The sequence below is a fragment of the Sorex fumeus genome, unplaced genomic scaffold (assembly GCF_029834395.1).
Source record: "Sorex fumeus unplaced genomic scaffold, SorFum_2.1 ptg000072l, whole genome shotgun sequence".
NCBI lineage: Eukaryota > Metazoa > Chordata > Mammalia > Eulipotyphla > Soricidae > Sorex > Sorex fumeus.
Genome location: NW_026606129.1, coordinates 22,450,748 through 23,027,463, shown reverse-complemented (window position 1 = coordinate 23,027,463; position 576,716 = coordinate 22,450,748). Strand labels below are relative to the sequence as shown.

The window sequence follows — 576,716 nt, the reverse complement described above, 5'->3', positions numbered from 1 at the left end:
TCCACCCACATCCTCCAAATTCCAGTAGGCGGGGGTCACACCCACCACCTGGCCCCCTGGCGCCGTGTAATCCCATCAGCGGCCAAGACTCAGAGACTATAAAATCCAGATCCCGGACGAGAACAGTGCAGTCTTCTGCTCCCGCGCCTGAGGTTTTGATATATTCATTTATTGTTTCTTTAAATGTAGTTGCTTAAAGCAACTGTGGTATTATAACTTTGTATAGATTTGTTAAGAAAAGCAGAATGCAAGTTTCTTACAAATATATCTCACACAAAATCACTGGAGCAATAGCACAAGCGGGTAGGATGATTGCCTTGCCTGCAGCCGATATGGTCAACCTGAGTTCTATTCCTCCACTCCTCTCAGAGAACCCAGCAAGCTACCGAGAGTATCTTGCCTTCACGGCAAAGCCTGGCAAGCTACCCGTGACATATTCGATATGCCAAACACAGTAACAAGTCTCACAATGTTACTGGGCCCGCTCCTGCAAATTGATGAACAACGGGAGGACTGTGACACTGACAGTGACACAAAATCACTAGCATCACAGGGAACAATTTCTGAGAAATAACAGGAAGAGAAATATCTGTAAATTCAACTTATGAAAAACCTTTTTTGGCATTCATTTATTTAAAGCCTGTAGATCCCTTTTGTTTGTTTTCCCTCTAATAATCTTTTGACCATTCTGTCTTACAGAGTACTGAAGAATGTTATGAATCAATGTTTAAGAAGTCTTTCAAATTTTTTAAATTCCAATAAATCTGTCACTACAAAGCGTGCTATTTCCTTCCATAATTTTCATGGCTAAGCTTTAACGAATTTCTCAGTCACTCATATAATTTGCTTCTGGAAAATTTCCCCCTCTCCAAATCCCAAAGATTTCAGAGTTTTTTCAGTCACATATCATTTTCGTATTTTTCTGTTGTTATATTCAACTGTCATCTCTTAAAAGTTGCTTAAATTCTTTACTCCTTCCCTAACCCCATTGCACAGTGCATGCAGGTCTCATGGCCTCGTTTATAGGTTTTTGATGAGGTGGTCATATTGTTACACAACTTATTTTCCTCAAGCATACAACATGCTGATCCACAGATGATCTTCCAAAACATTTCCTCTATGTTCTTCATCTGATTTACATGTTCTTTACCAGAATCCTTAGAACAGGACTCAGGGATCTATGACTATTTTTTTACAAGTTTGCTCATGTGCTTATACCCTATTTGTTCCAACACCTATTCTAGTATCCAGTTTGACTTCTTATTTACAATGACTTTTCTATTTTAGATGTCCAAAGATCTTCTTTTAAGTCAACTCTTCTTAAGTTTCCCCACTTGAGAAATATTTCTTAATTTACTAATAAAATACACCATCTCACCTTTGAAGGTAAATCCACTTTGCTTGTATTGCCTTGTTTGTCACAATGTCACCTATTAGTTTACATATTTTTCTCTTGGTAGAAGATAGTTCATATGATTTATTTATATCTAGTTTCTCAGAACTCAACACAATATTTTTAGTTGAATTAAATAATTTTTTCAGGTATTGCCTTTATGAAAAACACACTTTAGACACTTCTTGAGATAAATTTTCAAAATAGATACTTTTATGTATACTATCCCAAGCTGGCTGAAAAAATAATTTACATTTTTTTAAAAAATTAAAAGAAAATATAAAAGAGTAAACTTTTATTACTTTTACAAATTGCTCTTATTTTCTTAGAATTAGGTGTGAATAGATTAGACTCCATAACTTGGTAACACTATCAGTGCTGGTGACAGGACTGTGCCCAGAAGACCCTGGGGTCTAATTCATGTCAGAAATTTTCATTCAAGGTGATTTCACCACTTAGATATCAGGAATGGGTTTATTCTCACTTCAAGATTGGTTCTTATAGGACTAGATAAACTTCATGTGGCTAGCTTTTTATATATCTTCCAATAACATTTCCAATATTGTTTTTATTATGAAAATCACATGGACTTATTTCAGAACAAATACAATCGCAAAGAATATAAAACACAAACCCAGCTTATTCCCACTGATCCGGAGACAGCTGCTACCAACATCTTAGTTTATAGACTTTCTTGAGAAAAAGAGGGAGAGAGTATAACCTGCCAGAGTAGATGCTTCCATTGACTAAACACTGACTCCATGATAAGTTCTCTACTTATTTAGCAAAGAAATCAATTCAATAAGTTCTGTTTCAAAATCTTTTTTAGATCAAACTAAACCTCCACTCTAAGGCCCAGGACAATATCATACCCTCTTCATTTTTAAAATGTAAAGAAAACAGTTATGTGCTCTTGCAGTCTCCCAGTCTACTTACAGTTTTTTCCTAAATGTTTCTATTTTCCTTAAAGCTTATTTCAGCCAGAGACCCTATAGCCTCTCTCCTACCAATCTATTTTAACCAGTGACCTCACATGTGGGAGTCATATCATATTATGGGTGTTTTTTATGGAGTCACATTCTGGTTATAGTGCTCACTGGGGTGTCTGAAGCTCATACAGGTGCTTATCAGGGATTTTCCCCTTGGACATAGTGATAGCACATTTCAGTTGCACTTGGCAGGGTAAACCATTTAGTCACAATACTTGAAGATGACTAGTCCATAACTGAATGTTACAAATAGTCCATAACTGAATGTTACAAATCTGATCGTGATCATTTTGTTCATTCTTGTCCTCAGGGGACATCTGATTCTTTTACCTTCTGATGTAAATGGCTCTGAATATTTTTTAAGGTATTGATCAAACATGAAGGCTCAGAGGTAGAGACCCAAACCTTCCACAGTCATTTACAGATTACTCAGGCATGTAAACACTAATTATATCTACTAGGGGCCACTAGGTAAGATAATGGGCTGGAGCAATACCACAGCGGGTAGAGCGTTTGCCTTGCACTTGGCTGACCCCGGGTTCAATTCCTCCATCCCTCTCAGAGAGCCTGGCAAGCTACTGAGAGTATCCTGCCCACACGGCAGAGCCTGGCAAGCTCCCCGTGGCATATTCAATATAACAAAAACAATAACAAGTCTTACAATGGAGACATTACTAGTGCCCTCTCGAGCAAATCTATGAACAATAGGAGGACAGTGCAGTGCTACTTGAAGATATCTGGCTGTGGTATGCAAAACTTCTCATTGTGTTGTGATGCCCGGGGTTCTGAAAAGCAGAGTTTCTGGGACCATGGGGTGGTGCCTGTGGGGGTCACTTTTAGCCTCACTCTTGCAAATAACTGCTTTTAACCAGTGAGCCTCCCCTGAGCTTCCTTTTCTCTCCTCCTAAAGACTAAAGCTTAAAAATGATCATTTGGGTGTTGAAGAGATATTAAATAGGAAGGGCATATGCCCTGCAAACAGCTGACACAGGTTTGATTCCTGGTACCACAGGTGGTCTCTTGAGAACAGCCAGGAATGATCTCTGAGCACAGAACTAGGTGCAAGACTGAACACCACTATGTACGGCCCATAAACTAAAAACATCATTTGTCAATAAAATCTGGTTTCTTGGTTTCCTATCTTATACATTCTTTGTCACAAATGCATAAATACTTCAAAATATTTGGGGTTTTTTTGGTGGGTAGGGTCACACCTTGTAGTACTTAGGTGCTACATCTGAATCTGTGCTTGGAGTTATTTTCCCTGAAGTATTCAGAGAACTCTCTGGTGTCAGAGATCAAATCCAAGCCATGTGCAAGGCATGTGCTCAGCCCATTGTTCTTTCTTGCCCTAATACTTCTAAATAAGAATAATTAAAAAAAGAAATACTATGGGTAGAGGATAACTTTCTCACTTCCTTAGATAAGGATACAGTTGTCTAATTCTCACAAAATATATGATCAACATAAGTCCCCATCTTATAATAAAATGAAGCAGTATATAAGGAAGTAAGATACAATAACAACAAAGTCTCCAATGGAGACGTTACTGGGCCCGCTCGAGCAAATCGACGATCAACGGGAGGGCCTTTACCTTTACCTTTAAGATACAATATCATCCTATAATTTCTTCTAATTTCCTGCATCCAAATTGATATACAATATTTGCACAGGTAGAAATTGCCTCAGTTTTATCTATGTATCTAATCAGTGATTTTTATATAATATGTAGGCAACATATTTTTCATTAAAATCATGTTAATAAGCAATCTTTGCTATCTTAGACTACAGTTCTCATTTCACTTAATATTACATCAGTTTTAACACTATTTATGGAAACTCATCTCTTCCTAAGACATTTTCTTCACCTGATCACCAGAACTCCTGCATCATAAATTGCTTATCAATAGCCACTAATCTCTTACTATAACTCAAAACCTTGGAATTCCTCAATGCTATGATGTTTGTGATCTTTTACTTTAAATCCTACATCATCAGCAGAGACAGAAATTTTAGTAAGTCCTCAATTTTATCCAAACATTTAACTCTGTCTGAGGAAGATCTCAGAACAAACATCTCAATTGTACTGGAATGGAAAGCACTGGAAAAGTAATTCAGTCATCAAAGTGATTTGACAAGGGATAAAATATACACTCATCTTTATGGGTGTTCATGATGGAGTTCCAATTGCCCAGTGGTCTGCTAGACTGTTCACAGTTTCAGGTTCTGTTTATGCCTTCACTGATTCTAGCCAACTCCCTGCGTTGTCGGATATCATAGCAGAAGAGCCGGGATGAAGACAGCTAGTTTCTAAGTTCTAAAATCACTAAATTGTTGAGGGAAGTTGAGTCTACAGCAATACTCTTTAGAAGAATAGTGAAGGTTTGAGTGTATGAGATAGGTAGAGAAAAGAAGGTTCTAGAACTGGAAAAGAAGACTGGTGAAGTGAGCTACAGGCTATGTTGGGGTCCTAGACTTTTAAAGCATAGGAAATAAGAGTTCCCTCTAACACAAGAAGGCAGAGCAGGAAATTCTGCAAGGTGGTACATCATTCAGCAGTTGGGGTGGAGAAGATAGCTGAGACACACACTGACCAATTAGGATAAAGGGGTAAGGAACTAGGTATTCCCTCTTAGATAATTGCAAAGTGGGAAGATAAAGATCTATACATATATACATGTATATATATATGATTTTAATGAATTAATTAATAACTGTCAGAGCCGAGTTTAAACCAGAGTAAGATGTCTCCAATGTTCTATATCTATCTGAACTATAATGTCAATATCACTTGATCACTTAATCACTTGATTGAAGCAGTCATCGAAGCCCTAGTCAAACAGGACATTCAAACTCGATATAGCAGGATCCTTCATGAGCTGTATTACAGATTCACTAGCAGGATCTCACCATTCTACAAGGAAGCGATCATCCATGTTAAGAGAGGGCTTCAGCACGGTGATACCATTTCACCGAAATTCTTCAGTGCCACCCTCGAGCATGCAATGACTGGAATGGGAAGGAACAGAAGTGATGGTAGACAGTTGGCAACTACACCACCTCCGCTTTGCTGATGACATCATTCTAATAACACCAAACATTAGCCCAGCAGCACGAATTCTGGCCGACTTCGACCATGAATGTGGAAGGTCCGACTGCAGCTGGTGTAAATATGTAAAAATTTTATCAATATGTTTCAAGTTACTACTTAGTCAATCATCATCTGCAAAATTTTTGATCAGAAACTGCTGACTCATGTAGAGTGCTGTCTTTTTATATATAAATATAAAACTAATTTTACCCTTTGGTGTCTGTGAAGCAGAGCCTCTTCTTTCAACCGCTTTTAAAAATCTCACACAAGCAGCCTGGCATGACCAAACCAGGCTTTCTTCCTCATTGTAAAGAGATGGGTATGCCCGTCAACAGAATTTCAATAAAGATCAAACCATAAGCCTAAATTTTTTTCAATTAGGGACCTCTTTATTTCACTTGTTTAAAGTGGAGAAATATGATATTTCTTGGGGCTAAAATCATATCATACCCCTATCTTAACTTGAAAGATAGTCTCCATTTAATAGCACTTGACAAGTAGAATAGGTGTGTTATCTTTGATGCCAGTTTCTCAAATTGCTGTCTTTACTTCAAATTCCACATGTTTAAGATAAAGCTTATTACCTCCACACCCTTCAAGTCACCTTCTCATCTTCCTCTGACTTCATCACTTCTGAGAATAACATCACTTATATTAAAACCAACAACTGCCTCAAAGACTCAAGCAATTTTTGAGGTTTCTTGTATTCATCATATCATCTGTCAAAATATAGTGATGTCAACTCCAGAAAAACCTCTCATGGGCATTTATTTCTCCCATTTCTTTCTACTGTCAGCAAGCATAATCACTACTTATCATTTAGGCACTAGAAATTCTTTCCTCCCCAGTCTCCCAACACTGCATTTATCAGACCTACTCAGACAAGCAATTCTTACTAGAACAAAACCTTAGCTATGCTGCTTTGGTTTTTAACAGTTCAGGGAGATCAAGAGACAATACAGCAGTTAGGATATTTGCTTTGTATTTAGTGAATGTGGAATCCCTGGGACCCACTAGGACCACCTATAACCCCCTGAGACCTGTCAGTAGTAAACAATGATACCACCAAGTATGGTCCCAAAAATATAGGTAGAATCATGGCCTTTATCACTCTGAATTGACTCAGAAAAACGTACATGTTTACATTATCATTATTTTTTTCCTATTTATAACATGTACCATTCATACCTGCTCGGATTGGGGCTAAGCATCTTCCACCCAGATCCTCCAAATTCCAGTAGGCAAGGGTCACACCCACCAAGTGGCCCCCTGGTGCCATGTAATCCCATCAACGGCCAAGACCCAGAGGCTGTAAAACCCAGCTCCCGGAAGCATGTGACCGCATTCACGGCAACGCGACACCTTATTATCTCATTCCTATTTTGGATGAAATGGCAGGCTACCGAATGTAACCCGCACACACAGCAGAGTCTGGCAAACTCCCCATGGTATACCCAATATGCCAAATACCAATAACAATGATGGGTCTCATTCTTCTAACCCTGGAAGAGCCTTTAATATGGCACTTTTTAAAAAATCTCAGGGCTAGGATGAAGGAGACGTTACTGGGGCCTGCTCGAGGCAATCGACAAACAACAGGATGGTTGTGATCATGACCATGACCATTCATCTTTAGGCTTAGTAATAGAAAACTACTTGTTAAGTAATCTTACAAAGACAATTTTATGTTCATTGAATTAAGTAGAATATCTGAGGGTTGAACTCAGACAGTCTCTCACCCTGTTCGTTCCATTCTAGGCCATGGGTTCCGATGTGAAGTTCTTCAGCTGATCTTCTCGGTCCTATCTTGGCATTAAAATCACCCACAATGATCTTGAAGAAGGTGTGGTCTTCTTTATAGAACTTCTCTAGCTCCATGTAGAACTTCTCGATTTCTCTTTCATCATAATGAGATGTTGGTGCGTAGACAACGAAGATAGAAACTGCAGGCAGTGAGCCACATCTATTCAAATGTAAACATCCGATTCGGGTTGTTAGGCATTCAAATGAATCAATGCTCTTGGCCAAGTTTGTGTTGACGAGGACACCGACGCCTCCAACACCTCTTTTATCGCATGTTCCAAGGAACAATTCTTCTCCAGTGTCGAAAACGGCATGGTGAGATTCGTGTCTTCTTGTCTCGGTCAGACCAATGATGTCGTACTTGATCATTCGCGCTTGTACCATCAGGTCCTCGATGGATGCATCTGTCTGAGTTCATCATGTCGACCAAGACCATTCATGGTAACTCACAGTTCCAGAAGGCAGAATCTAAACGATGGACATGGGAGTCTCCCGGTGGACGATTCCACAACGAAATAGACCACATCATATTCAATCGACGGTTTTGCCTGACTGATGTCGCTGTTGTCCCAAAATTTCGAACGGGATCGGACCACCGTCTCCTTCGTGCAAAATTGTACTTCACAGAGCGGGGAGAAAGGGCTGCAAAGTTCAAAAAGAGAACTCCCAGAACGACCACCAACTGGGAACTCTTTGGTACTATTGCGGCAACATGGGAAGATGCCATTGTTGACAACATTGACGAGGAATACGATCGACTGGTTCAGCACCTCCATGAATGTGCGAGGAACGCCAAGAGAGAGATAGCCACAAAAAGTCGCCTATCTTCGAAAACTCTTGAGCTAATTCGCCAGCGTGGTTTGGCGCATGCCTCAGGCAACCGCAAGCTAACGTCCGAGCTCGCAAAGCAGTGCAGAGATGCGATCAAGGAAGACCTCAAAGAGAGAAGAGCAGAAGTACTGGTAGATGCGGCAGAAGCCGGGAAAAGTATTCGTAAAGCCCGCCTGTCCTTCGCCAACTATAAGACCAAGATGACTGCCCTCCGACGTCCTGATGGATTCATCACATCCTCCAGAACGGCAATGGAGAAGATTATCCATGACTTCTACTCAAATCTCTTCGATAGCCATGTCCACTTGCCGACATACCAAATTCCACAGGATGGATATGTCGTTCCCAACGTTCTCCCTTCCGAAATCCGACACGCCATTTCGTCAGTAAAGAAGCAAACAGCACCTGGCCCAGACAAGGTCAGACCTGAACACCTGAAGAACCTGCCGTCAGTACTCATCAATACACTGGCTCGGCTCTTCACTCGCTACCTGTCTGAATGCAAGGTTCCATCTCAATGGAAAACCAGCAGGACCGTACTACTGTTCAAGAAGGGAGACATCCATGACATTGGCAACTATCGCCCGATCTGCCTATTGTCTGTCATCTACAAGTTGTTCACTCGAGTCATCCTGAATAGGATTGGCAGAACACTAGATGAAGGACAACCATGTGAGCAAGCAGGGTTCCGCAAAGGATTCAGCACCATCGACCATATCCACACAATAACCAAACTCATTGAGGTTTCTCGGGAGTTCAAGATGCCGCTCTGCTTAACGTTCATTGATTTAAAGAAGGCCTTTGATTCTGTTGAGACGGAAGCGGTCATTGAAGCCCTAGCCAATCAGGGCATTCAAGCCCAATACATCAGGATCCTCCGTGAGCTGTATTGCGGATTCACTACCAGGATCTCACCATTCTACAAAGAAGTGATCGTTGATGTCAAGAGAGGGGTGCGGCAGGGTGATACCATTTCACCAAAACTCTTCAGTGCCACCCTCGAGAACATCATGCGACGACTGGAATGGGAAGGAATGGGAGTGAAGATAGATGGTCGGCAACTACACCACCTCCGCTTTGCTGATGACATTGTTTTAATAACACCAAACATCAGCCAAGCGGCACAAATGCTGGCCGACTTTGACCGTGAGTGTGGAAAGGTAGGACTACAGCTGAATCTTACGAAGACAATGTTTATGAGAAACAGCCTTGTTCCTGACGCCCCATTCGCTCTCAATGGAATGACCATCTCCGAATGCAACAGCTATGTGTACCTAGGTCGAGAGGTCAACATGACAAATGACCTGGCACCCGAGCTGCGCAGGAGGAAGAGAGCGGCTTGGAACGCCTTCAAGAACGTCGAAGAAATAGCTAAGAGGACGAAGAACCTCCGGCTCCGGGCACATCTCTTTGATTCCACTGTTCTTCCTGCATTAACATATGCCTCAGAGACCTGGGCCCTACGCAAACAAGATGAGAACGCCATTCAGGTCTCCCAAAGAAGAATAGAAAGAGCTATGCTTGGAATATCACGTTTCACTCAAATGAGAGAACGAATCCGGAGTTCTGACATCCGTCGACGATCAAGGATCAGGGACGCTGTCTCATTTGCCAAGGTGTCGAAAATCAGATGGGCTGGTCACGTAATGAGATTTAAAGACGACCGTTGGACTAGAGCTGTTACTGATTGGATTCCACGGGATGTCAAGAGACCGCGTGGCCGCCCACCTACCAGATGGTCAGACTTCTTTGTCAAGGTCATGAACGATCGGCTTGAGGCCCTCCATGTTCCCGGAGCGAAGAGATGCCATTGGGCTACACTAGCACGCGACAGGGACAAATGGAGACGTTACTGGCGCCCGCTCGAGCAAATCGACGACTAACGGGAAGTTAAGTGATTAAGTGATTAAGTGATCTGAGGGTTCATGATTTTGTACATGATATACCTACTAAACACTATCATATAGATGAACCAACAAATACTGCATGATAAATCACTCAAAAGAACAATGCCTTCAAAAAGCAGGCGTTTCCTTCTTTCCCTTAGCCTGTGAGTCAGCTGTAATAACTGTTTCAGGTTAGAGTTTAGTTAACTTTGGATTCATGCTATGTATTAGCTACAGATACATTCTACATATCTCCCATCCCCTCTTCAGACTAGAAACTATGCATAGGGCTTCATGTCTCATGTCAGTTTTAGCAGAAGACAGCTAAACTATTTAAGTATATTGAAACCCTAAGCTCAAGTCACATCTGATTATATTCTAAATACCAAAGAATACCTCACAATTGAACCCCAGTTCCAAGGTCTGGGTAGGTAAGTATACTCTGGCAGATGAGAGAAAGAATGGAAGACATTTAAACATTAGATCAATAAATAAATGCGGTTTAAATTATTTAGTACTCCTAATATCTGTTTTTTCTTCAAACTGGTAATAAATAATGATTTTTAACTTTGATAAGTATGAAACAATGACTACTCTAATCATTTATGATCTTTAATAGAAATAATGTTTAGATTATTTTAGTATGCATTAAGCTAGTGCTGTTATTAACTATTTGAAAATATCATTTTTTCAGTATGACGTGCCTTCAGATATTTTCTATGAATTATCTCAAATTTGGTACATTGTGTTGTATTTAATGCATTTTATCTTCATTTATATCATTTTTATAAGCCTTACAATATAATATGACCTATTGGAAATGCTACTTAAAGTCTACTCTCATTTAACTAGTGAGACCTACCCACATTAAATCTTCAAAGCTTTAAAATGAACTTATCACATTTTAATTTGACCTGATCATAGCCAAATTTTATTCCTCTTCTCACTGAAGTAATGAAGTTGACTGAGGGCACTATACTTGTCATTTGTTTGATTTCCTACTAGGCTTTATTTATGATGTTATACATTACTGCAGTCAGTTATAGACAGAATGATTCAAAAAATCTCTGACCTCTTACCACAGGCAACCTCATTGATTTCTGTGTGACTTTGAAGAACTCACATAACCTCTCAGTGCCTCATTGGCTTCAACTTTAAGAATGAGAACAGTACTTATCATCGGACAACTAATCATTTAGAGGCATTGTTAAAGATTAATGAGATAGAATAAAGCTCTCTGAGTCTTCAAGGAAAGGTATGATAGAGGAACAATTGAGTTATTATTATTTATTAGTAGCAGTTTGAATAAAATTCTCCCCAATCCTGAAAATAAATTAGATAATTTGGAAGAACAATTAACTCTTTTGGTTCATTAGGCAATGAATTAGCATATAATATAATGGTAAAGTTCTACATATTCAGTTTACAAATGGATTTCATAAATATATTATCTAATTTCACCTTCAAAAAATCTTAGTAGAGAAAATGTTGGTATCTGAAATAGACATATAAGGAGATTGAGGCTTAGAATGACTAAGTGATATGTGAAAACACTTATAAATGATAAAACCAAAACTTGAACCAAAGCTAGTGTTAAGGCTAAAGGCTAATACTGTTTCTCTTATGAGATAAAAGTAAATACAAGTATTAATGAAAAGAATAAAAATGCTTTGCAAGGTCAGTAATCAAAACATATAAGGATATAAATAGCCATCCATAAGTATTAAACTGCTTTAGAGTTTGATTCCAAAACAGAGATCCAAATAAATCGGTGTTGGTACCAAGATAAAAAAGCATAATAAATTTTAAATTCATTAATTTATTCAGTAGTTATGTACTGCATTTCCCAAGACATGATGTGCATAAGAATAATGGAGTTCCTGACCTTTGGACCTTACATACTAGTGAAATGAGAGAGATGAAACAAATGAGTAATTTCAGATGGTTAAAAACTAAGCAATGCAAGTAAAAGGATATTGGGAGTAAGAAACTATTTTAGGTATGATTGTTAGGAAGAATCTTATAGAAAGATTTTAATGATAAGCACTGAAGGCTAAAATGATACAATGACCCAGGGATTAAAAACAATGCAATACCTGTTAAAGAATGACCAGAGAAAAACAAAACAGAGCCACAATGATTTCTTAGGGGAAAAATAAAATAATCCTCTTTATCTGAACTTCCAGTCACAAAGGATAAAAAATAGCAAAGATGCTTTAGTCTATTCCTTTAAAAGTAATATATAAATAAACTTCACTGTCAATGTCAATGTCCTCCCGTTGTTCATTGATTTGCTTGAGTGGACCCAGTAATGTCTCCATTGTGACAATTGATACTGTGTTTGGCATATTGAATACATCATGGGTAGCTTGTCAGGCTTTGCCTTGCGGGTGAGATACTCTCAGTAGCTTGCCGGGCTCTCCGAGAGGGGCAGAGGAATGGAACTCGGGTTGGCCATGTTGGCCGTTTGCAAGGCAAATGCCCTACCCACTGTGCTATCACTCCAGCTGGAGCAATAAATAAACTTAGCTTTGAAAAATATGAAATTTAGTAATTCTACATATTAGTGAAAAAAATTGTCAAAGATTCCAAATTAAGTACTGAAAAATTTTAAATCCAAATATAGTAATATACTTGCAAAAATGCAAGCTGAATATAGGGCCAGAGAGATACCACAGCATGTAGGGTACTTGAGTAATCTGTTACTCAAATTTGATCCTAGGCACCCTATGTGGTACCCCTAGTCATGCCAGAGTGATCCCTTAGCACAAAGTCAAGAGTGAGCCCTGAGTACTGCCTAGTAAAATAATCAAAATGTGGCTCAAAATATTTCAAGAAACACTACTACTAGATAAATATCAGTACAAGATCTTTGATAGAAAGACCAATTAGGGCTGGAGCAATAGTACATTGGGTAGGGCATTTGCCTTGCACATGGGTGACCTGGGTTCAATCCCCAGCATCTCATGGTTCCCCAAGCACCACCAGGAGTAATTCCAGAGTGCAGAGCTAGTATTAACCCCTGAGAATCCCTGGGTGTGACCCCAAAAGAAAAAAAATAAAGACAAATTATTTTTGATTCAAATGATGATGACATTATTGAAACACAGCTGGGTGAACTACACTCAGCTATGTTCAAGACTTACTGTCTCGGTGCTCAGGATCACTCCTGGCACTGCTCAAAATACCCTATGCAAAACTAGGGATCAAGCCCAAGTTATCATGGTGATAAGCAAGTATAAGTATGCCCTGTCCACTGTAATATTTCTGATTCAGATTTTTATCTAATTTTTTTACTTTAATAATCTAATTTAACTTGCACAAAAACTTTCTTGCACAAATTAAACGTGCTATGTTTCTCAATTTTCTCTGTAAATCAACATGTCTTCAAATTCTATAATTTTTTAATATTTATTTACTTTTTTATTAGTGAAACCATGAGGTACAGTTGTAGACTTACAAATTTTTGTGCTTGGGTTGAGTCATACAATAATCAAGTATCCTTCCCTCCACCAGTGCCAATTCTCCACCACCAATTATCCCAGTAGCCCTCCCACCCCACACCACATCCCCCCACCCCACCTAGTCTCTGTGGCAGGACATTCCTCCTTGCTCACTCTTTCCACTACGGTGTTGTAGTTTGCTATAGACGTATTGAGTGGCTATCATGTTCGGTCTATGGTCTACATTCAGCATGCATCTCACATCCCAACCAAGTCTTCCAAACATCCTTTACTTGGTGTTCCCTTCTTTATCTGAGCTGCCTTTCCCCCCAGCATGTGAGGCCAGGTTCCAAGCCCTGGAGCAGACCTCCTAGTACTTATCTCAACTATTCTTAAGTGTTCAACTCCCATTCTATTACTTTATATTCCCCAGATGAATGCAGTCTTTCTATGTCTGTCCTTCTCTTTCTGGCTCATTTCTTTTAGCATGACACTTTCCACGTAGAATCACTTGTATGTAAATTTAATGACTTTATCTTTTCTAACAGCTACATAGTACTCCATTGTGTAGACATACCAAAGTTTCTTTGAACAGTCATCTGTTCTTGAGCACTCAGTTTTTTTTCCAAATTTTGGCCAGTGAACAGTGCAGCAATGAACATAGGATTACGGATGTCATTTCGACTGTACTTTTTTGTCTCTACAAGATATATTCCCAGGAGTGGTATTGCTGGGTCAAATGGGGGCACAGTTTCTAATTTTGGGGGAATTATCCATACTATTTTTCAAAAGGCCTAAACCAGTCAGCATTCCCACCAACAGTGAAGGAGGATCCCTTTCTCACAACATCCGCACCAACACTGGTTGCTTTTGTTCTTTTGGATGTGGGCTAGTCTCTGTGGTGTGAGATGATATCTCATTGTGATCTGCATCTCCCTGATGATGAGTGATGTAGAGCAATTTCTCATGTTCTGTTCAGATTTCTTCTTTGAGAAAGTTTCTGTTCATTTTGTCGCCAAATTTTTTGATGGGGTTGGATGTTTTCTTCTGTGGAGTTCAACCAGTAATTTGTATATCCTTGATATCAACCCCTTGTCAGATGGGTATTGGGAGAATATCCTTTCCCATTCTGTAGACTGTCTTTGTATTTTGGTCATTGTTTCTTTTGAGGTGCAGAAACTTCTTACTCTAAGATGTCCCATTTGTCTATCTCTGTTTTCACTTGCTGCCAGTGGTGTGTCATCTTTGAAGATATCATTAGCTTCAAAGTCGTGGAGGGTTTTGCCAACCTTATATTCAATGTTCCTTATGGATTCCAGTCTGATGTTGAGGTCTTTAACCATTTTGATCTTACTTTTGCACATGGTGTTTGGTAGAGATTGGAGCCCACTTATTTGCATGTAGCCATCAGTTTTGCCAGCACAATTTGCTAAAGAGACTTTCCTTGCTCCACATCACATTTCTTGCTTCCTTATCAAAGATTACATGACCATAAGTTTGGGGGTAGATGTCAGTATATCCGACCCTGGTCCATTGGTCGGCGGCTCTCCTTTGTTCCGGTACCATGCTGTTTTAATTATTACTGCTTTGTAGTAGAGTGTGAAGTGGGGGCTATTAGCTATTCGTGGGGGCTTATTGTTCCATATAAATTTCAGGAGTGTTTGCTCCATTTCTTTGAAGAATGTCATGGGTATCGTTATAGGGATCACACTGAATTTGTACAATGCTTTGGGGAGTATTGCCATTTGAACAATGTTAATTCTCCCAATCCATGAGCAAGGGATATCTTTCCATTTCCTCATGTCCTCTTTTATTTCCTGAAGTAGCATTTTGTAGTTTTCTTTTTACAGGTCTTTTACTTCCTTAGTTAAGGTAATTCCTAAGTACTTGATTTTCTGGAGCACAATTGTGAATGGGATTATTTTCTTTATGTCACTTTCTTCTCTTCCATTATTTGCACATAGGAAAGCCATGGACTTTTGGGTATTGATTTTAAAGCCTGAAACATTACTATACAAGTCTATTGTGTCTAGGAGTTTCTTGGTAGAGGTTTTAGGGTTCTCTAAGTATAGTATCATATCACCTGAGAATAGAAAGTTTTATTTCTTCCTTTCCTACCTGAATGCCCTTAATGTCTTTTTTATTTTTTTGCCTAACCACTATTGCAAGTACTTCCAGTACTCTATTGAACATCTATTGAACAGTAGTGGAGAGAGTGGGCATTCTTGTCTCATCCCTGATCTTAGAGGGAAAGTTCTCAGTTTTTCCCCATTGAGGATGCTGCTTGCTGAAGGCTTGTGGTAGATGGCTTTAACTATATTGAGTAAACATTGTCTGTCCTCCCATTGTTCATCAATTTGCTCGAGCGGGCCCAGTAACGCCTCCATTTGAGACTTGTTGTTGTTGTATTTGGTATATTGAATACATCACGGGTAGCTTGCCAGGCTTTGCCATTCGGGCAAGATACTCTCAGTAGCTTGCTGGGCTCGCCAAGAGGGGTGGAGGAATCAAAACCAGGTTGGCCAGGCTGGCTGCGCGCAAGGCAAATGCCCTACCACTGTACTACTGCTCCAGCCCATATTGAGTAAAATCCCTTTTATATCCATTTGGGCGAGGTTTTCATAATAAACGGGTACTGGATCTTGTCAAATGCTTTCTCTGCATCTATTGATATGATCATATAGTTTTTATCTTTTCTTTTGTTGATATGATGGATTATTTTGATTTATTTTCAATGTTTCAGCTGTTGGTTTCATTATCTTTCGGATTGTTTTTTTGGTTTCCATGTTTCTGATTTCTGCTCTAAGTTTTATGATCTCTTTCCTTCTGTCTGATTTGTGCTCCTTTTGTTGGTCCTTTTCTAAGATCTTGAGCTGTGAAGTTAAGTTGTTTATATGGTCCCTATTTCATTCCTGGGAAATGCTTTCAGAGCTATAAATTTTCCCCTTAACACAACTTTAGCTGCATCCCATAGGTTTTGGTAGCTCATGTATTCACTCTCATGTTTCCAGGTATCTTTTGATTTCCTCCTTGACTTTCTTCCTGACCCACTTGTTTTATAACATTGAGTTGTTTAATTTCCAGGTGTTTTATTTGATTCTCCATGTCTGTGGTGATTCACTTCTATTTTCTATGCATCATGGTCTGAAAAGATTGTTGATACTATTTCTATCTTCCTGATTATTTAAAGTATGTTTTGTGTCCTAGCACATGGTCTATTTTGGAAAATGTTCCATGTGCACTGGAGAAGACTGTGTATTCTTTCTTTTTACAGGGTGTAAAGCCCTGTATTGGTCTATAAGCTCTCTCCTATTTCCTCCTTCAAAGCCAATGTTTCTTGGCTGAGTTTTAATCTTATTGATCTATTCAAAGGGGTAAGTTGATGTTGCAGTCTCCAGCTACTATTGTGTTACTAGCAATGTCCTCCTTAAAATCTGTTAGCAGTTGTTTTAAATATTTAGCTGTTCCTTCATTAGGTGGGTATACATTTAAGAGTGTGGTTTCATCCTGTTGTGTGTATCCCTTGATAAGTAGAAAATGGCCTTCGCTGTCCCTTCTAATCTTTTTCAACCTGAAATTTATGTTGTCGAATACTAGTATGGCCATTCTAGCTTTTTTGAGGGAGCTGTTTGCTTGCAGGATTGTTTTCAATCCTTTAACTTTGAGTCTGTTTTTTCTGACTGTTCAAATGAGTTTCTTGTAGGCAGCAGAATGTGGGTTCTGTCTCTGAATCCATTTTGTCACTTTGTGTCTCTTAATTGGTGAATTTAGACCATTGATGTTGAGAGAGATTATTGTTATGGGGTTTTGATTCATTTTTCTGTAAGGGTTTGTTATGCTGGTAGAGTTTGTCTTGTCTTATAGTAGCCTCTTTAGCCCTTCTTTAAGGTTTGGTTTTGATTCTATGAAGTTCCTGAGCTGCTGTTTATCCACAGAATAGTGTATCGTTCCTTCAAGTTTGAGTGAGAGTTTAGCCCGATAGAGTATTCTTGGTGAAGCATTCATTTCAGTGAGTTTTTTCACTATATCCCACCATTGCTTTCAGGCTTGGAGGGTTTCCTCTGATAGGTCCGCTGTGAATCAATGGGTGCTTCTTTGTATGTGATTTTCTTCTTTGCCCTTGCTGCTTGTAGTATTGTGTCTTTATGGGTGGCATCGATCATTCTAACTATGATATGTCTTGGAGTGTTTTTGTTAGGGTCTCCTTTAGCTTGTACCCTTCGAGCTCCTTGAATCTGAATGGCTGCATTGTCCATCTCTGGGAATTTTTCAGCAATGATTTAACTGTGGATTTCTCACTGGAATAGTTTCCCTGACATTCTGGTACTCCAATGATTCTAATGTTGTTCCCCTTGGAATAATCTACAAGTATTCTGATTTGCTCTAGAGCTTTTTTGAGGTCTCTTGCCATTGTTTGTTGTTATCTGTTGGCTTGGTGCAGCTGATCTACCAGATCACTGATTCTGGCTTCGGCTGTGGCCACTCTTCTGTGAGGGCACAGAGTTTTTCATTTCATCTACCAAATCTTTTATCCGTGATATTTCTGTGCATAGTTTTCTAATTTCTGATCTCATTTCTTCTTGCATTTTCTCGATTTTTTCTCTCATGTTCTCCTTTAATTTACTGGATATCTGTCTCACTGTTTCATTGAGTTTATTGAACATCTTCATTACTTCATATCTGAATTCTTTCTCAGAGGTCCCTTCGATGAGTAGCACCTAATGAGGCTACTGGACTCTTTTCATCATCCTCCCCTCATGGTGGGTAAGTAAGTAAGTAAGTAAAGGCCCTCCTGTTGATCATCGATTTGCTCGAGCGGGCCCAGTACCGTCTCCATTGGAGACTTTGGTGTTACTGTGTCTGGTATATCGAATACTCTCGGTAGCTTGCCGGGCTCTCCGAGAGGGGCGGAGGAATCGAACTCGGGTCAGCCATGTTGGCTGCGTGCAAGGCAGACACCCTACCCACTGTGCTATCGCTCCAGCCCTATTATTTGTATTGTTTCTTCATGTTGGTCTGGAGGTTGGAAACTGGGAAGTTACATGAGATTGCTTTGTCTGAGTTTATTACCTACGGCTGCTCTGAGTGGCCAAGGGCCAAAAAGTTAGGTCACGCCCACTTCTACAGAGGCCATGTCCACTTCTGAAGAGGCCACACCTACTTCTGAAGAGGCTATGCCCCCTACGTGTACCTGGTGTGTGGGGGGGTGTACAACCTGGAGGAGGAAGAAGGCCGGTCACAGTGTTGGGGATGAACAGGAAGAGACTCAGTGATGGTGAGTGTCCCAGTGTACTTGAGGATGTCTGGGGCACGTACATGGGGAATGCCAGGTCCCAGGTTCGAATAATGACTGTGGGAGGAAGAAGATCAGTCACAGTGTTGGGGATGAGCAGGAAGAGGCTCTCGGAGAACCCCGCAAGCTACCGAGAGTATTTAGCACACACAGCAAAGCCTGGTAAGCTACCTTTGACCAAACACAGTAACAACAAGTTTCACAATGTTACTGGCCCCCCTAGAGCAAATTGATGAACAACGGGAGGACAGTGATAGATAGTATAGTGTGTATCTGAATATGACTCTAGTGAATCTGTTTTCAATAATTTCTAGAGACTATACAAAGTGCAATGATCTATCCACTTTCTCTGCTCCTATTTTCTCTATATATACTAAATTGTTAAACTTTAGTTAATGAACCAAGACATTAAAACAGCAAATTTAATATTAGTATATTACTAGTCCATTATCAGTCCTCGGAGCATATTTCTCTAATCAAGAGATCTTAAAATGAAATGTTCAGAAAAACTGAATGTATATCTCTTGATAGGATTTTCATTAACATCTAAGTTTTAGATCCTTCCTTGGCCATCCATCCATCCCCAAAGCATAAATTAGAAGTGCTCACTTACTTTTGAGTCAGCTAGTGGACATGAATCTTCCCTCCTTGTCTCAATAGTTTCTTCAAGATTCTTATTCCCTCTCAAGTTTTCTGCTTAAAGAACAATACAGATAAATACAAATGCAATAATCACTATGAAGAATAGTTTCATAAAATTTAAGAAATAATTATTTGAAATCCTATAAACTAAAAATACTGAGTCAGCCATTCAGTGATAAGATAAAAGGAACTGATTTTTAATGAGCTCCTAGTTAATACCCAGGCTGTGATTTCAGGGACCACACTTTGAGTACTCAGATTGTATGCAATGTATAGCATGTATATACTATTCTTTCAGTCTTCAGGGAATCTTTTCCGAATAGATTGTGTTTTTCTTAATATCGTTATCCTTACTGTCCATTATAGAAACTTAATAAAAATTCAAATAAAAATATAAAGTAATGCAAAAAAGTATTTGTGCATAATCTTACAAACATTTTAACAACTGTTAAAAAAGATGCTGGTACAATTAGAAATATATACACATTTGCATATAGAAGCATACATATCTTTTTAGGAAAGACAAGAAATTTTAACAAATTAAACAGAAATATAAAATGTTCTCAGAAATGACCACCTCTTACATTTTGAAATGATAATTTTTTTATATTTAATTTCTCAAACTTAAACATTTTTGAGGGGCCAGGAAAGGCACATAATCAATTTCAGTCAAATCTTTGGTACTCATCTGCACCCCCACCCCAAGCACTGCCAAGAGTTATCGCCAAGCACAGAGCAAGGAGTGTAACTCCTGAACATCAGGTACAGCCATAAAGTGTGGTGCTGTGGGGGTAGCAGGGGGCCAGGTTCAGAGAAGGGAGAGAAGAATGAAGAAATGCTTATGACAAAACACTGATTAGGAAATATGTAACTTTGTCCCAAAGCCAAAAGACTCTCTCTTTACCTCCTTTTAGTGAATACTGTAAGGGAATTTTTATTAATTTTTAATGAACAGAGAATTCCTTGAACTATAAAAATAGCTGAATCTAGGAATTTGCTATTTTTCTGTATTTGATATGTTTGCCATAAAAAGTTGCTTCTTTGTCTCAGAGGAGAATACAAAAGAGCAGCTTCTATGAGCTGCCTTTACATAATGCAAAATGCTTCCATCTTTTCAGAATGTTTAGATGAGCAATAAAATCCTCTCATTCCCTCTATGGTTGTAGGTATTTCCTTGTTGCATGAACACTTTGTAAGCTCGCAGCTTTCCTTTGTAAGAGTTACTATGTTTACAATGATTCAATAAAAATTTTTTTAAAAAGTTACTGTGTTTGTATTTTGAGAAGAACCAAAGTTTAAAATAGAAACAATATATATTGTTGAAAATAATCTTTTTTACCCATATAAATATAGGATTTGGTAATTGTCCTTATGAATATTTGCTGAAATTACAATAGATCACATTCAGACCAGCTTATATGTGAATTCAGAGAAACAGTAGTAAAAAATAAAAGTTAAACAATTGAGCAGGCATTTTCTATATAAGAATTTCAAAAGATTTTCTAAACTAAGTGATATTTTTTACCATATTGATGGGTAATGGATACATTAAAAGGTGCTCAATGCTAATCATCAGAGAACTACAAATAATACCACATGAGACAATGACTCATACTGGATTTAGTGACTGTCATGAGAAATATGATAACCTACACTAAAGATGTAAAAACAGCAAAGCTATTATACACTAATTTATGAATATAAATTGGTGCAATCACTATAAAAACAGTATGGAGTTTCCCAAATCAATTGCCACTGGAACTAATACTACATACCATCAATTTTACTTCTGGCATATCTGAAGAAAACAAAAACATTTTAAGTTGAAAATTAAGTTAATTTTGCTTACTGCAGCTTTATTCACAGTAGTCAAGACATACAAACAATGTAAGTGCCCATGGACAGATGAATAGATAGAGTATTACACACCATGCACACATCTCAATAGGGAGATGAGACAGAGAGAAAAGAGTACTTGTGAAAATAAAAAGATGTAGCTGCAAAAGAAAGAAGTGTTGTAATTTACAATATGAATAGACCTTGAGAATGAGGACGTTATTTAAATTATAATGACAAATAAAGGCAGATACTATATTAAACTAAGAAGCGTCTGCACCTCCAAAGAAATCGTGACCAATAGGTTGACTAGAAGTAACACAGAAACTTTAAGTACATGGGTACTAGGAAGGTAACTATATATAAATATATATATATTCAAATTTTAATTGTCAATCAACAGATAACTGGGAAGGCAAAATATGTCATCCCAAGACAACATAAGGCCAGTGCTGGGGTATCATGGACACTTTGTTCTTGATGGTGCAATAACTTTGTACATCAATACCATAAATTTGAAAATATTGCAACTCTTTTGCCTATACCTAATTTAAAATTACATATGTATAATTTAAAAATAAATTTTAAAACTTTAATTTTGGAGGGTTATTTTTATATAATCCTCACTGTATGTATGAAATATAATCATGAATAACTTTGCAAACTCACAATGACTAAATAAATTTTCCAAGAAAAAAAGAAAATGAAAATTTTGTTACTCTCTACTTATGTCTTGGCTAAAGTAAGAAGTCACTGATGGGATGGAAAAAGTATACCTAATAAAAAAGAACAGATGACTGGTTAAAGAAACTTTGGTACATCTACACAATGGAGTACTATGTAGCTGTTAGAAAAGATGAAGTCATGAAATTTACATACAAGTGGTACAATATGGAAAGTATCATGCTAAGCGAAATGAGTCAGAAAGAGAGGGATAGACATAGAAAGATTGCATTCATCTGGGGGATATAAAGTAACAAAGTATGAGATTAATACCCAAGAATAGCTGAGATCAGCACCAGGAGGATTACTCCATAACTTAGAGGCCAGCCGGGTATCCTAGAGGAAAGGGCAGTTCAGATAGAGAAGGGAGCACCAAATAAAGGATGTTTGGAGGATCCTCCCAGGAGGGGAGATGCATGTCGAAAGTAGACTATGGACTGAACATGTTTGCCACTCAATGCCTCTTTTGCAGACCACAACACCCAAACGGAGAGAGAGAACACAGGGGATTGCCCTGCCACAGAGACAGGGGGGATGGGGGGATGGGGGTGGGAGGGATATTATCCATGGTGGTGGAAAATGGGCACTGGTGGAGGGATGGGTATCTGATCATTGTATGATTGAAACCAAAGCACAAAAAATTGTAAATCTACAACTTTAAAAAAAATAAAATAAAATAAAGGGGAAAAAAAAAAGAGAGAGTCAGTACAAAGATATGGTCCATAGAATAAAGTAACTCGAAACTGCAAAGAATAGTGATTCAGTATACCATCTAATCTTTCCTAATTTATAATTTGAATTTCACTGGAAATATACCCACTCATATTTTGACCATCTCAGACTTTTGATGCCACATTCATTGACCATCTTGGTTTCAGAGTCCAAGTTGCCTGACTTTTTACATGTAATAGGAGTAGGGAAGGTAAATGCTTAAATTTTTGTCAGAGGCTATACAATCCATAAAAAAGAATGTTAGGGGCGTGTCTTGGTTTCTAAATAAAGCTAAGTAATGGTGAATCAGATGCTACTCAAATAGGAAAATGGAAAAACACAATGCATATTTCAGAACACTGTTGTTTTGTTTGCAAACAATATTTAGTCCTTGTTAGCAAGCTGGGAATAGATGCAATGTCCTTACTTCTCTATATAATTTATTTCATCAATTTATTATTAAGTACTTATGCTAATACCAGTTAACATAAATTAGTGTTTGTATAATGCCCATTTATCTATTACATAGTCTCATATTTTCCACCTGAAATGCTCTCTACCAGTCTGCCAGGCAAATTTCATGTTCTAGATGTCACTGTCACCCTCCTCCCGTTGTTCATCTATTTGCTCTAGCGGGCCCAGTAACGTCTCCATTATGAGACTTGTTACTGTGTTAGGCATATCGAATACATCACAGGTAGCTTGTCAGGCTTTGCCATGCGGGCAAAATACTCTCGGTAGCTTGCCGGTCTCTCCGAGAGGGGCAGAGGAAGTAGGCCATGTTGGTCGCTTGCAAGGCAAATGCCCTACACACTGTGCTATTGCTCCAGCCCAGTTCTAGATGATACTCAGATAATATTTTAAGTTTTCCAACAAGAAGCATTCCCTGAAATACTGTTGTGCACAAACACTTATTGGAACTTACATGCCTCTTTTTACTCTTCTATTTCCCTCTACTCTTAGGCAATTAGAATGTTTTCTGCAAGCTCCTTTGTACAATCTCAGTCTCATATCTATTTTTTTAATCACAATATGTTCTTCATCCCGTTGTCCTAAAATTTAATGACATCACTGTCTCCACACTAGTTTTTTTCCTTAAAGCCAGAGTTACATGGAAATTATCTCTATATTGTAAATATATAAAATGGAATATAAAAGCAAGCTTCACTTCTACCCTCGGGGTATTATTATGAAATGAAATAATGTAATCATCTTACAAATACCTATCAGGCATTCATTCAATAGAAATAAATATGCTTAATTTATAGTGAAAAATGCACATATTTTATTACCCAATTTTATCCTTGCAAGACCTGTTGGATAGATAGAATAGCTCTATTATGCCACACTTTTGTAAATAAATGAAACTCGGGAAAGTTCAGACAGTATCTAGATTGATTCCCCTGTGATAAGTTGGTTTATGCAGTTATTCAGTTAACATAGGAATTCAACTCAAAATATTGACTGAAAGTCTAGTAGGTATTCTGACCATGCCACATGAAAGGATACTTTAGAAGTGAAACCTCACAAGTTCTTTTTAGATTATTTATTTATTCATTTATCTCATTTTTTAGATTAAGTCATTGTGAGATATACAGTTACAAAACTGTTCATGAGTGGGTTTCAGTCAAAAATGATCCAACACCTGTCCCTCCACCTCCACCAGTGTTCATGTCCCACCACCAATGATCTCAATTTCCTTCCCACTTCCCCCTTCCCAGCCTGTCTCCATGGCTCTACGGAAGGCATTTTCCCTCTTTCTCTGTCTCTGTCTCTGTGTCTCTGTCTCTGTTTCTGCCTCTGTCTTTCTGTCTTTCTGTCTCTGTCTCTCTGTCTCTCTGTCTCTCTCTGTCTCTGTCTCTGTCTCTGTCTCTGTCTCTCTCTCTCTCTCTCTCTCTCTCTCTCTCTCTCTCCTTCTGGGTACTATGCTCTGCAACACAGATACTTAGAGGTTATTATATTTGTTCCTTTACCTACTCTCAGCACACAGTTTTTATCCAGAGTGATCATTTCCAACTCACTTTGTCATAATGGTTCCTTCTCTATCCCAAAGACAATGCTATCTAATTTGTGTGATACCATTTTTAGTGCTAAGTAAAAGCAGAGAAAAAAATGGCATATAACAAATGCCTTTGTTTAGGTCATATAATGCAAGGGAATCAAGATATAATCTTGCTCTCTGTCCTTTCCTGCTGTCTCACCTCTCCAGCTACTTCCTCAAGATCCTAATTCCTTTCAACTAAAAAATAAAATAATAAAATGGTATTATATTTATGATTATGTACTTCTATTTTACCAAAATTAAAATTCCTTTCAACACCCTTCTGGTAGATTATCACCATGGAAATCTGCTAAACCTTTTTCATGAACAAAATTCAATGCTCTGTGACATTAGAACTGGTACATATGAAGGTTCTTCCCCACAATGGACATTTTTTGACTAAATATACAGAAGTAAGTAACAATAAGAGAATAATTGCTTTATCTCTAACACACACACACAAATAAAACAGTTACTTTCTTTTGTGTTAAAGTCAAAGAAATCTGCACAGATGGCTTTGTTACCAAAGTCAAGTAAATCCCTTACTGCCAAATGGCATAATCTACTTCTGAGTTAATGATGCATTTTGGTTTTTAATACTCTGGTGACTGAAACAACTGTAATGAATCTCACTGACTTGAATTTCAGGGCAAGAACCTGTTAATCAATGGGTTGGAAAAGTCACCTTCAAGGTTTTCAAAGTGCTACATTATGATTCATTTCTCCAGGTGTAGAAAAAAGTTTTATTTGCTTGTTGAAGATAGCATGGTCTGTACATTTGAGGAGTCTATCAAAAGAAGACCCCCAGCATCACTTTCGTGGACAGTATTAGCCAAGTACTTCCTAATAGATAACAGTTCATAATACCCAAAGTTAAAACACACATTCAGAATATGGGTACAATGTAAATATTGGCAGAATGTTGTCTATTGCAGTTTCAGGGGGGGGGGGTCTGATTGCTATCATGTTTTGGTTTGAATTTGTCAAATATCATATAATAAATTTAATAAATGTCCAGCATGCCAATTATACAAACCGTCCATTCTTATTAGACTTCCTGGGAAGAAAATGAGCAGTGATATAACAGCAGTTCTTGTTATCTTTGGGAGCTGAGGGACCTTCTTTTATCTCTTCTATTTAATATGCACTAGTATTTAAATTGGACAATGTGCTTTCTGTGTAAGCTCACATACAAGTGTTCCATGAGTCTGTTTGAAGCATTGAATGCCAGAACAGTGGTAGCAACCAAAAAGAGAAATAAAAATCTAATGTGTTCTGATCACCATTACATTCCTAATAAAAATAGTATAATGCGACCTTAACTACAGGGGCAGTCTTTTTTATTTCCTATATTCAACTTTCTTTAATCTATAATCTTCTATAAATACCCCACTGGCAGACTTCCACTATCGACACTACTTCCACTACCCATCCATCGCCACACTTCAGGACGCTTTCCGGACCCGCGCGGCCACAAAGCGGCCGCGCGACACATCATAAGACACTAAATGCCCATCTTCCGGAATTGTCGTACCGTATTTGATAAGGTTCAAATATGGTAACACCTACAAGGGTGATTAGAGGTCGCCCCAAAAGCCTCTATCCCTCTCGGAAAGACTGGCAAGCTACCAAGAGTATTCCACCCACACGGAAGAGCCTGGCAAGCTATCCGCTCTGTATTCGATATGCCAAAACCAGTAACTACAACTGGTCTCATTCACCTGACCCTGAAGGCTTCACCGACATGGCAGCACTGAGAAGGATGAGAAAGGAGAGGCCGACAAAATCTCAAGGCCGACCTAGGCTGCCACAATGAAGGAAGACAAAAATGATCGTCTGCACTTTCAATGCACGTACGCTAGCATCAGATGCATCCATCGAGGACCTGATGGTACAAGCGAGAATAATCAAGTACGACATCATTGGTCTGACCGAGACAAGAAGGCACGAATCTCACCATGCCGTTTTCTACACTGGAGAAGAATTGTTCCTCGGAACATGCAATAAAAGAGTTGTCGGAGGCGTCGGTGTCCTTATCAACACAAACTTGGCCATGAGCATTGATTCATTCGAATGCCTAACAACCAGAATCGGACGTTTACATTGGAATAGATGTGGCTCACTGCCTGCAGTTTCTATCTTCGTTGTCTACGCACCAACATCTCATTATGATGAAAGAGAAATCGAGAAGTTCTACATGGAGCTACAGAATTTCTATAAAGAAGACCACACCTTCTACAAGATCATTGTGGGTGATTTTAATACCAAGATAGGACCGAGAACATCAGCTGAAGGACTTCACATCAGGACCCAGGGCCTAGAATGGAACGAACAGGGTGAGAGACTGTCTGAGTTCATCATGTCGACCAAGACCATTCATGGTAACTCACAGTTCCAGAAGGCAGAATCTAAACGATGGACATGGGAGTCTCCGGTGGACGATTCCACAACGAAATAGACCACATCATATTCAATCGACGGTTTTGCCTGACCAATGTCGCTGTTGTCCCAAAATTTCGAACGGGATCGGACCACCGTCTCCTTCGTGCAAAATTCTACTTCACAGAGCGGGGAGAAAGGGCTGCAAAGTTCAAAAAGAGAACTCCCAGAATGACCACCAACTGGGAACTCTTTGGTACTATTGCGGCAACATGGGAAGATGCCATTGACAAGGAATATGATCGACTGGTTCAGCACCTCCATGAATGTGCGAGGAACGCCAAGAGAGAGATAGCCACAAAAAATCGCCTATCTTCAAAAACTCTTGAGCTAATTCGCCAGCGTGGTTTGGCGCATGCCTCAGGCAACCGCAAACTAACGTCCGAGCTCACAAAGCAGTGCAGAGATGCGATCAAGGAAGACCTCAAAGAGAGAAGAGCAGAAGTACTGGTAGATGCGGCAGAAGCTGGGAAAAGTATTCGTAACGCCCGCCTGTCCTTCGCCAACTACAAGACCAAGATGACTGCCCTCTGACGTCCTGATGGATCCATCACATCCTCCAGAATGGCAATGAAGAAGATTATCCATGACTTATAGTCAAATCTCTTTGATAGCCATGTCCACTTGCCGACATACCAAATTCCACAGGATGGATATGTTGTTCCCAATGTTCTCCCTTCCGAAATCCGACACACTATTTCGTCGGTAAAGAAACAAACAGCACCCAGCCAAGACATGGTCAGATCTGAACACCTGAAGAACTTGCCATCAGTACTCATCAATACACTGGCTTGGCTCTTCACTCGCTACCTGTCTGAATGCAAGGTTCCGTCCCAATGGAAAACCAGCAGGACTGTACTACTGTTCAGGAAGGGAGACATCCATGACATTGGCAACTATCGCCCGATCTGCCTATTGTCTGTCATCTACAAGTTGTTCACTCGAGTCATCCTAAATAGGATTGGCAGAACACTAGATGAAGGACAACCATGCGAGCAAGCCGGGTACCGCAAAGGATTCAGCACCATCGACCATATCCACACGATAACCAAGCTCATTGAGGTTTCTCGGGAGTTCAAGATGCCCGCTCTGTTAAACGTTCATTGATTTAAAGAAGGCCTTTGATTCTATTGAGATGGAAGCGGTCATTGAAGCCCTAGTCAATCAGGGCATTCAAGCCCAATACATCAGGATCCTCCGTGAGCTGTATTGCGGATTCACTACCAGGATCTCACCATTCTACAAAGAAGTGATCGTTGATGTCAAGAGAGGGGTGCGGCAGGGTGATACCATTTCACCGAAACTCTTCAGTGCCACCCTCGAGAACATCATGCGACGACTAGAATGGGAAGGAATGGGAGTGAAGTTAGATGGTCGGCAACTACACCACCTCCGCTTTGCTGATGATATTGTTTTAATAGCACCAAACATCAGCCAAGTGGCACAAATGCTGGCCGACTTTGACCGTGAGTGTGGAAAGGTAGGACTACAGCTGAATCTTACGAAGACAATGTTTATGAGAAACAACCTCGTTCCTGACGCCCCATTCGCTCTCAATGGAACAACCGTCTCTGATTGCAACAGCTATGTGTACCTAGGTCGAGAAGTCAACATGACAAATGACCTGGCACCCGAGCTGCGCAGGAGGAAGAGAGCGGCTTGGAACGCCTTCAAGAACGTCGAAGAAATAGCTAAGAGGACGAAGAACCTCCGGCTCCGGGCACATCTCTTTGATTCCACTGTTCTTCCTGCATTAACATATGCCTCAGAGACCTGAGCCCTATGCAAACATGATGAGAACGCTATTCAGGTCTCCCAAAGAAGAATAGAAAGAATTATGCTTGGAATATCACGTTTCACTCGAATGAGAGAAAGAATCCGGAGTTCTGACATCTGTCAACGATCAAGAATCAGGGACGCTGTCTCATTTGCCAAGGTGTCGAAAATCAGATGGGCTGGTCACGTAATGAGATTTAAAGACGACCGCTGGACTAGAGCTGTTACTGACTGGATTCCACGGGATGTCAAAATACCGCATGGCCGCCCACCTACTAGATGGTCAGACTTCTTCGTCAAGATCATGAACGATCGGTTTGAGGCCCTTCATGTTCCCGGAGCTAACAGATTCCATTGGGCTACACTAGCACGCGACAGGCACAAATGGAGACGTTACTGGTGCCCGCTCGAGCAAATCGATGACTAACGGGAAGTTAAGTGATTAAGTGATTAAGTGATAATATTCTACTAATATCCCAGCCTCAGCTGAAATACAATTTCCTCGCGAAAGGTTATCCTCTATCTATTCTTTATTTCCTTTATGCTCCTATAGTTCCATGAATATACCTCTAATGCTACAATTACTACCCACTATTAAATTTATTAAAGTATACTTTTATTTTATACAAGCTGAGTTCCTTTATTTGGTGAAGCCTGGCGAGCTACAGAGAGTATCTCGCCTGCACGGCAAAGCCTGACAAGCTACGCATGACATGTTTCATATGCCAAACACAGTAACAACAGTCTCACAATGGAGACGTTACTGGGCCCTCTTGAGCGAATCAATGAACAATGGGAGGACAGTGGACAGTGGACAGTGGTGAAGGTATGAGGTAGAGTTTTGGCCACACCTGGTGATTCTCAGTGCTAACTCCTGAATTTGTGTTCATGGATTACATTCTATGGCAATGCTTCGGGATCATATATAGTGTCAAGGATTTAACTAGGGTCTGATGGATAAAACCAGGGTTGCTGAATGCACAAATGACATCTTAGTCCCCTGTACTATCTTTCTGCTCCCATCACTAAAGTTGAATTCTTTATAGGCAAAAAAAAATGGCTGTCTCTTTTTCTTAATAGAGTATATAATCATAGTAGGCAAACAAATGAACAAATGTTCACTCTACAAATGAGTAAGTAATTTCTTGCTAAGAGGAATTAACAGTCATGATGGACTGGTCATATTTTGATCACTCAAATTATTTTTCTTTCTCTACTTGGAAAAAAATGATTATTTTGAGGCCCTCCAATGTATTTTTAAAAAGTCCTAGGGAACTTCCAGTCTGAACTGATTTACTAGCCCAAGCAGAATGAACCTCCACATGCCAGAGATTCTAAGGGTTTTTTTTTTTTTCCCATAGTTGGTTCAATGCAGAAGTAGCACACAGGCCCCAAGGCTCTTTGGAGGCAGATATATTTTCAGTGCAGCAATCCTATTGTGAGAGGATAGCAAAGCTTAAATTATAAAACTCAAAGTATTTGTCTGCTTTATAGTAGTGTTATTATAGCAGACAGACCTCAGGGGTATATGGATTTATTCCAGAGGTTAGCTTAGTTGCTTACCAAGATTTAACTGATTATAACTGCAGTACTTTTTGTAATTATCACAGTCAAATAGTGAGTTCCCAGGGCCAGCAGTACAACCTCATCATCACTATATCTCACTGCTCACACTCTCAGCCAGGCTCAAGTGGGAATTGTAAAAGTCTCATGAAAAAAAATAATGACATGGTCTATAGACATGATAGAAACAAGTAATTCAGAAAACAGTTGGTCCAAATATGATCAACAATACCAAGGAAATGTTCACTCTCATAATATTCACTGAATGAATATAATATTCGTTATGAATATAATATTCATAATGTTCACTCCATAAATATTCAAAACCTGAAATATACATATATATAGTGATTAATGATTTATATTCATGATGTTAATGTTTTATACATATGTGTATATATACATATATGTACATATATTTATATCCCTTTACAAATGTAATCATTTAAATAATGCAGTTCTTTTTATTTTAAACACTGAGATACACACTTATAATGTTGTTCACGATTGGGTTTCATTCATATTTTTAATAATTTTCACGTAGATCATAGCACCAATTTCAGGTCTGCTTTTTATTCATAACACTCTGACATGAAATGTGTGGTAAATTCGGCACTATGCAATTATCCAGTTATTTGCAAATAATGGTTGGGTATCTTACAGTTTAATTTAATTAACATTCACTATCTTGATATCTCACAGGTGAAGGGCTTAGAAAAACAAAATAAAGAAATAAAGAATATAATTCTGTAAACTGAACCCTGCTACAAATTGTGCACCTTCTGAACATAAATATGAAGGAAATGACAAAAAAGACCTTACATTTGCATTCTACAACCTTTGATTCTGTAAACTCACTTCCAAGAATCTATCAAATAACCAGATTAACACATATAGTTATTAACATAAGTGCTTGTCTGATTTTGTTGCAATAATAAAAATTATATTATACATGAACATGAAGAATTTACCTAATAAGAGTCCACACAAATATTTTTATAAAAATAAGAGCAAAATTTTGCAACTAAAACCAAAACCAGAATCAAAGTTTATGAGTAATATGTACACTGCATTTTTAAGTTTACATCTACAAATGTATCTGCAGTCAAAAATGTATGAAACAAAATTTAATTTTTCTGCCTTCATGAAAAATTATTCCACTAACAATTTCTCAAAAAATTCATAATTTATTTATGATTAGTTAACATATGTTTGGGCAAAACAGGATCAAAACCTAAATTTTTCTCTAAAACTTCCTGTGTTTTACTCTGAAGTCTGCTTTTTTTTTTACTTCCTATATTTTATACTGTTTATTGCCAAACTTCCATCTCTATCTTATCCTTTGCTATCCCTCAAGCATTGTATCTGCCCCAGATCCTACATAAAATCCGTTCTGTAAGGTAGCTCCCAGTCAGCTCTGGCTATTACATACTTGAACTAAAGTTCAGTACAAAGGCACACCAAATTGAAATTTTCCTATCTGGCTTATATTAAACAGTGAATGGGAAGACAAAAAAGACAAAATAGAATTTATGTTTTCAGATTCCACTCCCCATGCCTCCAGTATTCTAACCCACTATTAAAAATTATTCCATCTTGATTTTTATATCAGTGATGCTTTTTTATCTTTCCTAGAATTTTTTTTACATTTTAAAGTTTGATTAACTTTTAAATTATAAAATTCTCAGTAAAAATTAATATTTGTCATCAATAATTCATATGTAACAGAGAACTGTGATATATAAAACCTATACTAATTGCAACTACAGTTTGAAATTTTTCTATGTCTGAGAATGTATAATGAATAAGAGGTACTAAGGATTCTGTCTTCTTAATTATAAAACAAAGCTGAATATGTGAATAAATAGGGCAGCTTTATATGTATCTTAAAATGTATAACACAATTAGGAAAGTGTTATGGAATAAAATACAGAGCCAGTTTTTCACTTACTGGAAGACACAAACATGCAGAGATATTAAAAGAAGGGCCACACAAACTGATCTACAGTGTGTTATTTTATGACACATCTTAAGTGCATCATTTTTAATTTTGCTTTATAAAAATTAGTATCAGATTGAAAAGGTATAATAGCATATAAAAGCACTTGTTTATCCCTATGTTTGTTTTGTTTTCTATTTTCACTAAAATTTGAAAAACATGAAAAACTTTATGTCCCACAGTTACCTTTTAATGATTCTAATTGAGTGAATGGAAGACAAGTGGTAGAAACTACTTTGGAGAGGATGGGAGATACAAGCAGAGGAATAAAAAAATAGGAATGATTAATCAAGGAAAGGAGGCAAAGGGAAATAAAGACTGGGTATGGGTAGCTTCAGCAGCTATAATACTGCATAATGCATAATTCAAAATAGAGCAAACATTTGTTGAATTTAAATAGTTGTAAGTGCCGTTATTTCTGTACTACTACTGTCTTGGTAATGTTCACGCTTTCTCTAGTCACCTTCATTTCATCACAAGCCAGGACAAAAGAGAAAAGTTATGGCATTTTTTTATATTAAATAGTCTAATCAATGAGTTCAAATACTACTGCTTTGCAAGAATTACCACTTATTAATTATTTCATGCCTCCTATCATTTTGTGTACTTTCTTTCACACTTTACTACACATACCCCAAATCATAGTTCTTTTAACTTTGCTCTGGTACTATTCATAGTAGCTATCATATGGTACAGTTTTTTCCTGAAAGTATATGATTGATTTTAGCATTACACGATACAAAAAGCCCTCTATTAAATAAAACTTTCCAAAACTTCTTCCAAAGAAATGTTTATTACTTTCAAGATTATCTCTTTGTCTTAATATTATTTCAAGATTCATTTCTCATAGGTCTTTTACTTCAACATCTTATATGCAAATTCAAGTCCCCTAATTTCTATTTCTTTTGTGGATAATAAATGCTTTCTCCACTACTATATGCCTAGAGGCCACACACTTCTAAAATAAAGGGCCTGTTACAGGTTTTCAGAATTTATGAAGTTTTCTTCACAATGGCATACCCATTTGTCTACTTTATTTAATATATTGAAGTGTAAAGGTCATTAATTTTTCCAAGTAGTAGCTTTTCTTCTCCGTTTTTCTTTTTAAACACTGGTGAACTGGAAAGTATGCATTGTCTAGATCCATAAGTATAACACTTGATCTTTGACATTAAGCACAAAAAAGAATCAGATGATGTATCCTAATGACTTATAAGACTAATTTATGAGGTTCTTGTATTATAAAGTACTTAAATTATGAAGTATGGAATGATTCAGCACCACTCAGTATACTTTAATTCAGACCATACAATGTGTCAAACAATAATGATATGCTATAGTACAGGGGAGAAGGAAGTTTGTATTGATGTACAAATAAATCATAATTTATAACACATAAATAAAAATTAATCAAATATAAAGCAATGTAGGAAAGGTATATTAGGAAATAGATTAATACAAGCAAAGGACGGGGGTGAGGCTCAGTAAAATTTTTACAGAGAAAGTAATGATTCGATGAAACTTAAAAGCATAATTTTTGTCTAGGTTGATAGAATTAAATCAAAGGTTGGCATTTCAGATAGCGAGAACAGCATGTACTAAGGTATAGATAAATTAACCAATGTTATGATTAGAGAATTATGTGAAATGGCTGGGATTTTAAATGTTCAGAGAAGCACAATGATTAGGATCAGAACACAAATGATCATTAAGCTGCAAGTAGCTATTGGCTGCCTATCCCAATAGCCATTTACCTCCAACAAATTCCTAATATATCCAGTTGAGAGACTGAGTAATGGTTGGACTAAGACATTCTGAGAATTTTATTCCTTCTTGCCAGCTACTGATTTGTGGTTTTGCATATGACCTAGATTTGGCCAATAAATCATTAGAGAATCTTGTAGACATTTGAAATACACCAAAGGCCATGAGGATGAGTCAATTATTGGCTGAGAATCCTGATGGTTTTGATTCAATATAAATGTATTATTTCAATATTTTAGTTATATAACAAAACTTTGCATGATTCAAATCACATTAAGAAGGTTATCTGTTATTTGCTGTTACATACATTCTTGCTGACATATTACTTAAGAAGTAATTATGTGGCAGGGACAAACTATAGATTTAAAGAGAAAATTGGGAGCAATGTTAAAGTTATTTAGGATAAGGCCCTCCCGTTGTTCATCGATTTGCTCGAGCGGGCCCAGTAACGTCTCCATTGGAGACTTTGTTGTTACTGTGTCTGGCATATGGAATACTCTTGGTAGCTTGCCGGGCTCTCCGAGAGGGGTGGAGGAATCGAACTCGGGTCAGCCATGTTGGCCACGTAGTTCGATTCCTCCGCCCCTCTCGGAGAGCCCGGCAAGCTACCGAGAGTATTCGATATGCCAGACACAGTAACAGTAACATTTAGGATAAGAGTCTGGAGAAAAACTACAGCAGGGAGGGCATTTTCCAAGCACATGGCCAACCTGGGTATGATTCCTTATATGGTCCCCAGAGTAAATCAAGAATCATCTTTGAGCATATCTGGGGGTAGCCCAAAAATATAAACAAACACACACTCTCCAAAAAGATTACTGAGATCAGAAATTGCTTTACATATGAGGTTTTTATTCAGCCAGCATAATCATAACTAATGTCTTTCTATTTTATGGTTTATAAAAGACCCAAATATTATATTTTCTGTAAAGAAAAATTAATAGAAATGGGATAAAGTAGAGTAATTTCAAATAAATAAATGAACAAGATCTTTGGAAGAGTATGTTTAAAAGGGTTATTGATTAGAGGAATTTTGATGTAAAGCTTAAAGAGATGAATCTCATATTTGAAGGACACAGAGCAGAATTAATGATTTTTGACTCTATATTCATGCTTTCAAACTATACTCTGTAGTATTACTGTAAGAATAAAAGTGATTTAGAAAAAGATATGAAGACCCATTATGAAGTTATTGCAATGATCCAGATTAAGGCTAATAATTTGATCTTGTCTCAAACTAAAAATCTCTTTTCTCACAGAAGTCATGCTTTTTTGAATGTTTTGCTCATATATCTTGATAAAATGTCATTTTATATTATACTCATTATTCTTCTTTTGAGCAGAAGATAGCTTAAAGGGATCCACAAGGCCCTATAATATCTGTTTCACAATGGACCCATATGATATTTCTTTTGTAATGACAGATTCCTTACAATAATTGCCAATATGCTTTTACCCAAGTTTTACCTTCACTGTTCTTTTCTCCCTTCATTTTTACTTTTTAAATAATTGTTCCTTTTTTAATTGTCTTTAGTCATGAAGGCTACCTTTCCCAAGAAATTCTGGCTTGAACTGATCAAACACAGAACTTCAGTTGTACGTTTGTATAGCAATGCTATATGACACACAATACTGAACTACAGTGGCATAGAAGTATAAATATTTATTTCCTTCATAACCAATAGGGAAAATTTGATGATCAGATAGCAAGTTGGCTAGGCATATTCATGGACCTGTGGTCATCTACACTAACCAGATAGCTTCAAGTTAACTTTGCAAGTCTATGGTTTATTCCTGTCTAGAGTTCTGACTAGAACTACTGAGCTAAAGCTGACTTGTACATCCAATATGATCATGATTATGGTTGATGAACAATAAAGTAGGGAATCTCACCAAGGCTCTTGAAGTATAAGTTTTAAACAGTCACAACTGTCACTTTTGCTATATTTTATATTAGTGAAATAACTTCACAAGGATAACACAGCTTTCAATAGTATGAAAATTGATTTCACTTCCACATAGGAATAGCTATAAAGACATATTGCAAACTCTGTGAATATAGAAAGTGGAAGACAACTGGAAATAATGTTCAAACTAAAAGAATTGGTCATAAAATTTACTAGAATTTTCATTTTGCAGTTTAGTTTTATTCTGTGATTGAATGTCTCCTTGCTTCTCCAACCCACCTATGTCTTAAGTTCCAAGAAGTCAGAGCTCAGTATTTATGTATAAATCACTGTATCTCTGTCATCCCGTTGATCATTGAATTACTCGAGCATGTGCCAGTAATGTCTCTATTTCCCAGGATTGAGATTTTAGGAGCCTCTTCTTACTCATCTTTTCCCAATGATTAAAGGCTCTTTCAGGGTCAGGGGAATGAGACCTTTTGTTGTTACCATATTTGGCATATTGAATACACCAGAGGGAGCTTGCCAGGCTCTGCCTGTGAGGGCGGAATACTGTCAGTAACTTGCCGGGATCTCTGAGAGGCATATATTTATATATTTTTCTCTATGATTTGTTTCCTAGTGCCTGAAACCCATCAGTTATGGTGTAGTAATTGTGGAAAATAGGTAGGAAGTGTCTTATAATGTGTCACACAGTTGCTCAGTCTGAATAGCTGCCTAGAGCATGACGGTGGTTGGGTAGTGGAATTGGCTGCCAAGGCTGGGTCTCTTGGGGTGGGGAAGGCTCTCACCCGCCCCACAGCCTGGCATGGAGTTTTAATTATTTAAAACATGAGTAGCTCTTCCTATTCATCCCCAACGCTGTGCCTCTCCCCTCCCAGGTCAGTTAAGCCGCCAGTAATCGAACCCAGGAATTGGCTTTCATCACACAAATGACCCAGCATCCTCTAGGACCCTGGGTCACCAACAAGTCCTGAGCATCTTCCTGTTCGTCCCCCAAGGCTGTGCCGGTCTGGTCTTCTTCCCCTCGCAGCTGGTACTCCTTCCCACACACACACTTCAAGTAACTGTGGAGGCATGGCCTCTTCATATGTGGGCATGGCTTCGGTAGAAGTGGGCGTGGTGTAATTTTAGGCGAGCCAACGCTCATGTGGCTGCAGGTAGTTTAGTCATACCAAGAAATCTAGTGTAACATCTTAGTGCCCGTACCTTCACATCAACATGAAGAAAAAACGCAAATCCCCACCACATGGGGAGGATGTTTTAAAGAGTTCAGAAGCCTCAGTAGGTGCTACTCATCTAAAAGACCTCTCTGAGAAAGAATTCAGATATGAAATAATGAAGATGTCCAATTAACTCAATGAAATAGTCAGACAGATATCCAGCAACATGACAGAAACAATCAAGAAATTACGGGAAGAAATGAGAGCAGAAATTGTAAAGATATGCACAGAAATGTCACGAATGAAAGATGTCATAGATGAAATAAAAAACTCAGTCTGTGCCCTCAACAGTAGAATGGCCACAGCAGAAGACCAAATCAGTCAGCTGGAAGATCAGCTGCACCAAGCCAACAGTCAACAACAAACAATGGCAAAAGACCTTAAAAGAGCTCTAAAGCGAATCAGAGTCCTACGAGATGATTCCAAGAGGAACAACATCAGAATCATTGGAGTACCAAAAGGTCAGAGAAACAATCCCAATGAAAAAGCCACGGTCAAACAAATCATTGCTGAAAAATTTCCAGAGCTGGAGAATGCAGCCATTCAGATTCAAGGAGCCCGAAGGGCACCAGCTAAAAGAGACCCTAACAAAAACACTTCAAGACATATCATAGTTAGAATAATCAATGCCTCCGATAGAGACACAATACTGCAAGCAGCAAGGTCAAAGAAGAAAATCACATACAAAGAAGCACCCATTGATTCACAGCAGACCTATCAGAGGAATCCTCCAAACCCGAAGGCAATGGTGGGATATAGTGGGAAAAAAATCACTGAAATGAACACTTCACCTAGAATACTCTCTCTGGCTAAACTCTCACTCAAACTCAAAGGAACAGTACACTATTTTGTGAATAAACAGAAATGCAGGAACTTTATAGAATCAAAACCAAACCAAAAAGAAGGGCTAAAGGGGCTACTGTAAGACAAGACAACCCCTACAAGCACAACAGACCCTTACAGAGAGATGACACAAAACCCCATAAAAATAATCTCTCTCAACGTCAACAGTCTAAATTCACCAATTAAAAGATACCGAGTGGCAAAATGGATTCATAGAACCCAACGTTCTGCTGCCTACAAGAAACTCATCTGAACAGTCAGAGAAAACAGAGACTCAAAGTTAAAAGGTAAAAAAAAATCCTGCCGGGGGGTGTGGGGGCAACTAAAACCTCATGGGAAGGGGGGCGTTCCGGTCCGTCCTTCACGCCCTACCGAGGTCACCAGTTGCCCCCCACGAGCGGCTCTCCAGCACGGCCACGGCCCCAGAAGCACAAGGACTTAATGCAGAACCCGGCAGCTTGGAGCAGAAAAGTGAACGGACTATGCGTTAATCCAGGCCATCAGGTCTGTCCGGAGGGGAAAGGGTGTTGCCCCAGTCGCCTTCTCCTCTCTGGAAAGAAAGATGGCGGCCGCATGGGAGCCTTGTGGACAGCAGGTATGAGCCGGGGGACTGGGGGCGACTAAAACCTCATGGGAAGGGGGGCATTTCGGTCCGCCCTTCACGCCCTACCGAGGCCACCAGTTGCCCCCTACTAGCGGCTCTCCAGCACGGCCACGACTCCAGAGCACAGAAACCAATTTCTTAACTATCTGACTTTCAGTAGAAATACTTCCAGGGTCAATAAGTAAAATAGCAGAAATCCAAAACCAACATATAATTCTTGAACCCAGCTGTAGACAGCAAATCACTTCACAATGCTTTGTCAGCATGTCTGATTTGGGGGGGTTGGTAAACTCTAAATAATAGTGGTGAATCTTTTATTGAAACAATGAATCTAATCAAAGCAGATAGAGTGTTAACTAGAATTCATCTGCCCCACAGGGACTGGGAGGGGTGGGGGGGTGGGGTTTTATTGGGGTTCTTCATGGTAAAAAATAAGTTTTGGTAAAGGGAAATGTGCTTGATATTTGCATGACTGAGACCTAAACCTGAAAGCTTTGTAACCTTTCCCATGGTGAGTCAATAAATAAATAAATTAATATAAAAAAAAACAATCCTGCAAGCAAACAGCTCCCTCAAAAAAGCTAGGGTGGCCATCCTAGTATGCAACAACATAAATTTCAGGTTGAATAAGATTAAAAGGGACAGTGAAGGTCATTTTCTACTTATCAAAGGATATGTACAACAGGAAGAAATCACACTCTTAACTTTATATGTACCTAATGAGTGAACAGTGAAATATTTAAAACAACTGCTAACAGATTTTAAGAAGGACATTGCTAGGAACACAATAGAAGCAGGAATCTTCAACATCACTTTATCACATCTGGATAGATCAATAAGAACAAAACTCAGCAAAGAAACATTGGCTTTGAAGGAAGAAATAGACAAGACAGGGCTTATAGACTATACAGGGCTTTACACCCCTAAAAGAAAGAATATCCATTCTTCTCCAGTGCACATGGAACATTTTCCAAAATAGACCATGTGCTAGGACACAAAACATAGAATCAGGAAAATAGAAATAGTATCAACAATATTTTCAGACCACAATGCACTGAGAATAGAAGTGAATCGAACACAGACACAGAGAACAAAATTAAACACCTGGAAATGAAACAACTCAATGTTCAGTAATTAGTGGTTATTATTAGGAAGGAAGGAAGTCAAGGACGAAATCAAAAGATACCAGGAAACAAATGAGAATGAAGACCCGAGCTACCAGAACCTATGGAATGCAGCTAAAGTAATATTAAGGGGAAAATTTATAGATCTGCAAGCATTTCTCAGGAAGAAATAAAGGGCACACATAAACACCTTGACTTCACAGCTCAAGATCTTAGAAAATGATCAACAAAAGGAGCCCATACCAGGCAAAAGGGAAGAGATCATAAAACTTAGAGCAGAAATCAACAACATGGAAACCAAAGAAAGAATCCGAATGATCAATGAAACTAAATGCTGGTTCTTTGAGAAAATAAATAAGATAGATAAACTATTAGCAAGATTCACAAAGAAAGAGAGTGAGAGAACCCTAATAAGCTGAATCAGAAATGAGAATGGAGATATCACAACAGAAACCAAAGAAATTCAAAAGGTCATCAGAGATTACTTTGAAAGTCTGTATTCCACGAAACAAGAGCACCTAGAAGAAATGGACAAATTCCTGGATTCCTATAATCTCCTAAAGCTGAATCAAGAAGATCTGGAGTATGTGAATAGTCCTATTAACATCAAGAAACTTGAAACTGTAAGCAAAAGTCTCCCCCTCCCCCCCAAAAAAGCCCAGGTCCAGATGGATTCACTAGCAAATTTTTTCAAACATTTAAAGAGGACCTATTTCCAGTTCCTCTCAAGCTTTTCCAGGAAACTGAAGAAACAGAAATTCTCCCAAACAGTTTCTGTGAAGCCAATATCTCTCCAATACCAAAAGGAAACAAAGACAACACAAGAAAAGAAAACTACATGCTGATATCCCTGATGAACATGGATGCGAAGATTCTCAACAAAATACTAGCAAAGAGAATTCAAGAACTCATCAAAAAGATCATAAACCATGACCAAATGGGATTCACCCCAGGGATGTAAGGATGATTTAACGTTCAGAAATCAATCAACATTACATCATATCAACAAAATAAAAGATAAAAACCATATTATTATGTGAATAGATGCAGAGAAAGCATGTGACAAGATCCAGCACCCATTTATGATGAAAACCCTCGCCAAAGGGGGATAAAGGGGACTTTCCTCAATATAGTTAAAGCCATCTACCAGAAGCCTACAAGCAAGCATCATCCTCAATGGGGAAAAACTGAGAGCCTTCCCTCTAAGATCAAAGATGAGACAAGGATGCCTACTCTCTCCATTCTTGTTCAATATAGTACTGGAAATACTTGCAGTAGTGGTTAGGCAAATATATATATATATATATATATATATATATATATATATTAAGGGCATTCGGGTAGGAAAGGAAGAAATCAACTCTCACTATTAGCAGGTGATATGATACTATACTTAGAGAACCCTAAAACCTCTGCCAAAAAACTCCTAGAAACAATAGACTTGAATAGTAAAGTTGCAGGCTATAAAATCAATACCCAAAAATTCCATGGCTTTTCTATATGCAAATAGTGAGAGAGAAGAAAGTGACAAGAAAAAAACAATCCCGTTCACAATTGTGCCCCAGATAATCAAGTACCTAGGAATCAGCTTAACTAAGGAAGTAAAGGACCTGTACAAAGAAAACTACAAAATGCTACTTCAGGAAATAAAAGAGGACAAAAGAAAATGGAAAGATATCCCCTGATCATGGATCAGGAGAATTACCATTATCTAAATGGCAATACTTCCCAAAGCATTGTACAAATTCAATGTGATCCCTATCACGATTACCATGACATTCTTCAAAGAAATGGAGCAAAACTGAAATTCATATGGAACAAAAAGCCCCCACGAATAGCTAAAGCAATTCTTGGGAAAAAAGAAAATGGAAGGAATCAACCTCCCTAACTTCAAATTCTACTACAAAGCAGTAATAATTAAAACAGCATGGTAGTGGAACAAACAGAGCTGTAGACCAATGGAATAGGGTCGAATATACTGACATCTTACCCCGAAAAAATGATCATCTAATCTTTGATAATGGAGCAAGAAATGTGAAGTGGAGTAAGGAAAGTCTCTTTAACAAATTGTGCTGGCAAAACTGGATGGATACATGCAGAAAAAATGGGCTCAGATCTCTGCCTAACATCATGTACAAGAGTAAGATCAAAATGGGTTAAAGGCCTCCACATCAGATTGTAATCCACAAGGTACATTGAAGACAAAGTTGGCAAAACCCTCCATGACATTGAAGCTAATGGTATCTTGAAAGATGTCAAGCCACTGGGCAAGCAAGTAAAAAGAGAGATAGACAAATTGGACTATCTTAAAGTAAAAAGCTTCTGTACCTCAAAAGAAACAGTGACCAAAATACAAAGACAGTCTACGGAATGGGATAGGATATTCGCCCAATACCTATCCAACAATGGGTTGATATCAAGGATATACAAAGTGCTGGTAAAACTCCAGAGGAATAACACACCCTACGCTATCAAAAAGTGGGGCGATGAAATGAACAGAAACGTTCTCAAAGAAGAAATCCGAATGGCAAAAAGGCACATGAGAAAATGCTCTACATCATTAATCATCAGGGAGATGCAGATAAAAACAATAATGAGATATCATTTCACACCACAGAGACTGGCCCACATCCAAAAGAACAAAAGCATCCGGTTTGGTGCGGATGTGGTGAGAAAGGGACCCTCCTTCACTGCTGGTGGGAATGCCGGCTGGTCCAGCCCTTTTAGAAAACAGTATGGACAATTCTCAAAAAATTAGAAATTGATCTCCCATTTGACCCAGCAATACCATTCCTGGGAATAAATCCCGGTGAGGCAAAAAATGTACAGTCAAAATGACATTTGCACTTCTATGTTCATTGTTGCACTATTCACAATAGCCAAAATCTGGAAAAAACCTGAGTGCCTGAGAACAGATGACTGGTTAAAGAAACTTTGGTACATCTACACAATGGAATACTTATGTAGCTGTTAGAAAGGATGAAGCCAAGAAATTTACATACAAGTGGTAATACATGGAAAGTATCATGCTAAGCCAAATGAGTCAGATAGAGAGGGACAAACATAGAAATATTGCATTCATCTGGGGAACATAAAGTAACAAAATAGGAGACAACACCCAAGAATAGCCAAGATAAGTACCAGGAGGTTCACTCCATGGCTTGGAGGCCAGCCACACATGCTAGGGAAAAAGGCAGCTCAAATAGAGAAGGAAGCACCAAATAAAGGGTGTTGGGAGGATCCTCCCAGGATGGGAGATGCATGCTGATAGTAGACTATACACCAAACATGATTGCCACCAATGCCTCTTTTTTAAACCACAGCACCCAAAGGAGAGAGAGAACAAAAGGGAATGTCCTTCCACAAAGGCCGGGTGGGATGGGGGGGATAGGGTTGGGAGGGGTACTGGGATCAGTGGTGGTGGAAAATGGGCACTGGTGAAGGGATGTAAGTTGATCATTATATAATTGAAACCCAAGCACAAAAATTTGTAAGTCTACAACTGTACTTCATGGTGTTTCACTAATAATAAGGCCCTCCCGTTGATCATCGATTTGCTCGAGCGGGCCCAGTAACGTCTCCATTGGAGACTTTGTTATCACTGTGTTTGGCATATCGAATACGTCACAGGGAGCTTGCCAGGCTCTGCCCTGCGGGCAAGATACTCTCGGTAGCTTGCCAGGCTCTCCAAGAGGGGAGGAGGAATCGAACTTGGGTCGGCCATGTTGGCTGCGTGCAAGGCAAATGCCCTACCGCTATGCTATCGCTCAAGTCCTGCTCTAATAAAATTTTTTAAAAATGAATTAAAATAAAATAAAATATATATCCCATACTATAACCTCCAAAGAAAAATATGCAATTAAAAATAAATAAAATGTGATTAAACAAATCAATGGAATATATTCCTTATTAGAGGAGATAGAGGACTGGATAAAACATTTTAGTATGGTCCTACTAAATATCAAAGACATATGTGGGTTTGGAGTGATAGCACAGCAGGTAGGGCATTTGTCTTGCATGCAATAGACCTGGGTTCTATTCCCAGCATCCCATATGGCCCCCCCAGCACCACCAGGAGTAATTCCTAATTGCATGAAGCAAGAATAACCCCTGTGCATCATTGGGTGTGACCCAAAAAGCAAAAAATAAAAAAGACATGGTTAACCTGTTTTGGGCTACCATTAATATTATAAGAATTAAGGCAAAGCAAAGTGAGTCCTTGAAAGAACAATGTCATGTGGGCTGTTGCTGAATTCTCACCAGGTTTAAGAAGAATGTAAAGGGTATTGGGAGGATCCTCCCAGGATGGCATTTCTCAAAAAGCAAACCATGTATTTTTATTTAAAAACAAAAACAAATGATAGCATCATGTTTTATCCATCTCTAATGACCTCTGCATGGAGTGTCAGTAATAAATGACACTGATTATAATCTTTTACTAATAAAATAATATAATTATTTGAGTCACTGATATTTCCAATTTTATTCTTTAAAATGTAAACGTCCGATTCAGGTTGTTAGGCATTCGAATGAATCAATGCTCTTGGCCAAGTTTGTGTTGACAAGGACACCGACGCCTCCGACACCTCTTTTATCGCATGTTCCGAGGAACAAGTCTTCTCCAGTGTCGAAAACGGCATGGTGAGATTCGTGCCTTCTTGTCTCGGTCAGACCAATGATGTCATATTTGATCATTCGCGCTTGTACCATCAGGTCCTCAATGGATGCATCTGATGCTAGCATATGTGCATTGAAAGTACAGACGATCATTTTTGTCTTCCTTCATTGTGGCAGCCTAGGTCGGCCTTGAGATTTTGTCAGCCTCTCCTTTCTCATCCTTCTCAGTGCTGCCATGTCGGTGAAGACTTCAGGGTCAGGTGAATGAGACCAGTTGTAGTTACTGGTTTGGGCATATCGAATACACAACGGATAGCTTGCCAGGCTCTTCCGTGCGGGCAGAATACTCTCGGTAGCTCGCCAGTCTTTCCGAGAGGGATAGAGGCTTTTGGGGGGACCTCTAATCACCCTTGTAGGTGTTACCATATTTGAAACCAATCAAATATGGTGCGACAATTCCGGAAGATGGGTATTTAGTATCTTATGATGTGTCGCACGGCCGCAAAGCGGCCTCGCCGGTCCAGAAAGCGTCCTGGAGTGTGGCGACGGCTGGGTAGTGGAGGTAGTGTCGATAGTGGAAGTGTGCCAGTGGGGTATTTATCTGGGTAGGGTGGGTCTTCTGTGCGCAATTCGATCCCTGGGTGGTTGATGGAAGCAACATTTGAATAGATGTGGCTCACTGCCTGCAGTTTCTATCGTCGTTGTCTATGCACCAACATCCAATTATGATGAAGGAGAAATTGAGAAGTTCATAAAGAACATCACACCTTCTACAAGATTATTGTGGGTGATTTTAATGCCAAGATAGGATCTAGAAGATCAGCTGAAGAACTTCACATCGGGACCCATGGCCTAGAATGGAACGAACAGGGTGAGAGACTGTCTGAGTTCATCATGTCGACCAAGACCATCCATGGTAACTCACAGTTCCAGAAGGCAGAATCTAAACGATGGACATGGGAGTCTCCAGGTGGATGATTCCACAACGAAATAGACCACATAATATTCAATCGATAGTTTTGCCTGACCGATGTCACTGTTGTCCCAAAATTTTGAACGGGATCAGACCACCGTCTCCTTCGTGGAAAAATTTTACTTCACAGAGTGGGGAGAAAGGGCTGCAAAGTTCAAAAAGAGAACTCCTAGAACGACCTCCAACTGGGAACTCTTTGGCACTATTGTGGCAACAAGGGAAGATGCCATTGTTGACAACATTGACGAGGAATACGATCAACTGATTCAGCACCTCCATGAATGTGCGAAGAACGCCAAGAGAGAGATAGCCACAAAAAATCGCCTATCTTCGAATACTCTTGAGCTAATTCGCCAGCGTGGTTTGGCGCATGCCTCAGGAAACCACAAGCTAACGTCCGAGCTCACAAAGCACTGCAGAGATGCGATCAAGGAAGACCTCAAAGAGAGAAGAGCAGAAGTACTGGTAGATGCGGCAGAAGCCAGGAAAAGTATTCGTAACGCCCACCTGTCCTTCGCCAACTACAAGACCAAAATGACTGCCCTCCGACGTCCTGATGGATCCATCACATCCTCCAGAAAGGCAATGGAGAAGATTATGCATGACTTCTACTCAAATCTCTTTGATAGCCATTTCCACTTGCTGACATACCAAATTCCACAGGATGGATATGTCGATCCCAACGTTCTCCCTTCTGAAATCTGACACGCTATTTCGTCGGTAAAGAAACAAACAGCACCCGGCCCAGACAAGGTCAGACCTGAACACCTGAAGAACCTGCCATCAGTACATATCAATACACTGGCTCTGCTCTTCACTCGCTACCTGTCTGAATGCAAGGTTCCATCCCAATGAAAAACCAGCAGGACCTTACTAATGTTCAAGAAGGGAGACATCCATGACATTGGCAACTATCGCCCGATCTGCCTATTGTCTGTCATCTACAAGTTGTTCACTCGAGTCATCCTAAATAGGATTGGCAGAACACTAGATGAAGGACAACCATGCGAGCAAGCCGGGTTCCGCAAAGGATTCAGCACCATCGACCATATCCACACGATAACCAAGCTCATTGAGGTTTCTCGGGAGTTCAAGATGCCGCTCTGTTAAACGTTCATTGATTTAAAGAAGGCCTTTGATTTTGTTGAGACGGAAGTGGTCATTGAAGCCCTAGCCAATCAGGGCATTCAATCCCAATACATCAGGATCCTCCGTGAGCTGTATTGCGGATTCTCTACCAAAATCTCACCATTCTACAAAGAAGTGATCGTTGATGTCAAGAGAGGGGTGCGGCAGGGTGATACCATTTCACCAAAACTCTTCAGTACCACCTCGAGAACATCATGCGACGCCTGGAATGGGAAGGAATGGGAGTGAAGATAGATGGTCAGCAACTACACCACCTCCGCTTTGCTGATAACATTGTTTTAATAACACCAAACATCAGCCAAGCGGCACAAATGCTGGCCGACTTTGACCGTGAGTGTGGAAAGGTAGTAGTACTACAGCTGAATCTTACGAAGACAATGTTCATGAGAAACAGCCTCATTCCTGATGCCCCATTCGCTCTCAATGGAACGACCATCTCCGAATGCAACAGCTATGTGTACCTAGGTCGAGAAGTCAACATGACAAATGACCTGGCACCGGAGCTGCGCAGGAGGAAAAGAGCAGCTTGGAACGCCTTCAAGAGCGTTGAAGAAATAGCTAAGAGGATGAAGAACCTCCAGCTTCAGGCACATCTCTTTGATTCCACTGTTCTTCCTGCATTAACATATGCCTCAGAGACCTGGGCCCTATGCAAACAGGATGAGAACGCTATTCAGGTCTCCCAAAGAAGAATAGAAAGAGCTATGCTTGGAATATCACGTTTCACTCAAATGAGAGAAAGAATCCGGAGTTCTGACATCTGTCGACGATCAAGAATCAGGGATGCTGTCTCGTTTGCCAAGGTGTCAAAAATCAGAAGGGCTGGTCACATAGGAGATTTAAAGACGACCGCTGGACTAGAGCTGTTACAGACTGGATTCCATGGGATGTCAAAAGACCGCGTGGCTGCCCACCTACCAGATGGTCAGACTTCTTCATCAAGATCATGAATGATCGGTTTGAGGCTCTTCATGTTCCCAGAGTGAACAGATGCCATTGGGCTACACTAGCACGCGACAGGGTCAAATGGAGACGTTACTGGTGCCCGTTCAAGCAAATCGACGACTAACGGTAAGTTAAGTGAAAGAATCACTTAAGTGATTAAGTGATTCTTTAAAATAAATTTGGCATATGTAAAATTGCACTGCCAATTTGCTTCAATGAATGGGAATAGCAAAGGAAAATAATGATAATAAAAATAAATGTCTTTGTTAAGAGCTGCACTTTTCCTACATGCCTTTAAAACATTTGGCTTTTTGATTACTGGCTAGGTTTTCTGTGTGATGCTCTAGAATTACAGTAGTTTTCTTATAGAATATAAAACACTAAATTTTTTTTTAAAAAAAAAGCAATAGATTTTAGCTATTTTTAAAAGTAGTGACTATGAACCCTTCAAAGAAACTTTTTGGATTTTTATCACATTAATATTATGTAGTGCAAAATATGAAAGTTATTTCTGAAAAACATTTATGATCTCTAGTTATAGTCAAGCATTCTTTGTCATGGCATTTCATTTTCCAGCATAGTCACATTTTTTAAACTAAAAATCATACTTAATGGAAATTATTAAATAAAAAAACTGCAATTATGCTAGCTTTAAAAGGTTGAAAGAACTTGAAAGACATGAAAAGTTATTTTCAGCATTGTAGAAAGGTCCTTCTGACATGTATATTTTTCTTCTACTTTTTAAAGACCATGGCTTTTGTGATTTAGGGATTTATATTCTGTTTTAAAGCTTATCTTTTCAGTGTTCAGCTTTTCGTTGTGCTCTATTACAATGTACAATCATGTTCTAGATGAAAATGAAAGTCACTTTCAGAAAACACAATTTACCTGCCCTTCAGCTGCTTAATAAAATAAAATAAAATAGTCACTTTCATTGCATCAAAGGCTTATAAAAGTGATTGTACATAAAAAAAAAACCTCTGTGGAATCCAAAGTGGAATGTCAATAGCCAAGAGAAGAGTTTTTTCTTAAATTTTTGAAAATGGAATTCATTTGAAAGATGAACTTAAGACCAAAAATTTTTAAAAATTCCACACATTAATAGAATTTTTAATTAATTTAAAATAGCAAATTCCATTATAATTCTTAGCACAGCGGTAGGGCGTTTGCCTTGCACGCAGCCAACATGGCCGACCCGAGTTCGATTCCTCCGCCCCTCTCGGAGAGCCCGGCAAGCTACCGAGAGGATCTCGCCCGCACGGCAGAGCCTGGCAAGCTCCCCGTGACGTATTCGATATGCCAAACACAGTAACAACAAAGTCTCCAGTGGAGACGTTACTGGGCCCGCTCGAGCAAATCGACGAACAACGGGAGGGCCTTTACTTTACTTTACTTTTTATTGGAACAAGTACTATTATAACAGAGGGTTATAATTTATGGATTGTTAAACTATTAATAAAATATTAGAAAACAATGATGATCTAAACTCTCCAGTTTTGCAATTGGACTTGCCACAAATTTAACTAGAAAAATACAAATACATATTGGGAATTTAGAATAAAAGAGCATTAAAATCCTGACTCTAATACCTCAGTTGTGAAACTCAAATTTAAGTAAATTTCACCCAGAAGTCTCAAATTCTTCAGAAATAATTTAGGAATAGGTACTAAAATATTTCTTGACAAGATTATTAAAATAAAGTAGTTTGATACTTAACATAGTAATTGAAGCAGTATTTAATGCTGTTAATTGACTAGTCATACAAACTTGAACAATAATACTACACTGCTGTGTTTTAAGTGCCAAGCACTATGTAAATGCTTAGAGTATCTCAAATAAGATTTTCCTTGATTCAATGGAATAAATAGGTCTATAACACAAAAGGGAATTCTGCGGAGGCTGGAGAAATAGTATAGCAGGCATGATGTTTGCCTTATATGAAATTGACCTGAGGATTAAGGCTCTTAATCCTCAGAACTTTATATGGTTCACTGAACAAAGCCAGGAGTGATCCCTTAGCACAAAACCAGGAATAAGACCCAAGCATCACTGGTGTGGCCCAAGAACAAAGGGGGTGGGGGACGGAGGGAAGGAGGAAGGAAGAAAGGGAGGGAGGGAGGAAGGAAGGAAGGAAGGAAGGAAGGAAGGAAGGAAGGAAGGAAGGAAGGAAGATTGGACCACACAAAGAAATGCAAATCAATATTTCAGAAACTGCAGAGAGTCAGGAATCAAACCCAGATGTGTATGATTTATAAATATATCTTTGTCTCATTTTCCTCATTGATCAAAATTTATTTAATAATTTTATGAATTCATTTTCAAAATAAATTATTCTGATTTTGGATAATATCAAGTGAATTATACTAAGCCAAAGATGCTTAAGATATAAATGTTTCCATAGCTTAATTTGTTTGCTTGTTTGTTGGCTTTTTTGTTTTTTCATTTGATTTGGGGCCATATCTAGCAGTGTTCAGGGTTTACTTTGGTTTTTTGCTCAGGGATCACTTTACGCAGTGCTCTGGGTACCATATGTCGTGCCAAGATCAAACCAGGATTGACTGATGCAAGAACATCAGAAACTTAACCCGTATTATTTGTTTCAATATAAACCCAGCATTGACTCTTCTTTTCAAGACTACACACATAAACATTTCATTTTTTTTTAAAGAACCTTATATATATATATATATATATATATATATATATATATCTGTTGACTGTATAACCTACCACTTGTTGTCATATGAGTAAATCACAGGGCAAGCAAGAATCATTCCTAATTTGAGCTTCAAAAAGTTCAACAATATTTCAACAAGTTCCCAATTATTCTTGCCAGAGCTGTAATGATTAACATGCTAGCCTCCAGCTTCTAGAAAGCAGACAAGAAAGCAAACTTCCTTGATAGGGCACTTACTTTGGAATCCCTTATTAAAATTACTTTACTTAAATAAAATAGAGTAAGTCTTAATATTTGCTAATCTGTAACTGATATAAACATACCTTTCAATAACAAATGCTGATAAATAAATTAATATCAGAGTATTGTCATTATTACCAATTGAAGTCACAAATACATAACATTATTTTACAAGTATTGTAGACACTACATTTCATAAATAGAAAAAGATATATTATATTTAAATAAAGGCCTTCTTTAAATCAATGAACGTTAAACAGAGCGGCATCTTGAACTCCCGAGAAACCTCAATGAGCTTGGTTATCGTGTGGATATGGTCGATGGTGCTGAATCCTTTGCGGAACCCGGCTTGCTCGCATGGTTGTCCTTCATCTAGTGTTCTGCCAATCCTATTTAGGATGACTCGAGTGAACAACTTGTAGATGACAGACAATAGGCAGATCGGGCGATAGTTGCCAAAGGCATGGATGTCTCCCTTCTTGAACAGTAGTAAGGTCCTGCTGGTTTTCCATTGGGACAGAACCTTGCATTCAGACAGGTAGCGAGTGAAGAGCAGAGCCAGTGTATTGATGAGTACTGATGGCAGGTTCTTCAGGTGTTCAGGTCTGACCTTGTCTGGGCCGGTGCTGTATGTTTCTTTACCGACGAAATGGCGTGTCTGATTTCGGAAGGGAGAACGTTGGGAACAACATATCCATCCTGTGGAATTTGGTATGTCGGCAAGTGGACATGGCTATCAAAGAGATTTGAGTAGAAGTCATGGATAATCTTCTCCATTGCCTTTCTGGAGGATGTGATGGATCCATCAGGACGTCGGAGGGCAGTCATCTTGGTATTGTAGTTGGCAAAGGACAGGTGGGCGTTACGAATACTTTTCCCGGCTTCTGCCATATCTACCAGTACTTCTGCTCTTCTCTCTTTGAGGTCTTCCTTGATCGCATCTCTGCAGTGCTTTGCGAGCTCGGACGTTAGCTTGTGGTTGCCTGAGGCATGCGCCAAACCACGCTGGCGAATTAGCTCAAGAGCTTTCAAAGATAGGTGATTTTTTGTGGCTATCTCTTTCTTGGCGTTCCTCGCACATTCATGGAGGTGCTGGACCAGTCGATCGTATTCCTCGTCAATGTTGTCAACAATGGCATCTTCCCATGTTGCTGCAATAGTACCAAAGAGTTCCCAGTTTGTGGTCATTCTGGGAGTTCTCTTTTTGAACTTTGCAGCCCTTTCTCCCCGCTCTGTGAAGTAGAATTTTGCACGAAGGAGACGGTGGTCTGATCCCGTTCGAAATTTTGGGACTACAGCGACATCGGTCAGGCAAAACCGTCGATTGAATATGATGTGGTCTATTTTGTTGTGGAATCGTCCACCGGGAGACTCCCATGTCCATCGTTTAGATTCTGCCTTCTGGAACTGTGAGTTACCATGAATGGTCTTGGTCGACATGATGAACTCAGACAGTCTCTCACCTTGTTTGTTCCATTCTAGGCCGTGGGTCCCGATGTGAAGTTCTTCAGCTGATCTTCTCAGTCCTATCTTGGCATTAAAATCACCCACAATGATCTTGTAGAAGGTGTGGTCTTCTTTATAGAACTTCTCTTGCTCCATGAAGAACTTCTCGATTTCTCTTTCATCATAATGAGATGTTGGTGCGTAGACAACGAAGATAGAAACTGCAGGCAGTGAGCCACATCTATTCAAATGTAAATGTCCGATTCGGGTTGTTAGGCATTCAAATGAATCAATGCTCTTGGCCAAGTTTGTGTTGACAAGGACACCGACGCCTCCGACACCTCTTTTATCGCATGTTTCGAGGAACAATTCTTCTCCAGTGCCGAAAACGGCATGGTGAGGTTCATGTGTTCTTGTCTCGTTCAGACCAATGATGTCGTACTTGATCATTCGGGCTTGTACCATCAGGTCCTCGATGGATGCATCTAATGCTAGAGTACGTGCATTGAAAGTACAGACGATCATTTTTGTCTCCCTTCGTTGTGGCAGCCTAGGTCGGCCTTGAGATTTTGTCGGCCTCTCCTTTCTCATCCTTCTCAGTGCTGCCATGTCGGTGAAGCCGTCAGGGTCAGGTGAATGAGACCAGCTGTAGTTACTGGTTTTGGCATATTGAATACACAGCGGATAGCTTGCCAGGCTCTTAAAGAAGGCCTTTGATTCTATTGAGACGGAAGCGGTCATTGAAGCCCTAGCCAATCAGGACATTCAAGCCCAATACATCAGGATCCTCCGTGAGCTGTATTGAAGATTCACTACCAGGATCTCACCATTCTACAAAGACGTAATCATTGATGTCAAGAGAGGGGTTCGGTAGTGTGATACCATTTCACCGAAACTCTTCAGTGCCACCCTTGAGAACATCTTGCGACGACTAGAATGGGAAGGAATGGGAGTGAAGAGAGATGGTCGGCAACTACACCACCTCCGCTTTGCCTATTACATTGTTTTAATAACACCAAACATCAGCCAAGCGGCAGAAATGCTGACCGACTTTGACCGTGAGTGTGGAAAGGTAGGACTACAGCTGAATCTTACGAAGACAATGTGTATGAGAAACAGCCTTGTTCCTGACGCCCCATTCTCTCTCAATGGAACGACCATCTCCGAATGCAACAGCTACGTGTACCTAGGTCGAGAGGTCAACATGACAAATGACCTGGCACCCGAGCTGTGCAGGAGGAAGAGAGTGGCTTGGAACGCCTTCAAGAACGTCAATGAAATAGCTAAGAGGACGAAGAACCTCCAGCTCTGGGCACATCTCTTTGATTCCACTGTTTTTCCTGCATTAACATATGCCTCAGAGACCTGGGCCCTATGCAAACAGGATGAGAACGCTATTCACGTCTCCCAAAGAAGAATAGAAAGAGCTATGCTTAGAATATCACGTTTCACTCAAATGAGAGAAAGAATCCGGAGTTCTGACATCCGTCGATGATCAAGGATCAGGGATGCTGTCTCGTTTGCCAAGGTGTTGAAAATCAGATGGGCTGGTCACGTAATGAGATTTAAAGACAACCGTTGGACTAGAGCTGTTACTGACTGGATTCCACGGGATGTCAAAAGACCGCGTGGCCGCCCACCTACCAGATGGTCAGACTTCTTCATCAAGATCATGAACGATCGGTTTGAGGCCCTTCATGTTTCCGGAGCTAACAGATGCCATTGGGCTACACTAGCACGTGACAGGGACAAATGGAGACATTACTGGCGCCCGCTCGAGCAATTCGATGACTAACGGGAAGTTAAGTGATAAGTGATACTTAAATAACATGTTTCTTTTATATTTCTTTGGAATGTATTATCTGCACCTAAGATGCTATTCATTACTCAAGATAAAATTCAAAGAACCCCTACTAAATGGGAAAAAATATTTACATACTTTATATCAGGCAAGGGCTGTTATCCATGATTTATAAAGCACTCATAAAGCACAATGATTAAATCTCCAATAATCCTTTATAAAAAATAGAGAGAGAACATGAACCGACATTTTGCCAAAGAAGACATATGTATAACTAGTAAGCATATGAAAAAGTGTTCATTATCACTTATAATTAGGGAATTGCAATCAAAAGAACAAGGAGTTGTCATCTCATAGTGAAAATCGCTCATGTCATAAGATCTGAACACAGATAGAGGGATTTAAAGATACAATGAAGCCCCTGATACTGGCTTAACTCTACAAGGAGAAAACATTCATCAGAAAATGGGGTGATGAAATGAACAGAAACTTTCTCAAGGAAGAAATACAAATGGCCAAAGGCACATGAAAAAGTCCTCTTCATCACTAATCAGGGAGATGCAGATCAAAATAACAATGAGGTATCACATCACACCACAGAGATTGGCCCACATCCAAAAGATCAAAAGCAACCAATACTGGCTTGGATGTGGACAGAAAGAGACCTACCTTCACTGCTGGTGAGAATGCCGACTGGTTCAGCCCTTTTGGAAAACAATATGGACGATTCTCAAAAAATTAGAAATTGAGCTCCCATTTGACCCAGCAATACACTTCTGGGAATATATCCCAGAGATGCAAAAGAGTATAGTAGAAATGACATCTGCACCTGAATGTTCATTGTAGCACTGTTTACAATAGCCAGAATCTGGAAATGACCCGAGTGTCCCAAAACAGAAGACTGGTTAAAGAAACTTTGGTACATCTACATAATAGAATACTATGCAGCTGTTAGAAAAGATCAAGTCATGAAATTTGCATATAAGTGGACCAACATGGAGAGTATCATGCTAAGTGAAATGAGTCAAAAAGAGAGGGACAGACATAGAAAGATTGCACTCATCTGTGGAATATAAAGTAACAGAATGGGAAACTAACACCCAGGAATAGTTGAGATAAGTATCAGGAGGTTTGCACCATGACTTGAAAGCCGGCCACACATGCTGAGGGAAAAGGTAGGTGAGATAGAGATGGGAACACCAAGTAAAGGGTACTTGGAGGATCCACTCGGGATGAGAAATATGTGCTGGAAGTAGATTTTAGACCCAACACGATGGCCACTCAATACCTCTATTGCAAACCACAACACCCAAAAGGAGGGAGAGAGCAAAAGGGAAAGCCCTGCCACAGAGGAGGCGTGGGGTGGAGTGGGGGATGGGGGTGGTGGTAGAAGGGACACTGAGATCATTGATGGTGGAGAATGGGCACTGGTGGACAGATGGGTACTCAATCACTGTATAACTGAAACGCAAGCACGAAAGTTTTTTAGTCTACAACTGTACCTCATGGTGTTTCACTAATAAAAAATTTAAATAAATAAATAAAGGAAGGCCCTGAGTGCAGAGGCAGATGTATGCCCTGAGTACTGTCAGCATGCTACTCCTTCCCCAAGAATATAAACAAAAATCTGTAGCAGGGTATCAACAAATGGTCAAAGTCAATAGAACTGGAAAATTTCTCCATAGAAATGAGTTTATCAAGGGTGTGTATGTGTGGGTGGGGGTGGGGGATTGTTGAAGTGGAGGGTTACTGGGACCTTGGTAGATTGAAGTGGGCACTGGAAGTGAGCGTGGCACTGGGATAATGTATGCATGAAATTATCATTAACCATATTTTAGCCCACAGTACTTCAATAGAGATTAAAACAACATAAAAATTGAAAAGTGAATTCAAAAAAATGCATTGTTGTGAAGGCCTCAACCAGCAGTGCTGAGAGGCCAGTAGAGTTACACCCAGTAATGATGCTGGAAATTTGACCTAGAACTGGGCACATAAAAGTACTCTAACAATTCAGAACATTCATTGTCAGAAGAAAATATATACTCTCAAAGAAAATCAGTCCCTGGGATCCGTAGAGATAGAATGGGGCTAGTGGCACATGTGTGCTTCACCCAGGTTCCATTCCTGGTACCACACGGCCCCTAAGCATTGCTGAGTATAGCTCTGAAAGGCTTCAGCACTGCCAGAGTGATTCGAGTGGTCCCTGGCACCACAGGGCCTAAGAAACACAACCTTTAACCTCGGTACTGATTCGCCTTCCCAATTAGCCTGGGAGTGGCCAGGGGAAACTTGGAGTCCTTTATCTCTTCAAAACCCAAAGGCGATCTCAAGGATGTGAGAATCAAGCGTTCAAGCTTTGACTATAGACTAACAAATAAAATTTAGCATCTGACTCTCATAACACTAAACAGTGAATAGTTTTTCAAAGTCTCTAAAATTAAATTTAATTATATTTAGATTTATTTATTTATCAAGCACATGGCATAGCTATTCCTCTAGCAACCATTGGGGATTGTAGCACTTTGCTATGGGGCTTGAATTACGGTAAAAATGTCTAACATTCCTTGCAGTCATTAGAACATTGAATGACATTTCCATCATTTCCAAAGCCAGATGTTAGATCCTCAGGAATTCTGAGATAAATCAATCTATACATATAACTTAAAAAAAGGCCCTCCCGTTGATCGTCGATTTGCTCGAGCGGGCCCAGTAACGTCTCCATTGGAGACTTTGTTGTTACTGTGTCTGGCATATCGAATACTCTCGGTAGCTTGCCGGGCTCTCCGAGAGGGGCGGAGGAATCGAACTCGGGTCGGCCATGTTGGCCGCTTGTAAGGCGAACGCCCTACCCGCTGTGCTATCGCTCCAGCCCTTAACATATAACTTATCTTTTGATAAAACATACTGTATATGGTTCTTCAATTTCAAAACAAAGAATTTTCCTGACAAAATTTTAAATAGTTTTAATGTTTTTTGTTTTAAGTCTTACCATCAGGTAGAATGGGCTAGAAGTGCTCTGAAACAGTTTTAAAGAATGCCAGGGAAGATATATTGAACTACAAATATTTACAACCTTTTTCACTTTTCTATTTTCATAAGAATAAATTATCAGTTGGGGAAGATTTTAAAGGAAAATAGCAATTTTAAAGGAGAGATATAAAAGAAACTGAAATACCACTGAGGGAAATAAGGACAAACATGTTTTATGTGGAAAGAATATCTATATCCATGCGACCTTTCTCTCAAAGTTTCAAGTTCATTTTTCTTTTTAAAAGAAAGTATTCTTATAGATTTGAGGCATACCTATGCTTTTAGAATATCAAGCTATTGGGACTGGAGCAATAGCACAGATGGTAGGGGGTTTGCCTTGCACACGGCTGATCCGGGTTCGATTCCCACATCCCATATGGTCCCCTGAGCACCACCCAGGAATAATTCCTGAGTGCAGAGCCAGGAGTAACCCCGTGCATCATTGGTCGTAACCCCCTCCCCCCCACACACAAAATCAAGCTATTTAAAGACTTCCAACCCTTTGGGTTTGTACTTGTGTGTATACACGTAAGTGAGCACCCAATGGGTGCTCCATGAACTCTATCTTCTTACCAAGTGTTCAGTTTTGTTTGTTTGTTTGTTTGTTTTGTTTTTGGCTTTTTGGGTCACACCCGGTGATGCACAGGTGTTATTCCTGGCTTTGCATTCTAGAATTACTCCTGGCGATTCTGGGAATCAAACCCAGGTCGGCCTCTGAAAGGCAAACGCCCTACCCACTGTACTATTGCTCCAGCCCCACCAATTGTTCACTCTATTGCAAAACATGAACTTCTTTCCCAAATTTATATTTTACAAATTCACTACTGTAGCAGTGTCCTCCCATTGTTCATCGATTTGCTCGAGTGGGCCCTGTAACATCTCCATTGTGAGACTTGTTACTGTGTTTGGTATATAGAATACGTCACGAGGAGCTTGCCAGGCTTTGCTGTGTGGGTGAGATACTCTCGGTAGCTTGCCAAGCTCTCCAAGAGGGGTGGAAGAATCGAACCCAGGTCGGACAGGTCAGCTGCAAACAAGGCAAACACCCTACCTCTGTGCTATCGCTCCATTTTTGGAAATTGTGTGCTTATGTTCCTTGGGTATGTAAAATGAGACATGTCTAAAACAAACTTTCCTTAAAGCTTAAAGGTTTCTATTTTAGAATTGTTATCTCTAGTCCTTGGAGAAATAATTGCCATTATCCCATGAATGTTTTAAGATGGAACTTTTTTGTTTTGTTCTGCTAGGGAGCCACACCCAGCAGTACTCAGAGCGCACTAGCATAGCACTCAGGGTTCATTCCTGGCCATGGCCATGTCTGTGTATCAAATGAGTTGTCGGAGATAAAACTGGAGTGGGATATGTGACAAGACAAGCACCCTATTCACTGTACTATTGCTCTGGCCCCAAAATGAGCATCTTGAGAATTTTATTTGCTCTGCCCACATATTCATTTCATTTTTTAAAAGTTAATACTTAAGGATTTAATGTAGATTATGTTGGATACTAGAAATTCTGAAACTATTTGTCTTACTCTATTCCCCCTTCAGGAAAAATTACTCAGTGTCACTCGAACCTACCTTATTTAAACAAAGACATACAAAGTATCTCCAATAGAACCAGAGGCCCCTCCAATACTCCCCTGCCTAAATAATTTTATCACCCTCATAAAGTGATATAAGCCACTTTGCACAACAAAAAAACTGATAGAAACAACAGACGCAATGTTCAAAAAGACACATCAAATCCTAGGTCAAACCATAAAAAAATATGAAATGTCTTTCCTTTAGAATCTCTCCATCTATCTCTTTCCATCATTACTATCACCATTATAATTTTAACTGTGACTTAAGTATTACTTAGTAATTATTATTCGCCACCAACAAGCTTAAATGTGTCATATAAATTTATATGCACTTTAACTTTTTCTTTCTTATTCTTTGCTTGAAAGTTTCCCATCTTCTAAGGCAAAAAATTCACTTTCTTTACTGAGCACTGAAAAACCACCATTATTTCAGCCCCTAAATTATTAATAAACATTATCTGTCCCATGTTTACATTAATTTCACTCTTTTGTTTATCATACTTTAAAGTTTCTTTAAAATTGTTTTTTCCAAAACTTTATATAAAAAAGAAAATATGAAGGTGTTTCTTCTATTCGCCACATATATCTGAATACAAAACATTGTTGAAAGAAAAGGAATTACAACTGATATTTGCAGGGCATCTTAAAATTATTTCAACACATTCATATCTATAATCTTCTTAATTATTTTTACCTTCCTAGAACTATGATAGGTGTGGCTGGTTTTAGTTTTTTAAATTACAGATAAAATTAATGCATTAAAATAGGAATTTGGGGTAAGTGAAAAGAAATAGCTAACATTTAGTCTTACAGTTTCCAGCTCTAACAACAATACCAGTTATTTGATAGTTAAAAACCTACACTAAGAAGGTTAGAAGTGCAGCAACTTAATAAATGGGAAATGCACGTAATGCAAAGGTACTTTGCTTTTCCACTAACATAGGTAACATGGCCAATAAAGATCTCTGTGACACAAATGCTCTGTTGCGGAATTGACTGCATCTCCCTGAAAAGCACACAGATCTTTAACTTTCATTTCATCTTCATCCCACTACCTATGTGAAAACCGCTGTTGATTTAGCAGCTCAGACTCTCTTTAATTCTTAGATTGATCTGGATGATGTTGAACTAGACTTGTCAAACTCAGGTTATGTATTAGAACTTCAAGTGAACCTCTGGGACTCCTCAGAACAGTTGGTGTCAAGTGGAATGTGATGAAATTCTCTAAGAACTGAATAGGCTGGGAAAGAAAAAAAAACAGCGACAACATTGCAGTACTGCAGCTAAGTCAAACCAGCAGGGAAATTTTTTTAAAAAATTAATGAAAGGACAAAAGATTTCTTCTTACTAAAAGAAATCTCTATATAGTCAGCCGAAAAAAAGAAGGTTCTTCTAATAGCACGCATATTTTTATATTTGAAGCACATAATGTAAATAAGTACTTATGGTAAAAAAAAATTCACAGGGAAAAATGATTTGCCTATTGCAATCACATTGAAAACCTTATGTTTTCAAAAATATATTTGTTGTCTAAATGATTATTATCATTATATTTTTATGCTAATAAGAGAAAAAAAATTTGACTGTGAAATATCTCAATTACACTGGATCTTGAAAAGAGGAGAAATATTACATTTATTGACAATCTACTACAGACTCAGACCTTTATTTGTTGGCAGCCAACTTAAAAGTAATCCTCTTGCCTATATTTAAGAAATGAGTAATTGGATATTTAGAGAGAGTAAGCAGTGTACCTAAGAGCTCTGAACTTGATGTGGGCACCTCTCTGATTGAACTGTGTTTCATTTAAAACTGATGCCACACCCATTTACTATTGGCAATTGGCACATATAATTAGCATATAAAAATCACAACTAATTAATATAGAGCAATTTAATAGAAATTATTTCAAGATGAATTTTTTGACTTATAAAAGCAATGAGATTAAGAAAAATAGAATTATGTACCTTGGTAGAGAAGATTCAAAACATGATCTCTCTCTTCAAAAGTGAAAAAGGGTATTATTTTTGGTCTCATGAGAACACACTGGCAATAAAAGATAAAATAAAACATATTGAACCTTGAAGATTGTGCTTATTTCTTCAATCAAGAGAGACTTAGGATGCTGGAAAACATGAGGTGAACAGAAGCTTTGTTTCATCTTTCAAAATAAAATAGGTTGCCTTTAACTCATTGGTGAGGAACAATATCAATAAAAACCTAGGTTCTTCTTCTTTTCCTGTTTCTTTCCAATGATGGTGTCTATTATGCCAGACAAATTAGCCCCAAGGACAAATTTGTCTGTTGCAGTGTATGATACCTGTGACAGCACTGACAATTGTACCTTTGATTCTTTCCACAATTTTCTAACCTTTTTGCCTCTGATGAAAACATCCCCATGTCATGTTTTATGTCATCGCCAAACACCTTCTTTTCTAAATGTATTTGAATTTCATAGATAGAGATCTGTAAACTGTATGCAGTTCAAATAATTTGTTTCAGTTGCATTAAATGGACACTTTCATTGTTTTATAGATGGTAGGCTCTGGAGTCAGATTCAGAAGGATTAAACCCCAATTCTGTCAATACTGATTGTATTAATTAGGTAAATTATTCATATTTTCTATGCATATGTCTCCTCACCTTTTAAATATATTAATAATAATATCAAATGACTCACATAATAATAAAAGTGTAAATTAGTGTATGGTTTGTAAAGTAACATATTTTTAATGATAATTATCAATCTACATACATTTATTATTGCTTATTATACAGTTAACCATAAATAAGCTCAAAAGAACTTAGAAAGAGATAAATAAATGAATCTACTTTGAAAATTGATTAGTGTCTCTGTGGGAAGGCCAAACTTTTGTCTTCTCTGTGTTTTACGTCAATATGTCTGGTGTGTGTTTCTCAATTTAATTAATCCACACTGAAATTGCTTCACAAAAGTATGGGAGGATATTCAACAATTTAATTTCAGATGTAATTAAATTGAGTAGCGCCAATGATGACACATACTGTAAATGATCTAAGAATTCTGCATATTATTATAACCTCCAACTTCTGAATCAGTGAAAAGGCAATGAACTTTCTCAAAGTCAATTAATCTCCATATAACAAACAGTTACCTAGACATTTTCAAATGAGATGAAAATTCTACAACATTAATCCCAAGGGAAAAAAATGATCAGGGTAACTTAAAAGGGAGCATCATAGTGAAAACCAGGAAAACAATGAGATTAGTAAATACAGTAAGTCTGGGAAGTCTGGGATCAAGAAGCTGACTGATGAGCCTCATCTTGTGGATTCTTTGGCTTCTTATTGTCTTTTCTTCACATTGCGGAAAGGGTGAGCTTTGGTGGTTCTCCCTCTACTTATAAAAACATCAGTTCTATGAGAGTAGGATCCTATTCTTATTGATCTCACTTAACTTTAAATACCTCCTCAAAGTCCTTTTCTAAATATTGTCATACCAAGGATTAAAGCTTCAGCATATAAATTTTGAAAGGAAAATAATTCTGTTGAAACTATGAATTTAGCTGTAGAAAGCATGGTGAGTGAAAAATAAAGTATGTGTTCTCTAGAAGAGACTAAGAAAAGACATTAACACTTTGAGATGAATGGATAGCCTAAAACTTTAAAAATGATAAAGAGTAACAGGAAATTGAAATGCAATAGCAATACAAAATTCTTAACTCAGAAACTTCTAATTACCTTAGTAGACTTGTCAGATAAACCACTTATTTCTAAAGCCTTCATTCTCATAAAAATTTGTACAATTAATTTTTTAACACTCATCAGTCTATTCAACTGCAGATTTTATGTAAAGAGAGATAATTTTAGGAATAATTTAAAAGATAGAAAATGGTATGAAGAGGAATATTTGGCAATTAGAGCAATATAGTATTTTTTTAAATAATGCCCTTTAAAAAATACTGTGAAAAAAACCTCAAAGGTAGAGTCCTATAACACAATTTGTATATGAAAATTTAGCCCAATGTCCTTTTAACTTACCTCTAAAGGAACTCAGAAAAAAATCTGCAAGTCAGTTTTTGGGTGATGATAAGAAAGAGAATGAAGGAGCAGCCAAGTAATATTATGCAGTTTAAGCAATTATAAGGATACTTCTTAAATTCAATTTATAGCAAGTTCTATCATATGATTTCTGCCTTTAAGTTTCCAGTAAAAATGAACTAGCTGTCAGTTTTTCTGACATAGCTCAGCTTTATAACTCTTCTTCAGAATTTTGACTGAAGCTTTTCAACATCCTTGGCTAAATCACCAGATGGGTTTGAAAGAATGTTATTACAAAGTCCTTATGTGAGTTGGAGGATAGATGTCAACAAAGGCTTGATACTTTATCCAGGCCAGCCCATGCTGAGAAGTCCAACGTGTGTTACACGAGCTGAAATATCCTTCTGTTAAAAAAAAAAAACTTCCATAACTGATCTCTGAAGATGTGTTCTCTTTCTCTCTTTCAGAAATGCAAGATACGTACATTTATATATGCCCCAAGTATAAAGCATTTAATGCATTTAATGAATATCAGTCAAAAGGCACCTTTATGAAAAGAAGCCTAAATCAATTGAAGAGCAAGACATTTTTGGAGATTGAATAAAACACTATGGATTTATAATAGAGAGATATGCATATACATACATGGAGATATATTTACACACATATATACATACTGCATGCATATGCATGCATATTTATACTGACATTTATGTACTCTTTTGCCTTATATTTGTTCTATGGAAAATATAGCAGTCCTTCCTTTGAGAAGAAGGAATCAACACTATATTATCAGCACTGTCAGAAGGTTCTGGATTGCAGCAGTTCCTCACCTGAAATTGCATTTTGCAGAAAGCAAGGCACAGAGCATTTGCAGGAGCAAACCTTTTAAGTTATAGCTGTGTAGGGCAGGCCACCTGTGTTACGGAATGGCCCATCTGTTCTCCTTGGCAGTCTCCATTAGAGGCAGAAACAGCGACTGCTAAATTGAATGTTCCACACAGCCTCCATGATCATTGAAAAAGGAAGTACCAAATGGCTTGCCCATGCTGTGGCCCATCCATGTGAGAACACAGAAGTCCTGATGAAAAGCAAACATGGCAGATGTCCTCAACAGGGAAGAACAAGCAACGTATTTACAAACTATGCTTCTGGTCATACTTGACTTGTGAAAGGTTGGGAAAACAAGTACTCAGAGTACACTGTGTTGGAATGCGGAGAGCAGAGAAATTTTCCTGAAACAGTATTAACAAATTACTTTTATTTTAATACTTCTACAATGCACGGGGGCTCTTATATCCAATTGTTGTCAAAACTGGAGGCAGGAAACACTTATTTACTAAAATCAGAAAAGATTTTATTTAAAAGGATGGAAAAGATGGGGAGAAGGGCAGGAAGTCCCTACAGTATTTAGGGAAGTGGGGAGAGTCACTTAAGATGGATTCCAAAGTAAAACCAAAAGCTTCCTATTATATCTCTGTAATTAGGGGGCTGGAGTGATAGCACAGCGGGTAGGGCGTTTGCCTTGCATGCGGCCAACATGGCCGACCCAAGTTCGATTCCTCCGCCCCTCTCGGAGAGCCTGGCAAGCTACCGAGAGTATTCGATATGCCAGACACAGAAACAACAAAGTCTCCAATGGAGATGTTACTGGGCCCACTGGAGCAAATCGATGATCAACGGGAGGGCCTTTACCTTACCTTTACCTAATTAGGGGGTGCTAAGCACTTTTCATTAAATTTAAAAGTGTCAGAGTGGTAAGAGGGAGGGGTGGGAGCAGGACAGGATGCTGAATGATTATCTTCTGGTCATCTAGTCAACTAGAGTATAAGGCCTATGCTGTGATATTTCGTCTTCACATTAAATCTGGTAATTAGGTGCTACTGGTAATTAGGGCCATTATTTCTATAATATCACCCTGATAACCCACTTCTCCCCCTATACTATGTATTTTATTGTGTTGGGCTTTGAGTGGATTTTCTTTATTTTTTCTTCTGTTTTTGTTTTTTTGGTCATACCTGGCAGTTCTCAGAACTTACTTCTGACTCTGTACTCAGGGCCTCAGGGATTAGTCCTGGCAGGGCTCAGAGGGCCATAAGGGGTGCTACATATTGAATTTAGGTAGGCCACTCTCAAGACAAGCAAGCGATAAACACACTACATTCTCTCTCTCTCTCTCTCTCTCTCTCTCTCTCTCTCTCTCTCTCCCATAATTACAGTTCTTAAATGTGTTTCTGATGTTTGAATTCAGAGAAAAAAGTTGATTCCACCTTAATCAGAAAAAAAGTATTGTTTTTATCACTTTCATGTTCCCGTTTTTTAGTAAAATGTCTAGTCTCCTACCCTCTTTGTTCAAGAGGGGTCAATAGTCTTCAGGTCTGGTGAATAACAGACTCGTCCAGAGTAATTGAAGGATTTCCATTGCAGACTGGTTCACACTTTTCAATTTTATTACCATCCTGCCAAAAGATCTTTCTACCACTACATCAAGACTCATTGTTTCATTTGTTTCTTAGAAAATTCATATGAACGTCTTTCCCTATTATTCAGTCTCCTCTAAACTTTGGAAAGAAAATAGTACTCTTAAGTTATTATGGGAAATGTGAAACATTTTGGAGTAACTTGAGTTTGAGTAACTGAAACATTCAATCTTAAGGATTATGCCCCAGAAATACCCTGACATAGTTGGGCATGCCCAGACTAGCCCATAGCCTAAGAAGAGGCTAACTCAAAATAAAGTCTCATGAACCATCCAGGATGTAAAGTAGACCAATCCCCAGTTCGAAGACAATCTTTCTACCAATCAAACTTTCAATGACTGAAGACTTCATTTGCATGTGACCCTAAATGTGACCTAATTTAATTTTCTGTTGTTTGTTTATATATATATAAGCACCTTAAACTGGCCAAGTAGATAGGCAGCTAGAAAAACTGTTGGATCTAGATTCCTTGTACTGAGTAAATGATTTTCACTCTCGCAAAACTAGGTTTCAATTTCTCAAACTCTACATATTTATTTAATTTTGAATGTTTCTTTTTAGCTCATCAGGCTAATGTTGCTTTGAATATTTGTTCCAACCTTTACATGAACTTTAGAAAAATATAACCCATCAACTACCATTGTCAGAGCAGTGTGGGGTATCATTTATGCAAATGAAAACTTTTAAGTCTCTATAAATACTCCACTTGACCAGAAACATAATATATCCAGCCAATTTTGAAAGGTCAAGACAAATCTGCACAATATATGCACATCCATGCTCCTAATACATCTTCTATTTTTCCTGTTATTCTTTATTCTTTATCGTATAGAATTTCTTACTTGGACATAATTTTGCAATTTTCTGGAACTTAGAGATGCAATCTGCCTATTTAATGAAGTGTTAGTTTGGTTCTATCACCTGAAATGTCTTTAATCATGTTTAATAACATAAAAGGAGGAAATATACAGAATGTATAGAAATTTGTAGTTTAAAGTACAAATGAGGAAATTAAGAAAATCAAGGTTTGGCATGGTTCTGATTTCCCTGCATAGTCAAGTTTTTTCAATTAAAGAATGGAATATGGGTTTATCAGACATACAAAGCTACAAGATAATACAAATATCAGTCAAGAGAATACACCACCTCAAAATGTACTCTTTTGATAGAAGAAAAAAATTATCTGATTATTTTGAGAAATAGCTGACACAAGAGCAACTCTAAAATTACTGAGGGTAACTTTTTTCATTAGAAAACATCCATTTAGGGGCAGTGTGAAGAAGAATGGGTGAGAACGACCCCTGGATCAACCAAAGCCCATGCACTGCTATACCCCGCGTCCAGCGTCCATGTCCCACCGCTGTCGCCACCATCCCCAAGAGAAAGGCTGAAGGGGATGCTAAAGGAAATAAAACCAAGGTGAAGGATGAACCACAGAGAAGATCTGCAAGGTTATCAGCTAAACCTGTTCCTCCAAAGGCAGAGCCCAAGCCTAAAAAGGCAAAGGCCCCTGCAAAGAAGGAAGAGAAGATACCCAAAGGGAAAAAGGGGAAGGCTGATGCTGGCGAGGATGGAAATAACCCTGTAGAAAATGGAGATGCCAAAACAGATCAGGCACAGAAAGCTGAAGGTGCTGGAGATGCCAAGTGAAGTGTATGCATTTTTGATAACTGTGTGCTGCTGGTGACTGTACAGTTTGAAATACTATTTTTTTATCAAGTTTTATAAAAATGCAGAATTTTGTTTTACATTTTTTTTTAAGTTTTGTGGTTAGCATACAGAACTCTTCATTGTTGTTTTGGGGAAAGGGCATAAGTCATTAATAGATGGTCTCCAAAACTCGATTGCCATGGGGAAAAAACAACTTTTCCTCCACTAGTTTTGAGAGACTTCCTCTTGATTTCCAAGAGGAGAGATTCCTTGACTTGGCACAGTCACCACCCTAGCACCCAACGCCTTGTGGTGGGTCAAAACTAAAATGTGTTTCTACATCCTGTCTCCCTCTTTGCCTTCAGTATAGACTTGACTCCCTTTACCCCAGAGAGAAATGTTAAGCCTGGACTCCTCAAAAGTGGTTACCAGGATGTCAGGCCATCTGGACTTTGCAGTGCCCCAACTGAGAGGGCTGCGCTCAAAAGAACAGTTCCTTTTTCAGATTGCGGATCTTCAGATTGATCATCCTGCCATTTTTCTTTCATTTCTTGAAAGTTCAGGTCAGCTTGTGAAAAGTTGTTAAACAACATACTAAATGTGAAATATTAATCCTCACTCTAAACTTTTGCTGTTCAGAGCATCAAATGAAGATGTCATTGTGTTTTATAGTGGCTTTCTGATTTTGGTAGTCCATTGAAGAAGGGAGTTTGAAAGTTACTGTAGACTGTTAACGATTGTCTGCCCATGTTTTGCCTGAAATAGCATGATTGTTTATGAAAAGTATCTTTAATAAAGCTGTATACAGTTTGGAAAAAAATACATTTCTCTCTCTTTTTTTAAATCTTATTTTAGGTAATAGGGTTTAAATAGTGTCCAAGTTTGTGATATTGATGTACAAAGTTACTGCACACCAACATCACAGATGTGCTCATGATTCTCACACCCCAGCTCTATTTCACCTCTAGTCAGGCATTTCTTCTCTCCAACGCATTTCCCATTATTTTATAACTGACAGTCATGGTTTTGGTGCATACTGTTATCTCTCTTAAAACTCCTGTGCTACAGACCATCCACCAACATTCCTGTTACCCCCAGTCATCTTATTCATGCCCTGACTTCATGATGCTCTTCCCCAGACCAAGTACTCTGGGGTTTATTATTAATTGATATTCCCTATACCTTGATTTCTTTCTCTATGTACAAGAGATGACTGATACAGTCGTGTATTTGTCATTCTGCCTTGGGTTATTTTTCTCAGCATAATACCGTCTGATTCCACCTAGTTGCCAAAAACGGAATAATTTTATTTTTCCTGTAGCTAGAATAGTATTCTACTATGTACATATACCACAACTTCTTTATTCAATTGAGGGGTAAGATATTTGCACATTATTTATCTAAACGATTGACATCCAAGATCTTTATAAAGTACTTACAAAGCTCAGAAACAACAACAAAACAATAACCCCACCAAAGAATGAGATAAGAGAAATAGAAATTCCAAAGAGAAGACATATGAATGACCAGAAATCATATAACGATTTTCTCATTTTCATTTAGGGAAACACAAATCAAATGACAATGAGGTATCACCTCACACCAGTAAGAATGTGTATAGAAAAATATATTAAAAAAACTGAAAATGAGTGTTGCAGGGGGTATGAAGAAATAGGAACCCTCATTCACTGTTGATGGGAATGTCACCTGGTCCAGTGGCTATGGAAAACAATATGGTGACTTCTCAAGAAAATAATATTGGATTTCATATTTGACCCAGCCTTCCCAATTCTAGATATCTACACCAGAGCACAAAACTATTATTTCAAAATGATATATGTCCACATATGTACATTGCAGGTCTTAGTACAATAATTAAGATATAGACGTAACCCAAATGCCCAATAGTAGAATAATGAATAAAAATCTCCATTACTGAGGACTGTTTCCTTTACAGTTCCCTAAGGAGTATAACTCTAGTTCTAAAGAAATTTATGGATGAAGAAGGCACCAAAAGGACTTAAATCTGCATCACAAACCTTATTTAGCCTAATTACACTAATTATTTAAGATACAAATGCATTGCAAAGAATGTCAGAGTTGTATGAACATCAGATATAATTTTAAAGATTTCCATGGTCCTCCAGAAACCAGTCTGCCATGCTCATGGCCAATCTTAACAGGCTTAGGATGAATCTCATCCATGAGTGAATCTATTGAAAAATTCAGGTATGCAAGTTTTGTAACCAAAATCTCCAGTTTCTCACAGGATAGACTTCCCATATCACCTGTTATTCTGGGAGCCTGGCAGCTGTACCCACACACTGCCTCTGGTGCCATATAAGCTCATTAATGGCCATAATCCAGAGACTTACAAATAAATCTTGGTAGAGATCAAGAAGTTGTAGAGATGTCTCTGGACCCCAAAGTCATGATCTAGTTAAAAATTTAAGTCCAGCTGTACCTTTCTATTAAAAATTGTAGAATTCCTGCAGTAATTGGTGTCATTTGCAGCCACACAATATTTCATACTCTACCAAACTGATGTATCAGGACTAGTATTCCACACCCTATGGGGTGTGAAGTAGAAGGCAACATAACTCAATTAAAAAAAATAGCACAAAAAGCTCAACCTGTAACAACATGTTAGTAATATTTTATACAAGAGCTGAAAGTTTCCGTGAGATACAATAATCTCCACACACTTTCTTCTAAGGAAACTTGTTTTTGATCATTTTTAGTGAATTATTTATAACAAGCAATACGGATCACGGATCACCGTCCTCCCGTTGTTCATTGATATGCTCGAGCGGGCCCAGTAACGTCTTCGTCATGAGACTTGTTGTTACTGTGTTTGGCATATCGAATACGTCACGGGGAGCTTGCCAGGCTCTGCCGTGCGGGCGAGATACTCTCGGTAGCTTGCCGGGCTCTCTGAGATGGGCGGAGGAATCGAACTCAGGTCGGCCATGTTGGCCGCTTGTAAGGTAAACGCCCTACCGCTGTGCTATCGCTCCAGCCCAAGCAATACAAAAAAAAAATATTTAGGGCCTGCTATTGGGGCAGCTTGGGTGGTGGTTTGGAAAATTCTAAATAATTGTGGTGGGAAGGTGCAAAGGTGGTGGGATTGGTTTTGGAATAAGGAAGGTAATAAACTATTGGGAACAACTTTGTAAAAATAAAAGTTTTGAAAAATTTCAATGGTATAAGCTACTACATAAAGATGCTATGACATAGTGTATGAAGACCACCAACATATATGCAGCTCATTATTGACCAAAATTTGATTTTGATTGTGCTTTCTTGTTCTCAAAACCTTCCCAAATTGCCCTACTCCCTACACAGTCTCTTCCTTTAGTTTTTAGATGAATGTGGTTATCTAACAAGATAACTTGGTCATCTCAGGAAATGTATTCATTTTCTCCTGAACAGATTCCATGTATATCTCAGACACACATGCTAATAAAAGTATATTTTTTCTCTTGTTAATCTGTCTTTTATAACAGTTAGGCTCAGCTACTAATGAGAAAAAAAGCCATACAAATTATTTTTCTACCTCTGTGAGTACATATTGAAATAATAAATATTCATCTTTTTTTGGCCTGTTAGAATGTTAATAGGGTTATAATTGTTTAAAATAAGATATTATAATTGTGTATAAGCTATCTGGACTGCAAGTCTAATTTTGTCTGCTCAGTAGTGTAATCACCAACACTTAGCATGCTACCTGACAGATAAATGTTCAATAAATATGTCTATTGTAATGGCTAAGGTATGTAGAGAGAACAATAACTCATGTGTTTCTAACTTATCTTTTATGGTGTGACCATAACCCAATATTACACGTAGCCATAGTATCAGAGTAGAAAAATTAATATGCTTACTCTGCACACACAAAGATTATGCTAGTGTTACCTGAGTAATCACAAATCACAATCACAAATCATCCTGTTAATCGTCAATTGCCTCGAGCAGGCCCCAGTAACGTCTCCTTCATCCTAGCCCTGAGATTATATTCAAGGCTCTTTAGGAGAATGAGACCCATCACTGGTATTGGTATTTGGCATATTGGGTACGCCACGGGGAGTTTGCCAGATTCTGCCGTGTGGGCAGGCTACATTCGGTAGCCTGCCAGTTTGTCCAAAGTAGGAATGAGATAATAAGATGTCATAATAGGATGTCGCGTGGCCGCAAATTCCGGGAGCTGGTTTTTTATAGTCTCTGAGTAATATAGTGTAATAGTTACTTGTAGTCTTTATTTTCTAAGTACCTGCGAACAAATAATGTCAATAAAAAAGGAAGAATTTATTAGTGAGACATTTGTATGGAAGCAGAAGTACCTTATACAGAGAACAGAGAAAAAGAGGCCTCGACTTTCTTTTCCTCTCGAGTCTTTCGCTGTTGTCAAAAGGTTCTTACCCTTGTGTATTATATATACTTTCATAACAGCACTTTTATGAAGACATTTTGAGTGCAGTATCAATGGAAGTCTATAAAAATGTTGGCTTTTATTATTGAATAAGGAGACAGTTTTTGCCAGAACAAATTGTTTTAGTGAGCTTTGAGAAACATTTGATTTAAAAAAGAAATACAATCAGGATCCATAAAAAATGGGGGGAAAGAGATGCTTCTGTTTAAAGCATCTTGGACACAATTCCACTTGTATTGTTGAAGAGAAAATGCTCCAGGCTCAAATCCCAGTTGTCTTTTAAGCACCTTCTAGTTAGTTTTATTGTGATGGCTGTCAGGAAGGTAATACTTTCTCCTATGCACAACTGACTCACTTTCTGAGTGTGTTGTTATTTCAGTGTAATTCCAGAGTCAAAATTTCAATGTGTAATTAAGAGACAATGGGAATGTTTAACCAGCAGTATTCAGAATAAATGTTTTATATGGATCACAGTAGCACTGTAGCACTATCCTCCCATTGTTCATTGATTTGCTTGAGCAGGCCCAGTAACGTCCCCATTGTGAGACTTGTTGTTACTGTGTTTGGCATATCAAATATGTCACAATGGATCACAGTAAGGATCAAATTCACAGACACATATCTGACATAGCTATATTTTGAAACAGTGGAAATGTTTGTCTACAACTGAGTAAGGGCTGACAAGGTAAAACTGTTCATTTCTTTATATCATATTTTTATCCCATTGGAAAGTATGTTTGTTAAATCTGTGAGGGAGGAACAGAGAAGTACTATTAAGAACAAAGTAAAAAAAATCACTGAGTGTAAAAAAAGTAGCCCAATCTAGTCAATACATAGATGATGACTACAGCTTATTATAAGTTCTTTTTCTTAGATACTTTGAAGACAATAGCCAAACTTCACTTTATGACTGACTATGAAGTGTTCAAATATTTATAATACATATCTATGTTATGTCAAGAACTCTAAAAATATATATTTATTATCATATGATGAGTTTACATATACAACATTAAATACTAAATTTATTATGTCCTTTGTCCTTTCTTGGCTTTTCTCAATTAAAAAAATAAAAAGGGTAAAATTTATCTTTATGAGTAACTTTTTCAATTCTATAGATCTTGTTTGGGCTTCATATAAAAAAACAACAATACTTTACAAAAAAATATGGAAATCAGATTCTTATTCTTTACTAACAAGAATATATAGTAATCGCTTCTCAGCCTTTTGGCTGAGTGAAGAATATATAGCATACATATTAACTACATACTGTTGAGACTTTGCTATCTAGGTCAGTAATCTAAACTGAACATCAACTGTGTCCTCAAATTTTAGTTGGGAATCCCAATAGTTGCAGTGTAGAATTACTTGTGTAACCTTATCATATCCATTCATCTCTATATGTTTGTAGAACTAAGCTGGCCCATGGGATTATAGGCTGCAAAAGAACACTGACCATAATATTCACATTTAGGAAGTTTCTGTTATGAAAATTAAGTACTCTAGAGCCTAATTTTCCAAAGGGTATCTCCCTTCATACATGACAGAATCCTTACTGATATAATTTTCTAAAGATTTTCTCAAATTCCTTCCCAAGTTCAACAATATTATGCAATAAAAAGTAGTCTAAGGAAAAAAATGGGTGTTATCATTGCTATCACCATGAGTAGCTCTCAGGATAGATCTGCTAAAATAGTTTAGTCACAGAGATGTCTACCTATTTCTGTCTATAAACTACTAGTAAGTAAGTTCAATATTACTAAGATGCCCAGAATTAGAATTCTCTGTTTCTTTGTCTGTAATGATACTGAAAGACAAAACAAAAAAATGTTGCTTAGAATTATTCTATTATAATAGCCACTCCCTAAAACCTATTAGGTCAGTTCTTGATCTCTGTAAGGACAATAGTAACCCAGAGGAAAAAATTCAAATGCAGTGTGGCACTAGCATAGCAAGAATTCCCTCTCCCTTTCCATCAAAGTAGAGTTGTTTTTCTGAGAAGGAACTCTGGTATGGGAGAACACATTTTCTATGAGGACAAATATTCTCTCAGAAGCAAATTCTAAACACAGAGGAGAGAACAGAAAACATCTCTGACAGAATTCTCTATTCCTCGAACTCTCAATAATACAAGTGGGATTTTACCACAAGGTCACACACAGACTTACATGATAATAATTACAAGATAATTCACAACTTTTAGAAGCTGCATCCTTTATTTTTTAAAAATTTTTATCAGTGAAACACCATGAGATACAGTTGTGGACATTACAAGTTTTTGTCCTTGGGTTTCAGTTATACAATGATCAAGTACCCATCCCTCCACCAGTTCCCATTCTCCACCCGCAATGATCCCAGTATCCCTCTCCCTCACCCCCCTCCCCATCCCATCCCGCCTCTGTGGCAGGGCTGAAGCTGCAGCCTTTAAGTTAGAATATATTTTGTAAATAGCCTCGCAAGCAGTACTCAGAGGGACCAGACAACACTCCTGGTGATTCTCAGCTAAGTGAACTTCAAATCACCATGCTTGGACCCCAGGATTCTGTGCATATTCAAGTTCTGCTGTGCCAGGGATCTCTAGGGCTACCTTAGGGAAACAGGGACTCCTCGGGGCTACATTCAGTAGTGCTGGGGTATAGGGGATTGCATGTGATGCTAAGGATCAAACCAGGGCCTCAAACCTATGCTATAGCCCTGCTACTAATTTATTTTTAATTCTGTTTATTCCTAACATTTATAGTGCCTCACTGTGTTTTTTCATTTCTTTTTTCAAGGAAAAATATTATAGTATATTAATTATATTCACTATTCTAAAAGGTCCCTGTATGATAACCAAGGTACCAAAGGAAAATAGAATATAGGAAAATAGAATTCTGATGCCCAGAAGTCAATTACCTATAAAAAAAATAGTGTTACCTATGTAAGCAGACAATTTCCATCTTCAAAAATTCTGTAAGTATTCTTTTTTTTAACATTTTAACACACTTCATACTTTAGTTTCTGTAAGTATTCTGAGGTAGAACCCAGTTATCAATGTCCTAAAAATATTCTGGGTATCCTGGCAACAGTGTAGAGATGACAGGTAACTTGGATCCCTGTTCAAGTGTGGATAGATAAACTGGTAAACTGGAGAGGTGAACTGATACATACATAGTTAATTTTAAATATGACAGCTATTAAAGGTGCTTTGGGTCCCTAGAATACTGTCCTCTCATTGTTCATCGATTTGCTCAAGTGGGCCCAGTAACATTGTGAGACTTGTTATTACTGCGCTTGGCATATCAAATACATCACGGGGAGTTTGCCAGGCTTTGCCTTGTGGGCGAAATACTCTCAGTAGCTTGCCGGGCTGTCCGAGAGGGGCGGAGGAATCAAACTCAGTTTGGTTGGCCATATTGGCCACGTGCAAGGCAAATGCCCTGAGGGTGCTTTAAAAGTACGAATAAAGTTTTAAAATTCTATAAATTTGTCGATGTCACTATCTTATTTTATAAGCATTAGAAGTTCTCCTTTCCCCCCAAAACATCTCTTTCTTAAATAATTTATTGTCATGATTTCTAGTATAGAAAATTAAATGTATTATGAAACAGCAATAATAAAAGAAAAATGACTATGTTTGAACTCTATATATTAGAATTGTAAATTTCATATTCATTAAATAACACTTGAGGGCTGGAGAGATAATATGGTGGTTAGGGTGCTTGCCTTGCATGCTGCTGACCCAGATGCAATCTCCGGCATCTCATATGGTCCTCTGAGCACCACCAAAACTTGAGAAAATTTTCAATTACAATACATTATGTTTTTTTTTATTTTTTACTTTTTTAGTAATTTCTATTTAGGTGCAACAATTATGTTAATAATATTCAGGCATATAATATTTTAATTTCAAAACCACTGACATTATCAGTATCCCTGCATCAATATCCCAGGTTCCCCTCCAACTGTGATACTCTACTCCATTAACAAAGTTGTTTTTTTTTAATTTGATTATTATAGTTTGAGTCACATGCTTACAATAGTGATAGTGTTTATAGTTTTAGAAGGCATTTACCTCACCTCTCCACTACCAAAATATCCTACAGTCTCAACCAATGTTCTTATTTTGTCCTCAGTCTTCCTTATTTATGAATTCAAGTGCTTTGTCCTAGAGATCAGTTCACTGATTCGCTTTTCAGTTTCCTCCATTGTATTGCCAAATACTACTTTTGTATTGTTTAGCTCCTTCAGTTTGGTTTCAGTGAATTCTTCAATTAATTCAATCAAATTTTCTTGGAGCTATTGAGTCTCCCTTGATTTTTTTAGTCCAGTAAACATTTGAAAATGATGTAGGCAGTTAGACCAGGGAAGGACTCCTATAACAGTGTAATTGCTAGGATGTAATAAAACCAACAGTCCAGTGCTGCATAGACCCCAACTTATGAGCTCAGACCTGATGAGACTTTTACCTGGCACCTGTAACAGAGAGGACTGGATCTCCCCTTCAAAAAAAACCCCAGCAGGAACAAAAGGCCAGGAAAGGAATTTCAAAGATCATTGGTCACTCCCAAATCTACCCTGTTGGCAACTGCCGTAGCAATGGATTTACCAAAGTAGAAGCTCCACATGGTACCAGGTTGGAGAAATCCTATTAAAGCCACCTTGAACAAAAGGAGCGTGCATATATGCTGCCGGAGCCCATGTGCTGCTTGTGCCCATGTGACCAAGCACGTGTGGTGCCCACATCTCCCCTCTTGAGATGTGTTCTTTCACGCTTTTGTATGGTAACATTGGGATGTGTGTAGCGGCTCTCTCTGCCTTTGGAGAAGCCCACATTCTCTCCTGAGCTTATTTCTTCCTCTTTCACTTTTGCTCTCTCCTTCCCCTTCCTAAAAACCTTCTAAATAAGATTTGTTTTACTTCACTACTCAAGTACTCCTGAAATTCTTTTTTGAGAGGCAAGAATCCCAAAACTCTGGATAAGGCCCAGGACTGATTTTCCTTTCTCGCAAAGAGCAAATCCTTGCTCCAACCTGAGTCCATGGCTCCCTGAGAAATCAGGTGGTGATCAGTTCCTGTGCCTAGAAGACCAAGCGAACATCAGGTGTGGCTTGGTGGGGCTGGCTGAACTCTGACTTGTGCCATGCAGAGGCTCATTGCAGACGTTATCAGGCCTAGGGGTGGCAGAGGCAGATTGGGATTTCAAAAGTAATCATTTCTCTTTCCTTTCCTCCTCACAAAAGCCACCTGTAGAGTCCATCGACTTCAAAAAGCCTGTTGCTCTTAAATTCTCTTCAGGAAACACAAGAGTTATAATGTACCCAAGGATTTCTCTGGACATCTTTCTTCACCCATTGAAATAATCTGAATTAATTTATTTTTATTATTGTTGGTGTTTTGTGGGGGCTAAGCGGGAGTGAGGGACTCGCATTCCCAAATAATCTGAGCAGTGATCTGGTGTTCCTGTCTCAATACTACGGCTTATGTTTGTAACTACCGATTTCTGCCAGCTACCTGTGCCTCATGAGGATTTCTTGCAGGACCTATGAGAGAGAAGCTAGGATCCAAGCTCTAACTAGATGAGGACAGGGATGGGGAATAGCCGGTAAAGAGCAATATCTGTGGACTCACAGCAGGGGCAGAGAGTGTGAGAGAACTGAGGTGTGGAACAAGCAATCAGAGAAAAGTGGAAAGAGTATGAGCAGGTAGTCAGGTCAGGCAGGAGGAGCTAACAGTACCCTGGTGGTTACTGTGACAGGGACAGGTGGGGAGACAAGTGGAAGTGGAGCATGAGCAGGGAGCCAAGCCAAGGGTCAAGGAGGAGGAGCTAGGAGTACTATAATGGTTACCTGCCTCCATTGTGAGTAGAAGCCATGGTTCTATTATATTATTAACTAATTGATACTGCATGGAAAAATCAAATACTAAACACTAGTGGTCATTTAATCCCAAGAATGTATTTCTACATAAAATAATCTTTCATTAGGTATTATTAGAAATGGAAAAAGCTAGATATTAGAATTGGAATATATTGTAATTATTACTAAATTTAGTTCTTAGGAGAACAGCATTAAGTAGACTCTATGCAATTTAGTGGGGGAAATTAGCTTTAATCTTAAATTATTGATTAGACCCAAAGTGGACACATTGGGAACATCGTAACAAATTTAAAACTTAATGACTTAAAACAGCATATTTTTTTTCCTCATTGGTTCTCCAAATTGACTTGCCTAATTTGGACAGCTCTTGCTTGGGATTTCATTAAGTTTCCATCAAACGGTAGGTCTCAGGAATCTTCTGAAAACTCATCTTATGCTCAGAAGATGCTAGTGCTTACAGAGCATTCAAGTGGGTTCTCAATCAGAGAAATTGCACATGGCTTCTGTAGGTGGCAGGGCTTCTGACAGCCTGGTGTTTGAATTTTTAGACAAAGCACTGATGAACAAATCTTGCAAGAGACATAAGTTTCAAGTTTTCTGTGATAATTTGACCTAAGAAATTTGGCCACAACTTTTAATTTGAGGAGGGAGATTTCAAGAAGTGCTTTAAAAATGGTACCAAGATAACCATGCCGCTGGACCCTGTGCCAGGCTGTTTCACTCTGGGACCTCCAGAGGGGGTTGTGTGAGACCCTTCCCTGCCCCAAGAGACCCATCCTCAGTAGCCAAAAACCTCCAGAACTCAACCGAGGCCATGCTCACGGCCGTTCTATAAATGTTCTGTCCGAGTCTCACCCATGAATGAACCTATTCCTCAAGACACTTCATAGGACACACTCTACTCATAGTCCAAGAGTACCGCACCACACATTTGATGGGGTTCAAAGTAGGAGACAACCATTTCTAGAGGTAAATTATATATATATATATATATATGTATGTATGTATACACACACACACACACACACACACACACACACATAAGGGTCAAGAAGTTAGTGATCTCTTATAGAAGGGCTTAATGGCCCCTGAGTGAAATACAACAATCTTCACTCTCTTTCCTCTAAGGATACTTTCTTGGAGCATTTTCAGAGGTTTTTCATAACAAATAATACAAAACATATTAATTTGGTTCTGTTTTGGGGCAGGGATTGGAATTTGGAATGGAAACATCCAAAATATAGAGGTGGGAAGGTGTAATGGTGGTGGGTTTGGTGTTTGAATATTAAATGTAATGAAATACTACGAACTACTCAGGTAAAATGTGACCTTAGACTCTGGGCTCAACAGGACTCAGGAACAGAGATCCTCTGTCTCCTTCCCACAGTCTCTAGAGACCCAGGGGTCACACCCGTAAACCACTCCCTGATGGCTCCAGGGTGCCTCATCATCCACCCTCCAGAACTCAAGGCTGCTTCTCCCAGAAGGGAACATAAAATGAGGCCCCCATAACCATGCCACCAAACTCCACGCCAGGCTGTTTTCACTTGTGGCACCCCAGAGGGGGACGGGTGAAAGCCCTCCCCACCCCAAGGGACCCAGCCGACCTCCACTACCCAACCTCCGCCACACTCCAGGCCACTTTCCGGACTTTTCGGACCTATTCTGAACACATCATGAGACACTTCCTACCCATTTTCCATAATTACCACACCATATTTGATAGGGTTAAGACAGTAGGCAATAAATCATAGAGAAATATATATACATATATATGTATATATATATCAAACAGAACAGAGAACCTCCAGCTATGAGCACATCTCTTCGATTCCACTGTTCTTCCTGCATTAACATATGCCTCAGAGACCTGGGCCCTACGAAAACAGGATGAGAATGCTATTCGGGTCTCTCAAAGAGGAATCGAAAGAGCTAAGCTCAGAATATCACGATTCACTCAAATGAGAGATAGAATCCGGACTTCTGATCTCCGTCAACGCTCAAGAATCAGGGATGCTGTTCATTTGCCAAGGCATCAAAAATCAGATGGGCTGGACACGTAATGAGGTTTGCAGACAACAGCTGGACTAGAGCCATTACTGACTGAATTCCATGGGACACCCACCTACAAGATGGTCACACTTCTTCGTCAAGACCCTGAATGATCGGTTTGAGGCTCTGCATGTTCCTAGAATGAACAGATGCCACTGGGCTATGCTAGCACACAACAGGGATGAATGGAGACGTTACTGGCACCCACTCAAGTAAATCGATGAATAACTGGGGATCAAGTGATCAAGTGATCTATAAAACCTCTCAGAGAGCCTGGCAAGCTATTGACACTATCCTGCCCTCATGGGCAGAGCCTGGCAAGTTCCCCGTGGTGTATCCTATATGCCAAAAACAGTAACAATAACAGGTCTCATTCCCCTGACCCTGAAAAAGCCTCCATTCATGGGAAAAGACGAGTAAAGGAGAGGCTGCTAAAATCTCAGGGCTGGGGCGAATGGAGACGTTATTGGTGCCACTCGAGTAAATCGATGAACAATGGGATGACAGTGATAAAGTGATACAGTAAGATTTCATAAAATTTAAAAAATTATAAAAAAATAAATTACTGTGAACAATTTTTGAAAAATAAAAATTAAAAATGGTACCAAGGTCACTCCTGAAAATACTTGATTAATCATTCAAAATGTTCAATTCTTTGACTTCCTTTAACACCCGATAATTCTGGGGGCCATCAGATCCAATCCCAATTGCTGGGGGTCTTCAGGGTGCCATGTCATGCCAAGGATAGAATGCAGGTCCCTTCATGTGACCACTGAGCTATCTTTATGATTCGATGACTACACTTGTTATTGTGAAGGGCAACGTGTGCACATAAAGAGGAGAGTAATTGGTTGGATTAGCTGTTTTTGGACTATCTACCTTTTTTTTCTTTCCATGTAATAGATCACAGTTTTGATTGACAGTTTTATTGCCTTGATTTTCCTGCTTTCCGTCTCCTGTGGGCTTATGGAGAACATAGGTTTTGGTGGGAAATACTACATCAAGTTTGCTTTCTTGTTCCACCTTGTCAATTCTGGACCTAATCAATAATGAGATCAAACAAAATGATACCAAACCACTCCAAGTAAACACTCCAAGATTTCATAAAATTTAAAAAATTATAAAAAAAATTTCTAAAGAAACTCTGCCCTCTAAAGAACTGAGGTAAATGATCTTTAAAAGTCTTTTGTATGAGACTAGTGATTTTTCTGTAGATATATCTGCCTCCAGATAGTCATAATTAAATACATAAATTTTCCTCAAAGAAAAACTTTATTTTCAGAGGTTCTCTTTCCTCCTTGGCAAATAATTAACCTGTTAAATGAATTTGTCTTGTAGAAAATTTCATTTTAAGGAAGAGATTCTATTATCCTTCTAGCAAAATCCTAAATAGGAGATATGTGCCTGAGTTTTTGTTTCACTCAACAATGCCTCAAATGTAATTTCTACTCTATAAATGTTTGCTGAATCTTGAATGGTTGGGAAAGGATTGTTTGCATGATACCATCAGCACAATCCGAAATAGTACATAGACGTGTTCCCTAATCTCAGGAAATAGAGTTACTTTAAACAGAATACTACCTGAATGGTTGTAAATATAAAATAATAATTTGTTACACTCCATAACATAGTACAACTATACTCATAATTCCTGATATTTATTTTTGAAATTTTATTTCATATTCATACCCAGATCTCAGAAGACATTCGCCCATTGTGTTCCAGAGGTTCAATAAAACTCAGGATGCTTTCAGTTGAGCAATGAAGTTATAAATTCAGAAGATAATGGAAATTAAGTATTTAGTAGATAGTCTCCAAAGATTTTTCCAAGATATAATTTCCATTTTCAGTCAGTATCTGGGCAGAAAATTCTGTCAAGCTTCCATGAGACTATAGAACAGAGTATGCACTGCCTCTTTATCTTTCAGAAAAGAGGCACAAAGACAATGTGGTTTGAATTAATCAGGTGACTCAGCATCTATGCTTCTAAAGGTAAAGGTAAAAGTAAAGGCCCTCCTGTTGATCGTTGATTTGCTCGAGCGGGTCCAGTAACGTCTCCATTGGAGACTTTGTTGTTACTGTGTCTGGCATATCGAATACTCTCGGTAGCTTGCCGGGCTCTCCGAGAGGGGCGGAGGAATCGAACTCGGGTCGGCCATGTTGGCCGCTTGTAAGGCGCACACCCTACCGCTGTGCTATGCTTCTAAGGTGACTATAAATGTTTGAGGTAATGGGCAACTTGGTGTTTCTGGATCATGTGCATTTGGCCTGGAATGCCACATGCTCCAATACTTTTTGAAATAGTACTGTTAGATAGATCCTGACAATTCTTCTAATCACTGATTAAGTACTGCAATTGATTCAAATATATTACAATTTCAAAAATATTTCTATTAGCCTGAAACAGATGCACTGTTATAACATTGCCAGATTCAGTGCTGGTTGGCTTTGCTCCAAGCAGTGCCTGACATGCATACCAATTCTGTTGGAGAAAAGTTTTGTGTACACATAATTCAATAAATTTCTTAGGTTTGTAATCTTTTCTGCCTTCTCTGTATAAGAAAACACTTTAAATAAGCAATATTTTCAAAACATATTTGTGTGCTTATCTTTGCATTTCCTTTTCCTTTTTTGCCCTCATTGCGTTGGGGTGTTTACTTTAAGGATAGCAGATAAAGAAGCACCAAAGAGAACAATAGTAGTTATAGCTTTAATAAAAATAGTTAAGATTTGACCTCTGCTATTGAATTGTAAAGTCTATAGCAAGACAACAGTGATAATTAGGAGAATCCCCCCAAATAAATTGTGTTATCTTCTCATTCTCTTTCCCCTATTTGAAATATCGAGATAATCTTTGTCAGTTTGGTCATAAACTTTTACAAAATGGAATTCTTTCCAAAACACTAAGTGAAAAGATGGAAATAGTCTCTAATTTTGACAAAGTTAGAGGGAAAGAGGAGAATTAAGAAAAAGGGAATAAAAAATATAGTCAGTATGAGGAATAAAAGTTGAAAATGTAAATTTGTAAGAACACCCTGCAATCCAAACAATGTCTTCTCCCTAACGGTCAGTGAAATTTTTATGGCCTTTAAGGAAGGTCTTGAAGAACTAAATGTTTCCAGTGATCAATGAGTAAGTTTAGAAGCCAATCATTCTCCAGTTTAACCTTCAGATAAAATTAAACACCTTACCAACACTGAGTTACAGGCTTGTGAAAGACAGTGAAAAGAAGAACATAAATCAATCATGTGAAGATCCATTAGAAAAGAAAAAATTATAAATATGCAATGCTTTATGGTTTTGTGGCTGCTTGGTCTACAGCAATTGAGAGTCCTTTCAGGACAGATGTTCTAAGATGTAGACATTGCTAATCAGAAAAACACATTGTATGGGGATACAGTAGTTTTGGCTGAAGCCATAGTGTTGTCTTTCATCAATTATGAAAGTAGGAAAAAAAAAGGAATGTTACTCAGCCCGCTCGAGCAAATTGATGAACAATGGGAGGACAATGCTACAATGCTACAGATTAAAGATTTCAGAAAAACTATTTATTAATCTTTCTGAAACTACCAGTATATCCTTGGCCAAGTCCCGTGATAGGAAAAGTGAAGGCAAAGTAGTGAATAAAAAACAAAGTAATTTAATATCTAAACTGTGCATAATGACTGTGCCAAGAAATAAATGAAATAATTGAGTAAATTACTTGATACATAAAACTGTGTGGTTGACATTTCCTATTAATGTCACGACTTAAGTAATAAAAGGAAGTAGTACTGGGATTTAAAGCATTTTGTTTAGCTCTTCTTTTGAGCTAAGAACTATACAATAGTACATGTATGACATGTTGTATGTGTGTATGCGTGTGTGTGTGTGTTTGGTCTTCCATCCTCCATATAGTTTTCTCAAAAAGCTACTGAAGGGTTATGAAGTAGTACTTAAACCCAGGCCCTGATGGTCTGAAGTTGTGAGTGGTAAAAATTGTACCAGGAGCAAGAAGGCTTAGGCAGAGTATAGCCAATTCATTTAAAGAGTGTACACTGGTCGGGTCGACATGACATAGGCCTCTGAAGAGGGGGATCGATTTAGTGTTCTTAGGAGACACTTTTATCTGCACAGCTTTTGAGAAATGTCTGCATTTTTGGGTTTTGTTTTATTTTTTTATTTTGAGGGTACACCTAGCAGTCAGGGTTTACACCTGACTCTGTTCAGGTATCATTCTTGAAAATGCTCCTGGGACCACCTGGAATGCCAAAGATCAAACACCCAGGTCACCCTCATGCAAAGCAAGCACCCTAACCACTATCCAAATGCTCTAGCCTAAAATTTCTATTCCTAGGAAGGGGAGAGCAGGAGACATGTATTAAACTTTGGGAAGAAAAAAAATCATATGTAAAATATTCTAAGCCAATAACAAAAGCTAAGAAATATGTGCAGAAATTTGAATAAGCTATAAAATGTTGTGAGTAAATATAAAATAAAAATAAAATGTGCATAATCCTATTCCAGGTAAGGAATAGTGTGGCCAAATCTAGGAATTTGGTGGCAAAGACATAGGACATATGTCTGTCTTGCTGGGCCACCCTGATAAAGAAGTGGTGACTGTGTCAGTTCTAGGAATTGTGGGCAGAATGGACCAGAGGTGGGACTTCCTCTTGGGTACAGCTGATTATCTTAACCAGAGGGTCTCAGCCTGTCAAGCCTTTAAAATGTGGGCTTAAACTTGTCATCTATATAGGAGTATTCAATTACAATATATTCATTATGGGAATGTGGCAGGGTTGTAAGTCCCTTTTAAGAGGTCCCTTAGAATTTAAATCTACGATCACAGGTCTTGAGAATTCTGGATTCCCTAATAGTTTTATTACAACTCTTCACAACGTTGATGAAGTCTTGATAAAAATCTATACGATTACTCAGAATACTGCAGAATTAAGCGCAGATTCTTGCAAAACAGAAAATTTATTGAACATAAAATACTCCTTATTTCAGTTCTCAATTTGAAATGAATCCCTTTCCTTATTATTTTGGCTAATGTCATGGCCACATCAGAAATAGATGATCACTGGCTAATTTAAAATGACTTTATTCAATTTATTTGATTTACTTCACGAAAGAATGAAGTGGGTTTGTATTTCCCATCACTTACAAGCAAAATAGGGTCATCACCCTTCGCATCACATTGATTTGATCTCTGCTCACATCTTTCTCATTTGCCCCATTAGCTGCAGTTAGATTATTATATCTTTCTCAAATTGATCAAATTCACATTGAGAATAAAAGTTTTTCCTTCACATTAAGAAAACAGATTTTCCTGCTTTTCCTTGCACTCTCAGGGTACAAAATACACAGTTGTTTGCATGATTTTTGTGACTTCTCAATATGCTCTAAATATTGTGGTATGGTCAGGTTCCATAAGAGCATCATGAACTGTCAGTCCACTCTTGCAATGAATGACAGGATGACAAGAAAATGAGAATGAGGAAAAAAACACTAGATAAATAATGTCAGAGTCAAACATATTGAATAAGAAAAAGCCAGGAGTAAACAAGGAAAATGACAAACTATCGTAGTAAAGACACTTTCAGAAGCTGTTTTCATTAAATGCAGAAAATTGTCTGCTAAAATAACTACCAGGAAAAAAAGAAGATGTAAAAAATTTAAGATATGCTTTATGTCTCCCAGTCATTTGTTTCAAAATCTACTAAATATATTCAAGGACATATTGGCTATGAATTTAGCCTTAGATCCCTTAAGCATAAAGGCTATTTGACATACGAATTGATCAATTACATTGAATACAAAGCAGAGGATTCAGCAATTTATCAGTGCTCTGTTGGCTTCTGTCAATCTTTACAGGCTTTGTAATTGTAGTGGAGGTTTCCTACACCCCAAAAGCCTGAATCTTTCCTCATCTCTTATTCTTTATTGAGTTTAATTACAGTATTGTTCATGGGCTATTGAGCTTAAAAATCATTTGCTGTCTTTTATATTTACCCTGTACTTGATTCATTCACAGCTGTTCATCAGTACCATGCCATTCAAACTGGAGAGGAAAATTGCCTGTCTTCATAGAGAAAAGAAATAAAAGGAAGAAAGAAAGAAAAATAGAAAGAGAAAGAGCAAAAGAAAAGACAGAGGAGAAAGAACAAAAGAAAGAGAAAGAAAGAAAGAAAGAAAGAAAGAAAGAAAGAAAGAAAGAAAGAAAGAGAGAGAGGGGGGGGGAGGGAGGGAGGGAGGGAGGGAGGAAGGAAGGAAGGAAGGAAGGAAGGAAGGAAGGAAGGAAGGAAAGAAGGAAGAGAAATTTTCATTTAGCTAAGGTCTGTCAAGAGAAAATGATGAAGTGATTACAATGATAACTCTTTTCTTAAATTTATAGTATTTTTATGTACCCATATCTTGACACATTTTATGACAACTTATTAACCATGGTCATTAATTTCTAGTATAAATAAATAAAAAAGCTTTACTTTTTCTAGAGAGTGTGGGTTAAAATCTACTTAGTCCCACATGTAGGCCTGTCTGTTTCTTCACTAAACTGGCTTTACCCTGAAGGCATAAGTTGAGCAATATTAAATATCTGTAAATGGTACGAATTTTTAAGTTTGTGGCATCTTTACATTTTAACTCTCCATTTTGGGCAAAGGCATTGAATTGAAGTGCTTTATTTTATTTAGTTTAAAAAATAGTGGGAAGGCCAAGGAAGATTTAACATCATCAAAATGGCAATACTCCCGAAAGCATTATATAGATTCAATGCGATCCCTATAAGCATACCCATGAAATTCTTTGAAGAAATAGATCTATAACTTCTGAAATTTATATGAAACAACAAATGCCCACAAATAGGTAAAGCAATTTTCAGGAAAAAGACGTGGGGAAGCATTATCCTCCCCAACCTCAAACTCTATTACAAAGCGGTAATAATTAAAACAGCATGGTACTGGAAAAAAGAAAGGGCCACAGACCAATGAAACAGGGTGGAATATTTGTACACACAACTACAAATGTATGAACATCTAATCTTTGATAAGGGAGCAAGAAATGTGAAGTGGAACAAGAAAAGCCTCTTCAACAAATGGTGTTGGCATTACTGGACAACGACATGCCAAAAAAAAAAAAAAAGCCAGCTTAGACCTCGACCTAACACCATGCACAAAAGTCAGATCAAAATAGATTAAAGACCTTAACATCAGGCCAAAATCCATAAGGTACGATGAAGACAAGTCAGCAAAACCCTCCACAATATTGAGGCTAATGGTATCTTTAAAGACGACACTGACCAACCAAGTGGAAACAAATAAACAAATAGGACTATCTTAAGAAGCTTCTGCACCTCGAAAGATACAGTGACCAGAATACAAAGAAAATCTACAGAACGGGAAAGGATATTTACCCAATACCCATCCAATAAGAGGTTGATATCAAGGATATACAAAGCACTGGTTGAACTCTACAAGAAGAAAACATCTAGCCCCATCAAAAAATGGGGTGATGAAATGAACAGAAACTTTTCCAAAGAAGAAATCCAAATGGCTAAAAGGCACATAAGAAAATGCTCTACATTACTAATTATCAGGGAGATGCAGATCAAAATAATAATGAGATATCATCTCACACCACAGAGACTGGCCTACATCCAAAAGAACAAAAGAAACCAATACTGGCTTGGATGTGGAGAGAAAGGGACCTACCTTCACTGCTGGTGAGAATGCCGACTGGTTCAGCCCTTTTGGAAAACAGTGTGGACGATTCTCAAAAAATTAGAAATTGAGCTCCCATTTGACCCAGCAAAACCACTCCTGGGAATATATCCCGGCGAAGCAAAAAACTACAATCAAATGATATCTGCACTTCTATGTTCATTGCTGCACTATTCACAATAGCCAAAATCTGGAAAAAATCTGAGTGCCCGAGAACAGATGACTGGTTAAAGAAACTTTGGTACATCTACACAATGGAGTACTATGCAGGTGTTAGAAAAGATCAAGTCACGAAATTTACATGTAAGTGGTACTAAATGGAAAGCATCATGCTAAGTGAAATGAATCAGAAAGAGAGGGACAGACATAGAAAGATTACATTCATGTGGGGAATATGAAGTAACAAAATAGGAGACTAACACCCAAGAATAGCTGAGATAAGTACCAGGAGGTTCACTCCATAGCTTGGAGGCCAGCTGCACATGCTAGGAGAAAAGGCAGTTCAGATAGAAAAGGGAGCACCAAGTAAAGGGTGTTGGGAGTATCCTCTCAGGATGAGAGATGCATCCTCAAAGTAGACTGTAGACTGAACATGGTTGCCACTCAATGCCTCTTTTACAAAACACAGCACCAAAAAGGAGAGAGAGAATAAAAGGGAATTCCCTGCCACAGAGGTGGGGTGGAATGGGGCTAAGGGAAGTGAGGGGGTGGGAGGGATAGTGGGATCATTGGTGGTGGAGAATGGGCACTGGTGAAGGGATGGGTACTCAGTCATTGTATAACTGAAACCCAAGCACAAAAATTTGTAAGTCTACAACTGTACCTCATGGTGTTTCACTAATAAAAATTAAAAAATAAATATTGGGGGAAGTTAGGGTTTCCAATATCTTACTACAACCATCTCTTAAATCCAGAAATAAAGGACACAGTATACTCACAAAAAAAATATTGGGAGGGCCAGAGAAATAGTACAGGGAACCATGTGCATGCCTTGGACATGGCTGACCCAGGTTTAATCTGCAGCAACACATATGAACACCTAAATTTTTCCATATGTGTTTCCTGACCACAGAGACAGGAGTAAGCCCTGGGTATTACCACACGTGCCCCCCAAAAAATCTAAGCTAAAAATTAAATAAACTTAAAATATATATTACTGTCATTGTCCTCCCGTTGTTCATCAATTTGCTTGAGTGGGTCCAGTAACATCTCCATTGTGAAAATTGTTACTGCATTTGGCATATCGAATGTGTCATGGGTAGCTTGCCAGGCTTTACCGTATGGGTGAGATATTCTTGGTAGCTTGCTGGACTCTCCAAGAGGGGTGGAGGAATCGAACTCGGGTCAGCCATGTTGGCCATTTGAAAAGTAAATGCCCTACCCTCTGTGCTATCGCTCCAGCCCAAAATATATATATAATTAAATATATATAAATATATATATACATATATGTAGGATGACATTGCTTTGCCCTTTATATCTTGCCACAAGGAGCTTATGTTTATCGGGTCACACACATCAATGTGCTCCTGAGTCACTCCCATTCTTTTGTTTATCTGTAACCACTTCTCTATGCTCTCTTCCCCAACCACTTAATCAGTGTATTCCCCTAATCAGTTTCTGTTAATTTGTAAGTTCAGATATTTCTAGGACACTAAACTTGTATTGTAAGTTAATATTGCCTTTCTCCTCTCCTTATGTCTTTTGAATAGTTTACTTTAAAGCAATGTCCTTTTGTATAGACACAAGAAGGCAATTAATATTATGCTTTCGTAACTTGAGATTTAACTGGCTTTGAATATTATTCATTCCTGGGCATTTGCTTTCTCAACTTAAGGGACTGAAGGGACCCAGGGCAAGCTCTGAACTACCCTGGGTCAGGCCAAAGCGCCACAATTCTTAATTATAAGTTAAGAGCTTGATTATGGACAAATGCTGTCATGATCCAAAAATGATGCGATTAAGACCTTGCAAGGGATATGAAAGAATAATCTGGCCTGAGCACTGTAGTCTGAGATCGGGATGACCCCAGGAGAGCGATTCTATAAGTTTAATGCATCTCTTACTGTGTCCATACTAAATGATTAATATTATGAATGCTTATATGTTTGTTGGACACATCACCAGAGTGACCCTGGTAACTTCCAGCACCTTGAACCTGAACAGCAATGCATAGTCAGAACCTAGCATTGAACCATCTGGTCTGGTTGGCCAGATATGGCTGGGTTTCTAGGTGCCATGATCTTTGTTTGGAGATAACACTTCATAAAAGAATTTATTAAATTTAACTATTCTATATACATATATATATACATGAAATTTGCATTGTGGCATGTGCTACTCAAAAATAATATTTACTGTCACTGTCATCCTGTTGTTTGTCAATTTACTAGAGCATGCGCCAATAACATCTCTATTCGTTCCAGTCATGAGATTTTTAGCAGCCTTTCCTTACTCATCTTTCCCAATAATTGGAGGCTCTTTCAGGTTCAGGGGAATGAGGCACCTTACAGTTACTGGTTTTGGCATATCAAATACGACACAGGTAGTTTGCCAGGCTCTGCCCGTGCGGGCGGGATATTCTCAGTAGCTTGCCGGGCATTCCAAGAGACATATTTTTGTTGGACTAAACCTTAAGAACACAGAAACTTGGATGTAAAATAGTGGAAAGTATAGAGTTGTAAATAAAAAGCACCTTATTTTTTGTTGTGATCATAAAGTCAAAAATATTAGAAAAGCAAAAAAGCACTGGAGGCAAAAAAAATATACATCAAAAACAAGTTTAAACTTTGAGTTCTTAACACCTGCATGAGTATAATGACATAGCAAAAGCTAAGACAAACATTAAAAAAAGAGAAAGAAATTGAATATTAACTAGAACACAAATTACTCAAAAAACATGAAAGGACAAATATACGTGATTCTTGGATTCTGCTGTGCTGGTGGCTACCAGGCTACACCCAGTGGTGCTAGACTGACGACTCCACAAGATTCAGTGATGCTCATGGACCACCTGGTATAAGGAACTAAACTTAGTTCAGACTTGTGCAAGATATGTACCTTAACTCCTGTACTATATCCTTAGTCCTCCACACTAATATATTTTGAACAAGTAAAATAATAAATAATAGATTCTGTTTAGTGTTTTTACTTGATATAAGAGAAAACTAGTTGCAATTTTTGTGAAGCACACTGGGCCTTGAATTATGTTGATAGTTTTCTAATTATCAAGCAACACGGTTGGTACATAAAATTTGACTTTATTATTTTTACCTTAAAATGTACCTCTGTATCATAAATATGTTTACATAATAAAATAACTTTAAAAATGGAGACAGCTATAATTCTATCATCGCCAGAAAATAACCAGATTCATATGTCCATAGTAATCTTTCAACTTAATTAATCTTGCAATTAATTGGAAATCCAAGGTAAAGAAAGAAAGAATTCATAGATAACATCAAGGTTGGGTTTGAAAAATTGCCTAGAGCATAATCAGTCATTTAACTTTATAACTTAGAGAATAAGTAAAATGGAGGAAAGATGATGTATCTGATTTTGGATCGATGGATTTGAGATATCTGAGGACAGGCCAAGGCAATTCTTACTGAATCAACCTGATGGTTATGTTATGAATTTGACCTGTGGATAAACAGGGTTTTATAAAATTTTTTTGAAAAATTGCAGAAAACTAGAAAATAAATTCCTAAAGAGTCCTAATATTTAAAAAGTAAAAACCATATATCTTCCCACAACGTGAGTCAAAAGTAGAAAAATAGGAGACAAATAAAGAGTGTGGTACAATAAGGATAGAACTGGGGATTAATTTTGTATTTTTCAAGTTATCTTAATTCTTCCTTACATTCAAAATAGAAGTTTATGAGTATATAGTATTTTATGTAATCAAATTTGGCTGATCTCACTTTAATTGCCAAATAAAAATAAAATCAAGGGAATCAATAATGTCAAATAAAAACAAATGCAGAATTTTACAACAGAATTTAGGTCACCAAGCCAAGTTGGTAGGGGCAGAAGATGGTAGATTCTGAATGGAAACTATGAACAATTATGGACAGATGATGGTGTTTTTAAAAAAAAAGTTGGTGCTTTATGGCAGCACTGTATGCCTAGAAAAGATATTACACTCTTGAAAACCACTGTAACTTCAAGATGATTTTTTAACATAATTCAAATTTAATATTTCCTTCCATTATGAATACAGGCAAAAAATCAACAAAAGTCATTGTTTATTCCTATGACTTTATTACATATAATTCATAAATTATTCAATCATTTAAGCATATCAGCACTTAAAATTATAATTATGAAGTGTATCACTATACCTTGATATTTAATATGCTAATAAATAAATGATGGGACCAGATATATAGTAATGAGGGTAGGGTACTAGCATTATATGTGGCCAGCCTAGGTTCTACCCCCTGCATCACATATGGTCCCCTATACTCCGAGTACAGAATCAGGAGAAATTCCTGAGCATGCCTGGTGTATGGTTCAAGGAAATAAACAAGATAAAACAAAAAGTAATAAACATCCATAACACTGATTTTTTTCTAAATTAAGAGGGCATACCAGAATAAGTTGGGCTGGAGCGATAGCACAGCGGGTAGGGCGTCTGCCTTGCATGCAGCCAACATGGCCGACCCGAGTTCAATTCCTCCACCCCTCTCAGAGAGCTTGGCAAGCTACCGAGAGTATTCGATATGCCAGACACAGTAAAAACAAAGTCTCCAATAGAGACGTTACTGGGCCCGCTCGAGCAAATCGATGATCAACGGGCGGGCCTTTACTTACTTTATTTTACTTTACCAGAATAAGAGTGAAAAACAGTAAATACTACTGAGAAATGAGATAAGATGAGGAATAACAGCTGCTGATCAAAGTGGGGAAAAACAGGTTTGATAACATTGATAAAGCAAAAACTATAACAAAAAATAAATAAAATAACAAATAACAAAAAATAACAAAAAAATAACAAATAACAAAAAATAAAAAAAATAACAAAAGGTATAAACAAACAGGAAGGGTATAAAGAAACAAAATGAATGAAAGAATATATAGTATTTAAGTTGGTCAGTTCATTTTTTAGGGTAACTAAAGCAAACTAGAATAGTATATGCTTAATGATGTCTTAAAATATTATTTAATGAGCTCCAAATTTATCACTATAAAGATGTATTCTAAAATGTCCAGGGGGCGGGAGTTAACAGGAATTAAGGTGCTTGACTTACTTGCAGGCAAGCTCAGTTGCCCAGCACAACATGTGGTTCCTCATCATCTCCAGGAATTATCCCTGAACTCAGATCCAAGGGTACTTGATCCTTAGTACTGACAGGTGAGACCCCCCCCCCAAAAATAAGTCCATAAAAATTAAAATGTCCAATATGTCGTTGAATAATGTAATTCAGTTAAACACAATTTTCTTACAACATCAATAAGAAAAATAAAAATTCTAGTATTTAACAGAAAGCTAGTTAATTTTGCTTAATCAAAAGATACTGTTGGAAGACTTGGTTATATTATACTTCTTTTAACACATTAGAGATTCAGATCTCAGACACAATCTATCCATTTCTCTATCAGCCTCTCAACAGAACAATTTTTCTCTCAGCATTATTTTGTCTTTTGTATTTTCTTAATTTTCTCTACCCTATCAAAACCTTCTTACCACTCTAAATGTTTTAAGAAAAAAATTTAAGGAAAATTAACGTTGAATTTACAGTAAAGAAATGTTATGTGTCACTATAAAAATCAGATTTTTCTCACTTTTTCCAGGTACTTTATCAATGATAACTCAGGCTAGTTTAAGTTCTATGTAACGGTGGCCAGCAATTAACTCATAGTCAAAAGTGAGAACTCTTAGGACAGAGATAATCTTCTGACTTTTGCAACAAATGAAAAATTATCTAGGTTCACTTAATTATGGCACAATAATAAGATACAATATATACTTTAAATGACAATCAAAATTTGATATAGATAATAAAAATGGACATTTGTGTTTGCCATCAACACTTCACTCTGTGCAAATGATATTTTTCTTAATGCCTAATTCATGATATACTTTAAGTCATGTCTCCTTTAATTTATATGTAGAAAATGTAGAAAAATTTTTACCATGAACAATTTACAGCAATTTTTTCTATACAATATTACCATAAATAATTCCCCCCTTGTGGTATATTTCAACATATCCTATGAATTTATCATTAGGTAATATTCTCACTTTCGCCATCTCCTGTTTAACATTAATTAGCAACCAGTAATAAGTCCTTGTAGTCTACACACTTTTAGTCTTGTTTTTGCCATTATATTAACATTTTTTGACCTTACTTTCACAATAGAACAGCTCGATAAAAGGATAACAGCCTTATCTTCTCGTACCTTGTGCTCTAGCAGTATCTGTTCTGGGCACAGCTGTGTACATACACAAGGAAATCAACAAATGATCATTATGTCTCCTGCTCTACCTGGCTTTTGTTTATTCAATAAAGTATATTGTTCTTCAATCCCAGCTGACTGAATTTTGCTATTCACAAAATCTCTTTCAATTTACCTTGTGCAGAAACTATGTGAATGACTAGAGCTGTATTTCACTTTATATATCTCTAAAGGAAAAAAAGAGAGAGGAATTCTGTTTCAGTGCTTAGGAAATGATTTGCCTCAAAGTATTGACAAAACGCTTCAGGGTTTTAGAAAAATTATAAATATAAATTAAAGTCTCCAGTGGATTTAGGCTTACCTACATGTTGAATATGGAATCAAATAATAAAGTTGAATGTGTCTGGATGTCTATATAGTCCAAAGGTTTATAAAGTCAATAGTAATTTTCAGAAACCAAACTATATAGTCATAAAACTCCTGCTTGAATACCTCCTAAAAGAACATCTTGCTATTTAATGCTTGAACAGAAAACTGAATAGCCACTTTTCTCCAATGCCCACTCAGATGATGCTCTGAGTCTAAATATATACAAAGTTCATGTTCTTCTCCACCCACTTCTAACAAGACAGCTAATATATGAAGAGCGTTGCTCCCATTAGAGAATGATGTCTCAGAGCAGTTTCACTACTATGTGCTACTATATAGTAGACATTTACATTAACCCTAAAAAGCTGAGGACATGTAGCTCTTCAGTTTCTAACAAGATCTAGTATACTTTTTTTCAGAATCATGACTGCTATTATCCCTTATTACTTAAAGAAACCAACAATCTTAAATGGAATCCTGAAAATTCAACTTTAGATAGATTCTTAACTCTAGATGACTGCTTTATTTCCCTTAATGCTAGAAGATCCCTGTCACTGTTACTGTCCTCCTGTTGCTCGTAGATTTGCTCGAGCAGGCCCAGTAACATCTCAATTGTGTCACTTGTTACTGTGGCATATTGAACACGTCCCAGGTAGCTTGCCAGGCTTTGCCGTGCGGGTGAGATACTCTTGGTAGCTTGCCAGGCTCTCTGAGAAGGGCAGAGGAATTGAACCTGGGCCAGCAGGGTCGAGCGCATGCAAGGCAAATATCCTACTCCCTGTGCTATAGCTCCAAACCATCCTAGAAGATATCTGAATTTATTTAGCTAAAGCCCTCATTTCCCCCAATTCAACATGAAAGAAATACAATCTATCTTCTCCTATGATGGGGATTCTAAGAAAGTAGAACTCTGTTTACTCTCAACAAACAGAAAACTAAATTATGGCTTTTTCCAAGTAACTTCATACCTATCAATGTATTGCAAAGAAAATGTTGTTTCCAGGGAACAAAATCATGCTATAAGTTTCTAAATTTACAAAAGATAGTAACTCTGCAAATAGCAGGTATTCATTGATTGATAAATATTTCCTCATTTGTATGTCTTTCTGTATTTTCTTAAATTTGGTTTAGTCTTAGCCCAGAAATTTTAAGTTATGTATATTTTATTCATCATATAATTATTTTATAATTATCAATTTTCTATGAATGTATTATGCAGAGTGTAATTTGAATTATCTAAAAACTAATAATTGTGTTGCCTACATGTTAATTTGAAGAATTAGTTAAATTTGGAGTTAAACATAAACAATAATAAAGATTATATTTTTCCACAAAATCCTTCCTAATGTTTGTTTAGTCTCTTTTCTTTTGGAGGTCCAGAGTGATCCCTGAGTGAAGAGCCATGAGTCAGCATTGTATTGCCAGGTATGTTCATAAAATACAAATGAAATAGTCTCATAAAGGCAACCATGAATGAGAGTAACACTATCAACCATATATCCATATGCTGTTCGATATTCTGCTTTGCAAATAGATCTGACTTTCCATATCGTCCAGTGAAAAATTAAGGTTTATAAGAAGCTAAGAAGTAAAACATCCCACAGTGAGAGGCTAGAAAAATACTACAGGACTAAACTGTCTCGCATAGAGCCAGGAGCATTCCTCAAAACAGAGTTGGAAGAAGCATTCCCCATCCCAGGTGGCTGTGGTCCAAACTAACCCCCTCCATCATTCACACAATGAACAGGCACATTGTATAAACTGTCTTCAAATTCAGGTCTCTAAATCTTATGTTTGTTTTAAACAAAAGTCGATCCCACATATTTTTAATCTAACGTCTGGCCTTGTGTAAATTCTCGTTGACTATGCCAGCCCCATTTAGGATGCAAAGACTTTTGAAAAGCCAACCTCATTTCTTCAAACTGAATGTATTATAATTCTATTTGGTAAAGAAAGATGGCAGCTTTACTAGCCACTTCTGGTTTTATGGGAATTAAGATAGTGCTAGAAGTACGTAGATCACAGAAATACCATCCATGTTGCCATTTAGAAGTGAACATGCGTTAAGACCATTAGTTTAGGATTCTATCATTGGCAATGTTTTTTAATACTTTGCCAGTATTAAAAATAACAGAATAACAAAGATTGGAATTTTGGTGACTTGGAGGGACAGAATCAAAGAACCAAGGAGGCTACAGAGTTGCAATGCACACTTGACTCATGAATTGGTATGAATTATTTTGACTTGAAATTTTGTTAGCAGTATGGGGAACTGGGTTTGTACATTTCTGTAGGTGGTTCCTCCTATGAAAAGACCTTGGAATGGAAAAAGGACTTTATGTGTAATTGAAAAGAGATGAAGTTCATTACTAAAAAAAGAAAAATAAGGTACGTTTTTGCTTTATAGTGGCAAGTGAAAGAATGTGGTCAGAATAATACCAGAGTTTAGAATTCAAAAAGTCTAAAAACAAACTGGGAAACAAAATGTATAGTAGAGAAACACTAAAGAACAGGCCACGCTTTATGTGTGGGAAGAACTCTTCATTTATAAAATCTCCTACATTTATAAAATCTCCTACACTCCTACTACTATACTTGTTTGTTTAAGGAACTAAAGACGGAGTATTACTATAAAAAATGGTAAAGTATTACTGAGGAAATAAGTGTCAGGGATTATTTTCATGGGAGCAAAATCTAAGTGAGTTATTTAAATATTTTATGAATTGATAGGTAGAAATGCTAGGGGGAATTAAAGCTATTTAATTTCATTCTGCCAAGTTTGCAATTGGAAAGATAACTAAAAACCTCACAAACTACATGATTTAGTCATAAAAGAAGGATAGGTACTTGTAATATTCACATCCTGAGTAAAATCACACTGAAAGAAAAAAAATCACACCTGCTTTTCCATTTTTACATTGGGAAGTCACTGTTACTGTCCTCCCGTTGTTCATCAATTTGCTTGAGCAGGCCCAGTAACATCTCCATTATGAGACTTGTTACTGTGTTTGGCATATCAAATACGTTATGTCAAACATAACAAACACGGGTAGTTTGCCGGGCTTTGCTGTGCTGGTGAGATACTCTCAGTAGCTTGCCAGGCTCTCCGGGAGGGGCGGAGGAATTGAACCCAGGTCCATCAGGTCGGCCTCGTGCAAGGCAAATGCCCTACTGCAGTGCTATTGCTTCAGACCATTGGGAAGTACACAAAATAATTCCCAAGAGATCTTCTGAGATAATTTTCATTTTTTGTAAAAGTCTAAATTAATAGCTAATAAATCTTTGGAGGAGAAAGTCATATGGTTAATGTTCTCTTCAAAATGACCAAGAATATCAAAAGAAAGATATTTTATTTTTAGATAGTGCATATAATATTTATTAAGGATATTGAACATGTGGCACTGAAACATGAGTAAAATGTACACAATTACAAATTACTTCTAATAACACCTATGCAGTTTAAACTTTATTAACTTACTTTAAAAATTAATACTCATTCTTAATCCACCCCCAGTAACTTTTCTGGAAAAGAAAATGGGCATGTTTTAGAAAAACTTACTCAATACCCAAATAATGAGTAATTATTCACACCATATATTTATCAGAAGTCAAATCTAAATACACTGTACCTACCCACCAGCTGCCATGAGTGACTGACACATTTGGTAATTATAATACAATTTTGAAGGGAATATATTACCAGTTTGACAGCTGGAAATCAGAAATCAAAACACTTATGCAACTCTCTAGTGAAGATGTTTCTCGATTCACATTTGCGTCATGCCTTCTTTAAACCATTTTAAAAGGCACTTTCCATTTTTAAAGGCAGGCATTCCTAAACCTGCTGTCACAGCAAGTTGAGAGTTCACAAATAGTATTAATCTGCTGGTCTATGGGGCTGTGGATCTCATTTATTAGGGATGACATAATAAACTGGGTTTAGTCATAAGAAAAAAAAGAAAGATACTTGTATGATTATTCTAATGTTTATTAATTTAGGAACATTAATTTAAAGTCTAACAACTACTCCATTTGATGCCAGAGTTATTAGTTCGATGTTGCTGAAGAATATAGTTAGTAAGAAATGTTCACTAGATTGGGTGAATATTTTAAAGGAATATATGCAAACTGTGAAGTACATAATTGTATAAAACTCACTTATTGGGACCAGAAGTCTAAGATGATGAGATATTCTTTCTGCCTTGTGTAGATTCTGGCTTTTAGCAATTTTAACGGTAGAAGAAACAAGTATTAGTGAAGAGGCGTTTTTTTTTCTAATGGCATTTTGAAGAAGTTCCAAGTTTTAAACAGAGTATATTCCTATCCTGATTCAGTCTTTGCATTTTAATATGTCCACTGATCAAACTCTACCAGGAAAGAGAAATGGAGCTGTCAAAATTCAAATAATTTTTATAGAAACCTGGATCATAATTTTTTAGACAAACTTTGTCAGGTTATCTATATCAGTAAATTTCAAGTCTCCCTAGAGATACTTTCATTTATGAAATTCTAACTAGATAATAAGTAGCCATATCAACAGTTTTATTGAATTACATTTTCAATTCTACTTTATTAAAAAGTAACACTCAGTGACCAAAGCGATAATACAGAGGGGAAGGCACTAGCTTTGCACGCAGCCGACCTAGGATCAATCCCTGGCACTTCATTTGGTCCTCTGAGTCCCTCCAGAATTATCCCAGATCTCAGAGACAGGAGCAATTCCTGGGTACTGCCAGGATTAGCCTCAAAACAATAAAATAAAATATGAAAAGTAACATAAAACTCATTTTGCACATGGAATTGAGAAGGTAATAGTAAGAACCCATGGGAAAAAATTCATTCAATAAAAGGCTAATGAGGAACATTTATTTGCAAAAAGATTAGTTTGATTAGGAGAATGGGGCTAAAATCTAAAAGAACTTTAGTCAATACAAAAGAAAAACTACCATGTCATGGTATCCTGGCAAACACCACCTGTGTTGTAATAGCTAGAGTACATAGATGGACAGGAGAATACAATTCTACTGTAGCACCAAGAAGCAAATAGAATTTTCAACTTTTATAAGAGATATGCATGTAGAGTTTTTGAAAATAACTGCCAGAAAGGATAGAAGAAATCTAGAAAGGCAGGGTAATATAACTCTTTTGGAGAATGCAATTAAAAGCTGTGGAATAATAACGTCTGCTAGATCGAATGGTAAAAATCTGCTCCCTCTCTCTACTCCATAAATTACTCAGTATACACTTCTCTCTAACACGACTCTTCTATGCAAACAGAGGCCCAAGGGAGCAAGAAAAGAACCAGCATGTGCTGCCTCATGAACCACCAAGGGGAAAGGGCTGACATCTGAGTCACATAAATGGACCCAACATGGCTCTGTGGAAAAGCAAGCTGGGACCACAAAGAAATCATTCAGTTATCGTTTCTCAAGTCTTTCACTCTATTGGTTTTCATTAAACCATTTTCCTAATCATATGCAGTTCATATTATGTATCCATGCTTTATGGCTCATAAGAACATGTGGTTTTGACTCAGCATTGTAGGGGATTGTTTTTTAAGGAAACTATTCTTTGCTCCCCAATACAATTTTTAAAAATATATTCACAGAAATATGGTGATACAGAATGTAAGCTACTCTTATATGAAAAATGAAAAATGTGGTCAGGTAAATTTGGAAAACACTAGTTTAAGTTGTTTCTTCATAATGAAAATGGCCAAAACCTTTTCGATGTGGATATTAACATGAAAATCCAAAAGAGATCATAGTTTATGAGTACAGCACTTTCCTAATTAGAACTAATAGAGAGAGGAAGCCTTGCTGAGAAAACTTCTTGCAAGAATATAAAATAATAATGCTGCCTTTCCATATCAAACAATGTTTTAAGATGTATCAAATGTCCATGTAATTCAACAAACAAGCTATTTTTGATTTTTAATTATACACTGTAGATTCCATATATATAGTAGATTTTATATATATATATTATATATATGTAGTAAATTTTTGTCAAGCAACTTGACCAAGAAAATAACAGTATTATTTGGCTTACAAGGAACAGTAGTACAGTTCAAAGACCATGTCTGAGACTTAAAATGTGTTTACTTTCAATGTATCGCTGTATCACTGTCATCCCTATAGGATAACAATTGATTTATCCTTTCTCCCTTGACACAAGGAGCTTAGGTTTATCTGGTTGCACCCATCACAGTGCTCCCGAGTCACTCCCATTCCTTTATCTGTAACCACTTCTTTATGCTCTCTTCCCTAACCAGTTAATCAGCTTTTCCCCTAATAAGAATCTGTTTAATTAGTAAGGTCAGATCCTTCTTGGACACTGAACTTGTACTGTAAGTTAAATATTGCCTTTCTCCTTTCCTTATGTCTTTTGAATAGTTTACTTTAATGCAATGTCCTTTTAGTATAGATACAGGAAAACAGTTAATATTATGCTTTGTAACGTAGGATTTAATTGGCTTTGAATATTATTCATTCCCAGGCATCTGCTTTCTCAACTTAAGCCTCAGTTGCCCTCACTTCCTAGTGCCCCCAAAAGCAGAGTCCCGACTCTGCTTCCATCAGTAATAACTGGGTGGAACGTTCCATCAGTAATAACTGGATGGAACCAGGGCAAGCGGTAAGCTATGTGCTACCCTGGCATCGAGACGGGCCAGGCCGAAGTGTCACAATTCTTAACTATAAATTAAGAGTTTGATCATAGACAAATGCTGCCATGATCAAAAAGTAACAATGAGACTAGGACCCCTCTAGGGATAGGAAAGACTGTCTGGCCTGAGCACTGTAGTCTGAGATCAAGATGACCCTAGGAGAGCAATTCTATAAGCTTATTGTATTTCTTATTGTGTCCATACAAAATGATTTATATTATGTATGCTTATATGTTTATTGGACAAGGAGAGGAGAAACACACCCAGGGGATTCTGTTCCAGGGTGAGTTGATCTGCTAAATGAGAATCTGTCCTATAAGCGACTTTCCCCGAGGGAAAGAACTCTACCACTATTGATTGTGATCACAGGTATGTGTAATTGTTATCCCAACCTGTTGAGGCCACTGAGCTGACAGGGTGAGCTTATGTAGATTGCACCACACAATGGGGAGGAACACAGGGACCCATAAAATTGGGTGAGATTTCTCCTGTGTCCTGACTAATTTGGATGAGGCTGAACATTTTTCCCTTTCAAACTGCCTCCAGCAAATAATTTCAGTATATTGTAAGAGGCAGTTTTCCTTTTCTCACAGAAACCTGGCTGGTCTTTGACATGCACATCTCAGGTGCTAGCCAGGCCTGATCTTTGGGATATAGATTCCTGGGTTTAGTTTTTGGGATGCAAATCCAAGTGCCTATAGCCCGAGAAAGGTTTCAGTTTTGGTTTTGTATTTTCTTTCAGGAGTCCAAAATTACTGGCCTGCAGATGTAAAGAAACAATGTATGTTTTGCTGCCTCAATGTTCTTTCTTTAACTAATTTTGATGATGTCACTGCATTGTGCCCTTTAGAGGTACCATGATCAATTAAAGGAGATTTCAGAGCTCTGTAGGGGGAACACAGAGAACCTGGAAGTGATGGGTTTGAGAGAACCTGGGCCCTCCATGACATAAATTTCTTTTATGGGATATAATGAGACTGTAAGAGTGGGCTGGGAGAGGCAGAGGAGAAACAGGAGTAAATGGAGAGAGATTGGAGTAAACTGCAACTAAGACAACCAGCCTGGCCCTCATTTCCTTCCTTCGCCTACCCATCGCCATCGACCTCCCTGGAGTTGGGGAAATGGCTTACCGAACATGGGCAGTGGGAGAGATAGACTGCTGCTGTCTTTTTGTGTTTACACAATCCCGTTGTTTTTATATTTGCTTGAGCATTCGTCCTAGCCCTGAGATTTTAGCAAGTGCCACATTGCGGGCTCTTTCAGGGTCAGGGGAGTGAGACCTATCATTGTTACTAGGTTTTGGCATATCAAATACACCATGAGGAGCTTGCCAGACTCGGCAGTGTGGACAGGATACTCTCGGTAGCCTGCCCAGTTCTCTGAGAGTGAGAACTAGACAATAAGAGGTTGCACGGCCATAAATGCAGCCGAGTGTGTGCAGGAGCTTGGTTTTATAGTCTGGATCTTGGCTGTTGATGAGATCTCTGCACCCACTCCTGCATATTTTGTACATAATTTCAATGTACAAAATTACAACAGGTCCTAAGTGTAAGAGAAAATATTGCTTCTATGCATTCCGGACATATTCGGGAGCTTGAAATTCTTTCTCTCTCTTTCTATCTTTCTTTCATTATTTCTTCCTTTCTTTCTTCCTTTTGTTAGGGTGCAGATCAAAATCTCCCTTTAATGACAAAGAGACTCCAGAGACTGCAAACAGCAAGCAGGGTTTATTGTAAGACTGGCTAGCCAGGGTCGAGCCACCTACTCAGACTCGCAGGTCTGGCAGGATGGGCAAGACCTCGGGCTCCTTCAAAGGAGATCTTATATAGGCCTTCACCAACCATTACAGCAGAGCCTGCACATTTCATAGCCAATAAATTTGTAACAACAGATACTTTCCTAACCACTCCAATTAAGGGTATATCACTACTTTGCCTATAGTTTAAAGATCAGCATTTGCATCAGTGCTTAGGAACATCCTGATTTTTAGGGCAGTCCTGGGCTTGTGACATGGGTCTTGTTAGAAACATCTGGTTATCTAGTCTGACCCCCTTCTTGCGACTTGCAACTCAGGGCACCTGTATCTGAATTCCTTGCTCAGGGGCAGAAAAAACAGTTATTTTGCAATGCGGGTTCCTGTTAAACTAAGCTAAATTAATTCTGGTGGTCCATTTTGGGCCTGTCCCTCACACTTTCTTCCTTTCCCTTCCTTCCTTCCTTCCTTCCTTCCTTCCTTCCTTCCTTCCTTCCTTCCTTCCTTCCTTCCTTCCTTTTTCTTGCTTTCTTTCTTTCTCTCTCTCTTTCTTTCCTTCCTTTCTCTCTCTTTCTTTCTTTCCTTCTTTTTTTCCTTCATTCTTTGGTTTGGTGTCACACCTGTCAGTGCACATTGCTGGCTAATTCCTGGTCTTGTGTTCAGAACACAGGACTACATGGGGTGCCTGGGACCAAACCCAGAAGATCGTGTGCAAAGCTAGTGCCCTACTTATTGTACTATGACTCTGTTCCCAGAGCTTGAGTCCTTTTGGATTTTACCACTACCATCACCTCTGATTTTTATGCCACATCAGTCCAAAGACTCATAAATACCTATAAATTCCTTAAGTCAAAAACAGAGTCATCATAAAAATGTTCTATCAGTAATAATAAAATTCAAAATTAAGAAGCTCTGGTATTCTATCTAGAAGGAGCAGTCATTCCAAGTCAACTTGACCACATGTAGAATGACATGAACACATTTGGGTTTATCAACTAGTATTTTCATGAGGAATAGTTAAATCAATTTATGATATACCACACCCCACCTACTTATATACTTCCCACTGCCATAAGTCAGCCAGGCAGTAGGAATGTGTGAGATAATACAGTTGTAGGGTACTGACTGCACACAGACAACCCAAATTATATTCCCAATACCCCATATTTCCCCGAATATCTATCAGCATGATATCTGAGCCCACAGTAATTCCTTAAGTACTGAGAACTGACAGGTATGAAAAAAACCAAAGAAATAAAAATAGCAAAATATCATTGAGAGAAAATAAACATAGCCTAAGTGCAAACATGTTTCATATTCATAGTTTTGTAGAATTGCTATTGTTGAGTATCTATATCAATTGAAAATAGATTTGATACATTCTCTTTCAAAGTCTTGCTGTTCGTTTTTATATATTGATCACGTGATCACAAAGTCATTCTGAAATGCAAAGAGTCCCTCTATCTGGACCAATCTATCTTGAAAAGAATAAGAAAGTTGAAGTTATCACATTTTCTAATTTCAAAACTAAAAACAGAAATAAATAATGGGTTCTGGAGGCATAGTTATAAACAAAAATATACATGGGATATAACTGATCCTTATGTTTAAGGTCAGTTTCTTTTCAACAAAGATGCTAAAGAAATTCAACAAACAAAATACTTTTAGTATACATTACAGGTAACAAGATAGGTGAGTCTTGGAAACATTTTATTAAGAGAAATAAGTAATATTTAAAAGACAACATAGCCACATATTTCATTAATGTAGAAAGTCCAAATCTATGTGTAGGAAAAATAGATTTGTGGATGCCAGAGACAAGGGTTGCTGAGGGAAATGATGAGTAACTTCTAATAAGATTGTGGTTTCTTGGGAGGAAAGAGTGATGAATGTTTTTCCAATTAATGTGATAGTTGTACAAATTCATGACTATAAGAAAAAATTGCGTTTTGTAATAATAATATTTTATTTTTCATAAATTATATTTTAATATTACATGATAGTCATTATCATGACTATCAAGAAAGAAAACATTACAGGAAAGAAAATATTTATACAAAAGGGGAGTTTGATATAAGAAAGTCAGTAGGGTCTTTTCTGTGTCTTTATAATTTCTGAATTCCATCGTTTGCTTTTTTTTACTTATGTGATTTCTTAAATGAATTTTTATTTGGTATCACACGGTATCTCATATGATTTCTATATGAAAATTTAAATCCAGATATGACTCCTGAGTTCATGGAATTTATAAAACAACTCGAGGTATGTCAACCAATTTTATTTTAGAATGAAAAAAGGGGGAACGTGGAAGGGGTATGCTAGTCACAATAGACTTTGAGTAGCCAAACCAGGATTTCAAGCTTATCTCATATTAGAAATTATATTCTCAAATTTTTTGATTGGTTTAAAAATAGTTCTCAAATATATGAACTGATTCTCAGTTGATTTTCAGCTCTGGGAAGTGTCCACTGCTTTTCCCAGCCAACAGTAAGAACTACTATGATGATGTAACCAGCATACTGATTGCCCATCAGACAGCTGCCAAATGTGTGTCAGCACAATTTTTCCCAACTCTGAAGTTATACTGTTATATATAGGATTCCTGGATGAAACATCTAAAGGTCTTTATAATTCAGAAGCGAAGCAGCAAGTATACATATTGAATATCTTGTTCGTTTTCTCTCTGGGTCCTTGAGCAGGTGTTTAAACCTTCAAAGACATCCACTTGAAAATTGTGCACTTTTGTTAATGATTGCAACTTCTCCATATTCTACTCTGCTTACATATTACATATGCAAGTTTGAAATTTTATCTTCCATATTTTTCCTTAAATTTTAGTCCTATTATAGAAGGTAAGAGGCAGTGTAATTTTCTGTATCAGTCATGCCATGTAAGAAAATCTTGCATCTGTGTATAAAATTAATGCATGGCTAATGAAAAAGGAAGAATAGGAATCTCTAAATACTGAATGAACTAAGGGTTTTAAGGAAAATTGAAGAGTTGAATATTGGGACATTTTAATTCAGTAAGATAGCTTATGTTCAAATAGGTCTACATATCTCCTTGCCTAAAAGGAGGAAGAGGTTCCATCATTTCTGAATGAACTGATATCCCTACTAGAATTCAATTGTTTTGTGTAGTACAAAGAGGGCCCTGAAATAATTCTACATAAATGCCTATATTATATATTAGTTTCCTTTTATTTTTTTTTAAGTAAAACATTTTATTTGGAGGTTTTGAAGGTAAGGAGGAAGAGAAATTGGGAGAGAGTAGAGAATATGCTCAAGAGAGAATCCGGGCTTCTCCAAGGGTGGAGAGAGCCCCTACATGCATCCCAGCATTAGACAGGGAAGCATGAAAGTACACATCTCAAGAGGGGAGATGCGGGCACCACATGTGCTCGGGCGCACACTTGCTCAAACGCCACATGTGCTCGGCCACATGGGTGCAAGCAGCACATGGTCTCTGACAGCAAATGACTGCCTATTATTTTCCTTTTAAATAACCTATTGCATAAATTTCTTTGCAAAGAGATAACTGGATTCAACTACAGAACTCTTTCTTGAACTTTTCCCATCTCAACAACAATAACAAAAAAAAGAAGCTAGCATTTAATATTAGAGTAAGATATGTTATATTTGTGGTGATATATTTTTAATGTTCATCATCTATAACAAGTTGATATTTAAAATAAATAATTCCATATTAAACCATAGTATTTTCAGCTGACACATATGTTGTAAAAATATTTCAATGCCTATGCTCTCGAGCACAATCATAAAATAAACTAGAAATTTGGCTCACTGAACACAAAACAAACAAATGGATGTTAGTCCTAGAAAAGAATACATGATTAAGGAGCTGAATAACATTGTAATTTGTAGAAGAAATCTGAATCTAAGGCTGCAGATGCAAAATAGATTCAGTCATTGAAAGAGCCTTCACCAATGTCAAGGAATACAATCAATGCTTACAAATAATGAGTTGTTTCAGAGAGAACAAGGGTATTAGGTCCTTCTTTTCAAGAAAAGAATCAAGAACAGGATAGATTACCTTATAAATTAGCATTTGTTGAGTAAAAATAAAACCAAACAATCGTGTATGCCTATATAGTTGTTGAAGTTGGACAACACGTTTATATCCCTATGAGTGATCACACTACTGTATAGAACAAGGAATATGTGGCAATAATAAACAGGCATGCATTTAAAATCTCCAAAGGAATTTTTACTAGCAAATAAATAATAGAAAAATTGTTTTTACAGTATTTCTGTAAGTACTATTCTAACACTAAAAATCAAGTATTTCCTATCTAAACTCATATCCTAAATGAAGAAAATGAGATTTTTAGCTGCTATTAATTCATTTTATCTCGGAGTAAACTAATATTTATACTTCTAGCATATATTAACCCTTTTGGTCTGTGAGATGAGACTATGGGAGGTTGGCAGTGGTCAGGGTGGAAAATAATATTTATTGCATTATAGAAAGGAAAAGATCCTCTGAAGCAACAGTTGACTGGCTTAGGTAAATGAGTACACATTGAAATGCTAGAAAAATACTCTTCCTATTGTCTTTAGTTCAATGAGCTATTATCAACAACCAAAATTCATAAAATGCAGAATCTGGGACTCAAGAAATAATACAGGGGTATGAAGCACTTGCCTTCCATATATGACTGACGCTAGTTCAATCCAGCAACATAGGGATTCCCAGGTACAGCCCTGAAGATCCACCCCCATAGCACTGATGACTGTGGGTGTGGAGGTTCTGCATAATGCCACAGTGACCTTGGGTGATCCCTGGAGCCACATTGTCCAGTACAACTATATCCTCTGTCCATTGCATTAAATATCAATTGTTCAAGACTCACAGGGAGGGAACCTCCAGGTCAACAGAGCAGTTTGAGAGACATACCATTGACCCACAAAATGAATCTGAGGTTCTATCTAAGACTTACTAAATGAAAATTTTAATAGAAGGTCCCAGAATTTCATGCTAGATTTTATTGTTTCTTCCCACGAGGTTTATAGCAGAGGTTCCCTGTGTAATCACAAAAAGACAGCAGCAGTGGTCTATCTCTCCCACTGCTCATGTTCGGTAGTCTCAGGCCGCTTCCCCCACTCCAGGGAGGTCGATGGCAATGGGCAGGTGAAGGAAGGAAACGAGGGCCAGGCTGGTTGGTGTCAGTTGCAGTTTATTCCATTCCCATCTCCATTCTCCTCTGATTCTCCTCCTGCTTCTTCCTCCCCCATGCTACTTCATTCTCCTCCTGGATCCCTCTTCATCTTCCTTCTGACTCTGGAATCTGGATCTGGATCCCCTTCTCTCTTTCTCCTTCTGGAGTCTGGATCCTGATTCCCCAGCCCACTCTTACAGTCTAGTTATATCCCAAAGCATGAGGAGTTGGGGTAACAATTACACATAGGTGTGGTCACAATCAATAAGGATAAAGTTCTTTCCCTTGGGGAAAAGCTGCTTCTAGGACAGATTCTCATTAGCAAGTTGACCCACACTAAAACAGAATCCCCTGGGTGTGTTTCTCCTCTCCTTGTCCAACAAACATATAAGCATTCATAATATTAATTGTTTTGTGTGGATACAGTAATAAATACATTAAGCTTATAGAATTGCTCTTCTAGGGCCATCTTGATCTCAGACTACAATGCTCAGGCCATACAGTCTTTCCTATCCCTAGCAGAGTTCTAGTCTCGTCGTTACATTTGGATCATGACAGCGTTTGTCTATGATTAAGCTCTTACCTTATAGTTAAGAATCATGGCACTTTGGCCTGGTCCATTTCAATACCAAGGTATTGGGTCCATTCAGTCCCTTGTCGGGACCCTGCTTTTTGGGTATTAGGAACTAAGAGAAACTGAGGCTTATGTCGAGAAAGCAGATGCCCAGGAGTGAATAATATTCAAAGCCAATTAAATTCTAAGTTACAAAGCATAATATTAACTGTCTTCCTGTATCTATATAAAAAGGGCATTGCTTTAAAGTAAACTATTCTTAAGACATAAGGAGAGGAGAAAGACAGTACTTAACTCATACATATAAAATCATAGATTTCTGAGAAATCTGACCTTACAAGTTTACAGAGTCTGATTAGGGAAAAAAGCTGATTAAATTAAGCTGGATGGGGTGGAGAGCATAGGGATGAGTTTACAGATAAACACAATGGAATGGAAGTGCCTCAGGAGCACTGTAATAAACCTGAGTTCCTTGTGGCAAGGGAGGAAGTTCCTTGTGGCAAGGAACCAATGTCATCCTCCAGTTCCCATAGCCCAATTCCTTTGAAATCATGGATGCATCTTTCAGAGTTCTTGGGACTTTTTATTCAAACTACTTGTCTAAGCTATTTTTGTCTCTTCATCCAATTTCACTGTTCTTATCACGCATATACCTTTTACTGACTACCCAGCTCTTTGAAATCCTGGACCACTTAATTATTAGTCTTTTTATTCTACATATGGTGGTAGATTCCTGTTAATGCTAATTTACATACTTTCATGGTTTGACTTCACTCTCATATAGTATTTGAATAACTTATTCCTTATGTTAGATGCTGCCATCTAAAAGTACTAAGATAGTGTGACTGGAGAGATAGAATGGCAGCTAGGGTGCCTACCGTGCATGTGAGTTTGATCCCCAGCACTCCATATGGCTCCCTGAGACCTGACAGAAATGATTTCTGAGTGCAGAACCAGAAGAAAGCCTTAAACATTCCCCCCCACACACAAAGAAATAAAAAGTACTTTGAGAGTGTCCTTTCCAACTTTTGGGAGTGTCTTTTCTTACTGTCAGCATGGAACACTGGAACTTTGAGAAGATCACACATTTGTGCCATCAATCAAAGACTTCATTGACAAGACTCTGTAGAAGGCTCAGAGTAAAATACCAACACTGGTTAATAACCATTACTAGATTCATTGCATTTGACATTTTTGCAAAAGTCAGATTGACTCAACAGAACTCTCATGACAGACTCTCCCAGATTTTCACACATTTCCCTAAACTGGATGGCATCTATACCTCTTATATTGACTAAAAAAAATTCTCTATGACAAGGATCATTATAAATTGGCTCTGTGACAAATGAATAATGCCAGAAATTAATAGACATATTGCCAAGGATTGCATGCAGCTCAGGAAGTATGGGGATTTTCTGTACCTCTGCAAGCAACCTCAAGTTTGTGTCCCTTGGGCATATTCACATCATCCTCCGGAGGCAGAAGCAGAAGCTGGAGTATCTGAAACAAGTGAGACAGCATCTGTCCTGTCTGCAAACTATTGACCCCAACATGAGGATACTGCTTCTGTGTGGCTAACCAAATGTAAGCAAGTCCAGCTTCATCAATAATGTGACAAGAGCTGGTGTGGATGTGCAACCATATATGTTCTCTACAAGTTGTCTATTTGTGGGACATCTAGAATACTTTACTGAAAGGTTATAGGTAGTACTAGGTCTTGGATTGCCATCTCGAAGACAGAATCTCTGTTGAGATGACAGCCAACCTAGTGCTGGTCCTCTGAATGCCATACACCTGTCTGCAACAGACCTTTTGGAACAGACACTGGTTGGGATGAAGGAACAGCTGGAGCACTTCCAGAACACAAGGCTACTCTTTTTCAATAAGCCTGTCATCCTCACTAGCAAATACAATGTGAGAAGAATTGCTGAACTGACTGAGGATGAAAAGAAAATATATGCAAATTTGCAGGTATATGGGGGTTTGCTGCAGTGAAGACCAACCTCATGACAAAGTAAGGGGTGATTAAGATGAAAACAAAGGCCTTGTGACTGTCTTCTGGCTCAGTGGGTTGAAGCCAAAGTGAAAAGAAACAAAGTGAACAAGGTGCTAAACCAACTACATCTACCGTGTCCAACAACTGGGAGACAGGAGACCCAGGCTTCATCCCAGTAAGAATGGCAGCACACTGGAAGAGAATGGATAACAGGGAGAAGAAATAAGAAGATAAAAAGGAAAATATAAAGATAAAAATAAGATAAAAAAGAAACAAGATATTGAATTGGAGACGATTACATTTTGAATCTCAAAAGTACTTAGATATCAAGAATTCTTCCGAAAGAAACAAGTTCCCTGAGATCTGGGTAGGATAAACTGTGGCTTAGTATAATAACCCAGTCATCTCCCAGAAACTGAAAGAGCTGGTAAAATACGGGGCACTCAGATTGGCAGCTGGGGAGTAGACAGGGTGTCAGAAAGTGAACGTGAGGAAATAGCAGAGATCTACCCACTGGTCAAGCAAATTCGAGAGAAAATGGAAGCTGAAGATTCTGGAATCAAAGAAGTACACGTAGGGGTCCCAGATCAAGTGGATTATGAAGAAGGCACAAGGTCATGGAGAATGAGATTCATCACCTTGGAATTGACTTGGATGATAAGGACAGTGTCTATTACATCATAGTCTAAGCTAAGAAAAGAAAGCAAGAAGATGTCATCCTATTCTCTGCTGTGACCCAAAGCTGCAGCTGCTTTTCAACCAAATGGGTCTTGTCTGATCTTTAGGAAGTCAAGATGGGAAAGAAAGTTAAGACTCTGGTGAAGACCACAAAGATGAAACATCTAGGGGAGAGGTGGAGACCAACAGACATGTGTTTCACTATGAAGCCCAACCACCTGTTATTCAGAAAGAAGAAAACACGGGGCAAAAAGGACCGCAAGTAGTATATTTCTCCTGCTGAGGCATGACTAGTGCTTGTCTGCTTCTTGGTTTCTTTTATAGGGGTCAAAATTTTTGAAGTCATGGCCAGAGTGATAATATAGCAGAGAGGGCATTTGCTTTGCATGTGACCAGCCAATCTGGTTCAATCCTCAGCACCCCATACGGTCCTCTGAGCCCACCAGTAGTAAGCCTTCAGCACTGTTGGGTGTGACCCCACAAAAAAAAGAAAAAAAACCCTTTGAAGTCATCTAGTATACTGAAAATAATAGTGAAATAATTAAAGCACTTCATGCTTTGCTGAATAGGGTAAACCCTGAACTATCTGATGTGGGAACTGTTTATCTCTGTCTAGTATTACAGACATTTTGCAAGAGGCAAAACAAATATTCCAAATATAATAAAAGTACTTACAACTGTTTTTTCATTTTATCTTCAAAATCAAACCCTGAGTAAAGTTCCAAGTATTTTTCCTTCCATTTTTATTCCCTCTTATGTTTAAGTATTATTTACCTGTACTTCTGAGTTTTTCTTTTATGAAACATGGGTTTTGTATCATTTTATATCTAACCCTTCAATTTCTCATCTAGATGACCTTGAGCAAGTTACCCTCCTAAAACATTTTCTTCAACTGTGAAATAGGAATAAAGGTTTTGATATAATGAATACAATGGTCAAACACTGAACTGAGAGATAAAGTATAGGATAGAATTCTGCTGCTATCTAACTGTATAATTAAGGATAGCAGTTTGATAAGAGTAAACTTCAATTTCCTTTATTAAAATTGAATAATTATTGTGAAATTCTCATAGGATTATATCCAAGACTGAATGAGCTTTATATATGAAACAGTCAGTGAAACACTAGTTCTCTATCAAATGATTAATATTTACTGTATGACCATCATTATCATAATAACTGTAAATCAATGGCAATGTAGAGTATTCCTCTTTTCATTTTTTTCTCTCCCTTCACTTTTATCACTTTCCTTTATATTCCATATTCTGAACTACTTATAAAAATTATAAGGATAAAGCTCATAGTTTAAAAAAATGTGGATAAAATAAGAGCTAAGACAATAGTATCTACACTGTCAATATTCTTATTCCATGACAACTGCTCATCACAGAAGAGGAATAACTCATATTCACACAATGGTATATTACTCATAAATGAGAATGAATGAACTGGAATTTCATGGAATTGTAAGGATGAAAGCAGAAGGAAGGGGAGGACATGAAACAAGCTAGTTAATTTAATCAATTCTTTCAAATATTACCCACCAAAAAGGTAGCCAGTACAAAAAAATCATACAAGTTACTGGGGTGGGAAATAGTAAAATATAAAAAGGGGGCAACAGCCAGCTAACTTCCTTTTTAAACACATGCTTGTGCCCTATTGACCTCTTTGACCTCTATTTGACGTCTCACCTTTGCCTGTATAGATAATAGAAAACAGTAATTTTAGCCTACAAGCACTTGGCCAGAAAACAGAGAAATGTCAAAGTGGTAAAGAATCCCTTGGTATATGCCTTGGGAAGTAGCCTGCAGTGTCCCAGGGACATATTACAGAGCAGTAAGGGGACACACTTCACAGGATTCTAGATATAGAACTTAGACAAGGAAGCGATATACTCGGTTAAGTATAATACAGAACAGGACCTATGTCCATAGAGAGGAGAGAACAGCAAAGAGAAAGAACGTAATCTGCTGGAAATTAACCATAAGTGTTTTAGACTTCATCAGTGAATTGCTCCTTTACCTCCTCCCAGTGAAGCTCACGGTGCTCTTGTGAATACCCCTAACTCCCTGAGTTTATCTTTAACATTTCCTTTGTGTTTTACACCTCATTGTCATAGCTCCCCATGTCAATCTTGGTTACTTATAAGCCAAAACTTTCTGGTAATACTGGATTTTTTATTTGTAGCTAATTACTCGCTTTCCTATTTCCCTTAGAGCCTCTCCATATCTTACTATAGAGCAATGTTCTTTGCTTTAGCACAGAAAGACCTTAATTCTATACTCCTAATTTGGGAGTTGATTGACTCTGAAATATATCTACTGCTGGGCATAATTACTTGGTCATAATAACTTGACTCAGACATCGGTTGCTATAGTTCCTAACACCTCAAAAAAGAGATCCTGCCATGGGACTGGGATGGATCCAGGGAATGAAAAGCTACCCCAGTATCGAAATGGGGCATTCTAGAAAGAATAAATGCATAATCTTGATGCAAGCTGTTATAATTTAAGAAGATATGCTGAACTGGTCTGAGGAATTAGTCTGGGATTTATGGTAAAAGCCTTGCTTGCTTTCAGAGCCCAGAGAACTAAGTTTGGGGATCTTTATCTCTTTCTATGTTTATCCAAACCACTGCAAGTATTGGTCAAAAGTAGAATTAATTGTTTGACTAACTGTTTGATTTAATTGTTTTATATGTATGACTAGAAGGAAAGAGAAAAGCAGTATAGATATCCCTAGGAGACAGAGTCTCCTTGAGTTTATCTCCGCCTGAGAACTGCTTCTGCTGGAATGGTTTACCTGTTTAAATCACATACACATGCAGTTCTATACCTCTGACTCCTTTAGATGCTCTATTAGTATGCGAGCAGCTCTGCATTAAACGGGCCATTTCACCATCAGGCTGTGGTCCCAGTCTCTCAATCTCTCTGCTGGGGAGGCCTGGGGAGGATGGGAGGCAGCGCTTCACCATGAACACACACGCATCATTGCAGGACCCACATTCTGTGGGAAAGGGAGGTCGGGGTAGGGTCCTATACCGGGGATATTGGTGGTGGGTAATGTGCACTGGTGGAGGGATGTGTGTTTGATCATTGTGTGATTGTAACCCAAACATGAAAGCTTGTAACTATCTCACGATGATTCAACAAAATAAAATTTAAAAAGCATCTTTGACTGGAGAGGACAACAAAGGGACAGAATAAGTGATGCCATGCAAGGGTAAAATAGAGAGAGAAACCTGGAAATAGGGGAAAGACCTAAACTACTGACTTTAACTGTACAATAAAAATAGAACTGGGCTAAAGAGAGTACAGTGGATAATTGCCCAACCTGGGTTCAATCCCCAGCACCACACATAATCCACCACACCCCATCAAGTGTGACCCCCGAGTACAGAGTCAGGAGTAAGCCCTGAGCATCAATAGGTATGGCCTAAAAACAAAGAAAATAAGATCCAAAAAATGCTATGACTTCATAAACATCTAGAGTTTTGCATGCAAATCTTTCATACATTCCTTAAGGACCCACATACTCAGGGACTAAACCAATTTTGTGGTGACAGAAATATATGAATAAATATAAGCAACACTAATAAAAAACAGATACAAAAGAGGATACAGTAAAGTATCCCATTTATCTACAGTTCAAAACTAGGCAAACAAATCTTTGAAGAATCCAGAATAATAGTTATAACTTGGTGATGTAGCTTAAATGCATTTATTTGCACTTTTCTCTAGATTCTTGATTCTTTTACCAAGAAGATTTGAATTGTATAAGCTTACATATATGCACGTGATTTTCTATCTGTCTGCGGACATTCATCAATCAACAAAATGTTTTCATCAGTTGTTGAATCCTTGGATGCAGAAATATATACATGACAACCTGATGACAAATCAGATTCAGGGTTTGGTTCTATGGACCCAGTGTAACTTAACCCCTTCGTTGTTCAAAGATCAATTATGCATGTTTTAATTCAATAAAAGCAGTTGATCTACATGTTTTCATTACTCAAGTCTAGAAAAAGAAATAACCTAAAATCAGTTGCTTTATGTTTATAATCATCAAATTAATTTTTTCTCTAATACTCTCACAAGACACAAAATCTATTCTATTTGACAAAAGGCCTACTGCTGCTTTTCTATTGCATTTTGTGGCCTGTGAATGGATCAGTAGCAATTGTGATTCATTGTCTCAATCCCGGAGGAAAAATACAAAGTATGTAAAATGATTGGGGGATGAAACAAAGCACCAGCTCCACAATGATCAAATCAAATTCTACTCCCAGTTCTTCTGCTTGTTTCGAAAAAAGTCTTGTGAGAAATAAAAAAAACCACCCTGAACCTCAGTTTCTTCATCTGTAAAATATTAGTGATGATATTGTATGGCTCCCTTCCCAGAAATAAAGACAGCAACAGATGAAGTGACTCTGTGAGAGTATTTTCAAAGGCAACTGTGCTGTATGTTTCTAAACACTAACATACAGGACAAGTGTAGGAGCTCCTCTCACAATATACTCACAACACAGCCTATTTTCCCTGAAGGTACACAACTTTATGCTCATATTTTTATCTAAAACATCTTACTTCCTTAATTCAAATATGACTCTCTATACTCATACAAAACCCCCACCCTCTTACAAGGTAGAATTACATACTCACACTTTTATACACATTTTAAGAAGTTCCATTTCAAAATGTCTAATTTATTGTGGTGATTTTTTAATCTGTTTCAGTGACCTTCACGCATCAGAACTGCAACTTGTTCGTACTAACAAATGTCCAATAAAGCACAAAATAGAAGCGTAATCCGTGTTGTACTGAGTTAATGTTTGATTTTCTTAACTTTTTACACACTCAATAGCTTATTTCATTCTGGCGATTTTTTAAGTCTTTATGGTACATGGTTTGAAAGATTATATAAGCATCATTTATATCTATTCCAAAGAGAAATGTGACATAAACCCTTTGCACCACTGCAATTTAATCCACAGTATCTATTATAATGTGAAAAACCACATAATTTTCATTGCACAACCTTTCCATTGTAAGATAAAAATATCAAAGTCTTCGTTGGTGAAAATGGCATAGAAATTATGATAATTGTAACCTCCCCAAAGTGAAAAGGTATACATTAAGGCATTTGGAGAATAGCTATAATTAAAAATTTTTTTATATTATTTGGCCTTTTTCTCTTCACTGTATGTCACATTTAGGCTTGACTGGTTCAAAGAAATTGCTGGCTCACAGATACTTGACATAAATAATGAGAAATTTAGGATTTTTTTCACTTAAGTGAGATGGATTCAAGATATATACAGAGGGCAAATGTTATTCTAAAAGGAATACTGAAACAAACATGCCTCTACTGTATAACTTAAAAGCAAAACAAATAAGTCTGACAGGGTAGGTTTGAGAATTTAGCTATACTATGAAATAATATCCATTCAACTGGAATGCAGAACCAACAGACATGTATTCCTTTCTTCCAATGAGCATCATAACTTTATGGAAAACTACTTGCAATGGTGTTCCAATTAGCAAGTATAAACACTCTCCTTGAATGACTTCTAGAAGTTTTTTTTTCTATAACAGCATGACTTCTAAGTACAGAACTACATAGAAAACTAAAGCTAAAGATCTCAATCACCATTTTTGTAAGCCTGTATTAATGGCTTTATCTAACTTCAGACATGGGTAGTGGGCCTTCAAAAAAAGGATTGTGTAATGGATTATTCTCTGTGTCATTTTTGTAGCACTTGTGCAAAGAGAAACTATCTTCTCTAAGGAATGAGACTCAGATTTAGAAAAGTCTCATCCCTGAGACTTCTCTACGGGATGAATACTCAGATTTAGTTGCATGCACAATACATTTAAATACATACATACATATGTATACATGCATACACGGTCACGGTCCTCCTGTTATTCATCAATTTGCTCGAGTGGGCCTAGTAACGTCTCCATCATGAGACTTGTTGTTACTGTGTTTGGCATATCGAATATGTCACGGGTAGCTTGCCAGGCTCTGCCATGCGGGTGAGATACTCTTGGTAACTTGCCGGGCTCTCCAAGAGGGGTGGAGGAATCGAATTCGGGTCGGCCATATTGGCTGCGTGCAAGGCAAACGCCCTACCGCTGTGCTATTGCTCCAGCCCACATGCATACACACACACACACACATATATATATATATATATATATATATATATATTCCTGAATAATGGATACATGCTTCTCAGAAGAAAAATATTTCAAGCAAAGTCTGTTTCTTCAAAATTAAGTTAGAAGTTGCTTTTATATCACTTACAGTTAATTAACATATTTTCACTATTTTCTATTTTAATAGTAGGCTTATATTTATTATGACTATGCCATTAATTTTATTACCCAGATTTTATCTATTTTTACTGATTTTATTTGTCTTATCTATTTTAGAGAAGGTATGTGTAGCAATATATCACTCTAAATACACAGCAGATATGTGCCAATTACAAAATATTTGCTTTACTTTTAGATTGAAAACCTTTTCAGTGTGCATTCAATGTTAATCTTTTTGTGGGAGAGGGGCTAACAAGCAGTCTTCAGGGGGGTCTGGAAATCACTTTTTGTAATATTTTTGTGATATTCAGACTGGTTGTACTGATACAAAGTTTAAATGTTTTGGACAAAATTGGGGCACTGTTTGGACTATAAATATTTTGGTGATCATATTAGAAATTCAATTTGAAAATGTCAAAAATGGAGATAGCCTTAAAATTATAGAGATAAAATAAATAAAATATGAAGACAAAATTAATAAAAAACTAAATAGAACACTGTAAATTACAAAGTGCTGAACCCTAGGAACAGAGAAATTGACAGACCTTTGATAAAACTCATCAAGAAAAGAAATAATTGACGGAAATGTAGTGATACACGAAATCAAAATTTTAAGAAAATAATGATCTATAGCGTATATTAGAAAATACTTCAAAATCTCTATGAAGTAGTTTCCTGGAAAAAAAATTTTATTACAAAACTGTTCCAGGATTTGGCATGGTGACACAGCAGGTAGGGTGCTTGCCTTGCACATGGCAGCCCTGCACTGGATCCTTGGCACCTACATGGTCCCCGATTTCCTCCAGGAGTGACCCCTGAGTGCAGAGCCAGAAGTAATCCCTGAGCATAACTCCAGGCATGGTTCAAACACCAAATAAAAAAATAAATAAAAGAATAAATAAATAAAACCATCTTCCCTCATCCAGAAATGACAGCACCAAACTCTAGTCTTTAAAACAACAAATTACTCCAAAAGAAGTACCTAAGAAATTATTAATAATGTATGAGAAATTTGAAATGTTATAAAACAATTATATCCAAATTAGCTGCTTAATCAGAATATTTTTATGCTGAGTGCTTTTACATGTTACAGAAAAGGCTCAAGCTCAGCAATAGGTTACCTGCTTTGCATGTGTGAAAACCTGAGTTCAATTCTCAGCTTCAAATAAAATATTTCTCAGTTAAAGAAAAAAACTTACTGAAATATAAAATATGTAGCATATATGGAAAGAAAAATTTTAATTCATTTAATAAACTGAAGGCTTTAGTTTTATGTCAATCAAGCAATGATAGTATGATAAGAGAACTGACCTTATGGCTACATTCCTTATGAACATAGGTCCCAAAAGACATAAATCAGCATTAATAGAACTCAACAATACTATCAACAATTAGTTATTCTGGCCAATTTTTATTTTCTGAAAGAAATACTGTTGTGATATTAAAGAAATTTATAGTGGAATAAAATAAAAAGACAATTGTAAATGTAAGAAGTTATATCAATAAAAAGTAAAGAGGCATTTTGTAAAAAGTTCATGGCAGCGCAAATGGCAACTATCTTGATCTATTTGGGAAAGCATATTATTGTGACTTATAGTAAGAATAAAAGTTACTTTTGGAATATAAGAAAGATAGGCTCACTAATCCAGGAACCCGCCCAGCAGCATGGCCCTTCCTGAAGCCACAGCCACTAATGGGGCCACAAGTTATTCTCCCCCTACATATTCCATAGGAACCATAAATTACCCTCTTAGATGGAACTTTCACTATGTTAGCTTAACCACCAGAAATACATTAGCTAATAATTCATTAAGCCCATATCAATTAATTCTGCATCATAAGTAGAATAGTAACAGTGAGCATGAAGGTCTAAACTACACAGGTCACAGTGGTAAAGTAATGCAAAAGCCCACCAACCTTACTTATTGAAGAGGCTATCCCAGAAGACCCCAACAGTAATGAAGTCCTAGACACCCTCTATGACAAGGAATTTAGAAGGGAGCTACTGAGGATGCTAAGGGAGCTAAAAGAAACAATGGAAAGCAATGCCAATATAAGACAAGAAAGGGACTTGGTACATATATACAGGACACTTCATTCTCAAAAAATCTGAATACACATTTTTCTCAAGTATGCATGAAACATTCTCCAAGATAGACCACTTGCTGAGCCACAAAACAAACTCCATAAAATTAAGAAGATAGGGATTGTATCAACAATCTTCTCAGACCACAATGCATTGAAATAGAAGTAAATCACACACACAAACAGAAAACTAAATCAAACACCTGGAAATTAAACAGCTCACTATTACCTATTGGACAATGAGTGGATTAGAAAGGAAATCGAAGAGGAAATAAAAAGATTCCTGGAAACGAACAAAAATGAAGACACGAGTTACCAAAACTTATGGGACACAGCAAAAGCTGTTTTAATAAAAAAGTTTATAGCTCTACAGCATTCCTCAGAAAGTAGTCACGAGCCCACATAAGTAACCTAACCTCACAGCTTAAGAGCTTGGAGAATGACCAATAAAAGGAGTGCAATGCGAACAAAGGAAGGAAATAATGAAACACAGAACAGAGATTAATGAGATGGAAACCCAAAAAACAAACCGAAAGATCAATGAAACCAAGAACTGGTTCTTAGAGAAAATAAACCAAGATTGATAAGCCTCTAGTAAGACTCACAAAAAAAAAGGGAGAGAGAAAACCCTAATAAACTGAATCAGAAATGAAAAGGGGGACATTACAATAGAAACTACAGAAATTCAAAGGATCCTCAGGGAGTACATTAAGAAACTTTATGCCATGGAACACGAAAAGCTCGAGGAAATGGATAAATTCCTAGATTCCTGTAGCCTCCCAAGGCTGAACCAAGAAGACCTGGAATATCTGAACAGGCCTAACACCATCAAGGAAACTGAAACATTAATAAAAATTCTCCCCAAACACAAAAGTCCTGGCCCAGATGGATTCACTAGTGAATTCTTCCAAATCTTAAAGAGGACTTACTCCCAATCCTCTTTAAACTTTTCCACAAAATTGAAGTAACAAAAACACTTCTGAACAATTTCTATGAAGAAAATATCACCTTGATATCAAAAGCCAAGAGATACCACAAACAAAGAGAATTATAGGCTGATAACCCTGATGAACACAGATGCAAAGATCCTCAACAAACTATTAGCAAATAGATTCCAACGACTCATTAAAAAGATCATACACCATGACCAAGTAGCATTCATCCCAGGGATGCAAGGATGGTTTAACATTCAGAAATCGATTAACATAATCCAACATATAAACAAAAGAAAAGATAAAAACCATAAGATCATATCAATAGACGCAGAGAAAGCATTAGACAAGATCCAGCACCCATTTGTCATGAAAACTCTCAGCAAAATGGCATTGAAGGAACTTTCCTCAATATAGTCAATAAAGTCATCTACCAAAAGCCCACGGCAAGTATCATTCTCAATGGGGAAAAACTAAAAGCTTTCACTCTAAGATCAGGCACAAGACAATTGGCAACTTGCTCCACTCCTATTCAATATAATACTGGAAGTCCTGGCCATTGGAGTTAGGCAAGAGAAAGGTATCAAGGGAATACAGATAGGAAAGGAAGAGGTAAAACTATCACTATTTGCAGACTATATGATACTAAGAAAATGCTAAAGACTCTACAGAAAAGCTCCAAGAAACAATAATTCGGTTTAATAAAGTGGTGGGTTACAAAATCAACACGCAAAAGTCCATGGCTCCTTCACTGTTGGTGGGAATGCCGACTGGTTCAGCCCTTTTGGAAAATAGTATGGATGATTCTCAAAAAATTAGAAATTGAGCTCCCATTTGATCCAGCAATGCCACTCCTGGGAATATATCCCAGAGAGGCAAAAAAGTATAGTCGAAGTGACATCTGCAATTGCCTGTTTTTTGCAGCACTCTTTGCAATAGCCAGAATCTGGAAAAAACCTGAGTGTCCGAGAACAGATGACTGGTTAAAGAAACTTTGGTACATTTACACAATGGGGTACTATGTAGCTGTTAGAAAAGACGAAGTCACGAAATTTACATACAAGTGGTACTACATGGAAAGTATCAAGAAAGAAAGGGATAGACATAGAAAGATTGCATTCATCTGGGGAACATAAAGTAATAAAATAGGAAACTAACACCCAAGAATGGCTGAGATTAGTACCAGGAATTTTATTCCATGACTTGGAGGCCAACCACACATAGTAGTGGAAAAGGGAGCTCAGATAAAGAGGGGAACACCAAATAAAGGTGTTGGGAGGATCCTCCCAAAAAGGGAGAAGCATGCTGAAAGTAGACTATAGACCAAACATGATTGCCACTCAATGTTTCTTTTGCAAACCACAACATCCAAAAGGAGAGAGAGAACAGAGGGGAATGCCCTGCCACAGAGACAGGGTGGGATGGGGGGCTTGGGGGGGTGGGAGGAATACTGGGATCCGTTGTGGTGGGAAGTGGGCACTTGGTGGAGGGATGGTATTTGATCATTGTATAATTGAAACCCAAGCACAAAAATGTGTAAATCTGCAACTGTACCTCATGATGTCTCACTATTATAAAAATTTTTTAATAAAATAAAGTCCATGGCTTTCTTATATACAAATAACAAAAGAAAATAAATAGACGTTATAAAAACAATCCCATTCACAATAGTACTTCAGAAAATCAAGTACCTCAGAATTAGCTTAACCAAAGAGGTGAAGGACCTATACAAGGAAAATTACGAAACACTACTTCAAGAAATAAAAGAGAACACTAGGAAATGGAGACACATCCACTGCTCATGGATAGGGAGAATAAACATTATCAAAATGGCAATACTGCACAAAGTACTATGCAAATTCAATGCAGTTCTTATCAGGATACCCATGACATTCTTCAAAGAAATAGGCAAAACACTCCTGAAATTCATATGGAACAATAAACCCCCACGGATAGCTAAAACAATCCTTGGGAAAAAGAAGATGGGTGGCATCACCCTCCACAAATTCAAACTGTCCTACAAAGCAGTAGTAATTAAGACAGCATGGTACTGGGCTACAAACAGACTTGCAGACCAATGGAACAGAGTTGAGTATTCTGTTACAGACCCGCAAATATATGACCACTTAATCTTTAACAAAGGAGCAAGGAATATGAAGTGGAACAAGGAAAGCCTCTTCAACAAGTGCTGGGAAAACTGGATAGCTACCTGCAAAAAAAAAAAATGAACTCTGACTTCTTAATACTAGGCAAAAAAGTCAGATCAAAGTGGATTGAAGACCTCAATATCAGACATGAATCCATAAGGTACATAGAAGAAAACGTAGGCAGAACTCTCCAAGACATTGAAGCTAAAAACATCTTTACGGATGAAATAGCATTGACCATGCAAGTGGAAGCAAACATAAAGAAATGGAACTACAGCAAACTAAGAAGCTTCTGCACTTCAAAAGAAACAGTGACCAAAATACAGAAAGAGCCCACGGAATGGGAAAGAATATTTACCCAATACCCATCTGATAAGGGATTAATATCCAGAATATACAAGACACTAGTAGAACTGTACAAGGAAAAAACCTCCAACCCATCAAAAAAATGGGAGAAGAAATAAACAGTAGTTTACTCAAAAAAGAAATACAAATGACCACAATGCATATGAAAAAATGCTCCACATCGCTAGCCATCAGGGAGATGAAAATAAAACCAACAATGAGATATCATCTCACACCACAGAGACTGACACACATTCAAAAGAACAAAAGCAACCAGTTCCGGCATGGATGTGGGGGAAAAGGGACACTTTTTCACTTTTGGTGGGAATGCCCACTAGACCAGCCTTTTTAAAAACAATATGGACTGTCCTTCAAAAACTAGAAATTGAACTTCCATATGACCCCCACAATACCAATTCTGGGAATATATCCGGAGGATGCAAAAAAGAACAATAGAAAAGACATCTGTACCTATATGTTCACTGCAGCACTGTTCACATTAGTCAAAATCTGGAAACAAACCAAGTGCCCTAGAACAGATGACTGATTAAAGAAACTTTGGTACATCTACACAATGGAATACTATGAAGCTGTCAGGTGAGATGAAATCATAAACATTTTTATAAATGGATAGACACGAAGAGTATCATGCTAAGTGAAATGAGTCAGAAAGAGAGGCACAAACATAGAAGGACTGCACTCATTTGTGGAGTATAAAACATAACATGAGGGTGACACCTAAGGTTAATAGATACAAGGGACAGACAGATTGCTCCATAGCTGGAAGCCTGCCTCATGAGAAAAGGGGAGAAGACAGCTGGAATAGGGAAGGGATCACTAAGAAAAAGATGGCTGGAGGAATAGGTCAGGATGGGAGGTGTATGCAGAAAGTAGATAAAGGACCAAACATGATAACCTCTCAGGGTCTGTATTGCAAACCATAATGTCCCAAAGAAGAGAGAGATTATGGGGAATCATGTCTGCCATGGAGGCAGGGGAGGTGGGAAAAGGAGGGTACACCGGGGATACGGTGGTGGGAAATGTGCACTGGTGGAGGGATAGGTGTTTGATCATTGTGCTATTGTAACCCAAACATGAAAGCTTGTAACTATTTCATGGTGATTCAATAAAATTAAAAAAAAAAACAAAAGAAAGATAATAGGGAATATAGTATGAAATACCTTATCTTAAGGTAAATTTTGATATTCTTTTTTCTACATTGCCCATAAGTAACAAAAATAGAAAAGTTATAGCAAACAAATGGATGAAAAAAAGAGTTCTCTTGAAAGAAAATAATTTTAATGTTTGACTTCAAATATTATGTTTTGTTCGGATCATATGTTTTCTCATGAATCTTGAATTTGGAAGTGCACACATCGAAAGTGGGTGAGAAAATATTAAGTGAATTGACTCCTAATCCTACTATGTTCTCAGTTTTTGTTAAAATGTTTGGCATATCATAAAAAATTATGAAGCATTAGTGATTGTACAACATAATCAATTTTTATTCATTAAGATTAATAGAGTGTTTACTAGGAATTCTCTCCTATTCATTTTGTGATTTCAAAAGAGTGTACATATAAGCCTCTTGCTTATTACACCAGAAGTAGTCAACCAAAACTTATTCTTTGACTTACTTCAAATTCATCCCCAAATATTATGATTTATTAATTCAATGGTGATATTTTCCTGATTACAGTATAAAATATCACAAAATAAAATTATCCACACAATTTAACTGTATATTAATAGTCAAGAGAGAACACTGCAGTTTACAATATGAATGACATATAAATATGCCATATGTTTTTACTACTTTATTTGTATTATCATTTTATTTCAGTGAATGAGTAGAATATAGCTATAGTCATTTCATCTAGTTCAAAAGTTATGGAAAGACTAGCAATGGAAACAGTGATGAGAAATCATTAGTTCTATATAACTTTGACAAATTCTCAGACTACATATTTTCTTTTCTGTTGTATGTTATAGCATTCTAAATCCTTTCTCCAAGTACAGTTTTAATCTTTCTGTGCCTTGAATCCTTATACATCTTAAACATGTGGTATGAGAACACATAAAATATTTTTTAAAAAATTACATACCATATATTTAATTTTGCTTATAGTTTCTACCATCTCCTATTGATCACTCCCATGAAAAATAATGTAAAGAATGAGATCTTGCATAGGAATTTATCGAGAATCCAAAGACAAGTCTTAGCACTATGAACATTTAATTTAAAGCTAAGAAACTGGATAAAGTAAAATAAAGATAACCTCTTCAACAAATGATGCGGGATGGGGGATGATAAAACCATGCAAAAAATGTGAAATGGATCTGTATCTCACACAAGACACAAATGTCAATTCAAAGTGTATCAAAGATCTCTTTAAATTGACTAGAATTTACTAAAAACATTGAGGAAAATATAGACTGAACACTTAGAATTTGGATACCACGATTCATACAATGATATGATTTAGTTGGCAAAGACAACAGAAATAAAAATAAACAAATAGATCATACATTAAATTGAAAAGTTTCTGCCTGGCAAAATAAATGCAAGATAAAATTAAAAGGCATCCTATTTGATGGGCAAAAATATTTGCACATAGCACATCAAATAAAGGGTTAGTATCAAAAATATAGAAAACAATCACAAAGATCAATGATAAAAAGTATTCAATAATTCATCAAAATTGGGTAGAGGTGGGACCAGAGAGATCATACAATGGGTAAACACTTGACTTGCATGCAGAAGAGAGGTTCAATTCCTGGTACTTTATAGGGTATGTGGAGCTCCACCAGGATTGATTCATGGACTCAGGACCAGGAGTACACCCTGAAGATTACCATGTGTGGCCCCAAAACAGACAAGCAAAGAGTAGGTTGAGGTGATGACAGACACTTCTCTGAGAGAGACATATATAGCCAACAGGGAGAGGAAAAACATTCTTTATTCCTTAATATCACAGAAATCTAAATCAAGATTATAATCATATATTATCTCACACCAGTGAAAATGGCATATATCTAAAAAACTAAAAACACCTGGTATTGGGGTTATGATTAAAGAAACTTTCATTAACTGCTGTGGAATGTTGTCTGGTTTAATCCCTGTGAAAACAGTATGGCAATTTCTTAAAAACAAACAGACCAAAAAAACAGAGCTCTTCTATTACCCAGCAACTCCTCATAATACTATCTACACCAAAACATTGAACTATTTACCTAGACATAAGCACCTATATGTATATTGTAGCGGTTATAAGAACTATACTAAAAAGAGCTAGGCTATGAAATCAACCCAAATGTCAAACAAAAGATGGATGACTATTGAAGCTATGAAATATATGCAGCAAAACGAAATAATGAAATCATGTTATTTGATGCACCTCGGGTGGAACTGGAGGATGTCAAGTTTTGTGAAGTCAGTAGACACAATATCATACTCTCTCATGTATGGTATATAGAATGATGTGACAAGAGAATGGTAAGTTTTAGACGTGGTAAACCCTTCATCTTAGATTTCAGAGATGAAAAGGCCATGGAAAGAGAAAATGAAAGTGGGGAGTAAGAAGAGACAGTCTAGACTTGATATAGGGACAATAAGCCTTGGACATGTAATGATATAGAGCCAACATATCTGTATACATCTAAACTCTACTGTAAGCATAGAACTCAACCTATAATAATTAAACTTTGAAATGTGTTTGGTAGAGGAAGTCTAGAAGGTGAGATGGAACCTGGGGACATTGGAAGAGAGATGCTGACACTGATGGTGGGATTAGAATTGGAACATTGTAAGCCTGAGATCTTATATGTCTGAACTCTATTTCTGAAAACTTTGTAAATCATAGTGAGCAAATGTTTCTAAATATTAACTATATGGGACCAGAGAATGCATAGTGCTCATAGGGACTTGCAAATGGATGACCTACTGGATTTGATTGCCCAACACCAGATATAGACTCCCAAGTCACACCAGGAGCGATCCCTGAGTATGGAGGCAGGAGTAAATGCTGCATACTTCCAGGTGTGGTCCTTCCCTTGAAAAAGTTTAAAGAACAAAAAGCTTCATTGTAATCCTAAATCAACTAAAAGTAGCGAAAGATTTCATACATGGTAAATGATGGCATCAACTTTCAAATTTTTTTTTGGAAAAGGATTAGGGAAGTTATGGTCCATATTAATTCCGATTCATAATCAACAGTACTAATAAAATGAAGTTATTTCAGTTTTTGGTTGTGACTTTGTGTTTGTTATACATTTGGGTAGGGTCAAGGAAAGGTTTACCATTACATGTATATTCTCCATAACTAATGTGTTGCACCTGAAAACAGCCTAATCTAGGAGGGAAGGAATTGAGAGTTATTTTCACATTTTATTTTAATTTTTTGGTCAAATATAGGTAATAGATGATATTGTAGTGATTATATATGATTAATAATTAAATTAAAAATAAGAAAAATGATAGTACATACCTGTACAACCAAATAGAACTTTATTCCATGACTTATTTTCTGTTTCAGATATATTAAAATCAGAACTCATGGTCTACCTTTAGGCTACAAGATATTTCTTGCTCTTATGACATATGACATCAATGACATCAGGTAACAAATCTGAGAGTTAGAGTCTTGTAACCATTGGACTTTAACAGCTATTTTGTGATGATCAGATTGCATTCCCTCCTCAGTTGACTGAAAATTTTGAGTAATTCTAAATCTTTCCTTTTTAGGAGTCAGTCACGGTAAGTCTATGAGTTTCCTAAATATCTTCTTTTAATTTATTTCACCTCCTTGTCATTAATTTGTTGAAAAAACAAGTTCCATATTTTGTTGAATGCCTTCCTGTGGTTAATATATTTCATGGTGTTTTTTTCCTATATTTTCTGCATATATATACAAATATGTATTTATACAAATATATGTGTACATATATGTGAGGAACGCCAAGAGAGAGATAGCCACAAAAAATCGCCTATCTTCGAAAACTCTTGAGCTAATTCGCCAGCGTGGTTTGGCGCATGCCTCAGGCAACCGCAAGCTAACATGCGAGCTTGCAAAGCAGTGCAGAGATGCGATCAAGGAAGACCTCAAAGAGAGAAGAGCAGAAGAACTGGTAGATGCGGCAGAAGCCAGAAAAAGTATTCATAACGCCCGCCTGTCCTTCGCCAACTACAAGACCAAGATGACTGCCCTCCGACATCCTGATGGATGCATTACATCCTCCAGAACGGCAATGGAGAAGATTATCCATGACTTCTACTCAAATCTCTTCGATAGCCATGTCCACCTGCCGACATACCAAATTCCACAGGATGGATATGTCATTCCCAACGTTCTCCCTTCCGAAATCCGACACGCCATTTCGTCGGTAAAGAAACAAACAGCACCTGGCTCAGACAAGGTCAGACCTGAACACCTGAAGAACCTGCCATCAGTACTCATCAATACACTGGCTCGGCTCTTCACTCACTACCTGTCTGAATGCAAGGTTCCGTCCCAATGGAAAACCAGCAGGACCGTACTACTGTTCAAGAAGGGAGACATCCATGACATTGGCAACTATCGCCCGATCTGCCTATTGTCTGTCATCTACAAGTTGTTCACTCGAGTCATCCTAAATAGGATTGGCAGAACACTAGATGAAGGACAACCATGCGAGCAAGCCGGGTTCCGCAAAGGATTCAGCACCATTGACCATATCCACACGATAACCAAGCTCATTGAGGTTTCTCGGGAGTTCAAGATGCCGCTCTGTTTAACGTTCATTGATTTAAAGAAGGCCTTTGATTCTGTAGAGACGGAAGCGGTCATTGAAGCCCTAGCCAATCAGGGCATTCAAGCCCAATACATCAGGATCCTCCGTGAGCTGTATTGCGGATTCACTACCAGGATCTCACCATTCTACAAAGAAGTGATCGTTGATGTCAAGAGAGGGGTGCGGCAGGGTGATACCATTTCACCGAAACTCTTCAGTGCCACCCTCAAGAACATCATGCGACGACTGGAATGGGAAGGAATGGGAGTGAAGATAGATGGTCGGCAACTACACCACCTCCGCTTTGCTGATGACATTGTTTTAATAACACCAAACATCAGCCAAGCGGCACAAATGCTGGCCAACTTTGACCGTGAGTGTGGAAAGGTAGGACTACAGCTGGATCTTACGAAGACAATGTTTATGAGAAACAGCCTCGTTCCTGATGCCCCATTCGCTCTCAATGTAACGACCATCTCCGAATGCAACAGCTATGTGTACCTAGGTCGAGAGGTCAACATGACAAATGACCTGGCACCCGAGCTGCGCAGGAGGAAGAGAGCAGCGTGGAATGCCTTCAAGAACGTCGAAGCAATAGCTAAGAGGATGAAGAACCTCCAGCTCCGGGCACATCTCTTTGATTCCACTCTTCTTCCTGCATTAACATATGCCTCAGAGACCTGGGCCCTACGCAAACAAGATGAGAACACTATTCTGGTCTCCCAAAGAAGAATAGAAATAGCTATGCTTGGAATATCACGTTTCCCTCAAATGAGAGAAAGAATCCAGAGTTCTGACATCCGTCGACGATCAAGAATCAGGGACGCTGTCTCATTTACCAAGGTGTCGAAAATCAGATGGGCTGGTCACGTAATGAGATTTAAAGACAACCATTGGACTAGAGCTGTTACTGACTGGATTCCACGGGATGTCAAAAGACCGCATTGCCGCCCACCTACTAGATGGTCAGACTTCTTCGTCAAGATCATGAACGATTGGTTTGAGGCCCTTCATGTTCCCGGAGTGAACAGATGCCATTGGGCTACACTAGCATGCGACAGGGACAAATGGAGACGTTACTGGCGCTCGCTCGAGCAAATCGATGACTAACGGGAAGTTAAGTTATTAAGTGATTACGTGATATGTGTACATATTTATGCTTAATAAAATTTGGATATGTTTTAGCAAGAATATTTTGGAACTAGTTTTGTGTTCTTCTATATAGATATCTATAATGTGTGGCTGCTCCTTATGTGTATGTTGTGTATGCATGAGTGTGTGTTGTTGCCAGCTGAATAATCCCTGGTGAGTTCATAATTTCAGTAAGGATTTCTGAACTTATTTTGGATGGTAAATTTTAAAAGATATGTAATGGTTACTAAAAACTTACTAAAATATTAATTATTTGTTACTTAAAAGTTATTTGTTTATAGTTAGCATAACTTCCACTTCCATTAAGTAAAAACCATAAAGTTCTATTTCTCAAGATTTTTGGTCAACATAAACTAAGTGGACAGAAGTACAGTTTTGAATACAGTGATATGAGATGAAAAATAATGCCTAAATTTATGAAAGAAAGACATATGAGAACAAAACTGTAAGAAATATATACTCCCTCTTCACTGCTCACGCGGCACTCATCTCATCTCAAACCCAGGTCAGCCCAGCCCCTGGTGTGTGGCCCCGGGACTTCCATCTCTCCCTTCGGGACCTCAGGCATCCCGGCAGATGCCTGGAAAAACGCAGCCGTGAGCGGCTGCCGTCCCCTCTTCACTGCTCACGTGACACTCATCTCATCCCAAACCCAGGTCAGCCCAGCCCCTGGTGTGTGGCCCCGGGACTTCCATCTCTCCTTTCGGGACCTCAGGCATCCCGGCAGACGCCTGGAGAAACGCAGCCGTGAGCGGATGCTGTCCCCTCTTCACTGCTCACGCGGCGCTCATCTCATCTCAAACCCAATTTTCCCTAGAGGTGTGGCCTCTTCAGAAGTGAGCGTGGCTTCAGAGTGGGCGTGGCTTCAGAGTGGGTGTGGACTATTTTCCGGCCGGTGGCCGCTTTCGCGGCCTCAGGTTGTTTACCCATTCTAAAGAACCTAGTTCCCAAGGAATTTAGTCCCCAACCTACTCAGCAATATGAAGAAATAAAGAAAATCCCCACCACAAGTGGAGGACAACAAAAACAATCCAGAACATTCTGTTGATACAGCTCACCTAAGGGATCTCTCTGACACAGAATTCAGATACGAAGTCATCAAGATGTTCAATCAACTCAATGAAATGGTCAGACAGGCAGCCAGTAACAACACAGAAAAAATCGACAAATTACGCGAAGAAATGAGAGCAGAAATGTCACAATTAAAAGACTCCGTAGATGAAATGAGAAACTCAGTTTCTTCTCTTAAAAATAGAAGGACCGCAGCTGAAGAGAGAATCAGTGAGCTGGAAGATAAGATGCACCAAGCCAACACGGAACAACAAACAGTGGCAAGGGACCTCAAAATAGCTTTTCAGAGAATCAGAGTCCTAGCAGATGATTCCAGGAGGAACAACATTAGAATCATGGGACTACCTGAAGCTCAGGGAAACAATCCCAACGAAAAAAACACCGTCAAACAAATCATTGCTGAAAAATTCCCAGAACTCCGCAATGCAGCCATTCAGGTTCAAGAAGCCCGAAGGGTGCCAGCTAAAAGAGACCCCAACAAAAACACTCCAAGGCATATCATAGTTAGAATGATTGACGCTGCCGATAGAGACACAATACTGCAAGCAGCAAGGGCAAAGAAGGAAATCACATACAAAGGAGCACCCCTTAGATTCACAGCAGACCTATCAGAGGAAACCCTGCAAGCCCGAAGGCAGTGGCAAGATATAGTCAAAAAACTCACTGAAATGAATGCTTCACCAAGAATACTCTATCCGGCTAAACTCTCCCTCAAAATCGAAGGAACAGTACACTATTTTCTAGATAAACAGCAGCTCAAGGAACTTCATAGACTCAAAACCGAACCTAAAGCAAGGCCTAAAGGGGCTACTATAAGACAAGACAAACCCTACAACCACAACACACCCTATAGAAAATGACACAAAACCCCATAACCATACTCTCTCTCAATGTCAACGGTCTAAATTCACCAGTTAAGAGACACAGAGTGGCAAAATGGATGCAGAGACAGAACCCAACATTCTTCTGCCTACAAGAAACTCATCTCAACAGCCAGAACAAACACAGACTCAAAGTCAAAGGATGGAAAACAATCCTGCAAGCACACAGCCCCTTCAAAAAAGCTGGGGTGGCCATACTAGTATCCGACAACATTAATTTCACATTGAAAAAGATTAGAAGGGACAGTGAAGGCTATTTTCTCTTCATCAAGGGATACATACAGCAGGAAGAAATCACACTCTTAAATGTATACGCACCTAATGAGGGAACAGCTAAATATCTAAAACAACTGCTAACAGATTTTAAGGAAGACATCGCTACCAACACAATAGTACTTGGAGACTTCAACATCGCCTTATCAACTCTGGATAGATCAACAAGAACAAAACCCAGCAAGGAATTATTGGCTTTGAAAGAAGAAATAGAAGAGAAAGGGCTAATAGACCTATACAGAGATTTACACCCCCAAAAGAAAGAATACACATTCTTCTCCAGTGCGCACGGAACATTTTCCAAAAATAGACCATGTCCTAGGACACAAAAAATACCTCAACAGAATCAGGAAGATAGAAATAGTATCAGCCATCTTTTCAGACCATGACGCACTGAGGATAGAAGTGAATCACACACTGACACGGAGAACAAAATCAAACACCTGGAAATTAAACAACTCGATGCTGAACAATGAGTAGGTCAAGAACGAAGTCAAGGACGAAATCAAAAGATACCTGGAAACAAATGAGAATGAAGACACAAACTACCAGAACTTATGGGATGCAGCGAAAGCTGTATTAAGGGGAAAATTTATAGCTCTGCAAGCATATCTTAGGACTGTAGAAACGAGGCACATAAACAACTTGACCTCACAGCTCAAGACCTTAGAAAAGGATCAACAGAAAGAGCCTAAATCAGGCAGAAGGAAAGAGATCATAAAACTTAGAGTAGAAATCAACAACATGGAAAACAAAGAAACAATCCGAAAGATCAATGAAACCAAGAGCTGGTTCTTCCAGAAAATAAATAAGATAGATAAACCACTAGCAACACTCACAAAGAAACAGAGAGAGAGAGCCTTAATAAATCGAATCAGAAATAAGAATGGGGATATCACAACAGAAACTAAAGAAATTCAAGAGATCATCAGAGACTACTTTGAAAGTCTGTATGCCATGAAACAAGAGAACCTAGAAGAAATGGACAAATTCCTGGATTTCTATAATCTCCCAAAGCTGAATCAAGAAGACCTGGAGTATCTGAATAAACCTATTAACATCAAGGAAATTGAAACTGTAATCAAAAGTCTTCCCAAAAACAAAAGCCCAGGTCCAGATGGATTTACTAGCGAATTTTTCCAAACATTTAAAGAGGACCTATTGCCAGTTCTTCTCAAGCTTTTCCAGGAAATTGAAAAAACGGAAACTCTCCCAAACAGTTTCTATGAAGCCCATATCTCTCTAATACCAAAAGGAAACAAAGACACTACAAGAAAAGAAAACTACAGGCCTATATCCATGATGAACACGGATGCGAAGATTCTCAACAAAATACTAGCCAATAGAATTCAACAATTCATCAAAAAGATCATACATCATGACCAAGTAGGATTCATCCCAGGGATGCAAGGATGGTTCAACATTCGGAAATCAATCAACATAATCCATCATATCAACAAAAGAAAAGATAAAAATCATATGATCATATCAATAGATGCAGAAAAAGCATTTGACAAGATCCAGCACCCATTCATGATGAAAACCATTGCCAAAATGGGGATAGAAGGGACTTTCCTCAATATAGTTAAAGCCATCTACCACAAACCTAAAGCAAACATCATCCTCAATGGGGAAAAACTGAGAGCCTTCCCCCTAAGGTCAGGGACGAGACAAGGATGCCCACTCTCTCCACTGCTGTTCAATATAGTACTGGAAGTACTTGCAATAGCGATCAGGCAAGAAAAAGATATTAAGGGCATCCAGATAGGAAAAGAAGAAATTAAGCTCTCACTATTCGCAGATGACATGATACTATACTTAGAGAACCCTAAAACCTCTCTCTACCAAGAAACTCCTAGAAACAATAGGCTTGTATAGTAAAGTGGCAGGCTATAAAATCAATACCCCAAAATCCATGGCTTTCCTATATGCAAATAGTGAAAGAGAAGAAAGTGACATGAAGAAAACAATTCCATTCACAATTGTGCCCCAGACAATCAAGTACCTAGGAATCGCCTTAACTAAGGAAGTAAAGGATCTGTACAAAGAAAACTACAAAACGCTACTTCGGGAAATAAAAGAGGACACGAGGAAATGGAAAAATATCCCCTGTTCATGGATGGGGAGAATCAACATTGTCAAAATGGCAATAATTCCCAAGGCACTGTACAAATTCAATGCAATCCCTATAAGGATACCCACGACATTCTTCAAAGAAATGGAGCAAACACTCCTGAAATTTATATGGAACAATAAGCCCCCACGAATAGCTAAAGCAATTCTTGGGAAAAAGAAAATGGGAGGAATCAACCTACCTAACTTCAAGCTCTACTACAAAGCAGTAATAATCAAAACAGCATGGTACTGGAACAAAGGCAGAGTTGCAGACCAATGGAACAGAGTTGAATATACTGACATCTCCTCCCAAACATATAATCATCTAATCTTCGATAAGGGGGCAAGAAAAGTGAAATGGAGCAGGGAAAGCCTCTTTAATAAATTGTGCTGGCAAAACTGGACGGCTACATGCAAAAAAGTGGGCTCAGATCTCTGCCTAACGCCATGCACAAAAGTAAGATTGAAATGGATTTATGACCTCAACATCAGACCGGAATCCATAATGTTTATTGAAGACAAAGTTGGCAAAACTCTCCACGATATTGAAGTTAGTGGTATCTTCAAAGATGTCACGCCACTGGCCGAGCAAGTGAAAACAGAGATAGACAAATGGGACTATCTAAAACTAAGAAGCTTCTGCACCTCAAAAGAAACAGTGACCAAAATACAAAGACAGCCTACAGAATGGGATAGAATATTCACCAAATACACATCCGACAAGGGGTTGATATCAAGGATATACAAGGTACTGGTTAAACTACACAAGAAGAAATCACCCAACCCCATAAAAAATGGGGCGAGGAAATGAACTGAAACTTTCGCAAAGAAGAAATCAGAATGGCAAAAAGGCACATGAGAAAATGCTAATCATCACTAATCATCAGAGATATGCAGATCAAAACAACAATGAGATATCATTTCACACCACAGAGACTGGCCCACATCCACAAGAACAAAAGCAACAGGTGCTGGCGCGGATGTGGTGAGAAAGGGACCCTCCTTCACTGCTGGTGGGAATGCAGGCTGGTCCAACCCTTTTGGAAAACAGTATGGACGACTCTCAAAAAATTAGAATTTGATCTCCCATTTGACCCAGCTATAGCACTCCTGGGAATATATCCCAGAGAGGCAAAAAGGTATAGTCGAAGTGACATCTGCAATTGTTTGTTCATTGCAGCACTCTTTACAATAGCCAGAATCTGGAAAAAACCTGAGTGCCCGAGAACAGATGACTGGTTAAAGAAACTTTGGTACATTTACACAATGGAGTACTATGTAGCTGTTAGAAAAGATGAAGTTATGAAATTTATATACAAGTGGTACTACATGGAAAGTATCATGTTAAGCGAAATGAGTCAGAAAGAGCGGGATAGACACAGAAAGATTGCATTCATCTGGGGAACATAAAGCAACAAAACGGGAGACTAACACCCAGGAATGACTCAGATTAGTACCAGGAATTTTGCTCCATGACTTGAAGGCCAGCGACATATGCTAGGTGAGAAGGAAGCTCAAATAGAGAAGAGAGCAACAAATAAAGGGTGTTGTGAAGACCCTCCCAGAGTGGGAGAGACATGCTAAAAGTAGTCTATAGGCCAAACATGATTGCCACTCAATGCCTCTCTGGCAAAACACAGTACCCAAAAGAAGAGAGAGAGAACAAGGGGGAATGCCCTGCCACAGCGGCAGGGTGGGACGGGGGGGGGTGATGGGGGCTGGGAGGGATGCTAGGACCCGTGGTGGGGGAGGATGGGCACTGGTGGAGGGATGGGTACTTGATCATTGTATAACTGAAACCCAAGCACAAAAATTTATAAGTCTATAAGTGTACTTCATGGTGTTTCATTAATAAAAAAAATGATAAAAAAAAGAAATATATACTCAAGGTATTTAATTTTATTGGCAAACACTCCACAATCTGATGATGTTTCTGTTGCTTGAAATCGAATTTAAATAAACAAAAATAACTCAGAATGCCCATATGTTTTCCTGAAAAATTTAATATATTCGCCTTTCCAAAGAAGCCTTGAGGATGATCCTAATAGTACTACAAATCTGAGTGAGTAAACTTACCCTTAGCATTAACTGGAAGAGAGATAGTTCCCAGAGATAATAATAGTATTAATGAGAAGATACCCTTCTTCCTAGTTAGGTTTTACCAGAAAAATTCTCCAGAGTAGAGAGCATATAGAAATGAAGTGAAACGCTACTGAAATATTGGCATGTGGGACCAGAAATATTGTACAGCAGGTAGGGTGTTTGCTTTGCATGAGGCAGATCTGGGTTCAATCCACATCACCCCAAAAGGTCCCCTGTGCCTTCTAGGAGTGATCCCTGAGTACAGAGCCAAGAGTAAGACCAAAGCACTGTAGTTGTGGCCAATTTTTCTAATTGTTCAAGAGGCAAAGAAATCTCATTTTTTCGTTATTATAGTAATATTACATGATTCTGTTGAGACTGAAGCAGTCATCGAGGCCCTAGCCAAATAGAGTGTTCAAAGTCAATACATCAGGATTCTCTGTGAGCTGTATTGTGGATTCACTACCAGTATCTCATCATTCTATAGGGAGGTGATCATTGACGCCAAGAGAGGGATTCAGCAGGGTGATAACATTTCACCAAAACTCTTCAGTGCCACCCTAGAGAACGTCATGCGACAACTGGAATGGAAAGGAATGGGAGTGAAGATGGACACGGTTGGCAACTACACCATCACAGCTTCACTGATAACATTGTTCTTATAACACCAAACATCATCGACCATGAGTGTGGAAAGGTCAGACTACAACTGAATCTCATGAAGACAATGTTTATGAGAAACAGTCTTGTTCCTGACATTGCATTCATTCTCAACGGGATGAACATCTCCAAATGCAACAGTTATGTGTACCTAGGTCAAGAAGTCAACATGACGAATGACCTGGCACCTGAGTTGCGCAGGAGGAAGAGAGCGGCTTGGAACGCCTTCAAGGATGTCGAAGAAATAGCTAAGAGGACAAAGAACTTCCCGCTCCAGGCACATCTCTTCGATTCCACTGTTCTTCCTGCATTAATATACACCTCAGAGACCTGGGCCCTACGCAAACAGAATGAGAACGCTATTCGGGTCTCCCAAAGAGGAATTGAAAGAGCTATGCTTGGAGTATCATGCTTCACTCAAATGGGAGAAATAATCCAGAGTTCCGACCTCCATCAACTGTCAAGAATCAGGGACGCTCTACAAGCATAGCTCGAGCATGCAGGAACCAGGACTTTTACTCCAAACTGCCGGGACTGCCCCGGCTCCCAGGTAACCTCTGATTCCGGAAGTCACGCCCACAACTCGCCCCCCAGCACCATCATTACAACACACAGCCACAGAAAAGAAAGGCCGCTGGGAGGCTCCACAGCTCCCAGAGAATGCTCCAGGTCCCAAAAAGAGCCGAGATCACCAGGAAGTCCCAGATGGGGTAGGTGCCGCATCCCGCCTCCTCCAGATGGAATCCGGTGACCATAAGCCTCTACAAGCATAGCTCGAGCATGCGAGAACCAGGACTTTTACTCCAAACTGCCAGGACTGCCCCGGCTGCCAGGTAACCTCTGATTCCAGAAGTCATGCCCACAACCCGCCCCCAGCCCCCAGGGCCATCTTTACAGCACACAGCCATCTCCTTATACAGAAAGTGATCCAAGGAAAGTAAATCATCCAACGTTTCTCCCTGAAAATCAGGCTGAACTCTTTTACAAACCACAACACCCAATAAGAGAGAGAGAACAAAAGGGAATGCCCTGCCACAGAGGCAGGGTGGGATGGGGGGGATGGGGGATGGGAGGGATACTGAGATCCATGGTGGTAGGAAATGGTCACTGGTAGAGGGATGGGTATTCAAAATAAATTAATTAATTAAAAAAAAGAATTAGGGACCCTGTCTCATTTGCCAAGGCATCAAAAATCATATGGGCTAGACACATAATGAGATTTGTAGATGACCGCTGAACTAGAGTCATTACCGACTGGATTCCATGGGATGTCAAAACATCGCATGGCCACCCACCTATGAGATGGTCATACTTCTTCTCAAGACCCTGAATGATCGGTTTGAGGCTGTTCGTGTTCCTAGAATGAGCAGACGCCATTGGGCTACATTAGCATGCGACAGGAAGTAATGGAGACATTACTGGCGCCTGTTTGAGCAAATCGATGAGTAACAGGATGTCAAGTGATCAAGTGATAGTGAAAAAGGTCACTGTGTATTTTCATTGACATGAGAAGTTGAGAGAAAAGGTCACAACATAAAGTGCCAAGTCTTCAAAGAGAGGTAAGGCTCTACCATGATCATCCAAAATCATTTGTATGGCATAAAGTTGAATATGATTTTTCTCTCACTAGACTGACATAATCTTTTGGCATATGGGTTGAACATTAGACATATATTGTGAAAAGTAATAACTTCGGCTGTATTTTTTTAAGTAAAAGAATAAAACAGTTAAAGGAGTAGCACTGTAGCACTGTCCTGTTGTTCATCGATTTGCTTGAGCTGGCCCAGTAACATCTCCATTGTGAGACTTGTTGTTACTGTTTTTGGCATATCGAATACATCACGGGGAGCTTGCCAGGCTTTGCCGTGCGGGTGAGATATTCTCGGAGGATTTGAATTCGGGTTGGCCTGGTTGGCTATGTGCAAGGCAAACACCCTACCCACTGTGCTATTGCTCCAGCTTGGGTCCAAGAATCAGATGGAAAATTTAAATCACTAAGACCAAAACAAAACAAAACTCTCTCTCCCTCTCTTTGATACCTCACTCCCCTTAACTTTACCTTTTGATGGGTAACTATATATAAATTAGGAGGAGAAAACATAATCAGGTCCTATCAAGACTATCAGAAAATTCAACCAGGAAAGTTCTGAAGAGAAATGGAGCAGAACCCAAGTTTTTTGTTTTATGTGGGAAAGTTAGTAATTCTGAATTTATTCTTGAAAAGAATATTTCATGAAAAATATGACATACCCATGCAGCCTAGAAATTGCCATATTTAGCCATTTATTTTATTATACATCCATTTATTCATCAAAATATTATCTACTATTATGACTAAACCCTGGAAGTACAGAAGTAAATTTCAACATATTATAATCTAAATATTGGAATTGGTGGGATAATTGACATTAGTGAGATGACACTCTCCTAGTTAGACTGTTAGATTACAGAATATTGTACAATATCTGGTATAGTTATACTTTCCATATATAAGTTTCAACAAAAATGTGCTGCAATAAAAATAATGAAATAATGTCATAGTAGAAAAACAGCTGAAAATCTGTATTAGAAAATCGCTTTGAAATGATTACTTATCAATGAACTAAATCATCTCTTGGAATATTTAGTCCCAATAAAAGTTACTGGAGGCAGCAGTCATAATCATTAGCAATACTTGCTAACACAGTGATGACTTTAGAATTTCTATACAAATTTTTACATTTGTTTGGAATGAACAGTTTGGTGGGGATGGGATGGACAAGAGCCAATTGCTAAATATCTCTAGCACTGTAGCACTGTCCTCCCATTATTCATCGATTTATTCGAGCGGACCCAGTAACGTCTCCATTGTGAGACTTGTTGTTACTGTATTTGGCATATTGAATACATCACGGGTAGCTTGCCAGGCTTTGCCGAGCGGGCAAGGTACTATCAGTAGCTTGCCAGGCTCTCTGAGAGGGGTAGAGGAAAATAATGTGGGTCGGTCAGTCAGCCAAGTGCAAGGCAAACACCCTACCTGCTGTGCTATCGTTCCAGCCCTGCTAAATATCTAAATAAAACAATGTATGATCCACTTTGTGAATGTAAAGGAAGAACAGTAGTGTTGTTTCTTTGTTTCTGGTTCATGAGACTAGAAGTAGATGATTACGAAATCTTAGCTAGAGGAACTTCCAAAGTAATGAACCAAACAAAACTTCAATATAGACATATTTAGTTTCCATTATTTTACTGACAACACCTGGGTACATTTACAATTCTAACTTTTGGATTTGATGCTTTTATTTATGATACCACTGCATTAACTTGTAGTGAAAAATACTTTGCAAATGATTTCTAAAATATATTTAAAATGTTATACTTGGATAAAAATTGTTCCTCTTTTATCTTTTCCTTAGAGAATAATTACCAAGTTGACTTATTTTGGAGGGAATTGTTTCTTGCTATTAAGATTAATAGTTCGCAATATTTCCAAGGTCAACATCAATAAATTTAGACTGCTTATCAAGATCTATATTTTAATGATTCTTTTAAAAAAAGAAGTCAAATCATGTTTGAAGATAATATGATAATAAACCTAGAAGATGCTAAAGAGTCGATTAAAAAAAAAGACTTCTAGAAACAATGACTCAATACAGTAAAGTGGCAGGCTACAATGTCACAAACCCACAAAAATCAATTTTACACCTATACACAAATAGGTAATCAGAGGAGAAAGGGATCAGAATCTGCCCCATTTATAATAGTGCCCCAAAACATCAATTATATAGGAGTCACCCTAACAAAATAGGTGGGAGATCTATACAATGAAAACTTTAAACCATTCAGGAAAGATATATAAGAAGACCTTAGGAAATGGAAAGTATCCCATGCTCATGGATCAAAAGAATAAATACAGTTAAAATGATCATCTTACCTAAATTACTCTATAGAGTCAATGTAATTCCCATCAAAACCCAGTTGATATTTTTAAATTTTTTGCTTTTTGGGTCACACTCGACAATGCACAGGGGTTACTCCTGGCTCATGCACTCAGGAATTCCTCCTGGCAGTTCTCCTGAGGGACCATACGGGAATACTGGGACTTGAACCCGGGTTGGCTGTGTTCAAGGCAAATACTCTACCCGCTGTGCTATCACTCCAGCCCCTCAGTTGACATTTTTTAAAGGCCTAGAAAAGTCAGTAATAAAATTTGTAAGGAATTAGAACAGACCTTGAATGGCCAAAGTTATACTGAAAAGTAAGACATTGGGAGATATTACCTAATTTGAAATTTTTTCACTCACTTAGTCTAACTAATGAAATAATTAAGATTATATATGAACGTGGGTTCATAGGAATGAACAAATGACTATTCTACTGTTAGAGTTCCATGACACAAATATTGAACCTACATAATATTAAGCCCAAAGATTTTTGGTGAGAAAAAAAATGTTTTTCCCAAGCAATAGGAAGAAACAGGAATAAAATTCTGGCATGCTTACTGAAAATTAAAACATATTAAGTTAATTAAGATCTGAAATTATTCATAAATTATTATCTAAGTATATAGACTTTTTGTAATGGAAAGAATTTTGTTCTTTCCCCTAAATTTATTTTCAGAATTCCTCAGATATAAAAAAGACTTGAAATTAGAAGAGTAATTTAAAATAACAATATCAGTATGGTCTGATCTGATATATCTGGTATTTCTACAAGTGCAGAAGAGGTCACACTAATCACAGGAAGAAACACAAACTACCAATGGAAGTTAAGAGGACAGTCAAGATGAATCAAGTAGAGAAGTATATGAGGAAACCAGTACATTGATCTTAGACTTCCAGTCTCCAGAACTGTGAGAAAATTAATTCCTGTTTTTGATCCACCCAGCCTTCAGTAATTTGTATGGTAGCCTTTGCAAACAACAGTGCTATTACTATAGAGTTCAATGTAAGCCCCGCTTAACTGAAACAAATTTTTAATGCAACTGACTATCATAAATCTAATGGTAGCAAAAGGACAAAGCTCTCCTAGAGGAGAAAATCCTAAAAATCACAATTTCTTTTATTTATAGTGAAAGAGAGTTCATTTCTATGGTAACCAAGCTTCTCCATATATAGAATGCCAAAAACATGCTTAGTAGCCAGTAGTTTCTTAATCTTGAAACCTTAATCTTTCTTTAGATACCAGTGATAATTCCTACAGATTTCAGAACAAGCAATTATTCCTTCAAATGGATCCCATAAAGAGGCCACAGAGGAAGTTGTTTCTAAAGTGATAAGATCAGTGTTAAACTTCTGAATGAGGCCAACAAGGTTTGTAGCCTTGTCCTTCATTTATTCAGTCACTCAACAATCAATCTTCCAATCAACCAGCTTTTAGGGTGGGCCAACACTGTCACTGGATAATTAAGTAGTGTTTTAAAGTAACAAAAGACTCTTTGTCAAAGACAGATTAGATAATAGAAGTTTCATTCTCTTCTAGCACATAATAAATGGACTACTTGTACTAATGAAAAGACCTTTCCTTGTGAATACTTGTAGGGCACAAGATGAAGGAAGAAGAGATGAACATTTTTACTTGGAGGTACTCAGGAGAATATGCAGGAAAGAATTCATGCAGGTCTTCCATAAGAAACTTGTGCTGTTCACATTCCTGTATTTCTTATGGGGACTTTTCTGTTAAAAAAAAGTAACTCTAAGGACTCTTAGAGTATAGAGGATAATAAGTCTATCTTGCAGGCAGCCAACCCCAGTTCCAGCACTGCATTGTGGTTCCTTGAGTACAGAACACAGAGTAAAATCTGAACACCGCTGGTATGGCTCAAAAACAAACACACAAACAAGATACAATAGCTCTTTCCAATACTTTCTATGCCAGTTCGTGGTATGATTGCACATTTATTCATGATATACAAACACAAAGAGGTAACTTTGATTATGTACACTCCTCCATTCACATGCTTTTCGACTGCAAAATCCTAGATTAACACACATGCTTTTGGGGAGGGGTGGTGAATTTGTATTGCACATTTAGTGGTGGTGCTTTTGTACACTGACTAGAGTGCTTGCCAGGGCACAACCATTTTTAGCTGTGGTGCTTGCACAGATCTAACTGCTATGAAGCAGAGATCATCATGGAGTCCCAGATAATAGAATTACCAGGACTGCACTTAGTGCTCATGGGCAGAACCAGGAATCCCACTCAAAGTATTAATTCCAAATGTAAATCTTAATTAATCTTAATTCCAAATGTGTCCTTAAGCCCACATAAATTACCCACACTCCATAACCTTTAACTTACAACCACACAATAAACTCCCATCAGTCTCAGTAGATTCATCAAAATCCTCAACACAGCCATCAAAGGTCTTCTTGAACTTAATTCTGTAAGGTCCCTTGGGACACTGAGGGAGATTCCAGAGTTAAAACTCTACTAATTAGTCACTCTCCCTTTCCTGCCCCCTCCCTAGTAGAGCCTTAGCTGTGAAGCCCTTCCTTATTGGAATGTAAATTCTGAAACCATTTTTTGACTCTTCCCTGCTGGGATGTAAATTTGGAAACCATTTGTCGGCCCTTCCTCATCTGCTACCTCTGTTAGGAACTTTTCCCTTATCCTCTCTGATGGAATCAAAGGGAGCCAGGTGATAACCAAATGTCCCAGTTACCAGATGTCCACTAGCCACAATGCCTATGTATGTAAATGCTGATATTTGAATCTATAGGCTAAGGAGTGATGTACTTTTAAATGGATTGGTTAAGAAAGTATATGTTGTTACAAATCTATTGGCTATGAAATGAGTGGGCTTTGCTGTAATGGGCCAGTGAAGGCCTATATAAGATCCCCTTTGAAGAAGTTGGGGTTCTTGCCTCACCTATCTGACCTGCGTGTCTGTGTAGACAGCTCGATCCTGGCTAGCCAGTCTTACAATAAACCTTGCTTGCTGTTTGCAGTCTCTGGAGTGTCTTTGCTGTTAAAGGGAGATCATGATCCACGTCCTAACAAATTCTTCTTCTATTTTTTATTAATCCAGAATCTGATGGTATCTTACCCTTGCTGTTGCAGCCACTAGCTTTCAATTAGTTCTTTGACATGGGTCCTTTACTGCCAGCCACAAGGCACTGTCTTCTTCTCAATTCACTAAATGTTTGTTTAATCAAAAGTATCTTCCATTTCCTTTTTAGTTTATATTCTCTGTTCAATTGTTTTTTTTTTTTTTTTGTCTAGAGACCACAAAGACCATGCTAAGGTGTTACTCTTCACTCTGAATCCAGGAACTTCTTCTGGTACAGTTCAGGGAATCAAATGGGATGCCTGGGACTGAACCCAGGTCAACTGCATTCAAAGCAAGTGTCCTACTTACAACCCCTCCATTATAAATTTTCATGGTAACAACGTATCTTCTTTGTAAATGTAGCATGTCTATAGTTTTACAATAGTGCATATCCTGAGGAAGGATACTGTACTCATATTTCCTTATACATGAAATACAAGTAAATTGAGAGTCTATCCCAGTATCTCTCAGAGAATTTGGCATTTAAGAGAATTAATTTACTTATTTTCTTTCTTAGGTTTAAGGAATATACCATAATCCTCACTTTTTCCTAATTCTCAGTTCTTTCTCTTCCCCATTCTAAGAGAACTTAATAAATGTTGAATTAATTAGTTTATAAACATGTACATGAATGACTGGTTTAGTAAATATGACATAATTCAGGTCTAGACAGGGTGAATATAATAAGCTTTAAGGTTTAGTGCAGTATAAACTCTGGATTAGATCTGGTACAAACTAAATCAGAGCCAACATGGTCTTAGACAACCAGTCACTCTGACAAGGAAGAAGATTTTAATTTTTAAAAGATCATCTCTAGTGTGATAAGGACATCTGATTTTGCTGATTCTAGTTCTACATATAGAGTAGATAATTCTAAAAGAATGAGAAATCCAATTCCAAAATGCTGCTTCATGATCCAGCAGAATAAATAAAACGTCTAACATCTGAGACCACATCCAGAGTAGTGTACTTTGAATACTACACATATTAAGTCTACTTTGAGTATTGTGGATCTATAAACACAAATCATATGAAACTTAATGCTACGTTCAAGGTAAGAAAATTCTGCTTTTGTGGAATCCATGTCCAATGCAAATATCTTTCTGTAAATGGCAATGGAATCTTAAGGCTAGATTCTTGAGACAGCAAAGGTTTGAACTTGACTTTAGTGTCCTAATCCTGCATTGCATACTCCAAATTGCAGGTTGCCCCAACTTAAAATGACCTTTCTCTAAATCTTCAAAATAAGACATATTAGAAAACATTGTGCTTATAAGGAAAAGTGGCTCTGTGACCTCAAAATGTTTTAGCTATAGTATTCATCTTTAAAAACCTGTAACTCAACAACCTGCTGTTCAACTTTTCCTTCTTTATTTTTAAAGGGACATTTCTCCACCCATTTACAATCATGCTACCAATGATTGACCACAACAAAATTGGTTTGTTTGTCCCTGAGTCACTCAGAAAAAGATGATTCTAGAATCTGCCCGAATCCAAAGAAAGGTTATGAAGCCTTTGATCCTTCTTACTTTTAATGCAACTTTATAAAAATAAAGTAAGTTGCCAAGCACTTTCTAAAGCTGAAAATCAGCCTTAAATGCCTAAGTGGCATGACCCTAGATAGGCAAAGACACCTTTGGACAATGAGATGCTGGAATTAGAAGTGCTCATTATTTTGCCTCCCAAACAGGCTCATTGTGCATTTGTTCAAACAAAATAGCACAAAATGGTGACCCATTTGACCTGGCTGGCATGTCTTCTTAAGGCAAACAAAAAGCAAATTGACTCCTTCTTCTAACATAATAACAGCAATGACAACATAATTGGTATCCAAGTGGCACCTTTCACAAGAACTGCTACAAGGCTCCACATCAAAGACCAGCTCACCATGAAAAATTCCAAGTTTAGCACTAAATTCAGATTAGGATTGCTGAGAGTGAGAGATTTCTGAAGTGCTAAAATATTCCAGTACTCTTGGTACTTCCTGCATGCTAGTCCTTGAATAAAGAACTATCAGTTTCAAAGAAATAGAATATGAAGAAGAAAGGTAAAGTATCACTAATTATTGACTTGTCTTCAAATAATATTTGAAAAACCATGATATATGGGATAAGATCACATGAAATGATGATAAAAGCAACATAAAATAAAAATAGTCTATTCAGAAATAAAAAGTGCTGTTTGTATGGCAGAAATTGTACTAAGATAAACATATAAATGTTAATTCACTTAACCCTCACAATAACTGGTGCAGTAGTTAATAACACTTTCAATTTTGTAAATGGTGAACTGAGATTCAAATAAATATTTTGGACAAAATATAAAGGTAAAAGGTAAAGGCCCTCCCGTTGTTCGTCGATTTGCTCGAGCGGGCCCAGTAACGTCTCCATTGGAGACTTTGTTGTTACTGTGTTTGGCATATCGAATACATCACGGGTGACTTGCCAGGCTCTGCCCTGTGGTCGAGATACTCTCGGTAGCTTGCCGGGCTCTCCGAGAGGGGCGGAGGAATCGAACTCGGGTCGGCCATGTTGGCTGCGTGCAAGGCAAATGCCCTACCGCTGTGCTATTGAACAAGTAAATGATTAGACAGAATTCACATCCAACTATGAAATTCTAACTTTCAAGTTATTAAACAGCTAAAAGATGTTACCAGTTAACTTTTTCATATGGTAGAAGATGATTTTCTTAATAAAAGTTAATTTTTCCTTGAGTATATGCATGAATCAAGATGTGGGGACTTGTAGAATTTGCCTATTTGCCTTCGGATCCATAATAATGCTCTTCTTTCTTAATAGCATACAGGGTTTAAAATACACATTTTGTAGAAAACTTTTTTGCCCATAAACTACACATGAATAGAAGATGGGGGAAATATAGAACAAAATGAGAAGCCAGAATGTCTCTCTTTCCTTCTGCTACTTGAGCAGTGTGCCTGTATCTTCATCTGGCTCCTACTCTCCTTGGGCTGGCCTACTGTTAAATTAGTTACCCTTCTTCTATTTAATCAATAACAACTTCTGGGAAATTCTTATGCATATATTTTTCCCATGTGTTCTTTTTCAGCTTTTCTAACACCTTTTATTTAATTAATATACCATATTGCACCTTTCTTGTAATATGATGCAGTCTGATGCTGATAATGACATTAAACGGTAGATTAATTTTTCTAGTTAAATAAAACTAATACCATCACAGAATTTATGCTCTACCTGGAAGAATGGGTTGGATTCAAAGGTAATGATAGACTGACAAGTCATAGTAAAGATTTTCAGCCCTGTTGTCCCTCTTTTATATTCACATTTGTTTCTTAAACTCAAGATTATTATGATTTTCATATGTGTGAATGAAAAGACACATTGAGTTAGATCCATTGAGAATAGGCTAGTATGAAAAGGCATTCTGGTTTAGTTCTTTCTAACAGTGTTCAATAATTATTAGAACATATGGAAAGAGAATTTTTTTTCTCACTGAAAAACAGGCGGCAAGTGATGCCAAGTAAAATATGGCACTGAAGTATGACTGAGCCTTCGGTATGCCCCAACTTTCAGTTGTATAGAATATACTGATAGCAAATTGACATAAGAACATAACATAGTCAGTCTCTGTTTGTATTTAAAACTGCAGGTGTCCTGGAAAACAGACCATAGATATTCCATATTGGTAATGAAGAACAAAAACAATTATGAATTATTCCTAAGCTGTAGATAAAAAATTAAACTGTGATCAGCAAATATTATGATTCAAGTATCAAATGGGCTAGAGTTTAACATTTTTTTTATTCCTATTAGTATCTTGTGTAAGACACAGAGATAATGAGGTCTCGTTATCCTGTGCTGTTTTCTTTTTTTTTTTTTTTGAAGACAAAGTGAAGACTTTATTTTTTTTTCTAGCAAATTTTTTTTCTTTTTTTATTAGTGAAACACCATGAGGTACAGTTATAGGCTTACAAATTTTGTGCTTGGGTTTCAGTTATACAATGATCAAGTGCCCATCCCTCCACCAGTGCCCGTCATCCATCACCACGGGTCCCAGCATCCCCCACACCCCCATCCCCACCGTCCCATCCTGCCTCTGTGGCAGGGTATTCCCCCTTGTTCTCTCTCTCTCTTCTTTTGGGTACTGTGTTTTGCAAGAGAGGCATTGAGTGGCAATCATGTTTGGTCTATAGACTACTTTTAGCATGCTTCTCCCACCCTGGGAGGGTCCTCACAACACCCTTCATTTGGTGAGTTTAACATTTTTATAGTAACTTGTAGAATTTTATATATGCTTGAGCATGAGACTAGCAAAAAAAAAAGGGGTGACTTTTCCATATTGTTGCCCACTAGAGTTTTCCAAAGGAAGCATTTCCAATCACTGTACTTGCCGGAATCCAGAACAGCTGGTGAAAGTATGACTTCAAAAACAGGATTCACCTATCACACAAACTTTGTCAACTGTCAGTCTTTCTGAATCTCAGTTTCTTCATTTGTATGATGTGAGCCTTAACATCTCCTGATTTGGAGGGTTTTACTATGGATTTGTTGTATTACTTTCATCCATCTCTAGTTTTTGAAGTATTTCAAAGTTGTAGTCTGTCTCTTTATCCCCAAATACTTCCAGTCAATACAGCAAATGATAGCAAGCACTGAGTGCAAGTGGTGGTGGGTAGATGGGTATTCCATCTTCATGGGGAAAATCTGGGAAAAATACAAGGACAGTAATCCATGTCCTAAATGCCTAAATCAGCTGGTGTTCCTTGAATTCTAGGAAAACTAGCAGGATCGTAGGATTAATACATCAACAAGGTTGGGGGAAGAACAAAATAATCTTCTACACATGCGCTCTTGTTGGGCTGGAGCAATTGCACAGCGGGTAGGACGTTTGCCTTGCATGTGGCCACCCAAGTTCGATTCCTCCGCCCCTCTCAGAGATCCCAGCAAGCTACCAAGAGTAACTTGCCCATGGCAAAGTCAGGCAAGCTACCCATGATGTATTTGATAAGCCAAACACAGTAACAACAAGTCTCACAATGTAGACATTACTGGGCCCGCTCGAGTAAATCGATGAACAATGGGAAGATAGTGCAGTGCAGTGCTACTGTGGATTATTAAGAAAAGGTTTGCAAATTCTTTAGAATACTTCTTGCTATGGAATTTTCTTTTGTGTTTCTTTTCTGCAGTGACAAGGGCCACTACAGAGCCATATATTTTTTGATTTTATAGAGGGAGAATGTTTCATTGTTATAATGTATTTTGTGGATCCAGTCAATGACTGTCACATATTTTATTTCATTATGTATAGCATATTTTGAGGTCTTATAATTTTTAGCATGTGTGACCAGATGAGTATTCTATACATTGTGGAAAGCTAGTAGCACCTCTCACTATTCCATAGGTAAAACAGCACAAAAATATATACAGACATTGTTAAGTGTATGGAGAACAAAATCTGCCCCATCACCTTCACTAATCAAATCAGAACTTAAATCTAAGAAAGTATGAAATAGAAAGAAACTAATTATTAAGCCCTCATAAAAATTTACTAACTTAATTTATAACTATTTACATTTTGGCAGACCGTTTGTTTTGACAAAAAAATATGTTTACACAGAGCAGCTAGTTGGTGAACTGGGAAAAGTAATTTAATTGAGGTAGAACAGAAAACAACTGCAAATAAATATTTGTATTTTATGTTTGCATTCTATTTCATTTATTTATCCATATTATGTTTGTAAATAACTTGCACTCCCCAGCATAACATAAGCCATCTGAGAATTTCGTAGTAGTTATTAAAACATTACTATTTTATTAATGTGTTTATATTCCATTATAAACATAATTAATAATTCAGTTCTTCCCAGACTCAACACTTAATGCGTTCAATGATCAACCCCTTAAAATGAAATACAAAATGGTCCACATCTATCCCTATGACAAAGCAAGAAGCTCCTGCAAGTCTAATAATTAGATTAATTCATTTTGTTCAGCTATTTCAGCTGAGTCTTAGGCTTATAAATAAAAAATAGAGGACAGTCACGGGGAAATCCTAATTGCTTTATCTTAACTCCTTCCCCATTGGGGAACACCTGACATTAGACTAACAGAACACCTTAAACTAAATTGAGCTCTAGGAGTGCTGAGGTGAAATAGGGAACAGGAAGGAGAAGGTTATCTGTGTGTCCAGGTGATAAGTCCCTACTTATTTATGTTGGGTGACAAAAACAAGATGATTCCAGCATCACTATTGTGTCTGGAATAGTTCATGTCTCAGTCATCCATGTAACTGAAGTGGTTCAAATGTGGGTGTTATTCACGGGGGTTCACTGTTGTAAATGTGTCTAGATTGTCCCACACTGGTTTGAAATATGGAATAAGCTAAGCTGCAACCACTTCAGACTACTCTATATATCTGAGCCATTCATCATGCCAGAGGAGTCAGTTTGTCCAGATAGGTAAGCATAGAGAGCATAACTGAGAAGCATCTGACTCACGTTTTGGTGACTAAAGCTCTCAGCCTTGAAAAAGTGGTCAGTCTGGACTGGATAGAGTACTTGGAGTTGCCAATAGGACTGAACCATCAAGATGTATAACTGCTATGTCTAAAATTGTTGGCATGGGGTCTGGAGCAATAGCACAACGGGTAGGGCCTTTGCCTTGCACGTGACCCACCTGAGTTCGATTTCCAGCATCCCATATGGTCCCCTGAGCACCGCCAGGAGTAATTCCTGAGTTCAGAGCCAGGAATAACCCCAGTGCATTGCCGGGTGTGACCCCAAAAGCAAAAATAATAATAATAATAATAATAATAATAATAAAATAAATTGTTGGCATGTATTAAAACTCACGTATTAAAATCCTAATGTGATGATATTTGTAGGAAAATCCCTGGGAGGAATTAGCTCATGAAAGTAGAAACCAATGATAGAATCACTGTCCTTGTAAAAAGAAAGTTAGCCCACTTTCTCGAACTTGGTAGAAAATAAGAGCTATCTCCAAACCAGAAAGACGGTGCTCGCCAAAAACTGACAGGGGCTGATACCCTGAGTATGGGCTGCCAACTTCCCCAACTATGATAAACCAGTGTTTATTGTATAAGTTATACAATCTATGATATTCCTTGATACCCCTCTCAACTTTACAATGCGGCTGTTTGTTTCCCCCAAGTTCCTCTGGGTTTAGTTTCCATTCTGATTTTCCAGCACGTTAGATGGTTGTGCTTTTCTTTTCTTTATTTGCTTTTTTTTTTGCTTTTTGGGTCACACACAGAGATGTTCAGGGGTTACTCCTGGCTCTGCACTCAGGTATTACTCCTGGCAGTACTTGGGGGACCCTTATGGGATGCCATGGATCGAACCCAGGTTGGCCACGTGCAAGGCAAATACCCTACCCACTGTACTATCACTCCAGCCCTGGCTGTGCTTTTCACATGTCGTAGATTGCTGCATATTAATTGGCTGGGGAAAAAATCACACAAAAACAATATTAAGTTGAACTATGGGGAAACAATCTGAATTGAAGATATAATTATAGATGGACTGATATGTATTCACTCTACTGAACCCAGTTAGGATATGAATATTCTTTATTGTTTATTTTTGACATTCAGACTAGCTGTTTTTACAATCATGACTTTTAGATATGAATAAAAAGTTGTTCCACCATTTTTAAGGAAATTGAAACATTGTTTTATTGCTATCTGAAGGAATGATGAATTCACCAAACAATGCAAATCTGAATAAGAAAAAAGAGCCAGATATTATAGTGTGCCCTTCACCTGAGAGCTTACTTTTCCTCTGCTCATGTTCAAATAGTTATTTTGTGGATCAAATGCTCCAGTACCCGTCTTGCAGGTACATAGGAAAAATAAGCAGTTTCTAAAAATACATTATGTTTTATTTTGTTCTTGTTTTTGCTCTAAGACCAGGGGGAAAAATATTTAAGTAACTGCACTGACAGAGAGGAGCAGATGTCTAAAATTTATTTTTCTTCATTGTATTTTAATCTAATTTGCATAGAGACTTATTTATTTTTACTTTATCATACAAGGAAATCTGGACTTATGAACCAATTGAGGGTCAGTGTCTGTCCTAGTTGACGACTGATGGAGCCAGAAGGCTTGAATCATTGGATGAAGAATTTGATTCCAAACACAGAGAAAGAGTTGAACATCAACTTGTGCATTTTTTTCTCAGATCTTTCTAGGAAATAATACTAATCATTGTTAGCAGCTCACAGTTCTTAGGCATTCTGGTAAATACTCTACATTAAAAACCTAATTTAAAGTATTTATCATTCTGTGAGTGAAATACAACTTTACAATCAACCCCTTATCAGCCATTCAGATACCCAATAGCTTTAAACACAGAGCAAAATAACTTTTTCTTTCTTGCAAGTTTCTGGCAAAACTATGTGTCAAAATGACCAGAATTGATCTGAGACTATAAAAGAATTATTTGTTTATCCCACTTTGTATGAATATTCATATATTTGCTGCAGAAATAGAACTATGATTACAGAGTACTATATATTATAGGGATGGAGGTATATAATTACCTTTCTTATCTAAAGAATTGTTTTCTTAAATTTGGTAAAAGGTAAAGGTAAAGGCCCTCCCGTTGATCGTCGATTTGCTCGAGCGGGCCCAGTAACGTCTCCATTGGAGACTTTGTTGTTACTGTGTCTGGCATATCGAATACTCTCGGTAGCTTGCCGGGCTCTCCGAGAGGGGCGGAGGAATCGAACTCGGGTCGGCCATGTTGGCCGCGTGTAAGGCGAACGCCCTACCCGCTGTGCTATCGCTCCAGCCCTCTTAAATTTGAAAAATGCTAAATTTCAAAATCTTTCTCCTAAGGTTTTTGGATAAAAAAGAGACTGTAGGCAAAGAATATCATTATCATCTGAACTTTAAAGATGAAGAAATTGACTCACAAGAAGTTAAATTGTTTGTTCTTTAGAAAGCTTATAAAAGGATCAGCTCCTTTGTCTAGGTGATAATAGAATCAGTACACATAATTATATGAGTGTTAAGTGCATTTTCAGTCTCATTGGCTAAGTAAAGCACCAACTTCTCCTTCTTTCTGTCCTTTCTGCATCACCAAGAGATAACCCTTATATCACAGCAGAATGACCGTATAATTTACACCTAAGATGGGACCCTAGAGGAAGAGCAGGGAGGTCTATGAGTAACTTAATTAAGACAAGAAACATACAGCAGATCCTGCCTTGTATATATTGGGACAAACTGTCTATATACGGTAATACCTTAATCCAAATATGAACTTGGGACCAACGAAGAATAGCATCTTAGCAGGGTGCATTGGCATTTAATTTCCCTGTGGTTTCTCTGCCACTCTGAAGATTTTTTTTCTAGAATAGTCCCAGATATTTTTTATTGCCAAATCTCTGCTTAGACTATCTCTACGGTCTTTCTCTGCCTGATGTCCTCTCTACCATCCTCTAAGACAATGGATCCCTCTTAGAAGGTTTTCCCATATCTCTTCTTTCCTCTATATCTTTCTAGTCATACAATGACTGCCCTGAGGACAGATTGATAGTTTGTGCTAGTTTGCTTTGTGCCATGTATACTTATAAAGTGCCTGATTGTATGAAACCAGCGTTGATGTGTTGACATCGAAAAGTCCACATGTCTCTGATTTGTTCTGAAGTCACAGTCACTGTCACTGTCCTCCTGTTGCTCATCGATTTGCTCGAGTGGGCCCAGTAACGTCTCCATTGGAAAATTTGTTGTTACTGTGTTTGGCATATCGGATACATCACGGGTAGCTTGCCAGGCTCTGCTGTGCGGGCAAGATACTCTCGGTAGCTTGCCAGGCTCTCCGAGAGGGGCGGAGAAATCGAACTTGGGTCGGCCTTGTTGGCTGTGTGCAAGGCAAATGCCCTACCGCTGTGCTATCTTGCGTTGATTCTGAAGTAAAAAGAAAAAAAACTTCTTTTCTTGGATATACATGATTGAACCTACCAAAGCCAAAGGTTACCTGACTGTTCTTAGTTTCAAAGAGGAGGCATGAAACTCTTTATTCTAATAGACATTGGATTTAATGCTATACTCTATGCAGAATGTTTCCTCACTAAATATTTCCCAATGAAAAGCTTTGCTTCCCAATGGCATTTGCAAAGTAGAAATACATATAATTAATTTGGGGGGAATTTTCCCAAATAATACTATTTGATCTCCCCATTGAGATTCATTGGCTCCTTTGAAAAAAATTCCTACTGTCCTCATCAGTAAATAACCCATTATAAATAAAAAAGTAGTCTTATTTCTTATGGGACAGCATGAGTTTGCTTCATTGACTTAATTTTACCATAATTGTGGCTTATACAAATTACATCATAACTAGACAGATAATTTGTTAAAATGTTCACTCCAGTCATGCTACACTCCATTTGTTTTCTACATTGGGGCTCAGAATATTGCATTTCAAGCATGTTATTAGGTGATTTTTAAAAAAAACTTTATTAGTGAGACACCATGAGGTACAATTGTAGACCCACAAATTTTGTGCTTGGGTTTCAATTATACAATGATCAAATACCCATCCCTCCACCAGTGCCCATTTCCCACCACCACGGGTCCCAGTGTCCCTCCCACCCTCCATCCTCCCATCCCACCCTGCCTCTGTGGCAGGGCATTCCCCTCTGTTCTCTCTCTCCTTTTGGGTGTCGTGGCTTGCAAAAGAGGCATTGAGTGGCAATCATGTTTGGTCTATAGTCTACTTTCAGTATGCTTCTCCCATCCTGGGAAGATCCTCCCAACATCCTTTATTTGGTGCTCCCTTCTCTATCTGAGCTGCCTTTTTCTCTAGCATGTGTGGCTGGCCTCCAAGCCATGGAGCAAACCACCAACCACTGTAAAGTCACTTCTTTAATATTTATTAAAATGAAGACTTCCTTCAGTTCCACTGAACTAACTCCACCTTCCCTTCTTTTTTCCCATTCATTTCATCTTTTCTCTTTCTTCTTTCCTTCTTTCTTTCACTCTTCAGTTCTTCCCTTCCATTTTTCTCCCATTTCTTCTTTTTTTCCCCATATTTCTAAATAAGGAAAAATTAAAGGAATAATAATGCTATCTAGAAGGTAGGGGGCACTGTAGCAATGGATGAAGGTAGTAGGCTCCCCTGAAATTGGGGCCACTTACTGTTTATTCTCTTAAAGAAAGTAAATTTCCAAGGGAGATCATGAGTCATTTGTTTATGAATAAGTGTGAGAACCTCTGAGGTATAACTTTAAAAAAAAGAAACTTTATTTATTTCTCTCTTGTCTTCTTCTCACTGTCTTTCTTTCCTCCAAGTACCTGCTACATACACATTTCATTATCTTAATATAAAAATGAAGATATACAGAGAATAAATAATAAAATGAGAAAATGAGAGAAGTCCCTTTCAATTATTGATTTACTCAGTAATCAACTTATTCTATAATTTTGATCTTTTCACATAGACTCTTTACTAGGTTGTTTCCTATGCTGTTCAATAGGACCTCCACTAATCATGGGTAACAATTAAGTGGTTGGAAAGTAACAAGTATAAATTAAAATATTCTATAAGTAGAAAATACATCCCAGATTAAAATACAATATAAATAATATAAATTATCTCAGCAGGTTTTATATTGATTACATATTGCACTGAGAATAGTTTGGATATATAATTAATTTTGTTTCTTTTTGTATTATATAATATAGCCACAAAGAAATTATTTTAAATTACATGTGGTTCAAATTTAAGGCTCTCATTATCATTTTACTAGAGAGTACTGTATAGGTACCTGCAGCATCTTACCTGGAAAAAACTGGGTGTCCCACACTGAAGTAAGGAACATAGGTACATAGAGGATAACCCAGTATACTCAGGAATCCCAGAACACAATTTCCATCAGTGCAGATAGAACCCCAAATTTTCATTCTTTAAAATTTACTGATATTCCAATGGAAAGAAAATTCAACCCAAACTCCCATAGTATCCCATATCAAATGATTTTTCAGCTGTCTACCTTAAAGTATTTAATTTGAATTTTCCAAACATATCAACTTACCAAAAGATAAATCTAAAAGTGAGGGTTTGATTATTCAGTTAGAGGTGGAGTGAGTGATTTGTGATACAAACTGTGATAAGATCATAGTAATTCTTTGTTTTAGCTGCATTGTTTCTGGATCCCTCTTGGTGTGTGTCTTGGCAGAGGGGAGAGGATAAGGGCAAGGGGATTCAGAACTAAACTTCATCTCTCAGAGTAAAAGAGCAGAAACAGATCGTTACCTTATCAAAAGCCTCATTCCCCCTAAACTGTCATGTTCTGCCAACTTTTCCAACCTCAGATCATTTGGCATTCCAGAAGTATTTCCTATGTCTCTTATCAGTTTATGTATCATCTAGTGATCATCTATCCTCAGTTTCTTAGAATTTAAGTTCAGAGGACGGTTCCTTGATGGAGAGAGATAGTAGATTCAAGCCTCTCTCAACTGGGCAATTAAGTTTACTTCAAAAAATTCTGGAATACTCTCCAGAATCTATTTGCTTACAGTGGTTATTAGTGTGACTCAAATTGTTCAGATCTTTGGGAGAATCTCATCTAAATTTAAAGAAAACCCTGTAGTAAAAATGCCTGCCCTAAAATGTTCATAACAATATTATTCACAATGTTCATCAATAGAATAACAAATAAATGAATTGCACTGTCAGTAATGAGCATACTCACAAAACACTGATGTATCTTATGACACTGACCAAAAGAAGCGAAAGTATCTACTGTGTATAAGATACCAAGTAAACAAAAGTAAGTTATATTTGGGGAAGCATAGTGGTTACACTTTAGGTGGTATAGCAATGGCAAGAAAGCTTGTATGCATATGTTTAGCCTGTCAAACCTGAGATACAGACAGATTCCCTACAGCCTATGGCATTGTTACTAGCTCAAGGTAGATGAGAGGAGTTCCAGTGGTAAGGAAGACCCTCAGTAGAGCTGCCTGCGTGAGTGGAGAGACAAAGGTAACCCCCAATCCTTACACCATTACTACTGAGACAACATAGAAAGGAGGAACCCTAGTGGGGTGATGAATGAGGGCCTCCAGCACATCTACGTTTCTGCAGAGAGATTCAGACAGAGACTCCAGGAAGATCCTTGAGTAAGCTCTGAGCACAACTTGGTATGATCCCAAATCAAAAATAAATACATACGAGAATTGTATAGATTAAAAGAACAAAAACAGGAAACAATTAGTGCTTGGCAGGGATGTGAAAAGGAACTCTCCTCCACTGTCAGTGGAAATATCATCTCCCTTAGTCTTTATGAAAAGCAATTTGGACATTGCTTATAAAAGTAAGAATAGAACTTCCATATATCCAGTGATTTCACCACTTGGCATCTACCCCTTCAAAATATCACTGTCACTGTCACTGTCACTGTCATCCCATTGCTCATCAATTTGCTCAAGCAGGATCGGTAACATTGTGAGACTTGTTACTGTGTTTGGTATATGGAATACGCCACGGGTAGCTTGCCAGGTTTTGCTGTGAGGGCAAGATACTCTCGGTAGCTTGTCAGGCTTTCCGAGAGGGGTGGAGGAATCAATCTTGGGTTGGCCATATTGTCTGCGTGCAAAGCAAATGCTCTACCAGCAGTGCTATCGCTCCAGCCCACCCTCTCAAAATATAAAACCATCAATTCAAAAAGATATATGTATATCTTTTTATACAGATGAAAAGCATATGTATACACACAAAATGAAATCCTATGCAGTTCTACAAAAAGATAAAATCATGTGTTTTTTTGCAGTGTAATACAACTGTAGGGCATCATCACTTAATCACTTAATCACTTAATCCCCGTTATTCATCGATTTATTCGAGCGGGTGCCAGTAACGTCTCCATTCATCCCGGTTGCGTGCTAGCGTAGCCCAATGGTATCTGTTCGTTTTAGGAACATGTAGAGCCTCAAACCGATCATTTAGGGTCTTGACGAAGAAGTCTGACCATCTTATAGGTGGCCGTCCACGTGATCTTTTGATGTCTCGTGGAATCCAATCAGTAATGGCTCTAGTCCAGCAGTTGTCTGTAAACCTCATTACGTGTCCAGCCCATCTGATTTTTGATGTCTTGGCAAATGAGACAGCGTCCCTGATTCTTGAGGTTGACGAAGATCAGAACTCCGGATTCTATCTCTCATTTGAGTGAATCGTGATATTCCAAGCATAGTTCTTTCGATTCCTCTTTGAGAGACCCGAATAGCGTTCTCATCCTGAATATGCAGAGTCGAGAAGGATATGGAAGGACAAGCTGATAAAACACCAAGGCAGACATAGGCTGCCAAAACGCAGAAAAACAAAAATGATTGTCTGTACTTTTAATGCTCGTATGCTGGCATCTGCTGCATCCATTGAAGACCTTATGGTACAAGCACGAAAGATCAAGTACGACATCATTGGTCTGACCGAAACGAGAAGACATCAATCCCATCATGCTGTTTTCGACACTGGAGAAGAACTGTTCCTTGGAACATGTGATAAAAGAGGCGTTGGTGGTGTCGGTATACTTGTCAACACAAACTTAGTCGCAAGCATTGATTCATTTGAATGCCTAACAACCCGAATCGGACGATTACACTTGAATAAATGTGGCTCACTACCGGCAGTTTCTATCTTTGTTGTCTATGCACCAACATCCAGTTATGGTGAAAAAGAAACTGAGAAATTCTATATGGAGCTGGAGAAATTCTATAAAGAAGATCACACCTTCTACAAGATCATTGTCGGTGATTTTAATGCCAAGATAGGACCAAGAAGATCAGTCGATGAACTCCACATTGGAACCCATGGCCTGGAATGGAACGAACAGGGTGACAGACTGTCTGAGTTCATCATGTCAACCAAAACCTTCCATGGTAACTCACAATTCCAAAAGGCTGAATCTAAACGTTGGACATGGGAGTCTCCCGATGGACGGTTCCACAATGAAATAGACCACATCATATTCAATCGGCGGTTTTGCCTAACCGATGTTGCTGTTGTCCCAAAATTCCAAACGGGATCAGACCACCGTCTTCTTCGTGCAAAATTCTACCTCACAGAACGAGGAGAAAAGAATGCAAGGTTTAAGAAGAGGACTCCCAGAACAACCACCAATTGGGAGCTCTTTGGCTCTGTTGTGGCAACATGGGAAGATGCCGTCATTGACAACATTGATGAGGAATACGATCGAATGATTCAGCACCTCCATGATTGTGCAAGGAATGCCAAGAGAGAGATAACCACAAAAAACCGTCTTTCTTCGAACACTCTTGAACTTATTCGCCAACGTGGCTTGGCACGTGCCTCAGGGAACCACAAGCAAACGTCCGAACTGGCAAAACAGTGCAGAAAAGCCATCAAGGATGACCTCAAAAACAGGAGAGCAGCAGTACTGGTAGATGCAGCAGAAGCTGGGAAAAACATTCGTAATGCCCGCCTGTCCTTCACCAACTACAAAACCAAGATGACTGCCCTCCGACATCATGATGGATCTATCACATCTTTCAGAAGGGTAATGGAGAAGATTATTCATGACTTCTACTCAGATCTCTTTAATAGCCACATCCACTTGCCCACATACCACATACCACATGATGGATATGTCGTTCCCAATGTTCTCCCTTCCGAAATCCAACATGCCATCTCGTCGGTAAAGAAACAAAAAGCACCTGGCCCAGACAAGATCAGACCTGAACACCTGAAGAACTTACCATCAGTACTCATCAATACATTGGCTCGACTCTTCACACGCTACCTGTCTGAATGCAAGGTTCCATCCCAATGGAAAACCAGCAAGACTGTACTACTATACAAGAAAGGAGACATCCACGACATTGGCAACTATTGCCCAATCTGCCTATTGTCTGTCATCTACAAACTATTCACTCGAGTCATCCTGAATAGGATTAGCAGAACACTAGATGAAGGACAACCATGTGAACAAGCCGGATTCCGAAAAGGATTCAGTACCATTGACCATATCCACACAATAACCAAGCTCATTGAGGTATCTCGGGAGTTCAAGATGCCGCTCTGTCTAACGTTCATTGATTTAAAGAAGGCCTTTGATTCTGTTGAGACGGAAGCGGTCATGGAAGCCCTAGCCAATCAGGGCGTACAAACTCAATACATCAGGATCCTTCGTGAGCTCTATTGCGGATTCACTACCAAGATCTCACCATTCTACAAAGAAGTAATCATCCATATCAAGAGAGGGGTTCGGCAGGGTGATACCATTTCACCAAAACTCTTCAGTGCCACCCTCGAGAACATCATGCGACGACTAGAATGGGAAAACATGGGAGTGAAGATAGATGGTCGGCAACTACACCACCTCCGCTTTGCTGATGACATCGTTCTAATAACACCAAACATCAGCCAAGCGGCACAAATGCTGGCGGACTTTGACCGTGAGTGTGGAAAGGTAGGACTACAGCTGAATCTTACGAAGACAATGTTTATGAGAAACAGCCTTGTTCCTGACGCTCCATTCGCTCTCAACGGAACCACCATCTCCGAATGCAACAGTTATATATACCTAGGTCGAGAAATCAACATGATGAATGACCTGGCACCTGAGTTGCGCAGGAGGAAGAGAGCGGCTTGGAATGCCTTCAAGAGCATTGAAGAAATAACTAAAAGGACAAAGAACCTCCAGCTACGAGCACATCTCTTTGATTCCACTATTCTTCCTGCATTAACATATGCCTCAGAGACCTGGACCCTACGAAAACAGTAGGGCATCATGCTCTTACAAAATAGTAAGTCAGAGGGAGAAGGATAAATAATGGGTAATCTCAGTCATATGTAAAATATGGTGAAAAAATACAATGGAAAAGACAATATCAAACAATGACCTTGGATTATAATACTAATTATCAAATCCTGGAGACATGAGGGATAACAGCCCAACTGAATGAGAACAGGGACAGTGGTGGACAGTTATGGGCACTTTAGTGGTTGTGGGGTAAAGTAATCTTGTATACCAATACCATATATTTGGGCATTAATGTAGCCATCTGACCCATATATAATAAAATTACAATTAATTTAAAAAATCCACTGAGATCTATACCATGACAGATATGTATTTCTATGAAAGTAGTATCCAGTGATATATATTTTATGTAACAGAGAAAGAATAGGAAGAGGTTGGTGATGGATGGTGCATCAGAGCTTTCATCTGTTAGAAAGCAGAAATTTCTATTAGCCTATGTCTGTCCACTGTCATAAGACTGAGGAAATGTGCTAGTTCATGCCCAAGCAAGCGAAGAAAACTTCCACTAATACTGGGTCTTTATAGATATTTCCAATCTCTCCTCATTAACTGTATTTTTTAAAGGAAGGCAGGAGACTTCATGCTAATCATCCCTTTTGTTAGTCTAGGTTCTTTGCTTTTGCAAAATAATTTTGCATTATGTTTCAAGAAAGCAGGTTACATAGATAAGTAGAATGCTTTAAGAAATTCAGAAGATAACAGTGACTATTAAGGTTCATTGACAGAAAGTTCAAAACCATCAGAGCAGACAATAGGAACTTCATTGGGCAATTATGTAAGCATTCAAAACTTCTCAGGGTTGAAAGAGCAAACACATTCAAAAGGTTTCTGCCACTTGTTTGAGTTAGTAGACTTCATTATGATTAATTACAGACTTCTATTGTTGTTCCTCAAAAAATGGCTGCAGAAAAAATAGGGCCTTTATTTATTCATTTAATACATATTGATTAAATAACTTACTAAAGGTCGGTTGCAATGTTAGATGCTGACAATCTAAGAAGAACCAGCTGAAGTCTCCAATTTTTTAAGGTGTCATGAGTTTTCAAGAGAAAAACCTATTAAATAATTTAATCAAGTTACCAAAAAAAGCACAGATTATTGAGATAAAAGAAATGCAGAGCACACCCCCTACTAAATTGTAAATATACTAGGTTTGGGAGATTATTTGGTTTCAAAGCAAAATCACTCAAACTAGTTTGTATGAAACAAAGATCCTGTGGGTGATTTTAGAGCACATTTCATTAATCCCAAAACAAAAGTACAACAATTCCAAAGAAACTGGCAATTTTTTCTCAAAGGATCATTAAGAATTGAGAAATCAAATTTCTCTGACATAATAGCTTTTCTCTCTCCATCAATCATTCACCTATTCACACAGTTTCTGACTGCTACTTCTACAATTTGGTTTTATACAACTCTTTCTATTTTAACGTTTCCTAGTGCATTTGTCACCAAAAATCCTAGGACACCCATGCATGATTGAGACATATGAGGCAAACGGAAGGGGGCAAGTCCTGCACTGGCCCACCAAACATAGCCCAGGCAGCTGTTCTCTTCCACACCACAAATTCCTGCCATGACTCTGACCGGAGTCCATTGTCCCAGGATTAAAGCTCACCCAGAAATTAACCTGCTGAAAAATCAAGTACATGCAGGTCTTTGTGACTGAAATCTCCAGGCTTTCTCAGAGTAGGAATGGGCTACCTCTCCCCACCTCCCTGTGATTACAGAAGCACAGCTGTGACATCCAAGACCCCAAAGCCACAGACCATTAAAATTTTAATTCCAGTTGTACCACCCAGTTAAAAATTCTGGACTTTCTAAGTGCACAGCTGTGTGACATCTCCATACCCTGAAACATTTATAATTCATTAGAAGCAGTCCAGATTGGATAGGATGTAACAGAAAGGGGATAATGGTGTTGGGATTAGTGTTGGAATACTGAATGCCTATAAGAATCATAATGAACAACTTTTCAAACTGCTGTTTATATAAAGTGTAGAAGGAAAATTTACATAAGTAGGCCTTACCTATTTTATGTAAACTCCAAAACATATTAGCACAGAATTTCTTTAAAAGTTTCCTTAAAACCTTTTTATTAAAAAAGTTTTATTAAAATCAAGGTTATTAGCATAATGAGACCCACTACGAAATAAAATTTAATGCAATATACTTTAGATTACAGAGCTGAGAACTTACTTATGTAAATGAGAAGAAGCATTTTATTATATTGCATTAAAGGGTTTTATTTTCCTTGTTTACATAGGTTAAAATCATATAGCAATCACAAATTGGCTTTTACTAATTTATTTTTTGATCATTCTATTTACCATCTCAAAGTTTTGTTCTAACAAGTAACATAAAGTAAATTTGTTATGTGACCAGGGGGGCAAGTTGCAGATGTGTGGGATATTGAGGACACTGGTGGAGAAAAGGTTCCACTGGTGGTTTTGAACACTACTGCCTGAAAAGACTATAATGTAAATAATGGCATTTTCAATAAAAATAAATTTCAAAAAAGCCGGTAGCAATGTCTGGTAAAGAGTGTTATTCTATAGAAGCTCTCACAGAGAAGGCAGTCTTTTGTTTACATTTTAAAAGTTGATCAATGCTTTAAAATAAACAAGGCAATGTGGGGTGAGTGTATTACTCTATATCCAAACCACAGAGTCAACAATATGAAAAGATGAGATCCTAAATACCACCACTAAACTTTAAAATATGCCTATCAAGGTAGGAGGAAACATAGAAACATATTCTGTGACCCCATTTTTGACTTCCAAATCAAAAATCTTGTAGACATTCTCCCTAAATAAGTCACCTGTACATTGACATGTCCAGTGGAATCTAATACACACTCAGCTTTGAAACTGCTCTAAACTACTTCTCACTCTGAGACAAGTAGCAGGTCCTATGATTACAGAAGATATTTGAGACATAAGATATATCTTAAAAATAGAGAATGCCCCAGCAAAATGCTAATAAAATCTAGTTATCTTTCTATTTTCCTTACTGCCTGCTTTGATTCACCTAGAAAAATAAAAATTAAAAGGTTTTACCTAGGTATTATTTTAATCTTGAAGACAATTAAGAAAGTCTGGGGAAAAATTAAATAGACACAAATTCAAAAATAAGAATGTGATATGTGAGGTTCTTCAACTCTAATCATTTATGCATTTGTGTTAAAAGCAGAGCATTTATGATAATATCAGTCTTTTACTTATAACCTTGGTCATGTAGAGGCATGAAATTTATCTGATCATATTTCCAGATATATTGAAATTATCTTGTTGCTATAATTCTAGTTGTTTTAAGAATTTCCTTCTGACTACTCCCCATACTCCATCCTCAATCTCATAATTTATGAAATAGATACTTACAACTTGTCTAATAAAAATATGTTGCATGCTTTTATAAGCTTTCTTGTCACCTGCGTAAGATTTTTTTTCTGAAAGACTAGACTCTAGCATTAGCTTAATACAAACTGCCTACTGCAGTCATTTTCAAGAAGGTGGAAATATTTTTGATTTGTTCTTCTGAATTTTGTAACCTGGAATTAAAAAAAATTCTTTAGAAAGGTGATGGTGATTAAGTGATAGGATCAGGATAATATTTGCTATGTATAACCTATATTCAAAATGCTGTGAGACATTATACTACACAAAAGAAAGCTTGAGGGGTCCAAATTTATTGACTGAGACACTATTTTCATCATTACCATTTATTATCATATTTTATATGTCAGTTTATAAAATTAATGCCTTATCTGTTTTCTATAAGTGATTGAAACATTGTGGGAGGAAGGAATTTTCTAAAAAGCAAAAACTTAACTGTAATCACTTAACAATAGTTTTTAACCTGTTGATTGATAGGGGGCTTTCAATTACACATATACCTTTTATAAATAAGTCTGTAAAGCAGATAAGATTAACATAATTATTCAAACAGACAAGAAACAAAAGCTCATACAATTAAAGGCATTTCTAAAGGTGGAGTAGTGTTAGTAAATAGTTTATATACCAAGACAGAATGGCATTGTTAATTTCTTCTTCTTGGAGAAAAAAAATCAGAAAAAAAGAGAAATGCTGTGAACATAATTCAGATAAGTGCTTCTGTTTTCCCAAGTTCCCCCTACCTAGTTAAGTTACTTAGAATTCACCAATCTTGGTCCATAACTCCAGGTGGAGCACACCTGAGAAATTATGTTTTCTCAAATGATCTATAATCTTTCTTAAATGATAGAGCACAGCCAGTTTCGATTAAGGAATACAGAGATGATGGCAGTATCAGTAACCATAGAGAGAAAAGGCACAATGATCATTGATTTACAGCTTATGATCTTTCAGCAAGTTGGCCATTTTGCAATGTCCTAATAAAAAAAATGATTCTTAAGCTCTTCCAGCAGTTAACTTTAAGGATCAGTGGTCAAAACCCTGCAGGGTTTGGAAGAAATATGAATAGTAAGCATAGTGTTACTTATAAACTGCCCATAAACTTTAAGCCGTTTTGACTTGTATAAGTCATTGTAAATAAGACATATAAATGTATAAATGTCAAGGTGATAAATCACTCCAGTGTATTTTACCTTTTTAAGTTTAACAATGAACCTCTGGGGTGGGCTTTATGGCTTTCAACCACAGATTCAATTTCTCAACAGTTATTGAGCTTCTAACGTGCTAATTCCTGAAAAGACTAAAAAGTCTATCTGTACAATAAAAATGCTCCTTTTCTACTGCAGGAGTAATAGATAGTGCTGCAATAATAACTGCACACAAGAACATAGTGCAAAACCATTATAGGTATTGGAATAAACAGTGGACTAAGTTGAGTCTTAGAGAGTAAGTAGAAGATAATAAGCAAAATGGGGAAAATTAAAGATCAAAGAAATGTAGACAAGAAATGGCAACATATGAAAGAAATTTTAAAAATCAGAAGGGAATTTATTTTTTTTACATTTATTTGTACTCGATATGCCAAACATAGTAACAGCAAGTCTCATGATGGAGACGTTACTGGGCCCGCTGGAGCAAATCGATGAACAACGGGAGGACCGTGACAGTGACATTTATTTTCAATTTTTATTAGTGAAAGACCATGAGGTACAGTTATAGACTTACAATTTTTTGTGCTTGGGTTTCAGTTATACAGTGATCAAGTACCCATCCCTCTACCTGTGCCCATTCTCCACCACCACTGATCCCAGTATCCCTCCCACCCCCCATCCCCCCCATCCCACCCTGCCTCTGTGGCAGGGCATTCCCTTTTGTTCTCTCTCTCCTTTTGGGTGTTGTGGTTTGCAAAAGAGGCAATGAGTGGCAATCATGTTTGGTCTATAGTCTACTTTCAGCATGCATCTCCCATCCTGGGAGAATCTTCCCAACACCCTTTGTTTGGTGCTCCCTTCTCTGAGTTGCCTTTCCCCCAGCATGTGTGGCTGGCCTCCAAGCCATGGAGTAAACCTCTCATAAAGTAACAGAAAAGAATTTAAACAAGAGTGTAAAGTAAGATAAAGGGAACAGTAAGCTGTGATGAGAAACAAGTAAACTCATGTTGTAGTGGAAGCCATGAAGAGGCAGATCTGCTCAAACTCTAATCCTCTTGACCTGGCACTTTCCCCATTAGGCTGAATTAGCAACTAGGGTTTGAATAACACTGGATAATTAGGAGTGGTAGCTGGGTCTCAAGCACTGCAAATTTTTTCCTTTTGTTCGAGGACCACACTCCACAGTGACTCAAGGCTTACATCTAGTTCTGTGGTCATGATTATTCCCGATGGGGCATAGGATATCATATGTATCACAAGGGATCGAACCTATGCAAGGCAAGTGCCATTCCTGTTGTAATATTGCTCTGGCCCCAACATTACATTTTTTTAACTGAGCCAGAGGGAACTCAAATATTTTATTAAAGTGAGTCTTGTCAGTCATTCCTAAGCACTGAAATGGGGTTATACATTATATTATTGTAAATATTTAAAATATCTTCTAAAATCATATCTATTTATTTTGTTTTGTTTTATCTACTTTTTAATTTTCTAATTTGTGTATGCTTTATAGGGTAACGTCATCAATTAGATAAATGATTATTATACTAACATAATGTATTCTAAAAGATATTTTAAGAAACTTCAGGAGCCATGCTAATGTTTGATTTGCATTGAATTTTCTATATCTAATCAGATGTTCTTTTTTTTAAAAAAAAATTGATAGATTAAGACAAAAATTCAACAAAAATGCACACCTCACTAATATTTTATCCAGCTAGATCATCATCCAAATTTGGAAGCCCAGAGTAATAATAATATTTGTAAGGCATTTGCCTTGCAATCAACTGACCTGGGTTCATTTCCCAGCTAAGCCCTGAGTGTTGCTATGTGTGGCCCCAAAACCAAAAATAAATAAGTAAATAAATAAGTGAATAAATAAAAAGAAATTTGATATTATCATGCAGATTTGAAGGAATGATATAGAGCTTCATGGGCCAGCATCAGCTTAGGAAATTCATAGTCTTAAAACCAATTTTTCAAGCAGTATCAAAGGAGCTTCTTTAAAAAACTTCCCAGCACTTGGCACTGAATGTTGCATTCACTCAGAAAGCTAATGGTTTCCCTGTAATAGATTAAGAAAGTCTCATTTACTCCCAGTTTGCCAAAGGATTTAATACAATTTTAATAATGAACAAATGTTTGATTTACATTGAAGTTTCTATGTCTGATCATAGAAACTACTTTTAAAGAGATCTTTATTATAATCTTTTACTTATTAATGCAGACACTTGAAAGCACCTATTATAGAATATGTTCAATATAAAGCCAATATTCCCTTTCTAAGAATAAAGCACACTTTTATACTTTTATAGACATTCATATTTTTCTCTTAAAAATTCTTACTTTTCTCTTACTAAATTTTACATCTGTATGAGTTACCTGTTTTATGCACATTTTTAAATGAACCAGCAAAAAATTATGCATAGAATTAATATTTTTAACTTATGCACGCCTAAAAAATGATATATATTTTTGAAAATGTTTTATTTACTTCATCAACTTTTTGATTTATAAATTTGTGGAATTTTAGGGAATTAGCTCTTAGTTCTACTCATCTGTGGGAATATAGGAATCAACATCTCCATAATTATAAGAAATTATAAAGTGATATCTTTTCAACATGTAACATTTTAAAAATACAGGAAGTGGGGTTGATGGGAGGGAACCTGGGGACACTGGTGCTAGAAAATATGTAGTGGATGGAGGGATGGGTGTTGGAAAACTGTATGAGTAAAATTCAATGATGTATAACTTTGTTAAGAGTCTATCTCGAATTCCAACAGGTACAGCCCGCCCCCAAGGGCCTGGGTTCCTCTCTGGGCACGCGCAGCTAGAAACAGCCCCGAGACAGCCGGTTTTCAACCCCTGAGCCGCGTGGGACGGGCACAGAGGCCCAGCTCTGGGCAACAAAGCTGAACGGCTCCAATTCCAACAGGTACAGCCCGCCCCCAAGGGCCTGGGTTCCTCTCTGGGCACGCGCAGCTAGAAACAGCCCCGAGACAGCCGGTTTTCAACCCCTGAGACGCGTGGGACGGGCACAGAGGCCCAGCTCTGGGCAACAAAGCTGAACGGCTCCAATTCCAACAGGTACAGCCCGCCCCCAAGGGCCTGGGTTCCTCTCTGGGCACGCGCAGCTAGAAACAGCCCCGAGACAGCCGGTTTTCAACCCCTGAGCCGCGTGGGACGGGCACAGAGGCCCAGCTCTGGGCAACAAAGCTGAACGGCTCCAATTCCAACAGGTACAGCCCGCCCCCAAGGGCCTGGGTTCCTCTCTGGGCACGCGCAGCTAGAAACAGCCCCGAGACAGCCGGTTTTCAACCCCTGAGACGCGTGGGACGGGCACAGAGGCCCAGCTCTGGGCAACAAAGCTGAACGGCTCCAATTCCAACAGGTACAGCCCGCCCCCAAGGGCCTGGGTTCCTCTCTGGGCACGCGCAGCTAGAAACAGCCCCGAGACAGCCGGTTTTCAACCCCTGAGCCGCGTGGGACGGGCACAGAGGCCCAGCTCTGGGCAACAAAGCTGAACGGCTCCAATTCCAACAGGTACAGCCCGCCCCCAAGGGCCTGGGTTCCTCTCTGGGCACGCGCAGCTAGAAACAGCCCCGAGACAGCCGGTTTTCAACCCCTGAGACGCGTGGGACGGGCACAGAGGCCCAGCTCTGGGCAACAAAGCTGAACGGCTCCAATTCCAACAGGTACAGCCCGCCCCCAAGGGCCTGGGTTCCTCTCTGGGCACGCGCAGCTAGAAACAGCCCCGAGACAGCCGGTTTTCAACCCCTGAGCCGCGTGGGACGGGCACAGAGGCCCAGCTCTGGGCAACAAAGCTGAACGGCTCCAATTCCAAACAGGAGACATTCCCAACTCCTCGGCCAGTGCCAGGGACTCTTTCCGGAGCCGCGGCCGCTAACGCGGCCGCGAAATATTTTCCCACTACATATGCCATAGGAACCATAAGCTAACTTCTTAAATGGAAACTTCTCTATTTTAGCTCAGCCACTAGAAATACAGTTGCCAATAACTCATAAGCCTATCTTAACTCACACTGCATATCAAGCAGAATAGTAACACTGAACGTGAAGGACTAAACCACACCTCTCACAATGGTAAAGCAATGCAAAAGCCCACCAAACATTCATATTGAAGAGTCTAGCCCAGATGACACCAACAGTACTGTAGTGTTAGACAACCTCTCTGACAAGGAATTCAGAAGGGAGCTACTTAGGATGCTTAGGGAATTAAAAGAAACAATGGAAAGCAATGCCAATAGAAGACAAGAGGATCTGAAGGCAGAAATGAGGAAAATGCAATCAGAAATGTCAGACCTGAAAAATCTCGTAGGCGAATTGAAAAGCTCAGTGGAAGGCCTCAGCAGCAGAGTAACAGCGGCTGAGAACAGAATCAGTGAGCTCGAAGATGAAGTTCAGAGACTCTCCAGAAAAGAGCAGAAAATGGAAAAGAGACTCACAATTCGGGAACAGATGGCAAGAGAAGATCGTGATGAAGCCAAGAGGGGTAACATAAGAATTATTGGAGTCCCAGAGGGACAGGAAGAAAACCTCGATGAAGAAGAAACTGTCAAAGACATCATTGCTACAACATTTCCAGAGCTGAAGAAAACTTGTGACCACATTCAGGAGGCCCGAAGGGTACCAGCTAGAAGAAATCCGAATAAAAATACCCCAAGACACATTCTGATCAAAATGACCAAAACCTTAGACAGAGACAAAATTCTGAAAGCAGCAAGATCCAAGAAAGAAATCTCTTACAAAGGAGCATCCTTAAAATTCACAGCTGATTTTTCTGATGAAACCCTCATGGCCCGAAAACAGTGGTGGGACATAGTAAAAAAACTCAATGAAATAAATGCCTCCCCCAAAATACTTTTCCCAGCAAGACTCTCATTCATAATAGAAGGAACAACACACAGTTTCACAGACAAACAACAGCTCAGGAACTTCATAGACACAAAACCATGGTTACAAGAACAACTAAATGGGCTACTTTAAGGCAAGAAAGGCCCCTCAAATACACCCAATTTTAACATAACAATGGGACAAAATCCCATAACAATAATCTCTCTCAATGTCAATGGGCTAAACTCACCAATTAAAAGACATAGAGTGGCAGGATGGATTAGAAAATTGAACCCAACATTCTGCTACCTGCAAGAAACGCATCTCAATAGTCAAAGCAAACACAGACTCAGAGTCAAAGGCTGGAAAACAATCCTACAGGCAAACAGCTCCCATAAAAATGCTGGGGTAGCCATCCTTATATCAGACCACATTGATTTCAGAGTGAGGAAGGTCATAAGAGACAGTGAAGGCCATTACTTATTGATCAGAGGATCTGTACAACAGGAAGAACTTACAATAATAAATGTATATGCACCTAATGAGAGACCAGCAAAGTACTTAAAACAACTACTCATAGATTTGGAAAAAGACATCAATAGCAACACAATACTAGTGGGAGACTTCAACACTGCTTTGTCACCTCTTGATAGATCAACCAGACTCAAGCTTAGCAAGGACATACTTCATTTGAGGGAAACAATGGAAGAAAGGGACTTAGTAGATATATACAGGACACTTCATCCACAAAAAGCTAAATACACATTCTTCTCAAGCGTACATGGAACATTCTCCAAGATAGACCACATGCTGAGCCACAAAACATGCCTCCATAAAATTAAGAAGGTAGAGATTGTATCAACAATCTTCTCAGACCATAATGCGCTGAAATTAGAAGTAAATCACACACAAAAACAGAAAACTAAATCAAACACCTGGAAATTAAACAGTGCACTATTGAACAACGAGTGGATTAGACAGGAAATCAAAGAGGAAATCAAAAGATTCCTAGAAACGAATGAAAATGAGAACACGAGTTACCAAAACTTATGGGACACAGCAAAGGCTGTGTTAAGAGGAAAGTTTATAGCTCTACAAGCATTCCTCAGGAAGGAGGAGCGAGCACACATAAGTAACCTAACCTCACAGCTTAAGAGCTTGGAGAAGGACCAAAAAAAGGAGCACAACCCGAACAGGAGAAAGGAAATAATAAAACTCAGAGCAGAGATTAACGAGATGGAAACCCAAAAAACAATCCGAAAGATCAATGAAACCAAGAGCTGGTTCTTCGAGAAACTTAACAAGATTGATAAGCCTCTTGCAAAACTCACAAAGAAAGGGAGAGAGAAAACCCTAATAAACCGAATCAGAAATGAAAAGGGGGTCATTACAACAGAAACCACAGAAATTCAGAGGATCCTCAGGGAGTACTTTGAGAAGCTTTATGCCACGGAACATCAAAACCTCGAGGAAATGGATAAATTCCTAGACTCCTACAGACTCCCAAGGCTGAACCAAGAAGACCTGGAATACCTGAACAGACCTATCACCATCAAGGAAATTGAAATGGTAATAAAAAGTCTCCCCAAGCACAAAAGTCCTGGCCCGGATGGATTCACTAGTGAATTCTTCCAAATCTTTAAAGAGGACTTACTCCCAATGCTCTTTAAGCTTTTCCACGAAATTGAAATATCAAAAACACTTCCAAACAGTTTCTACGAAGCAAATATCACACTGATACCAAAAGCAGACAGAGATACCACAAAGAAAGAGAATTACAGGCCGATATCCCTGATGAACACAGATGCAAAGATCCTCAACAAACTACTAGCAAATAGAATCCAACTACTCATCAAAAAGATCATACACCATGACCAAGTAGGATTCATCCCAGGGATGCAAGGATGGTTCAACATTCGGAAATCAATCAACATAATCCACCATATCAACAAAAGAAAAGATAAAAAGCATATGATCATATCAATAGATGCAGAGAAAGCATTTGATAAGATCCAGCACCCCTTTATGATGAAAACCCTAGCCAAAATGGGTATAGAGGGGACCTTCCTCAACATAATTAAAGCCATCTACCACAAGCCTACAGCAAGCATCATCCTCAATGGGGAAAAACTGAGAGCCTTCCCTCTAAGATCAGGGACAAGACAGGGATGCCCACTCTCTCCACTGCTGTTCAATATAGTACTGGAAGTACTTGCAATAGCGATTCGGCAGGAAAAAGATATTAAGGGCATTCAGGTAGGAAAGGAAGAAATCAAGCTCTCACTATTCGCAGATGATATGATACTCTACTTAGAGAACCCAATAACTTCCACCAAAAAACTCTTAGAAACAATAGACTCGTATAGTAAAGTTGCAGGTTATAAAATCAATACCCAAAAGTCCATGGCTTTCCTATACGCAAACAGTGAGAGAGAAGAAAGCAACATGAAAAAAAAATCCCATTCACAATTGTGCCCCAGAAAATCAAGTACCTAGGAATCAGCTTAACTAAGGAAGTAAAGGACCTGTACAAAGAAAACTACAAAACGCTACTTCAGGAAATAAAAGAGGACATGAGGAAATGGAAAGATATCCCCTGCTCATGGGTCGGGAGACTTAACATTGTCAAAATGGCAATACTACCGAAAGCATTGTATAAATTCAATGCAATCCCTATAAGGATACCCATGACATTCTTCAAAGAAATGGAGCAAACACTCTTGAAATTTATATGGAACAATAAGCCCCCACGAATAGCTAAAGCAATTCTTGGGAAAAAGAAAATGGGAGGAATCAACCTCCCGAACTTCAAACTGTACTACAAAGCAGTAATAATTAAAACAGCATGGTACTGGAACAAAGGCAGAACTGCAGACCAATGGAACAGGGTTGAATACACTGACATCTCTCCTCAATCATATGCTCATCTAATCTTTGATAAAGGTGCAAGTAATGTGAAGTGGAGTAAGGAAAGCCTCTTTAATAAATTGTGTTGGCATCACTGGACGGCTACATGCAAAAAAATAGGCTCAGAACTCTGCCTAACACCATGTACAAAAGTAAGATCAAAATGGATTAAAGACCTCAACATCAGACCAGAAACCATAAGGTACATTGAAGATAAAGTTGGCAAAACCCTCCATGACATTGAAGCTAATGGTATCTTCAAAGATGCCACGCCACTGGCCGAGCAAGTGAAAACAGAGATAGATAAATGGGACTATCTTAAACTAAGAAGCTTCTGCACCTCCAAAGAAACAGTGACCAAAATACAAAGACAGTCTACAGAATGGGAAAGGATATTCACCGAATACACATCTGACAAGGGGTTGATATCCAGGATATACAAAATACTGGTTAAACTCCACAAGAAGAAAACATCCAACCCCATCCAAAAATGGGGCAATGAAATGAACAGAAACTTTCTCAAAGAAGAAATCCGAATGGCAAAAAAGCACATGAGAAAATGCTCTACATCATTAATCATCAGGGAGATGCAGATCAAAACCACAATGAGATACCATCTCACACCTCAGAGACTGGCCCACATCAAAAAGAACAAAAGCAACCGATGCTGGCGTGGATGTGGCGAGAAAGGGACACTCCTTCACTGTTGGTGGGAATGTCCACTGGTTCAGCCCTTCTGGAAAACAGTATGGACGATTCTCAAAAAATTAGAAATTGAGCTCCCATTTGACCCAGCAATACCACTCCTGGGAATATATCCCAGAGAGGCAAAAATGTATAGTCGAAGTGACATCTGCACTTGTTTGTTCATTGCAGCCCTCTTTACAATAGCCAGAAACTGGAAGAAACCTGAATGCCCAAGAACAGATGACTGGTTAAAGAAACTTTGGTACATCTACACAATGGAGTACTATGTAGCTCTTATAAAAGATGAAGTCATGAAATTTACATACAAGTGGTACAATATGGAAAGTATCATGCTAAGCGAAATGAGTCAGAAAGAGAGGGATAGACATAGAAAGATTGCATTCATCTGGGGGATATAAAGTAACAAAGTATGAGATTAATACCCAAGAATAGCTGAGATCAGCACCAGGAGGATTACTCCATAACTTAGAGGCCAGCCGGGTATCCTAGAGGAAAGGGCTATTCAGATAGAGAAGGGAGCACCAAATAAAGGATGTTTGGAGGATCCTCCCAGGAGGGGAGATGCATGTCGAAAGCAGACTATGGACTGAACATGTTTGCCACTCAATGCCTCTTTTGCAGACCAAAACACCCAAAAGGAGAGAGAGAACACAGGGGATTGCCCTGCCACAGAGACGGGGGGATGGGGGGATGGGGGTGGGAGGGATATTATCCATGGTGGTGGAAAATGGGCACTGGTGGAGGGATGGGTATCTGATCATTGTATAATTGAAACCAAAGCACAAAAAATTGTAAATCTACAACTTTAAAAAAAATAAAATAAAATAAAGGGAAAAAAAAAAGAGTCTATCTCACAGTGATTCAGTTTAAAAAAAGTTTTAAAAAAGTACAGTAAGGATAAAGAAAGTTGTCGAACCCATTGAAACTAAAGATTGTGTTTATGAATGGAACTTACTTGTGCAGGGGTGGTGGTAGGGATAGTTACAGGACGAGAAGGTGGATGGACATAGATGGACACTGAACAGGGAAACAGTTTCTGTTTGTGTGTGTAGTATTGGAATGATGTATGGATGAAAAGTATAATTAGCGACATTGTAAATCCTGGTACCTCAATAAAAAAATGATTTTAAAAAACCCAACTTACACATGAGAAAGGAATGGCAGAGCTGAGATTTACTCTCTGTCCTTGCATTTTAACTCAGGTCCACAGCACCTCAGATGTAATCTGTTTACTATGCTGCCTTCTGCAGCTTCAATCTGCATAGCTGTGTGTAAATTAAAACAGAAGGCTAAATTAAAAGGGATAGAAAGCAAGCAGGGTCTGACAGTAATATTAATCCCTCTGAAATCGCTAGTCTTTTCAATTAGCAAGCTCTTTCTGAGAGGTTTATTGCTCTTGGCTTGAACTGTGGTCATTAAAATAATCATGAGCAGGGTCGCTAAAAGCTTGCTTAAATAAGCTCTACTAGGGTTTGGGAGCCACTTCTGCTCTACAGAGATTCACGGGGAAGACATAATAAAGCAAGCACTCGGGCTGTCATTTTTGCCTCTGTTTTATTATTCGAATTCACAAGACTGTTTAGAATTTACCCCTGGATATATTCCATCATCTCAAAGAGAATCCTATAACTTTATTTCAACTGTAGACCTAAAAGAAAGTAAATATATAAATTAAGTAAACCCTTTTATACAGCATACATTTCAGTGAAGCTCAATGTGATTTTGCACATCCACCTAAAAGCAGCCCAGCAGGAAAAAAAAAGTATGCTACATGGCAAGATGAATCACTATGGCTTTATTAACCTACACTGAATTAGCCTCCTCACAGTAGAATATTTTACAGCATTATTTTATTGGCAGTCACTGTCACCAAATAAACTACAAAGTAGTGACTGATGTAGTAGAACTAGACAGTTTGACGGATCTAGATTACTTGTAAAAGAGAAGTATTTTGCCAAGCACTGTAGCAATAAAGCAACCCTGAAGCTCATAAAAGGAGATAACGGATGATGGCAAATCTCAGCTGAATCAGGGCTGGAGAAAATTACCTGGTGAGGATAAAACTGACATTAGGAGCTTTCATATTTTCAAATGCAAGAGCTTGCTTTGTTTTCATTTTGTTTATTTTTTGTTTTCTGTAACAGAAGGCAATAATTTCTGAGCATACTGTATTTTATCACTGTGGCCAAACCCATGATGCATTCATTCATTATACACATTTGGGAGAAAAGAAACTAGATCAGAACATAAAAAGCTGTTCAAATTCAACAAAAGCAAATATAAGGAATAAATGATTCTTATCCCTTTCCCCTAAATATTTTAAGTGACCCTTTTCATTTAGAATAAATGAACTATCTTTTATTCCTGGAAGAAAGAGAATGATATATTGAATGGTTTCAGAGGTTATACAAGTGTTAAATCTTAAGTGTGTAAATCCACTTTATCAATATTCAGTAATGAGCATTAGTTTTTCATTCCACAAACAAGAAATCCCAGTTTCTTGGTTATGACAAAAATGAAAACTATCTAAAGACTATATAAAGACTATGGCTATCTAAAGATTATGAAATCTGAATTACATACAGGAGGAGACTTCAAAGAGAAGGAAGGTAAACAGGTTTATGTGTGTCTTCTCCTTGTATGTGGCAAAACCAGATTTGATGACCACATTCATCTGGTTCAAAATTATTTATATACAAGAGTAAATTAAAATCATTTAAATAAACCCATGAGACCTTTGCTATTGGGTTCCAGTCTTCGTCTAACTTTGACTTCCATTTATTACATGGAGTATCAAGATTTCACACTTTTCAACCTCTCCATGTAACTTCTCTCTTCCAACAACACCAATATTGTCTCTATTTATTTACTACCTCCTCTTCTATGACCCCTCACACTCCACACCTAACTTTTCAAAAGACACCTTAAACTTTATTGGTAATTCTTGATTCCATCTTAAATATCACAGTAGATCACAAACCAGGCATGAATTTGTATACTATTATATTTCTATGAAATAGTTCAATGCCTTTTAGATGTTCTGGAATACTACATATACTTCATAAATATTTGAATTAACAAAATTTAGTTTTACAAAGTGTGATTATCTATTAGATTCCTCATTATATAGTGATTCCCCTGAAAACTATGATTCTGTTTTGTCATACTCTTTCTAACTTGAATACCCAGGAGAATGCTTGGCTTATATAAAACCCAATTATTGTTATTTTTACTATATAAATAAGAAAGTAATTAGAGATGCTTTCAAGACAGAAATACATAGATTTAAACTCAGACTACCTTTTACTAACAAAAATACTTGAGCCTAGTTACTTCCTTAGCTATAAGTAAAGGTAAAGGTAAAGGCCCTCCCGTTGATCGTCGATTTGCTCGAGCGGGCCCAGTAACGTCTCCATTGGAGACTTTGTTTTTACTGTGTTTGGCATATCGAATACTCTCGGTAGCTTGCCGGGCTCTCCGATAGCACAGCGGGTAGGGCGTTCGCCTTACAAGCGGCCAACATGGCCGACCCGAGTTCGATTCCTCCGCCCCTCTTGGAGAGCCCGGCAAGCTACCGAGAGTATTCGATATGCCAAACACAGTAACAACAAAAGTCTCCAATGGAGACGTTACTGGGCCCACTCGAGCAAATCGACGATCAACGGGAGGGCCTTTACCTTTAGCTATAAGATAGTATTAAATATAGATTATCGCATGGGCTGGAGTGATAGCACAGTGGTAGGGCGTTTGCCTTGTGTGCAGTTAGCCAGGCCGAGCCGGGTTTGATTCCTCCGCCCGTCTCGGAGAGCCCGGCAAGCTGCCGAGAGTATCTCGCCTGCACAGCAAAGCCTGGCAAGCTACTTGTGACGTATTCAATATGCCAAAGACAGTAAGAGTAAGTCTTAAAATGAAGACGTTACTCAGCCCGCTCGAGCAAAACAATGAACAATGAGAGGACAGTGCTACAGTGCTACCCAATCACATTATTGTGAAGATCTAAAGTAGTGATGTGTAAATGGAATGACCTAGTGTTTGACACATAGTACAAACATAATGTGGTCATGTTGCTTCCTTTCCTATCCCTGCTATGTTCATTTGACTAAAAATATATACAGCACGGGTGACAGAATACCAAATACTATAAACTTAAACTCATGCTGGTCTGATTTTCTTAAAGACAAAACGCTAAAATTGTTGAGACTTTTTTCTAATATCCACTAATATCCACTGCAGGAGATAATGACACAGCAGGAGTTAAGGGCAGTCTATGTCTCTGAATGAGACCTGCCTTTACTTAGTTTTTACCATTACCATCAACTGGCTAGAGAGAGGGCACCTCAAATTCTGCTTGCTCCTCAAACACTTCCTTCTATCCCCAAATTCCCCAAAATTGTTGAATTTATGAATATGACAGGTGATTGATTTAAAAATTTATTTTATCTCAATGTATATTTTATATCAAAGCCTGAAACTCAAATTATCTTTTGATAATCTTATAATTTTTATAAGATTATAATCCTTTATGACCCTTCCAGAGTAGAACATCTTTATATCCCAGTCCTTCCTAGCCATTTTCTTCCCTCACCTAATTTACTTTTCTTCTCAGAATTTTTTAATCTACATCTATTTTAAAGCCATACTTTATTTTTAATTTTATTTATTCATTTTGGGGGTCACATCCAGCGGTGCCGGTGGTGGTCAGGGGACCATATATGACTTCTAATTAGTTTACATTAGATTTCTAATTAGCTGCATGCAAGGCAAGCCCCTTAATTCCTACTCTATGTCTTCATCTATGTTATATATTTTCATTATTTTAGTATGCCACAAATACACACAACCCTATTGATTTGTTTCTCTTTTCTCACACAATGATGTATGATCCAAGATAGTGATTCTTCTTTTTAGTCCATATTCCACTTAAGGGTTTCCAAAAATTTGCTCCCCGTCATTACTTTCTAACTTCATGTTACTTTTGTGCTTGGTTGTGCTGTTTGTACATTTCATTGTGGTAGCCATCGGGGTCACATAACAGGTAACACAAATTTGACAACGCTGCTCCCTAAGGGGGTCACATTCCTCCAAATCTTAAGAGTGTGTTTGTAGCATGTAAACAGTCAAAATACTTATTGTTGAAAGAGTAATAAATTACTGAAGTTTTGATTCAGATGTTTATTAATCACATCAGAACTTGGCCCTTTATTACAGCATCCTGCAAATTGAGTTGTAAGAGGACTACTCCACTTTAAATATCAGTTACATGTCAGAAGGGAAAAGAATTGCAGGAAAACATCACAATCTTTTTTTTAGCATCTCTTTTTTTTCTAGTCTTAAAAAAAGTTTCCCCAAATGCTTTTTGGCAGATTTCCACTTACATATAATGCATCAGAGCTAGTCTACTTGACATGCTTAGCTTCAAGGGAGGTAGTCAGTTTAGTTTAAACTTTCTAGTAAGCAGAAGAGTGGAGAGATTGAAAATGAAAATTTTATTTTGAGTTTGTTAATATATGGTTAGACCACAGGTTTTACTGTGATTTTGTATATTATTTATAACTAAATGAAAATATTAAAATCAAAATCACAATTACTACCTAAAATAATAATGACTCTGAATATAACATTATTTTATAGCTTAAAAGAAAATGTAAATCAATACTTTCGTGTCAGTAAAAGAGCAGGACTATTGATAGTTCAAAATCGTAGGGAACATAAGTGCACTATTTTATTTGGCTTTGCAACTCTGAGTGGAATTTACATTTTCATCAGATGAATGTCATTTGTTTAGACTGATTCAGGATTCACCTTCATAGCACATCTCTAATTAAAAAATATTGATTACAAATGGTCTTCAAAGAAAGAGCTGCTCTATAACTGTCTACCATACTCTATGCGTTTTGCATACAGTAAGTCAATAAACCCTTAATACAACAATCTTTCACAGTATGTATTCATCTCTGATGTAAAGATATTACTATTTAGATATAGAGAAACTGAGGCTGATTTTTTTTAATTTTTAGTCTTAGCAAACAAAATAACTAGAATTTGAATGTAGCAGCTATCCATCTATTGGTCTTTGTGCTTCTTCACACAGAAAGATCACATTTCAGTGGCTTATCAAACTTGTTTATTTTGACACAATTTGTCTATTTTTCCTTCCGAGTTCAGACATGAATCACATTCTGAAGTCACGTTCTGACAACTGATCCAAGGTTGCCATTCCCTAGGGATTTGGGGATCAGAGAGAAAGTGAGGACTAGATTTTAAAAACTAGATTTAAAAAATTTCTTCAGATAAGAAGTAAAACATAGAAGCTGGGATGCCAACTGGACTACTAGATTATCTCTGATCAATACTGAGCAAATACTGAGCAAATCCTTAAGCAAAGATAACCCTGTTAATAAAGCTAAACAGGATAGACTATCCCATGGGCAAAACTCTGGAGTATCATTTTTCCTTTGCTTTTGGATGTGTTTTGAAGTATCTTCTTATAAAAGCACTCAATAACTGTAATAGAAACATTCAAGAGAGGAATACTGTTATATTTCTCCTCCTTTACATATTTCTCCAATATTTTACATTTGTGAAATGAAAGAGAAGAAACTGGTGAGTGGTCTTTATTTCCATCTGTTTGTGACCTTTATTTATTAACCTCATGATTGCAAAAAAAATTCCAATTAACACCACATGAAAAAGAAAACATAACTCTTCTCTGCAGAAAAATCTATGGCTTTATGTGAAATAAGACTATCTAAGACTATGCTGTTGGTATCTCCCAAACAAGGCTGAAATATGTAGAAAAACTAGAAGAAAGGGAACTAAGAATAAAAATGCTTTTTTCAGATTCTTCATATGTATTTTTCTCTGAATCTCCACTGAAATATTGTGAAGCATGTATTACTTTTACGATTTTTAGGACAGGGAGATAGGAATAGTTCCATCAGGGAACATTTTACATATTTCTCACTTGACTGCACCAACACATTTTTTCAAAAATGTTTTTTGTCTTTCTCAAGATTCACTTTTTTTTCCCCCTTTATTTTATTTTATTTTTTTTAAAGTTGTAGGTTTACAATTTTTTGTGCTTTGGTTTCAATTATACAATGATCAGATACCCATCCCTCCACCAGTGCCCATTTTCCACCACCATGGATAATATCCCTCCCACCCCCATCCCCCCATCCCCCCGTCTCTGTGGCAGGGCAATCCCCTGTGTTCTCTCTCTCCTTTTGGGTGTTGTGGTCTGCAAAAGAGGCATTGAGTGGCAAACATGTTCAGTCCATAGTCTACTTTCGACATGCATCTCCCCTCCTGGGAGGATCCTCCAAACATCCTTTATTTGGTGCTCCCTTCTCTATCTGAATAGCCCTTTCCTCTAGGATACCAGACTGGCCTCTAAGTTATGGAGTAATCCTCCTGGTGCTGATCTCAGCTATTCTTGGGTATTAATCTCATACTTTGTTACTTTATATCCCCCAGATGAATGCAATCTTTCTATGTCTATCCCTCTCTTTCTGACTCATTTCGCTTAGCATGATACTTTCCATATGGAACAGGGTTGAATACACTGACATCTCTCCTCAATCATATGCTCATCTAATCTTTGATAAAGGTGCAAGTAATGTGAAGTGGAGTAAGGAAAGCCTCTTTAATAAATTGTGTTGGCATCACTGGATGGCTACATGCAAAAAAATAGGCTCAGAACTCTGCCTAACACCATGTACAAAAGTAAGATCAAAATGGATTAAAGACCTCAACATCAGACCAGAAACCATAAGGTACATTGAAGATAAAGTTGGCAAAACCCTCCATGACATTGAAGCTAATGGTATCTTCAAAGATGCCACGCCACTGGCCGAGCAAGTGAAAACAGAGATAGATAAATGGGACTATCTTAAACTAAGAAGCTTCTGCACCTCCAAAGAAACAGTGACCAAAATACAAAGACAGTCTACAGAATGGGAAAGGATATTCACCGAATACACATCTGACAAGGGGTTGATATCCAGGATATACAAAATACTGGTTAAACTCCACAAGAAGAAAACATCCAACCCCATCCAAAAATGGGGCAATGAAATGAACAGAAACTTTCTCAAAGAAGAAATCCGAATGGCAAAAAAGCACATGAGAAAATGCTCTACATCATTAATCATCAGGGAGATGCAGATCAAAACCACAATGAGATACCATCTCACACCTCAGAGACTGGCCCAAATTCAAAAGAACAAAATCAACCGATGCTGGCGTGGATGTGGCGAGAAAGGGACACTCCTTCACTGTTGGTGGGAATGTCCACTGGTTCAGCCCTTCTGGAAAACAGTATGGACGATTCTCAAAAAATTAGAAATTGAGCTCCCATTTGACCCAGCAATACCACTCTTGGGAATATATCCCAGAGAGGCAAAAATGTATAGTCGAAGTGACATCTGCACTTGTTTGTTCATTGCAGCCCTCTTTACAATAGCCAGAAACTGGAAGAAACCTGAATGCCCAAGAACAGATGACTGGTTAAAGAAACTTTGGTACATCTACACAATGGAGTACTATGTAGCTCTTAGAAAAGATGAAGTCATGAAATTTACATACAAGATTCACTTTTGATTCTATTTCCAGTATTTTATTATTTCATCGGATTGTCATATGCATTGACATTGTTGTAGTTCTGACAGGTATATTATGGGCATGAACATTATAATGATACTAGCATAAGAAAATGTGGATTCAATTGTGATGGAAAAGTACCCCAGTGATGGAAAAGGTGGGGCTGGCAATAAAATGGCATGTTATCAATATAATCATATGTACCCAAAAAAGCAAGAAAAAATAACATGACTGTACGAGCAACCTCACCTAAGTTAAAATTTTCAGATAGTCTTGGTCTTGATAATATATCTCTGACGTATGGTTTTACACTGGGGCAGTTTGAGATACTTTCCAAACTCCTCACAGGGGTATTGAATCATTCTCTAGCAAGGACTGATGTGGACCCTCTCAGGAGATATGCTCCTTTCCTCCCTGAAAATGGGTGACTAGAAAGGAACTCTCTGAACTCCTGTTGTTTGTCTGCTAGGCTGTTTGCCCAGTTTTCATCTTTTGTAGATCATGTCCCTCCTGTCACCATTTCCTACTATTTTGTTTTAATACAGACTTCTTCCAATAAAATTATATTGTACTTATAGACTACATGCCAGGTTGTGGGGCGGATGAGAGCCCTCCCCACTTTAAGGGACCCAGCCCTGGTAGCTCACCTCCACTGCCCAACCACCGCCACACTCCAGGCCGCTTTCCAGATGCTCAGGCCAAGCCTCACGCAAGAATGAAGTCCTATGGAACCCAGATAATGCAGAACTTTGTGACCTTGGACTCTAGACTCAACAGGAACCCAGAACAGAGATCCTCTGCTTGCTTCCCCCAGTCTCGGATGACCCAGGGATTACACCCATAAGCCACACGCTGCCAGCACCAGATAATATCCTCATCAGCCACCCTCCAGAACTCATGGATGCTCCTTCCAGACAGGAGTGTAAAAGGAGGTTCCCAGAACATGCCACCCGACTTCACACCAGGCTGTGGGATGGGTGAGAGCCTTCCCCAAACCAAGGGGCCCAGTCACGACAGCCCATTTCCACTGCCCAACCACCTCTATGCCCTAGGCTTCTTTCTGGACACATTATAAGACACTTCCTTCCCATTTATGTCTCTCAGAAAGCCCGGCAAGCTACCTCGATTATTCTGCCTGCAGGGGCAGAGCCTGGCAAGCTCCCTGTAGCATATTCGATATGCCAAATACAGTAACAATGATAAGTCTCATTCCCCTGACCCTAAAAGAGCCTCCAATCATTGGGAAAAGACGAGTAAGAGGTGGCTGCTAAAATCTCAGGGCTGGGAGGAATGAAGACGTTACTGGTGCCCACTCAAGTAATTGGATGATCATGGGATGACAGTGACAGTGACAGTACTCATGGGCAACTAGCTTGAGGCACTTTACAAAGAGGAATATAGGATTACCTGTTTCCTAGTTTTAGAAATCTGGACAAGAAGTGCATGTAATATTCAGATTTAAAATTCACTGGTCATTACTCAACTAAAAAAAAAAGAAACATAAAAAAGTCAGTCTCCCTAGCTAAGTGGCTCCTTGCATTGCTAAAATTCACTAAGGTTTTTATTGCATTGAAAAAGAAGAAAAAGTTAATGAACATTCAGAAACAAAAAGTACCTTCAGACAAAGGTCTCCCTTTTCTTTCTTTCTTTCTTTTTTTCTTTCTGGGTCACACTGGCAATGCACAGGGGTTACTCCTGGCTCTGCACTCAGGAATTACTCCAGGTGGGATGCTGGGAATCGAACGTTGTTGACCGCATGCAAGGCAAATGCCCTACCCGCTGTGCTATCAATTCAGCCCCTTCTTAAGAAAGTTAGTTTAAAAATAGTAACAAGTTGCTGCAGCAATAATACAGCAGAAAAGTCATGTGCCTTGTACTCAGTCAACTTGGGTTCAATCCCTGGCATCCCATATGGTCCCGCAAGCACCCTCAGGAGTAATTCTCAGTGCAGAACCAGGAGTAACTCCAGAGCATTGCTGGGTATATCTCCAGAAATAAAAATTACTTCAGCGGGACTAACTATGACTCTCTTAAGGTAGTCAAACGCCTCATCTAATCCATGACATGCATGAATGGATGAACGAGATTCCCACTGTCTCTACCTTCTATCCAGTGAAACCCCAGCCAAGGGAATGAGCTTGGTGGAATCAGTGGGCAAAGAAGACGCTGTTGAGCTTGACTCTAGTCTGGCACCATGAAGATACATGAGAGGTATAGAAAAAAAAAATACAAATATAAAATAAAAACAAAATACCATCTTCTCAGGATGATTTGCATATTTTATCTTATATAACTTAACATCTTTTCTTTTAATTTTTAATTTTGGGATTTTTTTCATTTGAGGGCCATACCCAGCAATGATCAGGAGTTACTCCTGGCTTTGCAGTCAGCAATGACTCTCAGTAATGCTTGAAGGACCATATGACGTGCCAGGAATAAAAGTTGGCTCGAACATGTGCAAGTCAAACACCCTATCCACTGCAGTATCCCTCCAACCTCCTAACACTTCTGCTTAAAAACAAACAAAAGGCATAGACTTGTATAATTATGTCAATAACAATATTTTTTAAAGAAAAGAAATTAGGACTGAGAGGCAGTAAGGTGATTGCAGTAAGGCTAGTAAGGTGATTGCCTTGCATGTAGCAGATCTGGGATTCAACTCCTGTACCCAGTATGGTCCCCTGAGTACAGCCTGGAATGACCCCTGAGTGCAGAGCTAGGAGTAAGCCCTGAACACCATCTAATATTTCCCAAAACAAAAGTACAAAAAAAAAGAAAAAGAAAAAAATCTTTTTTCTTTCCTTGTGAATTTATTCTGAAGTTGGCCATAGCTGATAGGCTGGCCTTGAGTAAGAGAGCAGTCCTTGGGGGTTGCTCTGAGGGCATTAGCATCAGTGCCCTGTGGCATCTAAAACACTTTACTACCGTGTTCTTTGTTCCTGAAGTGGATCCAGAGAGTGAGGCCCTGGGCCTGAAATTCTGCATTTCAAAGTTTTTCTGGACTCCTCAGATGGATCCTCTATTTCAAGGCCTTCATGCCTCTGGGCTGGTTTAAGTTCCAGACTCTGTTTTTCCTAATACACTGTAGCAGAGGCCCCATCTCCCAGCCTGCAAAGGGAGTAAGGAGATAGTTGGCAGCCATCAATGCATCTTCAAGTTTCTCCATGAAAACTAGTGTAATTGATTAATGTGAATACTAGATTCTATAGGGACTGTTAAAATTATAAAGCATCCCTTCCCAATCATGGTTAGTAAGTGACCTAACTAGAAAAAAGAAGTAAAAGAAAACCTGCCTGGCTTTGCTTTTCACTGCTCTCTGTAGGATTGCTCACCTACAGAGAGAACTGCAGATTATAAAGGAATATTCAACAGCATTCTTTTTCCCCAAAGGAGCGATTGAAGAATTTCTGAAAGAGCATCAGGCACAGAGCAGGTTGGCAAGCCATACCATATCCAGGGTTGTTGTGCTAGCATTCTCACAGAATGGATTCTTTAATTCTCAGATTCCTCTTTATGAACTCATAATATAAACAAAATAACGAGCAGTTAAACATTCCACGAGTACAGGTTCTGACTCAAACTCTCATCAGAATCATTTTCTTGCTGAGGAAATATCAGTCTGGTAACCAAATGGAGTGCAGAGATTATTAAAAGCCAAATGCTACAAATAATAAATCAAAAGTGCAAAAGAGCCTCTTGCTGCAAAAGTCATATCCCTCAAGTCTATTCATGGCCTGTAAAAGTTATTAATGTTCAGGGGACAGCAGAGTGTGGGAACTGAAAGCTATATTTTGAATCCCTCTGAGGTTCAAATCCTAGTGCTGATACTTTCAAGAACTAAATGCATTATGTATGCATGTTCAATTTTTCTGTTTTCTGATGGTGGGGGGACTTTCACCAGTTCTTGAGGACCCAGTGGCCAATCCCAGAGATTCTCACTTTAGTATTAGATACCCAAAATTGGTTATGTGCTCAGTCTCTAATCCTATGTTACTTGTACCCTGTGTGCTGTGGGTCACTAGTACTATGCATTGTAACTGGCAAAATTAAAGCATGTAGTACTGGGACTATAACTAATGGCAAGGCATGTACTCTACTCCCTTTAAGGTATCTATCTTTTAACCCCTTCATGAGCTTTATGATGTTGCACATATAAAGATTATATAAATGTTATGATGAAATGCCATGTTGATTTAAAAAAATAAAGGAGGCTAAAATCAATTAGGAGACTGTAGCACTGTCCTCCCATTGTTCATCAATTTGCTCAAGAGGGCACCAGTACCATCTCCATTGTGAGACTTGTTATTGTTTTTGGCATATTGAATATGCCACGGGGAGCTTGCCAGGCTCTTCCATGCAGGCAGGATACTCTCAGTAGCTTGCCGAGCTCTCCAAGAGGGGTGAAGGAATCAAACCCGGGTCAGCCGCATGTAAGGCAAACACCCTACCTGCTGTGCTGTCACTCCAGCCCAATTAGAAGATATTTACGATAACCATTTCTTTTTTCAGCACTGTGGCACTGTCGCACAGTTCTCCTATTCTTTATCAATTTGCTCGAGCAGGCCCAGTTTCGGCTCCATTGTGAGTCTTGTTGTTACTGTGTTTAGCATATTGAATACTTAGAGGTAGCTTGCCAGGCTTTGCTGTGCAGGCCAGATACTCACTGTAGCTTGCCAGACCCAGAGGAATCAAATCCGGGTCAGTCAGGCAGGCTGTGTGCAAGGCAAACTCCCTACCCTCTGTGTTATCGCTCCCACACTGAAGTTGGTGGCAAAAAGGAATGAAGAATGCAGAGCAGAGATTGGAGAGCAGTTTGTTATTTCCGAAAAATAGACAGTTATCTGTAGGTAAAACAGATCTCACTCTGACGTTCTCCCTCCTGAGTTCTCTTTAATGGGCTTGCTATGGCCAAAATTATACTTAATTCTATTGTCTAATAGTTATTTTCATACCATGTGGTGGCTGTAATAGCCATTAAATGAGAAATTTGAGAGTTTTATCAATAAATTGTGTGGTAGCTCTTCACTTCCCTCCAAATGCACAGATATTTTCATTTAGAGGAGGACTTAATAAAAAGGTAGAAAAACTTCTGAACTTGAGTGATATAAAAAAATTGTAGAAAAAACGTTACCACACTTAAATTAAAAAATACTTGAAAATAATTTGGATCACTGTGTCAGTGCACCAAACTTGAAAGAAAAATGAAGGATATCGAGGTGCCTTTACATGACAATTAGGAGGGTAACTCTCTCTCTCTTTCTCTTCTTCTATATAGATAGATAAATAGATTTATATATATATATAAATAGAAATAGATTTATATATAAATTTATTAATATAAATCTATTTATAGGCATATATCTATATATATAATTATATCCATATCTATATAGTGAAATGGCCTATATATATATCTGTTTCTATGTATATGTTATATATTACATATTTATTATCATGGAGGAAATAAGGAAAGAAGAGACAGACAAGGAGGAAAAGAGAAGGTTAGGGTTGGATAATTAAACCCTCATGATAGTTCCTCAAACTCAATCCAATTTGTCATTCTAGAAACCAATAAGATGTGAAAAACAACTAAGAGCCAGAAATTTTATGTCACTCTATAGGAAATGACTGTTGGGAAATCTGATTAATCCTTCTATTACTGGTCACAGGGCATAAGCCACATGATTAGTATAAGCAGTCAGATAGCAGAAACAATTAAGAGGCAGTAAAATGAGACCTATATAAACCCAGATCTCTACATAGGCAGCAGAAGAGAAGAAGAAAGAAGGAAAAGTGAGAGGAAGGAAAAGAAAGGTGTGGTAATTGAGGTTTCTGATAGTACTGCTGCTAAAGACAGTCAGAGTCAAGAAGAAATATACCTATATGGCACATCTATAAAATGTATAGAGCTATAAAATAAAGTGCTATCACACAGAAGACTCTGATGATCAGTGAGCTAATCTTACACTATCTACAAGAATCCAAAGTTAGATCTGCTGTAACAGTATGTGTATCTTGTGTATCCATATAAACACGCATAATTTTCAAGCCAAGAACACAAACAGTACTGTCACTGTTTCTGATACCTGATAGGAAGAGAGAGAAAACAGAAACATCAAAATAATATGGATTTTAGTAGTACTTAACAGGCTATTTCCTATGATTATTGTTGATATCTGAGCAGCGCTTTGTGTAAAATTATTTTGACTTTAATATCTGAAGGAATGATGTCAGAACAAAGTAGTCAGTCTTACCTTTCAATATTTTTAAATTGTTTTTACTCTCTGCACACAATATTTTTAGGTCAATATAATAATATAAATATAATAATAATTAAATTCATATCTAATCTTGAAAAAATCTAAGCTTTTTGAACATAAATTTACTTATGAATAATCTGGAGATTCTTTTTGATCCAAATTTCTAAAGTCTAGTATTAGCCTGTGGGCTGGACCCATAACACAGTGGGTAGGGCATTTGCCTTGTACACAGTTGACCCGAGTTCGATTCTTCCACCCCTCTCAGAGAGCCCAGCAAGCTACCGAGAGTAGAGACGTTATTGGTGCCCACTCAAGCAAATCGATGAACAATGGGCGGACAGTTCTACAGTGCTAATATTCACCTCCAGAATTTTTCACTTGGCTTTCTTACATGTGTTTAGGAGTCTCTAAACTTGCATGTTGACACCTGTTCCTTGTTAGATGCAGATGTGACAGACAAACCACAGCTATAAATTGTATCATGTAAGGCTAACCCAGGAAGAACATAATTTAGTCATCACTTCATACAACCACCTACAGTTTAAAGCTGAAAAAGAACCAAGAGTGGAAAAACATGAAAGTTTGCCCAAATTCTGTGAGCTAGCGTAGAAATCAGTAATCCAAGCTAAATTCTCTTTGTTCCACTAAAGGTTTATAGGAGGTCACTTTAAATATATATCTACATCTATACACCATTTAGTATTATATAAACCCCTAAAAGCTCTTGGCCTGAGGCAAAGGCTTTATTTTCTGAAGAACCTTATATGGCTGTGTCAGGAGACTACAAATGCAGCAATCCCCATGAACAGTAACAAGAGTTGTTGTCCTGGGAATTTGTTGAAGATTTGATTTGTGAAGTTTCAGCTTTGACCCTATCTTGCTTATAGAGATCAAAAATTTAATCTCATGCTCCTAAAACAATGATGTCATACAGGCTGGGAGATAAGCTTGAGGAATAGAAATGTTTGTGACACACCTGAATATTAATTTAAGATCCAATAATCTCTAATGTCTCAGGATTAATAACTGCTCTTGATGATAATCATTTCCTTAACAGCTGGAAGAGAGGGAACAAGCGCTTTTCTTTTGAGGTTAGCATTGTCACACTTAATTTTTTATTCTTTAATGGAAAAATTAATATTATTCAATCATACTTAATATTATACCAATTTCCTTGTCTACATCCCCAAATGGGCTGGAGCTATAGCACAGCAGTAGGGTTCGATTTCTCTGTCCCTCTTGGAGGGTCCAGTAAGCTACTCAGAGTATCCCATCTGCACAGCAGAGTCTGGCAAGCTGCCCATGATGTATTCAATAGGTCAAAAACAGTAACAACAAGTCTCACAATGGAGACATTACTAGTGCCCACTCAAGTAAATCGATGAACAATGGGAGGACAGTGCTACAGTGCTACCTCCCAAAACACCTTTTTTTTACAATTTTCTCTATTTAGCACTTAATACCATAAAGCTATCAAATGCTTCTGTCCAATTTTTTTCTATTGACTTTAAGAGTTATACCAAATATAGTAAAGGGCATTAAAAGATTTCAATACTGAAAAACAATCTTATAAAATATGAATAATAATAATGATAATAGTGATAATAATAATGATAAATTAACATTTACCTACAAAATATGAATAAAATGCTTAACAGTTATATTACCAAAAACCTACACTGTTGAGGCTAGAGAACTAGCTCAACTTTGTACTGAAGAGACACAGGGGTTCAGTCCTCAACACCTCATGATCACCTAAACAACAGCTATAAATTGGATCATCTAAGGCTAACCCAGGAAGACTAAGCACCTAACACCCTTGAGAGGAGTCCCTCAGAACTGAGACCAAAATAGAGCTCAACAGAATAAAGCTTATGCTGTAAAAAGGACTGTACATGAGGCAAGCATAAAATACAATCTTGCTCTTGTAGGATTCACTTTCAATTGGACGAGATAATTATTTTTAAAAGTTTTACTGTAATTGTGGTAAGTATCCTAATATGTGTTCAAAAGAACTATTAGAATTATATATGTGGGGGAGGGAGAACTGAGGCAATATAGAAAAGAAAATTAAGAATACAAAATGGGCCGGAGAGATAACACAGCAGATAGGGTACTTGCCTTGCATGTGCCCGACCTAGGTTCAATCGTTGGCATCTTATATGGTTTACAAGCACTCGGTGATTCCTAAATGTAGATCTAGGAGCAAGTAACCTTTAAACACCACTCACTGTGACCCCAGAACAAACAAACAAAATAAGTACAGAACATTAAACTGAAAATCAGAACTCTGAACTCCAATACTCTAAAAATCAAAAAGAAGCAATAAGTGGTGCCAATATGCCTGAAGAAGAATGGTAAAGAATACATTTTAAAGGTTATATTATATGTGGAAACTATTAAAATCCCATTCTTCCTTATATATTTCTATAAAACAAACCACCACAAAATAGTGACTTAAAGCGACATTTAGTTTATTTGCTTGGAATTGGGATCTGGGGAGGGCAAGAGTAAGTACTAGCCTTGCATACAACCAACCCAGGTTTAATCCTCAGCATCACATATGGTCCCTGAGCATTGCCATGAGCAATTCCTGAGCACCAGTGCATGGCCTAAAAAACAATAACAAAAAACAATTGGGAGCTGAGTTGTGTTGAACCAGAGCTCTGGTTGTACCATAGAAATTACAGAATTTTAGTAGACCTAATTAGTCTAGGTAAATTATATTATCAACCTCTATTTGAGGAAGAAATAGACACCTTTCTTGAAGAATAAATCAACAAATTCACAAAAGATTATGGAGCCAGTGATTGGAAGAATAACTGCAACCACCTTTCCAAGTGATTGAATTTAAGCTGCTGTTTTAAGTGTAAAGAAATGTCTTTAGGCTAGGACGAAGAAGACGTTACTGGCACCTGCTCGAGGCAATCGACGAACAACAGGGTGGTCATGATCGTGATCGTTTTAAGTGTAAAGAAATGTCACTAGAGGAAATAAAAATAAATGAGACTTTGCTAAGGGAATTAATTATGGTACTATACTAATAAAGTTTTATTTTTGTATTTTAATTAAAAAACATATATATATATATATATATATATATATGTGTATCATCTAAATTGCTCCAAAAATTTTAACACAGATATTCGTGTATAACATGAGCTAAGAAAATTCAGACAGGTTTGAGAATACCTAAAACACAGTAAAAAAAATAAAAGGAAAAATATAGACTAATTTCAAGATTTGCCAAAGAGGTAACATTCTTTATAAACATCTATGATTCCATCCTGTGTTTGTTCCACCTGGGTTGATCTCTACCTATCTGCATTCACAGGTACCCAAGTTTTGTGACATGTAGCTTATAGATAGAGAGTGTGTAATTGGTTATTACGACAACTGCCTGAGACTTTTTTTTGTTAAGTAATATTAAAGCTCTAACGCCCTGAGGAACTTATTGTCTCACTACATGTTATGTACATTCATAAAGGTATTGGGGAAAATTATTCTTTATAGAAAACTATGTATGGCCAACAGCACATTTTTCTGCATTATTGATTCTGATTCTAGGTGGAACTATCTTATAATTCTGTAAGTTACAAACACCTGAAAGCAAAGTTCAATAGTTCTTGGCAGTAGATAAGCAATAGAACTTGATGGCAGGACAGTACTTTACATAATCCTCTTCCCATGTAAAGTCAGTTTTGACTCCATTTCTTCCTATTTCTTTTGTTTCTTTTATTCCCCTTTGTTTCAATAGTCCTAATCTATCAATGTCTTCTCCAATGCACTTTTGAATAAGTTATAACACCTGCCTGTTTTAAGATAAATAAGCCTTTAAATGTGTTTATTTTAATATATTATGAAATCATGGTTTCATGCTTTCATGAAAGTAATACAATTTTTTATTTTAAGCTCAGCATAGCAAATGAAAGCTGTATACTGTCAAGACAATGTCTAAAACTCCTCTAAATGATCTTTTAAAATATTCAGTTAGAAATTTCAGAATTTAAAACTTACAATTCCGGAGCTTGCATCACTTTAATAAATATTCAGGTTACACCTGAGAAGATATTTGCTTCATCTTCCTATTCACTGTTCTAAATTTAAGTCTTCCAGAGCAGTGTTTCTCACACATTTTTCTTTTTTTTATATTAAAAAATTTTTTTAAGACTGAGACATCATGAGGTACAGTTGCAGACTTACACATTTTTGTGCTTGGGTTTCAATTATACACTGATCATCACCCATCCCTCCACCAGTGTCCATTTCCCACCACCACGGATCCCAGTATCCCTCCCACCCCCCATCCCACCCTGCCTCTGTGGCAGGTCATTCTTTTTTGTTATCTCTCTATTAATGGGTGTTGTGGTTTGCAAAAGAGGCAATGGGTGACAATCATTTTTCTGACCCTGATCCACTTCTTACCTTGTTTTCTCTCTGTAAATCCCCAGCCCCATCCCATTCATTGACCCCTTAGTTTTGGCCCACTTAGGTGGGCTAGAGCGATAGCACATCAGGCAGGGTGTTTGCCTTGCACACAGTCGATCCAGGTTTGATTCCTCCACCCCTCTCAAAGAGCCTGGCAAGCTACTGAGAGTATTCCACCCGCATAGCAGAGCCTGGCAAGTACCCCGTGGTGTATTCAAGATCCCAAAACAGTAACAAGTCTCACAATGGAGATGTTACTGGTGCCCGCTCGAGCAAATAGATATATAATGGGAGGACAGTGCTACAGTGCTAGATGATTTTCAACCTGTGGTAAGGAATATTCTGGGAGACTAACTAGAATCTTGTGTCTCCAAATTGAGAAACACTTTTATCCCAAAGTTCAGAACACTATATGTGATGTAATATGATAGTGTTACAATTATTAAGATACTACCAAATCTTAATCTTAATCACAGTTTACATTTCTCTGTGAATCTCATTTCCTAAATTTCTTCAAATATCTAGGATGTTATTTAATACCTTAGCGTATGATATTCATGAAAATTCTTTAAAATCATCTTTCAGACAATTATTTTAAAAAATCTTTTCTAGGCTTTGCTCTGTATCATCTGACTCGTGCTTGATCTTTCACTATAAGAAATCATAAAAATTAAATTAAGAGTGCCCAATTTTCCATCTTACAGTAAGTCTCAATATAAGTATGTGCTGGAAATTATTACCCATATTATTTAGATATATTTTATTCTATGTTAACACTTGGGTTCTTACTCTTATTTTCACTTTCATTTTTCCTAGTACATGGATTTTGATTTAACACTAACATCCTTATAACTCAATGCCTTTATGAAAAATAAAGTGATGGTCTTTTAAGAAACACTAAAAACTGGGGCCACAAGAGCTGGTGAATGGTTGGAAGCTTGCCACAAGTGTGCGGGTGGCAAAGGGCAGTTATAATAAAGAACCACATAAAGTATAAAAATAATAGTTAGACATGATCGCTTTGGACCATAACTGAGTTTTGAAAGTAGGATATACAGGATGATCTTTCAGTATCTGTATTGCAAACCATAACTCTGAGAGAGAGAGAGAGAGAGAGAGAGAGAGAGAGAGAGAGAGAGAGAGAGAGAGAGAGGAAAGTTGCCTGCCCTAGAGTGGGTGGGAGGGAGTGGGGTTGCGGGAGGGAAACTGGGGACATTGGTGGTGGGAAATGTACAACGGTTAAGGGAAGAGTGTTGGAACATTATATTACTGAAATCCAATCATGAACAACTTTGTGACTGTGTATCTCCTAGTGATTCCATAAAAAAAGAAAGATGGCTAAAACCCAATCATGAGCAACTTTGTGACTGTGTATCTCTTGGCGAAGAATGAAGGAAAGAAAGAAAGAAAGAAAGGAAGGAAGGAAGGAAGGAAGGAAGGAAGGAAGGAAGGAAGGAAGGAAGGAGAGAAGGAGGGAGGGAGGGAGGGAGGGAGGGAGGGAGGGAGGGAGGAAGGAAGGAAGGAAGGAAGGAAGGAAGGAAGGAAGGAAGGAAGGAAGGAAGGAAGGAAGGAAGAGAAAAAGAGAAAGAACAACTTAGGAATGTTTCCCAAATTATTAAAATAAGCATGCAGAGGATGTTAATACAGAGACTAGAAGCAAAGACTAGATTTTACAAATGTTTATTTAAAGAAATCTGGAAAAAATATTTTAGAGGTATTAACCTCAAGGACATTGTATTCAAAAAGATATATGAACCACATTACAGGAAGGAAATGGTGTCAGTGATAACTTGACAGGAAAAAGAGTTGGCTGCTATTGGTGAAGGGCATTGATTTTGAAAAGAATTTTGCCTGCATAAGAATTGTCAGGACAAGCTCTCCATGGGGAATATCTTGACTTGCTGAACTTTGGGGAGACAATCATTCATCATGAAGTCAATGAAATTTTCTGTGGCTCAGCATTTTGCCAATTAGTACTCAAGTTGAGAGATTCTACATTATTAACAAAATATAAGCTAATCCTGAGCAATCATTCTAACACAATAGATTCCTCTTCTTCCAAACTATAAACTATGCTTTTGAAATTATAATGCCAAATATTCTATAATTATTTATAAAAATTGACAGTGATAGTAGACAGATAAGTTTGCCAAACATTTCAAGTTAAGAAATGAATCTAGACAAGGATATAGAGAAAAAGAGTTTGAGGAAAATATGTTTGCTTATTATCAAAATCCCCTGGCTGGTTTATTTCCCTTTTGTGCAATTTCTAGGATCTTTTTAATTGCATTATTCAAATACCAAATTGTCTTAATTAGTAGATTACATCATTTAGCAAGATGAGTTTGCTCAATATCAGGCACAATGAAGAATCCCTATCAGATTGTGAAAAGCATATCTGAATTGCTAAATGGATCCAGAGTCTCAGCTGGAATTTGGATTAATTTTTTATTATAAAAATTAATCCAGGTGAATCTCCCCTAATGCACTCCACATACAACTCAAAATCAAAGCAACACTTGCTTTGTTTTAGATAAATGGTGCATATTGATAAAATCTAGAAATCGCAGAAAAGTATATCTGTATGCATTATATAAGAATACTGGATATAGGCTCTACTCATGAAAAATCTGTCACATATTATTTTATTAACTTCAAATTAGTGGTATGAAGAAGTGCTTTTTTAAAATAAGATGGTCAGAATGTGTTTTTGAATAACTAAGAATTTATGACTAGTAATGTAGTGTTTTACAATATCATCATCACTATCATTGGAAACTCTTGAGATTTTAGTAAAAGAGAATTAGAGGTATGACAGTAATGAATTGGAGTTGGGAAAAAATGCTGGGAAAACCAGACAAATAGGTGAGAGCAACTGAGTGTTATTTCTCAAATTTTGCTGCCTATAAAACTCACCCTTTGAATATCAAACTAAACTTGTTAGAAACTATGATAATACTGTGATAGAAACTATGACGAAACTATAATAAAATTATGATAAATAGTTTTATCACCATCTAAATAGAATAAAAAGCTATCAGTACTTTCTCAGCTCCTCCTAGGGAAGTTAATGAGTGTTACACTGTAGAATAATGCAGATGTCACTAATGCAGTCACTTCAATTGTGCTTGTCTGTTTCCTCATGAGTCAAATTTAGAAGATCAGGGAATTATTGTGGAGATTAGACAATTTTTTGTTTATAAATCTCTGGCACATTCCTAGCACAGAGTCAACATCTGGTAAAATCAATATTTTCATTATAATGAATGAAATCTGTGACTCAATTATTTTATCTAATCATATATTTGCTGCTTAACACCAAAAGAGCTGCAAAAAGTTGGATGGCTAAATTAGAAAATAATTGAAATTGGTATTATCTAATTTATTTCAACATTTAATAAAAATTAAAAATGGATGCAGCTTAAAACATGTTATTAAACTAAATTAAAATCTTTGTAAGTGCTAAATTTCTGAACATTTGATAAAATGAATGAGTTTAAATGGTGTTTAGATGGTGTTGAACTTATTGAGACATGTCCACTGCAGTTTATCTTGTTTTGTTATGGCTTTTTGGGTCACACCTGGTGATGCTGAGGTATGACTGCTGGCTCTGCAGTCAGAAATTACTTTTGGCAGTGCCTGGGGGACTATATGGGTTGCTAGGGATCAAACCCTGGTTGGCAGTGTACAAGACAAAATGCGCTATCCACTGTACTGTCATATCAGCTCTTCCAATGTAGTTTCAATAGAAAGTTTGAACAAAACATTAAAGTCATTTACAAAAAGTCTTCATGGTAAATTTTTTCAATGTTCTGTAAATTTGAAAAAGTACCCATGTAACTTTTTCTGCCAAGTGGACATTAAAAACACTTTTTTCAGATTGGATACCATTTTTAGAAACAGAATTAAAATGTTGGACAATCTTTTCGATTTGCTTGCTTGGAAATAGAGTTCTTGTATTTCTTCCTTCTTTAGATAGGCTCCTTTAGCAAGCAAAAATATCTTTTCTGAACACATCAAGAATGGAAAATGGAAAGAAAATAAGGTCTTCTGTAACAGTCAGGGAAGCTGATGCAGCTCCAAGGTACTGAGATGCATATTACCACTATTAACTATGAATTTTCTTTGGAGGTTGGTGTGTTGACTCCCAAGCAATGCTCAGAAGATCTGGGGTGGTGCCCAGATCTTTGTGCTAAGTAGTAAGAAAACAACTTCAGTGAGACTCAGAGGTCCCCAGAGCTAAACCTGGAAGTGTTTGATGCTCTGGAGACCATGAACGGAATTATTAAACTAGGGCCCCACACACAGCCCTGACCCCTGCAATCTCTCAGCTATGCTATGAATTTTCCATTTGCAGCAATTTCTCCAAACCAGATACTTGGTGAATTTTTCAAATCTCTGAGGAAAGACAAAGCAGAAAATGGCTATATAAAAGTGAAACTAAAAGATACATTTTCCTGTGAAAGAGATTGCTGATGTAGCAGTTTTATTCATATACCCATTAATCATAGAAAAAAACAAACAAGAACAATTCTATTTGGGTAAAGGGAGCATTAATTAGAATATATATATATATATATATATATATATATATAGTCTAATATATCACGTAATCACTTAACTTCCCGTTAGTCGTCGATTTGCTCGAGCGGGCACCAGTAACATCTCCATTTGTCCCTGTCGCGTGCTAGTGTAGCCCAATGGCATCTGTTCACTCTGGGAACATGAAGGGCCTCAAACCCGATTGTTCATGATCGTGACGAAGAAGTCTGACCATCTGGTAGGTGGGCGGCCACGCGGTCCCTTGACATCCCATGGAATCCAATCAGTAACAGCTCTAGTCCAACGGTCGTCTTTAAATCTCATTACGTGACCAGCCCATCTGATTTTCGACACCTTGGCAAATGAGACAGCGTCCCTGATCCTTGATCGTCGACGGATGTCAGAACTCTGGATTCGTTCTCTCATTTGAGTGAAATGTGATATTCCAAGCATAGCTCATTCTATTCTTCTTTGGGAGACCTGAATGGCGTTCTCATCTTGTTTGCGTAGGGCCCAGGTCTCTGAGGCATATGTTAATGCAGGAAGAAGAGTGGAATCAAAGAGATGTGCCCGGAGCCGGAGGTTCTTTGTCCTCTTAGCTATTTCTTCGACGTTCTTGAAGGCGTTCCAAGCAGCTCTCTTCCTCCTGCGCAGCTAGGGTGCCAGGTCATTTGTCATGTTGACCTCTCGACCTAGGTACACATAGCTGTTGCATTCAGAGATGGTCGTTCCATTGAGAGCAAATGGGGCGTCAGGCACGAGGCTGTTTCTCATAAACATTGTCTTCGTAAGATCCAGCTGTAGTCCACACTCACAGTCAAAGTCGGCCAGCATTTGTGCCGCTTGGCTGATATTTGGTGTTATTAAAACAATGTCATCAGCAAAGCGGAGGTGGTGTAGTTGCCGACCATCTATCTTCACTCCCATTCCTTCCCATTCCAGTCGTCGCATGATGTTCTCAAGGGTGGCACTGAAGAGTTTCGGTGAAATGGTATCACCCTGCCGAACCCCACTCTTGACATCAACGACCACTTCTTTGTAGAATGGTGAGATCCTGGTAGTGAATCCACAATACAGCTCATGGAGGATCCTTGAATGCCCTGATTGGCTAGGGCTTCCATGACCGCTTCCGTCTCAACAGAATCAAAGGCCTTCTTTAAATCAATGAACGTTAAGCAGAGCGGCATCTTGAACTCCCGAGAAACCTCAATGAGCTTGGTTATCGTGTGGATATGGTCGATGGTGCTGAATCCTTTGCGGAACCCGGCTTGCTCGCATGGTTGTCCTTTATCTAGTGTTCTGCCAATCCTATTCAGGATGACTCGAGTGAACAACTTGTAGATGACAGACAATAGGCAGATCGGGCGATAGTTGCCAATGTCATGGATGACTCCCTTCTTGAACAGTAGTACGGTCCTGCTGGTTTTCCATTGGGACGGAACCTTGCATTCAGACAGGTAGCGAGTGAAGAGCCGAGCCAGTGTATTGATGAGTACTGACGGCAGGTTCTTCAGGTGTTCAGGTCTGACCCTGTCTGGGCCGGGTGCTGTTTGTTTCTTTACCGACAAAATGGCATGTCAGATTTCGGAAGGGAGAACGTTGGGAACGACATATCCATCCTGTGGAATTTGGTATGTTGGCAAGTGGACATGGCTATCGAAGAGATTTGAGTAGAAGTCATGGATAATCTTCTCCATTGCCGTTCTGGAGGATGTGATGGATCCATCAGGACGTCGGAGGGCAGTCATCTTGGTCTTATAGTTGGCGAAGGACAGGCGGGCGTTATGAATACTTTTCCCGGCTTCTGCCGCATCTACCAGTACTTCTGCTCTTCTCTCTTTGAGGTCTTCCTTGATCGCATCTCTGCACTGCTTTGCAAGCTCGGACGTTAGCTTGTGGTTGCCTGAGGCATGCGCCAAACCACGCTGGCGAATTAGCTCAAGAGTTTTTGAAGATAGGCGACTTTTTGTGGCTATCTCTCTCTTGGCGTTCCTCGCACATTCATGGAGGCGCTGAACCAGTTGATCGTATTCCTTGTCAATGTTGTCAAAAATGGCATCTTCCCATGTTGCCGCAATAGTACCAAAGAGTTCCCAGTTGGTGGTCATTCTGGGAGTTCTCCTTTTGAACTTTGCAGCCCTTTCTCCCCGCTCTGTGAAGTAGAATTTTGCACGAAGGAGACGGTGGTCCGATCCCGTTTGAAATTTTGGGACAACAGCGACATCAGTCAGGCAAAACCGTCGATTGAATATGATGTGGTCTATTTCGTTGTGGAATCGTCCACCGGGAGACTCCCATGTCCATCGTTTAGATTCTGCCTTCTGGAACTGTGAGTTACCATGAATGGTCTTGGTCGACATGATGAACTCAGACAGTCTCTCACCCTGTTCGTTCCATTCTAGGCCATGGGTTCCGATGTGAAGTTCTTCAGCTGATCTTCTCAGTCCTATCTTGGCATTAAAATCACCCACAATGATCTTGTAGAAGGTGTGGTCTTCTTTATAGAACTTCTCTAGCTCCATGTAGAACTTCTCAATTTCTCTTTCATCATAATGAGATGTTGGTGCATAGACAACGAAGATAGAAACTGCAGGCAGTGAGCCACATCTATTCAAATGTAAACGTCCGATTCGGGTTGTTAGGCATTCGAATGAATCAATGCTCTTGGCCAAGATTGTGTTGACAAGGACACCGACACCTCCAACACCTCTTTTATCGCATGTTCCGAGGAACAATTCTTCTCCAGTGTCGAAAACGGCATGGTGAGATTCGTGCCTTCTTGTCTCGGTCAGACCAATGATGTCGTACTTGATCATTCGCGCTTGTACCATCAGGTCCTCGATGGATGCATCTGATGCTAGCGTACGTGCATTGAAAGTACAGACGATCATTTTTGTCTTCCTTCGTTGTGGCAGCCTAGGTCAGCCTTGAGATTTTTTCGGCCTCTCCTTTCTCATCCTTCTCAGTGCTGCCATGTCGGTGAAGCCTTCAGGGTCAGGTGAATGAGACCAGTTGTAGTTACTGGTTTTGGCATATCGAATACACAGCGGATAGCTTGCCAGGCTCTTCCGTGTGGGTGGAATACTCTCGGTAGCTTGCCAGTCTTTCCGAGAGGGATAGAGGCTTTTGGGGTGACCTCTAATCACCCTTGTAGGTGTTACCATATTTGAACCCTATCAAATATGGTACGACAATTCCAGAAGATGGGTATTTAGTGTCTAATATTCATCTAGTATATATTCTCATTAAAATTCACCCTTATTAATATTAAAATTGAAACTAACAAATTTCATGACTTAGTACTTGAAGTGGGGAAAAATATCTTAAAGAGACACCTTTATGAAATATAAATATATTTCTTGCCTTAGTTTTTAAACATAAAGTAAGTAAGGTAAAAGTAAAAGGCCCTCTCGTTGATCATCGATTTGCTCGAGCGGGCCCAGTAACGTCTCCATTGGAGACTTTGTTGTTACTGTGTCTGTCATATCGAATACTCTCGGTAGCTTGCCAGGCTCTTAAACATAGCTTAAATTATACAATCTAGAACAGGAAATTTATTCTCGCATATTTATATACATACACATGCATATACATTTTTCTCTCACTATGGACTATAATAGCCAACTTTAATAATAATTTTGAGTATTTCAACAATTTAGTGTTATCTTTAGCCTTTCTCTCTCAAAAATAAACATTTTGCTTTTGAAAAGTGATTCTTCTCTTGTACTTTATTTTTAACATCAATTTAGTAAAATTCCTTAATTATATCACACCAATTATATAACACAAGCGACTATTTATTTACTTTTCTCTAAGTTTTCAGGGTACATTTAAATATCCCACCTGCACGGCAGAGCCTGGCAAGCTATCCGTGGTCTATGCCAAATAGACCAAATTGATACGCCAAATCCAGTAATAAATGGATCTCATTCCCCTAACCCTGAATATGGCAGAGTCGAGAAGGATATGGAAGGAAAGGCTGATAAAATACCAAGGCAGAAATAGGCTGCCAAAACGAAGAAAAACAAAAATGATTGTCTGTACTTTTAATGCTCGTACGCTGGCATCTACTGCATCCATTGAAGACCTTATGGTACAAGCACGAAAGATCAAGTACGACATCATTGGTCTAACCGAAACTAGAAGACATCAATCACATCATGCCGTTTTCGACACTGGAGAAGAACTGTTCCTTGGAACATGTGATAAAAGAGGTGTCGGTGGTGTCGGTATCCTTGTCAACACAAACTTATCCACGAGCATTGATTCATTCGAATGCCTAACAACCCGAATCAGATGATTACACTTGAATAGATGTGGCTCACTACCGGCAGTTTCTATCTTTGTTGTCTATCCACCAACATCCAGTTATGGTGAAAAAGAAACTGAGAAGTTCTACATGGAGCTGGAGAAGTTCTATAAAGATCACACCTTCTACAAGATCATTGTCGGTGATTTTAATGCCAAGATAGGACCAAGAAGATCAGTCGATGAACTCGACATCGGAACCCATGGCCTGGAATGGAACAAACAGGGTGACAGACTGTCTGAGTTCATCATGCCAACCAAAACCTTCAATGGTAACTCACAGTTCCACAAGGCTGAATCTAAACGTTGGACATGGGAGTCTCCCGATGGATGGTTCCACAATGAAATAGACCACATCATATTCAATCGGCAGTTTTGCCTAACCGATGTTGCTGTTGTCCCAAAATTCCAAATGGGATCAGACCACCGTCTTCTTTGTGCAAAATTCTACCTCACAGAACGAGGAGAAAAGAATGCAAGGTTTAAGAAGAGGACTCCCAGAACGAACACCAATTGGGAGCTCTTTGGCTCTGTTGCGGCAACATGGGAAGATGCCGTCATTGACAACATTGATGAGGAATACGATCGAATGATTCAACACCTCCATGATTGTGCGAGGAATGCCAACAGAGAGATAACCACAAAAAACCGCCTTTCTTCGAAGACTCTTGAACTTATTCGCCAACATGGCTTGGCACATGTCTCAGGCAACCATAAGCGAACATCCGAACTGGCAAAACAGTGCAGAGAAGCCATCAAGGATGACCTCAAAAACAGGAGAGCAGCAGTACTGGTAGATGCGGCAGAAGCTGGGAAAAGCATTCGTAATGCCCGCCTGTCCTTCACCAACTACAAAACCAAGATGACTGCCCTCCGACATCATGATGGATCTATCACATCGTCCAGAAGGGCAATGGAGAAGATTATTCATGACTTCTACTCAAATCTCTTTAATAACCACGTCCACTTGCCCACATACCACATACCACATGATGGATATGTCGTTCCCAATGTTCTCCCTTCCGAAATCCAACATGCCATCTTGTCGGTAAAGAAACAAAGAGCACCTGGCCCAGACAAGATCAGACCTAAACACCTGAAGAACTTACCATCAGTACTCATCAATACATTGGCTCGGCTCTTCACACGCTACCTGTCTGAATGCAAGGTTCCATCCCAATGGAAATCCAGCAGGACTATACTACTATACAAGAAGGGAGACATCCATGACATTGGCAACTATTGCCCAATCTTCCTATTGTCTGTCATCTACAAACTGTTCACTCGAGTCATCCTGAATAGGATTAGCAGAAGACTAGATAAAGGACAACCATGTGAACAAGCCGGATTCCGAAAAGGATTCAGTACCATCGACCATATCCACACGATTACTAAGCTCATTGAGGTTTCTCGGGAGTTCAAGATGCCGCTCTGTCTAACGTTCATTGATTTAAAGAAGGCCTTTGATTCTGTTGAGACGGAAGCGGTCATGGAAGCCCTAGCCAATCAGGGCGTACAAACTCAATACATCAGGATCCTTCGTGAGCTCTATTGCGGATTCACTACCAAGATCTCACCATTCTACAAAGAAGTAATCATCCATATCAAGAGAGGGGTTCAGCAGGGTGATACCATTTCACCAAAACTCTTCAGTGCCACCCTCAAGAACATCATGCGACGACTGGAATGGGAAAGCATGGGAGTGAAGATAGATGGTCGGCAACTACACCACCTCCGCTTTCCTGATGACATCATTCTAATAACACCAAACATCAGCCAAGCGGCAAAAATGCTGAACGACTTTAATCGTGAATGTGGAAAGGTCGGACCAGAGCTGAATCTTACGAAGACAATGTTTATGAGAAACAGCCTTGTTCCTGACGTTCCATTCGCTCTCAAGGGAACCACCCTCTCTGAATGCAACAGTTATATATACCTAGGTCAAGAAATCAACATGATGAATGACCTGGCACCTGAGTTGCGTAGGAGGAAGAGAGCGGCTTGGATTGCCTTCAAGAACGTTGAAGAAATAACTAAAAGGACAAAGAACCTCCAGCTACGAGCACATCTCTTTGATTTCACTGTTCTTCCTGCATTAACATATGCCTCAGAGACCTGGACTCTACAAAAACAGGATGAGAACGCTATTCGGGTCTGTCAAAGAGGAATCGAAAGAGCTATGCTTGGAATATCATGATTCACTCAAATGAGAAATAGAATCCGGAGTTCTGATCTTCGTCAACGCTCAAGAATCAGGGACGCTGTCTCATTTGCCAAGACATCAAAAATCAAATGGGCTGAACACGTAATGAGGTTTACAGACAACTGCTGGACTAGAGCCATTACTGATTGGATTCCACGGGACATCAAAAGATCACGTGGACGCCCACCTACAAGATGGTCACACTTCTTCGTCAAGACCCTGAATGATCGGTTTGAGGCTCTGCATGTTCCTAGAACGAACAGAAACCATTGGGCTATGCTAGCACGCAACCGGGATGAATGGAGACGTTACTGGCACCCGCTCGAGTAAATCGATGAATAACCGGGATTAAGTGATTAAGTGATTAAGTGATATCACACCAAACTTCTCACAACTGTATTAATTTTCCAAAATAAAAATTTAATGTAATAAAGATCAACAATGAAGGCAGTATTTATCAAAAAGTCAGTATACATTAATATATTAAAGTGGTATACACAACAGTCTGTTTTCATGGTTTAGTTTTTATTCTGTTAGTTAAATGGTATAAGACAGATTTGTATATCTGAAGTCATAGTCTCTAAATTTATACTAAGAAAACTTGAAAGCTTTTTAATGGAGCGATAGCACAGCGGGTAGGGCGTTCGCCTTACAAGCGGCCAACATGGCCGACCCGAGTTCGATTCCTCCGCCCCTCTTGGAGAGCCCGGCAAGCTACCGAGAGTATTCGATATGCCAGACACAGTAACAAAAAAGTCTCCAATGGAGATGTTACTGGGCCCGCTCGAGCAAATCGACGATCAACGGGAGGGCCTTTAGCTTAGCTTTATAATTTTGGTAATTTATATGTTTGTTTTATAAATACTAAAATACGATCATTTGCAACCTCCCACATTATAGTCAAACGTTAGTGTTCTCCCCACTTTGATACACTGGTTACTCTCAGTTTGGGAAATCACATATCATCTCAATTTTCTTTTTCATCCTGAAGGTAGCTCCTTTATATTGTTTCTTTTCTTTCTGATTATTTTTTAAATTTTTATTAGTGAAACACCATGAGGTACAGTTGTAGACACAAATATTTGTGCTTGGGTTTCAGTTATACAACGATCCCATCCCTACACCAGTGCCCATTCTCCATCACCATTGATCCCAGTATCCCTCCCACCTCCCATCCCCCCATCCCACCCTACCTCTGTGGCAGCTCATTCCCTTTAGTTATCTGTCTTTTTGATATTTTAATATCAAGGCATTAGAAATTTGGTTTCTTTATTCTTCATTTTCCATTTATATTCACTCCCTAGATTATATCCAGATTGATCATTTTAACATGTAAACCCACAAATAGAAAATTTATAATTCAAGTCCATATTTTTTCCCATACTGAAAACTTGGTCTGGAGCAATAGCACAGCAAGTAGGGAGTTTGCCTTGAACGTGGCTGACCTGGGTTCGATTCCTCTGCCCCTCTTGAAGAGCCCAGCAAGCTACCGAGAGTATCTCACCCTCATGGCAGAGACTGGCAAGCTCCCTGTGGCATATTTGATATGCCAAAAACAGAAAAGCAAGTCTCACAATAAAGACGTTACTGGTGCCAACTCGAGCAAATTGGTGAACAATGGGAGGACAGTGCTACAGTGCTACTGAAAACTTATATATCCAAATTTTTATGAACACTCAAATTAGAATTAGAATTTTTAAGTTCAACATGTTCAAAACCTCATTTCTTCATCTTTCTCCATGTCTTAGAACAATTTCACATTTACAGCTTTCTTCACCTCGGTCAACTCTATCCCTGAAATTAGTTAGATTAAAATCTTGGTAACAAAAATAAATCTAGAAAATCATCAGCAAGCTGCAGAGATGCCTCCACACCCCATATCGCACACCCAGGGCACGTCAGAGTGGGGCAGGTGAGCCATCCACCCAAACAGAGCTCTGGCAGCTGAAAACCTCAAGAACCCAACAGCTGCACTCTGTAGGCTGATTGAGCCTCGTCTGGGAATGAATCTGTTGAAGAATTTAACTACGCAGATTTTGTGACCGAAATCTACAGGTTCCCTCTGAGTTGGAGGTGGGCAAATTCCTCCCATCCCCCTGTCTTCTGGAAGCCTGCAGTCAAGTCCTTGAACTGGCTCTGGCATCATATAAACTCATTAACCAGCCATGACTCATAAATAAATCTCGAAAGAGATCATCAAACTCCAGAGATGTTTCCAGACCCCAAACTCACCACCAGTTGAAAATTTAACCCCAGCTGTACTCACCCCATCAAAATTTTAGAATTATTGGAGTGTGCGGCCATGACATGTCATACTCTACAGCATTGATATACCAGGAGCAGCATACCACATTGGATGGTAAGTAAAGTAGAATGCAACCAACCCTGAGCACAGCGGGTAGGGCGTTCGCCTTACACGCGGCCAACATGGCCGACCCGAGTTCGATTCCTCCGCCCCTCTCGGAGAGCCCGGCAAGCTACCGAGAGTATTCGATATGCCAGACACAGTAACAACAAAGTCTCCAATGGAGACGTTACTGGGCCCGCTCGAGCAAATCGACGATCAACGGGAGGGCCTTTACCTTTACCTTTACCTTACCTGATTAAGAAAAAATTAACACACAAGGCTTAACCTGTAACAACATGTTAGTAATCTCTTATTCTGGGCTTAATAGCTCCATTGTGAGAAACAACAATTTTCGCACACTTCTAAGAAAATCTTTTTTGATTATTTTTAGCAAATTAATTATAACAAGCAATACGAAAAAAATCTAGGGTCTGCTATTGGGGCAGGCTTGGGTGGTGGTTGGGAAAATTGGAAATAATGGTAGTGGAAAGGTGTAATGATGGTGGCATTGGTGTTAGAATATGAATGTAATATATCATTACATCATGAATGTAATAAATCAACTTTATAAAAATAAAATATAAAAAATTAAATTTTAAAAAATTATGGGAGCAACCTGCTTTATCTGTTTTGCTTCACATAACCAGAATAATTTTGCCCTCCTTTCAAATATACCCAGATTGTCTGAATCTTTTGATTCTACTTCTCTTTCTCTGACCTAAGTAAACATTATCTCATTCAACAGTTATTTTAATTACATATGTGTTTTTCTTTACATAGGTTGTTTCTAAAATACTACAAAGTCAAATCCTGGATTTTGGTTCAAGGTCAATAAACCTTTATTTAATCCAGAGTAAAAGCCCAAATAGTTGTCAGAATCTACAAGATTTATATGGGGCCAGAGAGTTGGTACATCATGTAAGGTGCATGATTGCATATTGCTGACCTTGGTTCGATCCTCAGCATTCCATATGGTCCTGCAAGGAGAACCAGGAATGATTCCAGAGTACAGAGTCAGGAGTAAGCCCTAAGCCCTCTGGTTGTGGCCCAAAACCAACCAATTAAACAAACAAAACAAAACAAAAAGAATCTACAAGAGAGACAGTACAGAGTCTAAGGTGCTTCTTTTCCATGCAGCTAGCCCCAGTTCAATTCTCAGGACTGTGTATGGTCCCCTGAGCATTGCCAGTAGTGATTCTTGAAACCAGAGCCAATTGTAAGCCCTGAGCACTGTTGAGTGTGGCCAAAAAAAAAAAAAAGCTAAAAGAAAAATAAACATATTTTATAAAATAATTTAAAGTGTCTATATGATTTTTCTTCTCCTATTTTACCTCACAGTATTGGGTTCTTTTCTCTTTACTCCAAGCATTTTGATTGTTGTGCTTTTATCCTTTATAATTATAGGCCCTATAGTTTATAAAATTCATGCTTAACTTCCCCCCCAAGTACACACTTACCCCCAGCACTTCCCCAGTATCCCTTTTAGGAATTTCCCACTTGTAAAAAACTATACACGCTGAAGGTTGTGTGTTGGCAGGCTCTCTGGGTGGCTCTACCTCACCACCCGTTTTCTGTACTCTAGAGCCGCTGTGTGTGGACTGGATCAAGACAACTGTTGGCCAAGGGCAGGCGAAGGAAGGAACGAGTCAGGCTAGTTGGTCTCAGTTGCAGTATATTCCAATTTCATCCCCGTTCACTCCTGTCTCTCATCTCCTGGTCACGGATCTGGAACCCCTTTCTCCTTTTGCTCTGGCTCTGGATCTTGATTCCCCAGCCTACACTTACAGTCTAGTTAAATCCTCAAAACCCTGAGGGGCTGGGTTTAGACATAGGTGTGGTCACAATCTATAGGGTTAAAGATCTTTCCTTCAGGGGCTGCTGCTTCTAGGACAGATTCTCTTTCAGCAGGTCTACTCACCCAAGGGCAGAATCCCATGGGTGTGTTTATCCTCTCCTTGTCCAGCTAACATATAAGCATTCATAATATTAATCATTTTGTATGGACACAGTAAGAGATGCATTAAGCTTATAGAATTGCTCTCCTGGGGTCATCTAGATCTCAGACTACAGTGCTCAGGCCAGATTAGTCTTTCCTATCCCTAGCAAGGTCCTAGTCTCATTGTTATTTTTGGATCATGACAGCATTTGTCCATAATCAAGTTCTTAACTTATAGTTAAGAATTGTGGCACTTTGGCCAGGCCCATCTCAATGCCAGGGTAGCACATAGCTTACCACTTGCCCAGGTTCCATCCAGTCCCTCTTCACGACCCTGCTTTTGGGGGCGCTAGGAAGTGAGGACAACTGAGGCTTAAGTTGAGAAAGCAGATGCCCAGGAATGAATAATATTCGAAGCCAATTAAATCTCAAGTTACAAAAGCATAATATTAATTGTCTTCTTGTGTCCATACAAAAGGACATTGCCTTAAAGTATTCAAAAAAGACATAAGGAGAGGAGAAAGGTAATATTAACTTAGAAGTTCAGTGTCCTAGAAAGAGCTGAGCTTACAAATTGACAGAAACTGATTGGGGGAATAAGATGATTAACTGTTTGGGGAGGAGAGCATAGAGAAGTGGTTACAGATAGACAAAAGAATGGTAGTGACTAGGAGCACTGTGATGGGTGTGACCCAATAAACCTAAGCTCCTTGTGGCGAGGGAGAAAGGATAAACCTACATTATCCTACATTCAAATCATGGTAAGTTTTACACACAAATCATGGTAAGTTTTCTACTGAAGACCCATTCTCAATTTCTGTGTTCTTGGGGCCACTAGAACTTTCTTATTTCCTAAGTTTACTTACATCTCACATATGAGAGAGATTTTTTTGTGTTTGTCCCTCCTCTCCTAATATCATTCAACATGAAACTCTACAGATCCATTGACATAACATCAGATTACATGATTTTGTCTTTTAAGAGTGGTGTAGTACTCCACTGTGTACATGTAAAATGGTTTCTTTATTTAGTCATTTGTTCTTAGACACTAATTTTTTGTTTCCAAACACCAGCTATTGTAAATAGTGCTGCAAAGAACAAAGAGGTGCAAATGTCTTTTCTGAACAGAGTTCTTGGGCCTTTATAAAAGTCAAAAGTAAATTACTGTATCATAAGGAAGCCCAATTCCAAGATTTGTTGAGAAGTGTTCATACTGTTTCCTAAAATGTTAGACCTGTTGATCATTTTACCAGCAGTGAATGAGAGTCATTTTTATCCCACATCCATTCCAACACTCATTTCCATTTTTTGTGATGTGTGCCAGTCTCACTAATATGAGATGATGTCTGATTATTGTTTTGACTTGCATTTCCCTGATGATAAGAGACACAGAGCATTTTTTCATATACCTTTTGGCCATTTGTCTTCTCTGAAGAAGTTTCTGTTCATCTCTGCCCTAGCTCCTACCATTTGTTTGATGAGCTAGAACTTTCTTCTAAAGTTCTACTAGTGCTTTAATTTAATTTTAATGTAACATAATATATATTAAATATCAATTGTTTACCAGATGAACGATGGAAAATATTCTGTCCCAGTTTATAAGGTATCTTTTTATTAAAGTCATCATTTCCTTTGTGTTATGATGCAAAGGAAATAAAACAAAAGCTTCTTTCTCTGTCGCTCCTTTTGCTTCCATTTATTTGACCAATGGCACTGAAACTCTGGAGATGTTTTTAAATTCACTATTATGATTCACCTATGTTTTTTCTCCAGTATAATCTATGGATTCAGGTTTGATATAAAATTTTTAACTCATTTTTTAATGTTTTACTTTTGTTCATTGTATCAGAAAGGGATCTTCATTCATTTCTTTGCATATTGAAGAGGCTTTCCTTGCTTCACCTTATACTTTTTGCTCCTTTATTGAAGAAAACCTGTCTACATACCTGAAGATTTTTGCCTGGACTTTCAATTCTATCCCGTTAGTCTCAGAGTCTGTCCTTCTTTTAGTACCACACTGTTTTGATTACTACACTTGATAGTATAGTTTGATATTTGGATAAAGAAAAAAAGTACCATTCATAATTGTCATCAGAAAATCAAGCATATAGAAATCGACTTAATTTTTTAAAAAAAAGAATAAAGAGGATGCAAAGAATTGGAAACATGCCTTTTTTTTAAATTTTACTGAATCACTGTAAGATAGTTACAAGCTTTCATGTTTGGGTTACAATCACACAATGATCACACACCCGTCCCTCCACCAGTGCACATTTCCCACCAACAGTATTCCCGGTATCCCCCCCTCCTTTCCCATCCTGCCCCTGCCTCCATAGAAGACATGGTTCCCCATAATCTTTCTCTACTTTGGAGCATTATGGTTTGCAATACAGACCCTGAGAGGTTATCATGTTTGGTCCTTTATCTACTTTCAGCACACATCTCCCATCCCGACCAGTTCCTCCAGCCATCTTTTTCTTAGCAATCCCTTCTCTATTTCATGTTATGTTGTTTTATACTCCACAAATAATTGCAGTCCTTCTATGTCTGTCCTTTTATTTCTGACTCATTTCACTTAGCATGATTATCTCCATGTCTACCCATTTATAAGTAAAGTTCATGACTTCACCTCTCCTGTATGGTTTGGAAAGTTTTCCTGCTTATTGTTTCCACTTTAGACCTTTGTTGAAGTTATTTTCTTTACCCAGAATTCTCTCTACAATAGATTTATCCAGTTATTTCCCTCTTAATTTGACAACAAATTAAGCTGTAAGCAGTCTACATCATATTGTTTTGTGTATCTGAAAGTATTTCTACTCCCCTTCCACTATTTTAACTTTTCCCAATATCACTTAATATATTAAATACTTTGTTGTGGTTAATTAATTAATTTATTTTTTGGAATCATTTTAATTCTATACATTCCAAAATTTTATATATCTTGCATACTGTTGCTTGTAATACCCCAAACATTTAAAAACGAACCAGAAACAGCATGCATAAGTGTCTGTCAAAAGTATGATTTTAAGTATTTATTTGTTTGTTTGTTGAATTGTTTTTTTCTTTTATTTTGTTTTGATGCCACACTTACTGCACTCAGGAATCATTCTGGTGGGGCTTAGAGAATCAGAGGGGGTACCAGAAATGGAACCCAGGTCAGTCACTTGCAAGGCTAGTGCACTACTTGCTGTACTATGCTCCAGCCTCATAAGTATTTTTAGTCTTAGTGAAAAGAGATTGGGACTTACTAATGTGATTCTATTTATAGGTAACTTAAATTGAGTGTCATATTTTATTTTTATTAAGATAAAACATATTATTATAATAAATAATAATGTTGTTAAGGGAAACAACATTCCATAGTACAGACTGTGATAAATAATAATAACTTAAGGTAGTTATTTTCATGTTAGATTATGGTTTTCCTGATGAGAGAAAATGTATTAGGAGAACTGAGACAGTGCCAAAGACAGAAGATAAAATTCTTGATCATGATATTACTAGAGTGGTTTTTATAAACTATAATATGTATACTAACCTGTATTCTAATAGACTGACACCTATTTTTCCATAAATCTTAGTCTGATAGTTTACTCAAAATAGTAAAAACTGTAAACTATAGCAAATGGCCATTAAACATATTCAGTAGGTAAACTACTATACAGAGGAGAGGGTAACTGGATTAAACTTAGACCTTTGTCATATATTTAGATACAAAAATTTCTGTATGACCTAGAGTGAGTTATTTAATCTCAGTTTTCCCTGACCCCGAGAGAGCCTCCAGTACAGCAGCATTGTAAAATCTACTTGAAATAACTACCAGAAAGAATAGAAAGCTTAAAATAACAGTAATATTTTGCTATGAGTAAATTGAAAGAATTGATATAATATCAAAATAGCATAGTCAAACAAAATAAAATATATTATAGATGTAGAATTATGTTTCAAATCTCCAGTATTGATAGTAAGGACCACCAAACAAGATCAAGCTGTCAGTATTCTAGGTATATACATGACCCTCGAGCAGAGATAGCTCTATCATAGTATTATTTTTTAATACTATACATTGAAATAGTTAATAAGCTCTCCTACCATCAACCAACCTTCATCAGTCTAATTCCAGGGCAATAAAAAACTAATTTTATCTTGCCTTCTTATCTTGCTGTCCAATAGATAAGCTGGACAAGCAAGCCCACAGTGACTTGTTTGGTCAATGTAGCAATTACTTTTTTCTCATAAAGTGATAAGGTTGTATTTATCAGTTCAGAAAAGTGTAGTTCATGTGAATCTATTGAGATAGTGATCATCTCAAGAGGGACAGTTAAAGAAATGTGGAGAAAGCCTTGTTTCTCAGTGACTTCATGAATAAATACAAATACTCGTGCCCTGTCTGACCTTGACAAAATGAGCTCAATCCTCTGAACATAACCAATAGTTTCCAACTGTGAAAGATATGAAAAATATCTTTTTCCATAAAGATTAAATGAAACATATGTGTAATATAAAACTTTTAACATGACTTTTGTGTAGTAATTTATGTAACATATATCAATAAGGATATATATCCTATATGATTTTATATTGTCAGTATCAAAGCTATTAAAATCCCCACTTAAAAGGTAGTTTTCTAAAGGCTTTTATTTTCTAAAAACATAGCTTTAAAATGGAAGAAATCTACAAACATTGAAGCATGCTTTAATATACATTAGTAAAATCTATGCGAAATAACCACCAGAAAGAATAGACAGGTTAAAATAGTAGTAATATTTGACTATGAGAAAATTGAAAGTGTTGACAATATCAAATAGCATCATAGTTTCTAACTACTATCAGTGCAGGACAGGAGATCTTGTTGAGGGCATATAGTAATATCACTTGACTGATGCTTCTCATACTCCAAACTACGTGGGGGTGGTATGTGCGGTTGAAATGTATGTATATTTCCATTTAGGCATGGAGTTGGGTGGGGCGGGTGTGTGGAGGGCAAGTTTGGTGAGGTATAAGGAGGGGAAACCCAGTATTCTGTTTTAACACATATCTAATGCTGTTGGTCAATGGATCACATTTTGAGTTGCAAACTAGATTATATACCTTTACTGTTAATTATCTGAATTTCAAAACTTCCATAGTTAAAACACTTAAATCTCTGATCTCCTTCACTGGTTAGATAAGCATCAAAATTATGGAACTGAGGAGTCTGAAACCTGCAAGTCTGACTATATACCAGGTAGATAGTTGTGCTGTGTCACTGTCCTTCAAGTTTCCCACTCTCCACTCTCCAGTGATTGGTAAAGAATAACTTCCCCACAGTTCTTCCATACTCCATAAAAAAAAACCAGAAACAGAAAAACTTTATCTCCAATTTACCTAATATAGTAGAAGGTATCATAAAAACAGAATCTTAGGGGACTAAAATTTTATAAATGGGGGGATATTTTCAAGCGCATAAAAGAGAAATTCTAGAAGGAATTTTAGGTTAAAAAAAAAAGTTGAAAAGAACACACTGACTTCATGCTGAGCTTCCCTGACAAAATGTGAGAGTTAGTATTCGGAAGAAGTATTAGAAATTCTACAAGCTGGTAGGACAGAATTTTGTTTCTTAAAAAAAAATATTTTTTTTTTAGTTGTAGCTTTGATAATACCAAATAATAACATGTTATCCTTTAGGGGCTTAATTTCCTCCATAGAAAAATTCTTCCTAGTCAAAATCCCCAAAATGTATTTTAATCAGAGCCCTATTTGTATACAAATGACAAATAAAATACAGGCAAGTCCTTTTACCGCCGTGCACAGTCCATAATTTCTTTAAGGAATGGAAACACAATCAAATACTGATTTGCATTAATTTTTTTCTCACTGTAAGTAAATATAGGAATAAATCAGTGAACTATTCTTTACCTTTCTATTTATTCTTTTCCTCCTAATTCTCCACCCAGCTTATTTCTAATAATAAGAGAGTTCTGAACTACATAATATTAACATAAGCTACATAATATTAACATTTCTTTAGTGAGTGACATTATGTTGCAAATATTCAACATCTGCCTCCTCTTAAAAGTCAAAATAGGCAAATTCCAATTTCAGTTACTCCCAGGTCATTCCAGCTTTCCCATGTCAGCAAATAAGGCTCAGTTACTACCCACTGGCAAAAGTGGCTTTCACCAATTGTTAATGTGGATTCAAACCAAAACAGCCTGAAGACAAAATTTACTCAGAATTTACACAAAACCAGCCAAATTTGACTTCGAGGAGGCTGCATAATAATAAAAGGAAAAGGTTTTGCTTTTACAAAAGTGTCTGTAAGCAGAGAGATATAAAATGGTACATACAAATACAAGTCTAAAAGCTATTATTAAAACTTTTACAAGGAATCTAGAGAGAAAGTATAGATAGTAAAGATAGTAAAGATACTTTCTCTAGAGAGAAAGTAAAGATAGTACAGGAGTGAAGGCCCTTGCCTTTGCAAGCACATGACTTAAGGTTAGATTCACTGCACTGCGTATGATCTCCTGAATAACAGGACCGAATCCTGAGCACGGTACCAGGAATAACCCGGACCAACACTTGTGGTTGTCCACAAACATCTCCTCCCCCCCAAAAAAAATGCAAAACAACAACAAAAATATTTTACTATGAATGTTCACAGGCCTTGTGTATGCCATATATGTACCCTGATTCTTTCAAACATAATCCTAAAACCTTGACTTTTCCTTTAAGGTAAATAAAATAAATAATTTGGATTATTGACAAGCAACTGGTGTTAACTGTAAAGGAAACATTAAGCTGAAGTAGCTTAATACTGCATCCATAAAAAGAAGTTTAACTCCCACACTAAAACTTGCATAACTAAATTAATAGGTTGTTTTCTTGTTTGCTCTGAAGTTTTGCAGTTACAAGTCCCATGGTTATAAGAAATAGTCTGTCCCTTCCAGAGGAACATGGCCATACCATTCATGCATCCATTATACCTGGAACATCCTTGAAAATTTTTTATCCTAAGCTGTCCCTTCATTAGGGGTGTGTGGATTACAGAAGTATTTAAGGGATGTTTCATATGCATGTGATAAACAAAAACCCATACCAAATCTCTTAACAAGAGGTTATATAAGGGCATATTCTCATTAATCTACTGATGTGTCATTTGTTATCTGGACAAATCATATGTCATCAAATATATGATGAATTGATTGAGAAATAAAGCATGCTGCCAAATGTTAGTAGCTAAGGTCAAGCCATTAGAAGCCAGGAAACAAAAATAGATAACAAAATAAACTATTTAATCAGAACTTGTTTTATTTCAGTTTTTGGCCAAAGCACTAAAATATGTCAGTGAGATGGATTGACAGGGGTCTTAATAGCCCTTATTACATTGGATTTGCACAGAGAGAAATTCAGACCTAGTGACTTAAAAGCATTGATAGCATCATCCATCTTACAGCAGAAAACAGCTAATCTACTTTAGCACGAGTTCATTAAAGAGTGATTTCTTTTCTCCCCCAGCAAACCCCACCACCACTGTGGGGAAATAAGGTCTGAGTTGATACCTTCAAATATGTATTTGTACACCATTCCACTGGCAGGTAACATGACAGCTCACAAATAAGAAAATGCAAGAACACAGAAGCCATATATACTTCAGGAAACACTATGAAATAGGGAATATGAGAAGATTCTTGACACAACAACTAATTATTACTTAATGCAAAAAAAAGGCTGTAAGATCATTTAATGGCTGCTCAAAAAGAAATTAAAGGGAAGGAAGGATAAATAAAAAAGAGATAAGGTTGCTTATAAAGGCGTTTTGTGATGGTATTGCAGTTCAGCAAGATTTCCTTCATTGTATATTTTATATATTAGGTCATAAGCACCAGAAGACAAAAAAATTAAAAAGTGACGTGAAAAACCTCAGGTGTAGATAAAATCTAAACAGAAATCAGAGTTGACCAAAAAAGCTGTTTTAAGGAATAAACATTTTTTCTTTTATTCTTCTTTTAATGATCTAAATAATAAACTTCTTTAATATCTGACAAGCCGGCCAGGGGCAGATAGCCCAGTATCCAAGATAAAGCAAGGTTTTTGTTTGTTCATGGAAATGAACAACCAGAAAGGCTATCATAATTGCCACAACTTTATGTTCAACACAGTTTTTCTATAAAATTAATTCCTGCTGATACTGAAGCTCTTTGCCCACACATTCCTTGGGCAAAATTCAAGTCTCAGGTGTAATCTTATTTTGCAACAGAGTTCCCAAAAGAACGTTCTGAGAGCAAAGTGTTTAAATAAAAGCCAAACTTCAACAGGTATAATGAATAGTAAGCACATATAAAGGAAAGAAAAAGTATATACTTGTGTCATAAAAATCTAGAACAGCAGGTATCACCTGGATTTGGTAATATTTACGTCTGCATAACGGTAGAAAAAATTGAGTTCCTGAGTCAAATCTGTGATGACTCCCCATTACCAAATACTATACCTACATAAGGCATTGTTGCAAGAATTTTTTATGTATAATCTTTAATTCTCAAAACAAATCCCCCAAAATAGTATTTGGCTACCACTTTAAAGATTCAAAAAATAGAACTATTGAAATTTAATTTTCTTCTGTACACTCAGATTGAATTCAGGAAATCTGACATTATGACCCAAACACTGAACTATGTGTTTACAGCTGCAACTTGTAAAACTCTACAAGACGGTATGATTGGATAATCTTATTCAGAAGACTGCCCCTAAACCCAAATATAGTCACATTTGCAAAATCACTGCATAAGCAATGAGAATTTTTTTTAAATTTGGTAATTGCTGATGTTATTGTATGCATAAATTGAAAGCTACTAAAGCAAAATCTTATAAGGAAAAGAATCCTCATATGCCCCCATAGAACTGTTGTCTTCAAAACTGTTTGGTAATTTTCTCATAGCAGGACCCACCAAAATGGTGATGATTACTAGGGCTGGGCCACTTTTGATTTGAAATACTGTCTTTACTACATACTACACATGACATCATATTACTTATGACTCTCTCTATATACATATATATATATATATATATATATATATATATATATATCACGATCACGACCATCCTGTTGTTCGTCGATTGCCTCGAGCAGACCCCAGTAACATCTCCTTGGTCCTAGCCCTGAGATTTTTTAAAAAGTGCCATATTCAAGGCTCTTTCAGGGTTAGGAGAATAAGACCCATCATTGTTACTGGTATTTGGCATACTGGGTACACCACGGGGAGTTTGCCAGACTCTGCCATGTGGGCAGGTTACATTCGGTAGCCTACCAGTTTGTCCAAAGTAGGAATGAGATAATAAGATGTCGCGTGGCCGCAAATGTGGCCGCGTACTTCTGGGAGCTGGGTTTTATAGTCTCTGAGTCTTGGCCATTGATGGGATTACACTGCGCTGGGGGCCAGTTGGTGGGTGTGACCCTGCCTACTGCAAATATATATATATATATATATATGTATATATATATATATATATATATCACAGTCCTCCCATTGTTCATCGATTTGTTCGAGCGGGCCCAGTAACGTCTCCATTGGAGACTTTTGTTGTTACTGTGTTTGGCGTATCGAATATATATATATATATATATATATATATATATATAGCTGGTCCTGGAGGTCTTCGGCTGCCGGAGCCCTGGTCGGGGCGGGGAGGAAAGCTCAACCCGCTCCCCTCCAAGGGGCTCCAGGAAGGAACACCCAGGCGCGGGGGCAGAGACTGCGCTGTTCTCGTCCGGGATCTGGATTTTATAGTCTCTGAGTCTGGGCCGCTGATGGGATTACACGGCGCCAGGGGGCCAGGTGGTGGGTGTGACCCCCGCCTACTGGAATTTGGAGGATCTGGGTGGAAGATGCTCGACTCCAATTCGAGTAGGCTTGGAGGTCTCGGCCCCGGAACCCGCATGGCTTTGTCCCTCTGCCAGTACCTTCATGTGTGCGGAGAGTGGTCTCAGCATGGTGGTGGCTGGTCCTAGAGGTCTTCGGCTGCCGGAGCCCTGGTCGGGGCGGGAAGGAAAGCTCAACCCGCTCCCCTCTATGGGGCTCCGGGAAGGAACACCCAGGCGCGGGGGCAGAGACTGCGCTGTTCTCGTTCGGGATCTGGATTTTATAGTCTCTGAGTCTGGGCCGCTGATGGGATTACACGGCGCCAGGGGGCCAGGTGGTGGGTGTGACCCCCGCCTACTGGAATTTGGAGGATCTGGGTGGAAGATGCTCGACTCCAATTCGAGTAGGCTTGGAGGTCTCGGCCCCGGAACCCGCGTGGCTTTGTCCCTCTGCCAGTACCTTCATGTGTGCGGAGAGTGGTCTCAGCATGGTGGTGGCTGGTCCTGGAGGTCTTCGGCTCCCGGAGCCCTGGTCGGGGCGGGGAGGAAAGCTCAACCCGCTCCACTCCAAGGGGCTCCGGGAAGGAACACCCAGGCGCGGGGGCAGAGACTGCTGAGACCACTCTCCGCACACATGAAGGTACTGGCAGAGGGACAAAGCCACGCGGGTTCTGGGGCCGAGACCTCCAAGCGTACTCGAATTGGAGTCGAGCATCTTCCACCCAGATCCTCCAAATTCCAGTAGGCGGGGGTCACACCCACCACCTGGCCCCCTGGCGCCGTGTAATACCATCAGCGGCCCAGACTCAGAGACTATAAAATCCAGATCCCGGACGAGAACAGCACAGTCTCTGCCCCCGCGCCTGGGTGTTCCTTCCCGGAGCCCCTTGGAGGGGAGCGGGTTGAGCTTTCCTCCCCGCCCCGACCAGGGCTCCGGCAGCCGAAGACCTCCAGGACCAGCCACCACCATGCTGAGACCACTCTCCTCACACATGAAGGTACTGGCAGAGGGACAAAGCTACGCGGGTTCCGGGGCCGAGACCTCCAAGCCTACTCGAATTGGAGTCGAGCATCTTCCACCCAGATCCTCCAAATTCCAGTTGGCGGGGGTCACACCCACCACCTGGCCCCCTGGCGCCGTGTAATCCCATCAGCGGCCCAGACTCAGAGACTATAAAATCCAGATCCCGGACGAGAACAGCGCAGTCTCTGCCCCCGCGCCTGGGTGTTCCTTCCCGGAGCCCCATAGAGGGGAGCGGGTTGAGCTTTCCTCCCCGCCCCGACCAGGGCTCCGGCAGCCGAAGACCTCCAGGACCAGCCACCACCATGCTGAGACCACTCTCCGCACACATGAAGGTACTGGCAGAGGGACAAAGCCACGCGGGTTCCGGGGCCGAGACCTCCAAGCCTACTCGAATTGGAGTCGAGCATCTTCCACCCAGATCCTCCAAATTCCAGTAGGCGGGGGTCACACTCACCACCTGGCCCCCTGGCGCCGTGTAATCCCATCAGCGGCCCAGACTCAGAGACTATAAAATCCAGATCCCGGACGAGAACAGCGCAGTCTCTGCCCCCGCTCCTGGGTGTTCCTTCCTGGAGCCCCTTGGAGGGGAGCGGGTTGAGCTTTCCTCCCCGCCCCGACCAGGGCTCCGGCAGCCGAAGACCTCCAGGACCAGCCACCACCATGCTGAGACCACTCTCCGCACACATGAAGGTACTGGCAGAGGGATAAAGCCACGCGGGTTCCGGGGCCGAGACCTCCAAGCCTACTCGAATTGGAGTCGAGCATCTTCCACCCAGATCCTCCAAATTCCAGTAGGCGGGGGTCACACCCACCACCTGGCCCCCTGGCGCCGTGTAATCCCATCAGCGGCCCAGACTCAGAGACTATAAAATCCAGATCCCAGACGAGAACAGCGCAGTCTCTGCCCCCGCGCCTGGGTGTTCCTTCCCGGAGCCCCTTGGAGGGGAGCGGGTTGAGCTTTCCTCCCCGCCCCGACCAGGGCTCCGGCAGCCGAAGACCTCTAGGACCAGCCACCACCATGCTGAGACCACTCTCCGCACACATGAAGGTACTGGCAGAGGGACAAAGCCACGCGAGTTCCGGGGCCGAGACCTCCAAGCCTACTCGAATTGGAGTCGAGCATCTTCCACCCAGATCCTCCAAATTCCAGTAGGCGGGGGTCACACCCACCACCTGGCCCCCTGGCGCCGTGTAATCCCATCAGCGACCCAGACACAGAGACTATAAAATCCAGATCCCGGACGAGAACAGCGCAGTCTCTGCCCCCGCGCCTGGGTGTTCCTTCCCGGAGCCCCTTGGAGGGGAGCGGGTTGAGCTTTCCTCCCCGCCCCGACCAGGGCTCCGGGAGCCGAAGACCTCCAGGACCAGCCACCACCATGCTGAGACCACTCTCCGCACACATGAAGGTACTGGCAGAGGGACAAAGCCATGCGGGTTCCGGGGCCGAGACCTCCAAGCCTACTCGAATTGGAGTCGAGCATCTTCCACCCAGATCCTCCAAATTCCAGTAGGCGGGGGTCACACCCACCACCTGGCCCCCTGGCGCCGTGTAATCCCATCAGCGGCCAAGACTCAGAGACTATAAAATCCAGATCCCGGAAGCGCGCGGCCGCATTTGCGGCCATGCGACATCTTATCAAAACTTTTTTAATGACATCTTATTGTCTCATTCCTACTTTGGACAAACTTGCAGGCTATCGAATGTAGCCTGCCCACAGGGCAGAGTCTGGCAAACTCCCCGTGGCGTACCAAATATGCCAAATACCAGTAACAATGATGGGTCTCATTCTCCTAAATAGCCCTGAATATAATCTCAGGGCTAGGATGAAAGAGACGTTACTGGGGCCTGCTCGAGGCAATCGACGAATATATATATATATATACATATATATATATATATGTATATATATATAATCTCATTCAGTTTTGCTTTGACTCTGTAATATTGGTATGCCAATACTCATTTTAAGATGAAAGAACTGCCTCCTAAATTAACACATTTTTCTAAACATTAACAGCTAAGCAAGGGAAGACATTAAAATGAACCCAGGTTACTCTTTTGACAGACTACGTATTCTTTCCATCATAACACAGTCACCTTCAAATGATAGAAAACCAGTTTTGTTTCAGCTATTTTATGATGTGTTACCAAAAACTCAGTTTCTATATAGTTGAATTTTGTATTTTAAGGATTTCACTCTTTCTTAATTAGTTAAATAATTTTTTAAAAACTCATATTTCCTTCACAATAAAACAAACAAAACTCCTTGCATATAGATCCTTCACTGTGCTATTAAGGATTTAACCAAGGCAACTTGGTTACAGATTATTTTTTTGGGTTCATGTAAGAGTAAAAATTCAAGTTCTGAGTCTTTTGCATAAACTAACTTGCATATAGTTAAAGATGCAGATTCTGAGTCTTTATGTCTATTACACTGGATACAGAAAAATTATCTAGATTATATAAGTTATGAGAATTAAAACTGGGTAAACCACATTACTACTTTATATACACTATCTAATCTAGTTCAGTGCTTTTTACATAAGTGTTTAATTAGCATGTTTTAAGAAATATATGAGTGAATGATTAAATGAAATTCATTTGTACTAAAAAATTACTCTGTTGTATAGAGCTCTAAGAGCCTGTAAATAGTATAATAGCCAAAATCTCATCTAAGTTAGCAAATGAAGATCAGAATTACAACCTTTGGGTCCTTTATTCTCCAATTTATGATGTTTCTCTAAATTCTATGACCAAATAAACAATTGGAACAGTTAAAAGTTTCTGCATCCAATAATGAACTCTAGGGTCTTAAAAGGCATGTTGCTTGACTCAAGGAAATTATTTAATCCCAACATTTTCACTTTTTTTCATTTCATAAAATCAAACTCAAAGTGTCTCCATTTTCTCAACTGAAAACAATCTTTCTTACTTTAGATTTACTGAGGACCTTTCCTTTGTCTTTATTGGGAAGGCATTTGCTATATAATGAATATATGCATGCCCCCAAATTTATGTTAAAATTATAAAATCCATTGTAATTGAGATTTGGAAGTGAAGCTTTTGGGAGGTAGTTAGATCACGTGGATAAAGAACTCAGGAATGTTATTAATGTTGTGGAGTCCAAGCCCAATTCAGTCAGCTTAATCAATGGCTGAATAAATAGCAGTATCCCTACATTGTTAAAATAAAGAAGAAGAAAATTGTTATTAATGCTATCAAAAAGCTCCCTCATGCCAGGTTGTTTTATCTAGGGCAACCAAGAGGGGAGCGGGTAAGGCCCCTCCCCAACCCAAGGGAGCCAGCACCAACAGTCGAGAACCTCTAAAACTTAACCTCCACCCTGCTCTTGGCCATTCTCCACATGCTCAGATAAGCCTCACCCATAAGGGAATCTATTTCTGGACATCTCAGATTTTACACCACTGATATACCAAGAGTAGAACACCACATTTGATTGCGTTTAAAGTAGAAAGCAACCAATCTTAGGGGAAATACATTTATACAGACATATATATTATATATATACATATGTATATATACATATGTATATGTATTATGTTGGAGCAATAGCACAGCAGTAGGGCGTTTGCCTAGCACATAGCCAGCCTGGCCGAGGTTTGATTCCTCCACCCCTCTCGGAGAGCCTGACAAGCTACCAAGAGTATCTCGCTTGCACAGCAAAGCTTGGCAATCTACCAATGACGTATTCAATATGCCAAACACAGTAACAACAAGTCTCAATTCTTCTTATCCATGATCAGGGAATATGTTTCCATTCCCTCATGTCCTCTTTTATTTCATAAAGTAGCATTTTGTAGTTTTCATTGTAGAGGTCCTTTACCTCTTTATTTAGGCTGATTTCGAGGTATTTGATTTTTGGGAGCACAAACGTGAACGGGATTATTTTTTCATGACACTTTCCTCTCTCTCATTATTTGCATATAGAAAGACCGTAGATTTGGGGGCATTGATTTTATAGTCTGTGACTTTACTGTACAAGTCTATTATTTCTAGGAGTTTCTTGGTAGAGGATTTAGGATTCTCGAGATATAGTATCATATAATCTACAAATAGTGAGAGCTTGATTTCTTCCTTTCCTGCCTGGATGCCTTTAATGTCTTTTTCTTGCCTAATTGTTATTGCAAGTACTTCCAGCACTATGTTATACAGAAGTGGTGATAGTGGGCATCCTTGTCTTGTCCCTGATCTTAGGGGAAAAGCCCTTAGTTTCTCCTCATTGAGGATAATGCTTGCCATGGGTTTGTCGTAGATGGCTCTGAAGATCTTGAGGAAAATTCCTTCAAAACCCATTTTTGTGAGAGTTTTCATCATAATTGGGTGCTGGATCTTGTCATAAGCTTTCTCTGTGTCTATTGATATGATCATATGGTTTTTATCTTTACTTTTGTTGATATATTGGATTATGTTAATCGATTTCTGAATGTTAAAACATCCTTGCATCCCCGGGATGAATCCCACTTGGTCGTGGTGTATGACCTTTTTGATGAGTTGTTGGATTCTATTTGCTAATATTTTGTTGAGGATCGTTGCATCCTTGTTCATCAGGAATATTGGCCTATTGTTTTTCTTTTTGGTGGTGTCTTTGTTTGCTTTTGGTATTAGGGCAATATGTGCCTCATAGAAGCTGTTTAGGAGGGTTCATATTTTTTCAATTTCATGGAAAAGTTTGAGGAGAACTGGCCAAAGGTCTTCTTTAAATGTTTGGAAGAATTCACTAATGAATCCGTCTGAGTCTGGGCTTTTGTTTTTGGGAAGACTTTTGATTACTGCTTCAATTTCCTTGATATGAATGGATCTATCCAGGTATCCCAAGTCTTCCTGGTTCAATCTTGGGAGATTATAGGAATCCAGGAATTTATCCATTTCTTCTAGGTTCTCTTGTTTCGTGGATACAGACTCTCAAAGTAGTCTCTGATGATCTTTTGAATTTCATTGGTTTCTGTTATGATGTCCCCTTTTTCATTTCTGATTCGGTTTATTAGGGTTCTCTCTCTCTCTTTCTTCGTGAGTCTTGCTACTGGAAATCAAAAGATACCTGGAAACAAACGAGAATGAAGACACGAGCTACCAGAACCTATGGGATGCAGCTAAAGCCGTGCTAAGAGGAAAATTTATAGTGTTGCAAGCATTCTGAAAGAAAGAAGAAAGGAACTACATAGTAAGCCTAACCACACAGCTCAAGATCTTAGAAAATGACCAATAAACGGAACCCAAAATTGGCAAAGGAAAGAAATAATAAAACTTAGAGCAGAAATTAACAACATGGAAACCAAAAAAAAAAAAAAAATCCGAAGGGTCAATGAAACCAAGAGCTGGTTCTTTGAGAAAATAAATAAGATTGATGTCTCCTTTTTCATTTCTGATTCAGGTTATTGGGTTTTTTCTCTCTCTTTCTTTGTGAATCTTGCTAGTGGTTGATCAATCATGTTTATTTTCTCAAAGAACCAGCTATTGACCTTTCAAATTGTTTTTTGGGTTTCTATGTTGTTAATTTCTGCTCTATGTTTTATTATTTCTTTCCTTGGGTCGGATTTGGTTTCCTTTTGTTGGTCTTTTTCTAAGATCTTGAGCTGTGAAGTCAAGTTATCAATGTAGGTCCTTTCCTCCTTCCTGAGAAATGCTTGCAAAGTATAAATTTCCCTCTTAACATGACTTTAGCTGCATCCCATAGGTTCTGGCAGCTTGTGTCTTCATTCTCATTTGTTTCAAGGTATCTTTTGATTTCTTTCTTGACTTCCTTTCTGACCCACTCATTGTTCCACATTGATTTGTTTAATTTCCAGGTGTTTGATTTGGTTCTCTGCATCTGAGTGTGATTCGATTTTATCTTCAGTGCATTCTGGTCTGAAAAGATAGTTGATACAATTTCTATCTTCCTGATTCTATTGAGTTATATTTTGTGACCCAGCTCATGGTGTATTTTAGAGAATGTTCCATGTGCATTGGAAAAGTGTATATTCTTTTGTTTGGGGATGTAAAGCCCTGTATTGTGTGTTAGCACTCTCTCTTCTATTTCATCCTTCTAAGCCAATGTTTCCTTGCTGAGTTTTATTCTTGTTAATCTATCCAGAGGTGATAAGGCAATATTGAGGTCTCCGACCACTATTGTATTGCTGGAAATGTCCTTCTTAAAATCTGTTAGCAATTGTTTTAAGTATTTAGCTGCTCCCTCATTTGGTACATATACATTTAAGAGTGTGATTTCTTCCTATTGTACATATCCCTTGATAAGTAGAAAATTGCCTTCACTGTCCCTTCTAATCTTTTTCAACCTGAAATCTATGTTATCGGATACTAGTATGGCCACCCCAGCTTTTTTGAGGGAGTTGTTTGCTTGCAGGATTGTTTTTGATCCTTTAACTTTGAGTCTGTGTTTTCTCTGACAGTTCAGATGAGTTTTCTGTATGTAGCAGAATGTTGGTTTCAATTTCTTTATCCATTTTGCCATGGTGTGTCTCTTGATTGGTACATTTAGACCATTGACATTGAGAGAGGTTATTGTTATAGGGTTTTGTGCCATCTTTCTGTAAGGTATGTTGTGCTTATGGGTGTTTTCCTTCCTGAATTACAGGAGCCCTTTCAGTCCTTCTTTTAGGTTTGGTTTTGATTCTACGAAGTTCCTGAGTCTGGGCTTTTATAGATAAACAAAAGTTTATCTATAAAATGGTGTATTGTTACATTGAGTTTGAGTGAGAGTTAGCTGGATAAAGTATTCTTGGTGAGGCATTCATTTCATTTCATTGAGTTTTTTTCCACTATATCCCACCATTGTCTTTGGCTTGGAGGGTTTCCTCTGATAGGTCTGCTGTAAATCTAAGGGGTGCTCCTTTGTATGTAATTTTCTTCTTTGCACTTGTTTCTTGCAGTATTGTGTCTCCATCCATGGTATATATCATTCTGACTATGATATGCCTTGGGGTGTTTTTATTAGGGTCTCTTTTTTAGCTGGCACCCTTCTGGCTCCTTGGATCTGGATGTCTGCATTCTTTAAATCTGGGAACTTTTCAGTAATTATTTCTTTCAGCGTGGTTTTTTCATTGGAGTTGCATGCCTGTCCTTCTAGTACTCCGATGATTCTAATGCTTTTTCTCTTGGAGTCATCCCCTAGTTCTCCGATTCACCTTAGAACTATTTTGAGGTCATTTCCCATTGTTTGTTGTTGCTGTAGGATTTCTGTTGCTCGTCTCCAAGATCACTAATTCTGTCTTCAGCGGTAGTCATTCTACTGCTGAGTGCACTCACTGAGTTTTTAACTTCATCTACCGAATCCTTTATTTGTGACACTTCCTTATTTCTGCTCTCATTTCTTCCTGTATTTTTTGACTATTTGTTCCACTGTTTCTTTCATTTCTTCCTTTAATCTTCTGGATGTCTCCTCCATTGATTCTTTGAGTAGTTCCTTAAATATCCTCAGCATTTCATCTCAGAATTCTTTATTGGAGAGAATTTGTGGGTAACCCCTGTTGAGGGTTCAGGACTCTTTTCTTTGTCCTCTCCTCATAGTGGATATTTGTGCTATTTCTTCATGCTGTTGTGGTTGTCTAGAGGTAAAACCTTGAAGTTCAATAGCACTGTTCCCTCTTACTCTAGGAAAGGATTCTGAATAAGGTTGGTTGATGGTGGTCACTTTTCTTTCCTTCTAGAATCTGTCCTTCCTCTCAGACAATAATCTGTGTCTTATGGTAGGCATCTAGTAAAGAGTTGGAGGAGGTGTTCTTTTATATTGGGCTTGTATAGCTTCTTGCATACTGGTCTTTTGTTGGAATTGGAGTAGGCTGGTAGATTATTGTCGTATTGTTTTTGAAGTGACCAGGACTTTTCCCACAGAATTAGGTGATAAAGGTTGGATGTGAGTTGAGAGGGTTGGGAGTGGGAAATATAACTACACCTCAGAAAAGGCAATGCCCACTTTTGAGGAGGCCATGGCCCCTACTTTGAGGCTACACCCCCAGCCAGTCCTGATGCTAGTCCACAGACCTGGGCCCAAGGGCCTATGCAGAGGAAAGGCAGAGGCTCTGTGGGCACACGCCGCAGAACTCTGGCGAGTGTTCTCAGGGAACTGTCCAGGTAGCAGGCCATGGGGAGCGTGGGGCTGGACAGTACGGGAATACACAGAAGGATGCACCTGGGAAGAGGAAAGCAACAAAAAGTCTTATGCACAGATGGTGCCAAATAAATTACTGTTCTGGAAAACAAAAACAAAAATGTTTTGAATGACTTTTTCCTAAAAGCCTTACATTAATATCTCTAGAGTTTGATGCTCATTGTGGCCTGATTAGGAAACAATGCAGAGGTACTGTATAATTTTTCTTTTAAAATCCTAATATGACATCATTGGACCATTTAAAAGCATCTAACCCCAAACTGAGATCAAGAGTGATGTCAGAACAACAATCTTATTTCTCTTACAAAAGCAAAGGACATAGTATTTAGGTGAAATTAACCTATCCAATAAAATCTCAGACAGAATTCACAGTACAAAAAAAAATGACAGGAATAATTATTCACTACTATTTGTATGTCCTATTTGCTTATTTATTATTATTTGCTGGGGATACTATTCACCTAGAGGTCACCTGAAAAAAGAAACAAAATTATTATTAAAGGAAAAAATCCTAGCTAGGTTGACTAGGAAAAACAGAACAAGAGGCAGAACTATATTTTGAGATTACTGATTCTTTCAAATTCTCTATTTAAATGAGCTCAGTGTTCAGCTCTTGTTAAACAGTACTGCTAATGATGGTTTTCAAAATTCCCTTTAGATTTTTTTCTTTCAATCAAGACATTATTCATCCTTTCACTGTGATCTATTTGTTTCAAAAACGAACTACCCCAAACTTCAAAGGCTTGTAAGAAAAACAAGTTTAAATAAGTAAACAATTGTAAGTATTCATTTATTAGAAGCAAATGTCTATATTTAGAAGTTATAACATAAAATAAGACATAAAAGGTTGGAGTTGTTAGTACACAATTAAAAGAGGGATTTTAATCAATTTACTTTATTTCTCTTGGGCTCCATTTCTTCACTGTGGATACAGTAAGAACTGACATACTTACTAGGTTGGTAAGCACCCAAGATGATACAATTTTAAAAACACTCAAGATAGTATTCAACATACTATAAAAGAGCAATAGAAGTTACTGACTTTTGCCTCCTGTCAAATCCCTAGATATTCTGAAGTGAAAATAGAAAACAACAGAGAATCCTCAAGACTATAACTGACCTGAGAATATTGTGTATTTAGTGCCCAGCACCAGCAAAGAACCACATCATTCATCTTACTCACTCTTTTTTCTTCACCTACTCCGTGGGAGTCTGGGATAAACCCTGAAGACAACATGACGTACAGCTTACATCTATACAACAATAGTCTTTCCTTCTTAGATTGTGTCTCTGTAACTATTTTTTGATCATGAGAAATTATCAAATTAAATGGCTACTTATCTCATTATTCAATGTTTTCAGCCTTATGTTTGTTTAGTCATTCCTTTGTCCCAATGTAATACATTCATAACCAAGCAATTGGCAAATGAGCAAGTGAAGCACAGTGAAGAACATATCCAAGCAGAGCACATTTCATGGACTATGACCAATTCACAGTCATAAGGTTCTGACTGAATTCAAGCTGTAATGTTCCATAGTCACTCTCTTGACATTTTTAATATTAATATTTTTTCTTTTATAAATGAAGCCCAGTGAGACAATTAAGCACGCAGAGGGGACACTGAAGTTTGCTCACACGTGATCCAGTCTGCAGCTATCTCCTTAGAAGAGATTGTCGATTACCTGCTACTACCCTCTCTCTGCTGTCTAAAATTTGAGGCTGCACCTTTCTCATTCCATTGTCACTCTCTCCTCCCAATAACACAAGTATGGGAAGAATCGATGTTGGACTCCAAAAGCATCGGAAGGTGAATGATGACGGGCATCCCATTAGATATCAGGACCACATGATAGATACAAAGTGAGATTGTGGAAAAAGAAAATGGAAAATTTTTTGTACCTTATTTTTGAAATAACTTCCATATTTTGATCATGCATGGACTCCCCAAATATGTAGCGATTCCTGAATGCACAAATAAATCAGTCTTCATTTTTAAGGAGATTATACATTTCTAGGACTTAGGAAAATTTTGTATAATAAACTCTAAAATCTATTTTCCTAAACTGTTAGTTTCAACCCCATTAGGGGTTGTATAATTGAACATGTCACAAAAAGTTGGGCAGCAGAAAAGTATTTCAGAATGCACAGTATGAAAAATCAATTCAGAATCAACCACATAATGAATCTGTGGTGTTTCTGGCAGTACTCAACCATTTTGCATCTCCTAGGACTGGGAAAAGTTTTAAAAACCCTGATCTAATGATTTCTCTCTCTCCCACAGAGTAGTCTAAATGCCTGCCATTGGTCAAACTCGAGATTTAACAGGAAAGTGAAATTTGAAGAGACCACTCCCCTATTAAACAGAGAGCCAAGAGGAGAGTAAGATATAGCACTCTAAAAATAGACCCACAGCTGACTAGAGAAATATTGCAATATTGCAAAAGTATAACAGAGAATCACACTAGATAGCAAGCATTCAAGTACTCTGTTCTCTACAGGTACAGAGGGAGTAAAGATCAAAGAACAGTAAAAAGAAAAAAGAAAGAAAGAAAGAAAGAAAGAAAGAAAGAAAGAAAGAAAGGAAGGAAGAAAAAGTAAAACATCTAGAAGTGTTATTTCATCTACCAGCATCTTGCCATAGTTTGAACAGATTAGAAATGACAATACTTGACTGTGAGAGATCAACCACAGCTCAGGTGTTCAGGGGTTACTTTTGGCTCTGCAGTCAGCAGTGATCCCTAACAGTTCTCAGGGGGACTTAAGTGGTGCTGGGGATTCAAACCAGGATCTGAGAGTTACAAGGCAAGGCCTCAATTCTATACTATCTCTCTGACCTCTAGCAATTGCAGTTAGATTATATATATATATATATATATATATTATATATATATCGCTGTAACTTCTAGAACTTCATACATTTCATACTCAGCATATATTTGTCTAATAGAATTACTGATTTTGAGGTAGGATTTGCCTGCCGCCAAGCCCAGTTTATTCTCCCTAACACCAAATATCATCACCTGAGAACCATTAGAAGTCATGTCCGAGCAGGGAACCAAGAATAGCTCCAAGGAGCAGAGTGATAGTATCGCAGGTAGGGTGCTTCTCTTGTGCAAGCAGTCCCGGGTTCGATGGTACCCCCAAGCTATCCAGGAGTGATCCCTGAGCACAGAGCCAGGAGAATGCCCTGAGCACTTGTAGTGACCCAAAAACAGAAACAGAAAGAATAGCTCCACAGGTGTAACTTACCTGCAACTTCTCCTCCCCCAAAGAAAAAAAAAATGAGTCAAGAAAAATGCAATGAAGAATTTATTTTACAAGGCTATTTGAGTACAAAACGACTCTGCCAAAAGTGAAGGTTTCCAAATATTCTAGCCTTTTCACTTAAAATAAGCTTTCACTGTCACTGTCACTGTCCTCTCATTGTTCATGGGTTTGCTCCAGCGGGCGCAGTAATGTCTCCTTTGTGAGACTTGTTGTTATTGTATTTGGCATATCCAATACATCATGGGTAGCTTGCCAGGCTTTGCCGTAGGGGCGAGATGTTCTCGGTAGCTTGCCGGGATCACCGAGAGGGGCGGAGGAATCGAACCTAGGTCGCCGTGTGCAAGGCAAACGCCCTACCCACTGTGCAATCGCTCCAGCCCTAAAATAAACTATGAATCAAAATATGCTGGAAAATTTGCCCTAACTGGTTAAAAGACAAAGAGAAAGAGACTCAAAATTCAACTGAACAAATTTTCTATCAGGTTGTTTGTTTTCTTAGCAACTTCCATCTAAGAGCAAGATCAGTTTTCCCTTAAACAAAATGTCAGCCAAGTATATTTCTTCGCCAAACTCCTTTAGCTGGGAATGGCAAGCAATGTGTACTAAGAATGTATCAGAAATATAACTTCACACCCTTCCCTTCAAGCCCCTACCTCATTTCCTCTCCGCATAATGCAGGTTTCTTCCAGGGAAGGGCCCATGGGTAATTGCTAATTTGCATTGTGGCCTTAGAAGGTACTGTTCTAATTGCTTCAGCTGAAATCCATTTATTTTATAGCCCAATAAAATTCTGTGTGCAATGGTAAATAAAACCATGTGGATGTGGCCTCAATGCACAGTTCTCTGGGCTCCATTTGCAGCCTGTGATAAATTAAAGGGGGGAGTGGGATGGAGGGGGAGAGCCATTGTGCAAACAGATGCAATTAGCTGAAATGGTATATTTTGGGCCTCTGATGATGTCTGCTTATATTCAATTCCCCACTTGAAAACCAATCCTCATTTGAAAGCAAACGAGAAAAATCTCTGTGATACAGATGGACTGCATTTGGCTGCATGTTGATTTGCAGAGACACCTTTATACATTAAATTGTAGTGTTGACTTCTCCACTTGAAATTTCATTTTGTCATTTTTAATCACAATGAGCAAATGTCATCCTTAATAATAACCCTCTGCTTCTCTATAATGCCTTTCAACAAAGGACCTGAAAGCACTTTTGCAAATATTAATAAACCGAGATTCACAACAACTCCCAGAGGCAGTATTGCTGGCTGAAAAGAAGCCCAAAGTCATAGAGTGACTTTGCTAACCCACACAGGAAGCTAAACTGAAGAGAGAGAAACAGAGACTGCAGTTTGGGTTTAGATCAGTTTCAGCTTGTTCTTGTTTACCCAGAATTTTCACCCTTAAATAGAACTTCAGCATCTGAGAAATAAAAGGAAAGAAATTTGAGTTCTTACTATGATTTATACTCTTTGCAATTGTGCTTATTTCCCCTTTTCTTCGTTAGTGCTAGCTATTGAATGACTTCAAAAGTATATTTCCATTGAACATGTCTCTTCCTTTCCATGTTTGGCTACACAATTGCCCTGGATCTTATAGACATCTCATTCTTAACATACTCAAAATCAAATTCATGATGTTCCCTTCTGAAATCTATTCCTTTTATCTGATTACCATTTCAATAGTTGTAAATTTATTTTATGGTTTATCAATACCTTAAAGTACTATTTGTTTCCTCTCTCATTGTATATCCAAGAAAGAAAAAAATGAAGAGAAGGAGAGGAGGAAAGGAGGGCAGGGTAGGAAAGAGGAGGGGAGGGGAGAGGAGGGGAGAGGAGAGGAGGGTGGGAGAGGGAGGGGAGGGAGGGAGAGGGAGAGAAAGAAAAAAGAAAAAAGAAAGATAGGAAGAAAGAAAGAGGGAGGAAGGGAGGAAAGGAGGAAGGAGGGAGGGAGGGAGGGAAGGAAGGAAGGAAGGAAGGAAGGAAGGAAGGAAGGAAGGAAGGGAGGGAGGGAAAGAGAAAAGAGAGGAAGGAAGAGAGAAAGGAAGAGAGGAAGGAAGGAATTGGTAAATTTATTGGCTTTACTTTTAAACCCAGATGCCAAACATATTTTGTTACTTCTTTCTGGTCCTAGACACACCACCATCATACCTACACTAGACCATTGTAATAGCCTGGTAACTTAGTAGATTCCATTTTGTCTTCAATTAAATACTTTTACACACAAATATTGATCCCATTGAAATAAATAAGTTCCTGTGTTCCTGTGGTTAAGTCTCTACCAGTCTTATTCAGAGGAGAATCTCAAGTCCTTACACCCTTTTGAAGGCTTACAAGTCCTTATAGGATTTTCCTTCTAGTATATCTCTGACATTAATTACCACTACTGCCTCTATTTTAGAGCCAGACCCATTGTCTCTTATGTTTTTCAAATAGTATACATGGGATACTGCCTGAGCATTCTTAGCACTTTCCAATCTTTCTGCCTCCAATGTATTTCTGTCAAATGCTTTTTGTTTCTATTTCTTTCTTTAGCTTTCTGCTAAAATACCATCCGATTAGTAGACTTCCAAAACTCCTTAGTTTACCTAATGGGACACACTTAGGCCTCAGTTTTTGTTTCCTTGACTTCCTTAACCCACTATCAGCATCATTTAGCATCAACTTCTCAGTTTTTCTCACACATGAATGGTCTTTGTAACTGCGGAAATTCTTACCACTCTCGACTCTTTTGGGGAAATTAAATGTAACACATTTACAAGTCTTTTCCCAGAGACTACAGTAAATGTTTTCTAAAATGTTAAAGGCAAAATTATCACAAATTTTTGGCCAATTTGCCAACCTTCAAAATGTCTTTCATGGTTGAATTGTTCTTCTCTGCTAAATCATGAGAAATATAATGGAAATCAGAAGACACATTTTTAAAATAGACCCATTAGGGACCCTAGCATTTCTCTAGCACCACTGGGATGATCCTAACACTATAGGACCCAACAGCATCACATCATTGTCACTTAACATTGAACCATAGGCAGAGCTGGCCAAGAATTTCCAATGGTGGTCCATGGGTTCCTTGAGAGCTGCTCAGGAGGTCAATTTGTTAGGGAGAAAGACCAAAAGTTGTACTGTGAGGTCTTGAGAGCATGAAAAGGATAGCCTATGTTAATAGGCTACTCAAAAGCAAGACTCCAGCCAGACACAAGTCATAATTTTCAGTAGAGTTTTGACATCAGAGTGATGATACCCTGCCTGGTCCCTCTCTTTGTTACATATAACAAAGAAACCAAACCTACATTAGTTTTATTTGATTATTGAAGAGAATTCTAGTTCAATATATAAATAATCTTAATGAATATTAAGATATTATAATTTCTTTCATTTATTTTATTTTTAGTTTGGGGAGGACATATCCAGCTGTTCTCAGTCCTTACTCCTGGCTCTTGACCCAGGGACCGCTATTGCTGGGGTTGGGGGCCCCCGCGTTCGCCTTACAAGCGGCCAGGATGGCCGACCCGGGTTCGATTCCTCCGCCCCTCTCAGAGAGCCCGACAAGCTACCGAGAGTATTCGATATGCCAGACATAGTAACAACAAAGTCTCCAATGGAGATGTTACTGGGCCCGCTCGAGCAAATCGACGATCAACGGGAGGGGTTGGGGGCAGGCAAAAATAAATACTGAAACTCATACTGGAAAGTTTTGCCTTAGTCTTGGTCACGGTCATCCCATTGTTCATGGATTTGCTCGAACGGGCCCAGTAATGTCTCCATCGTGAAACTTGTTGTTACTGTGTTTGACATATTGAATACATCATGGGGAGCTTGCCAGGCTTTGCTGTGTGGGCAAGATACTCTTGGTAGCTTGCCGGGCTCTCCGAGAGGGGTGGAGGAATCAAACTCGGGCTGGCCATGTTGGCTGGGTGCAAGGCAAACGCCCTACCTGCTGTTATTGCTCCAGCCCTGCCTTAGTCTGTGACACATTTTTAGAAAGTGGATGGAATTTTGTCTTATTCTCCACTCTCCAAATTATGAGTTAGGGGACTCAGGAGGAGACATGGAAGCTATTTTAAAAATTAACCAAAATGGGCCCGGAGTGATAGCACGGCGGTAGGGCGTTTGCCTTGCACGCAGCCAACATGGCCGACCCGAGTTCGATTCCTCTGCCCCTCTCGGAGAGCCCGGCAAGCTACCGAGAGTATCTCGCCCGCATGGCAGAGCCTGGCAAGCTCCCCGTGACGTATTCCGTATGCCAGACACAGTAACAACAAAGTCTCCAATGGAGACATTACTGGGCCCACTCGAGCAAATCGATGATCAACGGGAGGGTCTTTACTTAGGGCCTTACTTAATTTTGGATTGTTCTACATTTGGAAACCTGCCTCATGTGCTAGGGGAGAGGACAATTGGGATGGAGAAGGAACTATTCAGTCAATGATGGGATCACTTGGGATGGGAGACGTGTGCTGAAAGCAGACAAAAGACCAAACATGATGGCCTCTCAGTATCTGTACTGAAAGACATAATAACCAAAAAGTAGAGAGAGAGTAAGGAGGGTGATTGCCACAAAGGCGGGGGCTGGGGTGAGGAGGGGTAGTGGGGGACACTGGTGGTGGAAAATATACATTGGTGGAGGGATGAATGTTCGATCATTGTATGACTGAAACTCAATTATTAAAGCTTTGTAACTGTATCTCATGGTGATTCAATTAAAAAATGACCAAAACAGGTGATAGAAAAGAGGTACAAATTGTGATCACCCAATTTAGTTTAAGTGCATAATTTACTATCTGAAGGTGTTATGTAAGTTTTATTTTCTCAATATAGTTTTAGTGCAGTGTTTGTTTTAGCAAAACTACAAAGTTAGGTAGAGAGATAAAACTATATCTCCTGGTAGTTATTACAAGGAATCAACAAAATACAATAAATGCACTTTGTAGAGTGTCTACATCTAGTAAGTATTTAACATGTCTTATCCTGGATATAATGAAAGAATTCATTTTTATAAATACTTATAGTAACGTCTCCATTGGAGACTTTGTTGTTACTGTGTCTGGCATATCGAATACTCTCGGTAGCTTGCCGGGCTCTCCGAGAGGGGCAGAGGAATTGAACTCGGGTCGGCCATGTTGGCCGCTTGTAAGGCGGACGCCCTACCCGCTGTGCTATCGCTCCAGCCCGCTTATAGTGGGAGCATTTGCTAATTATCTTCATTTGACAAAGGTACTTAAAGCAAAAGAATCTAAAAATTGTATTCCAAGGTTGAAAAGTGTTAGAACACCTGCCTTGCAGGTGGTGAGGCTGCATGTTTGACCTCCAGCATTGCCCCACAAGGGCAATGAGGGATTACTATTGCTATTCTGGGACTTTGACAAAGTATAAAAAGTATATAATACCTCTGTATCACATACTTGAATTGCTATTACAGCAACTGGAGTGTATGAGCCTCCTGTCACTGCAAACACAACAGAGAAATATAATAAGATTTTATGAAACAGTATTTGAGGAATGATGAAATTCATAAGTTACATTTTTAAAAACTTAAAGAAAACAATGATCTTGCAAACAGATGCAGTGTGAGCTTCAAATACTCAGAGTTCCTAACTGAAGAAAAATTATCTATTCTTAGCACTTGGAAGAGTTTGATTGAATTGTTTAGTGCTCTTTCTATAATCCCCTTATTCTACAGCCTCATGAAAATGTTAATCAAACTAAATTCTACAAAGTAATTGGCAAATTCTCAACTCTGAATAAGAATTTTCTTTTAAGGTCATGGCAGTGAAAAACAAGTTTTTAAGGCAACAACTAAAATCTATTATAACAGAATTTCAGATCCAGATTTTTCTTAATAGGAAGAACATGGAAGAGATGAGAGAAAATGGAAAGAATGTAACAGTTTTGAGAGTCTAATCTTTAAATCCCTTATAGCTAGGTGGGGGATATCCTGTCTGCTGGCTGAGTAAAGCCCACAAAATCATGTGGTCTGGCCCTGGTATACGACAGTTCAAACGTGTATGTTTTCCTCAGATGCCCAGAGCAGCTCTTCTGTATAGCCTGAAAATAAGGTTATAAATATCCAAATGACTCTTGGCAGAGATTTCCCACCCCTGTCTGACATTATAATTCTATATGTGTTGACTTTTTTCAATTCTGAAAACCATCATTGAGGTAATACACATTTTCTTTATTTTACAGATGGTGAAATCATGAAGGGTTTGATATAATCCATATTTATTTTTTAAAATCATCCTTATAAAATTTTGTGTGTGAGTTTGTGTGAGTGTGTGTGTGTGTGTGTGTGTGTGTGTTTTGAGACCACACCTGATAATACTCAGGGCTTACTCTGGCTGTGCACTCAGGAATTATTCCTGGAGGACCGTATAAAATGCTGAGATTGAACCTGGGCAAGTTACATGCAAGGAAAGCATCCTACCTGCTGTACTATCTCGAGTTCTCACACTTCAAATCTCAAGAATTCCAAAACACAATCAACAAAACTGAAAATAGGAGATCTAAACTGCAATGAGTGAAACTATATATAATGTGCCTGTCAAGTTGGCAGGCAAGGATGGAGAGATTGGAGTGGGGATGGCATATGGGAAATCTGGTGGAGGGAAGTTGACACTGGTGGTGGAATTGATGTTAAACTATTATGTGCATAAAACTCAATCATCAATAACTTTGAAAATTATAGTTCTCTAATATAAATAAAGTAAAATAAAATAAAACTCAAGATTTCAACTGAACTGAATCCTCACAGAACAGTTGTTGGGGATCTAGTTTCATATCCTTTACAAGGGTGAAATAGAGGTTTCATCAACTGATAACAAAACATACCTTTTGACTATTTTACCATTCATGAAATCTCCTAAATTCTCTCTGATTATGTCCTCAGACAATCTTAAACTATCCTCACCTCAAGATTTCTATTTTGCAGATAGAGAAACTGAGTCAGAGATTAAATAATAGATTCAACTTCAAAGCAATGCAATAGAATTTGGTTCCAAAGCCCAGAATATTAGATATTATGTTCTCCTGAAGAACTCTAACAAAGAGGTAGCAGGGACCAAGAAGTCAAAAGAACTCATTCAATTTTTTTTAATTTTCTAAGAATTTTAACTCTAACTTTCTTATAGTTAAAAAAAAACTACCTGGCTTTTGTTTGTTTTTTGGGGGGTGGTCACCTGAGTGTGCTCTGGTCTTACTCCTGGCTTTTGTTCTGTGCACAGGATTGATCTCTATTCAGCTGTGTGCAGGGCAAGTACCCTGCATGCTGTACTGTTTCTTTGGGCCCCTTAAGTACTACATTTTAAGCTTCCATTCTTTTCTGCTGTTCTTCCAAATAGAATATGTTTTGTTCACATGAGGTGTCTCTAAGTTTCTTGTAAATGTGTTCTTCTTAATCACTCTCACTAAGATTTTGGGTGAAACTGATACTATCTGAATAGTCTTCAGTTACCCATTATCATACCCTGGGTACTTTCTAATTGTTTTAAATACTCCAGTTTTAGGATCATGGATCAGTACCTAACTTGAAGTCTAATATACTATGGATAGTGCAGAGGAACTTAATTTATTGAGGACTAAATAACCATCCTGAAGATATTTGTTCTTATTATGTTATTAATATTTACAGTAACATTATGAGTGGACATTTTATTCCTACTAAATAAAAAAAAGGAAACTAGAGAATTAGAAATTTTAGGTTTCTTATAAAGGTTTCTATGACTGAATAAGAATTTCAGCCAACCCTGAAAAATGAGTTTGTTTCTGAAATCCCCATCTGGCTCATGATGCTCTGGTCTGAGTTCTATTTTTGCACCAGATGCTTTTATTTTTGTGAAGGTAAAGGAATTCAACTGTACTATACTTAAAGGAGAAAATCAATTTGAATAGAAACAAGGATATTTTTCCCTTTTTTCTTGAATTATTCTTAAATCTGGCAAACTACAAGATCTTACAATTCCATACTCAGAGTTTGGAATAAATGCTTGGTAGATGATATTCCAAAACAAGATTCCCTCAAAAGACATAAACAACACTATTGTAAACATGCTATTTAAATAATAATAATGATGATAATAATAATAATAATTTATACAAACTTTGAAAAGTAAGATGTCTTAAATATCATTCTTATCACATTTTTATTCATATAAGCCAAATTAATGCCCTTACATAAAACTAAAATGTTCTTAAATAATTGAAATCTTTTTACTTCTGTTACAGTTTCTGGGATAAACCTTTCCTTTGATGTTTTGTGGAGGTGCGATTTTTCCTGCATTTTTAATTGTAAAATCCTGATAGCCTATGGCTATGAGGTGTTAAATGAAAATGTGCTAACAAACATTTAGAGAGGATGTCATACATGCTAATTCCTGATCCTACATTTTCTTATTTTTATCCTCACAAAATCATGCATTTTCTTATTTTTATCCTCGCAATAATCATGAGACAAGCATTGATAGTTTGCTGTGTGCACCCTGTGTTTTGGAGAGGCAAAGAATTGTCATAAAGCTGGTATATCTTAGTTTAAGTACCTTCTTTCCCTCTTTGTAACCATGTAACAATCATGCAACAATTCAGCCTGTGTCCTCTTTGTAAATAAAGTTTTATTAGAAAATTCCTGCTCCAATTTGCTAAGATTTGCTACGTGGTGTCCAGAACTGAGAGGTGTAAAGGGCCAGATAGTAAAATTTTGGTTTTTTGAGCCAAGGCTCTCTGTAGTAATTAAATACTGCCTTTGTAATAAGAAAAGGTCAAAAACAAGACCAAAAGCAATTCCGAAATGTCTTACTATACTAAGTAAGTTTTTATTTACAAAAGCAAAATGAAGCTAACTAACTAGCTGGCCAAATTTACCTTATAAACTACAGTTTGTCTACCTGTGCCTGACATAGCCTTGTGTCCCTTAAAGAGAATTATCTAAAGTTTATTAAAAATATAGAAAGTTGGGGGCTGGAGTAATGCAGCAAGAAGAGCGCTTACCTTGCACACGACCCATCTGGGTTCGTTAGATTCTCGGCATCCCATGTGGTACCCTGAACCTGCCAGGAGTGAATACTGAGTATTACTAAGTGTTGATACCCCCACACTATATATATGTTTGTGTGTGTGTGTGTGTGTGTACACACAAAAACAATTAGTAGTCAGAGAATTCAGGTGAAATTGACTAATAATTATGTTAGCATAAATCTTATTCTGCTATTAAAGGAATGCTGGAAGCACAAGCAACTTGAATTAGAATTTTAGCAAATAAGAAATTGTCTTAAAAATAGTTGAAGAATAAGATAGATTATTTGTGTATACGCAAACACAAGCATACACCTGCAATGATCATTTTGGTACCCTCTCTATCATAGATCTGGTTGAATGCATTAAATAGGTTTTGACCTTCAAAATGTTCATAATTTTAAAGGCAAGAAAAAACTCCCCACAATGCACCCCCATAGACATAACAGAGAGCAAAGGAAAGCCTGAGATCTCTGCTAAATCTCCCAGCCAGGGTACAATCCCAAAGCTCTGTGAATTGGCTCCAAAATGTGTTCTTGCCCACTTATCTCACCCAGCAATACAGTCTTGATTGACACCACATCTCTCAAGTGAAATGAAAACTGGTGCCAAACCCAGATGCCCAGCCAAAGAAAAAGAGTGTATTTGGCAGGAGAACATGTGTTAGATGTCAGTCATATGGAGTAAGCATTCCAGCCATAGGGGGAGGATGGCATTTTGTAGGAGAAATATGAAAGAAGTATGATCCCAGGCTTACAATGGTCTATAAAAGACTGTCAGTGCTTGAGGACCAAAAAATAGAGTTTCCATTATTCACCTGAATCATTATAAAAATGAATGTATGAGAGCAGCTTTAAGCAGATTTGAGCTATAGCAGAATGATAGAGGGATGCTTTGTCTCCAAAGTACTTACACTTCTTACCTAAAAGTGATGGAAATATTTAGAAAGAATCAGGGCAATTTTACTTGTTTTCAAGTAAGAGATAAAAGTAAAACTTAATATTTTTATGTAGCATTATATGTAGCACTTAGTGTGTAATAGGCATTTCTGGAAATCTTCACAATTCACTGATTCAACTTCTTAAACATCTTTTGAGGCAGGTACAATTATTCTACTTTTTACTGATGTGGAAATGGATGGAGAGAGACTATAGCTATTCATTCCCATCACACGAAAGTCTTTGCTCTTAACCACTGATGCAGCTTGATCATGTCTTCAAAGTAACAATCTTCAGTATATTACTCTCTCTCTCTGCCTCTGCATTCACATGCATAAATGGAAGAAAGAGGGTCAGAGAAATAGCTCAAAGTGTTGGAGCACATGCTTTATATTGGAGTTCTATTTCCAATACTGAACAGTCTACAAGAACAGCCCGGAATAGCCCCTCAGCATCACTGGGTATGACTTCAAAAATAGTTGTGAAGATTAAAAGAGACAAATATTCTATGGGATAGTTTACATTTTAGCAGATAATTGTAAAAGTTTTTATCTTATGAATTTTTATATGCTACACATTATACGAAATCTTTGTACATGTATCTCATTAATTCCTAGATCTAGTCTGTTAGTATTTATCATTCTACAATACATGATACAGCATGTATGTTAGTATCTATCATACATATCATAGAGTTAATCTTCATCATAATATAGATAACTATGTAATTCAAATTTTACAGAGGAAGAAATCCATCTGTCTGTATGCTGAGTGTTAGGCTTTAAGACCTAATATGGGGTAATTCTAAACCTCAGATTCCAGAAGCTACAATGAGCTCATAAAAAGTTGATTTTCTGGGGCTGGAGAGATAGCACAGCGAGTAGAGCGTTTGCCTTGCACGCGGCCGACCCGGGTTCGATTCCCACCATCCCATATGGTCCCCTGAGCACCGCCAGGAGTAACTCCTGAATGCAGAGCCAGGAGTAACCCCTGTGCATCGCCGGGTGTGACCCCCCCCCCAAAAAAGTTGAGTTTATGGGGCTCAAGAGATAGTGCAGTGGGTAAGGCACTTCCCTTGCATGCAACCAACCCAGTTTTTATCCCTAGCACTGTACATGGTCCTCTGATCTATGCCAGGAGTAATCCCTGAGCACAGAGCAAGGAGTAAGTCTTGAACACTACCTACCTTGGCACCAACCCCCACCCAAAAGTTTATAATCTTCTTATAAGAAATATAAGAAGAAATATAATATATACATATATTTATATACATATACCAATTATATATATATAAAACAAAAAAAAACACTAGAAAAGTCCTAAAATTTGATAGGAACTCATTGTTATCATGTAGATATCACCACTTGTGCCTAAAACTCAGTTTTGGAAATCCTTGTTGAGATACTATTTGAGGTATAATGGAAAGAAGGATGACATTTGATCATTTTGGTTTTGTGCTACAGCATACCCTTCAATTTGTTTGTTTCCTAAGATTGCAATTATTGTCCTTAAATCACCACCAGCATATGAGAATATCTAGTTCATATCTGTTATTTCTGGTTCAGCTCTTTGAAATCTTTGCCTTAGATTTTAAAAAGGAGAGAATTTTGTCTCATTGCTCATTTTGTTCTCAATCACAAAATTTAAATAATTCTCAGATAAATCATTGATATCTAGTCCAAATTATCCATTTGTTATGGCCAGCCATAATATTATATCCAGAGCTACAGAGCCAACTGCCTGCCTGTCTTTTCTCAGTGGTTAATGTACCTACAAGAGAATCCTAGGAATTTTATTTCTCTTGTATATTCCTCTTGATTTAATTCTTTTATACCATTTATTTTTAATGTAACTTCCTATCACCTGAAATCAGATGCTGTTTTCTTGCAGTTTCCTTATATTTACTAAAGATATGGTAACTGAGATGCTGATGTTTTCTTTTAAGTAATTCTTTGCAATGCAAGTTCAAGGGGAAATTTAGATGTTAGCTATTTTGTGTTCCAGAGCAATAACGACCAACAGAATGATGTGAGTCACATATGTAATTTAAAAGTTCCTAGTATCTTCATTAACATAGTAGAAAATGGTGAAAGTTAATTTAATATGTATTCACTCTGTCTAGTATATCTGAAATATTTTTAAATATACCTAAAAATTCAAGCTCTTAAATATAGTTTGGAATGTTTTACATTATTTTGAAACAAGTCTGATATATGGCATGCATCTTCTGCTACAGTATATTATAATTTGAATGCTAAATTCATATCATAAATACTAGATCATTATTGAGATTGCATAAATTAAATAGCTGAAAAGGAGGTTAAAGACCAGAAAAAAGCAGAGTGAATAATGTGCTGGTCTTGCATGTAAACATGATTTTCAGCACCACCAGTAGTAACTCCTGAGCAGAAAGCCAGGATCAGCCCATGAGCACTACCAGGTACGGAAAAATAGATTGACATACCCAAGTTGTTCCACATTTGCTTAAGAGGTTTTCAGTAGCTGAATTGCATATTGATTATTTAAACTAACTAAAATAAAAAATTAATTCTTCAGTCACACTAGTCATAGTTTAATTGCTGATTATTTCCCAATGTAAGTAGCACCCATAAAAGAGAACTTCCAAAGGATTCAATATCTACTGCCATTAGCTATTCAGCTTTGAGCAGTTTCATTGAAATCTTCCATTTCTTCTTCTTTTACTATTTTTCCTATAATTCAGAAAATAATTAAAGGTAAAAGGTAAAGGACCTCCCGTTGTTCATCGATTTGCTCGAGCGGGCCCAGTAACGTCTCCATTGGAGACTTTGTTGTTACTGTGTCTGGCATATCGAATACATCACGGGGAGCTTGCCAGGCTCTGCCATGTGGGCGAGATCCTCTCGGTAGCTTGCCGGGCTCTCCGAGAGGGGCGGAGGAATCGAACTCGGGTCGGCCATGTTGGCTGCATGCAAGGCAAACGCCCTACCGCTGTGCTATCACTCCAGCCGAGAAAATAATTAAATCACAATTAAGAAAGAATCTCTTTTCTAGAACGAGAATGAGAGAAAATAATAATAAAACCCATATAAAGGGCCATAGTTAGAGAAAACCCCTGTTAAAGATGTAACTAAAAGATAAGAGAAACAATGGAGGCAAAGGGCTTCAAGATTTAATGACAAAGAAATGATGGTGGCAATCATGGTGGTTATTTAAAGATTAAAAATGCTCCAAATATAATAAATTCCGATTTGAAATGTGATACTACAAATTAGGATAAAAATTAAGAACTGGGGTTATTTATATATGGAGGAGATAAGGGTTTCACAGAATAGTTCAATTCTAATGATTAAGAGTGTCATTTAATATTATTATTGAAAGAACACAAATTCCTAAATTCTAAAACTAAAATATACCTTTCTCAGAAAAGTACTCCTAAGACAACTATGGGTACAAAGGTAGAATGAGAACCACTTGGATAAAAACACATTTACATGAAAATATGCCTACAGAATAAGAATGATGGCTAGGACTGAAGTCAAATGTTCACTGAATTTTCCAGTCTATTTCCTAGAAGATAAGATTACTGTTCCCTTAATTTCTTCTATTTTTATAATCCTAATCAACTCTCTTAATCATTGGTTGTTTCTGCAATAAAGTGTTTCTTTTTAATATTAACATATTTCTGAGATGCCTATGACATTTTTCAAAATAAAACTGTATTTTTCAAACAAAGTATGGAATATATTTGCAAGGAGATTTCCTGTTCACTAAGAAATTAATGGAAGAGAACCTGAATGCTGAAACCAATGCCTAATACCAAAATCTAATGCTACACATTTTAAATTTAGGGCTGATTTCACAGAAAGTTTTTTTCTATCTTTTATGGAATCACACTTATTTGTGAGTTTTTGAGATTTAAGTAGATCTTGAGCAAACATTTTTCACCTCTATGAGGGCACTTTGGTCAAGGAAGTTTTCAAATTAAATCTCAGTCTACTCAGAAATATTCATTTACTTCCAAAGCTAACTCCACTCAAAAATAATAACAATAACACACTGTCACTAGTAGTTAAAGAAATAATAGTAATAATGATAATAATTATATTACCAGCAACAAAGAACACACACAAAAAGAATTTTCCATCTTTGCAGCCTCCTGCTTATAATAGATCTTTCAAATGACATTTTAAGAGTATATCAGGACCTTAGAAAATATATGAGGCAATTTTCAAACTTGTCTAATAGGGAAATGATATGATGTAACTAAGTATGACCCACAACCATCCACTTTATAGGCTAAACATTTGAAGTGGGAATTGCTTCATGATCCAAATTGGCTGCATAGATGAGTCTTGCCATTAAAATAAACCTGGAACTTTATCAAAGGAGACATATTTTAAAGCTGCAGCTGGATAATGTGTAGATTCATGTACTTATTTTGCATTTGTGTTTATACTTTTATGAACATTCCTGAAATAAAAACATTACAAGAACCCAAAATTAAAATCTCCTAAAATACTCTTAGGTCCAAACTATGAAAGTACATTAATAAAATACATACATATTTAAACAATGATATGTATTATGAAGATATGTATTTAATTTAGAATATGATTACAAAGTTATATGGTTTAGAAAAGTATACTGATAAATCGTTGGCAAATCTCTCACTTAGAAATTAGGGAAAAAAACTTAAGATTAAAAAAGTTAAAAATATCTACAGATAATTAAATTTCAGGCCTTATTGCTGAATTACTTGGAAGCCTTGATACAGATTTTGGATTCAGAGTTCTTTACTTAATCATTCAGGAATATTGATAAAGGATTTCTTTGTGCAAGTTTCATTCACTCCCTATCTTCCAATGTTCACTGTCATCCTGTTGTTCATTGATTTCCTTGAGCAGGCACCAGTAAATTCTCCACTTGTCCTAGCCCTGAGATTTTAGCAAGTGCTACATTGGAGGCTCCTTCTGGGTCAGGGGAATGAGACCCTTCATTGTTACTGGGTCTTAGCATATCGAATACACAACGGGGAGCTTACCAGACTCTACCATGCAGGTAAGATACACTCAGTAGCCTGTCGGGTTCTCCAAGAGTGAGAACTGGACAATAAGAGATTGTGCAGCCACATTTGGGAATTGGCTTTTATAGACCCTGGGTCTTGGCCATTGATGGGATAACACAGCGCCAGGGGCAGTTGGTGGATGTAATGCCTAGCAAATGGGAGGTGGGGGATCTGGATGGAGGAGGCCCAGTCCCAATCCGAGCAGGCTTGGAGATCTCAGCCCCAGGTCCTGAACATGTGGGTTCCTCTGCCAGTTCCTTCATGTGTGATGCTTATTCAATGTTAGTTTCAGAATTTATTTTCTGGGGCAGAAGAGATAGTACAGTAGGTAGGTACTTTTCCTGCAAGAAGCTAACCCAAGTTCAATCTCTGGTACTTAATACGGTACCCTGATCTTGACAGGAATGATCTCTGAGGATAGAGCCAGGAGTAAGCTCTTAGAACTGTCAAGTACATCAGAAAACTAGTCTCCAATTCACCCACCACCTCCCAAAAAGCAAACAGCATTTACCTTTCTTTGCAGAGGATGGTATGTCTTAGAACTTGTCCTTTGAAGCCTAAGAAACTAAAACACACTCAAAAATATTCAGAGATCATATATTATACAAAAAAAGGTGCTGGATATTTTTTGAAATTATTAAATTCTCATAAAATATTTAGACAAAATAAATATTGCCATATGAACTATTAGCAAATGATATTCTTCAATTTCATTTTTAAATTATCCAAAATTACTATTACTATCACCCCATTGTTCATCGATTTGCTCAAGCAGGCACCAGTAACATCTCCATTCTTCCCTGTCACGTGCTAGTGTAGCCCAATGACATATTGGGAGCTCTTTCAGGGTCAGGGGAATGAGGACCATCATTGTTACTGTTTTTGACATATAGAGTATGCCATGGGTAGCTTGCCAGTCTGCCGTGCGGGCAGGATACTCTCAGTAGCCTGCCGGGTTCTCTAAGAGCGAGAACTGAGAATAGAGGTGATGCAGCTGCATTTGCTGTCTCACGCTTCCAGGAGCTTGGTTTTATAGTCTCTGGATCCTAGTCGTTGATGGGGTTACACGGCAGTTGTTGGGTATAACTGTCTAGCTACTGGAAGATGGGGGATCTGGGTGGAGGAGGCCCAGTCCCAAACTGAGCAGGCTTGGAGATCTCAGCCCTGGGTCCCACACACCTGGGTTCCTCTGCTGGTTCCTTCATGTGTGAGACTCGTCCAAGCGTGTGGAGAGTGGTCTCAGCATGGCTGTGGCTGGGTCCTGGAGGTCTTTAGCAGTCAGGACTCTGCTCATGGTGGAGAAGAAAACTCAACCTGCCCTCCTCCTCCTCCTCCTCCTCCAATTATTAATCTAAAATAAATTAGGATTTTATATTGAGCTGTCCTCCCATTGTTTATCGATTTGCTTGAGCGGGCCCAGTAACATCTCCATTGTGAGAATTGTTGTTACTGTGTTTGGCATATAGAATACATCATGGGTAGCTTACCAGACTTTGAGTCATATTATATTGATTTCATTTTGAAATAAAAAATATATTGAGCTATCAACATCAAATTATGCCTCTTAACATATGAACTGTAGTTGGGAAAGAAAAAGAATTGTGTTAGGCACCATCATATATTGCAGTTTAATACTGAAATCTAGACTCACATAAACTCACTAGAGTGTGCAGAACCTGACTAATTCTTATATATTCCCTAAGATTTTTGTTTATTTGTTTGTTTCTTCTGTAACAAACAATGAAGGATTTAAGAGTAAGCAATGAAGAGAAATTAATAGTTCTAATAAAATGCAACAAATAAATTCAAACTTCTTTGTTCACTCCATTCCATTGTGCAAGGTCGTAGTCTCTTTGAAAAGCAAACAAAGTTATGAGTCATTGTTACCAATAATGTGCAACTGATTAAAATGAAATTATTAGATTCTTAGCACGGGCTGTATCACTGTGACATTTCCCATTAATCTTTTTTTAGCTTTGAAATTAAATTATGGAGGATCATCTGATCTGAGATAACCAGGTTGACAATCCATTTACCATGAAGACAAACATACTGCTATCATCAATGGAACATGAGCACTAATGTCAATCAGAGATAGATTTCTGTTCTTGCTTCTTCTCATAGGAATATAAAGGTAAAAGAACATTGAATTAAATAGACATATTTCCCTCCCTAAGGATCCGTGTACACACAAAAAGTAAGAAGGTTATATGGGAGTGAACACAGCACACTGTCAACATCTCATCTCTAAAAATACATCCAACTGCATACTATTATACCTTACAGGTTTGTCAAAATAAATAAATATAACACTCAAGTTTTAATTTTCTCTTTTTAAATGTTTTCCCTCATCAGAGTTACTTGTGTCAGTTTTAGTTTTCTCTTTTTAAGTATTTTTAGAGCACAGTGACCTACATCAATAAATAGTACAAGCTACATTCTGTCACTCAAGTGAAAAACCCAGGTGTTATCTTTGATATTATGCTTTTTGCACACATTACAGCAAATCTGTCAGGTCTTATTGGTTTTCTTCCAAACATTTCTGAAATACTTTCCATTTTCTCCCTAACTCATTATCATCATCTTTATCCACCATTATCTATTACTAGACAATTTAAATATTAAATGTTTCCCAATACACATTTTTATTCTTTTAGATCATCTCCCTAGAGCAACCAGAATAATCCTACTGAAGGAATTGCAAGCCAGAGACTTGCTTCTAAAAGACTATCAAGCGACAGAAAATTCCTGCACTCTGCACATCAGACAAATGGATAATATCCAAGGTATATAATGCATTCACAAATATCAATAATAAAAATAAATATTTCTTAAAACTATCAATAAATAAGAGAAAATGATCAGATATTTCTGAAGAAGAAAAATGGATGGCAAATAGACACAAGAAAAAGTGCTCATCATCACTTATTTTCAGGGAAATACAAATCAAGATGACAATGAGATATCACCTTACACCAGTGAGATAGGCAAATAATTTGGAAGATTAAAATATCAAAAGAACTTGAAATAATCTGTTAATAATAATTCACTGGCATGTGATGAAAAATAAATTCTCATCTACTGATGGTGGAAATGTTGTCTGGTTCAACTCCTGTGGAAAACAGTATAGCTATATATCAAAGAAGTAAGAACAGAGTTGCTGTGTGACCCAGCAATCATGTTTATTGGTGTCTACCCCCAAGACACAAGGACACTCATTCAAAATGACACATGTATACCATTTTACATTGTAGCACTTAGGATAATAGACTGGATAAGGATTAACCCAGGTTTCCAATGACATATAATGGATAATAAAGGTGTAATGCATATATATGGAATGTAATATAAGTAAAAGAATATAAAATTAGTAGAGAAAATACTCTATGCCTTATTTTGTTACACATCTGAACACTATTCAATTCTCTTTTTCACATTATAAATTGTAGATAACCTAGAGACTATCTGGAGATTTATCCAGAGAACTTAGAACTGAATACATTGTTTCTTTATGCTGCAAATATTTTCTTAAATAGGGTTTCATTTAACATAATGACATATAAAATTAAGGAAAGACAAGTTCCACTACATAAAATTCAAAAGTAAAACAACAAAGTAATTTGTATTAATTATATTAGGAAAATTGTGATATATGGAGACCACAAAGTGTTACCAAAAATGGAAACCAAAATATGACATCCTGTTGACAAAATCAGAGTAAGCAATAATATAAATGAATGCTAAAAATATTTTCTTGATAAAAAATACAAAAAATTAGAACTATAAATGCAAATCTGTCACTATTAGCAGAATTGGGGAAACAAAAAATAGACTCACCTTTATTGTAAAATCTACTAAACACTAAGGAACTGGTGGTAACATGTACTTCTGGAAGTAGCAGTAAAGGGTTGATTGCTAAAATAAGGATTTTTAGCAAGCTCTTTATGAGATCATTTGTTACTGCTGAAATTTATAGGGAATAATAAACTCCATGAATAGCCAAAGCATCCTGGAGAGAAAAAAAAAAGATGTAGGGGGTTTTCTCTCTCTGACTTTAAGTATACTATACTATAGAAATCAAAACTATGTGGTGCTAGAATATATGCATACTCTTAGACCAATGAAATAGAATTGAGAATCCTGATTTAAACCTATGGATATATGGACAGTTAATTTTAAATTAATTGTAAAGGAGCTAGGTGCATGAAGTTTAGCAAGGAAAGTTTCTTTAAGGAATGATACTGAGAAGTGGAGAAAGTATAAAGAGAGGATAGTGTTGCCTTACATGGAGCCAATCCCTTAAAACACAGAAGCTCCGACACAGTTTGTCAATTTACACTAAATTGGTTTTATCTGATTTGAAGAAGTCTCTTGTGACATTATTCAATCACATCTTTTTATAGCATTTCTAGCTATCCTTTATACCATGTATTTTTCCCAAGATATTATGACTTCATTATGCATTACATTTACTTTCCTCTGGAGTATGCTTTCACTTCTAATGTCTTTCTAAATCAACAACAAAAAAGTTATTGCACTTTCACTAGGGCTGGAGCGATAGCACAGCGGGTAGGGCGCTCGCCTTACACGCGGCCAACGTGGCCGACCCGAGTTCTATTCCTCTGCCCCTCTCGGAGAGCCCGGCAAGCTACCGAGAATATTCGATATGCCAGACACAGTAACAATAAAAATATTAAATAACAATTAATGTACCACAAAAAGAAACTTGTAGGAAGAGATTACTTATCAAAAGCATAGGTTTTTGTTGCAATTTTAACCATGTTTCTTTAATTTTGATATACAAAAGGGAAATGGGCACTGGTGGAGGGATGGGTATTTGATCATTGTATAATTGAAACCCAAGCACAAAATTTGTAAGTCTACAACTGTACCTCATGATGTCTCACTAATAATAATTTTTAAAAAAATTATGGCAAGTTGGCATGAAACATTCTTTTCATTTACCTCAAAATGTTATTTTTCATTCTTGGATTGAAAAAGATAAATGTTTTACTAAAGAGAAATTGGCTTAAATAATAATATAGGTTTTCAGACATATGTTATTTTAATTCAATACATATATCATCTTATGATCCTAAACAAAAACTTTTTATATACCTCCGAACAATTGTGTACCGTAATTTGGTTTACTTGATTACATACACTATTATGTTCACACTATCCCAACCTACAGAATGTCTAAAAGGTTATTAAAAAGTCATGGCCAGAGTTCTTTAAGTCAAAGGAGGAGCAAATAAATTCTCGAAATAAAAATTATTATTTCTCTCTACTTAAATTTGGCTTGAGTCACAGACATTAGCTACTGATACGTCTTTTCAGAGCTATACATGTAGAAATGGGACTGTGACTAGCAATTCAGGATAACCATATTTGAACATAAAATCACACAGTTCTACTGGTCATTCAATTCAAAATATCCGATAATATGAGCTGGTGCAATAATACAGTAGCCAGTGAGATTTGATTCCCGGTATTACAGATGAGCCCCCAAGCACTGCCAGGAGTAATTCTTAAGTATCTAGGCAGTTTTACCCCTGGACAAGGTGTGACCTCAAAACCAGAATATCCAGTAATACCTATATCATAAAATCTTTTGAACACAAATGCACTTCTGATGAGGCTGCACTGCACTTCACAGTCTGCACTGTCCTCCCGTTGTTCATTGATTTGCTCAAGCAGGCCCAGTAATGTCTCCATCGTGAGACATGTTGTTACTGTGTTTAGCATATCAAATACATTAAGAGTAGCTTGCTAGGCTTTGCTGTGCAGGCAAGATACTTTCGGTAGCTTGATAGGCTCTCCAAGAAGGGCGGAGGAATCGAACCCAGCTCCACTGGGCTGGCTGCGTGCAAGGCAAATGCCCTACCGCTGTGCTATCAGCTATGTAAATTAATTCAAAATCAATCTTGTTGTAGTCACTTCCTTAGGTCATTTTGGTTTCCCTGATATCAAACTGAAACCCAATCTTGTTATATCATAAACATATAGTAAGAATGTTTAAATAGTTAAAGCAAATGAAGCGAAGTCCAAAAAATTCTAAATCTCTTGCTCCATTTCACCTGCCATATGGGAATGACACAGTAAAAGGCTGAGAGTGTGAAGTAGAATTTAGCATAAATGACATTTGTGAATGACCACTGAGGCAGAGGGGCAACAGAAGGCTTTATTATGGAATTTTTGCCTCCCTTTCCCTCACTGAGGACACCATGACTATTGGAGATATAGGATATTATCTTGAAGACCAACAGAAACAAGGAGATAAGCTTTCAGTTTCTATGGGGGAAAAAAAACTCAAACAGCATTAAGGAAGAAGTTCACTGCAGCACAGTCCCATCAATAAACAAGAAAAGCTCAAATGATATAACTACACCTGAAGTGACTAGAAAAGTAGACAAAAATTCCACAGATAAAAAGGAAATAATTAAAATTGGAGAAAAAAAACTAACTAGAAACCAAAGCTGATAATGCTAAGGATCAGTGGAATTAAGACATAATTCTTAGTAGATCATTAAAACTGAAAAACCCCTCATTAGGCTCTCAATAAAACTGATAAACCCCTCATTAGACAATCTGAGAAAAGAATGAGGAAAAATCCTAATAAAGATATCAGAAATGACAGGTCATAGATAGTACAGGGTGTAAGGTGTTTACCATGCTTGAAACTAACCTGAGTTTGTGACACCTAGCCCTGAATATGGCCCCCAAGCACCACCAGAAAAGATCCCCATGCACAGAGCTAGAATTCCTGAGTATCAGTACGGTGTGGTTCAATCCCCCAGTCAAATATTCATAAATCAAAAAGGTGAAGTTACAAAATATAGTGCAAAAAATACAAGAGAACATAAGAAATTAGCATACATAAACAAATCAGACACTCTAGAAGAAATAGACATAAAAATAAAAGTGGAATAAATAAAAACATTGAACAGATTAAACATAAGTACAGAAGTTGATACAGTATTGAAAACATTTTCTAAGAACAAATGGGCTTTTAACAGTGAATTATATGAAACTTTCAAGAAGTAACCATCCTGATTCAAACCTATCAAAATAAATGAAGGGAGTGGGCACAACATTTTCACAGACATTCTTCAATGCCAATATGAGTCTAATTCCAAACTCCAAAAAGTAAAGTACACAAAAGAAACAATATCTCCAATGAACACAGATGCAAAAATTCTCAACATGCATTTGACAAATCAAACCCAACAACAAACTCAGCGGATCATTCTTAAGTACAAACAAAACACATTCTAGAATGGTTCAATTAATAAATTTGAAGTGGATTAAAGCCTTTAGTTAGTATACCTGAAATTATAAAATACATAGAAGAAAACACCTTAGTATCTCAAAATCAGAGATGTTGAAAACTCAACTCCATTGTGAGAGGAAAAAAAAGCAAGAATAAATAAATATGACATCTAACCATAACTCTTTATTTTAATTTGAGCATTTGCAATTTTTAAAGATATTTTTCATTTTATTTATTGAATGACAGTGAGGGATACACAGTTTCAATGTTGTTCAAAATTAAGTTTCAGTTATATAATTTTCCAACACCTATTCCTTCATTAGTGTAAGTTTCTCACCACCAATGTCCCCAGTTTCCCTCTGTTCACACCCTACCCCCCCCCCCCACCTCCAGCCACTACCTCTGAGGCAGGCACTTGTCTCTCCCTCGCTCTTCTCTCCCTCTCCCTCTCCTTCTCCTTTTCTACATTACAGTTTGAAATACAGATATTGAAAGGCTATCGTGTATATCCCTGCAACAACTTCAACATTCAGTTCTTGTCTAGAGTGATCATTTCTAAGTAATTTTATCATACCAGTACCTTCTCTAGACTAACTGCCCTTTGGCCCCCACACACTTGTGGCAAGCTTCCAAACATTGACCAGTCCTCCTCGCCCCTGTTTTACCTGGCCTTGGATATTGATCTCATACTAACTAAAAATCTTTTAATAGAAAATATAGCACCACAAAAAAAAAAAACAAAGAGCAATCTAGCAACTGGGATGAGACATCAGTAAGTCAAAGTGGACAAGAAGTCAATATATAAAATACATAAAGAACTCACAAATAAACAGTAGCAACAAATATATGATCCAAACAATGAATGGGCAAAAGGCTTAAATAGACATTTCTCCAAACAAAAAATACTTATCCGCAACAGACACATGAGAACCTGTTCAATAGCTCTTATTACAGAAATGCAAATCCAAAACACAGGGAACTATCACCTAGCACACATAAGATCAATAAGGTCAATTTGAAAAAGGATAGGAACATTTATTGGTGAGAACATAAACAAATAGGAACTCTAGAACTCTAGTATTGGTACATCTATATACTAGTATATACTCATGCAAAACAGTAACAAGTTTCTTAAAAAATAAAAATGGGTGATATCCTGTCAATAATATTGTAAACCACAGTGCCTAAAAAAATTTTTAAAAAGTCAATAAAAATGTGCCTGTCATAGAGGCAGGCTGGGGGAGGAGGGGTGGGAGGGAATTTCGGGACATTGGTGGAAGGAAGTAGACGCTAGGGAAGAAATTAGTGTTGAAACTATGTATGCCTGAAACTCAATTATGAATAACTTTGTAACTTTGTAATTCATAGTGACAAATGTTTAATTAATTAAAAATTTAAAGAATTCTTAAATGAGGCCTAGAGATATAGTGAAAAGGGTAGGGTCTTGCCTTGTATATGGTCAGCCCCACGTTCAATGCCCAGCACCCCATATATTGCCCAAGGGTAATCCCTGAGCATAGAGCCTTAAGTAAGTCCCAAGCCCCCCTCTGTGTAACTCAAAACTGAAAAATAAATAAAGTAGAAGTGGAACACCAGAGGTAAGGCATTTGCCTTGCACTGGAACTGACTGTGACTCTGGTTCAAATCCCTGGCAACACATATGTTCCCTGAGCACTGCCAAGGATCACTCTTAAGCATAGAGGTAGGAATAGTCCCTGAGCACTGCTGGATGCCCCCCCCCACCAACATACACACATAGACACCCCCAAAATGAAAGAAATTTCCACATGATCTATTAATATCTTGCCTAGATATTCACTTGTAGGATAAGAAAACATTAACTTTAAAGGATATTTACACCCCTATGTTCATAGCAGCGTTTTTCACAATAGCCAAAACATGGAATTAACCTAAATGCCCAACAACAGATGGCTTTATGAAGCAGCTGTGGAACATGCATGCACAGTGGAAGACTGCTCTGCTATTTAAAAAGGATCAAATTGTGCCCTTTGGGATAAAATGAATGACTATTGGGGTGATTATGCTAAGTGAAATAAGTTAAGTAAGGAAGTAAAAGATAATCACCAGATGGTTTTGTTCATATGTGGAATATAAATACCTAAATTTTTTAAACTGGCAATAAAATAAACCCAGAATGTTCAAAAATTCTGGAAGTTATCAAAGAGAAAGAGAGGGTAGGTGGAAAGAATAAATAAGGAAACATTACAGTGGTACTATGACACTGAACTTCGGTGGTAAAAGTGGTGAGACTAATACATTTCCAGGGGTGTAAAGTTAAATCTTTAAAATTCGCTAGTATTATGATCCAAAGGTAAATGAATGAAAAAGATTTTAAGTCAAATCTAAAGTATATGTCGCACTTCACACCTGATGTAAGTATTGGCAGAGAAAGAAGGAATTTTATAAATATTAATTGCATTGTGATTTTTCTTTCCATTTCTTGAAAAGAACCCAAGAATTTCTACACATTCTTAAATGTCCAACCAAATGATTGTACAAGATTTCTCTGAAAGCAGATGCTCTAGAAAAATAAATCTATTCTGTCTCTGGACCCGAAGCCTGGTCAATATGACAGGGTGATATTTATTCCGTGTCAAAATATCAAAATCATCAGTAACCCTGATTGAAAAATTATTTTCTTTTTGGTTTGTTTTGGGACCATACTTGGTGGTGCTCAGTCTTACTCATGGCTCTGCATTCAGGGTACTCAGGAACCATATGGGAATCATAGGGTTTCTGAGGATTGAACTCAGGTCAGACCATGGAAGTGCCTTACCCACTGTACTATCTCCCTGCCCTGAAAAAAATATTTTTGTAGCTTCATACTTAAGAATATCACTGTGAGTCTATTTGAGGAAGGATAAATAGTACATTAGATAAATAGTACAAAGAATAGCTCTGTCATCTGTAGGCATTAGAAAATCAAAGGACACTAAAGAAAGAAACTCTTACTAGACCTAAATCTATCCCTGATTTATTGAGTATCATTAAAAAGTAATTTAAACTTTCTCTGTCCCAACTTCTTCACTGATAAACTAAAGAAATAGCTGCCACTTAAGTACAGTTGTACAGATGAAATCGGACAAATTATATGAATACATCTTGACAGAAAAGCCAATAAAGAGATATATAATGTCATTACTAATGGTTAACTTTTATGCCTTTACTACTGATGCCATTTCCTGCTATGCTTTGGGCAGTATGTACCCTAAAATCCATGTTAAAGTTACTGGTGAAATAAGTACTTTTCAAGATATAAATGTTTTGCAGACTCAATCAGGTTTTGCCAAAAATGTTGTCATTTTAGAGGTGTATTGTAAAATACAGACTGAGAAACAGATCCCTAGGGAAGCTGAGTATAAACACAAAGGGGGCTGGAGCGATAGCACAGCGGGTAGGGCGTTCGCCTTACAAGCGGCCAACATGGCCGACCCGAGTTCGATTCCTCCGCCCCTCTCGGAGAGCCCGGCAAGCTACCGAGAGTATTCGATATGCCAGACACAGTAACAACAAAGTCTCCAATGGAGACGTTACTGGGCCCGCTCGAGCAAATCGACAATCAACGGGAGGGCCTTTACTTACTTTTACTTACCTCATTCAGAACAATCTATCCAATAGTTCCTGATTTCTTTCATAGCAACCACTTTTTGTGTATTCATAACAACCATTCTCTGGTTAACTTAATTAAAGTTTAGATGGCAGTATTCTCAGCATATTTGGCCTAAACCCATTTCCCTTAAATAGTAGTATGCAGCATAATTCTGGCCAACAGCACATAAGAAAAATCCTTGGAATAGAGTTTTTGTGCCATGTGCCTCCATGACTCAGATGCAAAACAAACAAAACAAACAATTACTTGCCTTACATGTAATTGATCCAAGTTCAAATTCAAATAATGTGAGTACCAAGTATGTGAGTACCTTTTGTACCACCAGGTGTGACCCATAAGCACAAAGCCAAGAGTAAACCCTGAGAACCTGGATGATGTGGCAAAAATAAACAAGAAAAAATAAAAAAAAACATGCATACGTAGAAAACACTTTTGTTTCCTTTCATGGTTCCTACTTTGTTTGTGTGAACAAAGATGGGATGTCCAAAACTATGCATATGAGTAACCTGTCAACAGTAAGGAAAAAACTTTGGAATCCAAAGATAACATAACAGGAATGGCAGAGTGAGAAGATTGAAAAGAGGTCAATGGTGACATCACTGAACCGTCCAACCAGTCCTGGAACTGCTGCATTCATTGATAGACTGTGCACTACATGGTCACTTGTTTTAAGTCACTGTTTGTCAGACATTCAATTAATCAGATATAAAGCAACCTAACCAGATTACTTATATCCACTTTACTTGTACTCTCTTCTGATCTACTTGCCTGTTTTTGTTACATGTTCAGCACATCTCATTTATTTAAAATGGGATTCTTTTCATGGGGAAAAAACTTAGGATATAAGACACTGAGTCAGTGACAATCTTCTACTTCATAAATCAGAAATTATGTGGCATCATTTTTCTCACCTCTGTCTTTTATCGGGCCTGATTACTGTTCTAGCAAGCTCCATCCTTCTTTATTCATCTAATTTGCTTTTCCTCATCGGCTAATTCATACCTGAATATTTGTTTCTCTAAAGCAAAGTTAGATGGCTTCAACTTTGGGCTCCTACATATATCAAGCAATTATTTTCTTTTGACTGCAAGAAACATATCCAAACTAACTTAAGAAAATGGCAACCAAGAGGCTCAAATTAGCATGAAGTCCAAGAAGAGAACAAGCATAAATTAAGAACTTACTGAGATCAATGTCAAAATTCAATGTAGATGTTCCCACCTCTCTTTTTATATTGTTTGTATATTCTTAGAAACTTTATTCAAGAGTAGTATGAATTCAGGAAATTTTATATCTGATTCCTTCTTCTAGAAGTCTAGTGAAAGAAATAATATTTCCCATAATATCAATGAAAGTCCAGGAACTTATCTTCTCATTGGCCTCTTGGGTTTTGTGGTCATGATATACCAGGGTTAAAGAATATACTGACTAGTTAGAACCAAAATTGGGGGGTAAAGACAATTTCACATAAACCCATTGTTCGAAAAACGAAATAATAAATCTCTAAAATATTTCCCCCAAGTGGGAAAATGTTTGAGTTGAAAACCATGTTTTCTTATACTATTCATTCATATTCACTCAATACTCTATACTATGCCCATTTACTAATTTTGAAACCATTGATTATTCTGTTTGAGGCATTATTTTTCCTTACTAAGTAGTTCTACTCAGAGAGAACAAAAATGTATTTGGGGCATCATATATATGTCTTATAGCATAAAACATATTGTGCTATTGACTCTAGGCATTTGTCATATTACACTCAATTATAAAATTATGAAATATAAGTACCTTATTTTACTCCTTGTCCAAGGTAGAAAACTTCTGAGAGTATGGCAAATAGTATATATGCAATAAATCTATTTAAGAGTGGAGCAACAATCAATCTGGGAAAAATTTGAGCCAGCTAATGGTAAGTGTATTTATTGCACTAATATCTATATAATGCACAATACATTTTTCAGTTTCTGTAGACCTTTAGTAAAAACAGTTTCTAAATGTAATGAATCCAAAAGGCTGAACAGATTACAGTGGGCACCGAGAGAGAGAAAGAGAGAGAGAGAGAGAGAACAGTGGTATTATCACAAATAGAAAGTTGTGCTCATACTAACTTATAGCTGAGTCACACATTCAAATACAAAAACATCTCAAACATTGGTGACAGGGTAGAGGAAAAGTACTTTAAAACAGGATGTTGTAATTATTCATCACAAAGATCTTAACTTTCTAAGAATGAAAGTCACAAACTAAATAAAAATGAAAATCTAAGCTTCTTGGACAAAGCCAGAAACAAGCAGCCAAAAGACTAACATAAAAACCACTCACACTAACTTGAGTAAGCAGCCAAAAATATTATTTGGACCTGGCTACAGGCCAATAACTGGTCCCATGGCCTACTTCAGTGAGGAATAGCTATTGCCACATATTCTAACAGATTGCCTGAAGCAACAGCAGGAGCAGATGCCTAATCAAACTGTGTGGAGACATGAGTTGAAACTGAAAATTTGAGATCAAGAATAATAGTATAGCAAAGACAACAGCCAAGACTAGTAATGTCAGGTCAAAATGCAAAATCTATTGAGAACTGTCCAATGTACAATATAAAAAATAATAATTTCAGATTTTTTTCATAATTTCATGTTCACATAATTTTTGCTTCTTTAAAAATCTACTAGTCTTATAGAAACTTTGCTTTATCTTTAAGTGGAATAACATGTCTTTGGAATATCTACATTCCCTGGATCTTTTAAAAATAAAAATTTAAACAATCAAATTATTCTCTGATTCAAAGTCTTAGGGCTTGTAACCTACTTTTTTCTTTTTTCTATTGTTCCTTTTGGTTCTTTGCTATTGTTATTTTTGAGCCACACCTGGCAGTGCTCAGGGCTTATTCCTGGCTCTATACTCAGAGATTACTCCTGGCCCGGGGTCCGTATGGGTGCCAAGGATAGAATCTCTTGCAAGAGTCAAGTCACCTGCAAGACAAGTGTCCTGCCCACTGTACTATTACTCTGGCCCCACCTACTATTTTTCTTATGTTTCTCTTTTCTACGTAGTTAGAAAGAAGTTATAAATAGTAACAGATACATGACAAAAATGAATTCAGAATGGCTGACCCATATGACTAAAACCAGAAAATGCAGGGGCAAGGGGTAGAAGAGGGGAAATCTAGTATAAGGGTTAAGGCACCTTTTTGTACAAAGGATCCCCAGTTCCATAATAAAGTGCCCTAAAACTATCATCCTAACATACATCACCATAAATTGAGAATACACACATCATGGGTAAAATGAATAAAGACACCCAGCAAGAGACTTATTTCAGAGCATGGGAAGGAGAGGAAACAAAACAAAACAGAGATATTTACTTACATTTTTATTGAGCTTTTTCCCACAAATTTTCTATTTATGTGCATATTTTATATATCTAGAAGCTTATAAAAAGATATCCTGGGGACCAGCAAGCTGGAGGCATTTTGGGACACAAAATCTACCATAATGGATCTGAACTGACCCAATGCCCACTGCCACAGGTGGGAGTGGCTTTTCAAAGCAGGTTGCTGTTCATGAGGCTGACAATTAATCCCGATCACTGCCTACCAAGCTACCCCAGATTCTACATAGCCAGTGGCAGGGGCGGTAGGAGAAGAGGCCGATAGTACATTAGGAAAAAGCACTTCCAGATCACCATAGGCATCAAGGGGGAAAAGCCCACAACCAGAATCAGTAGGCTTGAGAATGAGATACAGAAAACCTCCAGAGTACAGCAAAGAATGGGTAAAGTCCTCAAAATAAATCAAGGGCAGACTGGAGAACTATGGGATGAATTCAAGAGGAACAACATAAGAATCATTGGAGTCCCAGAGGGACAGGGAGACAACCCCAATTAGATAGTAATAGAGACATCACAAAAAAAATTCCAGAGCGGGAGAATGCAGGCATCCTGATCTAAGGAGACCAAAGGCTACCAGCTAAAAGAGACCCTAATATAAACATTCAAGACATATCATAATCAGAATGATGAATATCATAAATAGAGATACAATATCACGAGCAACAAGATCAAAGATCAAAGAAGGAAATTATATACAAAGGAGCATCCCTTAGATTTCAGCAAATGTATCAAATTAAATCCTCCTGGCCAAAGGACAATGGTGAGATATAGTTTTTAAAAAACTTAACAAAATGAGGCTTCACCAAGAATACTTTAGCCAGCTACTCTACTTCATATTTGAAGGAAAGATATATAAATTCAAGGATAAACAATAGTTCGGGAACTTCATAGACTCAAAACCAATCTTGAAAGAAAAACTCAAGGGGCTTCTAAAGGCAAAACAAACCCACAAACACAGCAGTCCTCTAAAGATGGCACAAAACTCATTACAATAATCATTCTCAATGTCAGTGGTCTAAATGCAACAATTAAAAGAAACAGTGGTGGCAAAATTGATTAAAAAATTGAATCCAACATTCTGCTGCCCACAAGAAACATATATGAATAATCAGAGCAAACACAGATTCAAAGTAAAAGGCTGAAAAATGATTCTTCCAGCAAACAAGTCTTAAAAAAAAAAAGCTGGGTGGCTATAGTAGTATCAAATGACATAGATTTGATGTTGAAAAGGGTTTCAAGAGACAGTGAAGGTTATTTCTTAATACTTAATGGGTACATACAGTGGGAAGAAATTACTCTCCCAAATGTATATGTGCCTAGTGAGGAACCAGCAAAATACTTAAAACAACTGCTAGTAGACTACAAGGAGAAGATTGGTAGCAACACAATAGTAATTGGAGATTTCAACACACCCTTGTCTCCCCTATATAGATCAAAGAGACTAAAACTCAGCAAGGAAATACAGAATTTGAAGGATGAAATGGAACAAAGGGGACTAGAATATATATATATATATATATATATATATATATATATGTGTGTGTGTGTGTGTGTATGTGTGTGTGTGTATAGATTCAGAGCTTTTAATCCCCCAGAAGTCAGTGCACATGAGAAATTCTCCAAGATAAAGCACATACTGGGCCACAAAATATACCTCCATAAAATTAAGAGATTAGAAATTGTATCAACTAACTTTTCAGACCCTGAGGCACTGAAAATAGAAGTTAATCATACACAGAAATGGAGAATCAAATCAAACACCAGGAATTTGAGCAGCTCCTACAGAATGACCAGTGAGTTAGAGAGGAAATCAAAGAGGAAATCAAAAGATTTCTAGAAACGAATGAGAGTGAGGATGCAAGCTACAAGAATTTGTAAGATACAGCAAAAGTAGTGTTAAGGAGAAAGTTTATAGCTTGCAAGCATACATCAGGAAACAAGAAGGTATCTACAAAAATAATTTTACTTCAGAGCTTACTTTCCTAGAAAATGACCAACAAAATGAGCTAAAACCAGAAAGTAAGAGAAAATTAATAAAACTTACAACAGAAATTAATGAATTAGAATCCCCCAAACAAATCAATGATCAACAAAACCAAGACCTGGTTCTTTGAAGAGAACCCTAATAAACAAAATCAGAAATTGAAGAAAGGACATCACAAAAGAAACCACAGAAATTCAAAAGTTAATCAGAGATTATTTTGATAATCTCTATGCCATAAAACAGGTGAATCTAGATGGATTGAATAAATGGACTTCTATAACCTCCCAAGGTTGAATCTTTCCAAGTATATTTGAAATACCTGAAAAGACCTATCACATCAAAGAAATTGAAATGGCAATGAAAAGTCTTCCCCAAAACAAAATCCCAGGCCCATTGGATTCAGTAGAGAATTTTTTTTCAAATTTTTAAAGATAACCTACTAACCAATCCTTTTCAAGATTTTCCAGGAAATTGAACAAGCAGAAACACTCCAAGCAAATATGCCCCTGACATCAAATGCAGAAAGAGACACCACACACACAAAAAGAGAATTACCTGTTGATCTCCCTGATGAAAACAGATGCAAAAGTCCTCAACAAAATTTTAGTATATAGAATATAAGAATTTATCAAAAAGATCATACACCATGACTAAGTTGGATTCATCCTGGGTATATAAGAATGATTCAATAAACATAATACAACATATCCATAAAATAAAAGCCACATGATATGCAGAGAAAGCATTTGACAAGATACAGAACACATTTATAATAAAAAGTCTCAAAAATTGGGAGTTGAAGGAACATTCACAAATATAGTCAAAGTCATCTACCAAGGATTATTCACAATGGGGAAAAGCTAAAACCTTTCCCTCAAGGATCAGGCACTAGACAAGGGTGCCAACTCTCACCACTCTTATTTACTACAGTACTGTAATTACTTGCCAAAGCAATTAGACAAGAAAAAGTAATTAAGATAGTGAACAAAGAAATCAAGCTTTCACTATTTGCAGATGGTAGGATACTATTAAAAATCCTAAAGACTCTACAAAAGGGTTCTTAGAAGCAATAGATTTGTATATTAAAGTGTCAGATTACAAAATCAATACTCAAAAGTCCAGAGTTTTCCTATATATAAATAATAAAAAAAGAAGAAAGATACATTAAAAAACAATCCTGTTCACAATTGTGCTCAGAAAATTAAGTACCTCAAAAATCAGTTAACTAAAGAGACCTATACAAGGAAAATTACAAAGCACTACTTCAAGAAGTAAAAGAGAACACAAGGAAATGGAGACACACTCCCTTCTCATGGACAGAGAAAATTAACATGTTCAAGGTGGTAACAACCCCCAAAGCAATATAAAGATTAAATGCAGTCTCTATAAGGATAGCTATGATGGTTTTCAAAGTAATAGACCAAACACTTCTGAAATTCATATGAACAATAAACCATCACAAATAGCTAAATCATTATAAATGGGTGGACATGGAGAAGATCGTGAAATGAGTCAGAGGAGAGGGACAGACATAGAATGATAGAATGACTGCATTCATTCATAGGATGTAATATATATATATATAGAGAGAGAGAGAGAGAGAGATTAATATCCAATGCCAGGGAAAACAAGGGCCAAGAGGGTCAGTGGTTAGAAGCTTGCCACAAGAGGAAGCAAAGGGTAATTAGGGTAGAGAAGGGACCGTATAAAAATAATAGATGGAAATAACCATTTTGAAAAGGAACTGAGTGTTGAAAGTAGGTAAAGGGATACATCTAATCACTTTTCAATATCAGTACTACAAACCATAAATCCCCAAAATAATGAGAGAGAGATACAGAGACAGAGAAAGAAGAAAAGTAGCTACCATAGAGGCATGCAGGGATAGGGGCAGGCAGTGCACGAGGGAAACTAGGAAAAAGGAGGTGAGAAATGTACACTGTTTAAAGGGTGGGTGTTGGAACATTATATGACTGAAAACCAATCATGAACAACTTTGTAACTGTGTCTCACTGTGATTAAAAAATAAGTGGGCACTTAAAATCATATAATATAGGAGTTCTGAAAATAAAAAAAAATAACTAAGGCAATCTTTGGAATAAAGAAGATGCATCACCTTCCCCAATTTCAAACTGTACTACAAAGAAATACAATTAAAACAGCATGGTATTAGAATAAAGACAGATCCACCGATTAATGAAATATATTTGAATATCCTGATACAGACACCCAAATATATAATTATGTAGTCTTTGATAAAGAAGCAAGAAATATGAAGTGAAGCAAGGAAAGCCTCTTCAATAAGTTGTGGTGGGAAAGCTGGGCAACTACATGTAAACAAAAGGAAACTCAGACTTCTATCTAGTGGGATGCACAAAAGTCAGATCAAAATGAATCAAAGACCTCAATACCAGACCTGAATCCATAAGGTACATGGAGGAAAATCTAAGAAAAATTCCCCTAGACAATGGAACTAAAGGCATCTTCCATTATGAAATATTACTGACCAAGCAAGTGAAAGTGAAGATAAACAAATTGAGCTACATTAAACTAAGATGCTTCTGAATCTCTAAAGAAATGGTTATCAAGATACAAAGACAGTCACAGATTGAGAAAAATTATCCAATACTCATCTGATAAGGGGTTAATATCAAAGATACCTAAAGTACTAGTAGAACTTTATAAAAACATCCAACCCCATCAAAAAATGGGGAGGATAAATGAATAGAAACTTCCTCAAATAAGAAATTCAAATGGTCAAGAGTTACATGAAAAAAATGCACTTCATCACTAATCATCAGGGAGATGCAAAGAAAAATAACAATTAGATATCATCTCACACATGAGTGACCACCACACATCCAAAAGGAAAAGAATAACCAGTGCTAGTGCAGATGTGGGGAGGAATGGACTCTCCTTCATTGCTGGTGAGAATGTTGACTGGTCCAGCCTTTTCGTAAAACAATATGTAAATTCCCAAAAAAAGTAGAAATTGAGCTCTCATTTGACCCAGCAATACCACTACTGGGAATATAAACTGGGGCCTAATAACACACAGAAGCATCACCATCTGCACTTCTATGTTCATTGCAGCACTAGTAACAATAGCCAGAATCTGAAAACAACCTGAGTGCCCAAGTATAGATGACTGGATAAAGAAACTATGGTATATCTACAAAATGGAATACTATGCAACTGTTAGGAAAAATGAAGTCATGAAATTTACTTATAAATGGATGGACATGGAGAGTATCATGCAGAGTGAAATGAGTCAGAACACGAGGGACAGATACAGAATGACTATACTCATTTGTGGGATATAAAAAATAGTATGAGATTAATATTCAAGATCAGTTAAAACAGGGGCCAGAAGGACTGGTCAGTGGTTGGAAATTTGCCACATGGGGCAGAAGGTGGACAAAGGGCAGTTAGGATAGAGAAAGGGACCAATATGGCAATAATAGTTACAGATGATTACTCTGAACAAGAACTGAAAGTTGAAACTAGGTAAAGACATATACATAATAACCTTTCAGTATCTGTATTGCAAATCATAGTGCCCAAAAGGAAATAGAAAGAGAGACAGAGAGACAAGAGATAAAGAGAGAGAGAGAGAGAGAGAGATGGAGGGAGGGGGAAGGAGAGACAGAGAGAGAGAAAGAGAGAGAGAGAGTTTCTGTCATCAAGGTTGTTGGAGTATGGCAGGAGTGTGTGAGGGAATCTGGGAACACTGGCGATAGAAAAAAGAACACTAGTTAAGGAATGGGTATTGGAACACTATGTAACTGAAAATCCAATCATAAAAACCCTGTAACTGTGCATCTCACTGAAAATTTCTTTTTAAAAAATAGAAACTCATAAAGTGCAGATAGTTTTAGTTTGTCTTATGTATCACTGTATCACTGTCATCCCGTTGTTCATCAATTTACTCAAGTGGGCATCAGTAACGTCTCCATTCATCCCAGCCCTGAGATTTTAGCAGCCTCTCCTTACTTGTCTTTCCCAATGCTGCTTTATTGGAGGCTCTTTTAAGGTCAAGAGAATGAGACCCTTTATTGTTACCTGTTTTGGCATATCGAATACACCACAGGCCCGAGCACTAACAATTTGGCCAAGCATGCTGGGGCAAAGTATCAACAAGAGTGTCCTGGATTTGTCTGGAGAGACATAAAATACAATAGCAAGAACTATTATGTATTTTCCATTTAAGGAGAACAGACAATTGAAAATAATCTTTTCAAGTCTCCCGAGATATATTTACAAAGAAAAAATATTTAGGGAATATTGTTTTTCAATTTCCTATCTCTTTCCCAAAAATTAAGTTAGACATATTAGCTTTATAAGTCAATTCTCTTTTATCTAACTAGTTTCACTTCTTCTTTCTCATGTACTACTCTTGCTCACACATCTTACACAAATATCTGCCATAACAGGGTATGTGATATCTCTGCCTATCCAAGTCTGAAGGCTCTCTCTATAGTCTATGCTCTCCTTCATTCTCTCCCTGCCTTTGAACATGCCCTTTCCTCCAAGAGAAAATCTCACACCCACCATTTTTAGCTATTTGCTTAACTCCTACTCATTCTTTGGGAATCCTGTGGTAATTCTTTCATGAGAGGTCTTAATGATGACCATGAGAGATAAAATATACCCTAAATTCTAGTACAGAATCAAGTACTTCAATTACTGTTTCCAGTGACCCTTTGTTCATGTATGTGCTATAGCATATATCACATTGTATTACAATTTCTTTATGTATAGACCCCCAATATCTAGATTATAGTCTAATACATGTATGTAAGTCTATTTTTGCTACTATATGGAAGTAATGAGTACAGTGACTCATCATTAAATTTAAATTTTTTAATGCAATTATTTACTCTTGGCTATGCATAATGCCTAGAGTGGCAGATATAGCTAGATACCCATCAAGTTTCATGTTCGTCCCCCCATAAAATAGAGGCCCTATTGTAAATAATTATCCACTCAGGGATCATATTTTCCAACTCCTATATTAGAAAATTATTTGACCATTTCTCATTAAATAAGAGTGCAGAAGTCATATATATTATCTTCAAACTAAGTATTTAAAAATAGGTGTCTTTTTCTCTATTTGTCATTTTTCCATCTGCCACACAAAAATCTAAGGTGAAGGAATTAAAAAGGAGGAAAAAAGTCCGGCTCAGTCAAATTTCCCTCCAGGCAAAGTTTAATCATAAACCAGGAATACTCTTATTATCCAATTTTAGTTTTTTTAAAAAGGTAAAATATTATCATTTTAAACAATTATATTTGGTTATTTATCACTTTAATACATTTATTCTATCATGATTAATATGAGATACAGTATAGTATTTGGTAAAACAAAATCCCACAGCCTACACTAATCTCATTTGCTCAGGAAAAGTGCCAATTTTGTTTTCAATGACAGTCTCAGAAGTGACTCAATTTGTAAGGAACCCTCCAGCATGGGGTCTAAGGATAATGATATTGGAATGGTCGTATTGATTATAAAAATAAGATGAGAAAACAGCCCTGCTGAAGTTGTAATGTTTGATTGTGAGATTGTGTTATGATCTTGGTTAGAGTTAGAGGCAAAGGCCATCTTCTGCTGATGCAAAGAAAATAGATGGGACAGAAAAAGGACTGAGTTCTTTATGAGCTTTTAGATTTAACCAATCCTAAGACTGATCCACTACTGAAAAATTTAGCATGACTGAAAGAGTTATTTTTAAATAATTTTAAGTTACTTTAATTTCACTTTCTAGATTTTTTTGTTTGTTTTAGGAAACAAGGCAGCATAATAGACTCAAAATAAACTTAGCATTTAAACAGCATATTTTAGCTACAGGGTACCTCTTGGCCAAGATACAAAGCCAGATTACCTCATTTTTAAAATAGGTTTATAATTTGTATGTTTGCAATGTTTCTGTGAAAATAAATGATATGCATAAAAATACTGCATATGCCAGGAAGAACATTCTAATGTCTCCTCAGGGGCCAAAGAGGTAGCATAAATAAATGAGATTCAAGAGAACGTATACTAACCATATTTTATTTTTCTAAGCATAATTACTTAGTACTGTTGCCTTTTAAAAGACTGGGATGTCAGAGCAGTAAGGTAAAGGTAAAGGCCCTCCCGTTGATCATCGATTTGCTCGAGCGGGCCCAGTAACGTCTCCATTGGAGACTTTGTTGTTACTGTGTCTGGCATATCGAATACTCTCGGTAGCTTGCCGGGCTCTCCGAGAGGGGCGGAGGAATCGAACTCGGGTCAGCCATAGTTGGCCGCTTGTAAGGCGAACGCCCTACCCGCTGTGCTATCGCTCTATATCCTCTTTATTAAGCAATTAGTAAAAGTTTCTGTTGTTATGAACTACAGCTAATTACTCCATTCCAGCATTTCTCAATTCTGGGTAGTTTTCCCCATATAGTCCTCTGTTCTATTCTGTCTTGAAAAATTTTTTATCCCACCCCACCCCTGTACTTTCAGAAGCCCAGGCACCCATCTCCACCTCCCACAGTCACTGCCACGTGATTGACCTCACTGGCCCTGTGTTGGATAACATGGATTTGTCCTCTTCCCACTGGGAGCTTAGGTTTAGTGAGTTATTCTCACCAACAGTGCTCCTGAGACACACTAATTTCACCAAGCACTTCTAATTCTATATTCTTTTCTTTATGTCCTTTGCATGGTTTAGAAAAGTTCTTTTCACATAGTCACAGGAAGTCAGTTGATGCTATGCTTTTGTAACATGTGAATTAATTGACTCTGAATAATATTTATTCCTGGGTATCCATCACATTTACTTGACTTAAGCCTCAGTTGCCCTTACTTCCTAACACCCCCAAAAGGAGGGTCCTAGCGAGGGACTTGGATGAACCCAGAACATGTTGTAAGCTACCCTTGCATCAAAAAGGGACAAGCTAAATGTTATAAGAATGCTAAGACCATGGTCATGGAACAGACTCTGTCATGAACCAAAAAGAAGTAACTAACCGTGCAGGGTTAGGAAAGACTAACCTGGTCTGAGGACTATAGTCTGGGATATATAGTGAGATGTCCTCAGGAAGAGCCACTCTTTAAGCTTAATATATCTCTTTGTGTGTTCATACAAAATGATAAGAAGTAAATTTAATATGATTGATTAAATGGATTACTAGCTAAGTAATCTGCCTGTGACAGATCTCTTATTAATCTAGAGTGCTGAACCCCAGATGAGATCTTGTCCCTGTGCTAATCTTCTAGAAAAACTTCCCCTAAATCTTTACATCTGTTTATTGTTATGATAATGTTCAGTCCCACCTATGTACCCCTACCTTCATGATTTCTAAATAACTGTGCTGTCAGAGAGAAGAAGAGAGGAAAGAAAAATAAATTCTCCCTGACTACCTACCAGGCTATGGTCCCTGTTCCTCCAGGAGAACCAAGCTAAAAAACTAAAGTCAGAAAGGTAAGGTGCATTTCTCTTTCCTCCAGCATCTAGGTGACAATGGCGTGAAATGTCTATGCTAATAAAAGTATTGGACTTTATTTTTGCACTATTCATCATAGCCAAAATCTAAACACAACCCAAATGTCAAAAAATAGATTACTAATAAAGAAACTGGGATATATATATATATATATTCTTGGGTATAAAAAAATAGACAAAATCATGCAACTTCCCACTATGTAGATGGAACTGGATGAAATCATGTTGAGTGACATCAGTCAGAGGGACAGAGACCAATACAGAATAATCTCTCTCATATGTGGTAGACAAAGAAGAACACTAGGAAAATAACAAAAGGGCACAAGGAACAGAATCTAAAAACTAGTCTGTAAATCAATAAAAAAAATTTAAAGTACATTTTTTAAATATTTTCATCATTTGAGTAAAATGTTAAAAAAAAGTAATAACAATAATCTCCAACAATATTGGACTATCACGTTTGGACCAAGAAAATAGTTGCAGGCAGACTTTAAAATGTTTCTAGTCGCCAGGAGTGATCTCTGATCATAGGGCGAGGAGTAAGCTCTGAGCTCAGCAGGGTGTGGCCTAAAAACCAAAATCAAAAACAAAAACTGTCTCTAGTGATCCTTACCTCCTGGTTCCCATGGCCTTTTGTAATCCTTCTTTAAATACAAACTGTTTTTGTAACATATCCATTCAATTGAATGTGACAATGCTAATGATGTCATTCCTATGATTACACTGTATGACTTCCATTTTACTAGGAATCTAACTTTTATGAAGCAAGTTGCCCTTTTGGAAGATACCCAGATGGCAAAGAATTAAATACCCCTGGTCCAAGAGTCCTTAAAGAAGTGAATTCAGCCAACAGTCATGTAACTAAGCCGGAATAGATTCTTTTCATCTGAGCCTTTAGATAAGACTCCAGCTTTTGTTAAAACCTTGATTGTATCTGTAAGACTAATGGTGAAAGCATGAACCTAGCTAACTCATCTCCAGATCCCTGATTGAAATAAATCAGGAATGTGTTTCCTTATGCTGCTAAATTTTGGCAAAGTTTTAAAGAGATAATAAGGCAACTAATAGTACATCTACTATGTTAGGTTCCTACATCCTTCAACAATCTATTGATTGGATGATATGATGAATCACAGCAACCTTGATCTCAAAGTCAAGATGACATTTTCCACCAGATATGGTGATGGAACCCCACCATGAAAAGACAATAATTTAAAGATTAGCTGAAGTAAAGCTTTCTCTCCTTGCCAATAAGAGACAACTAAGTTCTTAAGTAAGCCACTAAGATTAGGCAATGTTTATTATAGCACATATCTGAACCTGTTTTAAGAAACTTAAACCTAGCACATTATTATGCTCCTGTATATAAATCCCCCAAATATTAAAGATATTATGAAAGCCTTAATATCTCTAAAACTAATTTTTGTACAAAAATTACAGCGCTATTTCCTGGAATATTTGCATATTTTTCTGCCATTTTTTCCCTTCTCATTCCCTGTCCCTTTTTGCCAACTTATCTGCTTAGAAAACTTTTACTAATCCTATCTTTAGTGTCTACTCTGGAGTGCCTACATCAGCTCTTGGCAGAATCATATCTTATTAGTGTCAAACCTATATGAGTCTATTAAAAATGACTTTAATAGTTTCCTTATTAATGCAATTTCTTGAAAGGAAAATTGGTAAGATGAATTGACATTTAAAATGTAAACACATTTATATCCTATCTATGTGAAATAAAAAAAAAGTAGTAAATAACAAATAGACAAAGGAAATAGAGAGAAGTGTTTTACAAAACTGAACTACCAAGCATTAAGCGGGATGGATGGGATGGAACCCTGAGTCAATGGTGGAGGGAAGCAGACACTCAGGTGGAAGCTGTGGTGTTGAAACTTGTTGGCAAGAAATCCTATCATTAACAACATTGTAAATCATAGTGCTTCAATAAAATAAAATGGTTTCTTATTGACAAAAAAATTAAATATAAATATATTTTATTTTAACCTAATTCTACTAATAGAAATTTATTATAATGATACAGCTAAAGATTTATCATGTAGTATTATATATTACACATATATAAGTAAGCATTGCAGCAAAGTTAAGACTAGAATCAAGGACTGAAGTAATAGCACAGCAGGTAGGGTATTTGCCTTGCATGCAGCAGACCCGAGTTTGATTCCCAGCATTCCATATGGCCCCCGGGCACTGCCAGGGGTAATTCCTGAGTGCAGAGCCAGGAGTAACCCCTGAGCATCGCTGGGTGTGACCCAAAAAACAAACAAACAAAAAAGACTAGAATCAATGTAAGTAGTCTTTAATATAAACTGACTAATAGGCTACTGGCTATATATATGATTTGATTTTACATATATGGGAATATTTCTATGACTTATTCAATAAAAATCAATTATAACTATATACATATATCTTTTCTTTACAGAAATATATATAAGCTCATACACAAAATCTTTATGTGCAAGCATATATACATATATACATATGGATATATATCCGCATACATACATGAACATATATATGCGCACATGTACATACTAGGAAATTATGAACAGATAAATAGTAGTTAAATTTTGAAAGGAATGGGAGTAAAGCTAAAGGCAAATTTTATAAGCACAGTTTTATAATTTAAAATGTTTTAAAATATCTTAGGCAGCAAAATAAGTGGTCTTCAGTTGAATTAATTATGACTTCTGTGAAGTATAAAATTATTAAAAAGGATAACTTAGAATTTTGTAGTGGAATATGGAAATGATGATACGTGCAGATAACAGATTCTGATATCAAGAACCTATGAATGCTCCCTTATGTAGAAAAAGATTTCTATTTAAGGATCTTGAAATGGGAGTTCATACTAGATTTTCTAAATGGATCCTAAGATATATTTATGTGTCTCTATGAGAGACACTGCAGGAGATCTCACACTCATTCACACACACACACAAACACACACACATACACACACAGACATGCATACACATATCATGAAGCTACAGTGGAACCATGGAGATAAGATGAAAGAGATGTGGCTACAAAGTAAGAAATGCAAGAAGACATCAGAAGCAGTAAGGGGCAGTTTTACTACCAGTAAGAATAGATTCTCCTGAGAAAGAATAAACCTACCAAAACACTGTTCTCAACCCTGCAGTAAAGATTTCAGACTATTAACCACAAGAAATGGGAGTAATTACATATTTGTTATTTAATTTTTGTGATAATTTTTATAGAAGCATTACAGAATGAGTAGCAGCTTTATTATTGAGATATATTTTGTTGGAACATCATAAATGTGATAAGATGCAAATAAATGAGGAAAGAGTAGTAAATCAAAGAGAAGGAATTGTAAGACACTGATAATGTATAGTGTCATTCATTCAAAATCATATATTGGCAGAGGGAAATGGTTTGGCATATGCCTTGCAGATTAAGGCTGCTACATTTGATCCCTGGAACCAAATAAACAGCATAAAATATGTATATAATTGTGCACAGATATTATTTCCAGAATAATGTTTGACATTGGAAAACAAAGCGATATCAGATGATTTGCAATTTTTTTCATTATATCACTTGTCAGAGGACATTGTCACTGTATGTCCTCCCATTGTCCATCAATTTGCTCAAGCGGGCCCAGTAATATCTCCGTTGTGAGACTTGTTACTATGTTTGGCATATCGAATACTTCATGAGTAGCTTGCCAGGCTTTGCCTTGCGGGTGAGATACTCTCGGTAGCTTGCCGGGCTCTCTGAGAGGGGCAAAGGAATCAAACTTGGGTCGGCCGGGCCGGTGGCGTGCAAGGCAAATGCCCTACCATTATGCTACCTTCAGAGAACATTATTTGGATAATTATGAAAAAAAGTTTAAAGTAAAAGGAAAAATCTCCTGTCAGTTGCTTTTTTCCAGAGATCAATGCAACTAAGGTCTCCTATGCACCTAGTGTGACATACACTGTGACAATGACAATTCTTTTTTATCAAGATGAGTTCTATGCATCCTCTCGAATATCAATCCTTAGACTACCATAGAAATGATGCTTCATCCCAGTTAGGTCAGATATTCTTATTTTTTTCTTGTCCCTCTCCTTAGAGGCTGTTTTGGGGGGACACCAAAGTGGGTCTAGAAGAAATTCCACTACTCTGAAACCACCAAGTGGCATCTCTTAGCAGGCTAATCCACATAAAAAGTGAAAAGAGATACACAAGGAATTCCTGTTGCCCATATTTCAGTGGTGAACAGAAAAAAATGAAAAAAAAATAAAACGCTCTCTAGGGAAAAAAGCTTGATTACTTAAATTGCAAATAAGCATTTGTTAATTTTCATGATATAAGATTTCTACCATAATATACTTCAAACAGCCAAAATTTTAAGCAAAATTATAAGCTTCTTGAATATTTTTCAATGATCCTGTGAGTCTGTTTAAATAAGTGGCAGCATACCACTGTTTGACTTTCTAATGTTAGGGCCAGAAGTGAATCAAAAAGTAAAATGCCCTAGCTGTGGCCAGGTTGTGAAATCATGAGAGATTACATACTAAAACTTTCTAACTGAACTCACCCTGCTTTCCTAACCTATAGAAAACATAAGATACAATAAATCTCTATAATGACTTTTAGCCAATGATAACAGCTATAATAACTCACCTCAACTAGATAAAGAATTGTAATATCAAGGACAACGCGGAGGCCCCACCGCGTGTCCAGCTCCGCAGGACCGGCCCAGCAGTCCATCGCCCACCCCCCCCCATTCAGGATCCTGGGAGGGAGTGGCCTGGGACTGGCTAGGGGCGTGGCCTCTAAGAAGGGGGCGTGACCTCCCAACGGGGGCGTGGCCTTCTTCCTGGCGGTCGAATGCTCACACGGCTGCGGGTATATCACTCACTCCAAGCAATTTGGACTTTCATCCTTTCATCCTTTTCATCAACTTGTCACCTAATACAAACCAAAAATTTCTCACCTCTTCTACTACAATTCAACAACATCCCACTCACCTACTCCATTTCCAAAAAAAGTCCTGTTTGAAAATAGCTGTACAAGCTTAGTATTAAATAGCACCTCCTCCAAAAGTTTCACTCAATGTCAGTTATAAAACAAAGAATAACGCCTGATTGAGAAGAAGGTCAGACTCAGAAAGATAGAAGAGGCCCATCAAGCAGCAACAAAGCTGAACGGCTCCTGGCAGTCTCTCCTCACTCAACCAGAATAGTAACAGTGAACGTGAAGGAACAAACCACACTGGTCACAATGGTAAAGCAACGCAAAAGCCCACCAAACTTTTTTATTCACGAGGCTAGCCCAGAAGACACCAACAGTACTGTAGCGGTAGACAACCTCTCTGACAAGGACTTCAGAAGGGAGCTACTTAGGATGCTTAAGGAACTAAAAGAAACAATGGAAAGCAATGCCAATAAAAGACAAGAGGATTTGAAGACAGAAATGAGGAAAATGCAATCGGAAATGTCGGACCTGAAAAACCTGGTAGCCGAATTGAAAACCTCAGTGGAAGGCCTCAGCAGCAAAGTAACAGCGGCTGAGAACAGAATCAGTGAGCTCGAAGATGAAGTTCAGAGACTCTCCAGAAAAGAGCAGAAAATGGAAAAGAGACTCACAGTTCGAGAACAGATGGCAAGAGAAGATCATGACGAAGCCAAGAGGGGTAGCATAAGAATTATTGGAGTCCCAGAGGGACAGGAAGAAAACCTTGATGAAGAAGAAACTGTCAAAGACATCATTGCTACAACGTTTCCATAGCTGAAGAAAACTTGTGACCACATCCAGGAGGCCGGAAGGGTACCAGCTAGAAGAAATCCGAAAAATACCCAAAGACACATCCTGATCAAAATGACCAAAAATTTAGACAGAGACAAAGTTATGAAAGCAGCAAGATCGAAGAAAGAAATCTCTTACAAAGGAGCATCCTTAAAATTCACAGCTGATTTTTCTGATGAAGTCCTCAGGGCCCGAAAACAGTGGTGGGACATAGTGAAAAAACTCAATGGAATAAATGCCTCTCCAAAAATACTTTACCCAGAGAGACTCTCATTCATAATAGAAGGAACAACACACAGTTTCACAGACAAACAACAGCTCAGGAACTTCATAGACTCAAAACCATGGTTACAAGTACAACTAAATGGGCTACTTTAAGGCAAGACAGGCGCCTCAAATACACCAAATTTCAACAGAACAATGGGACAAAATCCCATAACAATAATCTCTCTCAATGTCAATGGGCTAAACGCACCAATTAAAAGACATAGAGTGGCAGGATGGATTAGAAAATTGAACCCAACATTCTGCTGCCTGCAAGAAACACATCTCAATAGTCAGAGCAAACACAGACTCAGAGTCAAAGGCTGGAAAACAATCCTACAGGCAAACAGCTCCCAGAAAAAAGCTGGGGTAGCCATCCTAATATCAGACCACATCGATTTCAGAGTGAAGAAGGTCATAAGAGACAGTGAAGGCCATTTCCTAGTGATCAAAGGATCTATACAGCAGGAAGAACTTACAATAATAAATGTATATGCACCTAATGAGAGACCAGCAAAGTACTTAAAACAACTACTCATAGATTTGGAAAAAGACATCAATAGCAACACAATACTAGTGGGAGACTTCAACACCGCTCTGTCACCTCTTGATAGATCAACCAGACTCAAGCTTAGCAAGGACATACTTCATCTGAGGGAAACAATGGAAGAAAGGGACTTAGTAGATATATACAGGACACTTCATCCACAAAAAGCTGCATACGCATTCTTCTCAAGCATACATGGAACATTCTCCAAGATAGACCACATGCTGAGCCACAAAACATGCCTCCATAAAATTAAGAAGATAGAGATTGTATCGACAATCTTCTCAGACCATAATACACTGAAATTAGAAGTAAATCACACACAAAAACAGAAAACTAAATCAAACACCTGGAAATTAAACAGTGTGCTATTGAACAACGAGTTGCTTAGACAGGAAATTAAAGAGGAAATCAAAAGATTCCTAGAAACGAATGAAAATGAGGACACGAGTTACCAAAACTTATGGGACACAGCAAAAGCTGTCTTAAGAGGAAAGTTTATAGCTCTACGGACATTCCTCAGAAAGGAGGAGCGAGCCCACATAAATAAACTAACCTCACAGCTTAAGAACTTGGAGAAGGACCAACAAAAGAAGCACAACCCTAACAGGAGGAAGGAAACAATAAAACTCAGAGCAGAGATTAACGAGATGGAAACCCAAAAAACAATCCGAAAGATCAATGAAACCAAGAGCTGGTTCTTTGATAAAATTAACAAGATCGATAAGCCTCTAGCAAAACTCACAAAGAAAGGGAGAGAGAAAACCCTAATAAACTGAATCAGAAATGAAAAGGGGGTCATTACAATAGAAACTACAGAAATTCAAAGGATCCTCAGGGAATACTTTGAGAATCTTTATGCCATGGAACATCAAAACCTCGAGGAAATGGATAAATTCCTAGACTCCTATAGACTCCCAAGGCTGAACCAAGAAGACCTGGAATACCTGAACAGACCTATCACCATCAAGGAAATTGAAATGGTAATAAAAAGTCTCCCCAAGCACAAAAGCCCTGGCCCAGATGGATTCACTAGTGAATTCTTCCAAATCTTTAAAGAAGACTTACTCCCAATCCTTTTTAAGCTTTTCCATGAAATTGAAATATCAAATACACTTCCGAACAGTTTCTATGAAACCCATATCGCTCTAATACCAAAAGGAAACAAAGACACCACAAGAAAAGAAAACTACAGGCCGATATCCCTGATGAACACGGATGCGAAGATTCTCAACAAAATACTAGCCAATAGAATTCAACAATTCATCACAAAGATCATACATCATGACCAAGTAGGATTCATCCCAGGGATGCAAGGATGGTTCAACATTCGGAAATCAATCAATATAATCCATCATATCAACAAAAGAAAAGATAAAAATCATATGATCATATCAATAGATGCAGAGAAAGCATTTGACAAGATCTAGCACCCATTCATGATGAAAACCCTTGCCAAAATGGGGATAGAGGGGACTTTCCTCAATATAGTTAAAGCCATCTACCACAAACCTACAGCAAACATCATCCTCAATGGGGAAAAACTGAGAGCCTTTCCCCTAAGGTCAGGGACGAGACAAGGATGCCCAGTCTTTCCACTGCTGTTCAATATAGTACTGGAAGTACTTGCAATAGCAATTAGGCAAGAAAAAGATATTAAGGGCATTCAGGTAGGAAAGGAAGAAATCAAGCTCTCACTATTCGCAGATGATATGATACTATACTTAGAGAACCCAATAACCTCCACCAAAAAACTCCTAGAAACAATAGACTTGTATAGTAAAGTTGCAGGCTATAAAATCAATACCCAAAAGTCCATGGCTTTCCTATACGCAAACAGTGAGAGAGAGGAAAGCTACATGAAAAAATCAATCCCGTTCACAATTGTGCCCCAGAAAATCAAGTACCTAGGAATCAACTTAACTAAGGAAGTAAAGGACCTGTACAAAGAAAACTACAAAACGCTACTTCAGGAAATAAAAGAGGACATGAGGAAATGGAAAGATATCCCCTGCTCATGGGTCGGAAGACTTAGCATTGTCAAAATGGCAATACTACCGAAAGCATTGTATAAATTCAATGCAATCCCTAAAAGGATACCCATGACATTCTTCAAAGAAATGGAGCAAACACTTCTGAAATTTATATGGAACAATAAGCCCCCACGAAGAGCTAAAGCAATTCTTGGGAAAAAGAAGATGGGAGGAATCAACCTCCCGAACTTCAAACTTTACTACAAAGTGGTAATAATCAAAACAGCATGGTACTGGAACAAAGGCAGAACTGCAGACCAATGGAGCAGAGTTGAATACACTGACATCCCCCCTCAATCATATGACCATCTAATCTTTGATAAAGGTGCAAGAAATGTGTAGTGGAGTAAGGAAAGCCTCTTTAACAAATTGTGCTGGCATCACTGGACGGCTATATGCAAAAAAATGGGCTCAGAACTCTGCCTAACACCATGTACAAAGGTAAGATCAAAATGGATTAAAGACCTCAATATCAGACCAGAAACCATAAGGTACATTGAAGACAAAGTTGGCAAAACCCTCCATGACATTGAAGCTAATGGTATCTTCAAAGATGCCACGCCACTGGCCGAGCAAGTGAAAACAGAGATAGATAAATGGGACTATCTTAAACTAAGAAGCTTCTGCACCTCCAAAGAAACAGTGACCAAAATACAAAGACAGTCTACAGAATGGGAAACGATATTCGCCGAATACACATCTGACAAGGGGTTGATATGCAGGATATACAAAATACTGGTTGAACTCCACAAGAAGAAAACATCCGACCCCATCCAAAAATGGGGCAATGAAATGAACAGAAACTTTCTCAAAGAAGAAATCCGAATGGCATAAAAGCACATGAGAAAATGCTCTACATCATTAATCATCAGGGAGATGCAGATCAAAACTACAATGAGATACCATCTCACACCTCAGAGACTGGCCCACATTCAAAAGAACAAAAGCAACTGTTGCTGGCGCGGATGTGGCGAGAAAGGGACACTCCTTCACTATTGGTAGGAATGCTGACTGGTTCAGCCCTTTTGGAAAACAGTATGGATGTTCCTCAAAATATTAGAAATTGAGCTCCCATTTGACCCAGCGATACCACTCCTGGGAATATATCCCAGAGAGGCAAAAATGTGTAGTCAAAGTGACATCTGCACTTGTTTGTTCATTGAGCACTCTTTACAGTAGCCAGAAACTGGAAGAAACCTGAGTGCCCAAGAACAGATGACTGGTTAAAGAATCTTTGGTACATCTACACAATGGAGTACTATGTAGCTGTTAGAAAAGATGAAGTCATGAAATTTACATACAAGTGGTACAACATGGAAAGTATCATGCTAAGCGAAATGAGTCAGAAAGAGAGGGATAGACATAGAAATATTGCATTCATCTGCAGGATATAAAGTAACAAAATATGAGATTAATACCCAAGAATAGCTGATATCAACACCAGGAGGATTACTCCATAACTTAGAGGCCTGCCGGGTATTCTAGGGGAAAGGACAGTTCAGATAGAGAAGGGAGCACCAAATGGAGGGTGTTTGGAGGATCCTCCCAGGAGGGGAGATGCAGGTTGAAAGTAAACTGGACTGAACATGTTTGCCACTCAATGCCTCTTTTGCTGATCACAACACCCAAAAGGAGAGAGAGAACAAAAGGGAATGCCCTGCCACAGTGGCAGGAGGGGGATGGGGGAGAGGGGGGAGGGATATTATCCATGGTGGTAGAAAATGGGCACTGGTGGAGGGATGGGTATTTGATCATGGTATGACCGAAATCCAAGCACAAATATTTGTAAATCTACAACTGTATCTCATGGTGTTTCACTAATAAAAAATAAAATAAAAAAAAAGAATCGTAATATCGCACAATGGCATTGAACTTGGAACCCTCTTGATCATTCATGTGTAAGGCAGATTGGAACAAAAATGACTCCTTGAAAGGAATCTTGATCCTAATGGAGAGAACTCCCTCCTGAACCATTATGAGGTCTGAAATGAGTATCTTACTCAGGTATACATCTTGTCTCATTCTTTCTTTTTATGTGAGTATGTCAATGGTTTGCTTGATGGGTGAAAACGACCCTCTCAAAAACTGTCTATCTAAATACTTGTACTGTGCTCCCATTATAATTTTATACATTTCCCTACAGAAAATAGGCACTGTTTCTAGGGGACCACTGTTAGTAATTCACAGTTTTTATTTCCACTGACGTCTATCTGGGCACTCCTGATTCTAATGTAAGCCTATTTTTCTATAGTTACCAGAAAGACCAATGGCAATTTTTAGATCACTCTTTTGGTCTCCCAAATACCTAAGAAGTGTCTATCTTGGAATGATGTAAAAATATAAAAATTCTTCTGTGCTCTATCTATTATTGTGGTAGTTAACATGAAATCAAGGGCCATAGTATATAGATTTGATTCCTTATTCTTCCATACTGACTGTGACTTTTTATAATTCAATGATCTCCTTATATCTTGGTTTTCCCACCTGTAATTTGAAAAAGTACCTTCACATAGAATAGTTAAGTAGGATTACATAAAGCTAAATATGTCAGGACCTTTTACAAATGTCTACCAAAATTGGAGCTCTATAAGTACTAGACATTAGTTTTCAGAGTGCTTATAAAAAGATGGCATGAAAATACTCCAGGCAATTTAATGGTCATTTGGACAGGGATGATTCCCTTCAACCAGAGTAACAATATGTGGCTTCAGCCCTAACTAAGCAGCATCGCAAAGCTATACGTCCAGAAATATGTGCCCACCTCATCTACCTTTGAGGCCTGCCTCAGGATTATAATGTTCTCCCACCATCTGCCATTTCTACGGATTATGACTTTGTAAGGTACAGGCCAGAAGGCAAATCTGAAGTCTGGGAGACACAATCCATGAAATAATTCACACTAATTAACCCTTTAGCTACAATTAACTGAGCAGATTGACAATCTCCTAAAAGTCATGTCTATTCACTTAACAAACTGTGATTATGGGCCCAACCTCTGGATAAATCTGAGCCACTGGCATTGGCTTTGGAAGGCCTTAATTCTGTCACCAAGGGCACGGGGATCAAGTTAGAATGCAAAGAAATGAAATGGTTCAAGACAATATCACAAATGGAGTGATACAGATTAAAGAGACTGTTGACAAATGCACACTCCTTGTGGACATATTTGAAAAAGGTAGACAGGGTTGGAAAAATATTCAAACAATTTTCCCTTTCAAAATTTTGTCTTGAACTGTCCTTATGTGAGTCTAAAGATTGCCAGATTTAAATTACTTTCCTGTCAAGTGCCGACTGTCTAAAGTCTAAAAATAACCAGTACAATGTCAAATACTCATTACTTTATATTGCTTCCATAAACTATGAAGCGGCAGGAATTGAGAAAGAAAGTGTGAATTTAACTTCATCAGAAGAGACCTTTCATTGATAATGTTCTGAGAAAACCTAGGAAGGTCAAATGGCCTTTGCATGTCTGGAGAAACCAGGAGATTTGTATTGGGTAAATCCTGTAATGCAGTTTCTCATGCTTCTCTTCTAACCTGAAGAGCTTTTAAAATTTCTGATGTCTTTTTGTTATTCCTAATAATACAGTTGAGGGTCAGACCACAACCATGACAATTGCATCAGAATAATCTCTGAAGAGGGGCCCAGGTATTTTCAAATCTGTTACATTTATACAGGTAAGGAATAACACCTACATGCCTAGCACCACTCATACACTTATCTCTCTTTATCCTGAAAATGTCCTATGAGGAACACAGCTACACTGAGAAGGAAACCGAGTCTTAGTGAAGCTAAATCATTCAATTTTATCTAAAACAGTGCTGAGCCAAGACACTGAACCCACTTATATAATTCCCAATTCAGTATTCTTTCTTCTGTGCCAGCTTCATTAGTCCTTAAAGGGAGATGAGTAGGTATTTGTATTTTCAAAGATCACCAATAAGTTTCACAACTATACACACATTAATTTTCTCAATTTTGTTAAAGCATAGCTGATTTAATAAAAATGCCAACACAAGTCCCAAGTCCATGTCTATGTTATAACTCACTTTTTTCTCCAAATGCAAAATATTGCTTTATGAGAGTGATCCTATGGCTAGCATGCATCCAACAGGGGAATGAAAGACGTATGAACTGTCATTCTACACACACCTCCCCCATCCACACTCCTTTCCTCCATGCAACAGGCAAAGCCAATTTGGTCCACATCTGATGCCTCATTTGGATTTCTTTTGGAAGGCATAAACGATGACGTTAGTACCAACTGTTTTGAGCAGCTGCAGAAAATCATTAACCCAAATTGCTCATTACACCTTTATAGACACCAAGCAAGTCGGCCTGCTAAACACAGATATAAATATAATGGGTAATAATGGTGATGGAACATGATAAAAGGAAGCAAAGCATAAAGAGTAGAAAAAAATAGCTACCAAAGGAAATTCTCTCTGTTGTATATTGTCCTGTGTCCATAAAGGGCACAGAAGTTTCACTTTAAAAAATAAAAAAAGACTCTAAACAAACTTGTCCCTCCATAACTCAGACACACATGGCTTTTTCTTTTAACACTGTCTGCATTATTAACAAACAACAAAAGGTGAGGGGAATCTTACTTGGGGTAAAAGAACAGATTAAAGAGAAGCTTTATAAGAAAGATAGGATTCTGAAAACTGAAGGAGGCTGCTTTTTATGGTTAGAAAGTTATCTCCAATATACAGGACAGATGCCAGGAAGGGTGCAGAGCCCAGCTAGGACTGCCTTTCTGTAGAAAGACCTTGAATGAAGGATTTGCTGGCAGTTAGAAATGCAATATGGTCCAGGCTAGCCTTCTCTCTCTGGAGCTCCTCTGACTGGCAGTTTGAATTGCCCTGCCAAATCCCTCTGCTTTGCTCTTTCTAAATAAAGAAAAAGGGGAAAGATGTGGCAAGTCAGAGCAACAATCCACACCTCAGCAGATTGCTCTGCCACTGCAAATGTTAATATTTTTTAATGTCAGTGTTGAGGCTTCTGTTTGAAATTCAATGGGGAACTAAAATTAATGTAAGCCTGCTTAGGAATGTCAGACAAATGTTCATCATATTCAATAGTGTTTGTGGAACTTAAAAATGATGGCAATAGAAAGTGTAGGGCTTGTGTTGATTATTATAGCACAAAGTTATTGAAAAAGTAAAAGTACCTAAAGCTATTTGTGGTTAAAAAATGGTAATTTTTGGATGAAATTGAGAAAAGAATAGAGGTTCTTATTGCTGGGAGAGGTAACATTTCATGAAAAAAAGTAAAGAATGTATGTGAAGGGAGCCAGGAGAGGGCTCTGTGCTAAACTGCCTGCACCAAGCTTGAAACTGTGAGTTTGATTCCCAGACTCACCAGGTGCATCAAGCAGGGTGCTAGTAGCTCTGTTGTTACGTCTGGAAGCTCAGATTTTAAAAATAATGAAATAACAAACCACCTCCAGCAACATGTAAACTCATTCACCGACCATGATCTAGAAACTCATAAATTTCAAGAGAGGTTGGAAACAAGTTGTAGAGATTCTTCTAGACCCATGATAAGGCTAAGTTGTTTGGTATACCCCAGAGGGTGCCTGGTGAGCCCAGAATTCACACAAACAGTGCCCAGGCAGCCATCAACCTCCACACCCCGCAATCTCCACCATGCTCCCAGTCAGAGTCCATTGCTTGGGATAAGCCTTGTCTAGAAATTAATCTGCTGGAAAACTCAGTTAGGTGGATTTTGTGACTGAAATCTCCAGACTTTCAGAGAGTCCAGGATCGGCTACTTCCCCCCATTTCCCTGTACTTTCAGAAGCCCTGACAGTCACACACAAGCCCCAAATCCACAACCCAGTTAAAAATTCTATTTTAATTATATCATCCCTCTAAAAATTTTTGAGCCCTGGAGCATGTGACACTTCAAACTCTACACCACTGATAAATCAGGAGTAGCACATCAGGTTGTGTGGTATATTATGTAGAAGGTATCCAATCTCAATTAATAAAATATCACTGTCACTGTCACTGTCCTCCCGTTGTTCATCGATTTGCTCGAGGTTGTAACATCTTAGTAATGTCTCATACAAGGGTTTAATGGCTCCATGGTGAGATACAACAATCTTCACTATTTTCCTTCTAGGAAACATTTTTTGATCTTCCTTTTGTCAAATTAGAACAAACAATAGAAAGGAAATTATTGAGAGCCTGCTCTGGGGGCAGGCTTAAGCGTTGGTTGAGAAAATTGGAGACAATGCTAGAGGGAAAGCATAAGTATGGTAAAATTGGTGCTAATATATTGAATGTCTGTAACAACTCATCACGAACAACTTTGTAAGTCACAGTGTTTATATAAAATGTAAAAGAAAAATAAAATTTTAAAAATAATAAAATAAAAGTGCATGCAACGCTATTGTATAATACTGGGCAGCTTGAACCTTAGAGGAGTTATGTGGTAGGGGAATTAAAAAATAATTCCGATTCTCTATTCCTCCCTCTCAGCACATCTCTTGAATTGTGATTTTCTATCTCTTCCTGTCAAGAGGCAGGTTTGTTTTCCTCTACTTCTTGAATTGGATTGGCCCTGTGCCATGCTTTAGGGAAAAGCAGCAGTAGAATTGAGCAGATGCCAATTTCAAGCCCAGGACTCAAGAGATCTATGCATTTTCACAGTCTCTCCTGGCATCTTTCCATGGCATCAGAAAAGGCTTAGGCTGCCTGTTGTATAACACAGACCAAAGGCTTGTCCCCCAAGCCAAGGTCTTTCTGTACTAGCCAGAGACAGCAGTCAAAGGATGAAGTCTATGAATATCAGCAAAGCCCAGCCTGGACCAGCAATTGTTCCCGAATGTAGCAAATGCTCTGAGAAATAGGAAACAGTGTTTTAAAACACAAAAGTTGTGTTTTGTTTCACAGTAATGACTGAGTCAGTATCTACAAAACACCAAGAATACCTAGCCTTAGGTAGATTTTTTTTAATATACAGAGTGGACCCCTGAAGTAGAGGGATTAAGAAGATCTTTTCTAATTCTGGAGTCATTTTTTCCCATCACCAATGTTCACAACTGGAGATGAGACACACATGTCCATAAAAGGTTCTACCATATATCTAGCATTAATGAATGTCCTTTCCCAGTACATGCTCTGATTTCTCCCTTCCCTAGTTAAAAACTCAAGTCTAATATTATGGAGTGACTCTGATTTGCAATCCAGATGAAACCTGAACAGGACTTAATCTGAAATGAGGTCCCCTTTGGCATTTCAAAAGCTATAATTTGAAATTATCATTCAGTCCTGTTGGTGGTACCTATCATCTTAACCATGTTCTCTCGTGTAACTGATAGAATTGTGGTGGTGGGGACATGCATCTCAGGAATCAAACTCTCAGTTTCCTACATATTACGGATGTGCTCTACCATCTGAATCATAACCCCTCATTTTACTTAACTATTTTATCTGTGAAAATTAACTTTGTGGGCTCATTAAAATTTCTTGAAATTGGTTCTGATTCCTTACTTTACTTTTTTTAGAGAGAAACTTTTTGGGGGGTGGGATGGGGAATGGGGTGGGGACACCAAGTAGTACTCAGGATTACTTCTGGCTCTGTGTCCAAGTGTCACACCTAGAAGGGCTCAGGGGATCTTATATGGTAACAGTTATCTAATCCAGGTGGACCAATTGCTAGGCAAGTGCCTAATGTATTGTACTATCTCTTAGGAAGAAACTTTAAACTCTTACTAGCTGAGAGCTAAATGATAAAAAAATCTAAAAATTATTTTTCTGTAAATGTTCAATTCCTGATACAAATACATTCTTTCTCCATAAATTCTAAAGTATCCAATATTTTCAAAAACAAGTGATTTAGTACATTAAGTGACATAGGAAACATTAAGCCTGCTTTTGTCACTTGGTTGATAAAGTTATGAGGGTCATGCTTCATACTGTGAATTCAGAATCAAACATATTAAATCATAATTCAGTTGATCTCTTCTATTTCACTGTTATCAAATAATGTTTTTACCCTGAGACTCAGAAATCCCTCTTAAAAACAAATTATGGGATAAGAATCACTCCTATGGGAAGTTTCAGCTCACAGAAATAGCAGTGGGTTTTGTGCTTACGACTTTTACAGCTAAATGATATTTTCCAATTGTACAGCATTTGAAAATTTATAAAAATATTAGTTTATTTTTAAACTTTTGTTGGGCTAGCAGCCTCCCATGTGAAAGTATAGAAAATTTGATCTCATCTCTATTCTCTAACTTCCCATTTCCCATAAGCAATTAGTTTGCTGCCAAGTTGTTGTAACCTATAGAGGTTTTATAATGTTATAATGTACAATAACACAAATCTTATTAAAGCAGCATGCAGAGTATTTTCACTACTTTAAAAATCATCTGTGTGGGTTACAGAGATAGTATGGTGATTATGGTGCTTGCTTGCATACAGTCAACCCAGTTCAGTCCTTGACTCCGCATATGGTCTTCAAGCATATGTGACCCCAAAACACAAATAAACAAACAAAACTCTGAGAAACAATAAACCAGTATCCCAAAGTAGCAGGCTATAAAATCAATATGTAAAATCTAGTTGCATTTCTATATGAAAATAACTATAAGTGAAAGAAATCAAAAGAACACCTCATTTAAAAGTGCTCAAAACACATCAATCTTAGAAATCAACTTAACAAAGGACATAAAAGTTTTATACATTGAAAACTGGGGGTCACTATTGAAATATGTAGAATATACCAGAAAATACCTTTGCATAACTGTATATAAATATATATACAGAGATGTGTGTATATCTATTTATGTATGCATGCATTCACTGTTCATGTATTGAAAGAATTAACATACTCAAAAATGATCTCATTTGTGAAAGCAATTTTGATTCCTTCAAGTAATGGAATGGTCAGGGCCAAGATTGAGGAACATATGACACCCAAAGAAAGAGAAGCCTAACTTCACAAAGAGAATGGGAAAACTAACAAAACAGACGTAACTTTTCAGTGGAGAAATCTGACAAGTAATTGGCCCCCAAGTAATCAACTTCAGCTCCATCAGGAAAGTCTTGTTGATAGTATGTCTCCTTCAAAAAGTAGCAATTTACCCTTGAAATATTCCTACCTCCTGAGCCCAGTCTAGTCATGAGAAAAATATTGGAGAAGTCCAAAGTTCTACAAAATTCCTGTCAAGGAAAACTCAAAGATGTCCAAGTCACTATAAATTATAAAAAAAAATCTAAGAAATCATATCAGCATCAAGAAGCATCAAGATACTTCAGGTTCTGTGACAAGGGTAATGTAACATCTTGAGGCAGAAAAATGGCATGAAAACCACAAAAATAAGGACTATATAATGCATCAATATTTGCTTGATTTTTGGGACAAATGAATTCAACTAATGTCAGATGCTCACACTGAGGCAAATGGGTGTGAGATCTGAGTAACTTTTCTTTAACCCTAAACCTGTTCTAATATTTGAATACTTTCTTTTGAGGAGGTGAAAAGGTAACTAAAAGAGTAAATATTTAATTTATAACTTCTGAGTGAATAAAACACACATGAATGAATGAAAAAAAGAACAAAATAGTAATTTCCCAGGGGAAAATGTAGTTAATGTCACCAGTAGTTGAAAATGAATCTATGATCAATTTTTTGTAAAACAAACAGAAAAGTCTTGCTTATTTTACTGTGCTTTGGGAGCTTTAACTAAACAATGAAGGAAAAATAATTGCTGAGTTTTAAAGATGTTGATGAAGTTATTATGTTGCAAATTCTGCTTATTCTTTCAAAATGTGATATTAGCTGAATATTTATAACTATGTCAACACAGTTTCAATGATATATAAATACAAATGTAATACATATCTTGTATATGAAATGCTGAATGCTATTATAAAAGATAAATAGAACTGAAAGTTAGGAAAAGAATTCCAAATTGTTGTGGAAGTCAGAAAGAGTGTTTGCAAGCAGGACTAAATGCCTTTTATATCTACTTGAAATTTCATATAAGGTTCACACAGAATAATAACAAGTCAGGATTTTATTTTTGACATTGCCAAAATTTTACTAATAAACCACAGAAATATTATTTGTCCTCTCTGTAGCCCACATGTTATGGTGTGTAATGGTCATTTTCACTTGCTGAACTAAGAATTTATACAGAGTTAAGCTGTTTTTTTTGTTTTGTTTTGTTTTGTTTTGAAGTTTTGGGTCTATGTATAGTTATGCTCAAGGCCGGCTCCTGCTCTGTGCTCAGGGATCATACTGGGCCTGATCAGGGGATGGGCTGCCAGGGATTGTACCCAGGTTGGTCGCATGCAATGCTAACTTCCTTTCCACTATACTATCTTTCCAGATCCCCACAGCTTTGTTTGTTTGTTTGTTTTAACTCTTTGGACATTTCCAAGATCAAGATGGCAACAGAACATGTCTATACTTTGCTCCCCAAATCAATTAAGAGGATTGAACAGTCCCACAACTCTGGGTGAGAGGCAGGCCCTAATCCTAACAAACCAACAAACACTGAATAATTAGAAAACAGGGAAGATGCACCCTTCAATTGATAGAAGCTAGAGAAACACTTGGAGGCTGTGTTTTGGATGGGAGCATGGAACAGAGCAGTCGATACAAGTATGGTATCTGGTGAGGTACTTCCCCAAAGAAGATGTACAGATAGCAAACGACCACATAAAAAGATGTCTATCATCGTTTTCTTTTAGGAAAATGCACATCAAAACAATAAATCATCACATCACACCTAACAAAACTGCTATTATCCAAAAAGACAGCAATCAACAATTATTAGAATTATTAGAATAAGGTAAAGGTAAAGGTAAAGGTAAAGGTAAAGGCCCTCCCGTTGATCGTCGATTTGCTCAAGCGGGCCCAGTAACGTCTCCATTGGAGACTTTGTTGTTACTGTGTCTGGCATAGTGAATACTCTCGGTAGCTTGCCAGGCTCTCTGAGAGGGGCGGAGGAATCGAACTCGGGTCGGCCATGTTGGCCGCTTGTAAGGTGAACGCCCTACCACTAAATGTGAATTTATTAGAATAGATGTGAAGAGCAAGCGGTAGCACAGCAGTTAGGGCATTTGCCTTGCATGCAGCCAACCCAGTTGGCCCAGGTTTGATTCCTCCGCCCCTCTGGAGAGCCTGGCAAGCTGCCTGTGACATATTCATACTCCATATGCCAAACACAGTAACAACAAGTCTTGCAATGTAGATGTTACTGGGCCAACTCTAGCAAATCAATGAACAATGTAGGACAGTGCTACAGTGAAGAGAAAGAAACACATATACACTGTCAGCAGGAATGTAAATTGATGTATTTTAAAATTCCTAGCAATATAGGGACTTTTTTAAAGAATTGAGAACAGAAATTCCAAATGATACAATTATTCCATTTCTGGGCATTTATGTGATTAAAATAAAAACATTAACTCAAAGAAATGTATGCATTCTTTTATTTATTATAGCGTTGTTTACAATAGTCAAGAACTGAAAATAATCAAAATATCCATTGACTAAGAAATGCATAAAGAACATATTATTTATATACATGATGCATTGTAGGATAACACTGTTCTGTCCTTGCTGCATAACCTCAGAAATAGTTGATAGTTTATTGGACTGAGGAAAAGAGAAAAACACCTTAAGAGGTATCTTGCCCTTGAGCAGTCAGGAAGGGCTTTCTTATGTTGATTTGGTTACCTGACTGGGTGGAGTGTCGGTCCAGACTACAGGAGAGCTGAAGAGGTAGAGAGCGGGGCTGCAAGAGGGACTACCGAGAGACTAGCAAGGGGAACATGTGCTTGAGAGAACCTAGGCCCTCCATAACGTAAGTTCTTCTGTGGGAAAAACTTCCTTGTAATAAACTGCCACTAAGATCAACCGTCCTGGCCCTCGTCTCTTCCTTCATCTGCACTTGGCCAACAGCCGTCCCGATGCAGGCCACACACAGCGGCTCTAGGGCACCAAACACGGGCAGTGAGATAGAGCCGTCCAGAAAGCCCGCGAACACACAACCTTCTGCGTGCATAGTTTTTTACAATGCATTACTATTCAGCTATAAAGATGAAATTCTGCCATTTGCCCACATGACCTCGCAATACCACTTCTGGGAATATATTCTGAGGGTACAAAAAAGCACAGTAGATATGACATCTGCACCTGTATACTTATTGCAGCACTGTTCACAATAGCCAGAATCTGGACACAACCCTAGTGCCCAAGAACAGGAGGCTGGTTAAAGAAACTTTGGTACAATGGAATACTATGCATCTGTTAGGAAAAATGAATTCATGAAATTTGCGTATAAGTGGATGGTCATGGAAAGTATTATGCTAAGTGAAATGAGTCAGAAAGAAAAGGACAGCCATAGAATGAGTGCATTCATTTATAGAATATAAAATACCATAATATGAGACTGGCACCCAAGGAGAGTAGATACAAGGGCTAGGAATATTACACCATAGTTGGGGAGAAGGCAGCTGGAATGGAGACTGGATCACTAAGTCAATGATGGTTAGAGGGATGGTTCGGAATGGGGTATGTGTGCTGAAAGTAGATAAAGGACCAAATGTGATAGCCTCTCAGTAGCTATATTGCAAACTATAATGCCAAAAAGTAGAGAGAGAGTATGGGGAGGAATAATGTCTGCCGTAGAGGCATGGGGAGAGTTGGGAAATGGGTGGATACTGGGGACATTGGTGGTGGGAAAATGTGCACTGGTGGAGGGATGGGTGTTGCTTCATTGTATGGCTGAAACTCAAACATAAAAACTTTCTAGTTGTATCTCATGATGATTAAATTAAAAAATATTGCACACTCCAAAATAAAGAGAAATTCTGCCATTTTCAAATATATATGGACGTAGGCTTTATAGCAAAATCAGCCACATAGACACAGTATAACTTAATGTTGTATGTAGAAAAAACAGAGGAGCTAATTAAAAAAAAACTTTTAGAGTAGAAGATCAATTACTGGCTTCCAGAAGGGAACAGAGGTTAAAAGGCATGTATGTGTATATTTGTAATGAAGCAAAACTGAAACATATGTTGGTTTTAAACAATGTTACATCAATTTAAAATGCTAAAAAAAATAACTTTCAATACTTAACAAAATTATTTTAAGATGCTAATGGACAGCTGAACGTGCAGGGCCCCCTTCCATTTTCAGATCAATTGTCCCAAATACGATAAAGATTAAAATTCCTTGCTATTCTCTCCATTCCAATTTATATCAGATTCAAATAAAGTTCAAAGGTTTTACTGGAGAGGGCACAGTTAGGAGAATCCTTTGGTTCTCAAGGGGCTCTTCCTTGTTCCGAGTCCAAGAGAGCCCCTTGCAGTGCTTGGGGAACATGTGTGGTGCCAGAAAATTAAACAGAACCCAAATTGGCCGCATGCAATACCTTACCATATGACCTTTCTGACCCTGCAGGTGTTTTTGAATTATAAAATTATCTCTGTGGAGTTGGAGTCTCTCACTTCCTACTCACCTTAGAATGACAGGGTCTTTTAGTCTGGGTCATTCTCTACCCTGCTATGTTCACAAAGACTGTGACACTTTTCCCTTGGCGAGAGTTGCTCCATCTTCCCTTTATGAAGAGCAGGCTTGTGACTCACTTGAACCAAGAAAAGGTTTTTTTACATGTAATGGTAGGGCAGAAAAGGTGTTGTTTCTGCCTGACTCTCTGAAAGCATAAAGGATGCAGCTCTGAGCCATGGTGTAACATGCATGCTTACCTTGAAGCTGCCATGCAGTGAGGAAACCAAAGTTTCCTTATGAAGAATAATCCTGTGGAGTCTGGAATTATCTGTCCTCATTTTCCAGTTGTCCTGCCCAAAGCAACAGATATGTTCATGTACAGATGGCTCCAGACTCCATTCACGCACTCATTCCCAGCTTCCAAGCCTTTTCTGGCAGAGTCCCAGACATGATGGAGCAGAGAGAAATCCCACAGCTGCTCCTGTCTGAATTTCTAGCCCACAGAATTCAGAAACATAATAAACTAGCAGGTTCATGCATTAGAAATTGGAACTATCACCAGTGACATCTATGATGCTAAATTCTAAGGACATTTGCCAGCTCTCACTTTTGCTTATTAGTAACTTCCCTCAAGTCTAACCCTTTCCCTTCCTCTCAGAATATTTTCCCTCTCTTGGTTTTATGAAAACTGAATTCTCATGGGAGAAAAGGAGAGAGAGAGTGAGTAAGAGAGAGAGAGAGAGAGTACAACAGGTAAAGTACATGCTACCCTACATTTGATCCCTGGCACCACACCTGGCTCTGAGCACAGCCAGGAGTGATCCCTAAGCACAAAATCAGGAGTAAGAAGAAACGAAGTTTTCCAAGTTTTCTTTTATCTAGCTTCTCTTGTAGGGGTCTCTGCATCCATATCCTTCTTTTCTTTGAGTCTACATGTTTGAATTCCCTAAGATAAACCACTCTGCTGTAACTCTAAGCTCTCTTCTAATAAAATATTACATCTTAAATCTGTGCTTATGTTTCCATGAAGCACTTATGTTACAGTGATTCTTAAAATCTCATCTCTAGCCAAGCCTGCTTTCCGTATTTCCAATTTCATACACGCCAGAAGTCTAGCTAAAATTATCTTCTTGAAATCCTAATGGCATTTCAAACTAAACATGAACTAAAAATTGAACCTTTGGTCTTTTCCTTCCTCAAATTATACCTACTGCACCAATTAACATTCAACCCCTTTGTTGATTATTTTAGAATCCCCACAATCACTGCCCAAGACCTCTCAATTATTACAAATCCCTTCCATCTTTATCTCAAGTGTTCCCTATTATAGGGTGGGGGGTCCCACCTATGCTCAGGAGACCATGAAGACCTTTAAAAACCACTCTGAATTATATTTGGCAGTAATACTCTTGAAAAAAGTAGGTGCAAGAATGGGGGAGAGGGGTGCTTCTGATTGAGCTAAGGGTTATTGGTCAGTGTTAGCAGAGGATAGTATGTAAATGGCACTATGGATCTAGCTGGGGGCCCTTTTTATTTTATTTTTTTAATTGAATCACTTCCCCGTCCTCCCGTTACTCCCGTTATTCATCGATTTGCTTGCCCAGTAACGTCTCCATTGGAGACTTTGTTGTTATTGTGTTTGGCATATCGAATACGTCATGGGTAGCTTGCCAGGCTTTGCCGTGCGGGCGAGATAGTCTCGGTAGCTTGCCGGGCACTCCGAGAGGGGCGGAGGAATCGAACTCAGGCCAGCCATATCGACCGCTTGCAAGGCAAACGCCTTACCTGCTGTGCTATCGCTCCAGCCCAATTGAATCACCATGGGATACAATTATAAACTTTCATGATTGAATTTCAATCATTCAATCATACTCATCCTTACATCACTGCACATTTTCCATCACCAACGTCCCCAGTATCCCTCCTACCACCTCCACCTTATCCCATTCCCTGCCTCTGTGGCAGGAACCTTCTTTCTTACTCTCTCTCTTCTTTGGGGCATCATAGTTTGCAATACAGATACTAAGAGGACATCATGTTTGGTCGTTAGTCTACTTTCAGCTCACATCTTCCATCCCGAGTGATCCCTCCAACCATCAATGACTTAGTGATTCCCTCTCTATCTCAGCTGTCTTCTCCCGCTGGGGGTCCTATAAGTTGCCTTATTCTGCCTGCTCCCTCTGAATCCATACTACTCTAACACCACTTAATCACCATGAACAACAATTCTACTCAAGGAACGGGGGGAGAGAATAAGGGGAGCTTTTATTCCTATACTCTCACAATATCCTCTAGCCAGAATATTCTCCTTACAATAAAAAATCTGAATCTCTTTCTATTTAATTTTAAAACATTGCCATGGTTCTGTGGCTATTGTTTGTCCACTATACCTACAGTTCTCTCGTCCAATAGCTTCCCCTAAGCTAATTGTAGGGGACACCAAATGGAGCCAGCTCTAATGTATCCTTCTGACATGACCCTAACATTGCTTTTTTATTTCTGTAACCCAGCATTCACTTTTTTCTATGAGTTTGTATAGCAAACTTTTTTATATTCAATTGCTTGAAAAAAATTATCCTAAACTTCAGAAGTAGGCAGAAAATGGTTCAACACATCACATATCATTCTAAGCCTAAGCCAAATTTCCTGTAGTAAGTAAACATCCAGAGAAACACTTCATTAAAAATTTCAGAGGAAGAGCCAGATGCTTTTGTATGTTTTTACTTGATCTCTGAGCATCTCTTTATCTTCTCTACCATGCTGCACTTCCTGTGAAACTAACCCCTGTAGGTAATATCAACGCTACTTTTTTCTCTATGCTTTTAAGTTGATCCAACGAGAGGTACTTAAAAGAAGTCAGGGAGCATAAGAAAAGAACGGTATTTTTAAATTCTCTGGTGTACTCTGGTGTATCAACTCCACAGGTTTGCAGTACCTAGATTCTCCTATATGATAAAGATCATAACTCCCATCAGACAATGCTCCCTGTACTTTTCATTAGCCTAATAATGGCTATTTGCTTGAGCCTCCAGTCTTGAGGGTTTTTAAAAGCCTCCATGCATTGCTCAAAGTAGAAAATTTCATTATTACTTGTGGGTTTTCCTTCACTATGACACAACTTCTAACAGTCCATTCACTAGCAGTCTCATTAATTACCTCTTTTTAATGTGCCCTGCTTTGGCCTGAACAGAAACATGTATGCATTTTCATTTTCTATAAGAGTTTCCATAATTAGAGAAGTAAGGATAAAATTAGAAATATCAAAAGTCATGACTGCAGTGGCAATATGCTTAGTAAGAGTCAGACTCAGATAAAAGTGCATCCTCCAAATAACAGCCCCACATGGTATAATCTAATAAAGATTCTTTCATTAAGCTAGGTTGCTGACTCACATGTAAGCTTCAAGAAACAAAAAGTTTGATGACATGAGCCTGAGATAGCTCTTTGTCCTCTTTTAAAAATCGCTTTTCTACTTTGCATAACAATCACTCTATGTCATATTTTACATTTCTATTTTCATCCAGGTTCAAAGGGTCAAAGCCTAAATATCCCTCAGAAACAATATAAGTAAGTTTATAGCATTTTCAGTTATTTGTTTGTTGAAAATAGTATATTTAGACAGTTCTTAAAATAGTTGCATCTTCTCCATGCATACCCAAATTTAGCTGAAAAGAAAGGACAAGGTGACTACCTTGAACAATCAGAATGCACAGTGGGATAGAGGAGTGAGGGGAAGACTCACCAAAATCTAAGGGGAATTCAGAGGCTACAGTTTCACAGTCCATCCCGAGAACTGGTATCTGTCTAACTCTGTGAGTTTTGAGGAATGATTTATTCTGTCAGTTTCTGATGGTGACTACACTCAGGACAGAGAAAAATAGTGGGTGAGGATGTAGGGGGAAAATATATACATATGGGGGGGGGGGTGGAGCAAAAGAACAGCGGGTAGTGGCATTTGCCTTGCACAGAGCCAACATGGCCAACCTGAGTTCGATTCTTCCGCCCCTCCCTCAGGAAGCCCTGAGAGTGTCTCACCCGCACAGCAAAGCCTGGAAAGCTAGGATTTCAATATGCCGTGATGTATTCAATATGCCAAACACAGTAACAATAAGTCTCAAAATGGAGACAGTTATTGGGCCCGCTCAAGCAAATCGATGAACAACAGGATGACAGTGACAGTGATATATATGGGGCTGCAGAACTGATATATAATATAGCAGCTAAGGTGCTTGCCTAGCATGTGGCCAACACAGGTTCTATTCCCAACATCATATATAGTCTCCTGAGCACCAGCACAAGTGACCCTAGAGCTTACAAAGTTAGGAGTAAACCCTGGCAGATGTGGTACGAAGGAAGGAAGGAAGGAAGGAAGGAAGGAAGGAAGGAAGGAAGGAAGGAAGGAAGGAAGGAAGGAAGGAAGGCAGGCCTGTCACTAGAGAAATTGTTTTGTTTCTTTCAGGACTCTTCTTAGAAATTTAGAAAACCTAAGGTCTGGAGTGATTTAAAAAAAAAGTGGGCATGACATTTCCTTTCAAGCAGCCAACCAGGGCTCAGTCCCATGCATCCCATATGTATCCCCGAGCACCTCTAGGAGTGATTCCTGAGTGCAGAACAAGGAATAACTCCTGAGCACCACTTAGAGTGACCTGAACACCAGAGAGAGAGAGAGAGAGAAAGAGAGAGAGAGGTTTAGACAATGTAGACTGAGGCATATGTGGGTTTTGCTGTAGTGATAGAGACATGAGTGTTTCTCTTTTGAGGGAGCACTAAGTCATCTTCTGGTCTCTTTGCACAAAAGACCTCTGGTTTACACTCCTGCCACGAAAGGAGTCCAATTCCAGTCACATGGGAAGGAAAGAAGAGAGAAATTAGCCTGCATGATATGACAGGATGCACAAACCCTGACATTGGTGAGCCAGGCTGGCACTCAGCTCTGGAGAAAGCCCTAAGAGATTGATTCATAGAAATTTACTCAGGTATAACCAGAAATTGCTAGAAACAAAAACACCAAGTCCTTTTCTATTTCCTTCGCTCCAAAGTAAAGACCCATGGAGAAACCTTTCCTGTGAAAAGATCTTACAGTGTTTTTCAGGGAGGTTAATAACAGTAAGAAATACAGCAATACAGCAAGTCTTACCTTCTGTACTTTGGGCTGAGCAGTGCCTGACATGTGTCTGCTCAGCTCAGAATACTTAACTCTTTTTTTTATTAAACATTTTTTTAATAGTGAGACATCACGAGGTACAGTTGCAGACTTACACATTTTTGTGCTTGGGTTTCAATTATACAATGAACAAATACCCATCCCTCCACCAGTGCCCATTTCCTACCACCACAGATCCCAGTATCCCTCCCACCCCCCATCTCCCCCATCCCACCCTGCCTCTGTGGCAGGGCATTCCCTTTTGTTCTCTCTCTCTTATTGGGTGTTGTGGTTTGCAAAAGAGGCAATGGGTGACAATCATGTTTAGTCTATAGTCTACTTTCCGCATGCTTCTCCCATCCTGGGAGGATCCTCCCAACACCTTTATTTGGTGTTCCCTTCTTTATCTGAGCTCCCTTTTCCCCGCAAGCCATGGAGTAAAATTTCAGGTACTAATGTTGGCCATTCTTGGGTGTTAGTCTCCTATTTTGTTACTTTATGTTCCTCAGATGAATGTAATCTTTCTATGTCTATCCCTTTCTTTCTGAGTCATTTCACTTAACATGATACTTTCCATGTAGTACCACTTGTATGTAAATTTCATGACTTCGCCTTTTCTAACAGCTACATAGTACTCCATTGTGTAAATGTACCAAAGTTTCTTTAACCAGTCATCTGTTCTCGGGCACTCAGGTTTTTTCCAGACAGAATACTTAACTCTTAGTCTTTATATCAAAATGGGCTCCTTCTAATGCACCTGGGATATTCAGTATTTCCTGAACATCCCAGAAGACAAAGGCTTATGAAATTAAAAACTTCGAAGTACTTAGAGGAAAACAGCATTTCAGCCTCTCAGGAAAGTCAGGTTAGAGCCTGTGGGAAAGAAAAAAATGGGGGAAAGTTGGGAAGCTCCAAATCTGTACCTTATTTTACACTAGATCAACATTTCTTATGTTTTTTTCACTCACAACCATTTTGCCTGAGAAATTGTTATGCGTTTTTATGCATAAAGATATATAAAATAGATATACAATTTAAACGTTTGATGTAATAACTCAGAGAAGAGCTGGAGCAATAACACATCTTGTAGAGCGTTTGCCTTGCACTCGACTGACCAGGGTTCGATTCCTCTGCCCCTGTCTGAGAGCCTGGCAAGCTACCAAGAGTACTTCACCCGCGCAGCAAAGCCTGGCAAGCTACTCATGACGAATTCGATATGCCAAACACAGTAGCAACAAGTCTCACAATGGAGACATTACTGGGCCCACTCGAGCTAATCGATGAACAACGGGAGGACAGTGCGACAGTGCAGTGTGAACTCATGGAGAAATTTTTTTTAAATGACTTTCACATTGAGTTATGCAACACTGTATAAGGTTGCAAGCCACAGTTTAAAATGCTAGGCACTTGTGCTGGAGTAATAGCACAGTGGGTAGGGTGTTTGCCTTACATGCAGCCGACCTGGATTTGATTCCCAGCATCCCATATGGTCTCCCGAGCATTGTCAGGGGTAATTCCTTAGTCATGTGCCAGGAGTAATGCCTGTGCATCACTGGGTGTGACCCGAAAAGCAAAAAAAAAAAAAAAGAAGAAGAAGAAGAAGAAGAAGCTAGACACTGCCTAAGTCCAGGTCTATAAAGCATGTCAATCCTGAGCAGAAGCTGTCACGATCTTTGGGCAGAAATCTCTTCTATCATGTGTCTTCCCTGTATTGGTCACAAAATTGCACTTAATAGCTGCTGGCAGATTTTTTAACTGCTTGTGATACCTCAGATTTATTCTGGAAATGTTTCCAGTTTGTGACATCCTAAATTTTGAAAATTGAAAGCTTTACTTTGGAAAATGAGACAACTTATAAATTATAGCCCCTCAGGAAGATTGACAAATAAAAAGAAAAATTTTTAAATGGGTCTTGCTATGGAATACAGTTTTACAGTAAAAACAGAGTTATCATGGTTTACATAAAATTATACTTAAGTTGTATTCAGTGATATTATGGGATTTCTAAGACACGATCTTGAAACCTAATTACATCACTCCTCACTGTTATCACTGTATTACTGTCATCATTGTTAATTGATTTACTCGAGAGGGTGCCAGTAATGTCTCTATTCCTCCGAGTCCTGAAATTTTAGCAGCTTCTCCTTACTTGTCCTTCCCAATGATTGGAGGCTCTTTCAGTGTCAGGGGAATGAGACCTGTTAACGTTACTGTTTTTGGCATAACAAATATGCCACGGAGAGTTTGCCAGGCTCTGCCCACGTCGGGAGGATACTCTCGGTAGCTTGCAGGCTGTCCAAGATATATATGTGTGTCTTATTATGTGCCTGGAGTGTGGGAATGGTTGGGTAGTGGAGGTCGGGTGCCAGGGCTGGGTCCCTGAAGGTGGGGAGGGTTCTCATCTACTCCCCTCTGGGGCGCCCCAAGTGAAAACAGCCTGGCATGGAGTCTGGTGGCATGGTTATGGGGGTCTCATTTTATGCTCCCTTCTGGGAGAAACAACCATGAGTTCTAAAGGGTAAATGATGAGAAGATTATCTGGTACCAGCAGGGAGTGGCTTATGGGTATGACCCCTGGTTCACTGGAGACTGGGGAAAGGAGGCAGAGGATCTCTGCTCCCTGGTCCTGTTGAGCCTAGAATCCAGGGTCACAAAGTTATGCATTACCTGGGTTCCGTGGATTTCGCTCATAAGTAAGGCTCAGCTTGAGCGTCTGGAGCATGGCAGCAGTTGGGTAGTGGAGGTCGACTGCCGGGGCTGGGTCCCTTGGGGCGAGGAGGGCTCTTTCCTGCCCCACTCTGGGGGTCCCAGGTGAAAAAATCTTGGTGCGGAGTCACTTCTCAGATCTGTGAAAAACATAAAAGATGAATGAATTCATAAGTATAAAATGTAATAGCCAATACACATTTTAAATTATAAAAGATTAAAAGGAGAAGAATTACAATATGCTATATTTTCCACCTCATTCCTATTTAGATTTCTAGCAATGACATAAAATAAACAAAACACGTTATATCACCCCTAACTGTACTGAAAATAAGAAAACAAGGTGGTTTTCAGGAGATAATGTGATACCAGAAACTTTACTCAGTAACGGAACTTCCATCTGTCTTCCAGACCACTACATGTATTATTTTAATCTTCTTTAATTATTGTCAGAATATACTAAGATTTTTTCAAAGTAAAATGAGAATTTTATGGAAAAAAGTAAATAGTGTAGAAATAATAAAATTGGTTGAAAAATAATAATTGAATCTTGCAGAATTGACAAACTATGATCAATAAATTATAATAAGCTCTTAGATTGGACAAAGAAAGCATAAAGGTGTAAGTAAATAAATAGCATCAAGGAGAACAGAAAATAGTTATTGAGATTATTTTTAAATAAAGAAAAAATATTAGCACTGTAGCACTCTCCACCCGTTGTTCATCAATCTGCTCGAGCAGGCACCAGTAACGTCTCCATTGTGGGACTTGTTATTGTTTTTGGCATATCAAATACGCCATGGCTCTGCAGTGAGGGCAGGATACTCTCGGTAGTTTTCTGGGCTTTCTGAGAGGGATGGAGGAATTGGAGAGCCTGGCAAATAAATAGCAAAATGAAGAACAGAAAATAGTTATTAATATTATTTTTAAATAAAAAAGTTATACATAAATAAATTTGATGACCTATTAACAAAGGAGTTGGCAGCAAAACTACTAAAATTGATTCAAATATAAGTAAATGATAAGTAGATGAATATCTGTAAAATATGATATAAAGATATTTAATACCCACTATCAAAATAAGATATTACATTCATATAACTTTTGAGGTTACAGAAGATATGGTATGTGTTTCAGTTTAATGTTTCTTAAGTTCCAACAAAAACACTTCAATATACATAAACCATTCCAGAAAACTGGAAAGAATGCTTTGTCCAATCAGGATAAACATGCTAGGCTGACAAGACCCACCCAACAAAGGAAGTGAGAAATCAATTTTAAGACAGATGTAGAAATCTAAATTATAAACAAATGAATTAAGCAATATAAAAATATTAAGAAAAATGATAAAACCTAGTTTAAGTTGAAATGTCTATTAATGTACAAGCTCTAAATCAAATTGAATAGTTGCACAGGTTCAGTAGATAAGTAAGCAGACAGATCAATTGACCAATATAAGAAGTTCATAGGATATTCCAATGGGAACTTGAGATACATTAGGTGAATATAAAATTAGTAGAGAAAATACTCTATGCCTTATTTTGTTACACATCTGAACACTATTCAATTCTCTTTTTCACATTATAAATTGTAGATAACCTAGAGACTATCTGGAGATTTATCCAGAGAACTTAGAACTGAATACATTGTTTCTTTATGCTGCAAATATTTTCTTAAATAGGGTTTCATTTAACATAATGACATATAAAATTAAGGAAAGACAAGTTCCACTACATAAAATTCAAAAGTAAAACAACAAAGTAATTTGTATTAATTATATTAGGAAAATTGTGATATATGGAGACCACAAAGTGTTACCAAAAATGGAAACCAAAATATGACATCCTGTTGACAAAATCAGAGTAAGCAATAATATAAATGAATGCTAAAAATATTTTCTTGATAAAAAATACAAAAAATTAGAACTATAAATGCAAATCTGTCACTATTAGCAGAATTGGGGAAACAAAAAATAGACTCACCTTTATTGTAAAATCTACTAAACACTAAGGAACTGGTGGTAACATGTACTTCTGGAAGTAGCAGTAAAGGGTTGATTGCTAAAATAAGGATTTTTAGCAAGCTCTTTATGAGATCATTTGTTACTGCTGAAATTTATAGGGAATAATAAACTCCATGAATAGCCAAAGCATCCTGGAGAGAAAAAAAAAAGATGTAGGGGGTTTTCTCTCTCTGACTTTAAGTATACTATACTATAGAAATCAAAACTATGTGGTGCTAGAATATATGCATACTCTTAGACCAATGAAATAGAATTGAGAATCCTGATTTAAACCTATGGATATATGGACAGTTAATTTTAAATTAATTGTAAAGGAGCTAGGTGCATGAAGTTTAGCAAGGAAAGTTTCTTTAAGGAATGATACTGAGAAGTGGAGAAAATATAAAGAGAGGATAGTGTTGCCTTACATGGAGCCAATCCCTTAAAACACAGAAGCTCCGACACAGTTTGTCAATTTACACTAAATTGGTTTTATCTGATTTGAAGAAGTCTCTTGTGACATTATTCAATCACATCTTTTTATAGCATTTCTAGCTATCCTTTATACCATGTATTTTTCCCAAGATATTATGACTTCATTATGCATTACATTTACTTTCCTCTGGAGTATGCTTTCACTTCTAATGTCTTTCTAAATCAACAACAAAAAAGTTATTGCACTTTCACTAGGGCTGGAGTGATAGCACAGCGGTAGAGCATTTGCCTTGCACGTAGCCAACATGGCCGACCCGAGTTCGATTCCTCTGCCCCTCTCGGAGAGCCCGGCTTGTGACCAACTAATTATTCAAAAATCCCCAAAATTGTTAATCTTGAATTTTGCTTTGTTTTTTTAAACTTGAAAATTTGAAAAACAAAGACTATATGTATTGTTAGGAAAAGAAGAAGTACCACATTCATTCATTAGAAATAAAATAAGCTTTGGAGCCAGAGCAACAGTACAATGGGTAAGGCATTTGCCTTGCATGCAGCTGACCAGAGGTTCGATCCCTGGCATCCCATATGGTCCCTCAAGTGTCACCAGGGTGGTGCATTCAGTAATTTCTGTGTGCAGAGCCAGTAGTAACTCCTGAACATAAACAGGTGTGATCCAAAAGACAAAGGAAGACTGGAAAGAAGGAAGGAAGGAAGGAAGGAAGGAAGGAAGGAAGGAAGGAAGGAAGGAAGGAAGGAAGGAAGGAAACTTTGTCAGTATACTCAGGAGCAACTCTATAAGGAGGCAAAGTATCAGAAAGAGATCAAATAAAGAATATTTTTATTGTTTACTGCAGAAAAAAAAAGTTATCCAGGAATGGATGTCCCAATTAACTAAATATGTCCAAAAAATGTCCCAAATATGTTCCCAAAATGTCCCAGTTAACTAAATACAAAGCAGAAATAAAACTAGATTTCCATATACCAAAAAAATTGATATTGCCAGTATTAGTTTTATTATACTCACTAATACCAAAATTTAAATCTTAGCATTGTTTTCTTTAAAAAGAACTAAGCTATTCAACTTTTAAGCAATTTGCATTCTGTATAAACAATTTCCATTGCATCCAAATTTGACTCATCTGCTTTTAACAAAGAAGATCCTGTCAAATTCATTCATGATTTTATCTGAAGGAAGGAGCATGATTTTCTGCACCATATCCTCTTATACACTTAGTGTTTGGAAGATGTTTTGTGAATTAAAATAGCTCCTCCACACAATTCAGGGAGAGATCACTTAGCAGTGTTTTTCCCAAGGAGATGCAAACTGAACACTTGCTCTGTCAAAGTTGTGCTTGAATTCTGTCCAACCTGGAATGTCCCCTGTCTCATTAAGTGTTTAATGCCCATTATTTGCTGCTTTTAGTGAAAATGACTGGGATTCAAGCTGCTCTACAAGTTCTCATCTGCAATCGATGACAAGGAGACATATGCTGATGAAGATCTAATATAGTTTTGCTAAAAGCAAAATTCTCAGCACATCTGGTAAAGCATCAGAAGGGTCCCAAGTCTCAAAATTCACTCAATTTCAACAGTCTGGCATGAAATCAAGACTAGGGTTGGTAAAATACATAAGCACCAACCATCAGGAGGATTCAGGGGATCAGAATTGAGAGCATTTGATGGAGGGAAACGTTTCTAAACTACCAATGTAAATTTGGACTAATTTCAATTACTTGTTTTTTTTAAATAAGATGAATCCTTAAGTGATTTAAGGATATTTTCCAATTTTGCTTTGGTAGTAGGAAATAAATTTACAGAAATTATGTTGTGAAAAAAATGCAATGTATCTTCTTTAATTGACCTTTAAAACAATCTGTTAAAAAAACATTTCATGAGCTTTTAACTGTAGGTTAGTGGGCATCTGGAAGATGTGTGTGCATAACCCAGCACATCCGACTGCTAAGATAGGGAGGGTACTGGATTCACTATAGAAAGAAAATGCAAATAATATGTATAGCTGTTGGTTAATGTACTCCCTAGACTGATATATCATCAGTTTTTTTTTTAAAAATACCCAACGGTGCTGGAGTGAAAGCACAGCGGGTAGAGCATTTGCCTTGTACGCAACCGACCAGGGTTCGATTCCCAGCATCCAGTATGGTCCCGTGAGCACCTCCAGGAGTGATTCTTGAGTGCAAGACACCCCTGAGCATAGCCAAGTGTGACTCCCCCCAAAAAAATTTTTAAAAAATACCCAAGAAGACATTTCTTCTGTGGGAAAAGTGGAATTATTTATAAGATAGAATATAGATATTCGGGCTGAAGTGATAGCACAGCAGGTAGGGCATTTGCCTTGCACTCAGCCGACCCGGCCAACCTGAGTTCAATTCCTCCACCCCTCTTGGAGAGCCCGGCAAACTACCAAGAGTATATCGCCCACATGGCAAAGCCTGGCAAGCTACCCGCAACGTATCTGATATCTCAAATACAGTAATAAGTCTCACAATGTTACTGGGCCTGCTCAAGCAAATCGATGAACAATGGGAGGACAATGACAGTGACAATATAGATATTTATTTATAACCACCACATACTATTCAATCATTAGAAAATAATCCTGATATAAAATAATTATTTTAAATTCTAATAAATTTTTATTTTAAAAAATGATTTCTGAAATGTATTGGTGCCTAAATCAGAATTTCCTGAAATAAATGTGTTCCAGATGTCAACATTTTTCCACTATGCTATGAGATTGCCTACAAAATGAATTTAAGTATAATGTCTATCAGATCTAATAACCATGTGGTGAATAAGATTAGGCTTTTTAACTATAGGAATCTGTAACATGCTTATCTGTCTGTCGTATGTGTTTTTGAGGAGGGAAGATAACAACCAGAACTTTTTTTTTAACTTCATGGCATCTTTTCTTTGAACTGCAGCTCAGTTCTGGAACTGAGAACTAAAGTGATTAAGGTCACTTTGTTAACTTGATTGATTAAATATAAGTGTGATGTTCTCCCCAAGAGCTGAGACTAGTTTTTATCATTAGTTTTCAATGTGTCCACCTTAGAACATAACCCTAAAATCTACACAGAAAAAAAAGATCTTTTCATTTCCTCTTTCTATTATGAGACAAGGAAAACAACAAAGTCACCTTGCCTTTTCCTCAAAAAGAATCAATAGAAGCCAAAAGAGAAAGAGAGGTGGAGAAAGGTAAAACAAATGTATTTTTAACTCACAATAGCAGAATTGTTAGCAGGCTAATAACTCATTTGTCATATGGATAAAGCTGACCAGAATCCAGGATCTGTATATGAACCAGATGGAGTCACCAGGATCTCATAGGATCCCACTGCAAATAACTTATTATAAGGGTGAAATAGATAAATATATATAATGCAACATCTCACCATTTTATCTGCATTTCTTTGGCTTTCTGAGGTTGTCATACTGTCTAGAGTGTTCAACATATAAATATTTGTATATGATACTGGAAAAAATGCTAGTGTATGGCTGAAATAAAAGTTATCATATTGAGAAAGAATTTCCCGAATATTTACCTCCCCTACTTCAGTGGGTTAATATAATAGTTCAAGCCATGTCATTTTTCAATAATTTAAATAAAATAGCCATACCACTACAAAAGATGTTAATGTCCATGATAATTAGAAACCAATGATTCTTTCTGCTTGCACAGATATGCAAGTGGTTCAAGAGAGAAAAACCTGTATCTGAGTTTTTCTAAGACCTCATTTTGAGATGGGGGTGGGTCAGATCGTAGTTTTGACCTAACATAGCACAGTAAGGCAAAACTACTATGCTAACAGACACAAGATAAGTCATGGTTGAAACTTAGAGGTCAGAATGTAATGGAAACCAAGGTTAATCTGAGAGATCAACATTGTTGATACCAGTCAATGCTCATTGAAGTTTAAAAAGTAATCCCACCACCACAGACAAGTGCCTAAATTGCTAGATGAGAAGAAGAGACTGACTTGTCCCAGAGAAATTTAATCTTAGGATGGTTGTATGCTACCCTTTACTTGACTACATGAAAATATAATTTAATTGGATTTAAAAGGTAATTTAGGTCATTTTCTCCTCAAATAATTACTGCAAAGATTTAGAAGAAAGATAAGATTATGAACCAAACACATTTTCTTTTCTCATCACATCTCAGTTGTGGAAGACTGAAGGTACAAATTCACTGTTATGTTACTTTCAGCAAAAGCACATGTCACCATTCAGAATACGATACGTGGGCTGAAGAGAATATATAGGGGTTAATGTTCTTGGCTTACATGTGGCTGACCCTAATTCATGCAAATCCCTGGCACTGTATATATGTTCCCTGAGCATTTTCAGAGTTGATTCCTGTGCACAGAGTTAGGAGTGAGCCCTTCACACTGCTGGGTATGTTTCCTCAAAAAAAGAAAGTCACATTTATTAATTATGTGGGGTCAGGAAATGAACCAACTCTGTCAGCTCACACTGTAGATCTGCATTAATTTTCACCTTCATTCAGGAGTAAACATCCACAAAAAATGTTTATGTGGTACAGTGCAGATTCCTCAAATGTTTTCCAACCATTGTCCCTCAGACTTTGCTTCTTTCCTGTCACCCTACCTGTCCTACCTGTCATACCTATCCTAACCTAATCTTATGAGCCTTATTTATATGATTTTTACCTGTGGCCCTGTTGTGATATCCTCACAGTCCACAAGGGGCCATATGACACCCCCTTGAGAAATACTAATATACACAAAGCTCATCTTCTCCATTATTGCCACCAGCTAAAAAATATTTCTGCAAATAAGATGTATCAAAATTTTCCTTCTACACAACTTTGTAAATAAATGCACAACATAGAAAAATGAATGCAATTTAATACAGGTGATCAAACATCTAGTTCTGTCAAAAACTTAAATTACCATGTTTATCAATCTTCATTATCTTTTGATGGTTTTCCTAGTGTAAAATGAAGTTAACAGTTTTATTTTTAATCAACCTAAAGTTCAGAGTGCTTCCAAAATGAAGAAGAAGGATCTAAAATATGCATGGTGCCTGTTTTCTACCAAAACGTGCAACTTAACTTCCACAGGCCTCAAGAAACTGGCACAGTTCCTACAGAATAAATCAACAGAGTCTGGAAGATGAACTAGAGAAAATATGTGATCTATGTGGATACTTGCCCTGAATGGGAGGGGTGAGGATCAATTCATCATGGAAAGCAACTTTTTCTTGGCAAAGATACATGAAAACTCTAAAATAATGTTATTTCCTGTAATAGCCACAAACCACTTTGATATCCAGTGAACATCAGAGACTGTTTCCTTTAGATAGAAAACTAACAGAGAATGAGGTAGGGCCTTCATGATCTTACACACTCCAAAACTAAGGGCATCATAGTTTATGCTGAAAATGCAATAGAATAATATTGAAGTGGACATTCCACTTATACCATGTGAAAGAGGTTTGGCAGAAATGCAAACTGATTCTGATTATCTAAGGTTATGACTACCCAACTAATGCCTACATTCGCTACATTTTCAATTAGTTTTAGCCACATGACAAATTGTGACCAAAGGAAATTAATGAACATGATTCACACAACTTCAAGATATCATGTTAAAGTGAACAAGCAAGTCAAATAATCCCTCTCCCCCTACACACAAACTTTAATTCTTGTATTCAATTGTTTTAGTAGTATAAACTGAATTGGACAGATAAATGTATATGGTGATAGAATAAAAGTACTTTGGTACCATGAAATAGAAAAAAATAGACAAGTTATAGATAACATGGGCTGGAGCTATAGCACAGCGGGTAGGGCGTTTGCCTTGCAAGCAGCCAACATGGCCGACCCAAGTTCGATTTCTCCACCCCTCTTGGAGAGCCCGGCAAGCTATCAGAGTATCTCGCCCGCACGGCAGAGCCTGGCAAGCTCCCCGTGACGTATTTGATATGCCAATCACAGTAACAACAAAGTCTCCAATGGAGACGTTACTGGGCCCGCTTGAGCAAATCGATGAACAACGGGAGGACCGTGATAGATAACATATTACTTACTGCATGAAAATGAAACAAACTTCTGTATTATTTAAATTATTAATATTTGGAGTATTTATCATGCTCAAAGTTATCTTTGAGAAAAATTATTATGTATTGAATTGCTCAATCTATTCATTCAATAAAGATTTTAATAAGCTCTAGGTTTTAAGTTTTAGAGTTTATAAGTGGACTGTTTATATAAGAAATATCATCGTGGAGGAATGACAAGAATATGTTAATTGTATATAAAAAAAGGCAAAGAAGGAAATAATCAATTTCACTGATAGGGCTAATTAATGAAATTTTGGATAAAGGATATTGTTTGTAACACTGTAAGTGAATCACTTCTCCTAACAACATGAAGACTCAATTTTAACATTGTATCAAAACAAAAACACAGCAGCATTTTCTCTAAAGATAATATGCTAAGGGGCTGGAGAGATAGCACAGCAGGTAAGGCGTTTGCCTTGCACGCGGCCGACCTGGGTTCGATTCCCAGCATCCCATATGGTCCCCTGAGCACCGCCAGGAGTAACTCCTGAGTGCAGAGCCAGGAGTAAGTCCTGTGCATCGCCAGGTGTGACCCAAAAAGAAAAAAAAAAGATTATATGCTGAAAAAGGCAGATACTCTACATTATATACATATATCTTACTTGTGTTTATGGAACATATAAACAGATACATCTACAATAAAATTTCACATGCCCCTTCCTTCCTCTCTCCTCTCCTCTCTTCTCTTCTCCTCTCCTCCCCTCCCCTCCCCTCCCCTCCCCTCCCCTCCCCTCCCTCCCTCCCTCCCTCCCTCCCTTCCTTCCTTCCTTCCTTCCTTCCTTCCTTCCTTCCTTCCTCCCTCCCTCCCTTCTTTCTTCTCTCTCTCTCTCTCTCTCTCTCTCTCTCTCTCTCTCTCTCTCATTTTGGTTTTTGTTTTTAGGTCACACCCATGAGTCTTTAATACTTCTTCCTACCTCTGCACTCAGGTGACTCAGGAAACCATATGGGTCTCTGGGGATCAAACCTGGATCTGTCGTATGCAAAGCAGTCGTCCTATCACCTGTGTTATCACTCCAGCCCCTCATGAGCTTTCAAATATGTGATGTAATACTACCCAGTTAATAATTTGTACCATAGTTACCTGCACATTTCTTTTTGTTATTGTTCAAATGCTAGTTTTTGATAGAATTATCTCATAATCATACTCCCATTAAAGAAATTTTATGAGTAGTCCAGATTATCCTTAGGGCTAAATCTTGAACATCTGCTGCAAATAAAAATACCTAAGAACTAGTTGGTACCAAGGATCCATAAAATCACCAGTGGTTAAAATATAAAGTCTCAACATAAAGAACACATCTTTACTATAAATGATGAAAGAATATTGCCTTTTCCCCCTGAGATATTCTCTATACTGCAGATAAATGCTTCAAAAAATAGAAAATTTGGTGCATTTTTCTTTCCTCTACAGGATCCATTCATAAGATATGTTGTACTTATTTTTAAGTTTAATTTATATATAGTATTGTATGAAAATCCTTTTATAAAATAGTTTCTTAATTTCCATAAATTTCTTTTCAGCTCTGAAAATAATTCTCCACAATCATTCATATCTACCAATAAAAATGCCATTCCCAAGAAAGTCAAAGCAACCTTAAGGTTTAACCTACTTTTTTGTCTGTCGTCTTACAGAGAACATTATTAGGAGGCTTTGTCACTGTCACTATCCTCCCATTGTTCATCTATTTGCTCGAGCAGGCCCAGTAGCGTCTCCATTGTGACACTTGTTACTGTGTTTGGCATATCGAATACATCACAGGTAGCTTGCCAGGCTTTGCAGTGCAGGCGAGATACTCTCGGTAGCTTGCCAGGCTCTCCGAGAGGGGCGGAGGAATCGAACTTGGGTCGGCTATGTTGGCCACTTGCAAGGCAAACACCCTACCCACTGTGCTATCACTCCAGTCCATTAGGAGGCATTAAAAAGAAAATTTCAAAGTCAACAGTCACAAGAACAGATAAGAACAGTACTAACTTGTAAGATGATATAAAAGCAATTTCATCAGAGTTGTAACTGAGAATATGGGGGCAATTTTATACATTCTAAGAAAGGCCTTAATACTCCCAAATCCCATCCCATTTTAATCCAATTACTAAATTCAATTTTTGGTTTTAGTCTCAGATTTGCTGAAATTTTTATATGCAACTACACAGAAATCAAATCAATTATTTCATTATATTCTACCCACTAACCCTGACCATAACCAATTCAAAGAAAAAGTCAAATATTCTCAAATTTGATTTATGATTTCTCAAGTGTTAAAGGTCATAAAGAGAGGTGACTGCTGGTTGGCCTGTGTGCCAGACACAGGAAATAGATGGCTCCTCCTCTCTTGCCTATCCTTAAAATATGTAATCTGCTTGCGATTATATATTTTATGTAATAGTTAGAAACTTGTCCAAAAACAGTTGAGAGAACTGTGTGTAAAGACCATCGCATGTACATAACAGAACTTATCTATTCACCTTAGAGCTGTACAGGACAAGGCTTGTAATTTCTCTTGCTTATGAAATCTACATGTGTCAATCTAGAAAAGTCTGCTTCTGTCTTGGATTTCTTTGTCCTCTGAGTATGGGAATATATTTTCTATTTTCCCAGGGAATTCCCAAACTTTGTGACCAATACTTTTTAAGCAAACTGAAAATTTCCATTTTTTCAGATGAATCATTTAAGTCAAAGACCTTAATATTAAAATTTTTCTGAACTACTATATTCTAGAAAAGAATATGAAGCTCCCAACTGAGTTTGGTATCCTGAGGTTGTCTGGGTTGCTGCTCAATTCTCCAGAGAAATTTTCTAAAAGCAAAGTGTCAAGCTTGTTCATCAATCTCTAAATATGTATCTTTTCCCATGCAGTGTATTATTAAATGGAAATGAGCTTAATCATTCACTTGTTAGTGGTTGGAAATTGAGGAAAAGAGAAAATGAAAATAATCTCATTTACCTTTTACACTGGTGCAAAACCTCTATGCAAATCCTACATATAGCAATTTGGTATTATATCTCTACTATGGTATAATAATTTTGTATAAGCATGGTCACGGTCCTCCCGTTGTTCATCGATTTGCTCGAGCAGGCCAAGTAAGGTTAGTATCTTGAACAGGCGAGATATTCTCAGTAGCCTGCTGGGCTCTTGAGAGGGGCAGAGGAATCAAACCCGGCTGGGCCGGCCGGCTGCATGCAAGGCTAATGCCCTAGCTAAGATTTTTTATCTCCCATAATTCTTTGTTCCCATGGTGACAGTTTCTATTTTCTAGCCATATTCCACCAGACTGTTTCTTGCAATCAGAGGAATCCATCCCCCTAAAGAAGACAGTTTCTGCTGAAGAACAAAGTAAAAGAAGCCAGATGGCAGGTGTGCTATGCTGAGATGATATTTTAGAACTTCAGGAAATAAGACAAGGTGAAATTACATCTTCTTATAATCTCAGATGTGGGGGCATGTAATATTTTGACCTATGATACAAATAAGTATGGGATCATTGATTTTTTTCTAGGCATACTAGATAGATTTACTCTAATGCCATGAAACACAGACTAATTTACCTGATTTGGGACTAACATAAGTTGCCTAGAATTCTGTCAGTTACCTTTATGAAGACATAAATTTCCATTCGTCCAATTAAAAAGCGAAATTTCACTGTTAAAAATATTGAACTTTCTAAAGAATTACAAAGTTCCCATATTGCACATGATACTTGCCTAAGATATAAAAAGATTTAGAATATTATATAGACCACTGCATCTAAAATATGACTTCAAAGCATTATATGGCCCCTTTTCTCTTTTCCTTATACTTATCAACTTATTTTTCTAATATTTATTTAATTATGACTTATGACCCAAGAGTGAATAGATAGAATAAAATAACTCTAAATTTTCCAAGAAATTTAAATTACTTGTGTCAGAAAATATCTGCATATTATCTATTTACCAGCTTGAAATCCAACCCCCCCACCTACCATCAACCCCATATATTTCCATCTTTTGAGATTTTGAATTTCAAATATCAGGAAATTGGGATGAAGGTCATAACCATATTGAAGATACTTTTTTAAAAAACCTTTTTTTCCAAAGTTTTTAATTTTTAATTGAATCATGATGAGATATACAGTTTCAAAGTTGTTTGTGATTAAATTTCAACACTTTCATACAGTGTTCCCTAGGAGCCCAGAAACACAATGAAAAATAGCTATCTGCACTGCTTCGTTCCTTACAGCAATATAGCCAGAATCACAATAGCCAGAATCTGGGAAAAGCTCAAATGGTCAAGAACAGATGACTGAATAAAGACACCGTTATACATCTATACAGTGGAATACTATGCAGCTACTAGGAAAAAAGAAGTCATGACATTTGCTTATACATGGATAGATATGAAGAGTAATAAAAGGGCTTTTGAAAAAATTTTTGACTGAAGAAGTGTCTATGACATCCTAGTGTTTGATAAATCCTTGTTTCTAAATTGGAAATGCCTGATAATTCCAGTTACTGAAATACCTTTAAAGCTTCCACCTTGTGGTGGCCAGAGATAGTATAGTGAAGGTTCACACCACAGTGCTGCTCCAGGCACCAAATAGTCCCCTAAGCAGTGGCACTGGGTACCACCTTGGAGACCTGAAGCCCCTATGTATCCCTAGCACCTCAAGACCTCACTCACAGCACCTCACCCTGGAGCCATCACAATGAACCCCAGGTCAGTATCATCAGAAGAGTTTCAGATCTCCTGAGCTCCCCTTGGGAGGCCCCACTCCCCAAATCTGAGAAATCTCTGACATTTTAAAAGTATCTCCCTTCACAATTCCAGGAGATTGGTGTTGCTCTATTTCTTGAGCTGGAAGGCAGGCACATCACAAAGCCCTCTGTGGTATGACATAAAATGTAACGTATAATCTGTACACTTTTCCACATGCTTTTGCTTCAGTTATATTTAGAAACCAGTGCAGCTAGAAAAAAATTAAAATACAAAATAAAAGTTCTACCTGGTGTCATTTTTAGCTTTCAAAAACTAATTAGTGTATACTTAAGTAAGATAATAAAGAAGATCGAATATTGAAATATAACATCTTAAAAAGGACTTCATGGGGAATGGAGTGACAATATAGTGGGTAGGGACTGGCCTTGCTGCATAAGCCCAACCTGGATTCAATCCCCAGAACCCATATAGTCTCCTGAACTTTCCAGGAGTGAGCTCAAGACCAGGAGTAAGCCCTCAGCACCACTGGTGTCCCCAAAAGCCTAAAAGACCTTTACAAGTTCTGTGGAAGAGTTACTACTTCCATTTTACAGAAGAATTAAATTTCAAAGCAGATAAATGACTTTTCCAGGGGTGGAAGCATTGATTTAATAAGCCTCAAAACCTCTTCTCATTCACAGATTTTCCCCCTAAGAGTAGAGCCTCCATTTCACAGTTTAATACCTAACTCTACTACATAAACCCTTAACCTAATTCTGTGATGGGTTTGCTCTTCAAGCCCTTGTTCTCCTTTGAACAAGTATCTTGCTTGCTTGTCGCAACTGTTTGTTTGCTTGCTTATTTGTACTCTGAGGATGCCTATGTTCGCTCTTAAACACATTTTTCATCTTTCTAAGCAAGTTTCATTCAATAAAAACAACCTTTCTACACACATACACACACACACCACAACAACAACTAATCCTATAATTAGTACAGAAGACAGAAGCTATATAATCTTACTTCTCAGAGACATTTGATAAATTCCATCTTTGTTTCTTACCTAAAAATGTATTTTCTAAACCTTGTTACCATAATAAATCACGATCATGACCTTCCTGTTGTTCGTCAATTGCCTCGAGCAGGCCCCAGTAACATCTCCTTCGTCCTAGCCCTGAGATTTTTTTAAAAGTGCCATATTCAAGGCTCTTTCAGGGTTAGGAGAATGAGACCCATCATTGTTACTGGTATTTGGCATATTGGGTACGCCACAGGGAGTTTTCAAGACTCTGCTGTGTGGGCAGGTTACATTCAGTAGCCTGCAAGTTTGTCCAAAGTAGGAATGAGATAATAAGATGTCGCGCGGCGGCAAATGCGGCCGAGCAGTTCAGGGAGCTGGGTTTTATAGTCTCTGAGTCTTGGCCGTTGATGGAATTACATGGCGTGAGGGGGCCAGTTGGTGGGTGTGACCCCTGCCTACTGGAATTTGGAGGATCTGGGTGGAGGATGCTCAGCCCTGATCTGAGCAGGCTTGGAGGTCTCAGCCCCGGGACCCGCATGCCTTTGTTCCTCTGCTGGTACTTTCATGCAGAGTCCTGGTCAGTCAGAGTCTCCTGCCCCTGCGCCTGGCTGTCCTCACTGGGGCCCCTTGGAGGGGAGCGGGTTGAGTTTCCCTCCCCACCCCGACCAGGGCTCCAGCAGTTGAAGACCTCCAGAACCAGCCACCACCATGCTGAGACCACTCTCCACACGCATGAAGGTACCGGCACAGGAACAAAGCCATGCAGGTCCTGGGGCTGAGATCTCCAAACCTGCTCGGATCGGGGCTGAGCATCCTCCACCCAGATCCTCCAAATTCCAGTAGGCAGGGGTCACACCCACCAACTGGCCCCTGGCGCTGTGTAATCCCATCAATGGCTAAGACTCAGAGACTATAAATCCCAGCTACCGGAAGAGAACAGCACAGTCTCCTGCCCCTACTCCTGGCTGTCCTCGCCGGGGCCCCTTGGAGGGGAGCAGGTTGAGTTTCCCTCCCTGCCCCGACCATAATAAATATTAACCTTAAATTAGCACTTGACACTTCTATAGAAGCATTATCATTAAAGACAAAAAAACCCAGTTATATCTATTATTACCACTAATCAATATCACCTCAGTAAAATAATGCAGTGAGAGGTAAAGTATTTTCCTTTCTGTTCTACTCTTTTGTTGAAATACCTGGAAGTTGAACACTTTATACATTTTTTAAGTTTTTATAAAATCTTCTATTGATTGACATTTTGTGGTTTGTAACGCTGTTAATAATGATTTCTTGTGCACATAACTTCAATACCAGCATAACCAAATCCCTCCCCCAATGCTCTTCCTTTCAACATCCACCCCACAACTAACTCAGTTGTATGCCTCAGTTCCCCTGTCATGTTGCTTTAGACCTTTGTTGCTACATTTCTATGCATCTTTAAGATGTACATAAAAGATACATCAGGAAGTTACACACCTTAGAAGCAGCAGTAAGTACTTGGGACCAGAGCAATATTACAGAGGGCAGGACACTCGCCTTACACACAGCTGACCCGGGTTCAATCCGAGGCATGATCGATCCTTTAGTACCACCAGGTGTGTCACCCCTGAACAACAACAAAAAAGAGTTGTAGTGTTTGCATACTTGGAGTGATAGCACAGCGGGTAGGCATTTGCCTTGTATGCGGCCGACCCAGGTTCAATTCCTCCACCCCTCTCGGAGATCCGGCAAGCTACTGAGAATATCTTGCCTGCCCTGCAAAGCCTGGCAAGCTACCCGTGATGTATTTGATATGCCAAACACAGTAATAAGTGTCACAATGGAGACGTTACTTGACCTGCTCGAGCAAATTTATGAACAACAGGAGGACAGGGACAGAGATAGGGACAGTGTTTACATGCACTAAGTTGTGGTATGCTAGAGACCACGTTGGTCACAGCATCTGATATCTCATACAGAAGCACAATTCGGACCAAACTGGTATGTAGCCTGATACTGGAAACTAAACCTATGATTTCTTGTCTGTAAGGCAGGCACTCTCACAATGTAGAAAAATCTTGGAGAGATAGTTGCAACTCTGACATACCATACTTGTCTGGAAAAAAATTAGAGAAATAATATTTTAAGAAGTAATACTAATAAAAGTTTAATACGATGAGGAAAACTGTTATGAAATCTGTAACACTTCACCAAGAAAATTTTTCTAAAAAGATAATATTAATAAATGCAAAAATATACCAAGTTTCTAGTAAATAAATAATTTGCTATAAAAAGTATTCACTGCAGTACTATTTATCATCATAATAAAAATGGAAGCCAACTAACTATTTGACAATAGGGAATAGGTAAAATAAAGCATGGTACAGTCATATAACAATATGAATATCCATAAAAATATATGAAATAAAAATATTTCATGGATATAAAAAAGTTTAAGGTGGACAGTAAATTTTTATAAGCAAACCACAGATCATTTTTTAAAGGTATGCTTTGTATATACATATATATAAGCATGTATTCATAAAATAAAACTGAGAGGCTATATCTCAAATTGTATGGTGGGATTATGGGAGAATTTAATTTTCTACCTTTGGTTGATCTAAGATTTTTATGGACCTATATATCCTTCATTTTATATAGCATGCATTATATTTGCAGTAAGAATCAAAATCACATGCATAGTTATCCAGGAAAAAAATTATAAATTATCCTGTTGTGGCTAAGTTAGACTTCATGTCATTGTAACAACACAAAAAAGCAAAATTAAAACCTTTGGTACCATAAGTGCAACTCTTTTAGAAGTCTATTGCACTTATAAAATCCCAGCCCTCTGAAATAAAAAAAAAACCACATTTACAGATCAGGACTGAGGCACAGAAAGTTCTATATAAATACATGGGCAGCTAATGATATTATATATCTGTCACACTAAAATTCAGAACTTTAGGCTATAGCCCAAAATAAATAACTTTCACGGTAGATTTTAGTTCAACTCACATCATTACTATTTTTCTAAAATGTCAGGTTCTTTATTTTGGATACTATGTATAGGAGTTAATTAAAGTACTATGTGAGATTTTTTAAAAATACTGAGATTTTACATTCTTGAGAGAGAGAGAGACATTAGGGATAACTTCAGTTCATATTCCAATAATTCATAAGAGCTGAAATACTGCTATCATTCAAGTATATATGTAGAGACTTAAAATTATTCAGAAGACTCTACATAAGATTATCTGTGCCTATCACTGTCTCAAAAGCAGAGTCTAAAGCTAAAAATTATAATCATTTTGGATCCTAGGAAATCCATGGAAAGGGTTTTTCTCCTTTAGTAAATATAAAATATGACTTAGAATATTAGCCTTTCTTTTTAAAATTTCATCTCATACGTGATACATTTCATCCATACATATGTTCTGACATTCAATACAATCAATATGCTTTCAAGGAACATACTTCAGGTTAAGAAATATTTCTTTTTTTTTTAGTTTCTTTGGATGTAACATTTACTTTGGATTACAGAAAGGAAGTAAGCAAAAGACAATTTACAAAATTTATCTCATCATACATTTAACAACCTTGCAAAAAGCTTTACATGCGTTATGCCTTATAATAAACATTGACATTTATAATCTGAAATTCTCATTTGTGCTACAGGCAGGCTCATTCTTTCACTTAAGTAATGAAATTTTAATACATATGAGTATGAAAAGAAAAGGGGAGTCTAAAATATATTAAGTAATTCACTTGGCTATTATACTACCAAAAAGAGGAATTATTTTTATTGTCACATTTCTCAACAGAAGATTTTGTGGCAAAGTAATCAACCAGGGAGAGGAGGTTTGGACTATCTGACACATTAAATTTGCTGAGAAAAGATATTTCTCCATCACTTCTGCATTTATATTACTTGAGTAAAATATCCTAAACAAACCCATTTTCTTCTCATCTAGAGCATGCATTCAACCCGTAAGCTTTTGTAATAGATTCACCACCCTCTATTATTACTCACTTTGTTTTTTTTTTAAAAAATCTTCATTACTCCAAAATACATTATTTTTCTTTTTCCTTCAGCTAAGAAGTCAGTGCTTATTATTTTCCAAGACAATTTTTTCAATGGATCAGAGAATTATGAGGAATGGACTGACACAAAATTTAAAAAGTAGTTGCTAAAGAAAAATAATTAAGTGTTTGACAAAATAAAATTTTAGCCAAGATTATATTACCTTGGATCCAAAGAGCTCATAAAATACAGGAAGATAATGTCATCAATATGCACATGTGCTGTTAATTTAAACATTTGATTGTTGGAATTTTTGTTTCTGGATACTGTATGTTCCACTGAGCTAGGATTATTGTCTCATATAGAAATGTCTTCATCCTTAGGCTAGCTGGATCCTCACAGAAGTATTTCTTATGGACACATAGTTTAAGGTAGGTTGAAATCAAAATTTTGAAGTAATTACTCTTCAATAATAGATTTAATGCAAGCTACCATTTTTTGGTCCAGTTTTATTCTTTTATTGATTTTTTTAATACTGAAAGTATCCTGCCTGCATATAGGCCTGACAGGGAACACCTGTAAAGGTGATTAGAGTCTTCCCCAAAATCCTCCATCCCTCTCGGAGAGCCTGGCAAACTACTGAGAGTATCCCAACCACACGGCAGAGCCATGCAAGCTGCCTGTGGCATACTTGATATGCCAAAAACAGTAACAATGAATGTCCTCATTCCCCTAACCCTGAAAGAGTCCCCAATATGCCATTGGGCTACACTAGCACATAACAGGGATGAATGAAGATGTTACTTGTGCCAGCTCGAGCAAATCCATGATAGTGATAGTGATAGTGATAGTGATAGTGATAGTGATTGATTTGTTTAAGTTTCATTGAATCACCACAAGGTACACAGTTACAACGTTGTTTATGATTGGGTTTCAGTCATAAAATATTCCAACACCTGATCTGTGCATCCCCCTCACCCCGTCTCATGCCACCCCGCACTCCCAATTGCCTGCCACCTGGACAGCACCCCAAGGGCACCTGCCAGAGTTCCACAGGGTGCGCCCACCCAGCCACTTCCTTTCCTGTGACAGGTGAGTCCATCTGTGCGCTCCCCTGTCCAGTCCCCGCCCCACGCTCCCTATTGCCTGCCAGTTGGGTAGCTCCATGAAGGCTCCCTGAGGGCTCCCTCAGGAGTTCTGCAACATGTGCCCACCCAGCCCCTGCCTTTCCTCTGCACAGGCCCTTGGACCAGTTCTGTGGACTAGCACCCAGACAGACTGAGGGTGTGGCCTCCACTGTAGAGGTGTGGCATTCTCAAAGTGAGCGTGACCTTTCGTGAGGCCTTAGGCTGCTCACACCACTGCAATTATATTTCCCATTCCCAGCAATCTTGACTCACATCCCAAACTTTATCACCTAATTCTGTGGAAAAAGTCCTGGCTCCCTCAAACAAAATACAGCAATAATGCACCAGCCTACTTAAATTCCAACAAAAGACCAGTGTACACAAAAAATCTGTACAAGTCCAATATAAAAGAGCACATCCTCCAATGCTTCACTAGATGCCTATCATAAGGCACAGAATAATGTCTGAGAGGAAGGACATATTCTAGAAGTGGGGAAGGGTGACCACCATTGACCGACCTTATTCAGAATCCTTTCCTGCAATAAGAGGGAACAGTGCTACTGAACTGAAGGTTTTACCTCTATACAACCACAACAGCATGTGAAAACAGCACAAATCTCCACTATGAGAAGAGAACTAAGAGAAGAGTCTCGAATCCTTAACAGGGGTTACCCACAAATATGATCATTCCGATAAAGAATTCTGAGATGAAATGCTGAGGATGTTCAAGGAACTCAAAGAATCAATGGAACAGACATCCAGAAAATTAAAGGAAGAAATGAAAGAAACAGTGGAACAGATAGTCAAGAAAATATAGGAAAAAAATGAGAGCAGAAATAAGAAAGCTACCCAAATAAACCAACATTCTGCTGCCTACAAGAAACTCATCTGAACAGTCAGAGCAAACATGGACTCAAAGTTAAAGTATGGAAAACAATACTGCAAGCAAAAAACTCCCTCAAAAAAGCTGAGGTGGCCATACGAGTATCTCACAACATAGATTTCAGATTGAGAAAGATTAGAAGGGACAACAAAGGCCATTTTCTATTTATCAAGGGATATGTACAACCGGAAAAAATCACACTTTTAAATATATATTAGGTGGTTCCGCACCTAATGAGGAACCAGCTAAATATATAAAACAACTGCTAAAAGATTTTAAGGAGGAAATTACCAGCAATACAATAGTAGTCAGAGACTTCAACATCACCTTATCACCTATGGATAGATAAACAATAACAAAACTCAGCAAGGAAACACTGGCTTTGAAGGAAGAAATAGAAGAGAGAGGGCTAACAGGACTTTATACCCCCAAAAGAAAAAATACAGAACATTCTCTAAAATAGACCACATGCTGGGTTACAAAATACCTCAATTAAATCAGGAAGATAGAAATTGTATCAACTATCTTTTCAGACTATGATGTGCTAAAGATAGAAGCTAATCACACACAGACGCAGAGAACCAAATAAAACACCTGGAAATTAAACAACTCAATATTGAACAATGAGTGTGTCAGGAAGGAAGTCAAGGAAGAAATCAAAAGATACCTGGAAACAAATGAGAATGAAGACACGAGCTACCAGAACCTATGGGGCGCAGCTAAAGCCATGTTAAGAGGGAAATTTATAGTGTTGCAAGCATTCCTCAGGAAGGAATAAAGGGCCTACAAAGATAACTTGAATTCACAGGTCAAGATCTTAGAAAAATACCAACAAAAGGAACCCAAACTCGACCAAAGGAAAAAATAATAAAACATAAAGCAGAAATTAACAACAGGGAAACCCCCCCAAAAAAACATCTGAAAGTTCAATGAAACCAAGAGCTGGTTCTTTGAGAAAATAAACAAGATTGATAAATCACTAGCAAGACTCACAAAGAGAGAGAAAAAACCCTAATAAACCAAATCAGAAATGAAAAAGGGGACATCACAACAGAAACCAATGAAATTCAAAATACCATCAGAGACTACTTTGAGAGTATGTATACCACAAAACAAGAGAACCTAGAAGAAATGGATAAATTCCTGGATTCCTATAATCTCCCAAACTGAGACAAGAAGGCTTGGAATACCTGAATAGACACATTTATATCAAGGAAATCGAAACTGTAATCCAAAGTCTTCCCAAAAACAAAAGCCGAGGCCAAGATGGATTCACTAGCAAATTCTTCCAAACATTTTAAGACGAGCTATTGCCAGTTATCCTCAAGCTTTTCCAGAAAATTGAAAAAAGAGGAACTCTCCCAAACAGTTTCTATGAGGTACATATATCCATAATAACAAAAGCAAACAAAGACACCACCAACAAAGAAAATTACAGGCCAATATCTCTGATGAACACAGATGTGAAGATCCTCAACAAAGTTAGCAAATAGAATCCAACAACTCATCAAAAAGATCATACACCATGACCAAGTGTGATTCATCCCAGGAATGCAAGAATGGTTGAACATTTGAAAATCAATCAACATAATCCATAATATCAACAAAAGTAAAGTTAAAAACCATATGATCATATAATAGATGCAGAGAAAGCATTTGACAACATCCAACACTCGTTTATGATGAAAATTCTCACCAAAATGGGCTTAGAAGGAACTTTCTTCAAGATAGTCAAAGCCATCTATGACAAACCTATGGCAACCATTATCCTCAATGGGGAAAAACTAGTGGCCTTCCCTCTAAGATCAGGGAGAAGACAAGGATGCCAACTCTCGCCACTTCTGTTCAATATAGTACTGGAATTACTTGCAATAGCAGTTAGGCAAGAAAAAGATATTAAGGGCATCCAGATGGGAAAGGAAGAAATCAAGCTCTCACTATTCGCAAATGATAAGATACTATATCTAGAGAATCCTAAAGCCTCTACCAAGAAACTCCTAGAAACAGTAGACTTGACAGTAAAATCTCAGGCTATAAAATCAATACCCAAAAATCCATGCCCCTGCTATATGCAAATAATGAGACAGAGGAGAGAGACATGAAAAAGCAATTCCATTCACAATTGTTCCCTAGGAAATCAAGTACCTCGGAATCAACGTAACTAAGGAGGTAAAGGACCTCTACGAAGAAAAGTACAAAATGCTACTCCACCAATAAAAGAGGACACAAGGAAATGGAAACATATCCCCTGTTCATGAACAGGAAGAATTAACATTGTCAAAATGGCAATACTCCCCAAGGCACTATACAGATTCAATGTGATCCCTATAAGGATACCTATGAAACTCTTTGAAGAAATGAATCAAGCACTCCTAAAATTCATTTGAAACAACGAATGCTCATGAATAGCTAAAGCAATTCTTGGTTAAAGACGATGCAAAGCATCACCCTCCCCAAACTCAAACTCTACTACAAAGCAATAACAATTAAAACAGCATGGTACTGGAACAAAGGCAGGGCTGCAGACCAATGGAACAGGGTGGAATATCCCTACTCACAACCCCAAATGTATGAACATTAATCTTTGATAAGAGAACAAAAAATGTGAAGTGGAGCAAATAAAACCTCTTTAACAAATGGTGCTGGCGTAACTGGACAACCATATGCAAAAAAAAAAAAAATGGACTTAGACCTCAACTTAACCATGCACAAAAGTCAGATCAAAATGGATTAAAGACCTCAACATCAGACCAGAATCCATAAGGTACATTGAAGACAAGGTCAGCAAAACCCTCCACAATATTTAGGATAACTGTATCTTCAAAGATGACAAGCCATTGACCAACCAAGTGGAAGCAGAGATAAGCAAATGGGACTATATTAAACTAAGAAGCTTCTGCACCACAAAAGATATGGTGACTAAAATGAAAAGACAATCTATAGAATGGGAAAGGATATTCACCCAATACCCAACCAATAAGGGGTTGATATGAAGAATATACAAAGCACTTATTGAACTCCACAAGAAGAAAACTTCCAACCTCATCAAAAAATAGGGTGATGAAATGAACAGAAATTTTGTCAAAGAAGAAATCCAAATGGCTAAAAGGCACATGAGAAAATGCTCTACATCACTAATCGTCAGAGAGATGCAGATCAAAACAACAATGAGATATCAACTCACACCCCAGAGACTGGCCCACATCCAAAGGAACAAAGGCAATCAGTGTTGGCACAGATATGACGAGAAACGGACTCGCCTTCACTGCTGGTGGGAATGCCAACTGGTTCAGCCCTTTTGGAAAACAGTATGGACTATTCTCAAAAAATTAGAAATTGAGCTCCCATTTGACCCAGCAATACCACTCCTGGGAATATATCCTGGAGAGGCAAAAAAAGTATAGTCGAAATGACATCTGCACTTGTATGTTCATTGCTGCACTGTTCACAATAGCCAAAATCTGGAAAAAAATACCCAAAGTGCCCGAGAACAGATGACTGTTTAAAGAAACTTTGGTACATCTACACAATGGAATACTATTCAGCTTTTAGAAATGATGAAGTAATGAAATTTACAAAGAACTGTTTCTATATGGAAAGCATCATGCTAAGTAAAGTGATTCAGAAAGAGGGACAGACATAGAAAGACTGCACTCATCTGGGGAATATAAAGTAACAGAAAAAGAGATGAACACCCAAGAATAGTTAACTACCAGGAGATCTGCTTGACGGTTTGGATGCCAGCCTCACATGCTGGAGGAAAAGGCAGATCAGATAGAGAAGGGAACACAAAGTAAAGGGTGTTTGGAGGACTTCCTCATGATGCAAGATGCATGCTTGAAAGTAGACTATAGACCGAACAGAATGGCCACTCAATACCTCTATTGCAAACCACAACACCCTAAAGGAAATAGAGATCAAAAGGGAATGCCCTGTCACAGAGGTGGGACGGGGTGGGACGGGGGGGGGGACAGAGTGGGGGTTGGGAGGCCTACTGGATTCACTGGTGGTAGAGAATGGGCTGGTGGAGGGATAAGTACTTTATCATTGTGTAACAAAAACAAAAGCATGAAAGTTTGTAACTTCAACTATATCTCATGGTGTTTCACTAATAAAAAAATATTCCAACACTCAACCCTTCAAATAAAATATCTCAACACCCATCCTTTATACAGTGTACATTTACCACCACCAATGTTTCTCTTTCTGTGTGTCTCTCGGTATCTCTCTCTCTTCCCCCTCCTTTTTTGGGCAGTATGATTTGCAATAACAGGTACTGAAAGGTTATCATGCTTGTTTCTTTACCTGCTTTCAGCACACAGTTCTTACCCAGAATGCCTGCGGGAAATTTTAGACTATACATTAAAAACTAGAATTCTAAATTATATGTTAGATGATCAACAAATACTTCTTTCTTTTCCCCATCACTGTGTATAGAGTATAGTTTTCTACCCAAAATATATTGACTTGGTTCTGAGACTTCCTTTTGTTAATGGGATATTAGAAGACATGATAAAAAAGCAAAGGTTAAAAATGTAAAGTCCCTAGTCATGTTTATCATTATTTTATGCTATTGTCTAATTGTTTAAATCCCCCCTCTATAAATTAGTTTTGGTGAGATCCAAACTCCAAAGGTGATAAGAATAGAAGATGGGGGCTTTGGAGAGTGTTTAAATATAGAGGGTAGAAATCTAATGAATGTGATTAATGCCTTGTAATGAAGTTGCAGAAGAATCACTAGCCCCTTTTGCCACATAAAGGCTATAAGAAGGCTTGAACCTGGAAATGGGGTCTTCACTGGGTCATGCTGGTACCCTGAGCTCTATCTTCTGGCATCTAGAATTATAAGAAATAAATTCATGCGGTTAATAAGCCATTGAGTCTATGGTATTTTGCTTAGTCATCATAAATGAACTAAGAACTGAAGAAAAGAAAACTCATGGGTAGGCACTATACCCCTTACTTGATGGGTATATATCTGGAAATTGTCACTTTTTTAAAACAAGTATCAATTTTACCTTCTATGTAAATTCTTACACTGAATCCAAAGCTGCTACAATGGTAATGAAAGTTATTCATTATGTAAAAATTATATTTTTGTCAATTGTAAATATAATATTGTGTTTAAGGAGAAATAACTAACATTCTTAGCTAGCAAGGTATGCTTGGATAGTAGTCGACTGACTCTCTAAATATATGGGTCTATACTGTCCCAGGCTAATTCTAAATTAATAGAATGGGAATGAACTGAAGAGACAGGAAGTGACTTTATATGCAAGTGTGATAGAAAAGAAAAGAAAGAAAAACATATTGTAGAGAATTTGCAGCTAATTAATGATTCAAAGCCTGAAGTATATCATAGGTCACTAAATTATGAAAGAGGAGGAGAATTTCAGGTTTGGAGAAGGAATCTATAGTTATATAAAGGAAATGAAGTTAAAATAAACATAAGTAATGTAGATAATGACAAATCAGAAGCTAAAAATTAGTAAATAGAAGAAAATTCAGAAAGTTGAACAAAACAGAGAAAGGGGTGATTTTCAGTTCAATGCCATAATGTTCAAAGCTAAGTATTTTTAGGAGTGACAGAGAATAATATAAAAGAAATAAGGGACAAAGAGTATTAACTGTATTAACTCCAGGTCCAGTGAGAGAATTACTGGGAGTGTAGGGACAGTCACCACTACAAATATGAAGGTAAGAACAGTATTCACAAAAGAGGTAGGATATATAAAAAAAGTTACTTAAAATTGGGCTACAAATATTTGAAAAAAGAATAGAAGAGTTTCAGAGCTTGTAGAATAAAAAGAATAAGATAATAAAATCATATAATAATTAAAGTTGATAATATGTGGATATAATAAAAAGTCAAGTAAAAGTGTTTTTTATTGTAGTAGATTCCAAAAATCCCAGTGGATAACTATGAAAATCGAACTTGAAATGGTGTTAAGAAATAGTAAGTAGAATTTTAGAATGAAAATAAAAGAGCCAGGTATTTGACTTAAAGGATTCAAGCACTTGCCTAGGAATATTTGCGTCACTGAATCTGATCCCTGAAACTACATGATATACTCCAGTATATATATTACTGGTCCTGAATGTACAGGGAACTATCAGACCTAAGAAAAAATTTACTAGGAGTGTCCACTTCCCAAAACCACTGAATTCATAACCCCTCCAAAAAATTAAAGGGGGAATTAACAGAATAAGATATTAATTTTTTTGCAATTAAGAATGTGTGACAAGAGTGATCTCCTTTCCTCAAAATGACTGGGTACATAACTCATTGTTTAATGTCCCAAACCTATTTAATAGCACAGATCATTAGTATTTATGTGGCATCAAGAAAAATGGTTATCCATAACACAATGTAGACTCTTGATATCTGCTTGATATATGCCAGGGTAAGTTGAATTTGTAAGTTCAATAAAACTTTAATATTATAACAGTCACTGTCCTCCCATTGTTCATCGATTTGCTCGAGCGGGTCCAGTAACGTCTCCATCGTAAGACTTACTGTTACAGTGTTTGGCATATCGAATACGTCAGGGGTAGCTTGCCAGGCTTTGCTGTGCGGGGAAGATACTCTCGGTAGCTTGCCGGGCTCTCCAAGAGGGGCGGAGGAATCAAACTCGGGTCGGCCATGTTGGCTGTGTGCAAGGCAAACGCCCTGCCCGCTGCGCTATGGCTCCAGCCCATTATAAGAGCAAATATTTTATTTTTTAGATCCTTCATTTAATGAATTTGCATTAAACTTAAGTACAGAAGAGAGACTACATAATAGTGTGCTCTCCCAACAATGGAAATAACAAAGAATCTACTTAACATTTATAGTTAGAATGTACTACTTTTAATACATAAGACAGTTTTCAAATTATCAGAGATTTTTGCTCCAAATAGTTTGATGCATATTATCTCTAGATTTTTTATAAAGAAATAATAACTGAATTCTCCCAGTTTTCTGAATTATTTTTCAGATGAAAAATTAATGAAAAGTAAATTACTATGCATAAAATTTAGAATTGGGGGTTGTGACCACCATGGAATTTTTATATCAGTAAGAAGTAGAAAATAATGAGATCCATGATTCTTTAATAAATCCCGTATCTCCAAAACATGGTATCATCTTTATTCAACCCAAAGAGAGATTCCGAAGCCTAGCAACTTTCTAATATGGGAGAATGTTTACCTAAATCCTAAACTTTCTTACCCCCGCTTGTATATTCTTTACTATTAACAATATCTTATTGCCTTTCAGCTTTTTGGCTAAGATCAAGGGTAGTTTGTTGACAATACACATTGAGAACTCAGTATAGTTGAAAAAAGTATTCCTCTGTCAGACTAGGAACAAACTATAGTTGCTAAAATTATAATTATCAGACACAAGATGCTTATTTATGAAGGTCTTTACTAACATATATACATGATATTTTATTATTATTTATAATAGTGTATAATGAAATATATAATATATGCATATTACAGACAAATCAAAATTTACTTCCACATTGATTCCATGTAGACTGTGAATAGCATTCTTGACCAGGAAACACATAATTAAAAATCCTGCAACTGGGGAGGTCAAATCAAACTTCTGCTAAAAAGAAGTTTAGACACTTTAAACAACTTATTTATTGCCTCCGAATGTGAAAAGCTATAACCAATATGACAGAAACAATCAAATTAAATTATAGCATGTGTTTAACATAGGAGCTTCTCAATAATACAATTAAGTGACAAACGAAGATACTATCAAATATTAAAGAATTACTCTCTCTGAAGAACATTAACACAAAATAATATCTAATAGGATACTTTTGATGTTCTCATTAAAGGCATGAGCAGATGTAAAGGACTAAATGTGAAAATCCTTTTAGGATCCACTGAGTTCTTATTACTATTATTATTATTATTATTATTAGAATTATTATTATTCTAGGATGTCTCCAGAGTACCATTACATTTGAATGCATACATCAGAAAATACAAGTAGACACTTTGGTTATAGGGACTCATCAAATAAAGGTTAGCAATGTACCTATACTTCTTCATTTTCTCTGAACACAAAAATAATTAACCAGCCTAGGCAGATACTCTCAAGCACACTCATTTAGACACGGTGTATGTTTTAGTTTAAGTGGTTAGGGTACAGGAAGTCCCAAACCAATGAATCAATGCTTAACCTTGGAATATTGGTACCAATTAGTGTTCCATGTCTAATGCCAAAATTAAGAGAGATAATTGCTTTAGATTTTTGGCTACAGCCTCCCAGATCCAAGTCATTTAAAATGCTTAAACAAATTTATGATGATACATTGAGAAAAGAGTGGGACAGTTGCTGCTCTTCATGAGCTCACAGTCTCATGATGAAAACTGCATTCATGATTCACTATTATAAAGAATCGTCAGACCACCTAACCAGACAGTCTTGGAGAAAGGGATTTTTTCCTGTGTTCTGTATGCTATTATCTGGTTTGGGAACTGGAAAGATAGTCGCGATCCTACTTGGAATGGATACCTTTATATTTATAGGCTCTAAAGGACAAGAGAGACTCTAATACAATTTAATCGTTTAAAATGAAAAATGTATGCTCATAAAAGATAAATATTGTTCCATCAAGTAGTTGTTGAATAACATTGGGTTGTTCTTGTTCCTCCTGCAGGTGATGGTCAGGAAAAATACGAGGTCACAGGGATTGAACCTGGGTCTGCCATATGCTAAACAAGTGTCTCACCTACTGTACTATCATCCTGTCCTATTTCACTTGTTATGTCTGTTAAAGGTAAATCATCAGGGTCAAAGCTATAGGACATTGGATAGGGTACTTGACTTGCATGTGGCTGACCTGGGTTAGATCCCAGGAACCACATATGGTTCCCCAAGCACTGCCAGGCATGGTCCACAAATATAGAGACAGGATTAAGCCCTGAGTACCATCAGGTGTTGCCTAAAAACAAACAAAAAGGTAAGTCATCAAAAAGTTTGTCTTGTTTTTTAGTTCTGCTAATTGATGGTTTTGGAAATGAGGAAATGTTAGTATCCTACAAGAATGTTAAGTAAAATACTAATCTGTATTGTTTACCCAGTCAAGGCTAATATTGACCTCTTCAACTTTGCCTCAGTTCTATACAGAACAACATTCTTCATTGGTTATTTTACAAGAATCCATGCATTTTTATCATTTTAATATGCTTAATACTCAGTGATTGTCTGATATAGCAATGCATTTCTCTCAAGTTTTTATAAAAAAGGTACTATGAGAAAGTTTTTAAGTCCTGAGGTAAAATAAATAAATCTTATTTTTTAGAATACAATACACATGAAAGTCTAAGATCTATTATGGTTATTATAATTGAAACACTAATCTAATAAATTAAGTGATTTATTAAAACAGTGGCATAAAAATAAAATTGTGTTCTGAAATCAATTCTAAATTTTATATAATAGCATTTTGCAAGGGTTTTATACTGAACATTAGTTTTGTGAAAGATTAAAAATAAACCATAAAAAGAAAGTTTACAATTAGAAAAACATTTACAAAAGAAAAGCCTAAACAAAGATAAAATTATACTATAGCATAGCTTATATATTTAAGATGTTTTATTTAATTATAAATCAGAAACGACAATGATACAATGTGCAATAGTTTCCTATATTTAACTTATCATATAATATTTTGCAACACATTGAATAAGGTTTTTTTGGAAATGGATTGGAAAAGAAACAACTCTAAAAACTGATCCTGGGGGCTGAAGTAATAGCACAGCAGGTAGGGTGTTTGATTCCCAGCATCCCATATGGTCCCCCAAATACCACCAGGAGTAATTCCCAAGTGCAGACCCAGGAGTAACCCCTATACATTGCCGGGTGTGACACCCCCCCAAAAAAAAGACTTATTCAGGGTCTATAAGCATGGTTTTTGTCAGTTTGGGACTAACCCAGAGAATCAACCTTTTGTGTATTAAAAATTTACATTAAACACACTATTGGATAGAGTCTTCTTTACACATATAGGAGAACAAGTTTTTTAACATATTATGAGAAGAAAACATTCTCAATTATTGAGGTTTTAGCTAGAATTGTCAGTAATATCCCTTATATTTATTTTTTATTTTTTCTCATCATGTTTTCCATTATCTCTTCTTTCTGGACCTTTTTCCCACATCTTCATCTTCAGTGATTTTATTTTCAGGTTCATCTAGTCTCCTGCTTAGATCTACTACTACAAATATATTTTAATTTTATTGAGACTATGAGCAATAGCACAGCGGGTAGGGCATTTGCCTCGCATGCAGCTGACCCGGGTTCAATTCCTCCGTCCCTCTTGAAGAGCCCAGCAAGCTACCAAGAGTATCACACCCACACGGCAGAGCCTGTCAAGTTCCCCTCGGCGAATTTGATATATCAAAAATAATAACAAGAAATCTGACAATGGAGACGTTACTTGTGCCTACTCAAGCAAATCGATGAACAATGGGAGGGCGGTGCAGTACAGATGATTCACAAGGCTGTTCATAATTGTATTCTTTAGCTCTTTTTTTCTATTTGAATAACTTCTTTCATTTTTCCAGAAGGCTATCTAAAAGTTTCTTGATTTTCTGCTCAAATGATTTTCAGATGTTTAAGCATCAATATAATTGTTATCCTAAAGTCTTCTTTAGAAGATTAAAAAAGGGTCTGATATTACCCGGGATCTTTATTGACTTTTGGCTGATCTCCTTCTCTTTTTCCCCCATTGTTTTATGATGCTCCATTAAGTGATGGGATACAGGCCATTTGCTATTCCAGGTCTACTCTTACTAGTGACTGTGGTTCTACTTCTTTTGCTAGGGCTCCTATTGGTTTAACTCTTGACCTGGGCTGGACCTGAGTAGCAGGAACTTTCTCCCATGGTTGATGTTGGGTCTTACAGCACCAGAATCCTGCTCATCAGCATGTACACATAGGGTGCTAGAACATAGCAGTGAGGACTTACCTTCTGGCACTGGTGCTAGATCTGACTGGTGACTGGTTTCACCTGGAACCAGGCTCACTGGTGGGTACATACAGTCTGTTGAGCACTGACTGCACAAATGTACATCATGTCGTTATTGGATTTTAAGAGCATCTAGTAGTACCCATGTTCAGGAAGTTTTATGATTCATACAAATTTAAGGGGCCAGAGAGACAGGTTAGGAGTTAATTTGCTTAGCAACTCTGGTTCTATGCCTGGAAGTATATATACTGTCCAAACATTACCAGTAGTGGGCACTGAACATTTCTTTATATTTCTAAGTTCACTATTAATTTTTATATTTTTCTTATTATTCTTTTATCTTACTAGTTTACTATATATTTAAAGGTTTAATTTTTGTTAAATATTTTTGAACAAATTTTTGTTTAATATTTTTGGGCTGGAGAGATAGCACAGCAGTAGGGCGTTCACCTTACAAGCGGCCAACATGGCCGACCCGAGTTCAATTCCTCTGCCCCTCTTGGAGAGCCCGGCAAGCTACTGAGAGTATTCGATATGCCAAACACAGTAACAACAAAGTCTCCAATGGAGACGTTACTGGGCCCGCTCGAGCAAATCGACGATCAATGGGAGGGCCTTTACCTTTACCTTTTACCTTTAATATTTTTGAATGTTTTCATAGTAAGAGTCCAAGTTATCTGACCAGCCATTATCTACCTACACATCACAGGCTAGCAAACTTCTGGGGAGCATTTCCTAACAGTCCTGTAACAAACTTTTATTACTCAGGGATCCACAAAACATTATATTGTCATGAAGTAATTTTGGGGAATCCTTGGGAAGAAGTTGACACTCAAGGATTCACTGTGCAATTCATACCCTCTGCTCTACAGCTGAATACAGTATATCCAAAATGAGAAGACACCATGAGGTAAACTGCAAGGAGAGATAAGAAATTTCACTATTTAAAGTATAGGCTTTGATATGGATTCCTACTCTTATTTGACTTTAGAAAATTGCATATCCCCACCATACCCTAGGTTCCGCTCTAATAAAGTGAGTAATAATTATAAGTAAACATCTTCCTGGTTTTCTATAGAAATTAAACTGATACATTTAAAATTCTTGGAACACTTAAGTCTTCAAAAATGTCATTATTTTTAAACGTCATTTATTTTTGTGGTGTCTATATAACTGAACGTCTAATTCCAGTTTTCTTGATTTCATATTTGAAGACCAAAAACATTTAAAATATTTTTAAAGGGACAAATTACTTTAGACAGCCTGAACTAGATATATATTTTGGGAATTAATCAAAACTTATTTTGTTTATTATACCCTATTTGGCATCAATGAAGTTCACCTGGTCCAAAGCTAAATATGCTAAATGTATTTGATTATTCTCTTGTTTGGATCTTAGGTGAAGAGGGTTGAGTAATCATACTAATTAGTTCAAGGCACACGTGTCAAGGGGTGAGTAATTATACTAATTAGCTCATACACACTATCTCCATTGGTCCATGTAAGGTTTCTTTTCTATTATTTACATATTTCCTTTCCCAATCTTTAAAATCTTCCCTTATCCAAGCAATTATTGTAGCCCTTTCTAGAAAACTTTCTCCTTCCTCCTTGAACTTATATATATGTACATATACAATGCTTCTATTTATGAAATAAGATAAATTTATGGTAATTAAAATGAATTCCAAAATGTATATTAAAATCCTCTATCATGGCAGGTACAAAAAATACTTAATATTAGCCACACAGACACCAATATCAATTTTGTGCCATCTATCCTGACAACCAAGATAGAAAATTCAGAATGTTCTTTTATTTTTCAGCGAGTTCAGCTCCTTCAACCATATCCTGCCAATTCTACCTGTCTGCAAAATCCATTTCCTTTCTCAAACTCACTGCTACTAAATTATTTCAGCACTCATCAACTTATTTCCACACAACTACATTAGCCTTGCATCTCTGTCCAGTCAGAGCTAACCCTGCTCTGCTGCCAGAAGAATTTTTTTAAGTAAAATTAATTAAAAGTTGATTGTTTCTGGTTCCAGCTTAATGAATAACTCTCCATTACTCACACAATAAATTCTAAACTCAAAGTGCAGCTTTATAAAAACTTCGTTAACAGACCTTGATTCTTCGCACAATTTCCCAATATATACACTAAAAAGTTTGTAGAATCAAGCACTTTGGCACACCAGTGATTGTTCTCATGTGTTATTTATTCACTACTTGCAATTTTTATTTTCTGAGCACTGGATGAATTATTTTCCTTAAGGTCCGTTTCAAGTGTATCTTCATCAAAACATCTGAACCTCTGCCTAGACCCACGGGACTAGTCAATGTGGATAACCAGAAGAGGGTGCACGAGTGGGAAAAAGAGAGACAGAAGAATGGGAGCAAGTCAGGACTCTGATAAAACTCCAAATTTACTTCTCCCAAGCTAGCCTTTTATAATTGATTACATGAGGAAGTGAGCAAAATGGGGAATTAACAAAGCATGCAGATTTTCAATAAATCATGATGTGAGCCTAGTGGTGGGCTCATGGCACTTATCCTGGGCATAGCTCAGAAACTTACACAATGTATTTTAACATTTTTCCTAGAAGAGATTAGTCTTAAATAGCAGGCAAGGTTGTACTGACATTTTAGCTCCTGGCAAACCTCCAGCTGACAGTCACATTCCCACCATCACTGCTCAGCAAAAGTAATCCCACCTCTACATTTCTTTCATGTATATGGACAACTGAGCCTACATCTGCCATATAACAGAGTTGGGATGCTGTTACAAACTAAACGGTGGCATTGTTCCCACAGAAATTCACAGGTTGAAGTCTTAAGTCCTCATACTTCCATGTGGCCATATTACAAGAAGTCTTTAAAGAGATCATTAAGACAAAATGAATTCATTAGGGTGAATGTTATTGTAGTATAACTGACATCCATTTTATAAAATTGAAACACCGAAAACAGGACACTTAAAAACAGAATTCAGTGCTCACTTCGGCAGTACATATACTAAAATTGGAATGATACAGAGAGATTAGGATGGCCCCTGCGCATGGATGACACTCAAATTTGTGAAGGTAAAAGGTAAAGGCCCTCCCATTGTTCATCGATTTTGCTCGAGCGGGCCCAGTAACGTCTCCATTGGAGATTTTGTTGTTACTGTGTTTGGCATATCGAATACGTCACGGGTGGCTTGCCAGGCTCTACCGTGTGGGTGAGATACTCTCGGTAGCTTGCCGGGCTCTCCGAGAGGGGCGGAGGAATCGAACTCAGGTCAGCCATGTTGGCTGCGTGCAAGGCAAACGCCCGACTGCTGTGCTATCGAAGCATTCCATATTTTTGTCAAATTTGGTTTGGGAAGAACTAACACACATAGATAAATACCTTATGTGCAACATGGAAAGGAACTGAATACATTTGCCGTTGAAGATGTTGGTTTAAAAAAAAGCACAAAATTCAACCTTCAAAAACAGAATTCGATTTGGATATGAGTTATTTTTTTTAAAGCATACTTTAAAAGTTTTATTTCTGTTGCATTTTTTCCTTATATTTATTTATTGAATCACTGTTGGAAAAGTTACTAAGTCTTTTCTATTTCTAGCCTATCAGTTTGCACTGACTTACCAGCACCCAAAGATTAGTGAGTTAACTCCTTCTCACTTGGGTAGAGGAGATAACTCAAAGAACAGTGCTCAGGCTTATATGCAGAAGGTACAGATTTGATATCCTACTCTACATACATAGAGTCTTGCAAGCACCACACATCACATAGTCCTTCAACCATCCTCAACAATGCAAAGTAGACCCCAAAACAACACCAAATGGGGCCCAAATAAGGAAACAAAAAATAACTTTGCATATACCCACTATTTTGTGTGTATGTATACCTATGTGGGCTGGAGTGATAGCACAACAGATAGGGAGTTTGCCTTGCACGCAGCTGATCCGGGTTCGATTCCTCCACCCCTCTCGAAAAGCCAGGAAAGCTACCAAGAGCATCCCACCTGCATGGCAGAGGCTGGCAAGCTACCCATGGAGTATTCGGTATGCCAAAAACAGTAACAAGTCTCACAATAGAGATGTTACTAGTGACTGCTCAAGCAAATTGATGAACAACAGGAGGACAGTGCTACAGTATATATATGTATATATGTGTGTATATATATGTATTTATGTGTATGTACATATGTATATATGCTTTTATATACACATTACACATTAAAATATGTTTATATAATGTGGTATCTAATTCGTGTGTTATGATATATAATATACAGTTGGTGTTAAACACACATTGTCAAGCTCCACCGATATGCAGATTTTTTCCTGACCCATTTCCACATTCAGAGACTATGCCACCCTAGATGTCAGTTGCATGTATTGAACCTGTATGTGCTAAATCCCCAGGACAATAATAACTAAGACATGCATTTTTACCCTGGGCGGGGAGAGTCAGTAACCTGTTATATGGTAATAACCCACGACGGGAGAGTTTTGTGGGGGCTAGGGCTTACATTTTCAGCATAGGAGTACACTCTACTGACCCTGCTGGAGTGCAATGCTGCCAGAGCCTGAAGGAAGAGTGGTAGGAAATGAAACTTTCCTGAGGGAATTCTACTCTCCCAGAAAGAATCAGTCCAGATTTCCAGGGGTGGGAGGGAAAAAACGAACTCAGCACCATTGGCATCTGCCATGGGACCAGGAGTTTCCTCACCTGAAAACCAGGTGGAGACAAAGGAAACTTCCAAGCAGAAAGATCCCTACTCAGCTGCCTGAGGAAGTCCTTCTCTATGTTGGCTTTTCAAGAAATAGGTTCTCTAGATTCCTCATAAACACTGGCTGATTTCTGATTTCTGTTTGTTTTTGAAACTAAACTATAATAATAATCTGCTTCAACTTAAATAAAACTAAAAACTAAATCCCTATAATGGCAAGGATTAACTGTGTAATTGCACATAACTACACATATCCCTGTACCAACATTCACTTTGTAACTTCTGTTTTTCAGAGAATACTGACTAATACTCACAGTATCTTCTCATCTATTCATTGCCAGGTTCTAAAGGTTAGATCACATCTAACGCAGTATTGTTACATTTACATGTGTGCATGTGTATATCAGGTCACATTCTAATTTTTGTAAATATATTAGCAAATTTAATTTTTGAAATCTCATTGGAAAAGTTTATTTATTTATTTTGCTTTTGGGGTCACACCCAGCTATGCACAGGGGTTACTCCTGGCTTTACACTTAGGAATTACTCCTGGTAATATAGTCAGGGGACTATATGGGCTACTGGGAATCAAACCTGGGTTGGCCGCACGCACAGCAAATGCCCTACCTGAAAGGACTAGAGGGATAACACAGCAGGTAGGGTGTTTGCTGTGCACGCAACCGACCAGGGTTCGATTTCTTCGTCTCTCTTAAAAAATAGTCTTTCCCCAGTTCTAGCTCCCCTTTTCTGTGCCCACACCCATAAACAAAGGTTTAGCAGAAGTAAATACAGTTATAGACACCTGTGCAAATGGAGCACAAAAAAAAAAGCATCAAAGAAAGTGAGCACCAGCAAGAAAATACAAACCACAGAACTCCAGCAGCAGACCAGTGGAATTCCAAGCACCAGGCATTGAGGAAGGCCACCATGGGACCTTGACAACTAGACATGGAAGGACATGGGCATGTGGACACTGTGTTAGGGCACGGATCAAAATCTCCCTTTAACGACAAAGAGACTCAAGAGACTGCAAACAGCAAGCAGAGTTTATTGTAAGACTGGCTAGCCAGGGTCCAATAGCCTACACAGACGTGCAGGTCTGGCGGGTTGGGTAAAGACTCCGAACTTCTTCAAAGGAGATCTTATATAGGCCTTCACCGACCGTTACAGCAGAGCCTGCGCATTTCATAGCCAATAGATTTATAATAACAGATACTTTCCTAACCAATCCAATTAAGGGTGCATCACTTCTTAGCCTATAGTTTAAAGATCAGCATTTGCGTCAGTGCTTAGGACCATCCTGGGCAGCATTTGCGTCAGTGCTTAGGACCATCCTGGGTTTTAGGGCAGTACTGGGTCTTGCAACATGGGTCTTATGAGAGACATCCAGTTATCTGGTCTGACCCTGCACCCTTCGAGTACCTGTATCTGAATTCCTTGCTCAGGGGCAGAAAAACCAGTTATTTTGCAATGCAGGTTCCTATTAAGCTAAGCTAAATTAATTCTGGTGGTGGTCCACTTTGGGCCTGTCCCTCACATTCCTCCCTTTCTCTGCTTCATACTGAGGAATCTTCCTCAGCAGGCTGTAAAATCTGATACTGTTGTTTTAGTATCAGTAGTTGGACAGTGTCTTGCAACATGGGTCTTGTGAGAGACATCCGGTTATCTGGTCTGACCCCCATCCTTCGAGTACCTGTATCTGAATTTCTTGCTCAAGGCCAAAAAAAAGTTATTTTGCAATGCAATTTCCTATTAAGCTAAGCTAAGTTAATTCTGGTGGTGGTCCATTTTGGGCCTGTCTCTCACAACTGAACATTGTGGGACCTAACCAGAAATGAAAGTAGTATAAAATCTGAGGATACAGCAAGCAACAGAAGTATACCTGCTTAGGCTACTAAATAAAGTAGCCATAATGATGTAGGCAGGTAGATAGGGAAAGGCCCTTTGCAATGAAAGAAGAATTCTAGGACCTACCCACCCTGTGGACACAGAGAATAAAGACTTGATAAGACCATCCCCAGACCCTGAAGATATGGGCCTCCTCCCCATGAAATTCCTCCTTTCCGAAAACCCCCCCTTTCAATCCAGTTAACTCCAGCGACCCAGCCCCAAGGAGATTCCAGAACATTCTGAGTCAGAAGGATCTATAAGAACCAGCTTGAGAGCCCACTTGGCGCTCTCTCCGCCCTCGGAGAAGCCCGCGTTCCCTCTGGACGCGTTACTCTCTCTCTTACTCTCCATTCCCCCACTTATATGCTTATCCTTTTCTCTCCCTCTCCAAAAGCCTCCAAATAAAACCTGTTACTTCACTGCTCGTCTACTCCTGAAATTCTTTTCTGCGAGCAAGACAAGAACCCCAGAAACCTCGGGTAAGGCTTGGGACTGGTCTCTCCTTTCCTGCAAAGAGCGAATTCTCGCCCCAACTTGAGTCCGTGGCTCCCCGAGCAATCGGGTGGCGGGGATTAACTCCGTGCCGTGAAGATCAAGCGGACTTCAGGTGTGGCTTGACGGCCACCTTGTGGGGCTGGCGGGGCTTAGGCCCGTGCTGAGCAGGTGCTCACTGCAGACTTTACCGGTCCTAGCCTACCCAGGGTCTCAGGTGGCAGAGGTGGATGGGGAGAAAATGACCGTCTTTCTCCTCCCCACTTCACATAAGTCACCCGTGGGGCCCACCGACATCAATAATACTAAAAACATCTGGGAACTTTGTGTGCTAATTTTACACACAGGTCCCCAAAGATCCAGGAGTTAACCAAAATTTACTGTCATCACAGTGACAAATTAAAAAGTATACTAAAGATATTAGTATTTTGTTTTTATATAAAAGTTTGTAATCCAATGCCAGGAATGAGGTAGATATTCAATACAATTGTATTGACTGAATGAACTTAGTGTGTTCTTTAATTTATAAAGAATGTCAGTTTGCATACTTAGATGTTGGGGCTGAACTGAGCTGTCAGGGTGAGCCCATGTAGACTGCACCGCACAACGGGCATGAAAATGGGTGAGATTTCTGACTAGTTTGGATGAAGCTCAACATTTTTTCCCTTCAAACTGCCTTCAGTAAATAATTTCAGTACATTGTAAGGGGAAGTTTTCCTTTTCTCACAGAAAACTGGCTGGTCTTTGACATGCAGATCTCAGGTGCTAGCCAGGCCTGATCTTTGAGATGTAGATACTAGGCTCCAGCCAGACTAGTCTTTGGTATGCAAATCCAAATACTTAGTAGCCCAAGAAAGGTTTCCATTTTGGTTTTGTATGTTCTTTCTGGAGGCCAAAATTACTGGCCTGCAGATGCAAAGAAACAATGTATGTTTTGCTGCTTCAGTGTTCTTTCTGTAACTCCTTTTGATGACATCAATGTATTGTGCCCTTTAGAGGTACCATGATCAATAAAAGGAGATTTCTGGGCTCTCTACCTTTGTCACAGGTCTGAGAGCCCTGGGCCCTCCATGACATAAATTTCCTTTGCGTTCCTTGTCTCAGCGCCTCCAACTGAACAAATGTTCACGCAAAACTTAGATACACGTTTATCATAAATGTATAACTTCAAGGCTATAGAAATTAAGCCATTTGCAAAATATTGTTTCTGTTTCAATAATCAAAGTGTAGAACTTACAGCATTATTAATTTGTTCAATATATAGCATTCGAATACCGAATACACAGCGGATAGCTTGCCAGGCTCTTCCGTGCGGGCGGAATACTCTCGGTAGCTTGCCAGTCTTTCCGAGAGGGATAGAGACTTTTGGGGTGACCTCTAATCACCCTTGTAGGTGTTACCATATTTGAACCCTATCAAATATGGTACGACAATTCCAGAAGATGGGTATTTAGTGTTCTATGATGTGTCCGGAAAGCGTCCTGGAGTGTGGCGACGGCTGGGTAGTGGAAGTCGTGTCGAGAGTGGAAGTCTGCCAGTGGGGTATTTATCTGGGTAGGGTGGGTCTCCTGTGCACAATTCGATCCCTGGGTGGTTGATGGAAGCAGACAGGGCAGGGTAGGGTGGGGCTCCTGATTAGAATCCCTTTGTCACCTGTGGTGGTGGGAGCAAGCAGAGAAGCTCTGTCCCTGGGTCCGCCGAGCCTGGAGTCCAAGGTCTCAGAGAGTTCCGCTTATCTTGTTCTGTGGGTCTTCAGTTGTGCGTGGGTCTCAGCCGGAGCTGCCGCGCGGGTCCGGAAAGCGTCCTGGAGTGTGGCGACGGCTGGGTAGTGGAAGTCGTATTCGATATGCCAAAACCAGTAACTACAATTGGTCTCATTCACCTGACCCTGAAGGCTTCACCGACATGGCAGCACTGAGAAGGATGAGAAAGGAGAGGCCGACAAAATCTCAAGGCCGACCTAGGCTGCCACAACGAAGGAAGACAAAAATGATCGTCTGTACTTTCAATGCACGTACGCTAGCATCAGATGCATCCATCGAGGACCTGATGGTACAAGCGCGAATGATCAAGTATGACATCATTGGTCTGACCGAGACAAGAAGGCACGAATCTCACCATGCCGTTTTCGACACTGGAGAAGAATTGTTCCTCGGAACATGTGATAAAAGAGGTGTTGGAGGTGTCGGTGTCCTTGTCAACACAAACTTGGCCAAGAGCATTGATTCATTCGAATGCCTAACAACCCGAATCGGACGTTTACATTTGAATAGATGTGGCTCACTGCCTGCAGTTTCTATCTTCGTTGTCTACGCACCAACATCTCATTATGATGAAAGAGAAATCGAGAAGTTCTACATGGAGCTAGAGAAGTTCTATAAAGAAGACCACACCTTCTACAAGATCATTGTGGGTGATTTTAATGCCAAGATAGGACTGAGAAGATCAGCTGAAGAACTTCACATCGGGACCCATGGCCTAGAATGGAACGAACAGGGTGAGAGACTGTCAGAGTTCATCATGTCGACCAAGACCATCCATGGTAACTCACAGTTCCAGAAGGCAGAATCTAAACGATGGACATGGGAGTCTCCCGGTGGACGATTCCACAACGAAATAGACCACATCATATTCAATCGACGGTTTTGCCTGACTGATGTCGCTGTTGTCCCAAAATTTCAAACGGGATCGGACCACCGTCTCCTTCGTGCAAAATTCTACTACACAGAGCGGGGAGAAAGGGCTGCAAAGTTCAAAAAGAGAACTCCCAGAATGACCACCAACTGGGAACTCTTTGGTACTATTGCGGCAACATGGGAAGATGCCATTGTTGACAACATTGACGAGGAATACGATCGACTGGTTCAGCACCTCCATGAATGTGCGAGGAACGCCAAGAGAGAGATAGCCACAAAAAGTCGCCTATCTTCGAAAACTCTTGAGCTAATTCGCCAGCGTGGTTTGGCGCATGCATCAGGCAACCGCAAGCTAACGTCCGAGCTTGCAAAGCAGTGCAGAGATGCGATCAAGGAAGACCTCAAAGAGAGAAGAGCAGAAGTACTGGTAGATGCGGCAGAAGCCGGGAAAAGTATTCGTAAGGCCCGCCTGTCCTTCGCCAACTATAAGACCAAGATGACTGCCCTCCGACGTCCTGATGGATCCATCACATCCTCCAGAATGGCAATGGAGAAGATTATCCATGACTTCTACTCAAATCTCTTCGATAGCCATGTCCACTTGCCAACATACCAAATTCCACAGGATGGGTATGTTGTTCCCAACGTTCTCCCCTCTGAAATCCGACACGCCATTTTGTCGGTAAAGAAACAAACAGCACCCGGCCCAGACAAGGTCAGACCTGAACACCTGAAGAACCTGCCGTCAGTACTCATCAATACACTGGCTCGGCTCTTCACTCGCTACCTGTCTGAATGCAAGGTTCCGTCCCAATGGAAAACCAGCAGGACCGTACTACTGTTCAAGAAGGGAGACATCCATGACATTGGCAACTATCGCCCGATCTGCCTATTGTCTGTCATCTACAAGTTGTTCACTCCAGTCATCCTGAATAGGATTGGCAGAACATTAGATGAAGGACAACCATGCGAGCAAGCAGGGTTCCGCAAAGGATTCAGCACCATCGACCATATCCACACAATAACCAAGCTCATTGAGGTTTCTCGGGAGTTCAAGATGCCGCTCTGCTTAACGTTCATTGATTTAAAGAAGGCCTTTGATTCTGTTGAGACGGAAGCGGTCATTGAAGCCCTAGCCAATCAGGGCATTCAAGCCCAATACATCAGGATCCTCCGTGAGCTGTATTGCGGATTCACTACCAGGATCTCACCATTCTACAAAGAAGTGATCGTTGATGTCAAGAGAGGGGTGCGGCAGGGTGATACCATTTCACCGAAACTCTTCAGTGCCACCCTTGAGAACATCATGCGACGACTGGAATGGGAAGGAATGGGAGTGAAGATAGATGGTCGGCAATTACACCACCTCCGCTTTGCTGATGATATTGTTTTAATAACACCAAACATCAGCCAAGCGGCACAAATGCTGGCCGACTTTGACTGTGAGTGTGGAAAGGTAGGACTACAGCTGAATCTTACGAAGACAATGTTTATGAGAAACAGCCTTGTTCCTGACGCCCCATTCGCTCTCAATGGAACGACCATCTCCGAATGCAACAGCTATGTCTACCTAGGTCGAGAGGTCAACATGACAAATGACCTGGCACCCGAGCTGCGCAGGAGGAAGAGAGCGGCTTGGAACGCCTTCAAGAACATCGAAGAAATAGCTAAGAGGACGAAGAACCTCTGGCTCCGGGCACATCTCTTTGATTCCACTGTTCTTCCTGCATTAACATATGCCTCAGAGACCTGGGCCCTATGCAAACAAGATGAGAATGCCATTCAGGTCTCCCAAAGAAGAATAGAAAGAGCTATGCTTGGAATATCACGTTTCACTCAAATGAGAGAAAGAATCCGGAGTTCTGACATCCGTCGACGATCAAGGATCAGGGACGCTGTCTCATTTGCCAAGGTGTCGAAAATCAGATGGGCTGGTCACGTAATGAGATTTAAAGACGACCGTTGGACTAGAGCTGTTACTGATTGGATTCCACGGGATGTCAAGAGACCGCGTGGCCGCCCACCTACCAGATGGTCAGACTTCTTCCTGAAGATCATGAACAATCGGTTTGAGGCCCTTCATGTTCCCGGAGCGAACAGATGCCATTGGGCTACACTAGCACGCGACAGGGACAAATGGAGACGTTACTGGCGCCCGCTCGAGCAAATCGACGACTAACGGGAAGTTAAGTGATTAAGTGATATAGCATTAGGAAAAATAATGTAGGTATTTGAAACTTCTTAATGAAACTAATAAGCATCATCTGGTAATATAAATTTTAAGTAGTTTAAGAAGAGAATGAGATTTAATTCACCTGGTGAATGAGTTAATAATAATGTAATATAAGACTAATTTTAATGAAATGGGCAATGCATACCAATATTTAACATGAGTTAAATATTAGTACAGTCACTAATGATTTTGTTCTGAACTTTTACAACTTTATTTTGTGTAGTTTTTAAATATGCTTTGAGGTTTCTTTTTTGGGGGGTTCACACTTGGTGATGCACAGGGGTCACTCCTGGCTTTGCACTCAGGAATTACTCCTGGTGGTGCTCAGGGGACCATATGGGATGCTTTGAATCGAACCTGGGTCAGCCGTGTGCAAAGCCCTACCCACTATACTACCACTACCCACTGTACTATCACTTCAGTGCACTTCAGCCCTATCCTCTGTATTATCACTTCAGTCCCCCTGGTTTGAGTTTTATAAAGCCCAATAGAAAGTTCTTTATACCTTGCCTGACAATTTTTTAGAGGGTAGTGTTAGGACGCAGATTGTGATCTCCCTTTAAGGACAAAGAGACTCCAAAGACTGCAAACAGCAAGCAAGGTTTATTGTAAGACTGGCTAGCCACGGTGGAGCCATCAGACAAGACCCCAAACTTCTTCAAAGGGAATCTTATATAGGCTTTCACTGACCGTTACAGCAGAGCCCGCACATTTCATGGGTGGCTAGTGGGTATCTCCTAACTCAGACATTTGGTTATCTTCTATGTTTACCTGGCTCCCTTTGATTCTCAGCTTATGGCTCCTGCATTCTGGAGGAAGAGGATAAGGGAAAAGTTACTAACAGAGGTAACAGATAAGGAAGGGCCAACAAATGATTTCAGAATTTACATCCCAATAAGGAAGAGTCAACAAATGGTTTCAGAATTTACATCCCAATAAGGAAGGGTGGACAAATGGTTTCACAGCTAAGGTTCTACTAGAGAGGGGGCAGGAAAGGGAGAGTAACTAATTAGCAGAGTTTAGCTCTGGAATTTTTTTCTGGGTCCCTAGGAACCTTACAGGGAGAAAATGTCTTCTCTACATAGAACTGTTATATGTGTCATAAATATTAGCATACTTTATAGCACAGTAGCGGTAGGGCATTTGCCTTGGGCACAGCCATTCTGGAAGAGCCCGGTTAGATTCCTGTGCCCCTCTCGGAGAGCCTGGCAAGCTACTGAGAGTATCTCGCCTGCCTAGCAAAGCCTGGCAAGCTCCCCGTGACGTATTCAATATGCCAAACACAGTAACAACAAGTCTCAAAATGGAGATGTTACTGGGCCTGCTCAAGCAAATTGATGAACAATGGGAGGACAGTGTTTGACAGTGTTTATATATAATTATCAAATATAAAACTTGCACTCCAAATTTGGTAATTTATTTAATTTTTGTAAAGTCACTCACAAAAGCAAGAAATAATGATCCTTAAAATCTTTCAAGCTGTCAGATGGCAATGTCTAGCACTAAAATGTAGAGGGAAAAAAAGTCTGAGTGTTTTACCTCGCTTCCATCCCACTCCTGTTATCCTCTTATTGTCTGCTCACTTACTGTCCATGCCCGGTGACAAGTTAAAGAAATAGCCTTATACTGTTCCTTTGTGCTGGAGCGATAGCACAGCGGTAGGGCGTTTGCCTTGCACGCAGCCAACATGGCCGACCCGAGTTCAATTCCTCCGCCCCTCTCGGAGAGCCCGGCAAGCTACCGAGAGTATCTCGCCCACACGGCAGAGCCTGGCAAGCCACCCGTGATGTATTCGATATGCCAAACACAGTAACAACTAAGTCTCCAATGGAGACGTTACTGGGCCCGCTCGAGCAAATCGATGATCAACGGGAGGGCCTTTACCTTTACCTTTTACTGTTCCTTTGAGTTGTACAATAAGATGTTAATTGCAGCTTTGAGTTCTTCTTATGCCCTATTGATTACATAATTGCCTTTGCCAATTAATGCTTCACAGAATGTCAAAAGACACCTCTACAATAGCACTGTAGCACTGTCCAGTTGTTCATCGATTTGCTCAAGTGGGCACCAGTAACGTCTCCATTGTGATACTTGTTGTTACTTTTTGACATATCAAATACACCATGGGGAGCTTGCCAGGCTCTGCCCTGTGGACCTGATACTCTTGGTAGCTTTCCGGGCTCCCGAGAGGGGCAGAAGAATCAAACCTGGGTCAGCCATGTGTAAGGCAAATGCCCTACCCTCTTTGCTATTGCTCCAGCCCACCTCTACAATACAAAATGAAATATTTCTCTGCCCTCTCCTCCCTTTTCTAATTAAATATAATTCTACATCTGTAACCTCAACATCCAATTTTAAACTATAATGAAATATCTTAACAAAGAAAAGAAGCAGAAGCAGCAGCAGCAGAAGAAGAACAAGAAGAAGGTCCCTTAACCACCTCCTACTTTTCAGATTAGGTCTTTGTTTTCTTACCCATAGATACGCATGGGCTAGATTTTCCAGAAAGAATTATAGTGATCATTACAGTATAGAAAGCAACAGCTGTACCTGTTCAGCTCCATAATAGTGATGCAGTTACGTGGAGCAGGGATAAGCAATATAGACAGCAGAGCTCAATAATAATGTTTTTCACCTTGAAACAAAATGTTTACAGATATGCTCATGGCATGACTGGCATTTATCTTATTTGATTAATAACACTGAAAAATTCACTGCCCACATTGAACCTGAATATGTAAGAGACTACTTATAGACACGTGACAAATGTTACTGTTTTCTGAGTCTAAGTACATTTGTAGCTATCAGAATCTTCATCTTACATTATTATTATTATATACTCAGTATCCACCAAGCTTTAATATAACACTCAAAGAACAAAACTGTCACACGTAGGTGTCCATTTGCTACAACTATCAAATAGGAGTACCTTAATCTTTTATTTAACTTCTAAAAAAATTCTGTCTCTAGATTTTTAAATTCAGGCAATTAGAATCAACAGAGAGATACTAAAAATAGGAACATGAAAGCACTGAGAATCATATAGCAAAAAAAATTAGATTCAAAGTACCTCAAAAATATTTTATTATACAAAAACTGCAAAATTATTTCCAGCCTATTCTGCTGCATAAACATGTTAGATACAGAAAATATGAGAATAAAGCATGCATATATTTGAACAAAAATGTCTTCTACTTATAGCCAAAGTATCATTTATACTATTTCCTGTTGGTTTACCTCCCACCCCCACTCTTCACTGCTCTTTCCCAGAAGATATTTTCCTACTTAGTGAGTAATACTTGTTGGACTAGCCTAATCCTGAAATGGTTAATATTCATTTTATAAATATTTATGTTTCCCCCTCACATAAATAGAAACTTTATATGAAAGATAAGTGAGCACTATCTTGGATACTTAACAATTCATTATAAATCAAATCAAAATGAAGTAACTTGAAGCAACATTACTATGCTTTTACATGTTCCAGTTCCATAGACTTCCTGTATGCTGAGCTGAATTTACTCACAAGATTTGAAGCCAACTGGGAGTTCAACCGAGGTCAGAATATACCTGAGGTTGCCATCAGAACGTGGGGAGTGGGTGGAATGGCTATGACTTCACTGAACCATTTCTCTTCAATGATGGGAGGACAGTGACAGTGACAGTGATGTTTTTCCTTTAATTTTAGGAACTTTGATTTATAGCATACTGATGTATAGCATAGCATAGGATAGCATAGCATAGCATAGCACAGCATAGCAGAGCTGAGCAGAGCATAGTATAGTGGAAGGGTTTCATGCATACAACATTCTAACACTACTCCTTCCATCAGAATATCTGCTCCCCCCACCAGTCTCTCCAATTGATCTTAAATCACTCACTAGTCAGTTCTAAACTTTATGTAGTAGCTGGATTACATGAAGTAAAAGTAAAAACCAATAGTCCTCTTAACACTAGACCTCAGTGGTCATATAGATATTTCCAACCTGCCCTACTGGCCAAATGAAGTAACAGAACCAACCTATTTTTGAAAGAAAGACAACAGATTTCATCTCCTGCTGGGAAATACAACACACAAGGACTGGGAGAGAAAGACGGCCACATCAGTTTTGCAAAAATCAATCTACTGTGTTTACCAATTCTTGCAGACACATCAATCCATAATTTAAGACAAAACCACGAATAAACTGGAAAATACAATCCAAGTAGACAAGGTCAGCAATAAAATAGTCACTAAGGAAGCAAACATTAGTCAGTGGTCAGTGATAAGCCTCAGAAGGAAGATGGGCTTGAAGAGATTGTAGTTCAGAGTAGAAGGCTTATTTGGAGCAAGTTCTAATTTTTAAAAGAGACAACTTTGTATTACTCACAAGACAACCTAGAGTAGGAGAGCAGATTCCACAGAAGCATGTTGGATGATAGAACTTTTAAAATTTCTATTAAACAAAAGAAAGCAAGGCCAAATGACAAACAGAAATGTCAGTTCATATTAATTTAAAACATGGACAATGATAGCAGAATCAAAATAAATTTCTTGAAAGCATCCATTCACACAAAAAAAACAATAAATGGACTAGGAGTTTCAGGTACAAAATACAATAGTGGAAACTAGCAGACGGTAAGCATCAGAAAAGGTGATCACCCCCACTAAACAGTGTGAAAATTAAAGCAATAATAAAATAGCTTTTTTTATCACCAGTCAGAAATACAAAATTGGGTGGAGGGATGGGTACTTGATCATTGTATAACTGAAACCCAAGCACAAAAATTTGTAAGTCTACAACTGTACCTCATGGTGTTTCACTAGCACAAATTAAAAAATAAATGAATAAATAAATAAATAAATAAAACCTAGGAACACTTCTGCACACACACACAAAAAAGAAATACAAAATTGATTTTCTTTTACTTGAATTTCCTCTATAGTAAACTAGACAAGTGTCTCCTAACATGTGCCTTATTTCTAGGGGGCAGGAATTAAGGGGAGTAAGGAAAATGAGAAAGGTGGAAAAACTCGAAAGGAGATCAGTTTTGCAATTAAGATCACCCCTGTCAGCAGTAAGATATTCAATTTCTTCAGAACCTCTCAAGCATCCTCTCAAAGAAAGAAGGCAAGGGCATTTATCCATGAACATGCCACCTGGCACCTGTGAGTTGCACAGATATAGGATGTTCCTGAAGAACCCCAGGCAGAAAGTGAGCATGTAGCAGCATTTTCCATTAGAAAACATCAACTTGAAATTATCTGAGGTCTACAAGTACTATTTATTCTAGGCATGGAGAAAATCCAAGATAAAACCCAAAATATCTGATATAGCGTACTAGATATGTTTTCTCCAATCTTTTCCAAAAATTGCTCCTGGCAGCATAGAATAAAATAGATACACTTTTATCTAGTGCCAGAGGAAATATGTGTCATCAGAACTTCTATAAATTTTACTTCATCAATTAAAACTAAAAATGTATGTTCCTTTTTTGCCCTAAGAGCCCTCCTCTTAAACTATTTTATAGAAATAAAGTATAAGTGTATATATAGAAAGACTTTAATTATTTTCGTCGATTGCCTCGAGCAGGCCCCAGTAACGTCTCTTTCATCCTAGCCCTGAGATTATATTCAAGGCTTTTTAGGAGAATGAGACCCATCATTGTTACTGGTATTTGGCATATTTGGTGCGCCACGGGGAGTTTGCCAGACTCTGCCCTGTGGGCAGGCTATATTCGATAGCCTGCAAGTTTGTCCAGAGTAGGAATGGGATAATGAGATATCATAAAAAGATGTTCTGATAAGATGTCGTGCGGCCGCGAATGCGGCCACGCGGTTCCGGGAGCTGCATTTTGTAGTCTCTGAGTCTTGGCCGCCGATGGGATTACACGGCGCCAGGGGGCCAGGTGGTGGGTGTGACCCCCGCCTACTGGAATTTGGAGGATCTGGGTGGAGGATGCTCAACTCCAATTCGAGTAGGCTTGGAGATCTCGGCCCCAGAACCCGCGTGGCTTTGTCCCTCTGCCAGTACCTTCATGTGTGCGGAGAGTGGTCTCAGCATGGTGGTGGCTGGTCCTGGAGGTCTTCGGCTGCCAGAGCCCTGGTCGGGGTGGGGAGGAAAGCTCAACCCGCTCCCCTCCAAGGGACCCCAGCGAGGAACAGCCAGGCGCAGGGGCAGGATTATTTTAGGTATACATAATATTATATTATATTATATATTATTTTAGGTATACATAATAAAACATAATAAAACATGCAACCATGAAAATAATGAATTAGATGAAAGGATTTGACTTAGATATTTATATAGTGTACATTTTATAAGATACAAAAATGAATGGAAGGAGCTCAAGGATAATTCAGTGGCAAAGTATGAGGCCACAAATTCAATCCCAGAACCATCCCACATGATTCAAGTACTATTTCCATGATACTGCTACTTGGAAATCCATAATACCACAACAAAAGGTGCCATCTCCACCACAGTGCAACCAAGCGTGTGCAAGTACAGAAACTAAAGTATGTGAATAATCTCTGGTGTGAATAACTTCTGGTCACTGTAGCACTGTCCACCTGTAGTAGTGTCCTCCTGTTGTTCATTGATTTCCTTCAGCGGGCACCAGTAACAATTCCATTGTGAGACTTGTTGTTACTGTTTTTAGCATATGCAATATGCTATGGGGGAGCTTGAAACTCCAGATTCCTTCTCTCACTTGAGTGAAATGTGATAGTCCAGGCATAGCTCTTTTGATTCCTCTTTGGTATACCCAAATAGCGTTCTTATCCTGTTTTCACAGGGCCCAGGTCTCTGAGGCGTATGTTAGTGCAGGAAGAAAGGTGGAGTTGAAAAGATGTGCTCGAAGGTGGAGGTTCTTCATCCTCTTAACAACTTCTTCGACGCTCTTGAAGGCATTCCACGTTGCTCTCTTCCTCTTGCGCAATTCTGGCACCAAGTCGTTCCTCAGGTTGAGTTCTCAGTTATAGCTGCTGTATTCATAGATGTTCATTCCATTGAGAGCAAACAGAATGTTAGGAACTGGTTTGTTTCTCATGGACATTGCCTTTGTGAGATTCAACTGCAGTCCAACCTCTCAACCCTCAAGGTCAAAGTTGGCCAGCATTTGTGCCACTTGGCTAACGTCTGGTGTTATTAGAGCAGAAGAAACTCCTTTTGATCCTGAAAAAGAAAGGCAGTGACTTACCCAGGCTGATAATCTACTCATTCGTCAGCAAGATGGAGGTACAATTGTTGTTTTTAAAACCCTATGATCAGGATGGGTATTCAATCATTGTATAACTGAAACCCAAGCATAAAAATTTGTAAGTCTACAGCTGTACCTCATGGTGTTTCACTAATAAAAATTTAAAAATAAATAAATAAATAAAATGGTTTTCACTAATAAAAATTTAAAAATAAATAAATAAATAAATAAAAACCCTATGACACATACATACCACTTACAACTACAACTGCATGTACAATAACAGAAATAATGAACTATTAACAAAAAACTTACAGATACTTTATTTTCATATTTTTCTGTGACTGTAAGCAATTATTAGTGATTTGGTGTTTTTACCTGTAAAATGCATTAAACAAGATATATGATAGAAATGCTAGAGAGGCAAATAAAATACACTGTAAAATACTTCATTTAATGATACTTGATGAATATTTAATAAAAGCTCTCAAAGAATATAGAGAAGTACTATTGTTACAGATCAATGCTTTTTAAAATATCCATATTAAAAGATTAGGCTTCCCCAGTCCCCACCCAACCCACAAATGAACTAATATTTCTCTAAAATTTGTCTTGAAAGTCATAGAAATGTCAAGTTGCTTTAAAAGTTTTTAAATTCCTGCTGCAGTCTTTGTACATATTCATAGCAGAACTGTTCATTTTGGTACAAACTATCCATGAACTATATTTGAGCAACATTTTAATAAAACATTATCATTGTGTCATAAGGGGGAACAGGATCTAAGCTTTTTTGTTGCACAATCAAAAATAAACAAATGGGACTGCATGAAACTAAAGAGTTTCTTCATGGCAAAAGAAATACGGCTAAAACTAAAAGACAGGTAACAAATGGGAAAAACTATTTGCATTCAACACATCATAGAAAGGGTTAATATCTAAGATATATAAATTACTGACAAAGATAAAAAAATTCAAAAACCCTATAAAAAATGGGTAGAGGTAATGGATAGACAGTTCCCAGAGAAAGAGGGGTGGATGGCAGTAGGTACATGAAAAATGCTCAACATCACTTATAAAAATTCACTTATATAAATTCAAATTAAGACAAAAAATAGATATCATCTCACACCAGTGAGAATGACATATATCAAAAATAGCAGGAACAATCTGTGATGATGAGGGTGTGGTGAAAAAGGAACACTAATCCACTGCTGGTGGGAATGTTTTCGGGTATAGCCCCTGTGGAGAACAGTCTAAGAGTTCTCAGTAAACTTAGAATTAAACTAACATATGACCCAGCAATTCCACTATGGTACATATACCCTCAGGATATAAAAACACTCTCTCAAAAGAACATAAGCATACCGCATACCATTATTTGTTGCACTCAGTATAATAGATAAGATATGGAATTAACCTAGGTATCCAATGACAGATGAAAATATTATGAATATGTGGTATATACACAATAGAATATTGTATATGTGGCATATATGCAATAGAATACTATTCATCTGCAAGAAACAATGAAATTATACAGTTCTCTGCATTGTGGTTGGAACTGGATGATACCATGTAGGGCAGAGTAAGCTGGAAGAAGAAAGACACAGTATGATCTTACTTACCTGGATTATGGAATACGGAAGAGAAAATGTACTGGAGGAAGAGGGGAATGCCTACATCACCCCCTGACTCCAGTACTTAGAGAGGAGAAGGGCAGAGAAGGAAATAAATCAAGGTAAGGAGAAGAGAACAGGAAATAGTGGGCTAACAGACATCAAGACTTCAGTTATGCCAGCAATTTGGGTGAATTGTATGCTCATATATCCAAAACAAAGACTCGATAAAAGCTGAAAACATGAGATCTAAGCTGCAAGCTCTGAAACTATGTAATGTGCCTGTCAAGTTGACAAGCAGGGATGGTGTGGGGGTTGGAATGTGGAGGAAATATGAGAACACCGGTAGGTAGAAGTTGCCACTGGTGGTAGGATTGATGTTGAAATATTATATGCCTCAAAAGTAGCCAGCAATAACTTTGTACATTACAGATAAACTGTTTCGGAGAATGGGCACTAGTAGAGGGATGGGTACTCAATCATTGTATAACTGAAACCAAAGCACAAAACTTTGTAAGTCTACAACTGTACCTCATGGTGTTTCACTAATAGAAATTTAAAAATAAATAAATAAATAAAATCTTACTGTTTCTTTTTGGTACATCTACACAATGGAATACTATGCAGTTGCTCAAAAAGATGAAGTCATGAAATTTGCATGGGTGGATCAACATGGAAAGTATCATGTTAAGTGAAATGAGTCAGAAAGAGAGGGACAGACATAGAGAGATTGCACTCATCTGTGGAATATAAAGTGACAGAGTAGGAGACTAACATCCAAGAACAGTAGAGATAAGTACCAGGAGGATTAGTCCACAGCTTAGAAGTTGGCCTTGCATGCTGGGAGAAAAGGCAGCTCAGATAGAGAAGGCACTACAAAATAAAGGGTGCTAGAAGGGCCCACTCGGGTTGAGAGATGCAGGCTGAAAGTAGACTATAGACCGAACATGTTGATCACTTAATACATCTATTGCAAACCACAACACCCAAAAAGAGAGAGCAAAAGGGAATGCCCTGCCACAGAGGCGGGGTGGGGTGCAGGGGACTGGGTGGGGGTGGTAGGAGAGATGCTGGGACCATTGGTGGTGGAAAATGGACACTGGTGGAGGGAAGGGTACTCGATCCTATGACAGAAACGCAAGCATGAAAGTTTGTAAGTCTGTAACTGTACCTCACGGTGATTCACTCTTAAAAAATTAAAAAATATATGTGTATATTACTGTTTCAGCTTCACTTTTACTAAAAAATTTTTGGAATTTTATTTTGGGGACAGGTAGGATAATTTTATTATCATAAGGAAAAATGAAATGGATGAATGTTAATATTCACATATTAAAACAGTCCCCAGCATTTGCTTTAGCAAGGCAAAAAGAATGAATGATTTGGAATTATCAAATATTATGTATCAATAATATATCAAGAGTCATGTATCAAAGCTTTGAAATTTTATGTATGACCATTCTAAAGTATCAATTCCTCCATCAGGATAAAGAGAATAGCTCAAGTACTCTACATGGCCATGTAACATTATAAAAAAAAAGTCAGGAGAGTACAGTAAATTGCATCATTTATCAAAGTAGTTGATAATAATGCTATACCAGACCTGCACTTGACACAGGCACGTAACTTATTACCAGTCCCTAGCCATCAGAACATGCACAGAAGAGTATTTTCGAAAGCACTTACCATTTATTCAAAGTGTCTGAAGTGTAAGAAAAGCTAAATTCTTAGGCACTGAGTATATAATTCAAGCCAAATCCACTTAAAATCATGCAGGAAGAGTTTTGACTCCTAAAAATAAAAACAGTCAATAATTAATACAAGTGCCTTTCTGTATATTAGCACAGAAGTGATATGTAAAATCCATACTACTGCACAAAATATATACAGAAATAAATGTAACCAATAAAAAAATTTCAGTTAGACTTAACTATACTTTAGAATGCAAAACTATAACATGCCTACTAACTCATTTGGGAATTTAAATTACAAAGATGACTTCAAATGAATTAATAAAATTAACATTTATCTGAAGTAGTACCTCTACTGATCAAGGACAAACTAATGTTATTTTCCCAATAATGTTAACTTTCCAGTAATTATTTTCCATCACATTATGTGTTAAAGTGTTAAAGAAATATGTGGATAATGTATTAAGGAATTGTGTTAAACAGTTTAATATATTTTCTAGTTCAATACTCAATTCTATTAGTTTTTCTGAACAAAAAAGAAGTTCCTATCTCTGTAACTAGCAAAGTAGTTGAAATCATAAAATAACTGATAACTTTGTAGCCATATTATAATGCTACAAAACTAAACAGCAATGAGAAGGGCTGGCCAGCATCCAGAGTTATTAGAATTGTCATGCATGTTTGGTGGAGAGGAATCAACGACACAAGTTTTGGAAAATAGGTAGTTTTTTTGCAAACAGTCCGAATCTCACTTCATAGCCCCACTCCTAGGTATATTCTGAAGGGAAGTAAAAACACTTTAGATTTAAGATTTGGTATTGCTGGATATAGCTATGACTTGAAAACAACTATAGTTACTGTTAGATTCCAGTAGAAAGAAGAAAGTCTTCAGTGGTTAACTTTCTTTAAACAAATGTCAGCAGTTTTCAACTCTATTCGGTGAAATGCTATTACAACATGAAAATTAATAAAAGGCAAGCATAACTATGAACATGTCAAAAACAGGGAGACTCAAAACCATGACACAGTGATTAAAAAGCATCTTTGCAGGACTGATTACTTTAGAAATAAGAACGGTGAGTGAACAATTCATGTCTCAAACATCCTTGAAGGAACAGTTTATACAGGATAAATGTTTTTCATCAGAATTATGTGATTATACAAATTCAGATTTGCTTTATAAAATATTATATAGCAAAAAAACTAATGAGGGCTTTTGACAAACATACCTATGTTTTCAGCCAGGCAAATGAGTCATTTGCAGTACCAGTTTGAGAGGTGTCAAAATTGTTTTAACTATTTCTTTGAAATTGCCCTCAGATTACTCTCAATCCATGTGCATGTGTGTGTGTGTGTGGGGGGGGGGGGGGGTGGGAAACACAGTGTATAATATTTACCTTTACAACATTATTCACTCACATTATTCCTAATTTTATTCCAAAGAGTATCTGAAATTTTTCAAAAGTAAAATTTATCTGAGAGCATAAAAATATTCAGTCTGGCTCTTGCCCCAAAGTGAATATGCTACGTGGTGTAATTACCAGCCAAGAAAAGTATTGGAAAGGAGGCGGGGAAAAAGATTAATGGTTTCTTTATTAGGGAATAGAATGAGAAGGTCATGGCAATTTATGATGTCCCAGAATTTAAGTGTCAAAAAAGCTAATTATAAAGATAGCACTGTAGCACTGCCCTCCCGTTGTTCATCGATTTGCTCGAGTAGGCCCAGTAACATCTCCATTGTGAGACTTGTTGTTACTGTGTTTGGTATATTGAATATGTCACGGGTAGCTTGCCAGGCTCTGCCGTGCGGGTGGCATACTCTCGGTAGCTTCCCGGCCTCTCCGAGAGGGATGGAGGAATCAACCCTGGGTTGGCTGGGCTGGCCACGTGCAAGGCAAACGTCCTACCTCTGTGCTGTGGCAGCACATATACTAAAATTGTAAAGATAAATAATATGAAAATGTATTGCTTTAAAAAGTTAAAATATATGCAAGATTCACCAATATCAAGATATAAGATTTAATGCAATGCTCCTTTTTTATTGACATGCAATATTGCTAATGACAGTTCCATAAATATACATGGCATCTTTTATGATTTTATCTTTTTTATAACTGAGGGATATTTTATTGTTTTTATGTACCACAATTTCTTTATCCACTCATCTATTTTAGGGCACTGGGGTGTTTCCAGATATTGCTGGATACTATTGTGAATACTACTGTAGTAAACATGGGACCACAAATAACTTCAAAACTGATTTGGAGGTCCTTGGCGTATAACTTAAGAAGTAGAATTGGAGTGGAATTTATTTGTTTTTGAGAAATGTCCTTATGTTTTTCAAAAAGGTTGAACAGAACTATATTTCCACCAATAGTGGATGACAGTTAAGTTTTACATACATACAACCTATAAAATCTAAACCTGCCTTTGTCCCACTGTGATGTAATTAATTAAATAAATAAATAAATAAACCTGCCCTTGTATGGCTCACATCATTTTTGATTACTTGCCAGTAAAAAAATAAAACAGGCAGAAAATTACCTAAATATTTACAAGAAAATAGCAAAAAAAAATTCCATCAATAAGATGAAAATGGAATCTACAGATAAAGAGAGGTAGTAACCAAGCATCAGTCCTCTAAGGAATTAATTTCAAAATTTTCTAAAGAATTCATATGACTCCACATCAAACAAAAAAGCAACTAAATTTAAAATTAGTAAAATATCATTGAATGAACTTTTTCTTAAAAAGATATTCAGATCACAATATATAAATAAAAAGTGTTCATGAGGCCAGAAATATATTACAGAGAGTAAAAAACACTTGCATTGCATTCTGCAACACAGGTGCAATCTCCTGGTATCAACATACAGTTCCCCTGGGCTTCAGCAGCAGGAGTGACTGTTGGGGTACAGAACCAGGTGTAAACTCTAAACACAGTCATATATGTCCAAAAAAATCACAGTATACATCAAAATCACAATGAGATAATATCTCATGTTTATCAGAATAGTAGTCACCAAAAAGACAAAAGTTATCAAATGCTCATGAGAATGTGGAGTAAAGGGATTTATTGTTTACTGTTAGTGAAAATAACAGTTTTATTCAGTCACAGGCAAAACATTATGCTGGAGAAATAGCACAGAGGTAGGGCATTTGCCTTGCACGCAGCCAGCCAACCAGATTCGATTTCTCCGCCCCTCTCGGAGAGCCCGGCAAGCTACTGAGAGTATCTTGCCCGCACAGCAAAGCCTGGCAAGCTACCCATGATGTATTCAATATGCCAAAAACAGTAACAGCAAGTCTCAGAGACGTTACTGGCCCGCTTGAGCAAATCGATGAACAATGGGAGGACAGTACTACAGTGCTACTTTCACAAACAATTATAAGTGGAAATATATTATCTAGCAATATCATTCCTGAACATAAACACTGAAGGAAATAAAAACACTATCTCAAAGAGATATTTGGATGACCATCACCCCTTTATTCACTGCGGAATTACTTATAATAGTCAAGCCATGTAAATAACTTAAGTGTTCATCAATGAATGAAAAAAGATGTGGTTAAAATATAAATGTATATTCATATATATATACACACATATTGGATTTGAGGTATATATATATTCAGAGAAACTCAGAACTGGCTCTGCTCAGAGAGCCTCGTGGTACTCAGGGGAACATATTCCAGTTCAGAGACCAAACTGGGGTCAGCTTCTTGCAAGGCTTAACCTTTGGGTTATCCCTCTGGCTCTATAATTTATTATATAGTATTATATACTTTTATATATATATCGCATGTATATATAACTATTATATATAATATATAAAATACCTACATATATAAACATCAAATATTATTTTGTCATTAAAGAGGAAATTCTTTTTCTTTTATTTTGATTAACCACTGTGGTTTACAATACTCTTTAATGTAGAGTATCAGGCACACAAGTTTTCAGCTCACCATTGTCTCAAGACCCCTTCCTGGCCCCATACCACCCTTTCTACAAACATCTTAAACATATATTATCACACATTTCCACTTCCTCTCCCCTCTCATTTGTCTAAGTAAATTTCTTATTTTTCTCTTTTTTTAAAAACATTTTTTGGCCACACTTGGCAATGCTCAGGTATTACCACTGGTTCTGAGCTCAGAAACCACTGCTTGAAGGCTCAGGAAACCATATGTGGTGCCAGGGATAGAATCTGGGTCAACCATATGCAAGGAAAGCACCCTACCCACTGCTCCAGCCCTCAATAAATTTTCTTTGAAAATGTTTATTTATTATAGTTTGAGTCACATGCTTACAATAGTGTTGCTTATGACTTTGAAGTAAACAGATACCTCACCTCAAGATCAGTGTCCAAGGCCATGACCAATGTCCTTACATCTCCAGTGGACCTCCTCACTCCCTTCTATTCACTACCTGTCACTTACTTGGCATTCTCAATTCTGTAATCCAAATCCAAGTACTTGTCATTTGATACTTTCATGTCTTTTTCTTAATTCACTCACCACAAATTAGTTCATTTTCTTTGTCATTCCTCTGATTTACTTATCTTAGCATAGACCCTCCACTCCAATTCCATCCAAGTTGTAATATACTGCATGAGTTAGCCTTATAGCTGCATCACATTCCATTGTGTATGTATAACACAACTTCATTATCCATTCATCTATCATACAACATTTGGATTGTATCCATATCGTGGCTATTGTAGCAAGTGCTGCAATGAACACACATGTGAGTAAATCTTTCTGAATCAGCATTCTTATATTTGGAAAGTACACAACAAGTATGTTTGATCATAATGAAATTCTATTCTTACTTTTTTGGAGAAATGTCCATACCATTTTCCATAAAGGCTGAACCAAATAATAATTTCATTTTTCATCATATTCCCATTAACACTGTTTGGTTCCAGTCTTTTTGATATGTGCCACTCTTGTTGCTGTGAGATGATATCTATTTGTTATTTTTATCAGTTCACTAATAAGTGATAATGATACTCTTTCACATACCTCCTGGTCGTTTGTACATCCTCTTCATGGAAATGTCCACTCATCTCTTCTCCCTACACTTTATGGAATTATTAATTTTGTTGGTGACTTGGGACTGCATTACATATTTTGGATACTAGTCCTTTATCTGGTTATTGTGTGTAAATAATTTCTCCCACTTGCTTAGGTGTATATCGTTACCCAGAGTTTCTTTTGTTATGTAACCTTTGTTTAAATTTTATGTAATTCTATTTGCTTATTTTTGGACTTGTTATCTTTGACATAGGAATACAATTATTGAAAACACCTAGTGAAGAAATTCTACCATTTTCAATAACGTCAATGAATATTGAGGACAATATGCTAAGAGAAAGAAGTCAGAGAAGGAAGGACAAATAACATAAGAACCCACTTATATAATAATTTACAATCTAAAAAAATTCAAACTCAGAATAGAGTGACAGCTGCCAGCTATGTATAAAGTTTAAGGGAGTAAGGAAAGGTAGTTTTAAGAAAAAAATTCATTTACAAGTAAATTATAGGGATGCAAGATACGGTGTGAAAATTATAGTGTATAATACTGTATTTATACTTGAGACTTTCTGAGAAGATCTAAATAGTGCTTACGAAAAGAAAAAGCTCTGGGGTCCAGAAAGATAGTACAGGGGGACTGTAGACCCAAATTTGATTCCTGGTACCACACATAATCCCTAAAGCCCTTTCCTGATTGATTCCTGAGCACAAAGTGAGGACTAAGTCATGAACACTGCAAGATGTAGTCCAAAAACTAAAAGCAAAGAAAAAAGAAAAGCTCTGTAACAATGTAAAATAATGAATATTATTATGAATAATATTATCCAACTTGATTATAATTTCACAATATATACATATATAAGCATTATTCTATATACCTTTAATCTATATGTGGTTAAACTGTTTCCTCTATGGATACTTTTTTGTAGCATTTTTAGCAGTTTTTCATAACAGACAATACAAAGTACAGTATTTCAGCTGTGCTTTGGGACAGGGATTGGGGTCTGGGATGGAAATATGGTGGTGGGAAGGTATAATGATTGTGGGATTGGTGTTTGAATATTAAATGTAATCAAATATTGTGAAAAAATTTATATGTGACTAAATATCAGGAAAATCAAAATATCAATAGTCTGTAACCAAAATAGGAAGCGAAACAGAAAAATTAATCATCTGCCTACATTATTATATATTATTTTATGAAAACTGTATGAGTCCAACCTGAGTTCTCACAGAGGAGATAGTAGATTTTACATAAAGTAGAAGTAGAACTTGATTTCTCCACCTCTACTGGAAGTACAAATAACATCACATGAGAAATAAACTTTGAAAAAAAAAATCTGTTTCTCAAACAAGACTGCTCAGAATTTCAGCCTCTCACAAGTCTTACCCAAGTTTAATTTATGTGTGGTCAGAAACTGCAACCTCTGGTAGAGGTTGATACATATGAGACATCACACATATTCACAGAGAAACAGTACTTGCATTCCCAAACAAAACTATTTCAACACGTAGTAATCGCTGCCTCACAATTCATATGGTCTTATAAGTAGCACAGGGCTCAGCAGGAACAGTTTTCTTGACCTGCTCACTGTCCTTTAAAAATTTAATTTATAAAAACGTCAAGGTAGCTTCAATAGCCCAAATGTCATTCTAGAAAATAAGGTGCGATAAATCACATGTGATAAATCACATTCTAGCTATAAACTAGTGCCCAACCCTTAGCCACAACTTCAGTGCTGAGTCAATCTTGGTAACCCTTCGTCTGCAGAAAAGAATAATGAGGCTTTCCAAGGGAAATGTAGTGGGCTGGGTATCTGCAAAGGCTCAATTGAATTGTGTTCTCAGAGTTACTCATTCAGTGTTCTGCCTGCTGAGATTCTCTCTTTTAGGGTTAATGGAGTAGCTAACTAATCTTAGAGGGATATTGAAAGGAATAGTCCACAAGACTAGCAAATCACTTTGAAAATGAAAAACTGGTTCTTTTTAGCAGCATGTCAAGAGCAGAATCGATGCTATTTGTAAAAATTCAGCCCTTTTGCCTCAATTACACATATAATTAGCCATATTACTTGTTTGGGCTTTTAAGGAGCATTCTGAGGCAAAAGCAACACATTGGTTGGTTTTGTCCAAATCCTGCTAGAATTTCCCTGATATTCTCTGATGCTCATGACTATCTTATTCAAAAAGGTCTGGAAAAACAGTCCTGTGTAATAGTTCCTATTCCCTGCAGTCTCAAAGCCCCTCTTTTTTCCCAGCAGAACTCTCATACTTCCTCTTCTTTGGTTGAAATTGCTGTGTACACAGTGTCTTTTGATCCATTCCATATACAGATATCCTCATGTCTGTCTTACCTAGTTTTGCACTCATTCAATGAATGAACTCAATTTGTGTCTACCACAGCAGTCAACAAGGCCAATAATGTCTCTGCTTTCAAGGACTTTTCATCTTTAGAAACAGACTTCCTGCAGCTCTTCAATGTTTCAAATGTTCTCTTCAGAGATAAATGTGTTAGACAAAAAATACACAGTACTCCCCTCAGTGGCATACTCGATATGTCAAAAACAGTTACAAGTCTCACTGTGGAGATGTTACTGATGCCAACTTGAGCAAATTGATGAACAATGGGAGGACAGTGCTACAGTGCTACCCTCTGATCTCTTGCTCCATAGCATAGGGCATTTTAATTTTAATCTTTTAAAATTTTTTGTCATTTTTTACTTCTTTATTGTATTGTTTTCCAATACAATAAATACAATACAAAAAGCTTTCCTTTGCTTCTCTGCTGCACTTAGTAATACTGACCATTTTGTTTTGGAACCTCTCTATTTTATATCTTGTCGATACCTTTTCCTGTTTTGTTTTTTTTAACGTCACTGATTTAGCATTTCTAGTATCTTTCATCCTCTCCACCATACTCACTTTATTCTTTATTTTTTTATTTTATTTTTTTTTGCTTCTTGGGTCACATTCAGCTGATGCTCAGGGGTTACTCCTGGCTCTGCACTCAGGAATCACTCCTGGCGGTGCTTGGGGGACCATATGGGGTGCTGGGAATCGAACCCAGGTCAGCCGCATGCAAGGCAAACGCCCTACCTGCTGTGCTATTGCTCCAGCCCCCTCACTTTATTCTTTAAATTGTTGAGTTTGTTGTAATTAATTTCTGATTTCATTATACTCACTCCAAAGTAACTTCAACTAGTTCTCCAAGTGATACAAAACGTTGCTAAAACCTCCTGAAATATGTCTCTTGGGTTTAATGGTTGTCTTTATTTCTAAAATTATATTTTCCAAATGCCTAAGTATATTTTTATATGAGTATATTCTCTGGTGTGTTAATAGTGACCACTTTTCATTCAAACTCCACAATTCAGTGATACCAGTTCACCAGGAATGTCATTCTTATATGACAATTTTACAATGCAATGAGGAAACAGAGGTCTAGAAGGATATCTGATAGTGCCCCATTGACATGATCCTCAGATGTCACACTTTCAGCGGCAGTTTTTTCATCTTAATTCAAGTAACTTTGGTTCATTGCATTATATATTAATAGGTATGCATCATTAAATAAAACTTATATGTGGGCCAGTATAGCTATATAGCAGATAGGGTTCTTGTCATGCAAGCAACTGACCCAAGTTTAATTCTCAACATCCCATATGATTCCCTGAGCACCACCAGGAGTGATTCTTAAACACTGAACTAGCAATAAACTCTGAGCACTTCCATGTGTTGCCCAAAAACTATGCAAAAGAGAAAAAATAAAACAAATAACTTGTATAAAGTACACACATTTGCCACCAAAGTCTAATGTTTATCCTTCACTATATCATTACCCTTTTATTCCCAATTTACCCACTAGTTTTACTTAGTTAATATTTTTTAATTATCTCCTTTTTATGTACTGACTATGCTTGCCTGATTTTAAGGTCTGTTCACTTTTCATCTATAGTCTTATGGGAAACTATTTGATCTCTTTGACCATCATTTTAGTCCAATATACTATAAGTTAAGAGCAAGGTCATGGACAAATTCTGTCATAATCCAGAAAGTAATAACTAGATTCGGACCCTGCTAAGGTTAGAAATGATTAAGCCGGCCTGAGCACTATAGTCAAGTCTGCAGTGAGATGTCCCCAGGAGAGCCACCCCACAAGCTCATATATCTCTTACTGTGTCCATACAAAATAACTAATATTAAGAAGTAGAATTAAGATGTTAACTAAGATATTAATTAAGTTATTGGACAAGGAAAGGAGAAAAACACCTTAAATTTTTTTTTGCCAGTGAACAAAGAAGGGGCTTTTTTTGGGGGGGAGGGTCACACCTGGCAATGCTCAGGGGTTACTCCTGACTTTGCATTCAGGAATTACTCCTGGCGGTGATCAGGGGACCATATGGAATGCTGGGAATCGAACCTGGGTTGGCTGTGTGCAAGGCAAAAGCCCTACCCGATGTGCTATCGCTCCAGCCCGAAGAAAGGGTTTTCTTATGTTGATTTTGCTACCAGGATGGTGTGTTGTGACTATTCCCAACTTGGGGAGTTGGGGAGAGATGGAAGAGAGATCAGGGCAGTGAGATGGAGCATGGAGAGACTAGCAAGAGAGACAGAGAGAGAAGAATGTAGGGGAAGAATGCAGGAGCAAACGTGTGAAGAGACAAGAGGCGTGGCTGCGAGAGAGAGTGCAGAGAGATGAGTGGAAGAGACAAGAGGAGACAGGAATGAGGGGCAGTTTGAGACTAGAATCGGGGGCTCAGATAGACTGGGGCAGGCACGTGGGGAGCATGGAATAGACAGCAACTAATCATCAACCAGCTTGGTCCTCCTTCGTCTGCCCATAGCATGGACCACTCGGGATGGGAAAGCAGCCCCAGTTCACCGAACCTGGGTTGCAAGAGGGAGAGACACCAGAGAGCTCCCTTAGCCGTCCCAGAGATTACACAAATCTTCTCAAATTTTCCTTCAGGTTTTAAATCAATTCTTTACTATATCAATTTTCATTATTATTCATTCAGTTTTATTTTTCTCTAAGGCTTCTAATTTCATCACAGTATATATGTTTTGTGTGCATGTGTGTATATGTGTATAAAGAAGTTTCATAAAGTACTCAAATTATCAGAATAAATACATGAAACTCTATTACATTTTCCTGATTTATGGCATACAGCATTTTTTTAAATTTAAAGACTTCCTTGTTCACCTCTATTCACAGTGTTCCCTCGCATATTCTGACTGCATATCTTAGACATACCTCCATTATTAAACATAACATCTATGCTCTCCATTTAATTTCTTATCTGTCTTCTATTAGTCATAATGCTTCTAAGTAGAGAGCCTATCTATTTATCTTACTTGCTTTTCCTAATACCTACAACATGTTTGGCATATCAGAGGGAGTCAGCAAACAATAGAATAAATATCCAAATCAGTATCCCAAGGACAAAGCAAAAAATAAACAAATGTTTGCAATTTTTAACTACATCACCAATATAGTACATAAAAAAGAATTTTAAGCTAGATCAAGATTGTAAAACCAATGGTTTAAATGAAAGGCAAACTCTAGATTTCTCTAAAATTCATTTTCACTTCTATAAAGTAGAAGTATGTGATCCTATTAGTGGAAACATTTATATAATAAGGTGTGAATTAAAACCTGTAAATCCAAGGGTGCTGAGTTTGATAAGAATATATAGGATAATACCATAGTCTCACAACCTCATAAAGAAAAAAAGATAACCCTGAACTTGTGAACTGCTTTGGTGCTTGAAGACTTAAACTGATACCTACTCAGCATATTGAAATGCTTGGAAACTAAGTCAACACTTTGTCTACAATATATTTATAGTAATATAGAAGTCTTCAGAAATTGTTTGATTTTTAAATATAGAGAATATACACCTTTCCAAATTAAAACTTTATTCTAGTTTAGCAACTTGTAAAAATGGATCAAGAAGTCCAAGTTCAGTCACCAGCACTTCATGACCGTCTGCTCACTGGTGGAAGCAACCCCAAGCACCAAGCCTTGAGTGATCTCAAGCATAGAAGAGAGTGGCCCAAAACACACAAGAATAATCTAAGCAAAAAAAATGGACAGATAGCCAGAGAAATAGAGTCTAATTTCTTTTGGCTTCAATTATCTAATTAGTTAAGTCAAGTAGTTCATTGGTTTCTATATACAGTGAAATAAGATAAATGTAATACAAAACACATTCTGTAACTATATATCTAGATGTCATTGATGACACACAAGGATGTTATAATAAGGTGAGATGATAAGATTGTTAAAAGTTAACTTTTCTGATTTTTATGCAAATATGATCCCTTAGCAGAGATTTTGTTTATATCACTAAGAATGAAATTAGAAATCTGTTAGGATAGATCCAAAGAACAACTTTTTACGAAGTACTCTATACTAGCATTCAGTAATGCTTATGTGAATTTAAAATCAAACTCAAATTTGGTCTGTATCCTCAACTCAATATACCAATTGCATTTGTTTTATATATTCTTTCACATTTTTATGAATATGCAACATTTGTACCATCATCAATTTTCTAAAATCTACTGAAAGGACACTAATTGTTTTTGTCAATTTCCAATACTTGCTCAAACATTCCTGACAGCTTTGCTCCATTTTAATAAAATGAGTCAAGTAACTTGTAAAGAAAACACCAAAAACTGTATCAAAATTCAGAGTAGTTTGGTGGGAAAACTGCCTCTGGATAGAATTTGGAGGGAGTCCTTTGATTTTCATACAAAATTATTTCATTACAAATGGATCAGAAATAAGTGTTTAGAAAGGTCCAATAAGGGTGGGAAATGCTAAGATTATTCAAACTTTATGATTGTTTAGCACCTTTAGTTGCTTAGAAAAACTGTTGGAACAATATTGAGCATTGATTTGTCTTAGGCAGGTATTGCCTTAGGTGAAAATTTTTCATTCTCATAATAGCTTCTTAGGTCAAAGTCAGGGAAATATGGCTATGGGCCAAATCCACAGCCCTTTTTACTATGACCTGTAAGTTAAGAATATTTTAAAAATTTCTATAGGGTTGTAAAAAGGATCGTATAAAAAATATGCCACAGAGACCATATGTAGCTTACAAAGTCTGAAATATTTACTGTCTTGGCCTTTTACAGATAAGATTTGCTGAAACCTATAATATACCACAATGCGAGATAAGGTTTATGTTGAGATAACTCTGAAAACATAAAATGAACACAACTTACTATGAGGTACTAACACAATAACCTTTCCTAAATTATAATGGATAGAAAAGTAGCAGTCAGGCACTAATTTCTTAGAAAAAGCACATTTTTACCAAAAAAGGGAAAAAATCAAAAGGACATTAAAAATAGAGTGAGGAGTTGGGGGTAGGGGGTAGTACAGCAGGTAAAATGCCTCTCTTGGCACGGAGCCAAGACAAGTTCACTCTCTTGCAGCCCATCTGGTTCCCCAAGTACCATCAGGAGTGATCCCTGAATGTAGAGCCAGGACTAAGTCCTGAACTCTGCCATGAATGGCCCCAAAACAAAGCAACAATAACAACAAAGGATGGATTAAAATTTGTCAATAAAATACCACAACTTGCATGGAACATGAAAAGAGAAGTGTAAAAGGAAAATAATTAAGGTGAGTTGCTGAATTATGGAAACAATGCCTCTTGTCATTTCTCAAGGAACTAAGTACAAGGGATGCATACCTATTTGTGGACATATAAGGAAATATAGTAAAACTACTAAAACTTCTAAACTATATATTTTTTATGTTCTGGAGTCACAATCAGTGGTGCTAAGGGCTTACTCCTGGCTTTGTGTTTAGGGATCAGTCCTGTCAAGGCTCAGAGGACCATATGGGAAGCAGGAATCAAACCTGGGTGGTGATGTGCAAGGCATAAGCCCTACTTGCTTTACAATCACACCAGTCCTAAATTATATAAAAATTTTAATGCATACATATGGAAAGCCTGGAGACCAAGGTCACAAACTTCTGCTTACCTGGTTCTGTGGGGCTTCACAACTGTTTGAGTCTCGACCCTAGTGTCTGGAAAGCAGCCTGGATGTGGCTGGATAGTGGAGGCAGTGGAAGTAGTGGAGGTAATGAGTGTGGAAAGGTTGGACTGCAGCTGAATCTCACAAAGATAATGTTTATGAGAAACGAACTTGTTTCTGACATTCCATTCACTCTCAATATAATGAACATCTCTGAATGCAACAGTTATGTGTACCTAAGTCGAGAAGTCAACATGACGAATGACCTGGCACCCGAGTTGCGCAGGAGGAAGAGAGCAGCTTGGAACGCCTTCAAGAGCATCAAATAAATAGCTAAGAGGATCAAGAACCTCCGGCTCTGGGCACATCTCTTCAATCCCACTGCTTTTCCTGCATTAACATATGCCTCAAAGACCTGAGCCCTACAAAAACAGGAAGAGAACGCTATTGGGATCTCCCAAAGAGGAATTGAAAGAGTTATGCTTGGAGTATCACGCTTCACTCAAGTGAGAGAAAGAATCCGAAGTTCTCACCTCCATCCATGATCGAGAATCAGGGGCACTCATTTGCCAAGGCGTCGAAAATCAGATGGGCTGGACATGTAATGAGATTTGGAGACGACTGCTGAACTAGAGCCATTACCGACTGGATTCCAGGGGACCTCAAAAGACCGCATGGCCACCCACCTATAGATGGTCAGAGTTCTTCGTCAAGACCCTGAATGACTGGTTTGAGGCTCTTTGTGTTCCTAGAACGAGCAGACACCATTGGGCTATACTAGCACGCTATAGGAATGAATGAAGATGTTACTGGCACCCGCTCAAGCAAATTGATGAGTAATGAGGTGATCAAGTGATCAAGTGACTAATGGAAAATTAAAGTATAAGGGGGAAAGTTTTTATTTCCAAAGAGGAGCTCCACTTATTGCTAAATATAGGTAAGGAGAGGCACAATCAGGTAGAGTCCTTCCAGCCAAATTCTGTGAAACCACCTCTCTGGAAGAATATTTTGTTTGTTTGTTTGCATTTATTTGGGATAGGTTCAGCGACCACACTTTGCTTTGTACTGAGGGAAGCATATGGTCCATGGGATAGAATCTAATCTCCAGCATGCAAGGCATGCTATGAGGATGAAAGCATAGTTTGATCAGCTCTCTTTGGGGTAATCTGATTAAACTGATTTAACAAGGGGATAATCCCTGTGAGATCATTGCTTCTCATCAGAGACCTGCACACTAGTATCTTAAAAGTGGACAACTCTTGGTTTGGCAACTATAAAAAAAAAAAGAATGGTGTTCCTTTATATCAAATTCCTTATACTGTCATTTTTTCAATTCTCCAATTCAGGTTTTGGCTCCTTATCTTCTATAACTTATTTTATCAGTGTTGTTTACCCATCAAACTATTATAATACAGTCATAGCAGCAGACTAGCTTCGTAATGTAGTATGTTTTGTCTTACATATTTCTAACCTACAGGATAATCTTCATTACCATCATTTCTTTAAAAAAAATTTATTAGTGAATCACCGTGAGATACAATTACAGAGTTACAAACTTTCATGCTAGTGTTCTAGTCACACAATGATCAAGTACCCATCCCTCCACCAGTGCCAGTTCTCCATCACCAATGATCCCAGTATCCCTTCCACTACCCCCCACCCCATGCCTCTCACCCCACCTGCCTCTGTGGCAGGGCATTCCCTTTTGTTCTCACTCCTTTTGTGTGTTGTAGTTTGCAATAGAGGTATTGAGTGGACATAATGTTCGGTCTATAGTCTACTTTCAGCACACATCTCCCATCCCGAGTGGGTCCTCCAAACACCCTTTGCTTGTTGTTCCCTTCTCTATCTGATCTACCTTTTCCCCGAGCATGTGAGGCTGGCTTCCAAGCTGTGGAGCAGACCTCCTGGTACTTATCTCAAATATTCTTGGGTGTTCGTCTTCTGTTCTGTTACTTTATATTCCCCAGATGAGTGCCGTCTTCCTATGTCTGTCCCTCTTTCTGAATCACTTCACTTAGCATACTTTCCATGTAGAACCACTTCTTTGTAAATTTCATGACTTCATCTTTTCTAACAGTCTCATAGAATTCCATTGTGTAGATGGACCAAAGTTTCTTTAACCAGTCCTCTGTTCTCGGGCACTCAGATTCTTTCCAGATTCTGGTTATTGTAAACAGTACTGCAATGAACATATGAGTGCAGACGTCATTTCTACTATACGTTTTTGCATCTCTGGGATATATTCCCAGGAGTGGTATTGCTAGGTCAAATGAGAGCTCAATTTCTAATTTTTGAGATTGTTCATACTATTTTCCAGAAGGTCTGAACCAGTTGGCATTCCCACCAGCAGTGAAGGAGAGTCCTTGTCTCCCCACATCCTTGTCAACACCAGTTTCTTTTGTTCTTTTGGATGTGGGCCAGTCTCTGTGGTATGAGATGATATCTCATTGTTGTTTTGATCTGCATCTCCCTGATGATTAGTGATGAAGAGCATCTCTTCATGTGCCTTTTGGCCATTTGGATATCTTCTTTGAGAAAGCTTCTGTTCATTTTATCACTCCATTTTCTGATGGAGTTTGATATCTTCTTCTTGTGGAGTTCAACCAGTGCCTTGTATATCCTTGATATCAACCCTTACCAGATGAGTACTGGGTGAATATCTTTTCCCATATGATTATTTAATCTTTGGTAATGGAGCAAGAAATGTGAAGTGGAGCAAGGAAAGCCTCTTTAACAAATGGTACTGGCAAAACTGGATGGCTACATGCAAAAAAAATGGGCTCAGACCTCCACCTAACACTATGTACAATATCAGATCAAAATGAATTAAAGACCTCAACATCAGACCAGAATCCATAAGGTACATTGAAGACAAGGTCAGCAAAACCCTCCACAACATTGAAAATAAAGGTATATTCAAAGATGACATGCCCCTGGCCAAGCAAGTAGAAACAGAGACAAACAAATGGGACTATCTTAAACTAAGAAGCTTCTGCACCTCAAAAGAAACCATGACCAGAATTCATTACCATCATTTTCATGATTTCTACGGAATCTGCTATGTAATATGCTACCATTACTTTATCAGGTAATGCAGTTCTGAGGTTTGAAAGGAAGATGAAGGACCATATCAGATGGTCCTTCTTCCCCTTTGGGTCTAAAATGAAGAGGACTAAGGGATTTTTCAAAAACAATGTAGTGGGGCCTGAGAGATAGTACAGTAGGTCAGGTGCTTGCCTTGTACATAGTCGAGTCTGACACTACATATGATTCCTGAGCACTGCTAGGAGTGATCTTGGAGCACAGAGCTAGAGATAAACCCTGAGCATCTCCAGATATGGCCCCCAAACTGAAAACAAATAAAAATGCATTTATAACCATTCTCTACATCAAAAAACAATCATAGTAAAAGATCTGAAATTCAATGTGTGGAGAGAGAGAAATTCTTATACTCCTTGATAAAAATAGAATTTGTGGTAAATAATCAAGTATTGGAACAGATCTTAAAATGTTTTACCAAAGATAATAAAGTGAGGAAATCATATTACACTGAGGATGATAAACAGATTGCAAACAGATCATGATAAAGTGTTCATTATAACTTAATAGGGAAATGCAAATAAAAATTATGAGATATAGTTTCAAACCCCTAAGACCTGGAATGAAAACACCAAAAACAAATGGTATGTTTGGAGAAAAACAAAACCCCAAATACCATTGTAAGGAATACAAATTGGCCCAGACTCTATGGAAAACAGTATGGAAGTTACTTAAAATATGAAAAAATAATTTACCATATGATTCAGCAACTGCACAACTAGGAATCAATTTGAAGAATACACAGACACTAATCCAAAATATATATATAAGTTTACGTATGTACATGAGAGTGCTATTTACAGCAGCTAAATCTGGGAAACAATCCAAGTGGTGAAGAAAGATAATTAGATAAAGAAGAGGTACATATATATATATATATAATAGAACAGAATAATACTCAGTTATAATAAAAGATTGAATCTTGCCATTTTCAGCAGCATAGATGTAATTGGAGAGAATTATGCTGAGAAAAATAACAGTAAGAGAAGTACATACCAGATAATCTCACTTAAAAATTAGATATAAACTTTATTTTTAAAAAAATCAAAGCAAGGGGACAACAAAGTCAGGTAAAAACATACCTTTACATTCTTACCAAACACAGTAACAACAAGTCTCACGAGACATTACTGGGTCCGCTCGAGCAAATCGATGAACAACGGGAGGACTGTGACTGTGACCGTGACATTCTTACCACCAAACTGAGTGGTAGTGAGTTGAAAGAATAAAGGAAGTCCAAAAGAGTATAGGGGGTTGAAAGAGTAAAGGAAGTCGAATAAATTAGATTAATGGCACTTTGGAGGTATAACATACTTGTAAAAGGATATGAACTATATCCCTAAAACTTCTATAGTCCTGAAAGCCAATGTTATCTCATTTTTTTTAAATTTTTTTTCCCTTTATTTTATTTTATTTTTTTTACAGTTGTAGATTTACAATTTTTTGTGCTTTGGTTTCAATTATACAATGATCAGATACCCATCCCTCCACCAGTGCCCATTTTCCACCACCATGGATAATATCCCTCCCACCCCCATCCCCCCATACCCCCTGTCTCTGTGGCAGGGCAATCCCCTGTGTTCTCTCTCTCCTTTTGGGTGTTGTGGTCTGCAAAAGAGGCATTGAGTGGCAAACATGTTCAGTCCATAGTCTACTTTCGACATGCATCTCCCCTCCTGGGAGGATCCTCCAAACATCCTTTATTTGGTGCTCCCTTCTCTATCTGAACTGCCCTTTCCTCTAGGATACCCGGCTGGCCTCTAAGTTATGGAGTAATCCTCCTGGTGCTGATCTCAGCTATTCTTGGGTATTAATCTCATACTTTGTTACTTTATATCCCCCAGATGAATGCAATCTTTCTATGTCTATCCCTCTCTTTCTGACTCATTTCGCTTAGCATGATACTTTCCATATTGTACCACTTGTATGTAAATTTCATGACTTCATCTTTTCTAAGAGCTACATAGTACTCCATTGTGTAGATGTACCAAAGTTTCTTTAACCAGTCATCTGTTCTTGGGCATTCAGGTTTCTTCCAGTTTCTGGCTATTGTAAAGAGTGCTGCAATGAACAAACAAGTGCAGATGTCACTTCGACTATACATTTTTGGCTCTCTGGGGTATATTCCCAGGAGTGGTATTGCTGGGTCAAATGGGAGCTCAATTTCTAATTTTTTGAGAATCGTCCATACTGTTTTCCAGAAGGGCTGAACCAGTGGACATTCCCACCAACAGTGAAGGAGTGTCCCTTTCTCGCCACATCCACGCCAGCATCGGTTGCTTTTGTTCTTTTGAATGTGGGCCAGTCTCTGAGGTGTGAGATGGTATCTCATTGTGGTTTTGATCTGCATCTCCCTGATGATTAAAGATGTAGAGCATTTTCTCATGTGCTTTTTTGCCATTCGGATTTCTTCTTTGAGAAAGTTTCTGTTCATTTCATTGCCCCATTTTTGGATGGGGTTGGATGTTTTCTTCTTGTGGAGTTTAACCAGTATTTTGTATATCCTGGATATCAACCCCTTGTCAGATGTGTATTCGGTGAATATCCTTTCCCATTCTGTAGACTGTCTTTGTATTTTGGTCACTGTTTCTTTGGAGGTGCAGAAGCTTCTTAGTTTAAGATAGTCCCATTTACCTATCTCTGTTTTCACTTGCTCGGCCAGTGGCGTGGCATCTTTGATGATACCATTAGCTTCAATGTCATGGAGGGTTTTGCCAACTTTATCTTCAATGTACCTTATGGTTTCTGGTCTGATGTTGAGGTCTTTAATCCATTTTGATCTTACTTTTGTACATGGTGTTAGGCAGAGTTCTGAGCCTATTTTTTTGCATGTAGCCGTCCAGTGATGCCAACACAATTTATTAAAGAGGCTTTCCTTACTCCACTTCACATTACTTGCACCTTTATCAAAGATTAGATGAGCATATGATTGAGGGGAGATGTCAGTGTATTCAACCCTGTTCCATTGGTCTGCAGTTCTGCCTTTGTTCCAGTGCCATGCTGTTTTAATTATTACTGCTTTGTAGTACAGTTTGAAGTTCGGGAGGTTGATTCCTCCCATTTTCTTTTTCCCAAGAATTGCTTTAGCTATTTGTGGGGGCTTATTGTTCCATATAAATTTCAGGAGTGTTTGCTCCATTTCTTTGAAGAATGTCATGGGTATCCTTATAGGGATTGCATTGAATTTATACAATGCTTTCGGTAGTATTGCCATTTTGACAATGTTAAGTCTCCCGACCCATGAGCAGGGGATATCTTTCCATTTCCTCATGTCCTCTTTTATTTCCTGAAGTAGCGTTTTGTAGTTTTCTTTGTACAGGTCCTTTACTTCCTTAGTTAAGCTGATTCCTAGGTACTTGATTTTCTGGGGCACAATTGTGAACGGGATTGTTTTTTTCATGTTGCTTTCTTCTCTCTCACTGTTTGCATATAGGAAAGCCATGGACTTTTGGGTATTGATTTTATAACCTGCAACTTTACTATACGAGTCTATTGTTTCTAGGAGTTTTTTGGTGGAAGTTATTGGGTTCTCTAAGTAGAGTATCATATCATCTGCGAATAGTGAGAGCTTGATTTCTTCCTTTCCTACCTGAATGCCCTTAATATCTTTTTCCTGCCTAATCGCTATTGCAAGTACTTCCAGTACTATATTGAACAGCAGTGGAGAGATTGGGCATCCCTGTCTCGTCCCTGATCTTAGAGGGAAGGCTCTCAGTTTTTCCCCATTGAGGATGATGCTTGCTGTAGGCTTGTGGTAGATGGCTTTAATTATGTTGAGGAAGGTCCCCTCTATACCCATTTTGGCTAGGGTTTTCATCATAAAGGGGTGCTGGATCTTATCAAATGCTTTCTCTGCATCTATGATATGATCATATGCTTTTTATCTTTTCTTTTGTTGATATGGTGGATTATGTTGATTGATTTCCGAATGTTGAACCATCCTTGCATCCCTGGGATGAATCCTACTTGGTCATGGTGTATGATCTTTTTGATGAGTATTTGGATTCTATTTGCTAGTAGTTTGTTGAGGATCTTTGCATCTGTGTTCATCAGGGATATCGGCCTGTAATTCTCTTTCTTTGTGGTATCTCTGTCTGCTTTTGGTATCAGTGTGATATTTGCTTCGTAGAAACTGTTCGGAAGTGTTTTTGATATTTCAATTTCGTAGAAAAGCTTAAAGAGCATCGGGAGTAAGTCCTCTTTAAAGATTTGGAAGAATTCACTAGTGAATCCATCCGGGCCAGGACTTTTGTGCTTGGGGAGACTTTTTATTACCATTTCAATTTCCTTGATGGTGATAGGTCTGTTCAGGTATTCCAGGTCTTCTTGGTTCAGCCTTGGGAGTCTGTAGGAGTCTAGGAATTTATCCATTTCCTCGAGGTTTTGGTGTTCCATGGCATAAAGCTTCTCAAAGTACTCTTGTAACCATGGTTTTGAGTCTATGAAGTTCCTGAGCTGTTGTTTGTCTGTGAAACTGTGTGTTGTTCCTTCTATTATGAATGAGAGTCTTGCTGGGAAAAGTATTTTTGGGGAGGCATTTATTTCATTGAGTCTTTTTACTATGTCCCACCACTGTTTTCGGGCCATGAGGGTTTCATCAGAAAAATCAGCTGTGAATTTTAAGGATGCTCCTTTGTAAGAGATTTCTTTCTTCGATCTTGCTGCTTTCAGAATTTTGTCTCTGTCTAAGGTTTTGGTCATTTTGATCAGAATGTGTCTTGGGGTATTTTTGTTCGGATTTCTTCTAGCTGGTACCCTTCGGGCCTCCTGAATGTGGTCACAAGTTTTCTTCAGCTCTGGAAATGTTGTAGCAATGATGTCTTTGACAGTTTCTTCTTCATCAAGGTTTTCTTCCTGTACCTCTGGGACTCCAATAATTCTTATGTTACCCTCTTGGCTTCATCACGATCTTCTCTTGCCATCCGTTCCCGAATTGTGAGTCTCTTTTCCATTTTCTGCTCTTTTCTGGAGAGTCTCTGAACTTCATCTTTGAGCTCACTGATTCTGTTCTCAGCTGCTCTTACTCTGCTGCTGAGGCCTTCCACTTAGCTTTTCAATTCACCTACGAGATTTTTCAGGTCTGACATTTCTGATTGCATTTTCCTCATTTCTGCCTTCAGATCCTCTTATCTTCTATTGGCATTGCTTTCCATTGTTTCTTTTAATTCCCTAAGCATCCTAAGTAGCTCCCTTCTGAATTCCTTGTCAGAGAGGTTGTCTAACACTAGAGTACTGTTGGTGTCATCTGGGCTAGACTCTTCAATATGAAAGTTTTGTGGGCTTTTGCGTTGCTTTACCATTGTGAGAGGTGTGGTTTTGTCCTTCACGTTCACTGTTACTATTCTGCTTGATATGCAGTGTGAGTTAAGATAGGCTTATGAATTATTGGCTACTGTGTTTCTAGTAGCTGAGCTAAAATAGAGAAGTTTCCATCTAAGAAGGTAGCTTATGGTTCCTATGGCATACGTAGTGGGAAAATATTTCCCACCATATAGCTGCGCATGCCCAGAGAGGGACCCAGGCCCTTGGGGGCGGGCTGTACCTGTTGGAATTGGAGCCGTTCAGCTTTGTTGCCCAGAGCTGGGCCTCTGTGCCCGTCCCACGCAGATCAGGGGTTGAAAACCGGCTTTCTAGGGGCTGGTTCTAGCTGCGCATGCCCAGAGAGGGACCCAGGCCCTTGGGGGCGGGCTGTACCTGTTGGAATTGGAGCCGTTCAGCTTTGTTGCCCAGAGCTGGGCCTCTGTCAATGTTATCTCATTTTTTAAAAAGTTTAAGTTTTTTGACTTGCATGCAACCAACTTTGGTTCAATCCTTGGCCCTGAATATAGTTGCCTAAGCACCACCAGGAGTGATCCCTGAGCAGAGTCATGAATATTCCCTAATCATTAGGGCCTTTCCCAAAAATATATTTTAAAATAAAATATACATATTAGTTCATTCAAGTAACTATAACAAAAATATTATAAACTGGGCAATTTAAACAACAAATATTTATTTCTTGTCAAATTTGAGAAGTCCAAAATCAAAATATCAGCAGATTCAGCATGTGATGAGGACCCACTTTCTCTTTCACAGAAGTAATCCTTCACCGAGATGAAGGGACAAATGAGATCTCATAAGGGTACAGGTGTATTTGTGAAGGCTTTATATTCATAACTGAAATATTTGACTTAATACTATCACATTGGAGATTAGGATTCTATATGTAAATTCTGGAGTAAACTCAAGTAGTCTATAGACTATGTCCTTTGATAATCAGTTTTACAATTTTATAAAATATATAAGCCATAGTCAGAATAGTAGCCCAAAAGTATATGAATTTGTTTGTATATTGCAAGAATATATACACTAGGAAAGTTAGTAGGAAATCCTAATCAAGAGGAAAATCAGTTAAACAAATTATGATACATTCATATAAGGCAATGTTTAATACGCTACAGAGATGTTTTCAGACCCCACACCAGGCTGTCTTATTTAGAGCAACTCAGACAGGTGCGGTGAGTCCCCGCTTAGCACCCCATCAAAGCCCCAACAGCCAAAAACCTACAGAACTCAATCACTTCCATGCTCACAGCTGATTTCCACAGGCTTGGCTGAGCTTCATCCAGGGGTGAATCTGCTGAAAAACCCAGTATGTGGGACTTGTGACCAAAACCTCCAGGATCTCACGGAGTTGGGAATGGGCGACCTCCCCCCGATCTCCCTGTGCTTCCAGTAGCCTGGTAGTCATGCCCAGTAATTGACTCTGGCATCATATAAGTACATTTAATGGCCATTATTCAGAGACTCAGAAATAAATCTCTTAGAAGAGAGTAACACTTCGCAAAGGTGCTTCCAGATCCCAAAGTCACATCCAGTTTTTAAAAATTAATCAATTTAATTAAATTAACCTCAGCTGTATCACCATATTTAAAAATTTAGAATTTCTGGAGTGCATGGGTGCATTAATAGCTCCACGACAACTAATACTCTATACCACTGCTGTACCAAAAGAAGGACTTAATGGCTCCAGGGTGAAGTACAACAATCTTCACACGCTTTCCTCTAAGGAAACTTTTTGGATCATTTTTAGTGGATTATTCATAACAAGATATTAAACTGATAAGAACAGATACTACACTTGATCTTAGCCAAAAGGCTGGAGCGATAGCACAGCGGGTAGAGCGTTCGCCTTACAAGCGGCCAACATGGCCGACCCGAGTTCGATTCCTCCGCCCCTCTCGGAGAGCCCGGCAAGCTACCGAGAGTATTCGATATGCCAGACACAGTAACAACAAAGTCTCCAATGGAGACGTTACTGGGCCCGCTCGAGCAAATCGACGATCAACGGGAGGGCCTTTACCTTACCTTTATTCATAACAAGCAATACAAAATAAATTATTTAATTCCTGCTTTGGGGTCAGGCTTTGGTGGTCGGGGTGGAAACATTTGAAATGTGATGATGGTGGGAAGGTGTAATGGTGGTGGGATTGGTGTTGAAATATTAAACATAATAAATTGTTATAAACAATTTATAAAATACATAATTAAATTTTAAATGGCAATGCTAAGAAAATTGAAATTGCAAAATTAGTACTTATTTGGACATGGAAAAGTAGCCATAAGGCATAAAAATTTCAAGTAGAAAATGCATATTTTCTTTATCAGTGGAAGCTCATAATTCTATACAGCTACAAAAAATTCATATTTTGTTTATTTTACTTAAGAAGTATTTTAATTTCTTACAATTAACATAAATTACTTTCACAATAAATAAAGAAAAATACTTCCTTGTATGTTTATTCAATTCCTCTGTAACATAAGCCAACCTCCTATATTTTCTCCTGGTGAGTACTATCACTTTTTCACTCCAGTCTGTTTGATTTCAACCAAATAATGCTTTTTAACCTCCTGCTGTCAAAGCTCAATATTTTTCTGGTCTAAAATCTTCCTTAGCCTACTTGTCCTACTCTATTCATCTTTCAAGATTCATCTCTAATTGCTCTTTTAAGTCTCCTGTGACTGCGGAATCTGAATTGCTCAAGCATTCCTTTATTTGTCCTAGAGTTTCTTCACCTTAGGTTCAAATTTCCCATGGGAAGCTTTCTCTATATTCTCAAATCCAAGGAAATTTTAGCACAGCTTTCAGCAGATGGACAGAAAAGACTCCAATTATTTTTATTTTTAATCTATAAATTTTTATTTGTATAATATCTAGATATTTTATTATTTTTTTAAAACATAGTTTTAATTTTATACTTTTTTTTCATATCTGGTTCCTCTCCCTAAAAATGTTAGACATTGAGAATAAGAATGAAAATATGTGCATTTTTATTCAATTAAAACTTGTACAGTTCAAAATACACAACACATATGTTGATTTGATGAATAATTGTACCCACAATAGTGGGTAGATATATATGCAAATTTAAAAGACTCGGTGCTCAAAAAAAATCAATGTGGGAAAGAAGTTAAACAGCAAAATGATTTTTTGGTTTGGGGCACACCCCTGGGAGTTCTCAGGATTTACTCCAGGCTCTGTATTCAGGGACCACTCCAGCAGTGCTGGGGACCAAAGTCGTTTCAATATGTTGTACCTGCATAGAATTTGGCAACACACAAGGAAAATTCCTTAATCTCTATACTATCTCACTGGCCTAAAATACAAACTTTGACCTCAGTTCTCAGTCACTAATTGTCCAAGGTGACATAGACTCATAATATCTAGGGTTCTTTGATAATCAAATGGCTCAACAATAAAACTAAAGGAAACACAAAAATAGTGGGACAGAACTCTCCATGAAATGGTCCATTTTTGTAATAATCCAGAAATTTTTTGGAGGCAATAATCCGCAAAGGAAATCAAGATGGGTCAAGGCAGGACAAGTGAGTGAAAAATCCATGTTAAGGATTTAACATAGACTTTTATTAGAAGATATTTTCCCTTAAAAATTAAATAAATAATTAAGGAATCTCAGGTGGAAAGTAGTGATGTAATGATAGAATTTCAACAATGCCGAGGAATTTATCTGTGTTATATTAAAGGGAGAACAGAATGTTGTATTTCTTAAATTCTCAGTAATAGTGCGTTGGACAGATCAATTTATGTCCTTAAATTTTATTTCTCTTTTTTGTTGTTGTTAGTTTTTTTGCTTGTTTGGGTCCACATCTGGAAGGGCATAGCCTACTTCTATCTCTTTGCCGAACAATTATTCCTGATAGTCTTAGAGACCATATGGGACTGGAGGTTGAACCTGGGTTGGCTGTGCGCATGACAAGCTCCCTACACAGAGCTGTCACTCCATCCCCTATTTCTTACTTGTAGTATGAGAGCAAGGTAAACCCTTATTGTTCCCGAATCCAGCTTAATACTTCTTGAAATGAATTATTAGGATATGTAGAAACACAAATTTATAGCTTTAAAATAACTACCTCTTACTGAAAAAAGAGATGTACTATGTATTAAAAAATATTTTATTTTCATATAATAAAGATAAAAAGAAAGAATATTTTTGCAATTTTCTTTATTGAATAAAATTAGCATACTCAAGGAAGAATCTTGATGGAAACATTTTATTGTGAAGAAATACCTAGAGTAATAGCCTTAAATCCCTGACTATAGACAAAGAGACAGCTCAATATTTATCGATAAGAATTTACCAGAAATTACTAGAAACTCAGAATAATAGGGTCCAGGCTGGAGGGAGGAAAGTAGAAGAGTAAGTGAGGGGATAAACAAATAACAAGATTCTACAGATAGGTAATAGCGCGTGATAAGATGCTGGCAGCAGGTGGCAGGGTAGTTTTAATACTACCAACTTTTACTTTCAATATTACAGAGCTATTCTTTAAGCACTTGATGGAAACACTTTGTCATTCAAAAAAGTTTACTGAGGTCTGGTTTTCTTACATATATCTTGCATGCATTGCATTTTGGGAAAAAGAATACACTTCTGCCTTCCCAGGCCAGTGAGAAGAGAATAGCAAAAGAAACTAAAGCTAGGGGCCGGAGCAATTGTACAGCAGGTAAGGCATTTGCCTTGTACTCAGCCAACACGGTTCGATCCCTGGTATCCCATATGTTCCCCCAAACACCACCAGGAGTGATTTCTGAGTGCAGAGCCAGGAGTAACCCCTGAGCATCACTGGGTGTGACCCAAAAAGCCAATGAGAGAAAGAGAGAGAGAGAGAGAGAGAGAGAGAGAGAGAGAGAGAGAGAGAGAGACTAAAGCTAAAATAAAGACACCTTACTGAATAGTAGAAAACAATGACACAGAGTAAGCCAAATAAAGGGATAATGTTCAAGATATATCAGGTACTCACAAAGCTCAACAACAAAAATTAAAAAACCCCATCAAAAAAACTTTGGAGAAGAAATAAACAGATACTCCCCTACAGAAGACATATAGATGACTTAGTAGGCACATGAGAACGATCATCATGACTTGTTATTAATGAAATGCAAATCAAAACAATGAGATACCCCCTCACAACAGTAAAAATAGTATATATCAAAAATACTGTAACCAAATAGTGTTGGACATGTGACAAGAAAGTCACCCTCTTTAACTCTTGGGAATGCCTTCTGGTTCAGCCTTTATGAAACGCAGTATAAAATTTTCTCAAAAAAGTCAGACTAGAATGTGCTTGCTATTATGTGACTACATAGAAACAACCTAAATGCCCAACGGCATACAAATAAATGTAGCACTCTAGCACTGTAGCACTGTCCTCCCATTGTTCACCCATTTGCTTGAGTGGGCACCAGTATTATATATGCTATAACATATATACATATATATACTATAACTTCTTTAATAATCTATATTACCAAAACTAGTTACATTAAATGTTTAATGGTGAAAAACAAAGTACTGGGTAAGTTATGGAAGTAAATTTAAAATCTTAAGACCTCAGAAATTTTTGTTGTCTTTGTTCTCCAGAAATTGGAGAAATGTTAGAAAAGGTGATAGTAAATGATCCATTTAAGATCAACTTTGAACATATCTAGCAAAATAAAATATATAATTAAGAAAAAATGGTGCTTTTCAAAAAAAGCAGTTGCAGATAAGACATTATAACTGTGAAGAAGTACATTTTCTGTCAAGAGATGTCTGCATACTGTCAAAGCAGAGATTTGAATTTGTACTAATAGAAAGAATTCCTAACATATTAGTGACATTTTTACCACATATGATAACTAGTTCAACAAAGCAACATGATCTTAACCATGTCATGACATGGAGCAGTAAGTTGGATATCAGACTCTTGGATCTGATTCTGGAAGCACTTCTTAAATTATCAATAATTCAGTATCATTAAACCAACCGTTCATCAGCATTAGTGTCAGAATACAAATCTGTGCAGGCAGACATATCAATCACATAAAACAAAGATGACCACAGCTGCAAATCAGGGAAAGCCAAATTACCTGCCAAGGCCTCCCACACTTAGGAAAACATTGAACAACAAAAAAAAGCTGATTAACTCATTCTCACAGACGTTAAACCAGCCTTGCAGAGTCCATTCAGAAGTAACTCCCATTACTTTAATAAGCAACCTATATAACTTACTAATGAGAATATGTCAGGACATGTCTTTAGAGACTCATGCAAAATGTCACAGATATGGGGTAATGAAACCTCCAAAATGTGCTTTATCTTTGTCTTTTCAAAAAAGCCTCATAAAGCTAGTGAAGAATCATATAGAAATTTGTCACCATCCCATCACATTTTAATTCAAGGGTTAAGTGAAAAAATATTGCTTAAAAATATTGAAACTGACTACACTTTAGAGTACCATATAAGCAGGGATGGGAGGTAAAGAGAAAGAGGTAGATGGGAAGGAGTGAGGGAATGTGGTGAAGGGCTATGGACAGTTTGTTGGTGAAGGAACATTGTATGCTAGAAGCACAAATAGTGACACTTTGAAAACCATGTTATCTTGATAGAAATAATAGTAATAGATTGAAATTTTGACTTCAAAAATATTGTTGCAACCAGAGAGGAAGTCCGGTAAATAAGAAACATCTTGCATGTGGCCAACCTGAGTTGGAAGTCCAACACCCATGATGGTTCACCTGAGATCCCACTAGGAGTGATCTTTGATCTAGGAGTAAGTCCTGAGAACCACAGTGGATATGGTGCTTGTCTTGGAAGTGACTTACCCAGGTCACTTCAAGCATCCCATTTGGTTTCCTACCTTAAGCATTATGGGTGTGATTAAAAAAAGAAGAAGAAAGAAAATATTGTTGCTTCTTTTTTTCCATTATTGGTTACCTTTCCTAATATGTGTGGACTTGTTCACCATTGAATTATTTTCATTATGTTCACACTACACATAATGTTAAAATTGAGAAATTACCAGATCATTTGCAGATAGATGACAAAGCAAAGAATTGACTGCATTTGTGAGAGTAAGTATAACAAATAGCATAGAAAGCAAGAGCCTTTGTAACACAGTTACAATGAAATCTGATTGGAAAAAAGCAGGATATGTCACTGTTCATAATTTGAAAAGATTTGCCTCTTATAACTGATACCATGATGGCTCCAATTCAAAAAAGTATTTGCTAGTAATTTTAGTCAATAGATGACCCAGCAGACTATAGTACTTCCTCATTAAATATTTTATAAATTGGAGCTGGAGAGATAGCACAGTGGGTAGGGCGCTGGCATTGTATGTGGCCAACCCGGGTTCGATTCCCAGCATCCTATATGGTCCACCGAGCACTGCCAGGAGTAATTCCTGAGTGCAGAGCCAGGAATAACCCCTGTGCATCGCCGAGTGTGACCCTAAAAAAATATTTTAAAAATTAAAAAATTTTAGCTGACCATATTATGAGCAAATGACCTACCAGAATTTAAAATATTCTTAAGACCCTTAAACTTTCCACCCCATTAACCTCTTAAATATTGGTTATGTCACTTAGATTTTCTAGGAAATGCAAACTTGAAATTATATTTAACACTGTCAGTAACAAATCTGGACATTTTGTTTGTACTAATATTATTCCAGGCTGTTTCTCCTGTGAAATACACACACACACACACACACACACACACACACACACACACACACACAAACCCCATCACCACCACACACAACCACCACCACTGTCATCTTTGGGAATTTTATTTTCTTATATTACCCAAATATGTGAAGGCAAATTTCCCTGATTAATATTAAACATTTGCTAAAGAATACAGGTGTCTTTAAAATAATCAGGTTAATCCCAAATGCAAGAAGAAAGAAAACAAATAACCCAGCAATCAGTACACCATCATCATCATTAAAACTAATCTCCAGAGTCTACTCATTTTTGATCGGAGAGGAAAAATAAGAAAATCTCAAAGCTATACTATTATGACAGTCAATTACATTTTGATAGAACAGTTTCTTGCTTCCATCTGTAATTAAAGTAAGCAGTCTTATAAATTAAATTCTTACAAAGGGGAAATTGGATGGGAGCAGAGGGAGCACTTAGTTGCTTCTAAGATAGAAACTGGGAAATAAATGGTATATAAGACAAACTGTCTCTGACAAGTGCAAGTTACTGACCTACTTACTGTGTATATTTTAATTAGGATATATGTATACCATTAGAATCATGTTAGACACTTTATTGACAAGTTGAACAATGGATTAATCACTTTCATTAATTCCAATTCAATGTTGTTTTCAAATAATAAATCTCAGTACTGGAAATATTACAATGTTTATAGTAATCTGAAAAGTAACTGAAATTGCTGAAAACTATAAAAATAACAATGTTCTATAGGTTGTATTTCATAATTAATTAACTAACAAACATTTGAATGCAACTATTCAATAGTACTTAGAACTAATAGTCATTATCATTCTGTCAATAGCTACAGTAGTTAAAACTTACACTATTATGGAGCTTCCAATTTAGAAAACAAAAAATATCTGCATGCAAAGTGAGAGTAATCATCTTAGTGAAGATTAAGTCAAATAAAAGTTTAGAGTTGTGTGCCTGGGAAACTATCATTAACAGTAAGTAAATCACAAAATCTCAACCAATACAAAAAGTAAAGTAAAGTAAAGGCCCTCCCGTTGATCATCGATTTTGCTCGAGCGGGCCCAGTAACGTCTCCATTGGAGACTTTGTTGTTACTGTGTCTGGCATATCGAATACTCTCGGTAGCTTGCCGGGCTCTCCGAGAGGGGCGGAGGAATCGAACTCGGGTCGGCCATGTTGGCTGTGTGCAAGGCAGACGCCCTACCCGCTGTGCTATCGCTCCAGCCAATACAAAAAATAAATAAATAAAAAGTAGAGTGCTAGGATTACTATTACATTCCTACCTCCAATAGGGTAACCAATGAAACTCCTATAATAGGGTAAAATTTAAATAGACCTCACAGATAAAAGAAAGAATATGTGTTTATATATACACATATATATCAGAAAATGAATTCTTACAAAGAGAACAGAAAAAATAACTCAAGGATAACATAGTAAAGTACTTTAGCAAGAGAATTGATATTTTGAAACAAGGAAAAGAGATAAAGGAAAAATAATGAAAGTTGATTTTAAAAAAAATCATCAAACCACAAATCCAGAGAAAACTTTCTTTAAAATATGGTGTCTGGAAAACAGGTCAGATACACCATACACACACACACACACACACACACACACATACACACACACACAAAGAACTCAGAACTCTATGCAAACCATGCACAAAAGTCAGTTTAAAGTGAATTAAGAATCTTGATGCTGAGGAAATAAAAGCAGAACCATTCATGAAACTGAACCTAGTGCATCTTCAATTATTCCCTGCCATTGGCCAAGCAAACAGAAGCAAAAGATATACATGTGGGGTAGTATTAAGAAGCTTCTGCACTGCAAAGAAAATGATGAATAGAAAAAAAATAAAGACACCCCAGAGATTAGGAAAAAATATTTGCCCATCACTCATCTGATAAAAGATCAATATCCAAGAACTTTTAAAACTTAGCAACAGCAACCCTCCAAGAAGAAATAATAAAAAAATGGAGAAAAGAGATGGACACTTCCTTAAGACATATAGATGACTAATAGGTATATGAAAAAATGTTTTCTTTCACTCATCAGGAAAATGCAAATCTTAAAAAATAAAATTTAAAGGGTGTTGGGAGAATCCTCCCAGGATGGGAGAAACATGCTGAAAGTAGACTATAGACCAAACATGATGGCCACTCAATGCCTCTTTTGCAAACCACAATACCCAAAAGGAGAGAGAGAACAAAAGGGAATACCCTGCCACAGAGGCAGGGTGGAATGGGGTATTAGGGGTGGGAGGGATACTGGGACCCGTGGTGGTGGAAAATGGGCACTGGTGGAGGGATGGGTGTTTGATCATTGTACAATTAAAACCCAAGCACAAAAATTTGTAAATCTACAACTGAACCTCATGGTGTTTTACTAACAAAAGTTTTTTTTTTTAAAAAAATGTAAATCATGGAGAATGGGCACTGGTGGAGGGATAGGTACTGGATCATTGTATAACTGAAACCGAAGCACAAAAATTTGTAAGTCTACAACTGTACCTCATGGTGTTTCACTAATAAAATTTAAAAAATAAAAAAAATAAAAATAAAATTTTACTTTACACCAATGAGATTGTCACATATGAAAAAGAACAACAGAAAAATTGAGTGCTGGCATGGATATGCAGCTAAGGAACCCCCATCTTTTCTTGGTGGAAATGTAAACTTTTTCAACCTCATCATAAAAAACAATATGTATATTTCTCAACAAAACTGAGAGGAAGTCACAGGAAAAGGCACTTGTCTTGCATGCAGTTGACTGGGATTCGATCTGCAACATCCTATATAGTCTCCCACATGCTGCTAGGAGAGATTCCTGTGCTTAGTCGAGTGTAATCTGAGTACTGCCAGATGTGTCCCAATAGACAAACAAAAAAAAAACCATAGCTAATAATTGAGCTTCTAAATAAGCCACTACTTGGCATACACCCAAAACCATAATTTTCAAAGGACATTTGTGATCCTAAATTCATTGTAGTACTATTCACAATAGTCAAAATCTGAAAACAACCCAAGTTTCCCAGAATAGATGATGAAATAACGAAACTGTAGTGTATATATATATACAATGGAATATAACTCAGGCATATGATAGGATTAAATCATACAATTTTTCACTCTGTGGATGTAACTCATGATGAGTGAGTTCAGTCAAAAGGAGAGGGAAAAATACAGATGATCTCTCTTATATGTGGAATATAAAGAAGCATAATCAGGAAGCAACACATGGCCAAAGGCAACAGAACTGGAGAGGTGGTCCACAGAGTTTACCTGCGGGAAGCTGGGGAGACTGGGAGTGACTCCTGTCACATTGATGGAAAAAATAAAGCATTTTGATGGTGGGTGTGGTATTGGAACAATATGTGCATGAAACTATGATTAGCAGTATCATAAGTCATGGTATATCAATTAAAATGAGGTGAGGGGAATCATAGGAAAAATGACAGGAAAGAACCAAAAGAGTTCCAAACACAAAACAACAACAACAAAAGGTAATAATAGATTATTATCAGTAGTCAAAACAATACATTTTATCTACATTCAATAATATTCAGTAACTAATGCAATTGAATTAAATCAATAATAGACCAAATTCTTGAATGGATGTTTTTTAAATCCAGCGTTCAACTACATGCTATTTATAAGAAGTGCAATCTTGATTTAATGACATACTTTGATTAAAAGTAAAAGATTTGAAAAGATACTCCTTACAAATGGTAATAGAAAAGAATTGGCTGTACTTACATAAAGAAATAGACTTTTAGTCAAAACAGGCATAAGAGACAAAGATCACTACATACTGATAAAATGATCAGCTCAACAGAAAGCTCTGACAATTATAAGTACATATGCACTAAACTTTGAGTAATAGATATATAATACTGACATATATAAAAGAAAAAATAGATAGCAATAAACAATAGTAAGAGAACTCAAGATTCCACTTAGAATAATGGACAGAAAATCATTAAGTGTAGGTTTGTACTACAATATAGATAAGTGGACCTAATGTTCATAAACATCATTCTATACAATAGTAGCAGAATACTTATTCTCAACTGCACAATAAATGTTCTCCAAGATAGATCATATGCTAGATCACAAAACAAAACTTTTAAAAATAAGAAGTTAAAATCACTATAAGTAACTTTTTCAACAACAAAAGAATAAAATGTTAATCAGTAATGTAGATTAATGGAAATTTTTACAAAACATGAAAATTAAAAAAAAAGATATTCTCATTATATGTAAAAAGAAAAAATTAAAAGTGTAAAATGTCTCAAGAGAAATTGCAGCACTGTTTACAATAGCTAGAATCTGGAAACAACCTGAGTGCCCAAGAACAGATGACTGGTTGAAGAAACTTTGGTAAATCTACACAATGGAGCATAAAATTTACATACAAGTGGTACTACATGAAAAGTATCATGCTAAGCTAAATGAGTCAGAAAGAGAGGGACAGACATAGAAAGAGTGCATTCATCTGGGGAACATAAAGTAACAAAATAGGAGACTAACACCCAAGAATAGCTGAGATAAGTACCAGGAGGTTTATTCCATGGCTTGGAGGCCAGCGGCACACGCTAGAAGAAAAGGCAGCTCAGATAGAGAAGGGAGCACCAAATAAAGGGTGTTGGGAGGATCCTCCCAGGATGGGAGATAGGTGCTGAGAGTAGACTATAGATTGAACATGATTGCCACTCAATGCCTCTTTTGCAAACCACACCACCCAAAAGGAGAGAGAGAACAAAAGGAAATGCCCTGCCACAGACAGGGTGGGATAGGGAGATGAGGTGTAGGAGGGATACTGGGATCAGTGGTGGTGGAGAATGGGCACTGGTGGAGGGATGGGTACTTGATCACTGTATAACTGAAACCCAAGCACAAAAATTTGTAAGTCTACAACTGTACCTCATGGTGTTTCACTAATAAAAATTTTTTTAAAAAATCACATATTACCCAACAATATTATATTAAACAAAACCAATATTCACAGATATCAACAATCACACATACACATACAACTTAATATTAAATCTCAAAGAATGATTAAGACAAATTAAGTCTACTGTTAACAATAGCTGTTTCAAAGATCAAAGCAGAAAGAAAAATGAGAGAGAAAATATACAACTTAAATTAAACTATAAAACTAAAAATCAAAGTTCATTAAAGACTCAAACATAACACAAAATCATATTATATATGAAGATACTAAAGAAAAGCTTCTGTACATCAGCTTTGGCAATTTCTTGAATATGAAACACAAGCAACAAAACCAAAAATTGATAAGCAGGATTATATTAAACAAAAAAGCTTCCACACAAACAAAAGAACCTACAAAATCAAAATGCAATCTACAGAATGGGAAAATGCATTTGCAAGAAATAGATCTAAGTAATATTTAATAGCAAAAATATATATTAAATTCATAACACATAGCAAAAGCTAAATAACCCAATTTTATTATGGGCAAAGGAACTAAAATGACTTTCTGCATCACCAATTATTAGGAAAATGCAAATCAATACTTCTAGGAGATAGTAACTTACAAATCTTAGGATGCTTTTTATAACAAAAAAAGATGGGGACAAAGAAACAGCTCGCCTATGCAAAATTCAAATTTCAATCTCATATGCTGTATTCCTATACCCCACTTCACTTATTGCCAGACCATGTAACAACAATCAGGCCCAAATCATATGGCCATCATTCTTTCAAAAGAGAGAGAGATAACAATTGCTGGTAAAGACAGAGAGAAATGAGAACTCTTGTGCACTGTCAATGGGAATTTAAATTGGGGCAGCTGTTATGGAAAAGCAGTATAAGGTTTTCAAAAAAAATAAAACTACTGAAAATAGAATTACCACATTATCTAGCAAATCCACTTCTGAAAACTGAAATTAAGAACTCAAATCATATATGCACTCCTACATTTGTCACAGCATAATTCACAATAACCAAGACATTGAAACATCTGAATGTCTATTGATGAAATAATGGGTGAAAAAAAGTGTGATATATAAAAAGCCCAATGAGCAATTATTCAAGCTTTTAAAATAAGTAAATCCTGCCATTTGCAACAGCATGAACAGATCTGGAAGACAAGTTGTCAAATAAAATATTACAGACATAGAAAAACAAATATACTATCACTTAAATGATGAATCTAAAATCCAAGTCAAATTCAGATGCAATTGTAATTTTCAAGGACTTGTAGAGAGAAAATCAGGGCCATGTTAGCCAAAGAGTATGACATTTCAGTTACTAAAAACAAACAAACAAACAAAAACGAAGTTCTAAAGACCAACTCTATAGGTGTGGTGACTACAATTACAATTGTATAGTCTATGATCAATCTTTATTCATTCATCTACCTAACATAGTCTGATCTGTTCTAGTTACTGGTGACTGTACCTTGTCTTTTGTAATTGGTTTTGAATTCTTGACTTAAATGTTGTATCTAACAGTCTTTATTTTGTGAAATGTTTGACATATTATAAACTGCCAACAAATACTAAACAGAAATTAGTACCAAGGCACATAGACATCAAATTGAGCAAGAACATCTCTCTCTCTTTTTTTTAATGGTGTTTGGACCATACCCAGTAGTGCTCAGTGATTACTTCTGGCTCACTGCTCAGGGGACAGACAATATGCATTTCCAGGGATGGACATGAGCTCAACCATGTGGAACCACCTTAATCCCTGTACTATTTCTTTAGCCCCCATCCTTATTTTTAAATAAGAATACAATATTTCCTTAGTGGCATGTTATTGGGCTGTAGGCTAGTTCTACACTATTCGACCCTGCATGAAAAGCAAAGAATAAGAAGAAAGTCTTGAATACTATTGTTTATTTGAGGCTTTTATTGGAGATTTCATCATGCATAACTCAAACATTTCTATTCATATGTATTCTATATTCTATATACTCAACCATAGCTCCTGGAAGCTTTTGTTTATAAAGCACTACTGACTAGGGCTACCAATAGCTTATTTTTTTCTATGACTCTATGCCTAAACAATATAAACAATAAACTTAATGTTGGGGTATAAATGCATGTTAATAACCTCCATTTTCAACAGCAAGCCCTGTTCTCAGCCAGGCTGAAAGACATCTACCCTGAAAATCCATTCAGCTATTTGAGTTAGATGAAAGAAAATACCACAATATAGATTTTATGGCCCAGGAGAAATCAAAATGGCTTTATTTACTTCACAGGAGGCAACTGTCAGGCACAACACAGTTATGTGATGTTTAAAAAGATTTTATTCTGTATTTCATGGACTTTCTCCTGGAAAGCAAGCGGACAAGTTATCCAGTACCCAGACATTACTTAAACCCACCAAAGACTCAAAAATGCCCCCACTGTTGCCTCATAAAATTTATGTAAATCAGGTTTTTGTGAGCACAAAAGAGAAGGGAACAGGAGTAAGACAGAATGAAAATGAAACTGTCTTTTAAGATCCCAACCTATAATCTTTGCTGTATTGATAACTATTCTTTAAGAACAATTTCTCCATGAACAAACTAGCTACATTATACCAGGACTTCGTGGTAGAAAGTGCAAATGGATTTCCTGGGAACTTGTCCACAGAAATAGTTCCTAAAACTTGAATGCCCTTTGAGGCCTACTTTGGATGATAAAATAGCACTGGAAAAAAATATTTTCCATGAATTCTGAAAACAATGATCATCCTTTTGATAAGATAGGTAGGCACAAATACAGACTCTTCTGCTTTATCCAAAGTCTGATTCAAAATCCAGGCTGTGGAGACAGATAAGACTGTGTGGATTTTTTTTTATTAAACACTTTCAACTTCAAAATGAGGTTATTTCATGCTTTTAAATCACACAGAGCAAGCAAGAGAGAGAGAGGGCTTTGTAAGCACTTCTCACACAACAGCCTCTGCCAGATCTTTAGAGATTGAATTCTTTCCTGACTGGAGAAATATCTCTGGAACAATAGTGGGAGCTGATATTTTTTTCTTCTCGGTCAATTCTCCCTTCTAACAATTAGGATATGGTGAGGTGCATTTGACCAGGCTGCAATGGCTGGTTGAAATTCATCCTGACTATATTTCATTGGATTTCTCAAGATATTTTGCTTGCTGTGCCCTTCAACTGGGCGTGAGGGTCACTGCGGGATTTTTCCTCACGTAGCTGCATTTCTTGTCCATGATGATGGCTTTTCTTGCTGACCTGTACTCACCTCAGAAGATAAAAAGACTGCCACTAAGTCTCTGAGTATTTTTGTGTTTCTGTGAGCTGTTGTTTTGGTTTGGTTTGCTGCTGCAAATAACCAGGTGCATAAATTACAACTTCAACAATCCACAATATCATCACTCTGAGCAAATATGAAGACCTCTGGTATTGTCTCATTTCTCTCACAGAACAGAGCCCCAATAAGGAGTGGTATCAAAATATTACAGTATTAAACTCTACTTTTATTTCAACTAAAGGAGATGTTATGTTTCTATATTTTAGCTTCCCTTAAGTTGTTCTAAACCAGGGCATTACATTTTTTCTTTCTCCTCCATTTCCATTTTCTTTCCCATAAAAAGGTAAAGGCCTTTCCCATAGAATATAAAGGCCTTTCCCATAGAATATTTCCCATTCTTTCCCATAGAATATAAAAGGCCTTTCCCATAGACTATTTCCCATTCTTTCCCATAGAATATAAAATTTTAGGTCTTAATCATCTTTAAAACTTTCTGAAAGAAACATCATTCTCAAAATATTCCTTACTATCTAGTAAATAATAGTAAGTGTTCATTAAACCATTAATTAAATCATTAATAAAGCATTAATAAACCATGCTCAGGTCAAGGGACTATAGATTGAACATAAAGAATGAAGAAAGGATGACACCATATATCTTTACCCCATTGTGCAACTTGATGTTATATTGATGTTGTATGATGTTATATTGATGGATTTTCTGTGGCAGCAGCCTCAGTACTTGCTAACTGAAAAGAAATTGCTCATTCTTCTGTCTCTCAGATGTCCACTGAATTTGTTTAATATTGTTGCCTAGTAGAGTTTGTTTCTCTTCTAATCCTAAACTAGTTTTAATCTTAAGCATGCATCAGCATCATCTTGAGGTTAAAATAAAATGACTGGCCCCTCATTTAGAAAGACTGATGTGAGGCCACAGAAAATCTGATTTTTGGTTTTTTGTTGGTTGGTTTGTTTGGAGGTGATATCCATTGGTGCTCAAGGCTTACTTCTGTCTCTGGGATCATAACTGGAGGGGTTTGGAGGACCATTTCTGGTGCTAGTAATCAAACTTGGGTGGAGACACAAGGAAGGCAAGCAATTTAATTGCTGCAAGATCACTCTGCTTCCAAGAATCTGACTTTTTAATAAACCTCCAGATGATTCTCAGGTCAAAGTACTACACCTGAGAATTTCAGGATTTCCTCTTCACTTATAGAATCTCTAGACTAAATTTGCTTCCTTTAATGGTAATCTGGGGGAGAAACATTCTGATGAAACACTTTAAATCTTCTGTTTGGAAATTTTGAAATGGGCTATATCAGCGTGCACCAGAGGGGAATGGGTGAGACCCCTCCCAGCCCCAAGTAACCCAGCTCCGGCAGCCGAAAACTTCCAGAACTCAACCACAGCCATGCTCATGGCCTTTCTCTTCACACGCTTGGACTGAGCCTTACCCATGAGGGAACCTATTCCTGGGCTGAGACACTTCATATGACACACCCTTCCCAGACTTCAAGAGTACTGCACCACACTTGATGGGATTCAAAGTAGGAGGCAACCAATTTTAGAGGGAATTTTTACAAATATGTATGTATATATACATATATACATATATATACAAATATATATACGCAATATATATACATATATCCAAGTATATATGTATATATATGTATGTATATATGTATATATATACATATATACAAGCACAGCGATAGGGTGTTTGCCTTGCACGCAGCCAACATGGCCGACCCCAGTTTGATTCCTCTGCCCCTCTCGGAGAGTACGGCAAGCTACCGAGAGTATCTCGCCCGCACGGCAGAGCCTGGCAAGCTCCCCATGATGTATTCAATATGCCAAACACAGTAACAACAAAGTCTCCAATGGAGATGTTACTGGGCCCACTCGAGCAAATTGATGAACAACGGGAGGGCCTTTACCTTTACCTTTTACAAATATATATATATATATATATATATATACACACACACACACAAGGCTCATCCTTTAACAACATGTTAGTGATCTCTTATAGAAGGCCTAATGGCCCCCAGCTAAAATACAATAATCTTCACCCTCTTTCCTCTAAAGAGAATTTTTTTTATCTTTTCAGCAGTTTTCAATAACAAACAATACAAAATATATTATTTCGGTCCCACTTTGGGGCAGGGATTGGGGTTTGGGATGGAAACATCCAAAATATGATATTGGGAAGGGTTAATGGTAGTGGGATTGGTGTTTGAGTATTAAATGTAATAAAATATTGTGAACTCCTTTATAAAATTTTTAAAAAATGGCTACAATGGAAATTCTGTATAAGTATGTCACTGTCACTGTTACTGTTATCCTGCTGTTCATCAATTTGCTTGAGTGGGTGCCAATAACATCTCCATTGATCTTAGCCCTGAGATTTTAGCATCCTCTCCTTACTTGTCTTTCCCAACTCTGCTGTATTGGAGGCTCTTTCAGTGTCAGGGGAATAAGACCCGTTATTGTTACTATTTTTGTCATGTCGAATATGCCATGGGGAGTATCTGGCTGTGCAGGCAGGATACTCTCAGTAGTTTGGCGGGCTCTCCAAGAGGGACTGTATAAGTTTAATCACTATATTTGTTCTGAATAGAATGGATAATAAATTATAAATGTAGGGAAAAATCTTGTGTCTTGATTTGTAAAAGTCACCAATAATTTTTCAACCAAAAGCACCCCACCACCACCCTTTCTTGTCTTCTCCATACACACACACACACACACACACACACACACATTCTTACTACTTGCTAAATTACTTACTGAATTATATGGCAAAAATAGGTAATAATTTTCATTTTAATTCTATCCAAGTCCACACTATTGTTTTGGCCCATATCTTCTTTGTGATAGTTGAAATCTAACTTAGTTCTCCACTCACTAAAAATGAAGAATGCTTCAAATGATCTTATAATTGAGCAGCTGTTTGGATTACTAAATCTTTTGTTTTCGGCAAGGGGGAGGGAAGAATGACTGGGCTAGAGGTGACATACAAACAATAGTAAAAAGACATAAGCACTTAGGAGCTGTAGTGGGGGAGAGTGAATCAAATTTTTACATCAATGACATAGACTTTGGCAACCATCTAACCCAAAATACAATGAAAGTTTTAAAATAAAAAATTAAATATAGTGGCAGCAATTTGAAAGGCAGATGTTCTTGTTTTCAATTCACAATTTATATATGCTGAAAAATTCAGTTCAAAGATACTCTCAGAGAACACAGGGGATTGCCCTGCCACAGAGACAGGGGGTATGGGGGGATGGGGGTGGGAGGAATATTATCCATGGTGGTGGAAAATGGGCACTGGTGGAGGGATGGGTATCTGATCATTGTATAATTGAAACCAAAGCACAAAAAATTGTAAATCTACAACTTAAAAAAAAATAAAATAAAATAAAGGGAAAAAAAATAAAAAAATAAAAAATAAAACAAAGATACTCTCAGGGGGCTGGAGGAATAGCACAGCAGGTAGGGCATTTGCCTTGCATGCGGTCAACCCAAGTTCGATTTCCAGCATCCCATATGGTCCCCTGAGCACTGCCAGGGTTATTTCCTGAGTGCAGAGCCAGGAGTGACCCCTGTGCATCACCAGGTGTGACCTAAAAGGCCAAAAAAAAAAAAAAAGACACTCTCAGATGTTAGGTGAAATCTACATAATATATATTTTTTCATGGTATCTTTCCAAGCCATTTTTCATGGTAAAATAACAATGAGGGGCTAGAATGATAGCACAGTGGGTAGGGCATTTGCCTTGCACACGGCCTACCCGGGTTCTATGTCCAATATCCCATATGGTCCCCTGGGCACTACCAGGAGTAATTCCTGAGTGCAGAGTCAGGAGTAACCCCTGTGCATTGCCAGGTGTGACCCAAAGAGAAAAAAGAAAAGATAAGAAAAGAAACTACTGTGAACTAATGTTGCAAAAATTAAAAGTTTCACCATTAGGCAAGATGTTTAATCTTTGACATATTCCCATTACTTATAGTCTGACAGATCAGAATTAGAGACTGATTATTAGTTTGTAGATAGGAAGTTAATGAAATTTTTAAAAAGACGGCAGGTATTTCCAAAACATTGGACAAATCTGGGCTTAAACAAACAAGGTTTATTTTTGGTCCTATAGCACAATCTGGAAATGATTAATTTGTGATTAAAATCATAAAGGCATAAGGAAAGCAGTAATAAATTGATCTGAAAACAAGAAATTCAAAAGCTGAACCCCCAAATATAATGTCAAAGACAAAATTCCTGACAGTGATTCACAAAACTGACAACTACACAAAAGAAAGAGAAGACTGGCTCTCTTCAAGCCTACACACACACACACACACACACACACACACACACACACACACACACACACACCACTTCCGGGGCAAGCGAAGGCCTCCCAGAAACCATTCCAATAACGTAATAGAAACAGTAATAGATTAAAGCACTTTTAATCATTTTGGAAGGTCTAGAGATGAGGGAAAGTCAAATAAGACTTAACTTTCCATATAGAGAGAGTACAGAGGCCAAGGCTTACTTTGCATAGCAGTGACCCTACACCCAGCACGGCATATTTCTCCAAGAACAGCTGGGAGGAATCCCAGGCACACAGCCAAAAGCAGCCTCTGAGCACCGCAGGGTGTATCCAAACCTCACCCACAACCAAAAATGAATAAATAAAGGAATCAACTTCCATTGAATGATTTTAGAAAGTCTTATTCTAAACCATAACACTTCCCTCAAGCCCTTTCTTCTAATGCCTCTCTTATCAGTGAGCAATTCTTTTATAATTAACAGTTACTGTTATGGTAACAAGACAGGGAAGTCTGAAAATGAGATCTTTCTCCCAAGTCAAAGAGGTGTTCCCTTGGATGTTCCCTCTTAGGGTAGTCTAATAAAACATTTTTACTGGTCCACAGGTGTATCTAGGCTGAAGACCACTATCCTAATAGACCATGGATGTTCTGGCTAAGATTAAAAATACAGCTACTATGCCTGGGCATCAAGATTTCCTGCATCCCTTTTATTTACTTAAAACCACACCAATTCTTTATCAAAGTCACTGAAATGTTTTCTATCCCAGATGAGGAATGTATCCATTTAACTGATTGATTCTTAAATGTAGTAGTGGAAAAGAAATATCCAAGATCTCTAAGCAATTGTTCATGTTCTTAAGTCAAATGCCTCACTTTCCATGCAAAGATCTAGTTTCTCTGTTTCTTCCCAGCACCAGCTCTAATTTAGATAACCGTTATCACAGTAAGCTCTCAGTAGGGTTGGAGTAAGAGATAAAAATGCACCAAAGGCACAAGCAAAATAGAGACTGCAAAATAGTAAAATATAAAAAGTTAAAGGTACTGAATTGCCTAACAATTAGCAAAAAGGCACTGGCCAAGTGAAAACACCACAATTAAAACAGCAAAGGGACTATGAAGACAGGTGAAACTGGAGAGATAATTTTCCCTAGTCTTTGGAAACCAATTATATTTCACCCAAATTCTGTTTGACTCTTCTTTAAACTCTGCTGAAAGGTAAAATCATAACACATAAATAGATTCAATGCTGTAGTTTAGGGCTTGAGTAAAGGTAAAGACTTTCCTTGTTCTATTTTACCTTTTAACTTAATTGAATTTTTTTTCAAAGGAAAAAGATTTAAATGAGTTAATAGAGTTTCTGGGGGCACATGTAAAAAGTGTCAGTGGCCACACTGTTCTAACTAATATAAAAATGAGCAGGCTGAAAGAAATAGGACACTCTTCTTATATTCATCAGAAAGGGGAAGACAGAGGCCTATGGCACCCACAAAAATAGGCAGATATAAAGTGTTGCAATTTACTTGAGACTCACAAGCAAAACCTGCCACCGGAAAAAAGTGCCCAAGTAGAAATGCACGTACTGTAACTGGCGACTTGCTGGAAGCATTAGACAACTCTCCAGGTGGATCCAGTCACAGAAGAGCCCTCACAATACTTGGAGATGGACCTCCAAGAGCTCAAGCAGTTTCCCTTAGTAAATGACAAAGAAAAAATTCTCTTTTCTAGCAGTGGGAATGGAAAAGTAGCCATTTGGAAACGTTGCACCTGAACACTCATCTTAACAAGGCCTGCACTCAGGGGAAACTTGTTATCCAGTACCTAACCTGCTGAGATAGCATTAGAGCTAAATTGACCTGGGGGGAGGGAAATACCCAGGTCTGGCTCACACTAGCCATCCAGTTAATCTAAGGGCAATAGAAAAAACCAAGAACACCACAGTGAAATGAAATGTACAGTTTTTTAAAAAAAAACAAAAAACACGGACTTAGAAAATTCACATATTAGGGTCAAACATCTTAAAGCAGTTCTGAGTCTGAAGTGTATGAATTGTCAAAGTCTTGGTATCTATATGTATCCCAGATCATACTATAAATATTGTACACAAAAAGTGTGCACTCTTTGCATGCCTGTTATTATGCATTTATATGTGCATCTATCATCTATTATTATAGAAGTTGATATACATCAGAATCTGCAGGGGGGAGGTGTTATGACAAAAATATGTAATTTCTTAAAAAACAGCAATTTAAGAGGTAAGCGTTTCTCAAACTGGTGAACAAAAATAAATTGATAAATCTTTTTTCTGTACTTCCTCAGAAGTTATTAGGCACAGACACTTAAATAATTCTTTGCTATAATACTGTTCTATTTTTTATGTTTTATTTTTGAAAAGCAAGCATTCCATTATATATAATAGGATAGAAATCATTGTTTATGAGATAGGATAGGTGGTGGAACCGGCACGTCCTTCTTGCCCCACTGAGACCACGAGTTGTCCCCCCCATTAGCAGCTCTCCAGTACGGCCATGGCCCCAGAGGTACACGGACCTAATTTGGAACCCAGCAGCTTTTTGTGGAAATGTGAATGGACTGTGCATTAAGCTATGGCGCCATGCCACCCTGGGAGAAAAAGGATGTGTGTCTCTTCTGCCTTTCCCGTTACCCCCCTCCCGGTGGCATGGTGGCCGCTGTCTCAGAGCTTGTTGAACAGCCAAGTGTGGGCCAGTGGTGATGGGGCAGTTCCGGCCTCATGGTATGGGGGACAGAACCTGCGCATCCTTCTTGCCCCGCCAAGACCACAAGTTGCCCCCCATGAGCAGCTTTCCAGTGCATTCATGGCCCTGGAGGTACATGGGCCTGATTTGAAGCCCAGCAGATTTTGGTGGAGGTGTGAATGGACTATGCATTGGGCTGTGGCACCATGCCCCCCGGGAAGGGAGGAGGTGTCTGTCTCTTCTGCCTTTTTTACCCCCCGAAGGTACAGTGGCTGCCTCCTCAGAGCTTATTGGACAGCCAGGTATGAGCCGGCAGTGACAGGGCAACTGCGGCCTCATGGCATGGGGGGTGGAAACGGTGTGTCCTTCTTGCCCCGCTGAGACCACGAGTTGCCACCCATGAGCAGCTCTCTGGCATGGCTGTGGACCCAGAGGCACACAAACCAATCTCGGAACTATGCGGCTTTTGGTAGAAATCCCTCCAGACTTAATTAGTAAAATATCAGAAATCCAAAATCATGCAGCTGCTATTGAGGACACGCAACATCATATGGTCTTCATGATCAGTAATAGAGAACAAATTATTTCACAATGCCTTCTCAGCAGGTTTGATTGTTGGGGGAAAATTCCAAATAATAAAGGTGCATCTTTTGTCGAACTAATGATGTAATTAAAGTAGAGAGAGAGAGAGAGAGAGAGAGAGAGTTAAGTGGAAATAATCTGCCTCACAGGCATGGGGAGGGGTGGGATGGAGGTATATTGGGGTTCTTGGTGGTGGAAAATATGCACTGGTGAAGGTATGGGTGTTTGATCATTGTATGACCAAGACCTAAACCTGAAAGCTTTGTAACACTTCTCATGGTGATTCAATAAATAAATTTTAAAAAAAAGAAATCATTGTTTATGAAAGCATAGCCGGATGTTTCACACACAGACAAATACGAAGAATTGAAGGATTCTTAGTAGTATTTAGATAGGCATATAGCAAATGGAAAGTCAAAAACTGAAAATGCAGATTAGCAAAATATGTTTTATTTAGCTATCAAGTAAATTCCCTCTGCCAGCAAGATCTTTGTGACCAGTCAGGTAACAATCCTTTCTATAGGATGAATTATTACATAATATGTACACAATACTGAAACATCAATGAAAATCTATCTTTTTTCCTAACATAAACACTGTAACAGGTAAAAACACACTAGTGAATTCAGCAAAATGTTATTGTACTATTAACAGTTTTAGTTCCCTAGTTATGGTTGAGAATATATTGTTTTTATTATTTTAGGGTCACACCTGACAATATTCAGGGTTTATTTCTTCTCTGTGCTCAGGGGTCATACCCAGTGAGCTCAAAGGACCCTATGTAGTGTTTTACAGACTTCAGGTGATCTGCATGCCAGACAAGTGCCCTACCCACTGTACTATTGCTCTGAACCCTCTTTTAGAGTTACAGTTCCTCTGTAATATGACTTCCAAGTATTTCAGCTATGTTTTACAAGAATATAAAATGACCATTTAAAAATTCTTAGTCATCTATCCACCTCCCCTTACTAATATTTATGATTTTAAAACCCATTCACTTAAAACAGCAATGCTTAAATTATATAGCAATCGGTATAAAAATTAACATATACCTAAGGAAAGGAAAGAATTTTTTTCTTTCTTGACTAGAACCATTCTGAATAACTTATTTGAAGGCTCTGTGAATGAGACAGAAAAAAAAAGAAGGTGATTAGCAAGTAAATTGCAAGGTAGGGTTACCAAACTAAATTCCATGACTGGAGAACAAGTTCCTTTGTCCTTAAAAAGGAAAATCTTCGGGCTGGAGCCATAGCACAGTGGGTAGGGCATTTGCCTTGCACGCGGCTGACCCGGGTTTGATCCCCAGTATCGCATATGGTCTCCTGAGCACTGCCAGGAGTACTTACTGAGTGCCTGAGCCAGGAGTAAACCTTGTGCAACGCCAGGTGTGACCCAAAAAACAAAAAATACAAAAATAAAGTAAGATCTTAATTCTCCTGGAAAGGTCTGACCTTGCTTTACAGGTTCAACTCAGAAGTAAAGGACGCCAGAATTTGGTGAGACAGATTAGTAGAAGAATGATGGACTTTACACATACTCTGGGAACACAAAGCTGTTTCTGGGGGCTGGAGCGATAGCACAGCAGGTAGGTTGTTTGCCTTGCATGCGGCCAACCTGAGTTTGATTCCTAGCAGGCATCCATATGGTTCCCAGAGCAATGCAGGAGTAATTCCTGAGTGCAGAGCAAGGAGTAAGCCCTGAGCATCGCTGGGTGTGGGTGTGACCAAAAAAAAAAACTGTTTCTGACCTTTGAACTTCTTCACTTTCTGCCCTATGAAAGATAAACCATATTACACTTTGACCACAAAGATCCTACTTGATGAGGGAAGCTAGCCCAATTAGAAGAAATCTTCACGTTATTTGCAGCTTATATAGTTATGTTTTGTGAGAGAACTGACATGAATGAGGAAAAAAAAGAGTAAAATAAGGACTGGGTTTTAAGGTATACTACCTTCCTCAACACGCTGTGTTTAATTAACACTATTAATAAATTTACACTTTACAAAAATATACATATGATCTTCCCAAGACAAGTATAAATTCAAACCAGAATTAAGCTAGACTAGAATAATATGCTTTGAGTAAGTCTAGAGTTCTTGTTTATATGCATGCATGCTCTGCATTTATACCACGCTACTCATATGTAACTGTAAGTGAAAGGGAACATGATTAAATCATCCTCATATAGTCAACAAATATTAAATTATTTGTATTTGTTTATTGAACATACTCTAAGTAGCTACTTTTTCCATATATCAACTGGAAGGGCTTCATCTTTCCCCCACCATCTATAATATGAAGGAATTGGGATGTTGGAGTGAATGAGCTTGTAAGTATGATCTGACATACACACAGCTCTATATCAACAGCTAATGCTCACTCACTTCCTGGTTTGAAAGAACAAGAATGAAAACATCAAAAATTGTCTGCCATACATCGTAGGAGCAACAACCAAAAAGTAGGGACCAACAGGACCCTTGAGTTGTGCTGTACAGATCTGTTTCATCTCCACTAGATGTGCACTATTTCTGTTTAAAATTACCTAGTTCTGAATCCAAACATTATTTTTGTTCTGCAAATAGATAGTCTGGAGATTCCAAAATTGATGCTACTTGGACAATACTAATCTAAGTTTTTCATACACTCTCCAGATCTCACTTATTTAATTCACACCAGGACACAACCCAGTCCAACATGTTCTGTCTCCTGGAAAACTCAGCTTACCAATGCTAAAGTGCTCCATACCCAAAATTAACAAAATTGTAAGCCAGAAAAATACAAGCCAAATGGAACCTCATATGAGAAGATGGAAAATTTGAAACTACTCTTCCAAGAGAGGTAGAGGACAGGTCGTCTAGTCTAAATAACTTGAAAAATGCTCTAAGGTCTTAAATTCTCAATAAAATGTCAAGAGCCCAATAGTTACACATTTTTAATGTAATTAACTATTTGGCAATCTCACTATTTCTTTTCTTTCCCATCTGATTTATTCCAGTTCTGAGATACTATTTTTTTGGACTGGGCTAATAATACCAATGACAAATTATAAGGATCACTTTGCAGGTGAAAGGCACTCGTTTCCTTTACAAACTACATGAGCACCTAATCGCCTGTGAAATAGCATTCTTTAAGTAGCTTCTGCTCTGCCCACGTGCAAATATGAGTGAAATAAAGAAGTAGTTTTAGTACATCTCTTAAGTCATAGATCAACAAAGTTTTTTTTTTTTTGCAAAGAGCCAGATACTAAATGTTGAAAATTTACAGCCGATACAACTGTCCAGCTCTTGTTTCAGCATAAAGTAATACTCTATTAAGCATGGGGTCACTATTACAATAAAACTTTTTTTATTTTAATGTAGAAGTATTGCTATTTATTCAGTCATTGATTAGGCTGATTGGATTTGGCATGAACTCCACCTTACTTTATTTTTTCCTTTTTTATAAATTTATTTATTGAATCACCCTGTGAACAGTTACAAAGCTTTTGGGTTTAAGTCTTGGTCATACAAAGATGACACACCTGTCCCTTCACCAGTCCCCATTTTCCCCCACCAAAAAACCCCAGTATAACCCCCATCCCACACCCTCTCCCTATCTGTGGGTCAGATGATTTCCACATTATTCCCTCTCTACTTTGATTGCATTCAATATTTCGACACCAGACCCACCATTATTATTGGGGATTTTACCCCAACACTCAGATCTGCTGAGGAGGCAACTGTAGATAATTTGTTTTCTATTGCTGGTTATGAATAACATATGATGTCACGGGGCCACAGTAGTGGCTGCGTGATTTTGGAATTTTGAAATTTTAACAATTAAATCTGGAGGGATTTCTACCAAAACCTGCTGTGTTCCAAGATTTGTTCCTGAATCTCTGGGATCATGGCCATTAAGCAGCTTGATCAGGAGCCAGAGCGGCTGTTCATGGGCGGCAACTTGGGGTCTCATTGGGGTGGGGAGGAAGGGGCTGGCTCCACCACCATCTCATGAGGTCCCATGTGTCTCATCACTGTGGGCCCAAACCTGACTGTCCAATGTCCTTTGGAAGATGGCAGCCACCGAGCCGCCAAGGGGGAGCAGGCAGAGGAACAGCACCCTTCCTCCCTTGGGGTGGCCCGGTGCCGGTAACCTACTGCAGGGACCGAACTCATTTCTGCCAAAAGCCACTGGGTTCCGAGATTTGTTTCTGAGTCTCTGGGATCATGGCTGTTAAGCAGTTTGATCAAGAACCTGAGAGGCCTTGCCTACAATTATATAGATGAACCAGAGGTGGTTTGTGGGCGTGTCTTCCACATTCCTAACTTTTGGCAGTTTACTTTCTTGATAAACTTGGCCCCAAGTTGTTGGGATCTGGCCAAAGGCGTAGCAGCAATTTTGGGGTATCTATAAGTCTGAAGGCACCATCAGGCTGCGGATGCACTCACTTCACAGATACAGATTGACCTGCTGGCGGCACCGTACCCCTGACAATAAAACATTTTTTTAGAAAAATAGATAGGTCATGGTTTTCTGACCTCTGTCTTCCATGGTGATTTTGTAAAATGCAAAGTATTTTTCAGTTCCTTTTTTAGGAAAGTCTCCTTCCAGGGGCTGGAGCAATAGTACAATGGGTAGGATACTTGAATTGTACGTGGCCAACTCGGGTTTGATCCCTAACATTTCACATGCTTCTGTGAGAACATCCAGAAGTGGTCCCTGAGTGCAGAGCCAAGAATAATCCCTGAGCAGTGCCAGGGGTGGTCCCGAAACAAACAATAAAACAAACAAGTCTCTTTCCAATGTAAGGATTTTGATAAAAGAGACAAGAAGTATCTAAATCAGAAGAGGATTAAATAATTCCTTAAAGAAAGTATCCAGTATATGTGGCATGCAGTAAAAAAATAAAATAAACATCAGCAGCTTAAAAATCAAATTCACACATCAAGATGCATAGCGACAGCCCGCCCCCAAGGGCCTGGGTCCCTCTCTGGGCATGCGCAGCTAGAACCAGCCCCTAGAAAGCCGGTTTTCAACCCCTGATCTGCGTGGGACGGGCACAGAGGCCCAGCTCTGGGCAAGAAAGCTGAACGGCTCCAATTCCAACAGGTACAGCCCGCCCCCAAGGGCCTGGGTCCCTCTCTGGGCACGCGCAGCTAGAACCAGCCCCTAGAAAGCCGGTTTTCAACCCCTGATCTGCGTGGGACGGGCACAGAGGCTCAGCTCTGGGCAACAAAGCTGAACGGCTCCAATTCCAACAGGTACAGCCCGCCCCCAAGTGCCTGGGTCCCTCTCTGGGCACGCGCAGCTAGAACCAGCCCCTAGAAAGCCGGTTTTCAACCCCTGATCTGCGTGGGACGGGCACAGAGGCCCAGCTCTGGGCAACAAAGCTGAACGGCTCCAATTCCAACAGGTACAGCCCGCCCCCAAGGGCCTGGGTCCCTCTCTGGGCATGCGCAGCTAGAACCAGCCCCTACAAAGCCGGTTTTCAACCACTGATCTGTGTGGGACTGGCAAGAGGCCCAGCTCTGGGCAACAAAGCAGAACGGCTCCAATTCCAAAGAGGAGACGTTTCCAACTCCTCGCCCAGTGCCAGGGACTTTTTCCGGAGCCTCGGCCGCTCATGCGGCCGCAAAATATTTTCCCACTACATATGCCATAGGAACCATAAGCTACCTTCTTAGATGGAAAATTCTCTAGTTTAGCTCAGCCACTAGAAACACAGTAGCCAATAACACATAAGCCTATCTTAACTCACACTGCATATCAAGCAGAATAGTAACAGTGAACGTGAAGGACTAAACCACACCTCTCACAATGGTAAAGCAACGCAAAAGTCCACCAAACTTTCATATTGAAGAGTCTAGCCCAGATGACACCAACAGTACTCTAGTGTTAGACAACCTCTCTGACAAGGAATTCAGAAGGGAGCTACTTAGGATGCTTAGGGAATTAAAAGAAACAATGGAAAGCAATGCCAATAGAAGACAAGAGGACCTGAAGGCACAAATGAGGAAAATGCAATCAGAAATGTCAGACCTGAAAAATCTCGTAGGCGAATTGAAAAGCTCAGTGGAAGGCCACAGCAGCAGAGTAAGAGCAGCTGAGAACAGAATCAGTGAGCTCGAAGATGAAGTTCAGAGACTCTCCAGAAAAGACCAGAAAATGGAAAAGAGACTCACAATTCGGGAACAGATGGCAAGAGAAGATCGTGATGAAGCCAAGAGGGGTAACATAAGAATTATTGGAGTCCCAGAGGGACAGGAAGAAAACCTCGATGAAGAAGAAACTGTCAAAGACATCATTGCTACAACATTTCCAGAGCTGAAGAAAACTTGTGACCACATTCAGGAGGCCCGAAGGGTACCAGCTAGAAGAAATCCGAATAAAAATACCCCAAGACACATTCTGATCAAAATGACCAAAACCTTAGACAGAGACAAAATTCTGAAAGCAGCAAGATCGAAGAAAGAAATCTCTTACAAAGGAGCATCCTTAAAATTCACAGCTGATTTTTCTGATGAAACCCTCATGGCCCAAAAACAGTGGTGGGACATAGTAAAAAGACTCAATGAAATAAATGCCTCCCCAAAAATACTTTTCCCAGCAAGACTCTCATTCATAATAGAAGGAACAACACACAGTTTCACAGACAAACAACAGCTCAGGAACTTCATAGACTCAAAACCATGGTTACAAGAACAACTAAATGGGCTACTTTGAGGCAAGAAAGGGCCCTCAAATACACCAAATTTTAACAGAACAATGGGACAAAATCCCATAACAATAATCTCTCTCAATGTCAATGGGCTAAACGCACCAATTAAAAGACATAGAGTGGCAGGATGGATTAGAAAATTCAACCCAACATTCTGCTGCCTACAAGAAACGCATCTCAATAGTCAAAGCAAACACAGACTCAGAGTCAAAGGCTGGAAAACAATCCTACAGGCAAACAGCTCCCATAAAAAAGCTGGGGTAGCCATCCTTATATCAGACCACATCGATTTCAGAGTGAGGAAGGTCATAAGAGACAGTGAAGGCCATTTCTTATTGATCAAAGGATCTGTACAACAGGAAGAACTTACAATAATAAATGTATATGCACCTAATGAGAGACCAGCAAAGTACTTAAAACAACTACTCATAGATTTGGAAAAAGACATCAATAGCAACACAATACTAGTGGGAGACTTCAACACTGCTTTGTCACCTCTTGATAGATCAACCAGACTCAAGCTTAGCAAGGACATACTTCATTTGAGGGAAACAATGGAAGAAAGGGACTTCTTCCTTTGTTAGATATATACAGGACACTTCATCCACAAAAAGCTGAATACACATTCTTCTCAAGCGTACATGGAACATTCTCCAAGATAGACCACATGCTGAGCCACAAAACATGTCTCCATAAAATTATGAAGGTAGAGATTGTATCAACAATCTTCTCGGACCATAATGCGCTGAAATTAGAAGTAAATCACACACAAAAACAGAAAACTAAATCAAACACCTGGAAATTAAACAGTGCACTATTGAACAACGAGTGGATTAGACAAGAGATCAAAAAGGAAATCAAAAGATTCCTAGAAACGAATGAAAATGAGAACACGAGTTACCAAAATTTATGGGACACAGCAAAGGCTGTGTTAAGAGGAAAGTTTATAGCTCTACAAGCATTCCTCAGGAAGGAGGAGCGAGCACACATAAGTAACCTAACCTGACAGCTTAAGAGCTTGGAGAAGGACCAAAAAAAGGAGCACAACCCCAACAGGAGAAAGGAAATAATAAAACTCAGAGCAGAGATTAACGAGATGGAAACCCAAAAAACAATCCGAAAGATCAATGAAACCAAAAGCTGGTTCTTTGAGAAAATTAACAAGATCGATAAGCCTCTAGCAAAACTCACAAAGAAAGGGAGAGAGAAAACCCTAATAAACCGAATCAGAAATGAAAAGGGGGTCATTACAACAGAAACCACAGAAATTCAGAGGATCCTCAGGGAGTACTTTGAGAAGCTTTATGCCACGGAACATCAAAACCTCGAGGAAATGGACAAATTCCTAGACTCCTACAGACTCCCAAGGCTGAACCAAGAAGACCTGGAATACCTGAACAGACCTATCACCATCAAGGAAATTGAAATGGTAATAAAAAGTCTCCCCAAGCACAAAAGTCCTAGCCCGGATGGATTCACTAGTGAATTCTTCCAAATCTTTAAAGAGGACTTACTCCCGATGCTCTTTAAGCTTTTCCACGAAATTGAAATATCAAAAACACTTCCGAACAGTTTCTACGAAGCAAATATCACACTGATACCAAAAGCAGACAGAGATACCACAAAGAAAGAGAATTACAGGCCGATATCCCTGATGAACACAGATGCAAAGATCCTCAACAAACTACTAGCAAATAGAATCCAAATACTCATCAAAAAGATCATACACCATGACCAAGTAGGATTCATCCCAGGGATGCAAGGATGGTTCAACATTCGGAAATCAATCAACATAATCCACCATATCAACAAAAGAAAAGATAAAAAGCATATGATCATATCAATAGATGCAGAGAAAGCATTTGACAAGATCCAGCACCCCTTTATGATGAAAACCCTAGCCAAAATGGGTAAAGAGGGGACCTTCCTCAACATAATTAAAGCCATCTACCACAAGCCTACAGCAAGCAACATCCTCAATGGGGAAAAACTGAGACCCTTCCCTCTAAGATCATGGACGAGACAGGGATGCCCACTCTCTCCACTGCTGTTCAATATAGTACTGGAAGTACTTGCAATAGCGATTAGGCAGGAAAAAGATATTAAGGGCATTCAGGTAGGAAAGGAAGAAATCAAGCTCTCACTATTCGCAGATGATATGATACTCTACTTCGAGAACCGAATAACTTCCACCAAAAAACTCCTAGAAACAATAGACTCGTATAGTAAAGTTGCAGGTTATAAAATCAATACCCAAAAGTCCATGGCTTTCCTATACGCAAACAGTGAGAGAGAAGAAAGCAACATGAAAAAAACAATCCCATTCACAATTGTGCCCCAGAAAATCAAGTACCTAGGAATCAGCTTAACTAAGGAAGTAAAGGACCTGTACAAAGAAAACTACAAAACGCTACTTCAGGAAATAAAAGAGGACATGAGGAAATGGAAAGATATCCCCTGCTCATGGGTCGGGAGACTTAACATTGTCAAAATGGCAATACTACCGAAAGCATTGTATAAATTCAATGCAATCCCTATAAGGATACCCATGACATTCTTCAAAGAAATGGAGCAAACACTCCTGAAATTTATATGGAACAATAAGCCCCCACGAATAGCTAAAGCAATTCTTGGGAAAAAGAAAATGGGAGGAATCAACCTCCCGAACTTCAAACTGTACTACAAAGCAGTAATAATTAAAACAGCATGGTACTGGAACAAAGGCAGAACTGCAGACCAATGGAACAGGGTTGAATACACTGACATCTCTCCTCAATCATATGCTCATCTAATCTTTGATAAAGGTGCAAGTAATGTGAAGTGGAGCAAGGAAAGCGTCTTTAATAAATTGTGTTGGCATCACTGGACGGCTACATGCAAAAAAATAGGCTCAGAACTCTGCCTAACACCATGTACAAAAGTAAGATCAAAATGGATTAAAGACCTCAACATCAGACCAGAAACCATAAGGTACATTGAAGGTAAAGTTGGCAAAACCCTCCATGACATTGAAGCTAATGGTATCTTCAAAGATGCCACGCCACTGGCCGAGCAAGTGAAAACAGAGATAGATAAATGGGACTATCTTAAACTAAGAAGCTTCTGCACCTCCAAAGAAACAGTGACCAAAATACAAAGACAGTCTACAGAATGGGAAAGGATATTCACCGAATACACATCTGACAAGGGGTTGATATCCAGGATATACAAAATACTGGTTAAACTCCACAAGAAGAAAACACCCAACCCCATCCAAAAATGGGGCAATGAAATGAACAGAAACTTTCTCAAAGAAGAAATCCGAATGGCAAAAAAGCACATGAGAAAATGCTCTACATCATTAATCATCAGGGAGATGCAGATCAAAACCACAATGAGATACCATCTCACACCTCAGAGACTGGCCCACATTCAAAAGAACAAAAGCAACCGATGCTGGCGTGGATGTGGCGAGAAAGGGACACTCCTTCACTGTTGGTGGGAATGTCCACTGGTTCAGCCCTTCTGGAAAACAGTATGGACGATTCTCAAAAAATTAGAAATTGAGCTCCCATTTGACCCAGCAATACCACTCCTGGGTATATATCCCAGAGAGGCAAAAATGTATAGTCAAAGTGACATCTGCACTTGTTTGTTCATTGCAGCACTCTTTACAATAGCCAGAAACTGGAAGAAACCTGAATGCCCACGAACAGATTACTGGTTAAAGAAACTTTGGTACATCTACACAATGGAGTACTATGTAGCTCTTAGAAAAGATGAAGTCATGAAATTTACATACAAGTGGTACAATATGGAAAGTATCATGCTAAGCGAAATGAGTCAGAAAGAGAGGGATAGACATAGAAAGATTGCATTCATCTGGGGGATATAAAGTAACAAAGTATGAGATTAATACCCAAGAATAGCTGAGATCAGCACCAGGAGGATTACTCCATAACTTAGAGGCCAGCCGGGTATCCTAGAGGAAAGGGCAGTTCAGATAGAGAAGGGAGCACCAAATAAAGGATGTTTGGAGGATCCTCCCAGGAGGGGAGATGCATGTCGAAAGTAGACTATGGACTGAACATGTTTGCCACTCAATGCCTCTTTTGCAGACCACAACACCCAAAAGGAGAGAGAGAACACAGGGGATTGCCCTGCCACAGAGACTGGGGGTATGGGGGGATGGGGGTGGGAGGGATATTATCCATGGTGGTGGAAAATGGGCACTGGTGGAGGGATGGGTATCTGATCATTGTATAATTGAAACCAAAGCACAAAAAATTGTAAATCTACAACTTTAAGAAAAAATAAAATAAAATAAAGGGAAAAAAAAGATGCATAGCACAAATTTAGTAAATTCCACAATTTATTCACCTAAACCTTGAAAAAAAGTTTTGTTCTTTCATGATGTATAGTTGTCTTTTGCTCCCAGTTACGAGACATTTTAAAATATTTTGTCTTTATTATTCTGCACATTCATTTTTATAGTTTTTAAGCAACTGTAGGCTTTCCAACAAACTGAGATTCTCCAATATTGCTGTATTAAGGGAAATTATAATAGACTATTGACGAGTTCAGTCAATGATCCATTCATTATTCTTTCTTGAAGGCTAAGTTCGTAAAATAATGGATGTGATTATCACAAAAGTCAATATAAGTGTAAGTGTGAGGAGGAATCTGATGATGAGTGCAAGTAATTAACTTATATTTTTGTGCCATTTCAAAAATAGTACAACCAGATTTGGAAATTCTTTTCTATCCACTGTGATCACAGTGATCACATCCATAGTGATCACAGTGATCTTCTCAGTGAGGGGAATGAACTTCAATGGATTTGCAAGATGTTTTATTGTGAGCATTCAAGGAAAAATTTTGAGAACTTTTATTTTGATTGTTTTCCTCATAATTTTTCTGTTTGTGAGTGTTTATACTCTTCTCAGTATGATAATAAAGTTTCACATGTACATAATAAAGGGGGTATGCTCAAATAGTTGGAAAAAATCAAAGAAATTCATATAGTACAAAGTTAAATTCTCACATGCTCCTCTGAACACAAAATGCAAACATGCAGGGGTATGTTAAAGCTTTTAAGTTAATTTTTATGTTCTGTATATTTTAATATATATATTTAGTGTCGGGCTGGAGCGATAGCACAGTGGTAGGGTGTTTGCCTTGCACGCAGCCAACATGGCCGACCCGAGTTCTATTCCTCCGCCCCTCTCGGAGAGCCTGGCAAGCTACCGAGAGTATCTTGCCCGCACGGCAGAGCCTGGCAAGCTACCCGTGACATATTCGATATGACAAACACAGTGACAACAAGTCTCATGATGGAGACATTACTGGGCCCGCTCGAGCAAATTGATGAACAACAGGAGGACTGTGATATTTAGTGTATATTATGTACATATGTGTAATTAAAGGACTGGAGTGATAAAACAGTGGGTAGCGTGTTTGCCTTGCACGCGGTTGACCCGGGTCTGATTCCTCCACCCCTCTCGGACAGCCCGGCAAGCTACTGAGAGAGAGTATCCCGCCCACACGGTAGAGCCTGCAAAGCTCCCCATGGCGTATTCAATATACCAAAAACAGTAACAACAAGTCTCACAATGGAGACATTATTGGTGCCCACTCGAGCAAATCGATAAACATTGAGGGGTCAGTGCTATGGTGCTATGTGCAATTAATAGCATTATTGTTTCATATTATAGTATGTATTAAGTTTGTATGTTGTCATTTTAGAAATGCATGTTATATCATATTAAAGAATAACATTTTATTAGATAGTATTTCAGCTTTGAAATGGCACCCCTTATAATCATCATTATTTGCTATGAAAGTGTTAGCACTGGGAATTTTACAATATTTTTTTCATGACCAAGTTATCTTCATTGCTAAGGCTATTTCACATACAAATTAGAAGTCCAATGTCTTTTTTAAAATATAGTTCTGAAATTGTTATGGGCTACCACGCTTGCTGCAAACCTTACAGGCTCAAATTTTGCAAGCAATAAGCATAAGACCAATGTTTATAACAACATAGTTTTACTTTTTCCTGAACATAAAGATATTAAGAGGTGACTGTACCATTCAAAAGACTGTATAGTCTTGTGTGTTTCATAGATTTCATGTTAATATATCATTGTATCAGGAATAGACACAAGTTCATTCATTTATGTATCCCCTTTTGCTGAAAGTCTAACTAAGTGCCCAAGAACTACTTAAAGGGCTAAAAATACAGGAAAGTGTAAGAATGAGATTCTTATCCTCATACAGTTTATTTTGGCGGAAAGAAAACAAGCAACAAATGAGACTGAATTTAAGACCAAACTTAGTTCTAAAAAACAGCCAACCATCAAACAATTAAGATCTTCTGCATGGAGGAGACTGTCCCCCTAACAAAATTCACAAGGGTTGATCTCATGGGCAAAACAATTTAAGTCTTAGAATATAATCAAATAGCAAAAAGTGCACCCAGGAAAGAATAGAATTGATGGCAGGCAGTTAAGGTGCATGATGGAAAGAACACAATAAAACAGTTTTATGTACAAGGCAACACAGGCAAAATTATAATAGGATATTGTCATGACTCTATACTTTAGGCATTCTGGTTGGATGTATGAAATATTCCGGTCTCTGCTTTTTGTATACCCACTGAATTTGGATGTGTTTACTAATTGTTCTTAATGTCTCTGTCAACTTAAATATCTCACATTTGGGGAACCAGCTTACGGGAGCAGATATTGTATTGAATAAATGGCCCACCTGTAAGCTCATTGATGACTTCAAGGTGACCCAAAAACTTGTGTGTTTGTCTCCTTATGTGTCTGTCTCATTCTTTGTGCAACCGACTTCCCCTGGATAGAGGTTAAAGGTGACAATGAAACTGACTTTAGACAACCTGCAAATTGTTTCGTTAGGGAAATTCAGATGGGCTTCAAGTCACATATGGGAAAAGTCACATATGGGAAAGACAAGATATGGAACAGTGTGGAATATAGGAACCCACAAAAAGAGATGGCAAGATGAAAGAGAGGTCTTCTAGAAAGTATCAGCTGCCTTGTGGATTTGGCCTTTCCCACTAGACTTGTAATTTTGGGCTTGAGGCAAACTCTTTTTGCTCTCAAGGGTATACTCAGTATGTCAAAATATGCACAGCACGGACAAGAAGGCAAAGGAGAAGTGAATGTAGAGGTTTGGGGTGTTTGTTCAATAGTCTCTTTTAGATCGCATTTTCTAAATTGCTATTTTATTTTAAATAAAAGTGCCTCAATAAATGGAACCCATAAGGGTCACACAGCACTTAGAACTCTGATATACAATTTAAATTTTTTACCTCATCCAGTTCCATTTTCTTTTTTAATTTTGTTATCGAATTGCCATGAGATACAGTTACAAAGCTTTCATGTTTGAGTTTCCATCATACAATGATCAAACACCCATCCCTCCACGAGTGCACATTTTCCACCACCAATGTCCCCAGTATCCTCCCAATCCCATCCCTCTCCCTGCCTATATGGCAGACAATTTCCCCCATACTCTTTCTCTACTTTTGGACATTATGGTTTGTAAATACAGATACTGAGAGGCTATCACGTTTGTTCTTTATCTACAATTTGGTTTAACTTATTCTATAGTAATTTACATTGTATTGATAATTCCTTAGCCTTATATCTCTTTTTGCACTAGATTGGTTACTCTTGAATCTAAAAGTCACAGTATTATTTATATGCATGCCCCAGCACTAAACCAGTGTCTAATACCCAGCAGAGGAATGAGAATGTTTTATTCATTTAAACTACCAGGTATAAACTTGTTTAAATGGGGTACTAGCCATGGCATATTTGATATGCCAAAAACAGTAATAATAACGGGTCTCATTCCCCTGACCCTGAAAGAGCCTACAATACGTTGGAAAGACAAGTAAGAAGAGGCTGATAAAATCTCAGGGCTGGGACAAATGGAGACATAACTGGTGCCTGCTTGAGTAAATCTAAGAACAACGGGATGACAGTGATACAGTGAAATGGGGTGGGGCAAGGAGAGGTCATTGACTCTCAAGAACTACCAAAAGCAAAGTTTCAAAGTAATTTATTGGGAGACTAGGCTCAAAAATAAGGAATATATGTTTTACATCCACCAGATCCTAAGTTTGATCCCCTGAACCTCATGTATGCTGGGTGTAGTCCAGATAGCCCACGAGAATCACTGAGATGGTTCTGGTGGCCCCTGAGCATTGCCAGCCTGGTCCTAGTGGCCATCACCACTAGGTCTGCACATCCATCTCTGAGTTAAGTATCATTAGGCATGACCTCAAGCCCCCTAAGCAATACTAAGGAGTGCCCCCAAATTATTTCTGCAGTATAAGTTTTATTTCATAACTATTTCTAGGCCTGTACTTTTTGAGCTATCACACACACACACACACACACACACACAAACACACACACAGATAGAAAGTTACCCAGACACCAAACATACACCACACACTTTTAAGTGATGACAAGGTATCAAGAGAATAGATCTGCCCCATGAGGCTTTGGCAGAAGTGAGGACTGTCATTTCAAGCCATGTAACAGCTGCTGTGACAGTCCTTGACATGATCTTCCTTCTATCAGAGCAAGCAAGCACCTCTATTTCAAATGGAGGCTACTCCATTGATTTGGATCTGGAATTAGAGATAATGTTTGCAGAGGTCCTTGCTAATTTAGAGTAGATAGGCGACATTAGCAAGAGTAAAGTTTGTGGCTATAAGTCACTGCAATTTGGAGAGACATGTTACTGTAGTATGACTAAAGTATGCTAATTTATAGGAAAATGGATTAAATCAAGATTGTATTCTCCCTATCCTGGCTGCCAAATCATTTTTTGTTTGTTTTTGATTTGGAGCACCCAGGGGTGCTCAGGTCTTCCTCCTGGCTTGGCACTCAGGAATCATTCCTGGCAGTGCTCAGAGGACCATATGGGATGCTGGAGATAGAACCTGCCCAGGTCGGCCACTTGCAAGGTAAGTGCTCAATCCACTTTTCTATCGCTCCTGCCCCTGCCAAATTACTTTGACGAGGCCATAACTATTAAAAGAAGAGGTAAACAGAAATTATTTGAGAAGGAAAAATAGAAAGTGAAAATCCAGTAGTTTGGGAGCAGCACTGAGAAGCTAATACTCAGCGGACGGAGGAGCGAAGTGATGAGCTGAAACGTGTGCAGGAGGGTAAGCCATCTGCTCAGATGCTTGCGCTGTGAGCAACGCCATTGAGAAGACCTGCGAGCCAGAGGAAGAAAGCTTGTATAAATGGTGCATTAATTTTGGGCAGGAAAAAAGTAACAATAGTGGCTAAAACTATAAGTATAAAAGCAATGATGCTTTTAAAATAAAAAAATAGAAAGGTAATGAGGCAGAGTAGAGATTTATTAATAGACTAATAAAAAAACACTGGCGATCTGGTGTCTTACTAAAACTGTATGATAAAATGCTCTGCAGATTCTAGATTTTACTTCTCCATTTGTGGTCACTTATTTCCCCCTATAACATAACAATTTTAATCAATTTGAAAGCTTGAATTTTACTGTTATTTTTAAAGGATGAATTACTAATCTTTTCAGAAGATTGTTTGGAAGGTGGTTCTTTTTTTGCTTTTTTCTTTTGTTGGTTTGGGGACCAGACTCGGCTTCATTCGAGACAAGCAGCTTAACCCCTGGAGTATTTTTCTAGCCCTAAAAAGTCGTTTTAACCTGAAAACCAACAGCAATCACTCAGTATGGTGAGGTATCTAGACAGCCTAAACACTAGCTCACGATACATTTTACTTATTCACTTACTGAAACCGTATCTCTTAAACCTGTTTATATTTTAGGCCCTTGGACTGAAATACATCTTTTACCCTAACAACTTTAACTAATATTTACTGCATAACTTTGAAAAATTCACTCATTATTCTTTCTGGAAATTACTTATTTAATATCTGAGCTGACCAGTAGTGTTCTAAGTACCACAACAGCAAACAGGCCTAAAAAATCTCCCCAAGAAATTTACATTCCAGAGAGTAGAGATAAAAAGAAGAAAAGAAAAATGTAAGTAAAAACACAAGCTTTTTTCAGAGGGGGATAATGGTAACATGATAACAAGCAGGAGGATGCTCTGGGAAAGAATCAGGTCCCCTCTATCAGGTGGTCAGAACTAGCAGGAGGAGAAAGCGGCAGTGTGTTAAAAACTTAATGTCAGGGACTGGAGCAATAGCACAGTGGGTAGGATGTTTTCCTTGCATATGGTCAACCCAGGTTCAATTCCCAGCTTCCCATAAGATTCCCCCAGCACTGCCAGTAGTAATTCCCGAGTGCAGAGCCAGGAGTAACCCCTGTGCATCGCCAGGTGTGACCCAAAAAGCAAACAACAACAAAAAAAACTTAATGGCAATAATCCTAGAACATACATATCACTTTTACTCCACTTTAGACAGAATTATTGTTAATATAACCTAATTTTTATTTTAACAAAATATACCTTTATCTAATTGAAAACATAACATTTGTTTATTAAAGAAAATATAACAGAAATGGGTCTGAGAAATAGTATAGGGTTTAAGGCACTTGCTTTACATGCAGCCAACCTAGCTTAATCTCTGGCACTGCATATGGTACCCAAGAAGTGATGCCCACACACAGAGCCTGGGGTAATGCCTGAGCAACACCAGTGTGGCCAAGAAAGAAAGAATAAAGATGTTTAACAAAAAAAAAAGAAAGAATCAAAAGAAAAAGTCATCAACCACAAAAAAAAGTTAGTGATATTATGACTGTAAGTACAGTTGTTACTGTGTTTGGCATATTGAATACATCACGGGGAGCTTGCCAGGTTCTGCTGTGCAGTTGGTCTTTTCCTAACTAAAAATTTAGTATATTTAATAACATTGCTAATATTATTATCAACTAATTGTCAAATGTTTAATATAATTTAAATTATTTTTAAAATGCCATCAGATAATATCAGTATTTAATAGATTAATTTCACTATGCACTATATTTGTAACTTTTTTCTAATAAATATTTTTTCATGCATCATCATTACTAGCTAGTTTCACATTATGTGGAAGTATAATGGTTTCTTTAATTAGCTTCTTACCAGTGAGTATCTTTCAATTTCTCATTATTATAAACAATGCTTTGATGAGCCACCCAATGATAATAAAATTATAATTAATGTTTATTCATTAAGTTATTATCGTCAGTTTTTCCATTGCTTGTATATGACATGCATTTGTACCAAGACTTTATAGCTCTCAACTAATTTAACATGTATATAATTTTATTAAGTAGATAAAATGACAATCTTCACTTTAGAAAATGAAAATAATGACCTAAAAGTTTTTAGGTCATTTGTTGTTATTTGTTCAAGATCACACATCCAGTAAACTAAAGAGCTAGAATTTGAACTTAGATATTTTGGTTCCAACCAGCACAACCAATCACTGTGCTCTACTTCTTTGTCTGAAAATATTTCTATGGATTTACTGATGAATCTTACGTTTTATCAATATTTTCCCTTAAGATAAATTTTTAGGTGTGAAATGGCTCAGAGTTCAACCTAGATCTGAAGCTTCTATGTAAGAACAACAATTTCTCTCATTCAAACTTAGCTGGAGAGCCCGGCAAGCTACTGAGAGTATCTCACCCGCAGGGCACAGCCTGGCAATCTACCCGTGACATATTCAATATGCCAAACACAGTAACAACAAGTCTCATGATGGAGATGTTACTGGGCCCACTCGAGCAAATCGATGAACAACGGGAGGACCGTGACCATGACCGTGACAAACTTAGCACTCCCTTCAAGGACTTACTTTAACAGATCTTAGAACTGCTTCATATTATACACCAGACTGCAACATCTGCTGAGATCAAGCAAATGTCCCTAGAAATGGGAGTTCAGTCACTGCCAGCCCCTTCCTCCTGGGTGCTTTTCAGAGTCTTTGCCACTAAGATCCAAGGAAACAAAAGAGGCTCCTGAAGATTAACTTAGTTTGGATCATTCATTCCATGGTCCCAATGAAGAAAAGTGCAAACATTTCCATAGTCAAAATTCATACATGGAAAGACAGAAACAACACAAGGAGTGCTGAGCCTAAGGAAGTAGAGGCCTCCCATACTATCCAGGACACTTCTCTCAAACTGGGACTGCTATCTCCCTTTGCAACCTACAGCTATAAAAAGACTTTATAGCTCTCAACTAATTTGAGATTACTTCCAGGTTCCTTTTCACTCTATGTGGCCCTGTGAAGTCTCAGGACAGATTAGGTAACAGATAATCAAACAACATTTAAGTTACTCAAGGAGTTTGATGAATGTATATTGCTAATTCATACACACACAAAGCAAATTCTCCTGGGTGCTTGGGCCTTGAACTACCATGAAATCACGGCTCACTAGACACTATTTTATCTGTTTTCAAAAAGTGGAGTATTTTGGAGGCTGTTCAGGCAGAGAGATGAAACAATTCATCTCTGTAACTTTTCCCAAGCTTCAAAGATAACCTAGAATCATTGGTTTTTATTTTACCAAACGAAGCTCCTGAGTGCAGTAAACTTTTTGTTATCTATCTGGTCAAATGGTTGAGGTTTTATTGGAGAGTGCCAAGATCAATTGAGCTACTATATTACACTATATAGCAGCTTATCACTCTTCAAAGATATAAAATATGGAAAAGATAAATCTGAAAACAGATTAAAGAAAAGATAATAATCTTTGCGAATTCAGAGTTCACTTCTGAATCTTAAAGAGCTTCAAGGTCATCATTACAAACTTGAATTTTTGCACAAGAAACTTCCAACTCACAACCTTAGTATCACCAATGTGTTTGTAAAATTCCAGGTCATAAACTGGAGGTACATTTGCAGTAAATGGTATTTAGGAATCCAGGGCAATCTACAGACATAATTTTTTTTGCGGAGCTTAGGATTGAATTCATACATGCAAGGCATGTGCTTTACAACTGAACAATATCACTGGTCCCTGCACAAATAATTTTAACCTATAACATACCAGAAGAACTGTACATATAAAACTAAGGGCCATTGCTATTATTTTTTCTATTAAGAAAATTTGCTTAAAATAGTTAAACTTTAAAAATAAATTATCTTATAACATAGTATATAAGTTAAAGATAAATGGTATGTTGATTTGATAATTTATATGTATAACTGTAACGTGATTACCATCATAGAGAAGCTTATATCTCTAGCCCATCACATAATTATAATTTTTTTTTGCAGTGAGAAAATAACTGATAAAAGGAGACACCAGGAGCTTGGCTTTCATTTTTGATAGCAAATACAGGAAACTACACTTAATGTCTTTGGTATCAGAACAAAGCTGGTGGGAAAAACAAAATGCCATAAAGATTAGAACAACATTAAGTTACAGATTTCTGAAAATTACTGGGATTGAAACAGTTGTATCAATACAGACAAGAAAATATGAGCAGGAGCAGTGATTATGTAGGACCTGTTTTAGATGCCACAGCTAGAAATTATCTATGTTGGCAAAGATGAGCTTTATTTTTAAAAAGCCTTTCTCATTCATTACTGGTGAAACTGTTGTCTGATTTAGTCCTATGGAAAACGGTATGGATATTTTTTTTAATTTGAACTAAGATCCTATATGATCCAGGAATCTACCCTAAAGACACAAAAAAATTTACACAAAAGGGCATATACACATTTATGTTCATTGCAGTACTTGGTACAATAGATAAGATGTGGAATAAATATAAGCATCTAATGATGAGTGAGTGGAAAAAGAAACTGTGATAAACACATAACAGAGTATTATGCAGTCACAAGAAATGATAAAATCACACAATTAGCTGCATCTTGGATGGAATTGAAGGGGAATACGTTAAGTCAGTAGAAGGACAAATACTGAATGTTCTCACTTATCTGTTATATATATCACAACATGACAAAGGACTGAAAGGTATCAAATGTTGGCAAATGCTTGTTCCCTAGACTATGTAAATGAAAAGGCCAGGAAAAGAGAGAAATACAGGGAGTAAGAAGAGGAGTCTGGAGTAACTATGGCTTTGCAGAGTCTGGGGGGCGTGGTTTGGAAACCATTCCCTCTGGGAGTACCCATAAAAGCATTCTACTGAAAGGCAGACGGCTGTCTGATGTCTGACATCTGACAGATGTCTCTGTCAAACAAAAAAGCCTGGCCAAAGGCCCAAGTATCATATAGTTCAATGTGGTATTTTACAACCAATTTTAGACTTGGCGCATCTCTTTTCCTAAAGTCTCTAGAGAGTATCTAACTTCATGAGCTTAAAACTATGCTGTAAAAACTAACAGTCTTGGCAATATGTGAGCACAAAGACTTTGACTGCCACTAAAATTTCTTTAAAATGGCACCAAGGCCAGTGGGCCATGGAACAAACCAATTGGAACTATAAAGGAAATAAGAAGTGGTCTGGAAATAAATACAGGGGTCTGCAACATAGCAGTGGTGCAATAAGTGAAAAATGGCATGTGAATTAAACGATAAAATTAAACTTTGCTACAGAGTTTGTTATATATAAATAAAATTTGTTTGTTAAAGAGTCAGGTTGTGAGGCAGAAGGAAACTGGGTATATTGGTGGAGTAATCTGACACAGGTGGGAATGGAGTTGGAACACTGTTGTGTCTGAAATTCTGTCATTGACATCTTTTTTTTTAAATATCATGGTGCCTAAGTTAAAAAAATAATAATAATAATAATAATAAAAGATGTCACAGCTATTACTAAAGCAAAAGCTCTGATTGACCAGTTGCTTTTCTCATTATCATATTCCCCAAACCTAGAACTATGCCTCTGATATACGATTTACTTTAAAATCAAATTTGAAGGGGCTAGAGAGATAGCACAGTAGGTAGGGCGTTTGCCTTGTACGCGGCCAACCTGGGTTTGATTCCCAGAATCCCATATGGTCCCCTGAGCACCACCAGGAGTAACTCCTTAGTGCAGAGCCAGGAGTAAACACTGTGCATCGCTGGGTGAGACTCAAAAAAGCAAAAAAAAAAATCAATTTTGAATGAGCGAAAGTAACAAAGACAGAGGTGGGAATACCCGGGAAATAAGAAGCTATATACAATAAATAATTTGAAAATAAGACAAATGGCACCACAATGGAGGCCAACTACTAGGGCATTTTTTAAAGTTCTTTTAGATGAAATGTGGGAAAAAATAAAGTAAGACAATACAGGCAGACAAATAATTTTGTAATGATAGTCAAATCATCAATAGAACCAAAGATACAGTAGTCACAATTTTCTAAAGACCAACAAATGAACTCAGATATTAAGAAGAACAACATCTATACAATTTCCCCATTAAAAACTAGAAAACCATCAGAACTGGCCGTACCATTTAGGACTATACAACAGTAGATCAAAATTATGCTCATCTGAACTGAAACCCAAGCACAAAAATTTGTAAATCTACAACTGTACCTCATGGTGTTTCACTAATAAAAATCTAAATAACAAATATGCTCATCTATGTAAAATCAGATATAAAAATAAAATGAATTGATCAAAAACATGAAGTTTAAATGTACCCCGAAAAAGGCAGTTACTTTAACAAACAAACAAAAGACAGAAACCAATCCCTCTGGGAGCATTCAAATGAAAACCTTCTATCGAAAAGCAGACAGCTGATTATGTCCCTGTTAACCAGGAATGTCTGACTAGAGGACCAAGACTCTTATAGTTCAATGTAGTATTTTAAAACAATTTTTAGATACAGTCCACCTGTTTCTCTAGAGACTATGTAACTTCATGAACCTAAGACTATGCTATAAAAACTAACAGCCTTGGCAGTATGCGAGCACAAAGACTTGGACTGCCGCTAAAATTTCTTTAAAGTGGCACCAAAGTTAGTAGGCCATGGAATAAAGTTCAACTCTTACTTAAGCTGGAAAGAGGAGTACTGGATTCTGGATCAGACAAACATATAAGATGTCAGGTTTGGACAAGCAGGGCTTTCCTCTAGTTATTCGGTGGGAGTTGAGGTGAGATCTAAGAACTATCTTTGGAAGAAAGTTTGATCAACAGCCAGGCCACACATCAGAAAATGTCAGTTTTCAGACCTTCAAGGAGAAGTTGGTAGAAGAGATGAGTGAATCAGAGAGTTAAGGAGAGTTCTAATTACAGGATAGGAGGCAGAACCTGGAACAATTTCCTGGACCAGAAGGGATACTATCTGTTTCTATACAATACTTTAAATTTGAATTTATGCAAGGAAAAACATAGGGAAGTTTCCAAAGTCATTCTGCATCAGAAAAGTAACCACATTTTTCTTCTCTAGACTGCTAAGCAGGTGAAAGAAAAATGGAAGAAATTACATAGGAACTCAGATTTACTTCAGTCATGCTGATGCAGCTGAGTGAGCTACACACTAACTGATTTATTTTTATATTTCTGAGGTGCCATCTATTATTTTTAATCATAATACCTATATTCTAACCTGACACTTACCTTTCTATTCTTAATATCTGAGAATTTTCTAATTATTAAAGAAAATCTTATAAATAGTAATCTTCTAATAGGAAAAAGTTATCTGCAGGCCTCATCATTTATCTGAAAAATATTATTCCAGAAAACTACAATGCAGAATATGAAAATGCACTCATTTTATTTGTCATAGAAATGTTCTTTCTTCTAAGATCCAAGATAAATCAGAAAATGCTTTCAAAGCTGACGTTTAATCCATGAATTCAAATCATTTCCAAGATTTATGATCCATTAGAAAGACAGTTTCAATTTCCCTTGCCCTTGTGAGAGTCTAATGTATAGCTGGCAGAAAATGCATTTATACTACACACATCCCCTGACAACAATATCATTTATTGATAAGGCTTTTCAAGTTTTTTAAAGATGATGTTGCTAGTTATGTTCATTTTGATTTGTTTATCTGTAACTAATAGAAGAATGCCTTATTCTGGTCAAGTTTTCTAAACTGTGGCAGATTAACAGATTTTCATATAACAAAAATTATCTACTGAAGATTAAAAGAGATCCTCAAGCATTGCAGTCATGATATCCCAAATAGATGGGATAACTAAGTATAGACTAGATGTCTATATATAGATAGACACTCGGCTATCAATACAGACAGAGATATAAACATCATAAAGGATCAAATTCACAATTATGTGAGCCACCTAATCCTAATTTACTTTTATTTATTTATTTTGCTTTTCTTTACACTTTTTTCTAAGTACAGTGAATAGGCTTATAAAAAAATCAGGAAAATTTAGTAAACTCTCAAGCATAGGTTTTCAGGCACATTAATCCATTCTTACAATTTAAAGTCACTATCGGTAGATGCAACAGCCCTTGGAAAATACGGTTTTCTTCCCAGAAATTTAGGTTTTCAACTTACAATTACTAAATCACACATGTATCAATTACTGTAGAAAACAGAGGCTGTGAGAGTGTGCAAAGCAGACAGCCTTTAAGAAGCATGATGCCTTGGTTTAGATTGTTAGTGGGTAAGTTAGTGTATGTGTGGTTAATTAGAGGAAAAGGAATGTCCTCCTTAGGTTCAATTTGACTGACTCCATTAGGAATCTCAGAACTATGATAGAATATGCAGTGTGCAGAATGTCAAATTCTTCACTTTGCAAACTATAAAAATGAATTACATTCCTCAAGGTCCTAACTGAACCGTCATATCTATATGTTCCCCACCTGGGGTATTAGTCAAACAAAAAAGTAGAGAGATGGTTGTTCAGCTTTATTAGCCAATTTCAGCTCATTAACTGTCCAATACAACCCAAAGGTGTTTTCTAACACCTTTAGTTATCCGTTGCAACATAGCAGACTAATCCAAACTAAATGACTAGAACTGTAAACAATATTATTTCACCTTTGGAGCCAATAATCTAGGAATAGTTTTGTTGAGTAATTCTGGTTCAGGGTCACTTGAAAAGTTGCAATCCAAGTGTCACCCGGAAGCATGAATCTTGACTAGGTCTGGAGGATCCTTTCTCATTTACATGGGAACTAAAAGGATATCTTTGGGTGTTCTCTCTATATGGATATTCAGGGGATGACTTTTCCCAGAGAAGCTGTTATGAAATAGTGAGTGAGAGGAAAAGACAGAGACTTAAGATGTGTGTGTGTGTGCATTTGTGTCTGTGTGTCTGTGTGTGTTTGTGTTTGTGAGAAAGAGAGAGGAGAGAGAAGATAGAATCTATATAGTTTCATAGTTCAACCTTGGAAATAATATAGTATCATTTCTATCATATGCTACTGTTCACACATATCAATAGGAAGGTAGAAATCCATGAAACTGAGAGTGTATCTCACACTTGGAAAACTACATTACTTTTGGCAAATATTACTTTTTTAATCCACAGATAATCCAAAACTGTTTTTAAAGAATACTTATCACACTTCTCTAAATCCAACCTGATTGCCTCATAATCAAAATAATAAGAACATTATCCGTTCTGGAAGCTTAATTCATGTTTTCATTTGATAAATTTGTGTGTGCATGTGTGTATGCCAGAATATAAGGGTGTAGAATTTTTCTTCCCTAAAACTATTTGACAATAGAGATATAGAGAAGGATAAAGAGTAGAAGGATAGAGAAGCAAGGGGAGGAAGAGAAGAAGAGATAATAAAAATAATAGGACAGAGAAAGAGGTAAAGAAAACAGGAAAGGCGTAGGATAACACTGTTTTGTCCTTCCTGCATAGGCTCAGGTAGTTTTGGTATATTGGGTTGCTCCCATCATATTGCTCCCATTCCTCTGTGTTTATTTGTAGCTTCTTTCTTTGTGCTCTGTTGACTTGTCAATATTATTTTCCTCTTCTCTCTAAGTCCTTTGCATCGTTTATTTAGAGCAATGTCCTTTTTGTATGGACACAAGAAGACAGTGTAATGTGTAATGTGACTCTCAGTGATAATTTCCTCCTGGGCATCAGTTCTCTCACCTAAGCCTCAGCTGCCTTTACTTCCTAGTGCCCTCAAAGACAGGGCCGGATGAGAAACTGGATAGAACCTGGGCAAGCGGTAAGCTATGTGCTACCCTGGCAGCGAGATGGGCCTGGCCAAAGTTCCATAATGCTTAAATATAAGTTAAGAGCTTGGGCATTGACAAATGCTGTCAAAATCCAAAAGTTAATAACCAGATTTGGACCCTGCTAGAGTTGGGAAAGATTAATCTGGCCTGAGCACTGTAGTCTGAGTCTGTAGCAAGATGTTCCCAGGAGAGCTGCCCTAGAAGCCTCAAAGTTATCTCTTACTATGTCCATACAAAAATAACTAGTATTAAGATGTTGATAGAGTTATTAGACTAAGGAAAAGAGAAAACACCTTAAGGGGTATTTTGCCCTTGAAAAGTCAGGAAGGGTTTTGGAATACCTTAAGTGGTGTTCCCTTTGAACCTGGTGGACCCTCAGGAAGGGCTTTCGTATGTTGGTTTTGCTACCTGACTGGGTGCAGTGTCAGCTGAGAATGCTGGGGAGTTGGAGAGGAAGAGAGCTGGAGAGAGAGAGAGAGAGAGAGAGAGAGAGAGAGAGAGAGAGAGAGCAGGGTGGCAAGATGGACTGCGGAGAGACTAGGAAGGTGAACAGAGAAAGAAGAATGTAACACAATACAGGAGCAAGCACATGGAGAGAGAGAGCCTAGGCTGTGAGATGGAGTGGAGAGATGAGCTGAAGAGACAGGAGGATACAGGAATGAGGAGCCCATCTGCCCCATGGCCCAGGCTGCCCTGGCTGTGGGAGCAGCTTGGACCCACCCCGAACACAGGTGGCTAAGGGAAGAGCCGTTTCCCCCGACACACACCCCCCCCCTGCCAACCCTCTAAAGAGTTTATACAGAAAGGGAGAAGATCTGAAAAAAAATCATTGATGGGAAATAAGTGAAATAATGGAGTATGTGTGTGTGCTTTATGTATTCACACAAATCACAAATCATCCTGTTATTCGTCGATTGCCTCGAGCAGGCCCCAGTAATGTCTCTTTCATCCCAGCCCTGAGATTATATTCAAGGCTCTTTAGGAGAATGAGACCCATCATTTTTACTGGTATTTGGCATATTGGGTACCCCACGGGGAGTTTTCCAGACTCTGCTGTGTGGGCAGGCTACATTTGATAGCCTGCCAGTTTGTCCAAAGTAGGAATGAGAAAATAAGATGTTATAATAAGATGTCGCGCGGCCGCACTTGCGGCCACGTGGTTCCGGGAGCTGGTTTTTATAGTCTCTGGGTCTTGGCCATTGATGGGATTACACAGCAGTCTCCTGCCCCCGCGCCTGGCTGTCCTCACCGGGACCCCTTGGAGGGGAGCGGGTTGAGCTTTCCTCCCCGCCCCAACCAGGGCTCTGGCAGCTGAAGACCTCCAGGACCAGCCACCACCATGCTGAGACCACTCTCCGCACACATGAAGGTACTGGCAGAGAGACAAAGCCACGCGGGTTCCGGGGCCGAGATCTCCAAACCTACTCGGATTGGGGCTGAACATCCTTATGTATTAAATTTCAGGTATTTAAGATTCAGAAGAAAAGAAGCAGCAAGTTGTCAGTTTCATAGACCTATATGCACATGTCCAATATATAGTACTTTAAGTTTCAAAATTTTGCCTAAATATCTGGTTTGCTGAAATTCCAGAAATTCACACCTCAAGTCAAAGATCCTGAAGTTCCTTTTCCCATAAAGAAATAAATTTGCATAAATGCCCTTACGACAAACCCACACAAAAAGTTTAGGATCCCATAAGCCTAAAATTAAGAATTCCTGGTATTAAAGTATACTCTAAAATAATATTTTAAGCAGTTGTAAATGGTTACTCTCTTTGACAATATACAGGTTAGATTCTAGTGTAAAGTTTGCTAGATCCTCATGAAAAGGCAGTGTGTACCCAAGGTTAGGCAGATCACTAAGTTATTTTTGCTAGGCTAATGGTATTCATCCTGAAAGAAAGAAAATATCAGGACAAAAGACAAGGGTAAAGGGTACTATGTCCAAAGACAAACTCAAGTCAAAATGAGTCAATCTAGGTTTAAGGATCATTTAATCTATTTTCATTTTACAACTAGAAAAACTGAGATTCAGTGGCTGACTAGGACACGAAGGCTTTTTAGAAGCAGATTCAACCAAGCATCTGTATGACCTTGGTTCTGAGCACAGGAGGTTTACCAGGGGAGCAAACTATGCTAAACTTTCCATTCCATAAGGACAGCACCATGTTGTCATGAGCTACAGATGTCCCCCTGCAGCATGCTGTGGGGTGAATCCTGAGTTGACCCAAGTAGAGGAAATAAGATAGGCAGGCAGCTTTTGGTGTCTCTCCTGACAGACACTTCCAGGAATCTTCATTTAATAGTCTGAGTTTTCTTCCCCCCTGAGGACACTGTGCCACATTTTCTCAGCAGTGTGGTGATTTTATACCTGAAGGCAAAAAAGATGCTTGAGTTTAAAAGCTAACTTCTCTCTTGGAAAAATAAATGAAAACTCTAATGTACCTATAATCTTGATATGCTGCCATTTAAGTCTGACACTTATCACCTACAAAACCTAGCAACTGTCCTCAAAATCAGGTGAACAAATGGCTGTGATTGCTAGTTCTCTGTTGATATGTTAGAAGGACTTGAGGAGCCATTGTGGTAAAGCTTTGCCAGACGCACCAATGCCAGATAACATAGCAGCTCCCCTGCCAGTGCATACTGCTGTTTGAACAGTTATAGATTGGTACTATAGAAAATCCATGGTTAAATGTTGTGTTCCTTTCCATAAGCTTTGAATAAAACCTCCTAAGTATGAACCAGTTGCAGATTGCAGAAATCTCTACCAAGCTGAGGAGCTAAGAATGGAGAACTTACCTTTTCCCTATTCCTCTTCAATCTTTCAAGATATTTTTCTGAAATAGACTCTAAAACTGCAAAACTTGTTCACCACTTGGTATACCTTACTCCAAACTTAAAAAAAATTATTCTCAAATATTCCTAGGTGTCTATTTTCAAAATAAACATCAGATGTTATTTTTCCCTTTCAGTTAAATGACTTACTGCTAAACTTGATCTCCATTTTTTTTTCAAAAGTTAGGGTCGTTAATGTCTGACAGGCAGGATTGTATCAGGCTGACAGATTGAGAGTCAATCAACCTTACACCATTGTTTTGTTCTTTGAAAAGAGCAAAACCACACATATAAAAAGGCTATAAACCATACAGATTTTATTTGAGTAAGAAGTGAGTATAAATACAATGAACTATCAGGTTTGTGTATTCACAAACAAACAAGCATTTCAATTTATTATGTTAAAGTAGCACTGTCCTCCCATTGTTCATCGATTTGCTTGAGCGGGCACCAGTAGCGTTTCCATTGTAAGACTTGTTGTTACTGTTTTTGGCATAAGCCATGGGGAGCTTGGCAGGCACTGCCATGTGGGCGGGATACTCTTGGTAGCTTGCTGAGCTCTCTGAGAGGGACGGAGGAATCAGATCCGGGTCAGCTGTGTGCAAGACAAATGCCATACCCATTGTGCTATCGCTCCAGCCCATGTTAAAATAAAGTCCTAAAATGTCTCTACACATGCTCAATAGTACTGATATGGCTAACAAAGATAATTCATTTAATTATTGAGCATGAATGTCACTATTCTCATTTTCATTGTCATATACTTTTTTATTTTAGGAAGCTACTACAATTGATCCATCAAGTTTCTTCCAGTTTGAAACAACTGTGAATGATCCTGCTCTAAATTTTCTTAAACAAGAATCCTGAATCAGCTGGGTAACTGTTTCTATTACAATACATAAGAGAAAAATTGCTGATTTATTGCCCTGCATTGCACCAAACATGGTCTCCAAAAAATTGTTGCACTAAATTTTGCTCTCAGTAATAGCATATGTATATTCTAAATGTTCTTTGTTGTACCAATTCAGTGTTCTCACAACTTGAATTATATATGTTGTGAAGTTTTATAGTTCATTAGTTTTTATTTGCATTTTAATGTTATTTATGAGTTTGTTTACATTTTAACACAAATTTGACCATTTTATATTTCCCCCTTTTGAAATCTCTGTTCAAGACTGTCTGTCCAGTTATTTTCATTAGATTTTATATCTTTCCTGATTTTTTCACTTTTTAATGTATACTTTATTCAGCTGAATCAATTACAAAAAAACTAAATTTGCAAATACAGTTTTTGATAACTTTTTTATTGAATCACTGTGAGATAGACCTTTACAAAGCTGTTCATTATTAGATTTCAGTTATGTAGTATTCCAAAACCCATCCCTCTACCAGTGTACATTTCCCAGTACCACCATCCCCAATTTCCCTCCCATCACCCTCCATTCCTGACTAATAGTAACAGACTGAAATTTACAAGACTGGGAAAAAATGGTCATTACCTTATGCTTGCCAACTGGATTCTAGAACACAGATAATTGTCCAACTCAGTGTATCTCAACACTGGCAAACTGGAATAAGTGTCCAGACACCCTATATTTTATTCACCAGGAAAAGGAGCCAAGAAATTATAGTATATCTACAAAAGACTGTTAAACTTCATTCCTCCAAACAATTTCTTCTCAGTTATTTATTACCATTAAATTTTTTTAAAAGAAAACTTAGAAACACATTTTCCTTATTTTACAGATACTCAAGAATTGTTATTATTGATCATCAATGGTCTTAAAGTAGCACTTGAAAAGAATAAATTAAGATAGGTGGACCAAAAAGGATAGAGACAAAAAGAGTTCATTTAATTCTTCTCTTCAAAGTTTGTGTCCTCTCCCTAAAGCCAGAATCTAGATGATCCTTAGATTATTAAGATAATTTCTAAGACTTTTTTTGCATTTGACTTGTAAACAATCTCAGAACTACTCTTTAATTGAACTGTTAGGAATAGACCTGTACCAGGTCATTACAAGAGGTATTAAAAACAGTTACATGGAATTTGGGATACAGGTGATCCAGGTAGACTAGAAAAATCCAGAACCAACCAATAGCAGTTAAAAAGTTCTGAGCTTTTGTTCTACTATAAGCTCAATCATATATGTTCTCTGTCTGGAGATCTTTGCAAAATTGTTTAACAATTCATAGAAAATGTTAATTGAATTAATTAAATGTTAAGTGAATTAAACCTGGTTGTTAAACTGACAAAGGAAGTCTAGAAAAGTCACTTAAGTAGAAAAATATTCAAGGATATCCAAGACATTGGCACAGGCACGGAGTCCAGCTTTCCAGCTTCCAAAGAGAAGGAGGGAGAGAGATAGTGGAAGAGAGCAGGAGTTGGAGGTGGGGGGGCATAAATCTATGTACATAGGTTCAGATGCTGACCCTGGTTTATAAACTGTGTATTTAAAAGCTCTGATGTGGACGTAGTTGGGCTGTAGAGTTTAATGTAACCAGAAAGGGATAAAATCTCTGTAGTGAATTTTCTCCCTGAATGAACACCAGTGGTCAACAATGCTTTGTCTAGCTAACCTTCTCCTTTGACTGACTCTGATGGCAAAGAGCTATTGCCTCTGACATTGCTGGTTAAGATTGTGCATTCCTCTAACAAAAAAAGCATTACAATAGAAGAATTTGATAAAGCACAAACTCTTAAATCAGCACCTTGATTCTGAACCCTGTCACTTAATATAAGACGCTGATTAACTTCACGAACACTATATTTCCAATGAGATGAGACGATAGAGATTTTGAAGGTAAAATGAGATCATCTATGTTAAAGGCACTTTCTAGACTGAAAGATCTATGTAAATGCAAGTTTTTGTTACCTTTTTGATAACCCAGGTGATGAGGGATTTGGAAGAACAATTCTGAGCCCTGATGTGTGATAACAACACTCTTCTCTAAGACTTCAAAGAGAGAGGAGAGGGATTTGAAGCTGAACAAAGATAAATACCACAGTAAGAAGTTTAAAACATCACTTTTGAAGAAGGGAAAATAAATTGCCTGACTGTGCTAATCTCCATTAGTGTTATCTACTAATTAATAATATATTTTAATTAAACAGAGAGTAATTTTCATGGTAAAAAAAAGACTATTCTTTCCATTAAGTTTGCTTAATTCTTACTGCCATTTGAAGAGCAATTTATTTCAACCCTTAACAAGTTCTGATAGACACCAGAAAAACAGACAATGGATGTGAACAGTCTTGCCATTTGATTTAATACTTTTAGTGAATAGTCTCTTTCTAGCTTGTAAGAATTACAAAGAATTGCAAAGGTATTCTATAATGCACAACACAAAGCCTTGCTGGGATAAACGAAAGATGATCAATGCCTTCTATTTGTAATAAAAAATATATAGAAAATATGTCCAAACTTTCTCTCCATATATCAACTTTAAATGAAGTAATATTAATTTCTTAAAAATTAAGTTTCCCCCCTACTCTGCTCAACAAGAAAAGTTCCCAAGCAAGTAGAAAAGACAGCAGTAAAACCAGAGAAGGCTATAAGGGGGTGCATATAGAGATGTACTACAAGTTCCTACACCAGTAATATAAACCAGTTTCTCATTTTCAGCTTGTTCTCTCCATCCTCCATTACTATGATGCCAAACTTTTATGCCCAGGTGAACTCTTTGCTATATTCCAAAGAAATTATGTTCTCTGTCTTTATCTGTAACATTGTTCATGTTTCTCCTTTTGCAAGGAATATACCCCTGGGCCTCCATTCTCTTTCTGGAAAACTTCTTTTTGTCTTACAAGCCAAGAATCCAAGAGAACTTTATGAATCTACATGAAGCTTTCTCCTAAACAACATCTTTTAGTCTTTTCAGCACAAATATGTGTTCCTTATTCTATACTCATTAAATGTGCACTAAATTCACTTTTAAAGCATTTATGATATTTTGTGGTGAAGTTATTATTGATATATTTGTCTCTTCCACAAGACCATTAGCTCATTCAGAGAAAACATTACATCTTTTATATTTAGATCTATAGCATCCAGCACATAGTAAAATCTTGCACACTCAATAAATGTGTTTTACACGAATGCATAGTTCAGCAGTTGGCATGCTTTCTTTACAAAGGACCAGATAGTAAATATTTTAGACTCCACAGGCTATTTAATCTCTGGCAATTACATTATTGTAGTCTATTCAAAATTACTCAATTATGCCATGGTAGAGCAAAGGCTGCCAGACAACACATAAAGGAAAAGTGTGACTCTATTTCAATAAAAATTTGTTTACTAAAACAGGTGGCAGGCAAGATAAACTATTAAATGGATGATTAAAAAGTCTTAAAAATTACCATGAAAAGGATTTCAACCTCAAGAGGAGAACTAATAAATGAAAGGATAGAAAATAGTAACAGAATCTTTTTAACTGAAAGGTGATAAGAAGGAGCAATTTTGTGAATTTCCTTGTCTCCTTTTGAAAAGTAAAAAAAAAAAAAATCCAGGTTGATGCACATAGCATTAGGAAAGTGTTATTTGATCAATGGCCTTCTGAAACCTGCAAGTCACATGTGTGATGGCAATACTCATATATAATCACTTAATCACTTAATCACTTAATCCCCGTTATTCATCGATTTATTCGAGCGGGTGCCAGTAATGTCTCCATTCATCCCGGTTGCGTGCTAGCGTAGCCCAATGGTATCTGTTCGTTTTAGGAACATGTAGAGCCTCAAACCGATCATTTAGGGTCTTGACGAAGAAGTCTGACCATCTTATAGGTGGGCGTCCACGTGATCTTTTGATGTCTCGTGGAATCCAATCAGTAATGGCTCTAGTCCAGCGGTTGTCTGTAAACCTCATTACGTGTCCAGCCCATCTGATTTTTGATGTCTTGGCAAATGAGACAGCGTCCCTGATTCTTGAGCGTTGACGAAGATCAGAACTCCGGATTCTATCTTTCATTTGAGTGAATCGTGATATTCCAAGCATAGTTCTTTCGATTCCTCTTTGAGAGACCCGAATAGTGTTCTCATCCTGTTTTCGTAGGGTCCAGGTCTCTGAGGCATATGTTAATGCAGGAAGAATAGTGGAATCAAAGAGATGTGCTCGTAGCTGGAGGTTCTTTGTCCTTTTAGTTATTTCTTCAATGTTCTTGAAGGCATTCCAAGCCGCTCTCTTCCTCCTGCGCAACTCAGGTGCCAGGTCATTCATCATGTTGATTTCTCGACCTAGGTATATATAACTGTTGCATTCGGAGATGGTGGTTCCGTTGAGAGCGAATGGAGCGTCAGGAACAAGGCTGTTTCTCATAAACATTGTCTTCGTAAGATTCAGCTGTAGTCCGACCTTTCCACATTCACAGTCAAAGTCGTTCAGCATTTGTGCCGCTTGGTTGATGTTTGGTGTTATTAGAACGATGTCATCAGCAAAGCGGAGGTGGTGTAGTTGCCGACCATCTATCTTCACTCCCATGTTTTCCCATTCCAGCCGTTGCATGATGTTCTCAAGGGTGGCACTGAAGAGTTTTGGTGAAATGGTATCACCCTGCCGAACCCCTCTCTTGATATGGATGATTACTTCTTTGTAGAATGGTGAGATCTTGGTAGTGAATCCGCAATAGAGCTCACAAAGGATCCTGATGTATTGAGTTTGTACGCCCTGATTGGCTAGGGCTTCTATGACCGCTTCCATCTCAACAGAATCAAAGGCCTTCTTTAAATCAATGAACGTTAGACAGAGTGGCATCTTGAACTCCCGAGATACCTCAATGAGCTTGGTTACTGTGTGGATATGGTCGATGGTACTGAATCCTTTTCGGAATCCAGCTTGTTCACATGGTTGTCCTTCATCTAGTGTTCTGCTAATCCTATTCAGGATGACTCGAGTGAATAGTTTGTAGATGACAGACAATAGGCAGATTGGGCGATAGTTGCCAATGTCGTGGATGTCTCCTTTCTTGTATAGTAGTACAGTCTTGCTGGTTTTCCATTGGGATGGAACCTTGCATTCAGACAGGTAGCGTGTGAAGAGTCGAGCCAATGTATTGATGAGTACTGATGGTAAGTTCTTCAGGTGTTCAGGTCTGATCTTGTCTGGGCCAGGTGCTCTTTGTTTCTTTACAGACGAGATGGCATGTTGGATTTCGGAAGGGAGAACATTGGGAACGACATATCCATCATGTGGTATGTGGTATGTGGGCAAGTGGATGTGGCTATTAAAGAGATCTGAGTAGAAGTCATGAATAATCTTCTCCATTGCCCTTCTGGAAGATGTGATAGATCCATCATGATGTCGGAGGGCAGTCATCTTGGTTTTGTAGTTGGTGAAGGACAGGCGGGCATTACGAATGTTTTTTCCAGCTTCTGCTGCATCTACCAGTACTGCTGCTCTCCTGTTTTTGAGGTCATCCTTGATGGCTTCTCTGCACTGTTTTGCCAGTTCGGACGTTTGCTTGTGGTTGCCTGAGGCACGTGCCAAGCCACGTTGGCAAATAAGTTCAAGAGTGTTCGAAGAAAGACGGTTTTTTGTGGTTATCTCTCTTGGCATTCCTTGCACAATCATGGAGGTGCTGAATCATTCGATCGTATTCCTCATCAATGTTGTCAATGACGGCATCTTCCCATGTTGCCGCAACAGAGCCAAAGAGTTCCCAGTTGGTGGTTGTTCTGGGAGTCCTCTTCTTAAACCTTGCATTCTTTTCTCCTCGTTCTGTGAGGTAGAATTTTGCACGAAGAAGACGGTGGTCTGATCCCGTTTGGAATTTTGGGACAACAGCAACATCGGTTAGGCAAAACCGCCGATTGAATATGATGTGGTCTATTTCATTGTGGAACCGTCCATCGGGAGACTCCCATGTCCAACGTTTAGATTCAGCCTTTTGGAATTGTGAGTTACCATGGAAGGTTTTGGTTGACATGATGAACTCAGACAGTCTGTCACCCTGTTCGTTCCATTCCAGGCCATGGGTTCCAATGTGGAGTTCATCGACTGATCTTCTTGGTCCTATCTTGGCATTAAAATCACCAACAATGATCTTGTAGAAGGTGTGATCTTCTTTATAGAATTTCTCCAGCTCCATGTAGAATTTCTCAGTTTCTCTTTCACCATAACTGGATGTTGGTGCATAGACAACAAAGATAGAAACTGCCGGTAGTGAGCCACATTTATTCAAGTGTAATCGTCCGATTCGGTTTGTTAGGCATTCAAATGAATCAATGCTCGTGACTAAGTTTGTGTTGACAAGGATACCGACACCACCGACGCCTCTTTTATCACATGTTCCAAGGAACAGTTCTTCTCCAGTGTCGAAAACAGCATGATGGAATTGATGTCTTCTCGTTTCGGTCAGACCAATGATGTCGTACTTGATCTTTCGTACTTGTACCATAAGGTCTTCAATGGATGCAGCAGATGCCAGGGTACGAGCATTAAAAGTACAGACAATCATTTTTGTTTTTCTGCGTTTTGGTAGCCTATGTCTGCCTTGGTGTTTTATCAGCCTCTCCTTCCATATCCTTCTCGACTCTGCATATTCAGGGTTAGGGAAATGAGATCCATTTATTACTGGATTTGGTATATCAATTTGGTCTATTTGGCATAGACCACGGATAGCTTGCCAGGCTCTGCCGTGCGGGTTGGATATTTAAGGATATTTAAGGTACCCTGATATATATATATATAATATATATTATATAATATATATTATATATAATATATATTATATAATATATATTATATATAATATATATTATATATAATATATATTATATATAATATATATAATAATGCCATATACTAGAAAGTTAACTTCAGTTCATATATTTAGTCTCAACAAATGAGGCAAATGTACTGCTCTATAGAGTGAATTTCCCTATACTGAATAGGGGCTAAATAGGGGCTAAATACCAAGGGGAAATGCCAGCTATCCAAAATATGATTCTCCAGAGCAGGGAAATTAAACTATAGAAACAGAAATTCTAACCATGATAAAAAGATCAGACTACATTTTAACAGAGTTCCTTTAGTTTGGATAGAAGGCATCAACTTGAAAAGATATAAGTAGTGGAGAGGCCACCAAGATTTTGTTATCCATTTCAACCCAATGTATCCTGATAATATCACTGGACAGAGGGTAAATATATAAGACAATAATCTTTGGGTTTAAGGCATCAGAATTATCTAAACACTTTAGTTTTTCTCATCTATGTTATGTTTTCTTGGGAAACTTCATTGTAAATTAGAATAGCCATCACATTTTTAAAATGCAATATGGCAAGTCCACCCAGACAGAAGAAACCCATGAAAATAAGAGTGTTCGTTTAAAGTTCCATCTCACATTCAAATGTTGATAAAATCTTTGGTGTATATTTTAAAAGGCAAACAATACATAAATTGATATGGTAGTAGTGCCTGACTTTACACAATCCTCTTATTGGGAAGGCAAAACATCAAGCATGGCTACAAATATATATAGCAACAGCTTCATTCCTAGCAGTAGTTGCTGGATGCTTACAAGGATAGAGTGGAACAAAGACCATGAAGGTGGATTCAGAGAATGGAACTTACAAATGCAAAAATACTCTGGCCAGAAAATAAGCTTAGCTAATTTACTGCTTTTGTGGAGGCAGAAAGTATTTGGAAGAAATAAAATGTTTTGGATTTTTGCATGTGTTCTAATTTCTGTACACCAGTCTTTCCTTATTGCTCTAAAATTGCTTTTCCATATTTCAAAATAGTTCAAAGAAGCTATGTACTACATGAAACATAAATGAAAAAGTTGGTACCATGATATTTCTTGTTAAATTAACTTCAGAGAATACATCCTGATGCACATACAAATCATTGTCTCTCTTTTATCTAGAACATAATTTATTTGGAACGTGGACAGTATAAGCAGTTTATAGAAATCATTTAAAAGGATTTATTGCCTGTAAGGCCACCATGGTTAACAATTTGAAACCTAACTGTGAACTTTTGTTCTGAATTTTCTGAATGAATAGTTAGAACATCCTAGACCCACCTTAAGTTTTCCATTTTGGCTCTAAAAACACAACAAACATTTTTTAAAAACCTTTGTGAGCATTTCAGTCAGATTCTTATTTTTGATGAGAAATTATTCTAATAGTTAAAGAGAATAATATGTCACCAGTCTATTTTGCCAATATAAATATTTAGAATGTCTAACCTCATTTTAAACTCAGTGATTATGCTTGAGTAGTCTGCAAATATTTTTCCACTACTATGAAAGGAATATAATATAAGATAACTTTATGGGCCAAGAAAATTGATAGCATGAGATAGGGTGAGTGTATAAGTGCTGGAGATTCTGTAATCAGAAATTGAGTTACTACTAAGTTACAACTAAATCTTGTTTCACAAGAGCTTGTGTATACAAGAATGTATGGGACCATTCTCAATAATTTCATAAGTTTTTAAAACTTAGGTTACTGTGTATGCCTTATATTTAAACATATATGTTTTAAACACTGACAATTTATTTTTTAAAAAAATATATGGGTCAAAAAAACATATTTAAGAATCATCTATATATCACGACTTATCTGTTTATCACCTTTTCTTAATATCAACAAATACATAGGTGACCGCACAGTTCACCTATCACACATATGTCAAAGGGGAAGAAACAACACCAAATAAAATGCCGGGCTCAAGTTCAGGGCCAATATTTTCCATCTATACTTACACTAAGCACCTTAAGTTATTTATCAGTAATGTAGCACTGTAGCACTGTTCTCCCGTTGTTCATAAATTTGCTCAAGAGGGCATCAGTAACATCTCACAAGAAATTGTGAGAATTGTTGTTACTGTTTTTGGTATATTGAATACGTCATGGGGAGTTTGCCAGGCTTTGCCATGTGGGCGAGATACTCTCCGTAGCTTGCTGGGCTCTCTGAGAGGGGCGGAGGAATTGAACCCCGGGTCGGCCATGTCGGCCACTTGCGAGGCAAATGCCCTACCTACTGTGCTATCACTCCAGCCTCACCATAAAATGTTAATAATATTGCCTGCAGGTATTACTGACAGGCTAGATTAAAAATATATCTTATGAATCCTAAGTTTTTAAATGTCACTATAACAGCAATCAGTTTTAAATTGCTAAAATATAATTATTTTAAATATATAAACATTTAATTATAATGGAATAGTTCACAATGATAGAATAGTGTGTTCTTCAGGATCCTAATAACAGGTATTTATTGTTTAACTTCAAATGTAAGCATGGTTCAATTTTACATATTTTTAAACAAAATTCTCTGAGAGTTCACAGGCTACTAATAGATATATGATTTGTTGCTATGATATTTAACAATACTCTCATTAAATATATTACTTTCAAAAACATTCAACAAAAATATTAAAATCCCTGAATTATTAGTCATTTCTTTTCATAACTGTTTCTATAATCACTGAGAACTTTTTCAGACATTCTGACTCCACTGTTATTAGTTGGTTTGTAACTGTGAATCTCCTGAATCAATTTAGAAGTCGGCCCCAACATAGCAATTTTATAATAGGTATCTAGACTAGAAATTCTTTAAGCATGGGAGATGGTTGGAAACAAACCTGCTATTATTAATAGGTTCCTATTGTAACAGAGCCATTATTCTAAGTTCACCATGACCGTTGAGAATTTTGTAAGTTCCTGAAAAATATTTTTAATTGGCTAGATTCTTTCTCCAAACTTTATAGGACTGCAATGAGCCAGCTGCAGGTTCTCCACATCCATCTATTGTCTATTTGCCCTGCCCATTAGTATATTTTTATTGTATATATGACATTTCAAAACATTTACCATTTTGAATTCTTTTAAGTTTACTATTCAAAGGCATTAAGTATATTATCTATTTTCAGAACTCTATATTATGCTTAACTCAAATCTTGTGCCCATTAAATATTAATTCTCTTTTTCCTCCTGAACTTTCTAACAGGTACAATTACTTCTATTTAGCCTCTGTAGATCCACTCCCAAGAAGAAAAATCTTCTGGGTAGGCATTACCTCTTCAGAATCTTTTATGACACCCCAAGAAACACAAGAAAAAGTCTCTACTCATTAGCCTGGTGAGCAGAGGCCTTCAAATTTCAGCAATCTTGGAGCTTAATCAATATCATAAATTCCCTCACCCTCCAATACTCAGGTGGGTGATTTTTGCCACCCCCACTTCTACAACTTTGTATGCAGATAGATAAATTGATGATAGATAGATTGATTGATAGTAGATGGATAAATAAAACTGCTCTGAAGCTTCCTCCTTTCTGTGAGTGATCACTCCCTCAATGGCTTACAACTTACAACTCAATGGCTAGTGTCTTTTACAAGGGAGACTTCTTCCTGACTCTTGCACTATAGGTCCTTCCAGTGTTTGCCTTGTCCTCTTACCAATTAATACTATTATTATTATCATTGTTATCATGGGCCTCTCACTCACTAGTTCTGATAATATGGTGTTTATTTGTTTGTTTTGGTTTGGGACACACTCCATGGCGCTCAGATTTTATTCCTGAATTTCTGCTCAGAAATCACTCTGGATGGTGCTCTGGGGACTGTATGCAGTGCCAGGGATCAAACTTGGGTCACCATGCACAAGGGAAGTGCACTGTAATATCTCTCCAACCACAGATAGTTTTTAATTTATGACATCATCATTCAATACTTATAAAGACAGATGGATTGGTTACCTTTCACTTAAATCTTTTCTACCAGGAGGCCAGATAATAAATCAGTTAGGATGTATGCCTAGCAACAGATGACCTCCTGAACATCACCTGGTACAAGCCTGGAGCCCACAAGCACCATTTGGGGTGTCCCTGGTGGTTCATTATAACTACAGGGCCTATGCACCATGGCATCTTCAGGTTCTTGCATTGAATATATGGTCTGTGTATCACTGGAGGTGATCTCCGGCCTCCCTGAGCCCCATTCAACTGATTAATTAATCAAAAATCAGCATTAATTAATTCATTGAAATAAAAAAAATAATTAAATAAAATCACTTTCACCATCACTTGCCTTGTAGTCAAAGTAAGAAACAATTCAACTTTTAATTCCTCAAGGAAAAAAATATTTTCTTTCCCAACACCAAGCTTTAGAGTTGAAAAGTGAATGAACATTGGACCTTTCTGGCATCCTACCACTCAATCTACCTATAGAAGATTTAAGTGAGGGAACTCACACTTAACTTCACACAGTATCTCTGTCCTGGATTGAATATTTGGCTTTTATTGCACATCATTTTCTCCTTAAGTTTTAATGCATTACTACTTGCTTACAATTTCTTATGCCTAATTGGACTCAACAAATTATTTTTAACTGTATACTAATGCACCATTACACAAGGCAGTTGGAATCTCAAAGAGAAATTAATTTGTACCCTAGGATGATGATTATGATTTTGGATAAGTCAATTTCAATGATAGATATTGTTTCCTTATTCTTTCTTGGCACTAGACTTCCAGGTGTCTATGACTACATTTTCCTTTCTGTTTACTTTCACTCCCTCCCACAAGGGAATATGAATTTTTTCTTTGCCTGAGCTGTTTTATTTCTCCCACTAGTTCTTTTCTCAAAAAAAATCACAATACTATTATAACCATTCTCTCCTTCTAAGTCTGCTCAGTGTGATCCAAGAAGTCAAATAAAATGCCCCTGTTTCAAATCATTTGGGATGCATAACCACAAGAGAACTGGGAGACAGTAAAAAAAAAATTATCTTTTAAAAACACAAAAAGAAATGCACATAGAAAAATATCAGTTTCTCAACAGCAAAATACCTCATTCACTAGAGAATAGGGTTAGTAGGTAGATTGTTTTCTTATGTAGAATTAAGTTGATGTTATGTAAGCTTAGAAACAATCTCAATAAACAAGCTCTTTGTAAAATTTATTTCATGTTTTTATTTTAGAAGCAAAAATACTTTTTCAAGATGAAGTCATGAAATTTACATACAAGTGGTACAATATGGAAAGTATCATGCTAAGCGAAATGAGTCAGAAAGAGAGGGATAGACATAGAAAGATTGCATTCATCTGGGGGATATAAAGTAACAAAGTATGAGATTAATACCCAAGAATAGCTGAGATCAGCACCAGGAGGCCAGCCGGATATCCTAGAGGAAAGGGCAGTTCAGATAGAGAAGGGAGCACCAAATAAAGGATGTTTGGAGGATCCTCCCAGGAGGGGAGATGCATGTCGAAAGTAGACTATGGACTGAACATGTTTGCCACTCAATGCCTCTTTTGCAGACCACAACACCCAAAAGGAGAGAGAGAACACAAGGGATTGCCCTGCCACAGAGACAGGGGGGATGGGGGGATGGGGGTGGGAGGGATATTATCCATGGTGGTGGAAAATGGGCACTGGTGGAGGGATGGGTATCTGAACATTGTATAATTGAAACCAAATCACAAAAAATTGTAAATCTACAACTTTAAAAAAAATAAAATAAAATAAAGGGGAAAAAAACCCAGGAAAAAAAATACTTTTTCATACTTTTCCCAAACTTTGAGGAATTCCAAATTAGAGCAAAAAAAAAAATAAACTATTCTCATTGTTTCACTAATTCTACATCACTGGATCACTTTCCTCGTTGTTCCAATCTATCTTTTATTCTCCTCATCTTTTGAACCCATCTTGAAAGCCCAAATCTTCTATAAAGGCTACTCTGATTTACAGTCCCTTCTCCCTAGTAGGTTGATCCTTAAGGACTCTGCCATTGATTTTGACTATTATTTTTTGCCTTAATTTGTGGTGGTTTCTAAGAAGAAAACCTGTTAATGTTTCTTCAGATTTAATACCCGCATCTTTCCTTCAAGTAAAGGAGGTTAAAAGGATGACTGGTGGATTTTTATTTCTTCTCCAAATCCAAATTAATCTCTCCTGCCCAAGATTATACCCAAATCAGTGTTTCTTGAACGTTTTCTGATTGTAGCCATCTTCCAACCTTCTCGTGTGTCCCTACTTTTACCAGCTGATCACCTAATCTCTTTAGGTAGTCCCCATTTACATTATTTTCATCTCTACTCCCCCATAGAATATCCTGGGGGCCCAATAGGAGGCTCTATGGCCCCCTGTTGTAAAATACTAATATAGAATATCGTTGATCAAAATATACCTTAATTTCAGAGAAGTTTGTGAGTGTGTGTGTGTGTGTGTGTGTGTGTGTGTGTGTGTGTGTAAATGCGCACCTACCTTACAAAGTTTTGCTTCACAGAGGATAAATACCAGAAAACATGGCTGCACGACTATGCAAGGACAGATAAACAAATAAAACTGCCAGACTGGTCACTTACAACAAAATAATCTTTGGATGAAAATATCCTGAATAAGGAAGTTACTAAAGTTAGGGACAAGAAAATAGCCTGGAGCATGGAAAAAAACTTCAGCTAAAGACCACAAAGATAACTTTGGAGAATATGAAAACAAAATGAGAAAAAGAAATCACAGTAAAAACAAGTCCATAAAGGATGATGTGGATAGATCGGAGAATAGCTTGCTGGAGACCTTCCCCAGTTCCTTCTCAGTATCTAGCAAAAATGAGTAAGTGACAAGTATATAAATAAATAGAGAGACCCTTCAAGGTCACTGTATTTTAAAATGCATGTGTTTCTCATCCCTTAGTGTAAATCTAACTTCTCAAGTGTACGGAGAAGAAGCCTGCAGAACCATTTTTGCGATCTCATTTCCTTCTAGAGAGAAGTGAGGAAACGCCTTCTATGGCTGAGGTCCCCAGAGAAAACTCGAGACTCTCAGAAGAAACTGGCAGAGCTCAGCAGGACTGACTTAGTCTTGGAGAAGAGAGCAATTCCTAAGTGATAAGATTATCTTTTTCATGAATTACATGCCAATTTTGCAAAGTACCACATTTTTTAAATTCATGAGGTTTGGCTCCAGTACAGAAAAAGAAATAAAGAAGAAAAAATTAAATTAAAAACCAATCAGACAGAAACAGAAACAAACCAATAAAAGCCTAATAGTCAACAAAGTGTAAGCATCAAGGAACCCTGGCTTTGAAATGCCTGCAGAATAACATACAACCTTTAATATGTTCACTCTATTAAATCTAGAAAAAGCAGAAATTCCAATGATACCTCCTAATCTTTTAAATGTAAATCTGTTAAATCTAGAAAAAGCAGAAAGTCCAATGATACTTCCTAATCTTTTCCGTAACTGCTTAACTAATTTTAGTTAGCAAAATTAAGGAACTTTTATTTGCTTGGCACATGAATAAAAAGAGAAATTTAAAGTGGTTGAAGTTTCACACTTTCATAGAAAGTTACAGGTAACTGCCAAAAGAAAATCTTATCTGTTGAAAAAGCAAGTTCAGCACATAGCCAGAGCACTATGAAAGTCTGGAGATAAGAAGATGTGGTATCATTTAATTAACAGCTACCCAATGATGGCTCAGAAGAGATTAATTCTCCTTAAGAAGTGAAAACCAACCTTGGTCTCTACCAAAAAACACATTTTAACCTATGTTGTGCCTTTTTTTTCTTTCTACTTTTTTCCCTATTCTCTTCCCATCTCTTGTTCTAAAGACTTCATTCTTCTCATCCCTCAACCCAGTCTTTCAGCTTAAAAAGGAAAGTATTCATTTTAAATTTCTTAAGCTATTTCTTCTCATCCCTCAACCCAGTCTTTCAGCTTAAAAAAGAAAGTACTCATTTTTAATTTCTTAAGCTATTTCTAGCAATATATAAAATTCTTTATTTTTCATGATGACATTGTTTTAATAACACCAAACATTAGCCAAGCTGCACAAATACTGGCCGACTTCGACCATGAGTGTGGAAAGGTCGGACTACTGCTGAATCTTACGAAGACAATGTTTATGAGAAACAGCCTCGTTCCTGAAGCCCCATTCACTCTCAACAGAACGACCATCTCCGAATGCAACAGCTATGTGTACCGAGGTTGAGAAGTCAACATGACAAATGACCTGGCACCCGAGCTGCGCAGGAGGAAGAGAGCGGCTTGGAACACCTTCAAGAGCATCGAAGAAATAGCTAAGAGGACGAAGAACCTCCGGCTCCGGGCACATCTCTTTGATTCCACTGTTCTTCCTGCATTAACATATGCCTCAGAGACCTGGGCCCTACGCAAACAGGTTGAGAACGCTATTCAGGTCTCTCAAAGAAGAATTGAAAGAGCTATGCGTGGAATATCACGTTTCACTCAAATGAGAGAAAGAATCTGGAGTTCCGACATCCATCGACGATCAAGAATCAGGGACGCTCTCATTTGCCAAGGTGTCGAAAATCAGATGGGCTGGTCACGTAATGAGATTTAAAGACGACCGCTGGACTAGAGCTGTTACCGACTGGATTCCACAGGATGTCAAAAGACTGCATGGCCGCCCACCTACCAGATGGTCAGACTTCTTCATCAAGATCATGAATGATCGGTTTGAGGCTCTTCGTGTTCCTAGAGCGAACAGACGCCATTGGGCTACACTAGCACGCGACAGGGACTAATGGAGATGTTACTGGCGCCTGCTCGAGCAAATCAACGATTAACAGGAAGTCAAGTGATCAAGTGATTTTTCATGTTGAATAAGCAACTCTCACTGTCATAAGAAAAAAGAAAGAAACCAATGCACTCAAATGTATATTTTTAATAAAAGTATATTCTAATGGGCTGGAGCGATAGCACAGTGGGTAGGGCATTTGTCTTGCAAGCGGCCAACATGGCTGACCCAAGTTCGATTCCTCCACCCTTGGAGAGCCCAGCAAGCTACCGAGAGTATCTCACCCCCACGGCAAAGTCTGGCAAGCTATCTATGACGTATTTGATATGCCAAACACAGTAACAATGCTCACGATGAAGACATTACTGGGACCGCTCAGGCAAATTGATGAACAATGGGAAGACAGTGATCCAGTGACCAGTGATATTCTAATATCTGATTGGATTATAGACATACAAAACTTTCACCACAGTAAGCCAAAATATGTGATTTTCAGCTAAAATATTTTTAGATGCCAACTCCAAAGAGACAATATTTATATGGAAACACAGTGAAAGAAAATGAATAAAATCTCACAAGTTCATTAAACAACAACAACATAATTTAATATGTTAGGGAAGTAGATGATCTCTTTGGACTTTTTTTTCTAGTCTTTTTCCCCTTTGACTGAATCCCTCTTAAGCCCTTTTTAAGACTTTTAATCTTTTGAAGATGATTCCTAGAAGCCTAACATGTATATATGTATGAAGCATCCAATTCCATTGTAATAGTTTTTTATAAATATTATTAAAGCTGGAAATAGAACAATAGATATTTCAGTATTTTAAAACAGATGTGTGTATAAAGCAGAGTGATTCCTCTCCCAAGACACAATCCAATATATTATACTGGAAAGTTATTATAGTTAAGCTCATGAAGAATTAATTGTGATGAAAAAAGGAGAACCTTCATCCTAACATACAGAATGTGAATTTACACGCTACTAGTAAATACATAAACAAAACCACAACCTGAAAAACACAAGTACAAAGTACCACAAGTTAAAAGAAACAAAAGATTCAATTTAACTTCCAGAGTATTTCCCTAGGACAAGCTTTTTTTTAATTTTTATTTTGACCTTATTTAAACACCATGGTTTACAAAGTTGTTCATAATACAGTTGTTACAGACTTTCAATGCTTCAACATCAGTCCCACCACCATTTTCCAATATGAAAAATAATCTAACTGAATAGAGTGCTCTTAATGTGGTGTTCATTTCTTTGAGGTCAATTTACTATCTCTCACCATTCTTTTCTGGCTTTGTAGAGTCTCACTTGATAAACACTATGAATATTACAGACTTTCCTTTGCATGTAAGTGCCTTTTGTTGATCTTTCTGCTTTCAATATTCTATCTCTGACTTTGGTTTTTGTCATTCTATTATAATATGTCTCAAAGTTTTCTACTTGGGTTTATTTGTCCTGGGTCCCTTCAAGCCTCTTTGATATCAGTCCTGAACTCAACTCTGGGAATTTTCTTTCATTTATTTTAGGTTTAGATGTTTTTGTTTATCTTTTTATTTTATTTTAGGCTCCATGGCTTTTAAAATAACTGTTAATTGTGATTTCCTGCATAAAAAAATTCCAACACCACACCCTCCACCAGAGTCTTCACTTCTGTCCCAGAGTCCCACCCACTTCTTATGATAAACTTCCTACTGACAACAAACCAGTTCTCAGTTTTTGTTGCCTTTAGGTATTTGCTATTTCCCTAGATTTTTCTACATATCCCACATTTGGGAAAAGTCATTCTGTGTCTGTCCTTTCCTTCTGACTGACTTCACTCCACATGATACTCTCCAGACCCATCCACATAGTAGCAAATTGCATAATTTCTCCTTTTTTTAAAACCAAGTCTTATTTCAAAAACTCTAGTCAGAAAAGACATCTTGTACTTGAACGTTCGTTGCAGCATTATTCACTATAGCCAAAATCTGAAAACTACCCAAGTGTTGTGTCCAAGCACAGATGACTGGATAAAGAAGCTACAGCACATATTCTATAACAGAATACAACTCTGGGAGATTTACCAAAGATTTCTTTAACGAATGAATCTTCATCAAATTTACCTTCCTATTCTTCAAAAACTCCAATGATTTTTTTTTAATTTAGTCACCCTGAAATTACAGTTATTCATGATTGAGTTTCAGTCATGCAATGTTTGAACAGCAACCCCCTCACCAGTGTCCATTTCTCTCCACCAATCTCCCACCATTTCCTGCCCCCAGTTGCCTCCCACTTACCAGTCTTTCCCTATGAGAAACACTTTTTAAATAAATTTTTGCACTCGTTTACAGTACTATTACTGATAGGGTTCCAATGACTCTTATGTTCCTCTTGAACTCATCCCATCATTCTCTGGTGCTCTTTTTAGAACTTTTCATCTTCCATTGTTTTCTGTAAGTTTCCTGCATCTCATCTTGCAGCTAATCAGTCTATTCCACAGCTGCTATTACTCTGCTTCTCATACCTTCTACTGAGTAATTTTTTAATATCGTCTTCCATACTCTTCATTTATGTCACTTGTAACTTTAGTTTTCTCGGTTTCACTACCATAATTTCTTGTGCTTTGCTGACTACTTGTGCAATGGTTTCTTAGGCCTCATTAAGCACCCTCATCATGGTTTCACTAAAGTCATTGTCTGAGAGTTTACAGAGCTGTTTGGTACTAGTAGAGCCTTCTGGGCTATTATTATTACTCATTGAGCGTGGTGGGCTTCTACGCAACTTCTCCATTGGGTTTCTGTGCTCCTGCTGTACTGAGAATTAATTTTTGTAGTTACTCCCCTATGGAAGTCTCTAAGATTTTTTGTTGTTGCTCTTTTCTTACCCTGCTGATCTTCACCCAGTGAGAAGTAGCCTAAGTGTGAGTAGTGTGAGTTGTGATGGGTAGGCAATCACGCAGCTCCCTGTGGTTCAGAAGATGCAGAAGTGGGCCTGCTGAGATGGCAAATGTTATGATTTGGTGGATGCTGATACTGGGGATGTCAATTCAGAGGTGAACCTCACTTGGAAGAATGGGTAAACTAGTAGAGGGTCTGATATGTGAAGATGGCCAGCTGAGATGTGATATGTTTCTTTCCTTGTGCAAAAAGAATCTCTCAAAGTCTAAATTAGTTACTATGTCCAGATCCTTTACCAAAACTTAACTTTTAAGTTAACCATAGTTCCTTTTTTATAGTTTTACATGTCAGTTCAGAGGTTTGTTAGTTTGGGGGCCACATCTGAAGGTGCCCAGTGCTTACTCTTTGTTCTGTGCTCATGGATCACTCCACTGCTGTCAAGGCTTGGGAGTGCTGGGCATCAACCAGGAACTGCATGCAAGAAAGGGCCCTATCCACTGTACCGTCTATACTACCTCTCTCTCCAGCCGCAGTCTCACATCTTTATTTTGCTTTTGTTTCACTTGTTCTGCAACTGAAACCCCAAACACAACTCTCAGGCTGATGTCGAGGAGCATACTAATCATTTACGGTTTTCCTATGTAGTTTATCATTTATATCTTACATTTAGGTCTTTAGTTCATTTCATTTAGTTCATTGCTTTCTTTAGTTCTTTCACTTTTTTAGCTGTGTTCAGTGGTGTGCAGGGACTCCTCCCAGCTCTGTGCTCAGGGATCACTCCTGTTAGTGCTCTGGGGTCCATTCAGGGCCAGGATTTAATTCAGGTCTCCTATATGAAAATATGCACTCCAGCCTGTTGAACTATCTTTCCAATTCTCAATTTGAGTTAACTTTTGTATATATGGCTTCAGATAGTGATCTTGTTTGTTTTTCAAATGTTCTATATGAAAAATGGGCTCACCATTTATTGTAAATGTTTATTTAATAGAATTTACTCTAGTTGATGCATTTTCTCTTAACATATGGCATCAGCAAATAATATCTTCTCCAATTTGGTGTCCTCTAGTGAGAGATTACATTTTAAATTTTTATATAAGTATCTTTAAAATATATTTTACTCTCAAAATCTAAACTAGTTACTATATTCAGATCCTTTACAGAAAGAATTTTCTGCCCGTAGTTCTAGACCAGGATAGGTAATCTCTATTTTAATCCAAGTTTAGAAGAAAGTTATTAAAATTTTAATAACAGAAGTAAGGTACGTCTTTTGACTCTGATAAGGGAAATAGATGCAAGTACAGTCTGAGGCTAGAGCAGTAGAAATTTAATTTATTCTAAAGAAAAAAATTTTAGGGTAAGAGGATTTGAAACAACCAAACATTAAAGAATTTTACAAGAGCAAACGCAAGCAAAATTTGAATTAGTTTTCTATGGTTTCAGACTAGAAATCCAACTGAAGATAAAAAGCAACATTATCCATAGATGATCGATGACAAATATTTATTTATGTTAAGCTTTTCTCTGCAGCATCCTTGACAGATGAACAATTTCTGATCAGATAGATCCATAAATTTAAAAATTCATTTTAAAATATATAATAAAAACAGTATTTGGGAAATATGATAAATTCTGGAAATGTTATACTAAGATTTTAATTATTAAATATAAAGCTGCCACATCAGCCATAGAATGTATAGCTAACAACTAAAGTCACTGCTTTAAACTCCACAAAGATGCTAAATCTCTTTTTTCTTCTGTTACCATGAATCACTAGGTACGTATTGTCAGTGTCAGTTAAAGATGAAAGGTCAAAGATGAAAATACAGTGTGAGGAACAACAAAATAAGAAAGAAATAAAGACAGAGCTATAAAAATTTACCTTATATGACTAAGAGTCTGAATACAAGATTTACTTAAGATATGTTCAGAGAATTGTGAGGAGAAAGAGCTGATCAGCTAAACATAGGAAGGAAGAGCTGCAACTTAGTAATAAATAGGTCAATGAAAAGGGACACAAAGAAAGGGAGTTGCCAATATGACTAACGTAGCAGAATGACAGCTTTCTTATCAGTGATAATGCATATGCCGTACTGTTATTCTCATTTATATCACAGTGACATATGATAGACCTGGGTTCAACCTAAATAATTCAGTTTCCCCGTATAAATAATTGATCTTAAATTTTCAGGACTGGTGAATGTTTTTTCCTACAAAAAAATTGTGCACAAGTGTTCCTGTTTGTACATACCCATCCCACAGCTTCTTCATACTCATTCATCACATATTGTTGATTTTGCAAAAACCTAGGGACTTTGGCACAATTTGTATCAGTCCAGGATCAACTATTTCCCCTTCTTACCATTAGAACAACTTATTTAGTAGCCGATCATTTTATTAGGCAGTAATCTCAACCCATAATTAATCCTCAAATGAATATCTTTCTTGTGCTATCATCTCTTAAGATGCGCACACAAAATAAGAAAATTTAAGATGACTTGAAGATAATATCTGATCTCTTAATACTTACACAACATCTATTATCAAAACACTATAATATCTTTGTTCTATCTCTCTTTTTCAAAGTCTCTGACAGGAATTCAGACACATACACTACAGGAAGCATAAAACTAATTTTAGAAGAGTCTATCAACAAACAACCTAACAACTTCAATCACAAAACCCAATAACAATCTAAGAAGCTTTTGAAATATTAACTATGAAGAAGACATTGTCTTGTTAGTCAGACATGACTTTCAATTTCTGAGGTTATAAACTCTTAATTGATAATGAGATTATTGCAATTTGAGAATTAGCAGCTCCTTGATTTTTTTTTTGTCATCTTTCACTTTGCTTCAATGTTCTAGAAGTCCTTCATAGGGGTTTGCCTGAAATCAAAGACTTTACTAGGGTCATGCTTAAACTTTCAAGTCTCATTAACCACTAAGAACTTCCAATTGCTAAGAATATTATCTGAGAGGTCTTTTTATATAAATGCAAAGATTATATGGGCTAATTATCCATATGACTAGCTTCTTAAAGTTATTCAAAGGAGAACTTTGAAAAAGCATATTGATCCTTTATATGATTATTCAAATTGTTGTATGTGAGTTTATGTAAGTGGTAGAGTCAATTTTTAGGCACACATTTCTGAAGCCACAATAAAAATTACCATCATGATTAAATATGCAAATATCCATTATGCACTTCATTATATGAAGTGCATAAAATTCATAAAACAAGGTCAAACTGATCTTAACAGTCTTCATTGAGATTGTTATCAAATGTGCTTGTACTAAAACGGAAGTCAGTATCTGTTAATACGAGCATAGCTGCATTGTTATGTTTAGCAACAGATAACAATAACCAAAAAAGCACGAATTGAAAGATGAGTTTCGATAGTTTTAAGATAATTCCCTGAATAAGATAGTAAAATATTTCATGATTCTGAGTTTTAGAAAATAAATTGATATTCTTTCATTTTTTCTTTTGAAATATGTCCCATTAATGTAGGTGATTATTTTACAAAAACACTTTTAGAAAGACATAACAATCAAGAAAAGAGCTGATTAATTATGTGAGATATTTAAGACATCTTTGATTGTTTTCATTGTAACTATAGTAGAAATTCTCTTTAATATTGTGATTCTGATTATTTAGAATGGTGAGATCTAGCCTCAAATACTGAAAGGAATATAAAGAAGAAAAAGTCTACATGAGAAAAAGAAAGAAAAACTGCCACTGGTAGTACAATGATCCACTTAAGCACCAAACAAATCAGAAATTTCACATTTTCTTGTCAAAAAGATGACACGTAATTTACATCCAAATTCGTTGAGTTGATAAAGAGGAAAATTTTAAAAATGAATTTGGCCTCTTTTCACATGTATCTTTGATTTATTACTAACTTTGCCTTTTTATGATTTTTAAACAGTTATTACTTTCAAGAAAACATGTTAATATAAGACAACAGTAAATTCTGTTCAAGATGACACACAATATTTACAAATTATGGTATTTAATAAATATTGTAAAACATCAGTAAAAATATTAGTAAATATTAGTAAAATTGTTATAAATAGTTTACTCCAAGAACAAAACAGTAACAGATGAAGCATATTGTGAAGAAAATTTTTAAATTGTTAACAAATTCAAACACAAACTAAAAGTCTTGATGTCTTTCAACTGGTGTGAACTTCAGTATGTTCATTGGGTTAAAAATTTAAATAGCCGCCCGAGAAAGACGGTTTTCAAACCCTGATCTGCGTGGGACGGGCACAGAGGCCCAGCACTGGGCAACAAAGCTGAACGGCTCCAATTCCAACAGGTACAGCCCGCCCCCAAGGGCCTGGGTCCATCTCTGGGCACGCACAGCTGGAACCAGCCCCTAGAAAGCCGGTTTTCAACCCCTGATCTGCGTGGGACGGACACAGAGGCCCAGCTCTGGGCAACAAAGCTGAACGGCTCCAATTCCAACAGATACAGCCCGCCCCCAGGGTCCTGGGTCCCTCTCTGGGCACACGCAGCTAGAACCAGCCCCTAGAAAGCCGGTTTTCAACCCCTGATCTGCGTGGGACGGGCACAGAGGCCCAGCTCTGGGCAACAAAGCTGAACGGCTCCAATTCCAACAGGTACAGCCCGCCCCCAAGGGCCTGGGTCCCTCTCTGGGCACGCACAGCTAGAACCAGCCCCTAGAAAGCCGGTTTACAACTCCTGATCTGCGTGGGATGGGCACAGAGGCCCAGCTCTGGGCAAGAAAGCTGAACGGCTCCAATTCCAACATGTACAGCCCGCCCGCAAGGGCCTGGGTCGCTCTCTGGGCACGCGCAGCTAGAACCAGCCCCTAGAAAGCCGGTTTTCAACCCCTGATCTGCGTGGGACGGGCACAGAGGCCCTAATCTGGGCAACAAAGATGAACGGCTCCAATTCCAACAGGTACAGCCGGCCCACAAGGGCCTGGGTCCCTCTCTGGGCACGTGCAGCTGGAAACAGCCCCTAGAAAGCATGTTTTCAACCCCTGATCTGCGTGGGACGGGCACGGAGGCCCAGCTCTGGGCAACAAAGCTGAACGGCTCCAATTCCAACAGGTACAGCCCGCCCCCAAGGGCCTGGGTCCCTATCTGGGCACGCGCAGCTAGAACCACCCCTAGAAAGCCGGTTTCCAACCCCTGATCTGCGTGGGACGGACACAGAGGCCCAACTCTGGGCAACAAAGCTGAACGGCTCCAATTCCAACAGATACAGCCCGCCCAAAAGGGACTGGGTCCCTCTCTGGGCACGCGCAGCTAGAACCAGCCCCTAGAAAGCCGGTTTTCAACCCCTGATCTGCGTGGGACGGGCACAGAGGCCTAGCTCTGGGCAACAAAGCTGAACGGCTCCAATTCCAACAGGTTCAGCCCGCCCAAAAGGGCCTGGGTCCCTCTCTGGGCACGCGCAGCTAGAACCAGCCCCTAGAAAGCCGGTTGTCAACTCCTGATCTGCGTGGGACGGGCACAGAGGCCCAGCTCTGGGCAAGAAAGCTGAACGGCTCCAATTCCAAAATGTACAGCCCGCCCACAAGGGCCTGGGTCCCTCTCTGGGCACGCGCAGCTAGAACCAGCCCCTAGAAAGCTGGCTTTCAACACCTGATCTGCATGGGACGGGCACAGAGGCCCTGCTCTGGGCAACAAAGCTGAACGGCTCCAATTCCAACAGGTACAGCCGGACCACAAGGGCCTGGGTCCCTCTCTGGGCACGCGCAGCTAGAAACAGCCCCTAGAAAGCCTGTTTTCAACCCCTGATCTGCGTGGGACGGGCACAGAGGCCCAGCTCTGGGCAACAAAGCTGAACGGCTCCAATTCCAACAGATAAAGCCCGCCCAAAAGGGCCTGGGTCCCTCTCTGGGCATGCGCAGCTAGAACCAGCCCCTAGAAAGCCGGTTTTCAACACCTGATCTGCGTGGGACGGGCACAGAGGCCCAGCTCTGGGCAACAAAGCTGAACGGCTCCAATTCCAACAGGTACAGCCCGCCCCCAAGAGCCTGGGTCCCTCTCTGGGCACGCGCAGCTAGAACCAGCCCCTAGAAAGCCGGTTTTCAACTCCTGATCTGCGTGGGACGGGCACAGAGGCCCAGCTCTGGGCAAGAAAGCTGAACGGCTCCAATTCCAACAGGTTCAGCCCGCCCAAAAGGGCCTAGGTCCCTCTCTGGGCACGCGCAGCTAGAACCAGCCCCTAGAAAGCCGGTTTTCAACTCCTGATCTGCGTGGGACGGGCACAGAGGCCCAGCTCTGGGCAAGAAAGCTGAACGGCTCCAATTCCAACAGGTTCAGCCCGCCCAAAAGGGCCTAGGTCCCTCTCTGGGCACGCGCAGCTAGAACCAGCCCCTAGAAAGCCGGTTTTGAACTCCTGATATGCGTGGGACGGGCACAGAGGCCCAGCACTGGGCAACAAAGCTGAACGACTCCAATTCCAACATGTACAGCCCGCCCACAAGGGCCTGGGTCCCTCTCTGGGCACGCGCAGCTAGAACCAGCCCCTAGAAAGCCGGTTTTCAACCCCTGATCTGCGTGGGACGGGCACAGAGGCCCTGCTCTGGGCAATAAAGCTGAACGGCTCCAATTCCGACAGGTACAGCCGGCCCACAAGGGCCTGGGTCCCTCTCTGGGCACGCGAAGCTAGAAACAGCCCCTAGAAAGCCTGTTTTCAACCCCTGATCTGCGTGGGACGGGCACAGAGGCCCAGCTCTGGGCAACAAAGCTGAACGGCTCCAATTCCAACAGGTACAGCCCGCCCCCAAGGGCATGGGTCCCTCTCTGGGCACGCGCAGCTAGAACCAGCCCCTAGAAAGCCGGTTTTCAACCCCTGATCTGCGTGGGACGAACACAGAGGCCCAGCTCTGGGCAACAAAGCTGAACGGCTCCAATTCCAACAGATAAAGCCCGCCCAAAAGGGCCTGGGTCCCTCTCTTGGCACGCGCAGCTAGAATCAGCCCCTAGAAAGCCGGTTTTCAACCCCTGATCTGCGTGGGACGGGCACAGAGGCCCAGCTCTGGGCAACAAAGCTGAATGGCTCCAATTCCAACAGGTACAGCCCGCCCCCAAGGGCCTGGGTCCCTAGCTGGGCACGCGCAGCTAGAACCAGCCCATAGAAAGCCGGTTTTCAACTCCTGATTTGCATGGGACGGGCACAGAGGCCCAGCTCTGGGCAACAAAGCAGAACGGCTCCAATTTCAACAGGTACAGCCCGCCCCCAAGGGCCTGGGTCCCTCTCTGGGCACGCGCAGCTAGAACCAGCCGCTAGAAAGCCGGTTTTCAACCCCTGATCTGCGTGGGACGAACACAGAGGCCCAGCTCTGGGCAACAAAGCTGAACTGCTCCAATTCCAACATGTACAGCCCGCCCGCAAGGGCCTGGGTCCCTCTCTAGACACGCGCAGCTAGAATCAGCCCCTAGAAAGCCGGTTTTCAACCCCTGATCTGCGTGGGACGGGCACAGAGGCCCTGCTCTGGGCAACTAAGCTGAACGGCTCCAATTCCAACAGATACAGCCGGCCACAAGGGCCTGGGTCCCTCTCTGGGCACGCGCAGCTAGAAACAGCCCCTAGAAAGCCTGTTTTCAACCCCTGATCTGCGTGGGACGGGCACAGAGGCCCAGCTCTGGGCAACAAAGCTGACCGGCTCCAATTCCAATAGGTACAGCCCGCCGCCAAGGGCCTGGGTCCCTCTCTGGGCACGCGCAGCTAGAACCAGCCCCTAGAAAGCCGGTTTTCAACCCCTGATCTGCGTGGGACGAACACAGAGGCCCAGCTCTGGGCAACAAAGCTGAACGGCTCCAATTCCAACAGATAAAGCCCGCCCAAAAGGGCCTGGGTCCCTCTCTGGGCATGCGCAGCTGGAACCAGCCCCCAGAAAGCCGGTTTTCAACCCCTGATCTGCGTGGGACGGGCACAGAGGCCCAGCTCTGGGCAACAAAGCTGAATGGCTCCAATTCCAACAGGTACAGCCCGCCCCCAAGGGTCTGGGTCCCTCTCTGGGCACGCGCAGCTAGAACCAGCCCATAGAAAGCCGGTTTTCAACTCCTGATTTGCGTGGGACGGGCACAGAGGCCCAGCTCTGGGCAACAAAGCAGAACGCCTCCAATTTCAACAGGTACAGCCAGCCCCCAAGGGCCTGGGTACATCTCTGGGCACGCGCAGCTAGAACCAGCCCCTAGAAAGCCTGTTTTCAACCCCTGATCTGCGTGGGACGGGCACAGAGGCCCAGCTTTGGGCAACAAAGCTGAACGGCTCCAATTCCAACAGGTAGAGCCCGCCCCCAAGGGCCTGGATCCCTCTCTGGGCACACGCAGATAGAAACAGCCCCTAGAAAGCCTGTTTTCAACCCCTGATCTGCGTGGGACGAACACAGAGGCCCAGCTCCGGGCAAGAAAGCTGAATGGCTCCAATTCCAACAGGTTCAGCCCGCCCAAAAGGGCCTGGGTCCCTCTCTGGGCACACGCAGCTAGAACCAGCCCCTAGAAAGCCGGTTTTCAACTCCTGATCTGCGTGGGAAGGGCACAGAGGCCCAGCTCTGGACAAGAAAGCTGAACGGCTCCAATTCCAACAGGTTCAGCCCGCCCAAAAGGGCCTGGGTCCCTCTCTGGGCACGCGCAGCTAGAACCAGCCCCTAGAAAGCGGGTTTTGAACTCCTGATATGCGTGGGACGGGCACAGAGGCCCAGCTCTGGGCAAGAAAGCTGAACGGCTCCAATTCCAACATGTACAGCCCGCCCACAAGGGCCTGGGTCCCTCTCTGGGCACGCGCAGCTAGAACCAGCACCTAGAAAGCCGGTTTTCAACCCCTGATCTGCGTGGGACGGGCACAGAGGCCCTGCTCTGGGCAACAAAGCTGAACGGCTCCAATTCCAACAGGTACAGCCGGCCCACAAGGGCCTGGGTCGGTCTCTGGGCACGCGCAGCTAGAACCAGCCCCTAGAAAGCCGGTTTTCAACCCCTGATCTGCGTGGGACGGGCACAGAGGCCCAGCTCTGGGCAACAAAGCTGAACGGCTCCAATTCCAACAGGTACAGCCCGCCCCCAAGGGCTTGGGTCCCTCTCTGGGCACGCGCAGCTAGAACCAGCCCCTAGAAAGCCGGTTTTCAAGCCCTGATCTGCGTGAGACGAACACAGAGGCCCAGCTTGGGCAACAACGCTGAACGGCTCCAATTCCAACAGATAAAGCCCGCCCAAAAGGGCCTGGGTCCCTTTCTTGGCACGCGCAGCTAGAATCAGCCCCTAGAAAGCCGGTTTTCAACCCCTGATCTGCGTGGGACGGGCACAGAGGCCCAGCTCTGGGCAACAAAGCTGAATGGCTCCAATTCCAACAGGTACAGCCCGCCCCCAAGGGCCTGGGTCCCTCTCTGGGCACGCGCAGCTAGAACCAGCCCATAGAAAGCCGGTTTTCAACTCCTGATTTGCGTGGGACGGGCACAGAGGCCCAGCTCTGGGCAACAAAGCAGAACGGCTCCAATTTCAACAGGTACAGCCCGCCCCCAAGGGCCTGGGTCCCTCTCTGGGCACGCACAGCTAGAACCAGCCCCTAGAAAGCCGGTTTTCAACCCTAGATCTGCGTGAGACGGGCCCAGAGGCCCAGCTCTGGGCAACAAAGCTGAACGGCTCCAATTCCAACAGGTACAGCCCACCCCCAAGGGCCTGGGTCCCTCTCTGGGCACACGCAGATAGAAACAGCCCCTAGAAAGCCTGTTTTCAACCCCTGATCTGCGTGGGACGGGCACAGAGGCCCAGCTCTGGGCAAAAAACATGAACGGCTCCAATTCCAACAGGAACAGCCCGCCCCCAAGGGCCTGGGTCTCTCTCTGGGCACACGCAACTAGAACCAGCCCCTAGAAAGCCGGTTTTCCACCCCTGATATGCGTGGGACGGGCACAGAGGCCCAGCTGGGCAACAAAGCTGAACGGCTCCAATTCCAACAGGTACAGCCCGCCCCCAAGGGCCTGGGTCCCTCTCTGGGCACGCACAGCTGGAACCAGCCCCTAGAAAGCCGGTTTTCAACCCTGATCTGCGTGGGACGGGCATAGAGGCCCAGCTCTGGGCAACAAAGCTGAACGGCTCCAATTCCAAAATGTACAGCCCGCCCGCAAGGGCCTGGGTCCCTCTCTAGGCACGCGCAGCTAGAATCAGCCCCTAGAAAGCCGGTTTTCAACCCCTGATCTGCGTGGGACGGGCACAGAGGCCCTGCTCTGGGCAACAAAGCTGAACGGCTCCAATTCCAACAGATACAGCTGGCCCACAAGGGCCTGGGTCCCTCTCTGGGCACCCGCAGCTAGAAACAGCCCCTAGAAAGCCTGTTTTCAACCCCTGATCTGCGTGGGACGGGCACAGAGGCCCAGCTCTGGGCAACAAAGCTGAACGACTCCAATTCCAACAGGTACAGCCCGCCCCCAAGGGCCTGGGTCCCTCTCTGGGCACGCGCAGCTAGAACCAGCCCCTAGAAAGCCGGTTTTCAACCCCTGATCTGCGTGGGACGAACAAAGAGGCCCAGCTCTGGGCAACAAAGCTGAACGGCTCCAATTCCAACAGATAAAGCCCGCCCGCAAGGGCCTGGGTCCCTCTCAGGGCACGCGCAGCTAGAACCAGCCCCTAGAAAGCCGGTTTTAAACCCCTGATCTGCGTGGGACGGGCACAGAGGCCCAGCTCTGGGCAACAAAGCTGAACAGCTCCAATTCCAACAGGTACAGCCCGCCCCCAAGGGCCTGGGTCCCTCTCTAGGCACGCGAAGCTAGAACCAGCCCCTAGAAAGCCGGTTTTCAAATCCTGATTTGCGTGGGACGGGCACAGAGGACCAGCTCTGTGCAACAAAGCAGAACGGCTCCAATTTCAACAGGTACAGCCCGCCCCCAAGGGCCTGGGTCCAGCTCTGGGCACGCGCAGCTAGAACCAGGCCCTAGAAAGCCGGTTTTCAACCCCTGATCTGCGTGGGACGGGCACAGAGGCCCAGCTCTGGGCAACAAAGCTGAATGGCTCCAATTCCAACAGGTACAGCCCGCCCAAAAGGACCTGGGTCCCTCTCTGGGCATGCGCAGCAAGATCCAGCTCCTAGAAAGCTGGTATTCAACCCCTGATCTGCGTGTGACGGGCACGGAGGCCCAGCTCTGGGCAACAAAGCTGAACGGCTCCAATTCCAACAGGTACAGCCCGCCCCCAAGGGCCTGGGTCCCTCTCTGGGCACGCACAGATAGAAACAGCCCCTAGAAAGCCTGTTTTCAACCCCTGATCTGCGTGGGACGGGCACAGAGGCCCAGCTCTGGGCAACAAAGCTGAACGGCTCCAATTCCAACAGGTACAGCCCGCCCCCAAGGGCCTGGGTCCCTCTCTGGGCACGCACAGCTGGAACCAGCCCACAGAAAGCCGGTTTTCAACCCCTGATATGCGTGGGATGGGAACAGAGGCCCTGCTCTAGGCAACAAAGCTGAACGGCTCCAATTCCAACAGATACAGCCCACCCCCAAGGTCCTGGGTCCCTCTCTGGGCACGCGCAGCTAGAACCAGCCCTTAGAAAGCCGGTTTTCAACTCCTGATCTGCGTGGGACGGGCACAGAGGCCCAGCTCTGGGCAAGAAAGCTGAACGGATCCAATTCCAACATGTACAGACCGCCCGCAAGGGCCTGGGTCCCTCTCTGGGCACGCGCAGCTAGAACCAGCCACTAGAAAGCCGGTTTGCAACCCCTGATCTGCGTGGGACGAATACAGAGGCCCTACTCTGGGCAAAAAAGCTGAAAGGCTCCAATTCCAACAGGTACAGCCGGCCCAAAAGGGCCTGGGTCCCTCTCTGGGCACGCGCAGCTAGAACCAGCCCATAAAAAGCATGTTTTCAACACCTGATCTGCGTGGGACGGGCACAGAGGCCCAGCTCTGGGCAACAAAGCAGAACGGCTCCAACTCCAACAGATACAGCCCGCCCAAAATGGCCGGGGTCCCTCTCTGGGCACGCGCAGCTAGAACCAGCCCCTAGAAAGCCGGTTTTCAACCCCTGATCTGCGTGGGACGGGCACAGAAGCCAAGCTCTGGGCAAGAAAGCTGAACGGATCCAATTCCAACAGGTACAGCCCGCCCCCAAGGGCCTGGGTCCCTCTCTGGGAACGCGCAGCTAGAACCAGCCCCTAGAAAGCCGGTTTTCAACCCCTGATTTGCGTGGGACGGGCACAGAGGCCCAGCTCTGTGCAACAAAGCAGAACGGCTCCAATTTCAACAGGTACAGCCCGCCCCCAAGGGCCTGGGTCCAGCTCTGGGCATGTGCAACTAGATCCAGCCCCTAGAAAGCTAGTTTTCAACCCCTGATCTGCGTGTGACGGGCACGGAGGCCCAGCTCTGGGCAACAATGCTGAACGGCTCCAATTCCAACAGGTACAGCCCGCCACCAAGGGCCTGGGTCCCTCTCTGGGCACGCACAGATAGAAACAGCCCCTAGAAAGCCTGTTTTCAACCCCTGATCTGCGTGGGACGGGCACAGAGGCCCAGCTCTGGGCAACAATGCTGAACGGCTCCAATTCCAACAGGAACAGCCCGCCCCCAAGGGCCTGGGTCCCTCTATAGGCACGCGCAGCTAGAACCTGCCCCTAGAAAGCCGGTTTTCCACCCCTGATCTGCGTGGGACGGGCACAGAGGCCCAGCACTGGGCAACAAAGCTGAACGGCTCCAATTCCAACAGGTACAGCCCGCCCCCAAGGGCCTGGGTCCCTCTCTGGGCACGCACAGCTGGAACCAGCCCCTAGAAAGCCGGTTTTCAACCCCTGATCTACGTGGGACGGGCACAGAGGCCCAGCTCTGGGCAACAAAGCTGAACGGCTACAATTCCAACAGGTACAGCCCGCCCACAAGGGCCTGGGTCCCTCTCTGGGCACGCGCAGCTAGAACCAGCCCCTAGAAAGCCGGTTTTCAACTCCTGATCTGTATGGGACGGGCACAGAGGCCCAGCTCTGGGCAACAAAGCTGAACGGCTCCAATTCCAACAGGTACAGCCCGCCCCCAAGGGCCTGGGTCACTCTCTGGGCACGCGCAGCTAGAACCAGCCCATAGAAAGCCGGTTTTCAACCCCTGATTTGCGTGGGACGGGCACAGAGGCCCAGCTCTGGGCAACAAAGCAGAACGGCTCCAATTTCAACAGGTACAGCCCGCCCCCAAGGGCCTGGGTCCAGCTGTGGGCATGTGCAGCTAGAACCAGCCCCTAGAAAGCCGGTTTTCAAACCCTGATCTGCGTGGGACGGGCACAGAAGCCCAGCTCTGGGCAACAAAGCTGAATGGCTCCAATTCCAACAGGTACAGCCCGCCCAAAAGGACCTGGGTCCCTCTCTGGGCATGCGCAGCTAGATCCAGCCCCTAGAAAGCTGGTTTTCAACCCGTGATCTGCGTGGGACGGGCACAGAGGCCCAGCTCTGGGCAACAAAGCAGAACGGCTCCAATTTTAACAGGTACAGCCCACCCCCAAGGGCCTGGGTCCATCTCTGGGCACGTGCAGCTAGAACCAGCCCCTAGAAAGCTGGTTTTCAACCCCTGATCTGCGTGGGACGGGCACAGAGGCCCTGCTCTGGGCAACTAAGCTGAACGGCTCCAATTCCAACAGATACAGCCGGCCCACAAGGGCCTGGGTCCCTCTCTGGGCACGCGCAGCTAGAACCAGCCCCTAGAAAGCCGGTTTTCAACCCCTGATCTGCGTGGGACGGGCACAGAGGCCCTGCTCTGGGCAACAAAGCTGAACGGCTCCAATTCCAACAGATACAGCCCACCCCCAAGGTCCTGGGTCCCTCTCTGGGCACGCGCAGCTAGAACCAGCCCTTAGAAAGCCGGTTTTCAACTCCTGATCTGCGTGGGACGGGCACAGAGGCCCAGCTCTGGGCAAGAAAGCTGAACGGATCCAATTCCAACATGTACAGACCGCCCGCAAGGGCCTGGGTCCCTCTCTGGGCACGCGCAGCTAGAACCAGCCACTAGAAAGCCGGTTTGCAACCCCTGATCTGCGTGGGACGAATACAGAGGCCCTACTCTGGGCAAAAAAGCTGAAAGGCTCCAATTCCAACAGGTACAGCCGGCCCAAAAGGGCCTGGGTCCCTCTCTGGGCACGCGCAGCTAGAACCAGCCCATAAAAAGCATGTTTTCAACACCTGATCTGCGTGGGACGGGCACAGAGGCCCAGCTCTGGGCAACAAAGCAGAACGGCTCCAATTCCAACAGATACAGCCCGCCCAAAATGGCCGGGGTCCCTCTCTGGGCACGCGCAGCCTGAACCAGCCCCTAGAAAGCCGGTTTTCAACCCCTGATCTGCGTGGGACGGGCACAGAAGCCAAGCTCTGGGCAAGAAAGCTGAACGGATCCAATTCCAACAGGTACAGCCCGCCCCCAAGGGCCTGGGTCCCTCTCTGGGAACGCGCAGCTAGAACCAGCCCCTAGAAAGCCGGTTTTCAACCCCTGATTTGCGTGGGACGGGCACAGAGGCCCAGCTCTGTGCAACAAAGCAGAACGGCTCCAATTTCAACAGGTACAGCCCGGCCCCAAGGGCCTGGGTCCAGCTCTGGGCATGTGCAGCTAGATCCAGCCCCTAGAAAGCTAGTTTTCAACCCCTGATCTGCGTTTGATGGGCACGGAGGCCCAGCTCTGGGCAACAATGCTGAACGGCTCCAATTCCAACAGGTACAGCCCGCCACCAAAGGCCTGGGTCCCTCTCTGGGCACGCACAGCTGGAACCAGCCCCTAGAAAGCCGGTTTTCAACCCCTGATCTACGTGGGACGGGCACAGAGGCCCAGCTCTGGGCAACAAAGCTGAACGGCTCCAATTCCAACAGGTACAGCCCGCCCACAAGGGCCTGGGTCCCTCTCTGGGCACGCGCAGCTAGAACCTGCCCCTAGAAAGCCGGTTTTCCACCCCTGATCTGCGTGGGACGGGCACAGAGGCCCAGCACTGGGCAACAAAGCTGAACGGCTCCAATTCCAACAGGTACAGCCCGCCCCCAAGGGCCTGGGTCACTCTCTGGGCACGCGCAGCTAGAACCAGCCCATAGAAAGCCGGTTTTCAACCCCTGATTTGCGTGGGACGGGAACAGAGGCCCAGCTCTGGGCAACAAAGCAGAACGGCTCCAATTTCAACAGGTACAGCCCGCCCCCAAGGGCCTGGGTCCAGCTGTGGGCATGTGCAGCTAGAACCAGCCCCTAGAAAGCCGGTTTTCAAACCCTGATCTGCGTGGGACGGGCACAGAAGCCCAGCTCTGGGCAACAAAGCTGAATGGCTCCAATTCCAACAGGTACAGCCCGCCCAAAAGGACCTGGGTCCCTCTCTGGGCATGCGCAGCTAGATCCAGCCCCTAGAAAGCTGGTTTTCAACCCGTGATCTGCGTGGGACGGGCACAGAGGCCCAGCTCTGGGCAACAAAGCAGAACGGCTCCAATTTTAACAGGTACAGCCCACCCCCAAGGGCCTGGGTCCATCTCTGGGCACGTGCAGCTAGAACCAGCCCCTAGAAAGCTGGTTTTCAACCCCTGATCTGCGTGGGACGGGCAAAGAGGCCCTGCTCTGGGCAACTAAGCTGAACGGCTCCAATTCCAACAGATACAGCCGGCCCACAAGGGCCTGGGTCCCTCTCTGGGCACGCGCAGCTAGAACCAGCCCCTAGAAAGCCGGTTTTCAACCCCTGATCTGCGTGGGACGGGCACAGAGGCCCTGCTCTGGGCAACAAAGCTGAACGGCTCCAATTCCAACAGGTACAGCCGGCCCACAAGGGCCTGGGTCCCTCTCTGGGCACGCGCAGCTAGAAACAGCCCCTAGAAAGCCTGTTTTCAACCCCTGATCTGCGTGGGACGGGCACAGAGGCCCAGCTCTGGGCAACAAAGCTGAACGGCTCCAATTCCAACAGGTACAGCCCGCCCCCAAGGGCCTGGGTCCCTCTCTGGGCACGCGCAGATAGAACCAGCCCCTAGAAAGCCGGTTTTCAACCCCTGATCTGCGTGGGACGAACACAGAGGCCCAGCTCTGGGCAACAAAGCTGAACGGCTCCAATTCCAACAGATAAAGCCCGCCCAAAAGGGCCTTGGTCCCTCTCTTGGCACGCGCAGCTAGAATCAGCCCCTAGAAAGCCGGTTTTCAACCCCTGATCTGCGTGGGACGGGCACAGAGGCCCAGCTCTGGGCAACAAAGCTGAATGGCTCCAATTCCAACAGGTACAGCCCGCCCCCAAGGGCCTGGGTCCCTCTCTGGGCACGCGCAGCTAGAACCAGCCCATAGAAAGCCGGTTTTCAACTCCTGATTTGCGTGGGACGGGCACAGAGGCCCAGCTCTGGGCAACAAAGCAGAACGGCTCCAATTTCAACAGGTACAGCCCGCCCCCAAGGGCCTAGGTCCATCTCTGGGCACGCACAGCTGGAACCAGCCCCTAGAAAGCCGGTTTTCAACCCCTGATCTGCGTGGGACGGGCACAGAGGCCCAGCTCTGGGCAACAAAGCTGAATGGCTCCAATTCCAACAGGAACAGCCCGCCCAAAAGGGCCTGGGTCCCTCTCTGGGCACGCGCAGCTAGAACCAGCCCCTAGAAAGCCGGTTTTCAACCCCAGATCTGCGTGGGACGGGCAAAGAGGCCCAGCTTTGGGCAACAAAGCTGAACGGCTCCAATTCCAACAGGTACAGCCCGCCCCCAAGGTTCTGGGTCCCTCTCTGGGCACACGCAGATAGAAACAGCCCCTAGAAAGCCTGTTTTCAACCCCTGATCTGCGTGGGACGGGCACAGAGTCCCAGCTCTATGCAAAAACATGAACGGCTCCAATTCCAACAGGAACAGCCCGCCCCCAAGGGCCTGGGTTTCTCTCTGGGCACACGCAATTAGAACCAGCCCCTAGAAAGCCGGTTTTCCACCCCTGATCTGCGTGGGACGGGCACAGATGCCCAGCACTGGGCAACAAAGCTGAACGGCTCCAATTCCAACAGGTACAGCCCGCCCCCAAGGGCCTGGGTCCCTCTCTGGGCACCCACAGCTGGAACCAGCCCCTAGAAAGCCGGTTTTCAACCCTGATCTGCGTGGGACGGGCACAGAGGCCCAGCTCTGGGCAACAAAGCTGAACGGCTCCAATTCCAACATGTACAGCCCGCCCGCAAGGGCCTGGGTCCCTCTCTAGGCACGCGCAGCTAGAATCAGCGCCTAGAAAGCCGGTTTTCAACCCCTGATCTGCGTGGGACGGGCACAGAGGCCCTGCTCTGGGCAACTAAGCTGAACGGCTCCAATTCCAACAGATACAGCCGGCCCACAAGGGCCTGGGTCCCTCTCTGGGCACGCGCAGCTAGAAACAGCCCCTAGAAAGCCTGTTTTCAACCCCTGATCTGCGTGGGACGGGCACAGAGGCCCAGCTCTGGGCAACAAAGCTGAACGGCTCCAATTCCAACAGGTACAGCCCGCCCCCACGGGCCTGGGTCCCTCTCTGGGCACGCGCAGCTAGAACCAGCCCCTAGAAAGCCGGTTTTCAACCCCTGATCTGCGTGGGACGAACACAGAGGCCCAGCTCTGGGCAAAAAAAGCTGAACGGCTCCAATTCCAACAGATAAAGCCCGCCCAAAAGGGCCTGGGTCCCTCTCTTGGCACGCGCAGCTAGAATCAGCCCCTATAAAGCCGGTTTTCAACCCCTGATCTTCGTGGGACGGGCACAGAGGCCCAGCTCTGGGCATCAAAGCTGAATGGCTCCAATTCCAACAGGTACAGCCCGCCCCCAAGGGCCTGGGTCCCTCTCTGGGCACGCGCAGCTAGAACCAGCCTATAGAAAGCCGGTTTTCAACTCCTGTTTTGCGTGGGACGGGCACAGAGGACCAGATCTGGGCAACAAAGCAGAACGCCTCCAATTTCAACAGGTACAGCCCGCCCCCAAGGGCCTGGGTACATCTCTGGGCACGCGCAGCTAGAACCAGCCCCTAGAAAGCCTGTTTTCAACCCCTGATCTGCGTGGGACGGGCACAGAGGCCCAGCTTTGGGCAACAAAGCTGAACGGCTCGAATTCCAACAGGTACAGCCCGCCCCCAAGGGCCTGGGTCCCTCTCTGGGCACACGCAGATAGAAACAGCCCCTAGAAAGCCTGTTTTCAACCCCTGATCTGCGGGGGACGAACACAGAGGCCCAGCTCTGGGCAAGAAAGCTGAACGGCTCCAATTCCAACAGGTTCAGCCCGCCCAAAAGGGCCTGGGTCCCTCTCTGGGCACGCGCCGCTAGAACCAGCCCCTAGAAAGCCGGTTTTCAACTCCTGATCTTCGTGGGAAGGGCACAGAGGCCCAGCTCTGGACAAGAAAGCTGAACGGCTCCTATTCCAACAGGTCCAGCCCGCCCAAAAGTGCCTGGGTCCCTCTCTGGGCACGCGCAGCTAGAACCAGCCCCTAGAAAGCCGGTTTTCAACTCCTGATCTGCGTGGGAAGGGCACAGAGGCCCAACTCTGGACAAGAAAGCTGAACGGCTCCAATTCCAACAGGTACAGCCCGCCCGCAAGGGCCTGGGTCCCTCTCTGGGGACGCACAGCTGGATCCAGCCCCTAGAAAGCCGGTTTTCAACCCTGATCTGCGTGGGACGGGCACAGAGGCCCAGCTCTGGGCAACAAAGCTGAACGGCTCCAATTCCAACATGTACAGCCCGCCCGCAAGGGCCTGGGTCCCTCTCTAGGCACGCGCAGCTAGAATCAGCCCCTAGAAAGCCGGTTTTCAACCCCTGATCTGCGTGGGACGGGCACAGAGGCCCTGCTCTGGGCAACTAAGCTGAACGGCTCCAATTCCAACAGATACAGCCGGCCCACAAGGGCCTGGGTCCCTCTCTGGGCATGCGCAGCTAGAACCAGCCCCTAGAAAGCCGGTTTTCAACCCCTGATCTGCGTGGGACGGGCACAGAGGCCCTGCTCTGGGCAACAAAGCTGAACGGCTCCAATTCCAACAGGTACAGCCGGCCCACAAGGGCCTGGGTCCCTCTCTGGGCACGCGCAGCTAGAAACAGCCCCTAGAAAGCCTGTTTTCAACCCCTGATCTGCGTGGGACGGGCACAGAGGCCCAGCTCTGGGCAACAAAGCTGAACGGCTCCAATTCCAACAGGTACAGCCCGCCCCCAAGGGCCTGGGTCCCTCTCTGGGCACGCGCAGATAGAACCAGCCCCTAGAAAGCCGGTTTTCAACCCCTGATCTGCGTGGGACGAACACAGAGGCCCAGCTCTGGGCAACAAAGCTGAACGGCTCCAATTCCAACAGATAAAGCCCGCCCAAAAGGGCCTTGGTCCCTCTCTTGGCACTCGCAGCTAGAATCAGCCCCTAGAAAGCCGGTTTTCAACCCCTGATCTGCGTGGGACGGGCACAGAGGCCCAGCTCTGGGCAACAAAGCTGAATGGCTCCAATTCCAACAGGTACAGCCCGCCCCCAAGGGCCTGGGTCCCTCTCTGGGCACGCGCAGCAAGAACCAGCTCATAGAAAGCCGGTTTTCACCTCCTGATTTGCGTGGGACGGGCACAGAGGCCCAGCTCTGGGCAACAAAGCAGAACGGCTCCAATTTCAACAGGTACAGCCCGCCCCCAAGGGCCTGGGTCCATCTCTGGGCACGCGCAGCTAGAACCAGCCCCTAGAAAGCCGGTTTTCAACCCCTGATCTGCGTGGGACGGGCACAGAGGCCCAGCTCTGGGCAACAAAGCTGAATGGCTCCAATTACAACAGGAACAGCCCGCCCAAAAGGGCCTGGGTCCCTCTCACGGCACGCGCAGCTAGAACCAGCCTCTAGAAAACCGGTTTTCAACCCCAGATCTGCGTGGGACGGGCACAGAGGCCCAGCTCTGGGCAACAAAGCTGAACGGCTCCAATTCCAACATGTACAGCCCGCCCGCAAGGGCCTGGGTCCCTCTCTAGGCACGCGCAGCTAGAATCAGCCCCTAGAAAGCCGGTTTTCAACCCCTGATCTGCGTGGGACGGGCACAGAGGCCCTGCTCTGGGCAACTAAGCTGAACGGCTCCAATTCCAACAGATACAGCCGGCCCACAAGGGCCTGGGTCCCTCTCTGGGCACGCGCAGCTAGAAACAGCCCCTAGAAAGCCTGTTTTCAACCCCTGATCTGCGTGGGACGGGCACAGAGGCCCAGCTCTGGGCAACAAAGCTGAACGGTTCCAATTCCAACAGGTACAGCCCGCCCCCTAGGGCCTGGGTCCCTCTCTGGGCACGCGCAGCTAGAACCAGCCCCTAGAAAGCCGGTTTTCAACCCCTGATCTGCGTGGGACGAACACAGAGGCCCAGCTGTGGGCAACAAAGCTGAACGGCTCCAATTCCAACAGATAAAGCCCGCCCAAAAGGGCCTGGGTCCCTCTCTTGGCACGCGCAGCTAGAATCAGCCCCTAGAAGCCGGTTTTCAACCCCTGATCTTCGTGGGACGGGCACAGAGGCCCAGCTCTGGGCAACAAAGCTGAATGGCTCCAATTCCAACAGGTACAGCCCGCCCCCAAGGGCCTGGGTCCCTCTCTGGGCACGCGCAGCTAGAACCAGCCTATACAAAGCCGGTTTTCAACTCCTGATTTGCGTGGGACGGGCACAGAGGGCCAGCTCTGGGCAAAAAAGCAGAACGCCTCCAATTTCAACAGGTACAGCCCGCCCCCAAGGGCCTGGGTACATCTCTGGGCACGCGCAGCTAGAACCAGCCCCTAGAAAGCCTGTTTTCAACCCCTGATCTGCGTGGGACGGGCACAGAGGCCCAGCTTTGGGCAACAAAGCTGAACGGCTCGAATTCCAACAGGTACAGCTCGCCCCCAAGGGCCTGGGTCCCTCTCTGGGCACACGCAGATAGAAACAGCCCCTAGAAAGCCTGTTTTCAACCCCTGATCTGCGTGAGACGAACACAGAGGCCCAGCTCTGGGCAAGAAAGCTGAACGGCTCCAATTCCAACAGGTTCAGCCCGCCCAAAAGGGCCTGGGTCCCTCTCTGGGCACGCGCAGCTAGAACCAGCCCCTAGAAAGCCGGTTTTCAACTCCTGATCTGCGTGGGAAGGGCACAGAGGCCCAGCTCTGGACAAGAAAGCTGAACGGCTCCTATTCCAACAGGTTCAGCCCGCCCAAAAGGGCCTGGGTCCCTCTCTGGGCAAGCGCAGCTAGAACCAGCCCCTAGAAAGCCGGTTTTCAACTCCTGATCTGCGTGGGAAGGGCACAGAGGCCCAGCTCTGGACAAGAAAGCTGAACGGCTCCAATTCCAACAGGTACAGCCCGCCCCCAAGGGCCTGGGTCCCTCTCTGGGCACGCACAGCTGGAACCAGCCCCTAGAAAGCCGGTTTTCAACCCTGATCTGCGTGGGACGGGCACAGAGGCCCAGCTCTGGGCAACAAAGCTGAACGGCTCCAATTCCAACAGGTACAGCCCGCCCGCAAGGGCCTGGGTCCCTCTCTAGGCACGCGCAGCTAGAACCAGCCCCTAGAAAGCCGGTTTTCAACCCCTGATCTGCGTGGGACGGGCACAGAGGCCCAGCTCTGGGCAACAAAGCTGAATGGCTCCAATTCCAACAGGTACAGCCCGCCCCCAAGGGCCTGGGTCCCTCTCTGGGCACGCGCAGCTAGAACCAGCCCATAGAAAGCCGGTTTTCAACTCCTGATTTGCGTGGGACGGGCACAGAGGCCCAGCTCTGGGCAACAAAGCAGAACGGCTCCAATTTCAACAGGTACAGCCCGCCCCCAAGGGCCTGGGTCCATCTCTGGGCACGCGCAGCTAGAACCAGCCCCTAGAAAGCCGGTTTTCAACCCCTGATCTGCGTGGGACGGGCACAGAGGCCCAGCTCTGGGCAACAAAGCTGAATGGCTCCAATTCCAACAGGAACAGCCCGCCCAAAAGGGCCTGGGTCCCTCTCTGGGCACGCGCAGCTAGAACCAGCCCCTAGAAAGCCGGTTTTCAACCCCAGATCTGCGTGGGACGGGCAAAGAGGCCCAGCTTTGGGCAACAAAGCTGAACGGCTCCAATTCCAACAGGTACAGCCCGCCCCCTAGGTCCTGGGTCCCTCTCTGGGCACATGCAGATAGAAACAGCCCCTAGAAAGCCTGTTTTCAACCCCTGATCTGCGTGGGACGGGCACAGAGGCCCAGCTCTGGGCAACAAAGCTGAACGGCTCCAATTCCAACAGGTACAGCCCGCCCCCAAGGGCATGGGTCCCTCTCTGGCACGCGCAGCTAGAACCAGCCCCTAGAAAGCCGGTTTTCAAGCCGTGATCTGCTTGAGACGAACACAGAGGCCCAGCTCTGGGCAACAAAGCTGAACGGCTCCAATTCCAACAGATAAAGCCCGCCCAAAAGGGCCTGGGTCCCTCTCTTGGCACGCGCAGCTAGAATCAGCCCCTCGAAAGCCGGTTTTCAACCCCTGATCTGCGTGGGACGGGCACAGAGGCCCAGCTCTGGGCAACAAAGCTGAATGGCTCCAATTTCAACAGGTACAGCCCGCCCCCAAGGGCCTGGGTCCCTCTCTGGGCACGCGCAGCTAGAACCAGCCCATAGAAAGCCGGTTTTCAACTCCTGATTTGCGTGGGACGGGCACAGAGGCCCAGCTCTGGGCAACAAAGCTGAACGGCTCCAATTTCAACAGGTACAGCCCGCCCCAAGGGCCTGTGTCCATCTCTGGGCACTCGCAGCTAGAACCAGCCCCTAGAAAGCCGGTTTTCAACCCCTGATCTGCGTGGGACGGGCACAGAGGCCCAGCTTTGGGCAACAAAGCTGAACGGCTCGAATTCCAACAGGTACAGCCCGCCCCCAAGGGCCTGCGTCCATCTCTGGGCACTCGCATCTAGAACCAGCCCCTAGAAAGCCGGTTTTCCACCCCTGATCTGCGTGGGACGGGCACAGAGGCCCAGCACTGGGCAACAAAGCTGAACGGCTCCAATTCCAACAGGTAGAGCCCGCCCCCAAGGGCCTGGGTCCTTCTCTGGGCACCCACAGCTGGAACCAGCCCCTAGAAAGCCGGTTTTCAACCCTGATCTGCGTGGGACGGGCACAGAGGCCCAGCTCTGGGCAACAAACCTGAACGGCTCCAATTCCAACATGTACAGCCCGCCCGCAAGGGCCTGGGTCCCTCTCTAGGCACGCGCAGCTAGAATCAACCCCTAGAAAGCCGGTTTTCAACCCCTGATCTGCGTGGGACGGGCACAGCGGCCCTGCTCTGGGCAACTAAGCTGAACGGCTCCAATTCCAACAGATACAGCCGGCCCACAAGGGCCTGGGTCCCTCTCTGGGCACGCGCAGCTAGAAACAGCCCCTAGAAAGCCTGTTTTCAACCCCTGATCTGCGTGGGACGGGCACAGAGGCCCAGCTCTGGGCAACAAAGCTGATCGGCTCCAATTCCAACAGGTACAGCCCGCCCCCAAGGGCCTGGGTCCCTCTCTGGGCACGCGCAGCTAGAACCAGCCCCTAGAAAGCCGGTTTTCAACCCCTGATCTGCGTGGGATGAACACAGAGGCCCAGCTCTGGGCAACAAAGCTGAACGGCTCCAATTCCAACAGATAAAGCCCGCCCAAAAGGGCCTGGGTCCCTCTCTTGGCTCGCGCAGCTAGAATCAGCCCCTAGAAAGCTGGTTTTCAACCCCTGATCTGCGTGGGACGGGCACAGAGGCCCAGCTCTGGGCAACAAAGCTGAATGGCTCCAATTCCAACAGGTACAGCCCGCCCCCAAGGGCCTGGGTCCCTCTCTGGGCACACGCAGATAGAAAGAGCCCCTAGAAAGCCTGTTTTCAACCCCTGATCTGCGTGGGACGGGCACAGAGGCCCAGCTTTGGGCAACAAAGCTGAACGGCTCGAATTCCAACAGGTACAGCCCGCCCCCAAGGGCCTGGGTCCCTCTCTGGGCACACGCAGATAGAAACAGCCCCTAGAAAGCCTGTTTTCAACCCCTGATCTGCGTGGGACGGGCACAGAGGCCCAGCTCTGGGCAAAAAACATGAACGGCTCCAATTCCAACAGGAACAGCCCGCCCCCAAGGGCCTGGGTCTCTCTCTGGGCACACGCAACTAGAACCAGCCCCTAGAAAGCCGGTTTTCCACCCCTGATATGCGTGGGACGGGCACAGAGGCCCAGCTGGGCAACAAAGCTGAACGGCTCGAATTCCAACAGGTACAGCCCGCCCCCAAGGGCCTGGGTCCCTCTCTGGGCACACGCAGATAGAAAGAGCCCCTAGAAAGCCTGTTTTCAACCCCTGATCTGCGTGGGACGGGCACAGAGGCCCAGCTTTGGGCAACAAAGCTGAACGGCTCGAATTCCAACAGGTACAGCCCGCCCCCAAGGGCCTGGGTCCCTCTCTGGGCACACGCAGATAGAAACAGCCCCTAGAAAGCCTGTTTTCAACCCCTGATCTGCGTGGGACGAACACAGAGGCCCAGCTCTGGGCAAGAAAGCTGAACGGCTCCAATTCCAACAGGTTCAGCCCGCCCAAAAGGGCCTGGGTCCCTCTCTGGGCACGCGCACCTAGAACCAGCCCCTAGAAAGCCGGTTTTCAACTCCTGATCTGCGTGGGAAGGGCACAGAGGCCCAGCTCTGGACAAGAAAGCTGAACGGCTCCTATTCCAACGGGATCAGCCCGCCCAAAAGGGCCTGGGTCCCTCTCTGGGCACGCGCAGCTAGAACCAGCCCCTAGAAAGCCGGTTTTAAACTCCTGATCAGCGTGGGAAGGGCACAGAGGCCCAGCTCTGGACAAGAAAGCTGAACGGCTCCAATTCCAACAGGTACAGCCCGCCCCCAAGGGCCTGGGTCTCTCTCTGGGCACGCACAGCTGGAACCAGCCCCTAGAAAGCCGGTTTTCAACCCCGATCTGCGTGGGACGGGCACAGAGGCCCAGCTCTGGGCAACAAAGCTGAACGGCTCCAATTCCAACATATACAGCCCGCCCGCAAGGGCCTGGGTCCCTCTCTAGGCACGCGCAGCTAGAATCAGCCCCTAGAAAGCCGGTTTTCAACCCCTGATCTGCGTGGGACGGGCACAGAGGCCCTGCTCTGGGCAACTAAGCTGAACGGCTCCAATTCCAACAGATACAGCCGGCCCACAAGGGCCTGGGTCCCTCTCTGGGCACGCGCAGCTAGAACCAGCCCCTAGAAAGCCTGTTTTCAACCCCTGATCTGCGTGGGACGGGCACAGAGGCCCTGCTCTGGGCAACAAAGCTTAACGGCTCCAATTCCAACAGGTACAGCCGGCCCACAAGGGCCTGGGTCCCTCTCTGGGCACGCGCAGCTAGAAACAGCCCCTAGAAAGCCTGTTTTGAACCCCTGATCTGCGTGGGACGGGCACAGAGGCCCAGCTCTGGGCAACAAAGCTGAACGGCTCCAATTCCAACAGGTACAGCCCGCCCCCAAGGGCACGGGTCCCTCTCTGGGCACGCGCAGCTAGAACCAGCCCCTAGAAAGCCGGTTTTCAAGCCCTGATCTGCGTGGGACGGGCACAGAGGCCCAGCTTTGGGCAACAAAGCTGAACGGCTCCAATTCCAACAGATACAGCCCACCCCCAAGGGCCTGGGTCCCTCTCTGGGCACACGCAGATAGAAACAGCCCCTAGAAAGCCTGTTTTCAACCCCTGATCTGCGTGGGACGGGCACAGAGGCCCAGCTCTGGGCAAAAAACATGAACGGCTCCAATTCCAACAGGAACAGCCCGCCCCCAAGTGCCTGGGTCTCTCTCTGTGCACACACAACTAGAACCAGCCCCTGGAAAGCCTGTTTTCCACCCCTGATCTGCGTGGGACGGGCACAGAGGCCCAGCACTGGGCAACAAAGCTGAACGGCTCCAACAACAACAGGTACAGCCCGCCCCCAAGGGCCTGGGTCCCTCTCTGGGCACGCACAGCTGGAACCAGCCCCTAGAAAGCCGGTTTTCAACCCTGATCTGCGTGGGACGGGCACAGAGGCCCAGCTCTGGGCAACAAAGCTGAACGGCTCCAATTCCAACATGTACAGCCCGCCCGCAAGGGCCTGGGTCCCTCTCTAGGCACGCGCAGCTAGAATCAGCCCCTAGAAAGCCGGTTTTCAACCCCTGATCTGCGTGGGACGGGCACAGAGGCCCTGCTCTGGGAAACTAAGCTGAACGGCTCCAATTCCAACAGGTACAGCCCGCCCAAAAGGGCCTGGGTCCCTCTCTGGGCACCCGCAGCTAGAACCAGCCCCTAGAAAGCCGGTTTTAAACCCCTGATCTGCGTGGGACGGGCACAGAGGCCCAGCTCTGGGCAACAAAGCTGAACAGCTCCAATTCCAACAGGTACAGCCCGCCCCCAAGGGCCTGGGTCCCTCTCTGGGCACGCGCAGCTAGAACCAGGCCCTAGAAAGCCGGTTTTCAACCCCTGATCTGCGTGGGACGGGCACAGAGGCCCAGCTCTGGGCAACAAAGCTGAATGGCTCCAATTCCAACAGGAACAGCCCGCCCAAAAGGGCCTGGGTCCCTCTCTGGGCATGCGCAGCTAGATCCAGCCCCTAGAAAGCTGGTTTTCAACCCCTGATCTGCGTGTGACGGGCACGGAGGCCCAGCTCTGGGCAACAAAGCTGAACGGCTCCAATTCCAACAGGTACAGCCCGCCCCCAAGGGCCTGGGTCCCTCTCTGGGCACGCACAGATAGAAACAGCCCCTAGAAAGCCTGTTTTCAACCCCTGATTTGCGTGGGACGGGCACAGAGGCCCAGCTCTGGGCAACAAAGCTGAACGGCTCCAATTCCAACAGGTACAGCCCGCCCCCAAGGGCCTGGGTCCCTCTCTGGGCACGCGCAGATAGAAACAGCCCCTAGAAAGCCTGTTTTCAACCCCTGATCTGCGTGGGACCGGCACAGAGGCCCAGCTCTGGGCAACAAAGCTGAACGGCTCCAATTCCAACAGGAACAGCCCGCCCCCAAGGGCCTGGGTCCCTCTATGGGCACGCGCAGCTAGAACCAGCCCCTAGAAAGCCGGTTTTCCACCCCTGATCTGCGTGGGACGGGCACAGAGGCCCAGCACTGGGCAACAAAGCTGAACGGCTCCAATTCCAACAGGTACAGCCCATACCCAAGGGCCTGGGTCCCTCTCTGGGCACGCACATCTGGAACCAGCCCCCAGAAAGCCGGTTTTCAACCCCTGATCTGCGTGGGACGGGCACAGAAGCCCAGCTCTGGGCAACAAAGCTGAACGGCTCCAATTCCAACAGGTACAGCCCGCGCCCAAGGGCCTGGGTCCCTCTCTGGGCACACGCAGATAGAAACAGCCCCTAGACAGCCTGTTTTCAACCCCTGATCTGCATGGGACGGGCACAGAGGCCCAGCTCTGGGCAACAAAGCTGAACGGCTCCAATTCCAACAGGAACAGCCTGCCCCCAAGGGCCTGGGTCCCTCTCTGGGCACGCGCAGCTAGAACCAGCCCCTAGAAAGCCGGTTTTCTACCCCTGATCTGCGTGGGACGGGCACAGAGGCCCAGCACTGGGCAACAAAGCTGAACGGCTCCAATTCCAACAGGTACAGCCCGCCCCCAAGGGCCTGGGTCCCTCTCTGGGCACGCACAGCTGGAACCAGCCCCCAAAAAGCCGGTTTTCAATGCCTGATATGCGTGGGATGGGCACAGAGGCCCTGCTCTGGGCAACAAAGCTGAACGGCTCCAATTCCAACAGATACAGCCCGCCCCCAAGGTCCTGGGTCCCTCTCTGGGCACGTGCAGCTAGAACCAGCCCTTAGAAAGCCGGTTTTCAACTACTGATCTGCGTGGGACGGGCACAGAGGCCCAGCTCTGGGCAAGAAAGCTGAACGGATCCAATTCCAACATGTACAGACCGCCCGCAAGGGCCTGGGTCCCTCTCTGGGCACGCGCAGCTAGAACCAGCCACTAGAAAATCGGTTTGCAACCCCTGATCTGCGTGGGACGGATACAGAGGCCCTACTCTGGGCAAAAAAGCTGAAAGGCTCCAATTCCAACAGGTACAGCCGGCCCACAAGGGCCTGGGTCCCTCTCTGGGCACGCGCATCTACAACCAGCCCATAAAAAGCATGTTTTCAACACCTGATCTGCGTGGGACGGGCACAGAGGCCCAGCTCTGGGCAACAAAGATGATCGGCTCCAATTCCAACAGATACAGCCCGCCCAAAATGGCCGGGGTCCCTCTCTGGGCACGCGCAGCTAGAACCAGCCCCTAGAAAGCCGGTTTTCAACCCCTGATCTGCGTGGGACGGGCACAGAGGCCCAGCTCTGGACAAGAAAGCTGAACGGCTCCAATTCCAACAGGTTCAGCCCGCCCAAAAGGGCCTGGGTCCCTCTCTGGGCACGCGCAGCTAGAACAAGCCCCTAGAAAGCCGGTTTTCAACCCCAGATCTGCGTGGGACGGGCAAAGAGGCCCAGCTTTGGGCAACAAAGCTGAACGGCTCCAATTCCAACAGGTACAGCCCGCCCCCAAGGGCCTGGGTCCCTCTCTGGGCACACGCAGATAGAAACAGCCCCTAGAAAGCCTGTTTTCAACCCCTGATCTGCGTGGGACGGGCACAGAGGCCCAGCTCTGGGCAAAAACATGAACGGCTCCAATTCCAACAGGAACAGCCCACCCCCAAGGGCCTGGGTTTCTCTCTGGGCACACGCAACTAGAACCAGCCCCTAGAAAGCCGGTTTTCCACCCCTGATCTGCGTGGGACGGGCACAGAGGCCCAGCACTGGGCAACAAAGCTGAACGGCTCCAATTCCAACAGGTACAGCCCGCCCCCAAGGGCCTGGGTCCCTCTCTGGGCACTCACAGCTGGAACCAGCCCCTAGAAAGCCGGTTTTCAACCCTGATCTGCGTGGGACGGGCACAGAGGCCCAGCTCTGGGCAACAAAGCTGAACGGCTCCAATTCCAACATGTACAGCCCGCCCGCAAGGGCCTGGGTCCCTCTCTAGGCACGCGCAGCTAGAATCAGCCCCTAGAAAGCCGGTTTTCAACCCCTGATCTGCGTGGGACGGGCACAGAGGCCCTGCTCTGGGCAACAAAGCTGAACGGCTCCAATTCCAACAGATACAGCCGGCCCACAAGGGCCTGGGTCCCTCTCTGGGCACGCGCAGCTAGAACCAGCCCATAGAAAGCCGGTTTTCAACCCCTGATCTGCGTGGGACGGGCACAGAGGCCCTGCTCTGGGCAACAAAGCTGAACGGCTCCAATTCCAACAGGTACAGCGGCCCACAAGGGCCTGGGTCCCTCTCTGGGCACGCGCAGCTAGAAACAGCCCCTAGAAAGCCTGTTTTCAACCCCTGATCTGCGTGGGACGGGCACAGAGGCCCAGCTCTGGGCAACAAAGCTGAACGGCTCCAATTCCAACAGGTACAGCCCGCCCCCAAGGGCATGGCTCCCTCTCTGGGCACGCGCAGCTAGAACGAGCCCCTAGAAAGCCGGTTTTCAAGCCCTGATCTGCGTGAGACGAACACAGAGGCCCAGCTCTGGGCAACAAAGCTGAACGGCTCCAATTCCAACAGATAAAGCCCGCCCAAAAGGGCCTGGGTCCCTCTCTTGGCACGCGCAGCTAGAATCAGCCCCTAGAAAGCCGGTTTTCAACCCCTGATCTGCGTGGGACGGGCACAGAGGCCCAGCTCTGGGCAACAAAGCTGAACGTCTCCAATTCCAACAGGTACAGCCCGCCAACAAGGGCCTGGGTCCCTCTCTGGGCACGCGCAGCTAGAACCAGCCCCTAGAAAGCCGGTTTTCAACTCCTTATCTGTGTGGGACGGGCACAGAGGCCCAGCTCTGGGCAAGAAAGCTGAACGGATCCAATTCCTACATGTACAGCCCGCCCGCAAGGGCCTGGGTCCCTCTCTGGGCACGCGCAGCTAGAACCAGCCCCTAGAAAGCCGGTTTTCAACCCCTGATCTGCATGGGACGGGCACAGAGGCCCCGCTCTAGGCAGGAAAGCTGAACTGATCCAATTCCAACAGGTAGAGCCCGCCCAAAAGGGCCTGGGTCCCTATCTGGGCACGCGCAGCTAGAACCAGCCCCTTTAAAGCCGGTTTTCAACCCCTGATCTGCGTGGGACGGGCACAGAGGCCCAACTCTGGGCAACAAAGCTGAACGGCTCCAATTCCAACAGGTACAGCCCGCCCCCAAGGGCCTGGGTCCCTCTCTGGGCACGCGCAGCTAAAACCAGCCCATAGAAAGCCGGTTTTCAAACCCTGATTTGCGTGGGACGGGCACTGAGGCCCAGCTCTGGGCAAGAAAGCAGAACGGCTCAAATTTCAACAGGTACAGCCCGCCCCCAAGGGCCTGGGTCCAGCTCTGGGCACGCGCAGCTAGAACCAGGCCCTAGAAAGCCGGTTTTCAACCCCTGATCTGCGTGGGACGGGCACAGAGGCCCCGCTCTAGGCAGGAAAGCTGAACTGATCCAATTCCAACAGGTAGAGCCCACCCACAAGGGCCTGGGTCCCTCTCTGGGCACGCACAGATAGAACCAGGCCCTAGAAAGCCGGTTTTCAACCCCTGATCTGCGTGGGACGGGCACAGAGGCCCAGCTCTGGGCAACAAAGCTGAATGGCTCCAATTCCAACAGGTACAGCCCGCCCAAAAGGACCTGGGTCCCTCTCTGGGCATGCGCAGCTGGATCCAGCCCCTAGAAAGCTGGTTTTCAACCCCTGATCTGCGTGTGACGGGCACGGAGGCCCAGCTCTGGGCAACAAAGCTGAACGGCTCCAATTCCTACAGGTACAGCCCGCCCCCAAGGGCCTGGGTCCCTCTCTGGGCACGCACAGATAGAAACAGCCCCTAGAAAGCCTGTTTTCAACCCCTGATCTGCGTGGGACGGGCACAGAGGCCCAGCTCTGGGCAACAAAGCTGAACGGCTCCAATTCCAACAGGTACAGCCCGCCCCCAAGGGCCTGGGTCCCTCTCTGGGCACGCGCAGATAGAAACAGCCCCTAGAAAGCCTGTATTCAACCCCTGATCTGCGTGGGACAGGCACAGAGGCCCAGCTCTGGGCAACAAAGCTGAACGGCTCCAATTCCAACAGGAACAGCCCGCCCCCAAGGGCCTAGGTCCCTCTATGGGCACGCGCAGCTAGAACCAGCCCCTAGAAAGCCGGTTTTCCACCCCTGATCTGCGTGGGACGGGCACAGAGGCCCAGCACTGGGCAACAAAGCTGAACGGCTCCAATTCCAACAGGTACAGCCCGCCCCCAAGGGCCTGGGTCCCTCTCTGGGCACGCACATCTGGAACCAGCCCCCAGAAAGCCGGTTTTCAACCCCTGATCTGCGTGGGACGGGCACGGAGGCCCAGCTCTGGGCAACAAATCTGAACGGCTCCAATTCCAACAGATACAGCCCGCCCCCAAGTTCCTGGGTCCCTCTCTGGGCACGCGCAGCTAGAACCAGCCCCTAGAAAGCCGGATTTCAACCCCTGATCTGCGTGGGACGGGCACAGAGGCCCAGCTCTGGGCAACAAAGCTGAACGGCTCCAATTCCAACAGGTACAGCCCGCCCACAAGGGCCTGGGTCCCTCTCTGGGCACGCGCAGCTAGAACCAGCCCCTAGAAAGCCGGTTTTCAACTCCTTATCTGTGTGGGACGGGCACAGAGGCCCAGCTCTGGGCAAGAAAGCTAAATGGATCCAATTCCAACATGTACAGCCCGCCCACAAGGGCCTGGGTCCCTCTCTGGGCACGCGCAGCTAGAACCAGCACCTAGAAAGCCGGTTTTCAACCCCTGATCTGCATGGGACGGGCACAGAGGCCCCGCTCTAGGCAGGAAAGCTGAACTGATCCAATTCCAACAGGTAGAGCCCGCCCAAAAGGGCCTGGGTCCCTATCTGGGCACGCGCAGCTAGAACCAGCCCCTAGAAAGCCGGTTTTCAACCCCTGATCTGCGTGGGACGGGCACAGAGGCCCAGCTCTGGGCAACAAAGCTGAACGGCTCCAATTCCAACAGGTAGAGCCCACCCACAAGGGCCTGGGTCCCTCTCTGGGCACGCGCAGCTAGAACCAGCCCCTAGAAAGCCGGTTTTCAACCCCTGATCTGCGTGGGAAGGGCACAGAGGCCCAGCTCTGGGCAACAAAGCTGAACGGCTCCAATTCCAACAGGTACAGCCCGCCCCCAAGGGCCTGGGTCCCTCTCTGGGCACGCGCAGCTAGAACCAGCCCCTAGAAAGCCGGTTTTCAACCCCTGATCTGCGAGGGACGGGCACAGAGGCCAGGCTCTGGGCAGGAAAGCTGAACGGATCCAATTCCAACAGGTACAGCCCGCCCCCAAGGGCCTGCGTCTCTCTCTGAGCACGCGCAGCTAGAACCAGCCCCTAGAAAGCCGGTTTTCTTTTTTATTTTCCCCCCTTTATTTTATTTTTTTTTAAAGTTGTAGATTTACAATTTTTTGTGCTTTGGTTTCAATTATACAATGATCAGATACCCATCCCTCCACCAGTGCCCATTTTCCACCACCATGGATAATATCCCTCCCACCCCCATCCCCCCATCCCCCCTGTCTCTGTGGCAGGGCAATCCCCTGTGTTCTCTCTCTCCTTTTGGGTGTTGTGGTCTGCAAAAGAGGCATTCAGTGGCAAACATGTTCAGTCCATAGTCTACTTTCGACATGCATCTCCCCTCCTGGGAGGATCCTCCAAACATCCTTTATTTGGTGCTCCCTTCTCTATCTGAACTGCCCTTTCCTCTAGGATACCCAGCTGGCCTCTAAGTTATGGAGTAATCCTCCTGGTGCTGATCTCAGCTATTCTTGGGTATTAATCTCATACTTTGTTACTTTATATCCCCCAGATGAATGCAATCTTTCTATGTCTATCCCTCTCTTTCTGACTCATTTCGCTTAGCATGATACTTTCCATATTGTACCACTTGTATGTAAATTTCATGACTTCATCTTTTCTAAGAGCTACATAGTACTCCATTGTGTAGACGTACCAAAGTTTCTTTAACCAGTCATCTGTTCTTGGGCATTCAGGTTTCTTCCAGTTTCTGGCTATTGTAAAGAGTGCTGCAATGAACAAACAAGTGCAGATGTCACTTCGACTATACATTTTTGCCTCTCTGGGATATATTCCCAGGGTCAAATGGGAGCTCAATTTCTAATTTTTTGAGAATCGTCGATACTGTTTTCCAGAAGGGCTGAACCAGTGGACATTCCCACCAACAGTGAAGAAGTGTCCCTTTCTCGCCACATCCACGCCAGCATCGGTTGCTTTTGTTCTTTTGAATGTGGGCCAGTCTCTGAGGTGTGAGATGGTATCTCATTGTGGTTTTGATCTGCATCTCCCTGATGATTAATGATGTAGAGCATTTTCTCATGTGCTTTTTTGCCATTCGGATTTCTTCTTTGAGAAAATTTCTGTTCATTTCATTGCCCCATTTTTGGATGGGGTTGGATGTTTTCTTCTTGTGGAGTTTAACCAGTATTTTGTATATCCTGGATATCAACCCCTTGTCAGATGTGTATTCGGTGAATATCCTTTCCCATTCTGTAGACTGTCTTTGTATTTTGGTCACTGTTTCTTTGGAGGTGCAGAAACTTCTTAGTTTAAGATAGTCCCATTTATCTATCTCTGTTTTCACTTGCTCGGCCAGTGGCGTGGCATCTTTGAAGATACCATTAGCTTCAATGTCATGGAGGGTTTTGCCAACTTTACCTTCAATGTACCTTATGGTTTCTGGTCTGATGTTGAGGTCTTTAATCCATTTTGATCTTACTTTTGTACATGGTGTTAGGCAGAGTTCTGAGCCTATTTTTTTGCATGTAGCCGTCCAGTGATGCCAACACAATTTATTAAAGACGCTTTCCTTGCTCCACTTCACATTACTTGCACCTTTATCAAAGATTAGATGAGCATATGATTGAGGAGAGATGTCAGTGTATTCAACCCTGTTCCATTGGTCTGCAGTTCTGCCTTTGTTCCAGTACCATGCTGTTTTAATTATTACTGCTTTGTAGTACAGTTTGAAGTTCGGGAGGTTGATTCCTCCCATTTTCTTTTTCCCAAGAATTGCTTTAGCTATTCGTGGGGGCTTATTGTTCCATATAAATTTCAGGAGTGTTTGCTCCATTTCTTTGAAGAATGTCATGGGTATCCTTATAGGGATTGCATTGAATTTATACAATGCTTTCGGTAGTATTGCCATTTTGACAATGTTAAGTCTCCCGACCCATGAGCAGGGGATATCTTTCCATTTCCTCATGTCCTCTTTTATTTCCTGAAGTAGCGTTTTGTAGTTTTCTTTGTACAGGTCCTTTACTTCCTTAGTTAAGCTTATTCCTAGGTACTTGATTTTCTGGGGCACAATTGTGAATGGGATTGTTTTTTTCATGTTGCTTTCTTCTCTCTCACTGTTTGCGTATAGGAAAGCCATGGACTTTTGGGTATTGATTTTATAACCTGCAACTTTACTATACGAGTCTATTGTTTCTAGGAGTTTTTTTGGTGGAAGTTATTCGGTTCTCGAAGTAGAGTATCATATCATCTGCGAATAGTGAGAGCTTGATTTCTTCCTTTCCTACCTGAATGCCCTTAATATCTTTTTCCTGCCTAATCGCTATTGCAAGTACTTCCAGTACTATATTGAACAGCAGTGGAGAGAGTGGGCATCCCTGTCTCGTCCCTGATCTTAGAGGGAAGGCTCTCAGTTTTTCCCCATTGAGGATGATGCTTGCTTGAGGCTTGTGGTAGATAGGAAAGCCGGTTTTCAACCCCTGATCTGCGTGGGACGAGCACAGAGGCCCAGCTCTGGGCAGCAAAGCTGAACGGCTCCAATTCCAACAGGTACAGCCCGCCCCCAAGGGCCTGGGTCCCTCTCTGGGCACGCGCAGCTAGAACCAGCCCCTAGAAAGCCGGTTTTCTACCCCTGATCTGCGTGGGACGGGCACAGAGGCCCAGCACTGGGCAACAAAGCTGAACGGCTCCAATTCCAACAGGTACAGCCCGCCCCCAAGGGCCTGGGTCCCTCTCTGGGCACGCACAGCTGGAACCAGCCCCCAAAAAGCCGGTTTTCAATGCCTGATATGCGTGGGATGGGCACAGAGGCCCTGCTCTGGGCAACAAAGCTGAACGGCTCCAATTCCAACAGATACAGCCCGCCCCCAAGGTCCTGGGTCCCTCTCTGGGCACGTGCAGCTAGAACCAGCCCTTAGAAAGCCGGTTTTCAACTACTGATCTGCGTGGGACGGGCACAGAGGCCCAGCTCTGGGCAAGAAAGCTGAACGGATCCAATTCCAACATGTACAGACCGCCCGCAAGGGCCTGGGTCCCTCTCTGGGCACGCGCAGCTAGAACCAGCCACTAGAAAATCGGTTTGCAACCCCTGATCTGCGTGGGACGGATACAGAGGCCCTACTCTGGGCAAAAAAGCTGAAAGGCTCCAATTCCAACAGGTACAGCCGGCCCACAAGGGCCTGGGTCCCTCTCTGGGCACGCGCATCTACAACCAGCCCATAAAAAGCATGTTTTCAACACCTGATCTGCGTGGGACGGGCACAGAGGCCCAGCTCTGGGCAACAAAGATGATCGGCTCCAATTCCAACAGATACAGCCCGCCCAAAATGGCCGGGGTCCCTCTCTGGGCACGCGCAGCTAGAACCAGCCCCTAGAAAGCCGGTTTTCAACCCCTGATCTGCGTGGGACGGGCACAGAGGCCCAGCTCTGGACAAGAAAGCTGAACGGCTCCAATTCCAACAGGTTCAGCCCGCCCAAAAGGGCCTGGGTCCCTCTCTGGGCACGCGCAGCTAGAACAAGCCCCTAGAAAGCCGGTTTTCAACCCCAGATCTGCGTGGGACGGGCAAAGAGGCCCAGCTTTGGGCAACAAAGCTGAACGGCTCCAATTCCAACAGGTACAGCCCGCCCCCAAGGGCCTGGGTCCCTCTCTGGGCACACGCAGATAGAAACAGCCCCTAGAAAGCCTGTTTTCAACCCCTGATCTGCGTGGGACGGGCACAGAGGCCCAGCTCTGGGCAAAAACATGAACGGCTCCAATTCCAACAGGAACAGCCCACCCCCAAGGGCCTGGGTTTCTCTCTGGGCACACGCAACTAGAACCAGCCCCTAGAAAGCCGGTTTTCCACCCCTGATCTGCGTGGGACGGGCACAGAGGCCCAGCACTGGGCAACAAAGCTGAACGGCTCCAATTCCAACAGGTACAGCCCGCCCCCAAGGGCCTGGGTCCCTCTCTGGGCACTCACAGCTGGAACCAGCCCCTAGAAAGCCGGTTTTCAACCCTGATCTGCGTGGGACGGGCACAGAGGCCCAGCTCTGGGCAACAAAGCTGAACGGCTCCAATTCCAACATGTACAGCCCGCCCGCAAGGGCCTGGGTCCCTCTCTAGGCACGCGCAGCTAGAATCAGCCCCTAGAAAGCCGGTTTTCAACCCCTGATCTGCGTGGGACGGGCACAGAGGCCCTGCTCTGGGCAACAAAGCTGAACGGCTCCAATTCCAACAGATACAGCCGGCCCACAAGGGCCTGGGTCCCTCTCTGGGCACGCGCAGCTAGAACCAGCCCATAGAAAGCCGGTTTTCAACCCCTGATCTGCGTGGGACGGGCACAGAGGCCCTGCTCTGGGCAACAAAGCTGAACGGCTCCAATTCCAACAGGTACAGCGGCCCACAAGGGCCTGGGTCCCTCTCTGGGCACGCGCAGCTAGAAACAGCCCCTAGAAAGCCTGTTTTCAACCCCTGATCTGCGTGGGACGGGCACAGAGGCCCAGCTCTGGGCAACAAAGCTGAACGGCTCCAATTCCAACAGGTACAGCCCGCCCCCAAGGGCATGGCTCCCTCTCTGGGCACGCGCAGCTAGAACGAGCCCCTAGAAAGCCGGTTTTCAAGCCCTGATCTGCGTGAGACGAACACAGAGGCCCAGCTCTGGGCAACAAAGCTGAACGGCTCCAATTCCAACAGATAAAGCCCGCCCAAAAGGGCCTGGGTCCCTCTCTTGGCACGCGCAGCTAGAATCAGCCCCTAGAAAGCCGGTTTTCAACCCCTGATCTGCGTGGGACGGGCACAGAGGCCCAGCTCTGGGCAACAAAGCTGAACGTCTCCAATTCCAACAGGTACAGCCCGCCAACAAGGGCCTGGGTCCCTCTCTGGGCACGCGCAGCTAGAACCAGCCCCTAGAAAGCCGGTTTTCAACTCCTTATCTGTGTGGGACGGGCACAGAGGCCCAGCTCTGGGCAAGAAAGCTGAACGGATCCAATTCCTACATGTACAGCCCGCCCGCAAGGGCCTGGGTCCCTCTCTGGGCACGCGCAGCTAGAACCAGCCCCTAGAAAGCCGGTTTTCAACCCCTGATCTGCATGGGACGGGCACAGAGGCCCCGCTCTAGGCAGGAAAGCTGAACTGATCCAATTCCAACAGGTAGAGCCCGCCCAAAAGGGCCTGGGTCCCTATCTGGGCACGCGCAGCTAGAACCAGCCCCTTTAAAGCCGGTTTTCAACCCCTGATCTGCGTGGGACGGGCACAGAGGCCCAACTCTGGGCAACAAAGCTGAACGGCTCCAATTCCAACAGGTACAGCCCGCCCCCAAGGGCCTGGGTCCCTCTCTGGGCACGCGCAGCTAAAACCAGCCCATAGAAAGCCGGTTTTCAAACCCTGATTTGCGTGGGACGGGCACTGAGGCCCAGCTCTGGGCAAGAAAGCAGAACGGCTCAAATTTCAACAGGTACAGCCCGCCCCCAAGGGCCTGGGTCCAGCTCTGGGCACGCGCAGCTAGAACCAGGCCCTAGAAAGCCGGTTTTCAACCCCTGATCTGCGTGGGACGGGCACAGAGGCCCCGCTCTAGGCAGGAAAGCTGAACTGATCCAATTCCAACAGGTAGAGCCCACCCACAAGGGCCTGGGTCCCTCTCTGGGCACGCACAGATAGAACCAGGCCCTAGAAAGCCGGTTTTCAACCCCTGATCTGCGTGGGACGGGCACAGAGGCCCAGCTCTGGGCAACAAAGCTGAATGGCTCCAATTCCAACAGGTACAGCCCGCCCAAAAGGACCTGGGTCCCTCTCTGGGCATGCGCAGCTGGATCCAGCCCCTAGAAAGCTGGTTTTCAACCCCTGATCTGCGTGTGACGGGCACGGAGGCCCAGCTCTGGGCAACAAAGCTGAACGGCTCCAATTCCTACAGGTACAGCCCGCCCCCAAGGGCCTGGGTCCCTCTCTGGGCACGCACAGATAGAAACAGCCCCTAGAAAGCCTGTTTTCAACCCCTGATCTGCGTGGGACGGGCACAGAGGCCCAGCTCTGGGCAACAAAGCTGAACGGCTCCAATTCCAACAGGTACAGCCCGCCCCCAAGGGCCTGGGTCCCTCTCTGGGCACGCGCAGATAGAAACAGCCCCTAGAAAGCCTGTATTCAACCCCTGATCTGCGTGGGACAGGCACAGAGGCCCAGCTCTGGGCAACAAAGCTGAACGGCTCCAATTCCAACAGGAACAGCCCGCCCCCAAGGGCCTAGGTCCCTCTATGGGCACGCGCAGCTAGAACCAGCCCCTAGAAAGCCGGTTTTCCACCCCTGATCTGCGTGGGACGGGCACAGAGGCCCAGCACTGGGCAACAAAGCTGAACGGCTCCAATTCCAACAGGTACAGCCCGCCCCCAAGGGCCTGGGTCCCTCTCTGGGCACGCACATCTGGAACCAGCCCCCAGAAAGCCGGTTTTCAACCCCTGATCTGCGTGGGACGGGCACGGAGGCCCAGCTCTGGGCAACAAATCTGAACGGCTCCAATTCCAACAGATACAGCCCGCCCCCAAGTTCCTGGGTCCCTCTCTGGGCACGCGCAGCTAGAACCAGCCCCTAGAAAGCCGGATTTCAACCCCTGATCTGCGTGGGACGGGCACAGAGGCCCAGCTCTGGGCAACAAAGCTGAACGGCTCCAATTCCAACAGGTACAGCCCGCCCACAAGGGCCTGGGTCCCTCTCTGGGCACGCGCAGCTAGAACCAGCCCCTAGAAAGCCGGTTTTCAACTCCTTATCTGTGTGGGACGGGCACAGAGGCCCAGCTCTGGGCAAGAAAGCTAAATGGATCCAATTCCAACATGTACAGCCCGCCCACAAGGGCCTGGGTCCCTCTCTGGGCACGCGCAGCTAGAACCAGCACCTAGAAAGCCGGTTTTCAACCCCTGATCTGCATGGGACGGGCACAGAGGCCCCGCTCTAGGCAGGAAAGCTGAACTGATCCAATTCCAACAGGTAGAGCCCGCCCAAAAGGGCCTGGGTCCCTATCTGGGCACGCGCAGCTAGAACCAGCCCCTAGAAAGCCGGTTTTCAACCCCTGATCTGCGTGGGACGGGCACAGAGGCCCAGCTCTGGGCAACAAAGCTGAACGGCTCCAATTCCAACAGGTAGAGCCCACCCACAAGGGCCTGGGTCCCTCTCTGGGCACGCGCAGCTAGAACCAGCCCCTAGAAAGCCGGTTTTCAACCCCTGATCTGCGTGGGAAGGGCACAGAGGCCCAGCTCTGGGCAACAAAGCTGAACGGCTCCAATTCCAACAGGTACAGCCCGCCCCCAAGGGCCTGGGTCCCTCTCTGGGCACGCGCAGCTAGAACCAGCCCCTAGAAAGCCGGTTTTCAACCCCTGATCTGCGAGGGACGGGCACAGAGGCCAGGCTCTGGGCAGGAAAGCTGAACGGATCCAATTCCAACAGGTACAGCCCGCCCCCAAGGGCCTGCGTCTCTCTCTGAGCACGCGCAGCTAGAACCAGCCCCTAGAAAGCCGGTTTTCTTTTTTATTTTCCCCCCTTTATTTTATTTTTTTTTAAAGTTGTAGATTTACAATTTTTTGTGCTTTGGTTTCAATTATACAATGATCAGATACCCATCCCTCCACCAGTGCCCATTTTCCACCACCATGGATAATATCCCTCCCACCCCCATCCCCCCATCCCCCCTGTCTCTGTGGCAGGGCAATCCCCTGTGTTCTCTCTCTCCTTTTGGGTGTTGTGGTCTGCAAAAGAGGCATTCAGTGGCAAACATGTTCAGTCCATAGTCTACTTTCGACATGCATCTCCCCTCCTGGGAGGATCCTCCAAACATCCTTTATTTGGTGCTCCCTTCTCTATCTGAACTGCCCTTTCCTCTAGGATACCCAGCTGGCCTCTAAGTTATGGAGTAATCCTCCTGGTGCTGATCTCAGCTATTCTTGGGTATTAATCTCATACTTTGTTACTTTATATCCCCCAGATGAATGCAATCTTTCTATGTCTATCCCTCTCTTTCTGACTCATTTCGCTTAGCATGATACTTTCCATATTGTACCACTTGTATGTAAATTTCATGACTTCATCTTTTCTAAGAGCTACATAGTACTCCATTGTGTAGACGTACCAAAGTTTCTTTAACCAGTCATCTGTTCTTGGGCATTCAGGTTTCTTCCAGTTTCTGGCTATTGTAAAGAGTGCTGCAATGAACAAACAAGTGCAGATGTCACTTCGACTATACATTTTTGCCTCTCTGGGATATATTCCCAGGGTCAAATGGGAGCTCAATTTCTAATTTTTTGAGAATCGTCGATACTGTTTTCCAGAAGGGCTGAACCAGTGGACATTCCCACCAACAGTGAAGAAGTGTCCCTTTCTCGCCACATCCACGCCAGCATCGGTTGCTTTTGTTCTTTTGAATGTGGGCCAGTCTCTGAGGTGTGAGATGGTATCTCATTGTGGTTTTGATCTGCATCTCCCTGATGATTAATGATGTAGAGCATTTTCTCATGTGCTTTTTTGCCATTCGGATTTCTTCTTTGAGAAAATTTCTGTTCATTTCATTGCCCCATTTTTGGATGGGGTTGGATGTTTTCTTCTTGTGGAGTTTAACCAGTATTTTGTATATCCTGGATATCAACCCCTTGTCAGATGTGTATTCGGTGAATATCCTTTCCCATTCTGTAGACTGTCTTTGTATTTTGGTCACTGTTTCTTTGGAGGTGCAGAAACTTCTTAGTTTAAGATAGTCCCATTTATCTATCTCTGTTTTCACTTGCTCGGCCAGTGGCGTGGCATCTTTGAAGATACCATTAGCTTCAATGTCATGGAGGGTTTTGCCAACTTTACCTTCAATGTACCTTATGGTTTCTGGTCTGATGTTGAGGTCTTTAATCCATTTTGATCTTACTTTTGTACATGGTGTTAGGCAGAGTTCTGAGCCTATTTTTTTGCATGTAGCCGTCCAGTGATGCCAACACAATTTATTAAAGACGCTTTCCTTGCTCCACTTCACATTACTTGCACCTTTATCAAAGATTAGATGAGCATATGATTGAGGAGAGATGTCAGTGTATTCAACCCTGTTCCATTGGTCTGCAGTTCTGCCTTTGTTCCAGTACCATGCTGTTTTAATTATTACTGCTTTGTAGTACAGTTTGAAGTTCGGGAGGTTGATTCCTCCCATTTTCTTTTTCCCAAGAATTGCTTTAGCTATTCGTGGGGGCTTATTGTTCCATATAAATTTCAGGAGTGTTTGCTCCATTTCTTTGAAGAATGTCATGGGTATCCTTATAGGGATTGCATTGAATTTATACAATGCTTTCGGTAGTATTGCCATTTTGACAATGTTAAGTCTCCCGACCCATGAGCAGGGGATATCTTTCCATTTCCTCATGTCCTCTTTTATTTCCTGAAGTAGCGTTTTGTAGTTTTCTTTGTACAGGTCCTTTACTTCCTTAGTTAAGCTTATTCCTAGGTACTTGATTTTCTGGGGCACAATTGTGAATGGGATTGTTTTTTTCATGTTGCTTTCTTCTCTCTCACTGTTTGCGTATAGGAAAGCCATGGACTTTTGGGTATTGATTTTATAACCTGCAACTTTACTATACGAGTCTATTGTTTCTAGGAGTTTTTTTGGTGGAAGTTATTCGGTTCTCGAAGTAGAGTATCATATCATCTGCGAATAGTGAGAGCTTGATTTCTTCCTTTCCTACCTGAATGCCCTTAATATCTTTTTCCTGCCTAATCGCTATTGCAAGTACTTCCAGTACTATATTGAACAGCAGTGGAGAGAGTGGGCATCCCTGTCTCGTCCCTGATCTTAGAGGGAAGGCTCTCAGTTTTTCCCCATTGAGGATGATGCTTGCTTGAGGCTTGTGGTAGATAGGAAAGCCGGTTTTCAACCCCTGATCTGCGTGGGACGAGCACAGAGGCCCAGCTCTGGGCAGCAAAGCTGAACGGCTCCAATTCCAACAGGTACAGCCCGCCCCCAAGGGCCTGGGTCCCTCTCTAGGCACGCGCAGATAGAAACAGCCCCTAGAAAGCCGGTTTTCAACCCCTGATCTGCGTGGGACGGGCACAGAGGCCCAGCTCTGGGCAACAAAGCTGAACGGCTCCAATTCCAACAGGTACAGCCCGCCGCCAACGGCCTGGGTCCCTCTCTGGGCACGCGCAGCTAGAACCAGCGCCTAGAACACCGGTTTTCAACCCCTGATCTGCGAGGGACGGGCACAGAGGCTCAGCTCTGGGCAGGAAAGCTGAACGGATCCAATTCCAACAGGTACAGCCCGCCCCCAAGGGACTGGGTCTCTCTCTGGGCACACGCAGGTAGAACCAGCCCCTAGAAAGCCGGTTTTCTTTTTTTTTTCCCCTTTATTTTATTTTTTTTTTAAAGTTATAGATTTACAATTTTTTGTGCTTTGGTTCCAATTATACAATGATCAGATACCCATCCCTCCACCAGTGCCCATTTTCCACCACCATGGATAATATCCCTCCCACCCCCATCCCCCCATTCCCTCTGTCTCTGTGGCAGGGCAATCCCCTGTGTTCTCTCTCTCCTTTTGGGTGTTGTGGTCTGCAAAAGAGGCATTCAGTGGCAAACATGTTCAGTCCATAGTCTACTTTCGACATGCATCTTCCCTCCTGGGAGGATCCTCCAAACATCCTTTATTTGGTGCTCCCTTCTCTATCTGAACTGCCCTTTCCTCTAGGATACCCGGCTGGCCTCTAAGTTATGGAGTAATCCTCCTGGTGCTGATCTCAGCCTTTCTTGGGTATTAATCTCATACTTTGTTACTTTATATCCCCCAGATGAATGCAATCTTTCTATGTCTATCCCTCTCTTTCTGACTCATTTCGCTTAGCATGATACTTTCCATATTGTACCACTTGTATGTAAATTTCATGACTTCATCTTTTCTAAGAGCTACATAGTACTCCATTGTGTAGACGTACCAAAGTTTCTTTAACCAGTCATCTGTTCTTGGGCATTCAGGTTTCTTCCAGTTTCTGGCTATTGTAAAGAGTGCTGCAATGAACAAACAAGTGCAGATGTCACTTCGACTATACATTTTTGCCTCTCTGGGATACATTCCCAGGGTCAAATGGGAGCTCAATTTCTAATTTTTTGAGAATCGTCGATACTGTTTTCCAGAAGGGCTGAACCAGTGGACATTCCCACCAACAGTGAAGGAGTGTCCCTTTCTCGCCACATCCACGCCAGCATCGGTTGCTTTTGTTCTTTTGAATGTGGGCCAGTCTCTGAGGTGTGAGATGTTATCTCATTGTGGTTTTGATCTGCATCTCCCTGATGATTAATGATGTAGAGCATTTTCTCATGTGCTTTTTTGCCATTCGGATTTCTTCTTTGAGAAAGTTTCTGTTCATTTCATTGCCCCATTTTTGGATGGGGTTGGATGTTTTCTTCTTGTGGAGTTTAACCAGTATTTTGTATATCCTGGTTATCAACCCCTTGTCAGATGTGTATTCGGTGAATATCCTTTCCCATTCTGTAGACTGTCTTTGTATTTTGGTCACTGTTTCTTTGGAGGTGCAGAAGCTTCTTAGTTTAAGATAGTCCCATTTATCTATCTCTGTTTTCACTTGCTCGGCCAGTGGCGTGGCATCTTTGAAGATACCATTAGCTTCAATGTCATGGAGGGTTTTGCCAACTTTATCTTCAATGTACCTTATGGTTTCTGGTCTGATGTTGAGGTCTTTAATCCATTTTGATCTTACTTTTGTACATGGTGTTAGGCAGAGTTCTGAGCCTATTTTTTTGCATGTAGCCGTCCAGTGATGCCAACACAATTTATTAAAGACGCTTTCCTTGCTCCACTTCACATTACTTGCACCTTTATCAAAGATTAGATGAGCATATGATTGAGGAGAGATGTCAGTGTATTCAACCCTGTTCCATTGGTCTGCAGTTCTGCCTTTGTTCCAGTACCATGCTGTTTTAATTATTACTGCTTTGTAGTACAGTTTGAAGTTCGGGAGGTTGATTCCTCCCATTTTCTTTTTCCCAAGAATTGCTTTAGCTATTCGTGGGGGCTTATTGTTCCATATAAATTTCAGGAGTGTTTGCTCCATTTCTTTGAAGAATGTCATGGGTATCCTTATAGGGATTGCATTGAATTTATACAATGCTTTCGGTAGTATTGCCATTTTGACAATGTTAAGTCTCCCGACCCATGAGCAGGGGATATCTTTCCATTTCCTCATGTCCTCTTTTATTTCCTGAAGTAGCGTTTTGTAGTTTTCTTTGTACAGGTCCTTTACTTCCTTAGTTAAGCTGATTCCTAGGTACTTGATTTTCTGGGGCACAATTGTGAATGGGATTGTTTTTTTCATGTTGCTTTCTTCTCTCTCACTGTTTGCGTATAGGAAAGCCATGGACTTTTGGGTATTGATTTTATAACCTGCAACTTTACTATACGAGTCTATTGTTTCTAGGAGTTTTTTGGTGGAAGTTATTGGGTTCTCGAAGTAGAGTATCATATCATCTGTGAATAGTGAGAGCTTGATTTCTTCCTTTCCTACCTGAATGCCCTTAATATCTTTTTCCTTCCTAATCGCTATTGCAAGTACTACCAGTACTATATTGAACAGCAGTGGAGAGAGTGGGCATCCCTGTCTCGTCCCTGATCTTAGAGGGAAGGCTCTCAGTTTTTCCCCGTTGAGAATGATGCTTGCTTTAGGCTTGTGGTAGATGGGAAAGCCGGTATTCAACCCCTGATCTGCGTGGGACGGGCACAGAGGCCCAGCTCTGGGCAAGAAAGCTGAACGGCTCCAATTCCAACAGGTACAGCCCGCCCACAAGGGCCTGGGTCCCTCTGTAGGCACGCGCAGCTAGAACCAGCCCCTAGAAAGCCGGTTTTCAACCCCTGATCTGCGTGGGACGGGCACAGAGGCCCAGCTCTGGGCAACAAAGCTGAACGGCTCCAATTCCAACAGATACAGCCCGCCCCCAAGGGCCTGGGTCCCTCTCTGGGCACGCGCAGCTACAACCAGCCCCTAGAAAGCCGGTTTTCAACCCCTGATCTGCGTGGGACGGGCACAGAGGCCCAGCTCTGGGCAACGAAGCTGAACGGCTCCAATTCCAACAGGTACAGCCCGCCCCCAAGGGCCTGGGTCCCGCTCTGGGCACGCACAGCTAGAACCAGCCCCTAGAAAGCCGGTTTTCAACCCCTGACCTGCGTGGGACGGGCACAGAGGCCCAGCTCTGGGCAAGAAAGCTGAATGGCTCCAATTCCAACAGGTACAGCCCGCCCCCAAGGGCCTGGGCCCCTTTCTGGGCACGCGCAGCTAGAACCAGGCCATAGAAAGCCGGTTTTCAACCCCTGATCTGCGTGGGACGGGCACAGAGGCCCAGCTCTGGGCAACAAAGCTGAACGGCTCCAATTCCAACAGGTACAGCCCGCCCCCAACGGCCTGGGTCCCTCTCTGGGCACGCGCAGATAGAAACAGCCCCTAGAAAGCCGGTTTTCAACCCCTGATCTGCGTGGGACAGGCACAGAGGCCCAGCTCTGGGCAACAAAGCTGAACAGCTCCAATTCCAACAGGTACAGCCCGCCCCCAAGGGCCTGGGTCCCTCTATGGGCACGCGCAGCTAGAACCAGCCCCTAGAAAGCCGGTTTTCCACCCCTGATCTGCGTGGGACGGGCACAGAGGCCCAGCACTGGGCAACAAAGCTGAACGGCTCCAATTCCAACAGGTACAGCCCGCCCCCAAGGGCCTGGGTCCCTCTCTGGGCACGCACATCTGGAACCAGCCCCCAGAAAGCCGGTTTTCAACCCCTGATCTGCGTGGGACGGGCACGGAGGCCCAGCTCTGGGCAACAAATCTGAACGGCTCCAATTCCAACAGATACAGCCCGCCCCCAAGTTCCTGGGTCCCTCTCTGGGCACGCACAGCTAGAACCAGCCCCTAGAAAGCCGGATTTCAACCCCTGATCTGCGTGGGATGGGCACAGAGGCCCAGCTCTGGGCAACAAAGCTGAACGGCTCCAATTCCAACAGGTACAGCCCGCCCACAAGGGCCTGGGTCCCTCTCTGGGCACGCGCAGCTAGAACCAGCCCCTAGAAAGCCGGTTTTCAACTCGTGATCTGTGTGGGACGGGCACAGTGGCCCAGCTCTGGGCAACAAAGCTGAACGGCTCCAATTCCAACAGGTACAGCCCGCCCCCAAGGGCCTGGGTCCCTCTCTGGGCACGCGCAGCTAGAACCAGCCCCTAGAAATCCTGTTTTCAACCCCTGATCTGCGTGGGACGGGCACAGAGGCCCAGCACTGGGCAACAAAGCTGAACGGCTCCAATTCCAACAGGTACAGCCCACCCCCAAGGGCCTGGGTCCCTCTATGGGCACGCGCAGCTAGAAACAGCCCCTAGAAAGCCGGTTTTCCACCCCTGATCTGCGTGGGACGGGCACAGAGGCCCAGCACTGGGCAACAAAGCTGAACGGCTCCAATTCCAACAGGTACAGCCCGCCCCCAAGGGCCTGGGTCCCTCTCTGGGCACGCACATCTGGAACCAGCCCCCAGAAAGCCGGTTTTCAACCCCTGGTCTGCGTGGGACGGGCACAGAGGCCCAGCTCTGGGCAACAAATCTGAACGGCTCCAATTCCAACAGATACAGCCCGCCCCCAAGTTCCTGGGTACCTCTCTGGGCACGCGCAGCTAGAACAAGCCCCTAGAAAGCCGGTTTTCAACCCCTGATCTGCGTGGGACGGGCACAGAGGCCCAGCTCTGGGCAACAAAGCTGAACTGCTCCAATTCCAACAGGTACAGCCCGCCCCCAAGGGCCTGTGTCCCGCTCTGGGCACGCACAGCTAGAACCAGCCCCTAGAAAGCCGGTTTTCAACCCCTGACCTGCGTGGGACGGGCACAGAAGCCCTGCTCTGGGCAAGAAAGCTGAATGGCTCCAATTCCAACAGGTACAGCCCGCCCCCAAGGGCCTCGGTCCCTTTCTGGGCACGCGCAGCTAGAACCAGCCCATAGAAAGCCGGTTTTCAACCCCTGATCTGCGTGGGACGGGCACAGAGGCCCAGCTCTGGGCAACAAAGCTGAACGGCTCCAATTCCAACAGGTACAGCCCGCCCCCAAGGGCCTGGGTCCCTCTCTGGGCACGCGCAGCTACAACCAGCCCCTAGAAAGCCGGTTTTCCACCCCTGATCTGCGTGGGACGGGCACAGAGGCCCAGCACTGGGCAACAAAGCTGAACGGCTCCAATTCCAACAGGTACAGCCCGCCCCCAAGGGCCTGGGTCCCTCTCTGGGCACGCACATCTGGAACCAGCCCCCAGAAAGCCGGTTTTCAACCCCTGATCTGCGTGGGACGGGCACGGAGGCCCAGCTCTGGGCAACAAATCTGAACGGCTCCAATTCCAACAGATACAGCCCGCCCCCAAGTTCCTGGGTCCCTCTCTGGGCACGCACAGCTGGAACCTGCCCCTAGAAAGCCGGATTTCAACCCCTGATCTGCGTGGGATGGACACAGAGGCCCAGCTCTGGGCAACAAAGCTGAACGGCTCCAATTCCAACAGGTACAGCCCGCCCACAAGGGCCTGGGTCCCTCTCTGGGCACGCGCAGCTAGAACCAGCCCCTAGAAAGCCGGTTTTCAACTCGTGATCTGTGTGGGACGGGCACAGAGGCCCAGCTCTGGGCAACAAAGCTGAACGGCTCCAATTCCAACAGGTACAGCCCGCCCCCAAGGGCCTGGGTCCCTCTCTGGGCACGCGCAGCTAGAACCAGCCCCTAGAAATCCTGTTTTCAACCCCTGATCTGCGTGGGACGGGCACAGAGGCCCAGCACTGGGCAACAAAGCTGAACGGCTCCAATTCCAACAGGTACAGCCCACCCCCAAGGGCCTGGGTCCCTCTATGGGCACGCGCAGCTAGAAACAGCCCCTAGAAAGCCGGTTTTCCACCCCTGATCTGCGTGGGACGGGCACAGAGGCCCAGCACTGGGCAACAAAGCTGAACGGCTCCAATTCCAACAGGTACAGCCCGCCCCCAAGGGCCTGGGTCCCTCTCTGGGCACGCACATCTGGAACCAGCCCCCAGAAAGCCGGTTTTCAACCCCTGGTCTGCGTGGGACGGGCACAGAGGCCCAGCTCTGGGCAACAAATCTGAACGGCTCCAATTCCAACAGATACAGCCCGCCCCCAAGTTCCTGGGTACCTCTCTGGGCACGCGCAGCTAGAACAAGCCCCTAGAAAGCCGGATTTCAACCCCTGATCTGCGTGGGACGGGCACAGAGGCCCAGCTCTGGGCAACAAAGCTGAACTGCTCCAATTCCAACAGGTACAGCCCGCCCCCAAGGGCCTGGGTCCCGCTCTGGGCACGCACAGCTAGAACCAGCCCCTAGAAAGCCGGTTTTCAACCCCTGACCTGCGTGGGACGGGCACAGAAGCCCTGCTCTGGGCAAGAAAGCTGAATGGCTCCAATTCCAACAGGTACAGCCCGCCCCCAAGGGCCTCGGTCCCTTTCTGGGCACGCGCAGCTAGAACCAGCCCATAGAAAGCCGGTTTTCAACCCCTGATCTGCGTGGGACGGGCACAGAGGCCCAGCTCTGGGCAACAAAGCTGAACGGCTCCAATTCCAACAGGTACAGCCCGCCCCCAAGGGCCTGGGTCCCTCTCTGGGCACGCGCAGATAGAAACAGCCCCTAGAAAGCCGGTTTTCAACCCCTGATCTGCGTGGGACGGGCACAGAGGCCCAGCTCTGGGCAACAAAGCTGAACGGCTCCAATTCCAACAGGTACAACCCGCCCCCAAGGGCCTGGGTCCCTCTATGGGCACGCGCAGCTAGAACCAGCCCCTAGAAAGCCGGTTTTCCACCCCTGATCTGCGTGGGACGGGCACAGAGGCACAGCACTGGGCAACAAAGCTGAACGGCTCCAATTCCAACAGGTACAGCCCGCCCCTAAGGGCCTGGGTCCCTCTCTGGGCACGCACATCTGGAACCAGCCCCCAGAAAGCCGATTTTCAACCCCTGATCTGCGTGGGACGGGCACGGAGGCCCAGCTCTGGGCAACAAATCTGAACGGCTCCATTTCCAACAGATACAGCCCGCCCCCAAGTTCCTGGGTCCCTCTCTGGGCACGTGCAGCTAGAACCAGCCCCTAGAAAGCCGGATTTCAACCCCTGATCTGCGTGGGACGGGCACAGAGGCCCAGCTCTGGGCAACAAAGCTGAACGGCTCCAATTCCAACAGGTACAGCCCGCCCCCAAGGGCCTGGGTCCCTCTCTGGGCACGCGCAGCTAGAACCAGCCCCCTAGAAAGCCGGTTTTCAACTCCTGATCTGTGTGGGACGGGCACAGAGGCCCAGCTCTGGGCAACAAAGCTGAACGGCTCCAATTCCAACAGGTACAGCCCGCCCCCAAGGGCCTGGGTCCCTCTCTGGGCACGCGCAGCTAGAACCAGCCCCTAGAAAGCCGGTTTTCAACCCCTGATCTGCGTGGGACGGGCACAGAGGCCCATATCTGGGCAAGAAAGCTGAAATGCTCCAATTCCAACAGGTACAGCCCGCCCCCAAGGTCCTGGGTCTCTCTCTGGGCACGCGCAGCTAGAACCAGCCCCTAGAAAGCCGGTTTTCTTTTTTATTTTCCCCCCTTTATTTTATTTTTTTTTTAAAGTTGTAGATTTACAATTTTTTGTGCTTTGGTTTCAATTATACAATGATCAGATACCCATCCCTCCACCAGTGCCCATTTTCCACCACCATGGATAATATCCCTCCCACCCCCATCCCCCCATCCCCCCTGTCTCTGTGGCAGGGCAATCCCCTGTGTTCTCTCTCTCCTTTTGGGTGTTGTGGTCTGCAAAAGAGCCATTGAGCGGCAAACATGTTCAGTCCATAGTCTACTTTCGACATGCATCTCCCCTCCTGGGAGGATCCTCCAAACATCCTTTATTTGGTGCTCCCTTCTCTCTCTGAACTGCCCTTTCCTCTAGGATACCCGGCTGGCCTCTAAGTTATGGAGTAATCCTCCTGGTGCTGATCTCAGCCTTTCTTGGGTATTAATCTCATACTTTGTTACTTTATATTCCCCAGATGAATGCAATCTTTCTATGTCTATCCCTCTCTTTCTGACTCATTTCGCTTAGCATGATACTTTCCATATTGTACCACTTGTATGTAAATTTCATGACTTCATCTTTTCTAAGAGCTACATAGTACTCCATTGTGTAGACGTACCAAAGTTTCTTTAACCAGTCATCTGTTCTTGGGCATTCAGGTTTCTTCCAGTTTCTGGCTATTGTAAAGAGTGCTGCAATGAACAAACAAGTGCAGATGTCACTTCGACTATACATTTTTGCCTCTCTGGGATATATTCCCAGGGTCAAATGGGAGCTCAATTTCTAATTTTTTGAGAATCGTCCATACTGTTTTTTTTTTTAATTTTTTTTTTATTAGTGAAACACCATGAGGTACAGTTACAGACTTACAAAATTTATGCTTGGATTTCAGTTACACAATGATCAAGTACCCATCCCTCCACCAGCGCCCTTTTTTTTTTTTTTTTTTTTTTTTTTAGATTTTCTTTTTCCATTTTTTTTCCCTTTATTTTATTTTATTTTTTTTAAAGTTGTAGATTTACAATTTTTTGTGCTTTGGTTTCAATTATACAATGATCAGATACCCATCCCTCCACCAGTGCCCATTTTCCACCACCATGGATAATATCCCTCCCACCCCCATCCCCCCATCCCCCCTGTCTCTGTGGCAGGGAAATCCCCTGTGTTCTCTCTCTCCTTTTGGGTGTTGTGGTCTGCAAAAGAGGCATTGAGTGGCAAACATGTTCAGTCCATAGTCTACTTTCGACATGCATCTCCCCTCCTGGGAGGATCCTCCAAACATCCTTTATTTGGTGCTCCCTTCTCTATCTGAACAGCCCTTTCCTCTAGGATACCCGGCTGGCCTCTAAGTTATGGAGTAATCCTCCTGGTGCTGATCTCAGCTATTCTTGGGTATTAATCTCATACTTTGTTACTTTATATCCCCCAGATGAATGCAATCTTTCTATGTCTATCCCTCTCTTTCTGACTCATTTCGCTTAGCATGATACTTTCCATATTGTACCACTTGTATGTAAATTTCATGACTTCATCTTTTCTAAGAGCTACATAGTACTCCATTGTGTACATGTACCAAAGTTTCTTTAACCAGTCATCTGTTCTTGGGCATTCAGGTTTCTTCCAGTTTCTGGCTATTGTAAAGAGCGCTGCAATGAACAAACAAGTGCAGATGTCACTTCGACTATACATTTTTGCCTCTCTGGGATATATTCCCAGGAGTGGTATAGCTGGGTCAAATGGGAGCTCAATTTCTAATTTTTTGAGAATCGTCGATACTGTTTTCCAGAAGGGCTGAACCAGTGGACATTCCCACCAACAGTGAAGGAGTGTCCCTTTCTCGCCACATCCACGCCAGCATCGGTTGCTTTTGTTCTTTTGAATGTGGGCCAGTCTCTGAGGTGTGAGATGGTATCTCATTGTGGTTTTGATCTGCATCTCCCTGATGATTAATGATGTAGAGCATTTTCTCATGTGCTTTTTTGCCATTCGGATTTCTTCTTTGAGAAAGTTTCTGTTCATTTCATTGCCCCATTTTTGGATGGGGTTGGATGTTTTCTTCTTGTGGAGTTTAACCAGTATTTTGTATATCCTGGTTATCAACCCCTTGTCAGATGTGTATTCGGTGAATATCCTTTCCCATTCTGTAGACTGTCTTTGTATTTTGGTCACTGTTTCTTTGGAGGTGCAGAAGCTTCTTAGTTTAAGATAGTCCCATTTATCTATCTCTGTTTTCACTTGCTCGGCCAGTGGCGTGGCATCTTTGAAGATACCATTAGCTTCAATGTCATGGAGGGTTTTGCCAACTTTACCTTCAATGTACCTTATGGTTTCTGGTCTGATGTTGAGGTCTTTAATCCATTTTGATCTTACTTTTGTACATGGTGTTAGGCAGAGTTCTGAGCCTATTTTTTTGCATGTAGCCGTCCAGTGATGCCAACACAATTTATTAAAGACGCTTTCCTTGCTCCACTTCACATTACTTGCACCTTTATCAAAGATTAGATGAGCATATGATTGAGGAGAGATGTCAGTGTATTCAACCCTGTTCCATTGGTCTGCAGTTCTGCCTTTGTTCCAGTACCATGCTGTTTTAATTATTACTGCTTTGTAGTACAGTTTGAAGTTCGGGAGGTTGATTCCTCCCATTTTCTTTTTCCCAAGAATTGCTTTAGCTATTCGTGGGGGCTTATTGTTCCATATAAATTTCAGGAGTGTTTGCTCCATTTCTTTGAAGAATGTCATGGGTATCCTTATAGGGATTGCATTGAATTTATACAATGCTTTCGGTAGTATTGCCATTTTGACAATGTTAAGTCTCCCGACCCATGAGTAGGGGATATCTTTCCATTTCCTCATGTCCTCTTTTATTTCCTGAAGTAGCGTTTTGTAGTTTTCTTTGCACAGGTCCTTTACTTCCTTAGTTAAGCTGATTCCTAGGCACTTGATTTTCTGGGGCACAATTGTGAATGGGATTGTTTTTTTCATGTTGCTTTCTTCTCTCTCACTGTTTGCGTATAGGAAAGCCATGGACTTTTGGGTATTGATTTTATAACCTGCAACTTTACTATACGAGTCTATTGTTTCTAGGAGTTTTTTGGTGGAAGTTATTGGATTCTCGAAGTAGAGTATCACATCATCTGCGAATAGTGAGAGCTTGATTTCTTCCTTTCCTACCTGAATGCCCTTAATATCTTTTTCCTGCCTAATCGCTATTGCAAGTACTTCCAGAACTATATTGAACAACAGTGGAGAGAGTGGGCATCCCTGTCTCGTCCCTGATCTTAGAGGGAAGGCTCTCAGTTTTTCCCCATTGAGGATGATGCTTGCTTTACGCTTGTGGTAGATGGGAAAGCCGGTTTTCAACCCCTGATCTGCGTGGGACGGGCACAGAGGCCCAGCTCTGGGCAACAAAGCTGAACGGCTCCAATTCCAACAGGTACAGCCAGCCCCCAAGGGCCTGGGTCCTTCTCTGGACACGCGCAGCTAAAACCAGCCCCTAGAAAGCCGGTTTTCAACCCCTGATCTGCGTGGGACGGGCACAGAGGCCCAGCTCTGGGCAACAAAGCTGAACGGCTCCAATTCCAACAGGTACAGCTCGCCCCCAAGGGCCTGGGTCCATCTCTGGGCACGCGCAGCTAGAACCAGCCCCTAGAAAGCCGGTTTTCAACCCCTGACCTGCGTGGGACGGGCACAGAGGCCCAGCTCTGGGCAACAAAGCTGAACGGCTCCAACTCCAACAGGTACAGACCGCCCCCAAGGGCCTGGGTTCCTCTCTGGGCACGCGCAGCTAGAACCAGCCCCTAGAAAGCCGGTTTTCTACCCCTGACCTGCGTGGGACGGGCACAGAGGCCCAGCTCTGGGCAACAAAGCTGAACGGCTCCAATTCCAACAGGTACAGCCAGCCCCCAAGGGCCTGGGTCCCTCTCTGGGCACGCGCAGCTAGAACCAGCCCCTAGAAAGCCGGTTTTCAACCCCTGATCTGCGTGGGACGGGCACAGAGGCCCAGCTCTGGGCAACAAAGCTGAATGGCTCCAATTCCAACAGGTACAGCCCGCCCCCAAGGGCCTGGGTCCATCTCTGTACACGCGCAGCTAGAACCAGCCCCTAGAAAGCCGGTTTTCAACCCCCGACCTGCGTGGGATGGGCACAGAGGCCCAGCTCTGGGCAACAAAGCTGAACGGCTCCAATTCCAACAGGTACAGCCAGCCCCCAAGGGCCTGGGTCCCTCTCTGGGCACGCGCAGCTAGAACCAGCCCCTAGAAAGCCGGTTTTCAACCCCTGACCTGCGTGGGACGGGCACAGAGGCCCAGCTCTGGGCAACAAAGCTGAACGGCTCCAATTCCAACAGGTACAGCCAGCCCCCAAGGGCCTGGGTCCCTCTCTGGGCACGCGCAGCTAGAACCAGCCCCTAGAAAGCCGGTTTTCAACCCCTGATCTGCGTGGGACTGGCACAGAGGCCCAGCTCTGGGCAACAAAGCTGAACGGCTCCAATTCCAAACAGGAGACGTTCGCAACTCCTCGCCCAGTGCCAGGGACCCTTTCCGGAGCCACGGCCGCTGACGCGGCCGCGAAATATTTTCCCACTACATATGCCATAGGAACCATAAGCTACCTTCTTAGATGGAAACTTCTCTCCTTTAGCTCAGCCACTAGAAACACAGTAGCAAATAACACATAAGCCTATCTTAACTCACACTGCATATCAAGCAGAATTGTAACATTGAATGTGAAGGACTAAACTACACCTCTCACAATGGTAAAGCAACTTAAAAGCCCACCAAACTTTCATATTGAAGAGTCTAGCCCAGATGACACCAACAGTACTGTAGTGTTAGACAACCTCTCTGACAAGGAATTCAGAAGGGAGCTACTTAGGATGCTTAGGGAATTAAAAGAAACAATGGAAAGCAATGCCAATAGAAGACAAGAGGATCTGAAGGCAGAAATGAGGAAAATGCAATTAGAAATGTCAGACCTGAAAAATCTCGTAGGCGAATTGAAAAGCTCAGTGGAAGGCCTCAGCAGCAGAGTAAGAGCGGCTGAGAACAGAATCAGTGAGCTCGAAGATGAAGATCAGAGACTCTCCAGAAAACAGCAGAAAATGGAAAAGAGACTCACAATTCGGGAATAGATGGCAAGAGAAGATCGTGATGAAGCCAAGAGGGGTAACGTAAGAATTATTGGAGTCCCAGAGGGACAGGAAGAAAACCTTGATGAAGAAGAAACTGTCAAAGAAATCATTGCTACAACATTTCCAGAGCTGAAGAAAACTTGTGCCCACATTCAGGAGGCCCGAAGGGTACCAGCTAGAAGAAATCCGAATAAAAATACCCCAAGACACATTCTGATCAAAATGACCAAAACCTTAGACAGAGACAAAATTCTGAAAGCAGCAAGATCGAAGAAAGAAATCTCTTACAAAGGAGAATCCTTAAAATTCACAGCTGATTTTTCTGATGAAACCCTCATGGCCCAAAAACAGTGGTGGGACATAGTAAAAAGACTCAATGAAATAAATGCCTCCCCAAAAATACTTTTCCCAGCAAGACTCTCATTCATAATAGAAGGAACAACACACAGTTTCACAGACAAACAACAGCTCAGGAACTTCATAGACTCAAAACCATGGTTACAAGAACAACTAAATGGGCTACTTTGAGGCAAGAAAGGCCCCTCAAATACACCAAATTTTAACAGAACAATGGGACAAAATCCCATAACAATAATCTCTCTCAATGTCAATGGGCTAAACGCACCAATTAAAAGACATAGAGTGGCAGGATGGATTAGAAAATTGAACCCAACATTCTGCTGCCTGCAAGAAACGCATCTCAATAGTCAAAGCAAACACAGACTCAGAGTCATAGGCTGGAAAACAATCCTACAGGCAAACAGCTCCCATAAAAAAGCTGGGGTAGCCATCCTTATATCAGACCACATCGATTTCAGAGTGAGGAAGGTCATAAGAGACAGTGAAGGCCATTTCTTATTGATCGAAGGATCTGTACAACAGGAAGAACTTACAATAATAAATGTATATGCACCTAATGAGAGACCAGCAAAGTACTTAAAACAACTACTCATAGATTTGTAAAAAGACATCAATAGCAACACAATACTAGTGGGAGACTTCAACACTGCTTTGTCACCTCTTGATAGATCAACCAGACTCAAGCTTAGCAAGGACATACTTCATTTGAGGGAAACAATGGAAGAAAGGGATTTAGTAGATATATACAGGACACTTCATCCACAAAAAGCTGAATACACATTCTTCTCAAGCGTACATGGAACATTCTCCAAGATAGACCACATGCTGAGCCACAAAACATGCCTCCATAAAATTAAGAAGGTAGAGATTGTATCAACAATCTTCTCAGACCATAATGCGCTGAAATTAGAAGTAAATCACACGCAAAAACAGAAAACTAAATCAAACACCTGGAAATTAAACAGTGCACTATTGAACAACGAGTGGATTAGACAGGAAATCAAAGAGGAAATCAAAAGATTCCTAGAAACGAATGAAAATGAGAACACGAGTTACCAAAACTTATGGGACACAGCAAAGGCTTTGTTAAGAGGAAAGTTTATAGCTCTACAAGTATTCCTCAGGAAGGAGGAGCGAGCACACATAAGTAACCTAACATCACAGCTTAAGAGCTTGGAGAAGGACCAAAAAAAGGAGCACAACCCGAACAGGAGAAAGGAAATAATAAAACTCAGAGCAGAGATTAACGAGATGGAAACCCAAAAAACAATCCGAAAGATCAATGAAATCAAAAGCTGGTTCTTTGAGAAAATTAACAAGATCGATAAGCCTCTAGCAAAACTCACAAAGAAAGGGAGAGAGAAAACCCTAATAAACCGAATCAGAAATGAAAAGGGGGTCATTACAACACAAACCACAGAAATTCAGAGGATCCTCAGGGAGTACTTTGAGAAGCTTTATGCCACGGAACATCAAAACCTCGAGGAAATGGACAAATTCCTAGAATCTTACAGACTCCCAAGGCTGAACCAAGAAAACCTGGAATACCTGAACAGACCTATCACCATCAAGGAAATTGAAATGGTAATAAAAAGTCTCCCCAAGCACAAAAGTCCTGGCCCGGATGGATTCACTAGTGAATTCTTCCAAATCTTTAAAGAGGACTTACTCCCGATGCTCTTTAAGCTTTTCCACGAAATTGAAATATCAAAAACACTTCCGAACAGTTCCTACGAAGCAAATATCACAGTGATACCAAAAGCAGACAGAGATACCACAAAGAAAGAAAATTACAGGCCGATATCCCTGATGACCACAGATGCAAAGATCCTCAACAAACTACTAGCAAATAGAATCCAAATACTCATCAAAAAGATCATACACCATGACCAAGTAGGATTCATCCCAGGGATGCAAGGATGGTTTAACATTCGGAAATCAATCAACATAATCCACCATATCGACAAAAGAAAAGATAAAAAGCATATGATCATATCATAGATGCAGAGAAAGCATTTGATAAGATCCAGCACCCCTTTATGATGAAAGCCATAGCCAAAATGGGTATAGAGGGGACCTTCCTCAACATAATTAAAGCCATCTACCACAAGCCTACAGCAAGCATCATCCTCAATGGGGAAAAACTGAGAGCCTTCCCTCTAAGATCAGGGACGAGAGAGGGATGCCCACTCTCTCCACTGCTGTTCAATATAGTACTGGAAGTACTTGCAATAGCGATTAGGCAGGAAAAAGATATTAAGGGCATTCAGGTAGGAAAGGAAGAAATCAAGCTCTCACTATTCACAGATGATATGATACTCTACTTCGAGAACCCAATAACTTCCACCAAAAAACTCCTAGAAACAATAGACTCGTATAGTAAAGTTGCAGGTTATAAAATCAATACCCAAAAGTCCATGGCTTTCCTATACGCAAACAGTGAGAGAGAAGAAAGCAACATGAAAAAAACAATCCCGTTCACAATTGTGCCCCAGAAAATCAAGTACCTAGGAATCAGCTTAACTAAGGAAGTAAAGGACCTGTACAAAGAAAACTACAAAACGCTACTTCAGGAAATAAAAGAGGACATGAGGAAATGGAAAGATACCCCTGCTCATGGGTCGGGAGACTTAACATTGTCAAAATGGCAATACTACCGAAAGCATTGTATAAATTCAATGCAATCCCTATAAGGATACCCATGACATTCTTCAAAGAAATGGAGCAAACACTCCTGAAATTTATATGGAACAATAAGCCCCCACAAATAGCTAAAGCAATTCTTGGGAAAAAGAAAATGAGAGGAATCAACCTCCCGAACTTCAAACTGTACTACAAAGCAGTAATAATTAAAACAGCATGGTACTGGAACAAAGACAGAACTGCAGACCAATGGAACAAGGTTGAATACACTGACATCTTCCCTCAATCATATGCTCATCTAATCTTTAATAAAGGTGCAAGTAATGTGAAGTGGAGTAAGGAAAGCCTCTTTAATAAATTGTGTTGGCATCACTGGACGGCTACATGCAAAAAAATAGGCTCAGAACTCTGCCTAACACCATGTACAAAAGTAAGATCAAAATGGATTAAAGACCTCAACATCAGACCAGAAACCATAAAGTACATTGAAGATAAAGTTGGCAAAACCCTCCATGACATTGAAGCTAATGGTATCTTCAAAGATGCCACGCCACTGGCCGAGCAAGTGAAAACAGAGATAGATAAATGGGACTATCTTAAACTAAGAAGTTTCTGCACCTCCAAAGAAACAGTGACCAAAATACAAAGACAGTCTACAGAATGGGAAAGGATATTCACCGAATACACATCTGACAAGGAGTTGATATCCAGGATATACAAAATACTGGTTAAACTCCACAAAAAGAAAACATCCAACCCCATCCAAAAATGGGGCAATGAAATGAACAGAAACTTTCTCAAAGAAGAAATCCGAATGGCAATAAAGCACATGAGAAAATGCTCTACATCATTAATCATCAGGGAGATGCAGATCAAAACCACAATGAGATACCATCTCACACCTCAGAGACTGGCCCACATTCAAAAGAACAAAAGCAACTGATGCTGGCGTGGATGTGGCGAGAAAGGGACACTCCTTCACTGTTGGTGGGAATGTCCACTGGTTCAGCCCTTCTGGAAAACAGTATGGACGATTCTCAAAAAATTAGAAATTGAGCTCCCATTTGACCCTGGGAATATATCCCAGAGAGGCAAAAATGTATAGTCGAAGTGACATCTGCACTTGTTTGTTCATTGCAGCACTCTTTACAATAGCCAGAAACTGGAAGAAACCTGAATGCCCAAGAACAGATGACTGGTTAAAGAAACTTTGGTACGTCTACACAATGGAGTACTATGTAGCTCTTAGAAAAGATGAAGTCATGAAATTTACATACAAGTGGTACAATATGGAAAGTATCATGCTAAGCAAAATGAGTCAGAAAGAGAGGGATAGACATAGAAAGATTGCATTCATCTGGGGGATATAAAGTAACAAAGTATGAGATTAATACCCAAGAATACCTGAGATCAGCACCAGGAGGATTACTCCATAACTTAGAGGCCAGCCGGGTATCCTAGAGGAAAGGGCAGTTCAGATAGAGAAGGGAGCACCAAATAAAGGATGTTTGGAGGATCCTCCCAGGAGGGGAGATGCATGTCGAAAGTAGACTATGGACTGAACATGTTTGCCACTCAATGCCTCTTTTGCAGACCACAACACCCAAAAGGAGAGAGAGAACACAGGGGATTGCCCTGCCACAGAGACAGGGGGGATGGGGGGATGGGGGTGGGAGGGATATTATCCATGATGGTGGAAAATGGGCACTGGTGGAGGGATGGGTATCTGATCATTGTATAATTGAAACCAAAGCACAAAAAATTGTAAATCTACAACTTTAAAAAATAAATAAATAAATAAAATAAAATAAAATAAAGGGGAAAAAAATTTAAATAGCCAATACTAATTGATGTTAATAAATTCAGTGCTCAGGAGACATCAAATGTAAAATGCTGAAACTGATATAGCAGCTTCTTAGTAAGTTGCATTTCAAGCGATAAAAATGAGGCCTAAAATGTAAGTAGTGCATTTTCATTAATAAATAATTTTGGCATTAAAAAGAAAGTAGTAAGCTTCCTCAGTAACCCATATTCTCTGGAACAGGTATCTCACTTACTTGTCTCTATGCCTCTTTGCTTGTTGGAGAGATAGTAAAGGGAATAAATACTTGCCTTGCATGCAAATGAGAATGGTCGAATCCTTAACATCACATAAGTACCCTGAGCCACACCATGAGTAATCTTTAAGCAAAGCCCAGTATAACCCAAAATAAAACAAACAAACAAAAAAGGATAAAATAACTCATTCTCATTAAGGCTAAAAAATATATCTGAAATAAAACAATTTCTCCTCTTACTCTTAAAGCAGTAAGTCATTGTATAAAATATTTGATCCTGGATCCCCATAGCCACTGCCATGTAAATTCATCAGTACAACTTTACAGAGTCACAACAAATCTCAAAAGAAATACAAGTCAAACCACTAAAATTCATGGGTACACCAGTCTTCTATCTGAAAACTTTAGGGCACCCTCTGGAGAAGGGCAGGCCTTCACTACTGAAGTCCCATAATCTGTACCAACATCCTGCAGTTGCTGCCATGTCAACTCATCAGCACAGTTTTACAGATCCCAGAGCTCCTGAAGCACGTAGACACACAATACCTCCAAATTCCACAATATTGTCATCCCAGTAGGAGCACACCAAATTATATGGGAAAGTAACATAAAATCCAACTAAGCTCAATAAACGAAGACAACAAGAGAAAAGGATCAACTAGCAATGAACAGCTTAATAAACTCTCAGGAACATAATGACCCTATGGTAACATAAAGACCACACAGTGCGATATAATGATTTACATAAATTTTCTTTTATTGGGGTGTTTTTCAATAACTCCATTGGCCATTTAATTGTAACAAGCAATATAAATAAATTATTCTGTTTCTGCTGAGGGGACAGGCTTGAGAAATGGGTGGAAAACTTGGACAACAGTGGAGGGAATGTCATTCTAGTGGTGTGTTTATTGTTGGAACACTGAATGCCCATAACAACTGCATTTTGAACAACTTTGTAAACCACTGTGTTTAAATAAAGTAAAAAATAAATTCATCTATCAGCTTGAGAAAAAAAATTTGAAACCGAAATGCAGCCATGGTTGGAATAGAAACACTACAGTTCAAGTTGGAGTATTCAGATAAGAGGAGGAAATGTTGACAAATATATTTTGACAAATATTGTGCCTGATACTACCAAAACTGAATGAGGAGGAAATAGAAAATTCGAACTGAGCAATTTTAAGTACAAAATCAGAAAAAGTAATTAAAAACTTCCCAAAGAATAAAAGCCCTGATCTAGATGGGTTCGCTATTGAGTTCTATCAAGTCATCAAAGACCTACTACCCATATTCCTCCAACTTGTCCAAAATATCAAATAAATGGAATTCCTTTCTCACCATTTCCATAAATCTTACTCAAATCACAAGCATGTGGAGCTGTTATTAAAGAAGAAAATTACATATCAATATTTTTTATTAATATCAATGTAAAAACCCTCGACAAAATCTTTGTAAATATAACCCAAAAACACATCAAAAAGGCCACAAATCATAAAGGGGTATTCATTCCAGGGATGCAAGAATTGTTTAGCATACAAAAATAAATCAATAAACTATACCCACAACAAAGAGATAAGAGCCCCATCATCTTATTCTTTGACACAAAAATGGCTTTCAATAAAATTCAATATCCATTCATGATTTAAAAAATAATAATAAACAATAACCTTCAACAAACTAGGAATAGAAGAAACCTTCTTTAAGATAGTAGTAGTCATTTACAATGTCCACAACTAATACCATTCTCAATGTTGTAAACTTGAAGCCTTCCCTCTGGATCGGGAGACAAGACAAGAATGTTCACTTTTACCACAGTGTTCAGCAAAGTCTTGGAAGTCCTCCCAATCAGACAACAAAAAGATATCAAAGAACTCAAATCAGAAAAGAACTCAAGCTATCACTATTCATAGATGGCATGAAAATACACATAAGAATACACCCAAACAGTCCAATAAAAATATTGCTCAAAGCAATAAAAAATTAAAAAATAGACAAGTTACAAAACTGATGCATAAAAAATTATTATATTTCTACCTGCAAATAACCTAGAAAAGAAAAAAATCAAAAAGACTAATAAAAAAAGACTAATCCATTTAAAATAACATCAAAAATATTAAAATACTTAGGAATCAGCTTAACAAAAGATGTGAATGACCTATATCTTGATAATTATAAGTCAATTTTGTTGTAAATAGAAGAGAATACCGGAAAATGAAAACATTCCATATTCCTGAAATAGAAAAATAACCAACCTTAAATGTTAAAATGACCAACCTAACCATCCGTATTGGACAGATTCAGGCAACTCACATCAACATCCTGGTGACATTCTTCAAGGACTGAGAACAGTCACTAAAAATAAATCACATGAAACAAAGAAATTCCCCAAATAGTCAAAGACATTCTGAGAAGAATGTTGAGACATATCACAGTTTTAGATTTTATACAATAAAGCAACAATTATCAAAAGAGCATGATACTTGAATAAGTATAGAATGTCAGAACAATAGATTAGATTTGAGAATCCATAAATAACCCTCAAATCTCTGCACAATTTATAGGTATGCAAAGGAACAGGGTATAACAAATAGAACAAGAAAAAGCTCTTTAACAAATGGTGATAGTAAAACTGGATAACTGTAGGATAGCACTGTTTTGTCCTTCGTGCATAGCCTCAGATAGTTTAGGTTTATTGGGTTGCTCCCATCACAGTACTCCCATTCCTCTCTGTTTATTTGTAACTTCTTTCTTTGGGCTCTGTTGACTTGTAAATATTGTTTTTCTCTTCTTCCTAAATCCTTTGCATAGTTTATTTAGAGCAATGTCCTTTTTGTATGGACACAAGAAGACAGTGTAAGCTATGCTTTTGTAATATGACTCTCAGTGATATTTTCCTCCTGGGCATTTGTTCTCTCACCTAAGCCTCAGCTGCCTTTATTTCCTAGTGCCCCCAAAAGCAGAGTCCCGATGAAGGACTGGATGGAACCTGGGCAAGCAGTAAGCTATGTGCTACCCTGGCATCAAGATGGGCCTGGCCAAAGCACCATAATGCTTAACTATAAGTTAAGAGCTTGGTCATGGACAAATGCTGTCATGATCCAAAAAGTAGCAATTAGATTCAGACCCTGCTAGGGTTAGGAAAGATTAATCTGGCCTGAGTGCTGTAGTCTGAGTGTGGCAAGATGTTCCCAGGAGAGCTGCCCTACAAGCCTCAATGTTATCTCTTACTGTGTCCATACAAAAATAACTAGTATTAAGATGCTGATAGAGTTATTGGACTGAGGAAAGGAGAAAAATACCTTAAGAGGTATTTTACCTGAGGCAGTCAAGAAGGACTTTGGAATACCTCTTAGATGGTGTTCCCTTTGAACTTGGTGGGCCCTCAATAAAGGCTTTTTTTATGTTGATTTGGCTACCTGACTGGGTACAGTATCAGCCTAGAGTGCTGGGGAGTTGGAGAGACAAGCGGGGGAAAGTGAAAGAAAGCAGGGCAGCAAGATGGACCACAGAGAGGCTAGCAAGGGGGACACAGAGAGAAGAATGTAGAAGAAGAATACAGGAGCAAGCATGTGGAGAGAGAGAGAGCCCAGACTGTGAGAATGAGTGGGGAGAGATGAGTGGGAGAGACAAAAGGAGACGGGAATGAGGGGAGTGTGAGACTAGAATGGGAGGCTCAGAGAGACTGGGGAAGGTGTGTGGGGAGAATGGAATAACCGGCATCTGATTGATCAACTGGCTTGGCCCTTGTCTCCTCCACCGTAAGCCCCATGGACCCTGCTGCCCTGGCTGGGGGAGTGGCCCAGGCCCACCCAAACTGGGGCAGCTAGGGGAAGAGCTGTTGGGGCCTCCCCCAGTTGCACCCGGAGAATTTATACGGATAACTACATGCAAAAATAAATGAAACACCATACATAAAAGTAATTTAAAATGGATTAAAAACATCTAGATTAAGTCAGAATCCATAAAATGTACTGATAAAAATACAGGAAAAATATTACAGGATCTAGGCCTTGGAGGCATCTTCATGATTTGATCCCATGACAAAGAAAACCAAAAACTAAAAAAAAAAAAAAAACAAATGAAATTGATCAAATTAAAAAAATTCTACATAGCACACTCTGGACAAGAACTGAGTATTGAAAGTAGGTAAGGAGATATACATGATAACCTTTCAATATCTGTATTGCAAACCATAGTGCCCAAAAGGAAAAGGGGGGAGAGAGAGACAGAGACAGACAGAAAGAGACTGAGAGAGAAAGAGAAAGGTGTCTGCCATAGAGGTGGGGTGGGGGGGAGGTGGGGAACATGGGAGGAAAACCAAGGACATTGGTAATGGGAAATGCACACTGGTAAATGGATGGATGTTGGAACATTATATGACTGAAACCCAATCATTAGCAACTTTGTAACTGTGTTTCTCACTGTGATTCAATATAATTAATTAATTAAAAGTATTTCTACATGGCAAAGAAACAGTCAAGGAGCTGGACAGATAGTACAGTGGGTAGGGTGCTAGGGTGCTCACCTTGCATGTAGCCAAGCAGGTTCCATAACCAGTACTGCATATGGCCCACCAAGCCTCCCCCATGAGTGCTCCTCATGCACAGATCTGGCAGTAAGCCTTGAGCACCACCAAATGTAAACAAAAAGCCAAAAGAAAATGGAATAAAGGAGAGAAAAAGAAAGGAAGGAAGGAAGGGAGGGAGGGAGGAAGGAAGGAAGGAAGGAAGGAAGGAAGGAAGGAAGGAAGGAAGGAGGGAAGACTCAAATTTAAATTCAAAGACATCCTACCGAACGTGAGAATATATTAGCACACAGTACAACAGATAAAGGTCTAATATCAGAATATATTACACACTCACAAAGCACAGTAAACAAGAAACTAAAGATCCTATCAATAAATGAGGAAAATAAAGGAATAGGACACTTCAATGAATATATGGATGGCTAATAAGCACATGAAAAAGTATTGTTAGTCAATATCAGGAAAATTAAAATCAAAACAACAATGAAGTACCACTTCACACCAATGAGAATGTCATATATCAAAAAATACTGGAAATAATCATTGTTGACAAGGATATAGTTAAATAAAAAAAAAGTAACTCTCTTTCCAAAAAAGTAAAAAAAGCCAACTCTAGTTCACTGCTGGTGGAAATGTTGTCTGGTTTTGCCTTTATGGAAAATAGATTGGATATGTCTCAAAAAAACAAACAGAGGTTCCTTATGACTCAGTGATTCCACTTCTTGGCATCTATCCCTGAGATGCAAAAACACTAATCAAAGAAAGATATATGCATGCCGATCTTCATTGCAGCACTTAGTGCAAAAGTCAGGATATGGAAACAGCCCAAATGTCCAATCACGTAAGAGTGGTTATAAACGCTGTGGTGTATGTTCAATGAAGTACTGTGCATACTTGAATAAACTGCAGTTTGCTGCAACTTAGGTACACCCAGACGACATCTTGTTGAACAAAATAAGCCAGAGGGAGAAAGATAGGCACAGACTGATCTCCATCATTTGTAGCATACAGGGAAATACAACTGGAAAAAATATTAATTGATAACAAACTTTTAGTCCTTTAATGCAAACTGAGATTGTCAGAACAGGAGCATGGAAAGTGAAAGGGGTGTGACACAGGGGCATGGGTGCAGAGTCTTGGCATTCTGGTGAGGCTACTAGAGAGGGAACAAAATGAACATTTAAAAAATGTAGCAGGTGGGGCTGGAGGTATAGCACAGCGGGTAGGGTGTTTGCCTTGCAAGCAGCCTACCCGGGTTCAATTCCCAGCATCCCAGATGGTCCCCTGAGCACTGCCAGGAGTGATTTCTGAGTGCCTGAGTCAGGAGTAAACCCTGTGCATCACCAGGTGTTACCCCAAAAATAACCAAACCAAAAAAATAAAATAATTAAAATGTAGCAGTTACTACTTATCTTGGGCTTGAAATCCAACTTCTTGTGTAAAGCAGTAATGGGAGATATACTTGGGAAAAGTCGCACTACAGCACTGTAGCACTGTCCTCCCATTGTTTATCAATTTGCTTGAGCGGGCACCAGTAACGTCTCCATTGTGAGACTTCTTGTTACTGTTTTTGGCATATTGAATACACCATGGGTAGCTTGCCAGGCTCTGCCATGCAGGCAGGATACTCTCAGTAGCTTTCTGGGCTCTCCGAGAGGGACAGAGGAATCAAGCCAGGGACCACCGCTTGCAAGGTAAATGCCTTACCTGCTTGCTATCACTCCAGTCCATTGGAAAAGTAAACTAAGGCAAAGTTGTCAGTGCATCAGCAGAGGATGGGGGAATCAGTTGCCTATTTATATTGTCTGGTCTCTGATCTCTAGGTGAGAAAATTTGCTAAAGGAAATGCCATTGTTGAAAGAGTTCTAGCAAACTTTATTTGGAATCAGCTCACGGGTTAAAAACAAAAAGATAGTACTTGAAGCATGAAGAAGGGCTAGTCATACAGACAAATTACCAAGAATGTCAAGTGCATAAACTGAGACAGAGATTCAATAAATGCTTCAAGCATGATAAACAATAGGAAATGGATTAAAATCAGGAATTCTCATTTATCACCTTAGGTTTTTCTATTAACCTGTACTTTCTTTCTTGGAAATTAACTTAGGCAAAATTAAAATATGTTACGTTTATGTCCAAATCTTACTCTCTTTCATTGCAAGTATCTTAGTACATTCTTCTCCACCAACATTAACAACCACTATCTCAACCCTTTCATCTTATCCACTTTTCTGAAGTCATAGTATTTTGATGTTTCTTTGCAATGTTCCAAGCTTTTCAGGTAAAGACTTTGAAAGTTGATTTACATTTAGGTAAAAATGTTGATGGATAACTTTCATCTAAAATATGCAATGCCAAGAATTAACATAGACAAACCATTCTCAACATGAAAGCATCAACAAGACGTATCTTGGTAGTCTTTCCAAAGGACCTAGAACAGACAGAAATGAGGTTGGGGTCACCTCTTTATGAGCACCTCATTTGAGGAAAACAAGTTTTTATTCTACTATGCTATTAATTTTGAGGACAAGGTTAACAGAGCAAGAGAAACGGGGAAAAAAATATGACTTAGCTTCCACACAATGCTATCACTTACTCATACCACAGGAGTTTCCTGACTTTCTGCTTGCTATTCCACCATCCCTAGGCTCAGCTCCAGCTAACATCCTTGGGCCTATTTTGGAATGGGAGGCAGAGCCTCTCCTTACCAAGTGGGTCTCGCCATCCTACACACTCAACTAGTCCCATATTAAGGGCCCACACCACACCTACTCAACAAAAGACATGGTGTTCACAGTTATTATTCCTGTCATTCTATGAAGTCTGGCAGAGAAGACAGAAAGCAACCTCCAGCTTAATTTCTTAGTATCTCCCAGGCGGATTAATTTAGAAGGACTCGCCTCCCCACCCCCCAGCACAGCAAGAGCACTAGAAAATAAATGAGGAAGACACATAAAAGCTCACTAACCTCAGTGAGTGAAAATAATATCACTGAAGACATAAACAACACCAGCAAATTCTCTGACAGTGTTGATAGTGACTGAATTCAAAGAAACAGTAGCACAGGTAGTCAGCAAAGCACAAGAACGTATGAAAGTTAAAATGAAAAAACTATCACAGTCAAAAATGACAGAAATGAAGAGCATGGTAGGTTATACTTAAAAAATCAATGAAATCTCTGAATAGCATAATAACTGAACAAAAGATAAAAGGGCTCCAATATGAGGAGGAGGAAATTGCTAGGAAACAGTAGAAGGTAGAAAATAGTCTGAAAAGAAAATAGTCTGAAAAAGAAAACAGTATACTAGAGAATTACAGGATGAGTTCAAGAGGAACAATAAAAGAATCATCAGAGTCCCTGAAGAACAGTAAGATAAATGTGATGAAGAAACAATAAATAAATCATCAAGAAAAACTTCCCAGAATTGAGATTATAGGCTGAGATCCAAGAGGCCCAAGGGGTCTTAGTGAAAATAGATCCAATTAGGATACTCTAATACACATTTATGCTCAAAATGACAAAATCCAAAGATAGAGACAGAATATTGGTGAATGGAACAAGAGCAAGAAAGTAACTTTTATTTTTAAAAAAAACCCATAAGATGTACAACAGATGTATCAGTTGAGACCCTACAAGTCGGAAGACTGGAAAGGTATAGTACAAAAACTCAATAAAATGAACACCTCACCAAGAAGTCTCTATCCAGCTAGATTATCATTCCAATTTGAAGGAACTGTACAAAGATCCATAGACAGGCAACAACTTAGAGAACTCATAGCCTTGAGATCAATTTTTCAAGCAGCATTAAAAGAGTTCCTTTAAAGGACAGAAGAAACTTCCCATGTGGCATTGAGTACAACACTCACTAATGGTGCATATGTTTGTCCTCTACTAGATTATCGCTGGAGCGATAGCACAGTGGGTAGGGCATCTGCCTTGCACGCAGCCAACATGGCTGACCCGAGTTCGATTCCTCCGCCCCTCTCGGAGAGCCCAGCAAGCTACCGAGAGTATTCGATATGCCAGACACAGTAACAACAAAGTCTCCAATGGAGACCTTACTAGATTAAGAAAGGTTAAAAATATAGCAATTCATCACAAATTGACTTTTATTTATTTTATTTCTGATAATTCTATTTGGTGTCCCCTAAGTTTTATTGGACCAAGTAATATGAAATAAATGTTTTATATCTCTCCAAGAGGGCAGGCTGATGGTGGCAGGAAATATGGGACTGGAGGGAAGGAGATATTTGGTTGTGGGGTTGTTGTTGGAACATTGTATGCCTAAAACAATTCTACTATGAACAAATTTGTAAATCAGTCTTTCAATAATCTTCTTGAAAGAGAGGAAAATTTGTGAAAATTGTTATATCTCACAGTGATGTTATTAAAGTTATTTTCTGAGGAAAAAAAAACAATGACACAGAAGGCTCAACTAGCAACATATATCTCAGAAAACCTTCAGACAATGCGATATAACAATTTTCACTAATTTTCCTCTACTATTCTTCAATAATTCCATTTGCCATTCTGTTGCAACAAAAAAATAAAATTAATATATTTTATGCCTGCAAGGGGGCAGGCTTGATGGATGGGTGGGAAACTGGTCTAATGGTGGAAGGTCACACTGGTGATAGTTTTGGTGCTAAAACATTGAATGCCTATAAACAACTGTGTTGGAAGTAACTTTGTAAACCACGGTGTTTAAATAAATTTTTTTTAAAAAGAATGCTATTAGTTGATCATCATGAGTTACTATTGTAGCATCAAAGTATGGCAAAATTTAAAAACTTGTGTAAGCAAATTCCCCAAGTGTTTGGAAAGTATTTCCCCATGAAAAAAAAAAGAAGAAGAAGCAACTCTAATTGTTTGGGGGTTATGCTGAGGGGAGTTCTTTTGCTGGATTTGAGGTCACACCAGCAATGCTCAGGACTTACTCTTGGTCCTATGCTCAGAGATCACTCCTGGCAGGGTCAGAGGACCATTTGTGATGTGGGGGATTGAACCTCAGTCAACTGCACGCAAATTAAATGCTCTACCCACTGTACTATCCCTCCAGCCTCTCCTTGGCTTTTTTAAAAATAAATAAATACAAACAATATTTGGGTTGATGGATTTGACCTTCAACAGGAAGACTGTCAACAAAAGTATAAATCCAAAAATATAGCTGAGCCACTGAGAAATTATACCTATGGAACTGTGTGTGTATATATAGTATATATATAGATATATATAATATATATAGGCTGAATATTACTGTAAGAACTATTATCTTCTAAAGACTATAATGAATATTTGTTATCATTTCATGAATTTTGTTTTATCAATATGGCATGCTTTTTATGTGAGTGCCGATTACCATAGTGTTGTATCTTGAATACCTTCAAGAATGTGATCCATAAAAGTAACACTGAAAAAGAATTCCCTCCTTCTAGGACTGATTTTTGAAAAATTCTGCGTATTATCTCTCTAGTTTATCTCTTCTGGCACATGTCAGAACTATAAGAAAATTAGTGAGACCTACGAATAAACAGAAGTGGCACATACTGACTTTAACTTCAGGTTACTCATAGCTCCTTGGCTTCACAAGGATTCGTTCCCTCTATTTTTGTATTGCAGCCTAAAACACCATTGCACCGATAGCTAACCCAACTGTTGCCCATTTGTCATAAACCTATCAATTGTCAACTTTCAAGTCAGTGCCCTTTGGAAAATTTTAAGGGATACAGTTTATAAAAATTCTCAATCTCCAGTTTAAAACTATAACAGTGTCCTTTAACCTAATTCAGCATCTCATGAAAGTAATAGAGTAACATTTCTTGCTGAATCAATACCACATTAAAGAAATGTGCTATCATTGAAAAGTTATGAATACAAAATAGCTCAATGATATATTAGTGTCATTGCTTGCTGTCTCTTTCAGTTTGCTTGCTTTACTGAATATGAGAGAAAAGAACCTTTCTCTTGTTTAGATTTGTCAGTGAGATCCTATTGGTATTCCATTCTGCCTTACGTAAAGGTGTTTTACATCTTCTATTCAAAGCACTGCAGGTATAAAAGGAGCAACCTAAATATCAGAATGATTATTGAAGGCTATTTAATATTTGTTAGTGCACTCTCAAAAAGTTCATGTTTTAAAAATCATTAGGTAACTTGTTTATCAAAGAAGTAAATTATTCTTGCCAAGACTCCCTCTGCTCTGTGATCTAGGAAGTAACAAAGCAATTTTTTCAAGGTCACTTAGCACAAAGTTAGATATGATCTTCAAAAATTAAGCTTTTAAAAAGTCAATATCCATGATAAAGACATCTTACAAATCAATAAAGAAGAGATATTCACCTAATCATAAATTAAATACCCTACAGGTTTATTAAAGCAGGCATTTTCCTCTATAGTAGTTAAGTAGAAAATTGGTAATGTCTTTCATAAAAATAATTTGTTCATCTAACATCAAAATCCTTGATGTTTTACCTGATAAAAATACAATTTCATATATTTACCAAAATGAGAATGCATAATCCAGATATAAGGAAAAAATCTGATATATGATCTCTGAGAATTACTTATTAGATTGTCTATATATAGCTATAACAGTAATAATGTCTAGCAGCAATAATATAATAATAGACATAAATAAACAATAAGGAATAATCTAAAGCAGGTACTATCGAGCACAAAATCTGGCACATAACAAAATGCACAAAATATTTCCTGATTAAATAATTACATAATGATTGTTCATTTTTAAATCTTACATTACTCAAGGGATGGAGTGATAGTACAGTGGTAGGGTGTTTGCCTTGCATGCAGCCAGCCCTGCCGAGCCAGCTTCGATTATTTCACCCCTCTCGGAGAGCCTGGCAAGCTACCTAGAGAATCTCACCTGCTCTGCAAAGCTCGTCTACCCGTGACGTATTCAGTATGCCAAACATAGTAACAATAAGTCTCAAAATGGAGACGTTACTGGGCCCATTCGATGAACAAAGGGAGGACAGTGCAGACAGTGCAGATGTTACTCAAAATTAGGTCCACAGAGTGGCAAGACCAGCATCACTGAGGGGTTGATTAGCAGAGAATGCTGGGGGTGTGGATCAGTTGTAGAGTGTCTTACATGCATGAGGCTGAATCAAATTCTGGTGGTACTGTTGTTGTGATCCTCAGCCCCATAATGAGTCTGAGTCTCCGGAACATCACAAGGAAACATGAATGAATACTTTAAAAGTTCTATAACCAGGCATGCAATACCCAGTGATAACTGAAACCGAGCACATGAGCACACACTACAGCCAAGTTGGTATGACCCTTTCATCTTCACCACAGTGACAAAGGGAAATAATACTGGAAAAAAATAAATATATGCATATTAGGGACCCAAATCATAACCTAATAATGCATAAACTATGGGGTAGGAGAAGAAAAAACACTTTTGATAGGCCTTCTAGTTGGTTCTATTGCAAAAAAATATTTTTGAAGCACTGGGATAGAGTACTTCCCAACTTTCAAAAATAAAAATACCTTTACTTTTTTCTAGTTTTATCATTTTTTTCTATTTCTGCCATTAGGGTCAGTCATTTAAGGTCTCCAAACAGCAGGAGCCTAGTTCTTCTCAGGCCCAGTTTCCTCTGGAAACCAAATACAGAAAGAAGTTGGAAAATGGGAAACACTACCTAATTTCCTCTGCCAGATTTTATTAGGATCTCTGCTTAGAGAGTGACTGAAAGTCTCCTGATTCCTGAGATAATCACAACTGTGTTGAAATCATGACTGTAAGTAGTGGTATCTGAACATATCATTTAACTTCTTTGAATTTTAATATTTTCAGCTATAGAATGATGCTAAAGAGATTTAAGTGCTAGAGGGGGTATAAATATAAATTCCAAAAGTGGAATCTCTTAAATGTCTTATAATAAAGCCTTAGAAATATTAATTCTCGAACTTAGACCTATACTAAATTCCTCCCCACACAGGGAGTTCCTTTTCCTCTCTCTTTCACATTTCAATAGACTTTTCTTCTTTCTAAAAGAAAAGGAAAAAAGAAGTATTAATTCTCTTTCCTTAGGTTTGTCCTGCTTTCTTTAAGATACATTAGCTGTGCATAGTAGGCAGGAACTTACACAAAGACATATCTTATCTTTTTTACTATTTGCCATAATGTTTGATACATATTTGGCCATTCATAAATACTAGATGTTTTACTGATTCACTGATGTGATAGAGTTTGAGATGGCAGAGTTAAGGAAACCAGTGAGATAATATAACAGGTACAGTGCTTGCCTTTCAGGAGCTCAACTCAACCCAGATTCAATCCATGGCACCCCATAAGTTCCCCTGAGCGCTGCCAGGAGTGACCTTTGAGCACAGAGCCAGAATTGAGCCCTGAGCATCACTAGGTGGGGTCCCCCAAAAAACAAATAAACTAAAGGAATCCAGTTATTCAAACGTTATCTCACTTTATTAAACCACCTGAGGACTGTTTAAGCTTGTATGCACTAAAAGAAAAAAAAGCCAGTGAATAGATTAAAATTCATGCTACTAACCAAGAACCTCTATTCTATGCCATCTATGCTTTCTACTGAAAAAGATAAGATCTCATCAATCATCTGGAAAGCTGCTTTTAAAGCAAAAGTTTTCTAAGTGGTGTTTACTAAGTAATAATAAGAGCTAACGCACAACTTCCAGTTGTTTCTTCTGGTAAAAGTTAATAGAAGTGTTTAAAATCCTTGAAAGATAGGAAAAATAAACTGAGCAATTTCCATTTTTTTTTCAAATTGGCTAGGTGAGGCCCAGGACCACCAAACTGCCCGCAGGCGCGTGCCATTCACCAATGCCACCGCCTTGCCCCCCCAACCCCTCCCAAATCCCCCCCAGGTCTGTGATCCACCCTTTACAGTGGCCTTCACAACAGGGGCGTGGCTTCTACAGTCATGGGCGTGGCCTCAGCTGGGTCAGCGGCCATTATTTTCTCCATTTGTGGCAATCTGGAATCACTTCTCAATCTTCATTACCTAAATCTGTAAGTAACATCCTAGCTATCTCAAACACAATAGGCCAATAGTCCACTAGTCTATTCCAAATTCACCAAAATATTAGTGAACACAAGAAGTGTACAAGCCCAATATAAAAGATCACATCCTCTGAAAGTTTCGCTAGAGGCTCCACATAAGGCACAGAGGAACAAAGAGGGGGGAACAAAAAAAGGCGACCACCATCAATCAAGTTCATCCAGTTTCCTTTCTTGCTACAAGAGGCAACGGTGATAATGAACTGAAAGGTCACAACTCCATACAACATGAAGAAACAGTACAAATCCCCACCAGGAGGTGAAGATGATGAAGAGTCCAGAAACCTCAATAGGCATCACCCACAAATATGACCTCTCCAACAAAGAATTCAGAGATGAAATGCTGAAGATGTTCAGTGAACTCAAAGAAATGGTGGAACAGACATCCAGTAAATTAAAGGAGGACATGAAAGAAACAATGGATCAAATTGACTAGGTGGCATTATAAGACAAATTTGAACATCTATCAAAATATGGCATTAAATACTTTTTGGGGAGCCTGTTATGAGACAGAAATTGTGCAGAAAAAGACTATCCTACAGCAATAATAATAATATAATAATAATAATCCCACTACAATGCAACTTGAATCCTATAAGAAGACATCCGCCCACCCCAACCTCACACACAGACATAAATATACACACACTCACTCCAAAATACCGCCTGATGTTGAAAGGAAAGGAGATAGACAAAAGAACTTCCTACGTTGCACAAAAACACTAATTTGAAAAGACATTTTCACACCTGTATTTATTTGTAGCATTATTTAATGACCAAGATTTGGAAATAACACAAATCTTGACACATAGAAGTGGACTAAGAAGATATTATATACACACAATATAATGTTACTCACCTAAGAAATATCCCCCTTTTCTACAACGTGAATGAAATTGGAAGGGGTCATACTAAGTGAAGTAAGTCAGAAGAAGAAAGACAAACACCATGTGATGTCATGCAGAAAGGAGTAAGGCAAGGGAATGGATAAGTTCATATAAAATAAATCATTACACACTGTCTATAGATCTGGGATTAACCAAAGGGTAGAGAGAGGGTGTACAAAGGTAGAGATTCCAGTAAACTGTGGTAAAGAGATATTGGCACTTTGGTGTTTTGTTCATACATTTTGAAGACGTGAAAATTATGCCCTAAAGATATAATGTCTTATAAAATAATATCTCAATTAAAAATAAATTTTCAAAACCTTATTATGTTCCTAGCCCTGCAGTGGGTATTGGGAGGTTGGTGAGACATGGAATTTAGGTTAAAGGACCTTGCAGGCAGATAAACACATGGTCAGACAGATAAACATATCAGTAAAATACAGTAAAAGGGGATTCAAATTCTACTAATGATTGAGGAATGGGGATAACTTAAATGGATTATCAAGATAAAATTCTAAATATCATCAGATTCCCTGAAGCCAAATATAAAAGTATGACCTCCAATGAACAACATTGTATGGGAGTCCTTGTCTAAGTTTTACCAAATCAAAATTCTTTATTTTATTTGGCACCCAAGTAAGAAGCACTCACCTAGAGCAGTTTCCATAGATTGGTAGAGGCCAATAATTTACAGTACATTGTATAAATGAGAGTTCAAAGTAGTACAGCCAAAGAGTTAAAAGGAAAAAAAAGGTCTACATCTCAAACCAGCAAGAATGGCACATGTCAAAAATAGTAGGAACAATCTGTTGGCAGGAATATGGTGAAAAAGAAACTCTTCTTACCAACTGCTGGTGGGAATATTGTATGATTCAATCTCTGTGTAAAACTGTATGCAGAGTCCTCAATACACTTAGAATTGAACTGTCATATGACCTAGCAATTAAACTTTGGAGCATCTACCCTCAGAACTTAAAAACATTCATTCAAAAAGATGTGTGAACATCGTTATTCACTGCTGCACTTAGTTACAATGGCTAAGATATGAAAAAAACCTAGGTGTCCAAAGACAGACGAATATATTATGAAGATGTGGTATACATCACTGTATCACTGTCATCCCGTTGTTCATGGATTTACTCGAGCAAGCTCCAGTAACATATCCATTCATCCCAGCTCTGAGATTTTAGCAGCCTCTCCTTACTCGTCTTTCCCAACGCTGCTGTATTGGAGGCTCGATATGCCAAAAACAGTAACAATAATGGGTCTCATTCCCCTGACTCTGTGGTATATATACACAATGGAATACAATATAGCTGCAAGGAATGATGAAATCATATGATGTGCTACAACCTGGTTGCAACTAGAAGGCACAATGCTTACTGAAGTAAGCCAGTAGAAAGACAAACACAGAATTATCTCATGTATATATGGTATATAGAATAACTGAATGAATAATTGTATTGTAGTCAAGGAGGGATATCTAGATTGCCTTTGACCTCAGGGTTTAGAGACAATGACAGAGAAGAAAAGAAATCAAGGAAGGAAAGAAGGAAAAAGAGAAACGGAAGTAATGGGCAAACAGGGGTTGGAGTCCCATTATACTGGTGACTTGGGAGAATGGTACAATCATATATCCAAAGCACTGACTCAACAACATTAAAAACATAAGGTCTAAGTTGCAACCAACAGAACTTTGTAATATGACTATCAAGATGATAGGTGGGGAGGGTAGCAGCAAGGACAGGAAGATATGAAAGGAATATAGAAACACTGGTGGAGGGAAATTGACACTAGTGATGAAATTATTGTTGAAATAGTATATGCCTAAAACTAAACTATCAGTGATTTTGTAAATTGCTATTCTTTAGTTAAATAAAAAATATTTAAAAATTAAAATAAAAAAGAAACTTTTTACTATCCTTTGAAAAAAACGGGCCCAAAATCAAAATTCAGCCCACATATGTGTTTTATTAAAACTTGTTTATAGTGTTTTATACATAAGAAATTACAAGCAGAAATCCAGATTTCCTGGTTTTCTTGGAAAACTATCAGACATTTTGGCCAAACTGGACCCCCATTTCCCTAAGACAGCAAAGGGGCAGAATAGAGTGTCTGTTGCAGACAAAGGTGAGCCCATGCATACCTTACATTCAGTTCTCTGCTTCTTGTCATTACCACCTCTTTGGACTTCAAAACATATTTGACACTAGCCTGTGGAACCAATTCTTCTTTATAGAAACTCAGCGAAGACTGAAAGAAAGTAATAAGAGAGCAGTTAAAGTGGAATACAGGGTTTACGGAGGAATTCAATGTTATAGTCTGTGAATGGGAAAGTCAACAAAAAAGGCGATGGTGGAAATGTGGGAGAGAAATAAATTAGAAGCGTAATTCTGAAAGAGAAATAAAAGACAGATCAGAAGCACAGCAGGGCTCAATCTTCCTCTTCCTCAGAGGCAAGATGGAAAAAAAAGTATCTTTCTCTCGTGCTTCCACAGAATGCTAAGAAGCTTCTTCTTGGGAACTCCATATGACTGTGCTGTTGGAGGAAACTGAATGTGAAGCAGCAATAAACAGAAACTTTAAAATACAGTGAACATTTAGGATAGTCATCCGCTTCAGGTTATGAGAACAAGAAACAATTGAAGCACGAAAGTGAATTTTCAAGTGATCCTGGGAGCCACTGCAGTCAGGGAACAAGAGCAGAGAAACAACTAGATTTCTGATAGTCTGATGGACTGGGTTCTCTGCCATAACCATCTGTAACAAGGGATCAAAGAAATGAAAATGTGGCTTAAGTTTGCTGGATTAATATGGAAGGTCAAGTGATGCTGATGGTGTTAATAAGAACTACTTCAGTGACTTACTATAAGATCCTGAGTACACTGCAAATGAAGAAAATCTCTGAAAGTTATCGTAATATTAGAAAAAGGAGAATTACTGGAGTTGGAAATTCCAGATAGTGACGCACAAAGGAAGGGATTCTGTAGTCTAGCAGGAGCTGGGACTGTCTATAACTCTGAGGTTACACTTGTCTTCCATGTGTGAAGGCTTGCACTGCAAATAAATAAATACATAAATAGAAGAAGAAAAAGAGGAATCTACTGGTAGTCACTGGTAGGGTTAGGATTTTAACTCAGGGACATTTGACTCAGATTCTCTCCTATTATCTTCATCTGTATGAGTTACATTTTTTTAAAAAAACATAAGGAAATGGGCTGGAGTGCTTGTGTAGCAGGTAAGGTACTTGCATTGTGTGTGCCAAAGTGAGGTTTGATCCCCTCATGTGCCATTTGGTCCCAGAGACCCACCAGGAGTACATAGCCAGGAATGAGCACTTCTGGGTATACCTACCCACCAAAAAATACAAAGATAATTTCATTTTCTGTCATGGTACAAGTTGGGTGCATTTGCCCTGGCACCCCTAGTGGGACTCTCCAGGAGGTTGTAGGTCGTTTTAAGAAAAGCTCAGTGCTTTCATTTCTCTTGTCTCCTCTGCTTCCCTTTGATTTTCCATTTTCTCATGTCAGCTGCTTATATATTATATTAAAATCTTATAAGCAAGGCAAGAGCAGGGATATTTATACACCATCATCTCTCAACCTGCCATACAGTAGAGGACAAATAAACAACTGTTATACAAGTTCTGTCTTGTTGAAGAGGCTGAACTGTCATCACTGATATTTCTGGCTTCAAATTACTATCTCTGTAATTGTAAAATACTATTGTGCATCCCATGAATTCATTAAATTATCACAATGATAATTATAACCATTATTTTTACTTACTATTATCACTAAAACATTTGAGAACTCAGAAATTAAATACCAAGACTGTCAATTATATAGTGTACCAATTGCAAATTTAAAGATAATTATATGAATATAATATAGTATACTTTATAATATATACAATATAATATATAAAAGTAAATATATATTCTTGACCTCAGCGATAGCACAGCGGGTAGGGCGTTCGCCTTACAAGCGGCCAACATGGCCGACCTGAGTTCGATTCCTCCGCCCCTCTCGGAGAGCCCGGCAAGCTACCGAGAGTATTCGATATGCCAGACACAGTAACAACAAAGTCTCCAATGGAGACGTTACTGGGCCCGCTCGAGCATGTTATTATCATTAAAACTAATATTTGCAAAAATCTGATGACTTTTTCCCAGACTTTTTCATGCTTTATTTTATTTTAGTTCACTTAAGTGATTATCAGTGTTTTTGCAATGTGCACTTTTCACCTAATTATTTCAAATGCTATACATATGACTAAAATAATATCTTTTAAAAATATAAGATTCACTTGTTTCCAAAGTTCTTCATTGTTTGCAAGCAGGAATAATGTTTAGTGACAAGATATAAAAAAGACACTTAAAAATACCAATGTGTTTATTCTTAATTAAAAAATTTAAAGTTAATAATATCCAAACCAAAATACAAAGACAGTCTACAGAATGGAAAAGGACATTCGCCCAATACACATCTGACAAGGGGCTGATATCAAGGATATACAAAGTACTCGTTGAACTCCACAAGAAGAAAACATTCAACCCCATCAAAAAATGGGGCGATGAAAAGAAACTTTCTCAAAGAAGAAATCCGAATGGCTAAAAGGTACATGAAAAAATGTTCTACATCATTAATCATCAGGGAGATGCAGATCAAAACAACAATGAGATATCATCTCACATCACAGAGACTGGCTCACATCCAAAAGAAAAGCAACTGGTGCTGGCGCAGATGTGGCGAGAAAAAAACCCTCCTTCACTGCTGGTGGGAATGCCGACTGGTTCAGCCCTTTTGGAAAACAGTATGGACAATTCTCAAAAAATTAGAAATTGAGCTCCAATTTGACCCAGCAATACCACTCCTGGGAATATATCCTAGAGAGGCAAAAAAGTATAGTCGAAGTGACGTATGCACTTGTTCATTGCAGCATTGTTTATAATAGCCAGAATCTGGAAAAAAAAATACCTGAGTGCCCGAGAACAGATAACTGGCTAAAGAAACTTTGGTACATCTACACAATGGAATACTATTTAGCTGTTAGAAAAGATGAAGTCATGAAATTTACGTACAAGTGGTACTACATGGAAAGTATCATGTTAAGCGAAATGAGTCAGAAAGAGAGGGACAGACATAGAAAGATTGCATTCATCTGGGGAACATAAAGAAACAAAATAGGAGATTAACACCCAAGAATAGCCTATATAAGTACCAGGAGGTTTACTCCATGGCTTGGAGGCCAGCCACACATGCTAGGGGAAAAGGCAGCTCAGATAGAGATGGGAGCACCAAATAAAGGGTGTTGGGAGGATACTCCCAGGATGGGAGAAGCATGCTGAAAGTAGACTATAGACAAAACATGATTGCCACTCAATGCCTCTTTTACAAACCACAGCACCCAAAAGGAGAGAGAGAACAAAAGGGAATGCCCTGCCACAGAGGCTGGGTGGGAAGGTGGGGATGGAGCGTAGGAAGGATACTGGGATCCATGGTGGTAGAAAATGGGCACTGGTGGAGGGATGGGTACTTGATAATTGTATAGTTGAAACCCAAGCACAAAAATTTGTAAGTCTACAACTGTACCTTATATGGTGTTTCACTAATAAAAATTTTTTAAATTAAATAAATAATATCCAAGAGTCTTTTGTTTTATGCAGTTCATTAAAATTAAGAATCTGACGTAAAGGAGGTAATTTATATATCTTTAGGCTGCACTTTTTAGGGGGAGAGCAGATGAGCTTCAGCCAGTGGTACCCAGGGGCTATTGCTGACTCTGTGCTCAGGAATAACCCCTGGCAGTACTCAGGGAACCATATGTGATGCTGGGGACTCAATCATGGTCCCAATTGATGCAGCAACAAAGTAAGTTCTTTACTTCCTGTACTATTTCTCCAGTCCAAGGCTACATTAACAGATAGCTTTATTTCCCTGAGTTGAACTGAATTATATTTAGACACTTCATGTGCTCTTTGCTAGCTACATTTTTGCTACTAGGCTGCATATTTTGCATTGAGCCACTTTGACAGTGATCCTAGCTCTATCCTCAGTACTATAAATGTCCCCTGAGCACTTTCAGGACTGATTCCTGAGCAAAGAAGCAAAGAAATATGTGAACAATTCAATGACAAAACTAAACTAAACTTAAACTAAAATGTGCTATGGTTCCACTCAGTCTAATTTTTCAGACTGAAAACTTGTGATACTTATATTTTTCTAAGTATTAATTGATAGCTACTGTTCATAAACACAACTGATTAATTTGGTACTTTAATTCAATACAAAGATAATACTTTATCTTTTCTATATTGTCAGCACAATTAGAGATTATGAGGACCAGTGCAAGTTAATAGCACATTTCAATATCCCAAACTAAACTTGTTTCTATTCCTATATTCTTTCTTTTCCTTAACAAACTTACCAACTTCCTCTAGGCACATAAAGAAACTAATTTTCATATATTGGTTTATGAATACTATTCCTAAGAAATTAGGTTTCTGCAAGAAATGATCCTTTCCCAAGTACAACATATAAATAATAGATATAAGATAAATAAGTACTTCCTTGGCATTCATTTTAAACCCATGAGAATGAAGTGATAAGACTTATAGTTAATTTTCACAGCTCCTTGGCCTATTCTAAATGCAATAAATTCTTAAATTGTACCTGGATTAAAGATGAAAGGAGATCTCATGAGTAAATAAAATATGGACCAAAGTGTACACATATGGCTCCATTCCTCATGAGAATGTCTTCTCCTGGTGAAAAGACATAAGTAGTTCAAAAGTAGCTTAGGAAGAATTCTTGGATAAAGTTCTCAATCTTCGCTGGAAAATGACATTACCAGATGTCTTCTGTCTATTCCCATATTCCCTAAATAGATCAAAGCTCCAAAATAAATAAAATGAAAAGGGATACAGAGGAAGGAAATGTTTCTTAACTCTGTTGGGAAAATATCCCATCAATGATTCTGATGAAGTAAGCTAGCGATTTCTCTTAATAAACTGACAAACAATCCTTCTAAAAACCACTGAGAATCAAGAGGCAAAACCAGATCCATTTTTCTTTCAAGGGCTAAGAATTTTTATACCTGCGTAAAACATTTTAAAGAGTTTCCCAGTAGAAATATGAAAAGGTACTTTTACCCCTTATTCTTCAAGACAGAACATTTCTCAATCACCTAGATAACATCTGGAACTGTAAATTTAAGCACATTATCATGTTCTCCACATTCAGGAACTGCTAGATGATCAATAGTAAAATCTCTGGCCTCATTAAACTGGGGAAATAGAAGAGGGAAAATACAAATAAATAAGGCTGGTTTTTTTCACTCTTTATTTTTTTAATTAAGACACTGACTGTGATTAACAAAACTGTTCATAATAAATTTTTTTCTTGCATACAATGTTCCAACACCAATCCTACCACGTGTTCTTGCCATCTCCAAGCCTGCCCCCTTGGCAGCCATTTAATGAACTTATCTCATATTGCTTGCTCCAACAAAACAGGATTATCAGAATATAAATCAACACAAGTCAATTTGCAATGATTACTTTTGTTTTTTCCATATTTTGGTGGTTGTGAATAGTACTGCAATGAACACAGGACTGCAGCTACCTTTTTCTTCAAGATATTTATATTCTATTCAAACTCTCTACATGCTTTGTCTCAGATCTCACACACACAACATGTACACACATACACCCCAATAGCATAATCCAAATAAACACTGCAATCACCTGTTTTTAAGGTATCATACTATTGGGTTCCATTACAGAGTCTTGAATTGGGAAGGAGGTCCATATGAAGCACATTCCATTACAGCATTGGACACAGTTCACTCACTATCCTTTCTTACTCTTCCACATAGACTAAGTCATACTGATCACTCATACCTAGGCTTCTAAAGTTGAAGAAAATTTACTCGAACTCATGGTACAAAAACTACAAATTCTATCTCTACTCAGACCGACAATTCACCACTCTCAAGATGTGAATGTTGGTAGATGATTCAATAATAATGACTTCTCATGACTGACAGACAAATCATTCAGCTTCCCTATCCCTTAACACCTCCTATGAGGAGTCATTTGAGATGTATAACTAGCAATCATTGGAAAAGGAGAATATAAAACTCAGCAGAAGAACCCCTGGAGTGTAAAATCTAGGGTTTAGTTCTTTTCTCCTATTCTTAGAATAAATAAAAATAAAAGCAAGTAAAACAAATTCTTAGGATGGGAAACAACAGGACTGACTACTTGCTCTTTTATTTCAATCTGGTAATAACCAAATCAAGGAACTCCTATAATTTTATCCCTCGTGGTGCTGTTATCATAGCTATTTTTTAGAGTAAACTGTATAAAAGGAAGTTAAAGCACTGGCTCAAAGCCAACTGCAAAAATTCAATGTTAATACTAAAATACCATCCTTTGACCAAAACAAAAGTCTTTTTAAAGGACAGAGTCTAATATATAGGCATTTGGAGAGCTTTGTTATTTTGTCAAATAGCAAAGAGTAATAACACACTGAAGATCTAAGATCTACTGGGCACCCAACTGAGGAATAGGGGGTACACAACCAAGTTTTCCTGCCGCCTAGTCTTCTAGATGATGCTCTTATTGGTCTCTAAAACCTTATCACTCTTTTAATTTATATTTTCATTGATTTAGGATATAGTAGATAAAACTGGAATTCTTTGAGGAAACCTTGAACAGAAATTTTGACTCTAAATTGGGATTTAAAATCTTGGCAAACCAGTGTATTCGATAACCTAGTGATGACTCACTGCTAATAATGCTACCCGTGGAAGTAGAGAGAGAGTCTCATCAGTCAGCTTAAGTATGGTACCTTGTTATTTCCTTTGAGTTGTAATCAAGGCATCTATAAATCAGACTTTCTTGATGCCCACTGAGAGACTGCAGATAATTCAGTGATGACAATACTTCTGGTGGTGAACACTACATTCAACTCTAACTCCAACCATGAATATCATTTAAATGGAAAATAAACTATATGTATATTGGGGCTGGAGAGCTAGCACAGCGAGTAGGGCATTTGCCTTGCACACGGCATACCTGGGTTTGATTCCCAGCATCCCATATGGTCCCCTGAGTACTGCCAGGAGAAACTCCTGAGTGCAGAGCCACGGGTAACTAAACCCTGTGCATTGCCAGATGTGACCCAAAAAGCAAAAAAAAAAAAAAACTATATGTATACATGTATGAACATTATATGATAACATGTATGTATGTGATATACGTAATATAAACATAGTCATCACTGTATCACTGTATCATTGTTGTACCATTCATCAATTTACTTGAGCAGGCACCAGTAACATCTCTATATGTCCCAGCCCTGAGATTTTAGCAGCCTCTCCTTACTCATCTTTCCCAACAATTGGAGGCTCTTTCAGGGTCAGGGGAATGAGACCTGTTATAGTTACTGGTTTTAGCATATCAAATACGCCATAGGTAGCTTGCCAGGTTCTGCCAGTGCGGGCAGTATATTCTCAGTAGCTTGCCGGGCTCTTCAAGAGGTATATATATGTATTTCTCCCTATGATTTGTTGCCTACTGTCTGAACTCCATCAAACATGGTGTGTTAATTATGGAAAATGCGTAGGAAGTGTTTTATGATGTGTCATGCGGCTGCAAAGTGACCACACAGTCCAGAAAGCAGTCTGGAGCGTGGTGGTGGTGGTTGGGAAGTGGAGGTCAGCTGCCAGGGCTCGGTCCCTTGAGGCGGGGAAAGCTCTCATCCACGCCCCTCTGGGGCGCCCCAAGTGAGAACAGCCTGGCACGACAACATAGTCATAGACACTGATATTGACATAGATAAAGACAGAGGAGTATCTTGTTCAGATTTAAATCCCAGCTAGCAGTTTGCAAGTGTGATTACATGTATTTTTCTAACCTCTACAATTAATCAAACTGAAGCTCTGATATTGAAATCTTAAAATAGAGACACTTGAGACAAACAATAGTAAATTCACTTAGCTATCTCAATTTGTGCCACATGTTTAGTCTTCTCTTTGTATGACATTCCACATCACTTCCTGGGAATGTTTTATGGACTTTCATACTTAGCATATAACTTGCAAACCAAGTATTTACTCCACAGGATAGCATAAGTTTTACTAATGCAAGTTAGAGAAGACATTATAGCTCTGAGTATTATCTCTGGAGTCATAATTCCAATAAACGAGACCATAGAGATAGTACAGGGATTATTTAAGGTGCTTATATGCTCATATCTCAAGGACCTAAAGATATGGTCCCAAATTGGCCCCCAAATGATCATCCCATTATTTGCTAGTTTCTTTTTCATATCAATATTACCATTGTTTTTAATAATACATGATATTTAGGAAGATGAATGAGTAATTTAAGATAATGAATGAGTAGGGGATTATAGATTTTGTTCTATACAAATACTGAGTTTCAACAATAATGCTAAATACAAGACTTCAAGCATCTAATCTATCATCTATTCAACTTCTTTTATTAGTAACCTAAAAATTAGTGACTTGATATAGTCAGATCATTCCATTTTTCAAGAGGCATAAATTAAATTTATGTGGATAATCTCCAAGTTTTAAAGAACTGAAAGGCACCTAAATTATTATTTTATAACTAAGGAGGGGAAAAAAACTATATCAACAAGCCAGGCTCTGGCTGAGAATGCCAGTTTCAATTCTGATATAAATTTTAATAGTTTATTTCCCTGAGTTTGGTATGAGAGGATGTCTGTCTGTATTATAAAGGAAATAAATCTCTAATGTGCTTCAAGCATAATTGTCTCTTTCAATAAAACTACAGAAATTATGGCTGTTGAAAGAATGCCTGATAACAATATTTAATAACACCTATATTCCTAGTACTACTGAGGAACAAGAGCTCTCCCTCCACAAAATACCTAAGAGTACCTGGCATGCCCTGTGAATTCTATAAATATATAAATACATGATTGGTTCCTTCTCTGAATGATAATGATCCCATCCCAAACAAATTTTGAAAGAGTCACTCAATATCTTCATAACTACTTAAGTCTATTTTTGGAAAAAAAATGAGTTCACCAATAAAACCACATAAAGCATAAAATAAAATTTTATGACAGCAGTTTAGAGATTAGAGTTCTATTATGTGGTTAGAAAGTAAGCCAGTGAATATTTTATTAAAATAATAGGTACTAGAATTTAGCCTGCAACTGCATTACTTATGTCAGCAACAGAAACCTATATTTCTTCCAGAATATCCAATTTCTTTTTCAATATTTCAAATAAATATAATATTCATCAAAAACTTCCAATAAGTGGGACCATAGAGATAGTACAAGGATTAAGGAGTTTGCCTTACATAGACTCAAGCCCCATTCAATTCTCAGCGCAACATATGGTCCCCTGAGCATCACCACAAGTAAGCCCTAGCACAGAACTAGGAAAAAGTCCTGAGTCTGGTGAGTGTGGCTCCCTCTAAAAAAAGGGAATTATTTCAGGGAGAAAATGAAGACAGCATACTCTCCCAATGCACAAGAATAGACAATTTTCAGAATCTGTCAGCATCAAAACACCTTTGTGTTGCTGTACCTTGTAACCTAGCATCTGAACAGATCATCTTTAATATTCTGAGTTACCAGCAGTAAATGCTGAATCACTCCAGGAGAAAGTCAAGATTGTAAAATAACCAATGTTATTATGAACAATGATCAAAGTTTAAAATATTTTCTACTGAGAGCAAGATTCTACTATGAGAACACAGATATGAGAGGGGCAGGAAAGAGAGAAGGGGGAGAGAGAGAGGGAGAGAGAAAGAGAGAGATAAAGAGAGAGAGAGAGAGATTTCAACTTTTTCAAGACTGGAATGTTTCTGGTCTAGTTTGTTTTTCATTGTCTCAAATGTTGGATATAAAAACACATGGTAAGTGAACAACCAACAGCCAAAAGCAACAGAAGCAAAGGACTGGTGGGGATGGAGTAGGGGAGGGGGAATGGAGAGTGGTGAGATGATCACCCTGAAACAGTGATGGAAGGGAAAAGGCACTCTGGTGGAGCATGTGATATTGAATTGCTTGTATGCATGAAACCCTAACAGCATTGTAAAATTGTAGATCACAGAGGGCAAATTTAAATAAAATATATTTTTAATAAAACTGATTAGGTCAGATTCTCTGAATTTATTAAAGATCATATGCCTGATAGAGTTCTATGATTTTCCTTTATTTCTCATTTTCATTTAAACTTAATGCTACCTAAATTTTAAAAGCTGATTTGAAATAATGACAGAGTAAAAAATTTTCATGCTACCTTTTTATAGAAAACGTTCTTAGAAGTCATAGTAGATTTATTGGCCCTCAAAACTCATTTCCAATCTTTCTTATTGGCCCTCAGAACTCTTTCCTAATCTTGACCGTTGTTTTTTCTTTTTTTTTTATTTAATCATTTTTTTTATTAGTGAAACACCATGAGGTACATTTATAGACTTATAAATTTTTGTGCTTGGGTTTCAGTTAAACAATGATCAAGTACCCATCCCTCCACCAGTGCCCATCCTCCCCCATCACGGGTCCTAGCATCCCTCCCACCCCCCACCCCTCCCCCTGTCCCACCCTGCCGCTGTGGCAGGGCATTCCCCCTTGTTCTCTCTCTCTTCCTTTGGGTACTGTGTTTTGCCAGAGAGGCATTGAGTGGCAATCATGTTTGGTCTATAGACTACTTTTAGCATGTCTCTCCCACTCTGTGAGGGTCTTCACAACACCCTTTATTTGGTGCTCTCTTCTCTATCTGAGCTTCCTTTTCACCTAGCACATGTGGCTGGCCTTCAAGTCATGGAGCAAAATTCCTGGTACTAATCTCAGCCATTCCTGGGTGTTAGTCTCCCGTTTTGTTGCTTTATGTTCCCCGGATGAATGCAATCTTTCTGTGTCTATCCTGCTCTTTCTGGCTCATTTCGCTTAACATGATACTTTCCATGTAGAACCACTTGTATGTAAATTTCATAACTTCATCTTTTCTAACAGCTACATAGTACTCCATTGTGTAAATGTACCAAAGTTTCTTTAACCAGTCATCTGTTCTCAGGCACTCAGGTTTTTTCCAGATTCTGGCTATTGTAAAGAGTGCTGCAATGAACAAACAATTGCAGATGTCACTTCGACTATACCTTTTTGCCTCTCTGGGATATATTCCCAGGAGTGCTATAGCTGGGTCAAATGGGAGATCGGTTGCTTTTGTTGTTGTGGATGTGGGCCAGTCTCTGTGGTGTGAAATGATATCTCATTGTTGTTTTGATCTGCATCTCTCTGATGATTAGTGATGTAGAGCATTTTCTCATGTGCCTTTTTGCCATTCGGATTTCTTCTTTGCGAAAGTTTCTGTTCATTTCCTCGCTCCATTTTTTGATGGGGTTGGGTGATTTCTTCTTGTGGAGTTTAACCAGTACCTTGTGTATCCTTGATATCAACCCCTTGTCGGATGTGTATTTGGTGAATATTCTTTCCCATTCTGTAGGCTCTCTTTGTATTTTGGTCACTGTTTCTTTTGAGGTGCAGAAGCTTCTTAGTTTAAGATAGTCCCATTTGTCTATCTCTGTTTTCACTTGCTCGGCCAGTGGCGTGACATCTTTGAAGATACCACTAACTTCAATATCGTGGAGAGTTTTGCCAACACTGTCTTCAATAAACATTATGGATTCCGGTCTGATGTTGAGGTCATAAATCCATTTTGATCTTACTTTTGTGCATGGTGTTAGGCAGAGATCTGAGCCCACTTTTTTGCATGTAACCATCCAGTTTTGCCAGCACTATTTATTAAAGAGACTTTCCCTGCTCCATTTCACTTTTCTTGCCCCCTTATCGAAGATTAGATGATTAGATGATTATATGTTTGGGAGGAGATGTCAGTATATTCAACTCTGTTCCATTGGTTTGCAGCTCTGCTTTGTTCCAGTACCATGCTGTTTTAATTATTACTGCCTTGTAGTAGAGTTTGAAGTTAGGGAGGTTGATTCCTCCCATTTTCTTTTTCCCAAGAATTGCTTTAGCTATTCGTGGGGGCTTATTGTTCCGTATAAATTTCAGGAGTGTTTGCTCCATTTCTTTGAAGAATGTCATGGGTATCCTTATAGGGATTGCATTGAATTTGTACAATGCCTTGGGAAGTATTGCCATTTTGACAATGTTGATTCTCCCCATCCATGAACAGGGGATATTTTTCCATTTCCTCGTGTCCTCTTTTATTTCCTGAAGTAGCGTTTTGTAGTTTTCTTTGTACAGATCCTTTACTTCCTGTTTTTTTCTATATTATATGTGATCCTATTAGTCATTTTCTCCCTAAATTTATATTTTCCAGTCTTTCTGGATAATGTGCTTATTTTTCCACTCCTAATAATTTCTTCTTTGCCTTCTACATTTTGCTCTTGCCTGATCATTTATTTCTTGCTTAATTTGATAGTCTATATGCCATGCTTATAATAATAATAGCACTGCATTGTAGCACTGTCCTCCCATTCTTCCATTTGCTCTAGTGGATACCAGTAACACCTCCATTGTGAGACATGTTGTTACTGTTTTTGGCATATTGAATACGACATGGGGAGCTTGCCAGACTCTGCTGTGCGGGGGGATACTCTCCATAGCTTGCCAGGCTCTCTGAGAGGGGCGGAGGAATCTGGGTCAGCTGCATGCAAGACAAATGCCATACCCACTATGCTATCGCTTCAGCCCATAGTAATAACAATAACTTATGATATTTGTTAATTTTAATAAATCAAATTGTCTTATCTAATCATCACTTCTACTTTAAGAGGTGAATATTATTATCCTCATTAAAAAAAACTAAGGCTTGAAAATTAGACTGCATGCACAAGAATACAGAGTAAGAGACTGAATCAAGAGTTTAACATATCTGACCTCTAAATTCACGTTCTTTGATGAAACAAGGTAGAGAGGCCACATTCAATGGAACTCAGGGTTTACTCTGCTGGTTCCGAGCTTAGGGATCACTCCAGCAATAGTCAGAGGACCATATATACTGCATAAATGGAACTGGGTTTGGTCACTGCAAGGCCACCATATATACTATCTATCTACTCCCTCAATTTACATTCTTAACCTTTAATATATATTTCTGTCTCTTTCACTTTCTCTCTCTCTCACTCTCTATTCCTTTCCCTCCCTTCTCTCTTTCCTCTCTGAATTCAAAATCTCATTTTTGCCTACCACATTTTTCAGGGTAAAAAGCTTACTTTTTATATGACTAACATCTCCATTGACTTGTCTTCCTAATCTTCAAACTGAATTACAAAATTCAGCTCATCACATCTCTTGATCCTCTGTTTGCTACCCCGCTTTTCCAGGTGAGATTAATCTCCATCTTTACATCTCCAGCTCTATTCAGGACAGGAAGCTCCCTTCTGGCTAGGGTTCAGCAATCTCCACACCCAACCTCTGGCATATTCATGGGCCCATCCCACCTCGGAAGTATTTGGCTGCACACGTGGCCCATTTGACTAATAAAATTTCACAGTTATCACACTATTCTTCCTATCACTGGGTGAATACAGACAGGGAAGAAAAAGAGTAACTCCCAGCCTAATCCCTCAGAGTTTGGCGGAGGAGTGGAGGGGGCTACAAAGATTCACCCTCAGCACAGCAGGAGCACTGCATACCCAATGGGAAAATGCATATAAACTCACCAAGTTCAATGAATGAAAATTATAACACAAAAGGCTCAGCCAACAACAGTCTGGTCAGTAAATCCTTAGAAAATGACTAAGTAACAAGCAATGTGGTGTATCTCTAATCTTCTGGTAAAATCTGAGGGATGATCATTTCTTAGTGGATTTCTAAATGTAAGAAAAGTATCTCGGAGCTGCTTGGGAAGATTCTGAAATTAATATCAGCTCAGAAGAAAATAGATGTAGTAAAGAAACAATATATCTGTAAAATTATCTTAATATTTGCATTGTGATTTTATTGCTTACAACTGGATTTCTAAAGAAGATTCTGAGAAATACCATTCCCTTAGTAACTTTGCCACTAAATTAGATCACCTTGACTGCTGCATAGGATGCATTTATGTTTTCTGACTTTTACCTCCATCTAGGAGTAAGAAACTATTCAGAAACAATGCTTCCATAAATCTGAGTTGTCCTGAAGCAAATACACACACACACACACACACACACACACACACACACACACATTTATGTACAGCTACTGCATCTTACTACCAGCAAAGTGCCTAATATCCTCCACCACTGTCCTTAAGTTACTTCTCTGATTCTTTGGCCCACACTTTGCTTGGTAATGTTAGTTTTGTAATCTAAAACCAAGAGATTGTCTTTATTTGATACTATCTCTTCTCTTGTTTCGTTCCTCTGTATACCACATATGAGTGAGCTCATTCTGCATTTGTCCCTCCAACTTATTTTGATCAACAAAATACCCTCCATTTCCATTCAAGTTGCAGCAAATTGCATGATTTTATAATATCTTATAGCTGCACAGTATTCGGTTGTGTACATAGGCCACAATTTTTTTAATCCATTCATCTATCATTAGGCATTTCAGTTATCTCCTTAAACTTGCTATTAATCTGAGACATCTTTATATAAAGGATATGGGCTCTTATCAAACTAATATTCTTATGTAGAAGTCAAAACTTTCTATAGTCAAATATAAAACATTTTCAGCTTTTTAGGTAATACTTTCTCCACTGTAATGTATCAATATAGTTATTTTAGCATGAAATAGCAAGATAGAGTAAATAAGTGAACATATTGGAATGTGTTTCAGTTCAACTTTATTTACAGTGAAGAGAGAGGCCTGTAAACCAGTTTTCTGATCCCTAAGAGATACCCCAAAGGACATTATCAAATATAAAATGAGTCTTCTCCAACAGTCAAATACTTTTCATTTTAATGACCCTGCTACCTGTGAGTTTTAACCTTTTAATTCATATGTACTTATAAACTATTTAAATGTGTGGAGTATCCTTCAAGCACATATGAGAAATTTATTTGAGAGCAGTCATTGAGGCACTTATAGAAAGAAACAGAGTCTCTAATGATGGATGTGGTGATGGAATGATGTACGCATGAAAAGTGTGATTAAAAATATTGTAAATTCAGGTACCTAGTAAAATTTTTTTTTAATTCAACTGATTTTCTTTCCCTATTCTCCAAAATCTCAATTTCTATAAATACTATTCATCCAGGGCTTGAGCAATAGCACAGAGGATAGGGCATTTGTCTTGCATCTGACCCAGGCTCAATCCCTCTGTCCCTCTGAGAGCCTGGCAAGCTACCGAGAGTATCCCTCCCACACAGCAGATCCTGGCAAACTCCCTGTGGTGTTTTCAATATGCCAAAAACAGTAACAACAAGTCTCACAATGGAGACTTTACTGGTGCCTGCTTGAGCAAATTGATGAACAACAGGAGGACAGTGCTACAGTGCTACTACTCATACAACAAGACAACCTGATAAGACTCATCTCCAGCTCATATCACTGGACCTAGTCCAGAATGGGAGGCAGAGCACATCCTACTGGGTGGGTCCCATCAGCCTCTACACCAGACCTGTGCCATATTAAGCGTCCACATCCAGCTCCTACCGACCTTCTGCTCACTGCTCCACCATCCCAGCGGAGGCTTGTTTCTAACTAAAATCACTGGGCCTATTTCAGAAGAGGAGACAGAGGTGTTCCCTCCCAGGTGGGTACCAGCAGCCTCCATACCTGACCTGCACCATATTAAGTGCCCATATCACGCTCCTGAAGTGCAACAACTATACTCAAATTAGCTGCTCCTTTGAAGTTATTCTTCGTATCGTTCTGTGAGGACAAGCAGAGAAAACAATCTCTAGCTTAATCCTTCAATATCTTCCAGAAGGGGGTAGCTACAAAGATTCACCGATAGCACAGCAAGAACACCAGAAAACCAATGGGGAAAACACGCAGAACCCCACCAATCTCAATTAAGCAAAAGCCATATCACAAGAGTCACAAACAACACCAGTAAGCCCTCAAACAGTGTCTTAGTGACACTGATGAGAATATTCAATGAGTTCAAAGACATGATAGCACAGATGGTCAGCAAAGCACAAGAAAGTATGAGAGTTAAAATTTAAAAACTACAGTATTAAATGACAGAAATGGGTACATATGTTGCCCGACCTCATGTGTTGGTTGTGCCCACATGGCTGAGCACAAGTGTTACTCTAGCACATATGTTTTCTGCATATACCCCCTTGGGATGTGTACTTTCCTATCTAATGCTGGGACATGTGTAGGGGCTTTTCCGCTTTGGGGGAAGCCCATGCTCTCTCTTGAGCATATTACTCTCCACTCTCTCCCTCCTCCTCCTCCTCCTTCCTAAAAACCTCCAAATAAGATCTGCTTTTACTCCAAAATAAAAAAAAAAAGAAATGACAGAAATGAAGGAAAATGTAGGTGATATTAAAAAATCAATAGAAGTCTGGGGACATTGGTGAAGGGTAGTGGGCACTGGTGTGTGCATATATTCAGGACAATATATGCCTGAAGTTAAATAATAAATATCTTTGTAATTCGTGATGATTCATTTTTAATTATTTATTTTTCCTTTATTGATTTTTATTGGGCTGGAGTGATAGCACAGCAGTAGGGCTTTTGCCTTGCGTGCAGCCAGCCCGGCTGAGCAGGGTTCAATTCTTCCGCCCCTCTCAGAGATCCCGGCAAGCTACTGAGAGTATCTCGCCTGCACAGCAAAGCCTGGCAAGCTACCCGTGATGTATTCAATATGCCAAATACAGTAACAAGTCTCACGATGGAGACGCTACTGGGCCCGCTCGAGCAAATCGATGAACAACGGGAGGACAGTGTTACAGTGCTACAGTGATTTTTATTAAAAACATTGTGATTTTATCAGCTTGTTTATTATATATTTATTTCAAGCATTTAGTATTCTAACACCACCAGTGTGACCTTCCTCCACCAATATCCTCAGTTTCCCCTCCCAATCCCAAACTTTCCCGTTTGGCACATAACAAATTTAGCTTACATTGCTTATTCCAACAAAACTTCAAGAACTGGCAAATAGAATGACATAAAAACAAATCAGTAAGGGTCAATTAGTGATTACTATATGACTTTGATCTATGTAAATAAGAAAATTAAAATAATTTAATACAATATAAAATGCTATTCTCATTTACATATATACATTTTTCAACTCTGGAATCTAAAGTATATTAAATTTTATTTTATACTTGCATCTCATTATTATAATAATCATGTTTCACTTGTCATTAATAACACTTTTTTGGTTTTTTGGCATCACACCCAGCAATGCTCAGGGGTTACTCCTGGCTCTGTACTCAGAATTACTGCTGATGGTGCTCAGGGGATCATATAGGATGCTGGGGATTGAACCTGGGTCAGACATGTGCAAGGCAAATGCCCTACCTGCTGTACCATTGCTCTGGCCCTAATAACACTTTTAAAGCAATTCTGTGTTGATATATTTTGTACTTTACATGGATTAGTTAAGGCCAACATATGTAAATTTCCCCCTTACACTTTATAAAAATATTATGGTTTACAAAGTTTTTCTTGATGATTTGTTACAGACATTCAGTGTTCCAACACTAACCCCCAACATTATACCTTCCCTCCACCATTGTCTCCAATTTTCCCAACTACCCCTTAAGTCTACCCCCATAGCAGTGCCTTAATAATTTATTTTACATTGCTTCTTATCAATAATTTGCTAAAGAAATGATTAAAAAAATTTCCTTAGATGAAAGTTAGTGAAATTGTTTTACCTCACCATGGAGCCATTAAGTCCTTGTATAAGCACTGTAGTACTGTCCTCCCATTGTTCATCAATTTGCTTGAGCAGGCACCAGTAACGTCTCACAACAAATTGTGAGACTTGTTGTTACTGTGTTTGGCATATTTAATACGTCACGGTAGCTTGCCAGGCTTTGCCATGCGGGCGAGACACTCTCAGTAGCTTGCTGGGCTCTCTGAGAGGGGCGGAGGAATCGAACTCAGGTCAGCCGGGTCAGCTGCGTGCAAGGCAAATGCCCAACCTGCTGTACTATCGCTCCAGCCTTGTATAAGAGATCACTAAAATGTTGTTACAGGTTAAGTCTTCTGTGTTTATACTTTGTTAATTGAGATTGGATGTTTTCTAAGTTACATCCAATACAATCTAGTGTGCTACTACTAATTTATCAGTATTACTGAGTTTAAAAAGTCACTTCAGGAAGTCCAGAATTTTTACACCTGGATACACCTGGAGTTAAATTGTATAGGGCATCCCCAGAACGGGGCAGGTTTGCTCAGGGCCCACCCAAACAAAGCTTTGACAGCCAAAACCTCCCACACTCCACAAATTGCAACCATGCCCCTGCCAAACTCCACTGCCTCAGGTCAAGTTTGACCCAGAAATTAATCCATTGAAAAATTCAGTTGTGCAAGTTTTGTGACTGAAATCCCCAGGGTTTCATGGAGTTTAGACGAGCTACCTCCCCAGATCTCCCTGTACTTGCAGAAGCCCCACCAGTCACACACACACACCACACACCACACACACACACACCCCAGAGCCACCACCCAGTTAAAAATTTAACTCAGCATATAATTTAATTTTTAAACAGGAGAAAAAGTCAATAGAAGCTCTGAACAGCAGAATGACAGAAACTAAGCAACAGATCAAGGAGCCTCAAGATGAGAAGTTGAACAGCAAACTATGAGTTGAGTTCGAGAGAAACAATATAAGAATTGTTAGAGTCCCTGAAGAACAGGAAATCAAATGCAATGAAGAAACAATAGGTAAAAAAATCATTAACAAGAACTTCTCAGAATTGAGTGTTACAGGCACCAAGATCCAAGAGCCAAAATGATCCCAATGAAAATAGACCCAATTAGGAAAACTCCACTGTATAATTGTATCACTGTCATCCTGTTGATAATTGATTTACTCAAGCGGGTGCCAGTAACATCTCTATTCCTCCCATCCCTGAGATTCTAGCAGCCTCTTCTTACTCATCTTTTCCCAACAATTGGATGCTCTTACAGGGTCAGGGGTTGTTGTGTTACTGTATTTGGCATATCGAATACACCACGAGGAGCTTGCCAGGCTCTGCCCGTGGGGGCAGGCTATTCTTGGTAGCTTGCAGGGTTCTCCAAGAGGCATATATTTATATATTTCTCTTTATGATTTATTGCCTACTGTCTGAGCCCCATCATATATAATGTAGTAATTATTGAAAATGGGTAGGAAATGTCTTATAATGTGTCCCACGCAGTCAGGAAAGCAGCCTGGAGTGTGGCGGTGGTTGGGTAGTGGGGGTCGGCTGCCAGGGCTGGGTCCATTGGGGTGCAGAGAGCTCTCGCTGCCCCACTGCCTGGCATGGAGTCCGGTGGCATGGTTCTGGGGACCTCATTTTATACTACCATCTGAGAGGAGCATCTGTGAGTTCTGGAGAGTGGCCTATAAGGAGATTATCTGTTACTGGCAGGGTGTGGTTTATGGGTGTGATCCCTGAGTCACCGGAGACTGGGGGACACAGGCAAAGGATCTCTGTCACCAGAGACTGAGGGACGCAGGCAAAAGATCTCTGTTCCCAGGTCCTGTTGAGTCCAGACTCCAAGGTCACAAAGTTGAGCATTATCTGGGTTCCATGGGACTTCATTCATGCCTGAGGCTCGGCCTGGAGCATGGTGGCGGTTGGGTATGGAGGTCAGCTGCTGGGGCTGGGTCCCTTAGGGTGGGGAGGGTTCTCACCTGCCCCACAGCCTGGCACAGAGAAAAATCCAAGACACATTATACTCAAAGTGACAAAACCCAAAGATAGAAACAGAATATTGACTGCAGGAAGTGCAAAGAAGGAATGTATATACAAAGGGAAGCCCATTAAATGTATAGCATATTTATCAAATAAAACTATGAGCTAGAAGAATCTGGAAGGATATAGTACCAAAAAATCAACAAAGTGAAATTTAACCAAGAGGACACTTTTCAGTTAGATTATTGTACATATTAGAAGGAAATATACAGAACTTTAGGGACAGGCAACAGTTTAGGAAATTTGCAGCCTTGAAATCAGTTTTGCAAGAAGCTTTAAAAGAGCTCCTTTAAAGGACAGGCAAAACTTTTCATCATGTGGCATTGAGTATGGCACTCACTAATGGTGCATGTGGTTGTCCTCTACTACATTAAGAAAGGTTGAAAACATGTAGTAATTTTTCACAAATTGACCTTTATGGATTTAATTCTCTCTATCATTCCTTTTATTGTTTTATTGGACCAAGTAATATGAAAAGTTTTATTGGACCAAGTAATATGAAATCAATTTATTATTTGACTGCAATAGGGGTAGACTGGAGTGGGGCGGAGATAACTGGGGACATCGGTGAAGGAAAGGGGACATTGGGTGAGATTAGTGTTGGAATGTTGTATGCCTAAAATAACTCTATTATAAACAACTTGTAAATCGTGATGTCTTAATAAATATTCCTGAAAAAATAATAGTAATAATAATCAATGGGTTGCATAAAATAGCTATTGTAAATAATCAAATGACTATCTAGACAGTGAGTTACTTGTTGAACATTTATTTAATTCAGGATGGCCTTAGGTAGCATTGAATTAATTCCAACCTAAAGAAACAGGTGGCCAGACTATTTCCAATATAAGAGAACTCAGATAAATATACAAATTAAGTAGGTATTTCCCCAAAACTCTAAAAATCAGGAAGCCCCAGGAGTGTAAGTTCAAGTAAAATCACAGAGGTGAGATAAAAGCAAGCCAGATTTGGAAATAAGATCAGTTAGTCATTTACTTTCCAAAATCCCCTCCACAATGGACAAAACTGGCAGTCACCTATCCAAGGATGTTATGAGCAAACTATCTAGGAGGTTAGCAGTCACATTCCTGAGGCAGTAACTAAAACCAGTTCATATGGCCTGATTTTTTTTTAAATTAAGGGCCCAGGAATAAAGTTCAAGTGATAGACTATATTCCGTGCATGTTAAAATCTGAATTCAATCCCTAACCCAACATAGCCTCCTAATCAGCAACTAATATGCCCTCTCCCAAAATCTTTCTGTAATTCATATATTTCAATAATCATACAAATTTCAAAAAATATTGAAATTTACATAATTCGATAACCACCAAATATTATAACACATTGATATAACATAGCTTTCACCCATCCTAGAAAGCATTTTATTTAATATATTAACACCCATAGAAGTATTGAGTGCCATTTGTGGAATACATAATATAACAGAATGGGATACTAACACCCAAGAATAGTAGAGAAAGGTACCAGGAACTTTACTCCATGGCTAGGAAGCCGGCCTCACATGCTGGAGGAAAAGGCAGCTCAGATAGAGAAGCGACCACCAAGTTAAGGGTGTTTAGAGGGCCCACTCAAAAGGAGAGATGCGTGCTGAAAGTAGACTATAAACCAAACATGATGGTCATTCAATACTTGTATTGCAGAGCACAACACCCTAAAGGAGAGAGAGAGTAAAAGGGAATGCACCTACCACAGAGGCGGGGTGAGGGAGGTGGGGGAAAATGGGGGGTAATGGGAGGGATACTGGGAACATTGGTGGTGAACGGGCACTGGTGGAGAAATGGGTACTTGATCATTGTATGACTGAAAAGTAAGCACGAAAGTCTGTAAGTCTGTAACTGTACCTCACGGTGATTCATTAAATAAATAAATAAATAAATAAAAAGTAAAAAGTAAAATAAAAAGAAGTACTGAGTGTTTATAGTAGTTAGTCTTCTGAGGGGTTGCATATGAATCAATAAACGGGGAACTATATACATGTAATCTAGATATCCTGGCCACATTATGTACACTGAAAATTGGAAAATAATCTACATGACTAATAAGGGAGGATTGCTTGATTAAAAATAAGGTACCTCACTAGGGAGCTATTAAAAATATAGCTTTTCATGTGAAGTTGCCAAAATATTTCTTAAATATGATTTGTGCGATTGAAAAAGTAATTGTGATCTTTGAAGCCTTAAGCATAAGAGAAAGAACACATGGAGGGTGCGGGATCCCGGAGGAAAAAAAAAAAAAGAAAAAACAGGTTCCAAAAAGAGCCAAGTTCACCCGCAAGTTCCAGATGGAGTAGGCGCCGCATCTCGCCTCCCCCAGATGGAACCCCGGTGACCAGAAGCCTCTACAAACACAGCTCGAGTATGCGGGAACGAGGACTTTTTCTCAAAACCGCGCGGCCACTTATGCGGCCTCGCGACATCTCTCTATATACAAAGTGATCAATGAGAAGTAAACCACCCAATCTTTCTCCCTGAAAGTCAGAGTTAAGTTTGGAGCACGGCCACAGCCCCAGAAACACAAGGACTTAATGCAGAACCCAGCAGCTTAGAGCAGAAAAGTGAAAGGACTATGCGTTAATCCAGGCCATCAAGTCTGCCGGAGGGGAAAGGGTGTTGCCCCATTCGCCCTCTCTTCTCTGGAAAGAAGGATGGCGGCCGCATGGGAGCCTTGTGGACAGCAGGTATGAGCCGGGGGTGTGGGGGCGACTAAAACCTCATGGGAAGGGGGGCGTTCCGGTCCGTCCTTCACGCCCTACCGAGGTCACCAGTTGCCCCCCACGAGCGGCTCTCCAGCATGGCCACAGCCCCAGAAGCACAAGGGCTTAATGCAGAACCCAGCAGCTTGGAGCAGAAAAGTGAAAGGACTATGCGTTAATCCAGGCAATCATTTCTGCCCAGAGGGGAAAGGGTGTTGCTCCCTTCCGCCCTCCTCCCTCTGGAAAGAAAGATGGCGGCCACATGGGAGCCTTGTGGACAGCAGGTATGAGCCGGGGGTGTGGGGGCGACTAAAACCTCATGGGAAGGGGGGCGTTCCGGTCCGTCCTTCACGCCCTACCGAGGTCACCAGTCACCCCCCACGAGCGGCTCTCCAGCACAGCCACGGCCCCAGAAGCACAAGGACTTAATGCAGAACCCAGCAGCTTGGAGCAGAAAAGTGAACGGACTATGCATTGACCCAGGCCATCAAGTCTGCCGGAGGGGAAAGGGTGTTGCCCCATTCGCCCTCTCCTCTCTGGAAAGAAAGATGGCGGCCACATGGGAGCCTTGTGGACAGCAGGTATGAGCCGGGGGTGTGGGGGCGACTAAAACCTCATGGGAAGGGGGGGCGTTCCGGTCCGTCCTTCACGCCCTACCGAGGTCACCAGTTGCCCCCCACGAGCGGCTCTCCAGCACGGTCACAGCCCCAGAAGCACAAGGGCTTAATGCAGAACCCAGCAGCTTGGAGCAGAAAAGTGAAAGGACTATGCGTTAATCCAGGCAATCATTTCTGCCCAGAGGGGAAAGGGTGTTGCTCCCTTCCGCCCTCCTCCCTCTGGAAAGAAAGATGGCGGCCACATGGGAGCCTTGTGGACAGCAGGTATGAGCCGGGGGTGTGGGGGCGACTAAAACCTCATGGGAAGGGGGGCGTTCCGGTCCGTCCTTCACGCCCTACCGAGGTCACCAGTCACCCCCCACGAGCGGCTCTCCAGCACAGCCACGGCCCCAGAAGCACAAGGACTTAATGCTGAACCCAGCAGCTTGGAGCAGAAAAGTGAACGGACTATGCATTGACCCAGGCCATCAAGTCTGCCGGAGGGGAAAGGGTGTTGCCCCATTCGCCCTCTCCTCTCTGGAAAGAAAGATGGCGGCCACATGGGAGCCTTGTGGACAGCAGGTATGAGCCGGGGGTGTGGGGGCGACTAAAACCTCATGGGAAGGGGGGCGTTCCGGTCCGTCCTTCACGCCCTACCGAGGTCACCAGTTGCCCCCCACGAGCGGCTCTCCAGCACGGCCACAGCCCCAGAAGCACAAGGGCTTAATGCAGAACCCAGCAGCTTGGAGCAGAAAAGTGAAAGGACTATGCGTTAATCCAGGCAATCATTTCTGCCCAGAGGGGAAAGGGTGTTGCTCCCTTCCGCCCTCCTCCCTCTGGAAAGAAAGATGGCGGCCACATGGGAGCCTTGTGGACAGCAGGTATGAGCCGGGAGTGTGGGGGCGACTAAAACCTCATGGGAAGGGGGGCGTTTCGCTCCGCCCTTCACGCCCTACCGAGGCCACCAGTTGCCCCCCACGAGCGGCTCTCCAGCACGGCCACGACTCCAGAACACAGAAACCAATTTCTTAACTATCTGACTTTCAGTAGAAATACTTCCAGGGTCAATAAGTAAAATAGCAGAAATCCAAAACCAACATTTAATTCTTGAACCCAGCTGGAGAAAGCAAATCACTTCACAATGCTTTTTCAGCATGTCTGATTTGGGGGGGGGGGTAAACTCTAAATAATAGTGGTGAATCTTTTATTGAAACAATCTAATCAAAGCGGATAGAGTGTTAACTAGAATTCATCTGCCTCACAGGGACGGGGAGGGGTGGGGGGTGGGGTTTTATTGGGGTTCTTCATGGGAAAAAATAAGTATTGGTAAAGGGAAATGTGTTTGATATTTGCATGACTGAGACATAAACCTGAAAGCTTTGTAACCTTTCCCACAGTGATTCAATAAATAAAAAAAAAATAAAAAAAAAAAGAAAAAGTAATTGTGCCTATTATATAATTAAAGGAAAATTAAGTTTTTCAGACAAATTTTATATGAAAACCAAAACAAATGTATTTACAGTGGTGGAGAACTGCTGGTGTCTTAAATTTTTATTTCCTTTTCTATTTTTTTGTTTTTTTGTTTTTAGGTTTTAGTTTTGTTTGGGGGTCATCGTGCTCAGGGCATACTCCTGACTCAGTGCTTAGGGAACGCTTCTATCTATGCTCAGGGGAACATACATCAATCAAACAAGTGCTGAACACATGCAAAGCAAGTATCTTAACCCCTGTCCAATCTCTGTGAATCTTTGTTTCTATTCTCATTGCTATAAGGTCATTCATGTAACAGACTGTCTTATGTATATATCAGGTATTAACTCCATAGTTATGCAACCTCTAATGACTGCAGGGAGCTTTGCAGATATGGCCCAGCTCTCTCTATTTCCCTCCTCTCAGTTTTCCACTGCCACTTAAAACTGCACTTTGACACAGATTGATTTAGTTCTAACAATCTGGTTTAGCTTCTGAGGTCATCAGAATAAAGCAGCCAGAAAACGGAAGAATGAACTTGGTAATGAGTCTACAAAATGAATGACATATTTCCACTCCCAGACAAGCATTCCTTTCTCTACCTATTACTATTAATCAATATTGCTTGGATTTAATCATTAATTTGCTTTGTGTCCTTGGACAAGGTGTCTACCTCTGTTCGCTTATCTATGGAGCACAGGCAGATGTATGTGCTGACCCTAAGGTCCTGTCCTAATCTAACCTCCTGTAATTTCTCTGTCATGTTCATGAAAATAGACTCTAGAGTTCTGAAAGAATCATAAATTGGTATAACCTTACCTAAAGGCAATGTGACACTATATATCAAAAGCCTTAAAATTTATATGTTCTGTTAGAAAAAATATTCTATGCTCTGACATAGTAAGCTCATCTCTGGGGTATTTCTAAGGAAATAATCACATATATCTACAAAGATATATGTGCAAAAAAAAAAAATCTTGCCTAATATATAAGAACACCCCTCCTGAATTAAAACATGCACCTTGTAGGTAGGAACTGGTTAAGCAACTCCTCTGAAGATACATGATATATTTTAAAATCATTAAAAATACTAACTTTTTATTTAAAGTGTCAATAATAGTTTTAGGCATATGAATACAATCCTATCACCAGAGTTAGTATCCCTCCATGACATGTTATTGTCAATGTCCCCAGCTTTCTGCACAACCCACATCCTCAAGAGGCATTTTTTTTAACTTTGATTATTGTAGTTTGTGTCCCATGCTTAGAGCAGTGTTGATTCCTCCAATTTAGATATACACAGATATCTTGCCTCTATACCACTGTTGTATCTAAGGGCTTTGTCCCCATGTTACCTCAAGACTCCCTCCTCTTATTTCATCCCTCCATTACTCTCCTTCCCTGGCCTTTCCATTTCTGTAATCTAGAGCCAAGTGTTTCTTTACCTTTGATAAATTTCTATTCCCTTGTCATAATATTTTATATACCACAGATAAGGGAGAGCATCTGATATTTGTCCCTCTTTTGACTTGTTTCACTTAACGTGATATTTTTCCAATTCCATTCAAATTGCAGTTAATGGGATGATTACACCATCCTGTGTAGCTGCATAGTATTCTACTATGTATGAAATACCTTCATCTATTGTTGGATACCTAGGATAATTCCATATCCTAGCTATCTGTGCTATGATGAACAAAGCTGTGCACTGTGTTTTCAAATGAATATTTAGAGGATAGAAATCAAGAAGTAGGATAACTGTATGGTAGATAATAGTAGTGCTCAGAGATCACTTCTAGCAGAACTATAAGAGCCTTCAAGGATAGAACCCAGATTAGCCAATGCAAGGCAAGCTCCCTACCAACTAACTATACTATCTCTTGGCCCCAATAGTCTTACACTTTTCCCTTGAAAGAGAAGAGCAAACCCCATGAGCAAACCCCCAGAAAGCCCAGACATGCAGGAATTTGTGACTGAGAAATCTGGTTTGAATGAGAGTGGGAACAGAGATCCACTGCCCATATCCCCCTATCTCTGGCAACTCAGCAGTAAAGCCCATAAGCCACCCCTGGCTGGTGCCAGATAATCTTGTCATCAGCCACCATCCAGATAGCATGTTCTTCTCTCCCAGAAGGGAGCATAACATGAGCATGCCATAACCATGCCGCTGGACCCCACGCCAGGCTGTTCCACTTGGGGCGCCCAGGAAGGGGGTGGGTGAGAGCCCTTTTCCACCCTGAAACCCAACCCTGGCAGTCGAAAACCTCCAAAATTCAACCACCACCATGCTTATGGCCACTTTCCACATGCTCGGCCAAGCCTTACCCACAAGTGAACCTTTTTCTGGACCATGCGGCCTCATTTGTGACACTTCATAGGACACACCCTAACCATACTCCAAGAATACCGCACCACTTTTGATGGGATTAAAAGTAGGAGGCAACCAACCTTAGAGGGAAATACATTATTTCAGTTCTGCTTTGGAGCAGGGATCGAGGTACAAGATGAAAACACCCAAAATATGATGATGTGAAGGTGTATGGTGGTGGGATTGGTGTTTTAATATTAAATGTAATCAAATATTGTGAACAACTTTATAAAATAAAAATTAAAGATTAAAAAAACAAAAGAAGAAGAAAAGATTCTACCATTTTATCATCATAGATGAAACTGCAGGACACTGTACATGCAAGTCAGAATGAGAAAGATCTTTTACTCACTGCTTTTTCAGTCTGAAAAAGAAAGTAAAAAAGATTAAGAAAGGAATGAGAATGGTGGGGCTGGAGAGATAATACAGTAGATGGGGAACTTTCCTTGCACCCAACCAGTCCAGGCTTGATCCCTGGCATCCCTTATGGTCAGATGTGACCCAAAACTAAAAACAAAAAAATTTAAGAATGCTCTCACATATGGGATCAAAAATGTTCAACTCTGTATATTGTTTTGAATTCTGTTCACTGTGTCTTTTGAGGTGCAGAAGCTTATCAGTTTAAGGTAGTCCCATCTGTTTATCTCTGTTTCCACTTGCTTGGCCAATGGAGTGTCCTCTTTAAAGATACCTTTAGCTTCAATGTCATGGAGGGTTTTGCCAACCATGTCTTCAATGTACCTGATGGACTCTTGTGTGATATTGAGATCTTTAATCCATTTTGATCTGACTTTTGTGCATGGTGTTAGCTAGAGGTCTGAGCCCATTGTTTTTGCAAGGATATTCACCCAATACCCATCTGAAAAGGGGTTGATTTACAAGGATTTACAAGGCATTGGTTGAACTCTACAAAAAGAAAACATCGAACCCCATCAGAAAATGGGGCGATGAAATGAACAGAAACTTTCTCAAAGAAAAAATCTGAATGGCCAGAAGGCACATGAAAAAAATGTTCTTCAACACTAATCATCAGGGAGATGCATATCAAAATAAGATATCACATCACGTCACAGAGAATGGCCGACATCCAAAAGGACAAAAACAACCGGTGTTGGAGTGGATGTTGGGAGAAAGAGACTCTCCTTCACTGCTGGTGGGAATGCCAACTGGGTCAGCCCTTTTGGAAAACAATATGGACGATTCTCAAAAAATTAGAAATTGAGTTCTCATTTGTCCCAGCAATACCATTTCTGGGAATATATGTCGGAGAGGCAAAAAAGTATAGTAGAAATGACATTTTCACTTGTAAGTTCATTGCAGCACTGTTTACAGTAGCCAGAATATGGAAAAAGTTCGAAAACAAATAACTGGTTAAAGAAACTTTGGTACATCTACACAATGGAATACTATGCAGCTGTTAGAAAAGATGAAGTCATGAAATTTGCATATAGGTGGATCACATGGAAAATATCTATCACGTTAAGTGAAATGAGTCAGAAAGAGAGGGACAGACATAGAAAGCTTGCACTCATTTGTGGAATATTATTACAGAATGGGAGACTAACACCCAAGAATAATAGAGATAAGTAACAGGAGAATTACTCCACAGCTTAGAAACCGGCCTCACATGCTGGGGGAAAAGGCAGTTCAGATAGAGAAGGGATCACCAAGTAAAGAGTGCTAGGAGGATCTTCTCAGGATGGAAGACATGCACTGAAAGTAGACTATAGACCAAACATGATGGCCCCTTAATACCTCTATTGCAAACCACAACACCCAAAAGGGGAGAGAGAGAGAGAGAGAGAGAGAGAGAGAGAGAGAGAGAGAGCAAAAGGGAATGCCCTACCACAGAAGTGGGGTTGGGGGAATGGAGTGGGGTTATGGGAGGAATGCTGAGACCATTGGTGGTGGAAAATGGGCACTGGTGGAGGGATAGGTACTCGATCATTGTATGACTGAAACGAAAGCACAGAAGTTTGTAAATCTGTAACTGTACCTCAGAGTGATTCACTAATATTAAAAAAAAAAGTTCAACTCATAGGAATAGAGATCATAATGTTATTTTCCAGAGATAAATCTCAGTGAAAATGAGAAATGTTGGCAGAACAATACACCATAAACAAGCCTCCAGACCCTGTGCCAGGCAGTTTCATTGGGGGCCACCTAGAGGAGGGGCAGGTGATGAGCCCCCCACCCCAACAGAGCCAACCTCGGCAGCCAAAAACCTCCAGAACTGTCACAATGCTCATGGCCACTTTCCACATGCTCATATGAGCTCCACCCATGAATGAATCTATTCCTGGACCTCATGACATCTCATACTTTACACCACTGATTTACCAAGAGTAGCATATCACATTTGATGGGGTTTAAAATAAAAGGCAACCAATCTTAGGGGGAAATACAATATATATATATATATATTTACAAATACAAATACAAATATATATATATTTACAAATACAAATACAAATATATATAAATATATATATTTATATATTTATATATATATTTAGGGCTGGAGCGATAGCACAGTGGTAGGGCATTTGCCTTGCACGCAGCCAACATGGCCGACCCGAGTTCGATTGCTCCACCCCTCTCGGAGAGCCCGGCAAGCTACCGAGAGTATCTCGCCCTTATGGCAAAGCCTGGCAAGCTACCTGTGATGTATTCAATATGCCAAACACTGTAACAAGTCTCATGATAGAGACGTTACGGGGCCCGCTCGAGCAAATCGATGAACAACAGGAGGACTGTGACCGACACACACATACACACACACACACAAATAGTCTCAACCTTTAACAACATGTTACTAATCTCTTATAGAAGGTCTTAGTGGCTCCTGGGTGAAATACAGCAATCTTCACAAACATTCCTCTAAAAAAACCTTTCTGGATCATTTTAGTGGGTTATTCATAAACGAGCATTTCAAAATAAATTACTTCCATTCTTCTTTGAGGGCACGGTTTGGGGTTCGGGATGAAACCATTCAAAATATGGTGGTGGGAAGGTGTACTATGATGGGATTGGTTTTTGAATATTAAATGTAATCAAATATTGTGAACACCTTTATAAAAATAAAATTAAAATAAATAAACCATACAGGGGATGAGGGGAGAAAATGAGAGATGTTAATTTCAGAAGCTAAACTTCCAGTTTTCTAATGATTAGATTCTGAGGATGAAACATACATAATAGCTGTAACTAAAATATTTTCCTTAGCTCTGGAATGTGAAGCAATATTAGGTGATGAAGCAGGTCTTTGGTTTTATGTTTATTGCCAGTGGAGGTTCCTAGGAAACCTGTGTGATGTGGGGAGGAGAGAGATGGCAGCTTCAGAAAGGAAATAAGCTCTTTATAGTCCTGCTACTCCCAAAATGCCTGGAAGACTATGAAATTCTGTTTATGAGACCTTACATGGCATGGATGTTAACATCCTGCCAGCCTCACAATGCAGTTGTTAAACAGGCTCTGATGTCCACTTGTTCTGCAGAGCATGGCAGATTATCCCTACCACCCAATTTCTCGGGAAGCCATAAATTCAGGCTGGTGCAAGGAATTTCTCTTTGCAGAAAGGACAGTCAGTCCTAAAACTTACCCAGGCCTTACCCATCACCTTTCCCTCAAAGCGAAGAATATCAGTGAAATCTAACAATGTTATTGGGAAATAAAAGGAGATAAGAAGAGGTAAAATAAGGACTCAAGAGAGAAAATGGCTTTCCAGAATGGAGAAAACTTTGCTACTAATTAGTCTGTGTGGTCTCTGCTAAGATATTCAGCTCCTTTGTACCTCCACTTTCTATCTATAAAAGTTGAGACAATAGTCCTTAGGTGAGAGAACCAATTCAATAATTTAAAGTTCTTTGTCAGTGCCATACAAAGCACTGAGACAAAAGTAAACAAAAATCCTTTGGTCTACATGCACACAAAGAATTTTTATACACAGGGTTTATCAGATTCTCATAACAATCCTAGAGGATTATTCAGTAACAATTATTCAGTAACAATTCCCATTTCTAAGTTTCAGGTGAAAAAACTGAGACACAGGAACATATAATTGGCCCCAGTGCTAACAAATAAGTCAGAGTCAGACCTGGAAGCAGAATCTCCCTCTTTATTCTTACTTTTACGATACTTTCAAATATATAAGAATTACTAAAGAATAACCTTCTACCTATATTATCTGACCCAAAAAAAATTTTAATATTGCATATTTTTTTAAAATCATTTTAAGAAAAGGATGTTAAGGGAATCTGCAGTCTCATTAAAGGGAAGGAATGGCCTCAGCTACAAGTTCTCTGCCAACTTGCATTCCTTCTCTATATCCCCAGCAGTGAAAGGACCAAAGGCAAGTACTTCCTGACATTCTTTCCATGTGTGCAGGCTCTATTAAATTCTAAGCTCAGAGTTCCTGTACTGTTTCTGATAAGGCACAACAAAGACAGTGCTAGCACAAATTGTAGATATTCCTTCATAACCCATGAATCCCTTGCAGACTATTTCAGAGAACTGAGAAAGGATAGAATCTCTTACTATTTTCTAACAGTCTGGAAGCACCGAAAAGATGAAAGAAGTGTTGCTTTTACTGCTACAAGTTGTCAAAAATCCCTATCGACTTGATGAGTTTGCAACACAAAGAGATAGATATTCAACAAAACGAAAGCATGATATCTAAGCAGTAACCACTGAAACTCTATAATATGCCTGTCAAGTTGACAGGTGGGAACAGCGTGGAGGCTTCAGTGGGGAGGGGATATGGGAATACTGGTGGACATAAGTTGACACTGGTGGTGCGATTGGTGTTGAAATATTATATGCCTAAGACTTAACTATGAATAACTTTGTAAATCATTGTTCTTTAATTTTTTTATTTTGGGGATGGTAAAAAGAGAAACTATTCACAACCTAATAAGAGTGAACCCAGTTTACTTAGGACAAAAATAAAAGCTTGAATGTGACGCTCTAGGAATAGAAAACAAGGGATGACCTTTCACAATGTCAGGTATAATCAAGGGTCTGAACTTGGATTTGATAATGATAAAAAAAGATTCTGCCTAGGGCACATACACACCTCTCAAGTAAATTCAGCATGTTGGGTAGAAGTATGCTACCGATTCAGATTTTCTTTAGTGCACTGAGCAGTTAAATTAATCCATTCACCTCTCTAAGGCTGCCCTCTATGCCAATAACTCTAATAAGCAAGCCAACAAGCAACAGAGAAGGTCCCTAAAAAATTAGAGGCTTTAATGAAGAGCTCACCTAAAATCAGTATGGAAAAAAATAACACGGCAGCATCCCTTTCTTAGTTTCTATAAATTTGCTGCTGATGTCAAGGCTGCTGAATAGAATAATAGTGTTTCTGAATCACTGTCGCAAAATGCAAAATGCAGGAGGAAAAAAAAGCGAAGGCAGAAAAGGCAAAAATCATTATCTTCAAACTTGAAAAGAATTGGACTCATAAATTCCCCTTCTTCTGCTATCCATCAAGGATTAAAATACTTTCAGCTCATTACTTCAAGCACATCAATGTGTTTAATGCTATACAGGGAAAGAATCTGAAATCTAACAGCTAATGCCCAGGTTCATCTTGGAGTGTGAATGAAAAGAGGGGAGAGAGTAATTTATTGGACTTAAAAAAAAAAACTATTTTATTTAGTTCAAATAATTTCTTCCAGAACTATAGAGTAGGTGACCAATTGAAAGTATAAAATACATGGTTTAAAAAATGTGTAAAAGAAAAAAATCATTACCCAGTAGGTACAGCATAATAGATTCTTCCACTGCCTACTCAATTTGAGGAAATAAACTTCACAAGTTTCCGGGCATCATCTTCACCCTTGCCCTGGCATCTAATAGTTACATCCATCCTTCATCATCTGTCAGACTACAGCCCTCCTATGATTTCCCTGCATGGAATGTCGTATTCCATGTATTGAGTTAACCATAACCTTAAACATGAACATTTGTAGATCACCCTTTGTCTCCTGTAGATTAAGTTACTGCACTGTGGATGGACATGAAGCTTAAAATTGGCTTTTATTACCCCCAGGTTGTTGCAAAAAATATTATTATTATAATTATAAGCATTTAAGTATCATAAAAATTCATTTTAATATAGATTTTTTTAAACTAAGGCACCATGAATTAGAAAGTTGTTCATAATAGTTTCAGTCATACAATGTTCTACTACCAATCCCACTACCAGAGTGAACTTCCCACCACCAATGCCTCCAGCTTTCATCCCACATCTTAGGATGTCTCCTAAGAAGACCCACTTTTTTAGTTTAAAAATTATAGTTTGAGTCTCCTGTTTCCTGCTTGTCGTCTCTGTGCTTTAAAGATATACATATACCTCTATACCACCTATGTGCTAAGAGCCTCAAACCCTGCCCATTACTTCCTCTGCGCCTCTCCTTATTTTACAATTACTTTCTTTCCTTCTGTATATCCTCATTTCTATTATCTAGGGTTGAGGGAAATCTGGAAATTCCCCTTTGATATGTTGCCTTCCCTTGTCCTTTCATTCTATTTATACAGATAAGTGATATTATCCAGTATTTGCCCTTTTACTGGCTTATTTAACATGATCCTTCAGTTCCATCCAAGTTGCAATGAACTAAATGATTTAATCATCCCTTGCAGCTACATAGTATATTTGCATTATATATGTACATATTTATATAAGGAATGTGAAATATAGATGAGGGTACATACATATACATACACATATGTGTATGTATATTTATATATGGGGGGCTGGAGTGATAGCACAGCGGGTAGGGCATTTGCCTTGCACATGGATGACCTGGGTTCGATTCCTCCACCCCTCTCGGAGAGTTCGTCAAGCTACCAAGAGTATCTCACCCACATGACAAAGCCTGGCAAGCTACCTGTGACATATTTGATATGCCAAAAACAGTAGCAACAAGTCTCATAATTTGTTGTGAGATGTTACTGGTGCCGGCTCAAGCAAATCGATGAAAAACAGGTAAACAGTGCTACAGTGCTACTGCGTGTATGTGTGTGTGTGTGTGTGTGTGTGTGTGTGTATACATCCTATTTTCTTTACCTACTCATCTGTCTTTGGACACCAAACGTTGTTTCCATATCCTAGCTGTAGTGTTTAGTGCTGTAATTAATAATGGTATACATATGCCTGAGAATTCATATTTATTAAAATGAACATCACACTTTTAAAATTTGGTATCTGGAAATACAAAGTTCATACACTAAAAATGTGTCACGTTTCACTCAAATGAGAGAAAGAATCTGGAGTTCCGACCTTCGTCATCGATCAAGAATCAGAGACACTGTCTTGTTTGCCAAGGCATCAAAAATCAGATGGGCTGGACACGTAATGAGATTTGGAGACGACCGCTGGACTAGAGCCATTACCGACTGGATTCCACAGGACTTCAAAAGATCGTTTGGCGGCCCACCTACCAGATGGTCAGATTTCTTCATCAAGATCTTGAACGATCGGTTTAAGGCTCTTCGTGTTCCTAGAACGAACAGACGCCATTGGGCTACACTAGCACACGACAGGGACAAATGGAGATGTTACTGGAGCCCGCTGGAGCAAATCGACGATTAACGGGAAGTCAAGTGATCAAGTGATACACTAAATAAGAAAAATATACTTATAATTGTAGAAATGGTATTTCTGAAAACCTCCTAAAGGGGATCTTACCCAAACTTCAACAATCACTATTTACCTTGCACCATTCATTTTTATTACCTTTTGGACCTCTGTTGACAATTGAGTCTATGGACTATGACCTTCGATATTGAATCCAAACCCTTTTTCATGACTTTCTAAGATCCTCACCACTTTAGAAATATGCCAGCCCTAATTTTCAGCTACACCCACCCCTAAATATGTCACCTATGCCTTGGCTACCAAAAATCAATTCAAATATCACCCCTTGCTTTACTTTCCTTATCATTTCCTCTCTTTTGTATTTCATCTCTTTGTATCTATCTCCTCCTTTTGTATTTTCTCTCTTAGTATAAGGAGAGAAATATTTCTTCTCTTTGTATTTTCTTAGCATTATTATTGCACTTATCAAGATGTATTTATAAAGTCAAGGATCAGTATCCCTAAATTTTGGTGCAGATAATGTCATATATTTTATATATATATGTATATATATAGATATATATGATATGCATATAGTCTCCATAGAGCCTAGTATAAAGATGGCGAATCGGGGCCAGAGATATAATACAGAGAGCTGGAGCGATAGCACAACGGGTAGGGCGTTCGCCTTACAAGCGGCCAACATGGCCGACCCGAGTTCGATTCCTCCACCCCTCTCGGAGAGCCCGGCAAGCTAGCGAGAGTATTTGATATGCCAGACACAGTAACAACAAAGTCTCCAATGGAGACGTTACTGGGCCCGCTCGAGTAAATCAACGATCAACGGGAGGGCCTTTACCTTTACCTTTATGGTACATGTTCTTCATGCAGCCAACCTAGGTTCACTACACAGCAACCCATATGATCCCTAAGTCAGTGATCCCTAAGTGCAGAGACAAGAGTAAGACCTGAACACCACCAAGTTTGTCCCCCAATCCCCCACACAAAAAAGGTATGGTTAATAGTGAATGTTTCATAGATATTTTTTCACATAAATTCAGATACCAGGGACCATGACACAGATGCTGGTAATACATTTTTCTTCTCCACAAACCTTTTCCTACTGTTAAAAATCTGCACCCAAAACCACAGTGCCCAAAAGGAGAGAAAGGGAGAGAGAGAGAGAGAGAGAGAAAGACTAAAAAAAGTAGCACCTGCCGAAGAGGCAGGCAGGGGGTGAGGAGTGGGGAGTGATGGAAGGAAACCTGGGGACACTGGTGCTGAGAAATGAGCAATGGTGGAGGGATGGTAGAACTGAAATCCAATCATGAGTGGCTTCATAATGCCCTAAAATAATAAATAAAATTAAATAAAAACAAAAAAATCTGCATCCAAAAGAAAACAGTATATATCTAATTCTAAAACATCCCTCAAACCACAAAGCTTGTTCCACTGTCTTTGACCCAAGTCTTTAACTCTAATTTACCTTAAGATCTGAGAATTGTTTGCTTGCAACCCACTTGCCTTTGTCAAACAGAAATGAATATTTCTTGGAGATGGCAGAAAGCTACCTTCATGGTCTGACTATGAGTTGGTGTGCAGGCAACAGAAGCAGGTGTTGTAAAAATTTCTCTCCTCCCCTGTCACTAGGGAACCACAGTAGCATCCCCTGCATTGAAATTGACTCAACTCTTGTAATACTGTTCTGCTGAGACAAGAATTGGGATCGTCACAATCATAGCGTTAAGGATGTTACAGTCTTCATAAAAACAATCACATCAGCTATGAAATGCTAGGTGATCAAGGTTGCTGCTTCACTTTCATCATAACTTAGTTTGACGTTCCTGCCTAGAGAAACAAATTATAGGTAATTCCTAGCCCACCTTCCATTATTATGGAAAATGATACATCGCACCTATTTCCAGGCAGACTGTCACAGTGGTAAAGAGAGAATAAATGTTTTTCAAATGATTGGCAATAAGGCTGGAAGAGATCTTGCTGGATAGATTTAGATAACAGTTTCTAAGAATTGGACCTTTCCCAAAACGTCTGAAGGATATGGAGTTCAAATGAATGGTTGAAAAATCTCTATGCCCACACCCTTCTTTTATTATGGAAATGGAATATAGTCTAAAATCTGGCAGGTCTGTGAAGTAACTGCCGGTTCACATCATGGATGACTTTAATCAAAGGTCAGTCTCTTTGGCTAAAAAAATTTTATGTCTTTGTATGTATATAAAGAAAAAAACATAAATTATGCTATTTGACCCACAGCTGCATTCTTTCAATGAGTTCTTTTATTTATAATTATGACTACACAAACATGCACAGAGAGATAATATCAGCATTAGCCTAATGCCTGGAAGATCGCAAATGCTAAATAAATCAATGTTAGTGACATTCCTCTACTCATATCTCTGAAGTTTTCTGGCATTCAAGATCAACTATCACCTGTCACTTTCTTTTTTTGCCCTTTCTCTTTCTCTTTTTCTCTTTCTCTCTGTCTCTCTGTCTCTGTCTGTCTGTCTCTCTCTCACACACACATACATACATACACACACACAACACATCCTGCCTCTCACCACATGTTCTGTCTCTTACATTATTCTATCATCCATATAATTTCCTCCACATAAACGGGTGTAAAATAATGTATATTATATACATTATATGTTATGTATATAATATACATAATATACATAATGTATATTATGTAAACCTATACATAAACCTAGTATAGGTTTCTGTATGAAACCTATATTAGGTTTCATACAGAGTATTTTTATGATGCTTGTTATACAAAATAAAAGTTCAACATTAAAATATTCTTGTTTATTATATATATGCAAATCACAAACATTAGGGACTTCATAAGAGTAACTCACATGTCTCAAATTGCTCCAGACTTCAACATTTTTCCTTTTTGGATATTTCTAAAAAGTTTTTTGGAAAAGTCCTGTCTTGTCTCATTGCACTGCTTTTATCAGTGCTGACAGATCATAAAAACCATTTGGAAGCTGATGAGGTATAAGTATTACGGTCCAAAACTTGGTGACACAGGTATCAAGTGACAGATGGCATAGCTATTTAAGAAATGAAATGCATGGGGTTGCTTCCCAGTGCAAATTTCTATTAATGCAAAGTGACTGTCACTTTGGGTACTGTCTAGAACACTTAAACCAATTTTCCAAAGCAAGACTGAGGATGGGAAAACACCCTAATGAACAATGGATCTGCAGACAATGGAAACTTACCAGAAAGGTAAATAAGCTTTGCCCTCTCCCAGTTATTAAGCAACCTCTGTATTGGGCCCTTTAGCTCAAAGAAGTTTTAGCAAATTTCCTTTATATTAAGGAGGGGAAAAGTTCTATAATAAAATCCTTTTTCTCCCTCACTGGTTTTATTTAAAGCAAGAAGAAAAAAAAATTAAAACAGCAAGCCCCATGATGGAGTTTCACCAAAAATTTTTTTAATTCTTTTATTTTATAAAGTAGTTCACAATATTTGATTACATTTAATATTCAAACACCAATCCCACCACCATTACACCTTCCCACCACCGTATTTCAGGTGTTTCCATCCCAAACCCCAATCCCTCCCCCAAAGCAGAACTGAAATAGTATAATGTTTCCCTGTAAGGTTGTTCACCTCCTACTTTGAAACCCATCAAATGTTCACCAAAATTTAATACCTAACCCACCTGTAGTTTCAGCCTCTCCCAAGAATTTTAAACCAATCTGAAGTTACTATATCAATAATAGTGAGGTAATCTATATAATGTCAATGCTGCTCTTTCTCTTGCCTTCTCTTTCTCTCTCAAAAATCTCTTATACTAAAGGACAATGATTTTTCTGAATTAATATTTTTATTAATAATCTTGCTCAATGATTTGACTATAAAAAAACAATTCAATTTTGTAAAAGTTCCTTTCAACTTTTCAACTTCTTTCCACTAAGTAGCAGGTTGATTCAAACCCATGCTCTTTAAATATGGTCAATTATATCTGTATATGTGTATGTATTTAGAAAAATTTTGGTAAAGTGTTCTCCCTAGGTGGATTCAAGAAATAAACTTCCAATCTAGGTGGAATAAAAATTTATGTACTAGACTTCCTTTATTGCCAATAATGTGCACTTTAAAAATGCTGCACACTTCACGTCCTACCAAGGCCACGAGTTGCCCCCCATGAGAGACTCTCTGGCACAGCCATGGCACCAGAGGCATATAAACCTAATCTAGAGTCCGGCAACTTGCGGCAAAAATGTGAATGGACTATGTGTTAAACTATGGTGCCATGCCCCCCTGGGAGGAAAAGTGTGTCTGTCCCTTCCACCTTTTTCTCCCCTGGCAGCATGGTGGCTGCCACCTCAGAGCTTATTGAAAAACCAGGTATGAACAGGCTGTGACAGGGGAACTGCAGCCTCATGGGTTGGGGGTGGAACCGGCTCATCCTTCACACCCTACCAAGGCCACAAGTTGCCCCCCCACAAGTGGCTCTCCCGCACGGCCATGGCACCAGATGCACAGAAACCAATCTCGTAATTATCTGACTCTTGGCAGAAATCCCTCCAGACTTAATTAGTAAAATATTAGAAATCCAAAATTGCTCTGCCACTCTTGCAGCCACGCAACATCACATGGTTTTCATAACAAGCAATGTCACTATCACTGTCCTCCCGTTATTCATCAATTTGCTCGAGTGGGCCCAGTAACCTCTCCATTGTGACAATTGTTACTGTGTTTAGCATATCAAATATGTCACAGGTAGCTTGCCGGACTCTCCGAGAGGGGTGGAGGAATCGAAGATGTGTCAGTCATGTTGACCACTTGCAAGACAAATGCCCTACCCGCTGAGCTATTGCTCCAGCCCATAACAAGCAATAGAAAACAAATTATTTCACAATGCCTTTTCAGCAGTTCTGATTGTTGGGGGGAAATTCCAAACAATAATGGTGCATCTCTTGTCAAAATAAAGAATGTAATCAAAATAGAGAGAGAGTTAAGTAGAAATCTTCTGCCTCACAGGCATCAGGAGGGGTGGGAGGGCAGGTATATTGGGGTTTTTGGTGGTGAAAAATAAGTACTGGTGAAGGGAAGGGTGTTTGATCATTGTATGACTGAGACTTAAATCTGAAAACTTTGTAACTTTTCTCACGGTGATTCAGTAAATAAATTTAACAAAAATAAATAAATAAATAAAATTAAAATGCTGTACATTCTTTAGGCTATGGAAGAACTTCTACCTTTCTCTGCCTCTAGTTCTTTAACAAGGAATATCGATCATCTTCCTTTCACTTATGAAATCCCCCTTCTCCCATCTTACCTAGTTAACTCTATCCCCAGTAGTTAATAAGTTTCAGTATTGACTGGATCATGGAAGTCTTCAGACCAAGATGAGGCTTTTCATTCCCAGAGTATTTTTCTGATATTAATTCCCACTCCCGGATAGAAGATTATGAGATACGTTTTTTAGAAAAAGAAAGGCAAGACATATTCAACTCCAGAATGCAGTTTGATTTCCTACTGGTTTATCCTTAGTTTTTGTTTTATAAAACCATTAGACTTTTTCAGAGGTTAGTTATCTACCTTATTATCTTATTATCTCATTATTATCTTATTATCTCATTCCTACTTTGGACAAACTGGCAGGCTACCAAATGTAACCTGCCCACATGGCAGAGTCTGGCAAACTCCCCGTGGCGTACCCAATATGCCAAATACTAGTAACAATGATGGGTCTCATTCTCCTAAAGAGCCTTGAATATGGCACTTTCTTAAAAATCTCAGGGCTAGGATGAAAGAGACGTTACTGGGGCCTGCTCGAGGCAATCGATGAATAACAGGATGGTCGTGATAGTGATCGAGTTATCTACCAATAACTTTATCTGTAAATAGGTGTCCTGTTTCTCCAATTACCAATTCCTTCTGAACCTTATTTCAGTAAGTGTGATTATTCACATGCATATATATTTTATTCCAGTATTTTAGGCAAAGACTCAAAAACTCCAATATTTTCCAATTGAAAGGAACTCCAGTCCTGCAGAGTTTTCTGGAAAAGTGGGTATATCAAGAAGTTAGATGGGCAAGCATAGATGGAGCACAGCTTTCATCTGAAGTAGACTGACAGCAGGAACAGGATTAAAAAGAATGGAAGGGTCTACAAGTGTGGTAGAAAGGGCCAGCCTTGGTCAATTTACTTGATAGGAAGTTGTTGTCCCCATAACTGCAAGCTTAGTTAGATTCTGCAGCCAAACCATCCCTTTTAGTATTATCAAACAGCATCTCCTGGATTTAGGACAGAGGGAAATAAAACTTTTTCTAACCAACATTTCTAGTGAGATGTTTCTAAACCTTCTGTTTATACTGTATTCATTTTTCCACTTTGTTTAAATTGTACATGTGTGACTTAAAAACTCCTCAGGTAGGCTGATTTCACCAGGTTGCCTGAGAGGGGAACAGACATTGTCCCTCCACCTGCCCCAAATGGACCCCAGTGGCCTAGAACCTCCAGAACCCAACGCCATGCTCTCTGCTGATTTTCACAGGCTCATCCTGAGCCCCCCATGCATGAGAATGAATCTGCTTAAAGAACCGAGGTAGGAGGGATCAGTGACTGAAAACTCCAGGCCTCACGAAGTTGGTAATGGACTGCCTCTTCCCATTGCCCCACCCTTCCGGTGTCCTGGTAGTCACACCCAAGAACTGCCTTCAAGTGCCATTTAAGCACATTAACAACCATGATCCAGAGACTCACAAATAAGTCTCAGAAGAGAGCAACACACTGTAAAGATATCTACAGACCCCAATTATTTTAAATTTTTAAATTCTAGGAGCACACGGCCGCTATGGGGCAGGGTTGAGCAGTGGTAAGAAAATTCAAAATAATGGTAGTGGGAAGGTATAATGTGACGGTATTGGTATTGAGATATTGAATGCAATTATTGTCAACAACTTTATTAAAATAAAATTTAAATATTTAAAAATATATATATATATTTACTCACTTAACCATGTATCTACTATTTTTAAAGTATTTTTTTAAATAACCTGATATCTTTACTATCATTTATCTTCTACTCTGAATAACTTCACTGGGATCTGAATATTTTATTTACACTAAGGCAAACATTTATCAATAACAAAAACTGATGAGAAACTCTCTAAGAATTTTCAAGATCATAAGGGAGGAAGCCTTTAGAAGGTTTAGAACCTGGTTATTATTTTTCCTAAAAGAACGTATGTTTTCCCAGCACATTAAGTCAGGTTTATTTTATTGTATTTTTATGAAAATAAATAATGTTTAAAAATAAATTAAGTCAAACCTTGTTTTTTAGTAATAAACAAAAAGTGTTTTTTTTAATTTTTATTAGTGAAAAACCATGAGGTACAGCTGTAGACTTACAAATTTTTGTGCTTGGGTTTCAATTATACAATGATCAAGTACCCATCCCTCCACCAGTGCCCATTTTCCACCACCACTGATCCCAGTATCCCCCCCACCCCCCCATCCCACCCTGCCTCTGTGACAGGGTATGCCCTTTTGTTCTCTCTCTCCTTTTGGGTGGTGTGGTGTGCAAAAGAAGCACTGGGTGGCAATCATGTTCGGTCTATAGTCTACTTTCAGTATGCATCTCCCAGCCTGGGAGGACTCTCCCAACACCCTTTTATTTGGTGCTCCCTTCTCTATCTGAGCTGCCTTTTCCCCTAGCATGTGCAGCTGGCCTCCAAGCCACGGGGTGAACCTCCTAGTACTTATCTCGGCTATTCTTGGGTGTTGGTCTCCTATTTTGTTACTTTATTAATAAACAAAAAGTTTTAGAAGTAAAATCAAACTTTGATGAAATAGTCTGGAGACTTAATTTGGGACCAAGATAAAGAGGAATTACTGAGCTATTTCCATGATAGTAACTGTTCTCTTCTTTATCAAGTAAAAACATGTGTACAGTGGGGCTGGAGTGATAGCACAGCGTTTGCCTTGCACGCAGCCAACATGGCCGACCCAGGTTCGATTCCCAGCATCCTATATGACCCCCTGAGCACCGCCAGGAGTAATTACTGAGTGCATAAGCCAGGAGTAACCCCTGAGCATCGCCAGGTGTGACCCAAAAAGAAAAAAAGAAAAAATGTGTAAAATATTTATAATAGTTAAATATCTCTTGCTATCTCAAGAGGTGTGGAAGTCCTATCCCAATCCCTATGCCTTAATATGTAGAAGAGATATAGTACAATTTTATTGGCAGTTGTTTTGTTTTCTTCAGCTCTACTTTTCCTTTTACTGTGCCTCTAAATATGAACACTCTTTGCATTTCCTTATATACAATATATTTTAGCTAACCAACATAATACTTTGGGATTCATGAAGCTTATTTATAGAGAGCAGATTCTTTGCAAAATAACATGTTAAAAATGAAGTGAAGTCAGTTTTACCTCAAGATTCTTTTTAATTCATTGCTCATTCTTAAAACAAAGCAAAAACTTGGGGACAAGAGCAATAGTATAGTAGCGTGCTTGCCTTGTACATGGCCAACCAGGGTTCAATTCTCAGCACCCCATATGGGCCTACTTCCCAACAAGAGTGATTCCTAAGTGCAGAACCAAGATTAAACCCTGAGCACCACTGGTGTGGACCAAAAACAAAACAAAATCAAAAAACCTTGGAGAATCACCCCTTCTCAGTGATTGGTATGTTTCATCAGAGAATGTCTCCTGGTTTTTCTCTCCAAAGATCTTCATCTCCATGAATCTAGTGAAGTTGGTAATGATGCAAGATGTGATAAACGCGCCAGTGCCATGTCTGTCACAGAGACAAAGCTTGTCATGAAATCAATTACCTCAATTCAAGGCGAACTTTACTGGCAGTGATTGATAGGGGTCATTCTAATCAATAAACTCATAATGATAGGAAATCAAGAGCTTTCTCCAAAAAAGACTCTAACAGCAAGAACAGTGCGGCTCTTGGTGACATAGGACCTTATGTGAGCAACCGGTGCCAGAGCATTATCTGACATATATTGCTATTTTAAGAAAATTCCTCCTCTTCGTCATCACTGAAGAGGTCAGCCTATTGAAACTCTTTAGTCCTTTCTGTTAAAACAGCTCTTTCTCCTAAAATTCAAAAAATGGATATGCCAGAGTTTGCTAGATTGAAACTATAGATGGAAGAGCCAATATGCTATAGATACAGCATAGTGTGTTGTCCCAAAAAATAAATGTTGATAATTTCAAGTAGGCAACATAGGCTTAGTCTGATGGCCTACACTAAATAAATATACCACAGGGTCAAGCAAACTAGAGATTAGAAAGAGATTTGTGAAGGTATTTTTGTGTAGAGAACTGTTCCCAACTGTGATTCTCAAGACCTATTTTATCTTCCTAACAAGGAACAGAAGTAGAGAAGAAAATAGGCTCCTCTTTATCTCCCGTCAAGACACTTCATATTAACTAAAAACTGAAATCCGTCTGCATGCCCATCAGTAGGATAAATGAATATAGTCATAAAGGTAAAAACTATTCAGTAATAAAGAATGAAGGAACTACTGACAAATATACAATGCACATGAATCTCAAAAGCAGTATTCTGGGTAAGATAACCCATAAACAAAGGAATGTATACTGTATGATTTCGTTTATCTTAATTTATATAGAACTATATAACTACAGTTGAAAAAGAAGAGAAAAATAGTTTTCTATGGTAGATACAAGGTGTGATATTCATATTAAAGTGGCACACAGTAACTTCTCAGATATTTATTTCTCAAAGGACTCTGGGTTACACAAGTGTAAGACAGTAAAAGTTGACTCGGTGTTATATTTTGCTCAATGCAGACATTATTTCTTAAAAGTATAAACACACACTGAACTCTAGATCATGATATTCATGTTAAGGTATTAACAGAAGCATATACATATGCCTGGTTTTTACTTCAAAAGTGCTAAAAAAAAATAAGATGGATTTGTGAATGCATAAAGAGATAAAGATGGGTGTGTAAATAATATAACGAACATAATAAAATGTCAGATGTGTGGCAGATACACAGCAGTTCACTGGAAATATTTTAACTTCAATGAATATTTGAAACGTGTCATGACAAATTAGTAAGGGAAAAATAAATAATGGCTTCAATAGGACTCCTTGTGGAACTCCAAATCAAACTCTTGGAAAAAGACATGCACGTAAGAACTAGTGCCTGATGACAGCCTGTAAAATTAGAGGATGGGAGAAGCAAGTTAACCAAATGCCTTGACAGAGTTTGAAAGATTGCTGCTGTTTGGTTTGCTCTCCTCTTCATACAAATATAAGGGATACACAAGTGTTTCCTGTGGATCAGCTGGGGATTTAGCAAAAAGATACCAGCTTGGAGCCTATGGCTCCTGCCTAAGAGGATCACAGGGGAAAGGAATAGACAGGATGACCCACAGATTTAGAGTCAGAATACCTGCATGAGTATTTGTGGTAGAAATTTCCCACACAGTCATCTTAGAGTAGAATTGGTAAAGGAAGAACAACTATCACTCTTCCATGATTTCTGACTCAATGTTAACCTATAATAGTGAATAACAATGGTTTACTCAGGGCTGTTGGTGACCTATTGCTTGCTCACTAGTTTTTTTTATTGTTGTTGTTGTTTTTCTACATAGTTAGTCTTTCTGGTATAAGTTGATATGGATGGTGGGACGGGAGTGAGACAAAATATATCTTTGAATGTGGAAGTTTCATTTAATGTATTAGACTGGAAGTTCTATCTTCTTAACCAAAATTCTGTCTTTCAAGTTAGAGGCTACATGATGATTAGATACTGAGTGATCATAAAAACTATGCATAATGATGGTAGAAGAAAAGAAGACTTTACACTAAATAAGTTATAATTGGCAGATAGATCCAATACATGTTTCTCGTGCCCTCATGAGCTTCCCTTCAATAGTCACCACACCCTTCCTGTGGAGAGCATTGACTGTTCCTGACTCACATAAGACTCCTTTTGCAGAGAATGGTCTTCAACAGTGCAGAAACTACACCACCCAGATTATGTCACTTACAGGTGAGTATGCAAGAAAAGGAACTCATTCTCAGGTGCAGTTTTGTAACATAGATCCCTAAGGGATAAGGTTACAGCTAAATTTCAGTCAACATCATATTCTTAGTTAATGTTCCCTATTTTGCTTCCGTTGTTCTTTACCTAAGGAACTCTCTCAGTAAGTCACTTGCCATAAGAATCCCCTGTCCAGTATCAGCGTCTAGAGAAAGCTTTCTAAGATACTGTAGAATAAAATTAAGTGTGCATTATTTTTAGCTTGCATCCAATCTAGAACAACTTGCTGTTAATGCAAAGACAAAGTCTCATCTTCTGGATGGCTGATAATCTCAGGAACCCATTTTCAATCGCTTACCCAGTGTTTCCCCTATGCACCCAGCAAATAATCACTCACAGGCTTTCCCCAAGGTCTGGTAAAGAGCCATTTATTGTCTCTAATACACATTTTCCTTTATATTCTTGCACATTTGAAACTAAATTCAATTTTTTATTTTTCTCTTGAAGGCTCGGTTTTAAAAAATTTTACATGCACATATTTTAGGGGAAAAACTATGCAGCAATCTTAGGTTACTATTGCTCTGAGGGCTCAGAGTGGTTTCAGTAATAATGTGATCTTTAAGTCAAGCTCAATGCTATTGCGAAGCCAGGACAGACATATGAGTCAGGTCCTACTTTTAATACATATTTCTCTAATGTACCTCGAAAAAATCAGTAAAGCATTAAATAGAAACAAGGAACATTATTGAGAAAATGCAGCTATTTAGGAATCAGGGCATTTTAAAATGTAGCTCTTGATTAGTGTGTTCACAATCAAATTAAAGGGCCAGTTCTCATAGATGCTACAAAATGGATAATAATGGATAAAATGGATAATTTAATTATTGACTTAAATGGTTTTTCCCATTGACTTCAATAATCAAGATGAAAAAGCAAGCACTAAAAGAGTAGCTATTTGATGTGTCATAAACCTTTACACTAATGATTGATTGATGTCTCCTGAAATGAGATCGAAATTACAGGAGTAAGTCACATCTTTCTGTGATAAAATTTTGCTGGAAATTTACAGGTCAGATTTAATGCATAAATGAAATTAAGTCTGGCACAAATATAGAGCATAACTGGGAGTTAGAGACATAAGAGGTAACAGACAAATAGTTACATGGGGTTGGCTCAATGTTAAAAGAACTAGTAGATAAGTACTCAACAATCAAGAAAAAAATATATTCAGGTATCATCCTCTTTTCTCAATACAAACCTGTACAACATCAAAGAATAAATTTTAAATTCAACTCATAAAATTTTGAAAATTTCAAACTTCAAAATTTCAAACTTCTAGAATAATCTTAAACATACCCATAGTCAGAAATTTAGTTTCTGTAAATGACTTCTGGAATCAGTTCAATTACATCCCAGTATCTCTGAGCTCCAATTTCCACAAATATCTTGAAGGTAAAATTTGTTCTTCAGCTTTCCGTGTTTTTCCCCAAAGTTTACTCCTTGCATCTTTGCTACTTGAATCAACTGAGATTCTTTTAAAACTTTATATTCTGGGCCAAAGAGATAGAACCATGATTATGGCACTAGCCTTACATGCAAGTACCAGGTATCCCTGGCAACCTATGTGATCCCCCAAGAATTCCAGGAGCGATTCATGAGTACAGAGTCAAGAGTAAGCCCTGATCACCACTGGATATGACCCAAAAGCCAAAAAAATAAAAAAATATTACATTCTATGTGAAATTACACATAGTTGATCTCAATATTATACATGTATACATATTACATATAATTATAAATTAGTACAGCACATTCAAAATATAGTGCAGGGTTAAGGGACTTGTCTTGTACATAATCGATCCTGGTTCTATTCCCCACACTGCAAATGGTCCCTGAAACTCTACCAGGAGTGATCCCTTAGGGAAGAATCAAGAATGAGCCCTGAGCACAGCCCCGTGTGGTATAACCCCAAGCCCCACCTCATAAAAAGGAAAATATTATGAATATATACCTTATGATCAAATCATTTCAATTCTGGATATTGAATAAAGGACTATAAAAATAATAATAATAAAAGGCAGACGGGTCCCCAATGTTCACTTCAGCATATTTACAATAGCCAAAATATGTGAGCAAACTGAATGCCCATCCATAGATTAATAACCATGTAGTACATACACAGGCATATGTATAATATATATGTGGCATATGTGTATATACTGGGATATAATTCATCTGTGTGCATATATTATATACAATATAATTCATCTGTGTGCATATATTATATACATACATATGAAGATGAAATATTAACATTATTGATAACATGAATATTATAAATCTCAAGGGTATTATGCTAAGTTAAATAAGTCAGATAAAGAAAGAAAAATACTATTTGTGATTTTACTCACAAATAGAAGATTCATAAAAATAAAACAAATGAAAAATACAATCTTAGAGCATAGGAAAATATGCTCATTATATGAAAAAGAGAAGTAGATGATGGATAAATTGAGTTATAGGCATCAACTCTATGGTAGTGGATGAAAACAAACTAGACATTTAGTAGTAATCAAATCAAAGAGGTTACATAGATGTTAATTTATAAGGCAGTATATGAGAACTACATAAAGTTATAAATTAGTGATAATTTTAAATTTTTTAATAAAAGAACTAGTATTTCAGGATCAACTTAAATTTAATGCTTCAGAATTCTAAGGCCTAGTGATCTGAATTTGCATAAAAATTTCTAGGTATATCTGAGATGAGATACACTAAATTTATCAATAATTGAGATGAAGAACTAAAGACTGAAGTTTCCTCTATTTGATTCCAAGATCAAGAAAGCAAGAGAAGGAACTTGAATGTCACTAATATATTTGCTGTTACTAGTCCTCTGCTGTGCTGTTTTACAGGATAATATGTTTTCTCTTTTGGAGAAAACCAACAAGAGTTGAACATCTGATCACTATTCCTCTAGGTGTCAATTCATTATAATAACTCATATTCTCTGGCAGCTGCTAAAATTTTCGGCACTTTCTTGGAAGAAAAACTATCAGAGAGTATTAAAAATCTTCTACTAGAACATTCTTAGAATCATGATTTCATGCTTCTCTACTTCTATAAACTCACCTCTCTTCCACTGTCTTTTTTTTTAATTAAATCCTGGATAAACTAATAAGATTTACTTGCACAACTCTATAGTAAGAATTTATTGTTGCTACTAAATAACAAAAATAACACTAAGTAAAAAAATACAAAAATGGGGAGAAAAGCCTGTATTATCTAGAACTTAGTCTAATAGGAAGAAATGGCTAAAAGACTGCTAAAGGACGCCAGAAAAATGTCATCTAAATTCAATCATGAGTTTTCAAGGGAAGCTTCTTCAAAAAAGCCATATCTGTGAATAATGTAAAAGCATGAAATATAATTTAAATTTCTTTTGGTTAAAAAAAAAAAGGAGGAGCGGCTTTCCAGCACCACCATGGCTCCAGAAGCACAAGGACTTAATGCAGAGCCTGGCAGCTTGCAGCAGAAAAGTGAATGAACTATGCCTTAATCCACGGTACCATGCCTGCCTGGGAGGGGAGGGGTGTCTCTCCCTTCCGCCTCTTTACCCCTGGGCAGCAAGATGTTGGCCTCCTCAGAACTTTTTGGAAAGCCAGGTATGAGCCAGCGGTGACGGGACAACTGAAACCTCATGGGAAGGGGGGCGTTCCCGGCTCATCCTTCACGCCCTACTGATGTCACGAGTTGCCCCCCAAAAGCAGCTCTCCGGCATGGCCATCACTCCAGAGCCACAAAAACCAATCTCATAATTATCTGGCTCTTGGCAGAAATACCTCCAGGCTTAATAAGTAAAATATCAGAAATCCAAAATCACACAGCTGCCATCATATGGTTCTCATAACTAACTGTAGTAAACAAATTATTTTACAATGCTTTTTTGGCAGTTCTGATTATTGGGTGTAAACTCTAAACAATAATGGTGCATGTTTTGTTGAAATAATGAATGTAATCAAAGTAGATAGAGTGTTAAGTAGAATTCATCTGCCTCACAGACATTGGGAGGGGTGGGAGGGGGGTATATTGGGGCTCTTGGTGGTGAAAAATGAGTATTGGTGAAGGGAAAGGTGTTTGATCATTGCATGACCAAGACTTAAACCTGAAAGCTTTGTAGCTTTTCCCACAGTGATTCAATAAATATATATAAAAAATAAAAATTTAAAAAAAAAGATACCAAGCCTAGAGTGAAGTCACAAAATTTGTGTCACAAAATCAAGATTTAACTACAGTTTCAGCACTACTAGAACTGGAATCTTAAACTAGCAGATCAGGAATCATTTTACAAGCCCTACTAAATAATCTGCCTGATACACCTATCACTACAACAATGCAACAGGAAGCTTGCTTTTTGGCCTGGTACAACCCTGTTCCTTCTGACTGAGAGTCTTTGTTTTTGTACGGCTCCTCAGAGCATCTACTGCCATGTATGTTACCTAGTTTGAATTGATTTTTGCTTGAAATTTCATATTAATGTGCTTTGGTTTATTTTTAACAACTCCTGGATGTATAAGAGGGCAGGTAGCCAGAGGACTCATCACATATATCCATTCCATATTAAGAGGGACATTTCTGCAAATAAGATGTCAAAAATAATCTATAGTTCTCCAAAGTATGATACAGAAAACTCTCAATATAGCTCTGGTATCCCAACTTCTATGCTACAAATCACCGCTATACAGAGTAGCTTGCAAGAGCAATGATCATATTTTCTCTCCCCTGGTATCTATGGGTCAGTGAAGACTTGCCTTTGATCCAGGATTATGCCTGAAGACTCAGCTGAAAAACTTAATGCTAGGGCTGGAATCATTCGAAAGTTCATTCAGTTGCACATAAAGATGGTACTAGTTGCCAGCTATGGATATTAGCTCAGCATGGCATAGACCTTGCAATGCAATCAGGTTGCCTTGTTAGTTCGGATTTCCTCACAGCATGGCATCTGGGTTCAAAGGGTAAGCATATCAAGAAAAGGGAGCCAATCATTTGCTGTATTCCGTTAGTGATGTAGCTTTGGAAGTTACATAGCATCACTTCTGACACAGACTATTTATCAAAGTAATAACAAGTTTCTCACCCATATCCAATAGAAAAAAATACAATCCTTCCTTTTTGGTGAAAGGAGTATTAGTAATTATAAAAATTATATATGCCAGGGGATATATCATTTTTATATAGCCAAGTTTTAGAAATAAAATGTACCACACTAGATTACTATGAAACAATGTGGGAATAAGAATCTCATATAAAAGAATAGAACAGAAAATATTACAAAGCTAGGTAGTAATAAGGTGTTTTATGTATGAAACTTGTGACTCAGTCAACCTTTTATGTTGTTTTCACATGTTCAAACCACATATTCTGTATTTTCATGATTTCATCCTATAACATCTTTCAAAAATTGCTTTTCTAATGAAAATTTGTCCAGCATGTTCTAAAATCTGTTGCAATAAAACAAAGCAGTGAAAAGCAAAGTTCCTGCTTTATAGATTGATGAACAGGAAAATATTGTCATCTGAAGGTTTAGTGCTCAATCTTTTGGTTGCATGTCTGGTGAGAATATCGACAAATAACCTCCCTCTACAAGCCCCAGCATTTTTAACTGAACTGATCTTAAACATAGCATAAAAGTTCTCGGATATATTTCCAATAGGAAACCAAAATCATCGTCACGAGAACAGTAACAGTTCATTTTGCCACAGTATACCCTGAAGTGAATGGTGTGATTTCTATCAGCCTGGATTCTTTTACACCCAAATAGAAAAACTTGCAAGAAAAGACTATCATATCTTTTGCTGCCTCTGCACTGTTACCCTCCAGTCTCCCTGAAGGCTTCAATTTAATGCCTGCCCGACAGTCTTTTGTCTTCTATGCTGCTATTACACTGACACACACTTTATACCTGACTCAAGGAGGGGAAGACAGGCACCATGAGATGATGAAGAGGCTTGGTGGCTTACCCTTTAAAGTTGTCAAGTTCCTATTGCACTTGAATAATCCCTGATGTGACCTGTGAAGGGTGACCTAGCACTGGGTGGTCACAGGCTGTGCATTAAACTTCAGCTCTAATTCTGAAGTGTAAGTTAGGGGATTTAAAGCTAGAAGTTCTAAAGGGCATGAAATCTACTTATTGATCCACCAGATAATGTTAAGAAAAAAAAAACTATATGGCCCACAGACATTTGCAACCAGTTAAAGATTACAAAAAGGAAAATTTTCCTCCTAAGTCAAATATCTTGAAATCTTGGAAAATGCTTTCGTGTAGCTGAGACAATAACCCTTGCTCTTGATGGTTACGATAAAGCGAGATTTTCATTTAGACATAAAACTATGCCAGATGCCCAATGTCAAAATCCAAAAACATACATTGCTCTCAGCTCTAGTGAAATTTTAGGTTTAAATATTTCTTTGTAACTTTTTTTGGTAATTTTCCCCACAGTGATTCAATAAATAAATATAAAAAAATAAATAAAAATTTAAAAAAGATACCAAGGAAATATAGATTGGCCTTAGAAGACTGTTTTCATGTACCATTTCTAAATTTCTGTAACCTTTGCAAGTACTGGTATGAAATGAGCCTGAGAAATAATCTTGCTGATGGTTAAAATGATTGCTACACAATAGAACAAAGGCTCTTCTGGTGAAAGAGTTTGCCAGCTTGTGACTACACAACAGCTGTCTACCAGTCCCAGTGCCAATAACAGTTCCCTCAGTGAGGGTGACTAATGAAAATAGTGGTACTGTCATAGTCCCCTTTTGCCCCCAATAAATGCTCAAATATTTAAGCTTGTTTTCTTTCCACCTTGCTTTTCTCCAAGACATCTGTGACTTTTATGAGGGTACAGGGACAAAATTGGAGTGCTCATATTTTTTTCATGATTTCTGAAATATAGAGATGGTGTTGGTTTTCCTTGGATGGTGACCAATAAGCCAATGTGAAACTGGCCTTTGAAAATAGAAGGGACTTAAGATCCATGTATCTGTCCCTGGAGGGAGTCCAGGTTTCTCAGCATTTACTTCTGGATCTCCAACCACTTTCCTTCACCCTCTGTTCTTTTGACCTCTGGAGCACGCAGGAATATTTTTGGTCCTCTACTTTCAAACAGAGAAACCAAAGTTCTGTTCAGATTTAAGTCTCTTTCTGCTTTGTACTATCGCCTCTACACCACTGCCCCTAAACATAACCACACGTAAACTAGCAGAAGTGTAAAGTGCTCAGAGGAGTTGAGAAATTACTGCTGACTTTTCCTTGGAAAAGAGTCCCCTTTATCTTGTATCATCAGAACTTCTCTACTACTCTGGATGTTATTGAAGTCACTCTCTCATGATAATTTTCAGTCTCGAAGGAACAGGGCAAGGAAATCAAAGAAGGCTTTTTTTTTTCCATTCTCACTTAGCCACTGTTTTCCCCCAAAACCTACTTTATGGACCAATTCTATTAAGCTTGAATCTTGATATATTATAATGTTCCTTTTTCAACATCACCTAGTTTTTAACATTATTTTTGTTATGGAATTTTTAAAGAATATTAAGGTTGACTTCAAAATTGATGGTTTTACATTAAAGCCTTTAACGTCTCTAAGTAAATTGCCTCAGTATCTATATGAATTATTTTTAATCTCATGAGGTGATAGCAACAGAGTTAGTACTGAGAATCACTAGATTCAGCCTTTTGTTCCTTGCAGCCATAAATCTCCTAGATCAAGAGGTAGGAAAGTGTACAAAAAAATGTTTTAAGTGGCTTATAAGACATTTAACATTCATGCTACAGAAATTTCATTAATCTCTGTTTGCATAAAATCTATCTAGAATAATATTTATTTGCCTACTATTTATTTCACTAAAATGGATGAAAGTTCTTTGATGGATATTTTTGTTCACCATCTCTTACTTTTCAAGATTATTTATTCTTTTACTAGTGGATATTTATCATTTTTATAAGACTACTAATACTGTAGAAAAACTTTACAAATAAAGAGCATATTCCTAAAGTAACCAAAAGAATGATTAATGAAAAGTTAAAGTTAAGTAACAAATAGCTAAATATATGGAAAATTTGCATCATTAAAATTATCATTGTGACGTTCTATGTAACAATATTTTATATTATAAGGGTATATAAATCAATATGAAATAGTATGAGCAAAGTATATGCATTTAACCATTAAAATACATCATTTACTATGCTCCTTTGTTTAATAACTTAATGTCTGTTTTTTCCTCTACCTCGGTTGTAATTAAAGACTAGAGAGTTCTAAGCTATGTCTCTCTAAAAGGAAAAATTTAATGTTCTCTGAGGTAAAAAACAAATTATTGGGGACTCATTGCTCAGCAGAACAGTTCACATCACACCACAACCATAATCAAATCTTTAGTGAAGACAAATGGGGTAGATTTGTTTAATTTCAAAAAACTATAGAGAATACAGGATATACTTTGGGAAATGAAAAGAGAAAAGTGAGGGAAAAGTAAGTTTCAAACACACTTGTTAATATGGTGGATGAAAATCTTCCAGGATAGCAGAATAGACAAGGCCCAATTTGGATTTGCGTTTCTACAGAAATTCTAAGCAGAAAGAAGTTTTATCCCTTGAAATTAGTGGTGCAATCTGAACCTCAAACAATTGGGCATAGTGTAAAGACATAGTCTGAGGTGGCAGCCCCTTCACTGGAAAGAATAGAAAAGTAAGGTAACACTCTTCCAGACCTAAAAGATAAGAAAGTTTAGAAAAGTAAATAAAATCAACCAAAAGAAATGTGAGCTGGCCAAGGCAAAACCTAAGACAGTGAAAATCAAGGGGTAACATACAGGTTTGAACTTCATTAGAGGTAAATGAATATAAAATTAAAAGAAAAAGAACTTTATTATCTGCTTTTGTAATCTTGGCTTCAAGCTGTAAATCTAATTCTGTCACTTAATTTTGAGTTTTATGTCAAGCTTCTATTTCAATTAATTATTGTTAACATGGGAGGTTTTTCTCACAGTGTGAATCTTAGAGGAATTCCTTAATGTGTTGCAGTGACTTCCACAGATGTTGAGAAACCCAATGCCCAAACAATCCTAAAATACAGAATCCTCTTTCTTCACAAGACCCGCTTCTGATATCTAGAACCTTGTCATCTTTCATTGCAACTTCCCAGAATAAAGGAAGCAATAACTTTGTTTATTCATTATAATTCATTCAAGAAATATGTGTGTAGATCTTTCCCTATCTAGCATCTTACCCTATCTACTATTCTAGTAAAGTGGATTCAGTGAAAAGGCAGTTTCCAGTTCTTGTGGTGTCACATATTATTAGAAAAGAGAAGCAAAAAAGACCAGTAAACAAACATCTGTAAAGGACTATTTTTATAAGGTTCAAAGAAAAGCTTTCCAAGTTTCACCTTTAAAGATCATTAAGAAACACAAGCAAGCATATTGCTTACATTTTTTTCTTTGTTGGTACTATCTGTGCAACTATGTTGTCTATAATTGTGTCTATTTTTACTTACTGGAAAAGATTCATAACTTTGCTGATTTTCAACATCATCACTATCACATTGTCTCATGGGAAATCTGATCCAGTGTTTCTGATTAACAATCTAAGACATATTAGAAGAGGCACTGAGGTAACAGGTGAACAAGATGCACCTCCAAGAAC

At 39.6% G+C, this 576,716-nt stretch overlaps 1 protein-coding gene, 1 non-coding gene and 1 pseudogene across 2 annotated transcripts; 2 read left to right on the top strand and 1 right to left on the bottom strand.

Annotated features, from left to right (window-relative positions):
- The first annotated feature begins 66,171 nt into the window (after window positions 1–66,171).
- On the top strand, window positions 66,172–66,564 carry LOC130037468 (non-histone chromosomal protein HMG-17-like). Its single transcript, XM_056129310.1, has one exon. The coding sequence runs from the start codon at window positions 66,172–66,174 to the stop codon at window positions 66,535–66,537; it is 366 nt and encodes a 121-aa protein (XP_055985285.1). The 3' UTR covers window positions 66,538–66,564.
- Window positions 66,565–332,663: 266,099 nt separating this feature from the next.
- Window positions 332,664–332,768, top strand: LOC130037933 (U6 spliceosomal RNA). Its single transcript, XR_008794518.1, has one exon. It is a non-coding gene; the product is annotated as a U6 spliceosomal RNA (small nuclear RNA).
- Window positions 332,769–375,322: 42,554 nt separating this feature from the next.
- On the bottom strand, window positions 375,323–375,421 carry LOC130038006 (uncharacterized; annotated as a pseudogene).
- Between the last annotated feature and the right edge of the window lie 201,295 nt (window positions 375,422–576,716).

What these genes read in the sequence shown, in the direction of transcription:
- LOC130037468 (XM_056129310.1), top strand. Translation starts at nt 66,172, where the DNA reads ATGGGTGAGAACGACCCCTGGATCAACCAAAGCCCATGCACTGCTATA.